Genomic DNA, 576,716 nt, shown 5'->3' with positions numbered 1-576,716 from the left:
TCCCGCAGCCTCCCCTTTGTATGTGGGTGTTTCTTTGCGTTGTTTTCCTTTCGTGGTTTGTTTTGAGTTTACTTTAAACTGACTTGTTTGGATTTTTTGTAACTTTAATTTGCTCCTGACATTATTGAGTTTGTTAATCCCTTTTTTTTTTGCATTAATTGGGTTAAATTGTATTGTTTTGTGAAACTTTATTTTGTAATAAATCATTTTTACTTTACACTGTCGCTCCGGACACATTTTATGTTACTGCCCCTGGACCCCTAGACCTTGGGGGCGTAACAATTTCTGACAGCATATGTTGATCAGACAGAACACCGCAGCATGGAGTTTACACAGTCTCTAAAACATTTGCCTAAAATAAGATTTGAAGATAGATCATGATTTGGAAACCAATTTTCTCTGATAACAAAATCTGAATTAGACAAAGGCTAGAAATTCTTCATCGAAAAATACCTGTTTGACTATGAAGGTAGGTATTTTTGTTTTGCGTAACCGTTAGCTTTGCATTAGTGAATTTTGTTAGCTAGCTAACTACTGACATAACTGTTCCTTAACCAGAACTTTTTACTGTTTTTGAACTATAACGTTTTAGGCTCTAATCTTGATCAGATTCTTATATTATAGACTGGAGTTGCCACTCATCCCATAAAATAGGGGTTTGTTTGTTATAAGCAGAGATGTCCGGTGCCGCCGCTGCTTTGTGATGCCTTCCTCTAATCGGACCACTTTTTCGGTAACGAATAATCTAACGAGCTCGTATTTCAAATCCAGTAATCAGATTAAAGTTATTTTTATGTCCTTTATTTTCCATTAATATAGAAAATGAACCTCTAAACGTTACATCACTGACAGGCGGCGGTGTATATGTTTCCTAACTGTGGCTAAAGCTGCTGCTAGGTGGTTTACTCTCCGATCGGAGGCTGTTTATTTTATACACAGTTAGAGAATGGTGATTTTACAATAATTAATAACAGCTATCTAACACTTAAATGCTGTTATTAAACTTACCTTTTATTATATCCTTAAGATTATGAGAATGCGGGAATTTTTCAGCTTGGTTCCCAAGGCAAAATCACACCGGAAGTAAAGATACCCAGTTTTGAGTTATGGCGGCCATTGTCTGACGTCACTGTGAAAAGGGTCTATTATCTCCACAACAGAAAGCTTGTTGAATGAACTTCCATGCCTTTCTGGCATACTCTTGTGGTGGAAGGTTAATTTTTCTTGGACCTCCCAGGGTTCTTTTGAAACACTGTATAACCTTGTAAATAACTATTGGGTTGTCATTTTTATCATTTTAAGCAGCAATTCTCTAATTAAATCATCATTGCCTGAGAGAAGTTGAAAGATATCTCCGCAGAGTTTTTTCCCCCCATCTTGTCAAAAAAGACAAAATCTATGTCCTTTACTTCTTCCCAGAGTTTAGGAGCAAGCTTTTTCTGGACCGATATGTTGTGCTTCATTTTGTGACTGGACTTATAAATCAATCGCCAAATAATTTTTTCCACCATATTTCTTCTTTCCTCTTCGGTTCCACGTTTGAAACCCGTCTCTTTCGCGTCCCTCAAAAATCGTTCAGGGTCCATACCTGCCTGAGTATAGGCAGTTTTCATCTGAGTACAAGTCCTCACTAGGAAAAATCGTCTTTCTGGTCTTTCATTTTGTAAATGTAAACATTTCCTTTGGAGGAACAGGATTCTCCAGGTGATGTTTAAATTTTTACACAATAACAGCAGATTCTTCAATCACTTTCCAAAGGAGTTTGTTGATAAAGTTTTTCTTCCTGTAATCCGAGGTTGTTTGACCAGGATGGACTTTGTTGGAGAACCTTTTTTTCATGTTTTTCCAAAAAATGTGAGCTGTGAGCTTTCGTCTTCAATCGGCTACCAGCGTATGTGGATCCCCAACCTGCTCGGCCACGACTCCCTGAAAGAGGCCCAGCAGCAGTCGGCCGCCTGGCTGCCTGACCCGTCCTCTCCTGAGTGAAATTAGAGCTGCAGTATGTCACTTTTATATAATTTTTTTTTTCAAATACTTTTTAAAACTGTCATGTTGTAACAATATGGTATGAGAGGTAATCTGTGAAAAATCTATTTCCTCTGCATTCTCCCTGTTAGTTTTCTTTTTGAACAAAAATCTGACTGAATTTAATCGATTTTATCTCTTAACACTAATTATGTAGGTGTGGAATAATTTGCTAATTTAAACCAATCTATGTAGTTTTTTTGTACACTCAAATTTAATAAATTAGTACTTATTTAATGATTATTGCTGATTCTGTGTACTTTTGGTTTTAAAAATAGCCAAGACACAAATCAGGTTATTATTGTTTGAAAGTGAGTGAATAACACTTCTAGAAAGATGCATGGCATAATTTCTGTGATTTTTCTGTTATTATCCTTTTATTTGAGTCTGCTGAAAAATTTAAAAAAAATTTCTTGATTTCAACAAAAAAATGTGTAATATATTGTGTAAAAGTCTGAATATGCAGGCCTGGTACTTAATCTGATGGCATCTTGAATTTATTTACATCCTGACAGATTTTCCCAGAATCCGCCAGCAGGGGGCTCCAAAGAGCACTTCAACTTTTAATAAAAAAATTTCTCCGGTTTTGCTTGTCATGATGAGCTTAACATTTTAAAACATCAGTTTTAGCTGAATAATTTAAAATAGTTTTCACCGACTTGTTTATCTACCATATATGACAACATATGGGGTTATTGTAGATAGAAACAGGAGGAATAAAATTCTAAAATAAAACTAAAATATCAATCAGACATTTTCTAGAAACATTTGTGAGTTTCAAAAGTTGAACATTTACTGGGAAAAAATCTGGAATTTTGAGATTAAGCTCAGAAATGTTCTGGAGAAAAAAATATGGAAATTTCTGAGTTTCAAAATTGAAAAAAGAATCCTCAGGAATTTCCATGTTTTTTTTTATAGAAAATTACTGCAATTAATCTAAAAATGTCTGAATTTTTTATAGCAAATTTTCTCATTTTGTTGCACAGAATTTTTTTTTCCTAGAAAACGTTTTTTTTTCCTTTGGTGGACATTTATTTTTCTTTTTTCTTCCTATCTATGGCCCTAATACGCTGTCGTAACTGTATATGGTCAAACTATTGACTGTTTTTATTTTTATTTTTTTCAATAGATTTATCCTGTGTTCAGGTGAGATTGATGCACCTTTTATCAATGTATTTTATTTTATTTTTATCTCAAGGTGCTTTACAAATAAGAGGTGCCATTTATTTTTATAAAGAAATACATAATCAAAGCAATGTAATAAAATAAGATCACAAAGATCATCTAATTTAGAGCTTTCAGTTGAACATAAAGTTTGTTTTTCCACTGGATCTCTGATGGTAAAAGGAGAAAACTTTCATGATCTGTGACAGATTTTGTCACAGTTGTCAACATCGGAGTTAAATACCTGAGGTGCAAAATCAAACTGTATGAGGCTTTTAAGTTATTTATTACCTCTTACATGTTCTTTTTATGCAGAACTTACAGTGTGGGGGAATAAGATGAAACACCTGAACTGTTCCTCAGCCTGCAGCAAGACTGTAGGGGGGAAAACCACAAGACAGGCGGAAGTGGAGACAATGAATGCTGAGAAGGAGCAGCAGGAGTGGGAATCAGTGCCAGTAGAAAACTGATACTTCCGCATTCTGTCAGACAGATTATCTTTTTATCTCAGTGTCAGTCGCCCTTTGTCCCAGCCACGCACGGCTGCAGACAGCGACAAAGGACCTCATAAAAACACATCTGTTGTACAACTTGGTTTTGTTTACCTGACTCTCACCTGTAATACCTGTACTGCCAGTCGCTCCTTAGAGGAACAGCCTGACCTGCTTCCCTTTGAGTTCACTTCAACTTGGTGGGATTCTCACTAAGTTGAATTTCCCTCTCCAGACAACATTTCCCCCAAAGGAGACAAAGATTCTTGATTTGAGTCAAAACCCACCGTACCTGGGTCAGTCAGCGTGGACTCATATCTAAAAACATACAAAACCGGCATTGATTATCTAACATAATGTCTTCATTGTTTCTTTCCTTTTGCAGATTATGACAGTAAGGATACAGATTTAGTGGAAGTATGCACAGGGATGACATGTAGTAGTAAAGCTTTGTGGTATGTAATCACTGAGCCAGGTGTGTTGCTCAACCTGTTGTATTTCTTTCTGCTGGAATGTAGGAATGCACCGTGTTGCTCTTTACTGTAGATGCCAGTTAATGTCAGTTTCCACCAGATCGGATATGCACTACTGTTCCGTATCAAAAGTGATTATCTTGTGACATCTATTTACTTATTTTATTTTATTATTATTATTATTATTATTATTATTATTATTGTCTTTTTTGCGTGATTGTTAACGCTTCAAAATAAATGCAAGCTGTATGTGATCTCCTGTGTAAGCTGCAAGCAACCTGAAAGTGTCCCGCATGCGCAATAGAGGGCGCAATAATGTCACGCTGCAGTATTTCGCCAACCGCCATGAAGAAGAAGAAGCTCAGTGTTTGCGGAAGTAAACATGGATGCTAACGGAGCGTATCGATTTTGAAGTTGTTGCCCGGCTGGAGCAGCATATTAACAACTTAATCCTCATTATAGTCCGTCATAGTTGTTGTTTTTCTTTCCACTTGGCGTATCAGGGCGCAGAATAGTGACGTTTGTCGAGTATCAATGACGTTCAGGTCGGATGAATGCGACCTGTCGGTTCAGGTCACATTTGAAAAGATCGGATACATATCGGATATCAAAGTGGCCTGGATCGCATTCGAATAAATCCAATCTGTTTTGTTTTAAGTAATAAATAAATAAATAAATAAATAAATAAATAATATTTGGATCCCTTCGGGCGCAGTATGAACTGTAGCTTAGGAGTTTGGCGACCATTAGCGTTCTTATGACTTTAAATTGCTGCCGCTGGCCAGGCCATCCCACCCAACTCAGTGTTTACACTCAAACGGCTGCAAAAGCAGAAGAAAAGGCTCCTGTACCAAAAACAAGAATGTTTCTGAATGGTAAGTCAACAGGAAAACACTTGTCTTTTCCAGCAGCCAAAGCTAAAAACCAAACATATTGGAGCTTTGCTTCAGTTGCTAGGTAACGGCAAATGTGACTAAACATTCAGGAAGTTTTTGAAACGGCTAATTTTCCAAACAGCAAAACGCATTAACTTATTGAATAAAAAAGATGGATTTTCTTTTCTTTGTGGACTTTTTCTTTAGAGTTTGGGCTGTGTTTAGAAGCAGTGAGACTGAAATTGAAGTACAAAAGTGTGAGTGTGTGTATGGTTGTTTGTCCTGTCTGCCTCTGTGTTGCCCTGCGACAGACTGGCGACCTGTCCAGGGTGAATCCTGCCTCTCGCCCGAAACGTTAGCTGGAGAGGCACCAGCAACCCTCCCGACCCCACCAAGGGACAAAGGTGTAAGACGATGGATGGATGGTGCAACCGATTACCTTCAAAATTAATCTAATTATGAGGTTTAGCGGTTTGTTAGAGAAGAATAGTGAAGCAAAGAACAAGTATGTAAGAAAGAAAGCACTGTCAAGATCATGCTGTTGTTTAATTCAGAGTTGGAGCATTAAAAACAAACCAACCCAGAACGATGCATTAGTTCTGGGTAATCCATCATCTTGGGAGAAAAGTGGCATTTGAGGACTGGAGTTGCTTACCTCTGCTCTAAATTGTCCTCAGGTATGGATGTAGTTTGTCTTGTGTGTCTCTGTGATGGACTGGAGACCTGTCCAGTTTTTTTAATTATTATTTATCAACTATTGTGGAATGTAAGCTGATGAATTCAGTTTAGAGATTGTGAATCAGTGTGTGATGCATTTAATAAATTATTAAATGTTAGTTTATTGTGACTATTTAATACCAGGGTCGGATTTACAATGATGACTGGAGTGGACTGGCATCCTGTCTACCATAAGGAACATTTGTTTTTACTAATGCAGTGCTAGTTGCAGTAATATACGACTCAGTCAGAAACAACCAATTAGAGCCAGGAGGAGGGGTTTAGTGCTGCCAATCATCCTTGTGCTTACCCCTTCTGCTTGCTCTCTGTTATGCTGCTACTGGTTCACCACAGCATAGCTGGCAGATAAGCGTTTTTCCTGTAATGGTAAGTTGTTTTTCTGCCATTAGCACAATTGAACACGAGGATGATTGACAGCACTAAGGCCTTCCTCCTGACTGGTTGTTTTTGGTCACAAGCGGTGTGTTTTTGCAGACAGCAATAGTAGCTCAGGGAGGAGGTTGTTGAGCTCGATTCTTCTTGTTTTTTTCTAGAGATTATCTGTCTCATATCATACGATCATGACATGGTGACAATTCTAATAAATATGGACAAACATATTTTTTGAAAAAGTTACTAGTGATTCTCATTATTCATAAGGTGGCAGAGGATAATATAAACTGTAAAACTCATCCATCATATCATCTCTATCCACCTTTTTAAAAACTTTTTAAAGAAGCTCCTGGCTTCTGTTAGCCTCTGATATTCCAGCCTACAGTTCCCAGAATGCTTTGCGAGGCAGCAGCTGTGCGCTCCAGCAGCTTGCCCGCAGCAAACTGATAACACGCCGAACAAGGTGCAACGAAAGAGCGCTGAGTTGTTGTGTTTTTCTTTTTCTTCATCCACGTTTCGGCGGCTCTGATGAAAACGATGTTCGGCTCTACGGAGTAGCACGATGGCGCTCGAAGGTAAGGCTGTTTTTTTTATTCTGCGCTGTCAGTTTTGTTTTTTCAGGGTTAATTAGTTCTAGTTGAAGGTTTACAGCGTCCAACCCGGGCGGCTCAGCTGTGATTGGGTGATTTGTCGGGAATACGTGCCGTTATTGCCCAGTAGAAGTGAAATGGAGGTGTTCTCCACAAGGAGCCGTGAACGCGCAGCCTCTGTATTTACATTGTGTGGCTCCTGTTGGGGGAACAGGTCTTTGCATAATCACCTCCGGCTCTACCTGGCGCTGCGTGTGTTTTCTGGAGGAAGAACAGCGGAAACAGAACGGTTTCGGTCTTCCCCTCCTCTTCTTGGCATGTGATGTTATGTCCTGTGTTGTGATGCAACAGAGAGCGAGTCCAGTCTGTCTGAACCTCGTCATTTGAGGCAGCAGGTGTTCTGACATGTGGACCTGAAGAGTCACCCTCTCCTGCTCGTCATTGACTCCTTAGTTATTTAGGGCAGCTTCCGTCTGGACGCTTTAAAGTCGGTGGGTCTGTCGGGATGCTCGGTCAGTCTCCTCACCTTATCGGAGGCATCTTGTGGATCCAGAATCCAATGAGAGGTATGTTAGTAATTCATCGCTTCTCCGTGCAGGCATGACGGTATAGACTGGTTCTCCTGCATCCAGAATCAGCTTATTTATCTCTGATCGTGTTGAGCAACATGACCTTTAAAAGTCCCTCCCTTTTAATTTTTCTTTAAATAATAATTTGCATGCATACAATGTTTTCCCCATGCTACAAATCGGAAAAAAAAACAAAAAACAAACCAGAAAGCCATGATATGGGAGATTTTACATTATGCACGAAAAAGATGGAGTTTTCTGTCGTTACTTTGAATTAAAGCATTCATACAACTTCAAGGTTTTATAATTGAAATTATGATTTAATGGGACTATTTGATGCGTAAATTGTGAGACATAGTTTAGTAATTGATTATAGCTGAGAAAAAAAAACATTCAGAGCAGTAATTGTACAAAACTGTACAAAAATATATATGCTTTAGATTGAAGATGAGAATCTTCTTTGTATATAAACATGTTTTAGCCAAAACTCCTTAAGTGTCATGGTTTTTGTTTAAACCTCACTGAGTCAATACTTTGTGGAAGCATCTCTGGATTTAATTAAGTTTTTTTTTGCAGTGTATCTCCACCAGCTTTGCACATTTGATTTAGAAATTTTGAAATATTTACCCAATTTTCTTCAAAAAACCGCTCAGGGTCCAGAGGTTGGATTTAAAATTTTATCACAATATTTTGCAGTTCTGTTTTGATAATGATAAAAATGACAATGAAAACTATAACCTTTCTCTTCTTAGGTAACTGTATGGCAAAACATTCATATCGCAAGAAAAACTAATACTTTTCTTTAAAAACACATAAAGCTTCAGGATGCCACTTACTTAAAGAAATGTGATTTATTTCACATTTAAGACTTTAAGTGATCATATTTTTGGAGTTACTGATGCTCTTCTGGAGAAACAGTTTGGAAAATAGTAAAAATAAGATTTTAGGCAGTTTTTTTTGTCATATTAATGGAAATTTATCAAAATTTGTATCACAATAATAGATTTTTCCCGATAAATGCCCACCTCTATCAGGATAAACCAGATTTGATAAATCATGTCCGTGATTAGTATTTTCTAGTTTGTTAATTGATTCTCAAAGCGATGGAGTTCTGGACTTGGACTAGGCCATTCTAACACATTAATGTGCTTTCAGCTAAATCAGTTCCAAGTGGCCAACATGGTGTTGCAATAAACAAAGCAACAAACAACTTATTTTGACAAACTTCAGAAATGCCTACAACAGTCGGGTCCATGAAACCAACGTTAGTGCAATGGCCGTCTCCTGACTGGTGATTAGGGCTGAAACGATTAATCGTTTAATGATCGATTGTTAACTGGAATATATAGACAGTTAAGCTAAAACTGTACAAAAAATATATACATTTTGCATTTAAGATAAAAACCTTCTTTGTCTGTAAGCATGTTTTAGCTTCTCCTAGTTCATATTTAGTAAATTAATGCTACATTATGGCATTTTAGGCAATAAAATGTGTATTTTTGTACTTGTAAAAGGAATTTCTTGATTTGTTTGCATCTTTTAATGTGCTTCTAGTGTTGTATAAAAAAAACTTAAGTGTTTAAATTAATAATCTGTAGAATGTGTTTCTTTATCCGATTGTCAGGATCATTGATAGATTAATCGATAACTAAACTAATCGTTGGTTGCAGCCCTTGTAGTGATTTTAGCTCGCAGAATTAATGAAGCACTTCTTTATCAACACTTAACTGTAAAACTTACAACAATAAGACATTTGATCTGCCAAATATTTGTTTTACTATCTCATCAAAATGCAAATGTTGTCCTTTGCATGACTTTTATCTGTTAGACAGGAAAAACACTGTCTGCAATATTAACACGGCAAAGGTAGTATCTGTACGTTCCAATTGTTGTGTGTATTTTTTACATAATAACGTAATGTTCCTCTTTCACCATGTTTGCCATCTCATACAGGTCAGATTAAACTGAAAACGTGATTTATTGCAGGGTTCTGTTGATAATTGCTTTTGAAAAAGACAAACAATGTTTTGACATCACACTGCAAACTCAGGACAGGAAATGAAATCAAAGTGAAAATCTGATGCAACATATTGAGCTGGATTTGGTAATAACTGGAAATAATCTGTCTGCAGTTCACAAACAAGAAGCTTGTAAAATAATAAACCCAAAAAGTTAAATTCACGGCTCTGTTGAGTTGCTGCTGCACAAATGAAGAATAAAATACAGCAACAATTACGTTTTTATCTGCAGGTCATCTCGGTACCTTCAGTGACTCACCACCTTGTGTCATTGCGAGACATGATTTATGAGCAACATTTCTCCTCGGTGACACTTCAGTAACATCAGATCTGAGAGCACAAACTGATTTTTTTTTTTTATAACTCTGGAGACATGAAGCAATGAAACAGTTTCTCATTCAGAGATCCAGATGAAAAGCTGTGCATCCGACCCTTTTTCATGTTTCTGTCAATATTAAATCACATTTACAGGAATGGCTAAATGACTCCAGAAGCACATTAAAAACCTCATGCAGGTCACATAAAAACCCAGAATATGTAAAACACTGCAGGCCTCGGTTAAGGTCAGAGTTCACGGTTAGAAAATAACATGATAGGAAAATATTCTGTAGATTTACAAAGCGATGCCGTAAAACTTTGGAATCTGTGCATCTGTTACATCCGGTGTGAAACATAATTTCAGGAAAAGACGAACATAACGGTCAAATACCGAGATGGTAGCGTTATAGTCTGGCAAAAAAAACAGATTTTGGAGTGACTTAGTCAAAGTCTGTACTTAAATCCTATTGGAAGGTCATATTAGGGCTGGACGATATGGCTGAAAAATATATATCACAATAAAAGCATCTCATATCAGTGGATATCCATAATTGTCAATATCTATAATTAATTTGTGGTTTTGTTTAAAATATCTAAATTACTGTCAAACTGATAAAACATTTCCTGTTTTATCAACAGTTTTCTCTCCATGCTGCCGTTTTTTTCAATCAGTTACAATGTCCAGTGGAGAAACCTTAAACAGCTGCAGCGCAAGTTACTCTACAGGTTGTTGCTAGGTAACCAAAGAATGAGTGAGTTGCTAGGTAACCAAAGAATGAGTGAGTTGATTCCACCAACTTTGCTTAGTTAGCTAAGTTAAAGTTGAGCGGCTAAAGCCTTTCCTTTCTGTCCTGTATCTCCCAGAATGCTTTATAGTTCTGGATATATTGACTATTCTATCAGGCATATAATTTATTGATATTGATCTTGTGTGTACGTATCATGATATGATTGATTTGTTGTTCGGGCCTAGACTGTACCTTAAACTTTGAAATTATTTACTGTGTTTTAATTTATCATGCTTTTCATTTAATTACTTGGACAGACTTGGTTGAAAATGTCTAAAAATGTGTCCCACATGTTGTAAAATATTGAGGTATTCTCTGTATATTTTGGTTTTTTTAGAGCGAAATCCAGGATTTTAACAACATTTTAGTAGTAAAGTGTTAATAGTTCCATTTCTATTGGATCTTCTTGAGGTGTTTGAGTGTTTTTTCCCCTCCCTTTACAGAAACCTGCGGATTAGTTGTATTTATATTTATCCTGCTGTTTCACAGAGCACAGTAGACATAACACTCGCGCTTTGTGCTTAGATTTGCTCTTTCTTTCTTCCTGACAGAAGAACAATATCCTCTGGGTGGAACAAAGCGGAACAAGAACATCACTATTTCAAGAAGTGATGTTTGGAAAAAAAAAAAAAGGCGCACCGCTCTCTTGCATCACTGTTTTCCATCTGTGCTGCACTAATAACCTGTGCAAAGCAGAATATGGGTCGTCTACTAAATCATTTAGAACCTGAGATGACAAAAACCTGTGTGAGAAAGTAGAGGTCTAGGAAGACCTGCTCCCTGTGCGGGCTTTACTTCGGAAGACACTTCATCGCCGTTTGCCGTGTTCAGCAAATCCTGGCAATGAAGGCTGGAAAATGTGTGCATTGCTTTTCTCTGCTTTACAGCCAGTCAGCAGATTATTTGAATTTCACTCCGGAGGTTTAATCAGTCAGAAATGATGTGAAGGTTGATCATATCTGCTGCTGCGCTACAGTGTAATCGCATTATGACCAAACTGGAATTCGCTTATATTTTGCTTCAAAGCTGAAACGATTAATCGGATTAATCGTGATTAATCATGATTAATCAGCTAATTTAATAATCAAATAATCGTTAATTGGCGTATACAAACTCAAAAAAGGAAATTCTTTTAAAAATCACACTCAAGGCTGTAATTATGCCAAAATTGTACAGAAAATATAAACATTTTGCATCTAAGATAAAAAAAAAACTTTTGTCTGTAAATATGTTTTACTCAGTGGCGTAGTTTTCTTCTTCACCTGGTTCGAATTCTGCAAAAAAAGAAATAAAATCTCATATTAAGTACATTTTCCTAACCAATTATTGATCAGTAAACCAAAAAAATACATTCTAATCCTACACTGTACTGATGCTGTCAAAGTTATTGTTAAAAGTATTTTTTAGCTGCAGATGCGTCCTCTGCTACAAATGATTAATCATGCTTTACAGGAATGCCATATTATTGCTATTTAACAATAACATATTTTCAGATTTTAATAAAGGAATTTATTTATTTTCATTCTTTTAATGTGCTTATAATATTGTAAGAAAAAGTCTTAAATAAAAAGTCTGCAGAATGTGACATTTTTTCTATCCGATTAATCTTTGAATAAAATAATTGATAGTTGTCGCTGTAATTCAAAGTGTTCCTGATCCAGTTTTATAGCTGGACAAATAAAAAATCCTTTAAAAATAACCAGGCACTGTGCAGAAAATGAGCGAAAAACATAAGTAATGAGGGATAACTCTGGATATTTGCTCTGCTTACCTGTGGATCCGTTTCCTCTACGCATCATTTTATTCACCTGAACAGATTGTGTTGAATAATTCAACCTTAAATTTCTGCGGAGATGGAAGAGCTTTCCTAAAATAGCTGACAAAGTCGTAACCTAGTGACCAAAGTTAAATTTAGCCGTGCCAGACTGACGCTGAGCTGAGCCGGATCTGATGCGTTTTTCTGTGGCTATAATGGAGAAATAAACGGCCGGCGAAGGAAACTGGTTCTGCATTCCTGCTTCGAGTTTATGTAGAGACGTTACGGTTAAAGGAGGAAGGGACCAAAGAAGGCCCAGTTTAATTAATTTCAGAAAATAATGCTAATTGGACCTCTTTGATGAAAACATTATTTTTTCGCTTATATCATTTTCACTTATATCATGTCTGATCTTCATTCATTAAAAATAACGTTTAGATTCTTATCAAAGTAAAGGAATATTAAAATGGGAGTTTCTATTCTTCTGAGAGTTTTCATACATCTTGTATATTTCCACACAAACTTCAGTTTTTGTTATTGTGACTGAAGAAGATTTGAAAGTTTTTGTTTTTCCTCTAAAGTTTCTAGTAACTATAATCTGAAAAGTGCGGTGTATATCCTGTGATGCCTGTAAACTTTTAAGCAAAATGCAATCCAGCCAGTTCCTTTAACAAGTCACTTAGTTAATCTGATTAGTAAACAGTCCTCAGTATAAACCTGTCACTGCAAAAACACATTTTACAAAGTATTTTTTTATTTAGTTTATACTGCAAATATCTTAGCCAACTTGAAATGAGACAAAACTGATTTACAAGTCACTTTTCAGCAAGATATAGCAGCTCGTTTTAAGTAAATGGTTCCTTAATTTTGATGAAAAACTTGCAGATTATTTTACTTATAAAATAGGAAAAATGTCTTGTTATAAATTCATTAATCTGCCCGTGGAACTAGAAATTTTTCATCAAAATTAAGTAATTTCTGACTTAAAACAAGCTGCTACACCTTCATGAAAAGTTACCTTTAAATCAGTTTTGTCTCATTTCAAGTGAACTAAGATATTTGTACTAGAATCTAAACAAAAATATTTGCCAAGATTTTGCAGCCTGCTGTGTTTATAGATCAGTTTTCTGGATCTCGCATCCGCCCTCGGATACATTTCTGATTTATTCAACCCTTGTGGCAAATTAATCATGGCTTCTTGTCTTTTTGAGAAAGAAAGACGTGTGGAGTGAGTAATATCTAACCGTGATGAAGACACACGTGCCTTCGCCGTGATCAGAGTCGGATCTGGATGTCATTTCCAGTCAGCAGTGTTTACCCCCGTGGCTGAAGTTGTTCCCTTCGATTTGTCAGTCTCGCCTCCCTGAGAGGCCCTGGCCTGTTCGCCCGTTCACAAAGCGCACATCAGCCTCCATGATGGAGGCGCAGGGTCAGATTTAGTAGAATAAACATGTTTGTTTTGAACCACAGATGAAGGATTACACCTGGCTGGGATTAATCCAGAGCCGCGCTGACAGCAGGTCGTCATTCCGATCTAATTCAAGGGAAATGGGATTAAGATGAGGAACGTGTCGTCGCAGGGCGGTGTTGTGTAATCGTTCTCCTTCAGGGGAACCTACAGCCATCTTTCAAATTCTGCACTGAAGCTGCTGCTGCCTGCTTTTCAGAAAGAAAATATAATGTGCAAATATCTGTCCATCTTGTAGCGGATATGGAGGAGTGAGACTTTCTTTTTCTCTCTCTCTTCCATCCATCTGAGAGAGGTTCAGTCATTACCATTAAACTGGATCCGTCTCTGGCCGGAGGGCTTCTGCTGCCTCAGCTTGCGTCACTTTCTCAGACTGTTTGCTCACTTGGAAGAAATCCAGGAGAAGGAAAAAAGCAACAAGGTCGACTCAGAGCTGCTGAGGATCCTCTCTGTGCTGGTTTATTATTTTTAGAGTCATCAGTAACAGCAGCAATAGCTTGAACTTGTTGGTTTTCGTGTGCGGTTTCATCAGTTCATTGAGGTTTAAAGAGATTTATCTGTGCAAAGCTTTATGTCTGACCACAACATTTGAATGAAGTCTGGATTTTAACCAGACCATTCGCTGCAGCGGTTTTGGATCTTTGTCCTGTGGATGAATAGGCCTGGTGCAACAAGCAATAAATAAATGAATCACATTGTAAATAAGATTAATCATTTCTATTTGCATGATTGCTTTTCTTGTGTCGTTTTGTCTTTCTACCAAAAACTGGACGACAGAAAGCTTCAGTCTGGTGCATTGGTGTGAATTATCTCCTTTTTAGTTGTTTTGGTTGATTTGATTATTTACTCTGGGTATTTAAAATGTCACCCAGTTCCAGTGTTAGATGCTCATTAGAAATTAAGATTGTCTTTGAGAATATGTTCTTACCACTACCATTAGATTACTTTAAAATGCTCTCAAAACAACAATATTTAGTTAACAATAAGAGTTATTGCATTTATTGCAATAACTCTTGGAGCAATTTATTAATTAATCACAAAATAAGTTAAAACAGGATCAATAATTACCATTTACATTATTGCTTTTCAAAAGGCTTCAATCTGATTAATTTGTCTCAACTGAATTTTAAAAGGCAGTTTGGTTTACAGAGACTTTATTATCCATTTTTTGTTGTCGTTTCGGTTGAGTTTTAAATGTCTACTAGAAATTAAAACTTATTGATCTTTGAGAATGAGTTTTTTGCTATTACCATTATTTGGAAATTGTCTCAAAACAATAATATTATTGTTTCACACAACAACTACTGGGACAATTTATCGTCAATCAGATTAGTTAATCATTAGGGACCTATTGATGACCCACTTAGCGCCAAGTTACAGGTGTCGGAGCGATGGTCGCTTTGGACACTTTGGTAAACAAAATTAAACTCAAAGTTCTGTTTAACCTTCTTCATTCCTTTCTACAAGTTACAGAATAACTTGGAGAACAATAACTTGCAAGACTAAAGAAAACCCAGAGCTGCATATTAAATGTTAAAGTTCATGACAGGACAAGTTAGTAAAAAACTAACATTCAGTCAAATTTAGCTCCACTGGAGGATTTTTCACTCCGACTTCAACGTCACATACTTTTGCACCAAAATTACCTCCATTTGAGTCGTTTTTAAATGTTGCAAAATGTTGAATGGTTTCATTTTCACAAGCTGAGTTTCGATTACAAATGTGCACAAAACTTTGATATTCTGCTATTGTTGAAAAAACACAATTTCTCTATTGCAGTGTTTCCATTAATTAACAATTAAAATCACAATAAGTTATTGCAAAACTTGCTGCGGCATCATCCTCCTCCCACTTCCTGTCGTCTTCTTTGTCATTTCTGCCAGTAGTAACATCTGGTTGTTGCTCATGTGACTCGTTTGAGGCAAAAAAGTGCGTCTATTTCAGTCTTGCTTCAATTTTGATACAGCTGAAAAACCACCTCATCTTAGCATAAAACGTTTGAAAAACGTTTTTAAAAATTTTTTATTGTATTGAACAAACAAAATTTCACAATTGTGGTGTTTCCATTAATCAAAATCACAAGTGAAAGAGTTTGCTTACGTCATAAGTCATTAACTTTGATAAGTCATGTACTTTTGCACCAAAAATACTTACAATATGAGTCAGTATTAAACATCCCAAAGTGTTGAAGGGTTTCATTTTCACTTTGTACTGCAACATCTGACCCCTGTGTTGTATTTTAATGCAATATGAAAATAGCTGACAGCGTGGGTCCTTGTCTGGAGAGGGCAGAACAGAATCTACTGCATCCTATAGCTTTATTGACCTTTTGTGTAATATATGAGGAGCAGGGAAATGAAACCCGTGGGAGAGGCCGGATTTTTGCTGAATGTTCTAGTCGGTCGTTTTTTGTTTCACCCCTGTAAAGCACACCCCCTCTGCTCTCTCAATTGAGGACTTTTGTTGTGTTTTTTGTTTTTTCCCCTGAATATTTGGCTCCCTGTTGTGCCAAGAGCAGAAACTTGGCGGTGCGTCAGCTCTGCTCCCTGATGACCAAGCAGCTCGCTGACTCCCGTTCTGCTGACTGATTGAAGCTGCAGATATGACACAGTTTGTGTGCCGCTGATTACACATCGGGCACAGATGGATGGAGCTGGCGTTAGGTGAAGATGGCCGCTTTTGGCACGACTGAGACTTCGATTCATCTGACATCTGCTCCGGGAGAAATGGATGGACACTTTAGACCCATTAACAAAGCGGTGATGCAAAAATGTTCATTCATTTCCTGTTTTAGTGTGACAACAAAAAATGTAAGGAGTGCGGTAGGAATGAGCGATGTATACAGCTGGACTGATAGAAATTTGGCCTACGATAGAGAGCTACCGGCTAACTGCGATAATGATTGTTGATGACGTAACCGGCATCAAAGTAAAGCAAACATGAAGCAGCGTGGCGGAAAGTGCTACGGAAGAGCTCATTAAAAAGACGGCTGCAAAAACGTAAATTATCTGGACCGGATGCGGGTTTAACCTCCCACAGTCTTGGCGCGGCGCTCAGGAGGAGCGCGGCAGATGTCACGGTCAGACAGCAGGGAAGTGCTGTGGGGCAGGATGATGGTCTTTCTGAAACCACAAAAAGAAAACCTCTTTATAAAAAGAAGCTCTCGCTAATTTGTTTTACCACCTTAACATACTGACACAAATATTTTATGTTTCCAAGTTATATTCCTTAAAGTGTACAAAGCTGTAAGTCTATTAATTTTGCACAAAGCTGCATTTTTTTTAAATAAACACAGAATAACTGATCATGTTTCAAAAACATGGTAACTTATTTAAATTTGTATCTTTTTGTTTCTTTTTCCATTTTATGTCTTTAAACTTCATTACCTGTACAGTAAAGAGATTGGACTTTCTCGTATTCATCTGGATCCAGATGCTGTGTCGGATTTGGATGTTTGAACAGATGTTTGCATCCTGGTTCATGCTATAGAAATGTATCTGGGATTTAGCTGCAGATACGTTTCGCTTCTAAAGTTTGAAGCAACAGAAAATGAAAACAATGAAATCAGAAACTTCCCTCTTTGCCTGGATTAGTAACTTTCCTGCTGCTCAAATGGAGGATATTTGTCTCCTTTATAAAATAATAATAGCTTTTACTCAGGTCTAAATTAAGACAATCTATTTTAGTAATCCTTTGACTGTTTCCCTTTGAAGCACTAACAGCTTTATGCTGCAGATACGTGCCTCACTGCGAGCCAAAAGAACAACAGCTTTCTGCCTTTTCGCTTTAAACTGGGTCATTGCTTCACTTTTCCTACCAACTCTTCCTCACTCAGACTTTTTCCAGCCTTTCTAGCTTCATATTCAACTTTTTTCTTTTCATCTAATGTTTTTTTTTTGCTCCCCATGCCCTTTTTGTTCCTTATCCTCCCTCAGTCTCCGCTCTTCAGAGATAGAAAGCGAAGAACATCTGCGACGGCTTGACACAGAACCAGCCAATCAAAGCTGATCGAGCCCCGGAGTTACAAACGCCGCAGCGTGAGGAAGTTTGAGCGCGGTTAACTTTTGATCGAATGGATGTCATAACTCGGTTCTTTCGTTTGAAAATTAAACATCTTCAGTCAGTCCGTTTATAGGCGTTGCTGTAGTTTTCCTTTCGACTTTAAAAGTCTTAATTTATGCATCTAAAAATTAAGGCCTTAAAATGTCTTAAATTCACACACAAAAAAAGCAAGTTGGCCTTAAATACGTCAATCACAAGTCTTAAATTTGATCATGTCACCTTCCTAAAATAATGACCTAAGTCCAAAAGTGATTTTGGCAAAAAAAAGAAAAAGGAAAAACACCACCTCTTTCTTTGAAATAGATGTTTTAGGTAATTTAAAAATCATTTTTAGCAAAAAAAAGTTATTTTAGGAGGGTGACATTATGTAGTTTTGTTTTCTTGTGGGAATTTTCTCAGGCAAAAGTTTGATTCACCCGCAGATATAATCATTGCATACTGTGACTCGCGGTGGTTGCGGCTAACGCTAGTTAGCTGCTAATATGAGCGACTATATAGCTTTTTTGCGTCCATCATGGCTGAAATGTAAGTTTATCGCCTGTTGGATGAACGTTTTTAAATTTTTTTTATTTGTTCACTTCTCTTATGATGCTGCGTTCATCCTGTGCTAAAGAGTTTTACACTACATATAAAATGTTATTTTATTTTGTACATTTCAGTTGTGATTCAGCTCTTTTATTTTTAAAGATCTTGAGTTCTTAAAGTGGCAGGATTATGTGTTTTCCAGCCTCATAGTCCCATTTTTAACTTCACTTGTTAAAAAAAATCAGATATGACTTGAAAGAAATGTTACTTCCCAATTTAACGCCTTCAAAATGGGTCTCTGTCTCTAAAAATTTCAGCTCTTTCTGAAACTCCACCTTCAGGAAGTCATCACAACATGGCTTCTCTATTAACCCTTTAAAAGCTTTTTTTTTTTTTTTTTACCAGCATTGCACTGAGAAGCAGCTCCTATAACGAGCTCAGCAGATATTCCACCAGGTGTTTGCTAATTGCTGCTGGCTAGTCTGAAGGAGCTGACTGAAACAAACAGTTGCCACGAAGGTTCAGCGTAATTTCAGTGGAATTGATTCCCTAAAACTAGCTTAGTTCACAAACCACATTTCTTAAATGTAGTTTTTTTGTGCCTTTTTGATGAAATTTTTAACAAAATTTATATTTTCTATTTATACATTTTCCTTCCAACTCAGATGCTACGAATTTAGACCTGACTTGATGCCCTATAGCAGTTACATTCATATCAAAGATTTGATTCAAGCTCCGTTTATGCAGCTCAGTTTAATATTTATGCCTTGTTGCTCCCACTTTGTAAATCAAACTCTAATCATTTGCATGAAGCAGTTTGAACCTCTGATTTAAGTAACTAATTGGACACAAGCGTTGAAGCTGAACTCCGTTTTATTCGATGACTGCATGAGTGGTGACCCACTGAATGAGTCACATGAGAGCACTCCACCTCCAAATTGCAGAGGCGGATCATGAATTTTAATGTTGCACAAAAAGCCTTTAAAGTCAGCGATGGAAAAAGAGAAAATTGTCCTACTTTCTTCAGCATTTTAAAGCTTTTTCAGGAACTCTGGGTTGAGTTACAGAACTATGAGCTTCTGTCTGAAGACAAAGATCATGGACCTGCAATCTTTATAACCTGAAGAACAATTTTTCTCTCGATCCAGACAACAAAGCAAACTCATTAGAGGCGTAAATGTCACAAAAAGGCATCTTATGCATTTAGACAAATATTTACTTTTGCAAATTTGCGGTATCGTTTAAATAACCTCCATTTTATCTCTCTTTTTAGGATTGGAAATAAAGATGAACATAACGTTTTGCAAACAGAGAATAGATTGTTTTTTTCTTCTGTGGAATGCAAAGTGGTGTAAAATACTTAATGACACAAAAAACAGATCTAAACAAATCTGGTACTTTGTGTCATTCTTTGTGGAAATTCAATGCAAATTGTGCAGAGAAGAAATAAAAAGTTGTTAAAAACTTGTAGAAACTTTTGTATCTATTTTTAAAAGCATTAATTGGTTCGTTTTATTTTTTCGCCAAAGTTATTGGAGCAGCTCTGGACCCTTGGTTTAGACACTAACTGATGATTTAAGTAAGACTTTTTTGGCATGTTGCTCAGAAACTATTCTTGTTTTTTTATTTCCTTATTTTTTATAAATATTTCTAGTTTGATTCTCCCATCTTTTAAAACAAATGAAGCCTTACATCTTACTCTTAGGACAGAGTGTTAGGGCCCCTTTATGAAAATGGAAAAAAAAATAATTATGAGAATAAAGTCAGAATACTACCAGGAAAAAGTCGTAGTAATATGACTTTATTCTTGAAATATTGGAACTTTATTCACATATTATTTCAACTCTATTTTTGTATAACTTTATTATTATTTTGACTTTATTCTCAAAATATTTTGACTTTATCCTCCTAATATTATAACTTTATTCTTGAAATCATTACTTGATTTTCATATTGACTATGTGAATATTTATTCATATAAAACTTTATTAAATCATTTTAATTTTATCCTTGTAGTGTGACTTTACCCTGGTATTATTTTGACTTTATTTTCTGACAAGTTTATTCCTGTAACGTTGTTTTTTCCCATCATTCACTCTGAAGGTCACGTTTCCTCTGTAAAACATTTATTTTCTGTGAGTGAGTTCAGATCTGCTGAGTTTGCCAACATCTTCAGATCAAACTGGGTGAGAATCGGCGCTGCATACATTTGGTGGGGTTGTGAATAATCAGACCCCGTCTCTGCGGGGTGTGCAGATTTGTGTTTGTTTTAAGACATGGAGACGGAAAACAGATGGAGGAAACTCGGCGGTTCAATCAACACGTTTGCACTGCAGCTGATTAGCTCTCTGTTTCTCTTTTTTCTCCGCCCAGCTGCGAGACGGAAACCGGTCTCCAGATCCGCGCTGAATATTTTGGAAGATGTGCAGCTGTGCAGATGACTCAGCTGTCAGAGTCGCTGCTCGTCCATCTCCTTAAATCCCAGAGAGTCTCTAACACGCACAGCTGCTCGCTTTGGTTTCCTCTCTTCTTGGCTTTTCTTCAGAGTCAGAACTCATTTCGGTTCCCTGAGAGTTTATTCTGGTTAGAGAGAGACAGATCACTTTGAACCTGACTTCACTTTTGATTATGGATCTTCTTCTGGTTTCGCTTTGAACCGGTTCCTGCTGTGCAAGGCTGGAAGCGTCCAGGAGGAACGGAGGCTGAAATCTGCCGCTGCCCTGGTTCTGTTGTCTCCTTTCATCTGGGTTTGGACCCATTAAGGCAGCCAGAGTTCACAGGGAAAGCTGTGAAGTTCTGACTCCGTCCTGAAATTCAGGAATATCTACCGACATTTCTGTTTTGTTACAGAATTAAACCGGAAATTTAACAGGAAGTGGAAATTTGGATAAATAAGAGAAAAAATGTTTCTGGATTTAAATCACTGTTCAAAACATTTCAGTTCAATCAATTCAATCAATTATCGATCCGTTCAATCATCCACCCGTCCGTCCGTCCATTTTTTCCATTAAGTCAAAGTTAATCTTCAAAAAGTGAAATAATTCAGAAAATGAGTTTAGCTCATTAAAATTATATTTTATATATGTAATTCTATGTACACCGTATTACAATGCAACATAAAACATGTTGTATTAGTTAAAATAAAGTGCTTGTAATTCTTTTATTTAGATTTTGCTTAGAAACGTCTTTGTGGGTAAAAAAGCTGAACTTGTTTCCCCCAGAATCTTCATCCTCATCATCAGCTCAGTGATTTATTTTCTCTTCGCCGGACTCTTCGCCACATTCGCTGAATAAAACCTGCTCTGACACCTGCTTTCATCAGACTTTTTAGTGCAGTGGGAAAGTTTTTAATCAGTATTTAGTCACACGTCGGAGAACTCTGTAATTGTGGAGGTAATAATGGGATTAGGCTCGATAAGATGAAAACACTCAGCTGCTCGTTTTCACTGCTGGCACCGAAAAACTATTCAGCCGGTTGGATTTACTTTGAAACGGGGTTAAAAACAACGATTTTGGTGTTAAAGCGCGTATTGATGGGTTTTATTTTGTAAAACTTTCATAAAAATGTATAATAATAAATATTAAAAAGCCTTTCATATCTAATTAAGCCAATTTAATAGCCAATAATTGAGATATCTGCCAATAAAGTGATAGTTTTGCTCATTCTGGGAGTCGTTTTTTTAAGGACTTGCCAATAATCTAATAATAATATCCAATAATTTAAGCAGTTATTATATTATAAGCTCATAAAACTGAACTATATTGTAGTTATCAGACTTTCAGACATATTTAAGAGTAATTGATTAATTGAACTGAATTAAGAATCACCTGAGACTTAAATAAAACTTTTTATTACCAAATTGCTCAAAACTGGGGAAAAAATATTTTTATGTTCTGTTATTACTTTATGGGCTTCAGTTGTTATATTTAAATGATTTTGAGGTAATTATTATATTTTTGCTCAAACACTGATTTTTTTTTTTTAGCATTATTTTACATTATTACTCAATATTGTTTAAAAGGCTCATTTTGTTTCATAATACAATAATTGACTACTCTGTTGGGAATTAACTGTTTGTCAGAAAAAAACAGCCTGAGGAGGAAAAAATGCTTTTGTGTTTTTATTATTATTAATAATAATAAATAATAATTATTATTAATTTATGTAGTTCTGAATTTAAGTCTTAGCGGTTCATGTCCAGTATATGTGGGGTCTGCAGAGATGTTCCCTCTTCCTGTACGAATGAAACAAAATAATCAATAAATCAAACTGAAACACATATAGACCTGATTACAGGACGTTTAGGGCTTTAGGATATGATTAACAACCAAACTTAATGGCATTTCACCAGTTTGTGTAGATTTCAATTAAATTTGTTTACGAAATCTAATATTTTACTTTATGAAAATGGCACAGATGCAATATATTAAACATTCAAACCTACATTTTGTTGGCTGAAAATGTAAGATTTAAATCCATGTATTCTCATAATTTGCTCCACATAAACTGGAGCTACTGTTGGTGTTGACTTTTCTGATTCGATACCAGTTGCTTGTGGACACAGTAGTGGAAGAACGATTCAGTTCTTTTCATTTAGTTCTGGATTCTGACATTTTTCCAGCTTCGTTCACTTCCTGTTTCCCCACATTTCACTGATTAGAAGAAAAGGTGGAGAATGAAGGCAGACGTGATGCGTTCGCAGCGCATGTCGGCGAGAACAGAGGGAAGAATGTAATCGTGCTATTTATAGCAACTGTTGCTGTTTAAAAAAGACATTTCTCCATCCTCTCCTCCGCCAGCCGCCCACCCTTCTTCTCTTTCTTTTCTTTTTTGCCTAAAACGATGAAAATAGCGCTGCAGATGTCCTTCCTCTTTCCCCCCAGCTTCCCCTCTTATCATCTCGTCATCCTTCTGTCTCCGCGGTCGGCCCATCGCATTGTTCAGACCCTCTTAGCAGAGGATGTATAATTCATCCCTCCTCCACTGCGAGGTTGCACACCAGTCATGAATTGAGTCGGGGGGGGGGAGGAAGGAGGGATGCAGGGATGGAGGAGAGAGGGAACAAGGAGCCAATGAGAGGAAGCGGCACTCCGTGCCAAGCATCTCAAGTCGGGTTTGTTTGAGACTCGGCCGTCTCATGGAGGTTCTGCAGAACGTCTATTTCCGTTTTTATTTGTTGGCGACAAAAACAGAATAAATGACATCATGAGAAACGGTATTCACATTCGTTTAGCGATGATTTCTGCATAATTAGGAACTTGCATCACTTCTTCCACTTCAAGAGTGAAACATAAAACGTAACTTTATAGGCTGGTGCTGGTGGAGAAGATGGTGAAACGTTGGAAAATCTAAAGCTTCTGAGTCTTAAGGTGAAAAAATGCATGAAAAAAAGTCTAATTATTGCTGTTTTACACAAAAATAACATGAAAAATTAGCGATGCACCACTTACGATACCGATATCTGAGTTTCAGTATCGACTGAAACCGGACTGGTTTCAAACAGAAAAACAATGCTGAACCAACTCTTCTTTTTGCTTTTAAAAACAGACATATATGTGCTAAATTACAAATTTATTTGATGACTCTGCACCACTACAGCACATTTAAATACACCAATAACTAACATTGTTATTGAGGATATGTAAAATATATTTTTCAACACGTTTCCTTGACTTTGTTTAAGATGTACAGGTTGTAGAAATGCTTTATTGAAAGCTATATATTTAAATTTTATGTTTGAATTTCCATTATTTCTCTTTCTGGACCTCTAATTAGGCTTGTCGCAAAAAGTATTAAATCGTTTAATCGCATGATAAATTAAAATTAACTCAATAATTTCCATTTGCATGATTTGTTGCTTTCTCTCTCTACCAAAATCTGGATGATAAAAGTCTTCGGTCTGGAGCTCTGGTCTCAATTAGCCTCGTTTTGAAGGATATTTTTGATTACAGAGAGTAAATAATTAAATTTGAATGTGTTCTTACATAAAAATGGTCTCAAAATAACAATATTATCGTTTATCAGAATAAGTTCTTGGATGATTTATCGGCCAGTAAAATTTATTGTCATTGCGACAGGCCTGGCTTAATGTTCATCCAGAAACTGCCTACTGGCAGAACTGCTGATATTTTTAATTAAAAAGTGATTCAGCAGATTTCAGAGTGTTTGTGCTTAGGGGAGCAGAGCGGACCACCCAGAGTGGATCCGACTCTCCAGCTCCTCGTACAAACTACAGCTGCTGTAGTTTGATCTAAATTGTGTCAGACTTGCTGCGGCAGACTGAAATCCCTCTCAGATTCTTTGTTTTCTTCGGCTCACTGCTTCGTGTTTGACCAGCGCAGAGCCGGATTATTATCAGCTTTATAAGCCCAGAGATTACCATGCGTTTAGGAACATTTTACTGTTCATATTTGGTATATAATCTAATGATTCACTGAACAAATTCAATGTTCTAATTTCATGCACACACTCTTCTTGGCTTGTTCGGTGAAGCAGGATGTGCAGCAGCTCCTCTGACCTTTGACCCGCAGATGCAGCAGGAACCGAAGCAGCCTTCAGGCGTGATGAAAAGGATTTTTTTTTTTTTTTTTGCCTCCTGCTTTCTCATAAATAACCTGCCAGCGCTTTCAGAACAAGCGGGCAGGTTGCATGATGACAAATGGTCTGTTTGAGTCAGACGTAACAAGTCACACTGCTGGCTGTCGGCTCTGTGTTCGCCTCGCCGCCTGATGGGACTAAAATAGTGCTTTGGCCTCACACTTCATAGAGACCCAGGACTAAAAATAAATACTCCAAAGAGAAACGGGCAAAATAATGGAAGTTTACATAAAACATGATTCAAACGATCTCCAGATATTCTTCTTGTTCTTTATCAAGCAATGAATCTTTTGTGTTTTATCATCTTACAGCATGTAAACAACCGTTCTTTAACTGTTGTTGGACAATGATTAGTATTTGAGATAAAAAAAAACAACCTTTTAAAGTAATATAATGGCATAATAATGCAAGAACACATTATTAAAGATCAATAAATTCTAATTAATATTTAAGACATTTTAAATATCCAAAATAAAGAAACAAAACGACAGGAACAACTAATGAAGTGAATTATGAAGTCTGTAAATAAAACTGTTCTTCAACAAAAGGCCAAAGCACCAAACTGAAGACTTTATCATTCAGTTTTTGGTAGAAAAAGAGAAAATAAATAAATGATAAATCATGCAAATGGAAATTGAGTTTAAATTGATCATGCAGTTAATTATTGCTTATTGTGACAGGCCTAGTCATGATAAAAATACTTAATAAAATATTACAAGTACTCAAACGCATCACTGCAACCTTTTAGAAAACACATCAGGTTCTTTGTAATAAAGATAAAAAAAAATTTATTTGACCAAGTTCAGCACACACTCTGGGACATTCCCCAGCATTTTGTATTTTTTAAAGAAATATATTGCTTTTTAAATTGTTTTAATGTTTCACCAAACTGAAGTCGCTCAGATGAAAATCAACAACACGTAGGATAATGACAGCTCGTACCAGCTCCCCATTTTAAAATGTAACTGTCGGAGAAAAATATGATTTAAAATTTTCCTGTATATTTGATCTTCATCCTTGAATAGTTTTATAATGTTCAGTTCTATTTCAAAACTTTTCTTAGCTTTACTTTTTGCTTTGTAATCTGGGTTTTAAATATTCCATGAGTTTGCCACTTTTCATTAACGAAAATGATCTGAAGTATCTCTGCCAAAAACGCTCACCATAACAGATTGTTCCAGTAATTATTGTGATAAAACATATTGTTTTTTGACACAATTTTCAAGTAATATATTGATAATTGCATAATAATGAAAGTTTGTCCTCTCCAACATCAATAAACTTTAATTGTAGGAAAAAAAATACTAAACAATGGAACTGGAAGATATTTGAAATATCCAAAACAAAACAACCAGAAATAGTAAATAAAACAGAAATTAAAACCACACAGAACAGAAACCATAAATAAAATGCATAATAGTGAATCTGTAAACACAATTGCCCTTAAAACTATTGATCAGAATGGAAATTATTGATTTAAATTTCATTTAAAATGCGATTAATTGCATATTGTGACGGGCTCATTGACATGATGTGGATTCTCTATTTCCCACCATCTGCTGCCATCTAGTGGACATCCGGCTGCTTCAATGTGAAATAATTTGAAAACAGTCATTACTCAGACTCAGTGCTTTTACTCGTCATTTTTTTTAATTTTTACAAACTTTTCTATCATACTCATTCTCTCACATTGTTACAAATTAGCCATATTACATACAACTTAGGTTAAGTTTTTTGTTTTCCCCTCTTGGTTTATTTTTTTCCTTCATGTTCCAACCCCTCCAGCTGTTCACTGCAACCTGAGCCAAAATGGCATCGACCACCAGCTGCGTGCCGAGGACATGACTTCTCAGCTGGAGGAGGACGAGGAATTGGTGGACGCCGAGGCCGTCCTGCTGGACGACGACAGCCCGAGTTACCCGGACCTCCGCCGGCCTTCGTACCACCGCCGCTCCCCGCCGCACCGCTCCGTCTCAGAGTCCGAGCTGACCCGGGTAAGACATTTGTGTTCCTTGTCTGTTTTACGGATGTAAACGACTAGTTTACTTACAATTAACTACTTTATTAGATTCAAATTAGTTCAAATGATTCGATTAGCTAGTAACTCGATTAGCTAGTAACGTCCGTTTGACCTTCTGTTAGTGTTGTAGTTTGGCCGCCATCCAGCAGTGGGCGCCGCTGGTCGTTCTCAAGCTGAGCTGCTCATAAAGAAACAAAGATGGCGGAGATAATACCACAAGTTAAGGGAAAACAGTCCGAAGAGAGTCCGGACCGCATAAAGTGCACTTTATGCGGTTTTGTTTTGAAATGAACACAAACGGCGAGCTCCTTAAGTTTCACTTTATTCAGCCGAGATTCATGGCGGAACAGCTTCCACTTTTTATTTTAAAAATTGCTGACGTGCTACAAAGGCGAGGATGTGGTAGCAGAAAGGCGAACGGGATGATGCAGATAAACATGACAGAAAAAAGTCATGATCCTAATAAGCAATATTGATTTTAGATTTAGAATATTGTAGTGGAGCGAAGTTTTAACATTAATTAACAGCAACTTAGGAGGCTCCTGTCTATATATTTTGTATGTCTAAGTTTAACCAAAATTCTGTGTTTATTCAGTCAGTATTAAGTCTTAAAATTCAGTATAACAAGAAAATGTAGCCCTTCATGTTATGGAAAGACAGACTCTCCTTGATGCAAGATGGATAAAAAATGGCCGCCTGCCAATTAATTGTTAGTTGATGGATCATAGAAATAAACTTTAGATCAACTCATAATTTGATAACTTGCATCCCTAGTTTGTTTTCAAACAACTTCAGTAATAGTTTCTATTGATCACTGAAAACAATGTTTAAATCACAGCTCTGACTGAATAAACCAGGAAAGGACAATAAATGTCTTGCAAGTCTCTCATCTGTTGCTACGCGTATAGATGTGCTATCAGGAACACAGAGGGATCCTTTACTTCGTCTCCAGAAATAGTGATGCGGGGATGGAGGCAGGAGCGGCTGCTTCTCATGCACAGCTCATGTTCTCCTTTCTCTGAGTAAAACATCTGGTAATCAGCTGTCAGTCTGAGCGAGTGGAAGCACTTAGAGTGAGAAAAGGGCTCGGTGTAAATCCTGGATGAGCCACTTAAAAACCAGACAGAGCCTCTGATTCGTTTAAAACACAAGGTGCGCTTCCTTTTCAGGAACGTATTTGCACAGGACAAAAATAGTTTTCTGAGGTGGTTCTCTGCTGGTACTGGAGTAAAACCAGATTATCTGGGTAGAAATTCCCCCAGAAAACCGGCACTGGTTGACATGTTGTACTTTGAATTGTCAAAGCAGAGCTTTAAGGATTAATTAATGTCTTTACTGGTAATATAACTTTAAGAAGAGTCGGTTTTCTCTGTCAGTGTTCTTACAGAGTCTGGCTGACGGATAAACAACATGGATGGTGAAATTTGTGGCTTCAGTCTGTTTCTCTTGTGCTTCTCACATTGGAAAACTGTAGCTACACTAAGAACAAATAAACATGTTTTAGATTGAACTTACACTGTAAGACTTTGCTATATACTTTAAAATAGAGAGGCAGCTTATAATATTCAATTATCTTATAATGGTTAATTTATTTCAGCAGTTAAGCAGTTTAAACTTGTGATGGGGTTTAATTCTTTTAGAATTAATTTTGATTATGGTTGGCTCTCAATAAAAACATAAGAATTAAATTATTCAGACAATTAGAAAGTTATAGAAGACTAACTAAAACAGAGGTTTTTGGCTTCTGTATTGACAATTGTGCGGTAAAAAAACAAAACAAAAAAGAGCTGTGTACAAGAATATTGATACAAAAAATTAGTCAAAGGACAAAAGAATAACTTAAGTGGATTTAGAAGCAAAGCACATTCAAGAGTTCGGACCAATAGATGTTTCACACAACTTGGGTTCAATCTCTCCTAGTCGACGTTCACGTTTAGATTAAAATAAATCTGCATTGTATTCGGTCATGAAGTCTGGAGGAAGAGTGGACGGATGCAGTATCAAAACTGTTTCCAGTTGGTGATGATTTTCAGTTGGCTAACATTTCTGTATCATTTTCCATTTTCTGATGTAGTAGTACGGTTTTCTGAGAAACCAAGTTTTATATCATTTTTAAGTTTTACTATAATAACTAACTTTTCTAATTTAATGAGATGTAACTACAGCTATAATAAAACAATTAGCATCTGTAAAATAATGCTAGGTTACCAATAGATGCTACTAGTAGCTAGGTTACTACTAGCTTTGTGCTAAGTTTTATGGAGAATCCCATTCATTGCTAACAATTAGCATTAGGGCCTTTTTCATCTGATCAAGAAAATACTAATTTGTACACTTAAAATAACAATGAATTTAAAAACTCACAGGAATATTTTCTTTAATAGCTAAACAGATTAATACATTTTCTTTGGGTAAATAAATAGTTTTCTTATTAAAGTTTTTTGATGAAATTGGAAGAAGTCTTGACATTCCGCTGGATGTCAAGACAACAAGCGGCTGGTCGTCTTGACAACCAGTGAAAAATGCTACTTTTCTACCTAAAAGAAACATTTTGGGTAGATAAAGTGTTTACCAAACTGCTGGGTGGAGATTTGTTCTAGATGAACCAGTTTGAAAACTAATGAAATAAAAATAAAAAAGCCTCAAAATGCCTCCAGGAAGCCTGGAGTGCTGTTTGCCAAGATGGCTGCCTGGAGGTGGCCTGTTAAAAATTAGCACTGGTTTAAAACTTTTGCACCATAATGTATAATTGAAGCGACAGAGCTCGCCATCTCAGTGTCAAGTGTCTGCATTAGAGTTAACATCCTCACTCTTTTTGAGAATCTCCAACAGATCAAGTGCATTAAAGCTTAAATTATGAATAATGTTGATGTTTTCCATTAGGCAGCCTAGAAGCGTTCATTAATGCATGCAGAAGCTGAGCAAACCGAGCCGCAACAAGTTCACTTCAATTAAAGTCACAGTGACACGACGGCCCAGAGTATCTGATGCTGTCGCTGATGCTGCATGTCGCTGATGCTGCGCTTTGGCATGTGATTTCAAATTAAATGCATCAAATCTGATTTTTCAGAGCCGTGTTATTTAAAATAGGAACACAAGCTGCTCTTTTTTGGGGGGAAATAAACTCAAGAATGTCAAATATTTAGTTTGTTTCAGGGGTAAGCACTTTTATTTTGTACCCTAAAACAGGCAGGAGTGGAAAATAAATCGCAAAAATTAATAATTTAAAGTTATTACTCAGTTTTTTAGGCTCTAAAAAAATTCCACATTGATTTCATGTTGAATATTTAGAATTTTATTAGTTGTATCTTCCACGATATGTTGCCCTATTACGGTTTTAAAAAATCTATATAGTTATATAGTTTGGCAATTTGGATCAATTGTAGCACTTTTAAATGTGATTTTATTCATTTTCACCAAGTAATCATATAACAAAGCAGTATAATAATTTGTAAAGTGAAATAAAAAACTTTTTATGATGAACAAATGGAGCTGAAAATGACAAAAACAAAACATCAAATATATTAATGCTCTATTTTTTTACATTTTGTCATAATGTTTATGAATTGATAAATTGCTTTTTCTTTGCATTCATGCTTTACTTTGTGTTGGTCGGTCACATCTCAATAAATACATTAAATAAGAATAGTGATTAGATCATGATTTTATATATTTTACATATTTTGTTGTAATATAATAAATTTTACCTAAAGTTATTATCTCAGTTTTTCACCAGCAGTTCTGCAAAAAATCTGAATATTGTTGAAAAGTTAATGAAAAGTAAATTAAACGCATGATCTACATTAATTACATAGCGTAAAATTTTCAAGCTTTTATTTCTACTGTGATGCTTTTTGAATGATATTTGATGAAAATGTCTTTTAATTATTGGACTACTAAATCAGACGTATAAATTACAAAATATCTAGGCTCAATAAAAAGTATATTTAATAGTCATTTAAGTTATTTTCTAAAGGTGCGAGCCTCATCTGAACACATATAGTAAATAATTAAATATGACTATAATGTTGCTTTATTTATTTTTTATCTTAAAACTTACATTTTTTCCCTGTATTCCTAAAAAAATCTGCATTATTTTTCCTCTGTTCTGCAGTTATTTACTGTGTTGGTCTGTCACATTAAATCCCCAATAAATACAAGTACTGAAAATAAATTTCAAGCACTTTAAGAAAAAATAAATATTTTAATCCAAACAGATGAAGCAAACCAAATCACTGCTGTATTTGTAAGACCAAACGACTAAAAAAAAGATCTTTAATTTGACTCTGATTAAATCTTAACACCTCATAATGTCTGTATTTCAGTCCAGCTATATTTCGGTTAATCTCATCAACCGTATCGCTTTCTGAATCCGTGATGCTGATGAATCATCGCTTGGATTTTTAATGGAGTCGGAGCTTTTTAGCACAGATTAAACATGATGTATAAAAACCAGAGGGGAGCGAGCATCCACAGCAAATCATCAATCAATACGCAGCTCAAGGTGAGTTCATCTCATCTGGGTTTAACACGCCCTGCTGTGTTTTATGGACCGGACCAAATATGAAGGTTGGGGGCCTCTGAAGGGTCGCCTGCGCGCTCGTTGTGTTCAAGCTGCAGCCTGGAAATCCAATTTCAAACAGAGGCTTCGTATGAAAGCTCAGTAATTCATCCGGGACGCAGACGCCGCCGCCCTGTCTGTGTCTCTCAGATTAATTAAGAGAAGTGGGGTGGGGGGTTTCATCTCCTGCCAGGTCTGGTCGGAGGGAGATGGGCCGATTGAAAAGGGAGCCGAGGGACGGCAGAGCTGGCAATTAGCCGCACAGCAGAGGCAACATGGAGCTTTGAGCCTCCAGCAGCCGGTCACTTGGTGCCAATCAAAACCGACTAAAAAAATTCAACTCCAACTTTGCTGGAGACTAGAGATGGAAATCGTTCAGTACCTAACGATTCAGTTAGATTGTCGGACTCATAACTCGATTCAGAAACCAATTTTTCTGCTCAAATGGTGACTGACGAGAGAAGAAAACAAATAGAATCTGAATCCCTTTTATTGTCATTGTGCACGAAAGAAAGCACAACAAAATGTAAAAAATGTCAACTCTCGAAGGTAAGACAAATATTTATGTAAAGTAAGTATATCTAATAAAGTATTGGGGCAGACAGAAAAAAAATAGGAGTAAATTTCTGACTTAAAACTCTGAAAAGTTGAGATAATCTCAGAAATTATCGAGAACTTTCTGAGCTTGAAAAGTTGAAAATCTGCTAGGAAAAAATCAGAAATTTTGAGTTTGGAAAGTCAAAAACCTGTTAGAAAAAAGTACATAGATGTTATGTGTACGCATAGTGTTAAATAACAGTTAAAATGTAGGAAAAACTAACTAACTTAGTTGCAGTCATTGCAGGTGCCTTCCTCCTCTCGGTGCAGTGTTCTGTTCGGACACCAGGGGGCAGTATGTGACAGTGAATCCTGCTGGTGTGGCGGTTTAATGTAAATCTGCAGCTTCTTCCTGGATAAAGACAAGAAATCACTTCAGACAGGAATGAACATCTGTGCAGCAGTTTAAGTTCTCAGATTGTAGAGTTTATAAAATTATAGATTTACTGTGGGGTTTTATTTTAAACCTTGCTGTAAGCAGTGGATTTTAGTTTCAGTTCTGCTGTAGAGTTCCTGCTTCCATCAGAGGGGTATTGATTTCTCTCTGATAAATTTGGAAGCTGTATTCTGTTGCTCCATTTACTCTGGGGCGTTTTACACTTTAATTGGTCGTTTCCAATACAACAATAAAAACGACACAATGTGCAGTATAAAGCTGGTTTGTAGCTGTAAATTTACCACCATATTATTCTGTCTTTGCTCTTTTGTTTCTTGCATCTAAATGTTACTGTTAATCAAACTTTTATATAAGCCAAAACGAAAACCAGAGGAAATCAAAAATGCAGTTTTAAAACTATCTTTACATTTAATAGAATAGAAGAATACAAATAAACAAACAATCCTCCAGTCCAGAGCAATGTGCAACTGAGTTGGTCAATTAAACAATGTATAGTGTGGATGTCTCGTTGGGAATTAAGACAGATTATTTACAAATGGTGGCAAAAAAGTTGTAAGAGTGTGGATGTAAACAATTAAGTGGGAACTCAGATTATTAAAGGAATATAAAGTTATCCAAACCAAAATGAGAAACCCGTCTATAAACTGTGACTTATACAGTTTGGGAAAGCTGCATTCCTTTACACTCAGGGATCAAGAACGTTTGACAACAGGAAGTAGGTCAAAAGATCTAAAAAAAAAAATCATGCCTTAATGAGTGAAATTCAAGAATGAATCGGGGGAAACGGTAGCTATGTTTCCATTACAAATTTGCACAAAACATTTTTAGAGATTCCTCTAATAAGTCATTTAAAACATGCCGTGCTATCATTACTTCCTGTCGTCTTCTTCGTCTTTTCCTCCAGTAGCAACATCCTGTTGTTGACCATGCTTCATGTGTGATGCAAAAGAATGTATCCAGTGCAGTTTTGTGAAATAAATTGTTGCTACAGAAAACTAGGATGCACAAAAAACATCCTGGTTTTTCGTAAGTTTTTTCAAAATTGCCGTGCTTACATTAAACAAATTTATTGTCATAATTCCAATTTGCATGATTATTTGGTCAGTGGAAACGCAGCACTATGTGCAAAAGAAGAAAACATGGAACTGTTGCGAACCTTGCCAGGAATGGCTGACAAACCAAAGTTACTCCAAGATCTCATCAAGAACTCATCCAGGAGGTAACACAAGAATCCAGAATAAAGCAGCAATAAGAAAGAAACAAGGCAAAAATGGCGTAAATGGGAAAGTTTCAAGGGAAAAACCACTGCTGGCCAAAAACCATCATGATACCCGAGACTTTTAGGAAAGGTTCTGTGGACTAAAGTTTCACTTTTTTGAAAGTGTGGATCTGGTTGCATCAGGTGTAAAAACGTAACAGCAAGTTGCTTCAGGACCAGGACAACTTTCTGTAATCAATAAAACAATTTACTGTCCTGCAGAAAATCTTGAATGACCTTGAGCTCAGGTTTGACCTTGAGCTCAGGTTTGACCTTGAGCTCAGGTTTGACCTTGAGGGTTATGCAACAGCAAGTCCACTTTTGAAGGACTCAACCAAATAAAAGTTTTGAAAAAGCCTAGTCAAAGTCTTGATTTTTAAATCCGATTAAACTGACCAAAAACTGTGCAGTGCAGCTGGATTATAAAAAATATTTCATCTTAAACATTTAAATGGTAAACAAAGGACGTCTGTAAGACAGGAAATAGTTTTTCTCAGCACTGTAAGCTTGTTTTCTTTTTCTTTGATCAAAGACGCTTCAAAACAAACTGTGCTGATTTTTATTCAATTCCTGTTAAAATATCCAAGAGTGTTTTAATATTTCAGCTTTTCCAGGAATGCTATGAACAACTTTAATCTATTTGACATGAAGTTACTCGAAGCAAATTGCAAATTGTTTTAAACTCAGTCTGACAATCTTGGCACCAAAAACGCACCGTATCTGGAAATGATTGTCTTCACAAAACGATCGCCTCTTTGTTGATGTAGTGCTTTATTATTTTAGTTATTGATTAACCCATTGATTATTCTGACAATTGATTAAATCAAAAAGAGAAATTTGAGATTAATCTTAAAAGTTGTAGGTTTTTCTAGCAAATATTTGACTTCTGAAACTGAACTTTCCAACTTTTTCTAGAAAATTTCTGACATGTATTTAAAAATGTTAGGGTTTTTTCTTGCAAATTTTGCATTTCTGAAAATGTTTAAAAATATTTTTCTAGAAAATTTCTGAGATCTCAAAATTTGAGATCCCAAGCAAATTTTTGACTTCTAAAACTGAAAATTGCAAGTTTTTCTAGAACATTTCTGATTAGTCTAAATTTTTTTCTTTCTGGCAAATATTTGACTTCTGGAACTGAAATTTCCTTGCTGTTTCCAGAAAACAACTTGATCTCAAAATGTTAGTTTTAGATGAATGTCTCCTTTTTAAATTTTTTATCTACCTTGTGGTTTCTCTCTCTCTGCTGGTTGGCGAACAGGAAGGCACCAGCTAGCCTTTCGTAGCGTACCGAGGAGAACAGCTATGGGCTAAATCAGTGCAGAATGTAAAACACAGATGGCCATTGACTCACAAATGGGTTCATGGAAAATGAGAGCCTCTCACGTCAATCTGCTGAGTCTACTCCACAGCTTTGGCTTCTTTTTTACTTTTTTATTTCGCTGCCTCATCTGTCAGCTTCTTCTCCTCTCCCTCTTCTGGTTCCTTCTCCATCTTGGCTTTCCTCTCTACTCCGTCGCCTCAGGGCTTCCAGTCAGGGTTAATTAGCACAGAGCCAAGTTGTGTTTAATGGTTAATGTGATTTCTTCGTGTGACAGCACCCTGTCCCTTCTACATACACTCAACATCTATCCATGCACACTTAGGTTGAGAGTTGCGACCTCGCCTACACGCCCGCACACTCGCCTGCTTTGCTTTGGCTGTCTGTCATTTCACCCACACCCCGGAGATACCGACCATATGCCCAAACCAGCGTGCGCCTCTCCCCCAATTTCTTTCTCTCTAGGAAGCTAGATATAGAGCGAGTGGGAGTAGTGGTGGAAGAAAAGAAACAGGTGAAAAGCTGTGGGGAGAAAAAACCCGTTCCATCTGACAGCGACTGTAGGAGATTGAATTTGGGGCAGAGATGATGGAAGCAGCGAAAAGGGAAAACCAAGGACTTTCCACTGCTACGCCGCGGCACAAAGCAGCCCGAAGAGCAGGTTGTAGATGTGAAATTTTAATCACTTCTGTTTGCAAATTTAGTAGCCTCTTAATCAGAATCAGAAGCACTGCAGACACTTTGAGGAGGGATCATAAGGCGTTGCCTGCTGTTGAAGTATTCTGGTTGGAGAGGCGTCTGAAATGTGTGGGACATTTCTGGTTATTCAAGGACTTTTATGAGCCATTTTTATGTTGGCCAAGACGGCTCAGAGAGCTGCAGCTGAAGAAAGTACAGAACATAAGCATATTAAGAAACGGTTAATTTAACACCTGCAAGTCGGCAAGAAAGCATTGAAACAGCTCAGGGTAAATTAGGGCGCCACCCACTGGATGGAGGGAGAAACAACGACCTCAGCTTTCTGCTCCGTGTTGCGCTAAACATCCGCCAGCAGGGCTACTGATCACTAACAGCTGCTGAACTGAGGCAGGAGTTTGTTCACCCAACCAAAGAAAATGGATCCACAGAACCAACCGTGTTACAACGTCCATCCATTCATTGGTTTATATGTTTTCTGTTAATGGTTATCTATAAGTCATTATGTATAGTTGCAGGTTGCTACAATCGATAGTAGCCACACAGGCACACATTCTATTGGCTGAGAGGTTGCCAGGTGACGGTACTTTTTTGTTCTGAGCTCAAGCAGAAAATGTTTTGCAAGTGAGCAGAGAGGTTTTCAAGTGGAGATTTGATCCGAGCAGAGACGGGCTTTGAAAGGTTTGAGAAAGCACAGTGAATGTTTGAAAGAGAGCAGAAGTTTTGAGAACAAAAGACATGAAGTCCTGTTTTCAAAATGAAAAGGTGTGCTCTCGAATTATGGCAGAAAAATCCCCCTTATACTAAGTTTACTGCAGCTCGCTATGGACTTGACAGAGAGCAATGATCAACAACGAAGGGTGAACGTTTTCAGTTGAACATTTTTCAACTTTCTTCTTTTGCATTGCTGGCTGCATGTGCACAAGCTTAAAGTGTCACATGGATGAATTGTGCTGGTTACTCGGCTGGATGAGGACAAGCGACTGTCGCCTCATTGCTCAAGTTCAGGAGGAAATTAAGGGAGTTGACGTTTAAACAAAGTTACTTCCTGAACCTGGAAAACTGAGAATCTTCACACATTTGGTTTGGACAATAAAACATTTGCTTAAACATTTTCTGAAACTTCGGTACTTTTAAAGATCTTCAGCAAGTAGTCAAATTATTAATCACCAGTTCACAGATTTTGGTGACTTATTGTGAAGTTAGGGGTAAAGTTTAGGACCTTTTGGAAATGATCCATGACAGATTTAGACTTAAAAGGTCGCTCAGTGAATGCTTTTTGATTTATTTTTTAATGTTTTCCTCTCATTCAGCCTGGATACGTGAAGCTGTCCAAACCAGTGGCCCTGTGGACTCAGCAGGATGTTTGCAAATGGCTGAAAAAGCACTGTCCCAATCAGCATCAGATCTACAGCGACTCTTTCAAACAGCACGACATCACAGGTACATCTCTGAACCCAAACTGTGATCAATAAGATCAGTGTGTTTCGCACAAGCACCTTAAACTGATATTATGGCTGCTGGACACACAGTGTGGTTAAAAACATATTTATTGCTTCAGTTTGCTCAAATCTTGGGCTAGCACTTACATTTGGACATTTTTATCCCTCCAATGCAACAAAACCTTTACAGAACAATAAATGGTTAATATTTTCTTTCTGTTTTGGTTGGACAAGATGTCAACACAGTAGCGATTCAGACAAATCTCAACACAAGATCTTCAATATATAAAAGACTACTTCTTTTCAAAGTGAAGTCTGTGTTGACAAATACTAGCTAGTTTCACAAGTGACGTCATCGGATATTCTCATTTTGAAGTAAAAAAGGAAGTAGTTCTACAGTTATGATCATGTGAACTGTTGTATTCCCCTGTAAAATATATGTAAAAAAATGTTTTTATTAAAAACAGCTTTAAGAAAGTGAAATCCTGAAGAAATCTGCTTCAAATGGGAAAGATGTTCGTTTGCTGTAATGCTAATGCTAGCTTGTGGACTACTAGCTAACAATGCTAATGTTAACTTTAAGAACAAAAATGTGGTTTCAGCCATGTTTTTTTTTTTTTCATGGATACATTTTATTTTATAAAAATGTTACTTTCCCCTTCAGCCACCATAAGTTGGATCCAATCTTGTTAGCCTCAAGCTTTTATGTACCGCAAAATGCTGTGAAACGTTCCCATTGTGGGTTTATCAGAGTTCTGCTGCTGTCGATCCTTCTTTTTTAGCTCCTATTTTGAAAAACAAATGTGAGAAATGACCATGAAATCTGTCTTCTGACCTAAACTTGGAGCCAAACCAGCTCCTCTCTCTTCCAAAACTCTTCAGAAGTTTCATCATCTTGGCTCTGAGAAGCCAGATTTCATTCATAACCTCCCAGGTGCGCTCCACACCTGCCGTCTGGCTAACAGCCCACCCGTCTGTCCATCCCTCCTCTTCCCTCTGTCTATGTTACCAACGGTAACAGTTGCCACGTCAATCACTCCCCCAACGAGGCCCTTCAAGGTCACCCTGGGTCTAAAGCGCTTCAGTCCTCATAGAAACAGACGACCATTAATTTTCATGGCGCTCTTCTCTCTCACAGCCCGGCTGATCACACTAATATGTTTATTTGCTGCTCCTGAGGAAATCCTCGACTCGGCGACCGGCTGGCGACATAAATCTTGCAATGAGCGGCGCGTTGACTCACTCTTTGATGCAATTTTAACCGCTATACGTCTACATGGAGCTTCAGCATCACCTGTTTAATGGTGTGAAAATATGAATCTTTCTGCTTTGCGCCGCGAATCGCGCAAATGTCTCATCAGCTGCAAAGAGGTCGAATAGATGACCCACGGTTCATTGCATACCTGCTGAAGCGCCGCTTCAATTTGACAGCAACTCCCAAGGAGAAACATTTTAGAAGCATTTGATTTGTTTTCTTTTCATTCAGGTTGTAAACTCACACTTTGATAGATAGATTGTGATTCTTAGGTTTTTAGACCGCAGTGGACTGATGTGTTTACAAGATAATTTGCTGCTGGATATAGAGAAGATTAACACAATCTACCACCGGAAACTCACGCTTATTATGTCTGAGTAGTTTCTGTACCTTTCTCAAAAGAAATCATTCTTTGTGTGAAAAGATAATAACATTTGATTGGGTTTATCTCAGAATGAACAAAGTTAAGCATCACGACTGCATATTTTCTCCATCACTGCAAAAACAGTTTTTAGTGCAAATATCTTAGTATACCTCAAATAAGATGAAACTAACTTACAAGTCACTTTTCAGCAAGAAAGTACTAAAAAAGTGAATAAATCTGCCTGTGGAGATGGTCCTTTTTCACCAGTGTTAAGGTAATTGCTGGTCTGAATATGGTGTTCTTCCAGAGAATGGCCTTCTTGACGCTGGGTTAATCAAGCAATATTAGAGAACAAAAAAATAATAATTCCACTTAGAAAATAACTGCCAAGATTAAAAGAAACCACTATATCCTAATTCACAAATGTTAAACAATTACATTATTTTGTTGGGACACCAATTGATTATATTCTGTTTAATTTTTGTTTTGAATGTATCCATTTTAATGTATACCTCCTTGAATGTTTGTTTTTCTGCTTGTTTGGTTATTGCCGTTATTCGTTGTATTATCTGGTTAATTATTTTGTAGATCAATACGCCTTTATTCCACTTGAAATAAAATAAAACTTAAGACAAGTCAGGTTTGAGCAAGATACAGGAGCCTGTTTCAGGTCAATAACTCCTTAATATTGATAATAAGAGTTCTAGTTCCACTGGCAGATTTTTTTCACCTATTTCAAAATCAACTACCACTGCACCGTTACCTAGCAACCATAGCCAAGCCCAGCCTGTCACCTAGCAACCCAGTTCTAGTTCCACTGGCAGATTATTTTCACCTATTTCAAAATCAACTACCACTGCATCGTTACCTAGCAACCATAGCCAAGCCCAGCCTGTCACCTAGCAACCCAGTTCTAGTTCCACTGGCAGATTATTTCACTTATAACAATATATTTTCCATGTTATAAGTAAAATAATCTACCATTGGAAGTAGAAATTTTAAAAAAGTCAATATCAAGGAGTTGTTGACTTAAAACAAGCTCCTATTTTACTTCAAAGTTACTTGTTAGTTTTGTCTTGCTTGAAGTGTACTAATATATTTGCTGTAGAAAATGCTTTTTGTGTTTTTTCCGGTCTGCTTCTGAATTTTCTAAAGCCATTTATTGTGAGGAAGGATTAAATAAGAAGTACAGAGTTACACTTTCAAACTGAGACAATTGGGAGATAATAGCACGCAGAAAATCTGCAAGTAATTCAGTTTGTCTCCACATTTGGCATTAATTAACGGAAGTCAATTAAAATGGGCCAAGCCTTACCAATTGGACTCGCAAGGCAATTTGCATCCTAATCAATCTTTTGAATATCATGCGGACATTTTATTTCCTTTCAACACAGCAACAGAATAAACACGACTAACCAATGTAACCCTGTTGGGAAAACAATCGTGCAAACAAGTAAACAAGGAGTTTGAATATGTTTATGTTAGAATACAGGCATGCATCTGAGATAGGAGATTATCTGTTTGTTCGGTGTGTTTGTCAGACTCTACTTGTGACCTTTTCATAATTGAAACCGCGTGAGCAAGGCCGGGGTTTGGCTTCCTTGTGCCAGACTATTTCTTTTGCATTCAGTGCACTGTATTCCCACCAATACATCCATAACTGAATGCCTCTTTTCGACTGCCAGCGGTGCTCAATCTCACTTGTCTTGGCAACATCGTCATCCCTTTCACTAAGTACCAAATCAATAAGCAGTCTCTCTTTTCCAGATCATAATTCAAACAGACAATCGCGTCCGCCCTCTTTAGACATAAAACAGCAGCATGGGGAATGCATTTCACTGCATATTGAGGCGCGTGCAACATTTTAGCATCGAGCGACTTCAGTATGCAGCAACCGCTTCACTGCTGTAACCTCTGCCAAAGGAATCAATGCTTCCCATCCTCTCTCCAGCCTCCACTGCCAAGAAGACGCCTCCCTTCCTCAGTCCTCACCTCCCACCCCCAACAGACACAGCTGCAAATATGGCTTCAACACCCAGCTTCTATTTAAAATGCATTAAAGCATATTAGGGCATAATTAGATATTAGTTCCTAATCCGTCGTCTTTACAATGAGGAAGCTTGGTAAAGACTGTAGGCTCTGGCTGAGGTGACGTTATTTAGCAAAATGCGCATAAAAAAAGCACTACCATATTTTTTGCAAAAATTGGGAATTTTGTTTCTTACAAACCAACAAAAAGGGGCAATATTTGTGTTTTCAGGGACATAGTCCCATTTTATAGCACAGTTGCATAACTATGTTGACTTCAGTTATAATAGAAATGCTTTATTCATCAAATGACTTTGTAATTTAACTTCTTGAAATTGGGCCTCTGTCTCTTTAAGAAGCTTCTTTGCCTTCTGAAACTCCGCCTTCAGGAACTCATCTCAACATGGTTCTTCCATTAACCCTTTAACAATGTTTTTTCAGCATTTGACTGAGAAATGGTTCTTATGAGCTCAGCAGATGCTCAATTTCACCAGGTGTTTGCTAATTGCTGCTGGCTAGTCTGAAGGAGCTGAGTGGTTGAGGAGGAGCTGTGTCTCGAAGGCGGGGCTATGTCCACCCAGGCGTTTTGCACAGCTGAATGGTTGCCATGGAAATTAAAATATTTCTCAAATATGCATGAAAGAATCAAAGCAACACTCCAGGTGTGTTTTTGATGAGAGAATAAGATAATAGCATGATTTAAAGCTCAAAAAGTTGATTTTATGCAATACTGTTCCTTTAACAATGTCCCCAACTAAGATTTACCTTCAGATTGATTTCAAAATATTAGATTTTTTTTTAAAATTTTATGTGGGGACAATCATTTCAGTTTTTCTCTTATAGTCCGGGAAAGTTTCCCTCACAGAACTCAGTGATATATGGTGTCATAAGCCCTTGCTCTGAATAATTAATAGCCTGTAATATTAGTGGTTAAATGAAGGGTGGCTGGAGTCCTGCTACTCTCTCCGCCCCGCTAGTCAAACTGGTCATTTCAGCTGCCTGGAAAATACCAGCGAGCCAATGCAGCTCACTGGTAGAGACATCTTCTGCAACTGGAGGGTCTCACATTGGATACTAAATGTATATTTGAAGAGGCCCAGAAAAGGACAAAAGGTGACAAAGTCTATTTCAGAACGGTCGAGGACACGCAGAAACTAACCACAACAGCCATGTAGCCCTTAGACGATGAATTGTGCAGGCTGCCGCCGGCTGCTGTCATAGAAATGCAGCTGGTTAATGGAGAAAAAGACATACAGCAAATGAGTCAAACAGACTGAAGTAACAGGGCTGCAGATCAGCCTGGAAGCTGCAGTGTAGCATGAAGATTTTATTTTTTCCTCCTGATGGACCATTTGTTGGACAGTTTGGTACTCTGAGATGAAATAATGATTAATTATACAAATTATAGCTGCTGATTTAGTCCAGATCAGCAATTATGGAAACCAAAGATATGTAAAAATGCATTTATTGATTCATTAGCTGCCTCCAACAGCTATAGCTTAAGTGTCCCAGAGCCTACAGCTTTGTAGACTTTGGTAGCATTACATGTGAGATGTTTAGATTTTTTCTCTCAAGCTTTTCTTGTTAAACACATAATTTTTACTGCATAAATCTGTAATAATGACTTGGAGCAGCTGTCTCTTGCACTTAAATAGATATTTATCGTTGTTGCTCGTTGTATCGACATGGTGCAGTTTGTGTCAAACAATCCAAACTAATAGGAAAATCTGCTATTCACCTCCTCGCCTGTGGTGGCGCTGCACCAAGAACTACTGAAGGAAATGACAGAAACCTCAGACACAAGCTCAACTTCCTCCTTCACAAAATGTAAACAAATATGGAGTAGCATCAGAGTTTAGTGTTTGGAGGATTTCACTTTTGTCTTTAGTAAAAGACCATCAGTCATTTCTCCCACTAGTGCTAAACGTTTAGGTTTGATTAGGTTGTGTTTACCCAGAATGCCCTGCAATATTGACGCTTTCCAACTACATAACTTAATTATTCGAGGCACCATGATGGCCTCAGAAGTGAGCGACGGGAGTATTGAACAGAGCAACTGAGATTGTTTTCCAAAGTTGTTTTTGTCAGTTTATTCATGGCTTCTACTTGTTCGATCTAGTTTGTCTGTGAACTTAACACACCTGGTTGGGGCTCATAGATGGCAGGAGTTGGAAACGGCTAGCTGAGAAACCGATCCATACCTCCTCTCTCCTGACGTGTTGATGGATATGATCGATTTTGCCTGAATTCACACCACATGATTAATGTCACCATGTCATAAACAGTTTCTCTTAAACCGGAACAGCATTAAAACGTACAAAAGACGAGATGCTAACCAGTTTTTTCCATACATGCTAGGCTACATGATGGTGTGGCATTGTCTCCATGGTTACCAATGATTAGATGCTTACCTTCTCCATAATGCAATATTTGGTATCTTTCTAATCATACTTAAAGTATAACATTATTGCATTTTAAAACGTGTTCCCTACAAATCCGTGAATAAACCGAGGGCTGCCAGTCGATGTGATTAACCGCCGCTATCCATCACCGCCATCTTTCCTCGTTAAGTTATAAAATGAAACAATACGTTTGGTTTGCAGCCTTGTCTGTGCTGCACCCTTTGATAATTTTTTAAAGTGAAATAAACTAAATAGAAGTGATACTAGGTTGCAGATGTCTGCTTTTTGACAGGTTTTAAAGGAGCACGTTGGTTGTTTTGACGTCTGTCATGGCGGAGCGAGCGGAGTTATGGAGAGTGCAAAGGGTCAATAGTTTGTTTCCTGCTTTTGGAGCAATCTTCACTCCGCTTGGCGTTCACATAATATGCATTAAAGTCAGAGTTTGCTTCTTTGGTCTGCATCAGAGTTTGATTACACATTCACACCTCATCAAACAGTTCTTTCTAGAGAACATTAATCCGAACTGGAGTTTAGATTAAAGCGGACTAAACAGATTCCAGTAGGATCATCTCAAAAAGGACCCCTGAGGTTCCCCTAACCACACCCTCCTCTCCATGATTACATCATTAGTTTCTGTCCATGAATCCATAAACTTATTGGTTATACAAGGGATTACTGGTGAAGTTTGTAATCAATCTGCACTGACATGACAGCAAGTTGGACTTTGTGTCAAGAATGTGGAAACGTCTTATCTTCGACCAAATAGCCCTTAAAAGCATCCCTGAGTTGTGCACCACCCATAAGGGTTGGATAAACTCTTGATTTTTCAGAAACAAAACCATGGAAACTGCATTCACTGAAACAAACACAGCTCAGTAAAAATATATGTGGTCTTGATTGGAGGAAGACTTTTCTGAATGCGACTATTTGACTGCAATCATCCCGAGGTGGAAATCAGTCAAAAAAAAAAAAAAGGTAGATTTTAATGCCAATCATGAACAGTCATGCTTAAAACTGCCCACTTGTATCTGAATTAGCCAGAACACATTTTAATGCCAAGTCTGAACAGGATCTCTATTGTTCCGCAGATGACACAAAAAAATGAGCAGACAGCTGACGGGAAGTGTTAAAAAATGTGCTGCTGTTGTAGAACATTAACCTGAGGAAACAAACTCAAATTATTTCACCAAGTACAACCTCTATCAAATCGAGGCGCTGTGTTAATAAGCAGCCTTTGTGCACCTGTTCTTCTTATTTCTACCTGCAAAATGAAGCAAACTCCTGGTGGATCAATGCATGTATGTGTGTATTTTGTGTTTATATTTAAGCGGGTGTAAACAAATGCACTCTAAGCTCCCATTCATCAAAGCCGCAGTTGACTGTGCCAGGCTGTAGCTGCAGATTAATCAGCTTCAGCACAACACGGCTGCTCACCCACCACTCATTAATCCGATTCTCAGGCACAATGTGGTTCTGTGCACTTCGCCCAGTCTTTGTGAAATCTGCGTGTGCAACATGCTTCCCTGTATTTGTTCTTTATACAGTGAAATAATATTAAAATAGAGAAATTGTACAGACATTAATTAGTAAAAATTAATGATTCCCTCTCTGTTATTTCTGCCACCTTTCTGATGCATCACATGTATACCCAACATTTCCAGCTTTTGTTTTTGTGCTCAGGATTGTAGCTCAATATTAGCATTATGCTAACAAACAGCTCCGGTTGTCTCAGTGGGCTGCCTGTTGACTCCCAACTTGAGCTCTGTCGGTACCTTTTCCATAAAAGGTTTTTGGGTTTCTTTTCAGTTGTTACTTCGTCCATATATGAAGGTACTTCTTCCTGTTTTGATGGGACAATAGTTAGAACTTTTCCCATTTTTATTTTATACATTGTTTTCTTCTATAATTTTGGTTTAATTTAATGGGTTTTGTGGTTTTTTTTCTTTATAAGTGACATTTTTATTCTTTCATTTGGGTTTCTGCTTCTTAAAAAAAACACCCACCAATTTTTTGGCAACAAGTTAATGTTCAGTTTTTGTCTGGAAAATGAGCTGTTTCAAAAACCTCCCGATTAAGTCACATTCAATGGCCATTGTGCCGTTACCTAGCAACCCCAGGCGAGCCCAGCCCATTACCTAGCAACACAAAATGGAGTTTGGATGTGCTGTACAATAGCTACTGGAAAAGACAAGTGTTTTGTTGTTGACTCACTATCCAGAAACCACTTGCTGCATTCATGTTGGTTGTGCAGGAGGCTCAACTACTGCTTTTCAAAGATGTACTGGTATATAATTTGGGCATCGGTTTGCTGCCATTTTCATGTGTGAGTGTAAACATGGAGTTAGGGGGCGTGGCCAGCAGCAACTCGTTTGGATCTAAAGTGACAGGACGTCCTAAAACAGCTGACTCTGAAAACAGGCAGAACTCAACAGACTAAAATCTCGAATAATTTTGTACAAAAGATGTAATGAACATATTTTGTTTAGCCCATAGATCTATTCTAACCTGTTCAAGGAACTATAATAGTCCCCTTGAAGTCTTGTTTTAAATTGTAATCTTTGTCTATATAGTTTTAAGTTGACTTTTTAAAAGCCTTACCACCCACTAGGCCTTCCTGCAGACCGCTGCTTTTCTGAAATATAAAACATAATGTGGGGTTCTTGTGAATAACGATGTAATTTGTTACATCAGTGCTTAAACAGGAAGAAAAACATATTTTTGTACGCTGGGGTTAAATTGATGAGAAATACTTATTTTAAAATTAATTCTCTGCACAATTGGCTTTCAGACCACTGTTGGAAAAACTGAAAAAAAAAACCAACTCTTTTTTTACATTTAGAAATCCACTTGCATGCCCAAACCACTTCACTGAGACGGGCAGCTTCCATTATGAAGTGCAAAGTAAATCTTTTAGATAAGCAGTGAGAGATGTTTTTTATGTTTTGAGATTGCTAAATGAACCAGTCTTTCTGCAACTCTGTTGAATAAGCAGCAGAAAGTCTTAATATTTAGTTTTTACATCTTCCTTTATCCTTCTACATTTCAGGAGCTTTTTTTTATTACAGCTGATTTGCCTTTTTCCCCCTTTCACTATCAGACATTCAACTGCTTCCAAAGCAACTCTTTCTCTTACCTCATTTATTTCCTCCTGACCACTTTCCACTTCTCCAGCCCTCCTCTTCCTCCTCCCTTTCTTCCTCCTCTCCTCCTGGCCATGCTACACTGCACAGTGCATTAATAGTGGTATGAAAAATTCCCCGCTGAGACATGGTGGGATCGTCGATGCCAATGACTCAGAACTGGAGGAACAGAGAGTTAAAAGGCTTGGACTCCTTACAGAAGTTGTTCCACCCCACTGATGTTGCCTTGCTGACAAGGAGGCAAGGCACTTTAGCTGAAAGTTGAGCCGAGTGTTTTTTTATTGTAATCACTGGTATTCTTATATCGCAGTAATTGCAGCACTTCACCGGCTTTGCTCTGGCTTCTTTTAAAGGTATGAGTCTAGTTTTGTAAGTTAAAGATTCATGCCATTTGCTTTTATGCATGCGAATATCTAAAAAAGAAATTATTCAACCTAGGATTTGCTCAAAAAAGCTTTCTGAACTTGTTTTTTCCTAGTATATTTTGGCATACAGATGTTTGACTGCTCTGATGTTAGAGCCCTAAGATCTCAAAAGGCGCACACACACACACACACACACACACACACACACACACACACACACACACACACACACACACACACACACACACAGTCACCTACGCCATTAAATTATCATTTTAGAGGTATGATTTAGCCTCTCAGACTGTTAAATCTACATCTAGATCTGCTCCTTTCAATTTTAACTATTGGCATTATTCCCAAAAGGTTTGCAGTTTTATCACGAACAAACTTTATATCATCGACCAACACAAAGCAATGCATGACTGTGAGGTCGAAGGAATAACAGCTGGATGTTTTGATTGTGTCTCTACGGAGGTCAGAAGAATATTTTAACGGATTTCTTTGCAAAATAACTCAAGCTCTGTTAGATTGGATGGTATTCTTTCTAAGTTAGCTTTTTCTTAAAGGTGACACATTATGTTTTCTTGAAAAGGTTAAGACAGGGCGACACAAAATGTGTACATTACATTTTTTTGCACACAGTCATTCTTAGATAATGAGATTTTAGTTTGTGCAGTTCTGCCTATTTTTAGCTCTCTTCATTTTAGGTTAACTTTAAGTTTTGTACCTTTAAATCCTCATAAGCTGCTGCCTTTGAAAAGCATTAGTAGGACCTCGTGCACAACCAATAAGAATGCAGAAAGTGGTTTCTAAATGGAAAGTCAACAACAAAACACTTTTCTTTTCCAGTAGCCATTGTACAGCACATACAACAGTAAAACCAGCTGACCAAATGTGCTGGAGCTCTGCTTGGGTTGCTAGGTAATGGGCGAGCACAGCCCATTAGCTGGAGTTGCTAGTTAACGGAGCAGCGCCCATTGAATATGACTTGACAGTCAGAAGTGTTCTGAAATGACTCATTTTCCAGACACCAAAAAACATGAACTTGCCCAAAAAAGAAATGGCAGGGAGTTTTGTTTGTTTTTCTCTTTTTGCTGCTTTTATAAGCAGTAGAGACCTAAATGGAAGTACAAAAACATGTAACATTTGAATGTTAATTTCGCATCAAAACCAGATTTCTGGAGTGCTTAAAAAGTTGTCCTGTCAACAGTCTCCCACCCAAACTATGGATTTCTGCAGCTCCTCCAGAGTCACCATGAGCCACTAGGCTGTTTGTTTTTATAGTTCAAGGTATGATTGGCATGACCCACTTAGTTGTGTCATCCTTTCCACTTTTAGATGATGATCACTGGGGACCGTTAATTAATAAACACCACCAGAAACATAAACATGGTTAAATCAGTGTTATAAACAGTATCTCAAGCTTTGAACAACATCCCAAATTTAGCAGTTTGAACATCTGAGATCTTCTCAGAACATTTGTTTTTAAACCAACATCACCAATAAATTATTACAGTTAATCTTTGAGATGGCTCAAAGATGAACTCTAATGGAAATTGAGTAGAAATTGGTGTAACAAAGTAAAATGGGCTCAGCAGTTAGATTTTAAGTAAAAATGTTCAGTTTTTGGTATCTTTCACTTCTCTGTTTTTCTTTGTGTTGGTCTACATTATAAAATGCTAATAAAAAATCACTGAAGCCTGGTTACAACTTGACAGATCATTAAAAAACTTAGAGGAGCAAGGACTTGTACAACGAACCTCTGGTATGTATCTATATCAAGTTATGTGCTAATTTGACCATTCTGTCCTGATGCTGTTTTTCATGCTAATATATGGGAAACCCCACATATCATCAAACCTGCAGTGTGTCATGCTCTGTTGTCTCTCTTATACCTGCAGTTATTGACAACAGACAAAACGGGAGCAAAAGAGAGAAATGTGAATCTCAGTTGCCATGCCGATCTATCTTTGGTTTCAGGTGGCAAGTGATGGTTGGTCAATATTTATAGACCCGTTACAGCATGGCTCATGTTGGCGCTGTCATGTCAACTTTAATGTCTCAATCTGGTCTCCGCCTTCTTTTCCCCGTCTGTCCTTTCATTATGTTGCTGCTACCTGTAAGCGTTTATGACTCTACTTAGCTGTCTGGTTTTTATATACTTGTTACATATGATGTAATTTAACTGAAAATGCTCAGATTTTAACCCCGTCTGGATGTAGCTAGGCCTGTCGCAGTAAACAGCAAATCAGTTCATCCCATAATAAATTAAATCTATCTCAATAATTTCTATTTACATATTTATTATATTTCTTTCTCTCTCTATGATGCTTTGGTCTCAGCTAGTCATTTTTTGAAGGACAATTTTGTTTTCAGAAATGTAATCACTTTATTTGTTTCGGTTTTGTAAGATATATTTCAGTTCCAGTGTTAAATGTTAATTAGAATTTAAAGTTTATTGATCATTGAGGAACGGTATCATTATGCAGGGTTTCCCCCAGAGTATTATAAGCCTGGCGGGCCACCAGGCTTTACTCGCGCTCCCACCAGGCTGAACATTGCTTATTTATTTGTCTTTTTTTTAAAATGTTTAAATTTTTTCAGACTTTATAGTTGCTGTTCAGGTGTTAATCTTCCAATTTTTTAATAACGCATAATCAAGTGAAATTTTCAAATTTCCTGTCAACTTTAAACATTTTTTAACTCAAAAACACGACGGACCATTGGATGAACGACTAGCGCCCAACCACCAGGCTTAGCAAGTTTTCTGGGGCAAACGTTGTTATGCCATTAGCATTGTATTACTTGACAATGGTCTCAAAACAATATTATCAATTATCACAATAACTTCTGGGAAAATTTATCATTCAGAAAAATTTGTTATCGAGACAGGCCTGTTGTAGCACCAAGCAAAGTTCTAGTCTGGTTCAGACATTAGCATGTTTGTTGCATTGAAACTAGGAATGTTTGTTTATCTTTTATTGTCTTGATTCTTTTTGTCATCAGAATATGACAACAAATCATAATTTTTAATTGTTTCAATTAACAATTAAAAACTGTTAATTGAGATTTAACAGTTTTTAAATCTCAATTAAAAACTGTTCATCTTGTCAGGGTTATTATTATTATTATTATTATTATTTACTATTTTTGCAATGTTTGTCCAATAGAATTATCAATAAATTTGAAAACATGATTAAATGCAGTTAATGTGTAGCTGAGTGATTCAAATCATGTTTCTTAATGTGACTGTTGTCCTAACGAAGCGTATTACAAATGGGAATGTTTTTCAAGAGTAGTGTTTGTGTTTGTGGGGCTATAATGGATGTGACACACAGTTGCAACTGTACAGCCTTAGACATAATATAAGGATAGACGCCTCATGGACCGCTCTCTCCTATTGTCGCTGACGAGATTTAGGGCGGCCATCTTGGAGCGGTACACCACTCTACTCAGCGTTATGTGTTTAGCAGCACAATGACGTATCAGCGCATTTAATCGATCATAACACACTTTTTTGTTACTGTAAACCATATTCAAACATCTATCAAAGCAACATTTATAAACAATTGTATTTTTTAAGTATGTTTTTAATACATAGTTCATCATATTTAAATATGCTTAGTGGCTATAACAATAGAATAGGAATGGAATATTCTGATATCGATGTATGAAGAGCATATTACAAAGCACACACCCGTTCATAATTTATTTAGTAAATTATTTAGTAATATCAATACATATTTTATATAACTATACAAACACTAATAAATAATGATTAATACTGAATAATATATATTGGATACATGTTTATATGTATGTATATCCAGCCGACGATTTCTAGCTTCAGAGTGATTCAGCAGCAGAGATTGAGTCCAAAATCCGATGTGAGATTCATCCGTGCTGCAGTGAATCCGTCTCTCTTTATAGATTTCTCCCACTTCCTCCTCACATCGTGTCTTTAGGAAACCTTCAAAACAAAAATGGAAGATTTAGGATGTATCTTACTTTTGACAGAGTGAAAGAATATAAATTATAGTCTTTACCACCTGTGTAAACTTTGCTGGTGAATGTTATAACACATAATATAAGTTTTATAATATGTGTTATATTGTTTTATTTCTAATGTAGGCCCTTGTGTCAGATAATCTAAGTCAATGTTAGAGAATAATAAATGTTTTTAGATTAACAGAATCTCAGTTAGCCTTCATAGCGGGGCTGAACCCGTATTACACCAAGCACTGTAGCTAATATTAGCTGGTATCTCGCCGGTGGACATAAATACAGTAAAGTAATATTCTAATCACAATATATACACAATAATATGTCCATCTTACTTGTGAAATGTTGTCTATGGAGCCCTCACATAAATAATCCATAGATCCGAACAACAATATCCCTCAGTGCTGAGGCATCTTCTGCTGTTTTGGTTGAGCAAAGTCGGAGGGTATACCGCTCCAAGATGGCCGCCGTATTTCCTGCGCCGGAGCGGCCAATGCTGGGTCTACTCTTATATTATGTCTATGCTATACAGCTACCTAAACAAAGAAGTAATTAATTGTACCACAAAATGTCATGAGAAAATTTTAACTCCACTTCCTAACTTTCAGTTGGACGTTTGTGCAATTTCTGATTGAATATTTGCAAAGTGAATAAGAAATTGTAGTTTTCCAGATTCTAGATAAAAGTCTTGCATTGTTCAGTACTTCAGTAGAAACTAAGGTTTAAGACCCTGGACCCCCATTAGCACATTTCTTCACCAAGAACTTGTTTCTTTAAGCTGAGATGAAAACCTGGAGCTGCATACTTGCTGCCATTAACAACTACACAGATTTCCAGTTCATGAACTGAGCAATCGCTTTAACTTCCTGGCGATTTTAAGGACTTTTCTCCAACCAACCGTGGCGCTAATTGGTGGCAGCATCTTGTCAAAGCAGCCGTCGGGGCCACAAGAGCAAAACGAGCATTTTGCTTAGTAATTACCCTATATTATCCTATCTGCTTACCATTCGCCATGTTGCGAAAACACTCATAACAAGGACTAATAATCACACAATATTCTACAAGACTTTTTATTAGTAGCCCAAGTCCTCTTCATAGAAGCCGATTGGATGATTAAATTATGTATTTAATACAAGGATTTGCAATTAACTAAAGAGCTGTTAGGGATTCTTGCTCTAGGGATGTACTGTTCTGATATTTATGTAAGAAGGATCTGCTTCACATATGGTTCTGCTGAGCTAATTGGATAATTCAGACTGATGGCCGCACGACGGTGAAGAGACGTCTGTTTTTATTAATCTACCCTTATAAAGTCCAATTTGTGTTCAATTCACCCGCAGCACCTTGTGAGTTTCCTCTTCGGCGGACGTAAATACTTCATTTTACATCTGAAGCGGTGTTTGCTAAACTCCCTCTGGCTTGGATCCTTAAGCCTTGTGTTTTATGTTTTTAAATTTTTTTTTTCGCTCGTCTATTTTCAGGACGGGCCCTCATGAGACTAACAGACAGAAAGCTGGAGCGAATGGGGATTATCCACGAAGCCCAAAGGCAGCACATCCTGCAGCAAGTCCTGCAGCTTCGTGTCCGCGAGGAAGTCAGGACGCTCCAGCTCCTCACACAAGGTAAACTTTTCAGCATCCAGATATCACATTGAGACGTCTACCTGCATTACACACCCTGCTGCCGTTGCTGAGAACCTAGTTTCTTCTAGGTGGAAAAATATCCAATAACAAACATTCTAATAAATATACCAATCATTCATTATTCACGAGCCATCTGTCGCCATGGCAATCGCTGCATATTTCAAAGCCTGGAGGAAATGATGAATCAGAAAATGATTATGCAACAAAAGAGTCTTGCAGAAACATTTTCCTCAGCTGCTCTGCTCACAAGCCACGGAGTCCAGATGACGATGGCTTGTTGTTAGTTACGTCTCCATATAGATTTACTTTTACTCGTGATGAGCTCCTGTAGCTTCAGGTCCCAACTCTGCTGACTCTGAACTTGTCGGTTTCTCATGTCGCAAGCAGAGATAGTACCTGAATATGCTGATATCTGCTGAGATACGCCGCAAGGTTGTTCCAGATGGTTGTTCCAGATAGACGTAACAGATGCAGCTAATGTATTCATGAGTGTGCAAGAGGTCCAAGGCTGTAGACGCCGAGCTGAAATGTAAGCGCACCACTTTTGTTTTTGCTCCCATTTTGTCATGAGCTGAACTCAAACATCCAAACCTTTTTCTCTACACACAGTAGACCTATTTTCTCTCAAATACTGTTCACACATCTGTGTTGGTGAGCACTTCTTCTTTGCTGAGATAATCCATCCCACCTCACAGGTGTGCCATGCAAAGATGCTGATTAGACGCCCTGATTGTAGCACAGGTGTGTGACAATAAAAGGTCATTGTGAAATTAGCAGTTTTGCTTTATTGGGGGATCAGAGAACCAGTTGGTATCTGGTTTGATTACCACTCACTCAGTGCAACCCACCTGTTAGCGTTCATGAGATTGATTGGGGGTTTTTGGTCCAGATCTCTCCAACAGCCGTGTGAAGTTGCTGGATATCGGCAGGAACTGGAAGCAGCTTGCTTTAAACACTGGACATATTTATATATTTGTCAGTCGACTAAGACAGAAATCTTATTGTGTTGTGTCACCACTAGGTCAGCTAGTTATTAACCAAAAGAATCTGAAAGTACGTCAAGCTGTCGGTAGCAAAACCTTTCTTGGTATTCTGCTAACGTCTGAGAAACACAACTTCGCGATCGTGGCGTTTCCATTAAATAAATGTAATTACAATCATACTTGAAGAAGTTTGCTTATGGAATAAATCAGTAAAATTATGGATGTAAACATAATCATATTTCAGCCACGGCAATAGCTCTCATCATCAACCATCAGTTAACATTAGCGTCTTATTGAGGCATTGTAACGACAAGCGACTTGTAATTAGGAATGACTACAAATAAATGTTGCATTTTGGGAAACTAGTTATGCCTGCCATAACAAATTTTGCTGAACGATAAATTTCCCCAGAAGTTATTGCAATAAACGATAATATTGTTGTTGAGACCATTTTCAAGTAATGCAATGCTCAAAGATCAATAAACCTTAAATTCTAATTAATATTTAGCACTGGAACTGGAAGACATTTTAAATATCCAAAATAAACAAATAAAGCAGAAACAACAAATAAAATGATGACTTCTTTGTCAAAATAGCCCTTAAAAAAAGGACTAGTTGAGACCAAAGCATCAAACTGAAGATCAAACTGGTACAGAGCGAGAGAAAAAAGAAAAATGATAAATGATGGAAATGATTGAAATTGATTAGTTGGTTTATTATGACAGGTCTGATTGTTGTCCGTTATTGCAGAAGAGCAATGGGTTCAACACTTTTGAATGATGGAGTCAACTGTGAATCATTGAAGTAGGCCAGTGCCTATAAGCACGTTGCTGCTTTATGCAAACTGCTGCGATACCAAAGAGTTTCCATTCCAGTTTTGTGAAAAACACCAATTTTGAAATGGCTGCAAAACCAACTCATCCTATCGCAAAAACCTGATTTTAAAATTACCGTGTCTCCATTAGGCAAAATCATTTTCATAATTCCAATATGCACAACAATTTTAAGATCTATGCAAATGAAGCTAGTTTCAGTTTCCAGCATCCAGCATGCCGAGGGGAGGGAATATTGATCGGTCCAATTTTCATAGGATATTATGAGATATGGGGATATGGGGTCATTTCTATGACCCCATATCAGTTGTGTTGGTTATGAAGTGGTGTTGCACGTGTGTTTTAAACGGGCCTAAGAAGGCAACAAAATGTCTAATGAATGAATTATATGTTTGTTGTGCTTCCTTATTTAATTGTCTTGAACCCATTAGTCTAGGTTAGTCATCTCTGCTGAGATACTGTGACCTTTTCCTCATATCTCAACAAAATAAGCTAAATATTTGAGAGTGACCGATTTTATTTGCTACCTCACTGTGTTTATTTTTTGTCATAAATATACTTTTGTGCCGTCGATGTTCAGAATACAGATGCCTCTTTTGTGACTTTGTAGCATTAATCAAAGGCAGCAAGGATCAATTCAGCCTCAAAATATGCAGAGGCTCTGTTTACAATTTATGCACGTATAACAGCAGTGGTAATCCATTATGTTAATTAAATCTTTTGATGAGCCTTTTTTAATTCATGTATAGCCAAACTAAAAGCCTCACACAGGTAAATAGCTGAACTGCCAAAGTTGAAATCAGTGGCAACAAAGCAGATGATGTTCCCAGTGAATCAAGCAGCTCCTGTTCATTTAGTTCAACCTAATGAAGAAAACACAATTTATGACTCTTTTCACAGTGCTTAGCCTTGGTGTGTCTACCCTATCATAGGGCTGTGCAATAAATCAATAATAATCACTGTCGACACGTAATCAATCAATAATGCATCCAATAGCATTTTCACTGAACTTTGATCCAGAAACGCACAGCATTCTGGGGGCTGTTGGCAGAGGAAAGCATTAGCTGCTCTGCTCACTCTTTGGTTACCTAGCAACAACCTTTGAGTAAGTTGTGGTTACCTAGCAACTACCTGCTGAGTAACTTGTGCAGCAGCAGTTTAAGGTTTTGCCAACGTGCCTCATAGCTTCTTAAAAATAAAACAAAACAAATGAAAGGAGAAAATGAGTACAACTCGGTAGGAAACTGGATAAAACTGAGAAGGTCACACCACCAGTTTGACTGTATTTAACATATTTAAAACAAAAAGAAGCGAATCATTTTCAGCCATATACTATACCTTAAACTGAAGCAGTGTGTCACAATCAACCACATACTGACAACTATGTATTTTACAGATATTATCTTTTACTAGAAAGATACCGTATGTGATTTTTTAGGATTTTTCACCCTGAGTCTGTCGCAAACCAAATCTTTTACAAACAGAACACAATTGAGGGTGGTACAAATTAGTTGTGGGTATGTTATACTTCCAAGGAACAAAATGAAATCTGACTTTTGGTCTAGATGGAAATCAGCCAGTATAGATAATTTTTCCATTGCTGTATCCCTTACAGGGCCGGCCAAAGCATTTTTGGGGCCATAAGCAGATTTTCATTTGGGGGGGCCCCCCTTGCCAACATGTCAACACCAGATTCCTAAACTACTCTGTTTGAAACAAACCTACTATCATTAGCATCATCTGTAGTTAGCTTACATCATACCAGTGTTGTTATGACTATTGATTTTAACCTTACAGAAGTAGCAAATGCGGTGGGCTTTATCGCATTATCATTTATTGGGATACATTTTTATAAAAATGTTGATTTCATTGTCACAATAAAGTCCAATTAATTGTAAAAAAAAAAAATCTAAAAACGGTGGTAAAAAGTTCTCATCACTTTTATCGTTATTAGAGTAGTACTGTAAAATATTGTGATAAAAGTCCATATAGCCCACCCCTTGCCCAGAGTGGTATTCATTTATATATTATTATTTCATATATTAAATATTATTATTTCATATTATTTCAACTATTTGAAAGAAACGCCAACTGATGGACAATACATTTACAGTAAATAAGTTTACAAATGTAATGTCTTGCATTTCTCCAACAATGGCCAACTGCAAACAGGAAGAGATTAACCATTATTTGTGCAACAACTATAAAATTAATAGAAATAGGTTTCTATGTATAATAACATTTATTGTTCAATGTTGTATTAAATATATATACGTATATATACTTTTATCATACTAGTTTGGTGCTCTTGGGTGCCCCCTTGTGGCATGGAGGCCCTAAGCAGCCTGCTTAGGTCGCATGTGTCTTGGGCTGGCTCTGGTTTCATATGACAATATATGGGGAGGCCCATCATTCATCATCGCTGCACAAACTTTGTTCCACCAAACAACAATAGTCCCAGCTATTCCAGTAGCATGCTTCATGTTCTCCTTGTTCTCTCCTTTCCACCCTGTGAAGCTCAGCCTGTCTTGTTTCTCGCTCAGCAAATCCAGCAGCTTTCCTTCGCCAACCACCAGCAGCAGCCCGCCTCAGCGCCGCTTGTTCCTTCACACCCATCTGCACAGACTCTGAGAAACGGGGCTGCCGCAGGGGCCGAGGAACAAATTCCAGGGTTCCAGATTCTTGGAAAACATTTGGAGTGAAATAAAGCAGGCTCTCGGTTTTTATTCCCTCAGCGAGGTGAAAATAGAAAGTGAGAGGAGGAACAAGAGAGGGCATTTAGCTGAGTGATGAGACTCGCTAAAGGCTACCCTCAGCATCCCAGGCCTTTCTTCCCTTTTTTGTCTCTCTTTCTTGCTTCATCATCCCTGCTCTTCATCGCCTTTCTTCTGCATTGATGATATGGGAGCAGACAGCCCACCCGTCTCAGCAGGACACTGCCTTTTAGAGCATATCTGAGCCTTGGGGATACTCACTGAGAAGCCTGAAGTTTGACAAAGCAGAAAACTGTAGAATTGTAAAGGCAAAATCAAAAGGAAGAAAATCAAAGAGCATCTCTTTTTTTTTTCTTACATTATTTTGAATAAAATACAAATTAATTACAAGTAAGAATGGAGCCATAGAGTGAACAAAGCAAACAAACGTGCTCTATGACTTTGTTGATTAGTTTTTAATTTGCATGTTTCAATCTCGAGTCTAAATGTTCAAAAGTAAGAAAAGGTTCCTCCCTTAGATTTTTGTTCTTTTGGCAGAGATCAGACAAAACTTGGAAGGAGATGAAATGGCTCCAAGGCAAACTTCATTTCGTTGTTAATAAAGAGAGACGCAGTGGTACGCAGTTTGAAGTGGAGGAGCGAAGGAAACGAATGAAGTGAAAAAGTGGCAACGGATGAATGGTGATGAGGTAATGAAGAAAAAGAAGAGGAAAAGAAATGGTACAATTGGTGAGATAGGTGCCAAAAATGTTGGACGACGAAATGGAGAAAATCTGGAGGTGTGAAAAGCTTCGATTTGTCTCTGGATTTGTTTGCATGGATGGATTATCTTTCTATTTTCATTAGTTGACTCATTTTACCTTCAAATCTCGGATATGGCCTTTGATTCTAGTATAATTAGACACGTTAAGAAATCTGGCACCAACATAAAAAAAATTCTGTGATTAAATTATCTGTGATTATCTTTAAAAAGCTGAGCCATTTTGAAACATGTCTGTCAGGATTAAACTTACAAGCATAAAACAGTAATTTGAGAAAACCAACCTAAGAAACTAAAATGGAAATTGGCATATTGAAAAACAAATACTTTATTTTGGTCTTACTATGAACATATACATTGCAATATGGAGTTTTGCATTTACTCTGTCAACATGAGTATGTTAGCTGTGCTTATTTTTTATTTTTCATATTAATACTGACTGACTCACTGAGAGTGAAATTTTAATAGCATGCTGTATGGTCAGAAAAAAATCAACTGAAGTAAGCAGAAAGTAGTTTAAGCCCAGAGGTTCACTGTTAGCTTCAAGCTGTCAGCATGCTGAGGTGACTGAAACTTTATGGGTGCTCTGAAGTGCGCTCAAGTCAGACAAGCTACTAAAACCAACATCTTCTTAACACCTCTTGATAATTATAGTGTAAAAATTAATATGAATCCTTCTCCAATAATAATATAAAATAAATTATCTTTCTGTAGTAATGATGACCTGTTGTCTCTACAAAAATAGCTTTATCTTGAAATAATGGTAAAACTAAACCATTAGCTCAGGAAAAGCTAATTATTTTGCTGTTTTTGACTTATTGTTGGTTTCTTGTGATCTAAAAAGTTTCACATTTTTGTACTGGCATTTGGGTTTCAACTGCTTCTAGAAACAGCCGCTTTTTTTTTTTTTTTTTTTAGCAATAAGTTAAGTTTTTTGATGTCTGGAAAACAGGCCTTTTTAAAAATCTCATAATTGCTAAGTTGTAATCGGCGGACACTGTGCTGTTACCTAGCAACCCCAGCCCATCCCGTCACCTGGCAACCCACTCAGAGCTCCAGCATGTTTGGTCAGCTGGTTTTACAATAGCTGCCGGAAAAGACAAGTGTCTTGTTGTTGACTTACTATTCAGAAACCACTTTCTGCATTCTTGTTGGTTGTCTTAGCGAGTCTTCTGCTTTTCAGTGATGTATGGTTGTATAATTGTGCATCTTGCAGCCATTTTTATGTTGGTGTAAATGTTGAGTTTGAGGGACGTGGCCAGCAGCAGCTTATTTGGATTTAAAGTGAAAGGAGGCCCCAAAAAGCTCATCCTGAACTGAACAGACTAAATTGTCATTACCTAAGAATGATTTTGAGCAAAAAATTTAATGAACATGTTTTGTAAAGCCTAGGGTCCGATCCTAATCTGTTCAAGGAAGCTGAATAGAGTTACCTTTAAGATCCTTTTCAGACACTCTCCATCCAGTCTCACTGAGCTTGAGCTGTTTTACAAAGTAGATTAGTTAAAAAACCTAATTCTTTAGATTTGCAGAGATGTGGCATTAGTAGCCGCCTGCCCTCTCAAAGGAGTCTCTAATGTCTATCTCCAGCCATTAATGGGCGAGATGCAGAGACGCTGGACAACCCTTCACTCAGTCTCACCTGAAAGCTGTGAACAGAAATTATCTGAGAAAAACTCAGACGTTCACAGAAAGACAAAAAAAACCTTATCGAAAAACCCTCTCTGGGATGCTAACAAATATGAATGGTCATATTAACGGAGGTTAGAATATGATCATTTAAAAGTACAATATGCAACTTGGAGAAATGTAACCAGTCAGAACCAGGAGGCGGGTCTTAGCGCTGCCAATCACCCTCATGTACTCTGCTAAATGTGTGAATAATGGAAAAACAATTTACCTTCACGTCAAAACCATTTACCCACCATCATCAGTGGCTTGGCTTACTAGCCTAGCATTCACAACAATCTGCTATCAAGGGGAAGGAGCAGGCACATGCGAGGTTGATTGACAGCGTTAAGACCCGCCTCCTGGCTCTGATTGGTTGTTTCTAGTCAGCACTGGGAGAAAGTAATCGAGACTGTGAAGGTTGCAGACCCCTAGTTTAAACAAATATGTAAAATGAATATTTTTTCACAGTAGTTGCATACTAAAGCTTTAAATGAAGCGGTAATTAATGTGTGCACTTGGCATCAGGAAGAACATGAAACATGGCCACTAGAGAGAAAAAAATCCATCTGAAATGAGAGGATCTGGAGTCAGGAAGGTACACAAAAGGGTAAAAGCACCGTGTCGTCAAGAGAGCGAGGCGTTGTAATTACTCCAGTGTACCCAGCCAGAATTAGCTCAATGGACAGTGATTAACCTTTAAGGCTTGCTGGGCCATGGCAGGGAAATAATTAGATTTCCCTCACCGTCGTTTTTGCCACAGGGACGGCAGAGGCTCAGGATCACTTATTGCTTATAATCATCAGAGGCGGGCTGAGACTCTCCAAACAGAAACCGATATTCCAACAACAAAGCCCTCAGAGCATCAGGGTACAGTCTGGTTAGAGTTAGAGCCGTTTGATGAGCAGCTTGCCAACTACATCCTGAGCAGGAGGACATAATGAGCAGCACATATTTCCTATACGTGACTAGAGCTGATGTTCCTCTAAATGTGCTTTGTTTCTGCACATTTAGACCCATCTATTATGCACGGCAGGAAAGGAAACAGCAGGAGGAATGCAGATGAAACTCTGAACTTACAGGTGGAATACTGAGAACAGTGGGAGTCTTTTCCAGATTTCTTAATTTACACTTGGTGTTTTCACTTCAGGGCGATTTCAAACACACAGTCGATCAGTCAAGTTTATTTGTATAGCATATTTCAGCAACAACAAAGTTCAAAGTGCTTTACATCATAAAAAAACAAAATACAAAGTCATAGAACACAGTCAACAGTAGAAGTGCTACATTTTGTCAAGTGCCACTGTTGCACATCAAAATGTTGGTCAGTGTTTCATTTATTATGATTCAGAAGAAACTCTAAACAGCTGGGGTTTTAGTCTGGATTTAAAGGAACTCTGTGTTTCAGCTGTTTTGCAGTTTTCTGGAAGTTTGTTCCAGATTTGTGGTGCATAGAAGCTGAATGCTGCTTCTCCGTGTTTGGTTCTGGTTCTGGGGATGGTTGATACGACAGCAGATCTTTAATAAACAAACAACAGTATTTTAAAGTCTATTCTCTGAGCTACAGGGAGCCAGTGTAGGAACTGGGTTGATGTGCTCTATCTTCCTGGTTTAGTCAGAACTCCAGCAGCAGCGTTCTGGATCAGCTGCAGCTGTTTGATACACTTTTGCAGTAATCAGTGTGACTAAAGATAAATGCATGGATGAGTTTCTCTGTCTTTCATGAAAAGATTTCTCAAATGTTTGTGAAGAGTCAAAACAACACCCAGATATGTTTTTGATGAGGGAATAACATTATAACATGCTATATGTTAAAATTTAAATTAAAATACAGTAAAATTTAAGCGCCCAGGCCTAAGAGTTTCTCTCTTAGTTAAGGTAACGATGCCTGATTGAAGCCAAAAGACGTCGGTAAAAATAACTAAAGCCGTTGTGAACGCCGCACACAAACTCCTTCTGGTTGCAAGCAAAGCTTATTTTCCCCAGAGAGCCTCAAAATGCATCGCCGATTTATTTACTCAAACTTTTAATAGAACAGCAACATTTTATGTTCGGAAAATTAATTTATTTAAATAATGACCACAATGAGACCGCCTTTTACTCAGTTTAATCATGCTAACAGGCCGTTCCACTGCCTGTTTTACGGATTCGAGTATAAAAAACAAAATACAGAATTAAACAAAAAGTAAATTAAAAAGTCGTTTTGAGTGATTTGGTGAATTAAAAGTAAATACATGATGGAAAAGATCAAACATGTGCATTAAAGAGGCTGTGAAACCAGAACCGATGTTGAACTGAATTAAAAATTAATGTACCAGATTTGAGGTTTTATTGTACTGAAGGTTGAGGATAAATCCAGGAACAAAAGTCAGCATGCGTTTTTCAATGCAGTATTCTCAACTTGATGCAGTTGTTCTCTAATCTAGTAAAAAAATGGGATTAAAAACTGAACATCTGGCTAATTTCTAGAATTCAAACTCCAATTTGAAAGAAAATTGCAGTTTGTTGTTTAATTAAGATGTCTTACATTGTGATTTTTGTGGGAAGAGGTGCTGCTAGATCTGTAAAATTAACTCGCTAAAGATTGGAACCTGCTAAGCCGTCATCTCTCTGCTCCTCTTTTAATTGATTAAACCAAAAAAAAGAAGCTTTTGTATTAAATTTCACGCCTGTAAACTTTTCAGGGTTTCCAGTAACAGCCTGATGCCAGTAAATATGCTATTACTGACTTGTGAAATCATCACTTTTAATAGCAACTTAAATTACTTGAATTACACAGCTGACGGAGCTCATGGAAAGTGCTTTTTTGAGAATGTGGTGCTAATCTGTGAATGTAGACACAGGCTCACTGCGTACGCTTCATTTACTGTAACAGAGTCTCATTTGAATCAGGAGACAGAGTCAACTTTAGGGAAATTAATCAGCTTTGCTGTTCCTCGTCTGCCACTGTTTTTTTTTTCATATTTAAAAAAAAAAGTCTGCAGGAGGTTTGTCATGTATAAATAATTGTGAGAATAATAATTCCATATTCATGGATCACATCGTTATTGAAGTGTTTATTTTTTTATTAATCTTCCATTTAACAAGAGTGGCTCTGACTTTCTTGGCTGCAGTATTTCGGGATAATTGTCTGAATTTGTTTTCCAGGCCCCAGTGTGCTGGTGTCTGTAGAAATCTGTGGCCTCGGGGCAGTAAATGAAGGAAGTCTTCTTGTTTTGCTCCAGCAGTCCTCGCTTCCTTTACTGCAGGCATCTTAATAAATTATTTCTCACCGCTTCATGAAAGGAAACACTCCGATCGGAGCGCTTTGCTAAACTGCATATCTGTCTTTTTACACTTGATCATCTAAAGTTTGCTGACGTGAAGATCGGTAGCCTTCGCTGCGCCGCGAACAAATGAAGGGAAAATGTTCACGCCGATCGAGTAGCACTTCATTTCACAGTCTAGAGTCTGTTTCATAACAAGAAGGCAAATCAATAAATGACTGTAAAAGCTCCTACAGAGAGAGTCTCTCCATGTAGGACTAGCAAGCATCTTGAAAATGTCTGAATCTGTTTAATTACTCAATAAATGGATTTATTTTACACAGTAATATTTTCAAGCAAACTTTCCAGGAGTTTATCTGTCAAATAAAACAACACAATTACAATTTAAACAAAATGAAAATTATATTTTTAAAATTCCATAAATGTTAAGGGTGCATTCATGCTGGCCCTGTTTAGTCCGCTTCAATCAAACTCTAGTTCGTTAGTGTGAATGCGTAATAAAACTCTGATGCAGACCAAAAAGGTGAACTCTGACCTGAAAATCCAGGTGTCGGTTTAGTTGAAGTGAACTCTGGCGCAGTTCGAATGCAAACCGGAGGCCACTCCAGAAACGGGAAGCGGACTAAAGCGCAGAGCATTCTGGGTAAATGCAACCAAAACAAACATACATGTCTGGAACCAGCATTAGAAATGGTTCCTGCTCTTTTACCAAAGACAAAAGAAAATCCTACAGCCGATAAAATCTGACGCCACTCCATTCTTGTTTACATTTTGCAAAGAAGGAAGTTGTGCTCATGTCTTCCTCTGAATCAGTGCCACACACGTCTTCCTTCAGTGGTTCTTCATGCAGCGCCACCTCAGGCAAGGAGGGGAACAGTTTTTTCTTTTAATTTAGATCGTTTGACGCAGTGGCGTGTGAAAGGGAAAATATCGTTTGTATTCCTGGCACAAAGTGCAATTTTATAGCACAATCAATTAACTGTTTACTTTATTTGTTGTAGAAATGCTTTTAATGAAATATGACTTAAAATAAATTTTACTTCAATGTTTAACACGTTGAAATTGGGGCTCTGTCTCTTTACTGCTGCTCTTTCTGAAACTCCTCCTTCAGGAAGTTGTCCCAACACGGCTCCTCTATGAAACCATTAAAAACATTACCAGTGATTCACTGAGAAGTCGCTTCTATAATAGGTTTAGCAGATGTTTCACCAGATGTTTGCTGATTTCTGCTGACTAGTCTGAAGGAGCTGCACCCCGAAGGCGGGGCTAAGAAAGTTGCCTTTACGTAATTCTGCCCCTTTAAGGTGAACCAGCAGATGAAAATGTAACAAATGTTGCCATATTGGCCCCTGGCTGAACTGAGTGTCCTGATACATCAGATAGGAAACATCTTTATGCTATGGCTAATCATGAGCAAGGAACAAGAAAGATTCTGTAAAAAAAAAGTGTAGCTGATCTTGTTAAACTGATGTAAACTGGATTTTATTTCACTTTTCTATCCAGCGATGGATGACAAATTGCGCATGTCCCGCTGGGCATCAGGGATGAATACTTTTAATCTTTTTTCCTCCAGAATATGTATTGAAATGAAGCTCCTTAACTCTAAAGCCTCGTGGAGCTCGCGGTAACTCCTGTCCTTCCTTTGAGCTTTTTTCTCTGTGAATCAGATGTTTTTCTGGAGCGTGTGGGGAACTGAGAGCTCTCATTATCCGAGTCCTCTCCTCGGGCTGCTGCTCTCTGCGAGGGCAAATTCTCCTTAAACGTCCCCTCCATTCTTCCCTCGCTCTTCCTCTTCTGCTCTTTTTTTTCTACCTCTGGTGAAGGTCAGATTAGCTCTTTATATACATATATATATATAATTTCCTGTCGGTGATTTCTCCCTCAGAGGCTCCAAGCTTGAGAGATGTGATAAAGGTTAAGACAAAGTGAATAATGTGATTTTCTTATTCAAAGAGGCGACTGGATGTCTAATGTCCCTCTTAAAGTCCACCAAAGTCTCATTTTCTCTTTGAATATGAACACAATGTCGATGCCAATGGGTGACTCCACATTAGGAGCAATTTCAGGTTTCTACGCACAAAGAAAATGTCATTTATATCTAAATGATCACCTAATACCACAAGTTGACGTCCTCTATAGTGCTGCATGCTTCTGTTGGTAATAATGTCACAAAACAGAATAATTACTTCCCCTGCTGAGTTGCCTCTTGTTGACTGACGAGCAACTAACTGTTAAAACAAAGGTATTGTTGAATGCTAAAAGAACAAGACTCGAGCATCTATGCAATCACATATTATAATGATTAGTATAATTACTTTAGAATATGAGTAAATTTTACTGGTGGGGTTTCTATAGTTCTGAGTCTTTGGCATTTCAGCTAACTTTCTGAAATGTTTGCTACTTTGTTGCTCTATGAAATGTTTTATTTTGTTGTATAAAGCAAAGGTTAATTATTTTTTTTTTTTAAAGTAAATTATCAGCAAGATTTAAGAGGTTGTTTTAAGTTAATTCCTCAATATGGGAAAAAAGTACCATTTTCAGATTATTTCAATTATAGCAAAATGTCTTATTAGTAAAATAATCTGCCAGTGGAAATAGTTATTCATTTTAAACAATATTAAGCAGTTATTGATATGAAATAAACTTGCACTCAGAAGTTAATTGGAGGTTAGTTTAGATATTTAGATATTTGCATGGCTCATAAAAGAAAAATCTGTATCATTCTTGAGCTGTGGCCACACATCATTATTCCACGGGCTGCGTATGGCCCCTGAGCCGCACTTTGAACACCCCATTGTATAATAACAATAAGTTTGGGACTTTTTCTTATATGTTTCCAAATCATATGTTATTCTTAATTATCAATTATCAACAATACAAGTTTACTTGAGAAATAGTGATTGTTTTTAAATTAAATTAATCTCTTTATTTTGGTTTAATATGCTAACACTGTTTCTTTTTTTAATGTTTTTACTTTAATCTCGCATCAGAACATCATTTCAGCCAAGTATGGATTCAATGCTGGATAATAACTTGCATTAAAATCACAACCAGGAAATGGATGAAAAGAAAAGCACACAGAAAGTATTACAGATAATCAGGAAAGATAAACAGAGACTCTGAGGAAGAAATGGAGAGCACAGGTGGAATTGCCCAAAGGCACAGCATCAGCACTCGTCCTGTGTGTGTGTGTGTGTGTGTCTGCCTGTGTATGTGTGTGTGTGTCCCTGCCTGCGTGCCTCAACATCCTGGCCTCTAACCCTTGGCGGAGGAAAACAGATTGCTTTGACAGGTCCACTGACATCATGAGATGTTCTGCTCTTTTGCCAGAGTCTCTCGGGAGTCTTTGGCTGCCAAATGTCCAGCAGGGCTTTAGGCTTCGCCGCAGTGAGAGAGAGCTCTGTAATGTCACTGTTGTAGGGGAAACTCAGCTGTCTGGATGCTATGTGTTACATGAGACATGATTTTACAAAATAATGAATAAGTCATGGTAGAATCTGGACAGTGTGCTGGTCTTCTGGCTCCTTCACCAGGTTGTGCTTTAGCAGCAGGTTTCGTGTCCGCTACGCGTTAATTGGTGTCCATCTTGAGGACGGTTTGTTCCCACTTTGAGCCAATGATTCAGACTAGTTTTCTTTCATCTACTGTCAAGTACGAAGCCGAGAGCGGACGTTTTCCACAAATACTTAAATTTTAGTTACAGTCAGATTTTGCAATATGGCTGAAAAATTTATCACGATGTAAGCATTTTATATTGGTAGGTATTGATAATTATGGTTTAGTTTTTACTTTTAAGTATCTGAAATGCAGCCAAACTACTGATGTGATCTTTATACACAGTTTCCACTCTGTTTTTTACTTTTACTTGTAAGTACTTCTGAGGCACAGTAGAGAAACTTTTAACTGCTATTTTTCCAGTTACTCAACAGGTTGCTAGGTAACCAAAGAGTGAGTGAGTTGCTAGGTAACCAAAGAGTGAGTGAGTTGCTAGGTAACCAAAGAGTAAGTGAGTTGCTAGGTAACCAAAGAGTGAGTGAGTTGCTAGGTAACTAAAGAGTGAGTGAGTTGCTAGGTAACTAAAGAGTGAGTGAGTTGCTAGGTAACCAAAGAGTGAGTGAGTTGCTAGGTAACCAAAGAGTGAGTGAGTCAGTTGATTCCACCAACTTTGCTTAGCTGGCAGTGAGGGACTGAACGTCTTTCCTCTTCTTATGTCCCAAAGAATGCTGTGTAGTTCAGGATCCGAGTTATTTTTATTTATCTATTTATGTATTTCAAACAGTTAAAAAGAATAGATATACATATACAAAATAAATATATGCGGAAAAACCATTAGTAAATTTACCAACAAAATATTATGTAAAACAAAACAAAAGCTGGTCCAAAAGGGAGCAAGAAGCAGCAGTGGCTTATCCAGTCCTGTCCCTGAGTTCATTGAATTTATTGAATATTCTATCAGACGTTTTATCTATTGATATCGGTCACGTTTCTACTGCGATGTATATTATTACTAATTTACAGTACGTTCACAACAAATAGATTTTGAGCTCCAAGTGCGTCTGGTTTACATTCAAAGGCTATATGCAGGCACGTCCAGGTTGCGTCGCGATTTCAAGCGTTGGACGCTCGTCCAACGGTGGAGTTGAAAAGTTTGAACTTTCGTCGCTCAACGCAGAATATCAGCTGGCACACAGTGGTGCATTTTCCAAAATGATCTCAGCAAAAGAAGAAAAAAAACTATGCAGGATAAACTAATTGCTGCTGTTTGCGCTCGTCCTATAATTTATGACCAATCAAGTTATGACCACAGAGAGAGAAATGGAAAGGACTTTACTTGGAAGAGGATCAGCGAGGAAGAATGTCGGCCAAGTTATAACTTTTACTATTTGAAAATATTTCTCTGCATTTGAGTTATGCAAATCTGTCCAGCAAAAATGATGAACATTAAATAAACATATTTATTTAGATGAAATATGCAAGACATGGTGGAGAACCCATACGAAGGCGCCTCCTCTCAACGCCGACTTGAGCGATTTTGATGCGTCTGACACGCAAAACGTCACATCAAACTTTGAAGCACGTTTTTGTGAACGCACCATTATTGTCCAACCGATTAGCTGAAATCGGGTCAGTCCCGGGCTGCTTTTCCTTCCCAGTCCGCCCCTGATCACAACCTGAGCTCATTTATAAAACAGCAGCTCCAGTTGACGCCTCTTCAAACTCACTGATTTTGTTCTTTTAAGTCGCCTTTTCGAACCGGAAGTGGTCAGGCTTTCCACATACGTAATCAGTTTAGGAGGGAAACGGAGCCCATTAGGAAGTCATGGTATCGGTCGCCTGGGCAGCAGCGCTGGTTCCAGTCAGTCTGCTGCAGCCTCCAGCCTCCCTGACCACCTCCGGACATCCAGGAGCCCAGACGGCCTGGACAGACCAGAATCCTCAGCGCACGCCTCCAGCTTCCCAGCATTCGCTCATGATCTGACAATCTCTTGGATCAATAGCCAGAGGACACTCACTTTTACTCCGAGACAATCCATTACTCCCGTAAACATGCCCCCAGCTCTGGCTCCAGAGCTGCTGTGTGTAATGGAGAAGAATGGGGGGAGAAATGGCACTCAAGGACTTGTTTTGGCTGCTGCTCGTCAAGGCAACCATTACGCAGCTTTGAGTCGCTGGAGCCCATCAGTTAATGCATAATCAGGAGAGACGAGATAATGTGCTAATGTGGCGCTGTTCTGTGGTTGTTTAATTGAGATAAGTTATTAATAGGGTTAGATTGAAAGTCCACAGCCTGCTTAATGAGCAGAGCATTAGGAAAACAATTCCTCGTTTTAAATGTTGTATCTGAAATGGCTCTGGATATATTAATGAGTCCATTAGTAGTTTTAGTATAAAAGCGCTATTACAACCCATTTACCTGCTTTATGACGTTACAAAGTTGTCACTTTTCCATTTTTCATGAGGAATAATGGGAAATGTTTCTCTAAAAGTAAATTACAGAGTGGCTTATAGGTGAGCTCCACGTTGATGCATCCAGCTACGCTCAAGGCTGGATAAATGGGAATAAAAGCCACATTTATTGAGTGGTCTTTTAGCGCACAGCTCTACATGGAGGGGAAAGTGTTGACTGAAGAGGGAGAGGGACACCAAGGACATTTTGAGTGAAATGGGGTGCAGCGAGCGGGTACATAAAGGGAAATGATGTATGCTCTGGCAGCACCGGATCACGGTTTGCGTATCCAGGATTTATGGTGCCGTTCTCGGCAACAGTACACCAACACACCTGATCATCCATTATTATTGTAACATCTCTCACTCGGGGGGCAGACATGATGGATGGGAAGCTGCTAATGACTTTGGGTTGAAATTATAATTACCCCAAAAGTGACACGGAGCATTTAGAAAGGTGGCGTTGGCCACTGGGCATTGTCTTTAAAGGACAGGCATGTATTTAACCTATCACGAGAAACTGATTTAGGAGGCACGAGAAATGAAGATTGAGGTGAAAAACACATTTTTAAAATATTTCTGTGCAACTTAATCAGAGCGTAACCTTCTAGTTTGGTGACATTTTTAACGGGAGGAGAATTTACCACAAACATGGCTATAAAGCATGTAGAGAAACGTGTTTTTATTCACTGTTCAATTCATTTACAGACCTTCAGACACGGGCCATGACTTCTGTGACAGAACATTTTATTATCAGATAATACAGTTTTTCTTTACAATCCCCTCTTTTTTGTTAGAAGAAAATATCTAAGCCACACCAACTTTTATTTTATTTCCACATTTGTTACAGTTTTATGCTGCTGAACTCAAATTTTACCATTTCTTGCTTGCAACCATTTGACTTTCTGAAAATGAGAACTTAAATAATTTTTTAAAACTTCAATTTAATATAAAAAAAAGTATTGAAAACGAAATAAAACATTTTGAGATTAAATTTTTTTATTTTCACTTTTTGTGCAGCCGTCACATTGAAAAACACTTGACTAAATCCCTGAAACTTTTATTATTTGGAGAAGTTAAATGTTTAAGTAATTTCCTCAATTTAAAGGACGGTTTGTAAAAACCCCAGGGAAAACCTTTAAGGACCCATAATTTATCCCATTAGTCGTTTTACGCTCGATTACCTGCACAAATATCAGCCTTTCTGTTTCCCCGTGTCAAACTTTCAGGGGTTTTTTGTTCTTAATTCTAAGTAATTAAAGGCATGTCTCGCCTTTTATTGTTAATTGGTGGTTTTTGACATAAAAATATAACATTGGAAACAAACAGTTTTTTAGCCACATGTGAGAGGCCTGGCAATCGGTGCTTATGAACCTGAAGCACGCCCTCGTCGCAGGCACTCTGCGCCGCCGCCGCCTGCTGCTTAGGTCGTGATGGAGGCAATTAAACGTGACGGGGAAATAACACTCTGTCCTGAATGACTCCTACTCTACAGCTTATTGAACATTCAGGAAAATTAGGCTTTCAGCGACGCATGCAGAGCGGCGATGTGGACCAAATAAAAACAAAAACTGCTGCAAACAAGCAACAATTTGTTCTGTTCTTTGGTCATTGGTTGGTAATTATGTCTCAAGTGTCTATTATTTTACCGTAATACTACTTATTAATTCAGCATTATATAGGTTATTTCTGCAAAAACTCAAAATCGTACAGTTTTGTTGTGATCCGGTTTCCTGACCTTAAGTTTTCACTTTCTAATTTCTCACCTTTGCTGACAGGACAAACAACCCAGCAGCTGTTTCTCATTGCAGGAGGTCAGCCTGTTGGTCAGGCAGCAGCTGGCTGGGCTGGCCAAGGTCGCTGGGATGGTTCCCATCACTCCTCAGTTTAATTGAATACGAAGAAAAAAACATGACGGAAAAATTCTCTAAACTTACAAAGCATCGGGGATACAAAAATATTCTCCAACTGGCTAATCAGGCTTGATTTGGTTTCACCTTGGTTGCCTTCTCGCTGTCGGTTTTTTTAATTTTTTTCTTTTCATTCCTGACTCCAGGAGGAAAGTTTATAAATCGATAAAATTTTCCAGATCTTGCTAGAAAAGATGAATCTGCTCATTTTTTTTTACCATAATGTTTAAACTCAGAGTTGAGAAGTGTAAATTTAATTCTTGATGAAATGTTACCTTGACATGAAGCTGCTTGATCATTCAAGGTTTCCAAATTTGCACTGATTCTTAAGAAACTGAGTTACTTTTAGTCCGTCACATTAATCCATAAAGAATCATTCATGCCTTGTTTTAAGGGTTTTTTCGAACATCTAAATCTGAAAATGTTGCCACTTTCCTCATACATTTTGATTATTTAGTTTTAGATGAGAGATTGTTTGGCTACAGGTCCATCAAATATATTTTCGTAGCCATGTGAAATGGCAGATCTGGGTGTTTGTTGTGCTTTAGAGCACATGTGTCAAACCTGAGGCCCGAGGGCCAAATCTGTAGCTTTTTCTGTGGCCGTCTAGACCAAATTACATCAGCAACTCGCCAGTTTTCTGCAAAATTCACACAAAATCAACAGATTTCCACTTTTTTTTTATTTTACTCCAATTTTTTTTTCTCAAAATTGCCAAAAACATTGGGTTTGAGTGACTGCTTCCTCAGCCTTACTTGATGTTATAGTCTGTGACCGATACGGCGATTGATAAAAAGTCACGTTTAACGTCACACTTTAGCGGAAAAATTCCTTACAAATATTTCTAAATTATCACCACAAAATCTGTGATCTTGATTGCAAAAAACCCACAAAAACAATCAGAAAATCCTGGATGCACTGATCAGTGTGAAAAGTTGTTCAATATTTAATTAAAAAAAACACTTAATGAATGCTAAAACAGATTTTTATTGATATTTTAACAGTTTAAAGGGTTTTATTAACACATTCTGGTACAACTGGCCCTTTAAGAACATTCAGATTTTTGATTTGGCCCAAAAACAAGACACTCCTGTTTTAGAGGAATTAAATTTTCACTTTTATTTACTTTAAGGTGACCTATTGTGCTGCTTTGAACAGGTTAGGATAGCTCTATGGTCCACACAAAACATGTCAATTACATTCTTAACACAAAATCCACGCCCTCCGACTCGACGTTTACACACTCAGGAGAAAATGGCAGCAAACAGATACGCAATTACATAACCGTACATCTTTGAAAAGCAAGAGTGGAGCCTCCTGCACAACCAACACAAATGCAGTGAGTTGTTTCTGAGTAGTATGTCGGCAACAAAACTGTTTTCTGTTCCAGCAGCCATTGTACAGCGGTCAAACAAGCAGACCAAATGTGCTGGAGTTCCACTTGTTTTGCTAAGTAACGGCGCAGTGACTTAACAAACCAGAAGTTTTTGAAACGCCTCATTTTCCAGACATAATTTTTAATATCATGGTCTGTTTTCAGAAGCAATAGAAACCCAAATGGATGCACAAAAACAATAAAAGTTGCATCTGCACATGGATTCGCCTGCCTGTGACGGTGCAGTCGTGGTTCTGTGGGCATTAAAGTGCAACATAATGGCTCAGATCAGGTATCCTTTTCTTCTGATCTTCCCAGCATTCAGTCATGCCCGCACCTTTGTCAGGTAAGGAGTTGGAGGGCAGGACTATTAAAAATCCAGTTTCTTCACAGAGGGGGGGCTTTTGTTAGATGGTGTCCTGCTGCTGCGGTTGAGGCTTAATTAAAACCAGTTTTTTTGGGCTGTTAAATGATTTCAACCCCATTTTTTTCTTCATTTTTCTCCCTTTGACCTTTATCTCACCACCGCCACCAAATTTCCTCACATTTCTTGTTTTCACATCAGCGCTGTAAATATGTAACGCATCAAGTCTTTTGTTTTTCATTCGTACAAGACAGACCTTTCTTCTTCTTTCCTCGAGGGCGTTTCCTCATCTTTATCATGTTCTTTTCCTCTTTGTCTCGCTCATATCTGCTCACATCTTTCATGTTCTGTCTCTGATTCTGTCTGCCGGTCCTCTTTGCCCCCGACCGCGGCGGTGCTGGAGGGCAGCTCCTGATGTGACTCTGGCTTTTGATTATGGTTCTGTCCTGACCCGGGGACGGCCCGGCCTTCATGCAGCAGCCAGCCAGCTGCAGCTAATGAGGAACGCCCGACGTTCCCTACCGCTCGCCGACTCCTTGATTTATTGTTTCACCGCGTTCACACCTGCGGCTGTATTCCCTCGTATTATTAAACACCAAATAATGAAGTTTACTCTGCAACTGATGAAGCCTTGCTTTGGTCTTTTGCTGACAAGCGTGTTGATGCTAAACAGCAGCACTTAGCCTGCAGTGATTTCAGCGGATAAATGTCTTCTGCAGGAAATTGCTTCATCACTCCGATTCGCGATGGGATTGGGAACTGATGTGAAGTTAAACACTTAAGTATTGCTAAATATGGGTGAATATTCAAAAGAAGCACAATAATAGAAGCAGAAATAAAACATTCAGGACGACATACAATGCAGGAGAAGTTTATTTCCTCTGCATTCGGAGCGAAACGTGTTTTGTCATGTGAAAAGGTACAATACAGGACCTGTCTGAGTAATGATGACGGAGTGTCAGAGTCTGATGCACGTAAAGGATCTGAACTCACTGAGAGAAGCAGAAACCTGTGGATGGAGGCCTGCTGCTAAAGTGAATGACATGCAGTACTCAGAGACCTGCCACTGATTCGTACAAATTAGTTGTTTTTTTGTTTTTTTTTGTTTGTTTTTTTTACAAACATGCAAATCTAATTTTTGAAGCTTTTCGGTTCAAACTTTCTACAATTCACAGCTGAATTTCCATTATAAATCTTTGTCACTATTGTCGAAAAACAGTTTAGCAATTGTTTCCATTACATAAGAAATTAAATTAAAATCACATGGAAAGAGCTTGTTCACGCGATAAGTCTTTGACAATCATTCCAGCGACGGATGTAAACGCTTACCTGAGATAATTCAGCTGCCGGAGCTCATCGTCTGCCAACCATCAGAGGAGACGTCGGCGTCTTATTCAGGCGTTGGAACGACAAGCCCCTAAAACCTGAGACTGGCTGCGTGTGCGGCGTTTTGCAGAAAATATAATCTGCAATTTTCCAGAAGAGTTACAGATTCAGCATGTTTGAAAAATGTCCAAAACAGAAACAACAATCGTCTTCTTTGTCGTTTCCGCCAGTAGTAACATCTGGCTGCTTGTTGATCATGTGACTTTTATGATGCGAAAAACAATTCCATTGCGGTTTTGCGAAATACATCCATTTCCATCCATCCTCGCACAAAAACCTTTCATGAAAAAAACTTTTTTTTAAATTTTGTTTTTCCATTAAGCAGATTTATTTTCATAATTTGCACAGTTTTATGGCTGCTGTTGATGTGCAGGAAATGACTTCCTCACCTTTTGATCCACTCGTATTCAGGTTTGGGATGAAACACGGCGGCGAAGCACAAACACACGACACATCCTGAAAATAAGGATTAAACCTGATGGGAAGACGAGGCTTAAAACCAGTGAAGGTGCAACAGCTTGTAGATCCAAGTATTCGTAGAATGAAAAACAAAAGAGCAACATGAGCAAATATTTAAATTAAACGCAAGAATGAAAGCAAAAATTAAACATTCAATGCAGAAAAAGTTTAGTTATAAAAATAATAGTGTACAACTGAGTCGGTTCATTAAATAATGTGCATTAAAACATGATTTACATCAAGTGACGACAAGAAGCTGTTTAACTGTAAAGGTGTGCATATCGTCCCCTTCCTACACCGGAGTAAATCAAGATTGATCTCACCTGTTTGGTCACACGCTCACATCCATACTCGCACACAGAGCAGCACTTTCAGTTCAACTCCTCCTTTCCCGCCATGTTTACTAATAATTTAATTCACCGTAATTTGTTCTGCGTCGACCAACGACTCGAAACAAAACCATTTGGATGTAAACTCAACTCTCTGTTCTTCACCTCCTTCATTAGACTCTTTCTCCTCACCTCCACCTTTTTTCTTCTTTTTTTTTTAAAGTCTATTACCGTCACAGCTTTTGGCTGCAGAAAGCGCTGAGTTACGGCATGTCACCGTTTTTTAACTGCGCTGGTATAAAATGAGCGCAGGGAAGCCATAAGGTGCAGAACGAGGCTGGCTAGCCGCGCTCTGCAGCTCCACGGCCGTCATTTACCATCCGCCGATGTCGTGACGCAGTGCACACCTCGGGCACGCGACACCAAATCCACCCTGCGGATATTTATGGGGGATGGATTGTTTGCATTAAATCATCGGTTTAAATGTTGGACCCCTCCCGCCGGCGTGATTTCATCTCGGAGCCTGAAAACATTTGCAAGAACTCCTGTTTTTGCTTTAGACTTTTATTTCCCTCTCACCGCAGTGACTTGGAAATGGTTCACTTCTGAACACATTAAGGACAGATTTGCTTTGACTCGGTACGGATTCCTGCTCGCCGTTACCAACGGTGAAATATGCAGCTGGCTGGCGCTTAGAACTGCTGCAAATCTTCTGGCTTTTTATGGGACTTTAGTGTTTTTCTCATTTACAGTCTGGGAGGAAAACGGAACCATGAACGATGTCTTCATTATCAAAGCAGTCATAATTTAGATATAAATGGGTTTGGGCCAACAGCACAGGCTCACAGTCACAATTTAAGATAAAAGTGCATCACATGGCCTGATTGCTTTTGTTCAAACAAAAAGCTGCTGCTAAAGTGATGTGGCTTCTTTAATATTGGTTACATAAACAGGATCATTAGCATTTCCTTACTGTTATTTTACTTAAAGTATAGAATCAACACTTTGCATATTAGTCAGATTTTAAGTGTCTATTTAATCCCCAAAGGAAAATTAAATGTAATTCAGATTAAATTCAGATTAGATGCCGATGACTGAAGGCAAAAAGGATCTCCTGTAGCAGTCTGTGTTACAAGCAGCTCTGAAGAAGCCTCTGACTGACAGTAAGAATCTTCTTATAGAAAATGCTTCTTTGTAGAATCATCTCTCATTATTGGCGACATAAAACACCAGACCAGAAATTATTGTTAATTATAATAAAGTCTTAAAGGCGTCTTTACATCTGGTTTTTCAGTGAACCAGACTATAAACAACTGCAGTTATTTTCATAATAAATCACATCCTGTTCAGTTACCCGAGTCTGAATGGTACTTGACTCAAATAAAATCCAACTTTCATGAGAAAAATAGCCAATGTGACCGATTAAACATGACGCTTTCCATCTGGTTTGTCAGTAAATGTAATTTAATTTACTAAAAACCTGAAATTAGAGGAGTAATTTATTATATTTCTGGATTTGTTAATCCCTTTCATTCTCTCTGAAAGCGAAAGCCGCTGTTTTCTTCTCTGCTCCTAAAAGAAATCCTTGTCATGCTAAGCTAAATGGCAGCCGCAGTCTAATAACCAGAAAAGCACGGATCTCCTTGAATCAATGGCTCAGGCTGGTTCTGGGCGTGTAATCGCTCGGGGAATATTTTCTTGGCACACTTTATGCCACTTATTACCAACAGAGCCTCATTTTTAAGAGCTGCAACAGTTTTTACCAAAACAGTCTAACAATAAAAAGCTACTTGCATATCTGTCTTTCCTGGCAGACGGAAGAGACAAATTTGGGTAAATCTTTGTTGTGGTTCGTGAGCTGAAGTTTAATATTAACTTTACTGCTGCACTGTTCTTTGGCTTTATGCATATTGTCCTGCCTAACCCACTCAGATTAGAGCTACGGTGTTTTCCCGTCACGCAGGAATAAGTCATAAAAGAAGATGAGACGTTACTGTGAGTCACCGTTTATTCTGGTGTTGATCTGAGCACGCTCAGTTTGACTGAGGACCCACAAAACCAGAAAATCACACAGTGCTAACATTGATTTTGGAAAGTTTTGACTGATTTAGCCTCATCTTTATGTAATGAACAATAAACAATTATCTAAACTTGACATTGGGACTAAATACTGTATATTTTGCACCATTTTCTATGGTTATCAATCATAATTTATAATAATTTTACTATTAAAAATGTTAATAACGAGGCTGGAGTTGGCTAATAGCAGCCTGTCAGGACCTGTCAGTCAGTGTGGAGGCTGTGAAATTATTCCTGTTAGTGACCTTTCTGTTAATTTAGTTGTATTTTAATAAAGTAATGCTGTCAAATACAGTCGTATGTTCAATCCTTTACATAGAAATTTGAATTTATTGGTATCTAATCTTTTTTATTGTTAATCTTATTTCCAGTTTTTACAAGCAACAAAAAGAGAAACCTTACAACCATTAAAATCCATTTTTATTTACACTTTTGAGAAGGAAGTTGCGCTCATATCTTCCTCAGAGGTTTTTAATTTCACTTTTAAAAGTACATATTAAAGAAAAGGTTTAAGATGTGTTTTAACTTGGATCGGATGCCGCCATCGTTGGCTATTTAAGTTGAATTTTCTCATATTTTACTGTCTTTTAGAGGCTCGGTCTCCTAAAGATGAAAGTCAAACCTCCTAACTCCCAACATTCAAGTGCAGTTTGAGATAAAAATGGCTCTTTTCTTTTCTGGCTACAAAGAGATTGTTTCAAGATTTAAATGTGCGCAGCGCCTGTGGTTTGCCACCATGAAGGATCTGCTGGGAGCTGCTCATAAATTTTGCATTCCTCACTGTTCCTGGCTGTAAATTTATTCATGTTTTATTAGATTAAATGAAATTCTCATTTGATAAACAGGGAGCCCTACGACGCACCGTATTTTATATCACTTCAACGCAACAGCTGAATCCCATCTTGGAGGCTATATTTTACGTGTGTGTGTGTGTGTGTGTGTGTGTGTGAGAACAGTAGAGCTGAGGCTGATGTAATTAAAGTGTTGGACTGAGGGGCTGATTATGATTCTCTCGGTCATAATTTGCCAGGTTATTAAGAGGTGAGACTTACAGACAGGTTTATTGTGGTTCAAAATTAAAATGTTCAGTGCGAGTGGAGATTTTAATCTAATGACAGCAGCTACAGGGGAGTGTTTTCATTCCCCTGCTGTATCTTTATTAATGTCTTAAAGTAAAGCTGTTGATCAGTGGATATTGGTAATAAATAAGCAGCTGAAAATCACCTTGGATGTAAAGTAAAATATAAGAAAACGAGCTTTTTCACGTCACAAAACATCAAACTTTTATGTATTTTAATGGGATTTTATGTGATAAACCAGCAGAAAGTGATGCACAATTATCAGGGAAAAATTTATCACAAACAAGTTTGAATTACTAAAGTGTGGGATTATTATATTCAGCCAATACAATGAAAGCTGCAGATTATTTGAGGTGTCTCTAAAGGTTTTGAGATTATTTGTTCCCATTAATCTTGCTAAATAACCCACGCTTATTAAGATCTTTACAGTCTTTCTGTAATTGGCTTTGACTAGGCTGTTCTAACAAATTAATAAGCTTTTATCTAAACCATTTCTGCAAAACACAAAATCTTATCAAGTATTTTTGGTCCAGTTTTTAGTGCAAACATCTTTAAATACTTGAAATAAGAAACTGACTTAAAAGCAGCTTTTAAGCAACAAGTAGAGGTTTGTTTAAAGTAAATAATTCCTTGTTATTGATGAATAAGGGCTACCTCGTTGGCAGATAAATTAACTTATAATGTGGGAAAAATAAACTTTTATAAGTGAAATAACTAGTATATTTTCATCGATAATAAGGAATTATTTACTTAAAACAAGCCTCTGTTTCTTGCTAAAAAGTTACTTGTAAGTTAGTTTTGTCTCATTCACTAAGATAAATGCTCTAGAAACTAAACCCAAAATAAAAATAATATTTTGTCTTTTTGCACAGCAATGGCCAGATTCTCGTTCTGCAGAAAAATCAACAAACTCTAAATTGAACTATCGATGTTTGTGCTTCATTCAAGGAACTCTTCTAAAATTGAAATTACATTTCTCTTTAGTGATTTGGCATTTTTCATTTTGTAATGTGTTACATTGGTTGCATTTCTGACAGGATTTCAGTTTCTAAGCTGACTTTAAACTGAAAGGGAACACAATAAGTGTGACAAATGGCCTCAACAGGAAGTAACATCTTTCACTTAACACCGCGAGAACCGATGATGATGATCATCCGCTGTTATTACGTGCAGCTCGGGACGCCATCCATCCTGGTTTACCGTCACATGGGAACTCTGGGAAAATGTCAGACACTTGAAAGTTCGTTGCACCGAACTCGGCTCTGGATGAGGATTATCCTTTATGTGTCACATCCTCACTCTGACCCGCCGCGGTGCAGCTGCAATAAAGAGCCATCGGTTGGATTCTCACTTTTTATGCATTACCTTTTTAACTTTAAAACCTGGAGTCCATCAAATCCTGACCTTCCCTAACAGCTAGCATCTGTCATAACTGAAATGTACATCTGCATAGTTTAATCCTGACTAGCTGCCAACAGCGCTGACTTATTCATCACCTCCATCTGCGGTGCAGAAAGAACGCTGCAGAGCAACTTAAAGCCCATCTGTCTGACTCGCCCGTCTCTGCAGGACGTTTTTTTTTTTATTTTATTTCCCTTCTGCAAAAGAACACAAGATGTGTCAAACCCCTTCCCACATATTCCTGCTCCTCTTCATAATCTCTTCTTCTCTTCTGTCTTTCCCTCGCTGTCATTTGCTGCCTTTTTCCTCCCCTGTACTTTTGAACTTTCTCCCCCTTAGTCCTATTTCCAAATTTGGCCCCGTTTCCTCGGCCGACTCGTCCTGGCTGCAGCAGGGGAGGCCGGACGTTTGCTTTCCAGCCATGTGTGTTCAGGAAAAGCAAAGCAAAAGGAGAACAAGAAGGATGTGAGAAAGATGCACGGATTACGACACAAAGAGAGTGCGATGTGGTGATATGATTTATTGAGCGGTTTCAGAGATGTCCCTGGTGCAGATTATCTCTGTCTGCTTCTTCATGCATTCCTCCTTCCAGTCGCTTTTAGCCCCGGTTCTTTGTCTGCATTTTGACTGGAATGAGAATGAAAAGCACAAGTTCTGGTGTCGTACAAACACCAAACGACCAGCAGCCACAGATTCAGATGGCATTTCTTCACTTTTTACTTTTTTAAAAGTCTGCTGTGAAGCTGAGCTACAACAGTTCAGTTCGTTGTGACTTTTTGTCTAATTCTCTTAGCTTTAATTAGTTTCTAGAGTGTTTTTGCTCGTTTTTATTACTTATAGTAGTAGTTTTAGTCCTTACATACTTTAACCCTCTGAGCAGTAAGTTTCAAATCTCTGCCTTAATATTTTTGCTTATTTTAATTGTATGAAGTTATTCTCCTGTGAGAATATATGTTTATCCATTTATCCTTAACAACTGGAACTTTCAACATATAGCAAGTTATTTTCCCAATTTACCGATTATTAAAAGAGTTCAGATTCATTTCCTTCTACGGCGGGGTGAGATTACCGTAATAACTTTATCGGCTGGAAAGCGCAACGTCTCCCGTTTCAGAAACCGCTGGTATTTTTCAGTCGGCGCAAAGCGTGGCGGGATTACGGTTTTTGGCTGGATCGTCGCCGACATGTTCGGTCTGGAAGGGTCCATTTCTTTAGGTGCAGAATTCATAAAGGTCAGAATATTTTATTGCGATTACATATACATGAATTGGTAATGAATACTCAGCGAAATGCATTCAATTATTATTGAAAAATTAACTGACTCTGGAGTTTTGTTACTTTTTTCTTCACCATTTTGTGATTTAGCGTAAGAGCCGTAATTTGCTTGTGTTTCCCATCAGTTTAAAAGGCTAATAAATAGATTCATAAACACAAAACCAAGTTATATCTGTAATTTTAGCACCATGTAGTTCCGGTTAGTTGTAGTTTTTTCTTATTAATTACCGGTTTTATGTATTTCAGTTAACAAAAATATTTCCTCGTTTCGGTTTTTGTTAGTTTTAGTTATCTGTAATGGCTTTGCTGTGAAGTAATAACTGGTCAAACTCAAAAGCATCAGGTTTTTTAAGAGAAAAGGTCAATTTTATGTAAATAATTTGGAGTATTCAACAGAAAAATCAGTGAATACTGAACAGAAAATGGACAGGGGTCTAACTGCAATAACATTTTACAGGTAATATCTTTCTGCTGTTAACATTTTAATTGCAGCATTAAAAACATATAAAATAAAGAAATACAAAAGTAACTGAATGTTGGAACCATAAACACCCGTTTAGTTTTGTTATCAGGGAAGAAAACGCAGAAAATTCCCTGTCAGACGTGATGCTAATGTTACTTCACAGAAAACGGAGAAGCAGCAAAGAATTAGGATTTCACTGACATCTGACAGTGGACAGATTTTTGATCTTAAAAATTCCTGAATTACTTTTTAAATTGGAGTTATTACCACACTAATTGGTAACAACTAATTAATGTTTCATATTTTGTTATATTAGCACTTTTTTTTTACATTTTCATTGCAAAAACACAAAATCTCATCATGTATTTTTGATCTAGTTTCCAGTGAAAATCTATGAAATAAGACAAAACAAACTTATGAGTAAGAATATGAGTGATTTTGAGTTATTCTTCAATGTTTTTTTCCAGTATTTTTCCATTTGCTGTAACACTAGGTTGTTTTTCTGCCTTCATCACATTTAGCAGTGAGTACATGAGGGTGGTTGACAGCGCTAAGACCCGCCTCCTGGCTCTGATTGGTGCATTTCTTCAGTTGACAGTAGAAGCTTTTCACAGATTATGTATCTCATAATAAACTGTCAGAAAACAATGACAGTTATAACAAATAAGTACAAAAAAACCTTTTTTTTATAACCGTTACCTGCTGCAGGTTTAAATTGCGTTACTCAAATCAACTAAAAAGTCACAAAAACATATTGGGAACCTCTGCAGTGCCGTGATGTGGGTGGTTTGTTTTCCATGTTGCTGCAGTTTCTTTTTGTGAGAAAACTAAATTTTCTTCTGTTTAAAAAAAGCTAAACTGTAACCAAGTGTGAGCGATGCAGGTGATTTTTGGTGCAATAAATGAAGGCAGTGAGGAAAACGCAGGAGGTGGAGCAGCAGAGGTGTGAGAGGAGACACCAGGAGAGACTACTTACTTTGCATCAGGTTCATGGGAAATCTACCCGGGCAATATCCAAACCAAGACGCGCCGCTCCTGCCACCTTCGCCCCACACAATTACAATACTATCTGACAAAGATATTGAGCACGTATCCCTCGCCGTTTCTGTGGCCGCTCGTCCCCGGCTGGAGCCCGGTTTTATATAAAAGTGTGGAAAAAAGGCATTAACTCTGACTTATTGGAAGGAAAGGGCATGCAGCCAGGAGGAGCTGGCAAACGGTGTGTGGATGTGTTGACCCTGCAGGGCCCAGAGGGGACGGTGTGCAGCTCCACCTCTGCAGTGTCCCTCCGTCCAAAGGCGTTTATGATCGTGTCTGACCTTGACCTCTGACCCAGCTCTACGAGGCTCACAGGTGACCTTCCTGTGGGAGCAGCTTCTGTGCCTGCAGGGTGGCTTACCAGAGAAAAGACAGAAAAAAACAAAGGTTTTTCATTTGAGATTCGATTTTAAACCACCTCCAAGTGTTCTGGCAGTTTTTTCATTATTTATTTATTTGATAATTCTTTGACATTTGGCTTTCTGTACGTGCGTTTTATATAACACTACCGTTATCTAATCTAGATCTATTCCAAACCTTTAAATAGCTGAGCTCTGACTGATGAGATAAACTTACATACTTACTGAATCACTGACAAAAACACCTGAATTTCTCAGCTCTGTTCCTCCGATTACTGTTTTTCTGAAAACAAACAAAATGAACTGCTTAAAGCTGCGGCGTGCAACTTTTATAAAAAAGTGTTTTTTTTAAACTGTCACTATGTCATATGAGAGAAATAATCTGGAAACATGAAGATCCTCGGCCTTATAGTGCCAATGAGAAGCAACCAATCAGATCCAGGAGGCGGGTCTTGGAGCTGTCAATCATGGAGGCGTCTCCACTGCTCATTCTCACCGTTGCTTTGTGCTACGCTACAACTTCTCCCCATCGTTCGACGACCGTTACAGTAACAGTTTTCCTGAACCATTAGCACAATTAGTAGCACGTACATGAGGTTGATTGACAGCGCTAAGACCCTCCTCCCGGCTCCGATTGGTTGTTGTTGAATGGGAGCAATGAATTTCCTTGCACGGCAGAAGTAGCTCAGGGAGGAAATTGATTTTTTCTCAGATTCTGTCTCATACATTCACGACGTGGTGACGGTTTTAACAAAATTGTAAAAAACTATTGTTTGCCTGTTTGTCAGTTTTTCAGAACTTCAAATCAATTTAAATATTAGTTAAAAAACAACACAAATAAACACAAAATGCAGTTTTGATTGTAAATTATTTAAAATTATCTACAGATGATGTTTATATTTAGTTTTCAATGTTTCATTTTGTACCTAATGGGATGCCGTAGAAATAAAAGCAGGCCGTGTAAAATACCAATGAATGGCTGGAAAATTAAAATGTTTGCATATAAAACAAAGACAAAAGCTTTTTATTCCCACATTGAGGTGCATTGTGTTGTGTTGTTTGTAAGCTCATGTTTTGTATTTTAATGTTTATATGTTCTTAGTTTTTGCGGTGATCATGGTGATCCGGATTAAAGACAAAATAAAAAACCTGAAAATAACCGTCAAGGCTGTGGTGGATGTTTACCAAGAGCTGCTGCTGGATTAAATATTTTTCTAATTTAACTAAATCAGTTAAAATGGTGAAAATTTGACTAAAATCTTGCTCTGAATTCTTTAGAGAAGCCTGTGCTTGTCTATAATAAGCTGATATTCTAAAATTATCCAGAATTACATACTGTATAAACACAACATGCTCTGGATTTTGTGCCTGAATTTCAGTTTCATTTTCTGGGTTTATTCACCGTTACTTAAAGTTGGTTTTCTCCTGCAAATTGGATTTCTGTGAGTGCTTTTATAAAATTTCTGGGAAGTCTCTGGCGCCTGGCTGTTCCTGTCCACCTTAAGGGTTTTACCTCAGTGAAAAAGATGAAACGGGATCACGAGGCAATGGGGAGAAGACCGGGAGTTTACGTGGAGTCAGCATTTTCTTCTGCAGAAAGTAAAAATAAAATGCTCCATACGGATGTTCAGTCATCGTGAAATGTGATGCTGCTCATTGGTAAAGCTGCATCAGTGGGTCTTGAAATCTGTATTTATGGGCGAAATATCCTTTATTTTAGTTTTTTTGGAAGTAGAAGCATAGATTTTTATCACCCTTCCTATAAACTCCCTTTAAAGCCAACTGCATACTAAAAAGTAGCTGTTTTTTAGTATGCACTTTCTTAAAATGGAAAAAAATTCAATAAATTTAGAAAAATATTTCGATATCTGAAGGTTTTTACTGATTTGTAAAAACAGCAGATTTCTTGTGTTAAATTTTTTTTTTATCTTCCAAAAAAAAAAAAAACAACTATTCAAGGTATAAAATTTGAATTTCCAGTGATGAAAGAGGTCATTCAAGTTTCAGAAAAGGTAAGTCGGCGCTGCTAGTGTTTCTCTGAACTCTAATTGCTTCAGTGATGGGCTTTTTGCACTACTACAAAATGGATAGGCTAACCTTGACTGTGACTCATTTCTTTAATGACTGAATGTAGTGCGCAATTAGTTCTGAGGTCGTATTTCACTGTTAAATGTCACTTATTTCTGTCTCCAGAGCTTCCTGTGTTCAACTCTGACTTGTGGAGAAAATTAGAATGGTCTAAAAGACAACTGAATAAATAACAATCGCTACTTTTAAAAGTTAATATCAAGATTCAGCAATAGATTTAGCTTTTTATCCAACTGTTTAAAGTCTGTTACTTTCATTTGTTTTATATGCATAGAGAAATGTTAATGGTTCTTTACATTAACATACTGACTACTATCACATATTTTTTCTACCAGCGTTTCCTCCCTACGTAACACATCTTTATGAATAATTTAAAGGAATCCCCAAAATAAAATTAGGTTTCTGTGCCTCCACCATTAGTTTCAGCCATTCTATTGTCAGCAGCTTTAAGTAAGACTTTATTACACACACAAACTCTAAAATCTGATTACTGGTCTTATTTTTTAGCTGGTTGCTCCAAGCCTGTTTTTTTTTTTTTTTATGTATGATTTTAATGGATCACATTTTATACCCTAAGATCTGCTGTCTGCTCTATTTCCTAATTGGCTTTCCACCTTGTTGCTAATTATGTTTCCAAGACTTCTCTCTGTCACGACTTTTGTAATCAACTGCTACCTGAAAAACTGACAGCTTCACTTGGTCTTCCAGCAACCAGCCTATATATATATGTGCAATTTGGAGGTGTGTACGCAAAGTCACAGAAAATGGGCATGTTCACCACCTTCACAGCATTTACAGTACTGCTACAATGTTATAACTCAGTCTCATAGAACATTACAGAAGCTCTCTGTCAGTGCTGATGTCTCTCTAGCCTCAGGATGCACAAGGCTTGAAACTGGATATGAAACTGACTGCGTGACCTAATTTTAGTAATAATCTGTCCACCTGGAGGCATTAATGCGTGATGTCACACTTCCATAAACTTTGTAACTGACAGGCCTCTCAGCAAGCGGTTGCTATGGAGTTGCTATGACAACGATAAAAAAAATCCACAAGCTTTGAACTAACTCCCCCCTCTTTCCTGTCTAACTTATAAACAAAATAATTACATTACATTTATTACTTGATTGCAATATTTGTGTCCCTCGTGATATTTACTGTAGTATTTACTGCCGAACCAGCAAAACTAGCTTAGCTAATGTAGCTTTAATCTGCTTGCTAAGCCGGACATGTAGCCTACATGTGTTACTACATGTGCTCACTCTGCCAGTGACCAGAACCTTGTTATTCACACAAAGAGTTCGTACATTATTTACAAAGCCGTTTAAACATTGATCGCATGTGTCCAGTGATTTCAGGCCGTGAAGCTCCTCCATGTTGTACGCACACTTCCTGTTCACCAAGTACTGAACTATATCGTAGTTTGAAATCGGAGGCAGCTTATCCACATCGTCTGGCATATTTCCCATCTCCGTCTCATACACGTCGATCCCGACAGCAGCCACTTTGTTCATGTATCTTTCTCTTGTACATTGGTCAAGGGTGTCCACATATTTTCTTTTTGTTGGTCTCAAAGCCGTTGGTCCGCTCCGTGTTGTGCTTGCCTAAGATGGCGCGACCACTTCAGACTTGTGGGAACTATGCGTAGAGCATTGACATTCAACTTAAAGTGGGTTTTATGATCTATAAATCAGAAAAAAAAAGAAAATTGTAGAAATAACATATTCTGCTCTGACGCAGGGGAACACTGTGAATTCCTCAACCTTCATCCCAGCAACGCAGCACTATTCAAACCCACAACACATCAAAAAGTAACACACAGCCATGACAGGACATGACGATCCATCAAATCCACTCTGGAGGCGAAAATTAAAAGTGAAAAACGGCAAACTAGTTACTTACATCTTCATTAAGCTTCGGCAGGTTGCAGATTTCAGAGATCTAACATCTGTGGGAGCTGCAGAAACAACATTTGGTTCCCTGGAGACATTTCCAGAACAAACAGTTCCTCTTCCTCACAGTATCACATTCACTTATTCCACAAGCTTCAAGCACAGCTGCAAACAGAAGGTCAGCTGAAGATTATGCTCATAAAATGTCATATAATCTCCAAAATGGTCAAATATTAAATGTAATTATGTCTGAGACGGACTTTTATGCTAATTTACTAGATAAATATAAATTTTCATTCATTGCCCCAATGTCCTAACCTTCAAATAGGGCTGCACAGTATCAGGACTGTACATATCCACTAAAAATAGTTATGACCTAAATTACAACTTTCCCAATATGTTAATATTTTCTAATAACCCTACTATTTTTACTCCTTAAAAATAACATCAGGTATCAGAACTAAGGGCCTTTATGCCCTATAAAACTAGCTAAATGTGCATAGTGTGAATGCATGAAACTTAAAACATGGCAAACTTTGCAACTCTTATTTTTGCACAAAGCTATTTTTCAATCATTTAGCATATCTAACACCTTTAATGGCAGCTTTCGTTTGGCGTAAAACAGCCCCAAAAAGCAGAAATTGAGAAAACGTAAAATAGATCTTGATATTTTTCTTTAAGACTTAAGCCTTCAATGTAATATTGAACACTAAGTGAACTTTAAAGCTCAGAAATGCTTTCTTTGGTTGTATCTCTTCGTTGGTCATCTTGTTTAAATATTTTAGGAGTTGCTACCAGGAAGAGATGTTTTGTCTCCTCTCTGAGGTGACTGCAGGGTCACGTCCAGAACAAAGCTTCTCCGTTTAGCTCAAGGACGCTTCATCTTGGTGAATATTTGCAAACGTTACAGCCTGAGCTGTGGTCTTTATGGCTGAAGGGAAGCATTTGCAGAACTTCCTGTCTGCCCACATTTAGAAGGAATTTAAAATAAATCTGCTCCACCTCCTTCCAGTTCCCACTCTGTTTGGATCCAGAGCTGATAAAAAATAATTTACTGTACATCAAATCTAACAAATAACATTAAATTGGAAATGTTTTCCCATCGTTGAAACCATCGTAGCTCCCAAGGAGTGACCGGCTTGTAAAACACGAACTAATCATCTATAAAGACGTTTCAGGGCTTAGTCACAACAGAAACATCACGATGCTCCCCTTATGAGCCTCATGGTTGCTCTGCAAGCCTCGGGTCAAATCTTCTCCACAAGGGATTTATAATTCAAAACCTTTGCATGCTGTAAATGGAATGTGCAAATGTAAAGCTAATATATGATTTAGAGCCGCTGTGTTTTTACATTCAGAATCAATAATTTAACCAACGTATTTGCAGGATTAAAGTGGTTTCCTTTTACTACAGAGTTTCTTTGTTTTCGCTGATAAGGGAAGTAATGTTGATGCTATCATATGTTCTATAATACTGTAGCATGACTTTGGTTTAATTCAAGTTATTTTACTTTGACAAGCTCATTCTGGTCCTCAACACCGAACATAAACTATGCAAAACAAAATAAGAGTCTGGTATTTTATGTAAAATATTGCAGGTGCATTGAATCTGTAAGAAGTGAGACCTGCATGTAAAATGCTAATTCCCTTTGTATAATGGAAGATGTGGTCATTTTTCTAGATTTCTCTATTTTAATAATTCATTGAAGCAAAATTAAAAAAACTTTTCCTGCTGAGATTGCACCTTTCGACTGCAGGAAAGCGGCACTTATAGTAAGAAAAATCAGGTTTTTTTATTTACAAATGCTTCTTAAAGTGCAGATTTAAAAGACTCCACACTTTTGATCTATTTCATCACAACAATAGATCACATTTATACATCTAGCTCCTTTTAACCTGACACTAAACTGGCATCAAGTTTAGTGAAAAAGCTCAGTGGCAAAAAGAAAACAACCTCCAATAATTTAGGAAACATTTTATCTGGTTTCATAATGTTTTTCATTTTAATCTTGTTCATTTTGGGGCATTTATCGTTTATCATGGCAAAGTTCTTACAAGAATTTATTGTTACAATAAATCCCAATTAGTGATTTTTTTTAAATGTTCATATTGTCAGGATTATTTTTACTATTTTCTCCACTGTTTGATAAGAGTATCAATAAATATTAATAAACGTGGAAATATGAGTAAATGCAGTTACTGTGTGAAGTTTAGTGATATAAGTGACACTAATTTATGTGACTAAGACGTTTATTATAAATGGGCATTTTTTAATCGCATTATTGGGAGAATATAGCAGAAATAGTTTAGTGAACTAAACATTTTAATTTATAATATGTTAAAATTATTGTTTCACTGCCAGATTATTTCATTTATATCCAGTAGTTTTTCATCAAAGTTAATGAATTATTGGCTTAAACTCCCGTATGTTGCTGAAAAGTTACCTGTTAATTGTGTCTTATTGTATTAGGAACTAGAGGGAAAATACTTTGTGAAAGGATTTAGTGTTTTTGCAGAAACCAAGTTCATCCTTCCAGATCGGTGCATTTAATTAGCAGCAGCTTGATCTAACGTTTGTTGGCTCCAAGAGCGATTTTTGATTCGTCAGGTCAGTACTCCCATACCTAGCTAGAAAAATCTGCAATTAACCTGGAAATATGATGAAAAAGAAAAGTAAGTTCTAAAATGATAAATGAGTGTGTATGTTAGTCCTCAAACAAACTCCACTCTCAGTTTATTACGACCACATGTGGTTTTTCATCACCGCTGTAATTTTAATCACCATCCTCTTCTCTCCAGCCTCCTCCAACACACACCTCCAAGCCCCTCCAGGGCCGACCCGGCCTGTAGCGAACAAGCAAATTGAAGGGTTAGTCCGCGGACGTCTGGCTCCCTGCGACCCCTCAGAAACGAAGTGAGAGCCGGGCGCTCGCCGTGTGTTTAAACGAAGGTCCCCGTTAACCCCCATTAGCCTCTGCAGCAGCCCTGGACTGGACGATTAGCAGAATACAAATGGCTCCCTCCGTCCTCTCCCACACCTTCCACCGCCAGAGTTGCTGACGATGAGAAACGGCAAAATATGATTTGGGGCCAAGCAGGTGTTTACTGCATGCTAAACAGTGTCCTGCTGCTCATTATGCAGGCGCTAATGGTGCGAATACATTAGCAAACTGTGTGAAATTTGCTGCTGCTGATGAAGTGTAGTCACTACCATGTGACCTTGGCTTCCAGAAGATCCAGTCACGGTTCGAAACAAGGGAAACGCCCGAGGGTTTGGAGGCTGATCAATTATTGATAACTCACTGCCTCTTCATCTTCCATTTGGCTGCAAGTGTGAAATCAAAAAGCATTTCAGATCAACAAGAGCGGAGCTACAGAGAGCCAAAAACTGCCCACAACCTCTGAAGCATTTTTAGATGGGTTTCATAATTGGGTCATGCTTTGTTAAACCGAGAAAACATTCGAGATTCAATCATATTTCCTGAAAATACTGTCCTATGAAAAAGAGATACATGGTGCAGATTGCTTTTGCTAAGGAAAACAGAAGAAATGTATGTCAGAAAGTATTTGCTCACTCGTCATTACATTGTTTTTGAGAAAGGAGTTCAGTTTTACCAGCCAGACCGGTTGATTCAATAAATAACTCAGAGACAACATGAAGTAGACTAAACCATCTCTACAGAAAATTAAGGAAAAAATGAGAAATCATCGACATCTATCGGTTTAGAAGGGCTGTTCAATACGGATAAAAGATTTATCCATGATGTTTCACATCAGTCGACGTCAATAATTGTTGATTAGTTTTTTGTATTAAATATCTGAAATCTGAAAAGCTGGCTTTGTTGTTTTATCCAAAGTTTTCGCTCCACGTTGTTTTATTTTTAAGCAGTTACGAGGCGAAGTGTTGGAACCTGAAACTTGTGCTGTGGCAGTTACTCAGCAGGTTGTTGCTAGGTAACCGTAGAACGAGTTGCTAGGTAACCACAGAGCGAGCGAGTCAGTTGATTCCACCAACAAATGGAGTATTGTCTGATTTTAATGGCTGTAGGAGTTCTCTATATATTTGGTAAAAACCCTCCCACTGTGTCAAACTCGAGGCCCGGGGGCCAAATCTGTCCCGCTAGAAGATTTAATTTGGCCCTCTGGCCTGTAGAAATAGAATCTTTAAGATAATAGTTGTGTTTTCTTATATTATTTTCTCAGTCAGCAGTTTCTTTTGTACTGTGCCAAATTAGATGAAGAAGAAAACATGTTTAATATTTAAACATTCTCACAGAATGCAGAATCAGCAGAATTAGCATTAACAGCTGGTTAAAATCAACACGCTCTTCCACAAGCTGCCCTTTAAAGACATTCTGGATCACGATGTGGACCAAAATGAAAATGAGTTTGACATAACTGCACTAGAAACACATGTTTGTTTTGGTTGCATTTACCCAGAATGCCCTGTGTGTTCAAACCGCACCAGATTTCGATTGTACTTTCACATTTTAAACTAACCAGACTTTCTTTGAATACAAACTAGAGCTGAATTAAAGCGGACTAAACGGGGTTGGTGTGATTTCACTTCTAAAGAATTTAATGCCTCCTTTCATAAGATAACATAAGAACGAAAATGGGTAGAAATGAGATCCATGACAGACATGGACGGTGAAAAAAAACCTAGAACTGACACGTTTCAGATACATTTGTAAACTACTCAAACTAGCTCTATAAAACCAATATAATAATCACTAAAGTTATGTTGCATTGGCAAAAATGCATTTTTACTCAATTCATTTTTTTTTTTTTTTTGAGTTTCGTTCTGTGTTGAACTTGAACTTCACCAGATGAGTCTCAGGTTTGTTTCATCAAATATTCAGACAATATATAAAAACAAATCAGCGTGCTATTCCTTTATTGTCGTTGGACCTAAACAATAATTAGCTCTCAGCCTTCAACCTCAACCCGGATCATAAGAGGAGCCGGGATGAAAACCGCAGAGATGGCAGCCATTAATTTTCTGTTCACACCGAGCCGCCCGCTCATCCCTTTTCCTCACCTTCTCCTCCTTTTTCCAGGTGTCGTTCTCTCCGGTTTCTACTGTCACGGCTCACTCCACTTCCCACTCTGAGTGCTTGCTCTGTTTTATTTTGCACCTCATACCAATTTGGTACGAATTTTGTCTGCAGACGGAGAACGGCGGCCGCTTTAACTCGCTCTCTCTGCGTCTGTGTGTATTTGGGTTTTTGCCTGTGTGTTTGTTTCCAACACTTTGTCACCCTGTAGTTTTGCAGACCAGTGAACTGTCGGTCTAATTTCTGAGGATGGCAGAGATGCTGGAGATACCGGTGCTGTGAGAGCCACAGCAGTGTGTTTCAGCGGCTCTTCAATTAAAGCGGACTGGCTCCGGGGAGAGGAGAGGCGGCCGTCTGCCATGATGGTTCGGCCAAACGCGGCTGCCTGACAGAACACGCTGATGGAAAACGCTTTGAGAGCCGGACTCCAGGAATACCGGCTCTGAAAATCATATTTAGCAGAAAATTCCTGCACCTAAGCAGCAACTGAAATGGCAGTTTACTTTCTCTTAATGTTGTTCCTTCTCCGGTGTTAAATTGGTGGAAACCCTTTTGGAGGAGTTAATCAAGGCAGCATCTCTCTTTTTTCCAGCTTTCTGATGCTGAATGTGTTTGTGGTTTTTACTTTTCGGTAGAAAAATAGAAGTAAATCTTTACCAAAAAGACAGGATGGCTGAGTAAAAATAATCATGAGTTGGTTGTGATTTATCTTTAAAAATCTCAACCTTTTTGTCTGACCTTTGACTTCTGGATAGATTTGGGGATATCCTAAACGTTTCCAGCCTTGTGAATTTTATTTTTCATTGCAGATAGTTTGGAGTTCACAAATTGGTAGAATCACAGATTCCCTGAAATCGCTGCAGATGGCGTTTCACTTTAGCGTTGTCATAATGCAGTTTTATGCTCCAAAGCAAATCTGATGCATTGGATAAAACTGGCTGCTGCTCAGTTTGATCCACGAGAGACTTTAAACCTGTGAACTGCAGGAGTGAAACTCAACATCTAAAATACAAGAAAACAATGTAGAGGACAGAGACGATGAAAAGATAGATAAAATGAACTTATAAAAGATAAAAAATGTTTGGATGGATGGATGGATGGATGGGTGGATGATAGACTGAGACAAAAGGATGGATGTAGTTACAGATTCCTTGGATAAACCAAGGGACGGATGGATGGATCGTTGGATGGATCGTTGGATGGATCGTTGGATAGATGGTTGGATGGACAGATGAATTGTTGGATGGATCGTTAGATGGATGGATGGATGGATGGATGGATGGATTCATTCTTCAAAGTTTTCCCTCTGGTAGTGAATCGCTGCCTCCTCTGAATTCCAGCCATACCTTATAATTATTGATCGTGTATCAGCCAATCAGCTGGATCTGCTGCGGTTCGTCTCTGTTTGCTGAGCGGAAACCGTTTCTCATTCCCTCACATCAACATTCTCGGCATGGAGCTGGATGCCCGGCGGTGTTTTCCGTTGTTGTGAAGCCGATCGTCATCCAGCCTGCCTTACTTTCCCTCCTCCCTCCGCTCAACTCTACCTGTCATCTCTCCGTATTTCCCCTCCTCGCCTCCGTCAGCGTCCCATGAAAGGCGCCATTTACCCAACTTGTTGCTCTCTAATCTTCACACGTCTCCAGCTCTCCTCCAATTGCGGCAGCGCTCTGATGATGTAAACACCTCAGTTTACTGTTGCTGCTTTCAAATAGCGAAGAGTGGCGTCTTCTGTAATTGCACGTTGAAGCGAAGTGCAACGTGCTTGAAGACTTTCTGCTCTAACACCAATTTGTGTAAATATTCATGTTCATGGCTGACTTCTCTGCACAGTTGTGACAAGTGGACTGTAACTGATCTTGAAACACTTGCAGATACCTGTGACTCAGTCACATTTTCCGTAATTAGCTGAGAGCTTTAAAGACACTGAAGAGAAGGAAAGTTAAAGGGGAAGAAGAAAAGTGGAGGATAATGGAAAGTGAGTTAAAAAGATGAGGAGCTGGGAGCCAAAACAAAAGTCTCCTCCTGACTAATCTTTTATCTTTCTGAGCTGAAACCTCCTTGCTTCACTTGTGCAGAAAAACAGGAGCAGAAAACCTCAGAAAGAACAGAAACCTTCACTCTGAACACGGTTTTACTGTTCAGCTGGTAAAAAGGAACATCTTAAACAAGCCAGAATTCATTTGGATGCTCAGTTTTTATCTAGCAGGAAGGAAAGCTCGTCTGAAATCTGGTGCTGACCTTTGAACTGTGGCTCACATTAAAATAAAGATTTCAGTTCATTGGACCAGACAAAACCAGACTTTTAGGACTGAACCTTATGTTATTTTGTAGTTGGACCACTTAATAATGCTTCCTTTAACAGGTATCTGGGCGAAACAAAACACATTCATTACAATTTATTTGCACAAAATCATTCTTAGCTAATGAAATTTTAGGCTACTCAATTCTGCCTACTTTCAGCTATTTTAGGGCCTCTGTCACTTTAAATCTACATGAGCTGCTGCTGGCCACGCCCCCAATTCAATGTTTATACTCACACAAAAAAAATGGCTGCAAAAAGATGTGCAATTATATAACCGTATATCTCTGAAAAGCGTTAGTAGAGCCTTATGCACAACCAACAAGAATGCAGCAAATGGTTTCTGGATTTTGAATGAACAACAAAACATTTGTCTTTTCCAGCAGTGGTAAAACCAGCTGACCAAACATGCTGGAGCATTGCTGGGGTTGCTAGGTAACGGGCAGTACCTGCTGATTTGTGACGTTACATTCAGAAAGTTTTTAAAACTCCTCATTTTCCAGACACCAAAAAACATGAAGTTATTGCCAAAAATCAGCTGGGTGTGTTTTTTAAACTCTTATGTTCTTTTTAAAAACACCCAAATGGAATTACACAAACCTGCAAGATTAGATTTTGCATCATAGTTCCCATTAAGTTTGAAACTTGAAACTTATATAGAAAACAGAGATTTGTTCTGCTCTGTAGTATAAAACATTTTGGTGATACAGTTACTGGGTTATATGGGAGCCTGTGTCGCTCAGAATAACAATGCTGGTCAGAACTGGAGCAAAAAATGCTGCAATCTTTGCAAACCAAAGAGCCACTTTTGCCCTGAGTAAAGCTACATAAAACTCCTTTAGAGCAGCAAATGTGGCATAATTTTTTGTGAAATCACAATTTAAATTACTTTGAATATCTACTGTCTTTTATGATCTTTTATGTTTAAAAAACAACAAGACCTTTTTATTTTTGCTTTTAGGTTTTAAATCAAAGAAAAACAAAACATTTACCAAAAGAATAATGGATTAATTTTCTACTATGGGATGTCGATGTTTGTGGAAAATGATTTAAACAAAAAAGCTTAGATTCCAATATAGTGATGAGAAAAATATCAGATTTTAGCAATGCTAGTCATTTTGTTGTGGGAATTCATTGCAGAATTTATTTGGTGCAACAGAACTTCTAAAATCCTAATTTTTTATATTTATATTTTAAACAATGTTTGTTTTGCATTTTTTAGCAAATATCAAGAGGCATTGTCTCAGACCCCAGGTCTAATGAAATGCTGTCATGTTTTCGGTTTTTCAGTCAGACCTATTCAGTCCTCAGTGCTTTTAAAATCCTGTGGAGGGTGCTGGTTTGTTAGGTCTCCATCTGACTTTTTCATCCTGATTCACCAAATAATCTTGAATTAATGGACTTGAATTCATCTGCAGACTTTAGAATCACTACTTTCAGACAGACAGACAGCTTTATTTGTCCAAGTAGGGAAATTGTTTTGCAGCACTTGCATGCAAATATAACAACATAAACAAACATCACACAACAACATTAACAGCTTGGTGTTAGAAACATAACGTCCTCAATCTTTAATCAAATCAAAACTTTTAGTTTTGTTTAACAAACATTTTTTAATCAAATTTTAATCACACAGCCCAATATAACTACAAGCAGCTTGACGGGAGAAGAAATGTTGACATTGTATATAAATCAGCAAAACCTGAAGATTGTTAAGCAGTACATAAATAAAAACTCAGGTTACCATATAAGCTCCTAACATTTATCATATTTATCTGTTTTGTAAAGAATCTAAAACGGTTTTTTATAAAAATGCGGCTTTATTTACTGCCTTATTAAGCAGACATCAGTGCTGCACCCCACCAAAAAATGTCAACCTGCCTCGTGACGAGGTCTAACAATGAATCTTCACATCTTCATTTTCCGCTTGTCGTCCATCTATATCTCCTCTCCCTTTGTTCCTGTTTTGTCAGCCATTGTAGCCCAGCAATCTTTTCACGTCCCACAAATTAAGGCCTGCATTCAGCCATCAATCACCCCGGTGCAGCTTTTCACAGAGCGAGGAGACGCAGACGCGAGGCGAGGGAGTCTATCAACTCCTTTTAACGAACTGTCTGAATCACTGCTAGCTATTCAGCGTCGGCCTCGTGCCGTGTAGGAGCTCCGTGTTATTTGGCTGTATGCTTTCTTTCTTTCTTTCTTTCTTTTTTCTGGTTGTCAAGGTGAGCTGCGAGGTGATTTGCATGCTACCTGCTCGTCTCATGACCACTGATCCATTAATACAAACTAATTTTCTCCTCCAGCAGCTGTAGAGAATGACGTTTTTGTTTAACGGCGCTGGGATTGGCTCACGTTTGTCTTTCCTCCTGCGAGCACTTGAAGGAGGTCAGTTGGATTTTTTTCTGAAGAACTCTGAGCTTTCTCAATGTGACAGTTAATTCATTTAAAAAGCCATTCAAGCATGCATTGTTAGTTTGCTGCCTTTGATCTTCAGAGAAAGCTCAATGACTTGGTAATGATGTGCGGCAGTTTGAGGCTCGGCCTGCGTGATGGAGACGCTGGTTAGCAGCGTCAAGATCTCTGGAATTAAACTACTTGGCGTTTTTATTTTTTCCCCTTTGCCTGTAAACCTTATAAAATAAGTGAAATGGTGTTTTAGTGTCGCATGCTTCTGTCATGGCAAAAGTATTCAAGCCCTTCACATTTTTTCACATTACTAATTGCAACTTTAAGGTTATGGGGGAATTTTTCTGCCATAATTCGAGAGCGCACAGTTTCAGTTTGAAAGCAGGATTTTATGTCTTTTGCTCTCAAAAATACTTTTACTCAAAACTTCTGCTCTCTTTCAAATATTCACTGAGTTTTTCCAAAAATTTCTCCACTCAAATCTCCGCTTGCAAACCTCTGCTCGCATTTTCTGCTGCACTTGGAACAGAAAAGAAACGTTGCCTGGCAACCTCTCGGCCAATAGAATAAAAGTGTTCTACTGGGTGCGTTTGTTTCCTCCTAGTGGGTGTGCCTGTTATCTAGACAGACAGACATCATGTGAACTAAGCTGTAACACTGTTGGTTCTGTGGATCCATTTTCTGTGGTTAGGTTTCAAGCTCCTGCCTAAGATCAATAGGCTGTTAGCGATCGATCAGTAGCATCCTGCTAGCGGATATTTAGTAGCCACACAGGCACACCCACTACAAGGAAACAAACGCACCCAGTATAAAACTTTAATTCTATTAGCTGAGAGGTTGCTAGGCAACGGCACTTTTTTGTTTCACTCAGTTAAATTTCTTTTAAGCTAGTTTTGATGTACATCATTTTCACAACGACTGAAGTAACACAATAAGTTGATTATGCAATAAAATGTTAATCCTGCAGTCAGTTGGTCATTAGAAATAATTTTGACATGTTAAAATGTTTGCAATACAGGCATGCACTTATGATGCACTGTTCTAGTTATAGATGTGATACAAAATAATAAAAACCAAGTTAGCATGAATAGAAGTCTATCACATGATGCTACAGATTACTACTGTTTTGTTTTGTTTGCTTTGGTTTTAATTTTATTTTGTTTGAATATGACTTTGTTTTTTCGTTTATTACACTATGTTCAATATAGTCAAACTACTATATGACAGGTTGCTCTTAATTGTGGTAAAAAAAATATTTATTAAGCTGCATTGGGATGAAATAACCTAAAACCGAAGCTACAAGAAGCTAACAGCAGCACAGAAGAAATGTGTAAACAAGCTAATACTTTTCATAGCTCTAAAAAAAGAGGAGTGAAGGAGGAAGTTGTGTAGTATTTTTATCTGTTCTTCAATCAGCTCTTCCCAGATTCACTATTACACTTGGAGCAACAAATAACCAGGGATTTTCAGAGGAGGAGGAAATATAAATAACAAACACTTTATTAAAGCGCTGCTGGCTTACATCCAATGTACCTGATTTCATCTCAGCCAAGTGATGCAGCAAAACTGCAAACACAACTTGTAAAACATTCAAGGCTTATTTGAAGCTACAACACAAACACACCAGCTAAATCGAAGCCAGAAAGCTTCCCTGTGAATCTTTTTGTTGGTTTAATTTTAGCCTAACCATCTGCTGCTGATAGTAGCTAAACTGTTCTCTTGCTTCCCCGCCTTCCACTTTTTTTTTTGTCATTTCTCCAAACATCATCTTATTTTACGGCTAGCTTTATGCATTGATTGCTGATTTTCTTAAGAACAAAAGTCCTCAACATGGATGTTTCTCTCCGTTTTTCAAGAGGTCAGGGTTACATTTCGCAGTAACTTCCTCGTTGGGCGCTCGCGTCGGCTGGGCCGGCGGTGAGACGCCGTCCTGCATCGTGGCAGATGTCTCTCACTGTGCGATTACTCACTGTCAAGTAGGCGGTAAAAACAGGCGACACATTTATTTGCGGGCATGTGGGAACAAGACTCTGGCAATTAGTCATCATTTGTGCAAATGTTCCCTCTCTCCACTTTCACTTCCCAGATAAACCGGTTTTCTCCTTAAATCAAACCCGGTCGGTCGCCGGGCCAACCCCACCTTCCAGCTCCACCGCAGATGTATTTCCATAAAACACGCGGCTTCTGCTCCGTGAATAGATGATACCGCCTCGTTCCATGCTTGGCGTTAATGCAGGAGAGTTATTCTGCAGCATACCAAGTTCCCCCTCTTAACGGCGTACTTGTGTAACGCTTAATGTGCTCTCCACTGATCTGCTCTGCTTTCATCTGCAGAAGACGAGTCCTGCTGCCTCTTTTTTAAAACTCCTCTTAAAGTCGATGCAATTAAAGGTCAAATGTCTTTTTTTGTTATGCCAGGTTATGTATGATCTACATAAAGGCAAAAGTCTAACTAAAATTATTTTATAACACAATTTAGCATACTAACTTCATTGTGGGACTGCTTTTCCAACTATGCAAACAGTTTATGCAAACTTTTTATGTTGGAACAGGGGAGCTGTTGACTGATTGAAGGTCCTGATGAACCAATAAAATATAGTGATTTGACTTTTCACTGAAATACTTGGGGCTTGACTTTCTGCTGAAAGATAACTTGTTTCTTTGCTTAAAGATCCAGAGGAACAGGAACAGTTTCATCCACCTTCAAATTGCCCCCCAGTAACACAACATGTGAATATAAACAACCTGAAATGAAAATATTAGTCGTTTAGCACTTATTGTTGTTTTTTTGTTCATCCATGCTGTTTGGTAGTTATAGCGGGTTATGAACACGTCTACTCGCAGCATGTTGAGTTATTTACAGGCTCTGAAACCAATGAAGGAGTTGTACTTTAGAGTTGTGCTTGTATTTGTAATTTAGAAACACTATAAAAGAAAAATAGACTTGCGTTGCTTTGACAAAAACAAAAATCCTCTTTTTTTTACCATTTAATATAAAATTATACACCCATTTCTATCAATACTATTTATCTGTTGTATTTAACCCTTTCATGCATAGCGGTCACTACAGTGGACAGCTGTCTGAAAGCCATTTTCTTGTGCTTCTTGTGGATTTTTATGTTATAAATGCACACAGACCACTGAAGTGGACACTAATGCATCATAAAACAAACTACTGGCCATCAGCTGCAAATGCAAGAAATTATTTTTGTTAAATTCAATATGGCCGACAGACCCGGTCCCTCCTTCCACTCTTGCAGGTAAAAAAAAATATTGTGACATCAGATAACCCCTAAAGAACAATACCACTGATGTATTTTTCAAATAACAACTTTGTTTTTTGGAGAAAATTACAATTGACCACCTAAAAAAACCTGTAATAACGATTTATCCATCGTTATTTTTAAACTCAACCTCTGGTTAGCCCAGCTGTAGCGTCGCACTTTGAGCTGACGTAACGTCACGTTTGCACGCAGCACCTAAAGACGGCTGTAACCTGCTGAAGAGACACCGGTACCTCCTGGATCCACAGCTGCACACACTCATGTCTGAAGCATCTAATCCCATCTAACGTGTGTGTATCTAAATTGCTATTTGCAGCTAGCTGCCACCGTTACCCAGCTGTGTCTAACACAACAAAAGCAGCGCTGATGCTTGGCGGCAGTGGAGCAAAGACACTTTCTGCTCCACATTAACCTCCCTCTGCTCAGCCACTGTCTGCTGACCCAGACCCATTACACTCCTACAGGTAGGAGCTGTGCTGCTCTCCAGATCCACGTTGAGGTGAAATGTACTTCTAATCTTGGTAGAGTAGAGCATGCTGGAGCGCAACACCTTTCTGCAGCAGCAGGTGTGAATGTATGCAGCTAAAGGAAAACAGTTTATCGCCTGCAGGAATTTCTTTACCAGTTTCCCCCCTTCACATCTGAACTTGATGTGGTGATTATTATTCATCATATTCCCACATCATTGCTTGCAGATGCCCCGCCGTACCCGCCGGGACCTACACGCCCCGAAACTAATAACGTATGCGTTAACGCAGCTGCGGTGGCGTGCAGCCCAACTGTGAGGTGAACGTGTTTAGCTCAGGTGACGGCGCGGCGCTGCGGCGAGTACAGAGCCGGTCCCACAGGGGGACGTCGCTTTCAGACCCCCTGCTGGTAAATATAAGTTTGATGCTGCAGAGTCAGCGGGAGCGGCCAGCGCTCACAGAAAACACCACGTGTACAGGTGGTTCGGTCCACAGCAGCCGGACCGGAGGGACCGGAGGGACGAGAGGGGACCGGAGGGACCGGAGGGACGAGAGGGGACCGGAGGGACCGGAGGGACCGGAGGGATGAGAGGGACTGGAGGGGACCAGAGGGACAAGAGGGACAAGAGGGACAAGAGGGACAAGAGGGACAAGAGGGACAAGAGGGACTGGAGGGACAGGAGGGACGAGAGGGACGAGAGGGGCAAGAGGGGACCAGAGGGACAAGAGGGACTGGAGGATTCCAGGTTGTAAGATGGACAAAAACCCCAATTAATGAGAAATATGTAGCAGTTATTTACCTAGAAATGACTTAAATCTCTGAAACTTTATTTTAAATGTATTTTCTGTATTGGATTTATTTAATGAAAATTTTAATTTATTTACTTACTAGATTATAGATTTCCTTTATTTTCTTCGTTCACGTTTTCATTTATTTGACTAAGATTTTTACTATTGCACGCATATATATATAATTCTTATATACCAGTTCTTTTTTAAAATTCTTTATATATTTAATTGTTTATGAATATATAGGGCTACATGTACCAATTTTTCTGTGAAATTAACCTTTTCTTGCGCAAATATTTCAGTGGGAGTAAAAGAATGTGATGAAAACAAAACAAGTTGTGTGAAAAAGTCAAATGTGTTTCTAGAATTGTGTTATTTATGTCGCACCAGTTGATTTGCTCTAACGATGGGAACAGGAAAACGAGTATTTCTGTTCTCCTACTGTCTCAAATGCACCACATGATCTGATTGTTTATCCAATCGATTTCTTATTTAATCACCAGAAAATCAAATTAGTTTAAACTGGAAACCCCACAGCCACTTAAGCAGAATTAAAACGAAACCAAAAGTTTTCAGTGGGTAAGAAAATAACATTTTTCATTCATTGTGATTGGGAAAGCAGCGAAGAGCAACACTTTGTTGTTCTTTTCATATCAGCAGAATATACCCAGCAAGAGAACTGCGAGAGCTTCATCACTGTTTCAGATAATTTTCTTGAACTGACTGGATTGTGGGGAGAACAGAGTGCTGCTCAGTGTGTGTTTAATTGCTGAAGGCTGTTTCAGTAAGTTGTGACTGAGTGAAAAAGGATAATGATGCCATCAGTACAAATGGCGCCTTCAGCAACAAAACGAATCCGTGACTCTGATTAAAAGGCATTTTAAGGCAAAAGCATTTCAGTCATTTATGTAGGAAAGCCGCATACAAAACATTTTAAATTTTTAAAAGTGACACCATTATGAAAACACCAAGTAATGCAAGAATTAGTTGTAAATATGTTTTTCTTGCTAAGCTGTTTGTTGCTCCGCTCAAACTAACATGCTACTCAAAGAAATCTACTTCTGTCCTTACTTGTAAAAAATAAGGCACAATTTGTAAATTGTGCCTTATTTGTGCAAGAATTAGTTGTAAATTTGTTTTTATTTTAACTTACCCAGCAAAAATATAAAAACATGAAGATACAAAGACACCAATAGACCAACTAAGCTCCCGGCATGGTGCTTCTCTGCATGTTTCCCTGCAGTTTGCATTGCTTCTCCAGAAGTAATGCATTTTTTATGGAGAAGTCTGTACAGGCCCATATAGTTCTGATTTGTTCCAAAAGTCATGGAAAATTACAGAGTTAAAACTCTTAAAAAGAAGCAGAATCCTGGAAGAGACGAGCAGCCTGATAAGATTTCACCAGTGTTGCCAGGTTGGTCGGGTTTCAACCCAATTGGGTTGCTTTTGAACACCTTTAGCTGTTTGGCTGATTTTCAAACTGTTCCAGAGAGAAATTATTTCAAAATGGTTGTTTGACAGAAAAGAACAAAACCTTTAATAAAATGGAGTGTTATTGCTCTTTTATTATTTGGTTTTATTTTGAAATCTCTACACTCTGTCAAACAGCATCAATAATTACTGGTTAACCAAGTGTCGTTACGTAGTAATACTGTAAAACAACATCATGATTTTAAAGGACTACTGTCCAGAAAAAAATCAGGTCTCGTTGTGTCCAAAGAGTCAAGTCCTCAGCAGTCCCAGTGGGATCTGGTTCTGGTCAGAATATGATGAAGAACAACCAGAAATGATGTGAACTGTCTGGATTCAGCCGATGACGTATGGGACACAATAATACATATAATATGTTTTTGGGAGTTGAGCAGGTTTTACACCGTTTTTGGGCTGGAAACTGTCAGCCAAATCTGGCAACGCTGGACCTCATACGGGGAAGTACGCGCATGTTGAGTCACTGTGAGGTGAGGTCATCATCATCACTACAACGACTCTGAGGGTTTGTTGGTCTGTTGTGAGTCACAGAAGGGGAGACAGAGGATGGAAAATGCTGAGTGATGCTCGTTTTAACTGTGAAAAACATTCACCATCATCTGTACCTCCTGTCCAGTCATCACATTTATGAGGAAGCTAAGACTTCCTGCACCATGGAAAGCGATGATTCCCGCTAGCGCTAGAAACATGTGTTTGTTTTGGTTGTATTTACCCAGAATGCACTGCGCTGTAGTCCACTTCCTGATTTTGGAGAGTCACATACAAACTCAAACTGCGCCAGGTTCACTTAAATCACGTTTCTTTTTTGGAAAAGAACAGTTTGCTTCTTTTGGTCTACATTCACATCTCCCCCAAATGAACCAGAGTTTGATTAAAGTGGACTAAACAGGGCCGGTGTGAATGCACCCTTCGATTCCATTAATTCAGCACAATGAGTCGGACATGAAACCAGCTTCCCTGAATTGCTAAAATCATTGCCGGATGCAGCTTTTGTGCAGCGAACAGGAATATATCTGCAAAAATACAAAGTGAGAATAGAAATCCATGGAAAAGAAAGTATGTGAAAGAGACCCAGGCTGCGGGAAAAGCCATTCTCCTGAAACACAATGCAGGATGGTGAGCTCCAGCTAAATAAATTATCACGGGGGCTATTTTTAAGCTGAAGTGTAAATGCAGTAATCCTTGGAGCAGGAGCTGCGAAGAGCACAGAAGCCACATCAGGGAATACAGCTCCGCCTTTATCTCCCCCTCCTGCCTGCCTGCCACACGGCCCCGCTTCCCTCCGCATCCCCGCGCCTCCATCTTCCCTCACTTCATGCGTTCCTTCGTCTCCTCTTCCCCCTCTGTCTTTTCTCCCTGCGCCTTTTTATATGGTAAAAGCCTCTTTTCTGTGTCGAGAGTATTTTCCTTATCACTGCGCCCGCTGTGGGGAATCCACCAACTTCTATTGTCATAAACAATAACAGAGCTTTGAACAAGACGGGGAGGAGAAACATGCATGTGGCCGCAGTCAGAGGATATCGGGCCACACCGGGTCATTCCTCAGCGTGCCAGCCAGGCTTTCTGTTTTCATTCTTGTCTTTGTGGGGGAATACAGTGAGAGTTTCTCTGTTGTTTGGGTTTGTGAGAAAAAACCCTCCTCTGGTGCTGTTTAATGGCACGTAATGGGGCGTCGTTAATCACAGGGGCTGAGGTTTTACAAGGTTAATGACTGTAGCCAACCTCTCCACTGCGTCTCACTGGTTTGGTGTTTACCGGCTCTGCAGAAGAAGTACGCCGGACTCCATGTTTACAGCGGCTTTGAAAGCTGATGCATTTTCTCCCACTGCCGTGACGAAATCCACTACGGCGTAGTTGTGTTTTTATTACTGTAGTGCGTAATTATGAGCTGAAGAAAAAATATTTACTTTTTTTTACATTTCTGGAAAATGTTTGTATTCACATCCATTCACAGAACCTCCATTTCCTCCAGTGAGCCTCCAGTCTTTGTGAGTAGGAAATGTTCAGTTATCGGGTCATTTAGTTGTGTTTGGGGAGACAGATGCTAACTTTGACATTAAATTTTCCAATTTTAATGGAAAAACTCTAATTTCAAAAGCTGTTTTTTGATAAGTTTTTTTCTAAGATGAGGTGGGTTTTTTTGGTTGTAACAAAGTTTGTGTATTTTTGCAAAACGGCAATGGAAACTTTTTTCTTGCATCACACAAGTTTGATACTAATAACCAGACGTCACAACTGCCAGAGAAGACGAAGACGACAACAGGAAGTTGGAGGACAATGGCGTTGATGCTGATAAAGTTTTGCAAATATTTGTAAAGGAATCGCAGCTGGTTTTGCTTTTAAACTAACATGTTTGTAGCTCTGAACCAGAGTTTCTTCCACACTTTCTGTCTCCTCAACACGCTTGAGACAATCTGGCCTTCTTATGAGGTTATTTGTGACGTTCCTGTTTGACCTGTTTGTGGTTTCTAATGTCTAATGCTGCGTTCACACCAAGCGCTGCAGGTTTCATGCATTCAATGCATCAAGCTGAACCGATTGGCGCTGGAGTTGGAAAATCTGAACTTTCGTCGCTCGACAGAACGTCAACCAATCAGAGGGACTCTGCTATGTGACGTAGCGACCTGTAGTTGGTGTCCTGCCGGGAGATTCAGGCACCGATGGGGGTCAGCATCTGAGCCTCTGCTGTGATTGCAGAAGCTTTCACTACATCATGTTTTAGTGTCAGTCTCAGTTTCATCCGCCATTGGACAACGGCTCGTCCCGACGCGGGTCGAGAGCAACATGTCAAGCGTCTGACTTCAGAGTGAACACACGCCCAACTTGGAGCGTCGGACCCGTTTTTGAAACGCGTTTGTTGTGAACGCAGCAAAAGCTGTGGATCTCTGCAGCTCCTCCATATTTACCCTGGCCTCTCTGATTACTGCACTCCTTCTGGTGATAAAAATGTCCAAACAGCTTCTTCGGTTTCATTCTGACTCATGAAGCTCTGTTTCCATCTCGATTCTTCCTGACTCGTCAACTTTTGATGGTTCTGCTCTGTGCTGTTCTGCAGTAGCCACTGAATCAGACTTTCCTCGGTCAGCCTGCAGATGTCTTACAGTCGCAGAGGTTTTTCTTATTTGTTTTAAGTAGCTAAGGGCTCTTGATGAAACTTTGGACTGTCTTCCAGTGGTTTTATTACGTCTTTTGTTTTAAATCTCCGTACGCCCAGGGCCTCTCAGGCGTGATGAAATAATCTTCTCTCTCAGCCTTAGTGGAAGATCCTGTTTTTATTGTAACTCGCATTTAAAATCTCGATGGGATTTATTTGTGCCTCACAGCTGAAGCAAATGAAGGATCATTATGGAGTCCCCAAAGGCCTAATTAAGTTAATTAACTCCAATTTAGGTAATGAAAACTGTCAGACAGCTTCAAAACAAACAGTTTTATATAGGTGTCGAGAAATTATGACATTCTGTCTTAACAAAGCATACAGATATATTCAGATACTTTTCCTTTGTCAACAAACTCATGAGGAAAGCAGAATCGTACACGGACATTTGAGTCCAGATACTTTGCTAAATAAATAACACAACTCTCCGCTGTGACATTAAATCAGTTTAGATTGCCTAAATTATTTTTAATTGCTCAGTGAAAACACATTAATCTTGTTCTGAATGTCCAATGATGTCTGTAATATGACACAAATAATAATAATAATAATTTGAAAAAATATTTCTTGTTATTTTTGACATTCAGCAAATAATTTTGGTAATTGTAGCTGATCTCCAACAGAAAAGGCTTAGTTTGATTTACAGTCAAAGTGATAAATATCTGGTTCTATTTACTGCAGTCCTGCATTTATTTCACATAATGTTTCAGCTGTAAATGTCCCAGTAGACGACTGCAGTTTGCGTCGATCCCTCGTTTCTTTTTTCGTTTTTTTAATTTAATTTAATTTAATTTTTTTCCCTTTAATTATGCAAAGCACCTTGAAATTCCCTGCTGCTGAAATGTGCTATACAAATAAAATTTGATTGATTGATTGACTTGGATACGTTTAACCCTCCGGTAGCGAGATGCTTGTGAGAGTTCACACCAGTTTCGCCGTCACAACAGAACCGGGCGAACCTGCGCTTCTGCAGAAGCTGCGGCTAAATGAGTCATCCTCAGATTTCTGCAGCCGCATATGCAGAAGCGTGCGTGTCAGCTCGCTTGTTGTGACACAGGCTTATTTTTGCCGTTCCACTTTCTGTGCCGCCACGTTGCCGTCTTTAAGCCCTGGAGGCCCTGACGGATTTACGTCAGGAGACATTTGCTGCGTAGATGAAGCAGGAGGATAAATAATACAAAAAATGTGGAGCTGAATCCGAATGTCCCCCCCGCTGAGCAGCGAGAGGTCTCTGCAAACATGAAGGGACGGTTTGTGTCGGCGTAATCACAGGAACAGAGCGGGGAAAATGCTCCGGTAAACAAACACAACTTGACACAAATACTGAACTGTTTTGGTTTTCATTGTTATGATTAATGGAGTGATTGAATGAAAAAGTTGGGTAAATTATTGGTACTGAAATAACAGCAGCGTTCATATCTATTAACATCGGCCCGGTTTTTTTATACTAACGCATCCCTGACAATTACTTTTCACAATTTACCTGTAACAATAACAGCTGAATTTTTAAATTAATAAAACTGGACAAAAATGACAGAAATCTGAAATTATATTCAGCTTAATAATAAAGCAGCAGGCTCACAAGGACACTTATTAAATAATATCTTTTCTCGAGTTTTTAGTTTTTCATCTTCAGTCAGTTTATTACATGAACTCTCACTTTGTCCATCAATTTATAGCTTCTGTGTTCATGTTAATGACTTAAGTAATATCGAATTGAATGAATGTTTAAATTTATATTTATAGTTATTGACTGTCATACTTATTTTTCAGTTTATTTTGAGTTCTGATATGGTTGAAATAATTTGTATGGTAAGGTTGTTAAGTCTTTGTGAGATATTGAAGCAGTTGAATTGAATTTTGTTTAATTTAATCTTGTTTATGTCTTTTTATGAATGTTTGTAAAGGATTCTTATAGTAATGTCTGATATGGACCTCAGGAAGAATAAAGGCGATGCTAAAATAAACAAATAAACATCCACTACGTTTGTACCGCCACGATGCGCTCCACCATAAATTTATTGGGACTGGGATGATACGAAATGTATTTTCCGTTTGCCCTTGAAGCTTCTGGTAAGCATCTACAGAGCAGCCGCCTGCAGTGTTCAGTCTATCCGCTCATCTGTATACATGCACCCGCCGCGCACTTCCCTGCCGTTCGCTCTGAACCGGCCACCGGGAAGAGGACGGCTGCTGTCCTCCAGGCATCACGTCAGTCATTAGGATGCTCATTGGTCCCCCCAAAAAACAATAAAATCCCAGACATTATTGTAAATCAATTAAATACTGTCGGAAAAAGCTTAAAAATTGAACCTTTTGCTGCTAGCACTTAGCTTTCGTCAACAACTCATAGGCGTAAATGAGAGCTTTGCGCACCATAAATAATCACCCGACCACAACACAGCGCGGTAAATAATAAACATAATTTAACAAACCTATGAGAAGTTTTGATAATCAAGAAACTCGAATCATTCGAGGAATCATCACAGCCATACTTGAAATACTTGTTGTTTAATATAATCAGGAAAAGGAGAGAACAACTTGTCCCTAATTAACTTTTTAAATAAGATGTGTTACTCCTTAACATATCTTACTTCAACGTCGTTCTTGGATTTCAACAAACATTTATTGTTTGTTAATAATGTCCCCAAAATGTCACCAGAACTAAGAAAGGAAACACAAACTTAAATTATAGAGGATTTACGTAAATAACAGACAAATAAAATAAAGCTGCACCTCATTGGCTGCATTAGCTATATAGGAATATCGTTGACTTTATACAGCTTCTCGTAACAAGGCTCTGTGTGCCAGTTAATGTTTTCCCCTGGGGAACAACATGACATGTGGAACAAAATATAAGTTCCCCTTTACATTTGAATGTTTTTAACCAAATAAATAAACATTTCCCACACGTTATTACTTAACGTTTCAAATCAAACACTGATATGCAGTTATTGCCATTTTTAACTGAATATTGATGGCAGCAAAGACAAACACCTTCATATGTAAATGTTTATAGAGTTTGACATTAGTTTTTGGTTAAAAACATGCACCAAACGTAACACAGCAGCACTCGTTGACCTGTAGAAGTGGACCGGTTCAGACAGACATGATGGACTCCTAGCAGCAGCAGCAGTATCTTGAACTGGACCCTGACTGGAACAGGAAGTCGGTGCAGAGACGCCAGCGCTGGTGTAATCTGATCATAGCATTGGGTTCTTGTCAGAAGGCGAGTTGCAGCTTTGTGTACAGTGTGCAGCTGCTGGACAGACAATTTATCAAGACAGACATAGAAAGCATTACTATAATCTAAGCCAGATGTAATAAAACCATGAATTATTTTTTTCAAACTCCTTTGATAGAATATAGATGACCTAGAGTGCTTCCTTGGAGAGGTTAGGATACAGAAAACATGTTCACTAACATTTAGATTAATGATATTTTAGTTTGATCAGTTCTGCCTGTTTTAAAATCCTTCCAGAATGAGACGCGTCACTTTAAACCTATATAAGCTGCTGGCCATGCCCCCAACTCAACGTTTACACTCACATGTGAAAATGTCTGCAATAAGATGTGCAATTATACAACCATATGTCTATGAAAAGCAGAAGTAGAGCCTCCTGCACAACCAACAAGAATTCAGTAAATTAAATCTGAAGCAGCTGTTTGGTACAAGTGAGAAAGTTTTTGACAATTTTTGAGAAAACTCTGCAATAACCACCCAATTATTAGTGCAAAACATTTGGGGATTTGTGTGAATTTCAGTGATAACCTCAAGAAACTGGAGCGACTGACTGATATAATTTGGTAGTAAACGGATAAAAACTGGATTTATTTGATAACATAATATTTAAGCACATTTAGTGTTTAGTCTAGACTCTACAGGGCCACATAAAAAGCTGTGGCGGGCCAGATTTGGCCCACGGGCCTCGCGTTTTATACATGTGAGTGTTGCGTTTGAGAAAGTAGAAAAATTAGGAAAAAAATTGGACGCCTGAAAAGTCTTTTGCAAGATAAATATTAATCCAAACCACTCTAAAGTTTGAGTTTTTGATTACAAAATTTAAAGAAATCAAGGAAAATCTCGCACAGAGTGATTTCCAGCCCAGCAGAGAGGTGACAGGTGTAGCTGCACGCAAAGGTGGGCTTTGATTAAGCTGAGAAATCCCTGATTACAAATGCATGGAGCGAAGAGGAAGCCGAAGCCTCGAGTGACGCCTGGTAGGAGGAAGAAGGGAGTAATCGTCCTGGAAAAAAATTAGTAGTTGGAAAATAAAGGAGGAAATCTGGAGTGTGTGTGTGTGTGTGTGATAACAGATCAACACCTCCACCTGTCGCCTTCCTCTCCCTCCCAGACGTAAATGTGATGCTGGGCTTTATAATTTCTTTGTTTAATAACCAGAGCTTCCTCCATCGCACACAACAGAGGCAGGATTGTAATTTTTCTGTCAAATTCTGCAACTGGCAAACACACACATGATAATTAGGCCAGAGAAGCTTCCACACGCTGGTCTGTTTAATTTCAGCTGGGCAGATTACAGTTATTACGTGGAGGAACAGATTGGCAGAGCGCTCTGCCCTTTTTTATGTCCTTGACAGCTGGAGCAGCGGCGACTCAAACATGCAAGGTGCAAAGAGCTTCACTTTTAATTTATTTCTTTGATCGTCTGAAAACCAACGTTCCAGCTAAAAACTTTAAAGTAGTGGTGCTGAGAGGATGAAGCAGGAAAAGGTTTGTTTGGGAGAGCAGTGGTAACAAAATGGGCCAAATGTGAAATCAGATGTTTACAAACATTTATGGGTCTGAAAGTCATTTTGATTTAAATGGTTTTTATTTTGTTGTGGTCGCTCTTATTCATTCTCACATCCAGATATTTGTTTTGTAGATCAAAACCTCTTTTTGTTGGTCTGTAATGTTGTGAAACAAACACTTCGTATAGTCATCACTATGCTCCTCTTCTCTTGTGTTTTTAGAATAAATACACAAAGTTAATCCCGTGCAGCTGCGTCACTAAAGATTTCGTTTCATTTTTCATTTATTCATCTAACTGCTAAAAACAATTATGAATGAAAAGGAGCAGAAAAATGTATAAATTTATAACATCTGCCGCCTATTCACATAACAAATGTAATTCAGCTCAGAAGAATATTAGACATATTTCAAACACACAGATTATTCAACGTCATTTTGCTTCAAAAGCTCCTGTTGCGATGTTAGCTTTGTTTAGCGTTAGCTGCCTCTTAGCAAAACTAACATTTGTTTACTTTTGCTGTTTCTAGCTGCATTTAAAACGATGAATGTGCCTGGAAGTTGCAGTTAAAATGCACGAGTTTTAAATGTCAAGGAAACATCCCAGTCATATTTAGTTTGTTTAAACACAGCAGTGCGTTAACTCAAGCTGCAGCTGAAATAAAGACGTTTAGTTTTTGTTTTTTGTGAGGAGCTCAGAGCGAGGAGGGGATTTAAAGAGACTTCTAAACACGCTGACAGCTTGTCCACGACCTCCTACGACTGTTATGAATTTCACTCCTCCAATCTGTCTGCGTGTGTGCGTGTGTGTGTGTGTGTGTGTGTGGTCCCGCCACACTGGCGAGCGCTAATTCAGTTAAACAGGAGTGTGTGTGAGGGTGTGTGTTGGCTGGCGTTGTGTTTACATGCTTTTCAGCTGAGCTGTGTTGACGCTTCGCAGGGTTAGTCGATGATGATGAGGATGAAGAAATGGTTGAATTTTCATCACCTGCACTGTAAAAACACAAAACCGTACCAAGTATCTTTGGTCTCGATTCTGGTTGAAATATCTTAGAGCACTTTGAATAAAACAAACTAACTTATAAGTAACACTTGAGCAAGATATAGGAGCTTGATTTAAGTAAATAATTCCTTAATATTGATGAAAAAAGTTCTGGATTATTTCACTTTTAAAAAGACTTTTTTCCTGTGTTATAAATGATATAATCTGCTAGTGAAACTAGAACTTTTTTTGTCAATATTTCAGAAATTTCTTCACAAATTTCTGAAAAATCTTGAAATTTTTGAAAAAACTTAGAAATTTCCCTGTTTTTTTTTTGTTTTTGTTTTTTTTAAATTTCTGACCATTTCAATGTATTTTTTTCTTACAAATCTTTCACTTTTGGGGGAAAAAAAAAACATTTTTCCCATGTTATAAGTGAAATAATCTGCCAATGAAGCTAGTACTTTTTTACTCAATGTTAAGGAAATATTGAGTTAAAACAAGCTCTTATTTCTTGCTGAGAAGTTACTTGCCGAGTTTTGTCTTACTTCAGGTGCACTAAGATATTTGCACTAAAACCTACTGGGTGAGATTTTGTGTTTTTGCAGTGTTCTCAGCACCAGCAGAGTGAAGATGAGCTGAAAAGGCTCCGATGAAGAAAACAATCAGGTTTTATTGTTTGCCGGGACTCTGAGTGACCCATATAGCTGAACAGAGGCCTCAGAGCTTTTATTTGCTGCTTGTGGGATTGCAGCTCTCATTAAGTGGAGCCTCTTCCTCCTCTAGACGCACTCACAGGCGCGGCTCTGTCCTCGCGAAAACCTGAAACAAAAGCAGCCGGCTGCCATGCATCTTCATCGTCACGCGCTTCAGCTGAGCTCTAAATGTCTCTCAGCCTGTTGTCGTCGTTCGGAGAGGAGCTCCTGTGTTTGTGTGTGAATCGTTTGACGGACGCGCCGCCGCTCTCCTGAAAGCGATGCCCTCTGCATTGATTTTCTTTTGCCGTTTTATAATTATGTCTCCTCTTTTCATTTGCCTCCCCCGCTCCTCCTCTTCCTCCCTTTCATCCCGTCGCTCTTATCTCCCCGCTCTCACTTCTATTTTTCTAATCCCGTCCTCCCCGCAGATCCATTTTTCTGCCTCTCTGCTTGTTATCTTAGCCACTTTCTCTTTTTTTCCTATTTGATCTCAACTTCTTCATTTCTTTTCTCGTCACTTCGTTTGGTTTCACTGTGCCGTTCTTCCTCTCAGCCATCAGGATCTCTTACTCAGTTTGGTTACTTTTTTGAATAAAAGTACTTTTAGGATTATTTACTTTTGAGTAATTTTATTACCAAGTATCGTTTCTCTTGCTTCTCTGGATTTTCTACCCACTGACTGAAAAACAAACATGTTTTAACCAAAAATTCACCATAAACGGACACAGTTTTTGTTAGTTTCAAATAAAAAAACTGATTTTTAGAAAAGTTTCTTTAGTCTGATTTAGTTTTGTAATTACGACAGAGCATTAGATCCAGACTAAGAAAACATAAAATGTTTATAATTGAATAAAGTCGTGCAATAATCAAGTTCTAGTTTTGCCAGAATAAAGTTAAAGTAACGAGAATGTAGACAATTATGAGAATATTCATATTATGAGAGTGAAGCTAAAATAATACGAGAATGAAGTCGTAATGTTGAATATTCTCATATTTTGACTTGTCACACAAATTTATCCTTAATAATAATTCATTCACAATGAATTCATAATATTTTGACTTTATTCTAATTTTAATGACTTTATTCCTGTGATTTTATTTTATTCTTTATGCATAGTGTGGCCCTAATCCACCAACGTAATTTAGTAATTATTTATCTGAATTATTCCCATTTTGGATGTTAAAATATCAACTTTTCCATGTAACTTTATATTTTGATCCGTCAAATGACGTAATTCTTAAATATTAATTCAAAATTTGTAATTTTTTAAAAACTTACTAAAATTTGTTTTTAAATATTTAATATGAAATATAAAAAATATGAACACATTTAAATATTTTTAATATTTAAATATTTTTTCCAAATTGAATATGGAAAATATTCAATATTTTAGTATTTTTTAAATATATTTTTTAAATATTTTTTAATATTTCAATTTTAAAAAATATTTTTCAACATTGAATGTTTAAAATATTTAATATTAAATATGATTAGTTGATCATTCAGTTAAATGATTGATCAGTACTTCAGTCAAATACCTTTTGTCACTACCGTTACCATAGTAACAGTAAGTTGGAGTCGTCCTGCTCTGGTTCTGCTGTGTTTTCTTCCCGTTTCCTCCAGCTGTGTCGTATTTCTACGGCTTGGTAACGTTTTCCCTCTGCTCCGTTTCTCCGCAGCGTCTCTGGAGTGCTCTCCGTCTTCGCCGTAGACGGACGGATCAGGCCCGACGCTCGCCGCCTCTCCTCCTCCTCACATCCACCCAGAACTTCCTCCAGTCGAAGCTCCTCGCCTCACAGGTCCGGTTCTCTCCACAAAGACCGATCCTGGAATAGAAGACCTTCCTCTTTTTGTCTTTTCTCCCCCTGCAGACATCCTGCCGTCTCTTTTTGGCCTTTTTCAGTCCAGTGCTTCAACTTCCTTCAAGCTTGACTGAGATTCTCACAGACTGCAGAGATTTGCACACTTGATTCATGAAGGAACATTTATGAAGGAAGTTTTTGCACCGTTTACTTTGTAGCTGCACAATAATTTCAGCGTGTCTCCTCCCTGTGTCCGTCTGCGGCTCGTCCTCCTCTGCTGAGCCCTCCTCTTCCTCCTCATCCTCGGAGAGTGATGCGTTTTACTCCGCCGCCGCCGCTGTGTGTTTGTGCTCTGGTCTCTGTGTGTCATCCTGTGAAATGACCCCGTCACAAAGTGTTAGATGATGCGTGGTGAAGTGTCCATGTCGCTCTATGCTTTTTACTCCATCTGTGTTCTGAACCATGAGGCTGGAAAAACAGGTTCTGGGGTAAAAAACGGACCGGGTCGCCCAGGTCAGGGGTGTCCAAACTGCAAACCAAAAACTATACAGTTTGATCCTCAATCTGTTGGTTTGTGATCAGAATAAAAATGATTGGAAACATAATTTTCTGACAGGAAAATGTAAAGGACAACAAACTATTAGACTTCTCATAACTAAGTTTCAAATGAAGGTAAAAAATGAAGAAACTTTTACTGACCAGACAAATTTGATGCATTAATTTGGCCAAATACATTCTGTGTTTTGAAAGTTGGGTACTAACTATTTACATTTACTCACATAACTTTTTTGTAAAAAGTTACTTTTAGGAGTATTTTTACTACGCTGTACATTTTACTTTTACTTGAGTAAAACTTCTGTTTTTTCTGCCCACTGAATGAAACACTAACATGTTTTAACCAAAAATTCACCAGAAACAGACACAAGCCGACAGTTTTTGTTCAAGTTTATAAGTTTTTTTATTGAAAGAAACTGATTTGGGAAAATTTTATTTTGCTTGATTTTGTTATTTTTTTGTTACTTATACAAATTATTTTCATTTTCATCCTTAAAATATAAAAATTTCCACTTAAATGTACATTTTGGTTCATCTGATGATGCAGTTTTTAATTATTAAGTGATTGATAATTTGATCAGTTACTCAGTACTTGAGTAAATTTTTTGCTAAACGCTTTTTTCTCCGACTTGAGTAACTTTTTGGACTCTTACTTTTTCCTATAACTTGAGTACAATGTTTGGTTCGTCTGCCCACATCCTGTTCTGATTACTGGAAATTAATTTAATCAATTGAGCTCAAAAGACTAGTTGTAAACATGCAAAATCTACTGCAGCAGCGTCCTACCAGCAGTAAATTTCTTTTAGACATTTTCTAGAGAAATTGAAGGAAATTTCTGATCTCAAAAAGCCAGAATTTTTTTTTTAATTTCTAGAAAAATTCTGAGATTAATCAGAAAATTTCTGAAATTCCAGCGGAAATTTGCCTCTTTTCTTCATGCACCTCTGCAGAAACCTCTGTCATGTTTTAGATCTGTAGCACACACCAGACTACTTCATGTAGTCTTGACTTTTTTCACTTTTGATGCTGCAGTTTCTGCCCACGTGGCAGAAAGTTTGGACTCCCCTGATCCAGGAGGGAAAATAATTTGAGAGAGATGAAAGTGCAAAAAGGAAATTCCCTCGTCGTCCCCGAAAGGATTCTGGGAGTTAAATTAATTTGTGGATCAGGAAGAAAAGAAGGAGAAGCGGCTCTGGGAACGAGGAAATGTTTTGACTCGAGATCCTTCACTCTAATGAGGAGAGGAAGAGAAGAAAAGACGTTAGAGATGACAAAAGAGGAGCCGCTTTTTCATTTCCTCTGCCTCGTATTGCTTTGTCTGCTTTTCCATCGCGCCGCCTGGAACTATTTTTAGAAAAGTTATCTTCAGAAAGTGTAGACGTGCTGCGAGCCGAAGCTCGTCCTGCTGTTATTTGTTACTCGTTAAAACCAAATACACGGCGCCTCGCAAAAGTGTTTGAACTTTGTTTTGTCATTTTTAAAAGCTGAAACGTTTGGATTCAGACGCACAAAGTGGGAGGAACGTCTTTATTTACAAATACAAATCTGAAAAGTGACGACGGCGAGCAAAAGCCACCAGAGCCGAAATATTCTGCAAAAATGAAACGTAAGAATCTGAAAAGTGTGGTGTACACCTACAGACTCGGATGTTGCACATTTTGGTCTAGTTGGTCTAGTTTCTAGGTCAAATATCTTAGCAAACTTGAATTAAGACAAAACTAACTTGAAAATAACTTCAGAAAGATGTAGGAGCTTCTTTTCAGTCAGTAATTCCTGGATTAATTATTGGATGAATAGTAATTCCAATAATTAATAGTGATGGAAAAGCCCTAGCTGATTATTTCACTTCCAGTAAGTAAACTCCCAGATTTTAATGTTTTCTAGAAAACTTCTCAGTTTTTGGCAGAAATTTGCTCCTTTTTCTATCTAAACACAAAATCTTACCAAGTATTTTTTTTTTGTTTCTAATGCAAACATCTTAGTACATTTGTCCTGATACGAAACTAACTTATGTAGTTAGTTTAAGAGTCAATAATTTCTTAATGCTGATAAAAAAAACAAGTTCTAGTTTCACTGGCAGATTATTTAACTTATGAGGAACATTTTTTGTTAAAAGTTAAATAATCTACCAGAAGAAAAAGTCATTTATTTCATCAGTGTTAAGGAATTACTGACTGAAATAAAACTCCTATTTCTTGTTGAAAAGTTTTTGTTTTTTCAGTGCAGACTAAAAGAGACTTATTGCACTGCAAAAACACCAAATCTTACCAAGTTATTTTGGTCTATAGTTCTTGGTGCAAATATCTGAGTCCACCAGAAATGAGACAAACAAACTCACAAGTAACTTTTCAGTAAGATCATTTGTGCACATTTTTACTGTTTCTAAGTGGAGGCATTACGTCTTGTAGTCAAGAATTACTGACTTAAAACAAGCGTAACTATTTCGTCTCAGTTCAAGTGTGCTAGAAACCAGAGATATTCTTGGTCGGATCAGTTCGGCGTACGCCACACCTCAGATTTAGTCAAACTGTCATTTCCCTCTTTGTGTTGGTTTAAAATCTGAAACTCTGAATCTCTCAGCTGTGATTCGGCAAAAAGCCAAAGGGAAGAAAACCTTTGCGAGGCGAAGCGTCGTTCAAGTGTGATCAGTAACTTAAACCTCTGCTGTAAATGTGAACTATGGCCACTCACTGTTGATATTATAGGCATTTAAACTGCATATAGAAGCACATGTGTCTGTAATGAAGCCGAACTGTTAACTCCTTCTCCCCTAAATGTGTAAATACGACATGTAGCCGCCGGTGTAACGGCCTCAGTGTCGGCGTCTCGGAGAGACGCTCTCATCCACGCTGATGTAGCATGAGCTGCTTCTGTTCAGATTAAAACGTTTTCATTTGCAATCAGGTTAAAAATGATCAACTGAGCACAAAAGGAACTAGAAACTAGATGTTTTCCTTTTATACAGCAGAATTTACTACGGCGTATTGGGGCCATTGTACAAAAAGAAAAGTGGGTCATTTCTGTCAAAAATTTTGAGTGTAATCTCGAAATTTTCTAGAAAAAATAAGGAAATTTCTGAGCTTCAAAAGTCGAAGATTTGCAAGAAAAAAACGTTGAAATTGTCAGAAATTATTTCAAATGCTGAAAAATTTCTAGAAATTTTCTGCGATAAATCTCAGTTTCTGGCAGATATTTGCAACCTTTTTCTATCTGTAATGGCCCTGCACTGCAAAAACACAAAAGTCTTACAGAGTATTTTTGGTCTAGTTTCTAGTGCAAATATCTTTGTGCACTTTAAATATGACGAAACTAACTTACCAGCAACTTTTCACCAAGAGATATGAGCTTGTCTTAAGTGAATAATTCCTAAATATATGAGAAAAAGTTCTAGTTTCACTGGCAGAATAGTTGACTTATAGGAAAATGTATTTTTAAATGCACAACAATCTGCCAGTGGATCTAGCACTTTTTAAAAAAATCAATATTAATGAATTATTGACATGACAGCTCATATTTCTTGCTGAAAAGGTACTTGCTAGTTTTTTCTTATTTCACTGCACTAAGATATTTTGCACTAGAAACTAAACCAAAAATACTCGGTAAGATTTTGTAATACAGCGTCGCTAAAATCCCTTTCACGTTTTGGACCTACAATAAATATTTTGGTGATTTATTTGCTTAATTTTAGGTTGTTTTTTTATAATTTCTTGTCCTGTGAATACAGTTGAATCTACATTTTTGGCGCACGTGGCAAAACATTTCTACACCCTGGCCTACAGGAAGCGGGCGCCGCCGGGACGCCGTGCATTTAATGGGATTTCATTCGTCGCTCAGCCATTCGTGTCTCGGACAGCACAGAGATGCCTGCTGATTGGATAGTATCGATCAGTTCTCCTGGACCGTCAGGGATTGCAGAATCCTCCAGGAAGCGTCTGAGCGTGTTGGCCGGCCACGGAGAGTCGGAGCCACTCGGCTAAAGCACAACTGGTTATTTCACAGTTGGGGGGAGACGCTGCGTTCGTGTGTTTCAGCAGGAAGGGGAAAAGATGGAGCTCAAATTGGAGTTTCCCCCCCACCGGCTGACTGCAGGCTGGGAAAGTGTTCAAAATGAAAGTGGAAAACAGAGATTGATGAGGGGAAATGCTTCTGTAAAGCGAGAGCTGATCCAATCTGTTGAGTTATTAGCAGCTTGAAGCGGTAATCTCATCCGACACGTCACTTCTTCCAGAGTTCAGTTTGTTTACAGCTCAGAGATTCACTAAAATTTATCATCTTTTGTTAGTTTGCATGAAAAACCCATCCGGTTCATATCAGCTAAACAAATTCTCTCCCATTCATCCAAATTAATCCGATCAGATTATCAATAACCAATTTATTCCTGCTTCAGTCATATCCAGTTGACCACATAATGCCAGCTGGCACAAGATTATCTAAGGAAGCCCAGCTGGTTGAGTTGAGTCATCGAGTCGTTCATCCTTAGTAACCATGGCGACGGCTTTACCTTCCCCAACCAAGAGCAGCAAACAAGGATGTAAAATAAAATCTGAAAAAATACAATTACATTATGTGACAACATGTCAAAACTTAGTCCCAATATTTAAGTAAATGGGTGCAAAATAATCAGCTTGTTGGCACAAAATGGCGGAAATGAACGACGCGAGTCGGGATGAAACCCGACGTGGGAAGAACGAGACTCCATTTTTACTGAGGCCTGAAGAAAACAGGTGGATGAAATAAAGTATCAGGACCTGATGTGTTTTTGCTACTTTGAGTTATCCAGGTGTCTTTTTAAAAAAATAACACAGAAATTCAGATTATTCTCGTGCACAGTAGCTGTGTATCAGCCTGATCTGTAGCCGGGGTAATTTTTTATTTCTTGCCGTGCTGCAGATTGTTTGCTCCCTCCTCGCAGGCTGCAGAGTAGCTCCTCGTCCAGAGGCATGCTGGGAACTCTGCCACTGTGTTCCTGGCTCCGACTTTCAGGTATAACCAGCTCGAGACGTAGCCGCTGCGCCGAGGTGTCCAGGAACCTGCCTGAACCGGCACACTTCTCCTAACACCCTCCAAGACATTTGGCACCAAGACACTGATACGTGTTAAAGAACGGCAGAACAAACCTCATGTTGCACAATATGTCTCACACACGTGTGTGTGTGTATGTAAGGCATGCACAAACAGACACTGTGTGGGATTTACATAAACGATACATTCTCAGTAGAAACCCAATGCTAGCTATGCATCAACAAAACTACAACCTAAAGCGAAAAACTGAAGTAGGGTTTCAGTTTGGGCCTTGTTGGCGGCATGTTTCAGTTCTGTTGTTTTAAAAAGGCATGTGAGCGGCCCGGCTCCCCGCTGGTCTACATGTAAGGTGCCTAATGATGGATATCAATGAGAATACTGATGAGTATATTTAATAAAGTCATTAATCTCAATGTATTCTGTTTACTGTGCTTATTCTCATGTGACTTTCCACACTGTGAGGCGTGTTTGTGCTTAGCATGGAACAAATTACAGATATCTGCATCTGTATATCTGTACATCTCTGGTGTGTCACACTAACAGCAGAGATATTTTGGTAACGCCGACCGAATGTTGGGGCCATTGTAGAAAAAGAAAATAGAACATTTTTGTCAGAAAACTCAGAAATTTTGAGAGTAATCTCAGAAATTTTCAAAAAGAAGAAAACTCTGAGTTCCAAAAGTTGAAGATTTGCGCAAAAAAAAAGTTTAAATTTTCTACAAAAATGTTGGAAATTTCTGAATTTAAAATGTTGAATTTTTTCTTAAAAATGTCCAAGTTTTGTATATAATTTCTGAGTTTCTGTCAGAAACTTGGTCCCTTTTTTCTATTCCACATTTAAGTCTTCAATTCTGGCCCATGTGACAAAAAGCTTGGACTCCTCTGCTGTAGGCAGAAACAGTTATAGCAAATTTCTGTCAAAATTTTGTGAGTAATGTCAGAAATGACTTGAATAATTTCTCGGATGGCTACTTTTTACTTTTACTTGAGTAAATATGTCACTTGAGTATAATTTTTGGGAGCTCTCCCTCTGAAAAGCAGGCCGTCTGGAGATGGGGGGCTTTAGAGGGGCAGTGGGTGGGGGGAGGGCTGAATGCAATTGTCTGAAAATTGTCTTCAGGCTCTTCTGAACTAGACCAGCCAGACAGTGGGGTACTTCCATGCATTGACCTATATAAAAGCCATTGTCTTCATGGAAGATGCAGACTGTCTCCTATATCAGCATGTAAAGGAAGTGACTTCTAAAGCTGGCTGTGGATTTTGGAGATGATTTATTTATTTATTTATTTTTTTTGGAGTTCATCTTCATCCAGAAAATGTCTAACTAGGTTATTAATAATACTAATAAAATACACCACCTGGCTGGCGGTTGAGTATCAGTCCCCGTTACTGATGGGATCTATCCAGAGTTTCAGCCTTCCTTCCTTACCCTGGACATGTCTGAACATTTTGTCCTTCTGGACTCTCCATATTGACTCTCCTCGTGACGTCACGCTCTTCGAAACTCGGCTCCGCCATGACGGACGTTAAAGCGCGTCTAAAAACGGACATCTAGTGGCCTAATATCGCTTTTGCTTAGTTGATTTCACTTTACAATGGCTATAGGGTGCTGCGGGGTCGGCTGCGTAAACAGACAAGGATACAAACCAAACTTGTTTTTATATTTTGAATTTTACTGAAGAAAGATGGCGGCGATGGATAGCAGGCAGCCGTTAATCATTTTGACTGGCAGCTCACGGATTTGCACCGATCACTTTTATAAGGTAAGAAGATTAACATTCATAAACTTTATAAGTAAATGTGATTAGAAAGTTGATATCCAATATTGCATTGTATAGAAGTAAGCGTCTAACCATTGGTAACCATGGAAACAGTGTTATATAGCCTGTATGAAAAAAAAACTGGTTAGCACTTCGTCTTCTGTATGTTTTTAATACTGCTCCGGTTTAAGGGGAAACGCTGTTCATGACATAGTGATGTTAATCATGTGGTGTGAATTCAGGCAAAATCATTAATTAGGAGGAAGGAGGTACGGGTCGGTTTCTAAGCTAGCTGTTTCCAACTTTTGTAAATACTATGAGCCCCAACCAGGTGTGTTACGTTCACGGAGAAATTAGCTCGACTCGAACTAGTAGAAACCATAAATAAACTGGCAAAAACAACTTTGGAAAACAATTTCAGTTGCTTAGTTCAATATTCCTGAGCCTCACTTCCGACGTCCATCATGGCGCCTCGAATGATTCAGTGACGTAGTTACAAAATGTTGCAGTTCTGGAATTGGTACACGATATCTTCACATTTGATTTTTCTCAACCCTTTTAAACTTGGTTTATCTTTTTTGTTGCAAAAAAAAGCCCTTGGATGAACTGTTTCTGTGATTGATTAAAATTAATTAAACATATTAATTAACATATAGAAATACTTGAGAGTTCTAAAGGCTCAATTTTATGATATAAAAAGTCAGATTTATAGAACATGAACATATCTGTGATTAGGAAAGAAATATCTGGATTTTGACTTTATATTTTGAATTGTGAATTTGAGAAATATGTAAAATAATAAAAAAGAAAGCACCAAAGCCAAACTTTGACATAAGTGGAAAGCACAATGACAGCTTGAATTCTAGCTAGTAAAATGAGGAGGAGGAAATCAGTTCTGTAGCTTGGAGATTTAACAAACTATTAACCTATGGAAGTATTTAAGAGCGCACTGGCAAGCTTAGTCTGCCTCTAATTCATTACAGAATGCTTGTGACAAAAACTCATCAGTACTCATTTTTCTCCCAACTCATTTAGTCACCAAGCTAACTTATTTTATATTAGCAGGTTATGCAGTTTTTGTGCAAGTCTAATTTTTTCCACTTAATCAGGCTGTGTTTTAAGCCCCTTTGTTGTTGTCATTCGGCCCTAAAATGTTAAACACTCTGGAAAAACAAGCTACATCCTCAGCTGATAATTGTGGGTAAATATGTAGTCATTCATGGGCATTTATTTTTAGGAGGAGACAATAAAAGTTAAAACTCTGGGAGTTTTCTCTGCAGTTTTGCTCCCTGATAGGTATGTTTGGTAAACGTATTGTCTTGTTTATCGTAATGGAGAGAAGCTACGTTAGTTACATAAATTATTCTGGTAGCTTTTTCCTTGTAATGTTCACCTTAGCTGACACATATCCATCCTTGCAAAGGTAGAGCATTACCTGGTCATAGCAGGCTCTTTATCATCATTGATTGTGACCGAAAAGGCTTTTTCTTTGCCCAGAAACGTGTTTTTTAGAATTGCTTACTCACTTTGAAAAATCATTGAGGTTTTCTAAAGGTAAAATATGATAGACGACCTTCTAAAAAATGATTTTCTACTGATCATGAGTTGACTTTTGCTATGTCAATTTAAGGTCTCTGCATCATAAACTGAGAGCCTCTGAGCTCCCGGTTTATGACGCTGAGCGTTACCTAACCAACTTTTATGATGTGTGAACAGATAAGAAAAATAAAGGATTCTTGATTTAGACGACAAACAAATCAGCCAGGATGCTACATTAAACAGGATCTGTTAAAGAACCAGAATTGGAAGTTTTTATAGTTTTTGATCCCGGCAGTTCCACTGAGGCGAGGTCAGGTGGTGTGTGTGTGTGTGTGTGTGTGTGTGTGTGTGTGTGTGTGTGTGTGTGTGTAGGGGGGATTAGCTGGAGAGCAGGCGTGAGGGATGAAGAGAAAAAGAGATATGACAGAAAATCGCTTGCAGACAGTCCCTGGCCGGCCTCTGCTGAGACTCGAAGCAAACCCTGTCAGCACTCGGGGCTTTTTGGTCCTGATCAGAAGAGATTCCCAGAGTTGCTGTTGATTTGTGTTTGTTTTCTCTCCTTCAGTTTTTATTGCAGCTTTGATTCTGACTGTCACTCATTCTGTATGTGGCCAGATCTGACAATCCTTGTCAAGTTTACTTGTATCGAGCACGGCGGCTCAAAGTGCCTTAAAACCATCAAACGGTAAACAACCATGAAGCAGAAATAAACACTGAATTTAGTTGAATACCATCATCAAATATGTTGATCAGTGTTCCAAGAGGCAACTCTAAACAGGTGGGTTTTAATCTAGATTTCAAGCAACTCTGTGTTTCGGCTGTTTCGGAGTTTTCTTGAAGTTTGTTCCAGATTTGTGGAGCATAGATGCTGAATGCTGATTCTCTGTTTTGTTCTGGGGATGCAAAGTAGACATTAACCAGAAGGTTGATACAACAACAGCCGTTCAGTGACTTATAAGCTAAGCTAAGTATTTTATAGTCTATTCTCTGAGCTACAGGGAGCCAGTGTAGGGACTGTAGAACTGGGTGATGTGCTCTAACATCCTGGTTTTAGTTAGAACACCAGCAGCAGCTTTCTGGATCAGCTGCAGTGGAGGATTGACTATATTTTTAGGCAGACTTGTGGAGACACTAGCTGTGTTCCCATTACAAATGTGGGGAAAACTTTTAGTCATTTAATCCTGTAAATGTTCTTCATCTGATAGAAGACCGACTTTGTAATATTCTCTATGTGTGTGTGAAGGTTCAGGTCTGAATCCTGATTTTGGGCCGTAATAACCGAAACAAATGTGTGTGACACATTTTCCAGCTGTGGCTATTTTGATCTAGTTTCCCCTCTTTATACTTTTATTTCCTCTTTATTTCTCCTTGTCTGCTGTCACACCCGACACTCTGCATTCCCATCTTCCTTCGCCGCGCAAACAGGCGACTGCATGAATGAAACATCTGAGGCAGGGTACACGCTGGTTTGGGGAGGGGGGGGGGCTTCGACCACACACCGTGTGTGTTTGTCTTTGTGAAAGTGTGTGTGGTTCTCGGCACTTGATACCGAGCAGCGGGAGTTATCTCGTCTCCTCATCGTTCAAAGCCAAGCTTCTGCATCTCTGCGCTCTCCAAGTTCCCTCATATCTTGTTTTCGCTGATTGCCTTTGATTTCGCTCTACATTTTCTGCTTCCAATCAGTTGTTGGTGTCAGATGATCTTTTTGCTGCTTTTCGTCTGTTGCTTTTCATCTTGTCCCGTTCTCCCATATCGGGTCAATACAGCTGGTGTGGAAACCTTTCACTGCAATTGATCTCGCCTGGTGTGCCGAGAACGCGCTGCTTGTATCCGTGTCTCTGTGCGCATCATTATCTCTGTATCTGCAAGCAAAAAAAGGAACATAAGTATGAACATATTTCTGCAACGCTGTGCATCAGAGGAGCCTCTGTCTGCTAAAGGGAGCTTATCAAACATTGCTGAGTGTTGATTCAGTCAGGAACAAGCTAACATCGTTCAGGGTTCACTCTTTACCCTTCTGGCTCTGTTCTCATTTCAGACGTTTCATCTGTCTTTATCTCACAGTGTTTAACCATGACCTGGGTCGGCAGGGTTTTACCCTACAACATCTCTGAGTTAAAGGTTTTTCTGTGAGAAATTATGAAGTCACAACGCATTTAGCTCACATTATGAATGTCTTTACTGATCATAAACACCACAGTTGTTGTTTTAGTGATCTGACAGTTGAGTAATTGCATAAAACATTGATCAAGTCAAATATTGGTAAATACTACTACAACAGCAGTATCAATATCAACTATCAACATGGGCTCAAATTTTCATACTTGTGCATCTCTAACAATTACGTTAGTGTAGTTTAGAAAATTAACCTGTAACAATAATAGCACACTTTTTAAATTAGCCTGGGCAAAAATTACACAAAAATCAAACAATCAAGTTTATGTACGTAGCACATTTAAGCAACAAGACGGTTCAAAGTGCTTTATTAAATAAAACCATAAAAATACAAAGTCAGAAGACACCACATAGTCAATGACTGAGAAAACCTTATACATTACATTTTGCCAAATGCCAACATTACACATCAAAATGGTGGTTAATGTTTAATTTATTATGGTTCAAAATCAACTAAACATCTGGGTTTTTAGTCTAGATTTAAAGGATGTCAGCGTTTCAGCTGTTACAGTTTTCTGGAAGCTTCTTCCAGATTTTGAGGGGCATATATGCTGAATGCTAAAAGTATGTGTTCAATTTAAGCAGCAGGCTCACAAAGATACCCATACTGCAGTTTTTAGTTTATGTATTTATCTTCAGCCAGTTTAAAAGATGAACTCTGACTTTTCCCAACCATTCATAGCTTTTGTATTCATGTTAGCGACGGGATTTGGCTCCTCCATTACACACAGAAACATATGCCAGCTTTGTACCGCCGGGATGGTGGTAAATTTATTTCCCGGTCCGTCCATAAAGCAGCCGGCTGTGCACCGTCTATATCTGAATGTCTCCGCTCTACCTGTATACATACACCCCCCGCGCTCTTCACCACCATTAGCTCCAATCCAGCCACCAGGTAGCAGCTCAGGGAGGAGAAAGGGTGCCATGTTTCATGTATCGCACCAGTTAATTTAAGGATGTTTACTGATCCCCCGTAAACCGCTAAAAACCCAGACATTACCATCAATCAGTGGAAGTTCGGACTGAACTTGAAAATTGAACGTTATGCTAACACCACTTAGCTTTTGTCAACAACTTATAGGTGGTAGTGAGAGCGTTGCACAACACATATAATCACTCAGCTGAAACACGGTGCATTAAATAAGAAAACATAATTTAACGAAGCTTCGAGGCAGATAATTTGCCTTGAGGAATTTTAATAATGAAGTTACAGGAATCATTACAGCCGTACTATGCAGCTTTGGATTATATTTCAGTGAGAAAAGCTTCAGGTCTGCAGGAAAAATGCTTTCAGGACAATCACCTGTGGTGGCGCTGCTGACCCCGGAGGACCACACAGAGACACCAGATGTGCTTTTCCCAGCTCTTTTCACAGCTGCCTGTGCAGCAGGGTGACATGAAGGACAAGTCAGGGTTACCGTCGTGTTTCTGTGACGAGCCAGCTGCAGCAAGAGGAGGGAAACCAGACGGTGAATGAGCTTTATGTGCTAATCTGAGTCAGATTTGGTTGGTTTTAAGGTTGTAGGCATATCTGTGTGTCCTCCACAGGTAGAGTGAAATAAATGTTTGCCCTCTGTGGTTCCCCTCTGCACTCAGCAGTGATGGAACGTGCCTGATCCCCTGCTGGGGAGCCAGAACCCGGGGGCCCGTAGGCGCCACTGAGGATGGAGGGCTGCTGTGAGCGCACTCATTAAACCAGCGCTGCGCCCGACCTTAATGATGTCCGCCGGCTCCAGTCTTTACTCCTTGCCCCTGCTCCTATCTTTCTTGCTTTTCCCCTTCACCTCCCCTCCAGTCCTCCTCCTCGGCCCGGCGCTCCGTCTCTCTTAGGGAGAGGAAGTTGAACACGTTTGGTGGCGTTGGAGGGAGAGACGCTCCGTCATCCTTGCCTGCTAATGAGCAGCAGCTCTGACGGAGCCAAAATGGCCGACACATTTCTCACTCCTTTGGGGGCTGCTGACTTGACACACAAAACCCCAAGTATTTAGTGGTCTAGTTTCAATATACCTTAGTAAACTTTAGAAATGAACTTACCATCAACTTTTCAGCAACATATTGAAGCTTCTTTTAAGTCAATAATTTCTTAATTATAAAAAATGTACAAGGTTGGCCAGATTATTTCACTTATAACGAGACATTTTCATTATAAGTGAAATGATACATTGTACATAAAAAAATCTATATAAAGGAATTATTGGCCTAAAACAACCTTCTATATCATGCTGAAAAGTTACTTGTAAGTATTTTTGTCTTATTTCAAGTGTAGTAAGATATTTGGACTAGAAACTGGCCCAAAAATACATAAGATTTTGTATTTAACATGCTACAAAAACATAGTACATCTCAATAAATGGGTTTTATCATTTCATTGATAAAACCCATTTACAAGCTGTTAAGTTCTACTGAAAATTAAATATTTTAACACTGACTAGTCCCTCCAGGATTTTGATTGCTTTTGTGATGTGATTTATTTATTTTTTCTTTGAAATCGAAATCACAGATTTTGTGGAGCAAATTTTAAAAATATCTGCAGGAAATTTTGCAATATTTGCGCTCGTATATGATGCAAAATATGACTTCGTCACTCATCACATCTATAACAAATGAAAACTTTACGTTGAGTAAAGCCGAAGTAGCAGTGATGTCGGCGTAAGAAATACTGCCACCTGCAGGTTGGAGTTAGCATCACTTAAAATGTTTTTGAAAACGTTTGTGGAAAAAGTTGCAATAAACTCACGATTATATGGGGCAATCTGATGACTGCTGGAGTTTCTGAGATCGTGGAGTCACGAAAAAGCAAATTTTGGTAGCAAATATATAACTGCTTTAATGAAATTAGTAAAATAACATTTAGTTACACAACTGTTATCGTTAGCTTCTACTTTATGTGTCTCTTTGGAATATAATGGGCCATGTAAAAAGTTACGACGGGCCGTATTTGGCCCCTGGGCCTTGGGTTGGACTCGTGCTTTAGAGGATAAAACGAAGAATAAAAAACAAAGAGGGAATGATGTAACAAGTTGGCTTTAGTGAGAAATAGTCGTGTTTTTGTTGTTGTACAGGACTGGAAGAGTGAAGCATGCGGTGGAGCTGCTGTCCTGGGGGTTTAACTTGAAGACCTGTTTGATGGCATCTGTGCTTTCATCCTCGGTCTGGATGAGTCAATATTCATTTAAAGCCCTTTCATTCTTCCTTTCCCCACCTGTGCAGAGATATTTGAAGTCGGGGGACGTTTCCAGTAAGTGGGTAAATGATTAACCGAAATATCCTGAAACCGGCAGCTCCAGTGTCACTGGTTACATCGACACAACCCGTTGACAATCATTAAAAGAAGATTTATGGTAAAAAAAATATGAGAAATAATAAAAAATATGTTCTTTGCCGTACAATTAGCTTCTGTTCTCGCAGAAAATTCACGAGTTTCACAACATTTGTATAATTCATGACTGCTGCAGGCAGTAGATGAAGGGAACAAACAGAAATACTCCTCCTACCTTGTTGTGCAACCTTGTATGTGGGTTCTGGTTAACCATGGATCTGCTGGGGAAAAAAAAAAGTTATCTGGCAATCAGTTTCAAAGCCTTATGCAATCATTATCAGTATGTTTATTCAGTTTTTTCCTTAGTAGTCAGTTCTTTTATGTTGCAGTCAGAATGCAACACTTGTTTTTTTGTCCAGAAAACAAACTCAATGTTTGGAGAGATTGTTATTTTGCAGTTAATGTCGCATTTTGTCTGCACATTATTTAAAAAAAAAAAAAAAAAGAATAGTCAAGGACTGAGGGTAAACAGTTAATATTTTGAAAGTATAAAATAACACACAGGTCAGGTTATTGAAGAGCAGAAATGAAGCGTCTTTTCCCTCGAAGAGACAAAACAGAAACTGCGGTTCTGTTACAAATATGCAAAAAACTTTGTCAATGATCCACTAATGTCAAAAAGAACACAATTTTGAAATAATTGTGTTTCTGTTAAATAAGAAACACAATTAAAATCACACTTGACTAAGTTTGTTCACTTATAATTAATTAAAAAACATAATCCTCAACTACTTCCTGTTGACATCTTCTTCTTCGTGGTTTGCGCCAGTGGCAACTTCTGGTTACTGATCATGTGACTCGTATTGCAGTTTTGTGGCCAGAAAAATTACATAATTTAAGCGCCAAAACTTTCTAATGAAAAAGGGAAGGTTTTCAAAATTATCACTTCCATATCCGGTACTAAATTTGTATTGTAATTGACAGTTTTCAACATTTTATAGCTTTAAAAAGGCAAGAAAAGTTATTGTGGGAGAAGCTGTTAGCCTCGGATATATTTTAAACTCAGTTTTGCTTCATTAATAAAATTTTTACCTGTCATCAGTTTAAAATTAACGCTTCTTAACATTTCATGACAGTCATTGCTCCAGCTAATTCTGAAATGTTCTGTTTAGTTTATCTACCTAGCATATATGGATAATTACTGAGGATAATAATGATAAGAAAGTCTCGCCCTGCTCGGACTTTCTCATATAAAAACATCATGTTTACTTCAACGATGAGCCAATTGGAGCTTTTTACAGCGCTAGAAATAAACAGCTCAAACTTTACAACAGTAACAACTGACGCCGTCGGGTTTGATTCCAGTTAGTCCTGGACAGAAACCTGCGACTCCTCTGCAGCTCAGGCTTTCAAAATGACCAAAGAGTACAAAACCGCGGCCTTGCCCAGTAAATCTCATTTCAGTCGGGGCCACAGATGGTACAGTCAGAATTTGGCTGGACAAGACTGTGAACCCTCGGACCCAGTCTGCTTTGGGTCAACATTGGCAGCTGGTGGTTGACGCTTGATGTTTTCTCAACTCTTCTTCAAAATCCTTTTTTGAGTCTGAGTAGTTCACTGCTTTCTTTCCCCAGAAGTAGCGAAGTTTAGCATAATGCTAAATCCAGGAAAGAGATGTTTAAAACGGATTGATGAAGTGGAGTTGTGCAATATAGCAAAAACATTCAGTTTTTTTTTTAAGTAAATCTGCTTATGAACTAGACCCAGACTTCTGGTAAGGTACTGTTTACACATAGCGACTCCATAGAATCATAGGGGTGACGATGCTGACTGGATCCACAGCAGCAGCACAATTTAAAAAACGAGCCATGGCTTGAGCAGAAGAAGAAAATCTACATCGACGCTTGTTTTTAAAAAATTTCCTGTTGATTACTTTGATGTTTTCCCCGTTTGGCTATTTTCTTCTAATCAGTCTGACGTTAAACGATTCAGATTTCTTGGCGTGAAATCGCTTTCATCTTTCTTTCAGGACTTGTCTTTGAGCGAACTGTTAAGTCTTGTGCGTTATTGCCCCGTTTTGAGGTTGTAGCAAATATTATACAGCATGTGAAATATATATTAGATGTTTTTCTTTCTACGATTATCAGTGCAGTTTTTGACGTAGTTTTCCCGGTGAGAGAATAAAAGCAAATCTTTCAACAATGGGTTTTTTACAAAAGACCGTTATTTTTCTTCTTCTGCTAATGATGTGCAGTTTTATTTAGCTGCAGTTTGTTTGGTGACAACTCTGGAATAAGTGTTGCTGTAGCAGCAGTCACAGTTCATCTTCATCGTCTTATGCATCACCTTAAAGTCTTTGGTTTTTTCTTATTCTCTATGTAAAGACTCTTTAGGCCACATGTGTCAAACTTAAGGTCCAGGGGCCGAATTTGGTACGCCATTGCTTTTTATGTGGCCCTCTAGACTCCAGAGGGACACATAAATAGAAGATAACAGTTGTGTGTTGTTTGTTTGAGTATTATTTTCTCAATCAAAACAAATCAGGTTTTATCTAAACATTGACAAATTATATCAATCAGTATCTCCAGTTTTTCGCAATTCCAGAATCAACAGATTCCCACAATTTTTCTGCACTAAAACGTAACTGTGATTTTATTCCAATATTGCCGCAAAAATTGTTAACTCCCACCTGCAGGTGGCAGTATTTCTCACATCTACTACGCTTCTGCATCCGCTTTACTCGGAGTCAAGTTTTAGTTCATGTTCGATGTGGCAAGTAACAAATTTGCTGTTATACATGAGAACAAATATTACACAATTCCTTTCAAATGTTTTTAAATTGGCACCATTGCAAAAAATGACAATCGCAAAATCCTGGAGGAACGGATTATTGTAAATATTATTCAATTTTAAAAAGTACTTATTGAATCCAGAGACAGCTATTTATTAATTTATGAGTTTTATCAACACATTCTGGCAGAGCATTTGTAATCTTGATATAAATGAGTTTGACTCAGCAGCTGTAGACTCTAGTCATATTGATCTTCTCCGTCTGTACTGTAAAAATGAAACTATGTAAATTTGGATCTGAAAGGTTTGGGAATTGTGTCTCTATTTTTGGTAAGTCAGGGCAGCTTTTGCCTCATTTTAGTGCCAAACAACAAATCAATAACAATATGTATAGACAGACAAGTGGTCAATATCAATAGATAAACAGATTTACTAAACTCCGATCTGGTACCGCACTGCATTCTGGGAGATGTAGGCAGAGGAAAGACTTAAACCAATCAACCTTTCACAGCCAGCTAAGCTAGGTTGGTGGAATCGACTGACTCACTCACTCTGTGGTTTCCTAGCAACACACTCACTCTTTAGTTACCTAGCAACAACCTATGAGCAACTGGCACAGCAGCAGTTTATGCCTCATAGCTACTTAAGAATGAACAATGGCGTGGAATAAAAATGAAAGGTTACACCACCAGTTTGGGAGAATTTCAGATATTTAAAATAAATCAATAATTATTGATATTGACTGAAATGAAACTCTTATGTTTTTCAGCTGTATCGTCCGGGCCTACCTCATTCATGAAGCAAATTAAAAGTCTTTATGACAAGCAGACACATTAAAATCCGAGAGATTCTGATTAAAAATATATATTTTAATTTAACTAATTTGTTGGACCTGTATACATCAGCTTTGATCTGTTGATTGAATTTCTCCGTTTTCCTCGGCATTCGATTCACTTTCTGTTGAGCTGTAGGGACAGACTGGGTGTGTTTTTCATGTGCGCTCACTTTGTGGATCTGCGTGTGTGTGTGTGTGTGTGTGTGTGTGTGTGTGTTCACTTGCATTTCTCCCTGTGCGTGGGAGAATAAGGACTATTTCTCTTTCACATGAAAGGTGCAGAGTTTGGACAGGTCGGGACGTAAAAAGCCTGCATGATCTCGTGACCACTTCCACAAACAACCGCAACCTGGCAGCGGTTGAGGCGAAAGCGAAGACATCCTGTCCTCACCTGATCCGGACAACAAGGGAGACTTTTTCTCCTGAGCCTTCACAATAAAACAAAATGACAAGTATTCTTCTATTTCCAAGCGCCAGCGCTATGGAACGCTGGCAGCTGATTGGCTCGGAGGAGATCTGCATAATGTGTGGGCTGAAACTGACTGTGAACAATAAGCGTTTCAATGCAAACGGGCAGTTTAAGATCTATGGCAACCAAACAGTGAATAAACAGCGACTCAAGGAACAAAAGTCAGTCTCTGTTCCTATCTTTCAGCTGCAGTTAAATGTCTTGTTGGCCCACATTCTGTTTAAAACATCACAATCTGGCGTTTATCTCCGAGTCGGACTCGTAATCACAAGATGCGACATTTCCATGCTAAAAAGATTGCTGAAATGAACGATGACATCACTGTCTCTGCTCTGGCAGCCATTACTTGAAAGCTCTGTGGTGTTTCTGTTCAGCACCGGGACTGATTTATTGATCGAGGCTGTGTGTGCAGGCCCGCTCTGAGGGATGAGGAGGATTATATATCAGGAGTGTGATGTTGTTGACACTCGTGTCGCCTTTACAGCACCGACATGCCAAGGCCTGGACGCCTGCCCAGCCTCACTGCGTCCGAATGTACTGAGGAGGGGAAAACAGGCAAGTTTGAGAGGTCAGTGGAGGAGTTTGGATGTGAGGTAGAGTCAGGCTGGTTGGGAGTTTCTGCCATGTTTTGGTGGTGGGAGGAGGGAGCATGGTGGGCCAGCTGGCTGCCTCTGGCTCCACCGTGGCCCCCTGTGGGTATCCGGCTTGGCGCAGACTCTCCCTCACCGCTACAGCTGGGATCCGCGTGCCAGAAAAGACAGAGCTCACAAACGCGCAGCTACACACAGTCGCAGACGAACACATGCATGTTGGTTTGGACTGCAGGCCAAAGATGGGATGTGGAGTCGGAGAGCTCAGCTGTGCAGCTTGGCACAGGGCTTAATTAGAGTTGTAGAAGTTGTACAACACTTCTTAAAGAGTCGGTTTAGTCAGGCTTAACCATTTCTAAATATTGATATTCTTAAAATCCTCTCTGCAGTTCTTAAATTCTTACTTGAATGACTAAGCAACAAGGTAGTTAGTAAAAATACTAACATTTGATCTCTTGCTGCTTCAGCTGACGGAAAAGCCAAAAAAAACCTCAGATTTTTACTCACCTTTAAATCTGGTGTATGTAACCTTTATAGATGTTTTTTTTTTTTTTACATATTTGATAAACTGTCACCATGTCGTAACAGTTTAATATGAGACAGATAATCTGTAAAAAAGATCGATTTCCTCCACTTCCTTCCTGAGCTACTACAACCAATCAGAGCCAGGAGGCGGGTCTTAGTGCTGTCATACACTCCTGGCTCTGATTGGTTAGATGGCAGATGAGATAAAAACATTTTTCCCACAGATTCTGTGTCATACCATACATACCAACATAGTGACAGTTTCAACAAATATGTAAAAAAAAATATTTTACAGCTTTAAAACTGTCCCTATTTTATAATCTGATCATCTGTGAAAACATTGAGCTCCTCTGCCTTCTCGCTATAAACTTGCTGCCATGTGCACAAATACACAACAACCAATCATAGCCGGGAAGAGGGCGTTGGCGTTGTCAATCATCCTCATGTATGCAACAACTGGTTCATCACAATGGAGTCTGATCAATGGACCCAGCTTTGCATCCTTTACAAGCAGAGAACAGGAAACATGTTTTAAATACGTCTCTACTTTTCCATATTACAACGCAACATGAGCGATTTAGCGGATTAGAGTTTTGGAAATCCAACTAAACTTTGATTAGTTGGATTTGGAAATCTTTGTACTTAAACTTAACAACTTTTCTACTTCTGTTAGCATATTAGCTGTGTTGGTTTTCATTCTTTATCCACTTGTTGAGTTTTTGGTTATATCTCTGTGTAAGTGGGTGTTGGAATAAAAGCCTGTTTGTTTTAGCCATACTCTCTAAAACCAGCGTTTTCTTCATGGAGAGAGAGAGAAGCATCTCTAGTTACACGTGTTCACAAACATTAAAACCGCAGATTAATGTTTAATTCAAACCTTCTGAGTGGCTGAGGAGCAAAGTCTCATGCTTTCGACGGCTCTGGTGAATGTTTGGGACAGCAGGAAGACGAGGAATGAGGTCATGCGTTTTGGAAAGCAGGAGGTCCAATTTAAGGGGGTTGAAGAAAATTACAAATCGCTGTGAGAACAAAACGCCGGTAAATCAGAGGAAAGAAGAGTTGGACTGATGTTTTTCTGTGCAGCATGTAATGGCTGTCCTTTCCTTTTTCATGCATGTTGGGCTGCAAGACGCCAGCCTCGGAGTGTAAAAGATGTTTTTACCGTTTGGTTTTTTTATGCATAGAGAAATCATTTCGTAATAAAAGCTAAAAAAAAAAACATATCAAAATTCAAAAACTCAACGATGAGCATTTGACACTATGAATAACCATCTCACTGGGTTTCAAATTCCCATTAATCACAAATATTAAAGCAGGTTTCTCCTCTGTATGATTATTATCCACCGTTTTCCTGCCACTGCAGGACTAATTATGTCGACCACTTCCACTGAGATTGTCCAGGAAGTTTAGTTGGCATGTAGTGAGCTGAGTAAGTTTTAATCAACCTATTTATTGACCTTTTTGCATGTCGCATTTCTCACACACTTATGGATGTAGAAGCTTGGACAGATCTGGTCCTAGTTGATTGCTCTTTATCAGACTCCAACAGACGAGTGGAGGCGAACGTGGCTGAAGAAAGTCATAAAGTCATTTTAAATTTATTTGTGCTCTTGTAGTCCAAAACTCTACGTCTGCTGCTGGGACGTTAGCCACCAAAACAGAAACGTCAACTTCTGAACATGACTGACGGCGCTGCAGCGAGCAGATCAGAAACTACAAACTGCTGCGTTCTTTCGTGATCAGCAATAATTAACTAGTACAAGACATACAGGTTTTTAAATCTACAGTAAAAAATAAATTTTGAAAACCCTTAAAAACCAAAGACGTGCTTTCAGCTCTTCAGAGAGAGCTCTGCCTGAATACCAAGTTCAGTTTTGTTTTTGTGTCTCTGGTTGTCCATAGCAATGGACTTGTCAAGGCAGATGATGACGGAAACCGCAGTTCATTTCTTCAGGGAAAGTTCCCAAATCTGAAATGGCGAAGGAGCGAGTCTGACGACGACATTCAGTTTGAGATGTAAACACACAACATGTTTTTATCCCTGTTGTGTTGGAATAAAAAGTAGTAGCAGCAAGCGCTCCGACAGCATCGTTGGCAAACCAAACCAACAACTCCAAATAATAATAAATACTGGTGAACATATATAAAACAATCTCACTATTTTTTAAATCAGTGATTTGTTTGGTTTAAACTTCTGTTTCCCTGTAGCAGCCAACTGCTGCGGTAAGTTCTGATTAAAAACAAAGCATACTTTTTTTTCATTTAAAAAAGGGATATTCATTTATTTTTTATTTGCAACCATTTAATATTGTATGAAAAGGCTTAAATTAGAGATCTGGAGATTGTGCAATTTTTTAATCCAATTAATTGACTAATGGTCAGAATTAGCTGCTTGAGAATCTAATTTCCACTTGAGAATCTTTGGCAAAAATAAATGTAAAAAAGCTTAATAGACTCTCTACATCCAACCTGAATGAGCTTAAAATATTTTGCAAAGAAAAGTCTGGCAAAAAGGAGTTGAATCATTTCAATACATCATTTTAATAAATTTATAAAGAATATATACAGCTCTGGGAAAAAGTAAGAGCCCACTACACTGAACCCAATTAAAACCTCCTGGTTATTCCACCAAATATTGATTTCTGAGTTGAAACATTAGTATTGTTGTTTCTAAATCAATATGAACTTGTTTTTGTTGCATCATTTGAGGTCTGAAAGCTCTGCATCTGTTTCGTTACTTTGACTGTTTGTCCTTTTCTGCAAATAAATACTAAATTTTTTCTTGTAATTTCAGAGACGTCAGTTGTTAATAGAATAAAAGAATAATGTTCATTTTACTTAAATATATACCTATAAAGAGTAAAATCAGAGAAACTGATCATTTTAAGACCTCTTAATTTTTTCCAGAGCTGTATACATATTAAGGAATCAGAACTTACTAAAATAATTTAGTTGCAGCCGTAACTCCCCTCTTGTTTTAGTATTGAACACGACTCCTGCATTAAGCAGCTGCTTCCGTCAGATAAACAAGAGGAACATGAGGGGGAATATGAGGGAAAACAGACGGAAACACCTTTCGTTTCATCCAGCCCAGGCGTCAGTGTGAGGAACATTACCGCTGTCACACGCCTCAACATGGAAACTGCAATTCACCAGACACATCGTACGACAATATGCGCTCCCAGCGTGATGTGTTTTGACAGATCCGAGTCCCTGAATATTAAACCGAGCCGAACGGGGGAATGGAAACATCTGGGCCAAAAGGTTAGAGCAGCATTTCAGTCCGGGGAACGTCTGGAGGATACAGACCTGAACACAGCAGAATTTATTTGCTCAGAGTGACATTTATTTCTCATGGCGCCACCCACACGGCTGCTCTCGACAACACCTGTGCGTCTCGAAAAACGGTTCTCAAAATGAAGAAAGCGAAAGAATAACACAGTCGACAGCCCGTATCGCAGCGGGAGTGTTGTGACACGAGTCCGGCCCGGTTGAGATGAAGTGACGTCAGGCGCAGAGAGCCATTGATCTTGTTTAAGCTGATCAAGGAATGCAGGGGGGAGGGAAGGGGGGGGAAGGGGGGGCAGCTGGCAGACAGACAGGTGCAGTAAATTGATAGAGTGGCTTGAAGATATGAAACTGAGACAGACGGGGAAAGATGAAGGGTTATTTATGAACTGTCTCTTTATCTCAGTCGTCCTTAGTGATGCAGAGAGACAAGAGAGGGTCCTCCTCCCTCCCACCAGCACTCCCACAGATCCTCACAGGGATTATAAAGCTGACATGATGCATACAGGATATACAGTAACCTTATCAAGCCGCACAGAGCAGCAGCACTTTGTTAGCGCTCACTTTGATTAATAGCAGATAAAAGGAACTGCTCTATTTACTGCATGTAGGTCAGCTTGTACCGGCTCTGCTATTAAGTGGCAAACACTTGACGTGCCAAAAATATATTAAACTTTACTTTCAGTTTACTCACTGTGAGACGCAGCGGCGGTGGGACGGTGCACCTGGTGTCTGACTGCATCTAAAAATATTCATTTGCTCAGTAATTTGTTTGTTTGGGTTTTTTTTTTTTTTAATCTTTTTTACGTTAGGAAACCGACCACATGTGGAGTCTCACTTATTCCCTGTACTGACACACAGCTGAAATGATCCTGTTAGCCATTATTTTTCTTTCACATAAGAAGACGTGAAGCTGCCTGACACTTTTTAAAGTTAAAACCTTAAAGTGGATCTATTATGCAAAATTCACGTTTTGCACATTTTGTACTTCTATTTGAGTCTCAACTGCTTCTAAATAAATAAAAAAAACATCCAGACATTTTTTTTGGCAATAAGTAAATGTTTTTTTTTTTGGTGTGTTTGGAAAATAAGCCGTTTCAAAAACCTTTGGATTCTAACATCACAAATCAGCAGCCACTCCCCGTTACCTAGCAACGCCTGTGGAGTTCCACCTGTAACCTAGCAACCCTAGAAGAGCTCCAGCACTTTTAGTCAGCTGGTTTTCAAATTCAAAAATACTTTATTAATCCCAAAGGGAAATTAAATGTTGCTGTAAATCATAAATTTAGATTCTCCAGAGTTATTGAAGATAGTGATGGGCTTTACCGCTGTATGCGCTGTACAATGGCTGCTGGAAAGGACAAGTGTTTTATTGTTGACTTACCATCCAGAAACCATTTGCTGGATTCTCTTTTTTTTTTTTTTTTTTCTTTCAAAGACGTACGGTTGTAAAATTTGTGCGTCTGTTTGGAGCTATTTTCACATGCGAGTGTAAACATTTGGCTAGGGGGCGTGGCCAGCCGCAGCTTATTTAAAGTGACAGGAGTGATTGCTCATTCTGAGAGGAGCTTAAAATAGGCAGAACTGAGTAGATAAAGTCTCATTATCAATGATTGATATTGTGCAAAACATGTCATGAACATGTTTTTGAGAGCCAATAGGCCTATCCTATACTGTTCAAGGAAGCGTGATAAATAAAACTACTTGCTTTGCTGTTTACAACTTTGAGGAGTTTAACTGGCGATACTCTGAGTAATCAGTTCTCAGATCCTTGAAGCAGCGTTTGCAGGACAGTTTGGACGGATCAGGAATGTACCACTGTGATGCCTGCCAAGTTGTTCAGACAAGCTCAAACCCATTGAGTGCTGGGAAAAAGAGGGAATGTCAAACAGGTTGTCAAAAAGAGACATTTTTGTCTGCATATATTGGCAGTCGTCCTGCAGATAAACTAACATGTCTGATAAAAAGATAAACATGGGAAGAAAGAGGCTTCAGGACTGGAGAGGCGGTTGTTTTTCCCCTGCTAAAGTCCAGTTTCATAAAAATGTCCTATCACTCTTGTGATCATAGCAACAGATCTGTTTGCTGATAATCCATGTTTATGCAACTCATGTTAGCCGTTTGCGGTGCTTTATATTGCCCACTCAAGTGACAGTGACAGCTTTGCTGTAAATGACAGGAACAAGAATAACAAGTTTATAAAAGAAAGTTGTTTCAACAACACAACTGACTTCTGAGTCATGAGAAAGTAGTTTCACTTGGGATTTAAACAGCAAGTCAGCTGAATGACTTTTGATTTATGAGCTTATTTTGAACCCATCTTAACATTAAATATTCCAATTTTTATATTCAAATATTTGTGAGATTTGTAGTTTTTGTCCTTTACTATTTCAATCATGTGGTAAATATTGTATGGGTAGATTCATATTACAGTTCGATCTGTTGAATCAGACCTCCCAACTTTCAGTAAAGTATTTTCATTCAGTATCCATAGAGACGATTAAATGCTGGAGACATTTGCTACTGCTTGCAAAATTTCTGTCCTCGGTTCCTTGTTGCTACTTGTTGAATTGGTTCTTTCTTTATCGCTGTTCATGGCATAAATTGCTTTCCCTGAGATTTGATGCTCTATTTAATATGAAAAAATGCCAGATTTTTGTGAAGCATTTTATTTCTTATGTAACACAGAGTGGTATTTATAATTACCTCTCTGCTATTTTCACCTGTAATTCACTAACTTTTGTAATTATCTACTTTCTGTCGAAAGTACGCTTGGCTCAGCGGTTCTGAAATCTGAACAAGGTGACATCTTTTTTCCTCTATGAATGTAGAGCTTGTGTCAAACTCATGGCCCAGGAGCCAAATGTGGCCCGCCATGAGTTTGACAACCAGCCCTTTAAGAACATTCAGATTTTTGGTACAACCCAAAATGAAAACAGGTTTGACACCCCTGATGTTGAGGACAACTAACATCCAGTGTAAGCAACACGTTGTTTACACTGGATGTGGTAGAACAATTAAATTAACAAAATTAAACCTGGAGATATTAATTCACAGCAGTGCTCCACAGCAAAGGAAAAAATAATGCAGAAAAACCATTGAAAAACAATTCAAAACCGTTCGTACTCATATTCTTTCCTTGCTCTGAGTCAACTAAGCTACCCACAGACCCGTTGCCATAGCAACTGACTGACAACAGCTTCACTAATGCATCAGGATTCAGGACCAAAAAACAGCCCCAACATTTCACACACAAAGAAAAGAACGTCTCTAACAGCTTCATGTTTTCAAGCCGGTTGTTTATTTTGCCATTATTAATTAGTAAGCTAGCACAGAGGTTAGCTTAATAATTAAGCTAGCTACAGCTGAACTTGACAGCTGTTGCTAGCTCGATTAGCTACAGCAGCTATTGGCTAATCTAACACAGCACTGGTTTGTTTAGCTAATTTAAACACCTGCTCTACTGATGACATGTCACAGTTGGTAACCTTGTTTTTCCATTTCTAACTGCAACACAGCGAATTGAGCAGCTCAAATGCACGTTAAGGTTGTCAAAGTTGAGCTATTACAGCTGACCTCATCACCATGGCAACGTGAACTCACAGCTGACAGACATTTGATAATCAGCAGCTTCTTTCATCTCCGTCCCACTTAGAAACACTTTGATAAATCCAGCCTCAAGTTTTCAGCAGTTGTTGAAGTGATGGACAGCGTGGGCAATTTCACCTCAGAGTTTGGGGGGATAAAAAGGTGTAATCAATCTCGATTAGCTATCGGCGGCTTCAACGAGGATTGTAAAAGTAGCTGTAGCTGCTTTGGTATTGAGTTTGATGCGTAGCCATGAATCCTGCTGTATTTTCACCGACTCTCGCCTGCGAAGCTGTCATTCTGAAAATCAATGTCTTGTGTTCCCAAAACTTAAATAAACAATAAAATATCTAAAGTACAATTTCTTCCAAGTTACCAAAGGCTAGAATTATGTTGTTTTTTTGGGAATAAAAGTTCACTATTGTCAATCTGAGTGACATTGTTGTTTGTTTAAAGAGCGTCTCTGTCTTCCTGGTAGATGAATGTGATTTACAGGGATGCGTCCCCCTGCGGTTTGTTTCATGTGACAGATGTTCTCGGTTTCATATGTGCTAATGGTTTTAGCTGCTGTTCATGACACAAAGCTGGTTAATTGGATGTTTGTTTGTTTCGTGTTAAGATTGAACGTCGGTTTGTCCGTGTTGGTGTTCCCACTTTGCTTTCAGTGGTATGACTTCTTTTTACAGGCTGAATGTATTTACATTTTAAGATTTTCTGTGTTGTTACTTTCATACGGGATTCTTATGTTACTAAAAAAGTCTAAATTCAAGAAAGCATAAACCAAGAAAAACAAATTAAGCTTTGGCCACATGACTTTCTAACCAGTGTTTTTATACATGTTTTCAATGAAATTAGCAAAAGAGGGTAAAAAAACAATGTTAGCAATTCTTCTTGGCAATAAATCTTAAACCATTGGAAAAAAACTTCCTTATTACCCTTTAAATTTCTGAGTATGTTGGTTGCAGCCATGAAAAATCTACCAGATTTTCTCTCCTGACGCCAAACAGCTGGGCGTCACGTTGCTCACTGGAACAAAGCGAGTCTTGATATCAATGGACCCAACCTGAACACAGAGAAATGTTGAGGTGGGATTCTGTAACCAGTCACTAATACTGGTGGGAGAACAGGATGCCGTCCCACCATGCGGGTCACCAAACTGGTAACCAGGAAGAGGAGAAGGTGGTGCCAGACTGTTCACTTAATGAATAAGTCTGTTATAAAAACACATTAATCAATTAATGACATAATAAATTAAAATGTCTGATTTCATGGGAAACTTAGTTCATAATCCGTTATTTTGTTGTTTTCTGTTGAAAGTGGTTTTTATTCATCTTTTCTTGGTTGCTTCTTTGTAAAATCTCTTCCAGTTACGAAGTCAAAGTTTACTGGTCATTGTGAGGGCGACCTTACATTATCAACATATTACTTTAAAATGCTCTCAAAACAACAATATTATCATAGTCAACAAATGTTTACTTATTAATGTTTTACCATTTACAGGGAAATGAACAGGCTTTCCAGCAGTGCAAGATTTATTCCCAAAAAGCAACATGGAAGGAGTAAACACATTTTATAAAACATTGATGTCAGCAATCAGTTTTCTATAAATCAGTATGTCCACTCATCCATAAATTCATGTCTATACATCAGTCTGCTCCTCCATCCATGCATCCATCCGTCCCTCTGTGCATTGCTCTACATGTCAAAGACTGACCACTGTGGATAATGTAAAGTGAAATGTTTTCAAAGTTTGAGCCAGAATTGGACTGACAATGCTGGAGATTTGAATGTGGAAGAGTCTGAAACATTGAAACCTTGTGTAGGATAAAAACATTTTCTCTTCCGTAACGCAGTGGACAGATTGTCAACTCTTCACGCATCAGTGCTTTTGTCTGAAACATGAGAACTCCTGAACAGCTGAAGGCAGTTTTAGTAAAACATATGTGTCCTCACATGTGACATCTGGTGCTAACATATGCAATATTTAAATAAAAATATGTCATAAAAGTGCCTTATCAAGCTGTTAACCCTCCAAAAAAGCCAATAAGGTTAGATAAGTATTTACATATTTTTAGGATGTTTTCACCCCTGGGTGGTAAATCTGTTCAAGATTAAATCTGGTTGCGGCTCCGTTGAATAGAACCAAAAAGGTCCAAATTGTGGGACACAACACAATTTTGACCTTTCGATATTTTTAATCAAAAATTCTGAGTTTTTTTTTCTCTAATTCTCACTAAAACAGATGAAAATTAAAAAAGGGAATATGTTTGTTTTTCATTTAGTTCCATAATAATTACTCACAATAAGAGCTGCTTAATAATTCTATTAAGAAAGCCTAAACTTCACTTTTACTTTCTTAACTTAAATATTCATGTTTTGAGGTTCATCAGCATCTTGGGCTAACCCAGAGTACTGCAGTTGATCAACAAAATAAAGATAATCCTGCCTAGTCTGTATTGGAGACATCCTGCCTGATTTAAGGCAACACCTTGTTTTGTTTTCCCTTCACTGAAGACACCAACTTTTCCATAAATAGCTACGTTTCCATTGACCATATAACTGGGTAAAGTCACATCTCTAAAATAACTTCACTTCATTTTGAAAAATCTTGTTTTTCGCTAAGTTTTGCACCTGAGATGTTTTTTTTTATTTTTTTTATTTTTTATTTTTACCATATTGAACCTACAATGGAAAAACTTTTTTCACATCTCACCAGTTAAACCACAAAGAAGACAACAGGAAGTAGTTTGAGGATTATAGTGTGGCGTGGTTTTTTTTTGTTTTTTTTAATGACTTATTGTGTAAACAAACATATTCACACGTGATTTTAATTTTGTTTCTCACAAAATGAAAATGCAAAGTTGTGTTTTCCGGCACCAGCAGAATGTTGACAAAGTTTTACTCACGTTTGTGATGAAAACGTAAAAGGTGTCATCTTTAGGCCGATGAACAGCCTCTCTGCTGCAGTGTCATGGTTGTCAAGGAAACGCTTTTTGACTGTTGAAGACGTAAAACTTTAATAACTACCAATTTGCTAATCTGTTTTGATGAATGTTTTGGATCATTGTCCTAGTAGAGCACACGGTTATGTCAGTGTTTCAACGTTGAGGTGAAATTCAGTTCAATTGAAAAGTACTTTATTGATCCCAAAGGGAAATTAAATGTTGTTGTAACCCATTAATTCAAAGTCTTCAAAGACTAACTGTAGATGGTGATGGCTGTTGTAGAGGTCTGTACTACAGCCGATCTGAAGAAGCCTCTGACTGAAGACACTCTGTTTTGTTGAACAATTTGCATCTGTCCGCCGTTGGACTAGTTAAAGCAGACTAATGTTAAACTTCTGGAACGTACTGCACCTCAACCCTGTAGCAACTTAACTAACTTTGCATAAAAGTCGAATCAGTGCCAGGAAACCAGTCGATTCAAATGAGCTCCAACGTTTGTGATAGTCAAATATTCAGCCACAATTATGCCTTCAGCTTATTGATCTTTACAAAAACTATAAAGTCAAAGCTCAACAGTGTAAAGAACATTTATCCAAATATTAATGGTGGTGTATGTAAACAAAACGGGACACATTAAGACAGCTGACGTGTTTTTCTATATGTTTGGGCGTAAATTTCAGTAATTCAAGTTACTCAAACAATTCAAAAACTAAAGATATTTTAAAATAATGCTTCTCTGGTGATAACAGTCCTACATTTGTTCCCACTGAAAGTGGCTACAATCACACACAGGCCATTGAACAGAGAGGAAACTCCATAATGGGATCCAAAGAGCTGTCTGGAGGCCTGCAGGAGGAACTGTGCAGCAGCTTAAGAGTCTGGTAAGAGATTTAAAGAGGTCTCAACAGAATTTGAAAACACCGTGCTGAAAATGGTGAACAAGTTGAGAAAATTCAAAACTGGCTGTCCAGGCAAATTCCTCCCAAGAGCAAACGGTCTGTAAGACTCAGAAAACATTCCCCGTCATCTCCAAAACGTCGCAATGGGACCTGCAGCAGGATCTTCTACGAATAAAGACAAATCAGAAAGAGAATGGACAAGTTTAGCTGTCAGGAGAGATGTGCAAGTAGGAAGAAATATAAGAAAAATATAAAAGCTAGACTGCAGTTTTCCACAGAGTGTAGTAAAGATCTGGCCTCCTGGAATAATCTTCTTTTAGACAAACTAGTTTAAAGCTGAATGTTATGGAAGATGTGTAAAAAGGAAGCGTTTGATTTCTTAAAAACAAAAATAAAAATTGTAAGAATAGAACCTCATTCCAGATGTGAAGGATCGTTTGAGTATTTGCAAGCATACGTCTAACTATTAATCTGAGGTCATAAGAGGATTCTTAAAGAAAACCTGAAATAATCTAAAAAAAGTTTGAAGCAGAATTGCGTCCCACAATAAAATTATCCAAAACATATCAGTAAATTCACCAAAGACTGGCTGAAAACTAAGGAATGAAAGTCATAATGGGTTTTCTATCAATCGAGATCTAAGACTATTGATTATTTTTGGGTTTTAAATATCTGTAATACTGCCAGGCACTAGCTGTTAGGTTGTAAGGCGTTCTAAATTGTTCTTACCTCAATATATTTTGTAAAACAGAACAAGGGTAATTTCTTTCCTTTTGATTTAAAGACTGAACACTTGCAGGTGTTTTTTCACGAAGACCTATTTTTCTGCACGTATTTATGTAGAAATGTAGTCCTGCATGTATAAAAGACAATAAATTAAAACTTTTACACAAACGTTTTGATTTAAATTTGCCATGCTTATAATTCACAATCTTCCCACAGTAGCTAAACATCAAATTTTCAGGCCGTTTAACCTCTGAAAGACACAAATGTAACAACATAACACCACTTCATCTTAGCACGCTTATTATGCTAATCAGAAGTCTGGAAAGTGTTTTTAAAATTAGAGCATGTGCCGTTTTATTACAATGATTACCATCGACCGAAAGCAGCGGAACAATTAGTAAATTGACCCGTCTTCTCAATAATTGCTGTGCGGTCAGCTGTTTATTATGGGGGCGAAATATGAGGGAGCCGTGTCTAAAATTGTTTCTCAGCTTCCGATGTGTCGGCTCCCGGTTTATTTTAGCTCGATGCCTGCTCTTCTCAGAGCCCCACACATATTTCTTTTTTCTCGCTGCAAACACACAAACTCATCATTACTTCAATGAATCCCTGCAGATGGGAGCTTCTGCTGCTGCAGCTCCAGCGTCTCGGCACCTGGCTAACATCTGGAAGGAGCTTTTAGGACGTTTAAAAACACGTTTTTATCCATCTTCTGTCAGATGCAGCTATTGAGATAAGATATGAGATGAGCTTTGTATGTTCTGCTCCCAGATGATTCAAACTTTTTACATCAGTTTTGGCTTAAAAGCCCTGCAGGGACACAGGTGTCCATGCCAGCGATGCATTCAGTGATTTTCTAATGATGATTCAGAACAAGGAAGATATTTAGACCCAAAGTTCTGTTTTGTTGAGTTATTTTAATCCACCAACACACTCCAAACTAGTGGTGGGCTATATAGACTTAAAGTTTTATCACAGTATTTTATAGTAATATCGTGATAACGATAAAAGTGACGATAAGAACTATTGGTTACTTCTTTTTTAGGTGATTTTTGGTGACTGAACTTCACAGCAATCATAGCTGCTCTTGGAAAAAGACACAGGTCACATAAAAAAGTTTGCATTTAATCATATTTTCACATTTATTGATGAAAACACAGTGGAAAAAATAGTAAAATTAATCCCAACAATAGGGACAGTTTTAGAAGATTGTAATCACTGCTAACTGAAATCTATCGTAGCAACGATAAGTCAGGATTCTTATCATAGTAAGAAATTTATCACGATAAATGATAAACAATACGATAATTGTCCAACCCTACTCCAAACCTTTAAATAATCAGTTTTTCTGCTTTGTAAAGCTCCGGCTGTTACACAAACACGTGAACATTTCATCAGCTTTGTGGAGAACCAATCCCATACCTATATTTATCCGACTGTTAAAATGTAAATGTTTTACTTTGGTGAGTGTCTTTTAATGACAGCATGAGAAGAAAGAGAAATTAAAAGAAGCGCAAACATTAGAGAGCGTTGCCGCCCGCTCAGATAACGCTACAGAGCAACATGAACACGGCAGACTGCAGTTTTATTGGTAGTTACTGGTTTCCAGCTTTGCACACCTTATCCCAGTGCCGTCGCCTAATTAAATCCAGAACGGATCAAAAATATGAGGAGTCTGAACCTCGGAAACGGCTTTCAGAAACAACAGAATCCAATTTTAAGTCTTTTAATTTCATTTTTTTTAACAGAAATGTCCAGGATGAAGAATCACTGCCAGGTCAACAACAACTTTAAACATTTTTTTATGAGTTGGCAATGATTGAACCTCTTATTATGACAATATTTGTTATAGTTTCAACTGAAACCGAATCTCTTCCACACCAGTAGATGACATGGCTCCTCAAATCGTCGATGACTGTGGAAAGTTTGACTTTTAAACAAAATGTAAGTGGCTCCTGTGCGCTTGACTGCAAAGCCTGTGGGATGTTAATCGTTGTCATCTGTACCAGTCCATCAGTGAAACTTTATGGTGCCCCAAGGGGAAACTTGCTACACAGTCAGCAGTTACACACAAAAAACTACAGCCTCCCCAACAACCATCATGCATGAACATGTGCAGCAGCAGAGGCCTCATTTTAGAGCTCTTCTACCTGGATGCTCTGCTTTTTCATGATTACGACATCATTTAACGACAGCCAGTTATCTTTCTGACAACCCGTGTTGGAAATGTCGGCCTTTAACTCCCAAATCAATGTTTCTTTGCTGATAAACTGTCTAAAAATGCTTTTACATTTATGTTTCTGTACAAATGTTGGCATTTTCATGTACATTTGTTTACTTCTGCAGTAAAAATACTCCTAAAAGTACTTTCCCCCCCCCAAAAAAAGTTACTCAAGTAAATGTAATTAATTACAACTACTAGTAAAATTTAAAATCTGGTTAAAAGTGACCATCATTGCAAACTAAATGAACCACTTTTCAGTCACAATTTCACTCCTATTGGCTATTTTGGGAGCTTGACTGACAAAACAGTTTATACGAGCTGAGGCAACGAGAGAAAAAGACGGATGTTAAAACAATCCATAATCGATATAAGACATCATGACCCATATAGAAATGAAGGATGCATTCAGATCTGTGAAAGAACCAGAGCTAGTTCATATCCTTGACTGGATTAACAGTTTTGGCCCCAATACCTCCCATTCAATCGGATTGTTGTTGTCCATCTGAAGTGAAGAAAAAATGGAAAGTTTCATTTTTTAAAACTTATTTCTGAAGTAAAGTCACTTTTCTGAGTCGCATTTCAAAGTAAATTGAATCGAATTGCTTTTTCTACCTTTAAAGTTTAGATGTGACCCTCTTTGTCCCCTGCTGGGGGTTTGGTTAATCCCCGGGAACACTCTGATCGAGAACAGACACGATACGGGTGGTGGATGTAAGACTCACCCAAAGAATCGATCCATCAAGTTTCTTCCTTATTTATTCTTATTTAACAAACAGTCCAAAGCAGATTTGGTCTGAATGTTCGGATCTCTCCCTTTGCCGTAGTTTGTACCTTTTATATAAAAACCTGTCCCTTAGGATTTAGCCGTAAAGTCTTAACAAGGAGTCAGTAAAATCTGCTGACTTCACTCGACACCAGTCGTGGGAAATTTATGGGAAAGCAGCAGTTTGCTGTAAGTGTTTAGCGGGTGGAGCGTGGGCGCTGCTGTGCCATCAGAGTGAATGGAAACCGTTATCAGCGTTCCAGTTTACCCCGGGGCGCCCTGGCATGTGGCAGTAATGTGCCTGTCACTGCATCCATGGAGCGCGCTGACTGATGAGGAACTCCCTAACTGCTAAACACCAAACTGATTTCATCTGCAACTTTTCATATTCCCCTTTCTGTCACTCCTACACTTTCTCCGTGTGTCCTTTCCTTCCACTCCTCGCCTTTCTTTGTCCCGCTCCTTTTTTTCCTCCTCCTCCTCTGTGATCTAAACAAATTAGGAAGCAAATGAGGAGGGAGGAGTGATGTGGGTGATGAGGCATGCCAGAATGTCAACAGATGAGAAGGAGTGCTGATGAGGAGAGTAATGGATAGACAAGGAGCAATAATGCGATGAACAGAGAGAAGTATTCCCTAAAAAGCTTGACTTGAAAAGAAATGATTAATGAGCCCAGATGTTAAGCTTCTTTTTGGATGAATCATAGCATTCCCCATGACGAAGCAAAATTATGTCCCAGACGGAACATGATGTAATCTAATTCTGCTTTCGGCTTCGACGACTTTTCCTTCAGAAAATCGACTACATTTTTCAGGGCTTTTGCTTCGTTTTATCCCGCTCCAGATCTCTGCGGCGAAACAGCAGTTCCATTAAACTGCATCTTTAAGGTGCTTTTAAAAGGTAGAAAAACTGAATCTGGCTGCTGTGTTTGGTCTCTAATTAGCCAACGAATGTTTTAAAGTGTCGAATCAACCAAAACCCTTCTAGAAAAAAACGCGCGTTTTGGGGACATGTGACACATGGAGGGGAACCGGCTGCTGTCGGGCCGCTGAGCTCCAGGAGGTTCTGCCCGCTGAGGTGTGGTTAAAACTTGTTTATGTGCAATTGGTCTGAAAAAACAGAAAAAAAACTTTATTTTAGTGTTGCTTAAAATTCGTCCAGCTGGGAAGGCAAGATTACAGCCAGACATTGGCCCATTTTATAAGTGAAGTAATCTGCCAGTCCACAGTAAGGAATTATTTACTTAAACTCATATTTCTTGCTTTAAAGTTCCTTGTAAGTTAGTTGTGTCTTATATTTGGACTAGAAACTAGACAAAAATACTTGGTGATATTTTGTGTCTCTTCTTCCAGACTGATGCAGCTGTAACTCAAAACGTCATTGCAGTTACAAAACAGTATCATTACATAATCACTTGCTACGATTGTGCCTGTTATTTTATTCTACGTCAAAGTATATCAAAACATTTTTTACCAAACCTCCAATTCTTCGCTTAAGAACATGAATCAGAATCCATGCTGCCATGTTCCTCATTTCCAGCCTGATTCTTCTCTTCAGTTGGGTTTTCCTCTCGGCTCCTCAGAGGACGCGTCTCACTAATAACCTGCCTGTAAAATGGGTCAGGCGCAAAAACATCAGCTGAAACTGCTGCTAACTTCCTGTGTCAGAGAGGCGGTTTAAAATCCAGCAGCCCAACTCGTCCTCCAGCAGGAATAAAACATAAGAAGACCTAACGCTCGCGTAGCCAGAAGGCAGCCGGGCCTCGGCCGTCCCTGTTGTCCTCGTCGGCGAAACAGGCCATCCATAATTAACCCCGCTCTGTCAAGCCAGAGCAGCAGCCATAACATGTTCTCACATGTCACTCTAAGCCTTCGTTTTCTCCGCCATCGACTCATCGCCAACATCTGTCGCTTCCTGCGTGAGGACTGCTGTGTGAGAGGGTGAGGGAAAGACGCTTTGATCCGCCGCGTTTCCTTCGCAGCTCTCCCACAGAGGCTTTGAACAGCGAGCGCTGCGCCGACCAGAGGGGGAGAAATGTGTTGGTCGCTTGTGTTTGTCGAGGTCGGCCCGTGTGATTTATGCCTCGTTAGCGAGGCCTGATTGAGATGCTTGAGCCACAAAAAGCTAAACATAAAGCCGTTTTCCTCCACTTCCTTTGCTCCTTTTCTTTTTCCTGTAAATATTAGCAAATCTGTCTGTGAATAAAGATTTCATTAATCCCGGCGACGGGGACGTAGGCAATTAAAACGAGGAAAAAGAGACGGGGGGGGCGCAGGAGCACAATTGACTGAGTTAAAAGGTCAGAGGGGTTAAATCAAAGTGAAAAGAGAAACAAGGAAAGGAGCAAGAGAGAGTGATTAAAAAGTGAAAGGAGATTGATTCTTGCATCCATCTTTGGAGACTAAAATAAGAACTAATCAAATGTGTGGGTGGGAATCTGCAGTGGAAAGCCCGGGGCAGAACCGGGGTCAACTCAAAGACAAAAGGAACCACGGAAAACGTTTAAAGATTAATTTGTCTCCATCTGGAAACTGCTGTGGGAGTAAAATGGTGCAAAAAAAAAAAAAAAAAACGGATGGCAGAATCACAAGACTGGAGCTGAAATATATAAATAAAGGGAAGATTTACTGTAACTGGCGCAGGTCAGCTCCACGTCTTTATTCAAGAAGGAGCAGCGTGAAATTCCCACACCCACATCCATGTAATCCCAAAGAGCAAATCCAACTTTCCTCAGCTGATCTGCCACCTCCATTATGCTCATCATGTTGGTTTATAATCTCATAGTTACAGAAAGCAGTTTTACTTACACTATTTATTTTTTTTTTAGTAACTTACTGATGATCTTTTTTGGGCAGATTTACATTCACAGTTTAAATATTCAGCAGTTCGACCCAACATGAGTTTCACATGAGGAAACAGACGGTCCTGCAGACGGATCATTTGTTTGCAAACACGGAGCCACTTGACTGCAGAAGGAACCACTGGTTGCCGTGGTTACCAGCATTGATTGTGCTGTTTTAGTACCAAAACCTGTAATTAATTGTTACGTCTGGAGTTGTTTCTTATCACTCTGGTAACCGTTAGACCCTCCCGTTAATTTAAGTGATTAAGAACACACCGGGTGGACGACTTGTTCGCTGTGTTGACGGGAGGTTTTCCTGAAATGACCCTTTAGACCACTTTTTCAACTTCAGATTAAGTTGACTTTAGTTTTCAACTAAGTTGTAAGAGATTTCTACTTTGGTCAGCTGCTGATTTAAATGTCCCACACAAATAAATTTGACACGTGTGTACCATATTTTCTTTCCAGTTTTGGTCAGCTTGTTTTGTCTTTCTAGACTCACAGGAAGATTTCAGTCTCTAACTTTCGATTGGTTACAGGTTTAAAATTGGTGCCTTATTGACAAGATCTGTCACTTTAACAACTGGATTTTTTAGATTTGTCTCAGAAAATTTGAAAGCATCCAGTTAGGAATCCTTTAAAAACATGTTGTTGTTTTTTTCACTCAAGCAGTGTAATTAAGGTCTGTCAAAGTGATATTGCATTTACCTTCTCTGAGGCATTTGACTTGAGAAAAGCATAAACTGCTGCTTTGTTTACGATTTGTTTTTAAATAAAAGCTGAGGCATTCTGAAGTGTTCCTCTCAGTGGAACCAATCTGCCCAGAAAGACGTCTAGCATCCGTGCCAAATGATGAAATAGTCATGTAATCTCGATGTAAATCCCTAAAAAGCAGCCGATGCTCTCGGTCCGCCTTTCCAGCACAATGTAGCAATCAAACATGTTCTGATTTCTGCAGGTGTGGAGTCGGACCCACTCATGTCCACCCATGGGTCGCCACATAATCCACAGACGTCCCAGCAGTCGCCGGCAGCTCGGAGGACGTTCGGTTGGTACGTTGGGAGCCGGGTTGGAGCTTAAAGCTGACAGCTGCAGCGCTGCGCTGCGCTGGCGGGGAGCTGGAGCATTAACATTCACTCTGCACGTCCAGGTTTCTACTCCTGCGTTTCTCCTCAAAAGCAGGGAGAATCTTACAGACTGCAGAGAGGGAGGAGTGTGTAGTATTTGTGAAAACGTTCTTTCTGCTGCCAATGTGCAGCAGCAAATGGCGTCAAATGCAGAGCTGTGATGAGGTATATTCCCCCCATTAGAGATCTGTCGCTGCTAAGATATCAATATGTCAGCTAGCAGTTGACATATTGATACTATTGGCTTCATCATTCCTGAGCTAACCTATGTTTGTAACATTCCTCGGGTTAGAGGTCAGCCAAACACTCTGAAATGTTCCCACAAAGTGTGGATAAACTGCAGATGTTATTTGATTTATAAACCGTTAAAAAGTGTTTTTACTGCACTCGCGGGTTAATTTGCCCTTCTCGACAGGCAGGCCACCGGTAGAGGTAGGTCAGGTCTGCCCTGTGTATTGTCTTGAAGGCATGACGCCAGGCTAAACTGTGGAAGAGATTGGTTTCCCCCACACATAATTTGTGAAATTATGTTATGCGTTTTATTCACAGTACCATAACTAATTGTAAAGAAAAAAGTGTATTTTTCCAAAGCGTGTTCTAAGGTTAATTATTTAAATTAAGGCAGATTATTTTGTTTGTGCTTAGAGCGAAATTAAAACCAAGATTTAAGTGCCAAAGTCCTTAAACTTTATAGTTTAGTAAATTGTTAATATTGAGTACAGTCTGAGTCTACTGTAATGTCAGGATAGGAGTCTAATTTCTTATTTATTCAATGTTTGATTGATAATAAACTCTATTGGAGAGAATGTGGTACAAGATACTACAGATTTGTTTTATTTGAAGACACTGGACTGTTTGGACATTTAAATGTTTCAGTTATTAGAGACTGAAGTGCAGAAATTTGAGGTCAGAGAAATGTTTATATAAAATAATTTTTTACAAAATAAAGAGACTCAGACTTGATGACACACACGGACGACAATAAACCTTTTAACCTTGCAGGTGAAACAAACTTTTAAAAAAATGGTGGATTTTGAAATGTACCATTTAGTTATTGGAATGTAACGTCACCTGATGAACACAGAATTTTACAATATTGAAATGTTATCAACAGGAAGAGAGTAACCAACCTTTTAGACCAATATAGCAGTTGTTTTTATTTGTTGTATTTCTTTATCATGCTAGCTTTGTGCTCTTGGGGCCCCCTGGTGGTGTGCTTATCTTGCATATTCCTTGGGCCGGCCCTGCACACCACCTCCATGTTTAACTGTCGGTATGATGTTTCCCTGACATGCTGCTTGTGTCGTCCCATAAGAGTTTTCTGGTAAATGTGAAATGATCCTTTGTGAGGTTTTCAACGCATGAAAGCAACTTTTGTTGAATTATGACCTCTGACCTTAGCTGAACATGTGAGGCCTGCTGTGCTTCAGATGTTGCTCTGGGTTTTTTGTGACCTTCTGGATGAACCACAGATGAAATCCTGGAGGAAGTTTGGCCACTCCTGGGGACATTAACCCATGGTGTCAACGCATCTTTAAAAAGTCTTATTTTTTACCTAAAATTAAGGACTTAAAATGTCTTAAATTAATTTTAAAAGTATATGTTTGCCTTAAAAATATTCCAAGTCTTAAATTCTGTCCAGACAGGACTATTTAACCTCATATTCTATGACATTTTAATGTTTCCATCAGACAGCTTCATTGCGTGACTGGAGGTGGTTGAGGCTACCGCTAAACTAGCTGCTAATATGTAAATCCTTGCTAGCTGGTCATGTTTTTCACATTTGTTATGGATAAGTTTGAATTTATCAACAGTTGGCTTGAAGATGTTTGTCTTCGCTGTTTCCAACCCAAACAAAAAAAAAAAAAGAGAGAGAGAGCGTAAGGCTGTAGAGAGAACTGAAAAATATTCAGATTTCTGTTGCAGGTCTTTAATTTCATGAGTTGGTGAAACCTGCAAAAACGTTCAGGTTTGTTTATTTATAGCGCATTTCAGCAGGAAGGCACTGAGCTCCAAAACCTGATTAAGATCAATTAATTCAGTTACTTTCTTACTAACAGCTTCATATGACTTTGTTTACTCTAATAATTAAAATAATCGCAATTTTATAATTGCTCAAATAAAGCAAATTTGATCAAAAACATTTGCATTTAAGTTCAACCAAAGAGGAAATACTTCTCCACAGCACTGTATGGAAAGGCCAATAGATTAAAAAACATGGAAATGAAAGATACATTTATCATTTCAACTATATAAAAGCACAATATAGTTCCAGTTAGTTATACTTAAGTAGCGTTTTTATTCCTTTAAGTTATAATAACCTTTATCTGGGTTCTGTTGGTGAAACTGAGCTCAAAAACCTCATCAATTAATAGTTAAGTCACTTGCTCTCTTACGTTTTGCAGGTTTCCTTTAATAATTGAAATGATCACTGAGAAACAGCAGATTTGGTCTAAAACATTTGTGTTTAAGTTCAACCAAAGAGGATTGTATGCAGCAGCCCCTCAGAGTGTGGATGGCCTGACTTTTCTCTCTCTATCAGTGGGATTACTTGAGCCTATTTATCATTCTATATGAGTGTGGCTTGCATGGGTAATTGTAAATTAAGTGGATTACTTTGCAGTGGAGAGCCCAGGGGGAATTGGAGAATCTCTGAATGGATGCAAAATCCTCTCCGTACTGTAGCCGCCAGGTCCCAGCGCAGCATCAGCACTTTCTGCAGCAATATCGGTACGAGCCTCTCTGAAAGATCCTGATTTAATATCAGCTCGGTAGATTTAATGACACCGGCGCTCATTATGTCTCGGCTCCCTGAAGAAGGGCCGACGCTTCGAGTGATTGGCACATTCATTCCTGAGTGTGCTTAAAAGTAGCTGCTTTATTGGGGTGTATGTTGGACCCGGCTTTTATTCTGTTCAGCCAAGACAGAGGTTTCATTCTTAATTGCGAAGTTTGAAAGTAAGTGAGAGAGGGCAAAGTAGATGTCAAGTTGCTCTTTCGGGGCTTTGCGTAAGATGAAACTGGGAGATGCATCCTCTGCCTCCTGGCTTCAGTGGCCTTACGCCGTCCAAATCCCCCAAATCAAAATCCACCTCAAATGAATCGCGGTGGAATACAAATGAGGAAGCAGTGGCAGGGATTTCTGTTTTAATGAGGACAAAAACCTTTCACCACATCTACCCTGAAACGCTTCATTTGCTGCTGCCTGCTGGCCGGCTCTTCCCTGTAGAGATCTGGGGTTGGAGCTGTGGCGTTTCAGAGCTGTTCACTCAGGGCCCTGGCAACAAACGACGTCCTCCCTCCCACATCCCCCAAACATTTAAACCCTTCTCAGTTTGCCCTGGAGCCATCTTGGCTCGCGAGTCGAAAGGTCACCTAAAGTAAATAAAGAATGTGGAGATCACTCGGCATCCCACACACCGACTGAGCAGCACTTTGAGCGGATAGCCAAGGCTACACCATTTAGCATTCAGTAGCCTGAAGCAGTCCGCGAGCCTGGCAGTCTGAGAACAGAAAATCCTGAGTGGAGGTTCACTCCCACTCACTTGCCACAGCTTCGTCAGTCACAGAACCGCCTGCTGAACCTCTGGCCTTTTTGTCACTGTGCCATTTGTGATCGTCAGGTAGGAGAACGGACAACAATATGGAAATAAATAGTTGCCGCTGGTTAGGAGCGAGGTCAGTCCTTTGACAACTGCCTCGTTACATAATGGATGTATTTCCGTCTCCCTCAACTTTTACACCACTGGCATAAGCAGGAGGAAGTTTCCTTTGCAAACAAATAACATGGATGCATCTAGTTTACAATCAAAGTGTATGCGGAGGCGCCTATCGTGGCGCCATTGGCACGTCTAGCGCCGCTAAGATGTGAAGAGTTTGGCGCGTCCAACGCAATACGTCCGAAATGTCCGACAAATAGGCCGGCAACGGAAAACAACGGCGAGAGTGATTTTGACACATCTGGCGTGCCCTCAACGTCTCATCAAGATGATCCCTCCCAAAAACGAGTCGGGGTGGAACAAATGTCAAATTATTGTCAGTGAGCACTGCCCAAACTCTTTATGCTCTCCACAATCAAAAAAAGCATTGCTGAATTGCTTCAGTAAATTTCATATTGTCATATTATGTAAGCAATATTACAAGCACTTTTCTAACACTGTTTAAACAAAAGTACTGAAATCTTATCAGCATTCATGGCTACAACAATTAAGGTTCAGCTACTTGAAGTCAAGTTAACAGCTAATCAGAGTTGAGCCAACAGACTATAGCTAAAGTCTTCTCAATCGTGCTAATAGCTACATGGAGCAAAGCTAGCAGACTGTCAGACTCGAGCTAAACGCTAATCAGTGATGTACCAGAGGATTCTAGGACTCTAAATCATGTTTAACCACGGTAAGAAAGCTAACATTTAACAGAGTCAAGCTAACGGCTATTCAGAGACAAGCTAAACAGCTAATCAAAAACAAGCTAACAGCTAATCAGAAACAAGCTAATGTGCTGTTCAGAGGCAAGTCTAATTTTTCAGTCATATTTGATGTATATAGCATTTTTATTACATTTTTATTTTTATTACAACTGAAATTATCATAGTTACTTGATTGTGCTATAAAAATTATACTACATACCTGGAAAATACAAAATTCTGCCGTGATAAGCGCAGTGCTTTATTTTAGCCAAAATCAGATTCATTAGCAGTCTGGATTGGAGGAAGCTCTTCATGCAGCTGAGAGACCGAGAACTGGGTCACCTGTGAGTGCTTTGTGACAAAGTGAGGAACCCACTGCAGCTCCCAGCGCTTGTTGTGAAGACTTATACATGCAGCAGAAGTTTGATTAATTGCTAGTTGCAATTTTGAAAGAGACGGCTTGTAGAAGGGTCTACAAGCTCGCTTATAGAGCAACAAAGTCACTAAGTTGGCAGCTTTGTTTACCTCTGATAATCACACCATAAGTTGTCACTTCATCTCTCTGTAAAAAAAAGAGTGCAGCTAGCTTTGCTGTTGTTATTGCTCAAATTTATGTTCAGTTATTTTGGGATTTTGTCACTGATAACGTGTTACGATCATCTCAGAAACTTGTAGCAACACAATCTTTTGGAAAAGTGATTTTTGTATGCAACTGTTGAGTTGTATAAAAGTGTATGAAGGACTGTATTTACTTTTGGCAACAATTAAACTGCAAAAACACAAAATCTTACCAAGTAATTTTGGTGTAGATCCTTGAAAAAATATCTTACCACACTTGAAATGAGAATAAACTGACAAGTAACTTTTCAGCAACACACAGGAGTCTGTTTAGTGAATAATTTCTTAATATTGATTAAAAAAAATGCTAGTTCCATTGGCAGATTATTTAACTTATAATACAGTTTTACCAGGTTATATTTTTCCATCAATATTCAGTAATTATTGACTTAAAATAAGCTTTTATATCTTGCTAAAAAGTTGAGTTTAGAAATCAATATTTGGATTGATATGCACGTTGGAAGTGAAGGACAGGACAATTGAAATGAGTGACTGAAATTGTTTTCCCAAATTGTTTTTGCCATTTTATTCGTGGCTTTTACTTGTTCGAGTCGAGCTAATTTGTCTGTGAACCTAACTCACCTGGTTGGGGCTCACAGACGGCGGTATTTACAAAAGTTTGAAACAGCTAGCTTAGAAACCGACCCGTACCTCCTCCTTCCTGACGTGTTTATAAAATTACCCACTCCAACTGACACCACATGATTTATATCAGTATGTCATAAACAGCGTTTCCCCTTAGACCGGAGCAGCATTAAAAATGTACAAAAGATGAAAAGCTACCAGTTTTTTTTTCCTTACATGCTAGGCTACATTGTTTCCATGGTTACTGATGGTTAGAATCGTACTTCTCCATAATACAATATTTGATATGTTTCTATTAATACTTACTTATAAAGTATATGAACGTTAATCTTCTTACCTTGTGAAAAGTGTTCGCTGCAAATTCGCGATCACACCATGGACTGCTAGTCATTATGATTAACGGCTGCTTCCCATCGCCGCCATCTTTCCTCATTAAACGTTATACAATAAAATCACAAGTTGGCGTCACGTATAAAGGGCCGATAAACTGGACCACAATTACCTGGTAAGATTTGTTTTGTTTCTCCCAATGTTTGAGATTTTTCAGAGTCATGTTTGGTGCAGGTAAGATACTGACTTCTGATAGTTACACCACACAGCCAAACATAAATACAACAAGACATGGGAAAAAGAATCCAACGTCTCCCAGTGAACTGTAACTGGTTCTGTGAGTTTTTTTATGTTATAAACTGGCATTCGGAGGACAGGTGCATACCTTCACCACACTCTGGAGGCTTAGTATTTAGTCATTAGTGCCTGCCTTCGTACCAACACACCCACCCACCACCCACACACACACACACACACACACACACACACACACACACACACACATGCCCTTTGTCGCTGAAGCAGCCCAGCTTGTTACATCATCCAGAGCGAAGTTTATCAGCACCTGATCAGCAGAAGCCTGAAGACTCTCAAAGGCTGTTTTGTCTTCGCTCTGCCTGAAACTCCCTGAACCCACAGATTACCTTCCAGCCGCGCGTATTTGTTTACCGCGACCTGAATTTGCAAATCTTTATGGCAGGCGGCCGTCTCTGCCGGGAAGGGGTTTTCACACGGCGTTTATCAGTGCCAGGGAAGCCCAACTCTCCAGTGATCCAGGTGTTTGTTTAAACAGCGGCCTGGTTTATTTGTTCAGTCGGAGGTTTTGAACAAGCTGAGTAAGTGTGTGATTTGGTAGGAGTGGTTCTGATCTTATCATTTCATTCACACTGATGAGATGCTGTCAGAGCCGCATGATTTACTGAAGAAAATAGTTCAGCATTACGTCATTCCTTATGTTGAAACTATAATTTAAATTTTGTAGTTTTCCGTCATTTAGCTAAAGCCACAGTTTGAAGAGATGTTAAAGGATTAAAGTGACGTCAGCGGAGAATTATCAGGAGAACGATACAAACACGGCGCAGCAAATCAGAAACCAATAATCATAAAAACGAGACAACAAGGAAGAAACTGGAGATAAAGATGTCAGCCGAGTGTCTGACCTTTTAATCCCAAAGCAATCTGTTTACCCAACAGTGGAACACAGGGGTGGCGGTGTCATGCTCTGGTGTTGGCTGTTCTTCTGTTGGTTTTTGTTTCTCATCAGGATGGACGTCATCCCAACAGTTTCAAACAGCAGTCAGTTTGGACACAAAACCTACTTATGTCTTCTGGAGAAGAGAAAGTGAAAGTTTGTTTTTATTAGCGTCACGGTGGGCAATAAAATGAAAACAGGCGCTTCTTTTTCTCTAACATGAAGCAGATTAAACTCCTAAAGTCATCATGTTTCCGTTCATTTCTCAGACGTCCAGGGAGAGGAAATTTTGAGGGACCAGTCAGGAGCTTTTTGATCCGTTTTTAGTCTAAAACAGGAGTTCAGAAAGGGAAAATTAAAAGAAAATAGAAACAGAAACCGTTGGAAACTCCCTGGACTTTCAACATACTAAGACTAAACTTTAAAGGTTGAACACACTGAGTCAGGCTGATATGTTTTTCTTTATTGGTTCCACACCCTTCACTCCACAGTTTTTCCTTCCACTTAATTTTCTTATGGCTTGTGTCACAAGAAATACAAGCATTTCTGTATTTAAGATGTTTTTTTGGTCTTATTTAATATTAAAAATTTCTGATAAACTGGTTTGTTTTTACTGACTGGATGTCAAATCATCAAAACAAAATGAAATGAGCCATTTCACTGTCATCTTGATGTAAAATAAATTGTTTCTGAATGACAGAAATTAAGTTTTTGATGATTTTCTGTCATAATCAGAAATAAATCAATTACTTGTATGATAAATCAAAACAAACTCAGTAATTTTCATTTGTAATATTCAACATTTTTCTCTTTTCTCTCATTTTCTATCAAAAACTGGATGACAAAAAGTCTTCAGTTTGGTGTTTTGGTCTCAACTAGTTATTGTTTGTTTACAGAGACTAAATAATTCATTTTATTTGCTGTAATTGCCGACTAATTTTGGATATTTAAGATGTCTTCCGGTTCCAATGTTAAATACTCATCAGACTTTAAGGTATATTAATTTTCCAGAATGTGTTCTTGCATAACATCTGGGACAATTTATCATCCAGCATGATTTGTAATCGTGACAGGCCTAATTGAGATGAATATTCCCCTTTAAAAATGTTCCCATGTATAATTTAATTCCTCTGTATGCTGGGAAATAAATCAAAGATTAAGCCGTTGTAAATGCAGCTCATCATCCTTTCCGCACCTCGTCTGCTTAGAATAAACTCCACTTCTCAGAGCAAACCCAACATGAGGATTTTATTTTCCTAATAGGAAGAATTGACGCCAAAGGGGGATGCATTCCTCTCTCCCAAGTCTCCTCTGTTTTTTTGTTTTCATTTGTGCAGATTAAAAAGCAGGATGTTTGACATATGTTGCTTTGTCCAGCTTCTAAGGTTTCACAGCTGCAGAGGCTTTCTTGTCCTCTCATATTTCAGCACCGACAGTTCTGAGGAGGAGGGGATTTTTATTTTCTGTGGTTGGTATATTAGAAGTAAACACGAGGAAGGATGAGGGAGCGGAGAGCAGCAAAGCTCGTTGGACGTATTCCCAGTCCTCGGCACCATCGATCTGAGACCACACAGCCGCAAAATGTTCCCAAGCAGCTTGGATAAAGTAGGAGTATATGGTTCCTTTCATGAAGGGCTGTTAACACAGTAGCCTGCTAAAGCCACCAAATCCAGTCCATTTTAAAAATAATTAATAATGGGGATCCGATCTATCTAAAAATAACACATCGACTCAAATTACCCACATTCTCTGGTTTCAAGTGTCGTTTAACAACCAGACATGTTTCATCAAAAGGAGCTGAGAGCAACAAAATGAACTAAAGTAAAAGTAGCAGAACAAATAGAGTATTTGGTGAAACGTCTACTCAAGTAACTGATTAAATTAATCATTTAATATTTAAAAATTCAATCATTTGACGGACCAATAAAGTTGGAATTTTGGTATTTTAAGGACTAAAATGACAATAATTCATAAAAGTAACAAAAAATAACATTTTTGGCCTTTTTTTTCTTTCTGAATCAGTTTCTTTCAATGCAAAACTTAAAAAACACTGCAGGTATCGTTACTTTTGGGTTAAAAAGTAACGATACCTGAATGAAAGCCACTGCCTTTCATTCAGTGGCTAGAGAATCAAGTAAGAGTAGAAATACGTCATTATAAAATTACTCAAGTAAAAGTAAAAAGGTATTTGGTAAAAAGGTTTCCTCAAGTAACTGATCAAATTATCAAACATTTAATATTTAAAAGTTACGTAACCCGACAGACCAAAGTATGAAGATAAGTGGAAATTTTGGTATTTTAATGATAAAAAATTACAATAATTATAAAAAATTAACAAGTTAGGCAAAAAAATTTTTTTTAAATCAGTTTGAGTCAATAAAAAACTTGAGCAAAACCTGCCTGTCTGTGTCTGGTTGAAACACGTTTGTTTTTCTTTCGGTGGGTAGAGAATCCAGAAAGTTTACTCAGGAGTAGAAATACTTCATAATCAAATTACTGAAGTAAATGTAACGCAGCTAGTTACCACCCAGCTCTGATTAAGTGAAAGCTCCTCTGGGTAAAGACAAAGTCAGGAGAGGCTCTGAAGGATTCCTGAAAGAAGAAACCGTGACTGCGTGAGCAGCAACAGATGGATGATTTGGGGAACACATTCAGCTGCAGGCAGTCGACAAACCCTTCCTACATATAAACTATTTAACAAAGAATCCAACAGAACGGCCACAAAGACGCGAGCAGCCCGCTGGAGCGACACGCAGGCCTCTCCATCAGCAGCACGCTCCCACGTCGAGTGCTGGCCGACCGCAGGATGCTGGCCTGCCTCCCAGCCAGCCCCGCTAATTAGTCCCCTCTCTTCTGAGCTAATTGGCTGGTAAAAAATGAGGATGGCCTCTTCACCCGGCCCCGAGTGTTGTGCCACCAAATGGCAGCGAGGAGGATTATGTTGGCTTATGAGGCATGGTGACACTCGGCGAACAACACTCCTCCGCTATTAGCTTCCCCTTCAAGAGGGTCGCATCCGCCGCGTCGCTCGGGTTTGTTAGCAGGCGAAGCTTCAGCCCAGTAATGTGTTCTCATTAAACGCCTTGGTGTAAATTAACAAGCGGATCATTCATTTAACAGGACATTGAGGTCTGGGTGATATCAGTGTTACATCATGTAGTAATAAAATGTTTAAAAACCTATTTACATTTTTTTTGGTTTTTTCTTGCCTGTTGGGACAATGGGTTAGAGATCTGAGGCTTGCTCCTGACAACAGGCCTGGTGTTAAACTCAAATGGGTCAGAAATAAATCAGACTTGATGAAAAGTCTCAGTTTTCCTCTAAAATGCAGCACACTATGATTGCAAGTGTTGAGCAACCTCTGGTTTCTTTATAGAGTGCCTCCTATGTAGCATCTCTGTGAGTTCACATGTGAATAAATGAGTTAATCATCATCATGGAGAAAAATATGTTTTTTACGTATTTGTTAAAACTGTCACGTTGTTTTGACCCCTTGTAGCGTCACGTCATGTGTGCAAGATCCCGCCCCCATCTGCCTGCTTTAGGGCAAAAACCTGCTGGCTAACGATGGTTAGCATTGGCTTTCGCTGTTACGTTATCAGTATAACACACTAAATCTTAAATGTACACCTGATATATAAATGAAAAAGGGAAGCAGAGCTTTGCTACTAATTGTCAACACTACAACAACTAGATGACAAGGTCAGGAAAAAGATTTAAATAAGAAAGAAATGGTGAGGGAGAGAGAAGTAGCTCAGTTATGCTAGCTTGACTTTGACAAATGTAACATGTAGACGTGCTGTAGAATTTGGTGTGTTTTGGTTTAGTTGCAAAGTAAAAAAGGCGACTCTCTTACCGTATGCTCTATTGACATATGCTCTATGATATGATAACATATCATAGAGCATATAGAGCAGGTGTTAAAATTAGCTAATCAACCACCGCAGTGTTAGATTAGCTAATAACAGCGGTAGCTAGTCTACTACAACGATCACTTAGTAATAAAAGCAAAATAAACATCAAGCCTAAAAACATAATACTGTACTATAATGTTTTGTTCTTTGTGTGGGAAATGTTTGAGTGTTTTTTGGAGTTGAATCCTGAAACATAAAGTGACATTGTTGCTGCTGCAGCTAGCATAGCCTGTCATGAATGTTCAGTCTGGTTGGCATGGACACCGATGACGGCACATAAATGTTTTTTGTTATGGTAAGTTGTTTTTCTATCACTAGCACATTTAGCAGCGAATACATGTGGTTGATTGACAACACTAAGACCCTCCTCCTGGCTCTGATTGGTTGTTTTTGGTTGGGCTTGGTTCATGTCTTCAGACGACCATAGAAGCTCAGGGAGGAGATCGATATTTTCCCAGATTGTCTGTCTCACAACAAACAAGGTGACCGTTTTATAAAAGTTACATACTGCAGCTTTGAATTCTCTCTTGTTCAGCCAATCAGCAGCAAGGAAAAGGAATAGCAGACCTGGATTGGTTGGTTTGTAAATCCCAGCCATTAGCTTAGCATTATGCCTAATTATTTCAGCATTTTCTTTCAAATAGTTTAGGAAAAAATCCACAAATAGGAAAGTTTTCCATGAATAATTTTAAAAGTCCAGGAGTAGGTGACTCCTCAAGTACTGAGCTGCGAATAGGTGGGGGTCCACTGCATTCCACATACCATTGTAACCATTCTGACCTTTGACCTCAATGAGGCTTTTTCTCATCCACACAAACTCCTGCTCAGTGGATATTTTCTCTTTTTCAGATCGTTTCTTTGAAACCTGAGACCTGGTTGATGAAAATCCCAGTAAGATGACAGTTTCTGACCAGTCACCTAAAGTCCTTTTTCATACTTATATACAGACACACATTCAGGCATATAAAAAGAAAACCTTGGAAAATAAATTTATATCAACTGATACATCCGCTTTAACTGAATGTACACAAAAATACTTCATAATTACAACAAAACATAAATATACCTATAAAATAATACAGAATCTAACCCAGTATTATTCCAGTCCTACATTTTAAACTTCGGTGGGCTGTCTTCCTTAATCCATTGATTTGCTAGAATATAGTCGGCTGATTCTTTATTTCTGTTTAAAACAGTGAAAGCAGTTGAAGTCAGGTGAGAGCAAATGCAACACAAAGGCCCGTTTTGTTCCCCGTTCTGTAACCGAATCTATTAAAAACAGCAAAGATAACCGTCTGATGGATAGAAATTATATTTTACCTCCAGCAAGGTGATTTCCAGAGCGCTAATAGCACAAGCTTGGCATTCAGTGGATGATTAACTGAATGACGGCGCATCCCTCAGGCTTAGTTTCGGGATTTTTCGACGTCTTTTTATATTTATTTAAAAAACTTGACTCTTTCTCGGCAGGTTAAACATTTTTTCTGGATGGATTTGATAAACCCCAGCTGAGGACGTTTCTGTTACAGTAAACCTGAAAGTATAAATAACAAAAATACTTTAACTTATAAGGCTGTCTTGACCAAACTGCTGCCATATTTGCTTTTTCTCATGTCCCAAACATTGGTAGGAATCGAGCACCTTGATCCTGGAATAATTCACAAGGCATTAAAACTTAAACTATTTTATTCCCGTTACTGAATTTAAAATTAAAATGTTTAACTGAGGAGTGTAATTTCTATTTTTAAACACCTTTCTATGGATTTTACAGTCTTAATCTTACTGTAAATGTTTGACTTACTTTGCACTTAAGTTAATTTTATGATGTTTTAACTGTCTGTACCTTTTATTTTTTGTTTTGCATACTGTAAAAACAAAAAAAATCTCATGAGACTTCCTGCTTAAAAACAAAAACATTAAATAATAATAATAAATGCCACAGCGAGGCAGCAATGTGGTCAAAGGCGAAATATTTTACTTATAAGAGTAATAACTCTAAAAGCAAATTACACAGATATTAGTACCAGTTTAAATGAACTCTGGTATTTATACACTGTGAACTTTAATGCATTTTGTCCCATTAGAGGATGTAAATTCAAAACACAGATTGTTATTGGTAAAATAAACAAGAAATGTTCTTCCACGTTAAACTATGCAGTACACTGTAAAAAGTTTGTTGTTTTGACTCAGTAAAGTTGTATCAATTTTAACCGTCAAGTTCAAAACACTTAATAAAAGTTATTGCTGCAATTTCTATTAAGTTGACTTAACTGTCTTTAGCAATTATAATAAACTGATAATTAATTACAATTAATTTTTAAAAAGTCACCCCAATTTTTTTTTGGTTTTCACATTATTACATCAAGTTGACTCAACATAAAAAAAAAATTATTTTTATAACTTAACACATTTCTAAGCTAACCTTGTAATGTTCATTTTTTACTCTGATTTTTATTTTTGTTTTTTGTTATAAATTATGTTGGTGAGTCTAAATAAATACAAAGTTTTATGGATATTAAGTCAGAAAATTGTTCAAAGTTCATACAGCTGTGTTGGTGTGTTAAAAGGAAGTTGGTTGTTATCTGATTTAATCTTAATAAATGTCAAAATATTTCTCCTTTCGCTTCCGGTTGGGGGCGGGTGGCAAAATATATATGAAAAGTGAAAAGCAGAAGTTTCATCTGCATGTTGTGACCGCATTATGGTGTATTGAAACCATAAGAGAGGAGAACAAAACGGAAAATAAAGAACTAATTGTTAATTAAAAGACTAAAACAAAGATAAATCCTCACTTATTCCCATCTTAAAGGAGACGGTGTTTCGCTTTCTTTTGCGTACCCCAATTATAAAGTTACAATCAGATAATTTACACCGGTTATGAATGGGTGCTTTCCTCCAAGTCCCGCCCCTTCCGTTCCCACACACGGACCAATCAGCGGCGCCGCTTCCTCTCGGTGGGACGTAACGTCAACTGGCGTCGTGTCGGGATTGGAATGTTAGCGAGCAACAATCGGAACAACTGAGCACTCGGTAATTGGACACTCGGTCTGAGGAATCCTGCCGTTTTTTCCCAACGTTTTCCCAGCGTATCCCTCCAGTTTGAGGCTGCCGCTCGCTTCCCTCTGCTCGGCCGGACAACTTCGCCCACTCCGCCGCTCTCTTCCGACCATGTTCTTTTGATATTTGTGAGGGAATGAGCGGAGGTGATAAATAAGCAGAGAAATGCAGGGATTTGTCAGGTTACAGTTGGACCGCTGAAGCGTCTCCCGGTGTTTTTGATTCTTCCAAACCGGGCACCATGGAGCGATAAAAGGACAACATCCAGCCGGAGAGGCGTTCACACCGCCGGGGATTCTTTCTTTCTTTATTCTTTTTCTTTTCTTTCCTTTTTTAAAATTCTACCCGGTGTTCAACATCCAACCTTCACGTCTGGGAGAGCCTCGGGGACCCCGGCCGCTGGCGCTCCAGCCTGGATGAGGGGAAGCGGCCGCAGCGCAGAGGCTCCGGACAGGTCTTTGTCGGTGCGTCGCTGGATGTGGTGAAACTCCACAAGCGGCGTACAAATCGCCCACATGCGCTGGATCAATCGCCGGATCTCGGAGCACAACACGAAGAAGGGGGGTTGGGGATGGAGCGATGCAGCCGGGGCTGGTGAGAGCCTAACTTGGGGCCACTTTAGCTTTGTTATTCCTGAGCAAGTCGCCTCTGTTCCCGGGACACATGCAGGCCAAAAAACGCTACCTGATCCTGCTGTCCGCCGGAGCGTGCCTGGCGCTGCTCTTCTACCTCGGAGGGGTTGAGCTTCCAGCGGCCAGGAGGAGCCGGCAGGACCGCAGCAGGAGCGGGTACCGGCCCGAGCAGCCGTGGCCCCACTACTCGGACCCTTTACACGCCTTCCTGCCCTGGGATCAGACGGACACCGAGGATTACAACCTGCACATATCTCCGACGCAGAAGCGGGACGTGAACAGGAGCGTTTACAGGGGCAAGCGGTGCCGCATGGATTCCTGTTTCGACTTCTCTCTGTGTCAGAAGAACGGCTTCAAAGTTTATGTTTACCCCCAGCAGAAGGGGGAGAAGATCTCGGAGAGCTACCAGAACATCTTATCCACCATCGAGGGCTCCAGGTTCTACACCTCCGACCCGGGACAGGCGTGTCTGTTCGTCCTGAGTCTGGACACTCTGGATCGGGACCAGCTGTCCCCTCAGTACGTCCACAACCTGAAGACGAAGGTCCAGAGCCTGCCTTTGTGGAACGACGGCAGGAACCACCTCATCTTCAACCTGTACTCCGGAACCTGGCCGGACTACACGGAGGATCTGGGCTTTGACATCGGCCAGGCCATGCTGGCCAAGGCGAGCATCGGTTCTGAGAACTTCAGGCCCAACTTCGACGTTTCCATCCCGCTCTTCTCCAAGGAGCACCCTCGGACCGGAGGGGAGAGGGGTTTCCTGAAGTACAACTCCATCCCGCCTTTTAGAAAGTACATGCTGGTGTTCAAGGGGAAGCGCTACCTGACCGGGATTGGCTCGGACACGCGGAATGCCTTATACCACGTCCACAACGGGGAGGACGTGGTGCTGCTCACCACCTGCAAGCATGGGAAGGACTGGCAGAAACACAAGGACGCGCGGTGCGACAAGGACAACGCGGAATATGACAAGTAAGTTGGATTTCACCACGTTTAAAAAGCTTTTTTGGAGCTTTTACGCGCCAGGCGTAAAAGTCTGTGCGTAATAGTGGCTCTTACCCACATCCAAACCGCCGGAGCTGGCGCTTAGTACATGGAAATGTCAGCCTGCGCCTGCAGAGTGAAGTTGGAGTTGTGAGGTTTTTCAGGTTAGGCATCTAGCTGTTTACAGGGCGGATCCAGATTTGTGTTTTGCACTTTAGAGTTTGATTTATTCAAGTTCATCCTTAAAAATGTCAGATTTCTCCTCAGCGACTTATTGAAGTTTTTTAAAAAATGGCCTTCAAGATAGCAGCTTCCTGTTGTCGTTCATTATTTATATTAGGAACGGAAGTAACATCATGTCAGTTATTTTAGTGAGCATAATAGTTTAGTGCCATTTATTAGCGTTTGACATGACTAATATCTGTCTCTGCATGGAGAATGCAGATTTGTTACTGCAACTTCGACTTTGCCAAGAAACTGCTGAGCATGTTCCAGAACAACCCGAGGTTAAAAGAGGTCAGGAGGATAAAACCTGAGCTCCTTGCTGCAAAACCGTCCCCGTTATCTGCTGAAAGTCTTGCTCTCGTTCGCTTTCTCGCAGCCCTGTTGAACCACATGGTGTTTCTTTTTTTTTAAAAAAAAGATTCTTGTCTCTCACTGGTTTGATTTTAAACAGTTCACTGATATTGAAAATGACTCAAGTTGAGTGTTTGCACCACATAAAAACATTAGTGTTTATTAGACATGTCCGCACACGCACACACACACACACACACACACACCCCCACACACACAACAGCTCTTACATGCTAGGTGTTAATCAGAAAACAAGGCGGTTTCCATTCAAGCTGAAAACTGTTAAATTCAGGATAATTTATTTTTTTGTACACATTGTCAATTACGATTCAGTTCAAAAGTACTTTATTAACCCAACAAATTAAATGTTGTAACACATATTACACAGTTTTCTCCAGAGATTTGCTGTAGATGCTAATGTCTATGAGTAGGAAGGATCTCCTGTAGCAGTCAGTACTACAGTGAGTCTGAAAGAGCCTCTGACTGAAGACACTGTCTTTTCTTGATTTTATGAAAAATCTTTGTTTGTGCTGTCTCCAGTGGATCAACAGAACAGAACCAGTCTGTTTTATCAGCTTGTTGAGCTTTTTAAATGCCTGGTTCTGAAATCTGTATTGGAATTTGTGAACAGAAATGTGAATTTAACATGACTGGTTCTGGCTTGAAGGACTGAGGAGGTGCAGTTGTGTTGAAATGGTAAAGAGATTTGAAGACGTGCAGATCTTTAAATCCAGACAAGAGTTTTAAACTTATCATTAATAAAGAGAGATAAAAATGTCAACTTATTTATGTTTTACACAGCTTGTATTTACTAGCTAGCAGTAAAACAAATAAACGATTACTTTAACTATACAGAAAGTCAAAGTGAAAACTACATGTGTTCCTTTCTGCAGGTCACTCCAAGTGACCTCGCTTGCCTACAGATTTATTGAAAACAAGTTCTTTTTCAAATTTTTAAACATACGGATAATTTTAACTCAACTTAAAATTATCTTAAATTAGGAAAAAATTATCTTTGTTACTAAACTTTCAAACAGGTCAATAATTTAAACTTTCCTACATGTTGATCAATTAATCAGACAAAAAATATTGACACATTCTTCAGATTCTTCATTATACCATTAAAGCCTTTTTTAATACAATAGTAAAAATAGATTTACCATAATTTATTGATTCCTCTATGAAGGCTCGTTTTGGACAATAGCACCAATGTACGGAAAGCTGATGGCATCAATAATGAGACGTACATCTTGTTCTAAATCGTTATTTTTTTTCTCATGCAATGCGTGGGAATCTAAACATACATAATGTGAGATTGCATTAAAAAAACAGTGGTAGCGTAAATAACGTGTAGTGGCATTTTATACGTACATTATCATTAAGATTCTGTTATTAGTGATCAGTATTTTTGCCCAATCAGCAAAGGCAGAAAAAAACTAGAAGATCACTGAAAATGTCCTAATCACACACAGATTAGCAGTACAGTTTGGTCTGATGTTCAACTCACTCTACCCGTTATTATCGGATGATGGCAGACAAATGATCCGTTTAAAAAAAGTAATGGCATTTGGTTACACACAACCTACAGAAAAACTGGTTTTGTTTTGTTTACGGCTGTATTTCTTATTTTTATTTCCAAAAACATGGTGGTGAACATCCCTAGCGCCCGTTCTGCCAAGATCAGCAAGTTTTCTGGGGCAATCTGTATTTTGTACAGTTTTGACTGAATTACTTCTTTAAGTATGTAATTTTATTTTTTTAACAAATTTCCATTTTTGAGTCTGTGTACTTCAGTTGACAACCAATTACTAAATTTGTTGACGATTATTTCAACAATCGATTGTAATCATAGATTAATCAGAAGTAATCATGATTGATCTGATTAATTGGTTCCGACCTATATCATTTATTTATTCAAGTTATTTACAGACCTGAATCTGTAAATAACTTGGTCATGAATAATCTGACTCCTGACACGTGTAGGTCTCTCAGCTAGACCTTCTCTCCTTTCCCTGCTTTCCTTTCCTTTACCTTTTTTTCCCCCCAGGCAGAAATCCAGGTTTTCTGGTGGAAACTCTGCATTTTGTACAGTTTTGACTGAATAACTTCTGTAAATATGTTATTTTCTTCAGCAGATGGCCTTTTTTTTGAGTCTGCATACTCCAGTTGAAGATTAATTAACTACTAAATTTGTTGATGATTATTTCAACAATAGATTAATCGCGATTAATCATGATGAATCACAATTAATGTCAGAGGAGTCACGATTAATCGTTTCAGACCTGTATTATTTATTCAGGCCTGAATCTGAACCTGTAGGTTTCTCAGCTCGGCGTTCTCTCCTTTCGTTCCCTACTTTCCCTTCTTTACCTTCGCCGCTCCGCTAGCAGGGAGCACCGCAGCCTTTACGAGGATCTGCACGGACACGTCTGATTTGCACCGTGTATTTAGCGCAAATTAAGTGAAAGTCAACCGTGGGAGCCCTCCGCTATGAAACAGTCGTTAACATCAGAGGGACCTCAGGCTTCCCGCTGCGTAGTTTATGTAAGGCAACACCTTTGATTGAATTATAAAGCGATTCGGTGCAAATAAATCAGTCATAACGGGTTAATTACAGCTTTAATTTGCAGGCGTTAGTGGCATCGTTTCTATCTGGCCCCCCAGGGGACGGCCAATTACCTCTAATTTTGGAAACCTCGGTTTTGTCAAGTTGGTAATTAATGAACCCCCGCCACCTCCCCTTTGGTGGAGCAGCTGTAAGCGGCAGGTATGTTTCCGTTCAGAGGGCGGGGTCGTCCCAGGTTCACAGGGTTGAACTTGGCTCCTCTGGGAGTGACTCGGGTTTGAGTTCCTCTGCATTCATGGAGCCTGGATGAACTGGAGGCATGTGATAACAACACTTGTCTTCATTGTTCTTGGAGGGCGTGTTTGCGTCGAACTGCTGCTGAGGCTAAAGGCAGAGGCCAGGAATATTTCGGCGCGCTCTGTCAGAGAGCGGGAGACGCCGGAGCTGCAGGCGCCGATAAGGAGCTTTCAGCTCCGTTTCGCTGAGAGGGAAAGACACTTTTCTCCTGAACTCGGCGTGAACTCGAGAAAACCTCAGACTAACTCGTAAAATGGGAAAGAGCTGGAACAAAACTTCACAAGCACGCACTTGTCTTTCCATTCGTCATCCCCACCAGTTCTCTCGCTCCCTCCATCCATCCCGCTGTCCCCCGGAGAGACGCAGCGTCACCGTGATCTGGCCTACCTCTGCTCCGCGCGTCGCCCTGCCTCCCGACGGATCATCTTCTGATCGGATCATCGATCCGGCTGTAGTTCTGGGAAATCTGAGTCTTTGTTCCACTGTTGTGTGTTTTTACAGTTGATTTGCTTTGATCAATACCACTTCCTGTTAGTCGTTTCATTTCCAGCATCAGAGCTAGATTTGATTTCTGTTCTAACAAGAAAGACTCTGAAAAATCTATTTTTAATCTTCTGTGCAGCGCAGAGTTTCTGTTCCTCTTCTGAACTCCTCTGTGGTTTAAAACTTCTGCATCAAACAAATTTGGGTTCTGTGTCTGTCTGCAGATCTGCTCTGGTAGCAAAGTTCAACCTAGAAACGAGAACCTCTGCTCCTGTTATGTTTTAGTAACCAGCTTAAAAATTAATCAATCGGATGCCTTTTTCTTTTTAATCATCTCTAAAGCCCTGTGGGTGCCGACCCACGCTCCGCAGAAACCCTGACAGCGCGCTCTCAGGTAAATGGATTTCCATACAGTTAGACGAGCGATGCTCAGGGCAGGGAGGCGTGTGCCGGTGTGATGTTACCACGGTAAACACCGCAGCTTCGCTGTGTCACGTGTTATGATTGCAGCTCTAAAATCTGGTATCTTGCTTCTTTTTTCAAGCATCTTTGATGATTTGCTTCTTAAATGTCTGCGGAACTGCTGGGCTGATTTTCAGCCGTTGACATGACCGCTGTTCTAAACCAGCAATTAGGGGAGACATGAATTTAACTAGAATTTCAAATAATTGTATTTTACTAGGGCCATTGTAGATGGGGAAAACAGTAAATTTCTGCCAAAAAAATAAACCCTGAGAAATTGAGATTAATCTCAGAAATTCTCTAGAAAAATCAAGAACATTTCTGAGCTCCAGACACTGAAATTTTTTTTGGATATTTTGATATTAATCTGGAAAATTTTCTAGAAAAAATGTTCCAAAAGTCAAATATTTTCAACTTTTGAAACTTGGATATTTCCTATTTTTATTCTAGAAAATTCCTGAGTCTTAAAAATAAATTTGCTGTTCTTTTTAAATAAATTTTAATATCTACAATGACCCTAATCCCCGTCGTAATTTCAAGACGGCATAAACCTTTACCTTGACTTTAGAGACGTTGCCTCCAGTGGTTGCTGCTGTCTGTAAGCACAATTGGCACGTTTGTCTGTTTTCTTACGTTAGCTGAAGTATTGGCATATAGCAAACCTAATTTTATTAAACAGGGAGTTTATGGTACTTGCCTGGGCTTGCAGAGCTAGTAGCTAATTTTCCCTCCACTTTATCTCTGACCAGACGTAGAAAACTCTTACACCACAGGAACGGCGTGACAGAAAATTAGAAACCGTGACTTTCCCATGTCTCGGTGTTCCTTGAAACCAGTAATCGGCGCATGCGCAGTCGCAGGAAAGCCAGGAATGCACATCATGTGTGAGAGCAGCTGCAGACCTCGTCCACATACCTGGGAGCTCGTTTAATGTCACTGCACATCCACCTGCCAGGGTGCACTCCCCCTCCTCTCCGCCCGTCTTCCAGAGGTATGTGGCTGGAAGTCGGCGCATATCATGCAGAAAATGCCTCCCACCCTCCAGCGCCGCACACGCAGCCCCTCACCACGCTCTGTACATTTATCCGATTGATTTTCTTTGCCGTAATGGCCTTCAATTGGAGCCACTCCGGTCCACTTTCATGGCCGAGCACCGATGAAAGGAGCCCATTCACCGCTACATTATCCAGGGAGTTTTCAGGGCTGCTGACAATAATCCTCAGAGAGGACAGTGGAGGGCTATTATGGGCTCTGCAATTGTTAAAAAAAAATTAAGTTGGCAGAAATCCCATGCTTTGTGCTGACTAAACCTCTTTAACCAGAATACATCCTCCACATGATACTTTTCCTGGTTTTAGCGATCCCACTGGTGCAAAATCATCCCTTCTATTTATAAGATGCTAATTAGAATAATTGAATCTTTTCATCAGATAACTCCAGTCATGTACTGTGTCACACTCAGTCGTTCAGTACTTTGCCGTTTCTAGATGGTTGGAAAAGTGTCAGACGCCACTGGACAACGTCCTCCAGCTTTTGGACGTGTCCCTGGTCCAACACACCAAATGAAAGGATAAACGCCTCAGCATCAACTCAACTTATAAATATGAGATTCAGGTGTTTACAAGCAGAGACGCATCAAAAAGCTGCAAACACCTTTACCCTGTTCCACTGTTTAAAGTTGAAACCAGGACTGAAACGATTAATCGCGATTAATCCATCATTGAAATAATCAACTAATTTGGTAATCATTTACTGTAGTATACAAACCCTCCAACAAAGGCCATTTGGTGAAAAAAACAAACAAAAAACAGTAATTAAGCCAAAGCTATACATCTTTTTTACACATTTTCTATTTAAGATAAAAAAAAAATCAAGTTTGTCTGTAAACCTGCTCTAAAACCGTTTTCTCTCTGGTAACGAGATAATGCCTCCTTGTATTTTCAGCAAGTTTGTAAACAAAGATTAATGCAGTTTTTAGTTAGAGCTGAATGATTAATCGAATCAATTGTGATTAATCAATTAGTGAAATAATCGTCAGCTAATTTAGTCCTCGATTTATTGTTATCTAGCCTATATATACAGACTCAACAAAAGGTCATTTACTTAAAGGGCAAAAATTAAGCTAAAACTGTACAAAAACATCTTCATTTTGTATTTAAGATAAAAAAACTTTTGTCTGTAATTATTTTCTACCTAAAACTCAAGTTTATAGTTTTAGCTTCACCTGGTCCAAATTAGGTGAAAATAAAAAAATCAGCCACCTTTTGCGATTTAATTATTAACCAGTTGATCAGTAGATCAGCCCTACCTACACTAGCGTTAGCTTTCCTCTTTGCCTAGAGGAAATCTGTTATTGCATTTTACCCAATAAAATGTTTATCATTTAAAACAGGAATTGCATTTGTTGAAAATTCAGAATGTGCCAATTTTTACATCTGATTAATTGCCAGAATAAACGATTGAATAATTGATTCCTGAAATAATGAATCATTGCAGGCCTACTTGTATCCGTCCATTAACCCGTCCTTGTCCTTCTTTCCCTCTGTCTGTTCTTCCATTTGTCAGTCTGTCCCTTTAGTCCATCATCCTGTCACCCGTCTTCTATTCATAAAGCCATCCTTCCTTCATCCTTTCATCAGTCTATCAGTCTGCCCATAAATCCACCCTTCTGCCCATCTGTTTATCCATCCTGGTAATTTATCTGTCCACCCTTTCTTGAATCTATCCATTAATCCATCCATGTTTCCCTCCATCCATCATTCTGTCCATCCATTTATCTGTTTGTCCATCCCATCATTAATTTTTCTCTTCATCCACTCCTGAGTTTATCCAGTCATCACTCCATAAATCAATCAGCTCCCTCTATCTATCTGTCCAAATGTTCATCCATCCAACCATTTGCCGTTTTGTCCGTCCTTCCTGTCTTGGTTTTAATGTCTGCCACAAACTCACACCTGACTTTCAAATTTAAACATTAAAATCGGAGGAAATGGGGGCTTTTATTGTGAAAAACGTGCTGCAGGAACCCTGCATGTAGGTCGAAGTTGGATCAGTTGGAGCTCTGTGTCCTTTTGGCAAACCGATTATCCTGCAGAAATCAAAAATGCAAGCTCACCTAATAACCCGAGTCAGTCGCTTCATTACTGCGATGGAGAGTGCCATCAGAGTCTGACGGGTCGTTTCTGAGGCCGAGCAGCTGCGTCATCATCGCCCCGTTTAAACCCAACCGGCTCTGGTGACTCCTATCGACTTCGTACTGCAGCCACTTCACGGGCCGCCGCTCCAGGTCACCCTGAGGGGAAACTTCAGAACGATCAGCAGGAGACAGTCTGCTGTTCCTGCCGTTTAAATGGCAGGAACAGCAGACTGAGATGGAAATATGAACATATTCTACTCTCAGATCCCCAACCAGAGCTGGGAGCTCATTTACATGAGCAACTCCTTTTTAAAAATTTTACTTTTTACTTTTTTTTTAAACTTTTGCTTGAGTATTATGAAGTATTTCTGCTCTTACTTGAGTAAAATCCCTGGATTTTCTACCCACTGAATGAAAAACTAACATGTTTTAATCAGAATTTCACCAGACACACACCTGCAGTTTTTGTTAAAGTTTCATAAGTTTTTTATTGAAAGAAACTGATTTGGAAACATTTTCTTTTGCCTGATTTTATTTTTTGTTGTGTAAATTTTTGTCATTTCTGCTCTTAAAACACTAAAATTTCCACTTAACTTTACATTTTGTTCCATCTGCTGATGTAATTTTTAAACATTAAATGACTGATTATTTGACCAGTTACTCAGTCCCTGAGTAGACATTTTACCAAACACTGTTTTTAATTAAAGACGTCTAAAAACCTTCTTAAGACCATTATGGAAGCAGCTTCAGACCTAAATCTCCACAGAAATGTACGATCTTGAGTAATTTCTTGGACGGCTACGTTGTACTTTAGCTGGAGTATTCCCACTCGTTTAGTGTTTGGTCACTCTCCCCGCCTCTCTCGCTGACGTGTGGCCGTCGTCGCCACGTTTCCGCCGGAGCCGGTTCTTGCTCCGCGCCGCTCTCCTCTAATCTTGGTGAGACGCTGTTATTTCGAGTGGGAGCAGCCGCTCTCACGTGAATGTCAGCGCCCGACTGCGGCCTCCTGTTGGAGATTTGTAAGTGCCTGAGCGGGAAGCAAACAAACATTTGCGCTGCTGCAGGAGAGGGTGTCACACTTCTCAGGTTGCCATTGTTTGTTGTTTTTTTTTTCCTGTACTCAGATTAATAAATCATGAATATTTCATTATTGCCTGCTCTCTCCTAGATAAAGCGCCCGGCTCGTGATGGAGAATGCTAATGATGCAGAGGATAATTAGTTAGAATGCAGTGCGGCGTAATTGCCGCTCTTTGATATTTTGGTGTGAGTGTGTAAGAGGCAGATTTAAGCCTATAACCACATAAAACCTCTGTTTGTTATTCCATCTTATCAGCCTGCGTAGCCATTTCAAATCCCCTCTTCCAGTGCTGAGATCTCTGCCTTCGCTCGCCTCATCACCGGTGCCTCGGCTGCGTTTCAGTGCTAATATGTGGGGCGAGTCGGCGTGTCAGGGTAGTTCCTCCTGCCTGACCCCGTTTGCCTCTCAGGCTGCAGACTTTGACAAAGTTCATTTGTTTTCCAAGTTACATGCCGACACTTTCTAAATATCAGAGAAGGAAACCAGAGTCTGCTCATCCTTAAAATGTCTTAAATACATGTACAGAAAATTAAGACCTTAAAGTGCCTTAAATTTGTTAAATTAATGAATCTTACTACATTTAAGATGTTAGCAGGACAATTTAATGTCATGTATTCGTATTATTTTTTTCATTCTGACAAAAGGTTGAGTCTTGCGCACACATTTGTGAGTCGAGGCGGTTGAAGCTGCCTTTGACTTGCTGCTAACCTGCTCTGGCTAGCTACGTAGCTCTTTGTGTCTGTCCTGGGTAAGTGCAAATATATCAGTTGGCAGGACGAAGATCGTACATTTCCATGGAGACTTAGGTCTTTATGCAGCTAAAATGAAGCCCTTAAAATGTCTTAAAATCATTAAATAAAACTAAGTTGGGCTTAATAAGTTAATCACAGGTCTTAACCTCTTTGGTTCCTCAGGTTTCAAACATTCAAATTTGGTCATTTTTACACCAGTTTTAAGATTTATCAATTATTCTGTTGGCCAGGTTTCTGGTCGGTGTTGGTACAAAATGGTTAAATATTTGGGCATGTTGTGGCTTTTTACCACCATCAGCTTGAACTGTTGATGCTCAGCAGGACTTGGTGTTGTTTCATGCCAGGTTCTGACGTTGCAGATAAAATCGAGATTCCAGGCTATATTTTCCTGTCTTTTATTGTTCTGCTTTGTTGAATCAAGCCTCGGTTTCCTGTTTTTGGGGGTGAAACCAGGTGTGGTTCTGCTGCTGTTGCCCGTCTCTTTTAAGGTGAAACATGCTGTTTAGTCAGAGACGGCGTTCTGTCGTAAACGAGTGGTTAGTCGAGGAGTTATTTGTTTTACTTTGGTCCACGCCGCTGCTGTTCACTGGATATTTTCTGTCTCTGTGCATCGAAATCCCAGTAAATCAGCAGCTTTTGAAATGTCTGATTTCAAGCAGTTGCTGCCATCTGATGTATTTCAGCTTTTTATAAGAGAAATATTAGCAAATTAAATGGCTTTTCCCCCCAGAAAACAATCCGTTACCCTTCAAACACGGCTGACCGTCAAATCATCGAACGCTTCTCGTTTCAGATCCCAAGTTTTTGTTGCAACTTGCTTTCATTTCAGCAGGTTTTTCCTGTGTGCATCTGCTCATCCACCCATATCTGTGTGTGTTTGATCGCTCTTTGTCTGCAGACACAGGCGTGTAAATACAAGCCTGTGTGTGTGTTGGAGGGAGCACACATGATGGCCGGGGTCATGACCCTGCTGTCTGAGTGACGAGGACAAAGGCCCACTCTCTGACCCACATTCACTGACGGATTAACAGCACAGCCAAGCCGACCCCCAAACTCAAAGGTGGCGGCGGTGGGAAGCAAGAGAGCGGAAGAACCACAGAGAAGAAGTGGGGGATGGGAGGCTTGGACACTGAAGCCCAAGTCCAACAGCATGCGTCCTGCTGCTGCAGGCGATAAGAGAACATCAGAACAAAAAACACTTCAAAAGTAAAAAATATTTAAACGATTAATCGTGATTAATCGGTTGTTTAAATAACCATCAACTAATTTAGTAATCGATTAATTGTTAACTGGAGATGAGCCTATCTTTTGAAAAAACTACGTTTAGAGCGGTAATTAAGGAAAAACTTAATTGCAAAATATATGTATACACTTTGGATTTAAGATAAAAGCACTTTTTGTTTATACATGCACTGCAAAAACACAAAATCTTCCCAAGTAATTTTAGTTTCTAGTGCAAAATACACTTGAAATAAGACAAAACTAACTTTTCGGCAAGATACAAGAGGTTGTTTTAGGTAAATAATTCTTTAATATTTATGGAAAAATACTAGTTCGACTGACACATTATTCCTGTTCTAACTTAAGAAACATTTATTTTTGTAAGTGCAATAACCTGAAAAATGAAACAAGAACTTTTTCATCAAAATTAAGGAATTATTGACTTAAAAGAAGCTCATATTTCTTGCTGAAAAGTTATGTATGAGTTAGTTTTATCTTCTTGTGTACTAAGGTATTTCAACTAGACATTAGACCAAAATACTTGGTAAAATTTTGTGTTTTTGCAGTGCATGTTTTAGCAAAAACTCCTCGAGTTGCAAAGTTTTAGCCTCAGATTCACTAAAGACAGCACAGCCATTCTGTTTATTTCCCTTTGGCTGATTGATTTTTGTTTATTTATATATCACTTAAAAACAACCAGCCAGGAAAACTAAAGCAAAAAATATCACATGGCAAAAGCAAATGCAAAAACTGCACCGTATTATATAGTTTTAAAAGCCTGCATAAAAAGATAAATCTGAAGTTTAGACTTAAAAAAATCCTGGTTAAATGCAAAATTTGCAGAATGTGCCTTTTGTTTTGTCTGATTAATCAGATAATCAATTTATAAGATAACAACCCTAAAATATCTCCACTTTGTTCCCAGACCAGCTGGAAATGACTGTTTTATTAGCTATAGTTGTAAAAATGTGAGTTACTGTCAGTGCGTGTCCCTCCCCAGGACTGTCAGGAAGCTTTTAAAAAGACGGAGCTAATGAGCGATCCGGTATTAAGAGCCGAACCCGCCTCTCCCTTCCCTCTGTCACAGCTGAAGGCCTCTCATCCCTAACTTGTGCTGATGTAAAAGTTTGCTGGCGGAGAAGTAAAGTGAGGAGCTGAGCAGTTTTTGGAAAGCTCTGACAGCACAGAACAGAAAGGGGAACAAGAACCTCGCTGTGTTTCTGTGAATTCAATTAAACCAGACAGCTCTGTGACTGGCTGCGGCAGAAACTGATGATCAGGAGAGACTGATTGGTCCTCATTAAATTTTACTGCTGACGGCGGACGAGAGGTTCTGCTGGTTCTGGCTGCAGGTTGGAGAGGCAGTCTGAGTTGGGTCTCGGCTTTTTCACCTTCCGGCACTCAGGTTGATTCTTAAAGAAGTTTCTGTGCCTTCAAAAGCCGGGAATATACAACTTTAACAGGTTTACTGCACTGCAAAAACACAAAATCGTACCCACTATTTTGGGTCTTGTTCACATGTGTCAAACTCGAGGCCCGTGGGCCAAATCCGGCCCACCACAGCTTTTTATGTGGCCCTCTAGATTCTGGACTTAACACCAAGTGTTTTTTAAGGATATTTTTGTATCTAATTGGTCTGATTTTTGTGTTTTCTTAACCCGACTTGATTATTTTTGCAAAAAAGTCAAATTTTTCTGAAGTTATACATTTATTCCAAGCGTGGGGGAATTGGACACACTGTAAAACACGATTTATAAAAAAAAATTCTGATTTTATTGTTCTTTTGACTCAACTTCTGATTATTAGGTTTCAGTGATTTAAAAAATTGAGGTGATTTTGTTAGGTTTTGTAGTGCAAGTGCTGTAAAATTGGCTCAAATTAATGGATCTGATTTCCACCAATTTTTTAAGGATATTTTTTCTGCATTTAATTGATCTTATTTTGGTGTTTTCTTAACCTAACTTGATAATTTTTGTAAAAAATAACACATTTTTCTGAAATTACAAAAGTTTTGCACATTGTAAAACTAGCGTTTTACAGTGTGATCCATTGATCTATTGACTCAACTTCTGATCATTTAGTTTCAGTGATTGAAATTTATTACATTTTCAATAAGTTTGATGTGGTTTTTGTTTTGGTTTTATAGTGTAAGTGCTGTAAAATTGGCTCAAATTAATTAGTTTAATTTGTTGTTTGCTTTTGTTATGAATTTTTATCAGTTTAAAAAAAAAAGGCATATTTTAGTTACACATTTCCACCATGTTTGTGGTCATTTTACTGAAGTTTTTTAGTGTAATCACTGTAAAATGAGCTCATTAAAAGTCACATTTCACTGTTTTCCTGAGTCATTTAAAGCATTTTCTGCTCCCCCAGCGTACAGAGGAATGTTCTCTGGTTAAAGACGCATAAACAAATGTTCCTGTTATGAGCTAAACTGAGATGCCTGAAAGGGAAAGCAGAGATATAAATGCTGGAGGTTTATGCTGCGGCTCCTTTGCTTTATAAAAGGTGAGCCTGGCAGTAAATGAGGCTCCGGTTATCTTTTCTCTGCTGAACTGAGGCGTTCAGAGTGTGTCGGAGGTCGCCGTGTCTCTGCCGGAGCGGGTTGCCTGGTTTTCCTGCTTGGTGGTCTCGCTGCCTCTGGGGATTCGTGTCGACCCTGCAGCCGCTGGCTTGGTGAGCCAATGAGCCCATTTGTCTCTGAAACCATCCCTACATCTGCGACGGCCTTCTCTCTCCGTCTCTCCCCCAACGTTTCCGGCTAACTCAAAGGCGCGCTGATCAGAGCACGGTTCTGCGCTGCGGCTCTCCCTCGGGGGGAGGAGCAGAAGGGGTTGTCAGTTTTTATTGCCCTCCAGAACAGCAGCTTTTATGCCCCGAGAGGCCGTTCAGCAAACACCTACCAACAGGCGCATCAATGGGGCCGAGAGGAGCATTTGACGCCAACTTGAACGCCGATCTCCTTCCTTCACAGGGAGGAAAACAAACACTCAGCCCCGCCGCCAGCATTCATATTTAAATAGTAATTGGCAAAAGGAGGAAATCTTAACAAGGGCGAGGAGGAGGAGGGAGTCGAGGGGGGGCGATGGCTTAGAAAAAGCATTATGTCAGTGAAGAATGCGAGCATGGCGCAGAGTTTAAGGCGCCTCGGCTGCAGGAGAGAAAGGAGGTTTTGTTGGAGCCTGATGGCAGGACTCTTCCCCCCGTCTGGTTTGACTTCCACTCTCGGGGTGTAAAAGTCGCCCCTGAAGGGGGTCCGATTGTTTTCCACTTTCCAGTACTTGTGGCTCATTAACAAACCCCCCCCCCCCCCGTATGGACTACAGCGTCGTTCGCTGCTGGCGATGACGATGGCGCGCCAGCCTTCATCAGCCCAGATCTGCTCTGCCAAATTCCTCAACCCTTAAGAGATAAGCAGCAAAGCCAAAACTAAAGAGGAGGAGGAGAAGGAGGAGGAAGAAAGCATTTGGTGTCACCAAGGAGAGTCTTGGTACGTGCAGAGTGTGGGTGTGCAGTCGCCTGCAGAGAGCCGTTTCCTTAGTTTTATTAGGAGTTTGTTTGCTGCTGCTGAGTTTATTCAGCAGCTTGAATGAAGCTGCTTTTTATAGCAGAGAGTGGTTATTGGCTATAATTCTGTTTTATTTAATTAACACCTACGCTCCTTTTCAGCTTCCATCCATCCTCTCCTTTCTTTGCTGCTTTTGATTTGCAAACAGTAATCGTTTCTGACGTGAAAAGCCAAAACTTTTGAGTTTGCTGTGAAAATATTACGTTTTTTCACAGTTTGTCACTTTAAAGCCAGAAACTTCTGCCTTGGGTAACGTTTTATTTGAAGGGGTGTGCATAAAACTGACATGAAGCTGTCATAAACATGATATAACACCTGTTATAGCAGTTGTTATATCACGTTATATCAGTTTTATGCATTATTAGTCAGTTAATCCAGAATAAATCAGCAGATCAGTCCTGGACTGATGAGTCGAGCAGAACTGGCTCAACTTTTCACATGTTGATGTTGGAAGTTATTTTTTTTTAGCTGCAGATGCTCCTTTGCTACAAATGATCAAAAGTTTACTGAAGGAAACATTCAATAAAATGTTTATTTCCTCATTTAAAAAAAGGAATTCAATTGTTTTATCTGAACCTTTTTAAAGTATAATATATTTTTTTAAATAAACTGAAGTGGTTAATGAAAAATCTGCAGAAAGTGCAAATTTTTTATCCGATTAACCGTCAGAATAAACGATTAATCGTCAGAATAATTGATTAATCGTCAGAATAATTGATTAATCTTCAGAATAATTGATTAATCGTCAGAATAATTGATTAATCGTCAGAATAAACGATTAATCGTCAGAATAATTGATTAATAGTCAGAATTACTGATTAATCATCTAAAAAAATTGATTCCTAAAATAGTTGTTAGTCACAGTCTTTATCGATAAATATCTCCGGCTGTAGCTGGAGTGAAAAGTGGGCCTAGTTTTGACTTGTGGAGCCTTGAAAACAGACTTGCAACATTTTCCTTGGGTTTTCACTTGTTAAAAAATGAAACCCATGAATCATCTTCCTTCCACTTTCAGATTATATGCTTGTGGTTGTAATGTGACAAAGCAGTACTCTTCTAAACCCAGAAAAATAAAAATGTTGTTTTCAGTTCAAATTTTCCGCGATGTCGGCGGAGTTGGGTTCTTTTTCTGCCTGCATGTCACTTTCTGTGGTCGTATCGCCGAGCCTTCATGAGGCTTTTCCTTTGCACTGCGGCTTCCTTTTTTCTGCATCCTGACTTACCGCATCCTTGCCCATGGCAGCAAATTACAAACATGTAGAAGGAGAAGAAACCCGAGCGAGTAAACCCAGGGATGCCGTCAAGAGTTGCAGCCTCGGAAATAAAGACAGAACAGAGAAGCGGAAAGATGAAGTGGAAGGAAGGTTCATAACAAAGAGCGCGGCTCGACAGGCTGTACTTTTTATTTTTCTCTGCTCAGGTGAAGCGAAGAGTTTATTTCCCCGGAAAGTTGTGGCATGACAGCACTTTGTTTTTAAAGCTGGTGCCTCTTGTTTGCCAGCTTATTCAGTAGCGTCGTTCCGCGGCTGTCGGCAGAGAGGCAGGCGAACGGCGGCGTGAGATGGGAACGTTGGCTGCAGAGTGGAGAACGTTGGAGTGCATCATGTGACCCTGGATTTGATGCTGGGGACAGAAATTCAGCAGGTTGGGCATGGTGCTGGTGGAGCAGGATGGTTCTGTATGTTGGTTTCTCCTCGGCGGCCCAATCGATACCTTGGAGGCAAAGCTCGAAAGGTCAACACTTTACGCTGTGAAGCCGTAGCTTTTTATGAGGCCCTCTGGAATCTAAAGACTAAGTGTGATTAAATATTATGTTATCAATCCAGTCAATAGTTTTTGATTACTCCCAAATTATATCAATCAGTTTCTTGAGAATTATCGTGGAAATTCACGCGAAATCAATAAATCCACACACGTTTTTACACTGACACATAATTATTAGTTTATTGCAGATTATTCTCAAATTGTCAAAAACTTTCTCACTTGTACTAAACAGCTGCCTCAGCCTTAACTAATGTCAGATTATAGCCCATAATCCATACAGCGAGTGATAAAAAGTCACATTTGCCATCATAAATAAGTGAAAATATTTCCAAATTAGTATCACAAACAAAATCCTGGAGGGACTGAAAAGATGTCCAATAATATTTAATTTTAACAGGTTTTATCAATACATTCTGGCACAGCCGGCCCTTTAAGAGCATTCATGACCTTGATTTGGGCCAAAACGAAAATGAGTTTGACACCGCAGCATGCGCCATGTCACTAGGAATGTTTTCACACCTGATAGTCCAGTAGTTCAGTCTACTGGACCGATTTGTTCTGATCTGTTCTCTTAGTGGCCAGGATCTCTCTGCCTTTAAAACTTAGTCAGAAGCAGCAAAAGCAACTGAGCTGGATTAGCCTGCAGTTAACTGACTGTGTCATCCAGGACATGCTGCTGTTGGAAACTGAGCTGTCGGCGTGTCGTGACGGTCAGCAGTCTTCAGTCAGAGGCCTCTTCAGATGTGTTGCAAAACTGACTGCTGCAGGAGATTCCCCCTGCTTATTTACTGCATCACCATCCATGACGACTCTCTGAAGATGATTAGAGTTGGAACATTTAATTTCCATTTGTGATTAAGTGCATTGAAACCTGATCGTGTTTCCCTGAATGCACCGACTTTAAGACTCTAAAACTGCAGACGTTCAGAAACGCGGCAGCTCAGACACCAGAAGCCTCTTTTACTCTTCATGCGTTTCCAACGCTCCTCTTCCCCCTTTCCAAGTCGTGACATCTTTTGTACGAGCGTCGCTTCATTCCGGTGCGCAGTAAAGGAGCTCCAGTTGCTGCGGGCAGCTTTCAGTGCCGCTGCCTCTATATTGAGGCCAGAGGTCGAATTCTCCTGAGGTTTCTCAGACAAACACGTGTGTGGGTCTGTCTGTGCAAAATAAAGCGGCTCTATTTGCGAGCAGGTCCGGTCTCGGGTTTTCAGGCGGTCTGGTGTCCTGGGAATGTTTGTTCTCGGTTCAGTTAGGAATGAGCGCCTCGAGGCGCCTTATCACTGCGCTCTTTTTTTATGCATTATATTTTTGTCACTTTCAGCCAGAAAACGTTGGTGACTCAGAATGTGAAGCGACAAACTTAAAGACGCACTGAGTTGGATGGGTAACTATAAGAACAGATGATGTTAGCATCTGTTTGTTTCTGTGCATTTCTGCTGCTCTGTCTATATAACAGACAGGAAGAAAAACATTTAGTTGGAACCTCAACATGAATCGCACTTATTTTTAGTTTTTCTAAAATGATTTGTGGATGTGACATTTTCCTTTCTTTAAATTTTTTTTTAAGGATAATAATAATATTAATAGTGGCTTGTTTATATTAACTTCTAGATAAATAGTTGCCACTTATTTCTTAGCTGTATCTTTATACACAGATCTGGAAAAACTTAAGACGTCACTTAAAATGATCTGTTCTTCTGATTTTACTCTTTATAGGTTTATGTTTGAGTAAAATTAACTTTTATTCTATGAACTACTGACAACACGTCTCTGAAATCACAAGCAAAAATTGTGTATTAGCAGAAAATGAGAAATGGTCAAAATGAGGAAAGTCATGCAGAGCTTTCAGACCTGAAATAATGCAAAGAAAACAAGTTAATATGCATTCAGAAACAACAAAACTAAAGTTTTAGCTCAGGAATCAACATTTGGTGGAGGAACCAGCAGGTTTCAACGAGGTTCAGTGCAGAGGGCTCTGAGTTTATTCCAGAGCTGTAAACATAAATATTTATTTCTTTTAACTCTGTCTGGCTGGGAACACAGCAGTCACATGAAACTAGTGTCGGTTTTGCTCTAATTGTTTTTTTCTTGGGATTTGGATTGGAGAATATCTGAAGTGTGTGTGTGTGTGTGTGGGGGTGTGTGTGTGTTGCTCTCTGACTGTGTGTGTGTTGCTCTCTGACTGTGTGTGTGTTGCTCTGACTGTGTGTGTGTGGGGGTGTGTGTGTGTGTGTGTGTGTGTGTGTGTTGCTCTCTGACTGTGTGTGTGTGTGTGTGTGTGTGTGTGTGTTGCTCTCTGACTGTGTGTGTGTGTGTGTGTGTGTGTGTGTGTTGCTCTCTGACTGTGTGTGTGTGTGTGTGTGTGTGTGTGTGTGTGTGTGTTGCTCTCTGACTGTGTGTGTGTGTGTGTGTGTGTGTGTGTGTGTGTGTTGCTCTCTGACTGTGTGTGTGTTGCTCTCTGACTGTGTGTGTGTTGCTCTCTGACTGTGTGTGTGTGTGTGTGTGTGTTGCTCTCTGACTGTGTGTGTGTGTGTGTGTGTGTGTGTGTGTGTGTGTGTGTGTGTATGTATGTGTGTTGCCCTCTGTAGCTGATTCAGAACCGGCTCCTTCCATCTGCACCTCATGTTTCCCTCTGCTAGCGTTCATCTTTCCGGCGCTTTCCGACCTCTTTCATCCCCGCCAACACACACACACCTCTCCGGACCCCCGACGTTCTCCGCAGCGTCTTGTTTGGTCAGAGCCGGTGCTAGCGCTAACCGAAGCTAACCGCTCATGTGTAACACCCAGAAGCTACGATTTATGAATAATTCATCCACCAGAGGGATTTTTTCTTCATGCTGTACAGTACGGCGTTCAGACGGGTAGAGTCAGTGAAAGTCGGTGAAACTCAAACGCCTCCTTAAGTTCTTCCATTTTCAGGACGATAACAAAGACGATGATGAAGATTATTATACTGGGAACTAAATTAAAATCTGACCAGACACATAAAACAGATTTTCTCTTAGTATTAAAAGTCTTTCCCAGAGTTATTTAGCCTTGTTGTTGTGTAAAAGTGATGCATCTTTGGTTGGTGAAATGAAGGAATAAGTATTACTGAGTCTTTTCCTGTGATGATAAATGAAGCTTTGCATTCGTTGGTCACTTAGCAACAGTAAGGTTTGATTTATTTTTCCCTCAATGACCAATACAGGTATTAAAATGGCATGAAGATAACTGATTTTACCAGGCAGGCGAATCAGGGGATATTTTAGCTTCATCATCTGAATTTGACTTCTCTCTCTACCGCAGATTAAACATGTTGCCTTTTAACTTCAAAAGCTCAACCAAACGACATGAATGAGTCGATTTTATCTGAAACTGGAGTCATGTTGTTCAGATCGTCATGTTGATGCTGGAAAAATCTGGATTAATCCCTTTTTTTATTTAAAGTTCCCTCAAAGGATCCAGAATCTGGATTTTCAGGTTTTCAGAGCTCATCTTTTCACTTTGGCTGCTTTATTCTGCCTGTTTTCAGGACTTTTGGTGACGACATGCACCTCGTTTTGTTATGATGACCACACCTGCCTTTTAAGGTGATAAAACACAGTTTCTGTTGCTTCATTATAAATTCATGGAGCTGCAGAGACTGTACTTCCTGAGCTAATCAGTGCGTTGAAGCAGGATTAGCATCCCGTAGCCCTGCTAATCACTTCAAAGCTGCCCACATTATCTGCATTACGCTCCCCAACGGCTCAGGTCCCGTTAATTCAGGATGCAAACTGCCAAACTTTGCTGTTGCATGTTCCATACGCTGCACTCCGCCTGACCTTTCTCAGATGCATGCTGGACACGCTCCAGATTTGCTTTCGTTGCCCTTTGGTTTTTGTTTAGTAGATTCAGCATTTTGACCAGATTTATATTCACCAAAGCCCTCCGCTGCTGGCCGCGATCCGGAGGCAGAGAAAGAAAGTTAATGTTTGCTGGAACTGGGGTGTCTAATTAAACTCCTCGTTTTGTGAGGAAAACGTAAATGAGACGCTCCTCCAGGCTGAATGTCGTGTGCAGCGGGAGAGGAAGAGCGACGGTGAGGGACGGCGTTGATGTTTGGACACATTTCAAACGACTCGTTTCCACCTTTCCCGCCGCCGCTCAGCTTGTTGTGCTCAGACCCTCCGCTGTGCAGCCAGCAGCTCCAGGTCCGATCTGCAGCGTGTAGTTAGCGATTGTCAGATAGCATTACCCAGCATTACTTTATCAAGGCCGCATGTGTCAGGCCGTCACTCCTTATCAGCCTGTTGGCACACGCCTGGATGCACATCCCTGTTTGCGCTAAGTAAGCAGCGTGCAGCAGGAGCCTGAAACACTTTTAATTCGATCGGACCGTCATGGCGAAAGTACCAGGATGAGCCTCCTTAAGCCTGATGAGGAAAATTACTCAAGGCAGAATTTAGTTTCATTTACCAGGATAAATTCACATTTTTGTTTTCCTTAATCTGCAAAATGTGCCTTGAATCCAAAACCTGAATCCAGTTTTTCTTTTCAGGATTTGGTGGTGATAAACTTTTCTTTTTGTTCACTTTCTGTTTGTATGGCTGAGAGTAAATTACTTGTTGTATATCTTTTTGTTTCTCTTTTCATGGTTCCAAATCCAAGGTTGCAAAAATGAACCCAAAACTAACCAAAGTAAGTTACTCTTCTTAAATCTGTTTGGGCTGTTCCTAAATTCATTCCTGTTTACTTTCCTCTTTCTGATTAAAACCTTTACCTGAAAAACATTCCCCTTTTCACCTTGTTTAGACAGAATAAAGAATAGACTTTGGTTTCATAACACAATAACTCCTTTATGGCATTAACTGTTTGTTCCCGGTGGTATATCGTTACAGAATCTCATTTTAATTCCATGAAATTTATATGGAAATTATTCACGGATTTTTGATGGATATAAACTGAGACTGGTTTGTCTGCGTTAAAACCGGGTCTCTTGACGCGTTTCTACCCTCCACCTCGAGCTCCTACTTGTTCTTTCAAAGTTTCACGGCAGAAAAACAAACTCCTCGGAGTCTGAGGGCATTATGTTAATGGGTCGGTTAATAGCCGGCAGAAGTGCATCCCCCATTTATGAATCAATACGGCAGTAAGTGGGGGCCTTTATCAGTGGCCAATGGGAGCTTAAATGGGCCACGGAGCGCGTGAGCGCCAGATTGGTTGGCCATCAGGGTTTTTTTATTGAAACATGTTAACAAAGTTGAAGTTGATGGAAAAAAATCTACATTTTTAGAGCTGGATGTATTGATCAGATGATGGAGAGTAAATTGGATTCTATTAGTTCGATGTTGGGCTCTTTGCCCGACAAATTTAAGCTTTTAGTTTGTTTTATTAATGGCGGATTTGAAAGAAATATGACTGCAGACGGTCAAATTTGATTAAATCTGGCTGTCTGCATTTATCGTCATAATTAGACAAATTTATTTCAGGAAACTTCTTTTTCTTGACATGGCTTCACTTCCATCTCTGATTAATTGGCCTGCTAACAAATGTACAGCGTCACAATCAATGGGTTACCTGCTGCGTTGATTCGGACTGATCCTGACACTTTTTGTCTCGTTATCTCGTGTAGATTCCCTGATTGAATAAATAATCGGCACGCCGCTCGTTAAACACGAAGCCCTCGCTGTGAGAGGTGGCGCCGCTGCTTGTTTTCCTTCAAAGCCAAGCGATCCTAATGGTGACTTTGATTAGAAAACATTTGCTCCGATGTAACCAGAGGTGCTTTCTGTTTCACTCTGCAGTTAAAATTATAAACCTTTTCAACAGCTAATTGTCTTATAACAAGAGCTGCAAGCCATCCTGCTAAAAAAATCAAAAGCATCAGTGTTTATTGTAGGGCTGAAATGATTAATTGGTTTTTAAAATTATCATTAACTAATGCAGTAATCACGATTCATCGCTAACTGGAGTATGTAGACTCAAAAAAGGATTTTTTCTGGAAAAAAAAAGAGCAGTAACTAATCCAAAACTGTACAAAATGCCTATAAAGTTTGCATTTAAGATAAGAAACATCTTTGTTTGCTGATATTTTTTACCCAAAACTCCTCAAGCTTTAGCTTCACTCTGTTCAATTCCACTAAAGGAATGCTACATTATTGCTCCTTAAGCACTAAAATGCTTATTTTCTTACTTAAAAAGGAATTGAATTGTTTGTTCATCTTGTATGAAAAGGTTTAAGTGGTTAGATGGAAAATCTGGAGAATGTGCCAATTCTTTAATCCGATTAATTGATTAATCATCAGTTTAATCAATTAATCATTGGAATAATCGATTAATCGTCAGAATAAACAGTCGTCAGCTGCCCTGGTGTTTGTGTTTTTGTTTTTTCTAAGCCGTGGGTGCGGTTCCAGTTCCTCCCAAAGTGGTTTTCAGAGATGTGAATGGGAGGCGAGAGGTGGTTAGTTCTTGCAGACAATGGCTTCTTGCGGCTGCCGGCAGGAAGCTGAGCGACTTTAAATCAGAGTGACAAGGCGACACGCCACAAGCAAAGGCAACTTCCAGCTCTCTGCCTCCAAAAGCACAAACATGTGGCTCTCTTTCCACCAACCCTCAGGCTCAGGGCCTGGGAGAGTCGCTCAGGGCGTCGGAGCCGGTGACGGTTCTGTTTCTTGTCGTCCCGTCGAACTGGGGTGACCCACATGGAGTTGCCGTTTACCCTGACATTTCAGAGTGCTCTGTGCCTCTCCTTCATCCAGGAATTGCTGTTGAGGCTCTAAGTGGAGAGCTTTCCAAAGTTTGTGAACTGCAGGTTTTCTAACTTTTGAAGTGAATATACAGCCACTCTGGACTGGATGCTTGTTTTTATGTTTCATTTAAATGTCCTGATGGGGATTTTACTGACTTGGACATCAATTCAAGTGCTTCAAGAATGGGTATTTTGTCGATTAAAGATTTTTTAGTAACTCTAATGTTGACATATACAGTGTTTATATAGTACAATACTATATTCCTTCATAATTCACATGGTTTACATTAGTATTATGTTTGTGTACAGCTGAGCCTGATGGACTCGGTTTGATTGGGGTCCAAAGTTTTTCAGCTGCTGTGGTTTGCAAAACAAACTAATTGAAAAAGCCGTTCCCCTCCTCACCTGTGGTGGCGCTGCACCAAGAATCACTGAAGGAAAGTTGAGAGAAAAGATAAGACAAAAGAACAGTCAGTAAATATGTTCAACCCAAAACTCCTCAAGTGTTTTAACTTGGTTAAAATTCTGTTAAAAAAATAATAAAAATCTCCTATTATGCAACTTTTGCTGTCCGATTTTTAGTAAGTCTGTAAATCACTCATAATTATGGGGTATTTTTTTAGATGCAGAAAGAAAACACTGCTATAAATGATGAAGCGTCATTGCAGGAATGTGATGTTATTGCATTTTATTCAACATTTTTTTCTTATTCTAAGAAAATTTTTAAATTATTTGCATCTTTGAATGTATTTCTAATATTGTTTAAAAAGGCTGAAATGGATCAACAAAGAATCTGCAAAATGTGTCGATTTTTTTTTTTTTTTTTATCAGGTTAATCGATTAATCATCAAAATAAGATTAATCGATTAGTAAAATAACCGTCAGTTGCAGCCCTAAAAGGAAGAATAATCCACTCTGCACTTCTTCTGTTGAATCCTCTGTAATATTTGCATAAAATTCTAAAACGTGTCTGTAAAGTAAAGAGGCTGAAAATACAGTTAAAGGATCATTAATGCGTTCATGTTCTTAGAAAACAGAGTGAAAGTCAGTCTGCAGCATTAAGCTGTGAAATAAGAAACGCAGCGGAGGTGAATTATGAGCTCAGGTCGGTGATTCTGGTGAGCTGCAGCGAGGCCGACCACAGGATGCCTGTAAGCACAACATAAACAGAGAGCATGTGTGTTTCTGAACCCAAGCAGACCACAGAAACTCACTCCGAGCCTGACCCAAACCCAGACGCAGACCTCGGTGTGTGTGTGTGTGTGTCCATAAATATGGATGTATGAGGAATGCATGTGTGACAGTGTTTGTTTAAAACCACAACACAGCAGCTGCTGGGGCCGGTGTGGTCAGCGCTAACCCCCGCTGCATCCAGGCCTCATTTACCATCATATTTCCAGTCTCTTGGGGGGTTCTGTCTCCAGCCGCACACATTTGCTCTGCTTGTATTAATTAAGCGTCCCTCAGTGGAGTGCTGTTGTTGCACAGGGCTCGGCAGTATTTGTGTGCGACATTGAAGTGATGAAGATCGGCTCTAACCCTTTAGCAAAAACAACGACGAGGACGAGCAGCGCAAACGATCTAAGCTGGATTTAATGGCTTTATCTAATGCATCATGTTTAAACATCAGCCCTACATAATGGCCTTAAGATGGGATATAGTTTCTCCTCATTAATATTTCAAAGAGAGCGCTAAAAGAGGTATTAGCAGAGTCGGAGAAAAACAGACTCAGGAACATGGAAACTTTTCTTTCTCAGATTGTGAAGTTTAAAAGATGAAACGGCTTCTTTCTGGATCAGACTTTGACTGATTAAACTGCAAAAACACAAAATCTGACCAAGTATTTCATCTCTAGTTTTTAGTGCAAATATCTTAATGCAGTAGAAATAAGACAAATCTAACTTGCTTTCACTAACTTGATATTTTCCCATATTATAAGTGGAATAATCTGCCAGTGGTACTTTTTCATCTGTACGAAGGAATTATTGACTTGAATAAGCCGGTATATCTTCCTGATATGTTACTTGTAGGTTAGTTTTGTCTTATTTCTAGTGTATTAAGATATTTGCACTAACAACTAGACATAAAATACTTGATCGTATTTTGTGTTTTTGCAGTGTAAGAGCGAACCTGCTTGAATCCTGCGACTCTTTACGAGAACAATGGCAGGAACTGCATTGTTGAGTCAACTCTTCCGAAACAAACATGTCCGGCTTTGACTAAACAAAAACAATCTCCCTGGCTGCTGGTTGCTTGATCGGCTCACTGTTTTGCTGCGATTCATTTCTGCAGGGAAGTCGGTTTGAGGCGCACGACATGCTGAACTGATTCATATTGGTATCAATGCGGGCGGATGCAGCGGTTGCAGGTCTGTGTGTCGTGTCATGAAGAATCACATCACTGCTGCCGACTTTTCAACTTTGTCGCAATGTTTAGCGACTCTTCAGGCCTTTTTTTATATGAAAAATCAGTTTTGACCAAAATTGGTATCGGCAGGTTAGACTTTTTAAAGATCGGTGATCGTCTCGATCTGTAAATATCAGAGTAGATTCTGTATCTACTAGACGACTCACGAGTTCATGGGTCGATTCTGAGGATCATCTCACCCAAATGGTGATCAGAACCGAAATCAGTGGATAAATGGGATAATATAAAATCTTCTGACAGTAATTCATAGGGTTGCAACTAATGGTTATTTTATCAATCGGATAATTATTATTCTGATAATTAATTGGCAAAAAACAGCACATTCTACAGATTTTTCTTTTTTAGAATATATCAGAAATACATTAAAATATGCAGATAAATAATTTAATTAATCATCTAAATAAGAAAATGAACATTTAATTGCCTAAAATGATATAGTAAATCTGAATCAGTTGAAGCTAAAACTGTCACTAAAAGAGTTTGGACTAAAACCTATTTGTAGAAGAAGGTGTTTTTATCTTAAATACCACATTTCTATACTTCTTTCTACGGTTCTGCTTTAATTACTGATCTGAATACATTTGGGTTATTTCATTAAATGGCCTTTTTTTGAATCTGCATTTCCCAGTTAACGATTAATCAGAAATTAGTTAACGGTTATTTCAATAATAGATTAATCACAATTAATCCGATTAATCGTTTCAGACCCAATTGAATTTAAATAAACATGCAGAAGGGCAACATCAAAAAGCTGCAACATAACAAGTTATGCTAACATATCAGTTACACCAAAACATGAGTGAACAGAGTTCGAAAGGTGAAGTATAAAAATGAGCAATGGTTCAGTTACATAGGTGAAAAACGGAGAATCTGTTGAACTGGACTGATAAAACTTTACATTCAATCCCAGTTAAACCAAACACTTTACCAAAGTGCCAGTGTGAATAATGGCAGAAGGTCCAGTTTATTCTTCCAACCTCATTGGGACGTTTTCTCTGGGTGGGACTGGGTGCAGCGTGGAAACCTAGCATGTTTAGCATTTCAAAGGATTTCCTCCAAGAAAGGAAACGATGGGAGTGGATGGATGAGTCGATGCCAGCCGGACTAAAAACCCTGACTCTCTCTAAAAGTTTGGATCTTTCTTGTATCAATTTATAAAAGTAGTTCTGTCGCTTTTCCAAGAATCCCCTCTTGCGGCTGACGCATTGCTTCCTGCAGCTCTTCTCCCTGCGCCTCTCTGAGCCAGGCCTCACTTGCCAGGAGAGAAATTTCTTGAGGGTGTAGTCGGGTGTTAGGAAGAGAAATTAGAATGCATGGTGGTATTTTTTCTTCTCCCTCCCACTCTCTCAATCCCTTTGGCCAGAGCTCCCTCCTGGCTTTTCTTCGGACTAACCCTTTTTGCCGACCTGTCACTCACTCGCTGCTCGGGAAAATCCGACTTTCTCTTCAGCCGGGGATCAAAGCCGGGCCCAGCCGACATACGAGAAGTCACATTCTTGGGCTTTCTGCTGATCCGCGGAGACCTGCCTCGCTGCCCGGCAGTAGAAAAACGGCCCAGTCTTTGTCGTTTGTCTCCCGTTTCTACCCCCCCGCTTTCCTTCTCCTTTTACGTCTGCATGTAAATCATGAGTCACGCACAAACTGGCACACCTCAGTGGTTTCATCGGTTTATGTGCGTTCGAGTCCAATAAGGGATTATTCCCAGTAGAATCACTCACAGAGAGGGCAGGGAAGAACTCAACTTACCTTCACCGCTTCAGTGACGGAGGGAGGGGAAAGCGGAGGCCTGTGGGAAGGGTGAAGCTGGAGGAAAAGACTGAATATCTCAGTTGAGTGTGATTTAATGGGAGGGATGATGAATGCAGTGCATTTAATCCAGGAGGGAGGCTAGGACTCCATTCTCTTGCTCCACAGACTCTCTTAGGTACAAAACTGATGACATTCATCAGGGGGAGGACAGAGTGGGTCGGGTTTCCAGGAATGATGGGGGGTTTCTGCTGTTAGAAAGGCCGACAGATCTGTTTTTCAGATTTCACTTCCTCTCTGAAGACCTTGGGGTTCGGCTTCAGAAGTTCATATTTTACTCCCCAGTCTCGTCATTGTTTAATCGTCAAACTGTGAAGCAAGCTACACAAAATGAAACGTGGATACTTTGGTTGAAAAGAACACATTTTCTACATCATTACTGTTTCTCCCTCCAGATTTTTCTTGGCAAAAGTGTGAAAACTTTAACATTTGCTTCCTTGCAAAGGGCATCAAGAAGTAACAGGGTTTTCCCCCCAGAAAACCTGCTGCGCCTGATGTTAGCAGCGCTAGGCAGTCATCCAGCAGCCCACCACATTTCTGTGTTAAAAATGTTAAAAGTTACAAAAATTTGCAGGTGCACGAACAGGCATCATAATTTGTCTCTACCGTCACTGTTACTGGAGTTACTGGAGTTTTAAAAACTATTTAAAACAAACAAATTACGATAAGCCTGGTGGGGAGGCAATTAAAGCCTGGAGGCCCGCCAGGCTTGTAGTACATTGAGGAAACCCTGAATAGGAATGTTTTTCCTGATGTTTAGACCTTTTTTCTGGGGGTCCACGCATCCTCTAAAAGTCTTAAAAGGTCTTAAATTCATATAGCAAAAAATGTAATCTGGCCTTTAACACGTGAATCACAGGTGGCGGGGATATTTAATCTATTTTAAGTTGCTTTTCTTGTGGGATTTTTCTGTATGCATGCAAACGTCTTCACTGCTTTCGGAGGTTGAGGCTACCGCTAACTAGCCGCTAATATATGCTTGCTAACTAGCTTGCTAGCTTTTTTTGTGACTTGATTGCATCCAGCAGGATCCCCCCAACCATTCTCTATTTTTATAGTATTCCAGTCTTAAATTTTATTCAAGGTCGCATTAAAAATGTCTTAAACTCGACTTGCTGAAGCCTGAAGATACCATGTTTTGACTATCAGTATGTTTGTGCTTTGGTGACAAACTGTCCTTTTTGCTGAGTATCTTTTTTTTTTTGTATATTTTTTTTTATTGAATGAAACGATTTAAGTTTCCTTGATCCATAAGCCGCAGGGAAATGTCTCTCTTTCTCTAGCCTTCTGTTTTTTAATCTTATTTCTCTCATCCACAGCATGACATCCAGAAATAGACCTGGACAAAATGGTCCGCTTGCTAACTGCATGCGTCAGAGAGAGATGGGAGCAGAAAAAAGGGATAGAGAGAGGTAGTGGAGGAGAGGAGACACAGCAGAGAGAAGTGAAGGACAAGCAGAACAGAATGAATATGACCCATCATGATGCGCTCAATAACTCCAGCAGCAGCCTGTTAAGCCCATCAGACGCAGACCTTTACTGCTGTAAAATAAAGAGAAAATGCAATGTTCTCAACTCTCCATCATGATGGAGTTTAATATCCGTTTGCTGCAATAAGGTTGAGAGAAAAAAAAAAAGGCAGGTTGATGTCTTGCCGTTCTGAAAGCGCCCAACGTAATATTTTCACGATAACGGCATTTCGCGCTGGAAGAAGACATCAGCAGATGCAGAAATCAGCTGGGATGTGGAGGGTTTTTGCATTATGTTGGCAGAGGAACCACATTACAGGCTTTCCAGCAGAAATCCTGCTCGGTTTATTGTTGCTTTCCTGGTTCAGACTGAAGAGCCGATGGATCTGTGATGTGACCAGCGTCAGGTCATATTCACCTCATATCTGGGATACGAACACAACAAACTGCGAAGGCAGGACTCCAATAAAGATGTTAAAGCTTTTGTTGCCGTTTAGCTGGTATTAAACAAGAGATTATCAGGCTTTATCACTTTCATTGCTGTTGCAAGAAAACCTACAAAATGTCATGTTTCTTTAAGTCATGAATTCCTTCACACATTAAAGCAGTTAGAAAATTTGCTGCAATGGTAATTTTATTTATATAGCACATTTTCAGCAACAAGGCAGCTCAAAGTGCTTTACAGGAATTAGAAGGAAATACAAATGAAACAAAACAAAAAGGTGTAAAACTACATATTAGTTCCCCATTTTTAATAAGAATAAATAATTCATAATTTATAAGCTGGTGGGGATTTCTCTGCATTCTTGTTCTGATAAAACTAAATGTTGGATCTGGTTGTTCTGGGTTTAGTTCTGGGTTTGTACAACAGAAAGCTAAATGTTGGTTCTCTCTGTTTGATTCTGGTTCTTCGTTGCCAGGTAGACGGTACTTTATAAGTTTGTTCTAGATTTATAAACTAACAGGAGTTTCTAAAGGCCTCTCTCCGTTATTAAAAGTATAAAGCTAGAAGTCGGTCTAAAGTAGTAAGTACTCCACAGTTTCTAAAAGTAACTGTGTAGTACTATAACTGTACAGTAATACAGTAGTAACTGGTTTGTTTATGTGTGATCCAGCTTTACAGATGTAAACGTATCTGTTGTGAGAGTTCATCAAAGCACAAATTAAACTATTAAATCCTTCTGGAGTTTTACTAACAACATTTTAAATGTCTGTTTGGATCGTTGCTGTGATCACAAAGCTCCGTTTATTAACTGGTTGCTTCATTTTCTTCACCCATCCAGTTTGTTTTTTATAAGGATGTTGTTCAGATATGTTCTTTCTTTGTCAACATCAGCAGACGACCACAAGTTTTAACTACCCTAAATGTTTGCTGATCCTCATGTCTGGTGTTTATTTTAATTAAACCACTAGTTGTGTTTTTTTTAAATCTACAGGCAAATCTCTGTAGATCTCACACGTCTCACAATTTACATAAAAAATACTCAGCGACGATTCATTTAATCAGACTCTGAAGGCGTAGTAAACTACTTTTATGTGTTTTCTGCCAAGTTAGAAATGTAAATATTATAAATGTGTTAACCTGATGACAAGTTCAAGCAGTTATGAGGCACAGTGGAGAAACCTGAAACTGCAGTTACTCAGCAGGTTGTTGCTAGGTAACCACAGAATGAATGAGTTGCTAGGTAACCAAGGAGGGAGTGAGTGAGTTGATTCCACCAACCTAGCTTTGCCAGCAGTAAGAGGCTGTTCAGCTGAAGCCTTTCCTCTGCCTACGTCTCCCAGAATGCCGTGTGGTTCTAGACTGAGTTCAGAGAATATTCTGTATATTCGATACTGAATGTGCTATCGCTTGTATTATGGGGTCAGCAGCCCAATCGGAGCGACCCGGACTTCCCTGTTCCCAGCCACTGGGACCAGCTCCTCTCGGGGAATCCTGAGGCATTCATAGTGTAGAAAAGCAGTCCCTCCAGCGTCCATTATACTGTTCCTGCAGTTCGGTATAATCATACAAATTTAGCCGGCCAGCACAGGTGGTTGATGCAGATGGAGGCTTTGTATTATTAATTTTTGCAAAATTATTACCAACAAATTAAAACCTAGAAAGAGTAGACGTCTTTCGCTCAGAAGCAGCTTTGCTGGACCCAAATCTACTAAAACCCTGCTTATGTTTTGGATCTGCAACGATTTACTCAAACATTTCCAACCAGAATTTGACTGTTTTGTTTTATTTAAAATATTAAATGCTTAGTTTATTGTTGAGCTGGTAAAAAAAAAAATAAAAAAAAAAACTCTTTCTTTTATAAACAGAAACTGACGTATTAAAATCATAACTTCAAACAAGAACCCATCAATGAGAGATTTTAGATTAGAGACATAATTATTTGCACTGTTTGGTTCGATTTCTGGTGGCAAATTGATTTGCGACGTCTGTCGTTTCAGATGTTCAGATGAGCAGGAAGTCGAGCTGACGTTTTTTCTTCCAGGTCGATGTCATTTTCAATTTAATACAGATGAGATCGGTATCTTCTGGCTCCTCCATCCCCATTCCTGTTGATCTGCTGCAGAAAAGTGCGTCATCAAACCCCCTTCGCCCAAAACAACAAACAGTATCTGTGTTTATATAACCTCGTGAATAACTAAAAACTTCAGCAGAGACCCGTTCCTGGACGTCCTGCCTGAAATCGCGATAGTCCTCGATCTGCGGTGCAGAAATTAAATCTTCTTTCTCGAGCCTCGACTTGAAAGCACCATATCTTTCTTTGAAGTAAAAGAAAAGAAAAGAGCAACGAAAGTGACAGTCTGTTCCCAACATGAAGCTGTTGCAGGAGACATGATAAAGCAGAGCGCCTAGAGCGCAGCCCGAGGAAATGTTTATGGGGTTTTAGAGCTCTAAATAAATCAGCTAAGCTCTACGTTTCCCTTTTATTCCTTTCACTTCGCCGTTTTCTGAAGGGCGAACGATTGCCAAGGGAAGCTTCATCGGTGACAGGCCGACTCTGCGGTGTATCCTAACGCTTTCCCATTCCTTCTGTTGTTTGCTACATGCATTTTGTGTGTGCTGGTATTATTCTAACCACATATGTTTGTGGCGGGAAGGCGCCATGCGTCATAATGTGCGCGATCCCACTGCTGCTTTTACTTTGAGTGCGTGTGGCATGAAAGCCGGGGCAGCGAGGCCATATGGTACGCTTAGCGGACGATCCCATCCAGCAGGAACAACAGAGAGCGAGCTTCTCGGCGTTCAGGAAGGGGGCCAGAGAGCGTTCCCTCGGAGCCTCATTAGGGAATCTGGCAGCAGAGAGGAGGAGGAGGAGGCGATGAAGGCAGCTGGTGGAAGAGGAGGATGGGATGTATAGGTATGTGTTGTTTAAGAACAAAGGCGGAAAAAGATTATGAAACCATGCAGCAGGAAAAACTGGGATTTAAAGGTGACCTATCACATATTTTCCCTCAAAAACATTCTTAGACAATGAGATGTTAGTCTGCTCAGTTTTGCCTGTTTTGAACTGTTTTAGTGCGTCCTGTCACTTTAAATCCAAATAAGCTGCTTCTGGCCACGCCCCCAACTCAACGTTTACACTCACATGAGAAAAGGCTGCAAACTGATGCGCAATTACACAACCATATACCTTTGAAAAGCATTAGTAGAGTCTCCTGCACAACTAACAAGAATGCAGTTGGTGGTTTCTGAATGTTCTGTCAACAACAAAACTCTTATCTTTTCCAGCAGCCATTGTACAGCAGTGAACCTCTTTAAACCAAAGTTTTTTCTGGACTCATTTATGAATGTATTTTCATATACATGCCTGTTATTTTATTTTTGTAGGTGATATTTAAACTACTTAGTTACAGTCACAGTTTTCAGTTTTATACTGATTATGCTTGTATTGCCTTTGTCAATATGTAACACTTTCCATGGAGCTTGTGAACAAATAAGTAATTTGCCATTTGGGGTCAAGAAAGTATATTCCACTCTATTCCAAAACCAGCTGACCAAACATGCTGGAGTTCCGCTTTCATTGCTAGGTGACGGGCGGAACTTTGCTGGGGTTGCTGGGTAACGGGCTGGGGTTGCTAGGTGAGGGTCAGTGCCTGCTGATTTGAGACTTTACATTGGGAAAGTATTTGAAATGGCACAAAAAAAAAACATTAACTTATTGCAAAAAAAGAAAACAACAACCCAAAAACGCCAAGGTGTTTTTTTTTAAAGCATTTTGTCTGTTTAGAAGCAGCAGAGACCCAAGTGGATCTACAGAAACATGAAAAATATACATTTTGTACAGTAGGCCTGCCTTAAATGAAACAAAAGGAACACAGAAGAACATCTCCAGGCTTTCCTTTTACACCGTTCAGCTTTTATTATCATTTTTTCATTCCTTATATCTTGGTTTGCTCTGATATTCATGCTGCCACCTTCTGAAAAGAACAACAAACCTTCTCCAAGCGGTTCGGGTCAAACATGGGGCCTCATATGATCCTGCTATACCGCTGGAAGATGGATGCACAGAGAGATATTTTTAAAAACCTAAAGAAGTGAGGCAGTGATGATGTGTGTTCAGGAAGACGGTGGCTCCATGTGAGGCCTAAAACACACAGCTGGGTGTTGATTAGTGCAGAAAATGGCTTGAAGCTCTTCGCTCCAACATCCTGGTTCGTGTTTCCATGCTGCGGATTGTTGTGGTTCATAGTTCAGCTTCCGCTAATTTACCAGAAGAGACGTCAGGCTCCGTGAACCCCAGGGGTCAGGGAAGAGGTCGCTGAGCCGTTTGAGCGTTTGCATGTCTCAGCTCCTGATTTCCACCCGAGGTTTGTAGCTCAGATCCAACAGTGACATCACATCCAAAGACGGCGTTTTACTGTTCCAAGTAGGAAACCCAGTTTTAATCTACATTTTATGCATTCAGTCACTAAGATGTTCACAAATAGAGGTTGGACATAACTGTGTGTACCTCTATGTGGTTTAATAGGACACAAACAGACTCATAAATAGTTTTATACCTGCAATATTTACTGCTTTATATTCATGGCAGCCACACTGGACACTGAACTCTGCTAATGAGGGCTTCTTGTTGCATTTCTAATAGAGCTGAATAACATTGTCATGTAAGATATTGCTAATTTATTGTCCTATCAATATGGGAAATGACTGCGTGAGCTAAAGCTCACATTAGCTAATTATATACAGCTGTTTATACAGCTAATTAAATTAGCTGTATAAACAGGAGAAGCATTTTGTTTCACTGTGTCAACGTTTCCTGTTTCAGGTTAGTTGGGATTACCTAATTTTGATTAGATTTGTATAATTCCATATTGTTCACAAAATTTCGGATAAACAGAGGAACACCTGTGTCTGTATTTTACATCGACGCTCCAAACACTCGACTTTCTCATCATGGAAAGCTCAAAGTAAATCTACCAAGACAGCAGGAGGAAAATGCAGATCTCTGTCAAACTGGTTCGTCGTTTCCAGACAGAAACTGAGAGCAGATTGAGCTTTCTCTGTTTTCGAGCCCAAACTTTTCAATCTGTTGCCTTTGAATATCAGACAGGCATCGTCACTTCCTGTTTTAAAAACATTTCTTCTTTCAACCGTATCTGACTTTTGAAAGAAACAATTTCCCCTTTGGGATCAACACAGTATATTTATTGTATTCTAAAAGCCAAAACAAACTGGAGTTGTGCTTTGGTTGCTAGGTGATGGGCGGAACTCTTCTGGGGTTGCTGGGCAACAGACTGGGGTTGCTAGGTGAGGGGCAGTGCCTGCTGAATGTGAGCGGTTTCCCTGTTTAAACTGTTGACTTTTAGTCTTTGATTTATCTTGCTTTTGTTAAGCACCTTGTGCAAACTTCTTTATTTTTTGTTCTTATAAGCAAATTGGATTTGAATTCATAACCTCAGAACAAGAGGACTTTCGAAAGATGCAGGCAAAACCTGCGGAGGGTCTCATTTACCAAAGTGAAGCTGTACTTTTCCACACCCTGAAGGGAGAAGCCATCACTCTAAAAGCAAGACAAGATGGCCAGACTAGTTTGGACTCGGGGACTTTAATGGAGGCTTTTTGTGGACGTGTCATGTAGTTTGATGAAACTAAAACCATGATCTGAACCGTGGGAAATGCAGCCAATCCTGCAAACCCCAAACCCACACCTCAAAAACACAAAATCTTACCTCGGATCTTTGGTTTAGTTTCTAGTGTAAATATCTCAGTACATTTGAAAGAAGTTAAAACTAACTTACAAGGAACTTTTCAGCAGTTAATAGTAGCTTGTTTTAAGTTATTAATTCATAATATTAGCAATAATCTCTAAATCTCATAACATGAGAAAAATGTTACAAGTTAAATAATCTGCCACTAAAACTAGTACTTCTTAATCAATATTAACAAATTTTTACGCAAAACAAACTTCTTTATCTTGCTGAAAAGTTACTTGTAAGTTTTTTTAGTTTTTTATTTCAAGTTCACAAAAATATTAGCATTTCAAGCTAGCCCAAAAATCCCTGGTGAAATGTTGTGTTTTTGCAGTGCGCTCCCTACTGTTGTTTTCTAAAAATTCATAGAAGCTGCATGAATCAATACATTCATGGCAAATCTAAAGTCTGGGAGTGAATTAGGTGCTTTAATGAAAACATGAAAACAGATTCTTCAGCTACCAGTAGCAGAGATCCAACGTTGAGCCAGAAACATCACAGGGAAACATGCATGTCCCGACTCTCAGCAACACAAGGGGAAATACAGAAAGTGATAAAAGGGAAGGAAATCTGCGCTTTTGAGCTGTAATTTAATAAATTGCTTAGTTACACCACAAACAAAACAAGAACTTTCCCTGTGGGGAGCTGTAATGAGCCAACCACTTCCTGTTTGGCTGCTATCTGACTCTGGATGTTGGAAGCCTTATCTGCTCCTGAAAGGAGTTAAACAATTAATCTAAAAAGTGAAAGAGACATTAGATCTAATATTCAAAGTCAAGTAAAGAATTATGGAGCCAAACATAATACACAGTAAATTCATGGAACATAGTTAATTTAATGTACTTTGTGTGCTAAATTGGATAAATATGGATGTTTAGAGGAGGTAAACTCCTGCATGTTGTTTTACACTGAAGCTGATTTTCTTGTTTTCTTCCTCTGAGACGTTTCGTTGTTCTGTTTCCTTTTTGAGAAGAACGAGTGAACAGAGAGAAGAACGAGTGAACAGAGAGAAGAACGAGTGAACAGAGAGAGGAAAGGCTTTAGGGAAGATATGAAAATACTGGATAAGGAGATCTCAGCTGTTCCCCTTAACCCATCTCTCCCTCCCTCCATTCCTTCTCTACTGTTTCCTGTCAGATTCTCTCTGACTGTTGGACTGAGGTTGGATATTTTTGCCAGAATCTGGTTCAGAATAAACCAGAACAGGAAAAGGAAGCGGCTCAAACGGGAGCAGGTGATCGGCGCCGCGGACGGCGTTCCCTTAAATCCTCTGCTTCCATCTGTTTTCCTGCAGGCAGGGTTGGAAGTGTCAGCTTTCACATTGATTGTTTGTGTGGGTGTCAGAGATGCAAGCACATAACAAAATATTTATCTTACAGAAAAACACTTCAGTTAGCGGGATTCACTTCAAGTCCTTGGCTGGTGAGCCATCAACCCATAAACGCACCATTTTGCACTTGCACTGGGAATCCGTTGTGTGTTGCTCTTAATGCGCTACTTTATATGCAGATTGTCTTTAAGTCACTATTGACTGGGCCGATTATTCAGCACAAGCTTTTTGAAAAGCAACCGAAGCCGGCTGAAGTTGTTCTGATCGGTAGTTTTATGTAAACGGGACGTCTAAAGAAGCCGTGGTAATAAACCCTCAACGTATCATCAGTTTCTGCTCTTAGCTCAATGTTTTACCATCTCCAGCTCTGCTGTCAGATGGTAAAACAGTGCAGTGTTTACCGTTTATGTTACCCTGAAGTGATCTGGGTTATTATCAATAAAAACTGATATTATCAGCCAGGACTGCAGGTCATCTTAACCCTTTTTAGGCTTGCAAACAGATTGTTGGAGTGACTGTATCTCTGAGCTGAAACGGAGCAATGCAGCGTTTCTGAAGGCTGTATTTATCTTTCCAGAGTTAATCAAATATTGATGCCTAAAAAGATGAATAATACAAAAAAGGACAGCCATAGATTTATCCTCATGTTTTAATGTTTTTGAAGAAGTTTTGCTGTTTGGCAAAGCCTAAAGAAATTAGATATCAATTATCAGAATCCGGATGATGCGACGTTCAATTACCTAATAAATTATATGTGAATATAAACCTTGAATGTCCGGCCATCATACTGAGGGAGGCGGGTTTTGAGCTCCAGAGATAAACGTGTTCAGACACAGAACAAAGGCTAAAGCTGGAAAAATAGACACTCTGAACTCTGTTCAGTTGAATCTGAACAGAGAGGAAGAAACCATCACTGTCAAAAACACTTTGATACAAAGACCTTATTTTATGCAGACATTAAATTCCTTCTGATGCAATCATAGTCGTCCCAATCCCAACTGTGATGTACGGCAGTGGCAGCATCATGCAGTGGTGGTGTGCTAATGCAGGAGGGACTGGTGCACAGAACGGAAGACGACACAAGGAAGAAATGTCTTCCATATTTTATCAAGAGATGATGAGAAAGTCGACCAGTAAACCTGACTCCATTGATCCAGTTCTGTCTGGATGAATTTTGGCCCAAATTTCAGAAAACTACACTGAAAAAACTGAGGAGTAAAATTTACTGAAAAAAACCCCAAAACTTAATTGTTAAGCAAATGTGAATACAATACTTATATCTAGTAAATTATACTAATACAAAACTAAAGATTGTTGAATAAATTAGGTCAATTTTGCTTTCAAAGAAACGTTACGAGGACTCAATCAAAATAAGAGCAAAATATTGATTACAGTTTGGCATGATTACTGCTCTGTGATGTCAACCATTGGCAATTTTTAAGTCTTTATACTCAAGTTAGCGATTAATCAATAGCTTAATTAGTTGACAATTATTTCAACAGTCGATTAATCACGATTGATTTGATTAATTGTTTCAACCCTAGTTGTTTCCTTCAGTTAGTTTGGAAAACGGGACACTGCAGTCTCGTCCAACAACTTCCTGCCTTTTTGTAGCAAAGTGTAAATCAGGAAAAGCCTCATGTTATTGGGATGTAACTCCCAGCGGGCCGCGCAGTTGAAAATAAGTGCACTGCACTGTCAGGCACTCGGATAAAAGCCCACTATATTTAGCATTTGGAAGTGGAGCAGTGATGTTTGGAGCTGAACATAAAATACAGTGAAGTGATGGATGTATTTTTGTTCTCCTCTGTGATGCTGCCTGTCCGTATTTACTCTGAAGTGTGAGCGCCGGTATGTAAATCTGCGTCTCATTCGTCTGTGTTTATTCTCATGCGCGCTGACAGCCACCAGCTCCCAAACAGTCTAACTAGAGATTGAGTCTGAAATCCCGCTTTGATCCCCACATGTTCCCCTCCTGAACTCTCTCTCTCTCTTCCTCTCTCTTCCTCCATCCATCCATCCTTCCCTTCTGTCTCTGAATCTGTGGAGCCTCGCCTTTTCATCACATCGATATTTACTGCTGTTTACTGGTGAAGTCTGGATGTTTTGTAATCTGTCTGTGTTGGTGCTGACGCGGTGTTTCCGTGGAAGGGTGGAGGTCCGGTCCGGAGGCCGACAGCCCGGCGAAACCAGACGCACCTTTAAGTCAACCTGACATCCTTTTGTTTGTGTTTTATGTCCCTTTGCGTTCTCATTTAGTCTGCACCTCAGCGGCCTTCGGTCCGCCCTCAGAGGCTCGTAAAACAGTTTCGAAATGAGTTGTTTGGTTTATCACCTGCCAAGGCTAAGAAAGCAACTTTAAATCTGACAGTCTGGCCATCAGGCAGACGGGAGGACGTTTCTTCCTTCCCGGGAACGTAGCATCACATTTTATGACGTGTTTGTTGGGAGCATTGAAGCTGCAGTTTGTAACTTTGATTAAAAAAAATTCTGACAGTATATTACACTGCAAAAAACACCAAATCTTACCAGGTATTTTTTTGTTTAGTTTCTAGTGCAAACATCTTAATACACTTGAAATAAGACAAAACTACTTACAAGTAACTTTTCAGCAAGATTTAGAAGCTTGTTTTAAGTAAATAATTCCTTAATATTGACGAAAAAGTTATTCTTCTATTGGCGCATAAATTAACTTATAACATGGGGGAAATGTCTTGTTATAAGTTAAATAATCTGCCAATAGAAGTAGAACTTTTTCATCAATATTAAGGAAATATTTACTTAAAACAAGATATTTGCAGTAGAAACTAAACCAAAAAATACTTGGTAAGATTTTGTGTTTTTGCAGTGTAGACGGTTAATCTGTGAAAAGATGAATCTCCTCCACGTTCTCCCAGAGCTACTATTGCTGTCTGAAGAAATGTGGCGCTCTTGATAAAAAAACAAAACAAAAAAACAATTACAGGCAGGAGGCGGGTCTTGGCGCTGTCAATCAACCTCATGTAGTCACTGATGAATCTAAGAGAAACGGCTTGCTGTTATAGGAAAACTGTTTAACTAGCTTTAGCATTCAGTACAGTCTCTGCTAGCTGTAGCATTAGCAGACAGCAATGGGTAGAAGGTTGTCACTGAGAGTGATTGACAGCGCTAAGACCCGCCTCCTGCCTCTGATTGGTTGTTTGTAGTTGGCGCAGGAGAAGGCAGAAGAGCTAGATTTTTTTTTTTCACACATTTTCTGTCTCAAACTGTCATGACAGAGTGACAGTTTCAACAAATTTGCAAAAACAGAGATTTGTTTCTAAACGTTGCACACTGCAGCTTTAAGGGCTGACTTCAGCCACCGCCGTGCGTACTTCCTGCTGTCCTACATCTGATCTGCGCCAGAGGTCTGCTCCGTTCTCTTTCCACTGAAAACCATTCCTATTCATTTTGAGCCCTTTATATTTTATGACATCAGAAAGTTGGCAGCAACCCACAGCATTTAATAAAAAATTAACCGATTGCGGGCACCAAAGCTCCAGCGCCAAAGCAATTTGTTAATTATGTTGCAGATGCATTTAGCCATTTATTTTTTCCTTCCTCTTTCATTAAAACGGCATGATTTTATCTAGCTGTTCAGATTTACAAAATTATTATGTTAAACGTTGGACAAACTGAACTTTCTGACCAGAAGGCCGTCGTTTTCAGGCATTTATTATGTCTCTATGGAAAAGGCGTTTGATTCATCGTCTGCCATTAAGTCAAGCTAAACTTTTCCTGTTTAAAGTCATTAAGGATTACCAAAAATAGTTCAACTTTTCTATGAAACACTCCAAAACCTGGACTTTGTTGACCTTATCCAGTCTGTAACTGACTTGTTGACATGATTGGGACCATTTTCCACGTTTATGCCCAGGCTTTAACTTACTGGATGATATTTGAAAGTTTCCCCTTTTTTCCCCAAATGTTAACATTGAGGCCAAAAAATTTCATTTTAGTGACTAAACCACTTGTTCTTGTCTCCAAAACCAAAGATCTTTGTTCCAGAGAACATTTCAAACTCTAATCAGTTTTTTTATGGAGAACTGGCTTCTTCCTTACTGAGCGGCCATTCAGTCCAGGTTTCTACTGGACTCCTTTCACTGAGAGTCATGAAACTTTCACCAGGTTTTGGCAGGATCTTCACAAAATAAGTTACTTTTTCTTTTTCAACAATAAACTAATGTGGATTATTTTAATTATATAAATTAAGTAGCCTGAATTTTTATTGGAAAGTTAGGTTTTACAGGTTTGCCTCATTAAAGGAAAAGGCATCCAGTTTTTATTTAGATCTCAACTAGGAAAGAAAAAGGGAAAAGATTCGGTCAGTTTTGATAAATAAAAACAGAATGCTTCCTGTATTTAGCCAAGTTTGGATGCAGCAAAGTTTGCTTTTGAGAAAAACAAAAAGCTTGGTGACAAATGCGTTGAGTTATTGGGGAAATATTTTTATTTAAATATGTGTGGGCATCGTTAATCATTTATTGTGATATTTTCACCTGTGCATTTTAACTTCTTTCATCTAACATATGAACAAACATACCTGCAATGCTCCTTTTTGCCGCCACATGCTCTTCAAAGACGGCCCTCCCCTTTAACCGTCTCCCCTCGGATGAAACAGTGAAACGAAACATAAAAAAGACCAACAGTTTTCATTACAGCTAATTAAATCAGCCCCACTTTAAGCAGTGCAGCTCAAGCGCATCTTTTATGTCCTGCACGCCCTTCGCCTGTGTTCCTGTTTGACTGCGAGTATCACTGCGGGCCGCTCATTGTCTGCCTAATCCCAGCCAGCTTTATTTGTGTGAGCATTTGTAAGGCCTCCGTCTCGGCTTAGCGTGACTTAATGCCGCTGAGAGCAGAGCCACTGCTCTACCTTTGATCGGCGGTGGGAGCGAACGCAGGGCTAAGGCGCTCTGAGACCACACCAGCATCTCCAGGAAGTCTCCCATCCTTCCCTCACACTCTTATCCTTTCTCCATAATCTCAGCTGCTGCTTCTTCTTCTTTAGTTTTTTTTTTTTTTTTTTTGCAGTGACACAGCTGCAGGAAAACCTCCCACACGTCTCAACGTCGAGGTGCAGCGAACCGTCGCGGCTAATTCCACGCGGCCGCCCGGGTTTCATGACATAAGCAGACAGTGACGGAGCGACCTATAATTTTCCTCCTGCTCCTTTTTTTATTTTTTTATTTTTATTCTTTTGAAGACTTCCCCTCTCCGTTTCCGTCCCGTCGGCAGAGATGGGAGCCGGATGAGGGAATACCTCGTATTTATCCGCAGCTGCTGCTCTGTTTTCTGGTGTTTCTCTGAGAACAGAATCGCCTCCTTTGGTTCCATACTAATCACCCAAACCGCAGGTATTTTCCTTCAGTGTGAGGTGAAAATGTTGGAGTTATTTCAAAAAGAAATAAATGAATTAATTTATGACAGACTTTACCTGTCGGGAAAAGCAAAAAGCTTTGCGAGTTAAAGTCAAAAATACTTTGTGTTGTGGACGAAGTACTTCTACTTTGGTAGAATAAGTTTAGTTCAGAGAAACTTCATAATTCATTTTGTTGTTTTTATGTTTTTGTTAAAATGTCCTCCAGTCCAGTGTCAAATTTAAAGTTTATGGATAATTAAGGATGTGTTACTGCATTTTTACACCAATATATTACTTGAAAATAATCTAAAAAAAAAACCAATACTATTATTGTTTATTGCAGTAACTTCTGAGACAATTTATCATACATAAAAATGTATGGTGACTAGCCCAAATTTTCATCTACTACCTGATGAAAATGGGATGTAAGTAGCTACTAGCAACTGCTGGATACTACCTATCATCTTCTTTTTATAGCTATTATAATTATTATTTACTCTGTGTGGATAATCCGTCCATAGATAACACCCTGACTCTGTTCAGTCTGACTTCAGCCGGGCTCCAGGCTGCTCAGCTTAACCCTCCACACCGATTAGTCATTCGACGTTTTACTGCTCCGCTGCGTTTATTTTTAAAAATGCTTCCAATTTCTCTTTATGCTGGCACTCCCGTCCGCGCGATCATGCCAAACGGCTGAGGTTAGAGCAGGCCAGATGATGTAATGATGCAGATTTTTCCAGAGTCGATCACATGGGAACCGGCTCAGCAGAGCCTTGGAGCAGCACAAGCACCCGTTTAAATGTCTCATTTTTTGTAGCATTACGACCACAAACTGCAGTGTATTTTTATATTCTAGGGTTGCAAAAACACAATCATTTTGTTTAGTTTCTAGTTTAAATGTCTTAGTACTTGGAATAAGACAAAAGTAACATACGTGTAACTTTTACACAAGAAACAGGAGCTTGTTTTAAGTCACTAACTTCTTGATTATTTCACTTACAACATGGGGAAATGTCTTGCTATATGTGAAATAATCTGCCAGTGGAACTAGAACTTGGTTGCTAGGTGACGGGCTGGGCTTGGCTGGTGTTGCTAGGCAACGGTGCAGCGTCCCTTGATTTTGAAATAAGTGAAGAAAGTCTGCGAGTGGAACTAGAACTTTTATCATCAACATTAAGGAATTATTGGCTTAAAACAAACTCCTGTATCTTGTGGAAAAGTTACTTGTAAGTTAGTTTTTGTCTTTTTTCCCCCAAGTGTATCTAGAAACTAAACCAAAAACACTTGGTAAGATTTAGTGCTTTTGCAGTGCAGCATGTTGGAGTAGCTCTGTTACGTTACTTCTGATCTGTTCTTTTTGTAGACTTTGTTCACATTTTTGCTTTTATTCCCTCTGGTTTTGGAATAATAGCATTTTTTTTCTCTCTTACTTTTTTACTTTTGGGACCAAAAGCTGAAGTAATTCCTGAACTATAACCAAGAGGAATAAAAAAAGGAGGAACTTCAAATCACCTCTCCCATCCATCATATCCCCAACTCCAACATCTCTCTGCATTGCTTCCTAATCAAACAGCCACAGATGAATTTAAAGAGTGCTTTCTAACACCTGTCATCCAGGACATGTTACTGTGGAGTCTCTGCTGCCCGTATATTCGTCTGTTAGCTTGTCATGTTGGTCATGAAACTGTCATACATCACCAACCTTCAGTCAGAGGCCTTTTCAGATATGTTGCAAGACTGACTTCTACCCTTACTGCCCAGATACTTGGATGATTACATTTGATGAACATGGGATACATAAGCACAATCACTGTGAACCATGGAAATGCAAGGAATCCACTGGTTAAAAGAGGATCCCAGTTTTCCAAAACTTAAATCTCCAAAACCAAAAAAAATAGATCAATCGATAAAATTAAGTCAATAACATATCGCGATACACACTTGATCAATATCAATAGGTAATGCATTCTAATAGAATATTCACTGAACTCCAATCCAGATCCGCACGGCTTTCTGGGAGATATAGGTAGACGAAATACTTTAGTCGCCCAACCTCTCACAAGCAAGGTTGGTGGAATCAACTGACTCACTCACTCTCTGGTTACCTAGCAACTCACTCACTCTCTGGTTACCTAGCAACTCACTCACTCTCTGGTTACCTAGCAACAACTTGAATAATGTGGTTACCTCGTAGCAACTTGAGTAATTTGTGCAGCAGTTTAAGGTTTTGCCACCGTTCCTCAAACTGTTTTAAAAATAAACAGCACGGAGTGAAAACTGGATGAAAGAGGATCAAAACGAATCAATAATTATTGGTATTGTCTGATATGAAACGCAGTAAGTTTTTCAACCGTATCGCCCAACTTTGTGTTGAACTCCTACATAAAATCCCAACAACATACATCCAGTTTGCGCTTGTTGAAATGTAAAAAAATAAAGTTAAGCAGCTATAAATAAATGTGAAAGCTGCTCCAGATGACATCAGAGGCTATAATGTTTCTGCTTGTGGGTTGTAGCGGTTATGTATAGCCGCTTGCTCACGTTCCCACAGCATCCAGCTTGTTTTGCTGAGGCTTTCATCCCTAAATAAACCAGTGGAAGCCCAGTTGCTGTTCGCCTGTGTGTTTGTCTCTCGCCTCACTGGAGCGGACGGCTCGGTGCGCCTTGACGGGCCGCGTGTTTACCCTCCACCGCAGAGCGTGGCCGCGGCTATAGGCCGGCTGTGTTTGGAGATGGGAATGAGAGCGTGAGCTTGTTCGTGCCGAGGTCAACGGATCAGAGGGGGAGCAGGTGGAGGCTGCCGCTACAACCCCCCTCTGTCCCCTTTCATCGTGGCAAAGGTTGGACTCAGGTTGGGAACGGCTGCCGACCCCAAGCAGGAGGCATTCCAGCATTCCTCTGCGGTCAGAGCAAACGAAGCCGCTCCCTGGAGATCAAGGGGCCGCTGGGTTATTTCTAGAGCAAGTGGTTACCTCAGCGATCAATTATTCTACCAATACCCCTGGTGATTAATCGTATGGAAAGATTTACACATTCTACTGATTTTTTTGGAGATCCATAAAACGATTAATATAAACAAATAATTTCATTTCTTTTTTAAATGAGAAACATTTCATAGCCTGAAAGGCAGGAACATGGCATTCCTTCAGTAAATCTGAACCAGGTGAAGGTAAAACTAGGCCTAGTTTGGTTAAAATGTATTTACAGACAAAAGTGTTTTTATCGCTAATGCAGAATATGTGGCTTTGGTTCACTTACTGCTCTAAATATGTTTTTTTTTTCAGCAAATATTAGTTTTCAATAATCAATTAATCTGATTGTTTAAGCCCTAGTGATTGTTTTTCAGCAAAAGACCTTTTTTTTTACCAATCAATTAATCATGATTAATCAAATTGTTAATTTTCATCCATCTTTTTCAGCAAAAGGCCATTTTCTGAGTCTGATTTATCCAGTTAACAATTAGTCTATTACTTAATTAGACAATCATTTCACTTGTTTCAACCCTAGAGATTTTCCAGCAAAATGTCTTTTTTTTAATTCTGTGTAACGATTAATCTATTACTGAATTAGTTGATATGATTTCAGAATTGATCTGATTAAACCACCTTTGTTATGAAATATAAGATGAATATAAACAAATCATTTTCTTTTTTTAATAAGAAAATCATAATTTCTTAGTTAAAATGCAGTAGTAGCGTTCAGCATGAATCTGAAGTTAAAACTTTTTCTCCTGATGAGTTTTGGCTAAAACATAATTATAGACAGCCATATTTTTATCTGAAATGCTAACAGTATATATATATTTGAAACATTTTGGCTTAATTTCTGCTCTACATATGGTGTTTCTCAGCAAATGTCCTCTTTTTTTTAGTCTGTGATCTCCCGTTTACGATTAATCAGTTGATTATTATTTCAAAAATCGATTAATCCCGATTATTCACGATTAATCATTTCTGCAAAAGGTATTTCAGTACATGGGCTGAACGTTGGTCTGGATGTCCCAGGTGAAGTCAGATGTCCTGCCTGCATCGTCTCAGAATCTCAAATTGAAAATATTTCCTGAAATCAAATTAAAAAATGACTCGTATCAGAGCTTTAATGGTTTCCTGTGCAAGCTGAGGTGAGAACGTAACGTGAGCAGAATGAGTGTAGGGAAACAAGTCAGCCAGCAAGCTGAGGCAGCAGATAACAGGCTATCAGGGAGCTCACACGCTTGTAATCCACCCTGTGATAGCTTCAGCTTTAAAGTATCAGGCAGAGACCAGCACGGATTTCCAACTTCCTTGGTGCTGAAGCCTTCTTATGTGATGCTTTTTTATGATTTTTCTGCAGCGTGCTGCGTTCTCTTTGCTGTAATTGGCAGCTCATTCCAGCACCAGGCTCCCCTTAAAACTGGTTTAATGCTCAGCTCTTTATGTGTAACAAAGGATTTGTTTTTATTGCTGGAGAGGTCTTGATGGCGCACAAGAATTTAAAATGTCAGCTCTAATCTCTCAATCTATTTCCAATATCTGACATTTATTTCCTTAATTCAGCTAAAAACGTGTTTGGGCTATGATCAGTGAGGGACCTAATTAGGCAGGTGAAGCTCCAGGGAGCTGAACATCTCAAAAATCTGGTTCCCATTTCCCCTTTGTCATTTTTTTTGTCCTGCCTTGTGGTTGCATTATTCTGCAGAGATGCTGAAGGCCTGCAGAAGAAAATGAGGAACGAGACCAGAACCGAAGCGTGTGTGTGAGCGTGCGTGCGTGTGTGTGTAGGGCAGAGTGGGAGAGACTGAATGATTTATGAAGATTGATGGCTCACTGTGCCGGGCTAAAGCAGCAGTACATCAATGTGGGAGAATGTCACTCGGTCCTGGAGGATTGTGCACACAGCCTGACGGGCTGTCTCATAATTTTTATTTTTTTTTGCTGATGCAGGATCAGCAAACAAATGTGTATCGTAATGAAATGTACCGAGTCCATGCAGCTCTGGTGGAGCTGTAAGTTAAATGAAAGGCGCTTTTGTGTCAGGATCAGCTTCTTACCTCCAGAATCAGTTTTCTCTCTTGTTTCAACAGAGTATTTATGGGTGAATTCACACCAGACATGTTTAGTCCGCTTTAATCAAACTCCAGTTCGTTTGTCTAGAAATGCAAACTCCAAAAAAAGTGAACTCTGGTGCAGTTTTAATTCATTTATGAATGCCAAGCTCTCCAAAAGCAGGAAGTAGTCTATAGCGCAAAGCATTCTGGGTAAATGCAACCAAAACAAATACCTGAGTCTGGCACTATCACAGGAAATGGATCATAGTATTTTTACCAAAGAAATCCTACAATCTCTAAAATCTGACGCCACATTTTTTTTTTTTTTTTTTCGCATTTTGTAATAAATTTTGCTGGACGATAAATTGTCCCAGATGTTATTGCGATAAATGATAATATTGTCATTTTGAGAAAAGTACAAAGATCAAGTAACTTTATTTTTTTTTTAACAAATATTTAACATTGGAACTGGAAAACATTTTAGGTATCCAAAATAAATAAATAAAACAGAAACAACAAATAAAATTTGTACTGAAGCCTCTGTAAACAAGATTGCCTTTCAAAAAAAGGCTACTTGAGACCAAATCACCAGATTGAAGCTTTTTGTTAGTTTTTGTTAAGAAGAGATATAAGAAACAAACATCGATTTTGTTTATCATACGATTAATTGAAGTATTGCTTATTACGACAGACTTACTTTTGGTTTCCATCAGTGTTTCTTGGTGCATCGCCACCACAGGCGAGGAGGGGAACTGGATTTTCAAAAGTTTTGGTCCTTTTTACAAGTGCAGTTTGAAAGCAAAGCGTCTAAAAATGACTAAGAGAGATTTATTCACGTTTAAGTTGCTGTTGCTGATTTAAATCTGACCTGGGGTTGGCATCAGTTAGAAATACTGATAACTTTAGGCTAGGGCATAAAGTTTACACCATTTAAATGTTGACGTCAGTGTTGCTTTACGCCGTCGACTTTGCATTTCAGGGATGTTTACGTTGAAAAATTGTTGAATTAGTAGAAAATGTTTATCCAAAACTGCACAACAGCTAAGAGGCTTTTGGAAAGTTGGAGTGATTGTTGGATTTACTCGTGAAATAACCTTCAGTAAGAACGCTGTCTAAAACCCAAACAGTTGTTGTGGATCTGGAGGCTAAAGTCAGCCAGCCGGGACAGACCATATGCTGCTCCTGCTGTCCGGCTCTTTGCTTTCCTTAACGATGTTCTCATGGGTGAACTGCGCTCCGAGTTCGCACAGCATGACTCTGCTCACTGACTGTTAGTCCACAACATTTCTGTACAGTTACTCGTCTTCCAAATGTAAGCAAACAAGCACAACAAAGCTCCACTTCACGTAAATGAACGTTTTTAAACGGCAACGAACGCTGTGCAGAGGTTTGATCATTTCCAACAATCGCAGCTATTTATCTTAACTCGGAAGGGCAATTATACGAAGATAATTACTTTGATGTGCAGCAGGAAGCTTGAGGTTTCACTCATGCATGCATTAACAAGTTCAGACTGTGTAAACTACTCCTGACTTGGCCCAATTATTCTCCCAGCCCTGGGAAAGCACAGAGACGGATGGTGTTTGATGAGGAAATGGAAAGTGGAAATCTTTGTTTCCAGAAAACCTCTTTCCCAACTGATATGAAGAGGCCTTTAAAGAAAGCGCTTTAGGCTGCGTCCATTTGATTTTATCTCTTGGTTCTCCTCAGTTTGTACTTGAAACCAAACATTTACAGACACTGCATGAAAACACACACAACCTCTTCTTTTCCTGACTTTAAATCGACCAAACTTTGCACAGTTGGTGCAACTGGAGTTTTCAAAATGATTTGTATTTCTTAAACGGTAAAATAACTGCTTTTATTCACTCATAGCCAGGAAAAATGTCTTTATAAATAATCTTCCAGTAAAACTAGAACTTTTTTAATTAATATTGAAGGTTTTTCTTCCCTTGAAACAAGCTCCCATATCTTATGGAAAAGTTACTGCTGAGTTAACAGAAGGAGATATTTTTAAGGCACCACATCACTGCTGCTTCCTTGTGACTTCATTAAATATCTAAATAAGTTTAACGAGATGAGAACTGTGGACCTCCACAGGTTTGGTTCATGCTGTTCAGGAAGAAGACTGGTTCTCCTCTTGTGATAATTTTTTTTTTTCAGATCCACCAGAAAACAAAAACAGTCTGATGCTCTTAAGAATAATTTTTGAAGAGCCACTTAGAGATGAAGAAGCCAAAACAATCCAAAAAGAAAACAGGTTGAAAATATGCTTTATTTTTTAAATAAGTACCATGTGGTCTAATTGAACTAAAATAAAAACGTTTGTCCATTTTGGCAGCTTCTTCAGCGACCAGCTGAGAAATGGCACTTGGACAGAAATGGACCTTTCACTTGGACAATGACTCTAAATATCAATCAATCAAGTTTATTGGTGTTGCATCAGTAAGAGCTTCACATCATAAAAACATCATGAGAAACTAAACTTTACATTTCGTCGCGTGCAATCATCAGTAAGTATCAGTTATGTTGGTCAATGATTCATTTTTTGTGGCTCCAAAGCAAATCTTAGCTGTTGGGTTTTTAGCTTTCATAGGAAGGATCTCAGTGTTTCAGCCGTTTTGCAGTTTTCTGGAAGTTTCTTCCTCATTTGGTTGCAACGAGTTTGTTTGAAGGAATGGGCCAAAATCCCAGCAAACAGTGCAGAAAAGATTGTTGGAGAAAATTCAAAATGTGTGACCCGAATCCTACAGCAGTTTTACCAAATACTAAAGAAACACTGAACACCCACCTGTTCAGAGCTGCTTTTGAACCGTAATGATTGGACAACATTTTGATGTGTGATAACGGCTCTTTACAAAACGTGACGTTTACTGGCTGACTGCAGCAAAGCAGTTTGAACTGCCTTGTTGCTGAAATGTGCTGTATGAATAAACTCTATTGACTTTTTTAGGGAAATGGATGTAAATTCCTGACTGTGAAGAAAGTAATAAAATATTTATTGTTGTGACATTTAGCAAAATAAAAAATTCTGGTGATCACATCACCAGAATTTGTTTCTTGAACTTCTCCAGTCCGAGAAACAAAATGACCGTCTTTTTATACAACGTATGCAAATATCTGTCTTGGAGACGTTTCGCCTCATCCGTTTTGCTTCTCCTTGCTTTTCTCTACGTAAATACATTTTTTAGATGGATCCATTTATCTGCTGGCGTCAGTGATCCAGAGTGTGATCCTGCTCTCGTCGCCTCGTAGGTTTGATTAGTTGCGGGATGAGAGGCCCGGGCCCAGCGAGGCGCTTCGTGTCGGAGGGAGTTAATGTCCTGGCATACGGAGGGAATGAATTAGGTACTAAAGATAAGCGTGTTGCAAACCAGCCATGTTCAACATCCAATCTCATCACAGGAGGAAAGAGGCAGCTGAGTAAATCAGAAGTTGTAAGAATGTGTGGAAGGTCGTCATGCCAGGGTTGTAATGGATCTCTTTGACTGTTGGGCGTGGACGGCCGTAAACAGCTGCACCTTTTCCAAATCCCCCCTTCTTCTTCTTCTTCTTTCGATCATTTATCCTCTACACACGCGTACGCGAGCTCTGGCACCTGGGGAAATGAAGATGGATGATCAGCAGGGCGACGAGAAGCTCAGGAGATAATACAGCAACATTTACGGCCACCTATTTAAGCAAAAACACATTTCACACACCCCACTGTGCCTTATCTGGCTTGTCGTGGAAAATGGATGCGCTTAGCTTTGTGCCGTTGCTTGTTGGTCGTGTTTAAACCATTTGGCTCGTTGCAGCCGGTGAGCTTTGACTGTTTGTAGGGAAGAAATGTGCTCATAAAACTTGTCTACAAACATCTGACGCTTTCTGGCAGAAACGATTAATCGTGATTAATCAGTCACTAGATAATCAATGTAATTTAGAAAGCGATTAATCAGTTAATCATTAGCTGGAGCTAGCTGAAGGCCATTTTCTGAAATAAACCCAACATATTCAGAGCTGTAATTAATGATTTAATTTTGTATCTGACATAAAAACAGTTTTGTTTGTAAATAGGTTTCACCCAGAACTCCTCAAGTCGTAAAGTTTTAGCTTCACCTGGTTCAGATTTACTAAAGAAATGCTACAGTTTGCATTTTAGCCAATGACATTTTTACATTCTCTTATATTGTTTCAAATACTTGGTTGTTTATGGAAAAAAACGTAAAATCGGATTAATCGCCAGAATAATCGATTATTGAAATAATCGTTACTTGTATATAATAGCCTAAATAAATATTTTAAATGTGTTTTTCTGGGAAGCACACAAAATATTTGCATCTTTTTATTGTATGGAAAAAACATAAGTCTTTCATAAAAAAATATGTAATGTGGCATTTAAAAAAATCTGATTAATCGTCATTAATCGATTAATGATAACTTGAATAATCATTAGTTGCAGCCCTACTTGTGTGTAATAACCTAAATAAATATTTTAAATGTGTTTTTCTGGGAAGTACATAAAATTGCTTTTTGATGGTCGAACTAACAAGCAGCCATACAACACTGCATCATCTTCATCCAACAATAAAAACATCCAAACGCTCGCTTTCTGAACCAGAGAAAGGAGCTTATTAATCACATCTGGGGCCTGTTGTACTGACTGAGCTCCTCAGAGAGAGATGCTTCATTAATACCAACCCACTAGAAACCAGGCTAACACACACACACACACACACACACACACGCACACACACACACACTGTAAACTGATCATATATGCGTCAGACGCACGTTAAACGGTGAGAGCGATCATGCAGACACACTCCATACTGCTCTGTCCTAACCTTTGCATGTGCATCGATCTGAGCCTGGCAGGCACTTGTCCATGCATAGAAAATGTCTACGTCGATAATCATCTCACACACACACGCACACACACACACACACACACACACACACACACGCACGCAGAGGCAGAAGGGTGTCTGTTTGACTTATTTATTTATTCAGCAGCCGCTTCTGTCCAGGTCAGGTCGTCTCCAGCAGCTTAATGGACACCAGGCTCTGCTGCATGGAAACATTAGCCAGCCTGAGCGCCTCGCTGCGTGTTTTCAGACTGACAGCCGAGAAGCATACACACACATACACACACTCTCTCACACACACACTCCTGAGGCAGGGGGCGACTCTGAAATGCTCAGGCTGCTCGTCTGCAGCTACCGTTTGATGTTTTTATAGCAACTCCCAACCTCTCCGTGGCGTTCCCCGGCTGACCTCGCAGGATGCTGCAAACCCACACAAACACTCAGTGGGAGGCACAAACACTGGGATAAACCCGAGCACAGAGGAAGTGTCTGATTGGATGAAACCAGAGGAAGTGACCAACTTGGCTTCCTGTTTTGAGGGTGTTGTGTTCCCTGAACGGTAAATGAGGTGTGCCGAGGAAGTGAAAGCTCACAGCTGAAGCCATTATCTCACACACATCACGCTGATATGTGTGTTCTGGTTGTTTGTTTTGGAGCCGGATCTGGTTTAACCAATTCCCTTGGAATGAAAAAAAGAGTTGGTTTGGTTTTAAGCATCACATTGCAGCACACAGAGTTCAAGTCATCAGCTGCGTTTTTGTTGATCGTATAATTGCTCAAATTGAAATAACAAAAATAAATGTGCTTAATGGAAACACGCCAATTTTGATTAAGCGTTTTGTGATAGGAGGATGTATCACAAAACGCTTGTTTTGTGATACATCAAATGAAACTTTTTTTATCACGAGTCATGTGGTCAACAACTGGATGTTGCTACTGGCAGAGACGATGAAGAAGACGACAGGAAGTGGTATTAGGATGATGACGGACATGTTTATTAACGACGTATCGTGTGAACAAACGTGTTCACATGTGATTTTTATTGTGATTCTTCTTTAATGGAAGCACAACAGTTGCAAAATTGTTTTTTTCTTTTTCTTTTTTTTTTGACATGTTTGGGTTATCGACAAAGTTTTATGCACATTTGCAATGGAAACACAGCAACTGTTTAAAATTGTCTCCAGTTCAGAAAGGACATAGAATATGGAAAAATAGTTGTATTTCTAGTCTTTATTCCCTATCAAATTCGCATGAAAGATTTATCTACTCAGTTGTTTGCAGCCTTGAAAACTCTGGAATCAGTTGATCAAACTTTATGTACCATTTTTGTACAATAAGACAGAGAGAAATTTAACAACTATGGGAATAAATTAGATGATCAAATCAAGTCCAAAGGAGGGTTGGTGCCTCTGCAACTGTTACTTTAGCAATGGATGAATAACTATCAATTATTCTGGCGATTAATCGATTAATCAGATGGGAAAAAATGGCACATTCTACATATTTTTCATTTAACCATGTAAATCTTTTTTTATACAGTATTACAAATACATTTAACAATGAATATGAAGAAAATCAATTTCTTTTTTCAATAAAAAATTATTTTCTCACTTAAAATATTGAAAACTCCCACTTAATATTTATATTTATCTTAAATTCAGCATGTGTACTTGGTTGTACAGTTTTGGCTTAATTACTTCTCTAAATATGTTCAACAAATGGCCTTTTTTTATTCTGTTCACTCCAGTTAGCAATTAATCACGATTAATCACTTTTAGTCATGATTAACCCGATTAATCGTTTCAGCCTGTGGTTACTGATCTTGGTAACTTTTCTTCAGCTTCTTGTTCTCCATCCATCAATCAATCAATCAATCAAATTTTATTTGTATAGCACATTTCAGCAACAAGGCATTTCAAAGTGCTTTACAACATTAAAAACAGAAAAACAGAGTCATGTAACATTGAATAAACAGTAAAAAGAAAAAGCCTTTTCATCTGTTCAGAAAACGTTGTGGTGTTTACCACAGATGCGAGAGGAAGCTGCGGTTTGTGAAAAGCTGAGCACCTGCTTCCATGCAGAGGAAATACACTACAGGAGCTTATGAGAAGTGCAAACCCGTCTGCTTCATTTCTGGGAACAGTTTGGGGTTTTAGGTGTTTGTGTCCTCCTTTAAAATCTAATTCAGTTCAAACTCGTGTGCAAACTAAAAGGGAAGTCTGTTAATTAGCATGATGCAGATCTCAGCAGATTTCAGGGCACAACGTAAATGAAACTTTAACTATCCAGGTGTAAAACGGGGCAGAGTTGCTTGAACTTCCTGCGTTTGATATAATGTAGCAGTAAATGTGGCTCTGAACCTGGCAGCACATTATCAGCCCATCTGTCTCCTGACGTCTGTGTTTGACAGTCGCTCTGCTGCTTGTACAAACCTCCAGGCCAGAACATTATGGAGCCCCTAATGGACCTTTCTAATGGGTTTCAGACAGAGAAAATATAAAACGTATCACTGCAGCGTAGTGCGCAGCCCTGCGTGTTTCACCTTCGGTTCAGTTTTAACAAGAACCTTGATAATCTGAAGCTTTCAGTTATCACTGAGCGTTTTCCCTCCTGGTTTCTTCTGTTCGATCTTTAGTGGGTTAGGCTGATATGAGATGTTTGGGTTTTCTGTTCCGGATGTAAACATGATGATGCTCAGCTGCCGTTCAGCTTATCACCAACAGCGATCTGTGCAGAACAGACACGTTTGAGTCACGTAGATATCAGGAAACACTTAAAAACAGAAGCACATCGATGATAAATGAAGTTGACATCACTTAAATTATGACCTTCTGCCCTTTCTTTCATAAACTTCAACATTTTATTAGAGAACCTTAGAGCGTGAAATGTTGCTTTTGGGATTTCCCCAATAAACGTTTGAAAGCAACAAGGTGAATATTTACATTTTCTGATCAGATATGGCTTTAATGTACCAGTGATATTTAAGGTAAGGTTATTTTATTTATGTAGCACATCTTCAGGAACAAGGAAGTTCAAAGTGTTTTACACCATAAAACACCAGAATACATGAACTGATTTCTTAGGCAGACCTGTGAAGATAAACACATTGATGAGTTTCTAGATCTTGTTGAGACATTAATCCTCTCATCCTGGAAATGTTCTTCATGTGACAGAAGGCCGACTTTGCAACTGTCTTTATGTGGCTCTGAAGGTTCAGGTCAGAGTCCATCACTACTCTTCTCTCTCTTATGAAATGTTTTCCATTTCCTGTTTATTTTATCTCTAAAATGACACAGAAATCGCTCCGTTCAGTTAAAATTTGTACATTTCCTTTGACTTTTTAAATTTGCTTTTCACTTTCTTCAACAATTTGGAGTATTTTACGAGTTTGAATGTTAGAAAGCATCCAGCTTCACCCTGTAACTATGAGAGTTTAGCTTCCTCCACACATCTATGTAGAGATGAGTTTGGTGTCCATGAACCGTTCAGTTTCTTGCTCCTCCGATCGTTTAAAATAAAAACATAAAACAACCAGGCTTGTTTCGGTGCAGCTGTTTCTGTTGAAACTCGGCCCTCTGCTTGCTCCGAGTCGTTTGTGTTTGCAGTTTATTAGCGCGGCTCTCTGGTCTGCAGCCTCTTTGGGAATCTCGGCTGATGGCTTCCTCTGCGACTTCCCTCCCTCTCGCTCTGCGGCCCACGCAGGCCTGCCTCTGCCGCTCTGACACCTGAGCGCGCAGGTTTGGTTACTTTATCTAAAGGAAAGCGGTGGGTGGAAGGAAGCGCGCAGCGGCACATCAGCTCTGGAACAGGCGCGCTCGCTTCACGCCGAGAAGAAGACAAAATGTCAGGGCTGGTTGTGGGAGACAACAGCCGGCGCTGCCATGGAGACCGCTGTGGAGTGCGGCTGCAGAGGAAGACTGCCGCGCTCACATTCGCTCAAAATGTCAAAACACCCGAGGTAGGGGTGGAGGAGTCACGCCTGGACCTGATCACTATCAACCTGTTTGCTTTTTTTGGTTTTTCTCGCGCTCTGACACAAAACCTGCTGATAACTGAGACCTTTCCAAGAGCCACTGTGACCTTTATTTGTTTTCCAATCATGATCCGTCCTGTTCTGCTTCACACCAACCCGGTTCAGAGGATTTCCCCGCTCAGGGCTCTGCCGCTCCTCTTCACCTTCGTCATAAACAGCATAATAAACACGGCACATGCATATTTCACAAACAGCAGGACCATTAAGGATCCCATTAGGCCTCCGTTTGGCTTTGGCACGTCTGATATATTCCCTGCATGTTAACCTGATGCCTAATGGCCAGGCGTTTTCCAATCATGCGCCCTGAAGTCGGTGACGCAGCTTTTAGCAGAGGCTCAAAGGGAAAAGAGACTGAAGGTAAAGTGTCCAGAAGTGTGTTTTATTTATGAAAGCTCTGGTTTTTATTAAGGCTGAAGCAATTAATCGTGATTAATCGATTATTGAAATAATCGTCAACTAATCGGTTAATCGTTAACTGGAGTATACAGACTTAAAAAAGGCAATTTGCTTAAAGAATAGCACATTCACGTCGGCAATTAAGTGTAAAATATACAACAAAATAGAGAGATTCTTCATTTAAGATCAGAAAAAACTTTATTTGTAAATATTTTCTACCCAAAACTTCACCCGGTTCATATTCTGTAAGTAAAATAAACATTAAGCACCTTTTTCTCTCCTATTGTTATTGGTTAATCCAAATATAATCGACAGATCAGCCTACATTGTATTGATAAGTCCAGCATAAAGCACAGAGCTTTTCACATGTTGATGCTAAAAGCTTTTTTTTTTTTAGCTGCAGGTTCATCATTTGCTACAAATAATCAAGCGTCCACTAAAACAATGATCTGTTATTGTATTTTAGGAAATAAAATGTTTATTTTCTTTTTGTTAAAAGAGGAATTTAATTATTTATTTGACATTTTAATGTATTCTGTAAACTCTGCAGAACGTGCCAATCTTTTCATGCGATTAATCGATTAATCGTCAGAATAATCAGATAGTAACTAATCGTTAGTTTTTCTGTTTTGAAACTGGTGAGGTTTGTTGAAAATCTTCCCCTTTTTTTTCCTCTCTTGTTTTCAAAGCGATCTTACTAATTAGTTGAACATTCGTTTTCCTCTGTAGGCAAATTCCTCATTGTTTTTCTGTGAAGATGCAACACAAGCGTTTGTGTCAAAAGTTGTGCTCCAAATGCACACGGTGTGTAAGAACACACTCACGGCCGCGGGCCTCTGGGCTACCGCAGAAAGAAAAACGCTGCGTCGCCTCCGCTGCGCCTGCTGCCAGTCATCTGATGGCTTCGCTCCGAGCCACTTGAGGCCGCGTTCGCCTCATCAGCAGCTCGCTCGCTTTCTTCCTGTTTTAACCGCAGCAAACTTTCCCGTCGCCGCAGGCCGTGTGAACGGCTGACTGGATCTCTGACTGAACGGCTGCCTGGCTGGCTTTAAAAGGACTCCCAGACTGAGGGCTGGTGTTTGGTGTTCTCTGCTTACAGTAATTGGTAGGATCAGGCTGCTTCAGGAAAAGGGTGGCAGCGCTAGCGTCATTCAGGAATCAGGATTATTTACAGAAAGGAAGGATTGGCTTCTGGAGTGCTGACTGGGAGTTTAAAAGAAGGATTTGATTAAAAAAAGAAAAAGTTTTCAGACTTGTAATAAAACTTGGCTGAAGTTAAGGGTTCCTGTTTATTCCACTTTTAACTCGAGTTCATTTGTGAAGGTGTGAATGCGCAATTTAAATCTAAATCAAACTGAAAATTTCCTCCTGAAAACCCAGGTTTCGGTTTGGTTGAAGTGAACTCTGGCGCGGTTTGAACGCCGACCAGAGACTGATCAAAAAGCAGGAAGTGGAGTACAGCGCAAGGCATTGTGGGTAAATGCAACCAAAACAAACTTGAGTCTAGCGCTAGCAAGATAAATTGTTTCTGTTTCTGGTCCTTAATCAACCATACCATACCAACCTTATTTATAAAGCACTTTAAAACAACCACAGCTGATGCAAAGTGCTGTACATTAAAACAACATGACAATAAAAGAAGCAATTCTTACAGTTTAAAAACAAACAATTTAAAACTAGAGTTGAAAGCCTAGTAAAATAAATGGTTTAAGACGAGAAAAGAGAAATCCTACAACCGCTAAAATCTGACGCTACTCCAGATTCGTTTACATTTAGTGAAGGAAGCTGCACCCTTGTCTTCAGAGGTTTTCATGACAAATGTGTTTGTATCTTAAGTGCAGAATGTATAAATATTTTCTGCAGTTTTGTCTTATTTGCTGCTCTACAAATGCTGTTTTTTCAGCAAATTGCCTGTTTTTTTGAGCCTGTGTGCTCCAATTAATTAGTTACTATTAGATTATTTCAACAATTGATTAATCGCGATTAATCGATTCAATCCTATATTAGTTTCTAACATTTAATTGTATTTTTTTTTACTTTTAAAGGTATTTCTTCTACTGATTTTTTTTTTCCAGCGAATGGCATTTTTTAGTCTGTATTCTCCACTTAATGATTAAACAATTACTAAATTAGTTACTGTTATCTAAAACTGATTAATCACGGTTAATCATGATTGATCTGATTAATCGCTTCAGCCACAGTGTAAATGTTACACAAAGAAAGTGGATTATTTCATGTTCTTTGCTATAAATTTTCAGTAAATATGTGGAACTACAGCTGCAGTCGTCACTAATATCAGTTCTGCAATATTGCAAAAATATCACTTGCATGCAGCTCCAAGTAGATTAATGTTTTCATCCAATATGCATTAACACACTGCATGGAAATATGTGGCCAGTTGGATGAACCCCAGAAGTTTTATAAACCCTTAACCTGTAGAATACAAACCTCTCCTCCAGTTTACATCTTACTGAAATCCGATTATTGGCAATAATGGAATTGCTATGGAGCACGTGGCTTCGCTCTGCGCTGCTTAGGGAAGGATGGAACAAGCTAAGTGGGAAAACAGAAATGAAGAAAAACATATTTCCCAGGTTGCCAACTCAGACGTTTCAGCTTATCTCCCCAAACCATGCTCTGCTTTCCATCCGGCCTAATCCAAACCCATCCTCCTGTTTGACCTCCAGGCTTCCCGGTCCCTGAGGGGGAACCAGTAGGAGTCTAAAATGTGCTTCTTTAGACGTTTGCAGGAAGGGAATAAAAATCTCAGGTTGAGTCGACTCTTCTGGTTTTGCTCGTTTCCGCCGTTTCCAGCTCTCCTCAGACGGTGTTTCACTTTCTGCGGTACAAGTGCTAACAGAGGAGAAAATAACAGCCTTGGCGAGCGCCAGGAAAATAGGGGTTATGAGTCCGGCAGTAGATAAGAGGAGAAAATGAGAAGGTGAAATGATTGTCGGGGGAGTAACAGCGCAACAAAAGCAGCACTGAAGGATTCAGAGGCAAAGAGCTTAATGTGGAGCTCTTTTCTGATAAGAAAGCGAGTCTGTGAAAAGGAGGCAAACTGGGTGAGACGAGTGCCTGGCGGATTTGTAAAGGCGAACTGCCGGCATCAACCTGTTTGAGCTGAACAAGAGCGAGCAGCTTAACTCTCAGCCAGTGAGGCTGCTGGTGCTGAACTCCAACACTAATCGAGCTTTTCTCCTTCTGTTTTCTCTCCCTGCGCCGGCCGTCCCCCAACATCGACCAACTCCGTCCAGGTAAGAAACTCTGTTTTTCTTCCTCCCCGTTTCTTCCTGTGAGTTTGTGTGAGAGTTTGTGGGAGGTCGGGTGGAGCGTGAGAACCGCCAGGGTGGCAGAGCAAACATTTCCCGGCAAATTAGCAAAACACACAAACACGTTTCAGACACTCGGCGCACGTTTGTAAATACGTTCCTTTTTAAAAGTGAAGCCGTGACGTATTTTAGGTTTTAGTTTACCAGTTTTTTGAAGAGGGAAGATCAGCGGACATGCTGCTGCAGTTTCAAGATACCAATTATTTTTGTTTTCTGTCAGGTCTGTACAATGGAGTTTTGGAGCTATTATTGATAAAATAATTTAAAAATGGTCACTGATCCAGGAGTAAACCACAAAAAAACTAAATCTTACTAACTTACAAGTGATTTTTTTAGCAAGATAAGAGCTTGATTTAAGTAAATAACTCATTTCTATTGATGAAAAACTGGGGAAAATGTCTTGTTTGAAGTAATCTGCCGATGGAACTGTAACTTCAATATTAAGGAGTTATTTACTTAAATCAAGCTTCTATCTCTTGCTAAAAAGCTACTTCTAAGTTAGTTTGTCTTATTTCACGTGTGCTAAGATGTTTGGACTATAAAGTAGACCAAAATTACTTGGTAAGATTTTGTTTTTTCGAGTAATAACTCGAAGTGTGCAGCTTGGATGGCTTTGTTAGCGCCGAGTTGATTAAATTTAACACATTCATGTTATTTTTAGATGCAGAACTTCAACATTCACAGGTTATAGAAGGGATTGTGTTTCAGATTTTCTGAGCTTAAAGTGAGCGTAGCTTCCTCTACAACCCAAACCAGATTAATATCTGACATCAGACTCACCTTGCATCCATATGGCACCAGAACAGCAGCCTCCAGTCTCTCACTGTGCAGGTTTTGTGTCCAAGATGGCTGCCGGTTCCTGGGGTCACTGCTGGTGCAGCAGGAAATGAATCATTCAGGCCAATATTTAAGGTTTGCTGTTTTGTTTAGAGTTGGAAATTGTTTGGACCTGAGGACATGTTGGGCTTCCGGGACGTTCAGACGGCCGGACACTCATAAAACCAGACGTGGACTTTTCTATTCGTCTAGAGTGGCAGAAAAATCAGGGTGTTTGTCTCATTTCCTATTTAGATCTTATGTTGTTGCTTAGAGAAATAACACGCATAATACATAATCGATCTTATTGATGAAAACAATGTTTAAGATGCAAGTTTTGAGGTATCTGGATTTTTTTCATCAGTTCATCTCTTGGATTTACATAGTTCGTTTGGAATGATGTCAGGGCGCTCAAGGCCGCCATCTTGTTCAACAAACATTTTTTACAACTTCAATTTATGTAGACTTTGAATTCAAGTCAACTCTACAACAAAATACAAGGCCCAAGATTTTCAGGTGTTTTTACACAATTAAATTCATAATGTTATAAAAATATAGTTGTCGTAGAGACATGTGACCAGAATGAATTCTGAATATTAACACTGCAAAAACACAAAATCTTACCAAATATTTTTGGTCTAGTTCAGGACTGTCAAACTCATTTCCAATTTGGGCCATATCAAAATCTGAATCTCCTCAAAGGGCCAGTTTTTCCAGAATGTATTGATAAAAATAAATTCAGCTGTTAAAATGTCAATAAATAGCCGTTTTAGCTTTCAGTAAGAGTTTCTTAAAATTAAACACTTCTTTTCCCTCTGATCAATCCATCCAGGATTCATGATTGTTTTTATGCTCTTTTTGCAATCAAAATCACAGATTTTGTGGTGATAATTTAGAAATATTTGTAAGAAATTTTTAGGATATTTGTGCTAATATATGATGTCTTTGGCCAATTTTGAAAAACAATTTACAGTAAAAATCAGAAAAAGACTTTTGTAATCTGTTTATTTTGTATGAATTTTGAGTGAGTTCTGTGGATTTGTTGAAAAACTGGAGGGACTTGTTGCAATTTGGAGTCTAAAGGGCCACATAAAAAGCTACTGTGGGCCAGATCTGGCCCCCGGGCCTTCAGTTTGACACATCTGGTCTGGTTTCTAGATACAAAACAAACTTACTAGTAACTTTTCAGCAAGATCTGGGAGCTTGTTTTAAGTCAATAATCCCTTAATGTTTGTGTTAAAACAGTACTAGTTCCACAATAACCTGGCACTCTGTCGTTACCTAGCAACGCCAGCCAAGCGCAGCCCGTCACCTAGCAACCAGTTCCAGTTCCACTGGCTGATTATTTCAGTTGTAACATGGGGAAAATGTCTTGTTATAAGTGAAATAATCTGCCATTGGAACAAGAACTTCCCAAAGCAATGGGACATAAGTTTTCCTCTAGAAGCATCTTTAGACTTGGCTAAAAGATCAAAACGTCCCCCGTCTCGTCTCTCCTGGAGGACATGTCTCCTGTGCCCTGATTGGTGGGAGGTCTGCTTGTTGTTTGAGGTCTGCTGGTTGTTTGAGGTCTGCTGGTTGTTTGCAGCTGCCGGTGGGAGGTTGTTTGGTCTACCCTCTCTGGACTGTTTGTGGACAAACAGGAGGACTGAAGGCTGCTTCACTCTCTCTCCTGTCCCTTTCTTGGCTGTTTCAGCTGGAGCTGGATGAATGGGATGTGTTGTGTCTGCATGTCTCTTAATGATACCCCAAACAGATATTCATATTTACACTCGGATGTGGCACAGACAAGTTTTCTTCATGTTCCTAAGGCTTTATGCAGCGTAAGCTTCCTCCTGGCTCAGGGAACAGGACTGTAAGCATGAGCTGTACAACAGGTTCAAAGGTTAATGGCAGCGGTTTCGTTTTCTTTAAACTAGCTGATGTTTGCAGTGCAGCACTTCCAAAGTCTGGGTTATATTTAAGCAAAAAAATAGAGCTTTTTCCATTATTATATTTAGATTTTTTTTAACTTAATGTGTTTATAAATGTATGTCAAAATATGAATTACGTCTGTTTCAGGACAAATTTACAGTAAGTCTGGACAAAAAGTCTGAATTATATTTAGATAACTTTTTACTTTGCACTTTAGCATTTACTTTAGCATTTTGCTGACTTTGAAAACATTTGGCGAATTTAGCTTCCCCTAAATTAATTTTCTGGGTAACTTCTAAAGTGCTAATTTACTTGTTTGATTTGTTAACATGAACTCTATGACCTAGAGGCGGCTCCAAAAGCAGGCAGTGAACTACGCTGCAGGGCATTCTGGGTAAATGCAACCAAAACAAACACAAAGCAGGAGAAATGGGTCGTGGTCTTTTGCCAAAAGCAAGAGAAATTCATAAATGTAAAAATCTGACACTAATACATTTTTGTTTACATTTTATGAGGTAAGATGTTACGCTCTGTGTCTTCTTCAGAGGTTTTTGTGATGTTTCCTTTAGTCGTTCTTGGTGCAGCGCCCCCACAGGTGAGGAGGGGAACAGATTGCAAACCACACCAGCTGAAAATGTAACAAATGTTGGAGTTTTGGTCCCTATTCAACCGATTCTATCTATCATGACTATCATTGTTTGTCAGCAGCTTCTCATTCTTTCTGTGTATGTTTTTGATAGATATGAAACCTTAACATTGGTTTGTTTGTAGGACTAGAGCAGCTAGCGAGTTAATCAAGCTGTTAAAACAGAGCGGTAAAGTATAAGTTTCCTTTTGGGTGTAGATTATGCAGTCATATTAAGACTCTATCCCTCCCTCTTCGCCGTCTCCTGTGAATAACAAACTTTTCTCTTATTTTCTCAGTCCATCTCTCATTCTTCCCTCTCTCCCCCTCAGTCCCTCCTTCCCCATTCAATAAACTCGGCTTCATTTGCCGCGGCGCTGCAGCGGGCTGCTTGGCAGACGTGACGGCCCTGTCGCGCTGCGCTGACGGTTGAATGCGGCGCGCCGAGCACACTGGTTGCATTGTGTTTTTGATGAGGCCCTACATCTTAGTCACTCGAGAGCCTTCATGTGCGACTGTGTGTACGCGCGTAGCTGACGGCGGGGGCATGCACACCGTGGACTTCGGCGTGCAAAAAAAGATGCAAATGCAGCATTCTGGGAGCACATCAGCTGCACTTTGGCAGCTAGATTTGCCGCCAAGCAGCTGCTGACACAGGAATACAGGGATCTCTATTAATATAACCGCTCTGATGAGTGATTATTACCTAGGCGCTCGGCTCAGCGCAATTAGCAACTGGCTAACACGGTTTTCTCTGAGGGTGAATCCCATTTCACGTCTTGTCCCCACCACTTAACCTCACCTCCATGATTTGAATGTTCCTGCCAAAGGGGGAAGGGATGTTATTTACAAACCTTCTGTCAAACAACCAGCAGCGTCTGGAAAGGCATAAAAACCTTCCTCAAGCAACAGCTAATTACATCTGCATCTGTTTGGACTTACAACAGTCACAAAGCACGTAGAAGAAGCTCCTCTACCGCTTTGTTGACTGAACAAAGGTTAGAGAACTGAATAAACATGAGATCCCTTTTGCTTGAAAGCAGTGCAGAAACTAAAACCTCAATTAAAACGAGCTGGGAATCACTAAAATCATCGGCTTGCTACTGATTAACTCGGGCATCATAAAGTCATAAACTCCTCTGTAGTAGTCGTTAAAGGACTAATAAAGATTAACTCAAACTACAATAATCTCATCAGGTCTTTGGAGGCGAAACAGAAAAGATTTTAGGTTGTAATTCTGGTTTGTTGTTCAGATGTAAATGGGATCAAAACTTCTGGACCTTCAGCACCAGAGAGCTAAAACGCCTGATTCTGATGGGACAGACCGGCGTCTCCCTGGACTTTAGGTTCTTTTGTTCAAATGTGTTGAAAATATGCAGAAAGTACAGAGAACCGCATGAAGTAAGAAACTTTTCCTTTCCCTGTTTTAGAGCCTATAGTGGTTTTACACCTGATAGTCCGGTCGGTTAGACTGCAGCTTATATGGGCATAAATCTTATTTTCCAGTGTTCATGTGACTCTGTGGGTCTCGTTGAAGGTTATGGTACTTATTCTTTCCCAGAATCCATTGGGACTTTGACTAATAGGTCGGGGAAACCCGTAGAAATGGAGTAAGCCCAAATCTTCAAGCCTGATCAAAACCTTTTAGTTTTGATCACATCGACTAAATGAGTCGCACTGAGAAACTTTAAGGTCTGCTGAGACCAAGGCTTCTTCCTCTTTAGCCCAGCTCTATTGTCTCCTACGCTTCAATCATATTAAGTGCTTTACGGATTAAACTTTTGATGGACACTAAAACAATATCTGGAGTGCTTCCCTCGTCGTCTCCCTGAGGAAAAGCTGCTGATTCAGAGTCGAGCTCCGTGTTGTTCGCTCTCCTCTCGTTTCCCTTCGTTTTCCCTCCCCGCCACACGAACCAACTCTCTGACTTGCACAGGCCCAGAACCGTCTTCCCACCTGATTGCTTTCCCATTTTTCTTGCTGGGAGATTTATGGTTAGGGGAATGTTGGAGACAGGCTATTACCATGTCCTGTTTGAACTCATCAGGCAGACAAAGTGTTCGGGGTGGCTGCGGCGACATTCGCCCGGCTCTTTTACCAAGACACAGTCCCTCCCACACCCCAGTTAACCCCACTTCAGAGGCTTTCCGCCGCACCGCAGAGTTTTTACTTTGCATTACGCCGCAGCCCTGATCTCCATGCTGCTGCTTTCTTTTCCTACTGGAAGTGGAGCCATGTTTTCCCTGCACTGTGCCAACGTTTGCTCCATGAAGCGGCTGCTTCACTTCATCTATAAGTGTGAAAAAGTGTCAGATTTTACTCCGTTTTAAATACCAAAACCAGTTCTAGAAAGTAATGGCGTCACAGATGTTTTTCTTTCTGCTTCAAGTTCAGTTTATCTGATTTTATCCCGACAGTAAAGTTGATTTAATTCAAAATTCTTTATCATATTAAATAAAATACAAAAGATCCAAAAGAAGAAGGAACAGTTGTTGAATAGAAAGTCTGTCACATTAAGCAATGAATCGATTGATAAATTAAAATGAGCTCGTTTTCTGTTCTGATTATTAATATTGTTTTGATAAGAAATTCTGCTGAAGACGACAAAACTTTTCATTCCTGGTTTTAATTGTAAGTGGTTTTTATCTAAAATATCTTTCAATTCCAGTGTTAAGAGTTCTTTATAAAATTAAACTTATTTTTATGTCATTTATAAAAAATATTATATGAAAATGGTCTCAAAGTAACAATATTATTGTTTATCGCAATAATTACTGGGATAATTTATTGTCCAGCAAAATTAGTTATTGTGTCAGATTGGATGAAAATAAGGTTTTCAAAAATTATTTGTTCAAATACGAGTCGCAAATTTCTCCTTCTGAATTTCAAATAATTTTTAAGGTAATTTATGATTTTAATGTTTTAGTTTGATGTCCATTTCTTCAGATTACAGGAACGCTTTTAACTCGTTCTTTTCTTTTCAGTAACTTTCAGAGCACTGTGGCTCTTTAAGCTGCTGAGTTTGAGTCAGAGAGCAGTGGCCTATCCAAAGCACCATTTTCTGTCCTTACTCCTACCAAATATTTTGTCTAAAGCCACAAAATCTACTTAAAACCTTGCAAATAATATCTTAAACTTCATAGAGCTTTCTTTATGTACCTTTGGAAGATGAAGACAAACAGATAAGTAGCTTTGAAAAGGGGGGAAAATCGAAAACGTTTTAAAATAATCCTCCCAAAATATGTCAAAATGAAACCAAAATACCTCTGTCGACTGGAGACGTCCCGGTTCTTATGGTGCCGGTGGACGGCTGCAGCCTCAACATCTAAGTAAGGAGTTACTTCTCAGAGCCAAACATGCACAAACAGCCATCTTGGACTCGCCAGTTTACCCAATAAATGTAACTTTATGCCGTTAAATAAAGCTGTAAGTATCCAGAGAAAACCAGGCCAGGCTTAAAGGATAAAGCTCCTGCTGAGGTTCAAACGCTGCACCCTTCATGCTTCCCCAAAATGCTCATAAAACGGATTATTAGAACAACAAAACACATCTGTGGAGGAGCCCGCTGTGTTGTAAATGGTAAATCATTACCCAATCAAAGTATCAGAGGGTTTTAAGGAAGCAAAGCAAACTGAGATCATAAAACAATAAATACAACATAAGTCCCCGTCTCATAAAATTACCCAATTTCACTTCTTTACACATTATGAAGCTAAATGAAACACTGAATATGACAACTTGGTCTGTTCGTTTTTCTCCTGTTATTATATTCTTCATGTGTTTAAAACTCCATTGTGTGATTTTATTTTTTAGCAGTTTGTTACACTATATAATAGCTCATAAATAAGACTTTAGTTGAAGTGTAATTACAAAAGATAATTGCACAAATTAGTAACTAAGTTGAAGAAGCAAACGGATCTAAACACCAGTTCTACTCAAGTAAAGGAAAATGTTTTATAAACATTGAAAATACTTATGAATCCAACTCTGACAAGGACATTTTAACCTTGAGAAATGTTTTTGTAGGCGAAAGTTCAAACCTGTGGATGAAAACCTGTCGGCTACATATTACTTTACAGCTTTAGCTTGTTTTAAAACCTGATAGACTTGATTCAGTTGAGGGACAGAAATGCGACATTTGTTACATTTTCAGCAGCTGCAGTTCACTTTCATGCTGCTGTATTAAATAATCCAAACCTGTTCCCCTCCTCGCCAGTGGGGGCGCTGCAGCGAGAATCACCAACGGAAACGACACAAAACCTCCAGAGAAGACAAGAGTACAACTTAATTCTTCACAAAATGTAGACAAAAAATATATATAATCAGATTTTGGTGGTTGTAGGATTTCTGTTTTGTTTATGTGGAGTCCAGTAGCCGTTTCCGTAACAACGGCTACTGGACTCTACATCGTAAAAACAACATTTATTACAATAAACACACTTAACGTAATATTAAAAACACCGCACATTAATTCATAAATGCACAATTATCACACTTTATATGATAAAATAAGTACCTATATTAGAAACATAACACATTTTCACGATTATAACATTTTGTAACAGAATAATTAAGCAAGCCTCTTTTAAAAGCTCTAGCATTTGCTACATTCACAACAGATCCAGGAAGTGCGCTACATGTTTTCATTCCTCTAACAATAACTTTTGTCCAGCAGTCCTGTCTTTGTCTTTTTGCCGTTTCTCTTCCTAGCATGTTTGTTTTATTGTATTTACCCAGAATGCCTTGTGCTTTAGTCCACTTCCTGCTTTTGGAGCGGTGCAGTCAAACTGCACCAGGGTTCACTTAACCGATACAAGGGTTCTTTGGCGGACCAGTTCACTTCTTTGGTCCACATCAGAGTTCGATTAGGCGTTCACACTTCCACAAACAAACCAGAGTTCAATTAAAGTCAACTAAACATGGCCAGTGTGAATGCACTCAAAATCGGCAACCCTTAAAATGTACTCTGGTTTCTCCATCACTGTAATTAGAAAATTTGATAAGCTCTTTCTTAAAGCTAAAACTCAAGACTTCACGTCTTTGTGTGAATGTCCATCGGTCTTGTAGGAATGAAGTCGGTCTTTGAGTGTGTGAACTTTCTCAGTGGACTCCATCGCTTTGGGACGAGGGTTGTCACTTCCAGTCAGAAGTGTGTTGATCTGCCTGCTTCCCCGCTGCACCCCACACGCACACTCTCATGATGTACTGTCATACCACACTGCCCGGTTCCTGTATAAATTTAATTAGAAACGACTCCGCTTTGGTTGGAGACGTACAGGGAGGAGACAGCAGTCGGCTCGCTTGCTGGGGGATAATGAAAGCCACACAGCTCACTGGATCGTCCGGCGCTCATAATAGCCTCCTTGTTTTTTGTGTTATTTGTTCTTGTTTGGCTGATTTTGTTTCCCAGCGTCTTTCGAGTGCTGGTGGGCTTCAGTTTTGGCGGTCATCACCGCTCGAAGCGTCCGTTTCGCCAAGCCTGAATTCCACACTTATCTGCAGGCGGCAGAAAGCGTCTTTGGGGAGCAGAGAGGGAGGAATTCACTCAGAAACCCACCCACTGCTTTTGGAGAGGCACTCAAGGAGAGCAGCGTTAGCCGGTGAAGTAGCCATGTATGTATTTTAGCACATATCAAAGCCTCCCAGAGAGGCTCTTTTCCTCCTTTATCCCCGCGGCTCAGGGTGCATTGGAGCAATAGTGTTGATGGAGGTGTGTGCCCACTGATAACGTAAACACTCTCAAGAGGCTTATAAAGAAAACGCTGCTGAATATTTCCCCTATTGTGCTGCGAGACAAATCAGCTGGCTGACGTAAATGGATAACGAAGCCGCTCCCTGAGCCAAGACGCTCGTTAAGGCGGCGGGTGAGGCCGCTGGACGTTCGGCTATCCTGTTGAGCAACCGTGCCACAGTCAGAGGTTTGTTTTGCTTCAGTCAACACAAGTGTCACTTGTCATCCCTGAGGAGGGCCCGTCTAAGAACCAGGGCTCCCTGACAAGTCGCAGTGAGCGAGATAGTGGCCGAGCGATGCCAGATTGGCTTTCCACTGCTGCTCCAAGCAGTCTGATAAACGCAGAGCTGGGTTAGAGTGGCTTAAAAATGTTACAGGTGTCACTCACTCGTTCATTCTTTCAAGCACAAGCTGGGTTTCTTCCAAAGTGACAAGCCAGGAAAAGCAGGAAAATAACACTTTGTCATGGCTTGAAGAAAGTATAGATTTAAAAATGGTGGTTTTTCACCATTGGGCTGTTTTGGGTATCCAGCATTTTTTTAAATATGACCTATTATTCTTCGTTGAACAGGTTAGAACAAGTGTATGGTCTACACAAAACATTTTCCACACAATTATTCTTAATAATGAGACTTTAGTCTGCTCAGTTCTGCCTATTTTGAGCTCTTATTGGGCGTCTTGTCACTTTAAATCCAAATATGCTGCTGCTGCTCAACGTTTACACTCCCACATGAAAATGGCTGCAAACAGATGCGCAATTATAGAACTGCACATCTTTGAAAAGCATTAGCAGAGCCTCCTGCACAACCAATAAGAATGCAGCAAGTGGTTTCTGAATGATAAGTCAACAGCAAAATGCTCGTCTTTTCCAGCAGCCATTGTACAGGGCATACAGCAGTAAAACCAGCTGACCAAATGTCAGCGCTTTGGTTGCTAGGTAACCGGGCCAGGCTTGGCTGGGGTTGCTAGGTAACGTGCAGTGCCTGCTAGCTTTTGATGCTACATTTCAAACGTTTCTGAAAAGGCTCAGACACTAAAAAACATTAAACTTATTGCCAGAAAACATCTGGAGGTTTTTAAGTCTGTTTTTAGAAGCATTTTCCATGCTTTTATTCTTCCATTTGGGTGTCAACTACTTCTAAAAACAACCAGGCATTTTTTCAGCAACAAGTTTAATGTTTGTTTTTGTTCGGAAAACAAGCCATTTCAAAAACCTCCTGATTTTTTTGAATCACACTGCAACTCCAGCCATGTTCCAGCATGTTTGTTCAGCTGGTTTTACTGCTGTAAAAGACAATTGTTTTGTTGTTCACTTACAATTCAGAAACAACCTGCTGTATTCTGGTTGTTTGTGCAGGAGACTCAATTTCTGCTTTTCAAAGAGGTCCAGTTGTGTGATTCTGTTTGCAGCCGTTTTCAGGTGTGAGTGTAAACGTTGGGTTGGGAGGCGTGGCCAGCAGCAGCTTATTTGAATCTAAAGTGACAAGACGCCCTAAAAGAGCTCAAAATGGGCAGAACTGACCAGAATAAAACCTCATTATCTATGAATATTTTTGTTCAATAAGTGTAATAAGATGTATTTTTAACCTGTTCAACAAAAATACAACAGGTCACCTTTAAGGTATCGCCTTCTGAGTTTGCTTTTCCGTCACTTTGAAAATCAAAGTTTGAAAGCACAGTTGCTCCCCTGGATGGAAACATTAATAATTTATGGACATCCAATGAACAAATGTCAGCCAGGTCCCCACAGGACCCCCTGTGGAGCTTCTGTCTCACGCCTGGGATTGTGTTTTATTTCCTCTCCTTGTTTATTTCCTCTCCGTCTCCCCGAGCGTCCAGATCCTTCTCCCCCCGTCGACTCGGCCATTCATCCGCCCGTTTCCCTGGAGGTCTGTGGGTTTGAGGGGATCCCCTTCAGAGTGTGAGTTCCTCTGGAGCCGGGCCAGCGGCGTGAGAGCCTTTGTTTAAAGAGCGACCCTCTGTAGACTCGCTGTCAGGCTCGCAGAGAGCCCGGCTTGATGAATATCACTGCTTTTCAGCGAGCCTCGCCTGGCACTGCGACTCCTCGGCCGGCGGGAAACCCCGGCCCGCTCCCGCTTCTCTCTCTCGCCTGTTCATTTCCGCCGCCTTCCCCTTCGATTCCATCTCAGCCGCTTCCTGCTTTCTGTCGCTGCCTGAACTTAATTATTTTTAAGGGTTGTTGTACAAGGTTGAGTTCGAGGAGCAAAGCGAATTAAATCTTTCTTTAATGAGCGCTTCATGTGAACTGCGGTCAGCTGCGCTGCCTGCGGAGAATTTTACACGTACATTTGAAGGTTATTAGCAAGCTGGAGTGTCTTCGGCTTCTTCTTTCATGCAGCTCACAGGAATTTGCTCCAACAGGGGGAAGCTTTAGTATGCTGTTGATGTGATTAAAACATGAGCAGTGTAACGATGTAGCCTTATTATCTCCTCTGCTGTGACCCACAGTTGACCGTTTCCTCCACAGGAAACGTTCACGGGGTTTCCTCTACGTCAGGGTGCCCAAAGTGCGGCCCGGGGGCCATCTGAGGTGACCCTCGGTAGAGCTTTGGCGGCCCCCAACTGTAGTTCAAGAATGGTTCGAATTTGTCGCATTCAGCTCAGATGGAGACTTTTATTTGTAATCAGGGTAAAATGATTGGCAACATAATTTTCTTACAATGGAGAATGTTAAGTTTTTGTCTTTTTCTAAACGCGCTTCTTTAATAAGTAGAAACTTTTACAACGTACTGTTACAGATAAACGGTGATCACTGACATGAATCATGTTGTTTCAGAGTTTAAGAATCTGACTTTTTGTTTGGCAGTATGAAATTATTTAACTCAGATTTAACAACTCAAGAATTTTTTTAAAACAAGAAAAGTAGGGCTGCAACAAATGATTATTTTAGCTATCAATTATTCTGGCAATTAATCATCTAATCAGATAAAAATAGTTATCTAAAAATTCTAGATTTTTCATTTAAACACTTAAACCATTTCTTATATATTAGAAATACATTAAAAGATGAAAATAACAAAATAAATGCATTTTTAAAATAAAAATGATAAAAATTTTATTGCCTATAATGTTTATCGGTTAGTTATGTTTATCTAACTAGCTAGATAAAACTAACTAGCTAGTTAGCTCAAGATAGCTAGCTTGAGCTAACTAGCTTAAGCACCAATGCTTAAGCTAGTTAGCTGTAGCTTAACTAGCTAGTTAACTAGCTTAGCTGCAGCGCTGCAGAGAGCAAACGGGGAGGGAGCAGGTATCTGCAGCGCAACAAGGAGTGTTGATTGACAGCACTAAGACCCTCCTCCTGAGTCTGATTGGTTGTTTCTAGTTAGCACTGGGAGAAGGAGGATTAGCTTGATTTTTATTTTTTCCACAGATTGTCTGTCTCATACATTACTATCAAATATGTAAAGAAAATAAAAGTTACATTCTGCAGCTATAACTAATGTTTTCTGGCCTTCATGCTTCAGACACGTTTTGAAGGCTCCCTTGTTCTGGTTTTTAATCAGCAGCGTCGTGTCATCACCGCGACAATTTAAAGAAAAATCCTAGAGGAAATCCTGATCTCTGACTTTGGTCTCCTGTGTTTCAAGCCGCGGAGAATTGACAGGATTCTCGTCCGTTTTAATGCGCATCAAGTGAGTTTTGTATAAATGATGAGCCAATTAAGCCAGACTGCAGAGGTAGTCTGATTACTGGAGCTTAGCGCCACAATGCGACCTAATTCGGTTGTAATGAGCGTGGCTGAGGAGGCCGGCATTACTCACTCTAAACCCTGTCCTGCAGAGATGAGCTCATTCTGTGGCTTTACAGATATCTGCCAAGTTCAGACAAAGTCATTGTTCATCTGCCCAAAAAGAGTCGGTGTTATTGTCATAACACGGTGAATCATGAATCAGACGGCAGCCGGCCCGTCGTGTCGCAAGAACGTCTGGAAAAGCTGACGAGGAGCTTTGTGAAATGAAGCAGAGAAAATCCCGTCCTGGAAAAAACTGGATCCCAACACAAAAGGAAACGATGTTTTATTTTCTCTCTGCTGCTTCACTGAAATGGTTCATTTCTGATAATTAGCAAAACGAGAAGATGGAAAAACAACAAGGAGAAGAAACGGAGTAAAGGAGATTAAAGGTCTGGAAAATATGAAGGAAAACATGAGAGGATGGAAAAATATTAACCTTTTCATCACCAGGTCATCCATTCATTCATTCACTCATCCATCCATCTGTTCTTCATCCATTTATATTAATTTATCTGTTCATTTTACTCTAAAATCTGGAAAAACTTTTGACTGACTGGAACTACTGAGGCTGTCGTCTTGAGGGCAGAATTAAAATAAATTAGAGAAACGTGAAAACGTTTCCAGTGTCTCTCGGAGGAAACTCACGTTAAACATTTTCCTTTTTCTAGTCATTCTGCCAGTTTGAACCCTGAAGCTCCAATGCATTTACAGAGTTAATTTAATTAACGGCTCAGTTTCCTCCATTCCTAAATAACTTCTTAATCAACCATTTTTTATTTTCAGTGCACATAATTAAATCTTGATAAGACATTGCATCTGCTGCTGTTGGATGGTAAACTTCACTTCACCTCGTGGTTTTAGGAATCTTTTTTCTTTCCTGCCTATTTAAGTAACGTCCTTATCTAAAGCGCATCACTTCCTGTGTCCTGTCCCGGCTTATGAAACCGAACCCAACGGGAACATTATCCCTTCCACTCCATGCACTCGTCCCCTGGTGGAGCCAGGCGAAATGTACAGTCCTGTAAATGACAGCCAGCAGATGGTGCTTCTGACAGCTCTGCTAGCATCCCATGACTGATCTCTGCTGATGTCTTACCTTGCCTGAGGAGATCGGGGCGGCGGTGGAATACCTTCTATGACTCATTAGAGGTGCATCAACGCCAGCTTAGTCACAGGTTAAAAGTTTTTGGAGAGACGCGGCAAATTTTAGGCATTAATCTTTTCTCGCTGAAGAGCAGACGATTGGGACCTCTTGAAGTAACGAAGGAGAAAAAAATCAAAACAAAGCCTCATGGGTGCCTGTGGGTGTTTTCGCGTGCCCTAATTAGTCCTGCATTTGCCTGAAACGTTCCCAGGCTTTCTCGTCAGGCTAAGTCCCCCTGGCGTTCATCTCGTTCTCCATCTTCATGTTTACTATATATATATTCTATTCGTGTTTTAAGTACCAGAGTTTCCCCGACGGGAGTTGGATTTCCAACACAAATAGACATAAAGAAGACGGATGAGATCTCTGCTTGGAGAGCAGAAGGAGAGGCATAAACACCAGGCAGTGTCATTAGCAAATGGCTCATGTTAGCACACCTACGATTAAACGAGGCTTTACGGCCTCTTTCCAGCCTTTAAGCTAACGTTACTCTGAGCGCTGAGGAAGGGAAATGATGGCGCATGAAGATGGACAGCTTAAGAAGAAGCTAGCAGTAATTTTAAAGAGGAAATGGGTAATATTATGATTAATCATTTAGTCTGTCTTTGGAAAACTGCAGCAAATTAATACATAATTATTCTTTGTGGTGGTTTTAAAGACTGATATTAATATGGAAACTGCTACTTAGATGACGATAAAATTATAACTTCAGCTATAGTTCAACGTAGCAAAATGTCACATATGTCAATTCATGATTAGCATTAAGCTAAGTCACATTTATTCTTCCATTGAAAATAGCAAACAGTAAAATTCAATGTTGTCTTAGAACAAATCTAAGCTAAATACTTTGTTTCTACATAGCCTAGCGCAAAGCAAAATTCCCACTTAGCAAAGTACATTGTTAAACTAATTTAAAATAAAGATAAATCTGCAATTTCAAGGTCATCTGTATTATCACAGAAGTAACTTCTGTGATATTTTAGCACACAACTGCTGCTGGATTAGCACAACGTTGGCGTCCCACTTATCATATTTACATTAGCACAGAGCTAGATTTAAGCTAACATACGGCGCATTCCTCCATTTCTGAACCTGAACTCATGTTCGTGGTTGTCATGGTTACACATTCTGTCCAAAAGCAAAAAAAGTTTAAGTAGAAATCCAAACTGCAATGCCTCAACAGAAAAGTTAAGAATAAAACAGAACCAGAACTTACATGCTGCCACCATGAGCATATAAAAAGTTAGCATAAAGCTAAACTCCCTCACAGCAAAGTAGCCAATTAGCCTAGCCAAAAAATAACTTTCCATACTGCTTAGTCAGAAGCTAACTTAATACTTAGAAGCCCATTAGCACTGCAGAAATGTAAGCTTAAAGGTAGCTAATCTTATATTAGCAGAATTTTAACTTTTGAATTAGCATAAAGCTAATTGAGCTTTGAACAAGAAGATTTCAAAAGAAGGTACCGAGCTGCAGGGATACAAAAATCAAAATGTGACACCTGTTTCTTTGATCGTTGCTAATTGGAGCTAAGGCGTTCAGAGCGTACCGTCTTATTTATGTCAGAAACAAAACTATCAGCCATTAACTGTACGGCGCATTGCCATTACCAGCAAATTAATCTGGTTTTTCATTACCCGCCATTGCTGGGTTATGGGTGCAGAGCAGAACGGAGAAGCATACGATTCCTCCCTGCGGCCTCTAAATATAAATCTGTGTGACCTTTTTATTTCCCCAGATGTACCACTGCAAAGTAAATTGCATCAGCTTTCAAAAAAAAAAGTGCTACAGCTTTATTCTCTCTCATCTTGTCTGGCAAATTGCTCTTTTCTCATTTCCAAGTGAGGGTGATTTGTTTCGCAGCTCTGGTTTTCAGTTTTATTCTCTTTTTCTCTTAGACACAAAATGTTACTCCTGTAATTGTGGAGAAACGTCTGTGCTTTCTATTCCTAATTTCTTGTTTTTGTTACCATTCCCCTTAGGAAATAAGCAGAAGTATTGCTCTACAGAGAGGTACTATCTGGTTTATTTTGCTTTCCTTTTAGTCATTTTTGTAATACTTTAGTTTTATTGTCCATACAATATCAATATCTTTATTTTTTTCCTCATTGATTTTGATCTTTAGCCTAACTACTAAAAGCAAGTTTCTTCACATCAAGGTCAAAATTATGGAAGCAATTACTTGTAACTCATTAAGTACAGTTTAGCCCTTGGGCATGACTTTTTCCATTTAATTGGGATTTTTGAAGAAATGTTTTTGCAGTTAATCATTCATCTAATAAAAAAAATGCAGTTCTCCAAACTGCTTTCTGTCCTAAGAAAAGGAGGTAATGATGCACTCCTCTATAGTTGGAGCAAATAATGACTCCCCAGAATGGAGTATCTCAACAATTACTGGATCCCATTTCTCAATGCACGGTGATGGTATGGTGTTTTAAGACCCTTGTGGCCTCGGCTGCTCATTTATTTCCCTCTGCACACTTCCTGTTTATTATAGGAATCCTAAAAAGAAATCCAAGACCTAATTTTAGGCTGAGGCATCCTTTCTGAGCCAAAAAAAAGATGTTATAAAACTGTTTTCATGGACTAAAGTAGTAATTAGGGCATTAACCTACATGTTTAAAATCCCTGGAGAAACACTTGACCACAGAAAATACGTTGCATTTAAGTAGAAAGGACTGCTTCACCTCAAATATCCTGGTTTTATATGTACGCTCTCAGCTCACATCATTAAATGTCACTCATATAAACTACTTGAAGAGAAACTGTTCAAATTGAACAACTTGTTCAGATTAAATCCTTCTGAGTCATAATCAGGTACAACAGAGATTTCTAGTATTTTTGGATTATTATATAGTTGAATAATTAACAGAATCTTTACAGAGGAAAAATCACATTGGGTACCAATCATTTACTACTCACTACTGTTGAACTAAACTTTAGAAATTAAGTTTAGTTCAACTTAATTTCTAATGGACCATTATAGATGGTCCATTAGACCATCCATAATGGTCTAATGGATTTAGACTACTATAATGGTCAGTAATGGGGTTTTTCTGATCTGTTAAGAGGTGAGATTTAAACACAAGCATAAGAAGTTAATAATTTTAGAGCCACAGGAGGATAATCCATCAGCTTTGGTATCAGAACCACCAGCAACACAACAGTAAAAGATGCCTTATAGTGTTTGTTCATGATTGGTTTTCTACATTTGGTTGAATCCCTTCAGTTGAAAATAGCTTATTGGCCAACCAGGAAGTCACATTTATTGTGAAAGGTTTCTTCCTGGCACTGGAAACTCGCCACCTCTAATTCCCAGACAACTGGCCTGAAAAAAGTTATTGATTAAAAGGGGCCCAATATGCAAAATTTACATTTTGTTTGCGTTTATACTTCCGTTTGGGTCTCAACTGCTTTTAAAGGCAGCCTAAGAGGTTAAAATAACATCCAGCCATTTTTGTGGCACTTAGTTAATGTTTCAAAAACCTCCCAGAAGTTGAGTCATTCTCCGTCGTTACCTAGCAACCATAGCCCAGCCCTGCCGGTTACCTAGCAACTCAAGTAAAGCTTGGTAAAGTAAAACTCCAGCAAGCGTTTCGTTGTTGACTTACCATTCAGAAACCACTCGCTGCCTGATTACTGGAGACTCCACTTCTGCTTTTCAAAGATGTACGGATGTGTGACTGCGCATCTGTTTGCAGCCATTTTCACGTGCGAGTGCAAACGTTGAGTTGGGGGTGTGGCCAGCAGCTGTTTGTTTGGATTTAAAGTGACAAGACACCATAAAACATGTGTTGTTTAGCCCATAGACCTATCCTAATCTGCTCAGTGAAGCATTGGTCCATTGTCTTAAAGGCGACCTTTAAGACAATGGACCAAGAAATGTAATCTTTGAAGACAGTCCAGCCTCTTGGCAACATGAGAAACTGCAGGAACGTTGGACAACAAGTCTTTAGTTTGAGAAGCTCTACAGGTAGTTCATGCTACAGAGATTCAAAGTCAACATGTTGTACCTCACACTTACTCTGTAAGTGTATTACTGAACACGATGTCCTCTTACTTCCAAAATGTTGAAAGACCGTGCTGCCTGCTGATGTGGAGAAACTCCTGACCTTTGGCATAAAATACATGTTGCTTCTGGGTATTAAGCAGCAGAAACCCAACAGAGGCAGCTCTGCAGCTCTGGGGCATGTGGAGGAAAAAGGCCTCAAGGTTGGAGAGAAACATTCAAGGAAACGCGCTCCGGTCTGAGTTTGTGTGTTTGCATTTGGACCTCAACCCACACCAGGGGGATTATCAGGCCTTAGGAAGACATCTTTGTCCAAGAGCTGCCTTACAAATCCATCACAGAAGAATCGCTCATGTTGGTTGGAAGGAGACGTGTAGATCATCCGAGTGCTAATTAAACGTATTTAACCCGAGGTCGCTGCTAAAGAATACAACAGAAGTCCAGACTTAACCCAGCAGAGAGCAGAGGAGAAAGCAAAACAAGCCAAGGCTGGAGGAGAGAGGGTAGAGAAAAAGTCTTAAACATGCTGTAAATGTTTTATTTAGCTGCTTTGAACATCTCCCTATGAAGGCGTGTGAGTGTGTGTACGATGCTACGATGACCCACTTATTCCTGAGGATGATAGTCAGAGTAGATAAAAGACCAGAACTGCAGGGAGCATCTTTATTCTGTATACTACATCTGTTTTCCTTGTAAATATCCAAATATAGTCATTAAATCAGTCTAAGAGGTAGTAGTTTTAAAAACAGCAGCAAATGAATGAATTACAACATCGTCTATAAACTCAGTTGTTCTTATAGCATACTAGGAAACAGAGAAATATATTTTACAATCTCAGATTTAATCTTCAATCAATCCACCTGGATTGAAATGAGGAATTTTTCTGGATGATAAATTGTCCCAGAAGTTATTACGATATATAATAATGTTGTTTTGAGACTAATTTCAAGTAATATAATCAATAAACTTTGATTTTTAGTGAACATATAACACTGGAACTGGAAATATCCAAAATAAATCAACAGAAACAACAAATAGTGAATTCAAAAAGGGATAGCTGAGGCCAAAACACTAGATTGAAAACTTTTATCATCCAGTTTTCGGTAAAGAGAGAGAAAAGAGAAAAAGATTAATCAATGATTAATTGATTTACTGCTTACTGGAATAACTACATAGTCTATTTTTAAGCAAGCAGTCTAAATAAAACCTGCAACCAGGTCGGTTTATTGGTTCTTTGGAGCTGAAATCTATTTTTGCTGTCATAAAATATAATTAATTGACGTGAAAATTTTGTATCTGTAAAACAAACAACCTCTAAGCCTCCTTTAATTAATCTTTTTCCATTAACAGTGTATTAAATCACTGCTTACTTCCTCCTCTCCATGTCTCATAACTTTATTAAATGCTTTCACATTACTCTAATAAACCTGTTTGCTACAATAGCTAGCAGCAGAAATGTGATGAACTTCTTCACAGCTGTAAAATAAATAGGAAAATGCGTGAATACTGCTGGTTCAGAGCGAACGGCGGTGAAGAGCGCGGCGGGTGTATTTATACAGATGAGCGTATAAACGAAACACAGCAGGCTGCTGCGCTGTAGTTGATGCTTAATGAAAGTGTACCTTCACGGACAAACCAGAAATTAAATTAATCACCATCCCGGTCTCAACAAATGTGTGGCGGAGCACATCGTGGCGGTACAAAGATGGGAGATGAGTTTCTGTGTGTGACGAACAAAGGTGTCAAATCCCGTCGTTAACATGGACACAAAAGCTGTAAATGTCTGGGGTGTTTATAGTTTATTAAGTTGACTGAAGATGAATACATAAATGAAAAGCTGGAGTATAGACATTTTTATAAGAGTATTTGTGAGCCTGCCTCTTTATTATTAAATTCAACATAATTTCAGATTTTTGTTAAACTTTTATTCAGGTTAACAGAAAGTGAGCTATTATTGTTAGTTTCATTTTCTAAACTACAGAAAAGTTATTTGCTTAGGAAGTTCAAATATGAAAAAATTGGACTGATGATGAAATCCGATGGTAACACTGCTGTTAAGTTAGATTTACCAATATTTTATTTTATCAAATGTTTTATCCGATTACTCGATTAACCGTAAAAATATTTGATAGAATACTTGATTACTAAAATATTAATTTACAGCAGCCCTGGTGTAGTAACATAGCCGGGACCAGGAAGAGGAAACTTGAAGAGTTTTGTAATTTGAAAAGATAAAATCAGCAGAAATCGTCTGTTTTTTGTGTTTTTAAGTTTTGATTGCGCTCTGCGGATGCCGGGGCGAAGCGCCGTGTCCTAACTCATAATGTCGTTGTTATGATTAGCACTACTATTAGCATTTATGGCTCTGGTAATTGGACTCAGTCGGAGGTAAATCTACAGGTGCTGGTCATAAAATTAGAATATTGTGATAAAGTTCATTATTTTCCATAATGTCATGATAAAAATTAAATTGTCATATATTTTAGATTCATTGCACACCAACTGAAATATTTCAGGTCTTTTATTGTTTTAATTTTGATGATTTTGGCAAACAGCTCATGAAAACCCAAAATCCCTGTCTCAAAAAATTAGAATATTATGAAAAGGTTCTCTGAACGAGCAATAAAAATAATCATCTGAATCAACAAAGTAACTCTAAACACCTGAAAAAGATTCCTGAGGCCTTTAAAAACTCCCAGCCTGGTTCATTACTCAAAACCGCAATCATGGGTCAGACTGCTGACCTGACTGCTGTCCAGAAGGCCATCACTGACATCCTCAAGCAAGAGGGTGAGAAACAGAAAGAAATTTCTGAACGAATCGGCTGTTTGCAGAGTGTTATATCAAGGCACCTCAGTGGGAAGTCAGTAGGAAGGAAAAAGTGTGGCAGAAAACGCTACACAACGAGAAGAGGTGACCGGACCCTGAGGAAGATTGTGGAGAAGGGCCGATTCCAGACCAAATTAAATTTTCATCTCCATAAAACTTTTCAGCAGATGTAAGCATGAAGTGCTCCAAAATCTTCTGATAGCTGCTGCATTGATCCTGCCCTTGATAAAACCCAGTGGACCAACACCAGCAGCTGACATGGCACCCAGACCATCACTGACTGTGGGTACTTGACACTGGACTTCTGGCATTTTGGCATTTCCTTCTCCCCAGTCTTCCTCCAGAGTCTGGCACTTTGATTTCCGAATGACATGCAAAGTTTGCTTTCATCCGAAAAAAGTACTTTGGACCACTGAACAACAGTGGTCCAAAGTGCTGCTTCTCTGTAGCCCAGGTCAGGCGCTTCTGCCGCTGTTTCTGGTTCAAAAGTGGCTTGACCTTTGACCTGGGGAATGCGGCACCTGTAGCCCATTTCCTGCACACGCCTGTGCACGGTGGCTCTGGATGTTTCTACTCCAGACTCAGTCCACTGCTTCCCCCAAGGTCTGGAATCGGCCCTTCTCCACAATCTTCCTCAGGGTCCGGTCACCTCTTCTCGTTGTGCAGCGTTTTCTGCCACACTTTTTCCTTCCTACTGACTTCCCACTGAGGTGCCTTGATATAACACTCTGCAAACAGCCGATTCGTTCAGAAATTTCTTTCCGTTTCTCACCCTCTTGCTTGAGGATGTCAGTGATGGCCTTCTGGACAGCAGTCAGGTCAGCAGTCTGACCCATGATTGCGGTTTTGAGTAATGAACCAGGCTGGGAGTTTTTAAAGGCCTCAGGAATCTTTTTCAGGTGTTTAGAGTTACTTTGTTGATTCAGATGATTATTTTTATTGCTCGTTCAGAGAACCTTTTCATAATATTCTAATTTTTTGAGACAGGGATTTTGGGTTTTCATGAGCTGTTTGCCAAAATCATCAAAATTAAAACAATAAAAGACCTGAAATATTTCAGTTGGTGTGCAATGAATCTAAAATATATGACAATTTAATTTTTATCATGACATTATGGAAAATAATGAACTTTATCACAATATTCTAATTTTATGACCAGCACCTGTATTACCGCAGGATTAAACGGAGCGCCGTTCCCTCAGATGCTGGAGTAAAAAATGCGCAGCGTTTTATTTCTGTTGAATTGCTGCTTTGAGTGGCGTCGGGATATGAAACCCCATCACATCCTCTGGGTTTGTGTTTGTTGTTGTGCGACCCGTTTACCAGACGGACTCTCCATTTGAGGCTTCAAAAGTAGCAGCGGCGGCGCTTTGACTTTCAGGAAGTGGAAAGTGTGCCATCGCCAGAGTGCAGGGTGGGGGAGCATCAACACGGAGCTGCTGCTGCTGCGGCGGCGTCCCATTAAGCAGAATTACACGCTCAGATTGGAAACGACATTCCAGTTAGATCAAAGGCGGTCAGATAATTTCCCTCAGCTCTGTTCGGCTGCACAAAAAGCTGAGTCTTGGTGGTTTTTTAAAAGATGTGGTGGCTCCAGGTCCGGGCTTTCCTGTCAGGTTTTTAAACGTGCAACTTTAAACCGTCATTCGTTTCTTTAATTTCTGATCCAAAGAGCAAGATTATCCACTTTTACCTCTTTGTGGCAGCATATTGTACAAAAAATATTTTTAAAAAATGAGAGAAATAGATAAATCACTGAAACAGATAACATAAAGTAGGCTCACCAGGTCTGTTTAGTCTGCTTTTATCAAATTGTCGTTTGTTTTCCTAGAAAATTCTGTTCGTTTTTGGAGGTGTGAAAATTTAGATCTGGAAATAATTAAGAGCCCACTGCACTGAAGCTCATTGAAAACCTCGTGGTTATTCCACCAAATATGAAATCAGAAGACAAGTACAAACATATTTTCAAATATGCAAAAACTAAACATTGTCATTCGACACCATGTTGTTTTATCATAATTTTCTAATTTCTTTTAAATACGGTAGGAGATTTAGATTGTTTTATCTCACTGTGAAAATTATGAATTGTGCATGAATTGAAAATGCATTTTTCTATTGTCGCCACTCTGAGTGATATGTGAACTATAGAGCAGTGCATTCTGGGTAAGTACAACCAAAACAAACGCAAGAGTCAAGCGCTAGTCAGAGAAATGGCTCCCGAGAAATACCGCTAAAACCTACTACCAAGTTAATTTTGCATTTAAAGTGACGAGATGCCCTAAAACAGCTGAAATAAGCTCAAAATAGACTAAAATCTTATCTAAGAATAATTTTGTTCAAAAATTGGGATGTTTATGTTTTGTATAGGCCATAAACCTACCCTAACCTGGTCACCATCGAGGAAACAAGACTGAAAAATTCAGTGAACTGCACCATGTGGTGTAAATGCTTCTGTCCTTGATGAACTTTGTCTGTGTTTCCTCACTAAAAGTTTTACCTCAAGTTACCTTTCCATGTTCCTGTCACTTGAAGCTAAGAGGCAGGAATGTTTCTGGAAACCAAAGTCACGGTTCTGTGGGAACAGTATCCCTCCGTTCGTTCGCTCTACAAGAGACTGGCGGCTCTCCCTGCTCCGCTGCACCGCAGAAATTTCTGACTGCGTCGCCTCTTAATGGAAAAGCGAATGAGGAAGGAGATAAACCGGAGCCCTGTTTACACAACGCATTTACATTTTTAAGATTCCCAGTTTGTATCCGTGTGAGCACCTGTGAACAAACCGAGACGGACGGGTTTGGGAGGCCCAATGCTGTCGTTAATCACTGTCAAACGCTCCTCGTGTCTCGTTTAGGTCCCCACCTCTGTTGTTCTTAAATCTTCACCGATAGAAGAGTAAAGGAGCAGCTGCAGATGGTTAGAGAACGAGAGATCTTGGAAGCTCATGAAGGAGCTTCTCACAGACCTGCATTGTTCAACTTAGTGCTGAGCCAGAGCTGCCTCTTCATGTTCACTCCCGTCTCATTTATATTGTCTCAGAGGAGGGAAGAGAGCGTTTTGATGAGATTATTGCTTTTATAGGGAAGGACGTGAACTTTCCTCTCCATCAAACGAGCTTAAGAGTGTGTTTTTAGATGTGAAACGCGGCTAACGTTTGGAGCAGAATGTGCGTTAAGGTGATCAAATATCGTTTAGGAGTGCAGAAATAGTTTGCTTTTATGGCAGCAGAGTTTCTACAATGACACTCAGATTTTTTAGTTTTTCCTTAGTTGTTTAATTGAGGCCAAAACCCCCACAGTGAAGCATTGAGCAGCTTAATTTAATTTCTCTAGCATCATGTCCAGAGTTACTAGAACCCAATCACAGCTTTTAAATCTTTTTTAAAAAGATGCTATAACAATTTGGACTGAGAAGGACAAGAAAAGTAATTTTTATTTTAAGTAGGGATTCACAATGTCAGATGTCTTAAATTCATTCAAAGAAATGTACATAAATACGCTAATCCCAGGCCTTAAATTTTGTTGTAGGACTGTTTGATCTTGTATATAGTTATTTTTTTCCCAGGACGTTTATATCAGGGAAAGGTTAGCTGTTACTAGCTATTAATTTGTTAGCTAGCTAGCTTATTTTTGCATCTATCATGGGTAAGTGAAAATGTGTCACCAGTTGGCTGAATAATGTTTTAGTCACTTCTACGAGTTGATATGAGCCATCAGAATCTATCATCCCCTCCATTTATAGTTTCAGTCTTAAATTTTATTCAAGCTGGCTTTTAAAAGGCCTTAAAAAGTCTTAAATTTGATCAAACCTGAGGCTGTACATGCTATGGTTAGTGAATCATGTTTGTTTTTTGCTCATGTAGAACAGAAAACTGGATTGGCTCTCAACTAAAAACAATTTTTTTCTTTCCACCCCGAGTGCTTGTTCTCCCCTGGGTGGGGAGCCTCATTTTCTGAATCAGAGGCTTCCACTGGTTTTAGCACGCGATGCATGAATATTCTCAGCATGTTACTTTCCGCTGCAATCCTCCCACCGCATAACCAGAGTTTGACTTTTTACTCCTGGCTGCTTTGGAAGGAAAATTAGTCATCTTCCTCTCTCCCTGAGAAAATAAATGTGCAGAAATCCCAGTGGGTGACGGCGCGGAGTCATCCCAGCAGCGGATATGCCACGACTCCGACGGCTCGCGCTGATACGAGATGACTCGGGGATAACAGCTGCACCCGTGGAAACCTTCTCCGGGTAGAGAAGCGACACCTACTTCCTCCTTTTGTCTGCGCGCTCCTCCATGTGTGACCGTCTGCGACGTACGAGACGACGCTTATCTCTGTCGGTTCACCAGTTAACAGGAAATCAAACTTTGTGTACGTCAGATCTGGTTGCAATCGATTTAAATTCTCATCAAACATCACAGCAGCAGTGGAGCTGGCGCCTCGTGTTTACTGTATGTCATCGAGGGTGTCCAAAGTGTGGCCCGGGGGCCATTTGTGGCCCACAAACTGTTTTTTTTTTTTTTAGGTCCCCGACTGCAGTTCAAGACTGATGCATATTTGTTAAAGTTTTATTTGTGATCAGTATGAAATTTTTGATTACAACGCAAATATTTGACTTTTTACTCATTTTACGCAATTTATGACTATTTGAGTCAAAGTATAAATTTTGATAAAGTCTAAATTAATTATAAAGTATAAATTTTGACTTGTCATGACAATGAGAAGTTGTCATAGAAGTTTACTTGTTGTCATAGCAACTGACAACAATGCTACTTTATGTTTCAGGATTCAGTAACAAAAAACACTCAAACATTTCCCACACAGGTAACAGAACATTCAGTCCGTTGGAGGATTATGTTTTTAGATGTTTGTTTAGTGATAAGTGATTGCGGTGATTAGCTACCGCTGCGATTAGCCAGTTTAGCACTGCAGTGGTTGATTAGCTAATTTAAGCACCTGCTCTGCTGATGATATGTCAGAATTGGTGCTTAGGTCACTTTTTGTAGCTAAACTGAATAGATCAAATTCCACAGCACATCTACATACTATGGTTGTAATAGTCAAGCTAGCATAGCTGACCTACTTCCCTAGTGATTTTTTTCCCTAAAACTTTTCCTGACCTTGTCATCCTGTTGTCGTAGCGTAGACAATTAGTAGCAAAGCACTGCGTCCCTTTTTCTTTTACAGCCGTACATTTAAGACTTAGGGTCTTGGTTACTTAACAGCAAAACCAATGCTAGTCATTGTTAGCAAGCAGGTTTTTGCCCTCCAGTGAACAGTCATCATAAAGGTCATCTGTAGCATTTATCTGAGAACTTCTTGGCTCATCCTCCATATCATTTTCTTTGTTTCTTGTTGTAAATCATATTTAAACCGCTAGTTTAAATCTCCAGGTTTTAATGATTTCAGGTTCACTTGCCTCGCAGATGGCAGTCTGCGATGTTTAATTTACGCTCTGCTTGAGAGGAAAGAAGCGTTCTTTTTTCTTTCCTTTTTTGCAGAAAGTGCTCTGAACTCCTCTTCCTTTCTTTGCGTCTCCTTCCAGAGCTGCAGCAGCTGTAAATTGGCCTACTTCCATCTCCAGCTCTGTTCCCTCGTATGCTTCCATAATATTATTCTTGCAGGAGATATTAGCCTTTTGCTGAATCTGTCAGGCAGAAAGGATTTAGTGTTGGGTTCAAGCAATTTCTAAATTTTTTTTTGTTCTCTGAAAAGACGTACAACAGCTTGGGTAGTTTTTCTTGGTGCCTGGGTGAGATGAGCCCATTTCTCTCCCGTTGCAGGAGGCTTATTAGTTTTCTCTGCCGTTCTGCCGGTTCTGGTTTCTCTCTGCTGGAGCGGCGGGCCGGCTCACGATTGTCTGTGCAAAACTATGAAGTGATTTCCCAGAGTTATCGCGTGATGCTCTGCCTTGAAATAAGTGTTAGCTTCCAACATGTAGCTGCTCCAGGGAGTTCTTAAAAGTCTTTCATTCATTTAAGAATGAATTTAATCTCATAGTCCATGTAGTTGTTTTTTTTTTTTTTTTTTTTTGGAGGAACTTGAAGTCGCGCTTCTGTGACTCTAAGCGGTTGCAGCTACCGCTAACTAGCATACTCATGATAGCTAGCTAGTTAGCTTTTTTGCGTCTATCCTGGATAAACACAAATTTATTTCCATTTGTCTTCATTTATTCCTTTTTTCCTTCATTTTCCATGTCCATCCTTCCTTTTCTCTTGTTCATCCTTCCTTACTTTTTTCCTTCTTTCCTTAATTTTTTCCTTCCTCACATTCGTCCTGTCTTCCTTCTCTCCTTCCTCATGTCCATCCTTTCCTCTTTTTTCCTTCATTCTTTCCCATAACCATCCTTCCTTCCTTTCTTCTCTCATTCCCTCCTTCCTTCCTGTCTTTCTACCTTTGTTCTTTCCTTCCTCATTTCCATCCTTTCTTCTTTTTTCTTTCATTCATTTCTCATGTCCATTCTTCCTTCTTTCCTTCCTTCCTTTCCTGACCTCTGTACAAACATTTTCCTCATTCTGAATCTATTCTATATAAACTTACTGGGAACTCTGGGAGTTGGAGTCTGGATGGGATTCTCACAGGTTCAGTTTCCCCCTCCCCTCTCTCTTTTTCTCTCTGTCTCTCCATCTTCTATCTCTGTTTCTCTCTCTCATCTTCTCTCTCTCTGCACATCTCTCCCACATCGCTGAGGCCACAGTTCCCACAGGCCCCAGGACCACAGCTGTAGTCCGTCGACTTCTCCCCTTGACCTCTCCGCACGGCTCTGCTGAACAGCTGTTACGCACACACACACACACACACACACACACACACACACACACACTCGGAGCGCTGCAGGTCAGCCCTGCAGGACGGGGCAGAAGGTTTCGGCGCGCTCAGACAGGCACATGCAGTCTGACATGAACACAAGGTCTCTGCGGTTTGCACAGAAACAGACGCTGCAAATCAAAGCAAGTCAAAGGAAAAGTTGTGCTAACATGACTCTGCAAGCTGCAGAACCACACTGGTGGGTCCTTGAAGTCCTGGAAAATCCTTGAATTTCAATTAGGTGTTTGGAAAGTGCTTGATATTCACGGATTTACAATAAAGTGCAATTTAACGTCTGGAATGTGGAGAAGATGATGCTAAGAAGGATTTTACATAAAATCACTGAAAACAGTGTCTTCAGTCAGAGGCTTCTTCAAAGCCCAGTAACACAGACTGCTACAGGAGGTCTTTCCTGCCATCTACAATAACTTTCTCTTTTAGTTAATTTATATTGTTTTTACCTCCAAAGTCTGGGTGCTTGAAAAGTTTACAAACTTACCTTGAAAATGCTTGAACAGTTCTTGAGTTAGTCCAAACCGTCTTCACTTAAAGGCTTAGCCAACTCTTTTGTGGCTCAGGGTAGGGACTGCTGCGACCTTTGACCTCTGGCCGCTGACCCCAGCCCACTCAGGCCCTCGGTTCAGTCGTCTGAGACTCTTTTAGCCTCCATCTGTCAAACAGCTAAAATACATCAGTGGGAACTTTGGGGTGAACCTGAGCAATGACATAACAGGAGGAATGTGTGGAAATATTTCTGCGGTCATAAATAGTTCACAAATTTAGATTTCAGGAAGTTAAATCATGATCTAAATATGGAAACATGTGACAGAATAATGCAGAAACAAAGCTCAAAAGGAATAACTCTGTTGCATTTAGAGCTGAGTTTTGTTTCTTCCCAGATTCAATTCACAATTTTAAACATTTTATTTCTTTAAGAAAGAAAAAACAAATTAGAGAAAATATTTTTTTAAAGTGACTTTTATTTGATTCATCCCTTCTGTGTTGCAAGATGCTAATTGCTGTGCAACAATTAAGAATGAATTAAGTAAATAAATTCAGAAGAAAAGTTGGTCTGCTCCACTGAATTTTGAGGAAAGAATTTGAATTTTGACAAAAAAAAAAACAGAAATATGAGGAAAAACGTCAGAATCCCGATATTGACTTCGAGTTTTTCCTTAAAAATTAGAGAAAAAATTTATTTTGATGAAAAAGTCAGATTTTTTAAATAAAAATTGAGATCTCAGAACTTCAACTTTCTTCATAGAATTTTCAGAAAAATTTTCTGAATTCTGAAAAAAAGTCAGAATTCTGACTTTTTTTAAGAATTGGGATATTACTTTTTTCTTGAAATTATTTGGAGGACAAAAACTAAATTTTGAGGAAAAAAAATCTGAATTCTGATGTTAAAATCAGAATTATGAGAAATCAGAGTTCCAACTTTTTTTCTTGGAATTCTGAGAAGAAAGGTCATTTTAAGAGAGAAAGTACAACAATAGATTAAAATCAGAATTATAAGACTTTTTAAAACATTTTTCTCAAAATGATGAGTTATTTTTTTCTGTGGCTCTAATCCTCTTCCACACTTTCTCTCTGTTTCTAATTTATCAAGCTCCCTGTTTCCTGAAGGAGAGTCATGATCATCCAGTTCATGCATGTTTCACACAATGAGTGAAAATTACAGCCACTGGTTGTTAAGGTAAAAGATGGTGGAATCCATTTCATAGACTCAACCTCCCTTCATGGAGCTCCGCCTCACTGGGCTTCCGATCGTTTTATTATTCTTTCTGACAGTTTGACGCATGAGTTGTTGTAATTACCGTTTAGGACTGTTGACGTAGCTGCTGGGTCAAACACGCGCAACGTTCCAGGTCGGGTAATTTGTAACTTCTGGGTCATTTGCTTTCAGAAGGACTTTAAAATCAGTGTTCGTGTTCTGTGCCACAGAACACTGTTCATGTAACTTCCTTATGAAGTTACATGATTCATATGGCATCACAATGCACGTTATTTAGAACAAATCCAAGCATTTACACTTAATCAGATTAATCGATTATTCAAATAACTGTCAAATAATTCAGTAATCGACTCCTGGTTTTATAGCGTTTAATGTTTAATTTCCAGTGCATGGCTGCTGCTTTTCTCCTTAAATCCTTTCAAAGCAGTTATATTTTTAGCCAATATTGTGTTATTTGTGATTAAAACTGAATTTCTATTAATTTTGCACTGTAATGGAGACGCCCTGGACTATTTTCAAATTTTCTGAGTAATGATTCTGTTGGAACCTGTTTAAGTTCTGATGTACTGGAGCAGAAAATCCCACCGCCGCCGCCCGGCCTCAGGTAACGCTGCGCCGCTCTGCGCCGCCCGGCCTCAGGTAACGCTGCGCCGCGCTGCGCCGCCCGGCCTCAGGTAACGCCGCGCCGCCCGGCCTCAGGTAACGCTGCGCCGCGCTGCGCCGCCCGGCCTCAGGTAACGCCGCGCCGCCCGGCCTCAGGTAACGCTGCGCCGCGCTGCGCCGCCCGGCCTCAGGTAACGCTGCGCCGCGCTGCGCCGCCCGGCCTCAGGTAACGCTGCGCCGCGCTGCGCCGCCCGGCCTCAGGTAACGCTGCGCCGCGCTGCGCCGCCCGGCCTCAGGTAACGCCGCGCCGCCCGGCCTCAGGTAACGCCGCGCCGCGCTGCGCCGCCCGGCCTCAGGTAACGCCGCGCCGCCCGGCCTCAGGTAACGCCGCGCCGCGCTGCGCCGCCCGGCCTCAGGTAACGCCGCGCCGCTGCCTCGTCGCTCGGTCACCAATATTATGATTCGCCCTCTGAGTTTCTCTTGCTGGGGAAGCTGACGCAGAATATTAAACTGTGGCTGCGGCGACGCGCCATGACCTCAAAGGTGACAGGTCAGAGGTCAGTCCTGACAAACAACCACGTTGCAGCTCACACACACACACACACACACACACACACACACACACACACACACACAGGTCTGGAGACGGCAGCTGAATCTGAATGCTGACCTCCAGCTGAAATCCATGATCACGATTTCTTTATTTCCTTACGTTCCTTTGTTCATTCCTTCCTTCCTTCCATCCTTCCTTTTTGATTCCTTTCTTCCTCTTTCTTTCACTCTTTCTCCATTTGGTTTTCTTTTTTCTCTATTCCTTCATTTCCTTTCCTCTTTAGTTGTTTTTCATTTCCTACTTCTTCTCTGACCTTCTTTCCTCTTTCCTGCATTCTTCCCTTATGTCCTTCCTTCTTCTACTTTTTGTATGCTTGCTTCTTTCTTCCTGTCTTGCATCCCTTCTTCCTGTACTGCATCCTTTCTTCCTCCCTTTCGTCCTCTCTCCCTGTCTTTCTTCCTCTCTTCCTTCCTTTCCTCCTCTCATCGTGTTCAGACGTTTCTCCGTTTTAAATCCTGAATCATTTCGATGCGTCGCATCAGAAACTCCCAGCTTCTCTCCACGCGGGGCGGCAGCGCTCTCGAATATTAAACTGCAGCTGCGGTGACGCGCCGTAACCCCGGAGGTGACAGGTCAGAGGTCAATCCTGACAAACAGCTCACACACCAAACAAACAAACACACACACACTGCTCTACTGCAGCAGAATGTGAATGTGGACCTCCAGCTGACATCCATCCATGATTAATGAGCCGCCTGGTTAAGTTTGGGCTCCTTAATGAATCCAGTTTGAGAAGTTGAGGAGCCTATAAATATTTGACATGTCTCCTGAATGTGTTTGCATAATTGATGCAGGGATCTAAATTGAATCATAATTGCATCATAGTGGACATTTCGTCCCTCCTCCACCTCTCGCCTTCATTACTTTATTTTATTTTTTTCTGTCCGTTCTCATCGACGTTCCCCTCCAGACCAAACGCGGCCCCTTCGCTCCAACTTACGCAACACACACGCGCAGACGGGGGGCCGACAGACAATCAATGCGATCTCGGGGTGTGACTGACACATGGCACTGATGAACTCACTGGGTAGCATATCGCTTCGCTCGCCCCGCCGCCCTGATTGACAGCTGTACCTTCTCCCCGTCTCTCTCTCTCTCTCTCTCACACCGTCTCAGACATCACGCTGCTCTCCAGTGTCATGCTGTGCTGACATAGTCTGTGTTTGATGCTGATGTCAAACTCGCTCACAAATGATTTGCTGTGTTCCTGACTGCCTGTGAGCGCGAGAGTCAGACGGCAGCAGAGCTGGAGGGGGAATGAGAGCCATGAAAAAGCTGTTGCTTCGTTGAAAATGTCGGGAAATTATGCAATTAGGAAGCGTTCGTTAAATATTACAGTAACAGTATCAGCCGATGTTAACCTTCTGTCTCTTCTCTGTAATTTACGGACTGATTGTCTGCATGTTTACATTCGAACTGCAGTTTTTTTTGGCCGATCGCCGATAAACTAGCTTTAAAAAGCCTGACCTGCAGATTTTGATTTTGGCCGATACCAATTTATTTTCTGAAATATTTCTAAACACAGTTAGCATAGCCACCGATGACAGGGGGTAAATGGTTTTTCTGTAACGTTGTATTGTTTCTCTGCAATTACCATATTTAGCAGTGAGTACATGAGGATTATTGACAGCACTAAGGCCCTCCTCCTGTCTCTGATTGGTTGTTTCTGGTGTATTTCTTCAGACAGCAACAATAGCTCAATGAGGAAGTGGAGGAGATCGATCTTTGAACAGAGTATTTGTCTTATATTACACTGTCACAACATTTTTAACAAATATTTAAAAAACATATAATAAAAGTTACATTCTGCAGCTTTAAGAGAAATAAATCTGGGTGAACTTTAATGACTGGACTCTTCAGGACGAGTTCATGTTCATGAAATCCTCTCCTGGAGCGACTGCTGCCAGAATCCAATCATGCACTGAATTAAAAAAGCAGCTACCTCTCCAAAGTCTGCAGAATAATCAGATAGAAAAGCTGGTGTATCTCACTGCTTCTCTGGATTGGAGCCTGGCTTCTGATTGGTTGCGTTCAGGGTCCCAGGTGGCTCCAAGACCCCGGCTTTTATTTTGATTTAGAGGAATCTTCAGTGGGAATACATTAGAGTGTTTTGCAGACAAGGAATTAGGTGCAATTAAGTTTCTCCTCACCTATTGGGGGAAGAGTTTTGCTGGTGTTTGTCTGCAGATGGGACCTTGATAATGGTCAGTGGCGCTTTGAAAATAGCAAGACTAGTTTGCGTGTGTGTGTGTGTGTGTGTGTGTGTGTGTGTGTGTGTGTGCGGTTTCTGCATAATGACGTGGACAAAAGTGTGAGTCAGAGTGTGAAGAGACTTCAAGAGTTTGGATAACGATTTATTAGAGAGAGCCTGCAGCGGCCACGATGTGGATGGATCAAATTAAAGCGTTTCCCTCTCCGTCTCAGTGTGTGTGTGTGTGTGTGTGTGTGTGTGTGTGTGTGTGTGTGTGTGTGTGTGTGTGAGATGAAAGGCCTTCTCAGTGAGGGGTATCTCTGGCCTTCTCTTTGCTCTTCGTTTCAGTGGCTCTGATGACAAAACGTGTCAGTGTTTAAAAGGGGGACCGCCGCCGCAGAGCATGTGCTGACATGTTTAAATCTGAGACCGTCTCTCACTCTCGCGGCGCTCAGACACACGAATCGTGCAAACCGCCGCGCACAGCTGGGCTCCAGCGAACATCCTCGGACTCCGGACCCCTCATCCTCAAGATCACACAGTCAAGCGCCAATTACTGACTCTATCTCTCTGTGTGTGTGGAGGAAAACGGGCACAAAGAGCGATCTTTGGAGTCATCATGCTGCCTAACAGACCCAGCTCCAGAGGAAATTAGTAAGGGGGGAGCAGAGTAAACCAGCTTTTACTATAATATAAATACATAAACAAAGCTTTATGTAGCCTTTCACATAAAATAACCATTTTTATTTGAAAGTGACATGTACAAAATGTTGAGTAATTATGCTCAAATTAGCATAAACAATTAGCTCATACATTGCAGAAATCTAAGAATGTAAAGGTTGCAATCTCTTAAGTTTTTTTCTTTAAATGCAAAATCAATCTACTCAATTAAGAGTAGAAATAATAGTAAAAGAAAAAAGTATAGTGAAGTAAAATTTTACTTCACATTTTACTTCAGTAAAAATGTAACCAGTACTACCTACTTTTTGATAATAGAAGCTAACAAGCTTAACGGTTGACCCTTTGCACGTGACGTCACGCTCTCGGAACTCCGCCCACTCCTCCATGACGGACGTTACAACAACCAACGTGCTCCAAGCTAGTCTTAAAACAGACATCTGGTGAGCTAATATCCCCCCAGTGAAGTTAGTTTCAAGTTGGATATTCGAGCTCCGCGGAGTAAGCGGCGTTCACTTTAAAAATGATCACGGGGTGTTGCGGGGTTAATTTACTTTATAAGTAAGCGTGATTAGAAAAATATCAAATACTGCATTATGGAGAAGGTAAGTGTCTAACCGTTAGTTACCATGGAAACAGTGCCGCACCGTCATGTAGCCTAGCATGTATGGAAGAAAACTGGTTAGCATCTTGTCTTTTGTGTATTTATTGCTGCTCCGCTGTAAGAGGAAACACTGTTTATGACTTAGTGATATAAATCATGTGGTGTGAATTCAGGCAAAGTCGGTAATATCTATCAACACGTCAGGAGGGAGGAGGTATGGGTCGGTTTCTAAGCCGACCCATATTAGCTTGACTCGAACAAGTAGAAATAACTGCCAAAAACAACTTTGGAAAATAATTTCAGTTGCTCTGTTCAATAGTCCCATCCCTCACTTCCGACGTCCATCATGGCGCTTCGGATGATTTAGTGACGGAGTAGCAGAGTCAATAGAAATGACAGTCATGATTTAGCTAACATTAACCGAATTTAACGGCCTTACTAAACTCACTCTGTTAGCCTTGGGGAAAAAACGGCACAGTTTTTGTGTGTGTGTGTGTGTGTGTGTGTGTGTGCGCCTTATTAAGAATATTAGGCACAGCCTAATATTCCTGAGTACTTGTGAGGAGTAGCTGTCGTTTGGGTTGAAATTGACCTCACCTCTGACTGCTGTGTCGACGCTAAACGTAACTGAAAAACTGCCTCGGTCTCTCGGGCAGGGGAAGCATCCGAGAGGACAAATTGAAAAGATTGCGAGGGTAAAGCCGTCATCGCGAATTAGCTTCGTGGCAGGAAGGGTCCTTGTTATCAGGACGTTTGTAAAATATGCAGCGGGAATCCGGGATGTCAGGAAGTGTAGCTGCAAGCAAAGTTTCTGATGTGTGCAAGTCTGCGTGACGATTTACAGTGCTGCCGAAATTCATAAATATTTTCCCCCTCCAGACCTTGTGGTGTTGATATTAGTCTAAAAATGTACATGTTAGTAGGCCTATCATGATAAGAAATGCTGCTTGATGAGAAATTGTCCCAGAAGTTATTGCAATAAACAAAAATAGTGTTGTTTTGAGACTATTTTCAAGGACTATACCGTAATGGTATATAATTCAAGAATACATTATCAAAACCGAATAAACTTTAAGTTCTATTGAACATTTAACACTGGAACTGGAAAACATTTTAAATATCCAAAATAAATAAACAAAACAACATAAAAAACAGATGAAATGAATTGTGAAGTTCTTTAAAAACAAAGGTTTAGTAGAGACCAAAGGACCAGACTGAAGGCTTTTGTTAACTAGTTTTTGATAGAAAGAGAAAAACGATAAATCATTCAAATTAAAATTACTGAGCAGATTTTATTTTATCATGTGATTAATTAATTTATTACAAACCTACGTGTTCATACAAATTTCATGTTTTTATTTTTAAAAGAAGATTAATCCAAACCAGCCTGCTTCTGTGTGAAAATATAAACTTTATTAAATCATGAATTAAATAATTTAACCGCATTCATGGCTGAGTAGACAGATTTATTTAGAATTGTCAAACATGATTGGGATGTGTGTCTAAAATTTAGGTCTTAAAATGCCTTAAATTCTTTTTAAAAATGTATTTTGGACATCAGTCTTAAAATTTGTTGAAGGAGGACAATTTAATGTTGTTAGTTTTCTGACAAGACTTCTCTGTCAGGCAAAAGTTTGAGTGGCACATAAACATCTTCATAGTTTAGTCATTTTGCCATGCTTCATTGTAATGTAGCAAATTCCCTCAACCATTCTTTATAATATTTGGTTTTGAATTTCATACAAGGTGGCATTAAAAAAGTCTTAAATTTGATTTGCAGAAACCTTGTTTCAGCCCACGTTTCATCCAGTGTTTAATCCCTGGTTTATGCTTTTCAGTGTGAATTAAGAAGTCAAAAAATGCGTCACGAAGAGGGAAAAAAAAACATATAAAAGTCAGAAAGTCACATGGCCAGCCAAACTGTGAAATAAAAAATGTGATTTATAGTCTGGAAAATATGCTAAGTAGAACCCGATGAAGCAGACTAAAACATCTCAGACGATCTAAGGAAGCTTAGCAGATAAATTTTTGTTGGTCTGGAAAGGATAATAAAGCAACCTAATAGGCTTTGGGACTCCACTGGGAACCATCATCTACAAACATGCAACAGTTGCCTGGCCTATTAAAATAACTTCTGGGGAACATTGACAACATGACGAACCCAGGAGGTCGCAAACGAAACCAGAACAGCTTTTAAAGCACAGCTGGCCTCACTTCCCTTCATTAAGGTCAGTGTTCATGATTCAGCAACAATAAAGACACTGGGTTTTCATCTGGAGTAAAAGTAACACGTGAAAATGTTCATGAAAAGAACAACGGTGAAAAGTGGTGGTGTGAAAGTTTAGATGTGAAGCAAAAACACGTTTCAGTAGGGGGATTACCAGTCGACGTCACGTTGCGTCAGCAGCCGCTTTCCTGCGCACCTCGCCTTCAGAACGCAGGAAAGAAAATATCATTCTATCTATTCAAACTATTTACAATAATAATTTACAACTCTCCACCAGCACAGATCATCTCTTCGCCGAGTGCAACTCTTTCCGGCGTCTGCAGCTACACGAGGTTTTATTTAACCCATCTTTTCTGTTCCTCACACTGCATCCCGCTTCATTTTTAATTTCCGATGGTTCACCTTATCACCTGCATTGATGGATGCAGCTACATCTTTGTTTTCCCTCTAATTGTGAGTGCCCTTATCGCTCACTATATTTTAGTCTTATTTAGAGAGACTCGACATATCTCATTGAGAGCTAATGATCTTTCCGTGAACAAATTGTTTTAATATTGCTGGATAGTCCGACTTTTCTGCCATTTATCGATTCACCTGCATTTAGTGCATCGCTAAGACGCATCTCATTCACTAACTTATTTTATTATGCTGTGATAAACAGTTGTAGTACGCTGACAACATGCTAGATAATATTAAAACAGCACGATAAAGGCGGGTAACCATAGCAACCGGTGAGAATTTAAAGGCCGGTCCGGCTCTTTCTGCAGTCAAGTTGTGCTGTTTACAAACAAATAATCCCTCTATAAGGGGGAAATACTTTCTCACTCCTCTGTAAGGCGATGTGTAGATGTTTTATTCTTTACGGTTCTGGATTCGCTCACCGTCCAGCCCTCATTTCTGTCGTTACACAGATCCAAAACAGAGAAACAAAACCATCAGAACATCTTAGAAATCCCTCAAACCTGTTTGCTTTGTAATTCATGCTGCAGCGCTCGGCAACAGGGGCTTTCCAGGGAAAGTCTGACGAGTCCGGCTCATCGTGTATTGGCAGCAGAGATATTCTTAATATACATAAGCAGTGGAGGGGGATGTGCAGCGCCTGCATATTGATGGACCGTAACAATTCAGACATTTTCTGAATGTCTGCAGGTAGTTTAGGATTTGTGAAAATGATTCTGGTGTTGTGATTTGACTGAATTCAGTTAGAGTGACACTGACTGAGAACTGCAGAGAGGAGACAAAAGCAATAACCGATCCATCAGAGGAAAACACTGCTGACAGGCAGAAAGACCTTTCATATTGAGGTCTTGTTCCAGTTTGATCTATCCTCACGTCAAGATACTTTATATTTAACGTCATCTATCAGAATAATCTGTATGTGATATGTTTAAATAATAATGTTTAGGATTTATATCCACGTCCTTGTCTTAAATTACCACCTGCAGCACTTCTGATTCTACAGACAAATTACATTACAGCATGATTGTTTGCATGAATTCTTATGTTTAAGGTAAATATGATTTCTTTGAAATTATAAATTAAAAAACTACTGCTCTAGAGCACCTTTGTTTATTTCACAAAGCATCAAAACATTCCCTACATCTTTTTTAATGCCTGAGTTTTGACCAAATGCCCAGAGAGCTCACCCTTAAACAGATATCCTATATCTGCCAAATCTATTTGTACATTTTGATGAGCACCAGACAAAGAACGGATGTAAAAATGTTTGAGATTTATTTGACTTGCCATTCAACGTTGTGCGAGATTTGTATCCTAGAAGGTTGGAAAAGTATGGTGGCTCAGAAGGGTCAACAAACTCAAAGCCGCAGTGCAACGTCAAAAAGTTACAATGCAACAAATTAAAAGTTGCAAAGCAGTCGTGAAAAACTGCAATGCTACAGCAAAAAACTGGAACAAAACAACTAAATCTACAACAGAACATATGCTAAACCGAAACATTATATGCTAAACAGTTAGTAAGTTTATCATAACTTATGTTGTGTTGGGACTTTTGTTGACCTCTCTAAGCCACTATAGAAAAGTTATCAAGCTTCTATATAGTCTTTAAGCCTTAAAAGGAAACATTGAACCAAAACAAACACTACATCCATAGAGGTACAGATGAAGTTTTTGTTGTTGTGATTTTGTAATAACTTTATTGCAGAATCTTAGTTCCTGGACAGAGCATCCACATGGTGAAACATGGTGGTGGCAGTATCATGGCTCCCATTGTGTGAAGCTGATGAAGACGCACCCCAAAAGTCTTGCAAATGTTATTGCATATAAAAGCTAGCTAGCAAAGCAGTGACCTAAGGGGTCCACATACAAATATACCGAAAAACAAAATATAAAACCATGCAACTTTTAGCTTCCTCTTCAGAATTATACCCTCCTTTGTGTTGATCTGTCACATAAAACCCCAGTAAATTCCATCAACGGCTGCAGCTGAAATGTGGCAAAAGGTTAAATTGATATTCTAACTATTGCAAGACTCTGAAACTGGCTTATGTCATCATTGGCTGCAATAAAATGTGTGTGTCAATCATTTGATGGATTCCTCAACAGGGCTCGCTTGTCTGTACACGATGGCTTGGCTTTACCCTTTTCAGTGGCCTTTTCTTTAGATTTAATGGTCTTTCTTCACGTCTGAGCCTGTATCGTTTAATTCATGGCATCTAGCTTGGGCTTAACCAAAGGTTTCTGGAGGTTGTTGGAATGTTGCTTACACTGTTGCCAAAGTTATGAAATTAAGACGTAGCCTGCCTGCTCTGTGTGGTTTGGATATCAATCAATAGACAATAATTAGTTATGGGATGACATATCCATGCTGTGTGCTAACTCATCTTGGAAGGAGCAGCAGCTTCAGAAATTCAGCAGACAAGAATTAGGAGCTCATATATTAAGACATGAAGCCAGATTGGTAAATATTTAAAAATTAAAAATCCCAAACATTATTTTAGTTTTTCATATGCCATCGATTAGTTTCTTGATCATCATAAATCAGTTTTCATGATGATAAAATTCCCTGTTAATGATTAATAATATAATAATTACCTATCAATAGCTTATATTTAATAACTTAAATGACTTGACTTTTCTTTTTACTTCTTATTATATAGCGCAATCTTGGAACTGCTTTAAATTATTTAAACTTACTTTAAATAATTACTTAATTAATCTTTTCTAATATAAATTTTGTCACTACTTTGACTACAGAAGCCTTTTTTACTGACTAGCCAGATCGTTGTCGCTTTACATTCCTGAATGTTAGCATAAGCTCGCTAGTGATTTATTATTAAATGCTTTTTCTATTTAAGTGGTACAAATTACATATGCCTGAGCAGTTTTTGATACCACAAAGTCCCCAAACACTTTATTATAAGTTTCTTACCCTCTAATAATGACATCCACCTGTACCTTGACCTAAGGCCTATTAGAAAGATTGATAGCATTTAGCATCAACTAAGCAGCTAGCTTGTAACTGTTGCACATTTTATACTCGGGTAAATTGTAAATGCATGAGCATTTTGTGATGTGAAACAGTCTCTAAACATTATTATACGTTTCTTAACCTTTAACCCTTTAATTGAAGCTAGCCTACAGTGTTTAGCATCAACAGAGCAGCTAGCTTGTAACTGTTGCAATTTTTCTTTAGTTATGCTGCCCCATTCCTTTATAAACACCTCCTAAATTCAGTCAGTGGATCTCAGTTTATTCAGTGCTTTACAGAAGCTTGTTTATTTAGCCAGACATTTGTAACATTACATGCTAGAATGCTAATTGGAGCTAGCGTAAGCTGGCAAATGAACGCAAACTAGGCTAATGAATTAGTTTGTCCGTGTATAGCAGAAGTTGTATGGCAATGAAGGAAAATTGAACGAAATTGACATACACATATCTGGATGTGCTCACACAGATGCCAACACACACACACACACACACACTTATAAATGCACAGCTGTGGGGTAAATAAGTAGAGATGTAGCGAGTGAACGGACATAAATGCAAAGTAACACTGCAGATGCTTCTGCAGCTCATGTTTGTCACTCTACCCATGTGAGAACCCATTATCTGCCTTAAATGTTTATACAGGGAAACGGCTGGATGGATCCCTGAATAACACACACTCACATTCCCCTTCACCAAACACTATCTCTGTTAGGCAGGACTGCATTTATCCAGCACATCTGCCGCATTCTCATGGGAACATGCACAACAATATGCTCCAGCTTACACACTTGTCCTTATTGGGGGCTTGAGGACTTTTTTTTCCAGCTAAATTTTGTTGTTAAACATTTATTTCTCTTATTTTTGTTTTAAATTACATGACTTCATGTGTGACCGCCATAGTAATTATCATGTCTTAGTTCAGGGATGTCAAACTCATTTTCATTTTGGATCATATCAAAACTCTAAATGGTTTTAAAGAGCCGGGTGGCCAGAATGTATTGATAAAACCCATTGAATTGTTAAATTATCAATAAATATCTGTTTTAGCATTCAAATTAAATAATATTGAACATCTTTTCACACTGATCAGTCCATCCAGGATTTTGTAATTGATTTTCTGCAATCAAAATCACAGATTTTGTGGTGCTAATTTACAAATATTTGTAAGGAATTTTTACAACATTTGTGCTAATGCATGATACTAAATGTGACTTTTTATTAATCTCCGTATTGGTGAAAAACTGGAGGGACTTATTGATGTAATTTTGAGTCTAGAGGGCCACATAAAAAGCTATGGCGGGCCACATTTGGCCCCCGGGCCTGGAGTTTGACACATGTTGTAGTTGATGTTGTGTTTTGTCATTGCAGTTTGTGAGAGTCACAGGTAAACCAGAAATTTAAACCAAAGTTTGACAATTTAATAGTTTATTTGCCAATCATTTTTTATCAACCTGAGAGCCCACATGGTTCTGCTCACCAGCCTCTACAGTTTTATAGCCCTGATTTTGTTCCAGACACCCATTATTTAACCAACGCACACAGAAACTCACATTTGGAAGACAGAAATTAGAGAGAGAGTGAGGAGGAGTGCATGAAAGACGTCCTGGAGGATGATGTAAGAGGAGTCACAAAAAGCAGCAAATTGGATCTTTTTTCTCTCTGCTCCTCTGAAGACAATCAGACTGGGTGGGGTTGTGAGTTTTCATCACTCTGGAGAACCACATTTAGCTGATGGACTGTCTGGTTGTCTGTTTGGTGGCAGCAGTGAAACAAAAGGAAACCCTGTTGCACCTTAACTAAACTAAACTCTCATTTTGTCCTTCTGTACATCTATTTCAGTACATTTCATGCTTAAAACTATGTTGAATTCTTAAACATATCAGCTGCTAGACCTTCTCTTGAAAAATGGCCTCCAACTTCTGAACTGTCAAGTTGTTTTTTGTTTTTATGTGAAAAGGAGACATTAGCTGTGATTCCATTGACCTTAAAACTGCATAAATTGAAATTATGAAAATAAATTTGCTTCATAGAAATTACAATTTAGGAAAAAATATCATGTTTTTCACAAAATGTTTGCAATGGACTTAGGTGGTTTTTCAGCTGTACCAAAATTAGTATATTTTCACATCACACAAGTCATTTGATCAACAACTGGATGTTACTACTGACGGAAATGAAGAAGACGACGACAGGAAGTGGTAGGAGGATGATGGCAGAACCCGTCCATCAGTGACTTACTGGGAGTACAAACGTATTCACGTGTGATTGTAATTGCATTTCTTATTTAATGAAAACACTGCAATTGCGAAATTCTCGAGGAAATCATAAGTTTTTACTTAAAAACTTTGTGCTTTTCTGTGAAGAAAAGCATTAATAAAACATTTTCACTCCATGTTTTGCACTATTAAAGAACACCACTACACCACTGCAACCCAGAACTGTTTATATGACAGGACGGATCAGTGCTTTCGTTTTGTTTACACCAAATTTTGACTCTGCTATCTGAATGTTGCAGCTGAAATCGAGACTCATTAAACCAAGTAACGTCCCATCTGTTATTGTCAACTTTTGATGAGCCGCTTTCAACTTTTGGCCTCAGATTATTCTTGTTGTTGTTCTCACAGGAGTTTCATCTCGTGTTGTCATCTGCTGCTGTACCCACTCTGCTCTGAGGTTCAGTGCAATCGTAGATGTTGTTTTGCATACTTTGGTTGTAACAAGCCGTTATTTTTATCCACCAAATTCACCACTCGTGAGTTATTTGTTTTTCTGACTCTTAAAGGTGACCTATTATGCTTCCTTGAACAGCTTAGGATAAGTCTATGGTGATGTTCATTACATTTTTTGCACAAAATTCTTAATTGACAATGAGATTTTAGTCTGCCAAATCTAAATAAGCTGCTACCGGCCACGTCCACCAACTCAACACTTACACTCGCACGTGAAAATGGCTGCAAACAGATGCACAATTACACAACCGTACATCTTTGAAAAGCAGAAGTAGAGCCTCCTGCACAACCAACCAGAATATAGTGAGTGGTTCCTTTATGGTAAATCAACAACAAAACACTTGCCTTTTCCAGTAGCCATTGTACTGTGAATACGGAGTTAAAACCAAATGTGCTTGAGTTCTGCTTTGGTTGCTATGTAACAGCACAATAGCTGCTGATTTGTTACATTCTAAAATCTTTTTTAATTTTCCAGACACCAGAAAACATTTATTTGTTAACAAAAATCGGCTGAATATTTTTGGGGGGGTTTAATGCTTGGACTGTTTTTAGAATCAATTGAGACACAAATGGAAGTACAGAAATTGTGTAAAATGTGAATTTTGCATAATAGGTCCCCTTTAATTTAAAACATGCCACATTAAAGGTCACCTCAATCTGATTTATTTCCCGTTCTGATCCTCATCATAACAGCAACATAAATAGAAATACCCATCACTCCTACATTACCACAGTCACGTGCTTCTTAAAATAAATGTAATTCCCATCAGTTCCCTCTTCAGTACCTTCACTTCCTGACAGGACGATGCACGTCTCTGAGTAATTATGTGCAAGTGAAAGCTCTTAATGACGGGTTACCATGGCAGTGTTTTAGCATGCTCTCATTAGGGACTAAAGACCCGATTCAGTTTCTCAACACTCATGAAAAGGCTGCAGAAGCAGAGGTCATCCCATTTGTTTCTGGTTTCACTCTGCCTGTGTTGTGTTCGCCGCTTGCCTGACCTTGCTTATTATTATACATTTGTGTTTCCAGTCCCTCAGATGTGGGCTGCTAATACTGATTCAGGTGGTTGTTGCGCACACACACACACACACACACACACACACACACACACACACACACGCACTCACACACACAGATGCAGGTTAATGAAAAAAAGCAAAGTTCACACAGAAGCACATTGTGTTGTTTTGATGGTTTTTATGCTCAAATAAAACTGAAGAGCTTCTTTACTGTAGAAAATAATACAACACGGCAACAACGGGAAGCAAAGAAAGATGCTTCTATAAGACTCTTCAGTGAAAAGAAAACGATCTGTTAGGTGAATGATGTGGGCAGGTTTTCTCGAGAGGCTTTAAATGGACATAAAGCAACTTTTCAGCCTGTAAACACCTGGAAAAAAATGGAGACAAATGCAAAGCAATCTGTATTATATTAAACATGAGGTGGAACTGCCTGCTTAGACTTGTTACATGACTGTTGCTCATTAAACTCCACATTTATATTCATTACCTTCAGATGCCGGTGTGTCTTGTGGGCTGTTAACTTACTCACGCGGCGTCCGGGCGGACAGATGGCGTTGGAAATATGAGCTAAGATGGCTTCTTCGTCTCCGTCGACAGGTGACGGCACGTCAGTGTGAGGGCGTGCAGCTGTCGCCTGTCCTCGCCGCGCTCGTTTTTGCAAGTCTGTGCGATAACTGTGAGGATGCTCTGCGACACGTAGGTGTGAGTGAGGGTGGGATTTTTATCGCCGGCCTTCGTGTTCCCACACATTAGTGGAGCGGGGCTTGAGAGGAGACGTTCGGCGGCTACCGGGTTTGTGTTTGGGAGGAAAAAACAGGAAGTCGGCCGCTCGATTTAATCCGTATGCAACGCGAGGAAGGAGGAAGCATTAGCAAGCACTGTCACACCCCTGCACAGCCACAGCATCATCAATGGTGCAGGATATATATCGGTGTCCTGTAACCTTCACCTTGTATGGATTATAGTTACTTTAGAAATGATTTTCTGCCTCTGAAGTCTTTTAACCTCAAACCTGGAGAACCTGTAGGCTCATTTTCATTTTATAACCCATAGCACTCAAAAAAAGTACAGTGTGTGTACAGGCCTGTCGCAATAAATCAATTCATCGCATGATGAATTAAAATGAGCTTCTGATAATTTCTCTTTCTACCAAAAGCTGGATGATAAAAGTTTTCAGTCTGGTGCTTTGGTTTTAAAAGGACAATTTTGTCCAGAGACTTTATAATTAATTTTATTTGTTGTTTTGTTTATTCGTGTTTGGATATTTAAAACGTCTTCCTGTGTTAGATGTTAAGTAGAACTTAAAGTTTACTGAACTTTGAGAATGTGTTCTTGCATTACCATTATGTTACTTCAAAATGGTCTAAAAGCAACAATACTATTGTTTACCACAATAACTTCTGGGACAATTTATCATCCGGTAAAAATTGTTATGACAGATCTAAGTGTATAGCAAAAGACTTGAACGCAAACTCAAGAACCCATTTTAAGTTTTTTTTAAATTAAAATAGTGCATAAATTAGATTATTTTATGTAATTTATGGTTATGACGAAAGCACTGCTAATTCCTATTGTAATGCCAATATTCTTATTTGAGTTTTTTGGAAGTCTTAAAATATTCAAAAACCCATCAAACTTCACCTGGAATTGTCCTCTGTACGAAATATTGTGATTTCAATGGAACCAAAAGTAGGCGTGGCCAAACACAGATCCTCCTAAACTGAGTGTCCAAACCACACATTGTAGAGATTTGAAACTTGGTATGTTGGTAGACCCCCATCAAAGCAAGGGAAAACGTACAGGGAGACGGATATTTTTGCCATTTCTCAGGTTTACAGACCTTAAACTTTAGCACAAAATCCCCACGGAGTGTTTATCAACTTAATCTTTGGTCAGTGTGCAGTTGGGGGAAGGTGGATTAAAAGTTATCAATATGTTGAGTTTTTGAGCATGGGGCATGGCCAAGTGGCAAACTTGCAAATGCATTTACCTTAATATGATTGGTTGATGATGTTGGCTTCTTGATTTCTGATCTTTGGTTTGATGAACATATCAGTCACCCAATCTGACCAATGGACTTGTAGCAAACTGGCACTTATTTTGTCCTAAAAACACTTATTTGATGGAATAACGATCTATAGTGAGATATAAGTGGAAAGAAAAAAAACACGATGAATTTCAAATGGCACACATGGTCCCAATTGTGCCAAAATGGCTAATTTGGAAGCTTTTATCAGCTAATACCTTTTTTATTATTTTTGCATGTATTTTGGTGCAGTAAATGGTCAGATCCTGCTGCATACTTTCAAACACATTTTTAAGGTGAAAATGTATCTTTTTTTTCCGTTTTATGTTGTGTGCTTTGTTAATTTACTTTCACTCATTAACATTAACTTTTAAGCCTTTGGGGTATTTTCTGGAGTCTTACCCACAGCAGTACAAATAAACCTTGCAGTTCCTAGGTTTATTTGTACTGATGTCATTTTTGGGCAAATTTCTGAAGCGGTTCCCCAAATGAGTGAAGATCATTTCCGTAAACGCACAGAAAAAAACTGTTTTTACCGAAAACAGTGTGACTTTAACGTCAGCGCAGGAGATAAGCGGGGCCCTATGAGTGAATAAGTCTTCACAATGGGACTATCTGTGGTCAGAAAACGCTGAGTCAGTTGTATCAGTGTCAGTCTCTGGTCACATCTGCAGTTCAGTGTGATGCTGTTATCCAAAACAGATAATTTGACAAGAGTTCAGAAAAAACAGGAAGACTGACACAGATAAAAAGAACAAAACTGGGATTTCCACTAAACCATCCATCTAATATAATGGTTTCCACAAATACCTGTCAAAACATGGAAAAGCAGCATGAACTCGCAGACTGATGCACAGATACACTCGGTTTCTCCACTTCTGTCTCGGTTTATCACACGGAGACGGAGCCAGCTGTGTGGTGGAAGCAGGTGTCACTCTCAGCTCATTACCCCTGGCAGGGTTGATCACCCTGTTTGCAGAGCAATAAGACACACCTCGCTGGAGAAATGGAGGGATCAGGGAGCTGCAGGAGGGACAGAGGGCTGGAGGAAGTGAAAAGATGTCGAGTAGGAGGAAAATTAGCTGGCAAAGTGGCTGAAGAAAGCAAAAAGTAGAAACGGGATGTTAAGTGAAAATGGGATTAAAACAAACAACAAAAGATGATTTTTTCCTTTTTTTAACTGCCTTTTAAAGTCTAAGTACAAATGTGCCATTAATCAAACAACCAAGTTTATTTCTATACCACATTCAGCAACAAGGCAGTTTAAAGTGCTTTACGTCATAAAATCAGAAGAATAAGAAGTCATAGGTCATACAGTCACCAGTGGAGAAACCAGTAACAAACATTACATCAGATATGTTGGTCAGTGTTCCATTTATTATGGTTCAGACTCTAAACAGATGGGCGTTTAGCCTTGATTTAATGAAATCAGTGTTTCAGCAGATTTACATTTTTACCCTAATATCCCTTTAATTTTTAATTCTTCAGTGTTACAATTACCATTATTAGTAGATTATTATTGTTATTTTACTATCATTATTATCATATTTCATTTTACAAGTTTGTTGAAACGTTTGCTGGAGATAGGCACCAATACAAAGAAATGGATGGATAGATTGATTATTACTATTATAAATTATAATTAGGGCTGAAACGATTCCTCGAATGATTCGAGTACCTCGATTACTAAAATTCCTCGAGGAAAATTTACCTGCCTCGAAGCTTCGTTAATCTATGTTTTATTAGTTGGCGCACCGTGTTCCGGCCGGGACTTCATTTGCGTTGCGCGAAGCTCTCACTTCCGCCTCTGAGTTGTTGACAAAAGCTAAGTCTCAGCGGCATAAAGTCCAATCTTCAAGATTGGCCCGTGGGGATTTTATTGATTGATGATAATGCCCGACTTTTTTATCGTTTTTGGGAACCAATAAGCATCCTTAAAATGACTGGGGGAATGCCTGGAGTACGGCAGCATTTCTCCTCCGGGGCTGCTGGTTGAAAGCGAACGGCGGGAAGAGCGCTGAGGTGAGCGGATGGACTGAACAGGGCGGGCGGCTGAGTAGCTGATGCTTACCGTGTAAATGTAGCTTTACCGACGAACCGCACAATAAATTTCATATCCCGGTCTGAAGAAACGGGTGGCGGAGCGCATCGTACATGGCTGGTAGATGAGTTTCTGAGTGTGACCAGTGAAGGTGTCGTAAATATCCCGTATTGCTTCCCCCCGTGTTCGTCCCCCGGTCTAACGGTTCGTCAGTCCGCTGGTCTATTTCCTCCCCTCCACCCCATCTTATGTTCGTTCATTCGCCCTCTCCTCCCACTCCAGGCGGCATTTCCCGTATTTTCAAACCCAAAGCGTGACAGGTTAGGTGGCAAGGTGAGTTTAATTAATCTATTAAACTCACTGAAGATGAATACATAAACTAAAAGCTGGATTGTAGACATTTTTTATAAGCATATTTGTGAGCCTGCCTCTTTGTTATTAAATTCAATATAATTTCAGATTTTTCTATAACTTTTCTTCTGGTTAACTTAGAAAGTGAGCTATTATTGTTACAGGTTAGTTTTCTAAACTACAAAAAAGCAACTGTTAGGGATGCTCAAATATGGAAAATTGGACTGATATTGATATCTGATAGTAACACCGGTATTATGCCAGATTTACCAATATTTCATTTTATAATTTTTTTTATCCGATTACTCGATTAATCGTAAGAATAATCGATAGATTACTCGATTACTAAAATATTCGTTTACAACAGCCCTAATTATAATTATGGGTCAGTAAATTTGATGTGCTGTTATCTGATTGATATTTTTGTACACAGAACAAAGATGTTTACATATATAATGACGAGCCATAGACATCTTCTTCACCAAAACGCCTCCAAAAATAAATAATAATCAAAGAGAATAAATATTTACTCAAATAAATACAGGAATAAGTTAAATAAAATAATAAAAATAAATTAAATGGCTTCTCCTGTTATGAGAGTCAGTTTGTAATCATTTATTATTTATTTGTTGGTTCTTTACTGCAGTAAGTCAAATGAATACCACATGTTTTCAGTTACATATTTCTGATAACGATCCATTTCATTAAATTCACTTCTTCTTCCTTCTTTTCAAACAGAAAATGAGTGGTGAGCTTATTATCCCTGTGTGTTTCTCTGTTTTTAAAAACCTATTTGAAGTGAATAAAGTAAAACCTGCTGCGTTGGTGAACTCAGATAGTTTGTGTCTATTTTGCAGATATGACTACAAGGAGATGCTCCACAACTCCACCTTCTGCTTGGTGCCCCGCGGCAGACGTCTGGGCTCCTTTCGGTTCCTCGAGGCGCTGCAGGTAAGAAACAAAGAGAGGCACCTTCCACTTCTAGAAAGAATCATAACTACCGCTCTGACACAGATCAGTTAAATGTTTTATACTGTCAGGACATGGTGACGTTTTAAACGTGTGAAAAACATATTTTTTAAGAAATAAGTTGCATTCTGCAGCTTTTACCAGGACAGTTCAGTCTGCCACGCTGACCTGAGGAGCCTCACACCTTTCACTGCAGCACGCTGCAGGATTTTCAGGCTTTCTGGATCAGTTGCAACTCGTTACTGCTCTTATTTCTTAGTGGAGACAGATTTTTTTTTTCTTCCTCCAGCCTCACTTATCCCCCCATTCATCCATTTCTCCACTGCACTGTCCTTTACCTCTCCTTTCCAAACACTTCTGTCCACAGAGTGCGCCCTCAGAAGTGTGCTTATCTCACTATCAGCAGCCACATACACACACACACACACACACACACACGCACACACACACACACACACACTGCACTTCACTCAAGAGTGAAATATGCCCTTTTCTCTCCTTCCTCCATTTGTCTGACTCAATGATCCATCAGTTTTGCACAGCCGTGTTGGAGATGAAGGGTGCAGAGTGTGGAGGCTTTTGAGCTTTGCATGCGGACGCCGCTCCGCTTTGAGGTCAGCGTCGTCTTTTTGGTTCACGTGCTGCTGCTGCTGCTGCCGCCGCATCTGTGGAGCCCAGGGGCCGGCGCTGCTTCAGACGACACCTTTATGACCCGGGAGTGACAGGGCTGTCATTACATCAAACTACCAACACACACACACACACCACCTGTTCCCTGCAGCTCTCCGCCCATCCTTCTATCCCTCTGCCAAAGGTCACATTCAGCCTCACTATCTCCCCGCTTTTCATCTGTTTTTAAGTCTGTGTATCCACTTTCCTTTTGGCTTTTGATCTTTTCATTTTTTGTATTCCCTTTTCTCCTCATCAGTCCTGCAGCTCACCACCTCTGAGTAATAAACTCTCCCACTCCTGATGTTACCATTTCAAACTGAAGAAGAAGAAGAAAATAGCCATACACCAAGGCTGAACACTTGATATTAGGTTCAAAGAATTTAAACGCTCGGAGCGCGCTCCGCCTCATTGATTTTATTTTTTATTTATTTATTACTTTGCAGCTTGTGAATGATTTAGAGATCTTTTATAAATTAAATAAACACACACCAACCAAGTAATTAAGATATTCTTTTTAAACATCTCAGAATTTGTGTGTGTTGCTGCTGTGGGATCAAATGTTGTATAATTTGATGTTTTTCCTCAACTTTATTTCTTCTGTTTTTGCTGCAGAATAATAAACCACAGCATATCAATAGATACATGTGTGCTCTCTGGGCCTATATATTGCTCCTGATCTGGATTGTACACACACCTTATCCTTATTTATCAGGTGTTGGTCAGAGCTCTTGTTCTATATTGTGTTTCTATGATCCCAGAATCTGTAACTTTTTCTTCAAGCCTGGATAATGATAAAAAAATTTAAAATATTCGTATTTTCAGAGTTTATTTTTGTCTCGTCTAAAAGTTTATGCATCTGCTTATTCATACATCTGTTTACTGGGCGTTTACACACGTCTGTCCATTTATCCATTCACCCATCCATTTATCATCCATCTGTCAGTTTATCTATCTGCCATCCATCTCTCTCTTTCTTTCTCTCTCCATTTACCCATTCGTCTGTCCATCTCTTTTTCCATCCATCTAGTTTTCTGTCATCCATCCGTTTATTCATCCATATGTTCAAGGTTTCCCCCAAATAACTTCCCAAGCCTGGCGGTTGGGGTGCTTGCGCTGGTTTTTGAGATAAAAATTGTTTAAAGTTGACTGGAAATTTGAAAATATATCTTGATAATTATTTATTATTGGAAGATTAATATCTGAAGACCAACCATAAAGTCTTAAAAAATGCAAACATAAAAAAAAAACTTAAATAAATAAGTAATGCTTAGCCTGATTGTGGCACAAGTTAAGCCTGGCGGCACGCCAGGCTACACTACGGGAAACTCTGTGCATTTATCCATTACTCTGTTTGTCTTTATTATTCATCCTTCATTCATTTCAATTTTGTTTTATTAAAATAATCTTAAAAATGTTTGAACTGTAGGAACCTTGAAGATGAGTTGTTTGAGAATGCCCAACATTACCGGCTTAAACGGTTCAGCACTTAAATGGATCCATCCTGAAAATTAAAGGGACTTATTATGCAAAATTCCCACTTTGTGCATTTTTGCATTTCCATTTGGGTTTCTGTTGTTTCCAAAAGTAGTTAGTTATGTCTCAAATCAGCAAGGTGCCCCTGACCTACTAATCCCAGTTAAGCCCAGCCTGTTACCTAGCAACCCCAGCGGAACTCATCACCTAGCAACCAAAACTGATTTGCAGCACTTTTGGTCACCTGGTGTTTACAGGTTCCTGCTGGAAAAGACAGATGTTTTGCGATGAATGTCTGCAGCCATTTTCTTATCTGAGTGTAAACGTTGAGTTGGGGGCCGTGGCCAACAGCAGCTTTTTTGGATTTAAAGTGACAAGACGCCCTAAAACGAGCTCAAAAACCAGGATTCAGCAAACTAAAATTTCATTACCTAGGAATAATTTTGTGCAAAAAAATGTACTGAACATGTTTTGTATAGCTTTGAACGTATCCTAACCTAAGGTCATTACGGGTGTCATAGTCACCCGTACATTTCTCCCCCCATATTTCATATTTAGGAATTTCATAAAGATGGGCAAGCTTACTTTGCAGAAAACTACATTGATGCATCACAGATTAAAAAAACATGGCTTCCCTCTTCGTGTGTCTCAGGCTGCATGTGTGCCAGTGATGCTGAGTAACGGATGGGAGCTTCCTTTTTCTGAAATCATCGACTGGAACACCGCTGCAGTCATCGGCGACGAGAGACTCCTCCTGCAGGTAACGGCTCACGTGCAGCTCTCGCACAAAATCGCCTCCTCTGTCCGTCACCTCCCAACAAATCAGCAGTCGAACCCAAACCCGGGCTGTCAGTCCGATCCGGGTTTGTTTCGCTTTAGGATGAGGTGGCCATCAATAAAGCAGAACTCCAGTGGCATACAAAGTCCCTCGAAACATCTCGCAGCACCTCGGATTGTTATGAGAGGGCAAATAAACAGGCCAAGCCAATGAATTTGGTTGGAATTGCCTGGGCTTCATGGGGAGAAAAGTAATTATATGCCCATTAAATCTTAATTTGAATGAAGTACGTGATAATATTGTTTGGCATGAGGAACGCGGTGTGTGCAGCACCGAATGTGTTTAAGCCATCCTGGATTATTCTTCTAATGCTATGAATTAAGATATAATGGCTGCAGTGCATAGAACTATGTTTCTATTGTCATATTAAAGTACATATGACTAATGACTCTGTGCTACTACTTAATGATAGAAACAGTAAAAACAGCATAACAGGCTTCTTTAAGAAGATCAGAAGCCTTTAAAATTAACTTTTGTTGTCTCATTCTTAAATAAAATACATTCCCATGTTTTCTTTTTTTAAATGATACTTAACTATTCATCATTATTGATGAGTTTTTTGTTTTAGATATCTAAAATACTGTCAAACTGGCACAGTTTTCACTCCATATTAAACAAAACAAAATATTGTTTTACTTAAACCTTAAACCACTACTGTGCCAGTTGCTCAAAAGGTTGTTGCTAGGTAACCAAAGTGAGTTGCTAGGTAACCAAAGAGTGAGCGAGTCAGTTGATTCCACCAACCTTGTTTAGGAGGCACTTCTGCCTACATCCCCCAGATTACTGTGCGGTTCAGGATTATAGGTCAGTAAATATTCTACTTATTCCAATGCAAAAACACAAAATCTTATCAAGTAATTTTGGTCCAGTTTCTAGTGCAAATATCTCAGTAAAGTTGAAATAAGACAAACTCACTTACAAGTAACTTTTTAGCAAGATGTAGGAGCTTGTTTTAAGTAAATAATTTATTTAATCTCGATGAAAATGTACTTGTTCCACTGGCAGATTTTCACTTGTAGCAAGACATTTTTCCCATGTTCTAAGTTAATTTATCTGCCAGTGGGACAAGAAGAAATTTAACATCAGTATTAAGGAATTATTTACTTAAAACAAGCCTATGTATCTTGCTAAAAGTTACCTTTAAGTTAGTTTTGTCTTATTTTAAGTTTAATCATATATTATTAAACAAACCAAAAATACTTGGTAAAATTTTGTGTTTTTGCAGTGTGAATATTCTCCAAGACATCCTATCTATTTACATTGATAACATATCAATCACAATATATATTATGATTGGTTTATTGTCAATTTTATTCATAAACCAAAATAAAAACTCTCCAAGGATCTTTTGAAGATCCTGCTTGGATATTTCCCAGCTAAAGGTGAAGTCTGACATTTTGGTAAATACCCTATTAGTTTTCTTGCTGAGACCTGGATGTGAAATGAGAGTTGGTGCTCAGCAGGCTTGATCCTGCCATCTCGCTCTCAGCTAAAAAGCAAATTAAAGTATCTCCCAAAATGCCAAAGCCTTCCTAGAGTTACAGAAATGAAGGCTTGACTCTTGACCTGAGCTGAATCCTGAGTGACAGGACTTGACCTGCTGCTTCAAGCATCAACATCTCAAGTGTTGCTCAAAGGTAGAAATAGCAGATTCATGAAAAAACATTACTTAAACATAGCTTAAATGTTCCTTTGCCACATCTGAAGTTAAACTTTCTTCAACTTTTGTTACGTTTACAGGTTTTTAAAGTCACAAAAAGAGGGGAAACAATAGGAAAACCTTAAATACAGGCTTAATCTTCCTGACACAAATGCCTTGTTTTCACTAAGCGGTGCAACACGGGTCCATTTTACAAGTTACAAGATACATAGGGGGTCACATGTGTCGTTACATTAGTATGATACAACATTACCTGCACGTGATTTTATTTTGTTTTATGTAAAACAAAATAAATTTGAAATTTACTTGTTTACACTTTGTAGAGAAGGAAGTTGCGCTCAGTGTCTTATTCAGAGGTTTTCATGTTGTTTCCTTGAATAGTTTTTCGTGCAGCGCCTCCACAGGTGAGGAGGGGAACAGGTTTTTCAATTAGTTTGGTTCTTTTGACACAATGAGGTGAGAAATCGAACTGCAGCAGCTGAAACGAACCCTACTGTATAGTAAAGTATATTTCCTAGTTAAACAGTGCCCTGTAGTTTGTTTTTCATCTGTTGAATGTCCTGCCTGTGTTTGTGGCATGGCTGAGCTTTGCTTGTTTTCACAGATCCCGACCACGGTGCGCTCCATCCACCAGGACAAGATCCTGTCGCTCCGACAGCAGACTCAGTTCCTCTGGGAGGCGTACTTCTCCTCTGTGGAGAAGATAGTGCTGACCACGCTGGAGGTGAGGAGTCGAGGCACGCATCCAAGCATATGCTGCGCACACAGAGCCACCTGCTCCTTTGGCCTTCTGTGTCCTCCTGTTCTCTGCTGCTTCCTTTCTCATCAGTCGTTCTCTCAGAGGGCTTCGGAGTCACTGCAGACTCCAATATAAAGCTGGAGTACAAACAGAAGGCCAGGCTGAGGTTTAAACACAGGAGAATGGAAATACTGAACACTTTGATGAAAAACCTCTTAGGAAAATGATCTGGTCTTCATTTAATTTTTACTCCTTTTGTATATTCATTCAAGATATACATTTAAAAAAAGATTTTCAAGGAAATCTCAGAGCTTTCTTGTTAACTTGACGGATTTAATCCAGTGACCTTAAAATCTTATAGTGCTCAGAATAATGTTTTATAACTCTATCAAGGAGGTAGAATTGGAGGATGGAGGTTCTCTACGATGATGTATTAGGGTCGTTTTAGATGGGGAAAAAGGAGTAAATGTACGCTAAAAACTCAGACATTTTGAGAACAATCTCAGAAAATGTCTAGAAAAAAAAACAAGAAAACTTGCAAGGTTGAAAAGTCGAAAATTTGGGAGAAAATAACTGACATTTTGAGATAAATTTCCAAAAGTCAATTTTTTTTTTATTTTTGAAACTCAGGAATTTCCCTGTTTTTTTTTTTTTGTTTTTTTTTTTTTTAGGGAGACACGGGGGTATTATTTATTTATTTTACCTATTCTCAATTTTTCAAGCTTAAAATGTTCCTTGTGTTTTCTAGAAGGTTTCTGAATCTAAAAAATTTGCTAGTAAATTTTTGACTTTTCAAACTTTTTTTGACCGACTTTTTCTCAGGATTGATTTGTATCTACAACGGCCCTGATACATCCTCGTAATTTTTAGATTACCAGTTTCTTATAATCATCAGAGGATCCCAGCAGCGATTGTTAGTTTTCAGGAAGGTTTCAGAAAGATTCTTACTCTTTTTTTTTCTCTGCGGTTAATAGAAATGCCTCCCCAGTTATGTCAGAAAATACAGGATAATTCTCAGTTTTAAAAAGAAACTCAATGATAAAGTTTTATGTCGTAACGTTTTGCAGAACAAAATGTTCCAAGCCTGCTGAGCTCATCTGGACATTGTTGAAAAACCTAAATGAAATCTATCCATCTGGTGCTTTGGCGTTTCTATTAAGGACAGTTTTGTTTACAGAGGCTTCATAACTAATTTATTTGCTGTTTTTGTTTATTTATTTTGGATATTTAAAATGTCTTCCAGTTCCAGTTTTAAATGTTCATTAGAATTTAAAGTTTAGTAATGTTTGAGAATGTGTTCTTGCTTTGTTTTGCCATCAGCACTTGAAAACAATATTATCGTTTATCGCAATAACTTCTGGGACAATTTATCGTCCGGCAAAATTTGTTGTTTTTAGCACAGTAAATTCATGTTGTTGTAAATATACAAACCATAGTTTTATGTTTTATGTTTGGATTGCAATATTTTTAGCATTTTAAGCAAACATTAGTCCATTTTACTTTTACGTTATCTTTTCATCCGTCTAATTTAACTTAAAAGCTTCAAATGAATCTGTTTGACTGACAATATACTACAGAAATATGCTTCTTTTGTTATTATGTGGGCTTATTCATCAAATAGTATTTAAATCCCCCCATTTTTAAGCAGGTGACTCATTCTGTCTAACTTACAGTCAGAGAGAAAAATCTTGATTCGCCTCTTCTTTTCTCTAAAGCAGTCTGATTTTTGTGGTTCAGTATCCTCTGTTGAATTTACCCCCCAGTTATTTGGGGATAAATTCAGCTATGTACAGATCCAAACGGCCCATTTCCACCCACTCCCAGAGCACACAGCCCAAGCTGCAGCCTCAAAGTCAAACTTTTGATCTGCCTCTACATCTCGGGTATGTTTGCTATCAAGCCTCGCCTCCCTGCGACCGATCACACACACCGAGTCAGAGGAACATCTCCATATGTCAAGGCGGCCAGACACACATGGCAGCACCGGGGCACGACCCTGCCGACACTCCGTCACTCTGCTGCGAAGTGCAAGGTGACACTGCGACAGCTTCTGACTCACTGTGTGTGTTTGGCAGGGAGTGTTGTTTGCTTTAACTACGCTGCCGGCTGAAAGCTTAATTCTAACTAATTGTTCTGCAGAAAAAGGTGCAGAAAGAGAGAGAGAGAGAGAGTGGAAGAAGAAAGGAAAATAGGATCACAGATGACATTATGCAAGATTAGAAATGCATAAAAAAATACACAAGAACACAAATAAATTCCTTTTTTTGAATAAGAAAAGGATCACAGCATTATATCTGGATTCTATGCGAAATGCGTAATTGTCGGGTTTAAACTTTGAATAGATAATTCTGACACATGAATATACTGATCCAAATCACTTTTGTTTCATATATGGGAGGCCTATCATGCTGATTTTATATTTTTGTACTTCCATCTGGGTTTCTGCTGCTGCTAAAAACAGCAGTAGAAAAACACACCCAACTGTTTTTGGTACAAACAAAGTTTATATTTTTTGGTGTCTGAAAATGAGCTGCTATAAAAATCTACAGAATGTAACATCACAGATCAGCAGGAACTGCCTGTTACCTAGCAACAGTTCCAGCATGTTTGGTCAGCTCGTTTTGCTGCTGTATGCGCTGTACAATGGCTACTGGAAAAGACAGATGTTTCATTGTTGACTTACCATCCTGCATTCTTGTTGGTTGTGCAAGAGGCTCTACTAATGCTTTTCAAAGATGTACGGTAGTATAATTGTGTATCTGTTTGCAGCCATTCTCACGTGTGAGCTTAAACGTTGAGTTGGTGGGTGTGGCCAGCAGCAGCATATTTGGATTTAAAGTGACAAGACGCCCTAAAATGTATGATTTTGTGCTAAACATGGTAATAAAGATGTTTTGTATAGACCAATCCTAACCTGTTCAGGGAAACATAATAGGTCACCTTTAAAGCAACTTCAGCATTCATGGATTTTCTTGCAATTTAATTGGTGCTTTTGAGTCCTGATTTAATTGCACAACAGGACAGACATTACAGTTTTTCATAGTTTGACTGAAGGGCAACACAGCGAGCCAATCATGCAGTGTTTCCTGTCAGGAAGTGGCAACATTTCAACCAATCACAAGGTCAGTATCGGTGGACCTCGGCTGCTGGTGCACCCATTAAACTCACCAATTAAAGTCGAGTCCGCAGAAGCAGGATTTATCTATCATGCTCTAATTGGTTGATTGTGGCTGGTCTGAGGTGAGATTGAGTCGTCCATCATGTCCGACTGAGGGCCGCCGTCGGGGGAGGAGCCGCAGCCAAGCGAGCCGAATTGCCCGTCATAAGGTGTAAAAGGCTGCGGGGTTTGAAGGTGGCAGGACGTTTTTTTATAGAGAAGTCGACGGGTTTCTGAGGTAATCTGTTTTTCCGAGGCGAACCGTTATCGACTGCCCTCGGGGACGGAGCTCGGGAAAAGTAAAAGAAACTTCCAGTGCGCTTGTTGTTCTCCGTTTCCTCACATCACTTCCCCTCTGTGATGAATTTTTGTTTTGCTTTGTCCGTGTTATTGCAGCAGCCCGCCCTTCAGCTGTGTTATTAGCTTTTAACAGTGAGAACAGCAATCACAACGCTCACTCTCTGCCTCCTTTCTGAGCTATATATCCGCCTTTTTGAGTTTCCACGCCAACAGCCAGGCAGCTCCTGATTTAATAGCAGCTATAAAACATGGCTGCAAACCTGTGTCTGTTTTACTGAAGCAATTTAGCGTGGCTCAAGGGCGCCGCGGCAATATGTCTGCACGTTCTCCCGCCTGTTCAGCAGGAGCCGGGGAAAACGGTGGCCATTTTCACGTCTGACCGTTTGACTGACTGCTCTATTTGGGCCCAGAAAGGATCGAGGCAGGCCTGACAGACTGACGCTTAGATACAGCTGATGACTCCGTCTGCATTGTCCGGCTATCGCGCCCCAGACGGACCGGCGCAGATGCCGCTGATCTAACCTCAGTTTGGCTCGTCTGTGAAATATTACACAAGAACGCACATTTATTTCAGCTTTGCTTTGGGCTGCAGATCTTCAATAGCTGCTTTTAAGGCGGCATGAGGCAAACAGTTCAGGAGCTTAGCTATGCTTTCATCATACTTTTACGCTGCTTTTGAAATGTTTATTCAAGGTGGTGGAAGGTGTGGCAGAGGGTTTTTTGCATTTTAAGCAATTCTTTGGAACAAAGGTGCAGATTAGCATTTACAAATACCAAAATCTGAGGTCAGATATGCAATAAATACATTTATTGCACAAAGAACGGGCAGACAGTGGCTTTAAGGGTATTTACTAGGAATGCACTGATCGTGTTTTTTCACTTCTGATACCAATATATGAGGTTTACCATGTCTGACAGAAAAACTGAGCTGAATTGACTTAAAATGTTTCTTTTTTTAAACATCTTGAGGACACAACGAATAAACATTTACATCACAAACAACATTTATACAACAAAAGCAACGCCACAAAGCTAACCATCTGTAGATAAACGGCAGGATTTCTCCTTTAAGTCGTCAGCTGACTTTGAAAACACTTGAGTAACATTCTGCTGTGAAAGCAGGAAGCTGTAGCTGCTTCACCTCCTTGTTGTGTGAAAACTCATCTCTGTGTGAAACACTTTATTGGAGTGATTACAAGGCTCATTGATGGTCCTTTATGATTTCATACAGTGTAATCTGAGAGGCTAACAATCAATCTTTTCATTCACTCGTGTAATTTTGATTTTTATGTGCTCTCGGGGACGGCTGTAAAATGTGTGAAGGGGCAGTTTTGTGTTGTTTTTCTAACCGAGTGAATCAGAAAACCTTACAAATTAAAAATACATTTCCAAGATTCAGAGAAGCCAAGCTATGAAAATTAAGATGAAATGGAACTTTTTCTTAGGAAATGGCAGGAGATTTCCTCTTGAAATCATGCTGATGTTAAAGCTTTTATGTTACGTGGTTGTGATTATACCAAAGAAAAGACCATCAAAGGTCTGTGCTGAAAGTAAATATCAAGCAGAGTCATTTTATTCCTAGAATCTTAGTTGTTGTTGGGGTTTTTTCTGTTTGCAGATCATCCAGGACCGAGTGCTGGAGCACGGCTCCAGGAGCAGCCTGATGTGGAACAGCCACCCTGGAGGCCTGTTTGCCTTGCCGCAGTACTCCGGATACCTGGGAGACTTCCCCTTTTACTACGCCACACTGGGTCAGTAACGCACAAAACCCAGAGCAGCATTAATACAGCAGAGGAATTATACAAAATTCAGACTTTATGCTTCCATCTGCTGCTTCTAAAGAAGTTATTAATAATTTTGGGAATAAGTTAATGTCTAGTTGGTTTCTGGGAAACGAGCTGTTTCAAAAGCCTCCCAGTTGTTAAGTCACCTTTGACGGGCAATGTGCCGTTACCTAGCAACCCAAGCAGAACCCCAGCACATTTGGTCAGCTGGTTTTACTGCTGTATGAACTATACAATGGCTGCTGGAAAAGACAAGTGTTTTGTTCTTGACTTACCACCCAGAAACCACTTGCTGCATTGTTATTGGTTGTGCAGGAGGCTCCACTTCTGCTTTTTAAAGATGTCAGGTAAAGATACCAACAACTGTTGTTGCCAAAAAATTTGGCAACCACAGGTGTGGGTATTTTACAGTGAATTAGAGACTTTTTTTTTTTTTTTTTTACATAATACACATTTCTGAGACTTTAAAGGGGCAGGAATGTTTCTCATGGTGGGCTTTTTCTTTTTTTAATGTCAGAAAGTGGCTTTTTCCATATAAGCATCTTGAGATGCTGGAAAACAGAAATTTCTCATCCATCCATCCATCCATTTTCCGTCACCCTTGTCCCTCAGTGGGGTCAGGAGGGGTCAGAAATTTCTCACTCGGGTCCCATATTTTCTCAAACTGAAATCAGGAACCAACATTTCCTGTGAATTTCCTTCCCTTTCTCTTTATTAGTTTTCATCCAAGAAGACGGTTTCCGTATCATTTCTGTTCAAATCCAGCTGTGGCTCCTGAACTTTGTCTGATTGGCAACAAGAGATGGAATAAAGTTGCTGCTGCTGCGGCTGCGTCAGGCTTGTAGCGGGGTGGACGAACGGGTCCGTGACGGATGTCTGTATTAGTTCTGCTGACACTCCAACCCGTCCATCACTGGGTTTAAAGTCAGCAGTGCTGCGGCGAGGCCAGATTCCTGCCGCTACGGTTCAGCAGAGCCGATATTTCCCCACACCGCCACATTTCTGCAACCCTCTCCATCCCTGACTTCCTCACTCCATCATCATCCACTGCTGCAACACACACACACACACACACACACTGCAGAATGAACTCAGCCAGGTTTTACTCCGGATATGGAAATGGATGGATGCGGTGACAGGCACAGATTACAATGGCTGCAGCTGAATTTGTTTGTCAAGGAGGAAGCAATTAAACATGGATGGGCTTTTAGGAGACAAAGTGGCTTGTCACTGATGGGTAAATGTGTGAAACCAAAGCCAGATCATTTGTTTCTAGCTGGCTTTTCTTCTTCCTCTCTTGGAGCCAGAGCTGCTGACTCTGTCGTTCACAACAACACTCAAACTGTAGCTGCGTTTCCATTACAAACAAATCTTTGTCAACATTCTGCTAATGTTTGAAAAAACACAATTTTGCAACTGCAGTGTTTCCATTAAATAAGAAATGAAATTAAAATCACATGTGAAAAAGCTTGTTCACATGATAAGTCATTAAAAATCCTGGCAGCAGCCGATGTAAACATGAGATGCATTCAGCCATCAGAGGAGACGGCGGCGTCTCATTCAGGCGTTGGAGCGACAAACCTCTTCCCCCTGCATCGCTTCGGGGAAAATGTAGTCTGCGATTTTACAGAAGGATTTTGGACTCAACATGTTCAAATGACACGACTTTTTATGAATAAAACAAACAGACGCTCCTTCATTGTGAGGCTTCACCAGCTTGAACAAGTCAGAGATCGCTGCCCTAATCCTGTCCTCCATGTTATGATGCTGCATTGAAACTTGATGCCAGAGTACAAAAGCCTCAAAGCAGCCTGGAGTGTTTCTGCAAACTTCCAGGAAGTGAGAAGCGTAATGTGCTCATGAGGCTGATAAAAGCCACCGAGTATCATGTGCCACAGGCAGAAAACGGCACGAGAATCCAAAGTTTAGCAACCCAGACAATGAACTCTGCAGGTTCTGTTTGGGGTTTCATCAACACCTGGCAGCTCTAGACTCATACTTGCAGATTTCAGAAAGTCTGCAGAGGAATCACAAAGATTACAAAGTTTGAAAACCGCATATGTTAATCTTCTCAGAAATTGCTCAGTGGCAGAGACGAGTCGTCTGACGCTATCTCCTCCCCGCCATGCTTTGCTGGTTTGGGTTAGATTAGATTTAAATTAGGAGACGCTGGACGCCCTTTATGATCTGTCTGCCTCCGCATCTTTTCCTCCCGTGTTTTCAGCTTCGATTACTCTGCTCCAGCAGGAAGTCGGGTTGAATCTAAAGTCACACCAGCGGTCGGTTGTCTCTTTATCGAGCTGCGAGATGAAATATTTAGTGATCAGGAGATTCAGAGTTTTTCCAAACACATTAACATTGTTGAATATTTTAAAGTTGTTTTGAAAAATGTTCATCCCTGCCGGTTAAACTGTTTGTATTTGTTCCCGCTGACAGCCTCGTCTCCACTGAAAATAGACTGAAAGATTTTGAGAACGAGCCTCTAGTTTTTGTTGACAATCGGAATTATTGACTTTAAAAAAGCTATTTCTGAAAAGTTGCTTGTAAGTTGCTGTACTGAAACAAATGACGATAAAGACTGATTCTGATTCTGGTAAGCTGGAACAAACTTTCAGAAAACTGCAAAACAGCTGAAATACTGAGTGCCTTTAAATATAGCTTGAAAACCCACCAGTTTAGAGTCACTTTTGAATCATAATCAGTGAAACATTAACCAACAATCTGAAGTGTAGCGATGGCACTTGACAAAATGTAATGTTTCAGTTGTTGACTCTTCTACGCCTTTGTATTTTTATGATGTAAAACACTTTTAAATGCCTTGTTGCTGAAAGGCACTATACAAATAAAATGTGATCTGATTTTGATTTTCACTTGCTGCATTGTTGTTGGTTGTGCAGGAGGCTCCACTTCTGCTTTTCAAAGATGCACAGTAGTATAACTGCCCGTCTGTCTGCAGCTGTTTTCACGTGTAAATGTTGAGTTGGTTTGTGGCCAGCATCAGCTTATTTGGCCCTAAAATGTCGGATTTTGTGTAAAAAATGTATTGAACATGTTTTGTATAATCCTTGGATCCAAACCTGTTCAAGGAAGCGTAACAGGTCACCTTCAAGGTGTCAGTCAGAAGCATTAAAGACTGCGTGTTTCTGTTTGTGTTTCAGGTATTAAACCGTACCCCAAGTTCACTGCAGTCATCCACGCCGTCTCCCCTCTGGTGTCCCAGTCCCAACCCATTCTCAAGCTACTGGTAGCTGTGGCCAAATCCCAGTACTGCGCTCAGGTAAATATTTGCCGTTATCCTCGAACTCTCGCGCCGCATTATGCGGCTCACGGCGGCCCGCTCCACGATTGCATTTTCCAAGCGGAGCAGAACAGCAGAGCTCATCCCGGGTCTGTGTGTGCTGTGAATTAACTCTGGAGGATTGAATTAGAGCAGCAGTTTGCAGCCGGGGTACATCTGTCTCCATGGCAGCCGAGCCCCCTTCAGCACAGCTGGAGATGGCGTGTATTGATTCCCCAGCTTGCTCCTTACCAAAGCGGGAAATGAAATGGAATTTGCTCCTGGATGGCCGGGTTTTTTCTGTTTTTTTGTGGGAGTTGAGTGTGTGTGTGTTTTGGTTTGTTTGTGCAGGAAACAGAGTGAATGAGAAAGTAAATCCAATTCAGTATTTATAGTTTGTAACAGTAGTGAAATATTCAGGGTTCCTATGGTTTTCAGGTCAAAACTCCACATTTTCAGGGTTTTCTTTCCCTTTTAGGCCGAAACACAAAACTTCACTGTAAACGTATTGGAGATGCTCAGAAAATGTTCTGACCTGCAATATTAAACTGGAGGATGGATGGATGAATGTACTAAGAGACAAACAGGCTGGTGGAAAAACTGGTAGCTGAACAGACAAATTGAGAAATGGATGGATGGATGAAAGACTGGGTGGATGGATGAACAAATGAAAGAATGGACAGATAATTGAACAGATCCCTCATACAGGCTCCCTCTGGTCTAATGAAGGTAGAGCCAGGATTATATCCAGGAGGGCAAATAATCTGTGTCTCTTAGGGTTCATTCACACCAACCATGTTTGGTCCACTTTAATCAAATTCTGGTTCGTTTGTGTAGAAGGTCCGGTTTGTTTGGGATGGCGTGAATACACAATCAAACTCTGATGTGGACCAAAAAGTGAACTCTGAAGTGCTCTGAATGCATATATGAACACGAAGCGGACCAGAAACCGCTCCAACAGAAGGAAGTGAACTGTACCACAGAGCATTCTGGGTAAATGCAGTCAGAACAAACGCACAAGTCTAGCGCTAACAGGAGAAATGCCTCATGGTCTTTTACCAAAGACAAAAGAGAAATCCAACAAGCGCTAAAATCTGACGCTACTCCATTTTGTTTTTCGTTCCGTGAAGAAGGAAGCGGCACTCATGTCTTCTTCAGAGGTTTTTCTGTCGTTTGCATCAGTAGTTCTTGGTGCAGCGCCACCACAGGCGACCTGGGGAACTGGATTTTTTGAAGGGTTTGATTCGTTGGACTTATTGCAGTGAAAGCGAACCGATCAACGATCTCATAAAATTAACAAAATCGGGGTTGATTTATCGGTGTGTCCCTATTTTTTTGTTCCAGATGCTACAATGCAACAATTGTATTAATTATCAGAATAATTGATTAATCGATAACTAGTTGCAGCCATATATCAGTCTCTCCCCAGCTTTCTGCTTTGATGGAGCTGCTTTCCTGATTGCCTTCTCCAGGCTGTGCGTGCAGAGTGGAGAGCCGGGTGCACAGCGAAGGGGGGCATTTCTTCCTCTTATCGCACAAAAAGCAAGCGGGGAGCTGCTGTGCTACGAGTGAGGATGAATGAATGAACGGTGAACACCGGAGGGTAAAACTGGACGACAGAAACGTTGTGAGGAGCGCTCTGACTCGGCAGACCTCCTGCTGCGAGTTTTGCAGTTTCCTCCTGCCGTCGTTTATCCGGCGCACTCAGACAATACTTCGCTGTCGACATCCACAGAGGGCGGCGAGCCGACAGAGACTCCATCTGTCTTCCTAATCAAACCGCAGTAGAAGTGTGTGAGCGCATTAACACCCGTCTGTGTGCAGCATACCTGTTGTTATCTCTCTGTGACAGCAGTATTTACCCCCCCATTAGCTTCCTGAAGGATTTATTTTTTTGTTATCTCCATTCACTGAGAATAGGGAGACGATTTAGCGATTTATCAAACAGGTGTACATCATCTTCTTCCTCTGCCAGTGACATATTTTGCACGCTAACTCACAGCTGCTGCAGCCTTATGGGAATACCTCAGCACACATCCAAATATCTCCCAGCACATTGCTCTGCAGGTCCAGTCAGGGATCAGAGTCCCCCCGGGGCGAGCCGCGGTGTGTGTGACGTCGCTGCTGCCTGAGTAACACGAAGCTTTATTGATCGCTGCAGGGAGATTCCTGTGGTTCACCTCCGGTGGGACTGGGGACGCCTCTGAGCGGAACCAGGATGGGAGAATGTGCAGCCTGGCTGGAGGACATTTCAGCAGGGCAGACGCAGACTGAATGGGAGGCTGCTGCCGTGTCCCAGAGTTTGATTCACCTCAAACCAGGAGATAAACGGGCTAAACAGGAATGCTGAAGTCAGAGAAACTCCCCCAACACACTATAATTAAGGCTATTTTACTCAGACAGCCATTATTCAGACGATTAATCAATTGTTCTGATGATTAATCAATTATTCTGACGATTAATCGATTGTTCTGATGATTAATCAATTGTTCTGACGATTAATCAATTGTTCTGATGATTAATCAATTAATATGATTTTTAGAAATTGGCACTTTCTGCATATTTTTCATCTAATCACAAATACAAATAAGCAAATAACACAATTCCTTTTTTAAATTAACCAAAATAAACATTTTTTCCCTAAAATTCAAGAACATAGCAGCTAAAACAATACTTCCAACACCAACGTGTAAAACATCTGTTAATTATGTTGTTTTTTAATTGTATTGGATAAAGAGATTTTTTACTGAATTTAAACTACGTCATGTGAGGATTTCTGGGTAGAACATTTTTACAGACAGAAGATTTTTTGTCCATCTTAAATGCAAAATGCAAATATTTTTGTACATTTTGGTGTTTTGTACATTCTGCAAATGGCATTTGTTTGAGTCTGTATGCTCCAATTAACGATTGATCGATTACTGAATTAGTCAGAGATTATTTAAATAAGTGATTAATCATGATTAATACGATGAATTGTTCCAGCCACAACCATAATTATAAACATTATTGTTTCAGAGAATGTTTTCTTCACAAATCCATCCATCCATCCACCCATCGATCCATCCATCCATCCATCCATCCATCCATCCATCCATCCACCCACCCACCCATCCATCCATCCATCCATCCACCCACCCACCCATCCATCCATCCATGCATCCATGCATGTATGTTGTCTTTGTCTGATCTGAAATGTGCAACAGAAAATGTGAAAACATGATTAATCTCTTAGGCTGGAATGTTTTCACAGCATTTTACATCTTAAGCAACTGAAACATAGAATTAAGGAACAAATTAAGGCGGATTTAATTCTACATCAGACTAAATTTACAACTTTAAAAACATAATCCTGCTGAAAAACTGTAAAGCAATAAAAAACCTACATGAAATAGACACAAGCAATTACGGGAAAGAACCACAAAGTACCAGTTTGCCCAGGGGAAACTAAACTCAATAATGCAGGACATACAGTTGATACCGAAAGTCCTTCTGACGACTAAAGAGCAAAATAATTTATAAAACGATTAACACGAAACCCTGAGAAGAAGGAACAAAACCAGGAACACAGAAGCAAAGACATTATTTAGCTTTTATTTAGTAAAAACTCAGAGCAGACAAACGTTTTGCAGCCAAAGAAATGAGAAGAGTTTTTTTGTTTTCTGTTTAAGCCGTCTGGGTCGGCCTGACCTAAAGGACAAACATATTTGATAAATCAAGAACAGCACGACTCTGACCGACTTTAACAGCACTTTGTCACGGTCTGCATCTCCATATCATTTCTCACCAGCCTTCTGTGTGACTGTAAACGTCTGTGTGTGTGTGTGTGTGTGTGTGTGTGTGTGTGTGTGTGTGTGTGTTTCTGATTAAATATTAATGAATCCTGCTGTGGTAACTCAGTGAATCGGTTGACCTGCAGGTTGCTGCGTCGTTGTCTGACTCATCTAAAACATGACATGACCGCAGCTGGGGGCGTGACCTTTGCCCCCGACTGGAAAACGTCCTCGGACGCCGTGATTGGATCGTTTCCTGTCTGTAATGTTGACGCTCCTGCTGCGCGGTGATAATTAGAAAATATTTTATCGTTTCGTTTGCCCTTTGCGGCTCTTTAACATTGAATCAACTCGTAACAAGGTGACATTTTCTGGCTGCGAGCCTCATAAATGTCGCGTGTTTCGTGGTTTAGATCTGTAGGTTTGGTCCTCTGAGGTTAAAACAGGAATAAATTATTAAACATGCACAGAAAGGAAATCAGCGTTTCTGACTTTAGTTTTATTTCATTGTTTGTCTAATTCAGCTGGTCTTAATTAGTTTTTAGAGTGCCTTTGCTACTTTTTATTCGCTAAATATTTTCACTTTTGTTATTTTGTATTAGTTTTTTATATATTGTTTTGATTTTGCTACTTTTTATTAATTATTATTAGTTAAATATGGTATCATTTTGCTAGTTTTATTAGTTATTAAGTGTTTTTGCTAGTTTTTAGTAGTTATAGTTTTAGTTTTTTCATACTTACACTGATTGGTTTATAAATACTCAACAGAAGGTGCAATTTAAATAAAAATCAGTTATTGAATCTGGAGTTTCCTGTGGAGTTGGGAGAAACGCAGCGCCGTAATTTACCGATAGCCGACGTAAACTGCTTATGTGGGGAGAAACAACATCTATTTCACATCGGCTTGAAAGGCAGATGAATAGATTCACACACATAAAAACAAAGGATAATAGATCTATAATTTAAGAGTGTTTTCGTTCTTTTGATAAAAGTTTTAAAACTAAAGTTTTCCCCTTTAGTTCTAGTTAACTAGAGCAACTTTACATTAGAAAAATGTTTTTTTCTGTCTTCCAGATTATCGTCCTGTGGAACTGCGACAAGCCGCTCCCGGCCAAACACCGCTGGCCCGCCACCTCCGTGCCCGTCATCGTGATCGAGGGAGAGAACAAGGTGAACACACACACACGCACACACACACACACACACACACACACACACACACACCCTCTCTCAGATGCCTCACAGGTGTGATTGCTATCATTTCTAATTACATATTCCCAAATGGTAAACCTACTGTATCTTTATTCACTCTGGGAGTTAATGAGTTTCGATTTGTGCCGCGCTGATCCCATTAAAAGACAGTTTTAGTTTTAATTCAACCTCAGTAATGAGAGTTTTACACTCTGGAGGAAAATCCCTCCTGTGTGTCGGACCCAAGCTTCAGAACCACGAAGCGTTTATTTGGTTTGGATTCACATTTTTTACCTCAATTATGATCTAAATCATAATCAGGAATCAACTTTAGTTTGACTGGTATTTGATTTTAAAATCCATAAAATAAAAGAATCGGCTGAAAACTAGTTGGCCAACAAAAATGATCTCCAGTATTTAATCAGTTTGACAAAATATTCTCGTTACTCGTCACTTTAACATTATTTTTACTATTCAATAAGCTGATATTTAATATTCATTATTATTAAATGACATTTAAATAATGCATATTATTATTTATTATGTTATTGATTATTTATTTGTTATTCTGTGTTTACTGCTTTGAGGCAAAACTAGATAAAACCAAGTTTTACCTTCTACATAGGGGTAAGACTTTCTGGATATTTCCCATTTAATTATTGTTCAAAACTTTATGGAAGTTTTATTTCTTGTCATATTAGTAAGTTCATACTAATATGACAATATTAGTTTAAAAAAATATTCAAAATGAAACTTTTCATTTCTAGATTTAAAAAATAGTTTAAATACATAAAATAAAGCAAAAATCTTTAAATAAAATTAAAATAAAAAATGTTTTTCTTAGGTTTTTCTTTTCCTTTTTTGGTTTTGATCCTTAATTATCAGAAAAATATGCAGGTTTTTCTTTCAAATCGTTCTTGTTCTTGTTTAATGGACCTCTAATTTCTCTGGTTTTGTTATATTTATGCTTGGAATAAAAGCTGGATTGTTTTAAAGTTCACCTTTACCAGGATTTTCTGCAGAGTTTGTGATTTAAGAAAACCTTAAACTCTCCAGATCTTCATCAGTGAAACGCTCAGAGCGGCTGCAGTTCTTCTTCATTTTGCCTTTTACCTATAAAACATGTTTGCAGAGTGAGATTACCTGGAGAACATGTTTACCTTTCCCACTTTTTGTTTATAAATCCCTCATCTACTGAGGAATTGCTCAGTTTGTTGAGTTATAGATGTCGAGGCTTCAGACTCACCTGAGTGGAAGTGGTTTCCTCTCCGCTGTCAGTCAGCCGGCGGCGGCGGCGGCGGCGGCGGCGGCGGCGGCGGCGGCGGCGGCGGCGGCGGCCGGGTTTGTGGTTTTCCTCCCCTCCTCGTGACTCTGAGTGGTTTCTTCCAAGCTGTCAGTCATAACGGGAGGCCGAGCAGAACCAGCATTCTGCCTGTGTGTGTGTGTGTGTGTGTGTGTGTGTGTGTGTGTGTGTGTGTGTGTGTGTGTGTGTGTGTGCGTGTGTGTGTGTGTGTGCCAGGCGGCCTGTGGTTTGTTGTGATTGTGGTGTTTCTGTGTTTACTGCGGCGAGCCAAGCTGTGTTCTTCCCCCCACAGAGGGAGACGCAGGCAGGCCTTTCTTTTCTCCATCCCTTCTTTATCCTGCAACTTCCTTATTTCACCGTCTTCTTTCATCGTTTTTCTCTAGAAAATAATTTATTAGCAGAGCAAAGCGGTCGGTCTGGTCCAGATCAGACCGCCGTGCTTTTCTACCCAAAGTGACCAAGTGGACCAAACCGAATCGCTGCAGCCGTTTGACCGAACAGGAAGGTAGTGGGACGGTTTAGGAAAAATAACGCCAAACTAGATTACGTCATCTTTCTGCTTTCTACTGGCCAGGAAACTCGAGGTTTGTAGAGCGAAGAATCCACATCCTCCAGCACACGGACACTGGTTAACTGAGGATATGTTACATTCATTTGGAGAAGATTAGACACTGCAAAAATATAAAACCTTACCAATTTCTTTTGGTCTAGTTTCTAGTGCAGATTTCTCAACGTGCTTAAGGACAAAACTGACATAAGTGACGTTTTATCAACATATAGAGGCTGGTTTTAAGGCAATAATAATTCCTTAATATTAATGAAAAAATACTTGTTCCACTGGCAGATTATTTAATTTATCACTTTTTTTCCAGGTTACAGGTTAATGGAACTAGTACATTTTCATCATTATTAATAATAATAATTATAATAATAATAATGGATTTTATTTGTCAGCACCTTTCAAACACCCAAGGACACTTTACAACATTAAAAACACAAATTAAACAGCAGAAAACTGCTACAAAAACACAAAATAACTAACAAAATTAAAGAGATGAACAGATGAGTTTTAGTTGTGCTTTAAAAGTCAGAAGAGAGTCAATTAAGGAGTTATTCGCTTAAAATAAGCCTCTTTATCTGGTTAAAATGTTACTTTAAGTTTGTCTGATTTAAAATGTTCCAAGATGTTTGAACTAGAAATTAAATCCAAATCACTTGGTAAGATTTTGTGTTTTTACAGTCCAGTCAGAGGATCTGTTAAAAAAATGGCAGCCATTTACATCTTATCTTTGAAGGAATTTTAGGAGATGGATTTTTGTCATTTTTGCACAAACTTGAAACTGGCATTGGCTGCTTTACGAGTACAGAGCAGGGTACAGTGTTGGTGAGGTGGGAGGGATTTCTGTGGTTTCTTTTGTTTTTGTTTTGTGATGTTTACATAAAAACCAATAAAAAGAGCTTCATTAAAAGCTACCAGAATTGCACATAATGTAAACATTTGCACAGAAACACAACGATTAAACCCTGCATAACCTACTTAGACAGTTTCTCGGCTAAAAACTGAGTTTCACTTCTAATATGACTTCCTGAAACTGTAGTTGGCCAAATATACGATTCCCACTTGTTGCTAAGTGTCCGGTCGGCTGGTCCTCCCTGTCCTCTCTCCTCCTCCGCTGAGGAGGAGCCGGACCGCTCCAGGCAGATTCCCGCTGAGAAGACTCCTGTTCCTGGAGAGCAGCACAAGCCCCAGGCTGATACGCCTCACTTCTAACGTTACAAACACCAGCCTCTCATCCTGCCTTTGTCTCTCTCCCTTGTTTGTCTCGCTGTCACTCTCCTGTCTCCTCGTCTCTTGTTTTCTTCTTCTCTGGGTGGAAAAACAAGAGGGAGAGCGGGAGAAGGGATTGTTTGGTTTCCTCTCTTTGTGAGACTGAGGGCGAAGAGCTTCTCACGTTTCCTCTAAACTCTGATTTTCCCTCTTCGCCTGTCTGTCGCTCACGCTGGAAATACGAGCAACTCTTGAAGTGATGAGCGTCTGGACGCTTCGTGAGAGCAAGCTGGAGTCAAACCAGTGTTTTCCACAGATACATCAACTCAATATGAGCAAAGGAAATCTCTTTCCCTTCCTCATACACTGCAAAAACACAAAATCTTACCAAGTAGTTTTTGTCCAGATTCTAGTGCAGATATCTTAGGACACTTGAAATAAAGCAAAACCAAACCAAAAATAACTTTCAGCAGGAAATAGAAGCTTGTTTTAAGTCAATAGTTCTTTAATATTGATTTTAAAAAGTACTTGTCACATTGGCAGATTATTTACCTATAATAAGACATTTTCTCCATGTTTTAGTGAAATAATCTGCCAATGGAGCGTGTTGTTGCTGCATGTTGCTGCTGCAGCCGGCGTGTTGTTGCTGCGTGTTGCTGCTGCAGCCGGCGTGTTGTTGCTGCATGTTGCTGCTGCAGCCGGCGTGTTGCTGCTGCAGCCGGCGTGTTGCTGCTGCAGCCGGCGTGTTGCTGCTGCGTGTTGCTGCAGCCAGCGTGTTGTTGCTGCGTGTTGCTGCAGCCGGCGTGTTGCTGCAGCCGGCGTGTTGCTGCTGCAGCCGGCGTGTTGCTGCTGCAGCCGGCGTGTTGCTGCTGCAGCCGGCATGTTGCTGCTGCAGCCGGCATGTTGCTGCTGCAGCCGGCATGTTGCTGCTGCAGCCGGCATGTTGCTGCTGCAGCCGGCGTGTTGCTGCAGCCGGCGTGTTGCTGCTGCAGCCGGCGTGTTGCTGCTGCAGCCGGCGTGTTGCTGCTGCAGCCGGCGTGTTGCTGCTGCAGCCGGCGTGTTGCTGCAGCCGGCGTGTTGCTGCAGCCGGCGTGTTGCTGCTGCAGCCGGCGTGTTGCTGCTGCAGCCGGCGTGTTGCTGCAGCCGGCGTGTTGCTGCAGCCGGCGTGTTGCTGCAGCCGGCGTGTTGCTGCAGCCGGCGTGTTGCTGCAGCCGGCGTGTTGCTGCTGCGTGTTGCTGCAGCCGGCGTGTTGCTGCTGCAGCCGGCGTGTTGCTGCTGCAGCCGGCGTGTTGCTGCTGCAGCCGGCGTGTTGCTGCTGCAGCCGGCGTGTTGCTGCTGCGCGTTTCCGACCTCACCCTCCGCGGTGATTTACACCGCGGAGGGTGAGGTCGGTCCCGGCCCGCAGGTGTTCCTGGAGGAAACGGTCCAGCATAGAGAACAGACGATGGGACCGTCTCCTCCATGCAGGTGGTGTTTTCCTTTAAGGCCGGACCTTTAGGAGCTGCTGAGCTCTGGATCAGAGGCTCCTCTCTACTGGCTTTAATGTGAGGGAGACTTTAACTAGACCACGAATTTAAATGTTCGCCAGATCCAGACGAGGAAATGCCTTCATCTCCAGAATTTATTCTCTGGGCCCGTTTATGCTTACATCCAACCTGTTATCCATCCAATCATTCCCCCATCCATTTTTCCATCCCTCCATTCTTCAGTCCTTTCATCCATTCATTTGTCCATCCAACCAACTATCCATCCATCGTCCATCATTCAGTTCTTTCTGGTTCCATACTTAAAAAATGAAAAAAACAACACATAAACAATCGACTAAGAATCATGAATTAAGGATTCTGTGTTTTGATTTTAGCTTGGAAGACGTGATAGAACCGTGTGTGTGTGTGTGTGTGTGTGTGTGTGTGTGTGTGTGTGTATCAACACCAATTAAACCCATGTGTTTGTCTGAAGCTGTGGGAGTTGCAGCTCACATCCGGTTCAAATCTCCATCAAGAATCTGCTGTTCCTTTTCTCCTCCTTTCATCACTGCAACCGTTTCAATCTAAATATCCTCAAGATGTTACTCCACTCCTCCAGCCCCCATCACTCTCTCCGCTTCCTGTAAATATTCAGCGGCTGTCATGTATAATACAGGCCGGCTTCTTCTGCTGCAAAATGTACGTAGTCTGCTTTCAAACGGGCGTGGAGGAGAAGAGTAAATTTGTGCCACATGTACAACACAAGACTTGCAGCATGTATATCTGGGTCCGTTTCTGTGTTTTTATTGATTTAAAGGAGAAAAGAAGCGCCTGCAGCAGTAATGGAAACTTGTTTCAGCACTACATCACTGCTGAAAACGACAGGCTGCGCCCTGCAGGAAGGAGCAGGAGATTTGCTTTTCCCTCCCCTCTTTCCAAGCCGCCATTTGTTGTTGTCATGGCCTGTTGTCTCCCCTGAATCCTGTGAATGTGAGGCGCCATTAAAAATGCATACCTAGATATTGGGAGCTAAAGAGTGAGGGGATTTATTTTTGAATTCATCTCGGGGTGCATTTTTCTGTCCAGATTGAAGGGAGGCAGTGGATCCATGCATGCTTAAATGTGATATTTTACACAGTTTTGTTCTTCCATTTGGTTCTCAGTTGCTTTTAAAAACAATCCAAGCGCTTAAATGAAGACACACAGACAGTTTTTGGCATTAAGTTTAAAGTTTTTTGGTGTCTAGAAAAACGAGCCATTTCAAAAGCCTTCCAGATGTTAAGACAAATTACATGCGCACTGCGCCGTTACCTAGCAACCCCGGTAGAGTTTCACTCATCACCTAGCAACCCCAGCAGAGTTCCAGCACATTTGATCAGCTGGTTTTCCCTCTGTGTGCGCTGTACAATGGCTGCTGGAAAAGACGAGTATATAGTTGTTAACTTATCATCCAGAAACTACTTAATTCATTCCTTCTGGTTGTGCAGAAAGCTCCACTTCTGCTTTTCATAGATGTACGGTTGCACAATTGCAAATCTACTTGCAGCCATTTTCTTGTGAGTTGGATTTATTTGGAGAAAAGTGATAAGAGGCCCTAAAACATCTCACTCTGAAAGGAGCCCATAACAGGCAGAACTAACCAGACTAACATTTCATGATCTGAGAATAATTTTGTGCAGAAACACGTAATGAACATGTTTTGAATAGACCATAGATCTATCCTAACCTGTTCAAGGAAGCGTAATAGGTCACACTTAAAGCTAAATCTGCCATTTTTCTTTAAATGAGAAATCTACTTTTATTCCAAGCAGCTCTGACTCACATTTTCTAACGTGAGTCAGGAAAGTAAATTGTCCTTTTTCTTCCTAGATTCTTTCAGCTCTAATTCAACTTCAGACTTTGTTCTTGTTCTGTTAATGTCTTTGGAGAGGAGTAACTGTCTGATCACCATCTGGATGCTACCTGTCCTTCTCAGTGGCTGCTGAGTCAGCAGAGCTGCAACCATATTTCTGTCAGGACCTGATAACCATCTGACATGCGTCTGCTGGCTTCAGCTTGGTTTATGGTTCGTTTTCCTTCAGATCCATGCATAGCCTGCAGCTCCGTCTGCATGCATGACCTCAGTCACTGAGAGCAATTAAACCTCTACATCAGTCTGTAGTTGAATCCCAGGAATGCTGGCAGGAAAATCCTTTGTTTTACCTTTTCATATTGCGTTAGTGCATCCAAACAATTAAGACTTAATAATTGTCAATTAATGGTTTATTAGATTTAAATTAATTCTTGTCAGTTAACTAATAATGTTTGCTTAGGCCTTTTTCAGTGTTGTAGTTTGGTCTCCAACCAGCAGAGGGCACCACAGGCCACCCTTAAGTGGGTCCAGTTGACAAGGAAACAAAGGCGGCAGGGCTATGCCAGAACGGGAAAGAGAAACGGTCTAAACAGAGTCCAGTTTGTGATGAAAAATGTATTTCATGTGGTTCTGCTCATAAATATAAACACTCAACAAGCTCCTTAAGTTTTCTTAGCTGAAGAAGCTTCTATTTTGTTATGTTTTATAAATTAAGTTTAATCATGTGAGAAAACCACAATTTTATGTTTTACCTGGTCAGTATTTAAAACAGCTGACACAAAATAATGTTAAAATTTAACACTGTTTGTTTTGAAATCAATTTTCCCATCATTTCATGAAAAAGCGGTCAGCCTCGTGTTACAAGAGAAAACTCTGGTTTGTAAGAAAATGGCCGCTTATGAAATTAGCAGATCAATAAGATTGACTCATTAATCAATAACTTGCATCCCTGTATGAACATTGGTGTTGATTTATTGTTAATGCTCCTGCCGCTCTTACACAACCAGGCTAAATGAAAAACGCTCCGTCTTGTTAAGTCGCCACTCGACACAAATTAGCAGAAGATGAGAGGAAGAACTGCCAGCTGAGTCTGTCTGTCTGAATCAACAGGAAGTTATTTTACTGTTGAAATGCGACTCTGACTTGTGCTCTTCTGAAAGGTTGCTATGGAAACGTATTAGCATTACGCTGCTGTAAATTCACTGTGAACTGCTATCTGTCTTGGCTACAGATGATCAGTCGTTTTTAGACGTAGAAATCTGGAATAAACTCTTTTTGGATCCCAGGCTTTTGTTAGCATTGCTAGGTTGCTTGCTAGTTGACTGTGTTTATGCCATTTTCTCAGTGACATCACTGCCGTGTCTCCAAACATGTTTCTATAATTGGTTCTAACTATCATGACCTGAACACATCTCTTTCCCCAAACCTCCTCTTAACATCTGTTACACTTTTTTCCTTTATGTGAAATAAATAAGATAAATTCTTATACAGACATGCAGCATTCTGTGTATGCGCTTATGTTTTCTACAGTTCCTCCTTCCACTTAATTTTCCATGAACGTATCCATAGACAAAGTTTTTTATATATTTTAAATGCAAAATGTACATTTATATTTCGTTTGGCTTAATTACTTATCAGAATATTGTTTTTCCAGCTAGCCTTTTTTGAGTTCATATACTTCAGTTAAGTATATGAACTTAACTGAATGATAAATTGATTACAAAATTTGTTTGATTATTTCAGTTATGATTAATCATAATACAAATTGTTTTTGAGTTGATTTTGTTTTTGTTTGGTTTTGTTATTTGCAAAACCCTATTTGAACATTTTTGGGATAAAAGAGATAAAAGATTTTTTTATTTTTCTGCTTCCTTTCCTCTTATATATTTGTATATTTTTATTTTCTATATAATTGTTTTTTAATGATTTTTTACAATTTGATTAATTATTTTTGTCCAAGTTGCATGTAATAATAAAATGCCCTGAGATCAGATTTTTAGTTTCCAAACTATGATCATCAATAGGAAGAGGAAACATCCAACTATGTGTAATGAATTGAGAGTTTATCTGGTTCCCTTTGCTCTCTCAGCCTCTTTGAGCTTCGTAACCAAATAATCATTTATGAACCCGGTTCTGCAGCTGTTCTGGCTCGTTTCTCACTCTGGGTTCTGTTTCTCCTCCCTGCAGGTCATGAGCAGCCGCTTCCTGCCGTACGAGTCCATCGTGACAGACGCTGTCCTCAGCCTGGACGAGGACACCGTGTTGTCCACCACAGAGGTAACTCCTCACCACAGCCGCCATCTTTCCGTTCGGCTACCTGCAGATCAAACACCTTCATTAAGTTTCCTTGAACATGTCAGTGTAGATGTATACAAAACATGTTCACTACGTTTTTTGCTCAAAATCGTATAATGAGATTTTAGTTTGTTCAGTTCTGCCTATTTTGAGCTGATTTCATAATGGGTTGTTTTAAGGCATCTTGTCACTTTAAATCCAAATAAGCTGTTTCTGGCCACGCCCCCAACTCAACGTTTACACTCAGCAAACAGATACGCAATTATACAACCGTACATCTTTAAAAGCTTAAATAGAGCTTCTTTCACAACCAACATGGCTACAGCAACAACAAATAAATCACATGTGCTTTTTAGTTAGCTTCATGTGAGCTCTGTGAAGATGTGCACTGTACGTACAAAAAATCATTTTCTGGATCTATTTATTGTATTTCTACTTAATTCTATCTGTAGGTACTTTATTGATATACAGTTGTTTATATTTTTGGATTTTTTTTTTAGATATTTTTATATTCAGTGGTGTATATATGGACTGACTATTCAGGTGATCAAATTGTTCTGGAACTCAACTTGGGTTGCTAGGTGACGGGCTGGGGTTGCTAGGTGACGGGCAGTGCTTGCTGATTTGTGACTTAGGTTTTTGAAATGACTCATTTTCCAGACACCATCTTTAACTTTTTACCAAAAAACAGCAGGGTGGGGTTTTTAAGTGCTTTTAGAGTGGTAAGTGGTTTTAGAATCAGTTGAGACCAAAACCGAAGTATAAAAATGTGCAAAATGTGAGTTTTGCCTAATAGACAATCTTTATTCTGGTTTTATTTCTAAATCTCTTGTCTTACTTTCACTTCTGTTCAGTTTTTTGTCTGTTGGAAACCCATCTTGTCCGCTTGCCTAATTGGGAGCAGCAGTGATTTTGTTGTTTGTTTCTGTTTGTTCCACATGCTGTGGAAAAGTGTACCAGGATCATTCCTGGGTTTGGTGTTTATGTGTGTGTTTTTTTTTGTTTTTTTTTTTTCTTAAAACCGGGGACGAGTTCTGGCGCAGCACCATGGGAAGCCAGATGCTGCTTTGAAGAGCGCAGAATTAGATCTCATAAAAAGGCTGCTGGTGTGGATCAAGATGGCAGAGCCGAGGGAGGCAGGAATCCATCACCCAAAACTAATTCCACCTGTGTTCCTCCCATGAAGATAGCTGAGCACAAACTGTTCTCCGTAGGTTTTAGAAGTCGCAGCTTTAATGTCAGCTCAGAGGAAAACTTTTTCTTCACCGCGACGCTTTTGGGCTTTTATCTAAACAAAGTCTTTCTTTTTATGCTCCTGTTTACTCCAGAGTTTTATGTGAGGCGCAGTGGAGGGGACTGGGCCCATTTTTGCTTTTGTTTCAGAAAGATAACCTCAGTAATCAAACGAATTATGAGAGAAAAACAATCCAAACCTATAAATGAGAGCGTATTCGTCCCCCTTAAAGGCAGGAACTGACATCACTTTGGAGATTTTTGTCCCAGTTTTCTTTGCTTATGATGGATTAAATTCACCTTAAAAAGTTAAAAATATTTTTTAAAGAAATAAAAGTCTTAACCCCTTTATCCATGATGTTTCTTACCTTTACAAACTTCATAAATGATGCAGCCCTCCTACCTGTTTGGTTCCCTGATCAGTGTTTTTCCCGTTTCCTAGCAACAAGGGGTGACTCAATTTACCACAAACCTCCCTACAAGCTTTAATTTAACCCTTAAAATGTATCACTTTATGTTTTACTTCTTGAATCAGATAACTGAAATTAAGTAATTTCTACTGTGGATAGTTAAGTAATTGCTTAAAGTCACAGTTCATACTGCTGCTTGAAGTCCTTGAGTTTCAATTAGGTGTTTTCAAGTTTTGGAAAGTCCTTGATATCCATGTAAAGTCATTGAAAGTGCTTTATTTTCAAACTTCAGTTTTGTAATAAAGATTAATTTAATGTTTGAATAAAAGCCTAAATTTCAAAAGCATTATTTACAGGTGAAACCAGTTATTTTTATACACCCAATAAAAAGACACACAAAACTTTTTTTTCTCACTGTCTGAAGTAAAATCAGACTAAACTTCTTCAGTTTTAGGTTCGTTAGAATTACAAAAAATATTTTTGTAATATTTTTTATTACAAAAATAAAAAATATTTTTTATTTTTTATTTATATTTATTATTTATATTCTTATTATTCTTTATATTTCTTATTTATTATAAGAACCTAAAACTTCTTCAGTTTTAGGTTCGTTAGAATTACAAAAAATATTTCTATTTGGTGAATTCCAAAACACCTAACAATTTTTTTTTTTTTAGATTTGTTTTGTAACTTTAAGTATTTAATTTGAGCATTAAGATCATTTACCCACAATTTGTGGGTGTTATTTGTGTTTTTTCTCATAGCAGTCGGGTACATGATGTGCGAGAGACATTACAAAACACAAGTTTAATTTACGTACAATGTTGAATATTATCACAAGACGTTATTTACTAACACATCATATAATAGTGAATTGAAATAGTTTTTTAATTAATTAGTAAAGTGTGGTGCTGGAAAATATTGAAAACGTACTTAAAAGTGCCTGTATTTTTACTGAAAAGTGTACCAACCCTGCATAAATCTGTTTGGGGTTTTTTCTCATGATATTGACGGTAAATTCTCTCCTTGTTAACGTTTTGTCCAGGTGGACTTTGCTTTCACCGTCTGGCAGAGTTTCCCGGAGCGGATCGTGGGTTATCCGGCCCGCAGCCACTTCTGGGACAGCAACAAGGAGCGCTGGGGCTACACCTCCAAATGGACCAACGACTACTCTATGGTTCTGACCGGCGCCGCCATGTTCCACAGGTAGGTTTTAAGTAAATGGTACATAATATACATGGGAACGTCTACAGACGAAGTAGGCTTTTCCACGGGAAGACGTTTCTCGAAAGCCGCATTTGATTGGACGAAACTAACGTCCGTCATTCGACGTTTTCTTTTACTAAATAGTTTACTTCTATGGATTCGGATTTTTAATCATTTGTTATTTTTCAGTTTCGTTTTATGGGCTCGCTAATGTAACCCAGGATATCAGAAGACTTCAGGGTTGGTTACACTTGGATACTAAGACGACAGGCAGGAGGTTGCGTTAGCTGGCCCGACATTAGCAGTGTCTTCATAACGTCTCCTCCCGCCCCTCTTATCAGAACATCCGTTTATATTTCAAAATAAGAGCATCAACATAAATCGGTAGCGATTTTTAAGAAATGTTCATATCTTGCTATTCTAAAACAAAAAAATTTAGTTTTTCTTACTGAAGTGATGTAAAACTGTATCAGAAAACTTCGTGTGATTACTCCACTTAGATGTAATAACGGCAGACAGATTGTGTTAGCCGTTCAGACGTTAGCGGCGTCTCCATAACTTCTCCTTCCGCCTCTATGTACGTCCGATTACATTTCAAAATAAGAGCATCAATATAAATCCCGCAGTTTTACAGTAGCGACTTCTCAGAAATGAGAGTAGGAAGAGGATGTTGATATCTTTTCATTACATTAAAAACAAAAGCCGTTATTGTTACTGAAATAATGTGAAAGTTGCATAAGTAGTTAAAAACTAATAAATATATATTGAAAACACAAAAAAAGTTACTTAAATTGGTTTTTGAGACAAAGAAATTGTACTCTTAGCTTCTTTTTTTCTCGTTCAACTTTTTAAAGCAGTCTCCATAGATGATTTCTGCAAGTTTCTGAAATATTTCTGTTGCTGGAAGTAGCCAATCAGTCAATCTTTAGCCAGTCTGTAGAAACGCCCACTTTGAGTCTGCAGAGAATCCCCTCCAGCTCGTCTCCGTTTTGATGGAGCGCTTTGAAGCAGTGATCTGCAGTTCATAAAGTAGATGTGATGTTCAGTGGAGCACAGCCTCAGGAAACCAGGGTTTTGACACTGACTACGTTTTAGAATAAAAGTCAATTTGTCTTGAACGCAGAGCTCTGTAGCTCCTACATGAGGCTCAGCTGATGTCCTGTCAGCTTTAATATGGCTTCAATCTGCTGGTAGGAGGATGCCACATCAGGCCGGAGTCAGCCAGTCAGCACCTCCTAATCACTACTAATACAGCTCTCATCACGCTGGAGTAGAAGCATCATTCAGGAAATATAATATGGAAGACGCTCGTCTCTCCAGATCCCACCACTTACTCCCTGTCCTGTTCTCTAAAAGTGTCTTCTAGTCATCTATCCATTCATCCCTCCATCTGTCAGCCCAGGTTAGCTCCCACCACTATAACAACTGTTGCCGAACAATAAATTGTCCCAGACGTTATTGCGATAAACAATATTATTGTTTTGTTTTGCTATGTAAAAGTAACAGAGTAAAAGTAACTAGTTACTACCCAACTCTGCTTTAGAGGCTAAATGAAGCTAAATGTGCCAATTTTTTAAATCCGATTGTCAGTAGCCGCCATATTTAAATCCCAAATAGAGTAACTCTGTTCTGTAATCTCAGCGTAATCCTAATCCAGCTCCCGTCTCTTAGGTACTACCACTTCCTGTACACCCACTACCTGCCCAGCAGCCTGAAGAACATGGTGGACCAGCTGGCCAACTGCGAGGACATCCTGATGAACTTCCTGGTGTCGGCCGTCACCAAGCTGCCGCCCATCAAGATCACACAGAAGAAGCAGTACAAGGAGACCATGATGGGGCAGGTGGGGAGGAACCAAAATAACTTTATTATTACTAATAGACCATGATGGGGCAGGCGGGGAGGAACCAAAATAACTTTATTATCATCACTAATGCAGTAAATCATGAAGCTTGTAGCATTGGACCAGAACCTGAGTTATGTTGATTTTCTTCCTTCTTCTGAGCCGTGACTCATCTTGCAGCCATTGTTTCCTTTGAGCTGCACCCAGCTCTCCCTGCTTCTCAACAGCTTGATTTATAACGCTGTACTTTAGCTAGGCCCCTGGGGGCCGCAGGACGAAAGCTCAGAAACAAGGGAAACGACGTCCAGATTCCCAAAACCAAAAACACGAAGCGGCCGATGATTGATGGAGAAGTTTGTTGCTCCTCTGATGGTTTTCCCGTCTCTGCAGACGGAGCCTGAATCAGAAGTTGAAATGTTAAGACGAATCGTTCCAGAGAAATAAAACAGAAGAGCCCGACTGCTTTCGTTCATAAAATCAGAGCTCATCATCATGGATCAAACATGATTTAGTAGGTCTGAACCATTAGCTTTAATCACTGTTTATCCAGTATTTAAAGCGTTTTTATCCATCCGTCCTTCAGTTGAGTTCCTGACAGGATTCCCACGTTTTTCATTCTTTAAATCTCAGACTCCTCCGTCTGTCTAAGTCTCAATAATCTGCACTGTTTAGATAAAGCAAGTTTATTTATTTAGCAACATTCATACACAAATACTTCAGAAAACATCAAAGTATGAACATAAAAGGAACAAATATTTCAAATAGCTCATTAATCAGATCCTTTGATGACAAGCTGCTGTAAATAGAAATGTTTTCCGACATAAAAATGCAACACAGAGGGGAAAAAAAACACATTTAAGTCTCAGGACCGACCAAACTGAAAAGACTGAGGCTATTTTCCAGAAATGATGGTAAATGAAGAGGTTTGCTGTGTTTCAGCCGTTGTTTACGTCCTGATTTAACGCCTCTGGCTTCTTCTGCAGCAGAACTATGATGGAAAAGTTGGCAAAGGTGCAACATCTCCTGTTTATAACAAATTAGATTTATTATGTGGGTTAAAAAATCACAACTGGGACATTCAGACATTCATGACAGTCAGATCTGGGTTACATTTACCTAAATGTAAGTAGATCTCTGAAAACCTGCATGACTTTAACTGTAAGTCATGTTTTATAAATGGTTGTAAATGTGTGTTTCCTCCTGCAGTCTTCTCGGGCGTCCCGCTGGGCCGACCCGGACCACTTCGCCCAGCGGCAGACCTGCATGAACAAGTTCGCCAGCTGGTTTGGCGCCATGCCGCTCGTCCACTCCCAGATGAGGCTGGACCCCGTGCTCTTCAAGGACCAGGTCTCCATCCTCCGCAAAAAATACAGGGACATCGAGAGGCTCTGACAGGACCGCCGCCCCCTCGGGGGAGACTCCACGCAGGGGGAGGCGCGCGACAGAGACTCCGTGGAGAGCCGGGGGAGAGACGGCGCTCCGTCTTCCACTCAGCACATCGCCAATGACCACAGCGCCGCCGCCGCCGCTGCTCCCCGGACCTGATCCGGACGGGAATCAGGAGGAAACAGAAACAATGCAAACAGAGACACAAACAGAACTGGATGTTTCACACGGCGCGCACTACTGACGACTAAAGACGAGAAGAAACTGGGTTAGAATATTTTTTTGTACGAGGAAAAACCCTGGAGGACGTCGACTTTCCTGCTTTCTCCGCACATGTGCAGGATGGTAGAGAGGGGAGGGGCGTTTGAGCGTTCCTCGCCCGCATCAGGACATGAAACCGGACCCGACAGATCCGGCTCCTGTAGGTAGAAGCTGTTCGCACACAGAGCTTTGGTTCAGTTTGCTGGTGTTCGCCCGACACACCGGAGAGACCGGAGAGTCGGTCTCCCATCACCTGCTCTTCAAATTAAATTAAACTGATTTCAAAGCGATCAATAAGTGGATCCAGAGGTCAAAGGTCAACAAACCTGGAAAAATCAAATGGAATATGGTGTCGGTTAACTGTGCTACTACCTTTCTGCCGTTATAATTTTTAAGATTTAAAAAAAAAAAGGTTCACCAGAGGTCAACCTGCCCAAGGTGACCCATTATGCTTCCTTGAACTGGTCAGTGGCCTATACAAAACATTGTTTCCTGTCACTTTAAATCGAGATAAGCTCCTGATAGCCACGCCCCCGAAACTCAATGCCTCCATTACAGACTTTGTCTCTGTTAATGTTGGAAAAACATAAATTTGCAATTAAAATTCTGTGTGAATAAGTTTGTCATGACACTCATGTGTCCACTGCATTTTCCAAATTAAAAAAATGTCCTAGCAGCAAAACTTTTTAATCGACAACAGGATTGTTTTGTAATTAGTGTTTTTCCATTAAGCAAATTCATTTTTGATGTGTCAAAATGTGCAATTCTACAACCATCCATCTTTGAAAATCAGAAAGGCGCCTCCTGCACAACCAACAAGAATGCAATTAGTGATTTCTTGACGGAAGGTCAATAACAAAGCACTTGTTTTCTCATTTTTCCAGCAGCCATTGTACAGCGCATACAGCGGTCAGACCAGCTGAACAAACGTGATAGTTCCGTTTTGGTTGCTAGGTGACGGGGCAGCGTCTGCATTCCGTAGGTTTTTAAAATGGCTGAGTTTGATTCTTTTAAGCACTTTGGCTGATATTAGAAGCAGTAGAAATCCTGATGGAAGTAGAAAAAGTTAATTTTGCATAATAATCAGTAAAACTGATAAAAGTTGCGCCATGTTTTGTGCAGCTAAAAAAAATGGCAGCACATTTGGTACCAAATTTTCTTGATTTTTGTAAATATTTGACCTTGAATGACCTCTGGAAATATTGCAGCTCAAGTGTTTTACACCAGTTTAATTTGATTTGAAGGTGAGGGATCCGGCCTGGCGCCGGTTCCGTCCGGCCCTCGGCTCGTTCCTCCAGCCCGGGACATCGTCCCGTTTCGTGACCCATTTTCCTCTCATTTCCGTCTCTCCGTGCGTTCGTAGCGCTGAACGCCGGCTGCTCGCAGCAGAGAACAAACCCAAACCTTTTCTTCCATGAACACGATCCTAATGGAGTAAAGATTAATTTTTCATTTGACCGCCATCTTTTCTGTTTTTAATCGGTGCCATTCTGACCTCGCAGTCTGCCTTCGCTGTTTGCTGCGCATCACGCTGCCTAAACGCCATTTTTCCTTTTTCTTTTGGTTTTCCCTCCACATATCAGACGACCTCGGCAGTTTGATTGATTAAAACGTTTTCTCCTCCGTTCGTCAGGCCTCAGCTAAGAGAGAAGAGCTGGTGGTGAAGCATCATGTGTGACCTGCAAACGTTCACCTGAAAACTCGGTCCTACCGGGTTCGATCGGTTCCTTGAACAACAGTCACATTTTATCTGCTTTTTTATTTTATCGCTACAAAAGCTTTTTTTTTACAACTCTCAGCATATCATATCATCTTTTTTTTACCGTTTTGTACTTGTTTTATCTGTTTAATCCAGATTGTTGGGCCATTAAGCAGAATCTGGGTTCAACGCACATCTGGTTCTGGTTTCATCCGATACATCTGGGTCCGGATCAAGTCTTAAATGTCTCAAGAGAACTGCAATCAGAACAAACAGTGCCTTGTGAAAGTATCAGCTAGCTTTGATGTATTTTATATGACCAAACACAAAGTAGTACATAATTTTAAAGTTTAAAACAGAGGCCCTAACATTTATGAGCAATCTGAAAAGTGCGGCATGTTTTTTTTTTACATTTGTTATTCAGCCACACTGAATCACCTCTGACTGCAAGCCTGTTGGCCTTTTCTACCAACTTTACACATCTAGGGCTTCCCTCTCAGTGCTGAGCAGAGGAAACCCAACAGCATGATACTGCCACCACCATGTTTCACGATGCAAATGTGCTCATTGTAGCCAAAAATGTTGAATTGTGGCCTCAGAAGACATTCTGTCGTATTTGGCAGATTTTTTGTGGATTGTAAACAGATTCTCTGTTACCATAATGAGACTCAAATTTAAACTTTAAAGCAGGAAGTAGAACATAAACCACACCCACTTTACATTTCTGACCAATTGCACCATATTTGTTGAAAACTACCTAACTTTGCTTTAAGGTTCTTCACATCTTCACCTCCTACCTACATTCACATTTACATTAAATAAAAACACAGGCGGACTGAAGGAAACTGGCTGCTTTAATCAGGCATGCCGCACTTATCAGATTTTTTATTTAATATTTTATTTAATAACTTAGAAACATGAATAATTGTGTGATTGTTTAGTAGTCATTTGAACTTCTACAAGGTTCTGGTCATTCAAGACATGACAGCTACGATTAATATTAATTAATTAATAGCTTAATTTATTGAATTGTATGTTTTTTATGCATATTTTGACTCAACTGGAATGAATGGAAAACCTCATTCTGCCAAAAAAAAAGCTGTCACAGCTAACCATTTCCACATTAGTCAGTTCAAAATCTAGTGAAAAACTTTGGCTATTTGCTAGTGTTAGCCACTGTTCTAAAATTAGCATTTTAGCTTTTATCCAAGTAAAAGCTACTTGGAGTATGCTATTTTAGGTCAACATGCTAGTGTTAGCCTACATGCTATCATTGTAGCTTTTTGCACACTAGATAAGGAACTATGAAATACAGTAGTTGGCAGCACTCACCTGTTAGCATATTAGCTAAAAACACTAGCACATAACACACTGCTCTGACTTCACTATTAACTTTAGCTCATTACGCTCAGTAGTAGTACCACAATAGTTTGTGGTACCATTAAAGTGACAATAAGTACTACTTATTGCTCTTTGTAGCTGTTTAACAGCAATCATAGTCCCACAAATACGCATTTTAAAAAGTATACTAAACATTTATAAGCGCTTGTTCAGGACAGCAGTCCAGGGTTTCCCCAGAAAAGCCCGGGGTTCTGGGTGTCGGGTCAGTTCTTCATCCAGCAGCTCGTCGTGTTTTTCAGTTAAAAGTTGACAGGAAATTTGAAAATATCACTTGGTAATGATGCGTTACTGGAAGATTTAAGTTTAGCACCTGAACACCAACTATAAAGTCTTAAAAAAGGGAGTCATTAAAAAAACTGAAATAAATGCTGCTTAGCCTGACGGGGGCAAGAGTAAAGCCTGGTGGCCCGCCAGGCTTATAATACACTGAGGGAAACCCTGCAGTCACATAAAGACATGTTTTATATCACTAAACTGATCACACTAACTTATCTTCTGATTAAGATATAACTTAATCATATCTTCAAATGTATTGATACATGTATTGAACAGTGGAGGAAATTGTAAAACTAATAGTTGTTTTAGTGGTTTTAAACTTTAATAATTTGAATTTATTGTGAGAATAAATCAGATTTCTTAACACGATAAATGAGCAACTTTCTAATTTCTAAAACTTTCTGGGATTTTTACGTTGAGTTAAAGTTTCCACTCTTTATATATATATAATGTATATATATATATACACACTGCTCAAAAAAATAAAGGGAACACTCAAATAACACATCCTAGATCTGAATGAATGAAATATTCTCATTGAATACTTTGTTCTGTACAAAGTTGAATGTGTTGACAACAAAATCACACAAAAATCATCAATGGAAATCAAATTTATTAACCAATGGAGGCCTGGATTTGGAGCCACACACAAAATTAAAGTGAAATGTTCCCTTTATTTTTTTGAGCAGTATATATATATATATATATATATATATATATACACATATATATATATACACACACACATACACACACTCACACTATTTGTTCTTTGCAGGGCATTTCACAGTTATGAGCTACTTTGTGTTGGTTTATTGATCCCATTGAACGATGACGGGATACTTTTCCAAAGCACTGTGTTGGACCTGAGCACATCAGTCCTGCGTCTCTGAGGGGAGCAGCTGATATTTGTTCGGTTTATTTCCTCCTGTCCGGGCCCGTCGGCCCGTCTCATCCGTCACACACAAACGGGAAACTTTCAGACTCATCGCCGCAGCTCTAATCTCACAAAAACATCCCCGCTAATCTAGATTTGGGCCGTCTCGGTTCTCTGTGGGAGTCAAATCATGAAGTCCCGGCATGGATTCGGAGGCAGCTGGGTCGCTCCAGATGGTTCATTACGGTAATGGTTCTGAACCGAGTGTGACGGAGCAAAGTGAGGGGAAAACTCCTCATCCCACCAGAGAGCTCGGCTGCAGCGTCTGGGTTTTATTTTCGTCTTTCTGTTCAGAACCGGACTCCGAGTCTGTTCCTGATTTGTGCCTTTTATCAACAGGATCCCAAACGTTTAAACACTGGAGGAGTCGCAGCTTCACTCACAAACACACACAGCTGTATTGTTTTCGTGTTGGACGCCGTTACCGTGGTGACGATGTGCGACAGCTTCCTGTTGATGTGAGGGAATCGGTGAAGCCCGGCTGTCCTGATGCCTTTTCCTCCCTGTAACTAAGAGAAGACTTTTATAGATGCCACAAATTAAATAGATAAATGACCATTTTGTAAGGATGATTTATAATAAAAAATAAACTCATATTTGATTATAGCTGAGCGTCTGCAGTTTGTTTCTGATCGATCAGCAGAGGTGGAGCCACAGCCGGGTGGAAACTACTTACATTTACTTCAGTATCGCTTTTGAAAACAAGTACTTTTAGGAGTAATTTTACTTTTGAGTACTTTTACTATGATGCATCTCAACTCTTGAGTAAAATTTCTGGTTTTTCTACCCACTGAATGAAAAGCAAACAGGTTTTCACCAAAATTTCACCGGACAGTTTTGTCAAACTGTTTCATAAGTTTTTTATTGACAAAAACTGATTTGGAAATATTTTCCTGATTTCTTTTGTCATTTTCATCCTTAAAATGCTAAAAATTCCTCTGACCTTTACATTTTGGTCCATCTGAGTCGGTATTTAAATGATTAATAAATCGATCAGTTTCTCAGTACTTCACTTGACTTTTTACCAAATACGTTTTTACTTGAGTAATTTGTTGGACGGATACTTTTTACATTTACTAGAGTAAAATTATGTTGAAGTCGTGCTCCTCTTCAGTAGTAGTGCAGTTTATGGTGCAATATCTGACACGTTTTCTCAAACTGAGGTTCTCGGACCGATGGTGGTCTGCGGGTGTCACCTGGCGGTCCGCCTGTAAATGTGACGTTAGCTCAAAGCGTTAAACGTCTTAATGCGTCGCTACGATTGTGGTCACTCAAAAGAAAAACTCCTACCAACCCTAATTCTCATCAAATTTAAAATTATTAATCCCAAAGGGAGATTAAATGTTTTAACTGAATAATTCAGATTATTTTTAATTTTTGGACTGGTGATGGATGTTTGCAGGAATCAAAACTCTTGTGAAGTTATACGGTGGTATTGGTTTTAGAAATACAAAATATTTAATCTTTCAACACTTCAAAATGTCCATCAGTGGCAGAACTTTGAGACAAAGAATTATTTCAAATCAGAAGAACAGCTCACATCAGATCTTTGCCCTCAAAACATTTTTTTCTAATAATTTCTCAAATTTTAGTATTATTGTGTCTTTATTCTGCTAATATGATTTTATTCTAGTAATTGCAACTACATTAAAAAATCTGATACCAAAAATGGATTTGCTGCTGCTGATTTCTGCCTGATTGAATCTTTTGGTTTAATCCTGGAAGAACCAAACATCTCCAGATAATCTGCAGAGAAGCATCGATAAAAGCTTTTCTCTCTCTCTCGTTTTATTTGCGCTGCTGAGTGTTTTTGCATGAACGGCCCGGCGGCCGACCTGTGGCTCAGCTGCAGCTCGGCTCTCTGTTTGTACAGTAATGATGGTCCTTCAGCGCCGCGGTGACCGGCTCTGCGAGGACGGCTTTATTAGTCACCACTCTGAACATCGATTCCCTCCAACGCCGCCGCTGTCCTTCTCCCTGCGGACGACAGCGCTGCAACCCGGCTCTGACGCGACCCGGCTGTGTTGTGAATTATTAAACGGGTCGTATCAAACACGCTGCCTGCAGATCTGCGATGGTAAAGACTTACGGATCACGTTTCGTTTTCCAGATTATGTCCTCTGTGATCTTCCCTCCTTTAATCCACCGTCTAACTTTACTGATCTACAACGGAGAATTAGAGCCACGGAGAAAAACGTTTAGGAATTATGAGAATAAAGTCGTAGTACTACGAGAAGTCGTACGAGAATTAAGTCAAAATATTATGAGAATGAAGTCAGGTGAGAGAAAAGTAGTTTTAAAGTAGCCGTAGTATAAAGTAGAAAAAAATGTAATGTTACCAGAAAAATATCAATATAAGAAAAAAAGTCGGAATAATGTGAAAATAAAGTCAAATTAAAGCTGCAAGCAGCCTTGAGCGGCCCAAGTTGCAATACTTAGTCATAATTTTGAGATTATGACTCATATTTTATGAGAATAAAGTTGTAATATGAGAATAAAGTTTAATTAACACAAGACAAAAAGTTGTAATAAAACGACAATAAAATACTTAGTTATAATCTTATGAGAATAAAGGTGTAATAATATGAGATTAAAGTCAATATTTTGATTATAGTCATATGAGGAAAAAGTCAAAAATAATGAGAATAGTCACAACACTTAGTCATGATCTTCTGAGAATAAAGTCGTAATAATATGAAAATATTCATAATATTACAATAACAAAGTCATAGTACTACCAGAGTACTCATCATGAGAAGTCAAAGAAATACAATAAAATCATAATAAAGTCAAAATAATACAGGAATAAAGTAAGAAAATGAAGTCGTAATCTGACTTTATGCTGGTAATATTATAATCCTAATACTTTTTCAAAAAAATAAAATAAAATCATCAGACTAAAGGTTGTAATATTATGAGGACTCATTTCTCCATCGGAAGAATCCGTAAAAAGAAACTCGGAGAAAAACAAAAGTCCTACTGAGCCTGAAAGCTCCACACGATCAGAACCTCGATCAGGCTTTGAACAACAAAAAGGCTTTTCAAAATGGGAAATAAAGAGAGAGAAAAGTGACATTTCAGCTCTAAAGAACAGAAGAATTAGCTGTGGAAATGTAGCAACCTGTTGGAAGCTGCCAGCAGGTGACTTTCAGGTGAAGTGGCGATGTTTATTAATGAGAGCAGCCTTTTTAAATTAGGACTTCCTTTGATGGAGCTTGTTGGAAATTCAAATTAAAAAAGCCGGAGCTCTCTGCAGGTTCACTGCGGCACAGGAACCGGCTCCTCATGCAGAGCCGCAATCTTCCAACCCTGACAGAAGAATTACAATTAGCTTGGTGATTTACAGACTTTTAAATACGCAGCGTACGATGCAAAGTGTCTGCATCCGTTTCTCACTTTGAATCAAAGACCAGCGCCTCAAACCGTTCGATCATGCTTCAATTGTTTACGGTTCTTCTTTGGAGAACAGGTGATCTTTCAGCCCAAAACTCCCAACTACACAGGAGCGATTCTCAAAAAAAGTAGCAAAAAATCATCTGAAACATGTTCTATTTATGGTTCTGCACCTCCATTTTGGTCTCTACTGCCTGTACAAACACCCGGCCATTTTTGGGCAATAAATTAATGTTTTTTGGGGTCTGGAAAATGAGTCGTTTCAAAAAAAAAAAAAGAAAAAAAACACACACACAGGAGGCTACTATGCCATTGCCTAACAACCCCAGCAGAGTTCCGTCCATCGCCTAGCAACCCCAGCAGAGTTCCGTCCGTCACCTAGCAACCCCAGCAGAGTTCCGTCCGTCACCTAGCAACCCCAGCAGAGTTCCGTCCATCACCTAGCAACCCACTGTATGCACTGTGGAATGGTTGACAGGGAAAAGACAAGTGATTTGTTGTTGATTTACCATCCAGGAACCATTTATTAAGATTAAAATTCGTAACTCGAGCGTTTTTCGCCTGAAGAAGAGATCTCCCTAACAGGAAATAAACCTCCAAAACTTCTAAAAAATTCAACAGCATTTTTGTTAGAATGATTTCTAGCAAACAAAGAAAAACAAACAGTGACTTATGTCTGAAATCTCAAATCGATTTATAGTTGAGCAGAGTATTTAACAGAGTGGTCAGACTCAGTCATAGTGAAGCACTGATGATGTTACATCGAGTCAAGAAGTGATGATTAGCTGTAAATACGGTTTAGTAATACGGTTTAGCCTCAGTGAGTCTCACGTCCTTCAATTCGGAGTCCAATTATCTTCAAACTTCAGTCTGGAGGATGTATAGTCTGATTAAATAATTTCTTCATTTAGCCTGCAGCTACAGATACATGAAACATATTTGATCTTTAGGTTAAATAAATCTGATTATAGATCACCGAGGTAGACAGAACTGTCTCTGCCATCCAACCCTTCGTCACTCGTTCTTCTTCTGTGGTTTCCAATGCGCTGATATTGCCAGAGTTCCCGTTTCTCATGTAAAGTGCAGTCTGTCTGTCCGTCCGTCTGTCTATCCAACCTGCAGGTCTCTCTCCGACCTCAGCGTGGGTCGGCGCCGCGCTCAGCTGCGGACGGCCAGCATGGAGTTGATCTCCCAGATGAGGTTCCTCAGTTGGTCCATGACCTGCTTCAGCTGCTGGTTCTTCTGCTTCAGCTTCTGCAGGAAATGCAACGACACGAGAAGGAAACTTATAAACTCACACTGCAAAAACACTAAATCTTACAAAGTAACCTGGATTAGTTTCTGATACAAAAACCTCAGAACTTGAAATAAAACAAAACTTACTTAACAAGTAACTTTTCCTAAGATGTAGGAGCTTATTTTATTCCTTAATGTTAATGAAAATGAGCGAGTTTCAGATTATTTCACAAAATGTCTTGTTCATAATTTGATCTCATGAAGCATCAAGTCTGAAATTGAGAAAACTTTTTCTTTTTTTACTGAAATAAATAAAGAATGGTAATGAGGAAAAACTAACTGGAACTATAATGTAAAACCAAAACGTACTGAAATCATAAAACCCTTTATTTTTATGAATCTGTGCATTAGCCTTTCACCCTGATGTGATTTTTTTCCCTCAAACATTTTGCAAAATGGCAGCATGTTGGGAGTAAACAACAAAAAATCAAAGCGTTTTTTATTGTACCTGCGGTTGAATATTCACCACCAAATCATTGTATAAATAATCAAAACAATCACCATATGAAAAAACTGAAACTAAAATAACTACTGGAAACTAACCAAAATATAACTAATAACTAACAAAAACACTCTAAAAATGAACTGAAACTGATTGAATTAGACAAACAAAATGGTTAAAAACTCAAGTTTTAGGTTTCATCTTTCAAACCCTGGTATACAGTGCCTTGCAAAGGTATTCATTAAAACTACAACTACTGGAAACTAAACAATGTTTAACTACTAATAACTAACAAAAACACTCTAAAAATGACTGAATCAGACAAAGAGTCACAACACAATAAACTAAACCAGAATGAAAAACTATAATAACTGGTTAAACTTCGTACTGCACACGGAGAAGGAGGACTGATCAGCGCAGGGACTTGGTTTTCCTTTGAACTCAGTGACTCCTGGCTGGAGGTGAAACATAAACACCAAAGAGACTTTAAACTTCAGGTGTTCAGAACAACAAGCCTCCCCACATAATCACTGAAAACTTAATCAGGATGACATCAGAGGAGCAAACAAGCCGACTTTGTCCCCCTGTTGTCTCTGAATGCTTTGCTGAGATCTCTGAGTCAACAGCTGCTGTGGACCCAAAGCTTTACGCTCAAACTAATAATGGCTCCTTCACCGCCACTGCAGCTGGAGACTCTGAACAATAAAATCAAGCACAGCTGCCAAGCGTGGGCTGCGTTAGAGGAAAAAAATAAAATACCTCGAAACGTTTGGAGGTTTGGGCGAATTTAGCAGCAGCACATCAGAGGAGGAAGAGGAGGAAGAGGAGGGAGCTCCTGTATCTGCAGTGCAGTGAAATCTATTAAGATTAAATCCATCTCGCTCTCTGTAACACTCCTTTAGCCATGACTAATTACCAGCCATTTCTGCGGCGTAGATAACACCTTGAGCAATCGATTTCACACGGCCCTGGTAATATCAGCTGTTTAGCTGATTGTCCTTGAAGATATTCCAGAGTTTGGAAAGCCTCCAGTCTCTTCCTCAGGGGGGATTTCTAAACGCTTCTCGAGCTTCTTCGCTTCTCAGAGACGTTCGCTTTGATTCTGGGCGCCTTCCTGCGCGACTGCCAGCGTGTATTTTACAGGATTTTCCTCATTACGCCAACAAGTGAGACCCGAAATACCCGATTTCTGTCTGGTGCTCAGATAACGCCTCCTTGTGCTTTCAGGAAGTTTGTAAACAGAGAACAGTGCCGTTTTTAATTAGGCCTGAAACGATTAATCGGACTGATCGTGATTAATCGGTTACTGAAAGAATAGTCAGCTGATTTAGTAATCAATCGTTAATTGGACTATATAGAATCAAAACTGTACAAAAAATATCTGTATTTTACATTTCAGATGAAAAAATATAAAACATTGTAAACTTGTTCTAAATCTAGTTTATTATTCAGAAAATGCCTCCTTGATAAGTTTGTAAACAAATAATGTAGTTTTTAATTAGGGTTGACATGGTTGTGATTAATTGATTATTGAAATAATAAACTACTTTAGTAATCGATTGTTAACTGTAATATACAGACCCACAAAAAAGGGCCACTTCTGAAAAAAACCAACTTATTTAGAGCAACAATTAAGCCAAAACTGTACAAAAATACATACATTTAAGATGCATTATATAAAAATCACCTTTGTCTGTGAATAAAATGAAAATTTCTCAAATGCCAAAGTTTCACCCAGTTTATATTCATTAAAGAAATGCCATGGTATTTCATTTTAGGCAATAAAATATTTTCTTACATAAAAAAGGAAGTGAATTAGTTTTTTATTTGCATGTTTTATTTATAATGCTATAGAAAAAAGGTTTTAAGCAGTTAAATGAAAACTTTGTACAATTTCATCCAATTAATCAAATAATAAATAGGTTAATATCTGCAGCATCGGCTTCATTTCATGTTTCTCTAAAAGGAGGCATGAAGCTGCAGGTTTTTCAGGGCAGCAGCCTCTTCATTATGAAGGCTGCCTGGCATATCGTGATACATGAATAATTATCAGAGAAATTATGCATCAACCTCAGGGAAATGCAGATTTCATTCATAACCTCAATTAGTGCAACTCTAAACCTTCACACCTATATATCCTGCATTCATCCTGCAGACATCCTGCAGACATCCTGCATTCATCCTGCAGGACATCCTGCAGGACATCCTGCAGGACATCCTGCAGGACAGTCTGCAGGACAGTCTGCAGGACGTCCTGCAGGACATCCTGCAGGACATCCTGCATTCATCCTGCAGACATCCTGCAGACATCCTGCATTCATCCTGCAGACATCCTGCATTCATCCTGCAGGACATCCTGCAGGACATCCTGCAGGACATCCTGCAGGACAGTCTGCAGGACGTCCTGCAGGACATCCTGCATTCATCCTGCAGACATCCTGCAGACATCCTGCAGACATCCTGCAGACATCCTGCAGACATCCTGCGTTCTCTGGCGTTTAGCCGCATTTGCAGCTCTGCACAGACATGCAGTGACCAGTCAACAACTCCTGGATCGACCATCTGGTCTCTGAGGCGGCCAGCAGACTGGAAGGCTGCCTGACCTGCTGCACGCAGCAGAACCGCCTGCAGAGAGAGCAAAGCGGCACAGTGACCCAGGCTGGAATGTTAGCGGTGATTGGTGAGCTTACAGGCAGGTGCAGTCATGTGTGGAGGTGAGCACGTCTGCCTTCATGCGCCAGTTTGTGACTTATTCTGGGCTTTTGGGCTCCGGCTGTTGCAATAAAGCAGAAACCGCAGAAACGCACAGCAAGCAGTGAAACACAGACAGATTCCCACTGCAGGGACGGTCCTTTCTCTCAGTTCACGGCCTTCAAAGTAAAAGCACCAGTGATGCAACGAGTTCAGCTACCCGTCGCTGCAACTAAAGCTGAAAAACAACCTCAAATCAAAAACTGGATGAAGTATTTAATACGTCAGAAAGGTGGACACTTATCGTATCGTTTATCATGTATCGTGATAAATTCTGAAACTGAAACTGTCCAAGTTGTCAGGATGGTGAATTTTACAATTTTTTCCACTATTCGTCCTAAGAATGAACAATATATCACCACCAACATTGCTGCTGGCCAATATTAGTAATTCTTTAACATATCGGTATTGGCTCTATAAATAAAACTGGGCCGATACGAACAACAGATATTCATGTTTGTTGTTAGGTTTGTCTCCAAAGGCGATGAAACGGCAGTGAAATATCAGCTCTGGACAACCATGACATGATCGTTGTCATGACAACGATAAATCAGAATTCTTACGATAAATGTATTACAATAAATTATAAATATAATAAATGACCTTAAAGACCTATAAAATAATTAAGTTTTTTGCATGATTGTTTTAAAGATATGCTGCTGATAAAAATGTGAAGATAAAGTTGAAACATTAAGATTTTCTATTAAGTATAATTTAATATAACTTCAGAAGATGCGCAGTATTAGGGCCACTCTAAAAATAAAATAACCAGAATAATAAATTGTTTGGTAATTTTTTACTTCATTCTGGTAACATTACAGCTTTATTCTGGTAATTTAACTTTATTTTTTCTTAGTAAGAACACCACTCTGTGGTAACAAGACGCTCAACATTCCTCTATTATTGTTGTATTTTGTTGGAGATGTCATAAGATTACCACTTTATTCTTGTAAAATGAAAAATGAAGCAATAATCAGACTATATAAAATTAAACTGTACAAAAAGTTTTCATTTTATATCGCAATAAAAAAAATATTACCTGATTTTAGAGTTGAACTTAAAAGTCCAAATAAATAAAAGCTGTAAAACAAGATGGCCACCCTGGCATCTCTCTGAATGTCAGTGGAAGTACTATAACTATATAGTATAAATAGAAAAAAAATTACATTTGCAATAATTAAATAGTCAAACACCAAAAATATTGTGAAACATTTGAACGAGAGACGAAGCGGTTGAGTAAGTTTTAACTTTCAGTTCGGACTCTGATAAACAACAATCTTCTAACATTTGGCTCATTTTTGTAAAGGATGCATTCATATTTTCATGTAACAGTTACACATGAGAAACATGACAGTCGCTGTGTTTTGGTCCGTCTCATGGATCCGTTTCCTGAGCAAACAAAGCTCAGCTGCTGCAGCTGCGTTTCATCCCAGCAGCTCAGGTTCTGCGTCTGTAAACACGCTAAACTCCACATTTACAACCTAAAAACAAAAACCAGCGCACATTTGATCCCGGCTGAGCCTAATAACCAGGATTTCTGGTAATATGAGGTTCATTGGGTTTGTGTAAGCAATCTGAGAAGCAGGCACTCATGAATTAACAGTCTAACTGAGTGTGACCCAAAACGAGAGCAGACAGACGACTGGACCGGGCCGAGATCTGCTTTGTAAACCGAGGGAAGCTGAAAGTAAACCCAGCGGGCGTTTTACAAAGCAAGCCGGGCAAATCCAGGATTACTTTGACTTGCTGACCAGACAAAACCCAAATCCCTCAGGCACCAGGTAGCTCAAGCTGCGGAGGGAGAAACCAAGAGCAGAAACTGAAAGTTCGCTCGAGCCGAAAACAAAAAAACTAAAGGTAACTGGACAACTGTCAGGTTTGTTTTTCTGCTAAATAAAAAAATAGACTGGCGAATGAATATATATTTTCCCAGAGAAGCGAGAGAAGAGTCACGTTATGAGTTTGTGAAGGAGAAGTTTAAAACTAGAGGGAATAATTTTACTGAAGAAGATTGAATTAGACTCATAACACCTGATAAACTTCAGGAATGTTCATCACTGCCATGAAGAGTCATTCAGCGAAAAATTACACTTTTAATGCAAAGTTACATTAGGAGAGTCTTCAGTCAGAGACGTCTTCAAGTTTGCTGTGGTACAGACTGCTACAGGAGACCCTTCCTGCCAACAGTCATCATCACTATTATACAAGAGTTCAATTAATATGAATTACAGCAACATTTAATTTCCCATTGGGATCAATAAGTATTTATATGGACGGGTCTGAAACACTCAGCTCCATGTTAAAACCTAAACACAAACAAAAGCAGCAGCACGGACTCTGATCTGCATTGAGTTGGATTTTATTATCTGGGCTCAGAAAGTGAAATCAGGAGTTTTCCTTCCTCTGGTTTTCCTCCGTGTGAATCGGATCAAAGCGGCCGAGCGAAGGAGGGGAGAGAAAGAAAATGAATTTTTCATAAAGTCCTACATTAAGGCTCCACTTCAGAGACTCGGCTGCCGCTCTGGATCTCTGCTTGTTGTGTCGGGACAGATTTGGGCTCCGGCCACCAGAAGACGACCTCTGACCTCAGTCAATTAGTCACCGACGCATTCACACGCCGCCGGCCCGCTGGCACGTCATAAAAAGCAGTAAACACAGTCCAGTGTTGGCCATTAAAAAGCCAGCCCTCTTCAGGATAATTTGGCTCGATAGCCGCAGTCTTTACATTAATTAATTCTGCTGTAACGTCTTTACATTAAAGCTGATTGGAGAGGCTGTTCTGATCCATTACACAGCACAGAAAATCAAAGTAATTTTGTTATAATATCATTATACAAAGGCATTCATCTTCTTTCCAGCCATTCAGCCGGTTTCATTACCGATTAAAGGGACGGCTGGCGCTCTGAGGACATGGAGGGCTTTGCTTTTTGATGAAGGGGTTTGAGATAATGGCGAGAATGAGATTCCTTCCTTTAAAACACAAACGGACGCTCAGAAACACGCCGCAGAGAGAGGAGGAAAAGCCTTCAGTCAGGATTCCCCGGCTAATCCGCGCCGTCGCTGGCAACTCAAATCGCAGCTTTGACTCAGACGGATCTGGCTGGGAATTACAAGTGTAAGTGTCTGAGCGAGGAGCAGGGATTAGACAGCAGAGCGGAAATATTCCCACCGCTAACGTCGCCTTTACTCATGTAAACCTTTACCTGCAGCACATAAAAGCACGACAAATTCACTTCTACCTAAAATAAATACTAAATAATTGATTTTTAACTAACATTAAGTGTCACAGATGCTCCTGAAATGGAAACAAAGTCTAATCTGCTTCCCTTTACGCTGCAAAAACTAAATTTTACCAAGTAATTCTGGTTTAGTTCATGGTGCAAATATCTTAGTTCACTTGAAATAAGACAAACCAACTTAAACGCAACTTTTCAGCAAGATATACTGATTTAAGTATATAAGTAAATAACTGATGTTGATGAAAATGTGCCAGTTGGCAGATAAATTAACTTATAACATGGGAAAAATGTGAAATAATCTACCGATGGAGCAACTATTTGTTCATCAATATTAAGGAATTATTTACTTAAAACAAGAGTCCACATCTTGTTAAAAAGTTACTTTAAGTTAGTTTTATTTCAGAAACTAGACCAAAAATACTTGGTAAGATTTTGTGCGCAGGATTTCAATAAGTTTTTTACAAAACATGTTAAAAAAACAACTTTTGTTTATGATGTGGAGCAGGTGGTAGATGACCAGGACAATGATTGTTTGTAATAGTAAACACCATGTTGGATGTTTTTGTTTACAACATTAAATCATAATTTAAAGTTATATTTCAGTGGCATGTCTGCAAATTCAGTGGGATTCTGAGTTTTTACTGTCATATCAAAGGGAAATTAGCCGACTGACGATTCTTACTGCTGAATATCAATTAACTCTCCTTTAATCTCAACGCCTTTTAATTATCTGGCGTGAGGAAAAGATGCGGAGGAGAAAACCAAACGGAGAGAAACGATTCGCTGTGGCGGGAAGGAACAAGAGAAGAAGAAATCATTCGCCTAATCTCCGTTTTAGATTCTGGAGATAAAATATTAAACTAAATCTGGAGTTTTAATTACTTAATTATTAATTACCCAGAATTTAAACACGTTTTTAGCCTCCATGAGCTCAACTCCAGCTCTTAATGCAGGCAGTAGTTTCCATCTTTCATGTCTCTTAATAAATCTGGATAAGATTAAAAATGTTTTTAAATGTGAACAGGAAGGTTCTGCATTTGCCACAATGAGCCATTTTTGTTTAAATTACTTGGAAATTATGTACTTTTTTACATAATTTTCCACAAATAACATCCTATAATGATAAATCCATGTTCTGTTAGCAAATGTCTTATTATGTTTATTTTAAAACCTGAGAAGAGCTCAGAGGCTTAAAACTGTCTGCTTTGTTTTTATCATGTAACTTTGTTTACTGTGTTGTCCTTGATGAAATAAACTTGAATAGAAATAAAATGTTGACTCTTCAAAAGATGACAAATTTATTAAAGTAGATGTTCATCAGAAATCAGAAGTTTTCTGATTTGATGCAACGTGTTCGACTCTACATGATGTTTTTTAGATGAACTGAGGGTAAAAATGGTTCGTTGGACTGTAAAGGCTGCAGACCTTTATGCTGGTCCAATAATCACAATAACCAATAAATCAATTGACTGCATGATAAAATAAAATGTAAATAATTTCCATTCTGCCGGTCAACACTTTTTAAAGGCCAATTTTCTTTACAGAAACTTAATTATCCATTTAATTTATGATGTGTGACTTTTATTTCCATTAATTCAGTGGTGCTCAAAGTGTGGTCCAGGGGCCATTTGTGGCCCTAGAAATGACTTTGTTTGGCCCCCAGTCACAAACGCAGACAAAAATAAAAATTTGGCCAAAACAATAGAAAACAGCTGATGACAAAGCATTTGGAAATGTCTTGTTTTTCTTTTATCAGCAGCTCAAAGGCACTTCTCTGGTTTGGACCTTTAATGATATACAGATTGAATTTAAAAAATATATATATATATATTTTAAGCAGGTAAAAGTAAACAAAAAATAAAAAATCACAACAAAATTTTAATTTAATTTTATGGCCTACAGGCCTACCCTTTTTATAATTTTTATCCATTTATTTTAAACATTTAAAATCATCTTCCAGATCAACATTAAAGTTTGTTGATCTTTAAGAGATTATCACTATATTACGTCAAACCAACAATATTATCGCTCATCACAGAAACTCCTGGGGTAAATTATCATGCAGAACAATCGTTATTGCGACAGTTTTACTGTTTCACTCAAAACTAAAAGAATAAATCACAAGAGTGAACCAAACATCCAGACTCACCAGCGTGATTTACCAAAAACTAACACAAAGGAAAATCACCAGAATAAACTTAAAAACGTACAAATCAGCTTCATTCAAGGGGAAAGGTGGTTAATCTCCAGGAGAAAGCAGAAGCACTAAGTTATTCAGGGAGGTGATGGAAAAGTAACTCCTGTTAGGAGGAGGAATTAGGACAACAAGCTCATATTTTAACGGAGGAAGAAGCTGTCACACTCCATCCTTAATCATTACTCTAATTCCTGCTCATAAAGTTGCTAAGTTGACAGCGATAAAGCCTAAACTGCATTTTCTAATATTAATTCAAAGTCTGGACTTTGTATAATTTATTACACACAAACACCCCAATAATCATCAGTGTTCAAAGCTCTGCTAAATAACTCTGCAGTCCTTAATAAAAACCAAGTATTTCAGCTTTTCAGGCGCGTGACGGAGCGCAGGGAGCTGGAGGAAACCCTGATGAAAACCAAACAGTGTGACTAATGAGGTTCAACAGGAAGCACAGATGATCGATTCAGTCACATGATCAATCATCATCAACAGAAGGTGATCAGAAAAGTTTGATTTCACTCCTGAGATCAACAGAAACACGTTTAATTTACATAAAGATGGTGGAAGAGTAAAGCTTTTGGTAGAGAGAGAGAGAGAGAGAGAGAGAGGGGGGAGAGAGACGGGGAGAGAGAGAGGGGGGGAAGGAGAGAGAGAGAGAGAGAGGGGGGGAAGAGACACACACATTATATATAGTGTGTGTGTGTAGAACTTGGTAGGGATCAGAAAACTTGATTTAAAGCATTAAAAGGTCAAATAAGGAGAGATATGAAACATTTTTGAAACAACTGGATAAGAAATTAAGGATAATTTTTATCAATCTGTTCTGGTGAAGAAATAAAACGTTCTTTAGTAACACGGTGAAACAAACAGAGCCCTGTGTCACTGGCCCGTTATACATTTAATAAACTCCAAGCCATAATTACATACAGATGCACCAAACAACCAAATCCTTCTTCATTGGTTGTGACAAAAAAAATACTTAAGTCAGATTTTTACTGCTGCTCATTAAACACATGGAAACTGAGTTCAGTAATTTTATAGGAATTATTTAATAAACTGAATATACAGTAAAATAAATGGGGGAAAAGCCCGTTTTTCTCAGAGGGAACTTGTAAAAAGCACATGAGTCGGGGGCGATAAGCTGCTTGCAGCTCCCTGCCCGCCTGGGGAACCTCCGACGCTAAATCGGTCCAACTTTACCATCTGACAGTCCCTCCACAGGGAGGCAGGCCAAGCAGCTTTAATTTGCCTGACATCAGTTTGAAAAAAAAAAAAACCTTAATTGACTTTGTAAACTTTATGGCTTTTCCTCGAGAGGAGGGTTTAAGAGGCCAATTGTTGAGTGTTTGGCGCTGGCTTTCCCAGGGGAATTAAGTCTTTAAAGGGGTTCTGAAAGCAGATAAAAGCCTTCGCTCCCAGCAGTGGCAGAAATACAATAATCATGTTGTCATCCTTGCATGCACCTTCCAATGGGGTTCTTTCAATACGTCTTCGGCATTGAGGTGGAGAGCTTGCAGCGTCAGCCGACTGTTGCAGAATGGCTGCCATCGATTTGGTATCCGAGGCCCGTCGCCCTCACGCCTCCTCCTAAGCACTTGCATCCTTGCCAGGTAGCGCCATTGATTGGGCTTTCCTCTAAGATTTGGTTCCCACTGATAATAAATGAGGATCTGGGAGGCAGGAGAGTGGTCGCTTTAACACAGTGTCCACTGGCGCCCTCTTGTGGTCCGTCAGGTACTGCGTGTAAATGACCGTTTATTTGCCGTGAGCTAAAATTTCAACACAGAGCAGTGAGAGCTGATGTTTTGTTATAACTTCCTTGCTTATTTAATTTGAGATTATTTAACCGGCGAATAAAAACAGATAAATACAGGGCAAACAATAAATCAGAATTCTTATGTTAAGAAATGTATCACGATAAATGATCAACGATACGATAAAGGCTCAACTTTACGCTGATACCATTAAACCTACTGCAAACCTATAAAAAAAATAAAAGGTGAGCACTCCATAAATCTATAAAAACATAGTTCACACCTAGTTCGCTCTACTGTAAAACCTTTATGATGAAAACTGATCAAATTAAGTATTAAAAAAGTCTGCTTTATTGACATAAAACGATTAGAATATAACTTTTGCATTCATTTTAAAGAGAAAAAAGACAACGTGTTTTTTTGCATGTTTTTGTGCATATTTTGCACATAAACTTGTGTGAACAAGCCTGCATGTTTGCACTGAGATCTCGAAGCTGCCATTTGCAGGGTGATATCCTGCCGTGTCAATTTCAGACCAGGCAGGATGTCGTCCTTTCATCTCCATCAAATGTTTGTCAGGAGCTTATATCATCTAAGGTCACACGTCTCCTCTCACACTCAAAGCAAACATCAGATTTAGAGGCTTTTTAATGGGCAGCAGAGGGCTGTCAGGTTAAAAAAGACCTTTGATCTAAATGTTCTTCAAAAACCGACAACAGCTCTTCAAACGTCAAAAGCATCTCGTGGCTCAGTCGTGCATTTAATTGGCACAATCGCTCACTCTCTTTAAACCGGCTCTCCCGTGGCACGTCTCCAGTGAAGTAATATAGGTTCTAATTACCGCTATCGTCTTAAGAGTGGAGCTAGCAGTGGGGGGAATAGCAAAGCACGCAGATTTGTAGAAAGATAAAAGAGAGGTGATTCCAATTTAATGCTTCCCCTACACCTGTAGGAGAGTGCTAAATGCAGAAAGGAGCAGAGCAGAGAGAGGAGCCCTGTTAGCCGAGACTCACCCTCATGGAAACTAAACCGACTCTTCACATGCCAAGCAGGTCTTCATGTTCTGATGTTAAGATTCCCAGCAGCAAACGAACAGAAAAAAAAGAAAAGCAACTTTTTGTTCAGAGTGAAGAGAAGAATGGAGGTAAAGAGAGGATTTCAGAACAGCTTTTAGGAAACATATTCCAAAGAGCGACGGAAATAATGAGAATTTTGATGCTTTAACAAGGAGATGGATGGAGGGACGGATGGACGGATGAGTGGCAAATTATGTAAACTAAAAATGAAAATCCAATTTCTACCCAAAGCACAGATTTATTACACTATTAAACAATCTTTATCTAAATTTCAAGAACTTTTCAAACCTTCAAATCGACTCAATAAAAACATTTAAGTATTTCCCCACCAAAACGTCTGTAAAGACGCAAATATCTGACAACACAAAGCTCTCCATCCCTCATAAACAGTCCAATGACCAGGACAGCAGCTGTAATAAAAACCAGCTGAGAACTGCCCTCAACATTTAATCCAACAAAATGCTACAAAATCTCTTATTCCTGAAAGAAGAAAAAAAACAAACAGCCACCACCATTTTCCAAGAGCTTTGAAGCTCTGGTGGCCCTTTGACCCCTGCCAAACAATTAAAAAGCTCCTGGCATACAAAGAGCCCCTAATGGGCTGCATATGTGTCTGCTAATAAGACAGAGGTTCAGGCGCCTGCTGTGCACGGCCTGCTAATGCTGGACACTGACCGGAGAGGTGGAGGATGGGAGAGAAGTGATAAAAAAGGAGGAGAGGCAAGGAGAAATCAGGAGTGGAGCAGAGCAGCAGGGGTGACGTCTGCAGGACGGGGAAGAAGAAAACCTCAGAGTCTAAAGGTGAACATCTCCTTCCAGACGCAAGAGTTCAAAGTTCTCCTCAGATAATCTATGAGGTATAAACATAAAACTTCACTAATAAAATAATCCAACTTCAGCTCATCTGTTTTCTCAAACCTCCAGTCAGTCGGTAGCAAATGGCCACTTGAACTGAGCCAGGTTCTGGTTCCTGTTAAAGGGGAGTTTTTCCTACCACTGTAGCTACATGCATGCTCAGTATGACCGATTGCTGTAATTGGACGGCAGTACTGCCGTAAAGGACGGTCGACTGGACGGCAGTACTGCCGTAAAGGACGGTCGACTGGACGGCAGTACTGCCGTAAAGGACGGTCGACTGGACGGCAGTACTGCCGTAAAGGACGGTCGACTGGACGGCAGTACTGCCGTAAAGGACGGTCGACTGGACGGCAGTACTGCCGTAAAGGACGGTCGACTGGACGGCAGTACTGCCGTAAAGGACGGTCGACTGGACGGCAGTACTGCCGTAAAGGACGGTCGACTGGACGGCAGTACTGCCGTAAAGGACGGTCGACTGGACGGCAGTACTGCCGTAAAGGACGGTCGACTGGACGGCAGTACTGCCGTAAAGGACGGTCGACTGGACGGCAGTACTGCCGTAAAGGACGGTCGACTGGACGGCAGTACTGCCGTAAAGGACGGTCGACTGGACGGCAGTACTGCCGTAAAGGACGGTCGACTGGACGGCAGTACTGCCGTAAAGGACGGTCGACTGGACGGCAGTACTGCCGTAAAGGACGGTCGACTGGACGGCAGTACTGCCGTAAAGGACGGTCGACTGGACGGCAGTACTGCCGTAAAGGACGGTCGACTGGACGGCAGTACTGCCGTAAAGGACGGTCGACTGGACGGCAGTACTGCCGTAAAGGACGGTCGACTGGACGGCAGTACTGCCGTAAAGGACGGTCGACTGGACGGCAGTACTGCCGTAAAGGACGGTCGACTGGACGGCAGTACTGCCGTAAAGGACGGTCGACTGGACGGCAGTACTGCCGTAAAGGACGGTCGACTGGACGGCAGTACTGCCGTAAAGGACGGTCGACTGGACGGCAGTACTGCCGTAAAGGACGGTCGACTGGACGGCAGTACTGCCGTAAAGGACGGTCGACTGGACGGCAGTACTGCCGTAAAGGACGGTCGACTGGACGGCAGTACTGCCGTAAAGGACGGTCGACTGGACGGCAGTACTCTCGTAAAGGACGGTCGACTGGACGGCAGTACTCTCGTAAAGGACGGTCGACTGGACGGCAGTACTCTCGTAAAGGACGGTCGACTGGACGGCAGTACTCTCGTAAAGGACGGTCGACTGGACGGCAGTACTCTCGTAAAGGACGGTCGACTGGACGGCAGTACTCTCGTAAACGTTGTTGGATTGGGCGGCAGGACTCCTGCCTGTTTCTAGATCAAACTCACCACTGAGATTCATTATCCACAAACATTCAGCTCGCCCGAAGACCAGAGCAAAGACAGACAGATGAGTGAACCGTTTGAATTTATAAACAACCTCTTAATTTTAATTTCTCCTGTTTCCTCATTTGAATAAAGGAGGACAGACTCTGTAATTAACAAGGCATTAAAACAGAAAGGCAGTGTGCAACGAGAGACGAGGAGGAGGAGGAAGAGGATGAGGAGGGTGATGAGGACGCACAGGAGACAGCAGTAAGAGCGGGAGAGATAGTAACTAAAAGAGGGAAGAGAGGAGCTGTGGAGAATTAATAACAGGCGAGATCTCTCCAAGGCCCCCTTAATGGGCTGTGACAGGAATTTATTCACACTTAGGCTGGTATTAAATCAAACGCCAGGCGAGTGGCGGTGGCAGGCAGCGGCGCAGGGTGGGGAGGCAGGTGGAGCGCTGCAGACGGAGAGGTTTCTGCCGCACCGTCACAGACCCCCTGCAGGGTGGAGGGGTTTCACTGCAAAAGCACAAAACCTTACAACCACTTTTGGTCTGGTTTCTAGTGCAAACATCTTGAAATGAGACAAAAACTAACTTTGAAAAAATTTTTTAGTAAGAAACAAGAGCTTTTTAAAGTAGAAAACTCCGTAGTATTGATGGAAAAAGTTGAAATTTCAAGTGAAATAATCTCAGTGGACATTAGAGGTGGGCATTTATCATATCGTTTATCATTTATCCTGATTAATTTCTTAAAAGAATTTTGATTTATTGTTAGCTGAGATAACAGGTAAGGTTAAATATGTGAAATAAACTTCTTCCTACTCTATTTCAAACAGAAAAGTGATAATTTTGTTCTTGGTTATGCATGGACATGTTTTCTCTGTCCTACTGATTGTTTTCTTGTTTTTAAAATCCTGTTTGAAATAAATAAATCAATATAAATTCCAAGAGTAGAAAAAACCCTCCTAAACTCTCCATAGTGCCGAGATTACAATTATTTTAATTTTGTATTACTTTATCGATTATTCTGATGATTAATTAAAAATTGGCACAATCTACAGATTTGTATTTAATATTAGAAATAAATTTAAAAAAGATGCAAATAATTCAACTTAAATAAGAAAACATTTTATTAATAATCATAATAATAATAATATAATATTCCTTTAGTAAATTTGAACCCTGTAAAGTTAAAATGAAGCCACTTGCAGAGCTTTTTGGTAAAACAGATTTACAAAGTGTTTTTAATCTTAAATGGAAAATGTTTAAGTATTTGGTGTAGTTTTGACTTAATTATTGCTATGAATATTTTTCGTTTTTTTCAGCAAATGACCTTTTTTGAGTATGTACTTCAGTTGACGATTAATTACTAAATTAGTTGACGATTATTTTAATAATCAATTTATCACGATTAATCGTTTCATCCTTAGTGGAGATTGTAGGTCTTTATATTTTCTCCACTGCTTGTTCAATGAGAGCATCAATAAATAATAAATATTAAGTGCAGATTAGTGATACAAATCACAGTTATCTGTCACTGTTGTCCTAAAGATGTTTATTTTAATGGATGTTTTTCAAGAGCAGTAATTTGTATTTTGCTTAAAAACTAGTAATATAAAGTTCTTATCGCCAATTATGACATTATCACAATAGTACCATAAAATATTGTGATAAGTTCATGTCGCCACAAAAAACAATTGTATTTGGTTTGATTTGGTGTTGTTGCGATGTTATCTGAGACCCTTGGGAAAGATGGAGACGGAAGGAATGCAAACGATGAGTGATGTGCCAGTGACAGGACAGGCTGTCCCACGTCCCAGATGGAATGATTATCAAGCAGTCCAGAGAGCCTCTATGAATCATCCTTCCTCCATTCTGCAAAATGCACCATCAGTCAGCGGCCAGCCAATCAGTCAGGCAGGCAGGCAGAAAGGAAGCTGACAAAAAACACAGAGCTCGGTCCAAATTGACACTCTAATGAAAAAAGAAATCCTGCAGGCTAATTTATTTGTTCGTATTCGCAGTTGTCCTTCATTATTTGGCGTGTGACCAGTCATGTTAGGCTGTAATTTTTGGTCACTTGGGTGCCACTGGATTTGTTTTCGGTGTTATTGGAGCAGAAACACAGATGACGGGCGGGACTTTGAATTTATATGCACAATCACATCCAGCGACACCAGAGGTTTGGGCTGCAGAAACGGAGCGACTGCAACACATTAGGCACCAGCGGTTTACGGCTAATGAATCCAAAGGACTTACTCACATGCTCAGATGAACTTTACCCTGTTATTTGCAGCACTAGTACTTTATTAATCGATTAATCGATTGTTCTGAAACAAATTCAATTCTATCTATAAAAAGAAAAATAAACACTTTCTTGTTGAAAGTGTAGCAAAAGATGCATCTGCAACTCAAAATACTTCTAACATCAAAGTGAAATGCTCAGCCCTTCCTGCGACTTATCAATTCTCTAGGGATGATCTGATGACTGTTTCTTGGATTAACCAATTAATAACAGAAAGCAAAAGGTGCCAAATAGGAATTGTATTTATTTTTTACAGAATTTGAACTAGATGAAGCTAAGTCTGCCACATGAGGAGTATAATAATTTTTATTATTATTTTAATTCAAAATGTATACATTTTGTACAGTTTTGGCTTAATTGCAGCTCTTCGTGTGTTCTTTCATCAAATTGCCTTTTTTGAGTCCTTATACTCCAGTTACCAATTAATCGATTACTAAATTAGTTGACTATTATTTCAATAATCGATTAATCATGATTAATCATTTGCAAAATGTACATGTTTCATATAGTTTTGGTTCAATTACTGCTATGACTGTGTTGCTCTTTCAGCAATTTGCCTGTTTTGAATCTTTATACTCCTTCTACCGATTAATCGATTATTGAAATAATCGTCAACTAATTTAGTAATTGATTAATCATAATTAATAGTTTACAAAATGTATATATGCTTTGAACAGTTTGGGCTTACTTACTGCTCTGAATATGTTGCTGCTTCAGCAAATTGCCTGAATCTGTATACTAGTGTCTTGATTAACCGATTATTAAATTACTTGACAATTATTTCAATAATTAATCAAGATTAATCAATGAAACCTTAATGCAAAGACAAACTTTTACATACATTAACCCAAATAACATGCACATATCGAACACACAAAGCATAAAAAATGGAGGTAGTTACATTGAAGACTACACAGAATTCAATTAAAATGGATACAATCACAAAGCTTCCCTGTAAGGACACTGTGCAGAGTGATGAAAAGTGACGCCTCGCCCTTCCATCCTTCCCAACTCCGGGCAGATTGCATCACCATCCATCAGCCCGACTCTGACAAACAGCAATTACCCCAATCGACAGATAACGAGAGCAAGGCTATCATTCACAGCCAGGATGCCTCATAAAGCAGTCAGACATTACCATGCAGAAGTCATTTATCTGGCCCTCCTCCAGCCCGCCTCTTTTCTACTACCTCTTCACCTGATGGCTCTGATATTTAAGACTGATACCTGTTCACACATCCAGCTCCAGGGGGGAATCCCAGCCACCCAGAGCAACAGGAATTAAATGAAACTGAGAACTTGAGGGTCAATGAGAGCCTTGGGGGGAAAAAGGATTTTTTACTTGAAATGATTACTTTTACCCAGATGTCAGAGCTTACGATCCAGATAACATTAGATTTAGTTTCTAAGCGTTTTAAATTAATAAAATTTTCCAAACACACATTTCTTCATTTCTCTGCTTCTTTGTAGCCAAATCTTTAGATATAAACAAGTTTTACAATGAATTTATGGCAAACATTTCTACAATGGTCACCACAGTCTGGTGGAGTGGAGTAGTGTTGAACAATATGGCTGAAAAACGTATCACGGTACAAGTGTTTTAGTCAATATCGATAATTATCGATTAGGTTTGTGTTTTAAATATTTGAAATACTACCAGACTAGTGGTGTGACCTTTTCCGTTTTATCCATAATTTTCACTCCACGTCATTGTTTTTTTTATTTCTAAACCGCTATGAGCCGCAGTGGTGAAACCTTAGACTGCTGCCGTTACTCAACAGGTTGTTGCTAGGCAACCAAAGAGTGAGAGAGTTGCTGGCTAACCAAAGAGTGAGAGAGTTGCTGGCTAACCAAAGAGTGAGAGAGTTGCTGGCTAACCAAAGAGTGAGAGAGTTGCTGGCTAACCAAAGAGTGAGAGAGTTGCTGGCTAACCAAAGAGTGAGAGAGTTGCTGGCTAACCAAAGAGTGAGAGAGTTGCTGGCTAACCAAAGAGTGAGAGAGTTGCTGGCTAACCAAAGAGTGAGAGAGTTGCTGGCTAACCAAAGAGTGAGAGAGTTGCTGGCTAACCAAAGAGTGAGAGAGTTGCTGGCTAACCAAAGAGTGAGAGAGTTGCTGGCTAACCAAAGAGTGAGAGAGTTGCTGGCTAACCAAAGAGTGAGAGAGTTGCTGGCTAACCAAAGAGTGAGAGAGTTGCTGGCTAACCAAAGAGTGAGAGAGTTGCTGGCTAACCAAAGAGTGAGAGAGTTGCTGGGTAACCAAAGAGTGAGAGAGTTGCTGGGTAACCAAAGAGTGAGAGAGTTGCTGGCTAACCAAAGAGTGAGAGAGTTGCTGGCTAACCAAAGAGTGAGAGAGTTGCTGGCTAACCAAAGAGTGAGAGAGTTGCTGGCTAACCAAAGAGTGAGAGAGTTGCTGGCTAACCAAAGAGTGAGAGAGTTGCTGGCTAACCAAAGAGTGAGAGAGTTGCTGGGTAACCAAAGAGTGAGAGAGTTGCTGGGTAACCAAAGAGTGAGAGAGTCAGTTGACTCCGTCATTCTGTTCTTATTGCTGAGACTAAACTAGGGGTGTTTTCTCACCTGATTGGGGAACAAAATTGCAACATTTGTTAAATTTCTAGCTGGTGCAGTTTGCTTTCACACTGCGCTCTGTCAAACAATCCAAACTAATTGCAAAACCTGTTCTGCCACCTCACCTGTGGTGGCGCTGCAGCAAGAACTACTGCAGGTAACGACACAGAAACCTCAGAAGAACACGAGTGCAACTTCCTTCTTCACAAAATGTCAACAAGAGTGGAGTAGCTTCAGATTTTAGCGATTTTTCTCCCGCTAGTGCTAGACTAGCATATATGTTTTGGTTGTGTTTACCCAGAATGCCTTGCACTATAGTCCACTTCCTGTTTGTGGTGTAGACATGGGCTGTTAGGCGTACCACCTCCACAAATTAACCAGGCTTGATTTGTTCGCATCAGTCTCAGTCGGCTGATGCGAATGCCGATTAGACATGTAGGCTGGTATTATTAAACCGAAATTCTTATAAAAAAAAAAAGATTACCATGATAAATGAAACGATACAATAAATGCTAGCTTCTTTATTCTTTGGAATGGGTCCCAAGTATTCACAGATTTTAGCAATTCATAAATCCCACAGGATCCCTTAGTTTTAATTATTTTTAAGTGATGGTTTGATGCACTATGCTTGATTCTTGACGGCTCTCATCATGGTGTAAAAAGGTAAGAAGAACGTCGTCTTTTCTCCGTTTATTTCAATCAGAACAAAGCATACAAAGCCCCATCGTCAACTCAGATTGGTATTTTCTTGACAACCTGTTACTCTGCATTTCACCCCTTCCTCTGACGATACATCTGTTCATTATGCGCAGCAGCAAGTGGATCTAAATTTTGACAGAAGTCCATTTTTTCCCAAACAAATAATATCTACTGTCAGTATTTCTGAGGCGATATTTGAAGCTGAACCAGCCTGACATATCAGCTGGAGAGTTGGCAGCGTGCTTGGACTTATCTTTTCACTTGTGCGTCAATCTCCTCACTCTGTCAGCAATCTGCTGCAGAACGCATCCAACTCCCCCTGCTTGCTCCGGCTGAATTTCATCAGTTTGCAGTTTTTCCTTTAGGAGACGCTATCTGAAAGACGGCGAGCAAACGCTGAAAATCTACAGTCGTCTTCAGATTCATCAGTTATACCCTCATCAATCATTTCCCTTCACATCAAACAGGCTGATCCTCTGCTGCTGCTGCTTTATGTGGTTTTCTTCATCTCAGATGCAACACATGGATGTTTTCTTTTGACTTCTTTCCCTCTCAGTGTTTTCTTTGTCCTTTACCCTTCACTTCACATATCAACCCCCACTGACAACATTGCTATCTGTTTGGTCATTCATCCATCTTCAAACGCTTTTCCCACATGAACAGTCCATTTCTCTCCTTTGTGCAAACAGGATGCTTTCCTTTCACGCTTCCCTTTCTCCCCCCTCAGTCGCAAATATTTTATTCTCTGCTCCATCTGGTAAGATTTCTCGGGCATTTACTCCTCTTCCTACCCTTCCTTCTCTCCCTCTGCCTTATTTTGTTTTACATTTTATCTCCTCAGCCTGAAACGGAGCCATCCTATCAGGCTGAAGCGACTGCAGCAGATGCAGCCAGGCCGCAAACATCTGCTTCCCATGTCCCGCCGCAGCTCTACTCTGCTGATCAGACTAACCGCTGATACTCCCTAAAGCTCGCTGTCGTCCCTGCTGTCGTGCAGCTGGCCGGCCCGGGAACAATCACAGCTGAAAATGCGGTAAACATGCCAAGCATACAGTGAATATCTAAAAGCCGACGTCGGAGAAACCTGCTTCTAATTAGCTTAGCTTTTTTTCAGATGAGAATATAAAAGTTACAAGGTTTCAAAAACAAAAACTGGCCGTCCTGATTAGATAAGTGTTGCAGTGGTTTAGTCAGTTTAACATGACACCACCGTCTTGGATAGGAAACTGCACCGCTTTCCCTCCCCCACTTGTTGCTATCTGCTGAAAAAATAATAAAACTGCATCTAAGAATTATTCTGCTAATTCAGATAAAAAAAACTCACATTCAGCAGATTTTTTTCTTTAACCACTGAAACCTTTTTACACTATTAGAAATTTAATACAAGATGCAAATAAATTATCCAAAAATCCGTTTTTTAAATAAACATTTTATTGCATTTCTTTAGCGTATGCTGATCATTTGTAAAGGACGCAACTGCAGTCAGCAACTGAACTTTTTGAGTCTGTATACTCCAGTTAATTGATCACTAAATTAGACGATTATTTCAATAATCAATTCATCGTGATTAATCCAATCGATAGTTTTAGCCCTGGCCTACATCCTGTGGAAACTAAAGGAGAGTCACCCATCACCTTATTAGCGCACAGTTTTAAATCTGAAGCTGAGATCAAGACAACATTGAATATAATTGATCATTTTGCTAATATTATCAATTATATATATATAATTGTGCGTCATTTATATCTGACCCCACCTCATTATGTTCGCTGCAGCTCGGCACCAGCACGTCCTGAGCCCACTAAGGGACAAGAGTGAAAGATAATGGATGGAAAACAAAAACATAATTTCACTTGGACCTTAGATTTGATGAACAAATACAAAACAGATCAATTAAATTTACTGTTAGATTTAAACAAAAACTGCATTTTAACAGCTTAATGCTGTGCGTTTTAGAAAACTGTACAACTGAATGTAAAAACTCAAGTTTCATTGTTCTAAAATCCAAATTGTAAATACAAGCAGTCAAACTTACACATATCATATCATATAATTACATATTAAGCTTGATTATTTTGTGAAGGATTAAACGTCTGTAGAGGAAGTTATTTCTTAGAAGTGAGCAGCAGCCGACCACCACTATAAAGACCCAAAAAAGCTAAATCTATAATAATTTGCTGAATTATAACTTAAAATCTATTAAAATTACTGAAGTTTATTCTGTGCTTTAGCATCAATAACAAAAGTGTAGATAACTGCAGGTAACACAAACACACCAGATGACGTTTAAATCAAGTTTAGATCTTGATGTAACATCCCATCACTTAGTTATGAATCTGATGTTAGAATTTGTCTGAATGTCTTAATACATATAAAATTAGCTGTTATTTTGCCCATTAAAAATAAACTCTAAGCCAAATTGAGTGTAATCCGTTTTAATTGATTCTAAACAATCTGAGAAATATCAGGATACACAGAATTAAAAATGTACATAATTTCATGAGCATTTTGCACAAGAAAAAGCCCAGAAAGCTCCAGAACATGTGCTGGGATAGCTGATGAACTCAAATTAAACCTGGGATTTATTCACCGTGAAGGAAATTGTTTGTTGCAGCCCAACCTTCTTACCTCACACTGACTTCATTGTTTAGAGCGACGCCCTGTTAGCTCTCCATGTGGGATGCTGTTTACCAGAGATGTAAACGTTTGTCTGCCTTCAGCACTTATCGCTCAGCTTTTCCATCTGTAGACGTTTGAATTGTTAATATTGCAATAACATATTCATTCTTGGTCAAATGCCTGTATAATCGTCTTTCAGCGCGTCGCATAAACAAAGCGGTCCCACTAAAGCAAAGTGTTCAATTAGCAGATACTGAGTTTGGCTCGCGCACTTCAAACAAAACCACAACAGGGCAAAACAAAGCTGCAGCTGTCCAGTTTAATTACACTAAAATATTATACTTTTATTTTAAATGGCATTGAACATTATGCTGTTTGACAGCAGATTCTGATTGCTGCTTTTATTGCTTTATTTCTGTTTGCTGCTTTATTTTAACATTCAGTTTTTGGAACCTCAGAAAAAGATCAACCTGAAATAAATGGCTATAATATGAACCTTTAACCTTTTTGTTATTAATCTGCACATATGGGCAATTTTTCAGTAGCTTTTATTTTATTGTAGGCTTAAACAACATCGCTTAAATATCATGTTTTATTGTCTTTCCCATTTTGAAGAACAGATAAGATAAACAGACCTGATTGGATGGATATAGCTCAGGGAACGACACTGGAAAAATATACTATATTTTTCAGTTTCCCTTCATGTTATTGTAATTTTATAACATGTCAATAAGTGGAAAAAATAAAAAATAAACTAGAGGCGGCACTACTATTGAGTGGATTTTCAAAATAAAGGTCAAATAGAATAGGTAAAATGAGCAAACGGAAAAAGTGTGAATTCATATTATGAATATTAGGAAATACTGTGATTATTAATGACATTCTAGTTGCAATAAACTAATATTTTTATTTTTATCACTTATCTCTTTATAATCAGTCAATACAATTCTTCAAATTGTTCCTGGACTTTTAGCTGCTTTGCCTTCGGGTGTTTGCATTTACAGCAAAACTGAACATGATAGTTTCTCTACAGAGTCTATATGTGGGAACCATCTCGGGTCATAAGAAAGGATAGTACCAAGGAAAACCCCAAACTGCCTCAACCAAGAGCTGTTTGACATCAGATAAGTTTTGGCCAGTTTTCTATGGGACCAACCAACATATTCCACCACTCACAAAAGCATTTTCCTCACAAGCAGCAGCATCTGCAGCTAGGTTTGTATGGGTAGGTTCGTATGTGCTTGAGATTTTCCTTAAAGTTAAAAAAAGAAAAAAAAAATTCAGATTTTTTTATTGTCTCTTTACTATTAACATTGTGGCGAAAAGAATACATTTTGTGTCAAATCTTGTACTTGGCACACAGCGCGAGTCTGGGGTTGTGCACGTCCTAAGCCTAAATGCTATTGGTCAGGTTACTGTTGTTTAATTGGTGGTTTGGCGCTTTTTCCGTAGGCTAAAAACGAATGAGCAGAGTTTGATCCCTCCCGTAGTTCTAGGAGCAGTCGTGTGGATCCCACCTGAGCTTTTTAACATCTACGTGGCTCTGGCAGGATCACCGGTTTATGAGTTTTTTTTATGTTTCGCGAACTGAAGAGTTGACGGGTTGACCGTGACATCTGCCGCGCTCCTCGTAAGCATAATTTGTAAAAACACCAGAATTGGTCTGCTGTCTGTGGGTCATTACGCGCATGTGGCCTGTATTTGTGTGGTTTAGGTTTGTGCTGGTTCTGTGTGACACGCACATGATGCACATTAGAGATGTGGTTGTGCCTTTGTGGGTCAGGTGATAGTTTTGTGCGTACCCTCCAATAACATCCTGCAGGCCCATAATGTTGCATCATTTAAGGGGGAAATAATCAAGATTTTCAATGGTACAAGAATTACTCTCATTTCCATTTATTAGTTTATTTGATAGGGACAATGCACACAAACTCAGAACATATCAAGTCTGTAACTGATGTGTTGCACAAAGAATATAATAATCAAATTAAGTTTTAGCCAGAAAGTAGATTAAATATATAATCCAGAAGTGCACAAGTTGTTTTCTTTGATAATTTCTTCAGCTTTTCTTTCCCAGTGAAAAACATTTTTAAATGTATTTTCTCACTCCGGATAGATGCAGTGCTGCCTGATTGATTCCGTATCTCAACACGCTGTAATAATGAGTTACCATAGCAACTGGTTGTTTACATGCAGGATCGGCTGCTGGAGCCTTACCAAGCTTAACTAAAGCCTAGAATAATTTCCCAAATGAGTTCAGGGGGAGATTTTGTGGAAGCAAAGCGTGAACAATTAGAGAGTTTAGAAGAATTTGACTTTATTTCATTCTAACTGGAAACATGATAAAAAAAAAATAAAAATAAAAAATAGTTTGAAGCTCTAACAAGAAATATGAGGAATGTAGAAGGATCTGTTGGACCAAGACAGCAGTAGAAGGGAACATTGCAGATTATTTCATTGCCTCTACAGGGCCTTCGGCAACATGTGCAGACAGATTCTGCAAACTCTTCATCATCTTCCTCAGTTTCACAGCAGCAACAACAAACAGAAGACCTTTCCTCTCCAATATCCTCATACACAGCACAAAAAACTACTGAACAAGTCAGTGATTTTCTAAAATGCATTTCGAACAGGGCAACAGATAAATTAAACAAGCTCAGTCCTTTCCATTTGAACTGGATGATAAAAGTCATCAGTTTGGTGTTTTGGGCTCAACTCGCCCTTTTCTTGAAGACAATTCTGTTTACAGAGAATTCATAATTAATTTTATGTATAATTTGTTGTTTTGTTTATTTATTTTGGATATTTAAAATGTCTTCCAGTTCCATTGTTAAATGTTCATTAGAATTTAAAATTTATTGGTCTATGAGAATGTGTTCTTGCATTACTTTGCCATTACTAATATATTACTTAAAAATGGTCTCCAGACAACAATGTTATTGTTAATCTCAATAACTTTTGGGACAATTTATCGTCCAGCAAGATTGTGAAGGCAACAATAAAGTAATAAATTATGTTTTATGTATTAAACACACTTAAAGACATTAGGTAGTAGGAAGCAAGTAATTCTTCTGTGCATCGTCTCTACCTGCATGGTGCTTTAAAGCTTAACTGCACAGTAAAAGGCAGGATGCGTGACAAATGAAACATTCAAGTCAAATAAATGACTCCCTTCCTCAGCTGCCACTGCAGCATATAGATTTTGTTATAGGAGTTATATTTGGTACATTTACCTCATTGCTCCAGTAAACAAGTGTTTGTTACACGAAGAAACGGCAACATAATGATTTTTACCAGAGCATGCTGCTCATCTCTCTGTCTGGCTCATATTTCTGGACACGTGTTTGTACAGCCGAGTGGCGCGCAAGCTGTTGTTCTTAATAAACCACATTGTTTAGCTAGAAACACTCTCACCAACAGAGGAAATAGATTGGCCTTATAATTTATTCCCTTTCATAAGAGATGCAGAGATTCATTAAAGTTTCAAAAGGCTGCTACACAGGTTTTATTCCCCATTTTAGCTGCTGATATTTCCTCCATTTTGGGCTGTTGACGAAGCTTTGGTTTTTAAATATGCACGACTCTAAACACTACCAAAAACATATTCAAATTAATAAATGGATAATATTTGGAGGAAGGCAAGCAATTCAAGAAAGAGGAAGACTTATTTCAGTTTAAACTAGCTGCAGCTATCTAATACCTTAGTATTATTCTTCTGAATAAACCATGGATTATTGAGGCAATGGCATCTATATGTATAAAATCCTAAAATTTAAACGACTGTAGTTTCATTTCACCTAGACTGTACATCTTCTGGAAATGTTAAATCTCAAAAACTGACATTAAATCACTGAATCATTCATTGATGGCAATCAAAGTTTGTATTTGACTGACCAGCTGAAAATCATCTTATTCTGGTCACAGATCTGGTTTTTTGATGCATCTCTATACCATTGTTCTCAGATTTTCTGTTTTGTGATACAGCCCAAAAGGTTTTTGCCTTTTCTTTAATGTATATTTAATCATCATCTTCTGATTCTCCATCACACATTTTAAATTACTTGCAAAAACTGACCTTGTGAAGCAACATCCACTTAGCTGCACATAATCAGGTGGATTAAACGGAATCACCTTCAACTGTGTGTTGCTGGATAAAGTTTTAAAATAAAACTGGATTAATTTAAAGGTGACGTGTTATGCGACCTTGATGTGGCTATGGGCTATGCAAAACATGTCGGTTAAATTTTTTGCACAAACTTATTTGAGAAAAATCTGATTTTAACCTGCTCAGTTCTGCTTATTTTGAGCTCCTTTCAGAATGAACGCCCACAGCTCAACGTTTACACTCGCACATAAAAATGGCTGCAAACAGAAGCGGAATTACACAGCCATACATCTTTGAAAAGCATCAGTAGAGCCTCGTGCACAACCAACAAGAATGCAACAAGTGGTTTCTGAATGATAAGTCAACAACAAAACACGTGTCTTTTCCAGCAGCCATTGCACTGCACATACAGCAGTAAAACCGGCTGACCAAACATGCTTGAGTTCTGCTCTGGTTGCTAGGTTACGGAGCTGGGCTCGGGTGTGGTTGCTAGGTAACGGGGCAGCGCCTGCTGATTTGTGACATTACATTCCGGAAGTTTTTTAAATGGCTCAACAAACATTAACTTCTTGTCAAAACAATGCTGAGCTGTTTTTGGAATCATTTGAGACCCAAATGGAATTTTTTATTTTTTTAAAGTACATTTTACACAACAGATCCACTTTAAAATAAAACTGAATAAAGACTAAATAGAAAGAAAGGGCTGAATCAGGAGAGGCTTAAAATATTGTTGATTCAGTGTGTTCTACGTTACTTTGAGAGAATAAAAGGTATATTATCCACTTAATGCGCTAAACAGCCTTCAAAAGCACTTTAAGGGTTCAGAGGTAAAGAATGGGAGGTGCTTTAGTTCTTTTTATTCATCTTTCAATGCTTTATCACTTGACAAGAATCAATCTGCATACTAATGCTTTGCATAGGGCAGGTTCACATCGGAACCAAGGTTATCACTTAAACTACAAAACAGTAACCTCAAATGCCAACGGTGGTCAAAGCAACATCTGCTTTATGTTCGCTGACAGAACAGAGGGATGTGCGTCAGTACTTGCTGAAGCACTGACATTATTAAAGCCTGCATTGGCTTGTTTATTTACTTAAGCAGCGTCCCGGTGCGCTCTCTGTGGCTGTGGACGGCTTTGTGGGGAACGCTGCTGTTTCTTTTGGACGGGGCTGCGTGCGGTGGAGTTTGCAGGGTTCGCTCGCTGTGATGTTACTGTAGTGTTAACATTTAAAAGCAGCCTGGGGAGCTGTGCTGAGCTCTCAAAATAACCACTTCTTACCTCTGCTGCTGACATTTCTGACCTTGGACCATTATCACTGCAGCAAACAGACGGCTTGGCGCACAAGTACAAACAGACCAACAGTTTCATCTCATGCACATTTAAAAAGCAGGCGCAGGTAGAAAATCTTAAGAGAAAGTCTCCGTTTTCTTACCTTTAACGCACTTAAAGATGTTTTCAATAAAGATTAGAAATACCTTAAAGTCCTACTAAATAATGCACGGTGAGTTTAAGTAAGTCTACCTTGTTTTACAATTTATAACTGTTAAACTTTGATGATACTAGCAGGCAGTGTGTGTGGCTGCAGGCCGTTTACCTCACCTGTATTTATGCAGGATCTGGGTTTCACTGACCCAAAGCTGATATTTGCACACAGTGATTTAAAGTCATCTTGATGTAGATGCTTCCCAGAGAGAGATTAAACCTAATCCAGAGCTGAAAATAATCCGATGACAAACGCCAACAAATCAAAGTGAGGTAGTTTGTGTCCTGCTCCAGAGGCAACAGCAGCATTTTCTCTTATAATCAAGTTCTCATTCAATTCCTTATTACTTTTTAATTCCCGTCTCTCCTTCCTACACATTCAAAAAGTTCACACAATCTGATCAAGACTTTCTGAACACATTACAGATTATTTTATTCTGCAGAGTTGTTACAACACAAGCAGAAATTCACCAGTTAATTAATTTCCAACCCTTCAAATTGACCTTGTCCAGCTGTGGTGCAGCAACACGGAGTGCAGGATGAAGGTCCATGCAAATGAGACGCCGCAAAACACGATGCTTTTTACAGTGCAACATTACACGGGAAAGCAAAAAATAAACATTAACTTCTTGTCAAAACACGAAAATACATGTATGTTGATAAAATACTTCAAAGAAAAACAATATAATAAATGGTAATGTATGATACAAGTTTTGCCCAAGAAAACTTGCAAAGCCTGGTGGGCGACTTAGCAGCCGTGTTTTTGTATTAAAAAATATCACTTTGACAGGGAATGTAAAAATATGACTTGGTAATTATATGTTACTGGAAGGCATTGTTGACAAGACTTCAACCCTTAAAAATAAAAAAAAATTTAATTAAAACTAACAAATTATTGGCATGATAAACGCTTATCAAGAATGTCAACGTTAAATCAGATTTTATGGTTTCAGTTTTTAAATTTCTTAACATTTAAATTAAAAATTTAAAGGAACTGGCAAGTTTACTTTCTGAAATTGCAAAAAATAAGCATACCTAAAAATCCACGCTTCATACTGTGTCGGGTTTCTTTATTCCACTATAGAACCACAAAACAGTGAAAACTATAATAAAACATATATCCTTAAGCATGAAAGTTTCATAAGCACCAAAATATTATACTGTGTTCTTTTTTCTTTCACAGTATTACAACATACAAAGTTTAACAATCTTACTTTAACCATTTTCAAGAAGGAGCCTCCGGTCACTGTTGTGCATTACAAACAATTTATTTCAACTCAAACCTACATAAATTATAAGAAACATGTTACACACTGCTGATGTAGCTTAAAGAAGAAACCATGTTTCGACCACAGATAAACAGCGGCTTGCCAACTTCTAGGTAACCATGGCAATAATAAACATTACAACAAGCTTTGTAGTTAGATTGTTGTGTTAAAGCTAAAATCTGATGCTAAGAGTTTAATATTTTTGTTTGAGCTTGGTTTAATCACATGTACATCTCAGCAAATTACAATGATCACTAAATCTACATTGAAACACCGTTAGTGGTGGTGGTGTACAGGAAGAGGGGCCCCCAGGTCAAATTCTGCCCAAGGCCCCAAAAGACACTGGACCGGCCCTGCATGGTGAAATCAGCCGCACTGCGCACTTAACTTCAGAAAGAGGAAAAAAAACAGCTTTTGCCTTTTTATTACAGTGTATGAAAATATCTGGTTTCAACTGCTTTCCATCAAATGTTTGATTGAACTTTATTACAAAACTGTGCAGTTTGAATATCAAGCATTTTCAAGGACTTTCCAAACATTGAAAACAACTAATTTAAATTTTAAAAGGACTTAAAGCAACTGTACCAACCCTGGAAACAAAATTGTCTACAAAAAACAAAACAAACCAAGCCTGTTTATGATATATAATAAACAAAATGTTTTTTATTCAGTTAGTATTGAGGCTCTTTCTTTCCCAGAGAAACTCTGTTGAGCAAAATCCACCATCAATGTAAATTATTGCTTTGAAACTGCAAAACACTATGAACTGCTTCACAAAAGAGGTTTTATACAGAACGTTTTATTCATTTCTACACTAAATGAAGCACTTTTTACTTCTCAATGGCTGCACAAGCTTGCAGGTCTGCCTTATTGAATAAATGTTACATTAAATGGCTTGTTCTATCTTGAAAACCAGTGGAACCAAAACTACATTTTTAGAGATAGCTAAAGGCTGCAAGCAATAATGTAGAGGATCCAATAAGCTTTTTTTTCCTGAATAACTTCTTCTCTTTGGCTTTCCAGTTTGTAATTTTAGTTTTTAAGGCTTTGATACGTGGAGCTGCTGTGTTTTATAACCCACACGAGAGTTTTTGTCCTGATCAGGGAGACCAGAAAACTTCTGAAAATGAGTAGAAACAGCCGCTTCTAATATTGTGTCTAAAATTACAGAATAAGTCGCCACTCAGGGATGGAAAGCTAGAAGATTATTAGAAGAACTAATCTCTGTTTTATTGTCAGAAGATCTTCATAATTCGATATTAGCTGAATGAAATTTTCAGTCAGAGGAAACTATAAAACTGCAGGGAGTGAATATGTTGGAAGAGCTAAAATATTCATAAAATATCTCTTTGAAGCATGAAAAGCCAGCCACTTTAAAAAGGCAAAAACAGATTAAATTTAATTAATTGCAACTGGAGTGGGACTTTAATTTCACCAACAAGAGCAAACTACAAACACTGTTCCAATGAAATGGAAAACAGCTCAGAATTTAAACGCAGAATCTCAAATAAAGCAGAAATCTTTCTGAATTTATCAATAAACAAGGATAAGTGACTCTACCATAAGACGTTGTCCACCTCTGCTTTACAACGTGTAAAAATCTCATTTAATTCCCATGGCCTTTGAAAGCGACATGGCAAATGTGTTGTTGAGTCTGCAGCCTTTGATTTAAAGTGTCGCCCTTGAGCGCTGCCGTCCTTATCAAATCACATGTAAACGACCCCGGCCTGCTGCAAAGCAACTCCACACAGCGCAGAGGAACACCACAGGCACGTCGTTTACCAGAAGCGTGCGTTTAGAGATCGCGCTGCATATTAAAGTTTATGATGTGAGGTGCATCTCTCAGCTTAATGCATGTTTTAAGATTGCCTGATGTGTTTTTTTTTTTTTTTTTTTTCCTTTCTTCTATATTGAAGTTATACTAAAAAATAAAATCCACAGCATCTGCCTCTGGCTGACGAGCTGAGGTTTGACTAAAGATCGACGTGTTCAGGTTTAGTCACGGCTTGGCACATTTATGTCTGACTAAGGGTGACTTAATAAAAACAACACTGTATTGACCAGTTAAGATCCGACATACTGCATGTAGAGATGGAACTAAAATAACAGTCTCCTTCTCTATGAGGCATCTAAAAACCATTGTTTTAACCAACTATTTTACTACAAGAGGGCAATATATGAACAACACAGCCCAGAAGTTTTAAACCACTCCTAATCCCTTTATATTTTACTTCCAAACAAATTTACAAATGTAATGTTTTTCAGTACATAAAACTTTTAAATGACCGGAATCAGATTTTCCCGCCCATATTCGAATCGCCCAATGCGGAGCTCTCATGTGAGGTCACTCTGAACTTTGTAACCAACAGGCCTGGTTGCTATGGAGTTGCTATGACAACGATAAAAAACCCACACTCTTGGAACTAAGCACCCTTCGTTCCTCTCTAATTTATAAACAGCATAAATACATTACAACTATTACTAAAGCACAATTTGAGTACCCTACTCACCTTTGGTCAAGAGTGTCCACATATTTGCTGATATAAATTTGTTATAAAATAATTACTGATTTCACTTTAAAAATTAGGTAACTTTTTAAAGTTACCTAAGGTAAAGGTAAAGTTTAAACAATAATGATTTCTTGATTAATGTCAAGTTGTCATAACAAAGACATTTTGAATAATGTCAACTTTGTATTAAAAGTGTCATAATTTACCGAATGACGCTTTATGACAACAGTCAAATATTCATGAAGACTTATTCATGTTCATGACAGGTGTTATGACATGTTTATGAAAGTGTCATGACAGTCTTATTCAACCCCCTTCAAATAAAGTGTTACCACATTGGTAAATAGATTGAAAATGCTTGACATTCTTAAATGATTCAGTGAAGAAATTCTCTTTGGGAGTAAAATATAAAGGGATTAGGCATTTTAAAACATAAAAAGCTACAAGCTACTACTTGTACTTACTCTGAAAGTTTCCAGTACCTTATTATTCACATGAAGGGTTTGTGCATACTTTACAAATCCGTGTAAACATTGATTGGAAGCATCCATGGATTTCAGACTGTGAAGCTCCTACATGGTGTAAATGCTCTTCCTGTTCACTAGGTGGTTATTAACTATGCCGTAGTTTGAGATCAGAGGCAGCTTATCCACATTGCTCAACATATTTCCTTTTTCAGGTCGATCCTGGCAGCAGCCATTTTCGTTCATGCATTTTTCTCTCACACATTGGTCAAGAGTGTTTTTGTTCGTCTCAAAGCCATGGGTCCGCTACATGTTGAGCTTGCCTACTAAAATAGCGTGGATCATTTCCGGTTCAGACTTGTGGGAACTACCTATTTCGATCTTTTCACCCTCCAAAACAATCGCATCTGTGCAGCTTCTATATGTGGTGATAAAATCGGATACAAATCAGATTATTTAACGCATATACAGTCTGAATGGTCAGGTCTCAGTTTATACAACTTTTACATCATAACTCTGGACCTCGTCATGTAGCTAGTTACTACAAACTTCTAATTTTTATGAACTCAAATAGAAGACAGGTTTTAAGTCTCCTTTAGTCTTAGTGTAAAAATTATTTTTTATGTATTTTAGAAATCTCTTTATATTTTATTCCCAAAAATAATTTCATCACTGATTCATTTAAAGAAGCCAAGGGTTTTACATTTTTTTAAAATACTGACGACGGTACGCAATGCGGTCCAAAGAAAAGGAGAAAAACTGCTACAAAACAAAAGAAGCAGTATGTGTCCTAAAAATCTACATACAGAAAACAGTTTATAAGACATGTCTAAGAAACGGCACCTGACGCAAGGTCTACAGCCAAGAACCAAAATACCGTTTTCCCTCTGTCAAACCATGTTGTCTTTGTTATTTTTAATAGACACAACTAAAGAAATGAGAACAATTGGGTCTTTGTCACAGGCTACTAGTAACCAGGAGACTAAATATCCAATTTAAAATTGGTTCTTTGCCAAGTTGTCAGTTATTTCAAAACAACCTTGAGTTTAAAAGCCTTTTTATGCCAGAATCAGTCACAGATTGATGTGAAGTGGCTAAGCAATAATTATTACTTTAAAAATTCACATAATGCAGCATAAAAAAGTAAAGAGGCAGACAATTTTCAAGAAGACCTTCAGGAAACCTTAAGAACTGTTGAGCAAGAATCCCACAAGGAGGAACATGTCTCAAGATTATTTTTACTAAAATTAAAGCCCACAGATGACTAGGATGAATCTAAATTGTCTCTCCATAATAAATTAATGTAAATTAATGCAGAAAAAGTTAATTATACAGGTTCAAGACAGCCAATGTTAAGAAATAAAATCCATTCCCACAATGCCTCAGTCATTAATTAAAACGCCTACAGAACCAGAGTAATATTTAGGGGCAGCTCAAAGGTTACCGCACTAATCAATAAGTCCATGCATTCAGTTAAACTCAAAAGAATTTAATAACGTTTTCTCCGTCTACAAGACCTCTCTTCTTCTCTTTCATTAACTTGCAAGAGCCCATGTCAGTCATTATAACATCTTTTTCTGCGCTAAGATTCACCTTGTTTGTCTGCATCGTTCGGCTCCCATGACATTTCAGCGCTGACTGACACGCGATGTCAGTTTGAAGAAAAGCTCCCAGCACAGCGCTTCGCAGTCTTACAACGCCGCTTCTCTATTAGAGTCGAGAAAAAGCATTTCTGACAGTAAATAAAGCTGAAAAAGCTTTTACGTCTGTTTGATGTCAGACACATGAAAACTGCTCAAAAATGAACACCATAGTCAAAAGAAATGGAGGAGAAAAATCCAGTTATTGCTGCTGTCTTATTAATATTTAAAACGCAGCTAGCTATGATTTCCTTCCTCGGCTCTGAAAAGACATCAGGATCAAAACGAGTGACAGATTTGGAGGTATACATTTCTGTGAAAAATAATTTATCCCCCACGTTAGAAATATTTCAGCCAGAAATAAAGTAAAATGTGTTGGTTCCTTTTGAAATCAGGTTATAACAAGAAATAATATTAGTAACCATAACTACGCAGATGATACACAGCTCTTCATCACGATGTCACCAGGTGACTCTGAACCCATCCAAGCACCGAATGGATGATTAAAACATTTATCTGTTTTATAAAGATAAAACATTTATCTCTATACATTTATTCGTATAGAAATAAATGTGTGGATGTGCCAAAACTTTCTCCAGCTGAGCAGAAATGAAACTGAAGTTATTATCTTTGGACCTAAAGCTTCAGCTTCAGTTATTACAACTAAAACCAGCGATCAGCCCGAAACCTGGGAGTAGTGATGGACTCTGACCTGAACCTTCAGAGCCACATAAAGATAGTCACAAAGTCGGCCTTCTATCACCTGAAGACCATCTCCTGGATTAGAGGACTGATGCCTCAGCAGGATCTAGAGAAACTCATCCCTGCGTTTATCTTTAGTCGCATTGATTACTGCAACAGCGTCTTCACAGGTCTGACTAAAAGACCAATCCTCCAGCTGCAGCTGATCCAGAATGCTGGTGTTCTCACCAAAACTAGGAAGTCTATGAAATACTGTTAATTCATAAATCACTGAGATGCTTAGCACCACAACACATTAATGATCTGCTGTTCCAGACCTGTTAAATCTTCTGTTCCTAGAAGCAAACATGGAGAACCAGCACTCAGTTTTTATGCTGCACTAATCTGAACTAAATGTCCAGAAAACTGCAAAACAGCTGAAACACTGAGTTCATTTAAATCACAACTAAAACCCCACCTGTATAGAGTTGCTTTTGATTAGTAGTAAATGAAGCATTGATCAACATATTTGATGTGTATTGATGATTTTGATAGAGGCATTTGACAACATGTAATGTTTATCGTTTGTTTCATAATTGGTAACTTTATAATGTTTTTACGATGCAAAACAATTTGAACAAAAACTTCCTGAGACAATTAATGAAATTCAAAAATTGATCCTAGAAGGAAAAATAAATGTGGTTCTAAATCATACTAGACAATTTTCTTCCAAAAATAAAAAATAAAACTTTCCAGTGACAGTGAAACATTAATATTGGAGTGGCCTACTCAAAGTTCACACTTGTGCAAACAGCTAGCATCTGAGCTAGCATCACTTGCCACCATTTCAGACCAATTTCTTTTTGGAATATGTTGCCATCTGAAATCACATTAATGGCTGTTAAAATCTGTAAAAGAGAATGAATTAATATTTAGTTAATGCAATGGCTGAATTTATATTCATTTGTTTTATTTATTTTTATTTTAGTTTTTATATTGCTGAAGTAGTTTGTGGATAATGTATTTTGCCAGGTCTTTTTGTAATGTTTGTAACAGCTGATTTGTAATTTAATTTTGTTTGTGTCTTATGGAAGACCATTATGTCATTTTGTAATGTCTATAAAAGTTGACTTAATTAGGAATGTTTGGTGTGGACTCCTGGAAGAGTAGTCTCCTTAAACCCTTAGATAAACACATAAATAAATAGTTTCCTACTCTGCAGTGTATAGGAGTGAGGGACAAAGGCAGTTTGTGTGGAAAGGACAATTAGAAACCCCAACAGGGGATTTGCTTTAAGTTTTAACCGCCACAGAGGAGTAGGGCTCCGTCTTCTGTAGCAGGAGGAAAAAACCTAATCAGGTTTAATGTTGTTCTGGATTATGAATGCAAACCACAAGCCCAGGTGCGACCACCTGCACAGCAACAAAATGCACAGAAACCTTAGAGTAGCTGAAATTCTCAAAAGAAATAAATTCCCTATTAGAATTTAATAGCATTTCCCTGTAGCCTCCAAACCTCATTTAAATACACAAACTCTATCAGCAGATAATAAAGTTAACCAAGCGTAGCCCCTTAATTCTGCTGCACGTTATCCAAACAACAGCAAGTCAGCCTTTAAGACATCAAATCAATGCTAATGTTTCACACTACCTGCCTGGAAGAAATTTCATGCTTAATTTCCATTTGTAATCTAGAAGATAATGTGGAAACTTTACTTAATTTTTTTCCCCCTGCAATTACTGTTCACACATTATCTCATGTTAGCACGGACTGGAAACCCAACCTGCAACACAAACACGGCTGTGCTACCAAGATAGAGAACATAATACCTTGTTGACTTCCAGGATTTCTCTCCTCTCCTCGCTGGTGAGGTGGCTCTGCCCGCCAGATCGGTCCTCATGTTTGGAGCCGTCGTCCTCCACAAAGGGTATCAGTTGCTGGAAAGGAGAGAGCAAACAAAAGTGTGGCTTTACTACTTACTGCAAGCAAAGCAACTGCACTCAAATGACTGACGCAGATAAGGCGGCACCGTTACACGGCGCCTATGATGCCAAATTTTAGTACTTCCATTTACTGCTTCTTAAAAACAACCCAAGCACTTAAAAAAAATTTTTAAAAAAACCATCCTGTCGGTGTTTTTGGCAATGAATTTATGTTTTTTGGTGTCTGAAAAATGAACAGTTTCAAAAACCTTCAGAATGTAGCTTCAAAAATCAGCAGGCACTGCCCGTTACCTAGCAACCCCAGCGGAGTTCTGCCCGTCACCTAGCAACCAAAGCATAACTCGAACAAGTTTGTTCAGCTGGTTTTACCGCTTTATGCGCCGTACAATGGCTGCTGGAAAAGACAAGAGTTTTGTATTTGACTTATTGTCCAGAAACCACTTGCTGTAATCTTGATGGTTGTGTAGGAGGCTCTACTTCTGCTTTTCTAAGATGTACAGTCATATAATTACGTGCCTGCAGCCATTTTCACGTGTGAGTGTAAACTTTGAGTTAGGGGGCGTGGCCAGCAGCAGGTTATTAGGATTTAAAGTGACAAGAGGCCCTGAAACAGCTCCTTCTGTAAGAAACTCAAAAAACAGACTAAATTCTCATTATTTAAGAATTATTTTGTGCAAAATGTTTCTCATAACCCACAGACTTATGCTAATCTGTTCAAGAGAGCATTATATGTCACCTTTAAGGTTTCATATTTATTGTAATAAAATCTGTTTTCAGAATAATCTGGATTTAATCCAAGAACTCAGAATTTTCATACTATTCTTTCTCGAATAATAAAACAGGCATTTTATTCTCATGTAAAGTTTGGATTAACTTGTGCTCTCATCTCACTCCCAGATACAATGCGTGACCCATCAGCTGTCTTCTACTCTGGTTTCCAAGAAGCAACAGAAAAAAGGGGGATCGAGTGTAAGCTCTCCAGCTCCGGCGGTCTGATTCGCCTCTCTGTGAGAGAAGGAGACAGCGAGTGAGAGATTAATTCATTTTTAAACGCTCTGTGTGCTTGACCTTGTCTGCTTGACACCACCAAGAGGCTGATGTGCAAGAGATTTCAGGCTATGGCAGCATTCTGGGGAGCCGCCTGGGCCGCTGCATGCTTTCTGACGTCATACTGCCCCCTGCTGGTCAACACAGGGGGCGACGGGAGGCGAGAAGCAAGTTTGCTGCACTTTTTTAAAAGCTAGATTGTGCAAACTAAAACGAAGCAACTAAATACCTAATTATGTCTTTTTGTAAGGGGAAATCATACTGGTCTATGTACACCCTAGACGGCTCCAGAAGGGATTTTACCTACACTCATTTTGCGCATGAATATCACCATTTGGTGTTTTCTTTTGCTTCTTTTCTTGGCCGGATTATACAAATGACGTCAATAAATTATAAAAACAGGCTGTACACGTTTGGATTTATGTGGATTTTCTGTAATTACACAGGCTAAAATGTAATATTTGACAAAATAATCCTGAGCAATTTGCAGAAAAACATTTTCCTTCTGGCGTCATCCAGTTGAAAATCTAACATCCAAACTAGTGAATTTAAGGCAAAACTCCAGTACTAAGGCAGAGCTGAGGCCGTCAACACTCCAGATGTTTCCCGCTAGCTGGCGTTAGCTTCTCTGAAACCACTTCTAATGTGAGCTTTGGCTTATTTTGTTCTGTTGGAACATCCAGAGTTAAAACATCTGGCTGAACATGAAAAAAATGGAGGCAGTCGGTTTTTATTATTCCATCCACTTTGTGCCACCATGTTTGACGATTGGTAAAATATTGTAGTAATTATCTCAAATCAGCTCAGTCTTTGTCCTCTACAGTTTTAAGCAGGGGAACCAGAACTTATATTTAGTCCGAGTCCAAATCAAGGGGAACTTTGTAAAAATCTGTTAATAATCCAGAGGGTTGTATTTGTTTTCATTTGGTGCCTCAGATACTAAATAGTTTAGAACCAAACGTTTACTTCAAGTGAACAATTTACTACCTTTTTCCATGAAAGACAATGATTCAAAATCTGAGTGCAGATGTTACCTTTAGACCATTTTAAAACTGACTGAAATGAAAGACTTGCTGTTCATATCATTTCTGGGGAGAATTTCTAGGCAGTGTTACTTCTTCACTAAACCTTCCCCTTATTTCTTCTTCTTACAAGCCTTTAGGATGAATTCACACCAGGCTTGTTTAGTCCAGTTTAACCAAACTCTGGTTTGTTTGTCTAGAAAGTTCAGTTCGCTTGCGGAGTTGTGAATCAAACTGATGCGGACAAAGAAAGCAAACGTTGGTCTTAGTTCAGCTGAACTGTGGTGCAGTTTGAGTGACTCTGTGCATAAAAGCTCCAAAAGTAAAAAGTGGATTACAGCACAGGGCATTCTGGGTAAATACAAATAAAACAAACACACGACTGGCTGAAGAAATGACTCTTGGTATTTTACCAAAGACAAGAAAAATCCTACCAACCACTAAAAACTGAAGCTACTCCATTTTTGTTTGCATTTTGCACAGAAGGAAGTTGCGCTCATGTCTTCTTCAGAGGTTTTTGTGTCGTTTCCTTCACTGGTTCATGGCGTAGCGCCACCACAGGCGAGAAAAGGACCAGGTTTCTCAAAGGGTTAGTTAGTTAGTGTGAATTTGAACCACAGCAGCTGAAAATGCAGCAAATGTAGCAGCTTTTCTCCCCAATCGAACCAAGTCTACCAGACTGTCAGGTGTGAAAACACACCAAGTATCTAAAGGTGTTATTCACAAATGGGTGGAAAATGGAGGCAGATTGGTGCAGCATCTGAAAACAAAGAACTATTAAAATGGCTTAAATCTCAACCTGTTTGAAATCATTTACACTATGCTTTAAAACTAGATCTGTGCCAAAAGAAATCCCACAAGATCAAAAGACTTCTGGATGAAATATCCAACCAGCAGCTTGTGGAAAGCAATAAAAACTGGTGAAGGTGTAATTTTAGGAGTACAGGGACTGTACGTCGCTTGTGTTTAGAGAAACTCCAGTAAAATAAAACTTATGTATGAATATATCCAAATTACTGACTGGACTGGTATGAAACAAGCTTAGTTTATACAAGAAAAAGCAAAACTATTCCTGAAAGAACAAAGTCGCTGTGGGCAAAAACAAAGTTAAGCAAACATAATGGAGCCTCTCCAAAACTCAGACCTTCATAGCAGACAAGATGATAAACACAGATTAGGCTGGAGAACCTCCGAGAAAACACTTTTTCACTCCAACTATTTTGGATAACTTTACTATAAACAGCCCAAAGTTTTTGGTTAATTTCCGATTAGCCTGAAGCTGTGCAGCTGCTTGATGACTGAAGCGATCAAACTAATAACCAGAGCGAGAGGGAAACGAGCAAAACAAGAAAACCTGGAGGAAGAGAGGGCAGAAAGAAAGGTTCGTAAAATTCAAGCACTTTTCAAGGCAGGTTTTTCAAAAATGAATACAAAAAAAGACCATTTACATAATTTATTACCGTTTTTACTAATGTCTTATAATAGTATTGTATATTCTGCAGTAGGGATAAGGGAAACTAAAATAAAACAAAATATGTTTTGAAATGTTTCTCACACACACACCTTGTATACCTGACTGGTCAGAGAAAAGTTACAAAAAAATCTTTATTAAAAATTGTTCTTGCCAAGTTTTCTCGAATTTAGCAAGCAGAAATAATTTAATAACCTAAATGAAGATAAATTTGGTCTGATTTAACTTCAGATGGCAAGAAAAAAAATGTGTTTAAATTATCTGGTTTCAACTGTAAATACTGTTTTCCAAATTTATGCTTTTAGTCAAACAATAGATTGCGAATTATTACAAAACTGCGCTGTTTGATTATTAAGCGTTTTAAGGACCAAACCTTGAAAACACCTCGCCGAAGTTCAAGCATTTTCAAGGATTTCCAAGAACCCTGAAAAGGTCAAAGTGAAATATTTAAATCTAAACTAAAGACGAAAGAGGTGAAACATTTCACCCATTTGGGTTTCAAAAGCACCAATAAAAGATCAATAAAGGAAACCTTTCAATCCTGAGAGTTTCCTGGAAAAACTCCCAATCTAAACCGTGATCTTAGAAGAAGAAAGAAAGAACAACACTGACATCGAGTTGGACATTAAAACAATCTATAAGCTGCGTCCCAGAAGGAAAACAGAAATGTTTTTTCATCAGATCATTTAAGAGCAAAACCGATCCACATATCGAATCCTGAGGGTCGACTCTGGCAAAGGAGCAGGAAGGAAATAAAATGTGCTGAGTCCAGCTGGGAAAAGATGGATGCAGAGCGCTCTGTGCATGCGAGTCAGAGTAAATGTATGTGCCTGTGAGTCACAACCCGGGCCTCCTCTACAGAAAGATGGATGTGGTTTCCAGCCTGACAGAGAGGAATGAGCTAATGAAGTTCTCCAGGTTGCCTCGGTGAGACAAGAGGAAAAGGGCAGAGGCAGAAAAAAAGCGGAAACGGGAGAAAAAAGAAAACAAGTAATAAGAAAATAACAGGGTGAGCGGATAAGGAGAGAGGGAAATGAAACCGCTTGACTGTTCGCTGCAGGAAATGACAAGAGCTGCGGCGGACTGGAGCAAGAGTGAAGTAGAAGAAAAGGAGAATTTGGTGCCTTGCAGAAAAATGTATGCTCCCTAAACCTTTTCCAGCCAACAGCCACAGACCTAAATGTGTTTTATTTAAATTTTATGTGACAGTCCAGCACAAAGCAATGAATAACTCTGAAGCAGAAGGGAAAAGGTTTCAGCAAAATGTGAAAAGTAAATCATGCACATCATTAATTTGGTGGAGTCGACATGCAAGTAGGCCTGAAAATAACCAATTCTGCTCCGCGATAAATTAGTTATTGCAATAAACACTAATATTTAAAGTAACATAATGGTGATGGCAAAATAATGCACATATTCTCAAAGATCTATAAACTTAAACTTTAAATTCTCAAACATTTAAAACTGGAACTGGAAGACATTTTAAAAATCCAATCCAAATAAACCACAGAAAAAACAAGTACAATAAATTATGAACAAAATTATCTTAACAAAAAGTGCTAATCCAGTTTTTAAATTTTGCAAATAGAAATGATGGAGTTTGCTTTAATTTATCATGCGATTAATTGTGACACGCCAACATGTATGTAATTTAATCTCGTTTGAATCCATCAGTTTTCTAGAAAACTTCATGATTCAAACTGTATTATAAAGACCAAACAGTGAAGCCAGAAGTGTCCAAACGTGGCGACAGGACTCAAAACCAGACGAGTTAAAAGCAGGACACAAAGATTATTAAAATATTTTAACGTTACATTTAAATTGGTACCTTAAGTGAAACACTAACCAACATTTAGATGGAAACATTTAATGTTTCAACTGTTAATGTTTGCCTTTATAATGGAAACACTGAAATGTGCTCTACAAATACAATTTTATTTGATTTTAACTACATATTTTAACCAAAGTTTGGTTGTTGTTTGTAGAAAAATGGTAAATCTTTTTTTAAAAAGGACATAGAGTTTTATTTCAATATGTGCCAAATTATTAGAAACAGAGTATGATCCACATTTCTTCAAAAATCTCGCTTTATTTAGCCTAGTTAAGAAAATGGTGCTCCAAGTCTGCGTCCAAGTGTAAATCTCTCGAGGCTGGAGGTCTTATTTCCTATAAAATTAAAATGAAAGCAATAAATGTGGCTGATAAAAGACGAATTCTGGGAAGGATTTTTTTTTTTGCCTCATTATTTTTTTAAAAGTGTTTTGCCTCAGTTAATATGCATAAACTGCCCGGAATGCTGAACCAAATTTGTGGTGTAAAGCCATACAAAATGACTCAAAAATTATGTTTTTTTTCTTAAATCAGCCATAAAGTATGGCATACATATGGAGTCAGTCCTGTTTAATTCCATCCTCTTAAATTGCACTGATTTGCACATCTGCTGGCTGAAATGTTTGCCAATCCTGTATTTAAAAACATTGAAGTTTGTAGATGGAATGTGACGAAAAGGTTCAAAAGGTATTACATGTCCAAGGAACCGTAAAAATAAAAACTGGCCTGCAGAAAAAGGAGGAAAAGAGGTAATACTGAACAGAAAAAGGAAAAAAGATCAACTAATCATGTAAAGATGGAGAAAGACGGAGGGAAAAGCTGCAGCTAGCGCCAGCTGGAGAGGAAAGGAGCCTGATGTGTGCGCTCAGTCCAGCTGTTCATTAAACGGGTCTGCTGCTAATTAGGCTGCGATGAGGTCACACCGCTCCAGTCATTGATTCCACTTCCTGTTTCAGGCAGCCAATAGCGAGCTGCTGTCAGGCTGGCACCTGAATTTTCCCCGGGATGATAAACGAGGCAGCCGCTGGGCCAAAATCAACAACGCTCAGCCCCAGACAAACACGGTGAGCTAAGTTATTGGCTGGTCAGCGCCGCTCCGGGTCTCCAGGGGAAATGAATACACATTTAAATAAAGGTGGAGGTCAGGCGGCAACAGCAGGAGGAAAATGTCGCCATAGATTTTGATTTAGAGGTGGAAAAACAAACCGCTGTCCAGATATTACTCAACACAAGGTTGGCATTAAACAGAAATTTGTTCCAATTTAAGACCTGTCTCCTCCCACATCCTCCATTTTCCCCAGTGGGAGACTGGAGACGAGGATTAGCTCTGAGGCAACCTGTAGAGATCGGGATGCGACTGCTGCAGCCGCAAATCCAATCAGAAAGCAGCGGAAAGCCAGGCTGCAGCGCTGCAGCACATGTGAAGAGCAATCAGAGAGTTCAAGTCTGGGTCTGTGATTTCACATGTACCAAAAGCAAACAAGCCTGCATGTAGACCAGAGCTGAACCATTTAAGTGTTACTAATCGATCGTTGAAATAATCGTCAAGTAGTTTAGTAATTGATTAATCATTAATTGGTGCATACAGGCTGTAAAAAAAATACCGTTTGCAGGAACAAAAATGCAGTCAGATTAGTAATTAATTCAAAACTACAAAATACTTATAAATTTTGCACTTAAGATAAAAAATAAACCTTTTCTGTCAATTATGTGGCATAATTTTAGCTTCACAAATTCTGTGAAAGGTATTTTGTTTAAATGCAGATTAATCCTTAGCTACAAATAATCAAGCAAACCGGAGGAATTATGTGTTACTACATTTTAGGTAATACAATATCTGTTTTATTTAAAAAAACAAGGAATTACTATTATTAATTTGAATCTTAATATATTTTTAAATGGTTAAATGAAAATTCTGCAAAATATGTCAATTTATTTTGTTCAAATAATCAATCGTCAAAAATAATTAGTGGAATAATAAATAGCAAATAAATAAATATAAAGCAGAAAAAAAACTAATCTTGTGTTTTAGGGGAATAAATACATAACATGAATTATAGAGGGTCAAATTTATATATTTTAAATCAAACTGTGTTAAATGTAGTAACTCAATCTGTTAACCTCTGACCTCTGGGGGGATGGGGTCCAGCCCGGCGCAGTTCTCGTTGCATTTGTCGTAGACCAGTCGCAGCTTGCGAAAGAGAACGGAAAGCATCCGGAGATGCTCCTGAAGTTTCCCCAGCCGGTCCTGATGCGTGTTGGGGTGATACGTCACTCCATTGGGTAGCTGAGAAGGAGAAGAGACACACCTGGTCAGAGAAGCGCCTGGTCAGAGACGCCTGGTTCATTTATCTGCCCCAAAGGATAAAATGAGGCAAAACTGTTTGCGTCATTTAAAATAAATTCAGGATTTATTTTAATACCATAAATCCTGAATTTATATCCAATTCTACAAAAAAATACTTGTTTTTGCCTTCAAATGTTAGACAGTATAAATTTAAACATTGCACCTAAAATTTGTGTAAATTTAGGTGTGTTGCTAATTAGATCCACTAGGCACATAAGGAATGAAACTGATTTTTAATCTCAGTTTGATTATTTTTATTGATGTTCTCAAACAAGACTTTTGTACAATTATTAGTGTTCATACTGTAGTCTTAAATACAGCTAAATGCTGAAAAAAAACCTTTACTGCTTTTATCCCATCTGAAATAAACAGAAAAAAACGTACTGCATTACGGTACGTGCTTATGTAAATAATTTATTCTTTATATAATTCTTCTATAATCTGAAGTAATCTTTTGATTCAAAATTGCGTAATAAAATACATGCATAGAATTTAGTTTCTACAATTTTACATCCAGGTATTCCATTCCCAAGTTGCCTAGCGTCACTAAAAAGCCTCATACCCAAAATTGCAAATACCTTTGACTTTTGGTCGCATGGTGTTTGTTTTAACGTATAACTAGAAGACATTAGTAAGCCTAAATATAGATTTTTATTACAGAATATAGCTCAGGGTTAAGATTATTTACTAATTTTGTCGGCAAAATTAATACACATTTATTCTTCCATAAACCATGTGTAGTTCACTTTGATCACTCGACTGATATCGAATCACTTCTAATATTAATCTTAGAATATGTATCAATAAACATTTGTAGCAGTCATACACCAGCCTGGTTGCATTCATAAAATAAGATGCATGAAGCTAATTAGCTTAGCTAGCATCTGAAGGGTTATGGATCCAACATATTTTGAAATAAACAGAAAAAGTTGTAATTTAATTACACAGCTCAGATCTTCTGGGGCGTAGCTAACTTGCTTATTTAATGCAGCTTCACAGAAAATATTCTTTTTACGAGATTAAATCCCAATTCAGCATCATCAAAACAAAGTCTTCCACCACGGCTGGATGTTTTTTTTTTGTTTGTTTTTTTTCCAAGATTACTGGCATTAAACTACAATGGTGTTAAAAGCAACAATGCATTCTTTCATTGAGAGGATCAACAAGCCCCTGAGGTTCCAATGTCTGATTATAAACATCCTACATAACATGAACAAGCCTGCCTGCAGGGCGAACAAGGAGACAGAGAAACAGAGACGAGACAGGAATAAAGAGTGCGGAGGAGAGAGGATACAGGAAGAATTTTTATTAGCAAGACAGTCTGTGATCTAAAGAAACAAGTCACAACAATGTTGTTTGTGAATTCTGCTGAGCAAGAAGAATGCTTGTTTGGCTCTGATGCAAACATGCAGCAGGGAGAGCGACTGAGGACGATGGAGACGTTCAAGTTGACCTCGACTTTAAGAAAAACCAAAACTGAGCAACAACCAAATAACTAAAAAGAATCAGGAGAAGAAATTTAGATATCAGCCTGACCTCAGAGAAAATGACGACGGCTATTCTTGTAAACAGAGATGGGTAGTAACTAGTTACATCTACTTGAGTGGAAAAAATGTGCCAGTTAACTCTGATGAAGAAAGAGCAAAAATGTATGACATAAACCTAAAGTTTATGTTAAAGTGAGACTTCTTGTTTGTACACAGGCTTTGTTGTTCTGATGTTTTTTATCTGCTGGAGGTCAATAAGATGCAATAAACACTATTTATTATCACTGAAAGTATATTACCCTGCTCTAATGTTCACATTACCTACTTAAGCATTAGCTTTATGTAACATTTATAACTGAAAAAGTTTCTCCTTTTTCAGTTATAAATGTTTTTCTGCCAAAATGTTGCTTTAGTTTTAAAAATGCCACATTTTCATTTTATATTGTGTGTTTAATGACACCATTTTAAAATAGTAAATCAGATTTTTTGATCAGTTACTCTGTACTTATGTTGCCTTTGTTTCAAATATTTCTTGAAAAGCTACTTTTTACCTTTACTTGAGTAAAATTTTAGCTACTCCACCTATTTCCACTTGTAAACAAAATAAGCCGCTAGCTAAAAACGCCAGGCAAGAGATAAATTCTGTGAAGATAGCAGCATTTATTCTTCAGAGCCCCTCTAATTGTTTTGATATAATTAAAACTCTGTTTTCAGCTACAGCTTCATGGGCGACGAAGTGGAGGTGGTTGAGGAGAATAAATATGTCGGTGTTCACCTTAAGGGACGGAGCAGACAGTACTGAACGTTTCTTAAGGAAACCTCAATCCTTCAGTGTTTACAACCAGATGCTGCACAGATTCAACAACCTGATCTGTTCTGGGACTACTCTGGAAGATCTGGAGTTGGTGAAAAGAGATTCTTCATAAAAATCAAGTACATTTGATTTTTACGAAGCATACACTTCATGAGTCTGCGTTAGAACAACCATGTCTTCAGTCAGAGGCTTCTCTAGATCTGTTGTAACAGAGACTGCTACAGGAGATTCTACATGATCACAGCCATCAGCATCAGAACCTTGTGAAGTACAAATTACAATGACATTTGATAATTACACCAGAGCGGTGATTATTATTATTATTGTGTCAAATGAATTAGCTTTTTGGCTGTCAAAACTTATACAAAAACTCATAAAACTTGGCAGATGCATCAGGCTTGTGTGACAATTACATATTATAAGTCCAGGAAAAATGATGGTTGGACGGACAGACGGACTGAACTTTCAAACAACGGCATTTTTTCTCTAACTTCTTCATTTAACTCCGTTATCTCCAAAACGATAATGTGGAAGATGCTTAAAATATTTTAAACTAGGCGTTTTCTAATGTACCAAAGGTGACTAAATTATTACAAGTTCTACTTTATTCCTGTACTTAAAAAAAAGTATATTAATTTTGGGGTCGCACTAAGCCAAGTTGTCATCATCATTTGTCAGAGTGATATGTGCATTTATTTCGGTAGAACCACTGGACAAACATTAAAAAACATCTAATCCATAAAGTTTTTACACATGCTTTACAATTTCACGACATAGTGAGTTTCATGGACTGTGAAACGGCGACTAAAGTCCAAAATAACATCTCTACTAACTTATAGGAGCTCTGAGTCTTGAAAGCAAATTAGAAAGGAAAAAAAGTGACTCAAAACGTGAGCAGGTAGAAACAGACCTGCATGTTCCTGAGTAGCTGAAAGATCTCCATCGTCCTGAGGACGATGTCTTGGACAGTCTCCTGGCCGATGCGACACAGTGAGGAAGTGTTGACATCTCTGGCAGCCTGGGTCTGCTGCTGCTGCTGGGGGGGAGGAGGCTGACCAACGAAAGGAGGCACTAGAGGAGGGGTCGTCATGGAGACGGCAGGTCAGGATGCTGAAGGAGGAGAAGGAGCAGCAGGTGTGGGTCCGGGTGGAGTCTCCTTTAAGGCTGAACTACATCAGCACAAATTTACATTCCTTCAATAAAAGGAAAACTCAATCCATATTACTGGTTTAATTGGAAACAGAACATTTTACATCACTATAATTAAAATACAAGCAACTCTACAAGTTTAACAGCTGTTACACACACTAATCGTTACAATACAAGTCAGACATTACATTTTAAACAAGTTTTACGTTAGTTAATAGCTTTAAAATGTTATTGTGGACTTTCAACAGCCCCTTGTCATAATAAGTAACGGAAAGAAATTGTTGCCTAAGCTAACTCAAACCATACAACTTCATCTTCGTTTGCTTTAGTGTGCTCAAACTGACCCGACGCGACAATAAAAGCAGCATTTTACTGAATATTGATGTTAACAGCTAATTAAACGACGGGTGATGTTACCTTTGAGGTGGTGATTTTTCACTTTCGTTGACATTTTAAGCCCTGCAACAACAAACAAGCTTCTCTTGAGCACAGCTGCTGCTAATTGTATCTTAGTATCGCGAGAGTACGTCGTTCCAGAAATCATGCAGTAAATTCCAGAATAGGGGCGCCGCTGTCTTCCTTCTTCTTCTGGTTCCCTTTCTTCGTCTTCTTTCTGGTTATTTTTTCTAGATTTAGTTATCATATAAAGTATTATTCTCTAATATTGATGATAGATTCCGCATTTTTTCCCTGTATGGGACAAATGTCTTGTTGAAAAAGCATCGCGCACTGCACATTTGCTTAGGTTAATCTTGATGTATTTTTTAAACAGAGAAACAGCGCCCCCAGCTGGTATGTCATTTGTATAACATTAATCGCAACACATGCTAGACAGCTTGGCACCAGATTCAGTTTCCCATGGCTGCGGCGCCGCCATATTGGGAGGGTCAACTTGTCGTTTTTCAGTACTCAGAGAACAGGAACTGAAACTTTTCTACAATAGTGACTGCATACTGAAAATATTCTTTGTATAGCCAAAAAATGAATTTAATTATGTTTTATTGTATGAAAAAAAGCCTTGCTGACTAAGATCTGAACTAATTTAGCAGAATACAGCAGAATGCTACAAACCTATTGAATGTCTACTATGACCAGCTCTATGTTAAATGTGCTTCTGTCTTTATTTGTACAGATTTGAAATCACTTTCAGAAATGTTGTTCTCATTCTGATTCTATAAGATTTTTATTTAAAGAGAAAGATTTGTCTTCTGGCTTGAAAAGTATCCTATTGCAGAATTCCTATTATTAATTTAAAGTTCACCCTTTAAAATTCTGTCATCTGACAAGAGTTTGTGTAATCAAAACCTGAACTGTTTTTTTTTTATTAAAGAAATCGGCTTTTACTCTGCTAAGAAAAGGTGTAAAAATACAATCTTGCTTGTGTTGCCACAACTTCTTAATTAAAAAAAAAACAACAGAAGGTTGACTTGAAGCAAAATGCATGTTTTCTTTCCCTTCCTGAGCGATTTATCACTGCAAAGCAAAAAGAAAGTGTCGATTGAAGGTAGATTTTTAACGTGCTGCTGGGGTCAAACCTCAAGGAGTAAAAAATGAGCATCAAAGATCTTCATCTAAATCGTATCATTTTCATATTTGCACATCTTGTCACCTCTGCTTGCCTCAGCCAGCATACTGCACCTGAAAGAAAGCAGCTGCTTTTACCTGCAGCTTCAAAACAGATAAAACTGGAAAGAGCTTCACTGAACGGCGTCAGTGGTGCTGCAGTCTGAACAAACACCTACTATATATCCAGATAGAATAATAAAAACAGGAAACAGGCTATTTTAAAGTAAAAAAATAACCTGGAAATTAGCTTTACCGGTCATCACTTTAAAGAAAACGTAGTAGTAATTATTAGCTTAAGGGGTATCAGCACTAAAAGGGATTATCTTTGCACTCTCTAGTGCATTACTCATGCTTTAATTAAATATGTGGCTCCTCCAGGGAAATACACTGGAATGAAGAGAGAGCAGTGAGTTACTCTGAGGGCAGCTGCATCTAAAGTCCATTCAGCTCTTCAAAGCAAATTCACTTGAAAGAGCTGGGATTAGAGTTAAATATTCATTTAATGGGCAGTAAAATGATGCAAAAAGGGCATTTAGTGACCAGTTAGTATCACTTTAATATTTCAATTTTATGCTACAGTAATTTTAGTTTTCCTCATAATTAGATGGCATAAAGAACAATTAATTTCAATTTCAGTGTTGACTGAGTGGATCAAATAAAACATTTAAATAATTGTAATAGTTCATTAAGTTTTACAATGTAAAAAATACATATTTTCTCTTTAAACCACATGTATCAAACTCGAGGCCCGTGGGTCAAATCCGGCCCGCCGTAGCTTTTTATGTGGCCCTATAGTAATGTGCTTAAATATTACTTCATGAATCAAATCAGTTGAGTTTTTATCCATTTACTGCCAAATTATATCAATCAGCCCCTCCAGTTTATTGCAAATTATTGTGGAAATTCACACAAAACCAACAAATGCCCCAATTCTTTTGCACTAATAATTGGGAGCTTATTGCAAATTTTTCTCAAAAATTGTCACAGGCTTTTTTACTTGTACTAAACAGCTGCTTCAGTTTTAATGTATGTCATATTATAATCCATAATCTATACAGCGAGTAATAAAAAGTCACAGTTACCAACATAAATAAGTGCAAATATCCAAATATTTCCAAATTGGTACCATAAACATTTTGAATTTTATTAAAAATATATATTAAAAAATCACAAAAAGTATCACAAAATCCTGGCGGGGCTGAATAGATGTTCAATATTATTTAATTTTAAGAATTAATTGATATTTTAACAGTGTGAACAGGTTTTATCAATACTTTCTGGCACAACCGGCCCTTTAAGAAAATTTAGGATCTTCAGTTGGCCCAAAACTAAAATGAGTTTGACACCGCTGCTTTACTGCTATCATGCTAACACATACAGCATCTTCCAAAAGTGGTGTTTATTTGTATTCAGCACCTTGACTCAAAACATTTTTTAAGAATCAATAAGCTATAAAAGACACTCAAAATTTTAAATTCAGAAAGAAGAAAAGAACAAATTAGTTTAATGTGATTTTTTTGCAATAAGTCAAATTATTAAAGCTTGTGCCATCCTCATCATCATTAAATACCCACAATTATAGGAATTAGTACAAAGTGCACTTAAAATACAGCAACGTAAGTTTGTCTGAGACGCTGAAGTAAAAGAAAACGTTTCCCGGCCGTCCTAGTTGCTATGGAAACGAGTCATCGGGTTCCTAGTTTTGAGGATTTTCACACAGCGTACATCCAGGCTTCAGGTCAGCCTGCCGCTCCATCTGAATGGTAATGGAGTGGAAGTTGTAGGAGGAGAAACAGGCCTGGGTCATTTCCCTCAGGATGGTCTGGGCATCAACCGAATCATCTGGAGAAACGGAGAGAGACAGAAAACACCACTTATAATTTATTTATTCTACGTGCAACTGAAATGCTGTTAACATCTAAAGTGAAGAGACCAATACAGCCGAAAGTTTATTACAATAAACACATTTTTAAAATTTTATATAAGGTATATTTTAGTTCGAAAAAGCAAAAATGTGACTAGGTGGCCTTTTTATTACGTAGGATTGGATGATTTGGCTAAAAAAAAGTTTGGTTTCGCAATATTGTCTTATCAGTCAATATTGATAATTATTGATTTTTTTTGTTGTTTTAAACAAACTGCTGGCCTGACTTCCCTGTTTTATCCACAGTTTTCGCTTCACTCTGCTGTTTTTTATTTTTAAACAGTTATGACATGCAGTGGTGGAATCTACTGTGGCAGTTACTCAGCAGGCTGTTGCTAGGCAACCAAAGAACATGCGAGTTGCTAGGTAACCAAAGAGCAAGTGAGTCAGTTGATTCCACCAACTGACTCACTAGCTTAAGTTGAGTTGCTAAAACCTTTCCTCTGCTTATATCTCCCAGAATGCAGTGCAGTTCAGTGAAATTGCGCTTATATCTCCCAGAATGCAGTGCAGTTCAGTGAAATTGCTGAATATTTTATCAGACGCATCATCTATCAATACTGATCCCATGTCTAATCTGATATACGTTACTGATTTATTCTCCAGCCATATTATGATGTACTGTTTTGAACCACAATGCCAACTCTAACAACTAATTGAAATACAAAACAATCTGTGAAATAAATGACTGACTTTTCTCACCTATTGCTATGTGTGCAGACAGAACTGCCTGATTCATGGTGAGCGCCCAGATGTGAAGGTTGTGAACTGCTTTGACTCCGTCTACAGCTAACAAACGGTCTCGCACCTCACTGTACCTCACCCCCGATGGCGTACCTGCGACACAGTTGGAAAAAACAACAAAAGCAAAACTGAGAGAAAATGAGCTAAATCTATGATAATATATACTAAAAGAATAGTGATGGCCTTACCCTCCATTAGAACAAGAAGGATGTCCCTCATGATGGTGAAGGTGGTGCATAGGACCAGAATGGAGAACAAGAAGGTGCAGATCGGATCTGCGATTTTATATTCTGGCTGGAAGAAAAAAATCATAGAAAAATCAAAAAGCATAACTTAATACATAGCTATGTAATGAAATACTACATTTTATTTTTTTAATGAATAAATTAGATCTCTCTTTTAAGCAGAAAAGCAAATCATCTGGGTGAAATCCTTAAAAGGGCAGCTGCAATGAAAACAAATCTTTTGTTTTGGACTGGAGACCATTCCTAAAGCAGGAAGTGGATCATGGGGCTACTGTGGCTGTTGCTCAGCAGGTTATTGCTAGGCAACCAAAGGACGTGCAAGTTGCTAGGTAACTCACAGGCTAGAATCTGAAACTAGCGGAAGAAATGACTCATGGACTTTTACCAAACGCAAAAGAGAAATCCGACAAACGCTAAAACCTGACGCTACTCCACTTTTGTTTACATTTTGCAAAGAAGGAAGTTGTGCTCAGTGTCTTCTTCGGTGGTTTTTGTGCTGCTTCACCACAGGCGAACAGTGCAGCGTGAAAGCGAATCACCAGCAGAAAATGTAAAATAATGTTCTAATGTTGGTTCCCAATCGAACTGAGTCTGCCGGACTATCAGGTGTGAAAACGCCCTAAAACACACAAGATTATCATTGAGTTTAAATAAAAGCTTTATGAAAACTATTAAGAATGACCATTTAAGTAATTTTCAAAGATATAGTAGTTTCACAATAACCACTTTTAATTAATAAAATAACACTTGAGATGAGGGAAAACTTGCATATTTCTATTTTAAATCTCCATTTGCAGTTTCTACCACAGAAAAACTCTTTAAAGCAGAGTTTGGGTTTGAGCCCAAATGCAAAATAAGATACCTTGAAGAAGATGATGATGGCACTGACGAGCACGCTAACACTTTGGAGAAGGTCTCCCATCACATGCACAAAAGCTGCTCGCACACTTGCATTCGCCTGCTGAGCCCTCTTTCCTAACACGTATGAAAATAACGAACATCCACATCATATTACGACATTTTAGTGTCTCAGTTATGTTGCTGTTTTTCAATCGTACCGTTGCCCGCATGGTTTTCTTCCATGTCTATGCAGTCGTTTGAATAGATGTTGTTTGGGCTCTGAGTCTTTTCTTTTCCTCTCTTGGAACTGTGACTGTGTCCGTGTGAGGCGAGTCCACCATGACTGTGGCCGTGACCCGACTGGTGAAGGGTTAAAGCCATTCTGTTGGAAAATAAGGACCAATTTCAATCAGCACTAAAAGAAATGCTGTTCTTCAACCTGTTAAAGAACAATTATTAAATACTTTAGCATAAACAACAACATTCCTCCATTTTACTCACATAATGTTGGCCACCACTGCACAACCTGAGGTAATGAGCATCACATGGCCCTCGATCTCATAGTCATCATGGACGATGCGCTCCACAGCGAGATAAACCAGCACTCCTGTGACGATCCAGATGGTGAAAACTGACAGCAGAGCACCCAAGATTTCTGCATGGACAACGAAACAACGTCGCAAAGAAATCAGGAGAGAATTCACCAGAAAAAATAATCAAACATCGACCAAATGGCTAAGGGGCAAGAAGTTGACCTTATTTTACCAGGTAGTTGCTTCTATCCTAACCTAAACTACAGTTTCTGAGAATTGTTTTATTATGAAAGTGCATCAATTCTCTTTTTACCCATGGAACATTAATTTGGCTGGTAGTGATTTAAGATTCAGCCTAAAACTGGATCTGGAGATGCTGCTACTAAAATGAAATTGGTGCAGGATGAAAAAGATGCTAACATGTTATTATCAGTTAGTTTATAACCATGAAGTTAATTAACTACATGCAACTGTTGTGGAAATTTTTCTTTTACAGAGTGAGGAAAAACAGTTTCAAAACCCAAAGAACCAGAGAAAGAATATATTCTTGAAGATGCTAACTTGTTATTATCAGCTAGCTAGTTTATAACCATGAAGTTAATTGACTACGTGCAACCAACAAGCAAACTTTCCATCCACCCTCTTAAGATATTTAGGGCCATTAAAAAAAAAAAAAACATTTATACACCTGGAATAAAAGTAAACTCCATACAGAAAGAGCTTGAGGGATTCATAACCAGAGCCTTATTAATGCAGCACAAGTGTATTAACAACTGCATCCATTAAAGAAGCTAGCATGTAGCAAATTAGTAATCTATCTTGATTTTTAGTTAACAAGGACCAGAAAAAACAACAAAAAAGGAAAAAACAAAGATTCGTGGCATCGTTCCAGTAGCAGTATCTGGTCATCTCACAGTCCTGTGTGTCCCCAGGATACCTGCACAAAAGGCTTGACGTACAACTGCAATCACCCTGGTGCAAGTAAGCTAGCTAGGTAGATTGCTAGCCAGCAAAGTAGCTAGCACGTAGCAAATTAGTAATCTATCTTCCTACTTAGCAAGCAAGCTTACCAGGGGATTGTTCTCATTTTGGAGAAATAGAATGGGTAGAAAATGTTTATATAAAATGTAGAAAATATGCAAGAGAAAAGAAATGGAAAGGCCAACTGGCATTTCAATAACTGGTTAATATTCCAGGGAAGCCTCAATTACAATGTATAATTAATGCACTTAGTTAGGTGAGAGAATTTTATATATTTATATACTTGTTTATTCATTTATGTTTATTAAATAAAGGTATTGAAGATAGGGTAAGTTAAACCTCAATCCAGTTAGCTAGCTAGTAGAAACTGCTAGCTAGCAAAGTAGCTGTAGGCTAGCCAATAAATTCTGTAGTAGTCATGCAACCAGCAAGGTCTGTTGTTAGCAAGCGGATAATTAAATAAATGATAGTCACAAAATTGTGTTTTCATATTTACAAAGAGTGTGTGTTGTATTGTTGTATTAATGATTTCAAACTAAATGTTGTTGGAAAGGAAACATAAATGCAACAGATGCTGTTGGACCCGTCCTATGACTCGGTACCTGCACGATACCAGCCGTAGCTGAGCCTTTGTGTGGCAGGTTTAGAGGAAAGCCAGAGGGAAAACAAGCTAATGACAAAGCTGGCTAGGTCAGTCAGAAGGTGAGCTGCGTCCGTCATGACCGCGAGGCTTCCTGCCAAATATCCTCCTGCAAAAAGGAAAAATTTAAACAATTACTAAGGGTCTGTCTACATTAGCATCAATATTTTGTAACTCTAATGCTTCCAGTTGCATTTGACCTCTTCTACATGTGGTAACTGGGCATTTTGGAGTAAAAATAGTTGTTTTTTGAAGGATGCAGGAAAAGGAAAGAGAAAAGACAGGAGGTGGAGATGTAATGAAAAGTTGAATAAAGAAAATGAGAACAGAACAGAGTTAAAAAGAACAAAAGGACAAAAGCTAATAGTCAAAATTAATCAGTATTGTCAAAGAACACTGAGAAAGACTTAGGATGAAACTAATAAAGCAAGAAAAGGGATTAAAAAAAAACAAACTTACCAGCAATCTCGCCTATCATGAAGAGCAGACAGATGATGGAAACAACGTACAACCTCCTGCTGGCAACTTTTTTCTCCGTCTCTCGGTCCTGCTGAGCGAAGCTGTTATCATGGCAATGCTTGAAAGTCCCATCTTTCTGCAGTTCTTCATGGTTTGGCACACTGTAATCAGAATACTATGCAATGTTACAGAAAGTTAGAAGGTTGAAATAAATTAATCCCCAAGAAACAGAGATGGGGACGATTTCATTAAAACGCTGGAAAAACTACAACCCCAAAAGTCCAGAGAGAGTCCAACTGGAGATGGAAATGATCTTCTGAACCCGCCGAACTATAAGATGGTGAACCTGCACCAACCTCTGCCACACTGATGAGGGAAACAAGGTTGGCTCCTCGTGCAAAATATATTTTTACACACATCAATGACTAGTTTGGTAAGTTGACAGGGAAAAATATTTATAATCAGCATTTCAGGACTACAGAACACGCTTAAAGGAGACATATTATGCTTCCTTAAACAGGTTAGGATGTTTCTACACAAAACAAATCATTTACAAACAAATAATTCTTAGATAATGAGGTTTTAGTTTGCTCAGTTCTGCCCATTCTGAGCTCCTTACAGAAGGAGAAGTTTTAGGGGCTCCTGTCACTTTAAATAATCTGCTGCTGGCCACGCCCCCAACTCAACGTTTACGCACATGAAAATGGCCGCAAACAGATGTACAGTGATACAATCTTATATCTTTGAAAAGCATTAGCAGAGCCTCCTGCACAACCAACACTGCAGCAAGTGGTCTATACTTTTACCTTTTTATACCTTTATTTTTCTCTTGCTTTTCTTTTGTTGTTTGTACTTCCTCTAACTCATGTAAAGCACTTTGAATCGCCTTGTTGCTGAAAATGTGCTATATTAATCAAATTACCTCACCTGAAGGTGTTTAAGCAAAGTATGTGTCAGAGGGTTACCAAATCTGGTTATTGCAACTTTATTTTTGAGAGATTTTAAAGAGTTGTTTGTATTCAGTATCCATATTTAGGCTTATTAAATTGACTTAATTACAGTTTTATGAGTTTGAGACAATTAAAATGACCAATTATGTAAAATATTTAACTGTATCTCAACCTCACAGCCCTTAAATCTGAATGATCATTTCCCCTAATCAAAAGTGATCGAATAAATCGGTTGATCAACAAGCTAATTTAGGATAATGAAATGCAGGTTTTCCCCACAGATCCCACATCAGTCCGGTGAGGAAAACTTTAAGTCACAGAAGAACACAAAAAATATTAAAAACGAGTGAGAAATCGCCTCTTTTTCAGCTTTTCCTTTGTAGAAATCGATATTCAATACAAAAGTTCGCCTCACCTTCCCGGGAGGGAGTACGCTTTGCTGTGTTCTGCCAAAATGTGACGTCGCTCTGGATCCTTGCTTTTGAACATCACTGGAGGGAAATATCAAACACCAATTTCCAGTGGACAAAAGAAAACCGTTCACAGATTCAGATCCGCTTTCCTCTGACTGAAGCTTTGCTGGTTCTCCACACGCCGATTGCGAATATTTGCACCCATCCTACATTATAATTAGTGCAAATAACCAACGCAGCCGTGTGCAAATTGCAACCCGTCTGAAGAGGGAGGTGGTCGGGGTGGGAAGAGGTGGCGGTTCGACGTTGGGAGGATGCAGAAGTTGAAAGCTCATTGCGACAAAAACAGCCAGGGGAAACACTTGTGCAACTAAGTTGCCTCTTTCTTAAAGTGGAGAAACTGGTGATTGCAGCACCCACCCAAACTCTGCCCGCTTCACGCAGCGCCCCGCAGCAGCAGCCGACACTGCGGGGTTACGCAACCCGCTGGAAGTGCCGTGTGCCGCGGATTCCTCGTGCGGAATCACATGGTTCATCCGTGGATCCCCAAACCGGAGTCAAATTTATTTCACATTAACTTTCCTGGTGGAAGTCATGGGTGTTGTTCTGTAAAAAACAGCTTTCCTGGTGCGAAATGTTTGGATTTTAGCTGAGGTTTTTCTTGTTTTTGTTTGGGGGGTGCATCATTAATCACCAGAATTATAAATAATAAACAAAAATGTGAAATATGAACATGAAATGTAGTTAATTTCCTTTCATTGCGATCATAAGAAGATGAACAGAAATTTTAATTAGTTAAATCTGATTTTCAAACAAACATTTAAGTTTTGATCAGCTGTAGCTGAGACATTGACTGATTCAATCAACGTTTGATTCAATCATTGAATCAAACATTGATTGATTGATTGATTGACCCGGATGTTGAAACACACTCACCCAAAACTAAGCAACTAAGCCTCCAAACCATCAGGGGCCTAAAATAATGCTTTAATTTCACCACAGACCATAAATCTATTTACTTATTTATCTGTTCTGACAATAGAACAGAATATAATAGAAATAGCAACTATTTCAACTATGTTCCCTCAGTCAAGTCAATTACTCAGATTTACACACTGAAAATAACATTTGATATGATGTTTCACCATGAATATTAAAATATTCAAAGTGCAAACAACAATCTTTATTCTTAAGACTGATAACAACTGATGCTGTCATTTTATATTTTCTTAATGTTTGGTTTGGTCACCTCTTATCTGAAACTCATTTGTTCCCGAAATTAACACAAGAGGGCGACACTGAGTCATATACTAAAGGAAACCTTTATGATTTAATATTTTCAAAGGAGATAGAATAGAAAAGAAAATAAATGTTACTTATTGTCCCCTCAGTGAGGAAGTGTCTATTCAGCATAGACAAACTGAGGTAAAATATGAAAACATCAAAAATAAGAATAGAAGACAACGAGGAAAACTGGCAACATAAGGATAATAAATAGTTTTTAAAAATAGCATGATCAGACAAACAAATTTGCAGCTGAGTAGAATGATTTTAGAAATGCTTGATACAAATTTTTGAAATTAAGCTCAAGATTTCTGTGGGGGGGTTTCTTGCAAATTTTCAACCTTTGGAGCTCAGATTTTTTTTTTTTCCTGGAAGATTTCTGAGATTAATCTAAAAATTTCAGAGTTTTTGTTTCACAATCGTTCAACTTTTGGGGCTCAAAAATTCCCAGGATATTTCCAGAAAAATTAGAGTTTTTTTCTTTCTTTCAGAACTCAGAAATGTCAAAACTTTCTCAAAATGTTTTCAGGTTTTTTTTCTTGCAAATGTTCAATTTGTAGAGCTCAGAGATTCACATTTGTTTTTAGAAACAAAAGTTGTTTTTCTCGTAAGGTTAAGAAAATTACAGGTTTTATTCTAGAAAATGTTTCACATTAATCTAAAAATATCTGAGCTGTTTTGAAGGCAATATAGTCCCACATTCAATGGCCCTAATACGTCATCGTACGTCACAAATCCTCATCCGTTTTAAGCGCAACATTAACACCATGACACTTTCACACAATTAGTCTTTTTTTTTTTTACTTTATTTGAAAATTGGTTCAGTTGCTCTTGTATCTCTAACAGTGGAACTAGTGGAAGTCTAAAAATAGCTTCTGGCGCTTATTTCGGTTCGTCAGGTCCGATAAAGACGTCGTGTGTTTGGTTGCCAAAGCGTCCGGACCGCCGCTGGGTTGCCCCGGGCTGCGGAGAGCGACGACGGTGGCATGGGAACAGTTAGTCACACATGGCTGTTCTTCACATTTACCTCACAAAAACCAGAAAGCTAAAAGAAGAAGCCCTTCTTCTGTCCCCGAAGATACGCAAGCCCCGTCGTCATGGCAACCACCAACGTCCTCCGCTAATCGTCGCGGAACGAGCGGATCCGATAAAAACCGGACAAAATGCACCGACGTCAGTCACATTTCCCTGTTAGGTGACATTTAGCTTTTTCTTTTTGGCTAAAAAGAGTTGCAGGGATCACGTTTTGGAAGAGAGAAAGAGAGAGAAAGTGGAGAAAGAGAGTGATTTCCTCATAAGCACCGTCCGGTGGAGACCGGCTGAGGATTTCACCGGACCGGACTGGTGTGATGGACGTGGTCCTGACCAGACTGCGGGATTTCTCCTGCAAGACTTCTACCTTTCAAGATGGCGCAATTTGGGAGAACAGACCCAAACTGCGCCACTTCTGCCCCCTGAGAGGGGCGCACTCGGCCGGAAGGGACGGCAGCCGGTGGGACATTGGGAGCGCACTGGCCCGGCTGAGAGCGGAGCTGGTAAGACCGGAGCTGCGGAGTAACGAGTTACATTTACTCAGTTAAATTTACTTCAATCGATCAGTTGAGTTTAACTGGGTAGCACGTTTCAGCAACAAGGACGTCCAAAGTGCTTTATATATATATAATATAACATATAAAATATAAATATATTAAATATATAAAAATTAATATTAGATATAAATATAATAAAAAAATAAAAAAATATTTTATATTTTTATAAAATATAAAAAATATTTTTTATATTTTATAAAAAAAATATAAAAAATATTTAATGTTTTATATTTATATTTTATATATTTATATATATATAAATATTATATATTTATATATATTATATTTATATTTATAAACAGAAATATTTTATTTCTGTTCAAAAAAATAATATAAAAATACAAAGTCATCACCAACAACTGAAACATTATTTTGCCAAGTGTCCCCATTACACTTTAAAATGTTGGTTCGTGTTTCAAGTTACTTTTTAGAATAATGTACTTTATTTTTATTTTATTTTTTACTACGCTGTACTTTTAACTTTACTTGAGCAACTTTATTATGAAGTATTGCTACTCTTACTTGAGTAAAATACCCGGATTTTCTATAAATACCCGGGTATTTATTTAGTCAAAAATTCACCAGACACACACCTGCAATTTTTGTTAACATTAACATTTCATGAGTTTTTATTGAAAAAAACCGATTTGGAAATTTTTTTCTTTTGCCAGATTTTGTTAGTTTTTGTTACTTGTATAAATTGTTGATTTTTGTCCTCTAAATACCAAAATTTCTACTCAACCTTATATTTTGATCCGTCTGATGATGTAATTTTAAAATATTAAGTGACTGATCATTTCATCAGTTACCCAGTGCACAAGCAGACTTTTTAATATATATTTTTATACTCTTACTTGAGTAATTGTATTATGAAGCATCGCTACTCTCACTCTTACTGAAAAACATTAAGATCTGGTGAATGTTGGTGTCTGGTGAACCAAAGATTCACCAGACACGGACACACACCTGCAGTTACAAAACTTATGAAACTTTAACACAAACTGCAGGTGTGTGTCTGTGTCTGGTGAATTTGTTTTTAAATCCCAATCCAGAAATTTCACTGAAGTGCGAGTACTTAATACTTTTACTCAAGTAAAAGTAAAGCATATAGTTAAAATACTCCTAAAAGGAATTTTTTCCAAGTTAGCCAAGTAAATGTAACTACAGTTGCTACCAAATTCTGCCATTAACAGAAGTTTAGACTTCAAATTTTGGCTCATTATGATGAAAAAAGACATTACATATGAGATAAATAAACCCTTTGTGATAGTTATAAGAGAAAAGCAAGATTATTTAGATCAAATTACATTAGCCTCTAAGGAAAAGAGAACAACTTTATCTCCGCAGCACATCTAAACCATAAATCCAGCTTAAATGCTAAGATCTTCATTTTCCACCCAAGTGAAAGAACTTTGGAACAAAGAAGCGTCTTGATTGAGTCTTTTTGCTCAGCAGCTGTTTCTCTCTCTCTCACACACACACACACGCACGCACGCACGCACACACACACACACACACACACACACACACACACACACACAGTGACAGCGTCCAGTCTGAAAGGGACCAGCGTTTGGCATAATGAGTTGGAGCCCAGCAGGCCCCCGTCTCCAGTAGGAAAGTTCATGTTTCATCTGTGAGTCGTTGAGTTTCTGACAAAGGCAATAAGACCGGCATCTTTCAGCCGGAGCACGGACTCTCCGACTGGAGCCGTAATTAACACAGAAAAGAAATGCAGATCGGCCCGCCAGGGTTTTTTGTTCAAGACATTCCTGAATCCTTGAAAGCAAACTTGGATTTGGTGAAGCTCGGGAAATCGCATTTTACACTGGAAGTAATTAGATGAAGAAGTTAAATTTACATTTGAAAGGAGAGATGATTCAAATGCTGCAGTTTGCACAGAAAATCCACGACAAAAACCAAAAACATTTTCATCGAAGCTTGGTAAAAACCGTTTGTCCATGATGTACGTACTCCACCAGTTCAACGCTATGAAGCTTACCAGAAATAGCCTGCACCACAAACTATGGAGTTAAATTGGGGCCATAAAGTTTGTTCAAAAGAAAGAAAATTGAAACTGAAAAATAAATTAAACAAAAACACTATTTTGTCAAAAAAAAGAAATATAAAATAGTTTGAAACTGAACAAGAAAGATTTGAAACTGAAAAATTATTTTGAAAGTGACAAAAAGTTTGCAACTGAAAAAAATTGAAACTGAAAATTGTCTAAAAACTGAACATTTTTTGAAAACCAAAAAATGTTTTGATATATAAAAATGTTTGAAACTTAAAAATTATTTTGAAACTAAAACGTTTTGAAACTAAAAAAATCTGGGACTAAAAAAGTAGTTTTGAACATTTTCTTCAGTTTTGCGACCTGTTTTCCAGTTTCAAAATTTTTTTCAGTTTCAAATCTTTTTTTCAGATTGAATTTAATTTTCTTTTGGACCAACTGGCTCCAATTTAGCTCCACAGAAATCAACCATCCTCCACTGAAGAGAAAGTGCCGATCCGAACAAGATGGCTGCTAATGATATTTCAATAATTAGAGGCCAACATCAACTGAACGGCTTCGTTCACTTCCTCCGGTGTTACCGCTAAGACTACACGCATTTCTAAAACAACGCAAAAAAAAAAATCGACGTCATCGTTCTCGAGTTCTTCTCTTTGCTGATTGGCCAGGTTGAAATTCCACCGGAAGGAATCCAACTACACGTGAAAAATCCTCGATTTTATTTTATTAGAGCGGAATAGCGCAGGAAGGAAATGGTCAGTTTGATTGAGAAGAAGTCCAGTTCCCCCGTTTTTAATCCACAAGTCTGATCTAAATGTGTTTTATGTTCAGATGGAGATGCGTTCCCAGGACCAAGCGCTTATCCGGCAGCTGATGGAGCTTCATTCTGGCATCCAGGAGCTGAAGCAGGAGCTGTCCGAGGAGGAAGAGGAGGACACGGATGAAGAGGGCAGATACTGGGACTCTGAAAGCGACGGAGGAAGCAGAAACTTATTCTTCTGTCAGAAGATACATCAAACTTTTTATTCAGCTGAAAAAATGACCCACAGGAGAAGCTCTGTGCCTTAATTTTCTAAACATGTGCACAGTTAGCTTCCATTTTGTAAAAGTGACAGAGAACATTTAATCACGAAAGTCTTATCTGTATCACATCCTAAACCAGCAAAGCAAAATAAAAGAGAAAAAGATAACTCTGGTCGGATGTTGCCATGTTTTTTGTGTGACTGTTGTGGCCTAAAATTACTGAGATTGTAGCACCTTGTTTCTGTAAACTGCTATTAAAATGATGACAGAAGAGACTGAATAAAGAGAATATATCTATAAAAGAGGGAAAGTGTGGATGAATTTAATCTCCTGTGATTCAGAAAGTTGGCTCAATAAAGCTGCTGGGACAAATACTTTATTTATTGTTCCTCAACTTCACATTCATTATCATTTTACTGTTCAGAATCAGAAGAACCCTGCAGAAGTGCAAAGCGCCTTTTAGGCTGCGCTCACACTGCAGCCTGAAGCGAACCATTCAGATTTTTTTAATTTATTTTTACCTTAATGCGGCCTGTATCTGATCTTTTCATGACTGTCTGGACAACACAGGTTAGATGCTTTTCGAAGTGACCCAGGCCACTCGGGTATCCGATACAAATGCGACCCAACGCCCAGTTCATCCAACCTGAACGTCACCGACACTCGACAAATGTCCCTGTTCAGCGGGAAGAAAAACAACAACCATGACGGACTGTAATGAGGATTAGGTTAATATGCTGCTCCGGCTGGACAACAACTTTAAAATCGATACGCTCCGCCGTTAGCCTCCATGTTTACTTCCGCAAACACTGAGCTCTTCTTCTTCTTCTTCTTCTTCTTTTTATGGCGGTTGGCAGAACACTGAGAACGCTGACTATAGCGCCCTCTACTGCGCATGCGGGACACTTTCAGGTCGTTGCCCGTTCAGACTGCAGAACGCATACAGGTCGCATTTATTTGGAAGTGTGAACGGCCACGGAAGAAATAAAAAATAAAAAATCCGATTTGACAAAAAATCGGAGCAGGGTCCCTTCAGGCTGCAGTGTGAACGCAGCCCTAGTTACTCTGTCTGCCTCCATTACTGTCCATGCAGCAGCTCGACCCTGTTCAAACGATGCATTCAGTGTTCCTCTGTTGTGTCGGATTCTTTACTTCTGGCTCCACGGATTCCCTTCGTCAGCTTTAAGTCCTTCCCAGACAAGAAGCAGCCTCGTGGGGTTCGCTCACGGCTGATCGTCCCCTTGCACCTCCAGCCCCCCAAAGCTCTCCCTCCGCAGTCTTTGGATCTCTGTGTTGAGCCCCAGCAGCGTCTGAGCCAGCTGCACGTCCTGCGAACGCATCTCCAGCTGCACGACAACAGGCAGAGGTCAGAGTGCATCCAGGCCACTGCTAGATGTGTTTGTAAGTGGCCAGTAAAGATTTATTAATGCATTCACTTAAATAAAACTGGAAGCACACATAATTAAACAAACAAAATGTGTTTTTAAACCTTTATTTAGCTGTGAAAAAACTTAATGCGACTAATGATCTATTTGGCAAGAGAAGTAAGGCATATTTAAATTTAAAAAAAAATCTTTAATAAATGAATATTTTACTTGGAATTTTGATTAAACAATTAGTAAAAAAAAAAAGTTATTTATTTTGTTTAATTAAATAATACTTGAGCACATAAATGTAACCTTAAAGATTTTATTTATGCATCCCTCTGCAGTCCAGAGGGCCAGATGAAGAGCTGTGGCGAGCCAGAATTGGCCCCTGGGCCTTGAGTTTGACATCTTTTATACTTTTGCAGAAGTGGATTAAATGTAAGCATCAGCCCATCACCGATTTCAGAATTAAGGAAATCAGTGCTCATAAATCAGTGCTAAGAAAGATTAACAAACTTAATTTGATCACATTTAGCAAATTAGTTTCTGTTCAAACTGGAATTCAGAAATACTTTATTGATCCCAAAGGGGAATTTTAAGCTCCATTCTGTTTTCCATGCTGAAAGGAAGCGTTAAGTCTCACCAGTTCGGACCGGAGCCAGGTCAGGGCTCCATCTATCTGCGCCCGCCGCAGCTCCTCGTTGGCCTGCTGGCTCCTCCCGATGCCGCCGCCGGCCTCCCTCTGACCCGCTCTGGACTCGGCGGTCACCCTGAAGGCGTGGATCAGTTTGTTCTTGACGTTCTCCAGGACCATGGTGGACAACGTGTCCTCGCTGTGGCTGTCCCGCTCCATGCCTGGGTAACTTCTGCTAAACTTTCTGCAGCACAGTGAGACCTGCTCCTTCTCCTCCTGCTGGAGTTTGAGTGTCTCCCTCTGAACTGGCTTGTTTTGTCATTGTTACTATGGAGAAACACCCTTCTCCTCGCACCTCCCTCCTCTTGCTAGCCCTAATAAGAATGGTGGAAGATCTTGAACAAAGACTATTGTTTCCTCCAGAAAGAGCTGAAAAGACCCCTCCAACCACTGCCACCCTCCTCCTTCCCAGCAGATCCAGCCCCCTTACAACCCCGATGTGAGAAATGTGCAGCGATAGAGCTCTCTTTCAGCTGAAAGGCCTGTGTGTAAACCTGCAGAAAATCAATCACTCCCCCCTTTCGCATCTCCCGGTAGACCTCTCTTTGCTGCGTCTCCCTAAATAAGACCTGCTCTTCAGATTATAGCGGATGGACAGGTTGAGCGAGCAGCAAACACAGCCTCAGTGTTGGCTGATTCAGAGCCACAAAGGCCGTCCTGCGGTGAAATATAACCAGGCCTTTTGTCCTGGAGTTAAATCCATTCCCCTCTGGGTCTGTGGGACGGTTTCTGGCAACAGTGAGCAGCTTTTCCCCGTCCTGACTCCTGCATAAAGAGGAGAAAGGCCTCCAGTGTGTCCGGCAGCAGAAAGAGAAACCAGAAGTAAAAAAGATGCTCAGTATCGTGTGAAAGATGCACTGCAAAACACTCTAAATATTACCAAGTATTATTTCACCTGCAGCTTGGGAAAACGTCTCGTCGTTTGTGGAAATAGTATTTTTAAATCAATATTACTTAAAACAAACTCCTTATCCTACTTGAGAAGTTACTAGTACATAGTTTTGTCTTATTTCAGCAAGACAAAGCTCGTTTTATTGACTTAGAACAAGTTCTCACTGTAAAAAAAACTAAATCTTACCAACTATTTTGGTCTGGTTTCTAGAGCAAATATCTTATTACACTTGAAATACGTAAAAACTAACTTACAAGTAACTTTTCAGTAAGATAAGGAACTTATTTTGACTAAATACATTATTAATATTGATTTAAAAAATACTAGTTACATTGGTAGATTTTTTCACTTACATTAAGGGGAAAATATCTTGTTACAAGTGAAATAATTTGCAAATAAAACAAGTTCTTGTTCATAAATATTAAGGATTATTGACTTAAAACAAGATTGTATATTTTGCTAAAAAGTTACTTGTAAGTTATTTACTTCAAATTAGACAAAACTAAGATATTTGCACAATAAAATTAGACAAAATACTTTTTAGATTTTGTGTTTTTGCAGTTTATTTTACTTTAAGTCAATAAAACAAACTTTGTCTTGAAATAAGACAAAACTAACTTTTCAGCAAAATATAGAGCCTCATTTTAAGTCAATTAGTCCTTAATATTTGTACAAAAGGTACCAGAGCCGCTGGCAGATCATTTCACTTATCACGAGACATTTTCCTCAAATCAAAAGTGAAATAATCTTCTGGTGGATTAACTACTTTTTTCATTGAAAGTAAGGAATTAGTAACTTAAAACAATCTCCCATTTCTTGCTGAAAAGTTACTTGTAAGTTAGTTTTGACTTTTTTCACAAGTATTAAGATATTTACAGTAGAAACCAGACAAAGCTACTTGGTAAGACTTTGTGTTTTTACAGTGTGTTGCTTGTCAGGGCTCATAAGAAGTGAGTTATGGTTCTGTTTGTGTTGAGTTCTGTGAAGCGTGAGAAGATGGTGGAGGTCGTCAGCTCTAAAGGTCAAGGCGGCGCGGCGGCGCGTGACGACGATGACAGCAGCAAACCAGCCGCAAGCGACGCCGACTGAGCCTCGGATGGAGAGAAACGTTTCCTCTGCAGACGACTCAACGGGCCGCTGTCAGAGTCTCAGAGTCATCAAATGCATTTAAAAACTAAAGGCAAAGATAACCTGACTAATATTAATTAAAGGTTCTATATAATGATTTGATTAATCCATCAGCAGATCTGCTGTGCCTTTTGAAATGCTACATATTTCCCCTGGTTATTCTTTATGCTGTCTTATATACATTAACATTAACTCCTGTATAAACTTCATAAGTTTTATTTGGAAAAATGTTTGGCAAAGTTTCTCTTCTGATTAAAATGTGTTATTTTGTAGTTCTTTTTTTTACTTTTTAAAATAAAAAATACTAGAATGTCCACCTAACTTTAACACACATATACATTATCTATTGCTAAAATATATATCAAATATATATAATTTTTTATGTTTAGAAAAGTCTTTTTATGCTTAAAATGTGTTATTTTGTAGTTTAGGAATTTATTTATTATATATTTTTTAAATAAAATATACAAGAATTTGCACCTAACTTTATATATTTGTTTGCTTAACATCATTTTTAAACATTAAAAAATTATGTGATCAGTTAATATTAATACACAAAAATTGGAACCACAGAATATTTACTTAAGACAATAATGTTTATTTATATTTACACATTAAACCAGCTGAGTGAAGACGCTCCATGAACATTCATTTCACATTTTTATCAGAGGTTTGCAAACTATTTGTGTCCACTTCACCGTGCAGAAAGACCCAATTTAATGGCATTTGAGGAAAAATAAATTAAGCAAATGGATTAAATGGCTTCAGTTCTTAGATTTAGATCATTTTTACAATCTTTCAGATTAGCTCAGCATAAGATGTAATAAAAACTGTTGCTGGTCATAAGCGTCATGTTTTATCTACTGAATTACATTGCTGCCCTCTAGTGGTGAACAACTTCCACTTCCATTTTATGATTAGTTTACCTTCAGTTGCATTTTTGAGTTTATACAGTAAATGTTATAGTTTGTAAAGAAAAATGCAGAAGGTGTTATTTTTTTAAACAGCCAATTGTTCCTTTTCCCACAATTTCTATGTTCATATTTCTATGCTTTGCTTTGGAACAGATTGTTTCTGGTTCCCAAATCTCTTTCATGCTAAAGTTAATATAAGTATTTAGAGTTTTAGTCACATTTTTTAAACAGAATTATTTAGCACACAAGTTTTTCTATGCAGTCGATTGTGTTGCAGCAGCCTGAGGAACTGCAGGGCTCAATGTTCGGTCAGCTGAGTTTGTTCAGTGTCACATGGTCAACATATTGGCTCAAGAAAAGAAAAAAAATGAAAAAACTTTGATCAAACATGGAAATGGTACAAAACTCTGGATTTAGTCGTGTTTTTCTGCATGTTTTATGGAGCATCTGGATAGTTTTTCACATCAGAATGACACAAACAGAACAAGAAATGTGTTTTTGTTATCGCTAATGTAGTAATAATAATAATAAAATAATAATAATAATAATAATAATAATAATAATAATAATAATAAAATAATAATAATAATAATAATAATAATAATAATAATAATAATAATAATAATAATCTGTCTGTCCAGCCAAATAAAATTTGCCACTTTATTTATAGCTGGAGTGACAAATAAGGTACTGACATCTGGTCTAGTCAAAGTCTGAACTTAAACCTGGTTGAGAAGGATGTGACATTCACATAAAAAAAACTTCAAATGTGGCGGAAATAAAGAAATTCTGCAAAAAGAGTGGATCAAACTTCATCTACAGTGATGTCAGATATTTTTACCACACTGAAAAAAAAGAACGGAGCTCCATCTGAAAAAACAAAAATAGTCACATATAATTGAATTAAGTTCCTCAAACTTACTTTATTCACATTTGTTTCACATGGCAACTCAATAAACTTTGCATATTTAGGATGAACGTAACTTGACGACTCCATTTTTTAAAAGTTGGATTAACTGTTTTCTTTTTTCAGTGCATGTTGCTGATATTTTCGGAGTAATTTGGGGGGCATGATGGCGATCAGCATCCCTCCCTGCATCCCCCTCACATCAGGACCGCTCCGCATGCTGAGGAGGCTTCAAACCGCGTTCCCGCTGCACAACACGAAGCGCCGCCATCTTGGCTGCTCCACCTCCAGGAGGAGAGGAGGGCTGAGACCCGCAGCGGCGACCGCACGGCGCCGCAGAAACGCAGAAGGACATACGATCCCGCACGGTGAGTCATGAATGTTTAGTGCGAGCTGCTGGGATTTCTGAGTGACTTGTGACGCGCTCGCTTCGGGTTTTGTCCCTGCGGATCGTCACCTGTTGGGATGCAGCATCGACGGTTGGTGCAATTTAAATTTGTTACGGTTGAAACAGTTTTTTTTAAATTTATTTTGTTTTATTTTTTAAAGACGCAAACGAAAAGTCCGCAGAAATCGCGTTTATCGACACGTTTGTTCCTTCATTAGAGATGAACAACGATCAGCCACAGCGGTTACATCATACTGCTGCAGGTGCATCGCACCTGACAGAGTATGGCAGGCGGTTTTAGTATATAATCACAACACACCTCAACCTCAAATGGCCTTTCTTGGTAAAACGAATGTGAAATTGCTCAATTATACGGATCTGAATTAAGTAATGGTGAAGAAATGTGGAGTAACTGTATGTGGGGAAACTAAGCACATCATTGTTGGACTTACAGGATTTAAGAAAGAACATGCAGTAGTTATAGGTTCTGCTTTCAGTCAGTGGTGTTCAAAGTGTGGCTCGGGGGCCAGTTGTGGCTCTTGGAGTGATTCCGTCAGGGTCTGACCACCATTTTTTTTAGTTTATTTAGGGCAGGATGAAATCATCTGACCAAGGAAAATAGAGGAGAAGCTGTATATCGAATCACATCCATGCTTGTTTTTTGCTTTTGAAGCAGGACCAAATTCATAAATTTTGATATAATTTCTAAAAATAAAAATATATATTATTAAAACTAATTTAAAAAATATATAGATATTTATAAATATTTTATAAAAATATTCATTAAAAAATAAATGTTTTATTTATTTTATAAATAAAAGTCTTGTGTGCAACCTATTTAGAGATAATTCCTTATAATAAACCTTTTAATATTTGAATTTCTTTTGTATTTCTATTATTTAATTTTGCTTTGCATTGTTATGCATTTTAGTTGACATGGTACACTTTTCATGTTTCTTGTGTCATTTATGGTCTTGTTTTAATTTTGTTTTCAATGTAGAACAGTCTGCAACATTTGTTTAAAAATGAACTATACAACTAAAGTATTATTGTTATTATTATTATTATTCGTGTGGGTTAAGGACCACAACTGAATATCTGAATATTTGAGGCTCTCTCGATAAATGCTCATAACTGTTTATATTTGAAAAGGGCAAATTTTCCACAAATAATTTGGAGTGAATGTGTGATCAGGTGACACTGTAGAGACTGAGGCATTCAGTCAAACATGTTCGTATCGCTCATGGTTTTTCTGTTTTGTTTCAGGCCCAGCGCCTCCCTCTGCTCTTCCCTTCCCTCTGTGCTGAGGCGGCGGCGCTGAGACGATGTTTTATGCCCACTTCGTTCTCAGCAAACGTGGGCCGCTGGCCAAAATCTGGCTGGCGGCCCACTGGGACAAGAAGCTGACCAAGGCTCATGTCTTTGAGTGCAACCTGGAGAGCAGCGTGGAGAGCATCATCTCACCAAAAGTGATTTATTTATTCCCTCTTAATTACGCCAATAATGAGCTTAAAGGAAGATTTTTGTCTGTTGTTTCAGATTCTATATAAAATTGGGTCTCAACTCGAAGTTTTACTTTAAGATGAATGTTTTCTGTCAGTCAAGTCAGCAAATTCCTCCACAATGTCAGAGGCAGATGCTGCCCCCTGGTGGCGATATGGCTAAAAAATAAAATCTCTGATTTTTTTAATACCAGATCCGATTTTAATCCATTTTTTTTCTTGCTTATTGCTTTCTAAAAAAAAGAATGGCTGAAAATATCTTCAGAAAGTGGCTTTTATTTCAATCATCCCTTCTGTGAGTCGCAACACTGACTATTAGGGCTTGATTACGAGAACATAGTCATAAAGTAGCAGAATTTAAAATAACACGTTAATAATCAATCTTTTTTGCTAATTTTTCATGTTGGGGTTCTCTTAAAATTACTTCATTCTCCTAATATTACTTTATTCTGGTAATATTAACATTATTATTGTATTATTTCAACTTTATTCCTGTATTACTACAAATTCTCATAATATTATAACTTTATTTTTGTAAAAATATAATAAAAAATGCAAATCTGACCCTAATATTTTGTCATAGAGTTGATGTGAATTCAAAGTCCAAATAAACAGAAGCTGTACGACACGCTTGTGAAACAAGATGGCTGCCATCGGTGTTCTGACATCATTCAGTTATTGATGGGAGAATTTTTTTTTTAAATTACATTTTCAAAAAACGAAAATCTGAAATCAATTTATCCCCCAGGTCTAGTTTGAGGTTGGTTTTGATAACTTTTTGAATGAAACGATTTGAAAACTGCTTCTTGTTTTTGCTAACGTGATGTTTGCCTGTTAATAAAAGGTTTTTGTATCTGTTATTTATTACTTTGGGGGTTTTTCTGTTTTTTTCTCAGGTGAAAATGGCTCTACGGACGTCGGGACACCTGCTGCTGGGCGTGGTGAGGATCTACCACAGAAAGGCAAAGTACCTGCTGGCCGACTGTAACGAGGCCTTCATCAAGATCAAGATGGCGTTCAGACCAGGTGCGCCGTCTTGTGTTACCATCGGTTTCCTCCTTAACTTCACAGCTTCAGGTGCTGCGTAACTTCGGCCGTCACATTTCAAAACTTTGGGTTTTTGGTTTGTAGGAGTCGTGGATCTTCCAGAGGAGAACAGAGAGGCGGCTTACAACGCGATCACGCTACCGGAGGAGTTTCACGACTTCGACCAGCCGCTACCGGACCTAGAGTGAGTCCGCCGGGTTCTAGGATAAGATCATCCATCCATCGGTTGGTCTGCCCATCCATCCATCCATCCATCCATCCATCCATCCATTGGTCCATCCATCCATCCATCCATCCATCCATCCATCCATCCACCCACCCACCCATCCATCCATCCATCCATCCACCCACCCACCCACCCACCCATCCATCCATCCACCCACCCACCCACCCATCCATCCATCCATCCATCCATCCATCCATCCATCCATCCATCCATCCATCCATCCATCCACCCACCCACCCATCCATCCATCCATCCATCCATCCATCCATCCATTGGTCCATCCATCCATCCGTCCGTCCATCCATCCATCCATCCATCCATCCATCCATCCATCCATCCATCCATCCATCCATCCATCCATCCATCCATCCATCCATCCATCATAATTTCCTATTCTGTTAGTTTTGCATTAAATTTCTTGTATTGATCAAAGGTGCAGGATAATCTTGAACTATGAGACAAGAGAGTCTAATTTAAAAGCTCAACATTAAAGTGTCTGAGTGCCTGTAAGAGTTTCTGCTGCTTAAATCAAAGGTGGCAACAGGAATGTTTGGTGATGCGTTTTCAACAGTGACATCGATGTGGCTCAGCAGTTCAACCTGAACCAGAGCAGAGTGGAAGAAATCACCATGAGGGAGGAGGTGGGCAACCTCACGCTGCTGCAAGACAACGACTTCGGTACGCGCTTTCATTTTCAGACCAGTCCGAAGACGGGACGGGGGGATTGATGGCGTTGTGTTTTTCTGTCTCGCAGCCGACTTTGGCATGGACGACCGTGAGATGATGCGAGAGGAGAGCGCGTTTGAGGTGGACATCATGGGCTCTTCGGCCTCCAACCTGCTGCTGGAGGCGGAGGGCGGAGCTAATCAGATGGCGGACAAGTCCAATCACCTGGAGTACGACGAGCAGTACAAGGACGACTTCGGAGACAATCCCATGGAGAGCAACGACGGAGGGATGCTTGGTACCAAAGCAGCGTATCCTTAGTGGATTATTTGTGTTATAAAAAATATTAAAACTATTATTTATATTTGTATTTTGATGTAGTCGACAAGCTGCTAAGCAACGAGGATGGAGGTGGCATATTTGACGACCCTCCTGCCATCAGTGAGGGCGTGATGATGCCTCAGGACCACGGGGAGGATGAGGACGACTTTGACGCCTTGTCAGGTCCGTTTCACAAACAGAACCTCACTTTAGTTTAGTTTAATGGAAATCTAACAATATGAAACAAACTCCAGCAGTTCAGTCAAGAGGAGAAATTTGTTTGAAATTGAGAAAATTCACCATTAAGTCGAATACCTGCCCCAGTTTTTCATTTTAGAAAACCAGTTAAAGCTGTACTGGAGAATAATCCTTAAAAAAACCCAACAAATGATTATAATGAGTGTATGTTGACTGTAACTGTATGCAAACCAGCTGCGTCTGGTCTCATTGTCAGCGGGAGCCCCGGACAGTCCGGACTCCGGCCCAACAGAACCGGCGCCGGCCATGACGGACCAGCAGGAGCAAACGGCTCTGGCTCACAACGAGGAGGAAACCTTCGCCCTGGAGCCCATCGACATCACAGGTGACATTAGAAACAGGCGTTGAATGTCGGTCCCTGTTCTGCAGACCCGGTCGGGTAACGTTGGGTTTCCAATCGGTTCCTGCAGTGAAGGAGACCAAAGCGAAGCGAAAAAGGAAGCTGATCGTGGACAGCGTGAAGGAGCTGGACAGCAAAACCATCCGAGCACAGCTTTCCGACTACTCCGACATCGTCACGACCCTGGATTTGGCTCCTCCCACCAAAAAGCTGATGATGTGGAAGGAGACCGGAGGAGTGGAGAAGCTCTTCTCCCTGCCGGCCCAGCCGCTCTGGAACGCCCGGCTGCTGAAGGTACGGCACGGAAACTCCAGGACGGTCAGAGGCGTTCTTCTTTTAAAACGCCATCTTCACTCTAGATGTTCACAAGATGTCTGACGCCGCTGGTCCCAGATGAGCTGAGGAAGAGGAGGAAAGGCGGGGAGGCAGACAGTCTGGACGAGTTCCTGAAGGATCTGGAGAACCCGGAGGTGCCGAGGGAGGAAGCAGCAGCGGCCCATCAGCAGAGAGACATCATGGGTAGCAAACTGGATTTTAACACTGTTTAAACTTTACCTTTAATAACATAAAGTTACCTAATTTTTAAAGTGCAATCAGTAATACTTTTATAACAAATTTATATCAGTAATGATTTCTTGGTTAATGTCAAGTTGTCATAACAAAGACATTTTGAATCATGTCAACTTTGTATTAAAAGTGTCATAATTTACCGAATGACGCTTTATGACAACAGTCATAAATATTCATGAAGGCTTATTCATGTTCATGACAGGTGTTATGTCATGTTTATGACAGTGTCATGACAGCCTTATTCACCCCCCTTCAAATAAAGTTTTACCCAGAAAAAGTCATATGGGAATAAAGTCAAAATAATACGAGAATATCGTCATATTATTAAAGTCATAATATTACAAGAGTAAAGTCTTTATATTATGAGAATAAAGTCATATGAGAATAAAGTTGTAATAATATGAGGATAAAGTTGTAATAATATGAGGATAAAGTTGTAATAGTATGAGGATAAAGTTGTAATAATATGTGGATAAAGTTGTAATAGTATGAGGATAAAGTTGTAATAATATGAGGATAAAGTTGTAATAATATGAGGATAAAGTTGTAATAGTATGAGGATAAAGTTGTAATAGTATGTGATAAAGTTGTAATAGTATGAGGATAAAGTTGTAATAATATGAGGATAAAGTTGTAATAATATGAGGATAAAGTTGTAATAATATGAGGATAAAGTTGTAATAGTATGTGATAAAGTTGTAATAATATGAGGATAAAGTTGTAATAATATGAGGATAAAGTTGTAATAATATGAGGATAAAGTTGTAATAATATGAGGATAAAGTTGTAATAATATGAGGATAAAGTTGTAATAGTATGAGGATAAAGTTGTAATAGTATGAGGATAAAGTTGTAATAGTATGTGATAAAGTTGTAATAGTATGAGGATAAAGTTGTAATAGTATGAGGATAAAGTTGTAATAATATGAGGATAAAGTTGTAATAATATGAGGATAAAGTTGTAATAGTATGAGGATAAAGTTGTAATAATATGAGGATAAAGTTGTAATAGTATGACTTTATTCTCGGATTATTTTTCTTAGCGTGGCCCTTATACTCCATCCTGACCAACCGACTCTGGAACAGGTTTTTGTTTTGCTTTTTGTGTGAAATGCTGCTTGGATTACAGTTTCAGTTCTCAAAAATATTAAAAAGAAGATGAAATGGATGATGTTAATTCTTCCCAAAGCAAGAATAAAGCTGTTTCCCCCTCTGTTTCTGATGAAATTTGGCCTCCGCCCAGACCAGACCATCATGGAGGAGGCCAACGCGCTGCAGACCTCAGCGGTGGAGGGCAGCAGGACGACGCTGGACGAAGCCGCCATGCCTCCACCGTCCTCTCAAAGAGGCCTGAAGCGCAAATCCCAGGACTCAGATCCAGCCCTCCCTGTACGTTCACTCTGGGTTTTGTTCTTTGCAACTGCTCTGCCTCCTCTGATCCTCCTAAATCCAGACAGGAAACCTGGACGAGCAGCAGCAGCAGGGACCAGATGCTGCTGCCTCTCAGCAACTGGAAGCCGCCGCGGTGAATTTGCCTCTGGAGGACGCCGCCGCCGCCGCCGTGGCTAACATCAGCCAGCTAATAGAGCTGGACTTACTCGCCGACAAGGACAAGAAGAAGAACGACGACGATTCTGAAGAAGAGGTGACAAAAAAAATGTTTTTACTTACGTCTCTTTAGTTTGTAGCTTGGAGTTAAGATGGTCGTGTTGCGACAGGAGGAGGAGGCGCAGGGAGGAGAGCAGGACCAGGAGGAGAGGAGGTGGAACAAGAGAACTCAGCAGATGCTTCACGGCCTGCAGGTACGAAACATGCAGCACGAGTTACAGGTCGGCTGTTATCGTCTACCTCAACAAATAAGGTACGTTTATCTACGATGGCATGTTACGGCCACTCTAGATAGAAAATAAAAACACACAGAGGAGTAAATTTATGCCAAAAATCGCAAATTTACTAGAAAAGCATCATGGAAATTTCCAAGTTTGAAAAGTTGAACATTTTCTAGGACAAAAACTTGAACATTTCTGAGTTTTACAGGTAAAACATTTTCGTTTTTCCAACTTTTTCTAAAAAATTTCTGAGATTAATCTCAAAATTTCTAATTTCTTTCTGGCAGATATTCAACATTTCAAGCTCAGAAATGTTTTTCCCTTTTTTTTTTTTTTAGAAAAATCAAATTAAAATCAACATTTCTTTGTTTATTGGCAGAAAAGTACTCATTTTTTACAGTGACCCAAATTCGCCATCATATTACTCCACTTCCACATATTTTTGAACCAGAACCCAGACCAGGGAATTGGACCTTTTCTCCTCATATTTTGTTATTTGACCATTTGGTTCATTCTGTGTAGCAAACACTGAACATTCAGGTAATCTTTAAGTGTGGAAACAGAAAAAACAACAACGATGTCACGTGAAAAGTAACTCCCAAAGGTTTTACACCCTTCACCCCAATAAACATGGAGGCCAGCTATAATCAGCATTATGTCACAGCAGTTTTACTCTCTTACGTCACAGAGGGTGATGGCCAAAACTGGAGCCCAGTCGGTCAGCCTGTTGGACCTGTGCAGGAACAACAACAGAAAGCAGGCAGCGGCCAAGTTCTACAGCTTCCTGGTTCTGAAGAAGCAGCAGGCGGTGGAGCTGGTCCAGGAGGAGCCGTACAGCGACATTGTTGCGACGCCGGGACCTCGTTTCCACGTCGTCTAGAGCGAGGCTGCCAGGAAACCTCTGCTCTGACAGCCATGTTTGTTTTCATTTCACTGAAGTCTTACTGATTTGTTTTATTTATGTTTAATTTCTGCCAGCAGAAGTGGAGAAAAATATCCAAAGAGCATTTGCTTTGAAAAAAAATATATATATAAACCAGAAAAGAATATTAAAATGAACTTATTTTGCACTTATCAAATTCCACCATCAGTCTGTGATCGTCTAGCTGTCAGAAACTGGTATTTGTTGTAATCCTGTGTGCGCAGAATGCAACGTGCACCTAATAAGTTTCGTATTTGTCTTCAAAATACCACAGAATAGTATCAAAACTTTGTTATGGGTAATGAAAACATGAGTTGACTGGAAGCCCTGCATGCCGTCTCCAGAAACGAATGTCGTGCTGCTTTAGGGTTTCATCCCTTCACCTTCTACGGACGATAATTTAGCAGCTAATTCAGTGTTCTGCTGTATTACCATGCAGTGTTGTTTGTACGCAAGATTTAACTTCTTTTATACGTGAAAGTAGATTTCATATTTACTCTTGACCATGAAGCAACAGATCACCAAATTTCTGCTTCCCACTCAGTTAAATCAGCATAATCTACTGTTTTTTAGATGCACTTCCTCCACTCCAGCTGACTGTATCAATGTCTGAGCACGTTGTGTATTTTAAAATATGTAATTTCATTTTGTAAAAATCGCAAAGACAAATCATCAAAGTGCTGCAGGTGTTGTCTAGAAGCACTTTAAGTCAGACTGGTTTATGAGCGACAAAAAAAAAAGATTTTTCAAAATAAAAACAAGACCAGTGTGAAAAATTACAAAGTCCAATTTATCTTCTGACTGGAAAAGAAGAAATTTGTTATCAGTGGATTTATATTAGAAAATATGAAGTTAAAAAGGTTTATGGAACGAACTATTCCACCATCAATCCAGTTTTCTAACCATTACTTTGTCATTATTCTGGCGTTTAAAGGGGACATGTTATCCAAAACGCTCATTTTTATACTTCTATTTGGGCCTAGAGCAGGAAACTGTCATGTAACAGAAGCATGTTTTCTGATTACGGGTTCAATACAAACACAAGTTACAGAATTACATGTTTAATTTATGGCTGAGTTGGCAAAATTACATTCACTTTGGCCCGCAAGTCTGTTTGACGTGATTTTGGCCCAAAAGGTTTGGACGTATGCAAATTGTCTCAATACAAACATCGTATTTGGCCTGTTGTGAGGAACTCCACTGCTCTCAGCGCTGAGCCTTCGTGTCTATTTTCATTGGTCAACATGCTAAAGCTAACAGAGGGGATGGTTGTCATGGAGGAAACAGAAACAGTCCTGGTAATCCTTGAGGATTTATCTGAGTTGATACTTTCATTGTAATCTTTAGGAACACTATTGCAATTTTTATGTTTTTCCTGATGTCCTACAACCCAAAAGAAAGTCTGGTTCCTTGGAAAGAACGGAGAGTCCATTAAAACTGTTGCTCATTGTTTAGGAAACTAAAGGCATGAGTCTTTGTCTTTCTGTCCCACTACGTACTAATAACTACAGGAGCAGCCATGTTGTCTCCTTCCGCCGCTTTTCTTCTCTTGTGTCGACTTCTATTCTTCTTCTCTCCTGGTTCCGTCTTCTTCAGCGCCGGCGTCGGCACACCTTTCTTCTTCTTCTTCAGGCAGCTCAGAGGGTTGGGGTTGCTCTGTTTCCTCTTCCTCTTCTTCCCCCGCCTCTCCCCGACTTTCTGGCTGATGCCCTGCTCCTCCTTCAGGCTGCGAATGCTCTGCTGCTGGGCCAGGGGCACCAGCTCCCCCAGCTGAACGGCCTGGACGTGGTCCAGGGACGCCTGGCTGGGCTTGTCCAGCACCATGGTGTTGAGGATGATGTAGAGCAGAGGGACGCCTGGGATCTTTTTGAGTCCATCAGTTACTGCACGGTCCTGCACAGAAATGGACAACAGGATTTTGCTATTATGCAAAATAAGGTTCTAAAAAAGCCTAAATTGGAAAGCAATTTATAATTTTCCTTCCATTTCACAGCAATTTTTACAGTCAAACAGCCTCTTGTGTCTTCAGTCCGGCTAAATAAAACTGATTAAAAGCCTCAATGATTAGATGATCTTGTGAAAAAAAGATCACTTATAATTTTATATACTGTGTATATATATATATATATATATGCAGAATATGGACTGGAAGCCCCGAGGTCAAATTGAAAGAAACTAATCTGGAAACATTTTATTTTGCCTGATTTTGTTACTTATATCAATTATTGTCATCTTGGTCCTTAAATTACCAAAATTACAACTAAGTCTGATGGTGTAATTTTTAAATATTAAGTTATTAATAATTTAATCAGTTACTCAGTACCTGAGTAGACTTTTTAACAAATACTTTTTTATCCTTACACGAGTAGTTTTTTGGACGGCTACTTCTTACTTGAGTAAAAATATGCTGAAGTAGTCCCACGTTTACTTGAGTACTATTGTTGGGTTCTTTACCACCTCTGATGTGAGTGCGTACCTGTGTGGCAACAAAGTAGTGGTGTGGGTTGGTCTCCTCCAGCATTGACAGCAGACACTCAGACGCTGGGACTGGATTTTTCAGATGTGCACATTTCCTGACCTGAAACCTCTGCAGGATGATCTTAGCTCCATAAAGCTGCTTCCCAAGAGTCTCAAGTTCCTTCAAAGCACAGCTACGGATGAGACAAACGCATAAGCACGAAAGATAAAACGGATTAGCATGAACGCTGCCCGCAAACAAATAAATGTTTTCACCTTGTGGTGCAGAGCTGGATTTCTCCCATCAGATATTTGGGCATCTGCTCCTTGATCTGGATCTTGTTCTTCAGCGCCGCTTGACAGAAAGTTCCGTCAATGAGGATCTGAAAAGGCTCCCTGAAACTGAAATTATATTTGTAAAAGTTGATCGTTTTCTTAGCTTGTTTCTGTCTTTTGATCTTCATGTTGGATCGTTTATCGCCGGAGCTTTACGTCGCTTAACTGGTTCAAAAATAAACCCCACTTTTGCTTTACTTTAGTGGCGACAGCACATATTTACAACCAGAACCAGCATGGACCCTTCCAGAGAACACAACACGCTTTGTTGCATACCTTTTGCGAGTCCGATTAGAAACAATGAAGCGAGAAAAGTTCCGGTTTTGTGCGACATTTAAACAGCAAATGTTTTACTTTTATTCACGTTTGGCAAAAAATTACTTCGACCATTATTTTAGAAAGCCGGGGATTTGAAAATTGAGGTTCAGGGTGTGTCATTTTTATTTATTTAAATTATTATTGCGTAAAAATGATAAAATAATGTACAGAACAGTGGGTAATGTAATAATAAAATACATAGTTCACAAATAGAAATAATAGAGATATTAATTTCAAGGATTCAAGCGGCTTCATCTGTGGGATTGGGTGAGGTGCGTATGGTTTCTGCATAATATAGTAATTTGCATAAAAACAGATTACGTTTGACAGAAAATTTGCATTTTTGAATATAAAATTCAGCTAGAAATAATATTATGTTAATTACATGAAAAGTTGCTTTTAGAGGAGCAGGCATTGTAGAAACCAAAAAGTACATCTGTGTACAAAAGTGAAAAACGATTGAAGACATTAGACTGCAACAGGGGGTGTGTCTGAGCGTCATCACGTAGATACGTGACGCATGGTTAGCCCCGCCCCTGTGTTTTCCTTCCGGAAACAGACGTCCTGATGAAGGTAGCAGTGAGGTAGCGGCTGCGGCTCCACACGGTTCATGGTCGGCAGTCACCTCTGACTCGTAGCTCACTTCGGCTCGAGTCGGGAACCCCGCTGAAGTTGGTTTGGCTCGGTGCTTTCTCTTTAGCTCGGCGGCTAACATCATGGCGGCCGCGGATCCACGTTTCTCGAGTAACGGCGGGCCGGCCAGCAGAGGAGGATTCCCCGCGGGGGAGAGCAGCAGCGACCGCGACGGGCCGGGCGGCAGCAGCAGCGGCGGCGGAGAGAGCGAGCGCGATCGGGCCACCTTCGAGTGCAACATCTGCCTGGACACTGCCAGGGACGCGGTCATCAGTATGTGCGGCCACTTATTCTGGTAGGAGTCGGTGGTTTGTTGTTGTCTGGGAGTAGTTTGGCCGTTTGCGCGGCCTCCGTAAACCGTTGTTTGTGTGGCTGCTAGCGGCGGAGTCACGCCCCATTATGGCCCGTTTTATCAGCTTGTTGTCTGACTGCTGCCAAGATGGCTTACGAGTTTTGTTTTTGTCCGTTTTGTTTAGATTTTTTTTTTTTTTAATCAAAACTCAGCTTTTTCCCGAGAAACGTTTTAAATACTCATTCCATTCTTGATTAGCATTTTTACAGCGTTAACATGTGATCAGCTTTGAAGGGAAGTGGTTTAGACTCATCATATGATTAGGACCAAAAATGTTCATCAAACGCTAGTTTTTGCGATTAAGGACATTTTTTATCCTTTGTAAAAAGAAAAATATTATAATAATTTCACTAATTTGGATTATATGTAGTTTTGAAGGTGATAAAATGCATTAAACGAGAAAAAAGTTTATTTAAAAAGATGTTTTGATAATGGTTAATTAAATTCCTGAAGACTTCGAAAATAAAAATGAATTATAAATGGTAAAAAAAAGTCCACTTTCATAGCTAAAGATTAAAAGTAAATCATTACAAAAACATTCAGATAATCTACAGTTAAAGATAAAAGCAGAAAGTCCAAGTTTCTGCATTAATCAGCTGCAATGTTCTTATAAAATCAACATATTTTTGTTCTATAACCGTAAGTGTTTAAAATAAACTGGTCAAAGTCTTTTTCACCTTGAAAAGCTTTCATTCTAGCACTTTCTCTTATCTGAGGTTAGGCTAACCTTGCGCAACATGTAACCTTCGAACCATGTGTGCGAAGTGAAAACAGCTCAATGATGTTTCCTATTCATGCGCGGCGCCTGTTCTTGTGCTCCAGTTAAGGCTGAAGGGAGATTACGGCCCAGGAGCAGATCTGGGTTAGCTCTAATGGTATCATAATCCCAGGAAGAAGAAGAAGAAGAAAAGTCACATTCCTCCACCTGGGTACCAGCGGGAGGTTGTGGGTCTATTTATAGTTACCAAGATTTTTAGATTCACTTTCCAGACGTCGTCTCCTCTGAAAGTGCTTTGCTCAACAGAAGAAAAAAAAAACAGTTTCAGGGTTGAAAAGTTGAACCCAAGCTCAGATTTAATCACAGATATTAACCTGGAGGACAAATAGTCAGAAGCTAATGTGATTCTTATAACTTTTAAAACAAAATTTTGACTCAATCTTTAGCTAAGCATCAATAATAATAATAAAGGAGCAGTAAAGTGGTTCATTTTTCTCATGTTTTGCTTAAAGATCAGTGTCTGGGTGGGATGTATACTTAGTGCAACATTTACAGAAACTTGTGTGTTCTTGTACGTTGTGTTTTGTGCTGATGTAATGCAGTTGCCATGTTGCTTTAATCCCCTCTGCTCTTGGAAGTCGAGCTTAATGTGATGAAACTGTGATGAAACTCATCAGCCTGCAGAACCGCCGGGGTCAGCTCACCTGCTGCAACTTCAAAGTAACGTTGCATTGGTGCAGCAAACCGCGTCGCCGCCGCGGTGTTAATTAGTCAGGAGCGTTGGGTTTGAATAAACGCAGATACGACTAACGACGGAGCAGATCAGTTCAGCAGCTCTGCTGTCTGTGTTTGAGCTTCAAATCCTTTAAATGTTTTCTTAGACTGAATTAAGTTACAGCTGGCTTCTGTGTCACCAAATAAACACATCGAGGTTTCTGTTATTGTAGCTAGAAATTTAGCACATCAGCATCTCTGTTATGCTTTCATGTTAGAAAAACTTGATGATTTCAACAGTTTGACTCCTCTCTAATATATTTAAATATTAACAGAAAAAAGCTGCAGTTGAGAAGCAGCTGCTCATCTCTTTGTCTTCTAAAAAGGAAGAGAAGCGTCACTGATTTCTGCAAGTAAAACACAATAAAGCCTTTTTCTCACCTCACACAGTGTCTCATGTCTTACATATAATTATCAATACATTTTTATGTCAGTATCTAAAGTTCTGGGGACATTTTTGGCCCTTAAATTATTTTGTTTTTTGACAAAAATTCAAGAATTGTAAAACGTTTGGCCAACAAAATAGAAAACAATTGATGACCCAAAAACATTTATTTATTTATTTTCTAAAAAGACAACCGTCTAAAGCACTTTTTATATTTTGGATATTCAGTTATATACATATTAGATGAAATTTTTATTTATTGTTGAGCAGGAAAAAAATAAAGTAAAACAATTTTTGCATTTTTATTTAATAAACCAATCAGTAGCAAACATTTTAGGGACACAACTAGTCTGAACCAAACCTGAGCAAATATTGTTAGAAATGTGAGAAAATAAACATTTTGACACAAATAATTTGAAGCACATTTGATCCATCTTCTTTCTGAAACTTACATTTAAATAATTGAAAGAATCAATAAAACTAGGGCAAGAATAGCAGCAATAATTTATCCCAGTAGCGATTTTCTTATTTACGAAACAGAAAAAAGAATAAACTTTAAAAAATAGGAACAGGAAGTTGAGTCGTCCATCTTACAATCTGCTATTAATGACATTTAGATTTAATTTTACTAAGACAGTCACATTAAGTCAAGTGGGGCTAACATGCTGCGTTTTTATTAGAAATGTTCAGAAATTCTGTTTCATTTTAATTTGAGACATAAAACAGATTTAGAGCCACAACTATTACTTTACGTTCTTATAACTTCTAATATCTGCTGCAGAAAATTGTAATCTTTAAATAGTAGATATTTTATTCCTATCTTTAGGTTTTAATATAAAAAAAAAACATATATTTTCATTTTCTAGTCATAGCACACAGTTTCCAGCCTCAGATCAGGAAAAAATCGATAAAATAAAAACGAGTCATTCATAAAAGCAACTATTCCATGACAAAAACTTGAAAAATAACTAAAACAAGCATTTGTTGTACTTTTAAAACTTCACTAAGTTGTTCATATTTTTTAATCAGAGTCCAGAGTTCAGTAGTTTGTTTTCAGCAGCACGTTTGGTTCTGAGGTCACTTCAGGTCAGGTGGATCATCAGTCCTGAATGTTTTTGTGGTTATGAAAGTGAAGGAAAAAACAAAAACAAAAACCTGCCAGTCGGTCATGAACCGAGTTGCTTAATGTAAGTTTACCTCACGAAGGAGTCGCGTGGAAACGACCTTCAGGCTGAAGGTCTTAGGGAATACGCCGTACTGTACCGATGGACCTGCGATACAAACCTTTAAGAAAACACTGAAACATGCAGAATTCAGCCAAGATGCTTAAACTCACCCATCATATCAGCTCCATCAGCTTTAAATTGTCTTAGGATGCATTAGGAAGAGTCGCGCGGTTCCAAAATCGCAAAACAGCATCAACAGTCTTGGAAACAAAAGTAGCGCCATCTTTTAAGTTCCTGTTGATGTAATAAACATCCTGTTGCAGGTTTAACTCGACCAACTCATTAACGTCGACTTCTCAGGCTCAACATGAGCAGAAATACATGATGGACAGAGTATTTTGTTATTTTAGACCTACATCCAAAGTATGAGGTCTTCCACGACTGTTCACATTTATTAAAATATAGTTTTATGAGATTATGTTTAAAATTAGCTGCTTTTGCTGCCTGTATGACTCACCACCCAGGGCGCCATTCCAACAGGGGGCGGCTGAACCGCTTAGAGGGGAAAAAACCTGCGTCAGTTGTGCATGAGGAGTTTTTCTCAGCCCGTTTCCCTCATCATAACTTTCTTTTTCAGTTGTATTCCTACAATCAGTTTAATCAGTTGATCAAATTTTTTATTTTTGAAGATTTAATTTTTTGATAAATAGAGATTTTTTTTTGTCAAAGCACTCTTTGGGAGGCCATTTTGTTTGACAAGCTTGTTTAATGCTTATTTTTATTTGAACTTTGAATTCAGGTCAAATTTTTAGCAAAATACTAGAAAAGGGCTACAATTTTATTGCTTTAATGTAAAGTCATAATATTGTCAGAATAATGTCGTAATATTAGGAGAATATTGTAATTTTATGAGAAGTTAACACAAAAAAATCAAATTAAACTGAAGAATGTTGAGCATATTGTGAAGTTACACTTTAGTACAAGTTTTAAAGATAAATCTTAACACTTCATAGAAATACTTCATCTTTTAACATTCCAGCATCAGATTGGTTTCAGTATCAGGACTTTGAAATGATCACAAAAACATCTTGACAATTAAGTTTTTCTCATTAAAACAACTTTTTTCATGTAATTTTAAGGTTTTTTCAGGTAAAATTGTTTCTCCTCTGCTAATATTATCACTATATCCCCGTAAATAAACACAAATTCTTGTTTTATTAAAGAAGTTGGAGGTTAAAAATATAAACATAACAGATTTGCCTGGTTTTGGTCAGTAAAGTTGTGGCTGATTTCCTCCAGCAGACTTCCTGCAAACGCAGCAAGCAGGTGCAGGCGACGTTCTGCTCTCGGTTACACACCTGACCCAATTGTGACTATTTTTAGCCAAAGTTTTCCCCTCCGAGTCGGGTCCAAGAACAAAGAAAGTATTCGCAGAATAAACACAAAATTTTAGTCAAGTTAATGTTTATTTTGTGGCACATTTACAACAACCTCAGCTGACCGAAGTGTTTCACAACAATTACAGCATCATAGATGTGTGATAAAACAGTTTGATTTAAAAAAAAAAAAAGGATTGGCAGTAAAAAAGAAAGATAAATACTATGAATAAAAACCAAATATACTTATATTCCCAAAAACTTTAATCGATTAAGGGCGAGTTGTTTCCCCTCTTTTATAAGAAGATTGTCTTAAATTACAAAAAACCATTTTGATGAGAAAAAAAGCTTTAATAAATACTTTATGTTGGAGTTTATTCTCCAAATATTACAACTTTATTCTGGTAATATTAAGGCCTAATTCTAGTATTAGTTTGACTTTATTGTCATATAATATTTTAATCTTGTTAAAAAAAAAACATTTTGTCGTAGAGTTGACAATGGGAGCAGTAAACAAGATGGCCGCCTCACGCGCGCTCAAAATCATGATTTACAAAAATTAAATCTTCAAAAAAAATTCACCCTCTTTGTATTTTTTCATTTAGATGCTTGTTTCTGTGTCATACCAGCAGAAACATTAAAAACTAGAGGAATATTCAAATTTTCATCCTCATCCAGACCCTGAATCTGTCCTGTGAGTTTTTCCCTCAGCGTTTCCCCACACATTGAAGCAGCAGGTCAGGAAATCAGCATTAAACCAAACAGGCAGCAGGAGCGACTTTAACAAAACACATCTATTCTGCAGGGTTTTTTCCCCTCATCGCCTCTAATCTGACGCTTAACATGAATTTCCTGCAGGAATGTTGATCTGAGCATTTAGAGAAAAGGACATTCTTGGTTGAGTGTGAACTAATCTTTGTTTATTTCTGCCTCTGCAGCTGGCCCTGCCTTCATCAAGTAAGTACCTGCTTTGTTGACTCTTTTACACCCAATTACACACAAACAGGTGGATAAATATCTTTTTTTTTAATGGTGCGGTTTTGTGGAAAAATCCCAAAGACTCAAATCCAAGTGAAGAAAGTTGCTATGAAAATCTAATGTTCACATGTTGTAATATTTTATCCTCTAACTAACTGCTGCCTATAAATTACAATTGAAGTCCAAATGTACCAAAACTGCTATCCATAAAATCTATAAACTGTCCCTTGATTCCACATCGATTTAACTAAATAAAAACAATATTTCAATTGAAATCTTCAAATTTTTCCTGACATTTAACTCGATTAATGCATCGTTTTTAAGTTTTCTGCCAAATTGTCTCTTTTAAACGAGGTTTCTTCTTGTTTTCCTTCTTCTTCGTTTTCAGTGGTTGGAGACGCGGCCCAGCAGGCAACAGTGTCCCGTCTGCAAGGCGGGCATTAGCAGGGAGAAAGTCATCCCGCTGTACGGCAGAGGGAGCTCCAGCCAGGAGGACCCCAGGTATGCCTCCGGTCCGGTCCATGCTCGGTTCTGATCAGAACCGCTGTGAGAGCATATTTTGGCTACGTTCACACCGCATACTTTAATGCTCAATTCCGTTTTTTCTTTTTGTTTTGTGGTCGTTAACATTTCCAAAATATACGGTATGCGACTTGTATCTGATCTCCCAATGGGCTCTTTGCACCTCAGCTTCCGCGTTCGGGGTAAAGCGGCTCGATTGTTTCCGATCCAATACAAATATCATTTACATCAGGTGCTTGCAGGGCTTGGCCAAGGTTTGTACATTGATCCGAAGCCCCAACCAGTCAGCTGGAGAAAGGTTTTAAGATGTTCGCCTCGTTATACATTCACTGATACGAAGGTGAGTTTTACTTAAACTTTGTGGCTAACATTAACGTTAGCTTATGCTAGTAGGCAATATTCTCGGACATTGTTCTTGTAAAATGTGCTATTTAAGTATCTAAACATTCTAACGGACAATGTATTTATCTTATTTTCAAGTATATTATGTATGTTTATTGTCGTTAGTGTCACAGACTAACGGGGAGGTTCCGGTTCGGGCTTTTTACTTCCGAGCTCAACAAGCCTGATAGCTTGACAGTAGCGCAGCTCTGGTGTCAGAGATCTGGTTCAGCTGTTCAGGTTCAAAGTTGCTGCTTTTAGAAAAATATGACCGTGTTGCTTCATGTCTCCGTGTTATTTCGTTTTATTACCTTTGCATGTGTCTTGTTCAGAGCTCAGATAGGACGGTGTTTACAGCAGTGTGTTCAGGCGGATCAGTTGCTCGGCTGTCTGGCTCTGGTCTGCTCTCTCGTTCCCATAAACTCTTTCAGGCTGAATATAGAAGTGATTCCATGGAAATAACTCAGGGAGGCTCCTTTATTTACCATCCGTATCCCTGGTAGTTTTAGGCTGATCCTGAGTGAAGTGAAGGCTGCAAACTTTGCTGTGCGGCGTTAGCTGGTAGCGACAGATATTTACAAGCCATCTTCTTAATTCAGAATCGCTTGGAAATTAACGAAAACTTAAAAGCCCATTATATTAGGAAGACAACAATGTTAATAGTATTGTTTTTTTGCATCTGAAATACGACTTAGTCTTTTCTACCAGTCATGGTAACTGAAAGCGGAAAAAAGTGAGCCGCATTAGCCCCTGGAGATGTGACGTCAACGCCTTAGGTGCAAAGAGCCCATAGCAAACAACCTGAAAGTGTCTCGCATGCGCAGTGACGTCACACGCAGAGAGCGTGCTCAGTGTTTTGCCAAGAGCCATGAAGAAGAAGAAGTTGTTTACGGAAGTAAACATGGATGCTAATGTGTAGCGTAACTTGCAATTTTAGTTTTTATCCGACCAGAGTCAGCACATTAACAAGTTAATCCTCATTATAGTCCGCTGTGGCCGTTGTTTTTCTATTTGCGGTCCCAGAATAGTGACGTTTTGTCGAGTATCAATGACGTTCAGGTCGAATTAATCATAGACATAATGATTAATTCATATTAATCGGTCCTGGCCTATTGTCGCTGACGAGATTTAGGGCTAATAAATAAAGATTAATAATGGCACAAATAAATAATGATTAATAGTGAATTATATATATATATATATATATATATATATATATATATATATATATGTTTTTATCCGTGCTGCAGTGAATCAGTCTCTCTTTATAGATATCTCCCTCTTCTTCCTCACATCGTGTCTTTAGGAAACTTTCAAAACAAAAACGGAAGATTTAGGATGTATCTTACTTTTGACAGAGTGAAAGAATATAAATAATAGTCTTTACCACCTGTGTAAACTTTGCCAGTGAATGTTATAACACATAACATAAGTTTTATAACATGTGTTACATTGTTTCATTTCTAATATAGGCCCTTGTGTCAGATAATCTAAGTCAATGTTAGAGAATAATTAATTTTTTTAGATTAACAGAATCTCAGTTAGCCTTCATAGCGGGGCTGAACCCGTATTACACCAATCACTGTACCTAATATTAGCTAGTATCTCGCCGGTGGACATAAATACAGTAAAGTAATATTCTAATCACAATATATACACAATAATATGTTCATCTTACTTGTGAAATGTTGTCTATGGAGCCCTCACATAAATAATCCATCGATCCGATCAACAATATCCCTCAGTGCTGAGGCATCTTCTGCTGTTTTGATTGAGCAAAGTAGGAGGGACGGCCGCTCCAAGATGGCCGCCGTATTTCCTGCGCCGGAGCGGCCATTGTGGGGTCTACTCTTATATTATGTCTATGGAATTAATGCAACTTGGCCGTTCAGACTCAAGTCAGATTTGTGTCATGTTTAGGACCCGCGTATCCAAGTGGCCTGGGTCGAAAAACTTCGATCTGCGTTGTTCAGACTGATAAAAAGATCAGATGCATGTCGCATTGAGAAGGAATAAATGGATTTAGGTCACTTCCGGCAAAATGTTGCTTTTGCTCTTCTCAGGTTGAAAACTCCGCCTCGGCCTCAGGGACAGAGAACCGAGCCTGAAAGCAGAGGAGGGGTGAGACGCTGTTTTTCTTCCTACTTTAGCAGATCATTTCCCCTAAAAACGTGATAAGTTGACCAAAGGGTTTCCTGTCTGCGCCCAGATGTTCCCCGGTTTTGGAGAAACGGGCTTCCACATGTCTTTCGGGATCGGAGCGTTCCCCTTCGGCTTTTTCACCACAGTCTTCAACGCCAACGACCCCTTCCACAGAGCAGGTAAACACGAATCAAAACAATTCACACTTTACCTGGATCGTTTCTCACCAGAAATTAAGTTACTGGATTTATAAAAACTAAGGATGTAAATATTACACTAAGGTCATATAACCAGAATAGAACGGGAAAGTGTCACTTTTTTTTTCCTTTTTGAGGGTCTGGAAATGAATCAAAATAAATTTTGTTTAGAGACATGATTGTCCATCTTACTTGTTGTTTTGGTTGAGTAATTAAAATACTTTCCAGTTCCAGTATTAAATATTTGTTAGAAATTAAAGTTTGATTCTGTTTTTGGGGAGGATGAACACGCATTATTATGACCTAACTGCACTAATTCTGTTGGTCTGCTGCACAATAAAGCACATTAAAGTTGTGGTTAAGAAAGGTGCATCGATTATGTGTAAATGTAAAGTTATAAAGGGACAAAGCTTCCTTATAATCTCCCGTCTCTGCTCAGACCAGTATGTAGGGGATCACCAAGCCAACGGTAACCTTAACAACGGCAACAACAACAACAACTGGCAGGACTCCCTCTTCCTGTTCGTCGCCATAATCTTCTTCTTCTGGCTGCTGAGCGTCTGATGACGACGACCGTATAAAAATAAAAACAAGACTGGAGACACTAGCGCACACACACACACACACCCACACACACCCACACACACCCACACACACACACACACACACACACTCACATGATTTTCATTATGTAACCTGAGAAAAAGCTGCTGAGAGTCAAGAAATACAGGTTTTCTCCTCCACTCCGCCCCCAACACACACACTGACACACACCTGCTGTGTTAACACTGTAAAAACACAAAATCTTACCAAGTATTATTGTCTAATTTCTAATGCAGATGTCTTGGCACACTTGAAATAAGACAAAGTAATTTACAAGAAACTTTTCAGCAAGATATAGGAGCTTGGTTTGAGTAAATAATTCCTTGATGATGATAAAGTACGAGTTCTAGTAGCAGATTATTTCATTTATTTCATGGGAAAAATGTGTGTCTGAAATAATCTGCCAGTGGAACAAAACATTTTACACAGATAAATATTATAAGCCTCATTATAGCTTATAATATGGGAAATGATTTTTGGTCTACTTTTTAATGCTAATATATTTATACAATTGAAATAAGACGACAAGTAACGTTTTCTGCGCAACGCAAAATCTTTTTTTAAGTGAATAATTCCTCAATATTCATGAAAAAGTGCAACTTCCTGTCAGATTATTTGTTATAAACTGGAAAGTGAAATAATCTGCTTGTGGAAATGGCTTTTTTAATATTTAGGAATTGACATAAAACAATTCCTTCCTAAAAAGTTACTTTAACTTAGTTTTGTCTTATTTCAAGTGTACTGAGATATTTTCCTGTATAAACTAAACTATAAATACTTGGTGTTATTTTATGTTTTTGCAGTGAATGTTGTTCATGCAACAAAATAAATCACAATCCAGAGCAGGAGTCAGCAACCTTGCTTTTTTTAAATTTTTAACTCTGTTCTTTACCGTTTCAGGTCAAAGTCAGAGCCACAGGTTGCTGACCTCTGACCCCAAGTAATCTAGGGCCACCTCTGTAGTTGTCAGCACAGAGTTTGGTGACAGTATTAAAAGTTTTTAGCTGATGCAGCAGAAACAGCCGGGATGGGTAAACCTTCTTCTTGGTTTCTATATTCAGTATCTGTAAGGTGGAAGGAACGGGAGTAAGTTTATTTATGTTCGTCTTAAACTGCCATTGCACTGTGAGGTCACCTGAGGATGGAGCTGTCCTTAACGTCTGGTGTCTTTTTGTTTTTTTCTGTGTTTTTTTTTCCCCAGAATGCAACAGTTTTATTTCAGAACGGATCCATTGAAATCTTAAAGGTGCCACTCACAGGACTTTTGCAGAATAAATGAGTTCTTTGGACTTTTCCCCCTGAAACGGAGCGATTATGAAACACTTATGTCTTGTTTTGTTTTATCTGTATGTGTGTGTATACTTAATATATTTGTATATATGAATATTGTAAATGCTGTTCATGTGTTTCGGGGAGCTACAGACGATTACCGAGACGTGAAAGTCTTATGATTCTGCTTCTAAAACAAAAAACAGACTTTCCCTATTGATGTGAATGATGAACTGAAGTTTCACTTTTCCTGGACAAATAACTGACAAAATGTATAAAAAGAAAAAAAGAGAGAAAAATAATAAAAAATAAGCCCAATCTTTATAGTGACACTTTTTTTTTTCCACCCAATACCAATCAGTTTTTTTAAAAGGTGCTTCAGGTTTCATTTTTCTTTTTAAAATTCAAATTAAATACTTTCTTTATCCCACAGGAAAATTATATCATCTTAGGTAATGACAATATGAAGCAGAATATTACTTTCACTTATGAATAAAATCTTACCAATTATCTTTAGTCTAGTTTCTAGAGTAAATAGTTTGGTACGTTTGAAATAAAACTTTCAAAGTAACATCTCGGCAAGTCATGAGTTTGTTTTTAGTCGATAATTCATTAATATCGATTTTAAAAAACAGTTCTAGTTCCACTGGCAGATTATTTCATTCATTGTAAGATATTTTCATCTGTTATAAGTTAAATAATCTGCCAGTGGAGCCTGTTCACTGTGTTGAGTCAAAATCAACTGGCGCTACACCGTTACCTAGCAACCCCAGCAGAGCCCTGCCCGTTGCCTAGCAACCCAAGGGGGAGTTCCAGCACGCTCCAGCTTCAAACAAACGATTTTCCTAAAAAGTTGCTTGTGAAGTCTTGTCTTATTTCAGGCGTGCCAAGATATTTGACCTAGAAACTAGACAATCTTGGTAAGACTTTGTGTTTTTGAAGTGTAAACCTTTATCCGACTTTAATTAAACTCAGAGTTCTGAGTTTTAGTGCACTTAATAGTATTAGTATTTGACCTGCTGATTAAGGGAATAAATTGGCCAAACTGATGGTGCACCTCTAGTTGCAGTTTTCTAACCTGTTGCATCTGGAGATTGTGTTTAAACCATGAATCAAGTCTTCTATGTTCCCGCCAGAGTCAGAAAAGAAACTGAAGGTCATCTGAAGGACAGGCTGTCCTTCCACCGCCACCGGGCCTCGTTCTTGTCTTACGTATTTTGTCTGTCGGAGCGACTCTTTGTACCGAGGGTCTAATGTGACACTTAAACAGGTGGCTGAGGCCACAATGCAAATGGAGACTGTTGTGGAAAAACCAAATGTTCCTGGAGATTAAAGTTGATTGAAATGTTTGCTTTGTGTCTGATTTAAAAGAAAAACTTTTCCACAGGACTTTAAGAAGCTGTTTTGTTTTATAGTCATTTATATTTTCTATGGATACAACTAAGTTTTCATTTTATTGAATATTCTGACGATTAATCGCATATAAAAGAAATTGGCACATTTTGCAGAATTTTTATTTAACCATCTGTTTATCCAGTATTAGAAATAGATGAAGACAATTTAATTCTTAAAAAAAGTATTTTACTGCATAAAATGTAATAACATTCCTTTAGTGTAAGCTTGATCATTTGTCACAAAGGATGAATCTACAACTGAAAAAATACTTAATATGAAAAGCTCAGCCTTTTCTGTTCAGAGCCAATTGATTATTTTTGCATTAACCAATTAATAATTAATAGTAAAAGATAATACCTTGTTTGTTTTTTACAGAATTTGAACCAAGTAAAGCTAAAACTATTCCACTTGAGTTCAAAGTAGAAGATATTTACAAATAAGGTTTTTTTTTATCTTAAATGTGAAATGTATATGTTGTATTTGAACAGTTTTGGATTAATTGCTGCTCTGTCTGTGTTCTTTCAGAAAATTGCATTTTTTGGTCTATACTGTAAAAAATTTGTACTAAATTGCTTCATCATGATTAATTGTTAATATTTTCATAGTAATAAGGAAAACAAATTTACTGCTTATGGGATATTTTAAGGGTCAGGTCTATGTGGAAAAAGTAACAGATTGATTTGGTCAGTGTTATTAAATGTTAAAACTTCAGGACTGGAAAAAAGAAAAGGCTTCTTAACTGAAACATTATTTACAATTTTATTGTACAATTCTTATTACAATCAAATGCATAAAATACAGTACAGTGTATAAAAGATTTTTTAAAAATATTTAAAACTTTTCTATCCCTTCTTTCCTATAAATAAAAATCACAACAATGGAGTTGATGTGATTTTAAATGTCACATTAAAAGCTGTTTATCTGAGCAAATAAAAACTGGAGAAGGTCACTTAAAGTAAAAGAAACGTGGAAATTAGAAACTATATTCAGACAGAATAAAACACATAATTAGACAGTTAATATTAGGATGTCACAAACATGAAAAACTAAAAAGGTGCAAAAAGCATTTTAACTGGTAAACGTATTTAGGAGGGGGAATAAAGCACAGCGGGCTAATTAAAGGGAGCAGAAGAAGAGAGACGTCTTCCTCATTTTGCCTGTTTGTTGGATTTGTTGAGGATCTTCATGAGGTTTCTGGACATAAAATACGGCTTCTGCAGGGATCCATTGTTACGCTCCAGATCCTCCACTGTGAGAACAACAGTCCAGTTTTAATCAGCTACTAACAGTAATAAACAGCGCCCTCTACTGGTCTTAGAATAAATACACCTCTCAGTTTTCTATCCTTTCTACGTCGGCCTTATTTATAACATTTGTGATTATTTTAAACATTTCATTGAATTAAATTATTGTCCTGATTGTAGATGCACTGCAAAAACAAATTCTTACCAAATGTAGTTTGTAGTGCAAATATCTTATTATATTTGAAATAAGATCAAACTAACTTGCAAGTAGTTTTTCTGCAAGACATAGGAGCTTCTTTTGAGCTAATAAATAGTATTAATGAAAAAGTTCCACTGGCAGATTATTTCACTTACAGTGTGGCAAAACATTTAACTTTTTCATCAATATTAAGGAATTATTTACTTAAAACAAGGTCCTATATCTTAGTTTATAAATACACCACAAGTTTAATAAGATATTTGCACTAAAAAGTAGAACAAAAATAATTGGTAGCATTTTATGTTTTTGCTGCGTGCAGGCGGGATTAAACGAGAAGTTATTTTCTTTTAGCTAACCTAGCTAACTAAGCTAACCTAGGTTAGCTAACCCATGTCAGCTAACTAGCCAAGCTAACCTTACCTAACCTTACCTTGGTTAGGTAAGGTTAGCTAGCTAGCTAGCGAGATATTTCTCTGTGGTAATAACTGTTGACAGTACAGTAGTGATTTACTCACAGAAGCAGAGGAAGAGCGTGTCGACACACATGCTGTAGACGCTGAAGAAACCGTGAGCTATGAGGTAGCTACCAAACACCACAGTCTGAAACAACACGAACATACATGGATAAATATAAAATACAGCTGGGTGGTTAATGATAGACAATAGAGTGATCATCAGCTCACAATAATTGGCATCCAGTAGTAGTTGAGAGTTTCAGAGCGAAATGTGTCGCCTGGGAGTTTGATCCGCCCAGAGAAGAAAAAGAACGACAAAACACCTGAAGAGGAAAATAAACAACACTTAACGTTTTTAGTTCCTGCAGGGACACATTATTTACTTACAATTAACATTTCTGTGAAATATAAGAGCTTGTTTTAAGGAAGTAATTCCTGAACAATGACCAAAAGTACAAGCTCCATTTATTTCACTTATAACAAAGTCATAAACAATAAAATCAGTATTAAGGAATTATTTTCTAAAAACAAGCTTCTACATCTTCCTTAAAAGTTAACTGTAAGTTAGTTTTGCCTTATTTCAAGTAAACTGAGTGTTTAAATGTGAAACTAAACAAAACTACTTGATAAGATTTTGTGTTTTTGAAAACAGAATCCATTTCCTCACCTACTCCTCCAACCACAAGCAGTTTTCCAAAGAACAGCAGAATGTCGGTCACTTTATCGAGCACCACCACCCTGTGAGGAGGAGGAAACATAAAACCAGAACCGTGTCACAAACGGCTGCAGAGGACGGAAACGATCTGATCACTTTAACGAGGCCACACCACAAACCTTATGATGTTTCTCATGAGCAGACTGAAAGCGTTTTTGGCTGAGACACAGAAGTTCTTCCCATAAATAGCAATCTGACAAAAAAAAAAAAAAATTTAGGAAACATTATCAGTTTTTCCTGGTATTGTCTGATATTTCTGCGTTACTGAGTGAGCTGATTCCTCACCATGATGTAGGCGTTCCTGTTGATGAACTTTATAAACTTCTCCAGACACCAGAAGCAGCATTTTAAGCAGCAGAGGATAAAACGGGCACAAGGGTTTTGAGCCGCTGGAAATGAGACATTAAACTTTTGAACAGTCCCTCAAAAACAAAAATCTGTTTCATTCTCATCTAAAGCTATTTATTTACAGCACATTGCCCATCTTAACATTTTAAATCAGCTGAAATGGACTTACATTTGGTCTTGTGGTCGATGTACTCCAGTATAATCCTCACGATTTGAACCAGCGTCAGGATTAAAGAACCGAAGGCGAGAGAGCCAACATGGTACCTACAATACAGAATAAACATCACAGATCCCAGTTTAAATGAGAATATAACCAGAAAGGAAACATGGTGACCACAGCGGGTCAAGGTTTAGCGCAGTAAAACATTTTGCAAAATAAATCTAACAAATCATAGTGACCTATGACGTCTTGAACAGGTTAAGATAGATTTATGGGCAACACATGTTTGTTACATTTTTGACACCAAATTATTCTTAAATAATTAGATTTTAGTCTGCTCAGCTCTGCCTCCTTCCAGAATGAGCTGTTCTAGGGCGTCCCGTCACTTTAAATCCAAACAAGCTGCTGCTGGCCACGCCGCCCCAACTCAACATTTACACTCAAATGTGAAAATGGCTGCAAACAGATGAGGAATTATGCATCTTTGAAAAGCATTAGTAGAGCCTCCTGCACAGACAACAAGAATGCAGCAAGTCGTTTCTGGATGGTAAGTTGTCAACAACAAAACACTTGTCTTTTCCAGCAGCCATTGTAAGGCAGTAAGACCATCTGACCAAATGTGCTGGAGCTCTTCTTGGGTTGCCAGGCGACAACTGGGGTTGCTAGGTAAGAGCACAGTGCCCCACTGACAGATTATTTCATTTATAACAGGAAAAATGTCTTGTTACAAGTAAAATAACATGAAATTGGAAGTGTTAAATTTTTTAAGATTAATATTAAGGAATTATTGACTTAAAAAAGCTGCTATATCTTGACAAAAGTTACTTGCAAGTTATTTTTGTCTTATTGCAAGTGTTTTCAGAAACTAGACCAAAAATACTTGGTAAGATTTTGTGGTTTTGCATTTAAGGTTTACGTTTAAGTTTTTTTTTTTTTTTTTTTTTTTTAAATTAGGTTCTTGGGACGCCCCGTATGCCTTAGCGCTCTGAGTGGTGGGCCATTTTTCCAGATAAAAACAGAAAAACAACACTGTTTCTGAGCACACCGTCTAACATTTAAATAAAACAGATTGTAAAACCTGATGAAAACATCAGATGGAGCTTTAATGTTTCTTTTACTTTAGAGGAATAATAATTTAACGTTGCTAAACTATAAATGGATTACAATCTCACTTTCAGTCGTAGAAATCAAAATAACTAAACTCTTTACATTACCTGAGTGTCCGCAAAAAGCTGGCACCCACAGGAAACATGGGGATGTCGTCCGGCTTGGTGAAGGCCCAGTAGTAGGAGGCGAAGGCCCCCGCCAGCGTGCACTGCCCCAGGGCGATGACGAAGTTCACGCACCAGAGGAAGGCCACCGCGTTGTAAATCTGCAGGTTGAACATGTTCTTCTGGAAGAGACCTTCCTCGTTGTAGCTGATGAAGATGCAGCTGGCTGAAGGGCACTCTGGGTAATGTGATGAGTTGAAAGTCTGACAGCAAGCCAGAGAGAAGTCAGTGATGAGATTATCCCTGTACTGAAAACGTATGAGGTCATGGTTCAACCTGAGGGTCACAGGTCACGTTGCCGGTGATGCTCGAACAGCCGCCGTGCGACGAATTTAGAGCCACCACTTTGTAGATGGGCTCTCCTGACGTGGCCAAGTATCTGCAGGTCCCAGTTCAGCCAAAACAAACACTGGAGCCCAACGGTCAGAGCCGGGCAGTAACTAGTTACATTTACTCAGTTACATTTACTGGAGTAACGTTTCTGAAAATATTCACTTTTAGGAACTTTTTACTACGCTGTAGTAGTAAAAAACTTTTACTTGAATCATTTTATTAAGAAGTATTTCTACTCTTACTTGAGTAAAATTTCTGGATTTTCTACCCATTGAATGAAAAACTAACATGTTTTAACCAAAGCTTCACCATAAACAAACATAAACCTGCAGTTTTTGTTAAAGTTTTGTAAGTTTTATATTGGAAAAAAAAAAAAAAAAAAACTGATTTGGAACCATTTTATTTTACCTGAATTTTTACTTATATGACAAATTCAGGTCCGTCCTTAAAATACCAAAATTTCCACTTAACTTTATATTTTGTTCTGTCTGATGATGTAATTTTTAAATATTAAAATGGTTGATCAGTTACTCAGTATTCGAGTAGACTTTTTACCAAACACCTTTTTACTCTTGAGAACTTTCTTAGATGGCGACTTTTTACTGTCACTTGAGTAAAAATGTGTTGAAGCAGCTGTACTCAAGTTAGAGTTCATACTCTGCCCACCTCCACTGACAGTAGCCAAAGGAGGGCATACAAAAATTTTACTCAAGTAAAAGTACTGAGTAACTGATAAAAACATCAAACATTTAACATTTTAAAATTATATTATCAGACAGAGCAAAACAAAGAGGAAATTTTGGTATTTTAATGATAAAAATGAAAAATATTTAGGACTGGAATGATTTATCACGATTCATAAATTATTTAGTGAACTAATTTAGTAAATGATTAACTGATTGCTTTAGTAAAGTTAAAGGATACATCGCGGTGGCGCCCCAGTAGGAGACGCAGACCAGCAGCAGAACAAATGTGACCAATGGGAACGCCAGGGAAGACATCATGTGACCAATCGCTCTGCAGGTAATAAACAGGAGTTAATGTCTCAAAAACAAACATCTTTATAAAAACAACATGTTCTGTTTGTGCATCTTGAATCGAAGCAGCTCAATCAGAAGAGGGTTTTGTGATGGGCATCACAGGCTGCGTTTCCATTACAAATATGCACAAAACTTTGTTAATATTCCACTAATGTCAAAAATAAAACAATTTTGCAAATGTGGTGTTTTCATGAAATAAGAAATGCAATTTAATAATTAAATAAAATTACAACAAAAAAAAAATCACACATGAATAAGCTTGTTCATGCTAAAAAAAAACACAAAAAACTCTCTAATCAACATTGCCAGGTTTCTATAAAGAAGATTTATTTTTGTAGTTCCAATTTGAGCAATCGCATGTGTAACATGTTTTATTTCAACAATATTACATTTGCTTATTTACTGTCTGAATGTATATTGTTTAGTCAACAAGTTGTTTCTCCAGACATTTATTGGTGTTTTCAGTTCTGTTGGTGGTTACCATAGCAACCAGTAACTGACAGCTCCTCCCCCTTTTTTCTGTTGCCGTTGGTAACTGGTATGCATTAGAATCAGCTGTTTTCTTTACAAATATTATTTTTTAACATACATTTTAGACAAATTGAATCATATACAGTGTTTCATGAGTGATTTTGCTATGTTTTGCTTAATTTTGTTTTGAGAGGGTTAAAAATGCTAACTGCTGCCAACTGCTCATCGGGAGCTATTGTTTTGTAGTTTATTTAGGGTTATTTATTACATTTTATTTAATATATAGGGGCAGAAGCTGCTGGACTGATGTTAACCACCATCTAAATTTCCTCTTTTGTTAGAATAAACACAATGAACCTGAATGTGTCAGTCGTGAAATCAACCTACTGGACCTGAGACGAACAGACAGGTTATAGATGGTCAATGGAAACGCAGTTATTGACAGTCACCCAGGGCAGCAATAGAAATGGGGCGCACAAGCACCGGGTAAAAAAATATAACTCCAGTTATACCCTGAACAGGTTTTCCATTGCTTTTTTTCCCGCCATTTTACTGATTTCCAGTTGTGATTCGACTCACCTGCTGGACTCCTGAATGAGAGCGATCGCTATCAGGATTCTGGTTCTGAGGAAGATGACGGTGAGGAGGATGATGACTTCCACCACACAGAGGACTATCACTGAGGGTCAGAGAAATTATCCACACCAATCACTCACAGCTGCTCATTCAACGAGCATCATTAATAAAACTGTAGCTTTTGTCCCATAATTTGAAATCTGCTTTTTTTTTTTTATTTACTCAGGGAATCTCATTTTAAAAAAAGAATAAACAGAAAACATCTTTAAGGAGATTTTTCACAACACTGCTGAAGAAAGTAGATGCTAGCAATAAAAGCAGATTAGAACCGCAACTAACAATTATAGTCATTTGTTCCAGATTTTTCCATCAGTTTATTGATCTCATCAGTTTCCTACTGACCCAAAACCTCAACAATTTTCTTAAAAACTGAGAATTAACTGAAAACGGAAAACGCATTTGGATTAAAACAAAACTAATCTTACAAATGGCCAGCCAGGTCTCCTGGACTTGCAGATAAGTCTGAAAGTTAGTGGTGAATCCGACGTCGGTGATGCTTGCAGACTGTTGTTTGTAGTTATCGTATTCCCAGTAGCAGTGCCAGATTCCTGCGTTGGAAAATTAGAGATTAATCAAAACATCGTAAGAAATGGAAGTTTAAATTTAGAAAAACAGCTTAAAATCACAACAGCAATGAAAAAAACCCTTTAAAAGTGCCGTTAACTGTTAGCTACAAGACAACAATAGTGCTGTAAATATGAAAGCAGCTGAGTTTTTACCGTAAGCACCAGATGCCAGGAGTCCGATGATGATCAGCCAGATCATCACTGGAGCGATGAACCTCAGCAGCAGCAGGAACAGCAGACTGACCACCATGGCTACCACCAAACCACTAAAACCAGTAAGTAATAAAAAGTCGCATTTACCGTCATAAATACGCAAAAATATTTCCAAATTAGTAACACAAACAAAATCCTGGAGGGACTGAAATTAAATAATTTTATTTAATCTTAAGAATTCATTGATAATTTAAGTTTGGTGAACAGGTTTTTATCAACACATTCTGGCACAACCAGGCCTTAAAGAGCATTAATGATTTTGATTTGGCCCAAAACAAAGATGAGTTCGACACCCCTGGATTAAAAACTCAAAAAAGGCCATTTGCTGACTGCGGTCTCATCTTTTGTCACAAATTATCAAACATACACTAAAGGAATACCATGTTTTAGAATCTTGGGCAATAAAATGTTTATTTTGTTATTTAAAAATGAACTGAATCAGCATAAACAGCAGTAAAACCAGCTGAACAAACATGCTGAAGCTCTGCTTGGGTTGCTAGGTGATGGACTGGGGTTGCTAGGTAACGGCACAGTGCTGTGGAATGTGACTAGTTTTTGAAACAGCTTTTTTTTCAGATAACAAAAAAAACATTAACTTATTGTCAGAAATGGCTGGGTGTTTCTGGAAACAGCCGAGACCCATATGGAAGTACAAAAATGTCCAAAATGTTACATTTAAAGGGAACCTGTAATACTAAACTCACATCTGGAAAATGAAATTGTGTTAGTCTAAGACGGTTTCTAAAACATAAAGTGGTAAAATGTGCAATTGGTGCAGCTCAGCTAAAACTCACACTAGAATCCACGGCCAGGCTGATGCAAAATCTTCAAAGATCCGGAGGACAACGTTTTTCATATTGAAGCTGTTGATTATGTCTCTAATGAGGAGAAATTCAAAGATAAGTTGCATTAAAGCTGCTCTCCTTTCAAACTTTGGATAAAAACCAAGACTTAACAAGAACTAAAGCAAGGACGACATGGCGGCGTTTATCTAAAACAGGAATGACCAACTCCAGTCAAGGAGAGCTACTGTTCTGCAACTTTTGGAAGCATCTCTGCTGCAACAAACCTCAATTATATACAGGGTTCATACACTTTTCCCACAGTAAAATTCAAAAACTTTTCAAGCATTTTTAAGGGAAGTTTGGTTTTTTAGAACTATATGAAGCTAAATTGGGGTCATAAAGTTCGCTAATTTTTATTTTTAACTAAAAAAACAAAGAGATTTGAACGTGGAAAATAATTTTGAAACTGAAAAAAATAAAAAATTTGTAACTAAGAAAAATAATAAACCAGAAAAAAATAAGACGAGAAAAACAGGTAGTTTTTACGTTTTTTTCAGTTTCAAATTTTTGGTTCCAGTTTCAAAACAGACATTTTTTAAATTTAGCTCCATACAACTCACCTGAAAACAAGTTTGCACATTTTTATTAAAATTAAAAAAAAAACAGTAGCTTTGAAATTTTTTCCAGTTTTAAAACAGACATTTTTGAGCAAACTTTATGGCCCCGATTTAGCTCTATAAAACTTACCTGAAACAAGCTTAGTCTGATTTAACTTCAGACAGAGAGAAAAAAGTGTGTTTGTGTGTTTTTATTAGATTTCTGAAAGCATCTGGTTTCAACTGTAAATAAAGTTAATCCAAATTTAGGCTTTTTAAAAGCGTTAAATTGCATTTTATTACCAAACTGTGCAGTTTGAATATCAACCACTTACAAGGACTGTATACAGAAATCAAGCATTTTCCAAATCTTGAAAAGACCTAACTGACATGGAAGCATTTCAAGCACCCTGCATCTTGTTTACCCTCTGCAGAGCTGAATTGAGGCGTTTTGCATCTGAATTAGTAGCTCTCCAGGAACGAACACTTTACACACTACAGAGCCGTTTCTACATTAACCCATTTCTCCTTCAAAGACACAAAAAACAAGACGGACTTTAAAAAGTCTCCTTTAATCATCAGATTAAAGTAGCAGACTCAAACTACATCGCCTGAAATTAATACGTTTTGTGAGGCGTCTAGAGGCCGGCGTGCGTCCCTGAAGCCACCGCCACCCAGCTGCTACGCTAAAGCCGATGAAAACTCACAACCACTGACCGTGAGCTGGTGATGAGGAGCAGGGAGGAGGCAGAGAAAAGCTGAGGTTTACCATCTGTTGGTGCTGCAAACATTTTCACTGTTAGCAGTTTGTGACTTACCCAGTGCCGTTCTTGATGAGGTTCGCCGTCTCGTTAATCGAGCTCGGCAAACCTGGGGTGTCGGCGAAAAAGCCGGGGATTGAGCCTAGTTTCTGGACGTCGGGGAAACATCTCCCCAACGCTAAAAAAAAAAGAAAAAGGAAAAACGAGATATCTGAATAAAGGGAAATAATTTGTCTTTTAAAGTTGGTAAAACTGGTTAATATTTAAACAAGATGATGCAGCCATAACATTGTGGGAATAAAGTCATAATATAACGTCATAATCATAAAAGTAGACTTATAACTGTGATAAATTGAGGAATGTTGAGCATCCTGTGTTTATATTTATTTTACTAGTAAGGAAACACATCAGCTGAAGTGTTCAATACGACTTTATTCTGGTTAAATTAAAACTTAATTCCTGTATTATTACTAAAATTACTTTATTTTGGTAATATTGTGACTATTCTCAAAATATTACAATTCTGTTCTTGTTATTTTGACTTCATTCTCGTATTACTACGACTTTATTTAGGTAATAATTATTATTACAGCTTTATTTATTATAGCTTTATTTCTTAATACTGTGACTTCATTCTTGGAATATAAGTTTATTCTCGTATTACCACGACTTTTTTCTGGTAATTTTTGTCTCTGTTCTTATATTAAGACATTATTTTCATAATTTCATAATTTTATTCATGTGTTATTTTAACTTATATGAGTTTATGCCACAATTGTGGCTTTATTTACACAATTTTATGACTTTATTCTTGTAATTTTCTCTTAACTTCTGGAATTTTCTTCTTTTTTATCTTTCTTGGCTTGACTTTACTACTCCGTCATACTCATGAATAATCAAAGATATTTTCTCACCTGGGGTAGTTGGTATGTGGAAGAAAGGACAGAGCTCTTTGCTCACAATTTCTGAAACGCTCTAAAAATGAGATCATTTATAGTTTTAAATAAACTAATTCAGATTTATGGTAAAAGAAAGCAACAAAAAGCTGTAGCTCACCAACTTGGTTGTTTTCAGGTCCAATGATGGAACGCATAAACTTTGATTAAAAACTTCATTTACTGATTTTCCAGGCATATAATCCACAGGGCTGACAGCCCAGAAGGTAGAAGGACATTTTTCTACACAAATCTGGGTGAAAATAAAATCTTTGTGTTAAATAAAGTGAATTCAGACAGCCGTAGAGCAAACATAAAGCTGGAGTCTGTACCTGCGTGGTTGGGCACTGCAACCCGTTCAGAGATGTCACCAGAATGTTCACAGACGACGCACATTTCAGAATATCGAAGTAGAACAAGTGTGGTTTGTCTCTGGAGGAGAAAATCAGGGTTTATTACAAGATTTGAAGCTGCCATACAGTAATCACACTCCTGAATCTTTTTCACTTATTTTTGTTTTACAGATTATAATAAAGTTCAATGTATTTTCATTAACTGTAAAGCAACAAAGCATTCTACAAAGTTCACAGAAAAACAAAAACTCTGAAAAGTGTGGCTTGCATTATTTTAGTGTCTTCAGTCAGAGGCTTTTTTTTTTTTAGATTTGTTGCAAGACTGACTGCTACTGGAGCTCCTTCTAGAAGTCGCCAGATGAGGTCATCACCTAATTTGCATATCTGGTAACGTGTAATCCAGGCAGTAGAAGAAAGGATGATCTAATTTGAATAAAAATACTATAAACTTTTAGAACTACAATTAAACTTTATAAAATAATTGAATAATGGCAATTTTATAATGTAAATAAATACTTTGTGATGGAGTATTAGGGGCACGCTGACATTTTTTTTTCTTTTGAATTACAAGAACAAAGCAATAATATTATGAGAAGTCATACGGGAATAAAGTCGTAATATTTCAAGACTAAATAATAAAATGAAAATAAACTCGTATGAGAGAAAACTCACAATATTACGAGAAAAAAGTTATAACACAAGAATAAAAATGTGATAATATAAGAATAAAGTCTAAATATTATGACTGTCATAATTCTATTTTCTTTATTTTCTTAGTGCGGCCCTAGTACTCCCTAGTACTACATAAATCAGTTTTGTATAATATCAAATTTTACTTGGTGAAAGGTGGTTCCACTGAGCATTATTGAAGAGAGATATACACTTCCTTTTTAGGTTTTTATTGGTGAGAAAATATTAAAAACTATCAGTTTGTTTCTACTTCACATCTCTGCATTACTGTGTGTTGGTCTGTCACATAAAATCCCCATGAAATAGATTGCAGTTTGTGTTTGTAATGTGACAAATTTGGGAATGCTGCTGCATTATTAGAAAAATATGATGAAAACACTGAGGACCTACTTGTTGGGCCCGATGCCACAGAACCAACCGGTTGAATTCCTTGGAAAGAGGACATGTCTGGGATCTCCGTAGAGCCAAGCTAAAAGGAAAAACAAACAAATCAAACACTTTTTTTTTAAATTTAGCCTTTATTTACCAGGATAAAAACCCACTGGGATTAAAAACATCTTTTTCAAAGGAGTCCTGGCAGAGAGGCAGCAACACAAAAAAAGAAAAAGAAAAGAAACAAATCAAAGTTTGATTAAAAGCACATCTAAAATCTAAAATTATTATCCAAAGATCGGAAAACTTCATGTGGCTGCAGGAGTTTTTTAAGTTCCCCAACCCGACCACCAGGGGGCACTGCAGCTTGCACTTTCACGTTTTGACAACCAGCTCCCAGTTTCCAGGCCACACATACAGTAAACAAAAACACAACTAGAACCAGTTCATACCTGGACTTATTATTAATTCAAAATCTGATCCTAAATCAAACCCCTGCGGTTTGTTTGTTCTCAACATTTCCACAGATTTTTCCACCTTTAACAGATTTGTTAGCAAAAGTAAAGCAAATCCAAATTCGATTATCAGTGATTTTGAAACGTTTCCAGTGGAAATAAGGTTGTTGACACACATATTGTGGCAGCAGATAACCTAGTTAATCAGTCTGATGTGTTGACTCTAGATAAGAGAGCGTGGCCTGAGTGCTGGAATGAGATTGAGGACAAAGAAATAAAGACCTGCTGGCTGAACAACGACAGGAAGTTTCATTCACAGATGAGCGGGAAACACTTAATACAGTTCAAAGAAATAAAGGAAATCAGTGTTTTCTAGTATGTCCAAAACATAAACTCCAACATCTGTGAGTAAAACAGATACAGATCAGTGTAGCTTGCTGATCGCTACAATGATCTTTTATAACTATATTTATCTGTTTCTGTTCTGATCATTTTTGTTGTTTATTTATCTTACCTCATTAGTTTCATTCCTTCCTGTTTAGTCTTAGTTTATTCTTATCTCCTGTTAATGCATTTAGATCTGGATTCCTTTACTAGTGTTTTCATTTCTGTCTATTGTTTTAGTTTCAAGTTTAGTTAAATTGTTTATCTTCCATCTTCTCTCATTCTTCCACCCCCTTCTGTACCTACACTGCAAAAACTCAAAACGTTACCAAGTATTTTATGCCTTGTTTATACTGCAAATATATTAGTACAGTGAAACCAGAACTTTTCTATCAATATTAAGGAATTATTGACATAAAACAAGCTCCAATATGTTGCTGAAAAGTTATTTGTAAGTTAGTTTTTTTGTCAAATGTATTAAGATTTTTGCACTGGAAACTAGACTAAAAATAGACTTTGTGTTTTTACAGTGCGTTCTCTGCTCCTTCCTCATACTGTTAGTTCTCCATTTGTCCCGTTGCCCTGCTGATACTTCCTGCTTCAGTTTCATAAGTCTTTAATTTCTCGTTAATAAATACAAAACGTCCTGAAGGAAACAGCAGGAAAACCTCAGAAGAAGAAATGAACACAACTTCCTTCTTCACAAAATGTAAACAAAAATGGAGTAGCGTCAGATTTTAGTGGCTTTAGGATTTCTCTTTTGTCTTTGGTAAAAATACTATGAGCCATTTCTCCTGCTAGCTCAAGACTCTTTTGTTTGTGTTGGTTGTATTTACCCAGAATTCCCTGTGCTTTAGTCCACTTCCTGCTTTTGGGGAGGACTCCAGTGCGCTTCACGTTCACATATGCATCAAACCGCATCTGAGTTCACATTAACCGAACTGAGACCCAGGTTTGTAGGCTGACCAGAGTTCAGTTTTTTGGTTCACATATTTCAAATGAACCGAACTTTTACAGAAATGAACTAGTTGGATTAAAGTGAACTAAACGTGAAAGAACCCTCAAAATACAGAGGAACCATCTCCATTCTCCATTAAGCATTTTTGGTGCATCACATCTTTGTTCCTCTACATTGGAGGTGTCCAAAGTGTGGCCCGGGGGCCATTTGTGGCCCTTGCTGGTAGTTTGTGTGGCTCCCAACTGCAATTCAAGAATGATTCAACTGCAAACTTTTTATTTTTAATCAGGGTGTAATTATAAAATAACATAACTTTCTTGCAATAGAAAATGTTAAGAACAACACAAAGTGTTTTTGAATTTGAATGTGAAAACTGCTCTACATGAACAGTGGAAGTTGTTCCAGAAACCTTTGGATCTTTTGGTTTCACTCACCTAAGATTCCTACGCCGATGTAGCCGAGGATGACGACCATGAACAGAATACAGCAGATTATATCCGTGCATCCTCTGTGGAGAAAATTTAAGAAAAGTCAGGAAGAATTTGAATATATCAGAATGGAATCAAATAAAATATCTTAAAGTTTCACCTTTTCTTTATGGGTCCATTAAAGGTTGGGTCAAACTGGGCCGGTTCACCTGGGAGCAGAAAACAGTCATTAAACATTAATCAGGGGATGTCACTGTTTATGGTCATTATCATAGAAACAGTAGCAATGGAGACGCCGTGAACTTTTAATCACTTTGAGGAAACGTACAGAAATGTTTATCGGTATGTACAAATATGAAAAAAACTACTTCCTGTTGCTTTTTAAAACAAAGTGCTTCCTTGAGTTTTCAGGGTTAATAAATTACTGTGGAACTGAGTAAGGAAAACTTTTTAAAGCATGTCAGAATATTTACTTACATTTTTAACCAAGATACAGTTCAAGGTTAAAGTTTTACTGCAAAAACACAAAACGTACCAAGTATTTTTAGTTCTAGTGCAAATGTCTTGGTACACTTGAAATTAGACAAAACTAACTTAAAAGTAACTTTTAATCAACATATAGGAGCTTATTTTAAGTCAATAATTCATTAGTGTTGATGAAAAACTACTTGTTTTATTGGCAGATAAATTAACTTAACATGGGAAAAATGTCTTGTTATAATTAAAATAATCTGCCAATGAAACTAATACTTTATTAATATTAAGGAATTATTTACTTAAAATAAGCTCTTAATTATTGCTGAAAAGTTATTTAAATTAGTACCCTTGAAATAAGACAAAACTAATATATTTGTACCAGAAACTAAACAAAAACTTTGTAACATTTTGTGTTTTTGCTGGTTATAAGTTTATTCTTTTTTCTACTCCTTCTTATTCAGGATTTTTTTTAGTTACATTCATATTCATCATTACGTGTATGGAATAAAACATAAAATAAAAATTTACTCTCCAGAATCTGGACATACTTTCCAGAGTTATCCTTTTCTGCATTTTGAAACAAAAAGTGTATTTTGGCTGCTGTATCCAATACAAAAAAGCAACCAGAACACTAAAACAAAGTGGAAATATACAAATCCATTATTTTTTAAATTAAATGTACTAAAATTATTTGACCTTGTAAAGTTCAAAACTACAATTTATGTTAGAAATCAAGAAGCTGTTGATTACTGGATGTGGAAACAGGAAGAGAGGGAAATATTTGCAGTTTGATCGCTTGAGCTCAGTCCTGACATGAAGGTACGATTTCTGCTCCAAATTCACATAAAAAGAAAATCACCTATTCCACTCTGAAGACTATTAAACATGTTTCAAATACAAACAAAAAATACACAAAACATCCGTTTATTCCATAAACTGACACCTTTAATTTTTTAAAACCTCAGTTTCTTTTAAGCTGCATTTAAATCATGGTAAAAATAACTTGTTTTATCTTTTTACACATTGTTTTCAATATTGTTTGGTAAATAAAAAAAAAAGTGTTTGTACACACATTTTAAAATATTAAGCACTTAATTCAAAAAAGTTTCAATAAGTTTGGCTGGATAAATATGGGCTTTGTTTCACAATTCAAGGCTAATTCTTATGCACACTTTTTCCTTCCACTCAACTTTTCAGGTCTCTGGACAGACAGCTCTCTTTGGCAATGACCTTGTTAACGTTTTAACGACCTGTAAAATCAGCCATGTTACTCATGACAGTCAGGCTATAACATTAAAACTTTAAAGGTTTATTGAGCTTACGCAACATTCAAACTGTAAAGGCTGAGTTTTCATTTACTGTAAGCCATTATTATAACTTATTTAACGTATAATTTTAGAGCTTTGGTTTTTGAACAGAATTAAAAAAACTGAATTTCCTGTTTTATCATGAGATGCACCATTAGGGAGTTTGTGAGGAGTCGTGGTTGCTTCTTGGAATAAACGGTGAGTTTCATATTTCTGCCTTACAGGAGCAGAGCATTTTAAAGAGCGCTGCACTCACACGGACTGAAATCTAAATATCATTTGACTCTGGGACATACTTTGTGAGTGTCACAAACATTTCCTGGTTTTAACAGAATAATGAGAAATGTTTATTTTAGCGAGCTGAGTTAGCTTCTCTCTCACCCCTGACAATTGGGTTAATGTGCAGGAAAAACCTGCTGAGTGAGTTTTTCCTCATACTAAATACAAGCAGAACTTGATAATCATTTCACTGCAAAACCAAACTCGCTGAACGCGTCTTCATCAACAATACCAAAAGGAACAGGAGGAAATTTTCTGTGATTCATGCAAACACAGGATGATGAAGTTGTTCTTCCAAAGGGAGCGGCGGTTCGCCACACAGCTCGGCGACAGCAGGCGTTTCTCACTGCAGCTCAGCTGTAATTACCTCCACTGGGACCGATTTGAATAGGAGTGAATGGAGACTGTGTCAACATTATTCTCAGAAATGTGCCAGAGGCTTCGAGTAGGATGCAAATACTGAACCAGGATGCAGGAAGTTCAGAGCAAACCATGCAGGTGCAGCCTGAGAACGTCTTAGATTCACAACTACAAGCAAACTTCTTAGGATTTAACCTGAAACAAATAGTTTTAAGGCTGATTGTCAGGGTCAAAATGTCACCACTAGGGAGGAAAGTCTCAAAAGACGTTTGTTAGAATTTAATGAAGTGGTTCTTGGAAGAGACTTCATATTTGATTTGTAGCTGGGAATAAATTGGCTACTTATCCAGTGAGTTTTACCTCAGAAAATATGAAACGTTTTGGAAACCAGAGATTTTTCTGATTTATGTGACCAAGCTAGTGGCTACAAATACAGGCTAATAAAAAATTCTTTGTAAGTTTAACTTATCAAAGACTAATGAACTAAAATTACATTTTGTAACCAACATAACCAATAAGATATAACAGAAGCTTTAAATAAAGTGGATTAAAGTGGATATTGTGGGGTTTTTTCACGAATAATTAGGAGTCACGTTCCGCCAGATATAAAAAATAAAAATAGAAAAGATAAGCTAATCCAGTAAGCAGATTTGCATGAAATCCACTTACTAGACAGTACAAAAAAACCCCAACTAATTTTACTAAAGCTATGATAAAATTGTATATGCAAGGTGGCCATATTGGATTGGAGATAAAGGTTGGTGATGTTCTGTGACTTTCCCCACATTGAACAGATCTTTATTATGTGAAGTCATACTGAGCTGACAGCCATTTTGGTAGGTATCAGTAACTAGCTGTCATGATAGTTGCTGTGGAGTTGCTAAGGCAACAATAAAAAAAAGCCCACAAGCAATTTAAACAATTTAAATACATTACAACTACTTGAGCAATCTACCCACCTCTGTGTAAAACTAGGATAAATATTAGTGATATTTACTGTAGTACTTGCTGCCCAACTAGCTAAATTAGCTTAACTAATGTAGCTTTTATCTGCTAGCTAAGATGGACATGTAGCCTACGTGTTTGTTACTATATGAACTTAATCTGCTGGCCACCAGAACCCTGTTATTCACATAAAACATTGATTTTATGCATCTATAGATTGCAGGCCTAGAAACTACTCCATGTTGTACGCACTCTTCATGTTCACCAAGTATTGAATTGAGTCATATCATGAGATCTGAGGCAGTTTGTCCACATTCGTCTCATACGGGTCGACCCAACAGCAGCTAATTTGTTGATATATATTCCTCTTGTACTTTGGTCAAGAATGTGAATATTATTTCTTTTTGGTGCCGCGGTTCATCTGAGTTTGCCTACCAAGATGGAGCTTGCCTCTTATAAATAAAAATGTAATGCATGATTATACAACCCACAAAATATTTTTTATGAAGGACTGAAGAAAGATTTACAGTAAGATTTCACCATGAGGGACAAAAGTCTGAAAGATCAAAGTTTAAGTACTATAATCTGTAGAGCCACAGCCGTCAAACTGTGGGACCACTGGTGGCACTTTGGTTGATTTCAGCTGTACTCTAAAGAAATGTTGGTAGTAGTTTGGTAAATACGTGCAAATTGGAAATATTTCATTCACTTTAGAGATCAAAACTCAAACATGTTTCAGTCTCTGGATGGAAGCCAATTGGATTTGTTAATTTATGTTCTCTGTGAACTAAAGTAAATACAAGCTAATAATTATAATAATAATAATGTACTTTCTAACACTAAAGCAACATGTTTGGTCATGAATCTGTATGATATTGTTTGGGAAAAAGATTTAATCAAAAGTGCAAAGTATTTCTACTTTGGCTACTAACTGTTATATGTACGGCGGCCATATTGGATTTTGAGGTTGGGATTGAGAAACAGAATACCAACTTCTATGGCAAATACTGGGGGGGAGAGGTTTAGCTACAAACTTGGAAACCTTAAATTAAATGCTGAATTATTTTTCAACCAAGTGATCAAGAATGTTTAGTTTTGTGCTTAATGTTATCAGAATGTCAAAAAAGTCACAGTATGGTTTTAAAACGGCCCCAATCGAAAAGGAAGTTAATTTTGATTAAAGTACAAGTTCTGTTTTATTCTCTGTTTAAGATCCATAAAAAAGATAAAGGAAAAAGAAAAAAAAAGAAACTCTGAAAAAGCAAAGAAGAAATAATTAAAACTTTTCCACTGACGTTGCTTTGCGTATGGAGCTTCATATTTCAGTTCTGCAGACAGTCTGGTGTGTGTTTAGAGTAAACAATGATACTCGCTCACCGTGTTCCCCTCCCACGGATATAAAAGATATTTAAGTTTTTTATGTCCTTGTAAAAACCAGAGAGAAAAGCTTTAAAACCTGCGAACTTTGGATCTCAGTCAAACTGCAGAGCATTTTTACAGCTGAAATCAGAGATCAGTGACCTTCACTGAGGAGGAAAGACTTAAGTTTCTAGTTACAGAAATGCTAACTGTGTGTAATGATTAAAAATTTTGGAAAATAAGGCTCTGATTTAAGGACAGAGGACAAAAAAGTTTATCAAACTAAGTTCATTTAAATATTGTCATAAGAGAAACAAATGTGAGAATAGTGTTACTTCCCCCCATGTAATAAAAAACCTTTTTACAGACAGAATAATAACTTACATAACGTATATCATCCAACATGCTGGTCGAGGCTTAGAAACAGCTTTTACGTCATTTTTATTATTTTATTCTTCATCAGGGCTCAAGTCTGAGACTTTTTATGTACATTTTGCCGCCAAATGTCCTCAAGAATCAAATAAACTTAGATTATGAGCTTCCTCTTTACACAACCATCATGTTAGCCGAGTTGACTCTTTTTAAAAAAGTGGAGATTCGGACACGTTTCAGTTCTGTGTGGAGTAATTTGACCCACTCCAAATCCAGACTTTGACTAGGCAAATCAAAAAACCTTTATTTTTGGTTTGCTTAAGCCATTCAGAAGTAGCTGGTTTGGTTTGGATTATTGTTCTGCTTCAACTGGTTCAGGGCTGAAACGATTAATCAGATTAATCAATTACTGAAATAATCGTCAACTGATTTAGTAATCGATTAATTGTTGGAGTACAAATACTCAAAAAAAGCTGAACTGATGAAAGAACGTCACACTCAGCAGTAGCTAAACCAAAAAATGTACGAAAAAAATTATGTATATTTTAACATTTAAGATTAAAAAAAAAAAGGTAAATTTATTCTACAAAAATTCCTCAATTAACACAGTTCCATCTTCAAATTGTGTTTCAAAAATCTCCTAAAAACACTTTTTGCTATCCAATTATTCATGGTTAATCAAAGAAAAGAAAAGAAAATCAACTCTTATTTCCTTGTTTTTTTCTAGAAAATTTCTGAAATTAATCTTAAAATTTCAAGTTTTTGGTGGAAATCCAGAAATAATAATAATAATAATAAATTTTTACCTAAACTGGCCCTAATAGACCGTTTTACTGAACACCACCTTTTTGGAGTCGAAATTTTAAATCCAGAACATCAGATATTTGGAGACTGGATCTCTCAGTCACATTTTGACAGAAAGCTTCTAATTACTGCACTAAAAATACTGATTTCCTATCAATACAACTTTAGAAATGTGTATACGTTTTGGCCTCTTAAGTAAAATAAATAAAACTTAAAAGCTTCGGGAAGAGGAACCTGAGGGAACTGACCCTTCTCTGTGTTGTTTCGTGCTTCAGCTAGCTGTGAAAAAGTCAACAAACCCTCCCTGCAGGTAAATATCCAGGTGAGACCTAAATAAACTTCAGCTCATTAAACACATTTTGTATGTAAGGTTAGAATCTCTCAGTGCATTAAATTTAGCATTAGCTGCAGCAGAAAGGAGGAAAGAAAATCTATTTTTATGTCTTAAAACACCGCTGGTACTTTAAGATGGTCAAAGGTTAAGTTAGTTTAGTTATTTTCTGTCCTTTGGAGCCATTTCCTGTTTAAATCCTGCATGGACAGTAAACAATCTAACTGGGAATTTTGCTGAAACGGCAAAGAAAATACATTTATATCGCAACATGGTTAATATAGCTAATGATTCGAGAAGTGTAAGCTTAAAACAGCATCTAATGTAAATTAAAATTTTAATGATTACACTGGTTATATACTATGTGGGTTGTTTTTGATTTTATTTTTAAATGCAGGTATATTTAAAGAATCAGTTTCCAGAGAGACGCTTGGAGGCCGCGTCATTGGTCAGCTCAAAACATTTCTTCTTCCAGTAAATGTTTGATCCTCCCTCCGTTGTCCTGCGAGTTTCAATAGAGGATCAAAGTGCAGAGAGACGCCTTAACTTTATACGTTTCCATCTCATCCTTCCTGCAAACACATGTCCTAAGGCTTCAGGGCTAATTTACAAACGATTTGCTGAGATTTTAATAAGCTGGTTTGTGTTTTCTGACCTCTGATTGGTTAATAACTGCAGCACAGCTGCACATCAATTCAAGCTGGATTCATAAAAACACCTGGTGGTGTTTGAAAATCGAACTTTCACTGCAAACACAAAGTAATTTTGGTCTAGTTCAAGTGGAAATATCTTCTTTTTAACTTTTATAATAAAGGAAAAGGTGCTAGTTCCACCGGCAGATTGTCAACTACAACTTTGTCATCAATATTAAGGTTGAAAAGGAAAAGTTGTTTTTTTTCCCAGCAAATCTTCGACCATTTTTTTCTTGAAAATTGTCAACTTTTCAAATTCAGTGATCTAGTTTTTTTCTAGAAAATGTCTAAGATTAATCTCAAAATTAAATTTACTTTTAGTAAATTTTCAACTTTTTAAACTCATTTTTTCTAGAAAATGTCAAATTAGCCTAATAATTTCTTTTTTAGTAAAATTTCAATTTGCCATACTCAGAAATTTCCAATCATACACTGGGGGGGTTTTTATAGAAAATTTTTAAGATTAATCACATAATTTCCTTTTTCTTTAGCACATTTTTTTCTAGACATTTTCTGAGATTTTCAGGTGGAAATTTACTCCTTTTTTAAGCTACAAAAGCTACAATATGCTATCTATAGATCAATTTAGCACAACTGGATAAAAAGTAAAATTAAATATTTGCTTGATATTACTGTGATCCACAAACTGTGATAATTTACTTTAAATCCCTTTCAAATTACTGCGACCTGCCTTTTGCATTTATAATCTAATCTACAGCAACTGTTTTTGCTTTAAGTTTATTAAACACATATAGTACATGTGTGTGTTTTTATGAACTCAAAGATTTGTTTATTTCCTAAATAAATAAATCTTCATGTCATGTTTCACATTTCCTCAATCATAAGTCATCTTATCTTATCAGTAGTCCTTAACTCGTGCGGTTGCACAATCTTGGAGATTTTAAGAGAAGTTTGATGACGTAAATTACCGAAGAATACAATCATGTAATTTTCTATAGTCCAGTAAAGTACCAGTTTAGAAAGATACACCTTGCAAAATTACATCCTGCTGAAAATTAGAAGAAAAACTGTAAAGTTAAACACTTATTCACTGCGTCTCTTTGTTTTTAATCTGTATTGTCATGGTTTTATTTACTAATAATAGTCAGTACAATTTTTAATAAAATTTATGATAATAATTAGTCAACATTCAGTTAAATTTACTTGAATAACTTTTTGAATAACTATTATAAAGTATCACTACTCTTACTTGAGTAAAATCTCTGGATTCTCTACCCACTGTGAGAAACTTCATTGAACAAAGAATAAATTTGTTTTATTAAAAATAAATAAATAAATCATCAGACACACATGCAGTTTTGTCTGTATGTATGTCTGATAATTTATAAGTTTTGAAAACTAATTTTCCCAAGTTTGATTTTGAAAGATATTTATTTAGAAAAAAAATGTCCTTGCTATTTATACGAATAATTTTCATTTTGGTCTAAGAAATACTTAAAATGCCAACATAAACTTTAAATTTTTGTCCATCTGATGATGAAATTTGAAATGCAACTTGTTTTTACTTGAGTAATTTTTTGGACAGCTACTTTTTACTTTTACTTGTGTAAAATATATGTTGAATTAATTTTGAGATTAATTTCAGAAAGGTTCCAGAAAAAAAAAAACTGAAAATTTCTGAGTTTGAAAGGTCAAAAATTTACTTGACAAAAACTGAAATTTTTTACTTTTTGACTGATGAAAAAGTGAAACAATCTGCAAGACATTTTTCCCATATTATGGAAGTTAAAACGTCTTGTTCCACTTAATTGAGTACAATTTAACATTTCACTCATTTCTAAAACAATAGTTAGGATTATTTTTTGGTTCAATTCTAATTCTGAATATATTTAATTTTTAAAAAAGTTGCACCAACAGGACAAAGATTAACTTTAGCTAAATGATAAATTTCCACTTTTTCATATTAATTTAAAGCTGCCCTCGTCTGACACAAGCTAAAAGAGCAAAAATATTCGCCGAATAATTTCAATAAATTGATATTACAAGCATTTATAATTGGACGAATAATTAAAAAACAATGGAGAATATGTTGACTGAGCATAAAAATAGGTAAGCTAGCTCTGAAAGTGGGACCTTCTATTAATGTGACTCCATATGCGCCGAACAAATTTAGTGATACACTGGCTGAGTGACTTTTAATTACATAGTTTTTTCTTTAAAATGGACAAAAAGGATGGATTTGACTTTAACTTTTCACTGCAGTCTGTTTGAGTACAACCGGAAAGAAAACCACTTCTATCAAACATGTTTTTGAGGTTACTCTGCAAAATTAAGCAAATAATTAAGTGGTTATCTTGGTCAAGTTAAAGGGAATTCTTTAATTACATTGCATTTTGGAGTAGAGAAGATAGCAACAAATTAAATGTGAACACACTAAATATGAAGGTGAGAATGCATTCCTGTTAAAACTGCCGCTGCTCAGTTTCATTTCCCCATCTCACCTTCTGTCTCGGGCTTTTCTATCATTCTGTTCTTCTCTCTGGTTAAAAACAACAAGCAGGTACCAAATCTAATAGAGTGTCAGTATTTCATAGTGATGGGATGTAACTGTACTTAACTACAGTTTTTATGTATCTGTACTTTACTTAAGTAGATTTAAAGGTGGGTACTTTCGACTTTTACATCATCATTTGTACTTTCTGCTTCACTACATTTCTATTGACTCTTTGTAACTACGTCACTTAATCACTCGAGGCGCCATGATGGATGTCGGAAGTGAGGGATGGGAGTATTTAACAGAGCAAATTATTTTCCCAAATTGTTTTTGCCATTTTATTCGTGGCTTTTACTTGTTCGAGTCGAGCTAATTTGTCTGTGTACCTAACTCACCTGGTTGGAGCTCACAGACGGCACAAAAGTTTGAAACAGCTAGCTTAGAAACCGACCCGTACCTCCTCCTTCCTGACGTGTTTATAAAATTACCGACTCCACCTGACACCACATGATTTATATCAGTATGTCATAAACAGCGTTTCCCCTTAGACCGAAGCAGCATTAAAAACGTACAAAAGATGAAAAGCTACCAGTTTTTTTCCTTACATGCTAGGCTACACTGTTTCCATGGTTACTGATGGTTAGAATCGTACTTCTCCATAATACAATATTTGATATGTTTCTAATAATACTTACTTATAAAGTATATGAACGTTAATCTTCTTACCTTGTAAAAAGTGTTCGCTGCAAATTCGCGATCACACCATGGACTGCTAGTCATTATGATTAACGGCTGCTGCCCATCGCCGCCATCTTTCCTCATTAAACGTTATACAATAAAATCACAAGTTTGGTTTCTATCCTTGTCTGTTTGGGCAGCTGACCGCGCAGCACCCTGTGACCAGGTTTACTGCGAAATCAACTAAATAAAAGCAATATTATGCTATCAGATGTGTGTTTTTGACAGGCTTTACCGAAGCACACTGGTTATTTTGACGTCCGTCATGGCGGAGCGGGCTAAGTTGACAGAAGAGAGTGACGTCACGTGCAAAGCGATGCGTTACATCCACGTCGCATTGCGCTTTTTTTTTTAGTTTGTTAGTTTGAAAGTAGTCAATGGCGAGAGAAGAACAGGTCCACTGAACCACTGCAAAGCAGTAAAGTACCGTTAGACCCTCATTCAAGAAGAGCAAGGCGGACACTTTGTACTAAGTAGACCACTGCATATTTGCTTATTGTGACGGAACGCAAAACTTTTGCGAGGTAACGTTGCGATGAGGCTCACTGACAAACGAGCCTCAGATAATAAACATATTTTACGCAGGTAGTAAACATTTTTAATTAGACCCACATTTCTGCATTAAGTTTTTTTTATTGCTCTGTAATCTAATCAAATGTCCTGGTTTCATAAGCTGTAAGCTAATCATCATTACAATTTGTGGGGACATTAATATGTATGATGTGTTTAACTTGTGAACTGACTTAAGTATATGAGCTTTTCATAAATATTCAAATTTATTGAAAATGACTAAGGAATGCTAGAGTGACGCAGGTCATCCGTGAAATCACAAATCTAAATTTGAACGGTGTCACAGAGAGTAACCACATTAAAAACATGCTTTATTATCTGCAGGATTGTTCATTAAAATGGCGCATTACTGATGTATTAAAATTAAATACGATAGGTACACTTAATTATATTATATTAGCCTTTAGGTAATACATTTAGCAAGTATTACTTTTAATACTTTAAGTATTTTTAAAAGCCAGTACTTTCTTACTTTTACACAAGTAAAAATTTTAATGTGGTACTTTTACTAGAGTACATTTGTGTCAGTTTATTTGTACTTTTACTTAAGTACATTATTTGAGTACTTTCTCCACCACTGGTGTTTCAATACAAAAATAAAAACCTTACATCCAATTTAGTTTTCTGCTATGTAAATTAAAATATTACTACTTTCAGTATACATACTCTGAACATTATGCAGTGTGAACCTGCCCTGAAAAGACGTAGTCCGGGGAAACTAACGGCCGATGCCGACTCACCGTATTCGGAGTCTGGCCTGTCCTCTTCTTTTTTCCCCATGTTCCTCCGCCTGCCGTCCTCAGGTGCTCCCGCTCCGAACAAAACCGCACAAAACAAGACGCTAAAACTGGACTAAAAGTGGCTCCGCTGCGTTCGAACAGACCATGGTAACTAAGTAAGGAAATCTTTTCCTTCCTGGCAGTTCTAACTACGCGGTGACGACACAAACGCACCTGCTGTGGGACGCGCACCTGAAAGCTCCGCCACAGATAGTCAATGGGGAGAGAGGTATCACTCCTCCTCACATCGAAGCGAAGAGAGTGGAAACTTATTGTATCGCTGTTTGTGTAATCCGGGGACTTCTTCTGTTTAATTTAATTAATTGACTGAATTTAGTGACAGTGTTTGTGCTGTTAAAATTAGAAAGTTGTATTTGGAGGCCAATTAAACATTGTTTCCATGGAAACTGAATACGAATCAGAGAAGAGACATTGTTGGCCATGACCTGATTTCTTAATGGAGTCTTACTGTTGCTTACAGAGGAAGATCATGGCAAGAAAACAATAAACAATACATGTGAAATTCAATAATATTTTTTTTAATTAAAAAAGAAAACAAGAAATATGACTTCAATCTTAAAATTCTAAAAAGATGAGTTTTGAGGTTGTGGACTACAAATTTTTTTCTTGAACGTTGTGGTCAGATTGCTCAATTTCGAGGCTGACCAAACACGGTTACCATGGAAACTGAACATGGGTCAAATAAAAAACATTGTTGACCATTCGCGGACTTCTTAATCGAGTCCTGAGGAGGATTATGGCAAGAAAACAATAAAATAAGAATTACGACTTTCATATTAGAATTCTGAAAAAAACAAGTTTAGTCTCCATGGTTACTCTGGTTACCATGGAGACTGAACATAAGCCACAGAAGAGATATTGTTGATCATGAACTAATTTCTTAATCTGAATTGTTTACAGAGGAACACTGGAGGTGGAGGGGGGGCCTAGAAAAAAGAATTGTGATTTTAATCTTATAAGTCTAAAAACATAAATTGAATTTTGTGATTAAAATCAAAATTCTGAGGAACAATTTTTGAATTCTGATAAAAATTCTCAAATTAAAGTCAGAATTTTGGCACTAATCTTATTCCATAGAAGTGTGTCAACAGTAATAAACTTTTTTATGAAATCTAAATCCATAAACATAAAAACCTGTTTGAATTGTTACCTTTTTAAAAGAAAAACAATTTCAAAATTCTTGGGCTCATCATTTGTTTTCTATTTTATGGCCAAATATTTACCCTTCTTGATTTGTGATCGGGGGTCCGACCAAAGTCATTTCTAGGGTCACAATTGGCCCCCGGGCCACACTTTGGACATCCCTGATGTATCTGATCAGACTTTGTTTAAAGTGTTTGAAAAACCGCAATAATGATAATGACTCAGAGTGAGAGATCTTTCCAATTAACACATCTCTAACCTTATCCAGCCTGTCAAAAGATAATTCTAACGCCCCCTGCTGACAGTATAAATATATACAATAACAAAATGCCAAAAATAAACTCTTTTGCCATTTTATTTCACTACAAGTGACAGAAGAAACAACATGTATAAAAAATAATACAGACAATTAAACTACCACAAGCATCCATCCACAAACGGACACAATAAGTTCCTTTATGAGTCCCGAAAGGCCTTCAGTTGATGTTCATGTTTTTGCCACAAAGCCTTGAGTTGGTTGGCACAACAGGAAGAGTGTGGATATAAAAGACTTTCACATATAAATGAGCGGGTAATGAAGGCCTCCAGCACAAACGTTTGTTTCTGGTATATTTTCTGCAACACCAACATGACTACACACACAACTATCATGAGATCTGTAGATTTTGTAAAACCGTTTAAAGTCTGGTCCTTTAAAATGTAAAGGTTATGATTTCTGCAATAGTGAACGTAATAAAGTGACAGCTTTAGGAAAATGTAAAACATGACAGCACCACAAAACCGGCAAAGCCCCACTTCTACAGTCGACTGTGTGCACGTGTAAACGTAGCAGGGTTTGATCCGAAGGCCCGGTGGCTTAAGTGTTTTAAGAGTTTCCCATGAAGGTCATCCCGCAGTCGGCTCCCGATTCCGAGCAGGCGTCCATCCGGGCCAGCCTGCTCTGCTCCAGAGCGATGGCCTCTGCAGAGTGCTTACACTTCTCCGACCCACACTGACACGTGAAGTACTTGCTCTTAATGTCCCAGAAGCGGTCGCCGTAGTCAAACCTGAAGACAAACGTCACTTATTTACGATGGCGTGTTATGGACATCGTAGGGATATATATATATAAAACAGGATTACATTCCTACCAAAAAACAAGAAACAAAAGGAATAGAAAAGGAAAGTTTGAGATTAATCTGAGACATTTTCAGGAGAAAAACGTGAAAATTTCTGAGTTTGAAGAGTCAAAAATTTGCTAGAAAAAAACTCAGATTTTTAGATTAATCTCGGAAAAATTTGAGAAAACCCCCCTGAAAAAAAGAGTTTGAAACATTTAAAAGTTGTTAGAAAAACAGAAATTTTGAGATTAATTTCTAAAATTTTCTAGAAAAAACTTGTACATTTCTGAGTTTCAAAATTGGAAATGATAAAATAAAAAAAGAATATTTTTAGATTAATCAGAAATGTTTGAGGAAAAACATGGAAATTATTGAGTTTGAAAAGTCAAAAATTTGCTAAATAAACCTGAAATTTTGTGATTAGAAATATTCTAGGAAAAACATGGAAATTTGTAAGTTTGAAAAGTTGAAAATTAGCCAGAAAAATAAAATTGATGGTAATCTCAGAAATTTTCATGTTTTGTCCTGAAACATCTTATAAGTGTAAAATTTGCTAGAAAAGACTCAAATTTTGAGCTACATCTCAAAAGATTTCGAGAAAAAACATGGACATTTCCTTTGAAACTCATAAAATTTCCATGTTTTTTTTCTGGCAATTTTTCTATTTTTCAATTTCAGAAATTTTCATTTTTTAAGAATATTTCTGAGAATATTCGTCAGGGACGTGAAAAGGCTGTAAATCGTCGTCTCACCCCAGTTCCTGTCCACTCAGGATGTCTCTGGAGCTGAAGAAGGCGATGCGAGGGAAGCGCAGGTCCTGATGCAACATGAACACGCGCACCGGGATGAGGTTTGGGTCACACAGGTGGTTGATGAAGCGGCTGATGTTGCCGTAGTAACGTGCGTCTATGCAGTAAACCTCCCCGTCCTTCAGAGGAAAAAACAGAAATTGGGATTGCAAAAGCAAATCTCTTGAGATTATAGAACTTGATTTCATCAATTAATTGAATTTTTGTTTTTTTAAAGATGAAATTTTTTGATTTTTTTTTTTATGAATGCACTTCTTGAGTTTCCATTTGTTTCTATTTATTCAGGTCAACTCTACAACAAAATATAAGGGTCAGGCTTGTTTTATTTTCATAAAAAAATATTTTTCTCCGTCTGGTTTACCTTGTTGTCGAGGTCAAACAAGTAGGAGTCGTCTTCTCGAACATCAGCCTCGGCGTCAGAGATCAGCTCTCCCACATATCTGAGTTTGAAGAGGAAAAACGTTTCGTTACGTTCTGCAGAGCAGGAAGGCAGACGAGTAGTGAACGCTTCTCGTACTCGCAGATAAAGCTGCCCTGAGGAATGTCCTGCATCGCTCGGACTCCCCAGCCCATCTTCTCCGTCCTGTACAGCTGCAGGCGGACTCTGAGAGGCAAAAGGTCAGAGGTCAGCAGAGAGGTTGTCTGTCTCCTCCTGAACGTTTTCCAAGTCTAAATTTCTTTTCTGATTTAGATGTTAATGTTTGTCTGTAAAGAGTTTAAAAAAATCTGTGAAAACAAAACATGAAGCGATGGATGGATGGATGGATGGATGGATGGATGGATGGATGGATGGATGGATGGATGGATGGATGGATGGATGGATGGATGGATGGATGGATGGATGGATGGATGGATGGATGGATGGATGGACAGTTAAAGATTGAAGGACAGACGGATGGAGTTACGGATGGACGGATAAATCAATCAATGAAAAAAGTCAGTCGAAAAAAGAAAAAGAAAGAAGTAAAAAAATAAAAAAGCTCAAAAACAAAGAATCAGAAAAATGAAGCAAAAAAGAAGCAAAGAAAGAGAAAAACAAAGAAAGAAAAACTAATAATGAAAGAACAAAATAAAGAATCAGATAAAGAAACAAGCAAGGAAAGACAGAAAGAGGGATATGGAAAGAAGAACAATAAATAAGAGAACAGAAAAAAGCAAAGAAGAAAGAAAACAAACTGAAAAATGAAGCAAAAGAAATAAGCAAAGAAACAAAGAAGCAAATAAAGAGCAAAACAGACAAAAAGAAAAAATGAGATTCTAAGAAAAAAGAAACAAATAAAGAAAATCAAAGAAAGAAAAATATAAAAAGAGATAATGTAAGAATGGAAGTGTAAAACAAAGAAAGAAAAGGAAAAAGAATCAAAGAAAGAAGGAAGAAAAGATAAGAGAAAAGAAAAACTGAACATTTCCTACTTAATTGGACATGAATGAACCTGAATCTGAGTTTTCAGTTTTCCAAACTTATCCAGATGTGTAAAATACTTCAAATGTTTTCTGGTTTTCCTTAAACTACTGAAAACAGTCACCATCCTGCTGCTTGTACGATCTGTTTGACAGAAACCCTGCAGATTAATAATCTGTAATCTGTGGTAGTTACTTTATTCCCGCTTGGACGACTCTGTTCTTGCACGTCCGATAACACGAACACGCCATGTTGCATTCGAAGATGAGAGGAGGTTCGATTTTGTTGAATTCCTGAAGCAGCCGTTGATCCTGCAGACAGAAATGAGAAAAAAACATAAAATAATTCAATCAGATAAAGTTTCACATTTAATCTGACGTAAAACTTTTAGTACTGCATTAAAAACAGAAAGTAAGATGAGAGAAGATACCAAAACTAGCTTGAAACAGTCCAAACAGCAGCAAAGTTTTACTGTTTAGTTTTATAAAATGTGAGTTTAAGCAATAAAGGATAACTCCTGAGATGCTGCAGCAGGTGTTTACCTTGTCATACCAGCAGCGGATGCTCAGCTGCCCGCAGAGACAGTTACTGGAAGAGCAGTCGTCAGTGCAGCTACAATGCTACAAACACCAAAAGTAGAAGGAAACTTTGTGTTTATTACAGCCAAACCAAAAAACATGAAAGTTTTTATACAACATGAATGTAAAATAAAATGAAGTCACCTGTAAGTGTGTGATGTTTCGATCTATGTTCATTGCTGACGTCTCACAGTTTTCAGAAACGTATTTATAATCCGACGGACATCCTTCGTCGTCCACGGCGTTCACGCAGGGGATCGGTATGTTTTCGTAGCCCTGCGCCACGTCACTGCGACCGACAACAAATTGTCCTTCAACGAGCGAAGAGCAGAAAACTCTGTGAAGCTGGGAGGAAACAAACCTGCAGATGATTCGCTCTGTCCGGATCAGCCGGTTGGCGATTCCTCTGCGCAGCTTCCTGTTGATCTGTAGCGAAACCCAGACGGGCGTGTCGGGCCGGGCGAGGCTGAGCGGCGTGTCGCCCTCCCTGTTCATGATGTCGATGTCCGCACCTCTCGACAAAAACAACCTGCAGAAAGCAAGAAAAGCTCAAGTTTAAAGTGTGAGGCTCAATTGATTAATCGTGATTAATCGATTATTGAAGTAATCCACAACTAATTTAGAAATTGATTAATTGTTTATCGTTTTCACATCTAATAATCCCACAGATTGTTTCTTTTGGAGTCAATATTTACCCAGGTAGTTGGAGTAACATTCGTGATTAATCGATTATTGAAATAATTGGCAAACTAATTTAGTAATCGATTAATCGTTAACTGGACTAAAGAGAGATTGTGTTGCTGAAAGAACAACACAATCAGAGCAGTAATTAAGTCAAAGCTGTAAAATGTATACATATACATTTAAGATTTAAAAAACTCTTAGCTTTCAGAATTGTAAAATAAAATTAGAAATAACATTTCAGCCGACATTTATGTTTTTACATTAATAAACTGACAGACTGTTTATTTTTTTATTTACCCTGATAGTTGGAGAAACATTAGATCTCGATTTGTGATTAATCGATTATTGAAATAAGATGCAAAAGGAGATATGGGGCATGTCCCTTTATCAAAACCGATTAACATACCAATTAGTAGGGCTGAAATGATTAATCGTGATTAATCAACTATTGAAATAACCGTCAAACTAATTTAGTAATCTAATAATCCTAAACTAGAGTAAATAGACCTAAAAAAAGTTACTTGGCTGAAGGAACAACACAATCACAGCCAAAATTATAAAAACATATTTAAACCTTTACATCTATGATGAAAAAAACCCAAAACCAAGTGGAATCGTTTTAGCTTCACTTGGTTCAAATTCTGTAAAAACATAACACATCTCCTATTTCACACTTTTTTATACCTGGATATTAATCTGTTAATCCAAAAAATAGTCAACAGATTATCACTACGATGTGACGACGATAAGTCAAACAGAAAGTTATTTTTAGCTGCAGATGTATCCCTTCCAGCAAATGATCACTAAAGGAAGCTATGGTGTTACATTTAAGCAATAAAATGTTTATTTTCTTATTTAAAAAAGGGAATTTAATTTCTAAACAACAAAAAAATAACGTATTTCTAATCTCGTATGAAATTATCTTCAGTAATTAAATGAAAAGTCTGCAGAATGTGCCAGTTAATGGTGAGAATAATCGCTGGTTGCATTATGTGAACTCACGTCACACACTCCAGATATCCCTCTCTGGCGGCGATGTGCAGCGGCGTGTCTCCGTGCACGTTGACCGAGGAGAGGGAGCAGCCGGAGTTCAGCACCAGCTCTGCGATGTCGATGTTCCCGGCGTACGCCGCCCAGTGGAGACACACGTTCAGCTCCTGCAGCACAGCAAAGAACTTATCCACCGATATCCAGGAGCCAAACCTCCCAATGTTAGGAACTTTAACCATGAACTATCAACATTTACGACTGGATTTTTTTCTAAAGTGTTGGTGATTTTTTTAGGGCATAAAAAAGGTGGAAAAAGTTTTTTGTAAAAAAAAAGAAAGAAAATTGTAGGATTTTTTTCTGTTGTAATTTTCTCCAAATAAAAAGATGTTATTTGGAGAAAATATCAGTAGTATTTAGTCTTTAGGGGTTACTTGATGTCACAATATTTCTTCTGCCTGCTACAGTCGTCTACTGTAGAAGGAGGGACGGGGTTTTCCTGAGTTGGTCGACAGGCTTTTTTGTCTGTCAGCCATATTGGATTTAACAAAATCTTCTTGCAGTTGCAGCTGATGGCCAGTAGTTGGCAGTGTACTGTATGATGCACTAGTGTCCACTTCAGTGGTGTGTGTGAATTTATACCATAAAAATCCACAAGAAAATGGCTTTTACTGTAGTGACCGCTATGCATGAAAGGGTTAAATGGAAATTATATATTTTTTGGGAAGCAAGTAATTCTGTTTTATACTAAAGTGCCAAAGAAATCATGAAGACTCAAGCAGAAAATCCATCTTATGTTGCCTTTAAACACCAGCTGAGGCTCTCACATATTCAGTTTCTCATTTAAAAACATACCTTATTTTTTAAACACTCACCTTGTCTTTAATGGAGACGTCGGCTCCTCTGTTCAGCAACGATTTGATCACTTGTACGTGTTTGTGCTCTGCAGCCCAGATGATCGGTGTCCAACCACCGTTGTCCTGAAATTGGAGAACCAAACCTGTTTGTGTTTATATCAAATTTCTGAAATATTAGATATTAATCTGTTGGATTAATGGTACTTTAACGTTTATTAATGAAAAAATAAACGTTAAAGGGCAGTATTATGTATTTTCTAGGCACTTCAGTTGTTATAAAAATGCTACATTTAACAAATATGACTTAAAGAAATCTGACTTTGTTATTTAAGGCCTTGAAATTGGGTCATTGCCTCTTTAAAAACTCTGCCTTCATCACAACATGACTCCTCTATTAACCCTTTTATAAAGTTTTTACCAGCGTCTCTCTAAGAAGTAGCTCAGATAACGAGCTCAGCGCAGTTCCACCAAGTGTTTGCTAGTTGATACTGGCTAGTCTGAAGGAGCTGAGTGAAGGAGGAGCAGCGCCTCGAAGGCGGGGCTACGTCCACCCAGGTGTTTGCTGAGTGGTTGCCATGGAGATTAAAGGATTTCTCAAACATGCATGAAAGAATCAGAGCAACACATTACGTGACATAAAGCTTAAAAAGTCGATTTTCAAAGCACTGCTCCTTTAAAAGTTGGACTTTCATGCATTAATGTGAATAATAATTGCAAATGAGTGTGGAAGGTGCTTTAATAATCTTATATTTTTTAAAATATCCACTATAAATAAAAATATTTTGTGACTGAGGTTAATGATTGTAGTTCTGCTCCCACCTGAGCGTTTACGTCCACCTGGCCGGTCTCCAGAAGCATATTAACGATTTCCAGGTTCCCCAGCTTGGCTGCGTGGTGGAGGCCAGTGTATCCATCCTCCTCCTGGTAAAGAAACACAAACAAAGTGGCTGAAACCACAACAACAACAGCAAAAATCCAGTGTAAATGCGAAATGTGAGCACAGACACTCACAACGTGATAAACGCAGGCGCCGTTCTGGATCAGGTAACGAGCCACATCAACGTGATTATTGATCACGGCTTCCAGCAGAGGAGTCCTCAGGTCTTTGTCTTTGGCATCAACCTGAGCTCCAGCCTGGCGCCATTAAACCACAGCAGGAGGTTAGTTAGCTGGGTGCTAAAACCTGTGGATGACCAGCAGGCTGCCGCGTTTACGCACCTGTATCAGCATGTAGCAGACCTCCAGCAGGCCTCTCTGGGCTGCAGCGTGGAGAGCTGAACGTCGGTTCTGGGACTCAGGCTGGTACGTTGGATCGATTCCCTCCACTGGAAGACAGAGAAACACAAATTAACTTCATGCTCTTTTTGCCGTAAATTTTATAAATTATAGATTTTCTGCATATTTGTTGAAATAATAATCTTTTACGAAATCAATCTCGTCAACTTCCTCCTTTAGCTTCTATTGCCTTCTGAAGAAATACACCAGAAACAACCAATCAGAGACAGGAGGCGGGTCTTAGCGCTGTCAATCAACCTCATGTACTCGCTGCTAAAAGAAACTACTTACTGTTACAGAAAACCATTTCTCTGCTGTCATCAGTGGCTATGCTAACTAGCATTACCATTCATGACAGGATTTGCTAGCTGCATCCTAACAGAGAGCAAGGGGGAGGGAGGAGAAGGGATGAGCAGCGCTACATGAGATTGTGATTGACAGCTCTAAGATTCTCCTTCTGACTCTGATGGGTTGTTTATAGTTTGCGAGAAGGCAGAAGATGTCAATTTTTTCAACGATTATATGTGTCAGCTCCCAATGCTAACTAGAAACAACCAATCAGAGCCAGGAGGAGGGTCTTAGTGCTGTCAATCATGCCCATGTTGGTGTTGCTCAACCCCTCCACCCATAAAGCCCATAAACAGCAGAGCATGTCATGAATACTAAAGCTAGGTTTTCCAGTCACGGTGAGTTGTTTTATTTACATTTAGCAGCGAGTACATGAGGATGACTGACAGCACTAAGACCCTCCTCCTGTCCCTGATTGGTTGTTTTTGGTCAGGAGCTGTGCATTTCTTCAGACAGCAATAGCAGCTCAGGGAGGAGGTGGAGGCGATCGATCGTTTCACAGATTATCTGCCACAACTTGGTGACAAATCTCTAAAAACAAATATTTGTATAAAGTTACAAACTGCAGCTGTAAAGAGCCTCTCTGGTGGGTTAAAGGTCAGCAGACCAAATAAATAAACTTCTCCTGATGCCTGCCTGGCTTCTCCCTGCAGCAGATGTAATTACCTCTCCTGACCTGCACCATCGTCTCTGCTGCTGGTCTCTGGGCTAATGTCTCCTCCCTGACCTTTTGCTCTTTCTATTGTGGCAATAAAGATTTTAAATATGTAGAAAGCAACAGTGAGCACAACTTCTGTACAGAAATTAAAGAATGTAATGAAAGATTTGGTTTATTCCTGGCATTAACTAGCTAACAAGGGATGTAACAACATGAGCATTATTGCTAACATTATTGCTAACTAGATTAGCATGACATACTCGCATTATTTAGCATCATTACTTAACTTACAGCATTTGGAAAAAACTGTGTAATGTTTCTGACACACACCATGCAGAAATACTCAGTAAAATGTCTCCACTTGGTGTAAGAAGGAGTTGGCGTCTCTACGCTCATGGTGCGTTTAAAGACGGCTCGGAAAAACATGCTATGACATGTTTAACAACGGTTCAAACCGTTTCAACGGCTGAAAACAGATGACCCTTTCGGATATATGTGACATACGTTGATTTTTCTTTTACAGTGCTTATTATGGTATGCCACTCACTCAGCATCAGCAGCACTCGCTGGACCTCTCCTTGCTTTGCAGCAGGATACAGCTGCCGCGGGTGGAACCTCAGTTTCTTCCTCCTGGTTCAGAAAGAGCAGCTTTGATCAGAAATAGTAAAGAAAATGTGTTTTCTTTTTTTTTTTTACTTTTTCTGGACAACAACGTTTACATGCCTCTACTGCAACATATGTTTATGTGAAATTATTATTATGTGAGCAAAAAACAACTTTCCCCCAATTAAACAGATTTTAGCAAAAATATTTTAATTCTGCACAATTTCACATTGACACTCCAAAAATTAACTCTCAATATGCTTCTAAAAGTACAGAACATTAGGTGCATACTAATAAATAATAAAATACCAAACAATTAAATTATGAGAATAAATGTTAAACTTTTCTGTCTTGTAAATAAGATTTATAATCTCAATGAGACAATGTGTATAAAGGTAAAAAAGTTATATATTAATATATTATACTATATATGTACATATTATAATATTTACATATATATTATTCACATATTACATATATAAATATGTAATATACATATATAATATAATGTAAATATGACATAGGTAGAGCATATATGTATATATATAATATTTAATTATTATTATGAGAATAAAGTCATAAAATTATTAGAATGATGTAATTATAAAATATAATCAATAAAGTTTATTCTATTTAATTATTTTCTATTATTGTATTCTAATAATTTTATGACTTAATTCTCAGAATAATATTTACATATAAATATATCATTAATTTCATTGTTTTAGTGTGGCCCTAATACTCCGTTGTACTAAAATCTAAATCCATGCAGTCTAACCTTTCTGTTTCCTGTGTGAGAATTGCTTTCTGCAGCGCCGCCCTGCTGGGTCCAGGTGGTAGTGCACTGGGGCTGACTGACTTCCCATTGGGCATGCAGAGAGACGGTCCCACGCTGTCCACTCCCTCCTCCGCTGGAGGAACAGCAGGCAGAGTCGTGGCTGAGGGGACGGGCGGAGGAGGCTGCTGCTCCACTGTGGGAGCTGCCAGGCCGTGGCTTCGCATTCGAGCGCTAAGAAGACACAAAAACAGGGAATCTGCAGCTTTCACCAACTCAAATATAAGACTTTTCAAGACGTTTTCAAGACCATTGCGTAGGAAATTTAAGACCTGTATCACTACAGAAATGTACAAAAGAAAATTTCATATTTTATACGGTAGTGCTAAGCTTCCTCGCACATAAAGCAAGTAGCATCACAGCGTTGTCCAACCAACTGGGGCAGGGTTTACCCCAGTGTATTATAAGTCTGGCGGGGCACCAGGCTTTACTTGCACCCCCACCAGGCTTAGCTTTGCTTATTTTATTTATTTTAGGGGTTTTTAAGACTTCATAGTTGGTGTTAAGGTATTGTTGATAATGTCTTCCAATAGCATATAATTACCTGGTGATATTTTAAAATTTCCTCTCAACTTTAAACATTTTTTAAGTCAAAAACACAGAAAGTTGCCAGATGACTGCACTAGGTTCCCTACCATCAGGTTTGGCTGGTTTTCTGTGGCGATAAAGTTACACTTACCAATGATCAATCAATCTATCAAGTTTATTTGTACAGCATATTTCCACAACAAAGCAGTTCAAAGTGCCTTAAATCAAAAAAACGCCATAAAAACATAAAATAGTCACCAATTAAAATCATCAATACAAACCAAATATGTTGGTCAACATAATGGCTCAAAAGCAGCCGTGATGTAAAGGCACTCAGTGTTTCAGCTGTTTTGCAGTTTTCTGGAAGTTGGTTCCAGATTTGTGGTGAAACTGAATGTGCGACAGATGCAAAAAAAAGTGAGGGTTCATTAGCAGCTAACCAGCTGTAGCCTCAAGTCACAGAACATAATGACGATGTCTGTGCATGACTGAAACATCTGCCCGAAAAATGACGGTAGAATTATGCCGGATTAAATAATCCCGCCACGACAAAATTTAAGAGAATTGACGGGATTTCCCAAGATTTTTTAAGGATGCACAGACAACCTGGATAAAGTTTTAGATTTCACCTTTAAGGCTGCGGTGTGTATTATTTTTATTTTTTTTACATATTTGTTAAAACTATGACTATGTCCTGACAGTGCAATGTGAGACAGATAATCTGTGAAGAAAAAAATCAAGCTCCCTGAGCTGCTACTGCTGTCTGAAGAAATGTTCAGCTCCCAGTCAAAAACAACCAATCAGAGCCAGGAGGCGGGTCTTTGCGCTGCCAATGAACTCGTGTAAAAGCTACTCAATGGGATAAAGGTGGAGAAACAACTTACCGTTACAGAAAAACTGTTTACGCATTGTCATTTGTGGCTGTGCTAACTAGCCTTAGCATTCGTGTCAGGCTATTTTGTGGTGAACCGGCTTTCACAGATTGTCTTTCTTATATCACAACATAATTATAATTTTAACAAATGGCTAAAAATCATATTTGTAGAATATTTCAGTAAAATATTGTACCTGACAGGCCTTTCAGGCATCTTCCCGTCCTTCATCCCTCCTGTAGAGGCAGTGAGAGAGGGTGCCGTCGGGGCTGACGGGGGCAGGGAGGGCGTGGTTGTGGAGGAGGCCGACATGGTGACCACCGTGGTTGCAGAGGTTGATGCCGAGGAGGGGATGATGATCTCCTGGGCCTCTGAGGCGTCTTCCCCACAGTGCGGACAGAAAAGCATCCCGCCGCCGTTGGCCTTGCTGCGGCCGCCGCTCAGTACGGTCACACAGCCGCGGTGGAAGCGATGAGCGATCCGCTGGTCCGGGCAGCATTCCAGAAAAGTGCCCTGAGAGAGGAGGGGAGATTTGAAACAAATCAGATTGAAACACAGAAATATGTGATAAGAAACAAGGAGGAGGAAGGAATCCTAATTTTACCCTCCACCCACAGGTTCACACTTACTGCTATGCAGAAGTACCCACAGCCAGGACAGCAGTGGTGTTTCACCATGTGGGAGCGATGGATGTCACACAGAACCATAAGGGGAATCCGGCTGGACGGCCGCATCGTCTCCGCTTTCATGGTCCAGTTGGTGCAAGCCTGGAGCTGAAACCCAGCGACAGAGGAGCCGGCAGACTGAATTTAAGACTTTTGATTATATTTAACCACCTGAACTACTTTTACAAAGTGGCTGAACTAAACATTTCAAATGTATTATTATTAAGGATGAAATATTTTGCTTCCTTGAACAAGTTAGATCTATGAGCGATACAAGACATGTTCATTACATTTTTACATACAATCATTCTTAGATAATGAGATTTTAATCTGCTCATCACTTTAAGTCCAAATTAGCTGCTGCTGGCCACGCCTCTCAAATCAATGTTTACACTCACACATGAAAGTGGCGGCAAAAAGACGCACAGTTATGCAACCATATATCTTTGAAAAGCATTAGTAGAGCGTCCTGTACAACCAACAGGACTACAGCAAGTGGATTCTGGATGGTAAGCCAGCAACAAAACACTTGTCTTTTCCAGCAGCCATTGTACAGCAGTAAAACCAGCTGATCAAATGTGCTGGAGGTCAGCTAGGGTTGCTAGGTGACAGGCTGGGTTTCGCTGGGGTTGCTACGAAACGGCGCCGATTATGACGCAACATTTTTGTTTTATAGACACCAGAAAACATAAACGTGTTGCAAATTAGAAGAAGTAGAAACTCAAAAGGAAATACAAAAACAGATTTTTTCCCACTTTTTCTAAAAAACAGAAAATTCTTGGTTGTCCTTCCTTTTTTGGGCTGCTGAATTTCTTCACATTTGCATCTAATGCTTCAGTTCCTTCTGATCATTTGCCTTTATTTGGTCCCTTATTGGTATATCTTTGGACAATGGCTCCTAGTTTGCCTCTTTTCCGTCTAGTCCGTTTCTCAAAGCGCTACTAGAGTAAATAATAAACTGGATGAGGATGCATGTTCCTGTCAGGTATCAGCTGGACGAACCTCTCCGTTGAGGCTTTCTGTTGCCATGCACTGTCTGCTGGCCCGCTGGCTGGTGCTGTCGACTCGAGGAGCCTCCATCCTGCAGCTGCACAGAGGAAGCTCCTCCAGCCGCTCCATGTCGCCTGCTTCGCTTCCATCTGCAGAGACATTTCACATTTAACCGCAAACAAAAAATAAAGACTAGAAATATATTCTACACTATTTATAGCCAGAAAAAACATTTAATCTAGTGATTTTGTATTTATTTTGTACAATTAATAACTTTTTACCAAATATTTGAACAGAAAAATTAAAGGATGCTGATCTGATTGTGAAGATTAAGTAACATTTTTACTAATCTGTACCAGACAGACTGAATAATTTCACATCTAAAAGTCTAAAAGTGGATCCCATCTGTTATTTTCTTTGTAAACACTGACTGAAGACGAGCATATTTGAATGAATCTATCAGCTGATCAGATAAGGAAATGTTTTTCCAGCTAATTTGACTGTTTGCATAAGAGCCTTTTATGTGGTCCACAATTTAAAGAGACAGTAACATTTAATAACCGACCAGCAGGAGGGGAAAGAGTCAGACTGTCAGCAGCAGCGATGTCCAAATCACCCAAAGGAACCTCTGTGTATTCTGCAGGCCTTTCTGCTGAAAAACAAAATATAGATACGAAAATCATCTGTGCTTTACAGAATGGATGGAGAGGAGATAAGAAATATGATTTATAACTATCATTTATTAAGGGGAAAGGCTGCACTATGAGTTTAAAGAAATATAATTCAAAACAAAAATACAAATTAAAAGCTGTGGTAACTCATATCATTCAAGTTTCTTCAAAGAGTTGAAGTGGCTGGTAATTCTTTGGATCTCCAGTAGCAGTCAGTCTCACAGCACATCTGAAAAAGTCTCTGACTGAAGGCTGTTGCTACGTGACAATCTCATGACACGCTAACCTGGATGACATCATCAGCTGTTGACAAGGACTGCTAATCAACCTCATTTGCTTTTGCCTCGCCTCTTTAAATCTCTGGTTAGAAAACTAGAGTATAGTCCAGGTATTATTTTAGCTTTTGAGATGGTAATTGGCTGCTCCCGGTTGTGAAAACGACACCTTGTTGCCACGGTTACGCGTCATAACAACTGTCCAAAAGTGAAACTTAACAGTACGTTCACACCAAACGTGGTTCGCGCGTCTGGTTTACGTTCAAAGTCAATGTGGAGGCGCGTCCGACGCTCCAAACGCGCCGCAATGGGGCCTCAGCGTGTCTCCACGTTGACTTTGAATGTAAACCAGATGCACGAAACACATTTGGTTTGAACGCACCACAAGAAAAACAAAAATCCTTCTGGTTGCACAGAAGCCAAAACCAGAGGAAATAATTTTCCAAACATGAAACAAAAAGTAATGAAAAGTGTAGAAAAAGAGCAGAATCAGTACCAACATGCTGCCACCAGGAGCAACGCTATTCTAGAAACAATACTGTAAAAAGTCAAAAACAAATAAAATCTGTAAGACGGTGAATAATTGTTCACAGATTTTTGGAAAACTGAGCTCTTTAAGCTCACCCTCTTCTGTTTCCCCCAAATCAATGGTGATAGTGTCTTTGTCCTGATCCGACTGCGGCCGTGAAGACTTTCTCTCTGACTCCAAACTCTGCAGATTAGAGAAGGAAAATAAAATATTTGACATGTTTGGATGGGATGTTCAAGCTGCTTTTAAATTTGTAGATATGAGAAAAGAAAGCATCAAATCAACCCAAAGCTGCGTTGGTGTCAGGGATTCTCTCAGTATTATAAGCCTGGCGGGCCACCAGGCTTTACTTGTGTCCCCACCAGGCTGAACATTGCTTATTTATTTTACTTTTTTTAAAATGCTCATAGAATAAAGAATAATGTTCATTTTACTGAAACACATACCTATAAACAGTAAAATCAGAGAAACTGATCATGTTAAGTGGCCTGTTAATTTTTTCCAGAGCTGTATTTACGGATCTGAAATAATCACCTGATCTTCTGTATTGGTAATTGGCTGCTTCTCTTCACCTCCATTTTCCAACTGAAAACCACAAACAACCAAATTATGGTTTCCACACATAAATAAATAAAATCACCATTAATGTCATTAAGCCTGGCACCTTTTCTGAATCTAGAGCAGATAAATGGTCCCCATCGTCAACAGACTTCCCCAAAGAGTTTTTGCTCTTCGCTAAAGCTTGATCTGTAACAGACTCCGCCTTTTTATGAAACAGCTGCTCGCCCTAACAGAAACACAAAGGAGGTTAAATGAACGGCACAGGAGAAATCGAGCCAAAAGTTTAAAAGCCAGAAAAACAGAAATGATCGACTCACCTCAGCTTGAGTCTTGCTTGAGAGTTTTTCACATTTCCCCGGTGCGCTCTCAGATAGCTTCCTCTTTTTTGCAGCTTTTAGAAACAAAACAAAACAACACAAGCAGCAGTAGCTTTAGTTTCACAGAAAAAAAATGGCTTCAGGGTCAAAGGTCAATGTAACAAATTGGGTTTTAATTAAAAAAAAGCTTTTAGTCATCTGAGAATTTACAGAGGATTTAAAGTTTGGATGTATGGATGGATGGATGGATGGATGGATGGATGGATGGATGGAGAAATGGATGGATGTATGGATGGATGGTTGGTTGGATGGATGGACGGACGGACGGATGGATGGATGGAGAAATGGATGGATGGATGGATGGATGGATGGATGGATGGATGGATGGATGGATGGATGGATGGATGGATGGATGGATGGATGGATGGATGGATGGATGGATGGATGGACGGACTGTAAACTTTGATTTTAACCATAAAAATGCATCAGTCCAAATCTGTTTAATAAACTAGAATTATTAAAATATGAAAGTTGAGTGAAACCAGATTAGTGAAACCAGATTAGTGCAGAAACGTGTGTAAATCTCCTCTTTTCAGCCTCTGAGGGCTTTAAAGCCACTAACCGGTTTCGGAGTCGGATCCTGACGGCGTCACGGTCGCAGCCAGAGCATCAACGTGGCTCACCTGTTGAGAAACATTAAAATCACACAGAAACCCTGAAAATATTCATTCACTTCCATGTGATCCAACTCGTTCTCACCTGGCCCAGCGGGGGCCGGTTCATGGTCTTCCGGGCCCGGTGGATCTTGTGTGGGCCTGGAGAGGCGGAGGGAGTGGAGGGAGCAGAGGGAGACGGGGAAGAGGAGGCGGAAGGAGCTGGAGGGAGGTTGGCCTTACTGGTGGACGGCCCAGAGACGCTCATCTTGGCTCGGCCAGGAGACAGCGGGGACGACATGTAGGCAGAGGGAGACATCGAGGAAATGGACTTTGCAGCATGACCTATTAAAAAATAAATACATTAAAACAAAATCTGTAGAAGTCATGAGAGTTAAAAACAAAGAAAAAGGAACCTAAGAACTTGTAAACAATAAAAGAATCTACACAGATTTGATTCACTGAATCGTTTTCTCATATTAAAGGTGATCTATTATGCTTCCTTGAAGGATAGGATAGGTTTATGGTCTATACAAAACATGTTCATTACATTTTTTTGCACAAAATAATTATTAGATACTAAGATGTTAGTCTGCTCAGTTATGCTTACTTTGAGCTGTTTTAAATCCAAATAATTAGCAGCTGGCAATGCCCCCCCGATCCAATGTTTACAATCTCCTGTGAAAATGACTGCCAACAAATGCACAATTATACAACTGCGCTTATTTGAAAAGCAGAACTAGTGCCTCCTGCACAACCAACGAGAATGCAGCAAGTAGTTTCTAAATAGTAAGTCAACAACAAAACATTTGTTTTTTCCAGCAGCCATTGTACAGCGCATACAGAGGTAAAACCAGCTGACCAATCATGCTGGAGCTCCACTGGGGTTGCTAGGTAACGGGTTGGGCTTGACTAGGGTTGCTAGGTAACAGTGGAGAGCCCGTGGAATGTGACTTACCCATCTGAAGGCTTTTTTGAAACAGCTAATTTTCTTGACAACATATTAACTTATTGCTAAAAAATGTCTGGATGTTTTTGGGTTTTTTTAGTGCGTGGGTTGTTTCTAGAAACATTTGAGACCCAAATGGAAGAACAAAAACATGTAAAATGTGAATATTTCAAAATAGGTCTCCTTTTAATACTGTTTTGCCACTTGGTCAGTGGAAAATGCAACAATAAAAACAAAAGAAATTCTTCAAACATTACGTGGAAACTGTTTCTCTTTCCACCACTGTTTCACTCTTCAGAGATACAGCAGCTTAGTCATACTCAAGTTGCCAGTTTTCTTTATGAGATTAAAAATAGCCTTGCTCCATAAACCCTTGGTTGACTTTCTCATGTTAAGTCGCATAGGGATGGTGTGATTATCTGCAAGCTTCACCTGCAGCAGGTTTGCTCAGCGGCGGCGAAGGAGGAGGCGACCACGTCTCTCCATCATCAGCAGCGTCAGAAAGGCCCTCTTCCAGCTTCCTAGATGTCAGCGGTGAAAGCACTTTGGGTTCTAACATGGAAGCAGACATGGTGAGGGCTGCGACATCTGGTAACATTCAAAACTTTTCAGTTCATTTTTATTAAAAAATGAATTTAAAAAAAAGATTAAAGATGTTTTTAATGTCCAGGAGTTAACTTACCTTCTTTAACGTCACTGGGAGCGGCTACAGACTCTGTTGGTGTTTCTGGGTCGTCTCGGTCTGGGGCCTCCTGGCAGGGAACAAGAAGATGACAAATTAAAAGAACATTAAAGTTTACATTATTAGTTTATTACATTATTTAGAAGCGGTAATGAAGCTATTTACTCTAATGTGTCATTTCCTGAAAAATTGATAAATAATAAACAGATCCATAAGCTTCTGGCTTAATATCTGACCATTACAGTTTATTTTAAATTGGTTTGTTTTTGGTATAGACCTTTCCTTTAAAGCAGTCATGACTTTGTGGTAAAAAGTGGTAAAGGTTGGGGCCGTTGAGAGCTAATCAGACAGTTTCAACCACAGCATGATGCTGCCAAAAATAGCACAATGTTCTTAGATTTGTAAACCTCTCCATGATCCCTACAGCTTGTCAAATGCTTAATCTTAAACTGTCTCTCTACTGATGCCAGTCCTTTTCTCCAGAAAGCATCACACTGTGGAAATATGCAGATGAGAGAGCCCTGCAGAGGACAGTGAGGGGAGCTGAGGTCAATGAAGTGTGTACTGCAACTAGACTGCTGCTGCACAACATTCTGCCGCAAGCTATTAAAGCTCAAAACTTTATATTATCCAGCTGGTTTTGTATGTTTTATTTATTATTTATTTGATCATTCCTGTAAACTAATCTGAAATAATATTGTAATCTTAAATGTCAAGTTTTCATTAACTGTATGCATCAAATACTCATAATTAATGGAAATAAAGGGTTGAAAACGTGAATCGAGTTACTGGAATAAATTAACTTTTTAAAGATTTAGTAATTTATTCGAACATTTTATTACCAAAGTTTAATTAAATTTGTCTGCAAAGCATAAATATAATGTAGTTATCTAGCTTGTTCCTAAGCTACTTACAAACTACTGCATACCAATAATTAAAATGATTTTGGGGCTAAATGAAAAATTTAAGATATAATAACTTCCGCTGAAAATAGCCGGAATAAGCAAATCGCTATACAGATTTGAATCACTTAAATGAAAAAAAAAAACCCCTACTTTTTTGCACCACTGTCTGCTCAAAAACAACAAGCTGACTTCAAAATGAAAACAAACGAATTGAAAAGCGATTTCACACCGTAAGAAAGCAGCTTACAGGAGATTTAAAACTTCAAACAAAATATAAAAAAGGATAAATATAATCAATAATACAACTATCAAAAAGGTAAAACATCACAAGAGAGGCTAACACTGCTAGCACTCTTTGCTTGTAAAAAATGGACATTATTAGAGACTAAATCAGAAATATGCTTAGTGAAGAAAGAAACGTCGTTAGCACTTATTTGCTTTGCACGCTGGTTCGTGTATAACATGATAAATAAATGTTATTATCGTTAACAAGCCTTTAAAGTTCATGCAGCTTTTCTACCTTTGTCGTTGTCTGAGGAGCCGACATGTTTCCCAGTGAACGTAAACGGTTATGAACGTGCTACGTCCATAGACTCAGCAGAACAGACGCCGCACGCGCTTCGTTCCACCGCAGAAACGGTACGTCACCACGTCCGCCATATTGCTAGCGGCAAGCTCATCATAGAAAGCAGGACAACTGCTTGGAAACGTGAGTTTTGTGAATTAAATTAACTTTTAGACAACTATTAAACTGTACTTGTGTCAGGTGTCTTATTAAAAAACTAATAATGACAGTTATTATTATTATTATTATTATTATTATTATTATTATTATTATGTTAGTGGTTGTAAGTAGTTCAGAATCTTAACACTGCTAAGGACAATTAAAAGTCATTCTTCAAATAACTTATAATAGTGAAGCTGTAGTTATTTTGACTATTTTGTTTTCTGTAAAGAATGTTAAGGAACCATTTATTGTTGTTTTTCAGATGTTAATTGAGTTATTACACCAGAATTTTCTTATCAAGCAAAATAAATAAATAAATAAATAACATCTATAAAAAAAAATCAAATGATGCCTCAATCTAAATTAAATTAAGAACAAAGAAGAAGCAAAGTTATTGGCATATGCAAGTCTGAAAGAAGTTATCAATTCATTAGGATGAAATACACAGTGATGGCTTTTCCGAAGCCACTCACAACACGGCGGCAACGTTTACGTACAGTTTGAACGCTCACGTAGCATCTAATTGTTCTATGTCTATGTGTGCGTCAGCACGCCTGAAAGCTGGGGTCCCCGCCCCATTTTTCTCTCCCAGTCCATTGATTTTAAAATCGCTGATCAGAAATCAGCAGGCGTGCTTTTAATTTACGGCCTCACCACGGAAGAGGCGTCGCTCGGAAACAGATTCAAAGTCAGTTTTACTGGCGAATCGCCGGTGGTTTGTTATTCCCGGTCACGAGACGGTACTTCCTGCGAGAACGAGGCCGAAAAGTAAACAGAAATCGAGGTGGAAGCATTTCCCCCCCCCGTGTAGCTTTGAAATGTGCAAATTTAGCTGGTCAGCAAGTGTCTCCTAGCGTTTGTCCCGTTCAAGAAAACCAACAACGGCGGGCTGAGACAGAAGGGAAGACACCGAGGTGAGTTGTTGCAAAGTTTTAACCGTAACTGTGTGAGTTTTTGCCTTTTGTGTTTGGTTTCCAGGAGATAAGTTTGATGCTAGCTAAAGGTGGCTAGCAGTCGAGTGGATAAGCTAGCTTTGCTAAAACAAAGGAGTTAAAATGTATATTATTTACGTTTTATTTGAACCAGTTGTGTCTATTAAAGTAACCAGCAAGAAATGGATTGATTTAAATAGGTTTCACAAATTAATAAGTATTTTACAGCTTTTTAAAATCCGCCCAACAATGGTGATAGCTAGCCGTGTTCTTTCAAAGCAACTAACTAGACTAGATGCCATTATGTTACATTATAACACAGCTTGTTTTTTACTGTCAAGCTTCTATTGTTAGAAATGATTTTTTAATCTGATCTGAATAAAACGCGCTGAAGTTTCAGCAGAGAGAAATAAAACTGAATCCATTTTATAAGGTTTTATTCTCAATGGGCTGAAATGGGATTGGAGAGTCAGATTTTTTTCTGATCGACCAATAATTTCAGCCATTTATGATTCTGCTCTGAAAAAGATCAATAATTAACACTGATACTCTAGAACAAATTTCCAAATTATCATAAAATTGTAGTAGAGTAAAACAAAATGTCTATGTTTTCTCAAGAATGGTCCAAACTTAAAGAGCTGTGTTGGGTGTATTGCTGAAAATGTACAGTTTTGATTAGAGATCACTGACTTTTTGAGTTATCTGCACACCCAGAAATGTAGAATTGTTCATAATCATAAAAATAAAGCCTATATAAATTTACCCAAACCATTTCTTCTACAATGTTATTGCATATTTAAATGTCAGATTACATCCGTTAACCTAACAGTGGGGTGCATTAATTTTTAGAGTTGAAGCCAAGTTTTTGTACAAAATAGTGTGATTATGATCAAGAAAATGGCTTTGAACCATCAGTTGTTAGACAGAAATCATCCTCCTACAAGTACAAATTGGCATATGGTTGGTGTTTTTCTGCAGCAGGCGGCTGTGTCTGTTTTTCTTCAAAATGGCCAAAAATACTAAGACACAAACGAAGAAGAAGTGAAGTGATCAACACCGTCGTGAGAAAGGTCAGATTGAGACACAGCATCTCTTTCGAGGAACTGCTTATCAAGATGGCAGCATGAACCAAAACCAAAACAGTTTCCTAAACATGAGGGAAAACAAACATTTGCAAAATGCAATGTGATACTTATAAATATACCTTCTAACATCCTGTGAAATCACCAATAAAAGAAGTAAATGCAGTTTTAAGAACTGTTGTAAATATTGAAAGGAGGGATTTTTTTTTTTACAATTTATTCAATGCCACAAGATCTACTGTGGATAAATGACTCAAAAAGAAACATCCCAAGCTTTGGGAAAACCACAGTGAGAGCCATTTTCCACAACTGGAGAAAACCTGGAACAGTGGTGAACCTTTCCAGGAACGTCCGGCTTTCCAAAACTACTCCAAGAGCAAATCCATGACTCATCCAAGAGGTCACCAAAAAAAAAAAAGAAACAGAATAATGACTAAAGGTCTGCAGGCTTCACATGATACAGATGATGCAACACAGATGGACTAAACAAAAACATCCATTGGAGATTTCTGAAAGCATCTTGTTGTAGAAATTATCTACAACAAGCTGAAATTATACAACTCTGGGAAAAACAAAGAGCCCACTGCACTGACCTCCATTAAAACCTCCTGGTTTTTCCACCAAATGTTGATTTCTGAACTCTTCCTGAGTTAAAACATTAGTTTTGTTGCTTCTAAATGAATATTAACTTGTTTTCTTTGCATTATTTGACATCTGAAAGCGCTGCTTCTTTTTTGTTTCTCATTTTCTGCTAATAAATCCTAAATATTTGCTTGGGACTTCAGAGTCATGTTGTCAGTAGTTCATAGAATAAAAGAACAAAGTTCATTTTACTCAAACATGAACCTATAAAGAGTAAAATCAGAAAAACTGATCATTTTAAGTGGTATCTACGTTTTTTCCATAGCTATATATTCTGTGCAGTTTTGGCTTAATTACTGCTGTAAGTAAGCTATTCTTTGAGTCTGTATGCTCAAGTCAACGAATAATCAATTACTAAATTAATTGGCAATTATTTTACTAATCACGACTAATCCGATTAATCGTTTCAGACCTGCTTAAAAAGGTTCAATTATTCTGGAAGTTTAGTGGAGTTTCTCTGGAGCTCACACTGTGAGAATGATTCTTCATAGATTCTTTATTTTTATTTAATTTCTCTTCTTCTGACCTGCGTCGCTCACAGTCTGTTGGCCAGACAACATGGAGACTGTGTGTTTCCGGCTACCGGGACACGGGGACACGACCCTGAAGCACATGAACTCCCTCCGGTCCCGCCAACATTTCTGCGACATCACCATCGTGGCCAGCAACAACCAGACCTTCAAAGGTCATAAGGTCGTGCTGGCGGCCTGCTCGCCCTTCCTGAGGGATCAGTTTCTCCTCAACCCCTCACCCAGGCTTCAGGTGGGTGAGGATAAACGCACACCGCCTTCCCAGACGCTGCTGTGCACTGAAAGCATATTTTTCATGCTTTCTCCAGGTGTCGATGCTGTACAGCTCCTCGGTTGTGTGCGACCTGCTGCAGTCGTGCTACACCGGCATGCTGCAGTTCAGTCCTGAGGAGATCGTCAACTACCTGACTGCTGCTAGCTACTTCCAGATGGAGCACATCGTGGAGCGCTGCAGAGCCGCGCTGGAGAGATACGTGCAACTAAAGAACCCCAATCTGCTGAAAGTCAGTCCAACAGTTAATTTAAACCACGTTGATCTGCCGTCTGCCTTCTCTCTCACTATGAAGAAGTAAAACTGTGCATTTTTCTTCCTCCTCCTTTCTATTTTTAGATGGAGGACGACGGTCAGGTCAGACCGGTTATTCTCAGTGCCAATGTTCATTCAGTGGCTTCACCTCTGACCACTCAGCCCTCCCCCATCGAGCAGCACAGCCCTGCAGTCATCACACTGGAGGAAGAAAACAGCGAAACATCTGCCCAGCACGCCGGCGACAGCCCCGTGCTGGATGAGCCCGACGCCAAGGTGATTTTCACACCTCGCATGCGAATGAGACGCACTAAACGCTCCTGCTATGTCGGCGTACGTGCAGCTCAGTGTCTAGATGTTTAGTGTTTGCTCTTTAGAATCCACACTGACGCAAACAGATGAATTAATGCTGTGAAAATGCAATAATCTGTTTCAAACTTTAGTTATTCTTAGTGAATTTGATCAACCTAAAATGAAGCTCAGAACCGACTTTATGGGCTTCAGAAACTGCTGAAACTGAAACAAGTCTGGAAGAGCGCTAACAGACTAGAGCTAAAACGATTAATCGTAATTAATCGATTGAAATAATCGTACACTACTTTAGTAATTGATTAATCGTTAACTGGAGTACAGAGACTTAAAAAAGGCAATTTGCTGAAAGAATAACGGACTCGGAGCAGTAATTAAGTCAAAACTGCACAAAAAAATCAGTGAAGTTTTAGTGTAGCGCATTTCAAAGAGCTTAACATAAAAATATAAAAATACATGGAACACATTAAATTAGGGCTGTTGTAAACGAATATTTTAGTAATCGAGTAATCTATCGATTATTCTTACGATTAATCGAGTAATCGGATAAAAAAAATTATAAAATGAAATATTGGTAAATCTGGCATAATACCGGTGTTACTATCAGATATCAATATCAGTCCAATTTTTCATATTTGAGCATCCCTAACAGTTGCTTTTTGTAGTTTAGAAAACTAACCTGTAACAATAATAGCTCATGTTCTAAGTTAACCAGAAGAAAAGTTATAGAAAAATCTGAAATTATATTGAATTTAATAACAAAGAGGCAGGCTCACAAATATGCTTATAAAAAATGTCTACAATCCAGCTTTTAGTTTATGTATTCATCTTCAGTGAGTTTAATAGATTAATTAAACTCACCTTGCCACCTAACCTGTCACGCTTTGGGTTTGAAAATACGGGAAATGCCGCCTGGAGTCGGAGGAGAGGGCGAATGAACGAACGTAAGATGGGGTGGAGGGGAGGAAATAGACCAGCGGACTGACGAACCGTTAGACCGGGGGACGAACACGGGGGGAAGCAATACGGGATATTTACGACACCTTCACTGGTCACACTCAGAAACTCATCTACCAGCCATGTACGATGCGCTCCGCCACCCGTTTCTTCAGACCGGGATATGAAATTTATTGTGCGGTTCGTCGGTAAAGCTACATTTACACGGTAAGCATCAGCCACTCAGCCGCCCTCCCTGTTCAGGCTATCCGCTCACCTCAGCGCTCTTCCCGCCGTTCGCTTTCAACCAGCAGCCCCGGAGGAGAAATGCTGCCGTACTCCAGGCATTCCCCCAGTCATTTTAAGGATGCTTATTGGTTCCCCAAAAACGATAAAAAGTCGGGCATTATCATCAATCAATAAAATCCCCACGGGCCAATCTTGAAGATTGGACTTTATGCCGCTGAGACTTAGCTTTTGTCAACAACTCAGAGGCGGAAGTGAGAGCTCCGCGCAACGCAAATGAAGTCCCGGCCGGAACACGGTGTGCTAACTAATAAAACATAAATTAACGAAGCTTCGAGGCAGGTAAATTTTCCTCGAGGAATTTTAGTAATCGAGGTACTCGAATCATTCGAGGAATCGTTTCAGCCCTACATTAAATAATTAAAACATTACATTTTTCCAAATGCCACCATTACACATCAAAATGTTCAATTTGAACCACTATGAATTCAAATAATTTATAATGAATTCAAATAATTTATAATGAATTCAAATAATTATTGTAATAACTATTATTATAAATTATTAATAAATGATTAATTCAAATAATTTACAATATTTGAATTTATAGCATAGATTTTTAGTCTAAATCTAGACTATAAAAATATGCATTATTAATTTAAAGATGTATATAAAAACTTTGTCTGTAAATATGTTCTGCCAACAACTTCCATAGTTTTATCTTAACCTGGTTTAAATAAAACTAAAAAATCTATTAGGCATTTTGTTTCAAACAAATGATCAAGCGTAAACTAAAGCAAATCTGTTACTGCATTTTAGCCAATAGATTGTTTATTTTCTGGTTTTGAAAAAATGATTTTAAATGTTCATTTACATTTTTTATGTATTTCTAATATTGTATTAAAAGGCTGATGTTGAACAAAATAAATTGCACATTTTTAAATCTGATTAGTCATCAGAAAATAATCCTTAAAATAAAAAAATGTTAGCTACAGCCCTAATAGAGACGAAAAATAAAACTCCCTCCAGGATTTATGTAACTTATTTCGGGTTGTGACTCAGTGTTGGCCGATATTTATTCATTAAATGACTATTAGCATCCGGAGCTAAAATCTGTCTCCGTTTCCAGCACGTCTCCCGCAGCAACATTTGAACACCTGCATAAAACCGCAGCTCTATTCTTCTCTTTCATGCATCATTAAGCAGCTTGTGAAATACCTCAGGACATTACAGGAAGCTGAATTCAGTTTCACTTTCCTCTGCTAGACTCGTTGTGTGAGAAAAGAACCTGTTTGACAACATGAAGTAGGCTTAGCGAGCTTAAGAACCAACGCATCACACTCTGACCTAAAGAAACTCAACAGGAAACCTGGTCATTAACGTCTAAATAAAACAAGGTTTCAAAGCCATTTCCAAGTCTGTGGGTTCCGGCAAACCACAGAGAAATCCATTATCCACTAATGTGGAAAACATGGACCAGTGGTGAGGCGTCCCACCGGGCCGCCCGACTGAAATTACTCCAGAGAGCCCTGCTGACTCACTGAGGAAGTCCAGCCAGCCCAGACTGCAGGGCTGCAACTACCAATTATTTCTCTAACTTGATTGTTCTGACGAGTAATCATATTTAAAAAACTGGCACAGTCTACAGATTTTTTATTTAAATACATTAAAAGATGGAAATAAATCATTTTTGATTAAGAAAATAAATATTTGACCTTGTAAAATGCAATAACATAACTTTCCTTCAGTGCACATGTCAAACTCGAGGCCTGTGGGCCAAATCTGGCCCACCGTAGCTTTTTATGTGGCCCTATAGATCAGATCGAATCAAATCAATGCAGTTTTTATCTGTTTACTACCAAATCATATCAATCAGTTTCTTGAGAATTCACGCAAAATCAACAAACCTCTGCACCTTTTTTCACTAATGCATAGCTTGGAGTTTATTGCAGATTTTTCTCAAAAATTGTTGAAAACGTTCTTGTACTAAACGGCTGCCTCAGTCTTCATTAATGTCAGGTTATAGTCCACAATCTGTACAGCGAGTAACACAAAGTCGCATTTACCGTCATAAATAAGCAAAAATATTTCCAAATTAGTAACACAAACACATTTTCATTGCAAAATGAATCATAAAATCCTGGAGGGACTGAAAAGATGTTCAGTAATATGATTTAATTTTAAGAATTCATTGATATTTTAACAGTTGAACAGGTTTTATCAAAGCATTCTGGCCCTTTAAGAGCATTCATGATCCTGATTTGGCCCAAAATCAGTTTGACTCCCTGCTTTAGTGAATTTGAACCGTGTGAAGCTGAAGCTAAAGCGACGCCGCCTGAGGAGTTTTGAGTAAAACACACTCACAAAGTTTTGTCTTGAAAAGTAAACTAACATTTTATTGTTAACTCCAGGTAAACGCGATGGGTGAGGAGGACGAGAACCGGCCGGAGGACTACAGTGTCTACAGAGTGTACATCCCAGAGGAAGAGCTGGCAAACCGAGACGGGGAGGCAGACAAGGGAGACTCCGCCGATGTTCCTCAGGATCTGTGCTACCCAGAAACCAACAGGATATTCATTGCGGGAGACGGCAGCGAATGCGACTTGGACTCTGCTGAGGATCTGAGTTTTGGGGGCCTCAGAGCGTTCAGGCGAAGACTGTCTGAGCCGAAAATCAGCCGCGGCAGAGGGAAAGGCAGGGGGAGGGGATTCAAGAAGCGAAAGTGGGGATCGTCCCAAGAGAAAAGGTCGCCGACCTTAGCTCACCGTCAGGATCTGTGGTACGCCGCCGCTGCTGGACTGGGAGGGGGCTTTGCCCTGGACTTCAGCCAGGAGGATCTGAAGACCGCAGCAAATTATTTCGTTGATTTCCCCCGGTTGGACTTCGCTTTGGGCAGCGTTCACGGTGAAAAGGTCTCCCCCATGAATCAGTTCTCCCTGGAAGAGTCTGGCGCCGGCGAAGGGAGTTCTGGGTTGAACGCTGTCGGCACAAACGAAGGAGGGGACGAGTCCGTCGCCGTGGTGGGCTCCACTTCCAGCGTGACGGGGCCTGTAATCTGCGAGCACTGTGGCCTCACTTTCCCCTCAGCACACTCCCTGGCCATCCACTCCCGCTCCACCCACCTGCTGTACGTCTGCCCCTGCTGCGGGAAGCACTTCCACCACTCCAGCAACCTCACCCGACACATGGCCGTGCACCGAGGGGCCGCCAAGGCCCACCAGTGCCCCCTGTGCTACAAGACGTTCACCCAGAAGTCCACGCTGATAGACCACATGAACCTCCACAGCGGGGAGCGGCCGCATCGATGCGCCTACTGCCACGCCCGCTTCGCCCACAAGCCCGCCTTACGACGCCACCTGAAGGAGCAGCACGGGAAAACCACGGGGCAGAACTCCCTGCACGAGCAGGAGGAGCGGGAGAGGGCGAGAGAAACTGCAGTAAGAGAGCCGGAGGAAGAACAGGAATGCCTGGTTACTGAACAAACGGAGCAAGTGTCATGAGCAAAAACATGTTCCATGTTCTGTTAAACCCAAACTTTAGTGTATTTTATCAGGGTCTTTTTGTGACTGGCCAACACAAAGTGGCGTACAATTATGAGGTAGAAGGAAAAATTCCACTTTTTACAAATGAAGATGAATTATGTGGCATGCGTACATTCTAGCAAGGGCTGGACAATACATCAATAACACTATATATTGTGAAAGACACGTGATCGATATCAATAGAAAATACGTCTGATAGAATAGTCAATAATTTTACTGAACTCTATCCAGAACCACATGTACGTGTTGCTAGGTAATTTAAGATTTCACCACTTTGGCTAAAATAGGAAAAAAAATGCCACCAGTTCAAACTAATCAATAATTATTGATATCGACTGATATTAAACGCGTATCAGTAGACGTTTTTCAGCCATATCGCCCAGCTCCGGTAGAATTTCTACCGGCCAATCAGAACAGAAGAAGTTGCGAACGATGACGTAGATTTTTCTGCTTATAGTTTTAGCCATGGCAGCGCCGGAAGTGGCCGAAGCCGTTCAGTGCGTGTTGGCCGTGCTTCAAAAATACTTAATATTAACAGCCGTTTTATTCGGCTTTGCACTTCGCTCTTTACAGTGCAGGGTCAAGCTAGGGCATGACGTACGTCACGGCCGAACGTTAGCGTTGGGTAAAATGTAAAACTTCAAGAGACAAAGCGTCGAGAAAGGGGCTTGTTTTTACGAAGCTGGTACATTTATATTCATATGTTTGTATTATTTTAGGGCTGGACTATATAGCCTAAAATCAATGTTATTATATATTAACCAGTTAATTAACTGCTCATCTCCCTCCTCGACCACCGCCTCGGTTTCCACATTTGACATTTTCTCAACCTCACCGTCTCTCTCGCTTCTTCTGGTTGGGGTGGAGTCACGTGACTGCTGAATGTACACGTAGCGCGGCGTCTTAAAGGAACACGAGCATAGCCTACTAAAAAGATACGTTTTTTTAACCCTGGTGTTTACAAATGGGATCCAACCGATCCCACACCCATATCACTTGTATCAGTTGCCTCAGTCCTCGCATGACTGAGGCAACTGCACAAGGGATAAAAAAAAACACCGAAAATACCAAGATGTGCAAAATGGCGTCGGTCATCGTCATAAATTTCGGTGTTAATTTTATGGTTTATCGCCTTGGCCAATCGTTGTTAGATGCTCACCGTCCAATCTTACTGAGCTTGAACAATTTTGCTTAGAAAAACGGGCATATTTCTCCTTTTTGAGTCATTCAAAGATATGGAGACACACATTCCAGATTTCCATTGAAACGTCCTGCTTTGTGTTGGTTTATTACATCAAAATCTCCTAAAATACACAGAGATGTATGGTTTTAACTTTAATGTGAAAATGGTTCAAGGGAAATGAATTGTGAAGCCTTCATGCTCATCAGTTTACCGCAGTCTGCTGGATCTGCTTTTCAAAGGGTCATGGTGACGTTACTGATCTTAAAGTGCTAAAAATATTAAAATGCCTTCATATGTTTACTGCCAAACCACGTGTCTAGTGTGAAGATAAATGGACAGTAAACGAGCAATATAATTGGTCTTTTCTGGTTGTAGCTAGTAGCTGTTAAACTGCATCTGAGTAAACTGTACCAGTGGATATTATGTGAAACTCCCTGAAGCCAAAGACGATTATTCTACCAGTACTTTTTTTTAACATATCTGAAATTGTTGTGAACTATTTTCTCTTTTGGGTTTGAGTGAGATATTTTGTAATGTGTCATGTAACAAAAAATGAGAGAAAATTATTAACATGTCTTGTTTTTAATGTAGATATTTGTACTGTAATGATAACTTAGTGATTCTCCTCTCAAACTGTTCATCTGCTGCACACAGAAGGTTGATTAAAACGCATCAGTGATCCGAATATTGGTTTGAAACAAGGAGAGCTGCACAGGTAATAAACTTTGAGAGCACTCAGGAAGGATTTAAGTTTGGTTATTTTCACAAGGAATGCAGGATGCTTATTTATTTTGAAGATTTGTAGTTCAGTTTAAAAAAAAATATCGAAGGTTTGATGTGTAGCATTTAAAGCCTAATTGTCAAAATAAATGCAACATAAAATACTGCTTTCGGTTGCACAGAGTTGAAAGAAAACAAGACTGCATCTTAATTATTTTTACATTGTATATCTATTTAAAACTGTTTTAAAATTTTTAATTTTCAGATGTATTTCTTCATGATTTATGGCAGATTTTTCTCAAACGGTCCGACTTTAAATGAAGAGGATGAGATTCTATTCCGTCTGAAAATTTGTTCTACTCATTCCTCCATCCTTCTGTCAAATTCCTAATAAAGCCGTGAAGTTTTATATTTCCACTTTTAAAAATGAAGAGTTCAGGATTTTGCCAGGAAAGATATGCAGAAACCTTAGAAATCCCAGTTTTATGGAATTCTACTTGAGAATGTGATTTATTCAATTCAACAAAAAAAAAAACAATCCCACGATACAGGCCAGCTTCTCACTAAAAAGAAAAAAACAAAACTTCTTTTATTCCAGGAAGTCTTCACTGTAGACCACTTGGTTCCTCTTATCCCTGTACGAGCCTTTGGTGCTGTTCTGCACAGCTGGAAGAGTTAAAAAAGGAAAGAAATGACGGGTTGACCTTCAGAAACAGACGTCTCGGTGAACAAGAGAAGAAGAGTTTACCGAGGGAGGCCCACACTGATTTCCCGGTGGCAGCGTCCAGCATGGGCTGCTTCCTGGCAATGCTGACTTTAATATGAACGTCTCCCACCACGGCTCCATTCAACTGTCCGAAAAAAAACACAAACAGGCAAAATAATCAACAGTTTGATGGAAACATTTAACCTGAAGACAAAGATTTAGACATTCTGCGTTTCAACCTTTACTTTTTAATAGTGTTTTTTTTTTAATTGTGTTTGCTGCTAATGGAAAAGAGACTCAAGTTTCAACATACAGACACAACATTGATTTAGTTTAGGGACATTGTTATGCCTCATTGTTTCACAGATCAGATTTAAGTCACATTAAACTTGGGTTTTATCAATTAATACAGTGTTTGGGTTTTAAGATTTTATTTTTGAAAAATAGTTTTTTTTCCTCCACCAAATCTTTCTTTGGTTTTCCATAGTTAAGTGTGATGTCTGCTTTTCTCTCCGCTGAAAAAAAGCAGAGATTTCCCCCACTTACCTAAAACACAACTTATCATTAAAAGTAGTCAAGTAATGGACTGAAAATAAGTGGAAAGCCTCCATAAATTGTAAAAATAGCAAAGTACCTACCTCAGCTACAGCCTGGTCTGCAGACTCCATCTTCTCAAACGTGATAAATGCACAACTGCAAAGATAAGCAGGAGGAAGAGTTCAAGTGTTCATGTAACAAGGAGAATGCATCAGAACGTCAGGATAATGCTTAGCAGAGTACCGGTTCCGTACTTGCGCGGGTTGTCCATTGAGAGGTCGATGAGGTTCCCATGCTGGGAGAAGGCAGACCGCAGGCTGTCCTCCACCAGGCCGGAGCCGTAAACGTACACCGTGTTCCCCTTACGCACACCTCTGCGCTCCGGGTACGAGTCCGATCCTAAAAGGAAAAGACAAACAAGAATCAAAACCACACTTTTCAGTAATCCATCTGCATTTTTTCTAATTTCAGTTTATCTATAAACTGAGTACATGATGAGGCTTTGTGAAAAATTTGTGTTGGTTGGTTTTATTTTAATGCTTTCAATTTGTAATAAAATATTTTTAAAAGGTAAATAAATAAATAAAAACCACCTATGAAGGTCTACTTACTTCTGAAAGGTGTGTCTCTGTCTCTGTCTCTGTCTCGCTCCCTGTCCTGGTCTCTGTCTCTCTCTCTGCTTCGTTCTCTGTGTCTTTCTCGTTCCCGTTCTCGTTCTCTTTCCCTGTCTCTGTCTCTGTCTCTGTCCCTGTCCCGGCCTCTTTCTCTATCCCGTTCCCGTTCCCGGTCTCTGTCTCTTTCCCACTCCCTGTCTATGTCTCTGTCCCTTTCTCGGTCCACGTCACGGCTGGACGACATGCCGCCTCCTTCTTCTTCATCCCGGTATCGGTCGCTTGAACTAACGAAGCTGCAGGGACGCAGAAAGACACTCAGTCAGACCCACAGAGGGACACTTTTAGAGGATGGGTTCAGGTTCGGGTTTTCACCTTTCATACAGACTCTTCATTTGACCTCTCTTTCCAGACTAGAACAAATGACACAAAGAAACTTCAGAATAGAAAGCAAAATGTATATATAAATAACATAAAATCTCATTTATACCTCATGTGGATCATCATCTGTAGAGACACTCCTTTGGAAGGGTAAGAAGGCAGGAGCCGGACCTTTTTCTGGGTCCTGATGAAGTGGAACAATAAAAGAAGAAAGCAGGAAGAAAAAGAGATAAGCTGCATGTTCCTTTATCAAAACCAATTAATGTACAGATTAGTTGGGCTGAAATGATTAATTGATCAGCTATTGAAATAATTGTCAACTAAATTAGTAATTGATTAATCATTAATTGGAATATGCAAATTCAAATAAGGCAAGTAATTAAGGAGTAATTCAGCCAAAACTGTAAAAAAAATAAATAAAAAACTTGTAATTGTCTGAAAATCTGTTTTATCCTGAACTCCTTAACTGTCAGTTTTAGTTTCACCTGTTTCTGATTTACTGCATTTTAGGCAGTAAAATAAAATGCATATTTTCTTATTTAAAAACTATACATTTTTTAATTTGGATTTTTTCATGTATTTCTAAGATTATATAAAAAGGCTTAAGTGGTTGAATGAAAAATCTGTGGGTGGTGCCATTTTTTAATCCAATTAATTAATTAATCCTCAAGATAATCTGTAGATTAAATCGATTACTGAAATAACCACTAAGTCGTATTACACACAATGCCTCATTTACTACACAGGACTGAGGAATACCATTTACTCAGATCATCAAACTAATTTAAATAACAGACAATGGTAATCAAAGTGAAAAAAAAAAGCAAAAACAGAGGAAACCTGTGTTTTCTGGGGTCCAAATTATTTTCCACTGCCCTGTATTTAATGATACAGTACCTTAAGTTTGATTTCTAGCATTCGGGAGCGTTTGAAGCCGGAGTTCTTGGTCTCTGATTTAATGGCGCTGATGGCTCCTGACTTGATGAGCATTTTAGCTTGCTCTGTCGCTGTTGCGGTATCAACAACAGGCTGATCCGACAGTGCTGCAAAACAAAGTAGTGAAATATTTAAAATAAAATCCAACCAAGTGTTTACATAAATAAATGCTGATTGATTAGCGCTAAAAATATAATTTTTCTCTGGTTTATCTCAGCACTTGACTAAACACAATCAAAGCAAAAAAAAAAGGGTATCCTAGATAAGAGACGCCTAGGCAGTTCAACAAATGTGTATTTTATAAGCTTGCTTAGGTTGTGTCATAATGGCTTGCTGTTATTGTCACAGTTCTTAAAATGATCATATTTTGTGGTAATTCAACCTAGTCTTACTTATACATATTTATTTTTGCTTTATATCTGTACATGTAAAATATCTTCAAAGATAGCAAAGTGGAGCTAACGTCAAATTCCTCGTTTTTGTGCAAAAACCTTGACTAGTAATAAATTTAGTTATAAATATATTTTAAAAAATCAATCAAAAGCACTTACTCCTTTTCAAGCCACTCTGGTTTGTTTGGTTGGTTGAACTCTGCTTCTTCAGAGCAAGAAGAGCCTTTTTCTGAAATTATAGCAGTTAAAACACTTAGTAGCTGTTGACTGATTACTTCTTACTGCGCTGTTGATACACTGAAATTTCCCCAAAAAGGGAAAAATAAATATTGTTTCATTTTATTTTGTGCTATTCTATTCATTCACTCATCCACAAACATTATTAATATTAAGTATGAATCATTTCAGCCTCTTGTAGAGCAAAATTAGGTGAGCATTTGAGCCTTTAAGCAATATTTATCATGGTAACGGACCACTGCGATATAAAAGGAAACAATTCAAACCAGGAGATTACCTTTTTCTTAAGTTTAGCATACTTCTTCTGTAGAGACTCCTCTTCCTCCGTTAGTGAGTTCGGAAACAACACCATGACAGCACTAAAGGAAGCAAAAAAGGCAAAAAGGAGCATTAATAAAACAGAGCTTTTATTTTCAACCACCGTTAGCCGTCTAATTTAACAAGTCAGAAACGGCAGGATAGCTGCTTTCCAGAGACTACAAGTGGTAAACAAAACAGCAAATAGCAAAAACAGAGTTGCTCTATTAATGCAGCCCAAAACATGAATTATTTTATTCTAAAATAGTATTCGTAATAACTCACCAACCTTCTCTGGAATTCAAACGGCTCAAACAAAAACACCGACGCGTAGATATTACGTAAGCACGTATTTTATTTCTTTTTTGTTAAAATATATAAACAAAATATACTTATAATTATTGTTGTATATTACCAAATTCATGAAATATATTCTTATATGTATTTTTTTGCACATTTTTATTTTTGTTATTTATTATTTTTTTGCGTTAGCTTCAAGTGCTAGCTACTTCCGCTTTGGAGTTCCGGGCAACTTCCGCAGCGACAGCAGCGCAGGACAGGACAGAGCTTCATGGTGGCAAGTTTCAGTCTGTTGATGAAAGACCATGGACAGAATACGTACGTTGTGCTTTAGCGGAAGATAAGCATATCCTTTAAATATTCCTAAATAACTTAAATGTTTTACAGTTTGCTTTCTTGCATGCGGAGCTAGTGAAGGTTTCAGTTAAACTATTACTTCAATCAACACCAGATCATACAGTTAACTTTACTGATCTAATGTCTGTGGCAGGATCTGTTTTCTTGCTGCACTTCATCTGTTAAAGTCTAATAGATCGAATTTTCTAACTACCTGCGGTTTACATGTGTGAATAAAGCTTTGATGGTTTCTGTAGTGTGGTTTGTGTGCACGGTAGAAAATTAGAGCCACTGGAGGAAAAAAATAAATAACGTTAATCCCATAATTTTGGGGAAAAAAAAGAAAATAAAAGAAAAAGTCTGAATTTTTAGTGTAATCTCAGACTATTTCCCCCGTCAGAATTGTGACTTTAATCTCAACATTCAGAAAAAAAAATCTGACGTTAATCTCAGGAATAGGAGAAAAAGTCAGAATGAGATTAACCACCGGGGGATTGTATAGTTTTATTTTATTTATTTATTTTTTTACATATCCAAAGATCCATTTATTTTCTGAGTGCAGATGTGCCCCCTGTCGGCCCCATGGACCTGCCGCTGTCCCTGCTGGAGATGGGGCGCTCAGGAAGGTTTGAGCTCATCACACACCCGCTGCCTGACCAGCCTTTACCTCCCCAGAGCACGGTCAGTACAGGGCAGGTTTACTGTTTAAAATAATAAAATCAAAGCTTGACACATCTAACTCAACTGTTTTCTGATGTTCCTCGTCTTTTAATTGAAATCTTTACCAAATCGCCCATAACAACAAAATTCCACCCTGCCTATTTCAGAAGAGAGATTTGTACTGGGGGGAAAACATATATAGTATAATATGACTATTTTATATTACCTGTGAAAGAAGATCAAGCATTTCTCCTGCCTGCTGCGGACCACTGTTAAGCTGGATATTTGTTTTATCTGATGTAGAATTACCAGCATTTCAAGTAAAAAAAACCTGACTGTTAAGTATGTGTTAGTGTTGCTGCTCCAGGACCTAAACAAGTTATCAAAATCAATTCCATTTCTCTTCAGAAAAAAAATTGGAGGAGAAATTCCAGCTATCAGTTTGTGACTTTGAGTTTGAGTGAACTTGTATTATGCTGCTGCAGGACAATAATAGAGTACATGACCAGGAAGAAAGTTTTGGATTAGCCAAAGACTTGAACCTGATTGAGATGTGATGGCAGGCCCTAAACCAGGCTGTTTGTGCCCGTAAACCCTCCAGTATAGCTGAATTAAAACAAGTCAGGATTAAAATTTTTCCATAAAATTGTAAAATTCCTACTATCAGTTATCGAAAACGCTTGACTGAAGTTGCTGTCGCCAAACTGCATGTTATGTTTATGGGGAAATTACAGTTTCACACAAGGTCAGGTTGGTTTGGATAATGTTTTTCCCTTAATAAAGGAAATTTCTTTACTCTAACTATATAATACAGTGAAATATTTTAAGTGTTGTAAAAAAGCTAAATCTTAAGAAATTTCACAGCACGGCAGAAGTTATCATTTTAACTTTGACTGCATTATTTTGCTCCTATTGTCTTTGAATAAATGTTGTATTTTGCTATTTTTGTCTGATATCACTCATCTCTCCTCCAGATTAATTTAATCTAAGACTGGACAATAAATCAATAACATATACTATCATGATAGATATTAATAGTTAATATATCAGAACAGAATATTTCATAAGTTCACCGAACTCCGATCTGGAACCGCAAAGCTTTCTGTGAGGAGGTTGAGAAGCTTTAGCTTTAGCTTCTCAACCTCACAGTTTGGTGGAATCAACTGACTCACTCGCTCTTTGGTTACCTAGCAACTCATTCTGTGGTTACCTAGCAACAACCTACTGAGTAACTTGTGCAGCTACAGTTTAAAGTTCTGCCACTTTTTAATTTTCTTAACTGCTAAAAAATTAAAAACAACGGCATGAAGACAAAACTGTGGATAAAACAGGAAAGGTTATGCCACCAGTTTGACAGTATTTTAGATATTTAAAGCAAAAAAATAAAAAAAAATAATCAATGTAAACCAATATGAAACACTAATATTGTGAAATGTTTTTCGGCCTTATAGTCCAGTCCAAATCTTATTGATTAATAAATGGGGGGAAAACCATAATATTTCTGATCTTATCCCTTCCTCCACAGCTTCCCCATGGACTCCCACCCACCAGCCTGGGCCTGGAGAGAGAAGTGGAGAAACGGTTTCTATTGGACCCGGCCTGGCTGCCCATCCATGACACAGACTTTGCCTTCCAGAAGTTTCTCAAGTATACCACAATGTTTATTATCTTGATGTCATTATTGAAAGCCCATTATGAACACACAAGACTTATCATTTCACTAATAAGAGATGATAATGATATCTGGAGGAAGATGTGATATTTTCTGTGTTTTTCTCCCCAGGGTGACTGAAAGGAAGGTTAATGTCGACTCTTTGCTCAGCTGCGCCCCGCCTCCGCTTCACTCTGGGCTCTCGGTCGTCAGAGATCCAACCACAGGGATGCTGCTGGACTTCACAGAGGTGACGCTTTCTCTTCTTTAAACCAATAAACCACTCAATCTCTGCAGAACTGTTGTGTAAAAAAGTTCTGTTTTACAGTTCTGTTGTGCAACAGAACTGTAAAACAGTTTTGCTACACCGTGAGACGGAGTTGTTTAAACAAACTCCGTCTCACTAAATAAACCAATATCTGTATTTTTTTTGCCTTGTTTTTTAGGTTTTGCTTGAAAACACTGGCCTGTCGGCCAAAAACTCGCTGTCACTGCAGCGTCAGCCTGGGCCTCCTTCTGAAAGCCTTCGGGGAAGCAACACTAACTACCCCTTCCTTCCCGGTGAGAGATATTGATATATTGATCCAGAACTTCCTTCCTGCTGTGATTTGTGGGCAGGATCGTCCAGAGGTTTTAAACTCGTCTCTAATTCCTTTATGCTCTGATCCGAGCAGAGTTTCTTGCAATCTGGTGGTAAAATATTTCTAATATTTCTTTCAGCATGTCATGACAGCTATGATACTGTCATATAGCAACAACCTTCAGTCAAAGGCTTTTTCAGATTTGTTGCAAGACTGACCCCTATTGTGATAAACTGTCCCAGAAATTTTTGCGATAAATGATAGTATTGTTGTTTTGAGGCCATTTTAAAGTAATACATTGATAAATGCATAATAATGTAAGTTTGTCCTCTCAAAGATTAACATAGTTAAAATTTTGTAAAGAACACTTAACACTAGAACTCGATGACATTTTAAATATGAAAATAAAACTCAATAACCGAACATAAATAAAATGTGAAATAAAAAAAACACACACAACCGAAACCATAAATGAAATTTATAATAAAATCTCTTTGGGCAAAACTTCCCTTGAAAAATTATAATCACAGTGAAAAGCATCAAGATAATTTAAATTTATTATGTGATTAATTGGTTGATTAATTGCTTATTGCTTACTACTGGAAATCTTTCCTTTCCACAGCATCATCATCTATAAAGACCCTTTATGATATGAGTTACAGCAATATGTAATTTCCATTTTGGTTAAATAAACTATTATTTCACTGAACTGAATTAAATTGAACAAACAAGACTTTTGTACAGAAAGTTAAAAAACTGTAAATATTTTTGCTATATAATTTGGGATAACTTTATCAACCAATCTTACAATAGGTTTTAAAGTAAAACATATTTTGGTAAAGTCTAAATAAGGTAAAAGAAAAATGTTAACCTTAAAATAGAGCTTGCAGAACTGCTGGTTGAAGCCACTTGAAACATTTACCAGAAGGTCTGGATCCTTTGAAGCACAATATTAAGAAAATAAATTATTTTAGTAGAGTTTTGCTTAAAGCAGCTGATCAATCTTTAATTGTTGATTTTTCACAGGAGGAATGGAGGAACTCACTCTGGACCAAATTAAGACGAGATCTGAGCAGGAGGAGGAAATAGACTTTGAGAAAGGTTTTTTTTTTTTTTTTTTTCAGTTTTGAGAGTATAAGTTTGTAAATCACCACCACAAAGGAAATGTTATTTCATGTTATTGTTTACCTCAGATTTACTGAAAATCCCTCCTGGACTCAAAGCTGGCATGGATTTCTCTGACAAAGGTTTGATTCAAGACATTTAAAAAGTATATAAATTTGCTCTTAAAACTTTGAGATAATTTATTCACTGGTTCCTGCTTTTTGTATTTGCTCTGTGAAGATGCCAAAATAGCAAAACCAGAGGTGAACCTCATGTCTCTGCTGTCCACACTGGAGGACATTCCTGATCTTCTGGCTGAAGCAGAGGAGAAGGAGGATGGCAAAGCAGGAGAAGAGGCCGTCAAACTTCCCAGGACTAACAGCCTGGAAGACCTGGGAATAAAGGTGTTTCTTTTAATACCACCACTACTACTGCTATTGTTACTACTACTAAAACTAGCCTGGAGGACCTGGACATCAAGATCTGCTATTTAATTGTACTTCTCCTTCTACTATTAACGCTGCTAGGAGTATAGAAAATTAATTCACTTACGATTAATTGCCGATTAATTGTTTATTATATTAAAATTAGTTCCAATAAATTAAGTAACAAAGTCCTTAGACCTTCTTTTAGTGTTGTAGTTTGGCCGCCATCCAGAAGAGGGCGCCTCTGTTCATTCATAAACCAAGCAGTAGGTACAGATTTAAAGATGGCGACCGTACCAGAATGGGGAAAAGAAACGGTCCAAACGAAGTCCGGTGTGTTAAACAAAATACACTTTATGCGGTTCTGTCTTGAAATGTCATGTTTTATTTAAAAATTCAGCAACTTAAGAGATTGCGGGTTTGTTACCGTATATTTTATAAAAATGTCAGAATTCAACAATGTGAGAAAACCACAATTTTCGAACATTTATGGAATAGACTGGTTAGCATCTCGTCTTTTGTACGTTTTTAATGCTGCTCCGGTTTAAGGGGAAACGCTGTTTATGACATGGTGACATTAATCCTGTGGTGTGAATTCAGGAAAAGTTGATAATTTAATCAACATGTCAGGAGGAGGGAGGTACGGGTCGGTTTCTAAGCTAGCTATTTCCAACTTTTGTAAATACCGCTGTCTATAATCCAACCAGGTGTGTTACGTTCACAGACAAATTGGCTTGACTCGAACAAGCCAATTTGTTCGAGTCAAACTGACAAGTTGTTTTGAATAAACTGACAAAAACAACTTGGGAAAACTATTTCAGTCGCTCTGTTCAATACTAGCGTCCTTCACTTCCAGCGTCCATCATGGTGTCTTCAATGATTAATGATTAGCTGAAGTAGGATCAATAGTTCTTTCAAGTCAGAGGACTCCAAAACTCTACAGTCATTCATACACACATTCTCCTGCAGTAGGAATCCAACACACTTCAAGTGAAAATTTTTAAGGACTGACAAAATATTTTTTTAGACCAAAAAAATATTTTTTATATAATTAGACAGAAAATGCAGCATAATTAACTCTTTAGAACATAAATAAACTGGAATTAAGTCATTTTCTCCTCAGAACAATAACCGCGTCAATGTTTTAATCTCACTAATGTTTAATGCATCACATCAAATTGGTAAATGAAAATGACATAACTGGACTTATTCTTGCTGTAATTAATCACTTTAAAACAGAAGCTTTTAATAAATAATTTTTTTTTGTCCATCTTCAGGATGCAGAGTCTTCCTGTTCCCAAACAGAGGCCGGAAAAACAGACAAGTCAAAGCCAAAAGAGAACCCAGAGGAGAAAAAGAAATGGGCCATCCCTGTGGACATTTTGTCACCCTGCGAGGATTTCTACAAACGCATCCCAAACCCGGCGTTCAAGGTGGCGACTCGCATATGATTCATTTCTGAGTTATCTCTGTCTGGCTGTGATGGAGCGTCCGCCGGTGCCTGACTCTCTGCCTTCCTCCGTTTCAGTGGCCCTTTGAGTTGGACACTTTCCAGAAGCAGGCTGTGCTGAGGCTGGAGGCCCACGACTCCGTGTTTGTAGCCGCTCACACGTCAGCCGGCAAAACGGTGGTGGCTGAGTACGCCATCGCTCTGTCCCAGAAACACATGACAAGGTGAGAAACTGTTGGTGCAGCTTCATTACTGCCTGCCTAAAGCGGAAGGAGGAACATATGAGATATAACGGCTCGGATTTGACCGTTTCTCATTTTCTGTAAATAAATACTACATTTTTGCTTGTAATTTCAGAGACATGTTGTCAGTAGTTCATAGAATAAAAGAACAATGTTCATTTTACTCCTCAAACATTTACCTATAAAAAGTAGATAGGTATATGACCGTTTATAATTTTATAATGAATGTGTACATGAATTGATTAAATAAAAACAAATTAGTTTTAAACAAAGGAGTGGAAAAATGAAATAAAAATATGTTGGGAGTTTATGTGACTGAATTGCAGATTAAATGGATAATTTCTGCAGCAAGTTTATCGGATTTTTAATTATCCCTCGTTTTCTGTAATTTAAATCTTTTTAGTGGGCATTTATCATACTTCGTTAAAAACCCTCTTCTCTCATGAGTCATAGCTCTGAAGTCACTGTTGACTTCAGGAATATTCTAAGGAAAATGAAACCAACATCTGGTTTCAACTAAGCTTTTCTGACTCCACCACTAGATGGCGCTGAAACAGAACAATCAAAATATGAATAAAGGTTTTAATGTTCTGAATTTATCTTTATCATCAATAATCCTGTCATAGTTGGTGCATTATTTATTTCCTAGGCTGCATGATATAAGAAAATCTTTCAGTGGAGGTAATGTTCGTAAATGTTGCGATATATGTCTGTTTTCTCCCTTTCTCTCCTTCTTTGTTTCTTTCTTTCTCTCTTTCTCTCGTTCTTTCTTTCTTTCTTTCTTTCTTTCTTTCTTTCTTTCTAGGCAAATACAGAAAATTATACCAACTATTTTTGTTTAGATGCTAGTGCAAGTATCTTAGTACACTAGGTAACTGTGCAGAAAATAGAATCTTTTTAAAAGTGAATAATCCCATAATATTGATTTTATAAGAACTCATTTTTGCACTAGAAACTAGACCAAAAATACTTAAGGTTTTGTGTTTTTGCAGTGCATTTGTGCTTCCAGGACTACACACTGGTACTGTGATGTATTCATGATATATTGTGCAGACCTATTATTTATGAAACACAATATTGATAAAATATATTGTTCATGAGTATTTGATAAAAAACATTTTAACTCCTTTTCCAATCCAGCTTTACTTATAAAGCATTTTAAATTAGGACCAAAGTGTGAAACAGAATACATAAAAACACTTAACACACAACAAATGCCTTTACAAAGACAAAAACATAAAATACAGGGGTGTGCTGTGGTGGCGCAGGGGTTAAGCACAACCCAGCTGTCGCAGGTTCGATTCCCGACCTTTGCTGCATGTCTTCCCCCTGCTCTCATTATTCACTTTCCTGTCAATTAACTATCAAATAAAGGCCACTAGAGCCAAAAAAAATCTAAATAAAAAAAAATTACAGAACAGTTAGTACTACTAGTGATCCTAATTCAGCCTGTTTGGACCTCTGGGTTTTTCTAGGACCATCTACACGTCTCCCATCAAAGCTCTGTCCAATCAGAAATTCAGAGACTTTAAAAACACTTTTGGGGACGTTGGACTCCTGACCGGAGACGTCCAGCTCAGTCCAGAGTCTTCCTGTCTCATCATGACCACAGAGATCCTCAGGTATCTTCATGTTGAGTATTTTGCTTTTATTATGATGAATAAAACGTCTACATCGACTTGTCTTGCTGCTTTCTTTGAGGTCGATGCTGTACAACGGCTCAGAGGTCATCAGAGACCTGGAGTGGGTGATCTTCGACGAGGTCCACTATATTAACGATGCTGAGGTCAGGAAATCTCCTTGGAGGCTTTATTTCCTCTGCTTCCTCTGAGAGAATAGCAGGTTTTCTTCTGTTTGTGTTCCTCAGAGAGGGGTGGTTTGGGAGGAAGTGCTGATCATGCTTCCTGATCACGTCAGCATCATCCTGCTCAGCGCCACGGTGCCCAATGCTTTGGAGTTCAGCGAGTGGATCGGGTAACTGCGTCAAACGATTATTTTAGTAATCAATTATTAGGTCTAATAGGCTGACCGATTGTTGAACCCTCTGAGTGGCCGCCTTACTAAAATTATTCAAGCGTACATTGTTGACTCGTTGAGGAGGTTACAAACAAACTCAAAACGTTTTGCTGCATCTAATGATTATCTTAGTAGCTGATTATCCTATCGGATTAATCAGATTAATCTGATTATTAATTCCAGCCCTAGTAACTTCTCAAAGCTAAACTGGAAGCTGGAGGCTGTAAATCTGTTCTGAAACTCCTAACCCGAGCGCTTTGGTCCCCAGTCGTATTAAGAAGAGGCACATTTACGTGATCAGCACCATGAAGCGGCCCGTACCACTGGAGCATTACCTGTACACTGGAAACAGCACCAAGACCCAGAAGGAGATGTTCCTGCTGGTGGACGCTGCAGGAAACTTCCTCACCAAAGGGTACGTCTCTCCAGCCGCTCGTTTACACGACACCAGTGACCGGCGTCCACAAAAACAATTGTGGATAGCACTGTGCTACTTCATCTGTTCAGTTTAGCATAACTTAATTTATTTTAGTAATTTTACAACTTTATTCTCATAATACTAAGACTCTATTCTCGTTTTAATTCCGTTTTATTCTTGTGTAACTTCTTGTGATATTGACTTTACTCTGGTAATTTTATGACTTAAATTATTTTCCGTTATTTCCTCTGTTGTACGTGAGTTTAGGCTCACAATGAAGTGGAAGCTAGTGAGGCATGTTTGATTGACATGCTAAACTCACAGTGCCATCTAGTGGCCTGGCATGACAACTACAGGTCATGTCTAAACGTGGAATTTTTCCAAATCAATAAAAATACCGGCGGTTTCCAGGCAGCGGTCTCGGTAAATAAAAATAAAAATCTGCCTGTTCAGCTACTACACCGCTGTCGATACAAAGAAGGAGCGGACCAGCAAACACGCCCAGTCATTCGGCACAAAGAGCACGCCTCAGCACACCTCAGCCAGCCAGGTAATCGTCCTGCGTTGCCTCTTGGTTCCACCCACCATCACAGTTTTTGTGTTCACATCTCGTCCTTTTTGTTTCCCTCCAGGACCGAGCGGTGTGGCTCACGCTGCTACACTTCCTGTCCCAGCGGCAGCAGACCCCCGTGGTGGCCTTCACCTTCTCTCGGACGCGGTGCGACGAGAACGCCCGCTCGCTGGACTCCATGGACCTCACCACCTCCATCGAGAAGGCGGAGATCCACTCCTTCTTCCAGAAGAGCCTCAGTCGGCTGCGAGGAGGAGACCGGCAGCTGCCGCAGGTGAACGGCTGCAACTATTTAAACAACGAAAGTTGATCTGTACTGAGGTGTAACCCAGTTATCCAGAAGATTGTAGAAAAGTTATTTAAATTCACAGAGGGACGAGTTCAAATTGATTTAGTTCATTTCTGATGATTATGGCTTTCAGTTTCTGAAAACCAAAAGTGAAATTATTCACATATTTAGAATATTATTCACTGCAAAAACACATAATCTTACCAAGTGCACTTGAATTAAGACAAAACCAACTTAAAAGTAACTAGTTAGTTTCCTGTTTTTCATGTGTCTGGAAAACATGTAAAATCAACCTTCTTCTCTGTCCTCAGACCTAAAACCTACAGAAAACCTGTCTTGTCTTGTTGACTAACTGTTCCTGTGCACTGTAGCAGATTACGTTGTGATAAACGGACTTGCTTGTGCAGATCTTGCTCATGCGGGACCTTCTGAAGAGAGGCATCGCCGTCCATCACAGCGGGATCCTCCCGATCCTGAAGGAGGTCATCGAGATGCTTTTCTCCCGAGGTCTCGTAAAGGTCAGTTGCTGTTTGTTTTCAGATTAAAGTTTGTTTTTAGATGATGCAGAATTCAAAATTTTAAGGTTTTTACACTTGGATCTGAGTCTCAGATGCCTCTAAAAGCTCAAATGCCTAAACAAACACAAAGCCGTTTTTTGGCAATAAGTTCATGTTTTTTGGTGTCTTGAAAATGTGCTGTTTTAAATACCTCCTGATTGTTAAGTCACAGTGCGCCGTTGCCTAGCAACCCCAATGGAGCAACCTGTTACCTAGCAACCCAAGCTAAGTTCCAACACATTAATCAGCTGGTTTTACCGCTATATGCGCTTTATGCTGCTGAAATCTCCCACTTGTGGGACTAGTAAAGGATTATCTTATGAAGCTTTATCAAACCTTACCTTGCCTTACCAAAAGGAGGTTTTCTCTCAGAAAACCTGGTAAGCCCAGTGGTAGGGGCGTGATAGGGGAGTCGTCCAGCGGCCTACCATGTTTTTGAGTTTAAAATGTTTTAATGTTGACAGAAAATGTTTAAGTATTACTCGGTAATTGTGTGTTATTGGAAGACATTATTAAAAATACCTAAATCCCATCTATAAAGTTTTAAAAAAGTCAAAAAAATAAACAACGTAAAGTCAGTAAACAATGCTAAGCCTGGTGGGGGTGTAAGTAAAGCCTGGTGACCTGCCAGGCTTATAATATACTGGAAGAAACCCTGCACTCTGTTGACCTATCATCCAGAAACTACTTGCTTCATTCTTGTTGATTGTGCAGGAGGATCTACTTATGCTTTTCAAAGATGTAGAGTCGTATAATTGCACACCCGTTTGCATCCATTTTCATGTGCGAGTGTTAATGTTGAGTTAGGGACATGAACAATAAAAGTTTATTTGGATTTATATTGAGGCTCTTGAGCTAAAATGATGATTCTTGTGCAAAAACTGTAATGCACATGTTTGGTATCGCCCATAGATCTATCCTAACCTGTTCAAGGAAACATAATGGGACATTTAATAAGTTGTTTGTTTGCTGTAATTTCTTCCCGCTCGCTTCTGTCCCCAGGTGCTGTTCGCCACGGAGACATTTGCGATGGGAGTGAACATGCCTGCCAGGACCGTGGTGTTCGACAGCATCAGGAAACACGACGGCACCGGCTTCAGGAACCTGCTGCCAGGTTTGAAGCGCTCCTGGCTTTATCCGTCATTGGACAGATAGTACCATTTTGATCCAATCGTCTGCATTTTGATCCGCACTTCAAGGCGAATACATCCAGATGGCGGGCAGAGCAGGAAGGAGAGGCCTGGACGCCACAGGAACAGTCATCATTTTGTGCAAATCGGGCGTTCATGATATGGCAGATCTGCACGCCATGATGATGGTGAGTCCCTCCATGTTCACAAACCTCCCGACTGTGAAGATCATTCTCCACTCATAATGGGCCTAAACCTTTATTATATATACAACCACCAGAAAAACACACTAAAAGATGCAGAAAAATGTTTTTTTGTTTTGTTTTGTTTTTTTTAAAATAAGAAAATAAACATTTTATTGTCCAACATGCAGAAGCATAGCATTCATTTAGTGAACTTGAAGAGGTTTGGGTAGAAAATATGTATAAAGTTGTTTTTATCTTAAATGCAACTTGTATATATATTTTGTATAGTTTTGGCTTAATTACTGCTCTCAGTATGTTGGGGGTGAAATGACCATTTGCTTTGAAAAGGTCATTTTCATAACAAATGACCTTTTTGGAATCCATATACTCCAGTTATTGACTAATCGATTACTAAATTAGTTATCGATTATTTCAGTTCACCACCATTAATCGTTTCAACCAAAGTTTTCAATCCTTCCTTGCTTTGTCGGGCAATAAATGTATATAAATAGAAAAATAGAAATAAATAGAAATTGATTAATAAATAAATATAACCTGGAGTTGAGCTTTCTGCTGACAGTGTCAGAAACAGTCTGGCCTGATTTCTGTCTCTGTTCGGTTTAGGGAAAGCCCACCATCCTCCAGTCCCAGTTCAGACTGACCTACACCATGATCCTAAACCTGCTGCGGGTCGAAGCGCTCCGAGTGACCGACATGATGAGGAGGAGCTTCTCTGAAAGCCACAGAGACACTCAGGTGATGTCTGCAGAAAAAACACTCAGCAGCAAACAGAGAAGCAGTAAGAGGAGGATAGAAGTCAGTCTGAAAGCTGACGAATAAATCTGCTTTTCTTCTTCCTGCTGTTGCAGGCACACGAGAAGAGGATCGGCCATCTGAAGCAGATGTTGGCGTCTCTTCCTCCTCTGGAAACAGAGGGCCAGCTCTCTGATATCTTACCTTATTATCACACAGCAACAGAGATGCAAAACACCAGAGAAGCCCTGCAGGTAACCCCAGTCAGTTGATTAATAAATACACATAAACTGCATTTACGGCATAAAGTTTCAGAAACAGTCCAGTTGTGTTGTTGTGACTGAAAAACGACAACAATACTCTGCACTACCATTGGATTCATTTACATTTTGACTTTCTAAATTAAAGTTCACTCAGATATCGGATGTTGACAATCATACAATGATTATTTCTCATTCAGAAAAGATACTCTTCTTGTTAAGTGCTAGAGCCAGTACTACTTAAAGCACCACAGTGATCTTAACATGCTTGAAAAGGTGAAGGAAGAAGTAAAAACAACTTATGATCCTCCAGCCCATAAACTCATACCATGATTTCAGATGGACACTCATTATATAATAAATACATACAAATAATATTATTATATTATATATTATATATATATATATATATATATATAAATTCCCTTCTCACCCTCCGCGGGTGGTCTCTCTCTCTCTCTCTTTCATCCTCTGAGCTCGGGTCCTCTACCAGAGGCCTGGGAGCTTGAGGGTTCCTCCAGTATCTTGGCTGTGCCTAGAACTGGACATTTCTGGACTGAGATGTCTGATGTTGTTCCTGGGATCTGTTTGAGCCACTGCTCCAGTTTGGGGGTGACTGCCCCGAGGGCCCCGATGACCACAGGCACCACTGTGGTCTTCACCTTCCAGGCCTTCTCCAGTTCCTCTCTGAGGCCCTGGTATTTCTCCAGTTTCTCATGCTCCTTTTTCCTGATGTTGTGGTCACTTGGTATTGCTACATCCACCACAACGGCTTTCCTCTGTTCTTTATCCACCACCACAATGTCCGGTTGGTTCGCCATTATGTGTGTGTGTGTGTGTGTATATGTATATGTGTATATATATATATATATATATATATATATATATATATATATATATATATATATATATAAATATATATGGATAAAGAACAGAGGAAAGCCGTTGTGGTGGATGTAGCAATACCAAGTGACCACAACATCAGCCCTCGGGGCAGTCACCCCCAAACTGGAGCAGTGACTCAAACAGATCCCAGGAACAACATCAGACATCTCAGTCCAGAAATGTGCAGTTCTAGGCACAGCTAAGATACTGCGCAGAACCCTCAAGCTCCCAGGCCTCTGGTAGAGGACCCGAGCTCAGAGGATGAAAGAGAGAGAGAGAGAGAGACCACCCGCGGAGGGTGAGAAGGGGAAAAATAAATAAATAAATAATATATATATATATATATATATATATATATGATTTATTTCTATATATATGCTACATATATAATATACACATATATTTACATTTTATATCAATATATATATGTTTATGTAAAATAAACATATGGCTATATATTTTTTATGCATATATTTAAAAAATGTATTCATGTGTATGTATACTATATAATACATATATAGTATACATACACACACATATATATCTATGTAAAATATACATATGGCTATACATTTTTATACATATATAAAAATAATATATAAAAATAATTGATATATATATATAAAATAAACATATGGCTATATGTATAATAGACATATAGATATATCTATATAGAAGCACATCTACATAGAGAGAGAGAGAGAGAGAGAGGTTTTTGTATGGTATTTTTAAACCGGAGCTCCCGGAGAGAACCAAAGTTAGAAAATATATCCATCCCTCTGTCCATCCCTCTCTCCATCCCTCTGTCCATCCCTCTCTCCATCCCTTTGTCCATCCCTCTGTCCGCCCATCAATGATGGACCGATTTATACATCATGGATGTTTTTGTATAGTAATGTCAAACCGGACCACCCGTAGAGAACCTAAGTTAAAAAGTCCATCCTTCCATCCGTTCCACTCTCTTCCTCTTCTCCCTTCAGTAAAAGTATTTCCACCATCCCTCCTTTGTGTGGTCCCTGCCTTTTACTCTGTCTTTCGTCCGTCGAGAATTTGCTTTTGCTTTATATTTGCTGTCATTGTCTGAGTCTTCAGTCTCTGCCCTAGCTTTTGAACATCTGACTTTTGACCTAGAACTCCCCTTCAATTGATTGTCGCTTTCTTCTTCGTGGCAGTCTGTTGAATCCTCTGTCGACATCTCCTCAGCTGTGGGGCACAGACTGTATCTTCTTCTGGAGGAGTCTGTTGACTCATCGTCTGAATTATTTGCAAATAGTCTTGAATCAGGTGTCAGTCTTCCTAGGGCTTGTGGATATTTCAGGTTGGAATCTGTCGACTCGTCAGTCATGTTGTGCTCATAATCTGCGTCGATTGAAGAATCATCTGAAAATTTTTCTGGTTTCCTGATTGCATTCAAATTCTCTGTTGAAGAAATTTCTGGTCTCACTGGCTTGTAAGGTTTAAGGTCCCCCAGAAATTTCTCAATTTCTGGTTGGAAAGCCTTATATTCCTTCAGGAGATTATTGATTTTATTCTTGAAATAATTCAGGCGTTTCTTCATCTTCCTGTCTTTCTTCGTCTCCAATTTAAACGTGGAAAGCTTTCGTTTGGTTCCAAGTTTTACTTTTGCCTTCAACTCATCAATCTTCTTCAGGTGATCATTCTCAACCTGCTCCAGATCTCTGATCTTCTTCTCCATGTCTGTGTAAATAACCTCCCAGGAAGTTTGATCTGAAAGTCTGTCTGTTAAGACCAGAACCACCGTTTCTAACTCTGTGTTGAGGGCTGTGAGTCTTCGTTTCTCATCTACTGCGCACAGAAACTGGTATTTCAACATGGGCACATTGGTCGCTTGATGTCTCAACATTTTGATCATTTCCACTAGTTTCTCGTTCTTTTCGACTTCTACCTTCACTTCTTCCTGTTCCGCCGCTACTTTCTGCTTCACAGTGACCAAGTCGTACATTTTTAATTTCTGCCTGATCTCTCTAAAGTAGTTGTCTTGAAAGGCCATCATCTCCTTGCTTTCCCTTTCCTTCTCTGTGAACTCATCAAATAGCTTAGTTTGATGTACCAGTTGTCGTGACAAGACAGCAACATTTTTTCTTAACTCTCTGTTAAGAAATGTCAGCCGTTCCTGCTGTTGCTGCGCCGCCATTTTCAAAGATTTCATCACAGGTGCCTCAAGCAGTTGTTCGTTCATGCTTTTCATCACGTCAAAAAGCAGATCTCTCCTTTTGCATAGGGTGTCCACTTTTTCTCTCTCATCAATCCAGATGTCAGATTCCAGATTCAGCTTAAAGAGCCGTCTTTCGCATTCCTTGAAAAACTCCTTCTCATCTTTCTCCAGTCTTTTCCGATTTTGATAACGGCTTCTGCGGTCCTTGGCGTTCTCGAGTTCTGTGTTGATTTTCAAGAGCTTCTGGAACGCCCTCCTGTTCTTCCTGCGGACTTTTTCAGCATCAAACACAGGAGCTGCTGCTTTCTCCTTCTCAGCTTTATACATTTTGAGATTTTTCTCGCGGGTAAATCCAAAAAAGTCAGAGCTAAACAAAATGTAGGTCGGACAGCTTCAGGGCCAAAATCCAACTGGAGAGAATTCTGATGACTCATAGACGAAAGCTGCAGCATCAGAGGGTGACATCATCAGTCTGTGTGTGATGTCATAACCTTCCATCAGGGCTCTTCTTTATAATCATTGCTTAGACATAGACAGAGTTTGTCATTCAATTGTATGTTTAAAAATATACAAATTGAAAGAAATTTTGTTGCAAGGCTCATATGATAATAATAAACAAATAAGTGACAATAAAAGTATTGATGTAAATATATATGTATGTGTATATATATATAATAGATGCTTGTGTGGCTTTTAAAAGTGTCCTGAAAGCTGCAGTTCCCTCACTGTCTTAATTTTTCTCAGTAACATCAGGCAACAGAAATCTAACATCTGAATTTTCCTCAGAAATGTTTGTGAAATTTATTTAAATTTAGATTTTTGTCCAACGGACTCACCGAAACTCAAATAAAAACACAGAGCGGCGTCCTGGTTTAGAGAACAGCAGTCCTAGAAAATGTGAGAGCATGGAGGGAGTTTTATACCCGGAAAGTAAACGTTGCCATGGCGATTCAGTGTGGTTGCCCAGGGCAACCCCTTAAAGAATTTGTTGCATTCTAAACTGAATTTGGCTACATTATTAAATCTGTTGACATGATTGGATGGATGATATTTCTCTCTACATAACTGGGGCCTGCTTTGCCTCCTGAATGCCTTTAAACAATTCAACTATCTGACCATTTGTTGTTGCCTTTTAATTATTTTTTTTAATAGTTTTAAATGTTAATAAGTCACTGAAATTCTTGCCTTTCATTATTTTTCCTTTATTTCTAAAAACATAAATAAATTCACCTTGTCCAAATATTTGGAAACCCCTTTGGAAAAATAAAATCAGTATTTAAATTGACATCTGTTACTCTGCTTCCAAAGGGAAGCAGCTAAATGTTGGTAAAAGTCAATATAAGGCGCCAAATTACTTTTTTTTTCCCCATTTGAGAAAACATAGGACACGCAAATGACCGTTACTGTGTGATATGTGTGATATATATATATATATCTTAACTTAATTTCTTAAAGTCTGACACTTTTTGGGTGGGGGAATGTAATCAACTAAAATTTACTTTGTTTTTCCACTGATATATCGGTCTTGTTAACAGCTTCATTAGTGTAACTTTCTATGAAGCTTTCTATATATATTTCTATATATATATCTTACCTTTGCGCAAGTACCAAACATTTGCATTTAGATCTGATAACTGTGGAGCTGATAATCATTCATTTTGTTTTATATTTTCAAGCGGAAACGTCTAAAACCCTGTTGGGTTCACCAGCTCAAGGCAGTTAGTTTTGTTTTAAATTTGCAGAGAATATTCTCAGTCTCTCATGAGCAATTAAATCTTTGACTCTCTTAATAGTTATTTTCTGTTTTAAAATACATGACAGGAAACTTTTCATTAAGCATTTTAATCACTTGTGTTACTTTTAGGTAAATTAGGAACATCCCTCATTTAGGTTTTCTGTTACACCTTCATTGATCATAAGAAGGTAACTTTGGCTTCATATTTACCTGCTGTCTTGTTTTCAGAAAGCCATCATGGAGTCTGTGAATGGACTCAAAGCGCTGTCTGTCGGTCGAGTTGTCATCGTCAACAACAAGCAGCATCTTAACGCGCTGGGAGTTATTCTACAGGTAGAAAACACACCCTGGACTCGGGGACTACGTTCTCCCTTTTTCTCACAGTTGTAAACATCCAACCTAATTTCTTAAGCTTTTGATCATTATGTATTCAAGTGTACTTTTTGATCTGTGAGCAGTAAAAAAAACCCACCTTGGTGAGCCGCTATTAGCAGCAAGACGACCCGTGAGTGAAATTTCTTTGTTCTATTAATAACTCCGTCTTGTTTGTTTTACAGGTGTCCAGCGACTATGTGAATCGCACCTTCACGGCGCTCATCATTTGTGAAAAGGGGAACGAGGAAGTGGCTGGAAAAGCTGAGGACAGCACGTCTTTCCAGCACCTGTACAACACAGCTCTGTTCATACCTGAAGGTAGAGCTGCACAAGCCATAACATCTAAGTAATATTTTATTACACCTCTTTCTAGGGACCCCTTGCATGTTATTGCTTACAGAGATTTTGCGCCTGTGCTCAACGCTGGAGGGCAAAAAGATGATTCTTTTACATCCCATCCATAGCTGTGCTGCCGTGGTAGAAACATTTTATGAACTTAATGAAACCTGGAGACGTAGGTATTATTAATTCAGTGCAGTGCGCCACAGGAAATGGAAAAATAACAGAGAAAAAACATTAAAGAACAACTCAAAACTCCTCATATTCTTCATTTTTCTCGCTCTCTGTCTGCTACGCTACACAAAGACTCGTTGTCATAGCAACTGGTAACGACGCCACTTTATGCTTCAGAGTTCAACACCAAAAAACACTCAAACATTTCCCACCAAGAACAGAACATTCAGTCGGTTACAGTATTATATGCTTGATGTTTGTTTTGTGATTATTAATTGATCGCTGTAGGGTAGGGTTAGGGTTAACCTAACACTGCCGTGGTTGATTAGCTAATTTAAACACCTGCTCTATATACCTTTTTATAAACATTTTTAACTGAACTGAAACACTGAATTCCACACCACATCTATGTTAAGGTTGTCAAAGTCAAGCTAGCTTAACTGAGCTATTACCCTCTTCCTCGCTATTTATTTTCCTAATTAAATCCTTTTCCTGGCCTTATCTAGTTGTCATAGTGTTGACAATTAGTCCCTTTTTATTTTAAATGTCAGGCGTATATTAAAGATCTAACACGTTATATCCATAACTTAACAGCTAAAACCAATGCTAGTCATCGTCTGCTAGCAGCTGCTTGCCCTCCAGCAGGGAGGCAGTTATGCACACGTGACAACTGCTTTCTTTTTATATGTAAACAAGCAGGCCTTTCAGATGTAGAATAATGTTTTTCTGACGTTGTCTTGCTGCTTTTGTCAGGTCCATGCAGCCACACGGTGCAGAAGTTAAAACTTCAGGACATCTCCGCCATCACAGTGAAAACCCTCAAAGTGATTCCTGACAGAATAATCGATAACTACAACAAGAGGCAACAGCCGCGGTTCAGGTGCCGTCAGCATCCATCTTTCATGTTTTAAAGAAGGGATTGGGACCCAAACCTGTTTCTGAGGCCATTTTTACATTTCCAATAGGGGCGAGTGGCATGGACTTAGAATTGTGTCGCAATATTTTGTGGTACTTTAGTGATAACGGCAATCATTTACGCTCCTTGGTGACTTAGGGCCGACCCTCCCGGCCAGGCCATCTCCATGGCGACGCAGGAGCTGCTGCGCCTGGCCGAGGCGAACCCGGGCGGCGTGGCCACCCTGGACCCGGTGAACGACCTCCAGCTGAAGAGCGTGGACGTGGTGGAGAGCTCCATGAGGCTCCGCGTGCTGCAGGACAGCCTGCTGGACTTCAACTGCGTCCACTCGCCCACCTTCGCAGAGCAGGTGTGTTTTTCTGGACGTGATTAATGTGGAGGGATTACCAGTCGACGTCACATTGCGTCGGCAGCCGCTCTACTGTGCATGTCGCCTTCAGAACGCAGGCAAGAATATTATTCAATTTAAACTATTTACAATAATAATTTACAACTGGCGGAGACTCATTGAGAGCTGATGATCTTACCGTGATCTAGTTGCTTTAACATTGCTAGCATGTTAATGTCCGACGTTTCGGCCGTTTTCTCTCGTCATTTATCGACTCGCCTGCATTTAATGCGTCATTTAGACGCATCTCATTCACTAATGTCAATTTAGTAACATAACTTATTTTATCACGCTGTGCTAACCAGTTGTAGTACGCTGACAACATGCTAGCTAACGTTAAAACAGCAAGATCAAAGCAGGTAACCATGGCAACCAGCGAGCGTTTAAGGCCGCCCGGCTCTTTCTGCAGTCAAGTCCGCAATGTTTACAAACTAATAATCCAAACAATTAATAGACTTACGATTAATTGTTGCTTAATGGTTTATTGGATCCAAATTAGTTCCGGTCGTTTATTGAAGTCGGCGTTTAGTGTTGTAGTTTGGCCACAATCCAGCAGAGGGCGACGATGGACATCCTTATGTTTAACTTTAATAGTGTGAGAAAACCACAATTTTCTGTTTACTCAGTCAGTATTTAATACAACTGATTCAAAATAATTTTTATATTTTATTTTTTTCATCCAGCATATTATGAAAAATTTAGAATTTATTGTTGCAAGAGAAATGTCAGGTTTTTCAGAAAATCTTATTTTTAGTTGATTTATATTTTAAGATATTTTAAACATCCAAAATAAAACATGACAGAAATAAAAACCACTTAAAACCAAAACCATAAATAAAATGGATTGCCTGTAAAGAAAATTGCCCTTCAGAAAATATTAATCATCTGAAAGGAAATTGAGCTCATTTTAATTTTCCTTGTGCTTAATTGATTAATCGCTTATTCCAACAGGCTTGCTTGCATCCCTGGTTTAACAATCACCTTCTTTCTCTTCTTTATATTTCTGAGAGGCACAACAAATACAGGACAAAGCGGTATTAATGAGAACAGAATATTTAAAGAGCTAATTAACACCACAGCTCTACATAAGACCCTTGTTTTATAGCACGCCCTGTTTGTTTCATTTTTATCCCTGCTCCAGTTTTCCTTTCATCTCTCCATCAGTTTCTCCTCTAGCTTCATAATAATATCAAACTCTAGCTTTAAACATCTGCTTCTAAGCTCTCAAAACAAGCAGCTTCAGTGAGGAGATAAGATGTAGGAATGTGACCCGTTTCTATAATTAAACCTACAGCCGCGGCTGAACGCCGTCTCACACGCACAGTGTGTCTTTTGAGCCACCTCTCTCATTACTCTGCATAATAAAAAGCTCTAACTCCCCGTATCACACCCTCCTCTTATCTGTCCTCATGTCTTCAGTCAATATTCTGGGTTTTAACTGCTTATTAATGCAGTGTGCATGAATAATGAGAGATGTTTGTGCAGTCATGAGGAATGAAAGTAAACCGCAGTTTAACCCTAAATGGAAAAGTTGTTTATAAAAGAAACTCAGTTTCCAGAGCTAATGGACTCGGCAAGTTGTGATCTAATTTTCTGCAATGAAAAGAAGATTATCTTACACAGGAGCCACACTGCAAAAACACAAAATCTTACCAAGTATTATTTTTCTGGTGTTAATATCTCTACATCTGAAATAAGACAAAACTGACTTACAAGTAACTTTTTAGCAAGAACTAAAAAAAAAAATCATTAATATTGATAAAAAAGTACAACTTTCACTGGCAGATTATTTCACTTTTAACATGAGAAAAATATCTCGTTATAAGTGAAATAATCCGCCATTGGAACTAACACTTTTTAAAGTCAATATTAATGAATTATTGACGTAAACCAAGCTAGTGTATCTTGCTAAAAAGTTGCGCTTAAGTCATTTTGGTCGCATTTTAAGAGTATTAAGATATTTCCACTAGAAACTAAACCAACAATACTTGGTAAGATAGTTTTTGCAGTGTACAAGCCTTCACAGATCTTGTTTTTGTTTTTACTAATATTAATATCAAGATAACATTAGAATATAAAACAGGTGAAACAAATGATAGCAATCAGTGTTTCACACCTACTGATCAATTATTGGTGCATATTTTTACTCTTATTTTTACTCGTCTTGTAGGAACAGGAGTGCATTTAGATTCAGATTTTTCATTTCGGCCTCATTTTTCTCTAATAAGTAGCATCAGTTTAAATTCAAATTAAATAACTTAGAACGTTATCATCTCATCTTTTGCTACGTCCCAAATCGTGATAACCTAAAACAGAAAGAGGAAACATTTTTTTTTTACCATTAAACATGTTTCTGTTCTACGGTTCATCTCGTTTGTTTCTCTGTTTTTGTTCCAGTTTGCTCGTATTAAGGAGAGGATGAGCCTTCAGGAGGAGCTGGACCGGCTTCTGTTCCTGGTATCGGACCAGTCCCTGATGCTGCTGCCTGAATACCACCAGAGGATCAAGGTTTGGATCTTTCCACAGAGTTTCTGTTTGGTCTTTAACAGTCGATCAAATTGTGAAATGCAACTGTGTTGAAGACTGAAGTTTGTATACTTGTACTTAAAACTTTGAAGAGCTGATTGAAAGAAAGAAAAAACTACATTTACAAAACTCTTACAGGATTTTTCTCTCTGACTTGAACTACACCGTTACAAGGCATAGCTACTTTCGACCAAATATACTTCCATAGCTTCCTTTCCTCTAACATGTGGCTTTAAAAAGGGTGTCTATTTTGCAAAATTCACTTTTTTATGTTTCTGTTTGGGTTTCAAGTCCTTCTAAAAACAACTCAAGCATTTTAAAAAAACACTTGGCTGTTTTTAACAATAAGTTAATGCATTTCTGTTTCAGAAACTACCAATTGTTAAGTCACATTTGGCATTACTTAGCAACCCAACCCTGTTACCTAGCTACCCAAGCAGAGCTCCAGCACATTTGTTCAGCTGGTTTTACCGCTTTATGCGCTATACAATGGCTTCTGGAAAACATAGGTGTTTTGTTTTTGACTTCCCATCCAGAAACCACTTGCCACATTCTTGTTGGTTGTGCAGGAGGCTCTACTAATACTTTTCAAAGATGTGCGGTTGTATAACTGTGCATCTGTTTGCAGCCATTTTCACCTGTGAGTGTAAACGTTGAGTTGGGGGGCAGAGGTCGTGGCCAGCAGCTAACTGTTTGGATTTAAAGCTGCAGTATGTAACTTTTACACAAATATGTTTAATCCATATTTATTAAAAGTGTGACCATGTTGTGACCACATGGTTTGAGATGGATAATCTGTCAAAACATCGATCTCCTCAACTTCCTCCCATTGCTACTATTGTGGTTTTCAAATATGCACTGCTCCTGGTCAAAAACAACCAATCAGAGCCAGGAGGAGGGTTCTAGCGCTGTCAATCATCCTCGTGTACATGCTACTTAATGTACTAATGGTGGAAAAGCAACTTACCATTACAGGAAAGCTGTCATCTGTGGCTATGCTAACTAGCCTTAGCATTGGTGTCAGGCTATGTTGTGATGAACCAGGTGTAGCACAACAGTGAGACGTAACAATTTATCATCTAGCAGAATTTGTTATCTTGACAGGCCTACTAGAGCTATCCTAACCTGTTCAAGGATTTTAAGGAAGCCGGTTCAGTCCTGCAGTCGTTCGTCAGTCTTGATCCTGACCAGGTTTGTTCACCTTCCTGCTCTGTGGCCCTCAGGTCCTTCAGTCGCTGCAGTACATCGACAGCAGCGGCGCGGTGCAGCTGAAAGGCCGAGTGGCCTGTCAGATCAGCAGCCATGAGCTGCTGCTGACCGAGCTGCTGTTCGAGAACGTCCTGAGCCCGCTGGCGCCCGAAGAGAGCGCCGCCCTGCTGTCCTGCCTGGTCTTCACCCAGAACACGCAGACCGAGCCGCACATCACCAGCACTCTGAAGGAGGTGAGGAGGAGGAGGAGACGGGCTCTGCTCCCTGCGCATCACGGAAAGTAGTAGTTAATGAAGCGATGCGTTGCAGAGACGCCGCAGTGACTCATTTTGTGTAAGGCTGTGTTGACCTGATGCATAACATCCTGCAGAAAGGACAGAGAGGCCTCGTCTCCTGACTCACACCGGGTCACGTATTAAATCACTTTCTGCATCAGAGTGTCGGGAGCAGCCTCGACATGAAAGAGCTTTACTGGAGCTTAAATTAGTGATGACCAGAGTCGCTCTATGGAAGAAAAAAATCAGATTTCCTGGGAAACGATCCTCCTGTTGACACCCAGCAGCAGCTTGTAGAGTCTGACAGGTTTTATCCACTTTGTCCCGTTTCTCTCCTTTCAGAGCATCGACCGCGTGCTGTCGGTGGCCCAGCGGATCGGGCAGCTGCAGCGGGAGTGTGGGATCGCACAGACGGCCGAGGAGTTTGTGGGCCAGTTCAAGTTCGGCTTGACTGAGGTGGTGTACTGCTGGGCCAGAGGCATGGTGAGGATGTCCACGTTGTGACCCAGTTCTCACCTTTTACACCACATTTCATGCAAACTGCAGCGTCCGACTGTTGTAAGAGTTGTTCATTTGAAACCAGTAAATCCTGATGCATCTCTTGGGGTTTTCTAGTAATTGAAGGAGCGATCACTCCGGCCACGTTTAGGAAGTTTGATTTGTTTATGGAGGTGTAAATGTGCAATCAAATTCTGAAAAAACAAACTCCTGTACGCCTAAAAACCTTCGTCTAAGCTGTTGAATTGAACTCTGACGTAATTCAAACGGATTTGTGAATACCAAGCAGACCAGAGGCCACTCCAAAAGCAGGGCATTCTGGGTAAATACAAACAAACACCATAATCTAGCGTTACAGGATAAAATGGCTCGTGGTCTTTTGCAAAAGACAAAAGAAAAGTCGTACAAAAATCTGACGCTTCTCCATCGTTGCTTACATTTCATGAAGAAGGAAGTTGAGCTCATTTGTTCTTCAGAGGTTTCTGTGTTGTTTTCTTCAGTGGTTCTTAATGCAGCGCCACCACAGGCGAGGAGGGGAACAGGTTGTCAATGACAGTGCAACTTCAAAAAGAACCACAGCAGCTGAAAATGTAACAAGTGTTGCAGTTTTGGTCCCCAGTTGAACTGAATCAAACGGATTCAGTTCACCTTAAACTTCAACTTGTTAAGAAAATGTCCTTAGGGTGTCACGAGAATAAAGTCATAAAAATATGAAAATAAAGTCAAAGTATTACAAGAGTAAATTTGTAATATTATGACTTTATACTTATATTTATTCTCATATTTTTATAGATTATTCTTGTAATATTACGACTATTTTTTTTTAACTTAATTTCTTTTACTTCTCATAATTTTTGTATCTTATTTTTGCAACATTATGACTTTATTCTCATAATTTTATTACTTTTCAAAATGTTTTACTTTATTTCTTTAATATTGACTATTGTAATTTATTTTTTCTTTGCGTGGCCATACTCATAGAAAAGGAAGCAAGCAAAAATAAAATCGATTAGAATAAAAATAGAATCTCAGCCCTACCGTCACATTAACTCGAGCTGGCCTATAAATAAAGTATTTTTGAGTCATATTTAGTTATATTATCGCACCTGTTTGCTCCGTTACGTTAATCTACCCATTGATTTATTGATCAATTGCTCCACTAACTGATCTCTTGTCCTGCTGCAGCCGTTCGCTGAGATCGCGCTGCTCACAGACGTGCAGGAGGGCACGGTGGTCCGCTGCATCCAGCGCCTGGACGAGGTGCTGAAGGAGGTGCGGCAGGCCGCCCGCATCGTGGGAGACTCCGTCCTGGGCAGCAAGATGGAGAAAGCCTCGCTGGCCATCCGCAGGGACATTGTCTTCACCGCCTCCCTCTACACCCACTGAGAAAACGAACCTGAAGGAAGGACGAGCCAATCATGTAGAAACTGGACACACAAGGAAGGGGAATGTTTGTGCCTAAAGAAAATGGAAGCTAGTTGATGTTTACATGGAAATCTGGGAGAGATTTTAACTAACAGACCAAATGCTTCAGGTTAAGGACGTGGAGTTTGGGTTGTAAATTATTGTACAGAATTAAAATCTGTTCCCAAACTGCTTACATGAATTTCTTTAAAAAAAAATGTGTTAAGATTATTTAGGGAGAAAACTGAGGTTCTGAGAAGATAAATTAATCATGTTTATCACAAAATAAATAAAAATAATCCTAATAAGGATTGTTTCAGCAGGGCTGGTGAAAGATTATACAGGGCTGGAGGCACAATTAGATTTTGGGCCCCACTTCCTGTTAATTCTACAACTCTAGTAACTAATGTTCATGTTTTATTTTTTATTCTATTTCAATGTATTTCATCAGTGATGGGACATATTAACCAACATAAGTGCATTAAAACAACCGTGTAAATATGGCAGCTTTAGCCACAAGGGCTAATTTTCATATTTAGTCCCCGGGTTGATGGTAAAAAAACAAAATGAATCGAACCATGCACAGCATAGCATTTACAACAAATTACATTATGTAGTTATTTCAGCTACTTTTAAATTTTATTGCTTGCAGCCAATTAAAACGCTGATTTGAAGAAAAATTGAGTATTCTGTATTGCCAATTAAAAGGGTTTTTAATTTAAATTTTATATTCTGGTCAATTGAATGATGAACAATCAGTCACCTCCTTTTGTTGCTTTACCTCTTTTTTGTGGTTATCAATACTTGCGTTTCCATTGACCATACAATTGGTGCAATTTCACATTTTGAAAATAAATTAGCCTAACAGAAACTAATTTTGACATTTTTTGATTAAGTTTTATCACTTTAATGAGAGTTTTTTTTTTTTTTTTTTGGCCATATCAATATTTATTTCACAAAACTGCATTGGAAACAATTTTCTCATCACGCGAGTCACATGATCAATAACAGGATGTTGCTACTGGAGCAAGCCATGAAGAAGACGACAACAGGAAGTGGTAGGAGGATGTTTTTAATGGCTTATCTCGTGAACAAACTTAATTTGTGTGATTTTTTATTGCGTTTCTTGTTTAATGACACACCGTAACTTTGACGTTTTCTTTTTGTTACATTATCGGAATATAGACAAACATTTATTTGTAATGGAAACTCAGCTACCGACTATTCTCTAGATACATTTTGAGCCTATAGTAAACGATTAGTTTTGATAAGTAATGATCAAATTTGTCAAATATGTAATAAAAGGTTTTTTATATTAAAATTTTAATTTACCTAAACTACAATTTTATTTTTTTATTAATATTTTTCGGTGGATATTTTTTATATTTAATGGTGCAGATCTGGATTTCTGTTTCTGCCAAAGAAAAAATATATTTTTTTTATTTTCTCTATTTTAAAGCTCTTTGCCACCCAGATCGCTTCTGCTTTGGGCCGGCTCGCTTCCAGCCCACATTCCGGGCTGTCGCTTTAAGACGAGGGTAGTTTTGTGTTTCATTAATTCAATATACAGCGACGTGTTGGTGAAGAAACCTTATCGGAGCAGCAGCCACACGGAGCGGAGCAGCGGAGCGACACTGAGGATTAAAACCCCGTTAAAATAAAAACACCTCGAGTTTATTTCAAACCGAGCGTGTTTTTAAGATGAAGACATCCTGAAGATGGGTTTAACGCATTTGGAGAAATAAAATCATCGAAAGGAGGTTTTTATTTTCTTTCTTTTTTATTATTATTTTTAATATTCACCAGCAGCTGGAGTGAAACATCCGACTAAAGGAGACGTACAGAAAACCGGGAGGCATGTCGTCTGAAAAACACGGTAAGACTGAGACGCATTTTCTCTCTTTTTTTTGTCAGATTGGTTCACATTTTTGCTCCATCCTGAGCTGCTTGCTTCAGCGGGAGGATGCGCCGCTGTGTGGGTGCAGCATGAGGGGGAGAAAATCACCGCAGGGCCTCTAATTATCACTGTTAAAAGTGCCCCCGTCAGGGTAGTTTCGGGTCATTTCCACCCCGGCGACACGATTCCACCCGTATTTCATCTTGAACCACCCAGAATGTGGCGTTAAAATCCATAAAACCTCAGTTTTAATCTCTCATTTCCATCATTACGCACAAGCTTACGTACGTCTCCCCAGACTGTTTGATGTGGGTGTCCTCTGCATGCGCGTGCCTTTACTTGCTCGTGCCTCCGCTAATTAATCAATAATAAATAAATAAATAATGACAGTAATAGCCGTGGGTCTGCAGCCATAGTTTCATTTAATATTGAGAGCGGATACGGAGCTTTGCATCCAGAATAAACTGGAGCTGAAAACTGGAGCTGATACAGAGGAGGAGGGAAACAAAGGACGAGCAGCAGCAATAAAGAAATAAAACTGTCTATTACATTGGTTCTGCATCATACGATTTATATCAAAACAGTTTCAGAAATTAATTTTAAAAAGCTACTTTCTATTACAGCTAGAAACTAGTGATCAGGTCCTGAACCTCCAAAGACGCATAAAGACAGTTGCAAAGTTGGTCTTCTACCATTTCTAGGTTTTAAGGATTAATATCCCAGCAAGTTTTACATGTTTATTTAATCTATTTTTGGTCTAGTTTCTAGTGTAAATATATTAGTGTTTGAAATAAGACAAAACTAACTTACGAGTTACTTTTTAATAAGATATATGGGCTGTTTGAAGTCAGTAATTCCTTAACGTTGATGTTTAAAAATTCTAATTCCACTGGCAGATTATTTTACTTATTACTTGGGAAAAATGCCCTGAATCCTCCAGTGGAACTAGTACTTATTTTTTCACTTCTGTAACCAATGCTTTTCTTCGAGTCATGAGTGTTTGGTTTAGTTTAGTTTATTTAGGATTCACATTTGGCTGCAGCTGCTCATCGGCTATTCCTACATCACGTGAATTACATCACTAAAACACTTTTTAGAGATTTAAAAAAAACTACTTTCTATAATAGAAACTAGTGATCAGGTCCTGAACCTCCATATACACATAAAGACAGTTACAAAGTCGGTCTTCTATCAGTTCCAGGATTAAAAAACTAATATCCCAGCAAGCTTTATATGTTTATTTATTGTACTTTTGGGTCTAGTCTGTTAGTGCTTGAAATAAGACAAAGCTAACTTCCAAGTTACTTTTTAATAAAATATAGGAGATTGTTTTAAGTCAGTCATTCCTTAACATTGATTTTTTTTAGAAGTTAGTTTCACTGTCAGATTGTTTAACTTATTTCTTGGGAAAAATTCCTTTTTGTAAGTGAAATAATCTGCTAATGGGACTGGTAGTTATTTTTCCACTTAATGTTTTATAAACCACCCTTGTGTTACAGCTATTAACTATAGCAATCAGGTCCTGAACCTTCAAAAACACATAAACAGTTACAAAGTTGGTCTTCTATCATTTCTAGGACTAAAATACTAATATCCCAGCAAGCTTTATATATTTATTCATTTTATTTAGTTTCTAGTATAAATATCCTGGCATTTGAAATAAGACAAAATAAACTCACAAGTTACTTTTAACTTGTAGGAGCTTGTTTTAAGTCAATAATTCCTTAATTTTAAACAAGGATTATTTCACTTATAATATGGGAAACATTTTGGTTCCATGTCATATGATTTACTTCACTGGAACAGTTTATAGACATTAATTTAAAAACAATAATCTATTACAGCTAGAAACTAAAGTGACCAGGTGTAGTGATGAAGACACATGAAGACGGTTACAAAGTCGGACTTCTATCATTACAAAACGTTTCTAGGATTAAAGCACTAGTATCACAGCAAGATCTAGAGAAACTCTACTGGTTCCAGAATGTGGCATATTATTCCCTATACATTCCAATCTGCCAGTGGAATGTATAGTTCGAACTATACATTTTAATCCATATTAGGAAATTATTGAACAAGCTCCTGAAAAATTACTTTTCAGTTATTTTTGTCTTATTTCAAGTGTACTGACATTTACACTAGAAACTTCTACTTTGTAAGATTTTGTGTTTATGCAGTGTGAAATATTTGGTTTGTCTCTCTCCGTCTCAAACTCGGTCAGATTAGATTATTGGTACGTTTGAGGTAATAACTACAAAAGCAGCAGCTTTAACTCTGCACTGCTTAACTGACTTTGTACAAAATTTAGATTTTCTAAAAATGTACCTAGAGGAAACATTTTAGTCTCAAATTTAAAAAATTTAAATTTTGAAAAAATCAGCTGCAACACTCAGACTTAACGCGGTGAGCCAGACAGTTCTCTCAAATTGATCAAACTCATTTTAAGTATAATTTGTCACAAATAGATCAATATATTATGGTGTATTGTTCTATTTGCCATTTTATTTTAAGCAATCATTCAATCAACATATTACCAAGCAAAATCAAGCATCCTACTCTGCAAAAAGTGCTTGTTCCACTGGCGGATTATTTAACTTTTAACGTGGGAAAAATATCTTGTTATAAGTGAAATAATCTGCCAGTGGAACTATTACCCTTTTAATATCAATACTAAGTTATTATTGACTTAAAACAAGCTGATAATTCTTACTGAAAAGTTACTTGGAAGTTAGTTTTGTCTTATTTTTTACCCCATTGAAAACTTAGACAGTTCTGCTGAACATGTATCATAATATCTTAATGCTCATCTCCCTTCACTGCTCCGTATTGGATTTCTCCCATGTACTTTGATTCCCTCCACTGGGAAAAAAAAAAGCAGGCTGACTTTCTTGTAATTGTTCAATGGAAATTGTTATTGTTAGATATCAGAATATTTTTTACCAGTGTAGGTTGTTTTTCAGAATAAATGAGGAAACAAACATCAGCAGCAGTGTTTAATCCATTTGTTGCACAAGCTTATGTTTTGTGGATTATTTCACGTGAACGCTGATGTCTTGTGAGAAATGTTTTGCCTCTTGTTGCCCGTCGTTCCTGTAAGCCTTCAAATCTTCTGAGAAACATGAGAATAAAATTGCCTCTGGTTGCTTTTGCAAATAAACTGCTTGTCCCGTCTTTAACCTTCGCTGGGTGTCTCTCTGTGTTTCTGGTCCACTTCCTTCTTGTGACGGCCGTTAAGGAAACTCTACATAAAGCCAGAGTCGTCACTGCAAAAACACAAAGTCTTACAAAGTATTTTTGGTCTAGTTTCTATTGCAAATGTCTTTTTACACTTGAAATAAGACGAAACAAACTACCAAGTAACTTTTTCAAAAATATAAGAGCTTGTTTTAAGTCAATAATTCCTTAGTATTGACGAAAATGTATTAGTTCCTGTTGGATTATATTCATTTATAATATGGGGAAAAAATTGCTCTAAGTGAAATAATCTGCCAATGGAACAAGTACCTTTTTAAATTTAATATTCAGAAATTAATGACTGAAAACAAGCTCCTACACTGCAAAAACACAAAATCTTATCAAGCGTTTTGGTCTAGTTTCTAATGTAAATATCTTATTACACTTGAAATAAGACAGAACTAACTTACAAGTAACTTTTTCAGGATTGTTTTTAAGTCAATAATTCCTTAATATTGATGTAAAAGTAATAGTTCCACTGGCAGATTATTTTACTGAAAACATTTTTCTCATAAGTGAAATAATCTGTCTGTGGAACCGATACTTTTTCATCAATAATAAGGAATTATTGACTTAAAACAAGCTCTTAATTTGCTGAAATGTTACTTTAAAGATATGAGCTTGTTTTCAGTAATATTGAAAAAAATGTCCTATTAGTGGATCTAGTACTTTTAAAAAAATCAACATTAAGGAATTATTGACTTAAATGACGCTCCTATATCTTTCTGAAAAGTTAATTGAAAGTTATATTTCATTTGTACTAAGATATTTGCACTAGAAACTAGACTAAAATACTTGTTAAGATTCTGTGTTTTTGCAGTGCAGCCGCTCGGTTCAACATCCAGCATCCACCTGTTTCCCCCCTCACTTCCCTCCTCCATGTCCCTGTCAGGCAGTATTATCTCAGCCCCCCTTTATGCTGTGAAAACACGACACTCTATCAGTCATTTTCTGACAAACACGGAGAGAACTCACAAGTGGGAGAAAGCAGACGAGATTCTCCACGATGAAATGCCACATGTCTGACTGATGATAAACAGAGATGAAAAGGGTATTTGTTTCATCGTCTTCATCCTGAGGTGTGAAAATGTCGACTGCTGTCATCATTAATGCTGAGATGGAGCAGGTTGGAGAATATATAGCCTTCCTGTACAATTCTGCTTGATTCTCATCTCCATTCACTGCGCCGCATTGGATTTCTCCCATGTACTTTGATTCCCTTCACTGGGGGGGGGGGGGGAAGATTTGAAACTAAAAAAATTTAAATCTGAAAAACTATTTTGAAACTGAAAAGTAGTCGTGAACATTTCTTTAGGCCATAATGTTTACTCAGTAATCTTTATTGTGAAACTGAAAAAAAATTAAAGAGAAAAAAGTTAAACTGACAAAAATACAAAGATATTTGAAACATAAAAATACATTTTAAACAGAAGAAGAATCATTTCAAATTGAAAAATATTTTTGAAATTGAAAAAAGCTTGAAAAACTATCTTGAAAACTGAAAAACCGAAAAACTATCTTGAAACTGAAAGAGAAAAGTTTGAAATTGAAAAAGAAATATCTGAGAAATGGTGTCAAAATTGATTTTCAGTTTTATTTTTTGTGAACATTTCTTTCACATCTACTTAGGCCATAATATTTGCTCAGAAATGTTTGTTTTGAAACAGGATTAAAAAAATTAACTGAAAAAATTATTTGAAACTGTAAAATAATTTTGAGAAAAAATAATTATTTCAAATTGAAAACATTTTTAAAAAGGAAAAAAGAAGTTTGAAACTGGAAAAGAATTAGCTGAAAAATAGGGTCAAAATTGCATTTCAGTTTTTTTTTTCAAATTTAAAATTATTTTTAGTTTCAAAACTTTGTTCAGTTTCAAAATTATTTTTTCAGTTTTAAGAGTTTACTTTTCTGTTTTAAATATTTATTTCCAATTTGAAAACGAACATTTTTTTTTTATGCAAACATTATGGCACCAATTTAGCTCCTTATGACATTTAGACGAGCTGCGTTCACATCGTGTCTGTTAACCGTCGCCCTTCTTCAGGACTCGACGACTCCGGCCGTCAGACCATGCAGCCGCCCCCGTACCTCCCTGGACCCCCGGATCCCAACATGCAGCAGCATCCCAACATGGCCGCCGTGCCGGGCGCCCAGCCCGGTTATCCCGCTCCGCCGCCGCCGCCACCTCCGGGCTCCGAGGGATACCTCCAAGAAACGACGTTCCACTTCGGGACTCCGGGCGCCGCGCAGGGCTACACGGTGCAGACCCAGGGCCCCGGAGGCGCCATCCAGCACCCGCCCGTGGGGTACATCCACCCGGGCTACCCGCTGCAGCTGCAGCCATGCACCGCTTACGTTCCCGTTTATCCCATGGCGTCGGTGAGTCACAGACCGACTCCGAAACTCTCTCAGATTTATTTTTTCTAACTTTTGTTTTGTTTTTATCTATAAACTTCAGGATTAGTGGTGCCACATTGAGGCAGTTTCATGTTGCGTTTATTTATTTTTAGGTTAAAATCTTGATTTTTAAGTCAACCTTTGCTTATTCTAACTAGAAATATTTGACGTTTTGGGTGAATCTTAATTGAAAATCCTTTACAAGTTTTATTTTTATCATCATCAATATTTTTGGTACATATTAGTATCGTTTTAGATTTAAAGGTAAAACGTTCACGGATTAGTAAAACAAGTAAACAAAATTGGTTCCTACATGTTTAATATCAAAGTTCGTCTGATTTCCAAAGTTTTCATTCAGTTTTATTTTTAGTCCATTTTATTAGAAAAAGATAAATATTTCAGAATAAATTCAAGATAGAAACATTTAGTTTTCTTTTTGGATCAATAAAGTATGTTTGAATTAGAATTTCAAATTTAATTTGAAAAGTTTGGAAACGTACCTTGAAAAGTGCTTGAATTCTACAATGGGAAAAGAGTGCCATCGCTGCTGTAAGCTTCAGTTTTAATAATCTAACCGCTCCATGTTCGGGTCCGCTCAGGGTCAGCCCTACATGCCAGCAGCAGGAAGCCACCCGGGGATCCCCCCAGGCCAGATCCACCCCATGCAGATGCCCCCCAGCATCACCCTGATGGACCGCCGGCCGCCCCACGACTACCTGCCCATCGCCGTGCTAACCACCGTGTGCTGCTTCTGGCCCACAGGCATCATCGCCATCATCAAGGCAGTGAAGGTAAAACTCATTTTATTATTGTACCTTTATGTCAGAGTAATAAGAACTGCTAATACTTTAGCGGATAAAGACACTTTGGAAAATTTAACACATCTCTGACTTTGTGTACTAAACAGTTTACTTGTACTAAACAGCTGCCTCAGCCTTAACTGATGTCAGATTATAGATATGTACGCTGAGTAATAAAAAGTCATAAATAAGCATAAATATCACTAATATTTCCAAAGTAGTACCACAAACAGCGCCCCAAAGTGATTTTTATTGCAAAAAAATTGCAAAAACAATTGTGAAATTCTGGAGGGACTGGAAAGATGTTCAACATGATCTCATTTTAAGAATTTATTAATATTTTGAACAGGTTTTATCAACACATTCTGGCACACCCGGCCCTTTAAGAGCATTTATGATCTTAATTTGGCCCTAAACAAAAATGAAGTTTGACACCTCTGCTCTAAAACCATCCAAACGTTGGGGAACGCTGCAAAACAAAATGCATAAAGTGTTTGGAGCAGCATAAGGTGGGAAGCTGTTTCAGTTAGAGCTGTGTGCCGGAGTTTTTCCTTGCAGGACGCGGTGATCACAGCTCCTTGCGGTGGCTCTCCTCACACTTAATGAGTCCTGTTGTTCCATCTGTGTGACGGTAAACCGGGCTGACCAACATGCACTCAACATGCCACGTTACGTAACCGCACCACTGTCAGTGCAACGGGACAGAATGGATTTCGTCCTCCGGGCCGCTCAGCTGGCTGTGAGCTGAGCGGAGCTGACAGGCCGTGGAGGCGCCGGTCCGAGCGGTACAGTATGTGTGGCCGCTGCTCGGCCCCGGCGGCATGGGCCTCGAAGCTGTTTAATTTATTTATTTATCTTTTACCTCCAAGTGGTCAGCCTTCTATTATTTTTTATTTTTTTAATCTCGATTTACTCCCGCACTTCCCGTACCTGTTCCCCGCAGTTTTTTTAGCCGTTACAACTGTTTAATCCGTTGTTAACATGTCGTAACGTGTTTTTCCGAGCCGTCTTTAAACGCAACATGAGCGGTTACGGTGCTAGCTCCCGCGGGTTAGCAACCGAGACATTTTGCTGTGCAGATCTGAATCCCGGCGTGTTAGAAATTAAAATCATGACAGAAAACCAGCAAACTGCAAAGGCAAATAACTTTTGCAGTTTTCTCTAAACAAACCAAGTAGAGTAATAAGCTGTTAGCTAGTTAACCCATGACAATATATGTTAAGCTAGTTAGCAAGAGCAGGCTACTAATTGTTGCTATCTGTCTTCAAAGGTGGGTAGTTGAGTAACTTTTGGGGGAGAAAAAAGTTTTACTGCACTATACTTTTTACTTTTAGTAATAGTAATAGTGACATTATTCCTTCTACTAACACTACTACTAATGATTTTGCATTTAAAATACAAAGTGCTTTGTTCATGTACATCTGCAATATTTTGTTTTCATTAAAATCATAAAATCAAATTCAGTTTTTCTTCATTTAAAACCATTATTACACTGTGTCATCATAGAGTGAATTGTGAATAACTGCTACACATCTTAACTTCCATGATTTCTGAAAAAATGGGTGAAATCATTCCCTCCTAGAACATTTTCTGTACTTTTTACAGCGAAAATAAACAAAAATAGCCAGATGCAGATTTTGAGGTTTAGGTAGAAATAGACTTCACAGATTGGAAACATTAGATTTTTGCAATATATAAGATAATATTTATAAAATCTGAGCATTATTACTCAACATTTTGTACATGTCACTGTTTACATCATTAGTTTTTGTATTAATAAGAAAAATGGATGTTTTATTTGAAAGTTATATGTTTGTTTATGTATTTTAAATTAAATACCTATTTACTGTGCCCCCTCCCTAAATAAGTGATTGCCATACAGCAAAAATTCCTGTGGAGCCGGGTCTGTCGCTGCCGTGTGTTTTGTGTTTGTGTTGCATGCAGCGGCCTCTTCCTGCACATGCAGCCTGCGCTGCAGTGAAATCGATCCATACATGGTGCTGTCTTGCTCCCACTCATGCACCGTCTCGTTATGCAACGTGTTTCGCTCAGTTCGCCTCTCTTTTCCTGTCCACTGCTCAGGTGCGCATGGCGATAGCCCGAGGGGACATGGTGACTGCGGAAATAGCGTCCCGTGAGGCCCGCAACTTCTCCTTCATCAGCCTGGCCGTGGGCATCGCCTCGCTGGTGCTCTGCACCATCCTCACCGTGGTAGTCATCATAGCCTCGCAGCATCACGACGACGACTGGGACCCCTAACTGGTCCCGCTTTCCCAGCCAGAGCGTCTAAATATTATCTATCTAACTACTGTCAATTGCTTGGTGAGGAGGGGGGGAAGGAAAATGCACCGCTTCTGCTTGTCGGCCCTTTCTGTACAGCTACCCACACAGTTTAAAGACCTAACCTGCTTCTATCAAACACCCACCAATGGCCAAAAATAGCAAGCGGTTGTTAAATAGGTCCAGAGTGACCACTTAATATTTGCTTTCATATTAAAAGTATGAGCTGCAGGATGGAGTCAAACCTTCTTGTGTTCGCGATCCATTTGTCTGCTGCTAATTGATGCAGTTAGGTAACAAACTGTAAGTCACTGTGTGCTTAATATTTCAACAACCGACTCACAACGTTCATTTATTACACTGCAAAACACTAAATCCAAGTATGTTTGGTCAGGTTTCTGCTGTAAATATCTTAGTACACTTGAAATAAGAGAAAACTGACTTACAAGTAACTTTGTGTGAGCTTGTTTTAATCAATCAAGCTTATTTGTAGAGCACATTTCAGCAACAAGGCAGCTCAAAGTGCTTTGCATCATACACACACAAAAATAGAAAGCCATGAAGCAACAATTTCAACATTACGTTTTGCCAAGTCATTACCAATCAAAATGTTGGTTAGCGTTGCTTTAATTTTGGTTAAAAAGCAACTCCAAACAGGTGAGTTTTTAGTACGTAAAATTCTTAACAATTCCTTAATTTTGATAAAAAATTACTAGTTCCATGAGCAGATTATTAAACTTTTAGGAAGACATTTTTGTCATATTATAAGTGAGATAACCTGCCAATGAAACTACCACATTTTCATCAATACTAAGGAATTGTTGACTTAAAACAAGCTCTTAAATCTTGCTGAAAAATTACCTGTAATTTGCAGAAGAGACCTGACCAAAAATACATGGTAGGATTTTGTGTTTTTGCAGTGTAAGTCAGATAAATTTACTTTTAGTCCTGCTCAGTGCATAATGCATCATTGTTGGAGCATGAAATTGTTTTTATTTGTTTTTATAAAGGTTTTCTGCTCCACAAGGCACTAATTTGTGAAGATGGATTGGCCTCTATGCATTTATATGACTATCATCATGCATGGGACCTATTCTAGTAATTAAGTAATGGGACTCAGATGGCGTGTCCTTTGGTTATGTAATGTTTCCTCCAAATCAGAGCCAGTTCAACTCTGGGTAATAATCGGGACCCGTACAGGTCTCAGATGAGCTGAATAATTTAAAATGATACTCATTTGTGTCCCAGCTAAGATTTATAACTGGTTTTACCGACACTGGTTGCATTGGCCCATTGTGAGGAAAACACACATGGGGCCCAACATGCAGCATCATCAGAAAGTATTCACACCTCATCATTTTTTCTATTTTTTTACTTATTTATGGATTTTGGTTTCGTTTTTTTTTCTTTCTTTTTAAACAAAACCCACACCAGATAGCCTACAATGACAAGATGAATACAAGTTTTCAGTCATTTTTGTAAATTTAAACAATGTTAAAAAAGTAAAGGTAGTAAGTCGATACATATTCATATCTGTAGCTTAATATTTTTGGTTTAATCACCTTTGGCAGCTAGTTTAGTCCGACTGACTCCTCTACAAGCTTAGTTTGTTGTGTATTTTCTATTCTCTGCAGAACCTCGAGGTAAGTGCAGGTGGATAAGCGTGATGAATTCATTTATGTTTCCGGATCAATTTTAAAGCGCACATGCTTGTCTATTTTGTAAAGGTTCAGTTGAATAAAATTCAGCGTCAGTGTTGAAGTTTTGGTTACCGACTGTTAAGAATTGTTCAAGTATTAGTATACAAGACCTTATTTTGAAGTGAGTTTATGCATTACTTTGTTAAATATTCTCAAAGTGACTCGTTTATGTGAAAGAATACAAGATTTTTTTTAGTTTTAAATATTTATTTCGATACCAGTAGGTGGCGGTAGGGGGCACTTTAACTTTATTTTTTGCCAACCGAGTGGAAGAAAACTGTTGAGACATAATTTCCGTTGTTCTGGGAGATCGACAGAACAACGCTGTGATTATCACCATGTGCTTATGTACTTTTATTTTATCAGCAGCATAACACCATGACATAGAAGTTAGATTGTCATATACTTTGTTATTAATGGCTGTATGACATATCCTGACTATCCTGCTAACCAGTCAGAACGAACAGGGAGGTGAGTTTTATATGTTTTGTAGTTGACTGCAGCTGCGGCTAGAAAATACACTTAGAAACCAGGACAAAGCATATATATCCATCTAGTTCTCATTAAAAACAATTCACGATATTATTTTTAGTTGTATCTTGTGTATAAGCTGAACTGAGCTACTGTAAATGTCGCGGACCTCTTAATGCGCATGTGCACGCATGCGTACTCACTGCATGTATGCTACTCAACAGAACATCGTTTCTTCTCCTGACGGTCTCCTTTTTCACCCCGATTTAATTTATTTAAAACAAGCTTACACGAACAAACCAAAACGGAAAGAGAACAAGACATAAACATATAAACATAAAGGTATTGTAGAATATATATCATAGTGTTAACATTAAATTGGATCTAAAGTGTTGTAAGGCCGATATAATTTGAATAGAAGCTAGCAATTTAGCATTAGCTTCCACTTAAAACGTGTTGGTAGGATGGTGTGATTATCAGTTGCTGTTTTTGTCCAGACATGATTCTAAAAAGTTTAATTTCAGTATCATCATGCCAATTTCTCATAACAAAATGCACATTTCATAAACTCTCCAAAATCTCTAAAATCATGTTTCCCCCTTATTTTTTATTTTTTATTATTATTTTTTTTTATATAAAGTAAACTATATTTAGTTTGGTTTTTGGCTAAATCTGTAACAAAATGTGCAGAAAAAAAGAGGTTGTGAATACTTTCTGATGTTAGATGTCAGCAAACTTTGCTTTAATTTCCATAAAATGCCAGATGAGATAGCACTATTATAAATTATATGTTTTCTAATTTATTTATATATTATTTATTTTCTTATTTATTTAATCCTGACCCTTGCATCAACCTTGTCTGCTGTAATCTGTAGTGAGTCGTTGCAGCTATCTGATACTCTGAATTGGCTTACCGTTAGTACCTCGTGATGGTAATGATGATGATATTGCACTTTGTAGTAACCAGATAAAATGACACAGCTGTTTACATTTATAGATCTTATAGTGCATGATGAATATAAATCTAGGCTAATGGGCTTTTAGTGCAAAAGTAGCTGTGCTCCCAGCTGCTGATGGGAACATTTCCTAAAATATTCAATGGGTTTGTGATGCAGTATTTTCCAAAGTGGTAAACAAGCTACTCCAAAAAAACAAGAAATGGAGACATAAACAGAAAGAATATACAGATTAGATCTGCAGATATTCTTTTTGCAAGTAATTTAGACGAGTTTTAGCCTTTTTTTCTGTGGCAGAGCTAATATTTACCCTCTAATACTCTGTTCTTAGTGCAGCAGTAGACATATGAGGTAACATAACCCTGCATGTCATCCTCAGTTTGTTTCCATTTGTCCTAAGTATTAAGGATAGATGTGTGCGTTTCTACAATGTAGCTCCGAACAGCAGCTGGGCTGTTGTCTCTGAGAGGTATCGTGGCTGTGAAGTCGCTCTATGAACTTTTATCTTAGGGTTATGAAATGAATGTTTCAAGTAAAAGAGAGAAAATATTAATGCCTACATTGTGTTGTAGCACTTTCTGCTCTATGAAAACTTTATCCCTCCCTATGAGTCCCTGTTTAATGATAAATGGAACTATTACATATCTCTTCTGCTCCACATTGTTTCTCTGCTTCTCCCTTTGATGATGATACTTTAAAAAATAATATAGTTATTTAAATTTACAGGCAGTATTTTAAAAAAAAGATATATGCTGTAGTTTGTAATTAAGAGTATTATTAATGGCGACGTGTTATTTTCTGTATATCTGGGAACATCTGGGCCTTCATTTATTAATCAGAAACAAGGATTTACCCTGCAGCTGTACTGTACTTCTTAAAAAGGAAATGTCATTCTTTTATAAAATCAGTTGTGGGTTTATGTTTAAATTATTTTCTTTTACGAGTGTCATGAATTGTCTTAGCTAACTACTTACTTGGATGATATTTTTAGTCATTTCTAGTCATCATAAATAAAATTATTAGATTTAGGAGACAATTATTTTTTCACATCAGTTTGAAAATCTTTTTTCCCCTTCTAAATTAAATCATAATTTGAGAAATGTTCTTTTTATTATGACTATTTACTCTGATTATACTTGATATTAGCATTTATTTGATTATCTGAATTATTTAAATGCAATAAAAGGCTAAGATGAAATGGGGAAATACTTTTCGGAGCACTGTAGGCTTTATATCAGTATATTCACCCTATGGGTAGGACAGTATGTGTTTGAATTAATTAACTTTCTTTATATTGTTAGCATGGCAGACTGTTGTACAGAGAATGCTAATAGGTTTAGCATGCTAATGGTTTTAGCATGCTAATGGTTTTAGCACGCTAATGCGCATGGGGAAGGAAATGTAGAAATAAACTGAAAGTTACCATCTACTTTTTTTTCTCAATTTATTTACTTAAAATAAAAAGATTTTACAGTGACGAATTTCTACAGGTTTGTGATTAAATTAAATTAGACAATGCCTAAATTGTCCCTCACTTTTCTCAGACGTTACTCTGACTGAATGGGTCATTTCTGTGAATTTTCACTTTGTAAATTATTTTTTCTTTGCACAAAAAAACCATAAGCTCGCTGTTAAATTGAGCCTGTACATGTTAGCCTAGCTAAGGTTAGCTCAGGCTAGCCTTACTGTCTCGAATGGTTTTTAACTGGCCTTCTCTCACCTCTTTGTTTTGTTTTAATCTTTGTACATATTTATAATATGTTATATGATGTCTTGGTTAGCATATTAGAGCTAGCAGTTGTATTGTATCCATTTTTGATAGACGACTAGCTGGTGCTAAAGCTAACAGCTGAAGCTACATTAGCTTAGCAACGCATCACTGCAAGAAAGCCAAATAAAATATACCTCTGAAAGTCTCAGATTTATATTGTATTTATTAAAGTTATAGTGAACAGGTGTACATGCATCTTTATGCATTTTACACATGTTCTATGTTTTCCTGTTTGATAAATTCAGGCCCTGCTATTATATACAGACAATGATATTCAGTGTTCCAGCGTAATTGAGGCGCAGTGCTGTTTAGTATTATTATTATTGTAAAGAAGGCTTTGGCGGTGAGTGTGTTTCTGCTGAATATAGAGACTTCTGTTATGTGGCACTAGGCTGCATCTCCCTTTGTGCTTTACAGTAACTGCAGCTCAGAGGTGACTCCCTGTTTATTTCATTATCTTGAGTTTTTAAGGGGTTGCTTGTTCAAGGAGCCAAAAACTACCTGTGTAAACGTGGGGGTTTATTATTCTCATGTTTTGGGCTGTGTTGCACATGCATTGGTTGTTTCTGAGTTCAGTTGTTTGAGTAACAAATAAAAGAATAATTCTGGTTTGTGAACAAAATGTTTGGTGCCTGGTTTCTGCATCACCTCTCCATCCTCTGTCTCTGTGGCATCTCATCTCTCCCTCATCACTGGGATGCTATTTATAGTTGCCCCGGTTTTTCTTCCTCCCTACTCTGTCACAGAATGATACACAGAAGCTCTCACAATCTTGTGTTTAATCACAGGAGGTCTTGTGGCTATTTGTTTTGCAGCTGCTGACATTTCTGCACCACAGAAAAGATAATTATCTTCCCCCAAATCTTTCCACTGTAGAATTTAAATGATTGGATTTTGTTGTTTCTGTGGAAGATTAGCTGCTTTTAATGGCTCCAAAAGCAATTTCATTAAACAACGACAGTCAGTCCTTTTCCCAGGGACGATCCTAGCCTACTTGGGGCCTTGGGCGAAAACATTCAGAACCCCTCCACCCCGAAAGGTCATTTAATCTTACATTTACCAGCACAAGCTAACTGAATCTTTTTTAATATCTCATTTGAAAAAATGTGTGATGCAGCACACCTCTTTATTTGTGGGGTGTTTAACAAAGTGCAATATCAAACATTTAAAATGACAGCTGGGATATTTTCTTTGAATGGATCATTTCAGATTTAGGTGTGGAAGAAGATTATGATCAAAAAAGTCCTATGGAATGAATTAAGACCTAAAATGTCCATCATCTTCCTGAAGTTTTCAGTTTATAGATCTAAAAAGCTTCAGTTGCTACAAATTGTAGAAATGTTTTCACCTTACACTGCAAAAACATAAAATCTTACCAAGTATTTTTGTTTAGTTTCTATTGTAAATATCTCAGCATACTTGAAATAAGACAAAACTAATTACTAGTTCCAATGGCAGATTATTTCACTTACAGCAGGACATTTTCTCCATAAGGTTAAAAAGATTAATTTACTATTTATTTTAAATCTCTTTACACATTTCTTTATATCAGAAATGCCAAGAAACGCACTGCAAAAACATACAATCTTAAGTATTTTTGTCTAGTTTCTAATTCAAATAAGCTTTTACACTTGGAATAAGGCAAAAGTAAGTTATCAGCAAGACATATGAGCTTGTTTTAAGTAAATGTTTAATATTGATGAAAATATAGTAGTTAAATTGGTAGATTATTTCACTTATTACATGGGGAAATTGTGTCATAAGTAAATTTATCTGCCAATGAAACCAGCACTTTTTCACCAATATTAAGAAATTATTTACTTAAAACAAGCTTCTATATCTTGTTGAAAAGTTACTTTCATGTTAGTTTTGTCTCATTTTAAGTGTACTAAGATCTTTGCACCAGAAACTAGACTAAAATCACTTGGCCAGATTTGGTATTTTTGCTGTGTTTTCTTTTTACGGTGACTGTAAGCCTCCAGTTTCAGTTCAACAAGCGCAGATATTTTCTACCCAGCTTCCTGAAACTCCATCCATCACCAGGCCTGATGCTGCGGTGATGGCAGCCCGGCATGGTGCAGCAGGATGACACAAACACACACAGTGAGACATCCAGCGAGGCTGACCCAGGGGAAGCCGAGACTCTGTGATGGAAGACGGAGGCGTGCAGCTCGAGGCCAAGGTAAACGATCTCAGAGACACCGGATCTCTTCAGGAAGCTAAATGGCCATCTGTGATCTCACAGACACAGGTTGGCTCCACTCCCTCTTACTTTCTCTCTGATCTCTTTTTTAATCCAATGCATGCTGATTTTTTTTTCTTTTTTTTAACTAGAAACCTTATCTATTTGTTTAAAAATGACAGAATATATATATATTTTTTAAGTTAATCTTAATTTTTGGGAGATAAACAGTGACTTTCTAAGAAGGATGCTTATAGGACGAAGTTTCAGCCTCTCTGATATCTAGGACGCAGAGCCGTCATTTGGACTTTAAAACTGCAGAATGTAACTTTTACAAAAATATTTTTTTACATATTTGTTGAAACTGTCTCCATGTCATTACTGTACGTTATGAGAAAGATAATATGTGAAAAACATTTAGCTCCTTTGCCTTCTCCCAGTGCAAACTGGAAACAACCAGGAGGCTAGTCTTAGCGCTGTCAGTCACCCTCGCATGCACCTGGTCATCCTTACAGCATAGCGTAAGATGTCATGAATGCTAAAGTTACTCAGCATGGCCACCAATTACGCAGATTAATGGTTTTCCTGTTTTTTCTTCATCATTAACACATTTAACAGCGTACATGAGGATGATTGGCAGCGCTATGACCCGCCTTCTGTCTCTGATCGGTTGTTTTTGGTTGGGAGCGCTGGATTTCTTCAGACAACAATCACAGCTCAGAAGAGGTGGAGGTGTTTGATCTTTTCAAAGATTTTCTGTCTCATATTGCACTTTCACGATATGATGAGAGGTTTTAGCATACATGTAAGATGTTTTATAAAAAATAAGTACTGCAACTTTAAGATGGGGAATATAGAGATAATGCTTCAAAAAGCTGCATTTTGTTAAGTTCCAGGGAACATTGTGCCAAAATACTCTAAATACTAAAAACCAGATAATATTTATTATGTCCTGATGCATAAAAGCCCAAAGGGAAAGTGGGTGTACTTTTTTTTCTCCATTTGATCAAGAGTTCACGTTTGAATCAATGTGATTGATGTTGTATCCATTCATTCCTTTTCAACTAAAGGTCCTTACAGTTCACAGCACAGAAAAGCTTTCTTCGTGGCTCCCTATACAGCACATTAAGTCAAACAGCTCTACAGTATAATTATCATTTGTATAAATAATTTACACAACTCTAGATAGTAAATATGGTGGCGATTGTCATGTGTAAACAATTATAAATATTGTTTGCCAGCAGTTGGGCTGAACGTTGACAGCATTTGGCCGAATGCAAACAAATTAACATCCAGGTGGTGCAAACACAGAGCTGGCCGAAAATCAGAGGCTAGGCAAGAAAAAAATAAAACGAGCTGCCTCACAGGACGAAGAGACAAAACAACATCTAGAGTGTTACGGTCCAAACGAGTCCATCAGCAGATAACTTGAATCCACGTTGGCTCCAGAAGGATAAATCCTGTTCGTTTGTCTTCAGTTTTCAGTTTTATTGAAGGACTTTGGTTTTAATGTACTGGCAGAGGCAGACCGGCGCCGTGGTGCAGTGGCTCCTCAGGGGCCGCAGGCGGTGATGGGACGGCCCCGGCAGCCGCTCAGACATCAGCAGCTTCACGTACGCTGCACTGTAGGTCATCAGAAGTTGGTAGGCTTTAGCCTGAAAGAATAGAGCAAAGTTGAAAGGTCACCAGAGGTGAAGTTAGAGAATCAGAAGGTCTTTCTCCATTATTTCACCTCCTTTATGCAATGATCTGTTAGTACCGGCAGCAAAATAACCTTCCAGGCCACAGTTCTGCCACCGCCATGCTTTACAGCTAACATTGAATGGAATCACCAAGACTTCTCCAAACAAACCTAATCATTGTGACCAAAGAGCTTAATGTTGGCCTCGTCTGACCAGGACTGTGTTGATTTTGGTCCAGGCGTTTCCTTTGTGACAGCAGTTTTATTTCTATTGACCGTGAAATTGTACAAAATGGAATTCTGCAGCAAAGTGCTTACTTGTAGACAATTGTCTCCTTGGACAATGCACAGCTGGCTTCCCAAAAGGTCTTAAGGAACTGCAAATTTCATTGAAAGTTGAGTTTATCATTCGAAACTGTTCAATCCTGACTACAATTCCCTGACTACAATTCGGTCTGTATAATTAAGCTGCTTCAACCACTGTCCTCTGCTATGAGAGGTTTTACTGACAGACCGGCCCACCAGAACATATCTGCACATTTGTAGGTAACAATAGCCAACTCAGCGACTTTCAGACAAAAAGTATGCATCAGCCCAAATCGGAATCGGCAGGTCAGGCTTTTTAAAGATCGGTAATCATGATCGGCCAAAAAACTGCAATCGGTGCGTCCCTACTTCACACCAACAATCGATCATCCCTGAGTCACAGATCCCGTCGACTCCCTGAGCAATAAGAAGGCTAGACGCCCTCTGATGTTCATAAGTGGATGTTTCTGTTTAACCGTTTCAGTCATACATTTAGGTTTTTCAAACAGAATCACATAAAAACCCTTTCATGCATTAATTATGATCCTTTATGTCAAATTGTTCTAGTATTTTCTTCTAGATGATCAGTTGTAATTTTCTCCAATACAAAGTTGTTATTTGGAAAATACATCAGTAGTATTGGTGTTTAGGGGTTACTTGATGTCTACAGTAGGAGGAGGGACTGGATTTTCCTGAGTTGCTTTTTCGTCTGTCTGCCATCTTGGATTTAACAAAAATTTTCTTGCACTTGCGGTGGATGGCCAGTAGTTGGCAGTGTATTGTATGATGCACTAGTGTCCACTTCAGTGGTCTGTGTGCATTTTATAACATAAAAACCCACAAGAAACACAAGAAAATGGCTTTGAGATCCACTGCAGTGAAAGGGTTAATTTGTACCAAACAGAGCCTGAGAACCTGATCAAACCGAGTTTTCCCATAAACAGGACTTTATTAAAACATCCACATACTGACACTCATCCCCATGATTCACGTCTCACCTGAGCAGGTAGTGAAGCTTCAGGAACAAGGCTGTGGTTAGAGGTGACCTTCGAGTCCCCCTGCTGGCTGGATGACGTACTGCACCCCGTGTCCTCATTTCTCAGCAGAGGTCTGTTTTCATCAGAGTCTTGCTCGACATCTGAACCGCCGGCCTCGGGGTTGATGGGAGGGAGCTTCGTCACCAAGACGAGATGTGACATTCTGCTCTTCATGGTTTTCTGAGGAGAGAGACTGATCTGATTGCTCTGACACAAGACTGGAAACCGCAAGTACCGCAACACCCTCGAATTTATGCTTAAGCTGAGAGAAACACGGCTTCCCAGGCGTCTGGAGTTACGCTTCTACTTAACGTGAATGAGGGCAAACCAGGGGAGCTTCAGTAAAGTCAATCAAACAGCAGGAGGACAAACAGTGACAGTGGCAGTCGACTCACCTGGGTTTCATTCGTCACGAAGCTGCGCTCCTCTAAAGTTTCAGACAGCATCCTCAAGCAGCAAGACATGTCCCAGTACACCAAGTACAGCTGCAGAGACACAAACAGGAGAAAACAAACAGTTTGTTGAACCTGTGATCTGATTCCAGCTTGGTAAACAACATCACAGAGATCAACTGGGGTGAACCTGTGACTTTATAAAACTTCATCTGTTTGACATTTTGTCATGTTAGAGCAACAAACTTCGGCGTGTTTTTCCAGGGATTGTATGTGACAGAGCAATGCCTTGCTGTACATAGTTGTGCGGTGAAAAGACATTCAAGAAGTTGATTTTTCTGAGCGTATTTTGTAGCATTGTCTGTAGGTCTGCAAAGGGGGTCATCGGCTATAAGCTAATGAAATGAAAAAATGTGGGACTTCTACAATTTATTTGATTTGGGACAAAAATTAAAACACAGTTTTCAGATTTTAAATAAGTACCTGCATGTGTCCGGCGCAGTTCTGGACCCAGTCGGCAACACCCACCATCAATTTATGCTTCATCATTCTCTCATTCACCTGGATCAACCGAACGTCGATGTTGATATTGATCTGATTGAAGAGAAGAAATGTAGCTTGTTAATGAATCCAAACGTGTCCAGGTGTGGGCTAAAATGTAATGCCAGGCTTTACTTCTTTGTTACTGTGATGAAGAATGTAGATGATGGCGGTGGTGAGGAGGATGGAGACCAGGCTGACGGACAGAATGAGGACCCAGTAGTCAGTAACGGTAATGTACAGGTGGAGGGTTGAGAAAACTGCACACCACAGCACCACATAAAGCACCTGGTGGAGCAAAAGACTCAAAAATTAAAGTATATCCCTCTGCATGTCTAAAGAATGGTCCAATGGCAAGTTTTTCTTTCTAATATGTACTCAAACTGTCATTTGCTCATGTACGATTACAATAATCCTAATTATTGTAAGATTGAAAGATGGAAGATTAATTTACAATTTATTTTAAACCTTTTTACACATTTTTTAAATCAAAGATGCCAATAAAAACACTTCAAAACATGTAATCTTAAGTATTTTTGTCTTGTTTCCAGTGAAAATATTGAATTAAGACAAAAGAAACTCAAAAGTAGCTCATCAGCAAGATATAAAATCTTGTTTTAAGTAAATAATTCCTTGATGTTGATAAAAAAATACTAATTTCATTGGCAGACTATTTAAATTATAACATGTAGAGAATTGCCACCAGGGGGCGGAAGTTTGGCAACCCCTAGTCTAGTCAAAGTCCAAAACTAAACCCAATAAAGAATCTGTAGCAAACTTGAAAATTGATATTGACAGTGTGCCTCTAATTAACTGAGCAATTAAGTAAAGACAAAGTCCAACTTTAGATCAAAAAGTCTAAATGCAGCAAAAAAATTGTTCTACAAACATAAACTGAAGTGTTTAAACACAAAATCTTACCAAGTATTTTTTTTATCTAGTTTCTAGTACAAAGATCTTAGTACACTTGAAATAAGACAAAACTAACATAAAAGTATCTTTTTCATAAGATATAGCAGCTTGTTTTAAGTAAATAATTCCTTAATAATGGTGAAAAAGTTCTAGTTCCACTGGCACCGTTACCTAGCAACGCCTGTCATGGCGGAGCCCGTAACCTAGCAACCCAGTTCTACTTCCACTGACAGATTATTTCACTAAAAACACAAGGAAAATGTTTTGCATAAGTAAATTTATCTGCCAAAGTACCTAGTACTTTTAAAAATCAATATTAAGGAATTATTGACTTAAATCAAGTCTCTATTTCTTCCTGATAAGTTACTTGTAAGTTACTTTTGTCTTATTTCACATGTATTAAGATATTTGCACTAGAAACTAGACTAAAATACTCATTAAGACTTGGTGTTTTTGCAGAGTGTGACTCTTGTTACACACCTACCAGATCATTTGATGAGCTTATTAATGCAACACTGCATTTTTTTAATGTATTTATTAATTTTTTTGTTTATTTGTTAGCATGATCTACAAGACAAACTCACTGTAGAAGTTACACAAATAGTTTTTGTCATCTGATGAAAGAGGGAAATGCTCGCTTCCTGTATCTACTTTACTCATATTTTTGACGGTCCAGACAAAATTAAGTTAGTAAGGAAGATTGAAAAAACCCAAAGAAGTGAAAATGAAGAAGTAAAAGCAGAAAAAGAGTTTGCTAAACTTTAAATACCGGCGCTAAAACAAAGTGGAAAAGGCCCGAGTTGAAAACCATGTATCTTCTGACTGAGGGAACATCCAGAGCTGTTTTCAGTGGATCTTCCAGGTCTCTAACAGGAATCTGATGAAAATAAACAGAAAAAAAAAATTAAAATTAATTAAAATCCTGTATTTGCTGTGAAATGAAATGATTCGACTAACCTCAAATCCTTCCTGCTCCAGTTTGGACCGACAGAGATCCAGATCAAATCTGGGGCTCAGGGCTGAACTGGTCGGGATCGCTGCGACACACTGACCTGCCAGAGACAGGAAGAAAAGATTATTTAAAGCACATGTGTGTCAAACTCAAGGCTCGGGGGCCAAATCTGGGCCGCCATAGTTTTTTATGTGGCCCTCTGAGGCTCCAAATTACATCAATTAAGTTTGCAAAATTCACACAAAATCAACAAATCTCCACATTTTCTTCTGATTTTACTGCAAATTTTTCTCAAAATTTGTGAAAAACATTTAGATTAAGTGAGTGTTGCCTCACTGAAGCTTGGCTGTTTCGAAAGAAAGCCATCTTAGCACATTGAAACTGTAACAAAATTCCCCAATGAATCAGTGATAATTTTGAAACTTTTTCTCAAATGTGACCCAAAAGAAAAACAACTTGTAAAAAGGGGGCGCTGAATATAAATGCGTAGTAAGTGTCCAGTTTTTATTTATAAAATAATGTAAAAACAAAGTATTGTTTTCCTTTCAAGTCCAAATTATAAAATACTTTGTGTTTGGCTATCACATATAAATCCAATACAATTAATGGAAGTTTGTGGTTGTGACAATAACTAAATGTAAGAAGCTTCAGCTGATTTATTTTATATTTCATCTTCACATAACTTTTATCAAAAACAGCAAAATATTTCAGAAAAATTGTGAAGAAACATAAAGAACTTCAACCTTAATTATATTGACACCCTAGAGTTGGAAATCAGCTGCTTATACCCTAAATAAACATTAAAAATCTACAAACTGTTTAAAAAGTAGATATTTTTTAAAGTTATTTTTGTAAATATATTTATATAATAACAATCAGTTAATGAACCTAAACTCAATTTGTTTATATTTGTATTTGATTCAGTCAAAAATGTTCTTGACTGAAAAAAATAAATCAAATTGAAGCGTAAAAAAAATAAAATAAAGTGAGATGACGCCACCTGTTAATATATATTTGATGAACGAACATTAATTTTATCTGAATATAATATAACTCGTAATAAATTCTAGATATTCCTTTGATATTGAAAGAATAAAAGCAGCATTTCGGTACCGTTTGTCCATCTGGATCTGTTGTTGTTGGTCTGCTGGTCCGTTTGGGTTCGTCTGATTTCAGAGTCCACAGCCGTCTCCTCCGACGCCTGGCAGTCCCCATTCCTGTCTTCCATCAGGTCAAAGGTCACAAGGTCCTGAACAAAAAGTAAGAATAAAATATATCCTACCTACCTACCTAAACTTTAACTGGTCCAGAAATAATAATAATCATCATTATTCTGGGGATTTTCCTTATTAATGTGACAGTAGCTTTATAAACAAAGTCATCAGGGGAACGAATATAAACTGACAAAAATATATTTGTGTGTTTTTTAAACGCCAACAGAAATATTCTCTCTGTTTCTGAAGTTACTAAAACCAATGTTGAAATATCTTTTAAGATTGTTGAAAACTGCAGCTATGACTGAAGGTTTCAGAAAACCAGCAAACAAACAGGGCAAATGAAAAAAGGTCAAAATATTCAAGGCAATAAACCACAGCAGATATACATATTTAAAATAAAAATGACTGAAATAAAGGACAGCATCTAACACCAAATAGCTAAAAGTAAGAAAAGAGTTGTTTACTTTTACAAAAGTGACAAATGAATTAGCTGATGCTAATGCTAATAGCTTAGCTGTTGAATAAAGTGAGTGAAGATTAAAAACATTTGGCTGAAAATAGAGAATTAAATGGGGTTAAATTTAACTAATGTGCACTTGAAATTGTTCAAAAACATTTTAAAATAATGAGTTTAAGTTGGAGCAAAACCAGTTTGAAAATGGCCGCCGCTAACGCTGAAGCTAATAGCTTTACTGGTGAAAGTTTATGAGCAAGAATAGAAAGAATGTGAAATTAAAACAACTGGATTTGTACGTTTTGTACTATTCATATTGTGTGGAGTAATTTAAAGTATAGAGACATTTTTAAATAACTGTGTTTTGCTCTGTGTGAGAGTTTTAAAGTAATCCTCTTGCATTTACTGCAGACTTATCATTTACATTAAACAGGTTTTACACTCAGTAAACCTGTTTTATCAAATATCACAGGTCATAAAGTGAATATTGGTGAACTAATGGGTGAAAACTGCAGTTATGACTAATTCTGCATAATTAACAGCATTAAATTACACCAAAAATATATTGTTTGGAAGTTGTCTGATTTTTTCAACTGAATCAGGATTAGTTTTGCACCGCTGAATCCAAAGATGGCGTCCATTTTTCTCAATCAGATCAGGATTTTATTCTAATTTGATTGAGAGAAATCTGATCTTCTGACTAAATTGATGACATTTTTGTGACATTATCAGTTCATTAATATTTCTCATCCAAACCCGGTTTTTCTGTTTTCTAACAGAGTGCTTGTCATGGTGTGGCGGTGGAAACCAAACGCAGCAGGCAGTAGACGTGGGTAGAAATAAGTGGATGTTTTAATGAAGAAAATCAACCAACAAAAGATCCAAAAGCAAAACAAACTGGAAACACGAGGGAACAACAGGTGATCCGGGGAGGGAAACAGACCGGCGAGGCGTGACTGGGATGGAGGAGCTTAAATACTGGGAGGCAGTAAATGGATCAATGGACCCAACGAGATGAGATAACTGGGTGAGTAATTGGCACAGGGAAGCTAAGGAGGTATACTGGGAAAAGCAGAGGAAACACCAGGGAGCTGAAAATACGTCTAAAACAGACACATGTTAAAATAAAAGACAAAAAGACATGAGGGAAAAACATAAACAAACCTAAACAGAAAGAAGGCCGATCGATCAATAATAAGAACTGGGGGACGTAGAGCTAGAGAAACTAGAAGATCTGAGCGAAGAGATAAACTAGAATTACTAAAGAAAGTAACTAAACCTAAAGTGACAAAATAAGATCAAGAAACACTACGGGGGGAGCTAGAAGGATTAAATAAAAATAAACTATAATCACTAAAGAAGCTCGACGTGGACTCAGACATACAAGAAACAGAACCAGACTAAAGAATAAACCCAACTAGAAACACCACGAAGGGCTGCAGATAAGAAAAACAGCAAGGCAATTCTAATCACTAAATAACCTCAAAAATAAAACTGAAATGACCTTGAAGGGCAACGATAAATAAGATCAAAACCAAACCCAAAAACCCAGAGTCCTCACAGTGCTGCAAACTTGGATTTCTGTAAATTGAATAATAAACACTGATAAGGGTCAGTACATGTAAGTTGAACTTTACGTCTTCATCTCTCCTCCTGCTCGTCCCTCATTGGTCCAGATTCTCAGGAAACTGATCCAGATGTGAGAACAAGTCGTGCATTTTGATGCTCATGTTGCTCCATAGCTCAGAAAGTTGACCCGATTGAGCAAAACCAATGAGATTTTTGGACTCGGCTCATCAAAATGACCCTGAAACAATTGAAAAACCCCAGGCAGTGTTTCTGGCTGTGGACCAGTGTCACGTTATAACCGGTTTCCAAGAAGCTGCTTCGGGCTTCACAGCTGGTGCCAGGAGCTCTTCTGGGTCGATACGTGAAGAGGAAAACTTTCAGCATGTCATGGTTGGAAAAGCAGAACCTTTTAGCCAGAAAGGCTTTGAAAACGGCCTCAGCTTTTATCTCTCATAAACACGTCGACCTAAAAGAAGCATGACAGCCAGCAGGAAACCCGGTTACTTCTGCTTTTGGGTCCTATGTGACATTTACTCTAGTCACACTGAAACTTCATGCTCTCATTCTCAGACTTCGCTTTCAGAAACTCTCCTCCTTTTTCTTTGTTAGAAACCGTTTCCAGTTGTGTGTGTGTCAGTAACAGAGTCAAGTAAAAATCCCACTTACAGACCCAACCTTCTCCCTCCATCAGCGGCTCTGTCACATTTTTAGCAGGGAGGTGTGAAAACAACGCCGCCTTCGACAGCTTCTTTCATTTTCACTTCCTCGTTAATGAAGACCTGCTGACAGAGCTCTGACTGCCTGGAAGTGCAGATTGGATGCATGCAATAAGCAGCCTGTCTTATCTTAAGCAGCACGCTGAGTGCTTTGTTACCACACAGACCAAATTACCAGTAAAATCGTCTTTATCTGGAAGCAGCATCTTTTAGTGTGTGGCGTTGCTGTAAACATGACACCAATAACGTTTCCTGCTCAGTATAAACTCAGCTTGAATATGTGTCAAGGGATTAGAAAAGCGTTTTTTAGGGTGTTTATCTTTAAACAAGTGGAATCTGCTAACATTTTTCAAACTTTTTCCTCAATTAAAAAGTTTGATTTCAGTGAGAAATAGAATCAAAAAGCAGCGTTACGGCTCCAGAGATGCTGTTTCTGAATGTTTCCCACCTGTGGCTCAGATGAAAGTCCATCTTCTGATCGATGAGTCTCCGCGTCGTCATTCTTCCTGAGAAGCGCAGAGCCTTTTAAACTGGTTCCTTGAAAGCAGCTGGTTGCCAGTTCAGACTTCGTCTCTTCTCTCTTTTCATGCCTGAACGTGTTCGGCTTGTTCCTCTCTTTCGCTCTCTGGCTTGTGACTCAGATCAGCTGCGCCTCATGACTGCAGGAATGCAGTTTGTGATCCTCATGTCTGCAGGAGGAGCAAGAAGAAAACCGAGCGGAAAACCGAGCGGAACTCCTTTGCGGTCCAAAAATGACGTCTGGATTCAAAACGATTGCTTTTTTATGCATGGAGTGCTTTTATTTGATCAGGATTTGTAACGATAATCAGCTTGTTGACGTTTTATTGGAGCTGTTACACATTAACTCGTGAAGTCCAAAGAGTCAGTGGAGGTCATGCCAAGAGTTCAGATATTTTTATGGTTCTTTCACTGAAGACAAAAACAGAGATAAATGGGAAATGTCCCAACCGCAGAGCTCCATAAATATGGAGAAGCGACTGAGAGACTTTATGTTGTTTAATGTCTTTTTTTCTTTTCTTTGTGAAAGTATTTCACATAAAGTGGTTTAACTTGAAAATGAAAGTCCAACTGCTTCCTCAAAATGGCTATATAAGTCAATAATTGAGTTGTTTTGGTTTTAACTCAGAAATTAAAGTTCATGAAGTTGATTCAACAACGAGAGACAAATTGTCCAAACACTGTTTTTAAGTTCATTTATCTTGAATTGTGAGTTTTAACTCACTGCTGCAATTTGAAACAAATAATAATTTCACAGTATGCAAGAAAAAAAGGTTTGACAAAATTAATAAAAAGTTAACACAATTTACTACGGTAAGCTTATCTTTCACAAACTCACACATTTAGGTTCAAAATATAAAACTTGTTACATTTATTTGACTTAAAGAGTAGAAGATAGTATTTTCAAAAGGTACTTTTAATCCGACAAATCAGTCAATTCAGAAAATATTTGATCATTTATTGAAAACGTGTGAATTCCAGACAGTATTTTGCTTGTTTATTTCAATGTCAAAAAGTAGTAAAAAGGAGAAAAATGTACTAAATACACATAAACGACTGCCAAATTTAGGTTTAAGATAATTTTACCAACATGTTTCTTTGGCCTGGAGGTAGTGCTAATGTTTTGTAGTGAGTCCAAACTAGACAGAAAAGCTGAGAAAGAAACTAAATATTAGCGTGGCTTTATAACTTTAAAGAGTTTGACCTCATCACCCAAAATAAATCTTCAAAAAATTCTGACAAAAAAGCTGGTTGAGAATTATAAGAAGGAGTAATGAAGTGCCAAAAGAGTTTTCTACTAATTTTCTTTTAAGAGAGTAAGCCCAAAATTATTTATGCCCCAGGAAGGTTTTTAATTACTTTATTCCACCCAGATAAAATGATACAGACATCTCTCAAAACAGAATCAATTAGTGTAAAAGAGGAATCAAATTTATAAAAGTGTATCTTTTACTTTTGTTTTTTTTAATGTTTTATTTAGAAAATGTCATGTCATAAAGGATTCACTGATTAATGAAAATGTTTTGGCACAAGATGTGGAAAGCCACATCTTGGTTGGCATTAATCAGAGAACTGAGGAAACTCCAGAGGAGCTGCAGAGATCCATAACTCAGGTAGGAAAATCTGTTGGCATGGCAACTGTTAGCTGTACACTAAACCAGTAAGAAAATAGCTTTTTATTGAAAGAAAAACAAGCTGTTTTCCAAAACACTGGAAGTAAATGTTCTGCTTAGACTAAAATTAAACTTCCAGAACAAGAAAACACGAAGTGTGGCAGATTATTACCAGACACAAAAAGAAAAACCCCTCAAGCGATTGGATAACTAAAAAATATTTAAAAATCTCTGTTCAACTGGAGACCATTGAGTTTCTGGTCAGTTCTGCCCCCTTGTGGCTGAATGTTGGTAACTGCAGACAAACTGATTTGTAGTAAAGTATTGCTGTATTACATGATATATTGAAAAAACTTTTATTGTACAGTTTTTATTGGGTGATTAACATTGCCATTGGACCAATTATAAATTACAACTTGATGTTTGGACTTTGGCTTTTCATAGCGATGGCGACAGAAGTAGCAGTATTGCTGAATTTTCCTCACTTTATAATGTTAACATGTTCAGATTCCTACGAATTCCCTGTTTTGTTTATATCAACTACGAATATTATTACTACTATTATTTTTATGGGTTTGTACAATGAAACAGCAGCATTTACAAAAAGATTAGGATCCAGAAATATAGAAAGTAATCTAGATTGATATCAATGACAACAATCTTCTAACAATAGTAGAAGACATAGTAATAGTTGAGGAGAGCAGCCGAATCTAAAACGTAAAGTAGCCAAGTTATAATTATAATAGTCATAGCAGCAGTAGCTGTATGCTTCCACCTATACATCATGTCCAATAATAAATTAACATTTCTACCATTTTCTTTATTATTTTTTAATATTATTATTATTATTCGTAGTAGCAGTAAAAATATGTAACAGTAATACCTTAATAATTACAGACGTTTGTGGAAATGATACAAACAAAATTAAAAGTAACGTTTGCTAAAAAAAAAAAAAAAAAAAAAAGATAAAAAAGTGAACGGAGACAAGGTTTTGATAGGTCCGAGTCGTGCGACGTACATTGCGTCATTTCCTGTTTTATTTTGACAGATCGCGGCAGTCACGTGACCTCCCGATCATATGACCTGCCTGATAAACAGCATGAAATGGGCACCAGTCAGTGAGTGACGGACTTGGTTTTTAGTTCAGGTGGCTCTTTTGGTCACTCGGCTCCGTTTTGTTGAATTTTATCTGTTCGGAGTGAAGAAGAAGAAACTTGGAGGAGCTGAATCAAACATGGAAACCGGAAGTTCGGCTTCTGCTGTGTTCTTACTGCTCAGTGCGCTGCTATCCGGATGTCTTTGTGCCTACAGCCCGGCTCAGGTACACTGAAACTGTTATTAACCGATCACTATTATGGTATAACACTGTTATATGCTGGTCGAAGCAGGTAAAAACCGCGCTAATAAAGCTGTTGAATGTAGTGGTTTAGTTAAACCGAAATGGAGAAATTCAGTTATGTCATCTAGTGTCAAACTCCACCTGGTTTATTCCAAATTTACAGGAACCAGACTTTCTCGTAAGGCTGGTTTGGATTCGTGATTTTTTACAGGCTTTTGGAAAAAAATATATTCCAAGCTGCTTATATCTGCTGAAATGTTCTTTTGAAAAATGTCTTTTTTTCGCTTAACACACACAAATGAACCATTGCACTATTACAAATACTCTATATAACCTACTGTTGTGTATGAAGAGCAAAATGAAAGTAAATGCCCTAGCAGGTTGATATTTACAGTGTGTTAGATTACATTTTTTATTCAATTTTTTATTTTTTATTCAAATTTATTCAGTTCCACCTGGATACAGTAGTTTCACTGACAATAGGATTCCCAAGGTTAAAACTCTGCATATCTTCATATCTCAAGAGGCGAATTTCAAAATAAATCGGATTTGGGGCTAAAGATGCTAGGAGCCCCGTCAATTCAGATTTCCCATATAATATTCTACTTTCTTATTCCTGTTTGTTTGGTTTTCTATTTAACATATCTGCAAAAATGCTCTCACCAGCTATATTATTAGGTACACTGGAAGTGAAGCTAAAACTGAGTATCAGACGGAATAAAAACTTGGAACTTGTGGTTTAGAAACTACCAGGGTTGTCGGCGCCAGATGGACTTGTTTTTGCATTTCAGAAACTACTTTTCTACCACTATCTCTTGGGTTTACAAATAATGAATAATAAAAGGCAACCATAGGTTGAATAACCACTGAATACAATCAAGGTATGATGAATACCATTGCAACCTTAAATCAGAAGGGCTCAAGTAACAGACGGTCTCATCACATGTCATTTATGTCAGCTAAGAATAGAAAACTTTGGCAATAATTGGCACCAACTCACCAGAACTGGATAATAACAGACAAGAAAAACATTTCCTGGTGCAGTGAGTCTTGATTTCAGTGGCAACATTCAGATTATTGGGTCAGAATTAGGGGAAAATAACATAAAATAACTTATCTATCCTGCCTTATCAATGGTTCAGGCTAGGGCTGAAACGATTCCTCGAATGATTCGAGTACCTCGATTACTAAAATTTCTCGAGGAAAATTTACCTGCCTCGAAGCTTCGTTAATTTATGTTTTATTAGTTAGCGCACCGTGTTCCGGCCGGGACTTAATTTGCGTTGCGCGGAGCTCTCACTTCCGCCTCTGAGTTGTTGACAAAAGTTAAGTCTCAGCGGCATAAAGTCCAATCTTCAGGATTGGCCCGTGGGGATTTTATTGATTGATGATAATGCCCGACTTTTTATCGTTTTTGGGGAACTAATAAGCATCCTTAAAATGACTGGGGGAATGCCTGGAGTACGGCAGCATTTCTCCTCCGGGGCTGCTGGTTGAAAGCGAACGGCGGGAAGAGCGCTGAGGTGAGCGGATAGACTGAACAGGGCGGGTGGCTGAGTAGCTGATGCTTACCGTGTAAATATAGCTTTACCGACGAACCGCACAATAAACTTCATCGTACATGGCTGGTAGATGAGTTTCTGAGTGTGACCAGTGAAGGTGTCGTAAATATCCCGTATTGCTTCCCCCCGTGTTCGTCCCCCGGTCTAACGGTTCGTCAGTCCGCTGGTCTATTTCCTCCCCTCCACCCCATCTTACGTTCGTTCATTCGCCCTCTCCTCCCACTCAGGCGACATTTCCCGTATTTTCAAACTCAAAGCGTGACAGGTTAGGTGGCAAGGTGAGTTTAATTAATCTATTAAACTCACTGAAGATGAATACATAAACTAAAAGCTGGATTGTAGACATTTTTTATAAGCATATTTGTGAGCCTTCCTCTTTGTTATTAAATTCAATATAATTTCAGATTTTTCTATAACTTTTCTTCTGGTTAACTTAGAAAGTGAGCTATTATTGTTACAGGTTAGTTTTCTAAACTACAAAAAAGCAACTGTTAGGGATGCTCAAATATGAAAAATTGGACTGATAGTAACACCGACCGGTATTATGCCAGATTTACCAATATTTAATTTTATAATTTTTTTTATCCGATTACTCGATTAATCGTAAGAATAATCGATAGATTACTCGATTACTAAAATATTCGTTTACAACAGCCCTAGTTCAGGCTGGTGGAGGCATTGGGGATATTTTATTGACACAGTTCAGCATTAACTAAGCACTACCCGAGTATTGCTGCTGATCATTTCCATCTCTTTATGATGACTTCCTCTGCATTATCCTACTTCCAGCAGGATAATGCACCATGTCACAAAGTTTAAATCGCCTTAAACTGGTTTCTGGAACATGATGGTGCATTGTTCTCCAATGGCCTCCACAATCACCAGATCTCAATTCAATAGGTCAATTTATTTGGGGCCTAGCATCATGGATACACAGCTGATAAACCTGCAGCAACAATGGGGCTCTATCATGTCAACATCTGAAATCTCTGAGAAATGTTACTGATATTTTGTTGAATTGATTCCTCAAAGAATTTGATCAATTCTGAAGTGACCATCTACTCAGTTTGTAGAAACGTTATCCAAAGAATGTAGTCTTCTTATCTGCGTGGAATATTGCGGACATATTCAACTGAGAGTCTCACATTTCAGATTTCTAAGCCGGGCCAACCAACGAACAGAGAACTTCTGGACGATGGCGTCAGTTTTCTGCACCATTTCTTTTTATCAACAGCAGCGGGGAACGTGAACGAAGCCGTTCAGTCCGTGTTGGTCACGCTTACAGATACTGAATTAATATTAATAGTCGCCTCGTTTGGCTCGGTACTTCTCTCTTCGCAGAGGAGGATGGCTGTTTACGGCATAGACAACTTCCAGCAAGATTTTTTTTATATTTACAATAAAATGTACAACAAGTTACATAAACAGAAACTAAAAGAACGATGAGGCTTAAGGAAGGTAAATGAGCAAAAATTACAAACAGGAAAAGGTTACAAATAGAAAGAGGTTACAAACAGGAAAAGGTTAAATATGGCAAATTAGGGCAGTTTCCGGTAAGCTTTTTTTTTTCCGGTAAGCTTTACAGAGTCGAACCGGCGCATTACACATGACAGACGTTAGAAGTTGGGTAAAATTTTAAACTTCAACAGATTCCATGCTTCCATATCGTTTGTATGAAGCAAAACAAAGAAAAAGGGGCTGGGTTTTTATTTTAAAACTTTTTTTAACCAGACTTCTTGCTCCTAGGAATTTTTTCTGTCTCCTCAAACCTCCAGTCAGTCGAGGGAGATGATCGTTTGTACTGAGCCAGGTTCTGCTGGAGGTTTCTTCCTGTTAAAGTGGAGTTATCGTCATTAAATATGAAAATACTTGAAGAAAGAGCAGCATTGTTTAAAACTGACTTTGTTTCAGGTTTATGTAATGTTATAGTGTTATATACCATTATAGTGAATACCTGGTGGTACTGCCTGAGTTTATTATAAAAACTAATTCTCAGTCCAGGGTTCCTAAGAATGGTTGTAAATGCCATAATGGAGGAGCATTGATGTGATAACTTAATGAAGGCGGCGTAAGACAGAGGAGGAGCTTCTTAAAGAGACAGACGCATCAAATTTAATTTGTTATGGTTGATAAATTCAGCATTATTATAACAGCTAAAGGTAACATAGTTACTTGATTGTGCTATAAAACGGCACAACGTGCCTGGAAATCTATATTACCGCCCTTTAAGAAAAAACTTTCTAAGTAGAGTTTGGTTGTTGCTGATAATATAATATATCCAGTCATTCCAGATGTTAAACTCCAAAGCTCATTAGAGAGGAATTTACACACATTCCAGTATTATTCAGGTGTAATCATGTTTTCTCCACCTGTTTGCTGTTTTTTCTCACAAACAGAAACGAGGTGAAGTTCCTCAAGCCTTTGCTTTGTACTTCCCTTTCACGCTTTCGCCAGACTGTAACAAGACTGCTGATGATGCAGATATTTTTTCATGCCTCAACCTGTTCTGCTCTCAAACATTCAAGCTATTCATCTTTCCCTTTGTCAGCCTCTCTTATCCTCGACGCTAACTCTTTACCATCTCGTCTGTGTTGCTTAGCTTGACCCTCTGGTGTTTGAGGAGCAGCTGCTGTGGGTGAGCGGCAAACAGGGTCAAGTGAACACCTACAGAATCCCGCTCATCACTTTTACTCCACAAGGAAGCCTGCTGGCCATCGCCGAGGGCAGGAAGTCGTCGTCCAGTGACATAGGGGCAAAGTTTATCGCAGTGAGGCGATCCACTGACAAAGGCAGGACCACCACACTGAAAAATATCAAATAAAGCTCCACATACTTATGGGTTTTGGATAGACTCTTGCATCACCTTAAAGCATTTGGTTTCCAGAAAGTTGAAGTCTGTTTCATTTCCATCACCTGCCACAGGAAACACCTGGTCTCCGACCGCCTTCATAGTGGACGACGGCAGCTTTCCGGATGGCTTGAACCTGGGCTCCGTGGTTGTGGACGAAGAGACCGGTTCGGTGATTCTGATCTACAGCATCTGCTTCCACCTGTACCACTGCAAGCCGGCTAGCACCATGATGGTGGAGAGCTGGGACGATGGCCTGAGCTGGAGCCGACCCAAAAACCTCTCGGTCCAGCTGGGAGTGAAGGCCTTCGCTCCTGGGCCGGGATTCGGCATCCAGGTGAGAAAGCAGATCCCCGATATGCTTGAATAACATCGCATTAGAATTCCCCAGTTCTTCATACATGAACTTTGACCTCTATGAAGAGGTCAGCATGTAAGAATCCTGATTGGACTCAATAAGACTTGGGGACCCCTTGTAAAATATATTGATAACTTTAAGTGAAGAAGGATTGATTTGATCTTTGATGTGATAAGATATCAGTCGAGGGGAAAGGAGGTGGGTGAGACCTGAAGTTTAGTGATGCACTGATTGCAGTTTTTTTACTTGCTGATTCCAATTTTGGTCAATACCAGTTTTCTGTCTGAATTGTCGCTAAATATAACAAGAAAGTTGCAGAGTTGGCAACAGTGAGGTGAATATTGTTAAATGCCAACGTGTAAACATGACCTGGAGGGTCGGCCTCTCTCACTGCAGAGCAGGAGAGGCCAGTGGTTGATTTTTAGACCTTTGCTGAGGGATCAGTAAGTATCAGCTGACCCCAAAATTAAGGAAATCGGTGCCGATAAATCGGCTGCCTTTGTTGAGTCCATAGTTCTTGCTAGCTAAATCGATGCACCTCTAATGAGTTGTTCTTGTTCATTTATGCCACTTTTGTTCTGTTTTTGTATTTTCTTTATGATTTTTTTTATGGCCAAATTGAAAAAGAAGACAAAATTTCTTTGTTGTGCTTTGATTTTTCATGACGGATCCCTCAATAAAACAGTTTGTTACACACACGCTTCCAAACTGCAGCAAGTATCCTTGAAAAGTTTTAAATTAATGTATCTAAAATTAGACATTTGTAAGTTGGCCTTAAATACGTTAACACAAGTCCTAAATTTTATTGGGGCATTACTATTTTTATGTTTATGTAGTTTATTTTTCTCAGTTGAGGCTACCGCTAACTAGCTACTAATAAAACCTTGCTAGCTAGCTTGCCCTTTTGTTTATCATTGGTAAGTGTAAATTATCTCCAGATGGCTGGATGACACTTTTGTTGCCAACCCGTATGATGCTACGTCCCTTGTTGGCACTACTATATAAAATATGCAGTTTTTTGTACATTTCTGTTATGATTTAGGTCTTAAAGTTTATTCATAGTGGTCTTAAAAAGGTCTTAAAATGTGTGAGTCAGTGAAACCTGCAGAAACCCTGGCGTAGCTGTGCTGGTTGCTGGGAGACGGAGCTGGGAGGCTGCAGTTTAAAATGTAGTTTTCAGATTGTCAAAGTAAAAATTTGCCATCATATTTGTCAAGGAGGAGAAAGAAGTTTTAGGTGTACAAGCAGAACTTCATAGGGTTTACTACAACTTTTGACAGCATTCACCAAGAGTATGCACCCAGTGCTGTACTCCAGGTTAAAACTATTTTTCAGGATGCCACACTCTGTGTAGTGGCAGCATTTTGACTGAAACCCTGCTGATAAGGTGATGGGAACAGGCAACACTAATGGTGCTTCCTCCTGATCAGTGTTACTGTAACTGATGGTGGAGATGCAGAAAGTGCCAAAAGCGAGGAAAGCAGCAGCAGCAGAAACCTGTTTAGCGAGTTCCAAGAAAATATGAGAATAATTACCTTCAAATTGAGAAGGTTTGCCATGTTTTCTGCAATCCAGCCACATTTAAATCAGTCCTGGAGGGCCTGCAGACCACAGCTCTGTTTTAATTTAACCACAAATAAAGACTTTTCACTGTAAAATTAGCTAAACTTTAAGCTGAATGGCCTGTTTTACAGCTGCATTTTATTGCGGTCATAGGAAATCACATGTACATGTTGTCTTTCACATCACATGCACATAGTTAAAGGCCTGAGATCATCATTTTAGAAGAATCTTTCTGAGTCATTGAAAAGGTATCCAGCTACTCAGTGAGCTGCGGTGTTTATTTTATTTCCTTTATAGCTGAACATTGAACAATTGTGGTATTTTTTAAAATTCTGCTTACAATAAAACAGGAAACAAAATTAGTTCTTGTTTCGAGTCAGAGGGGGGAAAAATCACCTTAAAAGCCTCAATAAACATCTGATGTGGGCAAAGTTATGTCGATTTCCAAGTTGCAAATGTTCTAAAAAAAACATCCATCCGGATCATTAAAGCTGAATTTTGCATTTCATTTTGTTGTGTTGCTACACCTAGACTTGCCATACTCACATATTAATGTAGTGGCATTTATCTGATCTGGTCACAGTGGATTTGCAACATTTTGTCAGTTTGTGGATGAAAACTGTTTCTGTAAAGCAACAGAATCATGATTTTTATTCTTGCTGTTTAATTTGGTGTGTTGCTTTCATACATTTTTCACTCCATACTGAAAATAAACGTCCTAATTTTCCATCCTTGCCCCCATTTCTAAGTGTGAAATATTGAAATGCGTGGAAATTTAGCTATTTTTTCATGTAAGCTGGAGCCGGAGTAAACAAACCAACATGCCATCTCCAGTTTTAGGTTGGATCAGGCCAGGATGCAGCGAGGAAACCCGGCTTTATGGATCCCTCTTCATGGCAGACCACTCTGCACGTGATAACATGGTTTTATAGCAAATTTACCCACAAGCTAAGCCGGCCACAGTCCAATAGTGATGTGAAACCTCTGAGATGGTGTCAACAGTTTCTTTCTTTATGAAATGAAAACGTTTCCCTCTGCATCAGCTCAGATGTTGTTAACTCTTAGTTAGAATCCCAGCCTCAGTCGCTTGATAATAAAAGTTGTTTTGCTTCTTTGCACATGACAGCACTGAGTTATTATAAGCAGTTTTCTCATTAATAGTCTTGGCATTTTGTTGCAATCCAGGAGACAGTCGGCGTGAAGCGTCTCCAGGCTGAGTTTTATGTTGAAATGACTTTTAAAGGGGAAAAAATGTTTGTTTTTTCTTAAAGCGTGAAAAATGTAGCTATATATAAAAGTTAATAATAGAGTGTGAAAAGAGCAGATAAACAGCTTCCAAAATGAGGAACAACTGTTTGTTAGATCTGAAACCATCCAGCATGATTTTAACCTTTTATGTTTTCAAAACAACATTTTATTGATTCACTTGGATGATCTGTTCTCTTAACACCCATACATCACGTTTTAGTGATTTTATTATCTGTTGGTGGATAAAGAGAAGTTAAAATTATCTCCCTGATTACAACTCTGCAAACACTACTGGCCGTTGCATCGTCTTTGTCTGCATCTTTCTGCTACGTGATGCAAGCTTCAGGCAGATAATTCGTTTGATTTGCTTCCATTTTGTTTGTTTTCCTGTGGATTTCGGTGCAGATACTCGACAGGGCAACGCTTTGTGTCGGGCCAAAGAAAAAAATAATGTAAAGAAATAGCTTTTCTTTTTGTTTTTGCAAAGTTACCAATAGCACCATTATGGGCACCAATAATTTCTTTACTTTTTTCTAAGATGACAAAACTTTATCATATAAGATTTGCAATGCGTGTCTTTATCCGACATAATAGTTGTTATGGATTCTTGGTTTGTGAATTTTTCTACACTTCTAGTGTAAGATTATGCTGTAGCAAAGGAAGATAGATTTATTTTTATGTGTTTTTCAGACCTCCTCCAAAGGGGAGGATGTGATTGTGGAAGTTGCTGGGTATTTTGGGGACATTTTATTCCTGGTCCAAACAGGAACGATGGACTTTGAAGGTGCTGTTTACATTGCGGACGCCGGATTATCGGCCACTGTGTCGCTACAACCTGTAAACAAAATAATTAATGAGTTTGTTCCCTCCTTTGTCTCTTTTCCTACAAAACAGACCTTGAAATCTTATAGTTTAGTATGAAATAGAAAGTCTGACACCCTTTAAGATACATTTATATATTTTCATTTTCATTTAATTTGATGCGGTTCCTCACTCTGACATCTCTCTCACATGGTTGCAGATGAAATTAGAAGCTTTTTTTCCCCCATTTGTAAGCAAAACCAACAGAAGTTGTCCAACGCTAAAACTTTCTCTTGATTTGACATCTCATCTCTTTTGATGTTTTTATTATGCATCCTTTGCTACAAATGATCAGCCACAAGTTAAAGGAATCCTATGTTATTGTATTTTTGGCTATAAAGTATTTGCTTTCTTATTTAAAAACTGAATTGAATTATTTGTATTTTGTGTTTTTAATACTGTATATTGAAAAATCTGCAGAATGTGACATTTTTTATTTTCGATTACTTGATTAATCATCAGAATAAACAATCAAGTTACTAAAATAATCATTTGTTGCAGCCCTAAACAGCACTCTGACAGTTTGTGTCCAGGATGTGTGGGGTTTGCAGCGATATTAGCTGCCCTTTTCAGACAAAAACTGTGTTGTGATGCATTCATTCTGTTTACCTAAAAAAATTGTAAAAACCTGTGTGATAACAATAAGAGCTATTAAATTCTGAACCCTTTGTGTCCTTTTGTGCTATAGAAGCGCCTTGATCCTGCAAAGGGGCGGTTGGTGGTGTGCGGCCATGGGACGATCGAGGGGGACGGAGTGTTTTGCATCCTGAGCGACGATCATGGAGAAACGTGGCGCAACGGAGCAGCCCTGAAGAGCATCCCTTACAACCAACCGAAGAAAGCTCAGGACTTCAACCCTGATGAGTGCCAGGTACGTTTCTGTCCAGACAGAGAGGATTGCATGCTGCAGGATCCCATGTTTTGTTTTATTTATTGCACTGCTTGTAGCACAAAGATGCTGTTTTCTCCAACTATGACTAAGAAAACTCCAAGTATCGTCAGTTGTGTGGTGTGCAGTTCCAAATGTCTTTGGATTTTGCTTTTTGTGTATATTTAAATGTTTTAAATGTTAATAGCAGGTAAAGTTAAGTCACTGAAAAACAGCTGATGTTAGACTGAATCTGAGATCTATCTCCCCCTGCTGGCTGCTTTGTTTTTTTTTTCCAACACAAAATCTGGTTTTGAAAAGTTTTACCACAAACGCCAAAGGTCCTGAGGGGCTATCATTCCCTTTTTACAATTAAAAATGAAAATAAATAAATAAAAAATAATTCAAACATGCAATATTACAATTTAAAAAAAGAGAAAGAAAGGAAATACTTTATGTCCAACATAGTTTCTCAAGTGTTTGCCTTAATAGAAGTAAAGATTTCCAGCTTTTTATATTGAATGTTTTTTTTTATTTTGCTGTCTAGAAAATGTTTTTATTCTACAACAATGAGAACTTAATTTAAAAACCCCTCGCTGCATTTATCAAAGTTTAAAGAATGATTGTGCTCAAGTCTGTTTTTGAGGAAAAAGTCTCAGGAAGTTTGAGATCTGACTTACTATGACATCAAAATGAAAGTAAAAAAATTAGGATTAATAAAAGAGAAATGCTTTGTGTTGCATCCAACATTTTTTAAAATATAAAACAATTTTAGATATATATTAAAATATATTCCAAGGACTGCAGACGGTTCCTGGGTCCCTGATTCAGGACAGGATAATGGATGGATGAACAGAACAAAAACAAAAGAAAGTAATTACACATTCTACTTAAGTTCAGATTCCATTTTCCTCTATATTTTCACTAATTAAAACTCAGTATTGGATAATATTGTCCCTTACTGTAGGCTTTTTGACTACATTCACTGCTTTTACAAACAATATGTAGATAGTAATGTGTAGTAAATGATGCTTTTCTTGATGTATGATTGCCTCAACTGCAAGGTTTCAAACCTCTGCTGATGTTGCACCAATGGTCTCCATTTTAAATTCTATAAACAAATTAAATTTTGGTATTTTTTTATAAAGATTTTGAGCATTTTTATGCTCTGGAAAACAAATCACTATTCCTAACATACCTCCTTTCTTTCGAAACCTGTCCGTTTGTTTCTGCCTTCCTGCAGCCCGTTGAGTTGATGGACGGCAGCATCATGATCAACGTCCGGAACCAGAACAACTACCACTGCCACTGCCGCATCGTGGTGCGCAGTTTGGACGGAGGCCTGACGCTCCCCGTGGAAGAGTTGGTCTTCGACACCACGCTGATTGATCCCGCAGTCGCGGCTGGAGCTCTGCAGAAAGACGGGGTGCTCTACTTCACCAACCCGTCCAACGACCAAAAGAGTAAATACTTTTACAAATATCCGCTTTTGTTGGTAAAATCAGAAGAGATAAAGCTACCTAGCTACGTTCATACTGCAGCCGGAAATGACCCAATTCCGATTTTTGGTTCGCCTTACTGCCACCTGTACCTGATCTGTTCATAACAGTCTTAACACAGATCGTTTTTTTTTTTTTCCGAACGCGACCCAGCCCAGTTGGATATCCGATCTTTTCAAATGTGACTTGAATCCTAACGGCCAGGTCGCGTTCATCCGAACGGAACGTCATTGATACTCGACAAACGTCACTATTCTGCGTCCTGATATGCGCAAGTGGGAAGAAAGACAACAAACATGGCGAACTACAGTGTGGATTAAGTTGTTAATATGATGGCTCTGATCGGACAACAACTTTAAAAACGATACGCTTCACTGTTAGCATCCATGTTTACTTCCGCAAACACGGTGCTCTTTCTTTCTTTCTTTCTTTCTTTCTTTCTTTCTTCTTCTTTCTTTCTTTCTTTCTTTCTTTCTGTCTTTCTTTCTTTCTTTCTTTCTTTCTTCTTCTTGGGGGTTAACAACAGACGTTAAGTAGCATTATCGCCACCTACTGGTATAGAGTGTGGTTCATAAGGATCTTAATATCTATCTATCTATCTATCTATCTATCTATCTATCTATCTATCTATCTATCTATCTATCTATCTATCTATCTATCATAATCAAATTCTATGAAGCAATTTAGTTTACTTTAAAAATCAAATAATGATTTGTATATGCTTACTTACTATCCAAGTTCTTTTTTAATAAAAAACCCAACCTTTTCCTTAATAGTTTCAGTTTCTCTCTTCATATAGTTTCTCTCTTTTCCATATCTACAAACACTGAGCACTTCTTTCTTTTTCATGGCGGTTGGTGAAACACTGAGTATGCTCTCTATATGTGATGTTATTGCTCCCTCTACTGCGCATGTGGGACACTTTCAGGCCGTTTGCAGATCATACTGGATATACAGGAGTCTCATTTATTTGGAAGTGTTTACAACAAAAACATTGTAATTGGGTCCATCCAGGCCGCAGTGTGAGCGTAACCTTACTGAACTCTCCTCAGGAGTAAACCTGACGCTACGGTGGTCGCTAACGAACGGAAAAACCTGGGAGAACAAAGCCGTCCAGATCTGGCCAGGGCCGAGCGGCTACTCCTGCATGACATCTCTGAACGATGACTCTGTAGAAGACCAGAAATACATCTTCGTCATTTATGAGAAGGGCCACAAGGACATCATTGAGACTATCTCGTTTGTGAAGATCCACCTGTACGGCGGCCGGTAGGACGCGCAGGTCGGAGGTAAGAAGAAACAACTCCACCAGCAGTCAATCGATGAAAATATATTCACTTTCCTCTGACTTCCTATTTAATTCTGTTTATTTCTCAGATCTAAACCCTAAAGGGAAAAAGGATACAAGAAGATAGTACAACAACTTTCTCAGGAAGAGAATAAGAGACTTTTTAAACACACTTAAAAATGGATGTTGGGAAAAGGAGGCCCTGCACTGTGAATTTCTGGCTTCTTGGTCTGTTTTTCCTACTTTTATTATTTTTATAACAAAATCTTATTTTGCCAAATAATTGATGAGTCTCAATTTGTATTTTAATGGACAAAGCCTGGCTAAACAGGAGATTCTTGGGGAATACAAATGAAAGAATGATTCAGAACTGCAAAAACACAAAGTCTGAACAAAAAATGTTGGTCCAGTTTCTACTGAAAATATCTTAGCACACTTGAAATAAGACAAAAATAACTTACAAGTAACTTTTCAGCGGGAAATAGGAGTTTGTTTAAGTGAATAATTTCTTAATATTGATGAAAAATGCTAGTTCCACCGGCAGATTATTTCATTTATAACATGCAAAAAATGTCTTGCTATAATTGAAATAACTTGCCAATGGAACTGGAACTGTTTTTTAATCAATATTAAGAAATTATTCACTTAAAGAAACTCCTATTTCTTGCTGAATAGTTACTTATAAGTTATTTTTGTTGTATGTCAAGTGTACAAAGATATTTGCACTGGAAAATAGAGCAGAAATACTTGGTAAGACTTTGTGTTTTTGCAGGGATTTATGCTATTTTTACCACGTCAATTATATTGTTTACTTTTAAACTTTGTCTTTGAAGATGCTTGGTGGACTAATTTCTAAAAACAGCAGAAAAAAAAATGAAATTTTTCCTTCTACTTCATGGAAAGATTTTACATGGGAGTTCTAGTCCGGCCAGCTCCTTGGAGACGACATGCGGGCCAAATCCAGCCTGCATCGAGTCGCAGCTCATGGATGATGTTTGTGTTCATTCTAGATGCTGAAACTACGACTTCTGTCTTCATTCAAACTGTTTCTGATGTTAAAAACCAGAAGGTCTGAATCAAGCTGCTTCCTAGAGTAACCGTAATATCAATGGTTATCACTTTAAATAATGTAACATATCAGTACATAAAAAGCGCTGTGAAGCACATGTGTTAAACTGGAGGCCGGTGGGCCAAATCCGGCCCGCCGTAGCTTTTTATGTGGTCCTCTAGGTTCTAGACTAAACATTAAGTCTGTTTACTTATCATGTTTTCAGTCAAATCAATGCAGTTTTTATCTATTTACTACTAAATTATATCAATCAGTCCCTTCAGTTTCTTGTGAATTATTATGGAAATTCATGCAAAATCAACAAATCCCATCACATTTTTGTGCCTCAACGTTAATTGATCTCAAGTTATAGTCCATGATCTATACAGCAAGGAATAAAAAGTCGCATTTACTGTCATATTTCCAAATTAGCACCATAAACATTTTGATTAAAAAAAATAAAATAAAATAAAAAATCACAAAAACAATCGCAAAATTCTGGAGGGACTAAAAATATATTCAACATTATTTAATTTTAAGAATTCATTAATATTTTTAACAGTTTATCGATACATTCTGGCACAACCGGCCCTTTAAGAGCATTTTTGATCTTGATTTGGGCCAAAGTGAGTTTGACAGCGCTGCGCTAAAGGTACTATATTTGACAGCTTGGGAGGTTTGATACAAAGAAAGAGGTTCTATGTCAGCAGAATGAGCGAATTTGTAGGAACTAATATAAAATATGCAAACTGGTTGAGAAAAATCCGGAGTCTTCTGCAGAAATCTGACATTCAGAGTAAAAACAACCTTTTTATAACAAGACTGGATTCTCTGCTATGTAAATTCAGATTTTTATGCTGTTTATTCACTCTAAACTAGAGGACTTTATACATTTTCCAGTGATTTTGACTGTTATGGGTTTGAGTTTCACATGTTAGGAAAAAGCACAGGGAATAACTGTGAAATTAGATCCCACTCCACTTTTTAATCTTTCCACAGTTTCCAGCCACTGCAGTCAAATCCTGTTTCTAACATGAAACAAAACTTTTGTTTTTAAATTGGCCTTATTGTTTTGGGATTTCATTGAATGTAACACTCAGATATCTGGTATAGCTAACCTACAAGGTAATTACTTTCTTTGTAATTCATTTGAGTTCTGAAATTATGTATTTTCTTCCCTCCATAAATTCATGCATGATTATTTTTTGTTTTATGTAATTATATAAAACAATATAAATAGTCATATGGGATGATGTACTTATATATTTTTGTAATTATTGTTGAGTTTAAGTGATTTAAAAACAGTTGCAATGTTGGTTTTTTGTTATATTTGTGTGTGAAAGAGATTAGTGAATATGACCTAATTATCATTAAATACTTTGAACTCACTAAGATTTTTCTACGGTGGTCAGATGACAACAAACATCTAGTTTCTGTCTAAACACAAAATAATACCCAACAGCGGTTTATTTCTTTATGTTTTTCATTACAAGACACTTTCAATCCATCACTGTATGCTGGTGGGAGACTGTTGCTTTTTGAACCTTTTCCTTGTGACTTCATAAATACAAATTCCCAACATGTTATTGTTTTGAGGGACTGCTGTTCAAATAAATAAAATCAGTTTGCTGATAAGGTGTCATATTTATTTATGGAAATTATTTAACCTGTAGACTTGAGTCTGACCCTGATTCCTACTGCTGTTAAAATAAAAAAATGATCCTATGAGAAGTGGGATTGGAAGTTATAACCAGGAGGTTTTAATGGGGTTCAGTGCAGTGGACTCTTAGTTTTTACAGAGCTGTATCTTGTCATTATGTTCAAAACTATGTTTTTATCCTTTTTATGCTAAACTTTTATGTTTTTAATTTTAAAACCAAAAAAATTGAACAAAATTATTGTTCTTCAAATTTTACAATAATCTTTCTATAGTAGATATTCATCAAAAAGAACAAGTTGCCTTTTTTTTTCAACAGTTATTTCACATTAGCGGCTCTAAATTAGTTTTTGTTTGTTAAACTCACCTAAAAATTGACTCTTTAGGTTATAAAAGTTGTAAACTCCTACTATAAGTACAGTTGAAAGCAGATATGTATGCACAGTATGAGAAAGACACAGCTTTTTATTTCTGACATAACATTAGAATAAGACCATAATATTGCTCACCGGTCCAAATTACTTTTCAGATTAAAGTACATTTTCATTTAGTTTGAATATCAAGAGGCAGTAAAGATACAAAACACAAGTTAATTAAGGTCCAGATTCAGGTTTTGGGGAGTTATCATGTTATTTTCTGGCGTTGGTCCGCTGAGTTTTGTTTAGTCAAAAGCCATTGCAGTCATCCACTAGGAAATGTTAACTTTTCTTTTGCTGCCAAGCTTTAAAGGGAAGTTGGTTTAGGATTTGGCACCTGCCCACACAGTCCAACCGTACTAATACTTTAATAACCTGAGGATTACTGTGATGGAACTGGTCTAATCTAAACTTAATAGAGTTTTTATGGAGTAATTTGAGAGGAAGACGAGCTGAAAGCTGATTTTACATCAACCTGGGCTTCTCCTCCAGCTGTTTATTCACTTTTAGTAAAGTTAATAAATGTTTACCTCCCTGTAAATAGCCTGTTTTTGTTCACAGATACAAGCATTTTTTTATTATTCTGTTCAGCTGCACATTTCTTGGAATTAGTGTTTTTGAAACAATGGCATTTTTTGGATGATGCTGTAATTTTGCCCTTACTGTACATTATTTTCTTACTTTATAATATTTCCCCAATATGTGACAATAAATGTTATCTTTACTCTATTTTTAAGTAGGTCAACATTTCAGAATATATATTTATTATTATTATTATTATTATTATTTGGTCTTATGTAGGCTGCTAATTTTCAGAGAAATGGAACATTGAGTTTTTTGTATCAGTCCATTTCATCAAAACAAATTGATAAATTCACTGTATCAAATCAGTGATTTTCAGTTGAATTTGTAAAACGATAAACTTTTAGATTATATTAAAATTTTCTACATTTTTTTCTTTTACATATCAAGTTCTTGTAATGATAAACCGTGTGTGTATGGAGCGTCCTGGACCTTAAATCCCAGTTTTGGCTGTCAGATGCTTTGGGAACTGCCTGATAACACTGTTGCTCTACATGCAATAGCACCCCCTATGGAAAAACGTGCATTTTTTTTGTTGTTGTTGTAATTATTTATTCTTTTGTCGTACTTGGAATGTTTTCCATTTTTAAAATCTATAACCCACATCGATCAAATGAACTGATCTCATGTTAAAGTCCTCTAAAACACCACTTGATGGAATCAAACAAGACGGGATAAAATAACAGCTTTTAGTATTGTTTCTAAATATATAGACTCTTCTTGAATGAAGTACTTTTCCCTCCCAAATTTTATTTTTCAAATAATATTAATAATTGTCACATTTGTCGTTTCTGTTGAGGTCCCAAACGGCTCCCATCGCACGAAATTCACCCAGTAGCCGTTGACGGCTCTTTAGGTGACGGATTGAGTCCAGAATCAACAATTTTCTTTTCCCGTTTTCGTTTATTTTTTTAGGGGGGGAAAAGGAACAAGAAAGTAAGCCGAATACCTCCTGTTATCTTGTACAGTATCGATCTAATCAAAGTTGGAGGCAGTTGTTGCAAAGACGTTTTCTTTCCGTGTGTCTGCGTGTCTTTGCAGGAGGTTAGAAAGCTACACCGTAGCAGCGAAGCTAAGCTTATTCTGCGATACAACCTCGAGACAAGTCGGGACAAGACCAGGTCAGTGGATGGACATTTCCAACTCGCTATTAACTCTTCGGTTACACTAAACTGAACCCGAGTATGTCCTTGTTACCCCTGATGGTTAGCTAAAGCGACGTTCTGTGGAGAAGCTGTGATATTTTTATGTCTTTATTGTTGTTGTTAGCCAACGGTCATGTAGCATAGCTTGGGAGTTTGATTTTAAATGGACGCGTTGGCTGTTCAACTGGGGAATGCTTTGCTTGTTTTATGCTACATATGAGATGTTTAAGTTGTTTCTGGTGTGATTGGGTGTTAAGGATCAAAAACTACGCAGCAGATGTTACCGGATAAACGATAGCTTGGTTTGATGCTACTCGTAGCTTCGGCTAGCCTACCCTGCTGCTTTAGCATACGCTGCTATCACTTGAATTAACATGTTGTATCACTTATTTATAAAATAAGTAGCTTTATATCCCTACGTTGCTTGTGTTTTTTAATGATTTCAGCTGGTGGGTTGTGTTTACAGTGGTAGTTTTTAACCGTCCTACGTTAACGGCTCTAGGCCGTTCTCCTCCGCCATTTTGTTTTGTCCGCTAATAAAATCGTTTGTTCTGCTTCATCTCTGTTGCCATCTGTGAATGAGCGTCGTGAACGCGTCCGGGTGTAATTTGAGCGTGTGCTGGAATCGAGCGGTTCGTTTTTGGGGAGTAGTGGACGTCTCGGAGCTGCTGTAGGTGTTGAAAGTGTGTTATGAAACAACGCAGCTCCCCTCCTCCCCAAAGAGAACAGAGAGGGCCTGTGTGTAAAGGCAGCTAGCCATAATTAGCTACAAGATACGGTTGTTTTTCACCATCATACTTCGGTGCAGGGCTGCAGGTGGACGTTTTGTAGCTGTGGACTGATTTTTCTCTCTCTCCTCAAAGATCATTGCCACCCATGGTTGACTGGAGCTTAGCAGGCCCTCTTTGTACGTTTGGTCCCCTGTTAATCCCCGTACAACACGTAGTTCACCAGCCATCCCACGACCTAATTTTCTAATCTCATCTGGCTATTGAGGCACGCCGGAGTGCTGCTGTTCTATGATCACAATGTAAAACCATCAGTTTGGATGTGAATCTATATTTGTTTGCCTTGTATCAGACAGATGGTAATGCATCAGTCAAATCAGATATTCAGTTTTCCTTTGATCAGCTCTGATTTCTTTGTGCTTGATTGTTAAATGCATCAGAATTGAAAATTAAGCACATTGACAAACATAATGTTCTGTGGTTGCAAAGTCAGACAAATGTTAGGGATATATTTGACAAATAAATTAAATTGATCTTGTAGTGATTTTATTTTGCTTTGGATTAAAAACTACTTACCCTTTTTTTTATCACAAACTGTACCGTAAATGTTTTTCTTTTCAGAAAACGTGTTATAAGTCTGGCGGGCCACCAGGCTTTATTTGTGCCCCCACCAAGCTAAGCATTATTTTTTGTTGTCGTTTTTTTTTTTTAATGCTTGCATTTTTTTAAAGACTTTATAGTCGGTGTTCCAATAACACATAATTATCCATTGATATTTTCAAATTTCCTGTGGGCTTTAAACATTTTTTAACTTAAAAACACGTCGGCCCACTGGATGAATAACTGACCACCAGGCTTAGCAGGTTTTCTGGGGGAAACCCTGCTTCATAATCAGTGTCTGGTGCATTTAATTGTTGAGTTAAAATTAAAGTTACACAGATTACTTTTTATTGGTTATAGGCCTTAAAAAGCGATTTTCAGTTAGTAGGTCAGGGCAGCTGTGGGTCATTTGCTTAGGCTCCTGGTCTCAGGTAGAGGTGGGCGATGTGCAGTTATTAGATTGTGAAAAGAGCCACACAGTATATTCAGTCACTGTCGTCACTGTGAGCTCAGTGTGGGCAGTATCACAATTGGATGCTATATTGTTGATGAACCTTCGGTGTCTTCAGTGGTTTCACCTTGTGTAGGTTCTTTGTGACCAGAAACGGTGGGCATAATTATGATCATGGAGGAGAGGGGCTGAGAAAATGTGGTATAATCGCTTTCTACGTACAACAATATCATTACTATGTCTTATTCCCCTGACATTAAGCATTCATATTTATGAAGAATTAATATGTAGGTGGCCAGCCGAAATGGGGAGGTCATAATATTGTCTACAGGGCAGAATCTGTGTATTTCTTTTCTACACTCTTCCTCTGACTCATCAGTTTTATCTCGTCTTTTAGCTTCATAAAAGGATGGAGATTAAGTAATTTAACTCTAATAAATGTAGCACATGTTATCACATCAGTGTGCTCCACATGCTGTTATTAGTCCTGATTTTATTTCATATAATATTTTGCTATCGGTCATTATATTAAACTAGTAAAAACGGATAAATTGCTCCTTGATGTGCTGCTCCAGCAGTACCTGTCGATTAAAATGGTCAACATTTCTTCCCGTTTGTTGGTTTGTTGATCGATGTGGGTTATAGATTTTAAAAATATTTTAATTAGATTTTTATTAGATTTTAAAATATTTTACTGATTTTGTTTGGCATACCAAAAAAGATGCAATCTTTGCTGTTTGAGTTAACTATTTCACATATTAGGAGGGGATTGTATCTGTCATGCATTATGCCAGATTACTTTGTAATAGTTTTACAAACCGTCAGTGTAAGTTCACTTCTGGTGAAATCACATACACTGGTACCTGAGCTGCGGTTTGGTTGCAGAGTTTAGGTTTGTTTCTTATGTCAAATATGAACTTTGTGAAGGGAGATCTATAGCAGCTGAATGTCAGTATAGGAAACTTGTTTACTTTTGCTCTTTGATAGTTCACTCCTCACACTAGATGTGTCTTTAGGTAGAAAACATTTAAATAATAACTAATGTAGTTATTAAACATTCAAATGTTTTTTTTTTTTTATTTGTTTTCAGAACCTTTTTCTTTTTCTTTCTTTTTTTTAACCCAACATGCTGGGTCGGTTAGTGACAGACTTGTGGTCCATCATCTCAGGCTCCACTCAGTAGCATAACTTTGTATGTGCTGAAAACTCTTGGTTTTGTTTTCGTCCCAGCATTGGGAACAGTTTTACCCAACATTCTTACAATAATATTTTAATTTTGCCAACACGTTTTTTTTGTGTGTTTTTTTTTTTTTTTGTATGGCTGGCAGTAATCTTTACATAATAATCTTAAAATATGCTAAAAGCTTGATTGATTTGGACTCTGTAATGCCAACAAAGTGTTTCCCACTGATTATTTTCAGTATGCTGTACTGTGTTATTTTAATTGGTACGTTAAAATAAGTATTTTTATAGGTGCTTGTGTGACTTCCTAACTGAAATAAAGTGGTAGGGTTTAAAAAAAAGACTTTTGTCAGGGGTATGAATATCACATGATTTATTTTTTTTGTAATAAATCTTTTAGTCATTATTTAAGTTGCTTTATGTGAAGTCTTTGGTGTTTCTGAAGCCACATTTCATATCGGAAGAGTTTTCTGTTTTGTTTTAGTTTTTATTACTCATGTCATTCATTATAATAAAGTATTACAGCTCCTACTTTTGGCTCTATTTGGCTTTAAAGCGATGGTTTTCATCATGGACAATCAGTACAGGCTAGAATTATTTGACACCTTTCAGAATAAGTGGTGAAGACCCAATTAGAGCGTAATGGACGCTGTTCAGCATCGATGTCTAAGGCAGTTGGACAAGGTTAGAGCAGCAGATGTCCACACTGGGTGTTTTTTATTGATGATGCTCATCAAACGGAGTTTAATCTGAAGGCCTGCTGGCTGCCACGAACCCGTCTCCAGGCAAGCGGGGAGGGAATAACTTGCAACATGTTGCCATAGTAACCTTGATCCTGCGTTTCGGCCTCTTCAGACCGTTACCAATAATGAACACGGCGCTGCATTAAGCCCGTTCTACCACAGTGCTGAAGCCGACCCGCAGGCATTTAGTGCCGTTATGATGATGATGTGAAATATTTGTGCTGTGATCAAAGGGTCGTGCAGTTTAGTTTAATTGACTGCAGATATATTTATATATATATATATAAAAAAGCCATTGTTAACGGCTTCACCAACTTGACCAGCACGATTTGCTGCAGATTTGATGAACGCTCCCTTTTTATCGGGCTTAAAATGAAAATATGTTCCCAGTGATGCAGTAATGTCTGCCTTTTTAACATGTTGTTTTAAAATGTTAATGTGTTGTGAGTGAAATCCACTTAAATGTTGGTAATTAGGATTGATGCTCAGGAATCATACAGCAGGAAAAACACTGGAGATGGGTTCAGTTTCAAATTTACAACATTCATTTCTTACATCACTGTATTACGTAATTTATAGAACAAAAAATTAGATGTAGAAAATTGCCTTAATGAAAATATGTTTAATATTGGTGATGGGCAATTAGTGTATTGTTTATCCTTAAATAAATTCAGACTATTATTTTTTTGCTGTTTTCTCCTTTGTTGTTTTCATGAGAGCATTATTAAATGTATAAAAAATGAAAATAGGAGTAAATGCAGTTATTGTGTGATAAAAATCACACTTTATGTTTAAAAATGTTTTTATTGTAAAACAGTCACAATCACACAGTTACCTAAAAACACTGCAGATAACTTTTAAATGTGTATTTTTTATCATTATCACAATAAACAACCCAAAATATTGTGATTGAAATGCTAGGTGCATATCGCCCTTCCCTGTTAAATACCTCCTTAAAGGGTTTTAATTTTCAAAAAAAAAAAAATCGGTGGAGCAAATCTATAGAATACAACCGTAAATAAATAATTTTATTTGTTCAAAAATTATATTTTCCACCTTAGATTATGGTTAAATAGGTGTACCTTTATATATTTTAATTTATTAGTCTTCATAGTTTCTGTTTTTTTTACTAAAAATACCTGCGCATCATTATTGAACACGGTTATTTATTGTGTTGTTAAGATAATCTAAATATTTTCATTTGTAAAGATGAAGTGTGATTTACTGTTAAGTATTATTTAAAAACAGTAAAATAAAAAATGTGACAGAAAAGTTAGTCCTTTGCTATTTTGCCAAAATGATCACCTGGTTTAGACTGTAAAGCACATTCTCCCATTTCACCATTTAGGCTGTTATTGTTATGCAAAAACTAAATTACATTGAAAAATGTTGGAATGTTTTACACGTGCAAGTGAGGAAAAAAACCCCCACAGAGATAAAACTGGATTTATTCCACTGGATGAATAGATGAATCTTTCTTTAGTGTGATGCATTTATAAAGCCAGTAAACCTCAAACAGACCATCACATTTTATGCTCTGACTTCTCAGAGGTTTCCTGTCGTTTTCAGACTTTCTCTCTCTGTTGTTCCTGAGCATCCCTGGTGTCGGGTCGCTCACCGTCTCTCCCTCCTTGTCCCCCAGTCTCAGGGCTCACCATACTCAATGAGCGGACAGCGCAATGTCAGAGCGCTCTGGGCAAACTGCAAAGGGGAAGGAAGGCAAAACCAAGTATGCGTCTCTCAACTTGTTTGATACATACAAAGGAAAGAGCCTTGAAACACAAAAGCCTGTTGGTGAGTATTTGCTCCGTGTCGCGTTGCTTACACATCAATGAGAAATCTTTTTTGAAGGATCCATTTTTAGTTCTCCACAGACAGACCTGCTCATTCATGCTCCAGGTCTGTCTTGGTTTCTGCTGCAACCTTGACGCACAGCTTTGTTCAGTCTCTCATTGATCTTTTACCCGTCTTTGAACTTACTGTCTTTGTTTTGCAGCAATAGTTGCACCTCAAAATACTAGGGGTGCACCGATGCACCGACCTTCTGATTTCCTTAATTTTGGGAGATTGATGATTGGCCGATAGTTGGATGTGAAACCGATCTTATCCACCTCAGCAGAGGTTTAAAAATCGACCACTGTCCTCTTCTGCTGTACAGTGAGAGAGGTTTGACTGACAGGTCGGGTCTGAATGTTTGCAGTTAGCAATATTCACCCCACTGTTGCTCTGTTTTGCAACATTTCAGACAAAACAAAAAAAAAATATCGGCCAAAGTTGGAATCGGCAGGTCAGGCTTTTTACAGCTTGGTAATCTGCGATTAGCCAGAAAACTGCAGTCGGTGCAGCCTTACAAAATACGAGAAGGTTGTGTTGTAAATTATAACAAGCCTAGACTGATAGAAATGTTCTCATCTCCCAGGTTATATTTTATTCAGGGGTTCCCCATTAGACTTCCAGGGACGCACGTCGCTTGTGTGTCGTTGTTGTGTCTGAATTTAGAAACTCATGTCTAAGAATTGTTACTCTACATGCCGCCCAGCCTGTAACCTTAGTTCTTCCTCGCCCGAGTTGCATATTCAACAGAGCCGGCAGCAAACTCGATCCCTGTCATTCGCCCAGTCCGTACGCCGAGTAGATACGGCGGGCGTCACGTTTCAGTGGTCCGTCTGTGCTCACGGCCCTCTGTCCCCCCGCCAGTTCCCCCCCGCCATGGCCTGCAGTCTCTTGGTAAAGTTGCCTCCGCGCGGCGCATGCCACCACCTGCCAACCTGCCCAGTCTGAAGGCGGAGAACAAAGGCAACGACCCCAACGTCTCGCTCGTTCCCAAAGACGGCACAGGATGGGCAAGCAAACAGGAACCAGCAGACCCAAAGAGGTAAAGCGGGAATGTTTGTCCGTGGTTTATTTTTTTACTTTTTATTTCAAGTTTGTATATAATTGAACATTGACAATTCCCCATGTTCACGGAATACACAACCTGGAATTGTGAAAACAAGAAAATGCATCAAGAGAAAAATAAATTGAAATTAATAAGAAAAAAAGCACAACACAACTTTGAAGCAATAAGATTCTTAATAAATTTTCAGGACATAATTTTCTAAGTATTATAGTAACTCAATTCCTCATATGACATCAGACGTCAAATAATGCAAAGAAAACAAGTTCATATTCGCATAGAAACAACAAAACTAATGCTTTAACTCAGAAATCAACATTTGGTGGAGGAACCAGGAGGTTTTAATGGGATTCAGTGCAGTGGGCTCTTAGTTTTTTACAGATCTGCATAATGGAAGCACAGAACGGATTCTCTGTTTCCATTCAGTTGTTATTGGGGGTTTCAGATCTTTCCACTTCACTAAGACCAGGTTTTTTTCAATAAAATATGTGTAATTCATCTTAATTATATGATTTAACACAGTCTCCAATAAGTAAAACGGAGAATTTGTTCCTCAATCTCCAAATTGTTCTCCACCTCCGCCTTAATGTCCCTTCAGTGAGTTTGGATATCAGGACAATGTGTGTAAGATCTTCTACTTTTCCACGTTTTCTCTAAAAAAACTTGTTGGTTGTCTGGGACTCGTCAGGCCCACACGTGACTCGTTTTTTTTGTCGACAGTACCGATGCATTGTCAGCACCGCAGCCGGAGTCGCAGCAGCCTGTGGCTTCACAGATAGCTGCACCGACCCGCCCGAGAACCCCACCAGTTTCAGAGGTGAGACGCACATCCTGCTGCAAATACAAAACACAAACACACGAGTCTGATGTTTGTGTGTTTGTGCTCTCCTCAGGCTCTGGCCCCACCTTCAACACAGGCCGCAGGGGCAAGGTCGTGGGCACAGGCCAGCGTTACACATGGAACACAAGGGGATGGTGAGTCCAGATTTTACCGTTTCCTGTTTCCCCCACGATCTCTTTGTTGCCACCAAGTGTCCTTATCTCTGTCACAATAAGCAATAAATCAATTAATCACATGACGGATGAAAACAAACTCAATGATTTCCATTTGTATGATTTATCATTTTTCTCTTTTCGTTCTCTTTACCAAAACCTGGATGATAAAAGCCTCCAGTTTGGTGCTTTGGGCTCAACTAGCCGTTTTGTTTACAGAGACTTCATAATTCATGTTTTATTTATTTTAGATATTTAAAATGTCTTCCAGTTTCTGTGTTAAATGTTAGAATTTAAAGTGTATTGATCTTTCACAATGTGTCGTCGTATTTTTATGCCGTTACTGTTACGTTGCCGTTATGAAAATGGTCTCAAAACCATATAATCGATTATCACAATAACTTCTGGAGCAACATGTGGTCCAGCGGCGACAGGCCTAAGTGTCCTTCCTCGCCCGGTTTGCAGGTGGAAAGGGATCAAACCTACCGTCGCCGTTCTCTCGCGAGGAATTTCCCACCCTGCAGTCGGCTGGCGACCAGGACAAAGCTGGCAGAGAACCGGCCACTGCAGATCAGTGGTATGGGCCCGGACCAAGCCTCCGCCCCCAGAGTGAGCGCTCACCGCACCGCCCAGCCCGCCTCAGTCCTGCCGCCGTGCCGGGGTTCTCCCGCGCCTAACCGACGCTTTGTGCTTCTGCTTTTGTCGTTGTTGTCAGACGTTACAAGTTGGCGGGACGGTGGGGGCCGAGCCTTGGCGCCCACCCTGCCTGGGGAGGGGGCAGCGGAGGGGGGCACAGGTGGAGCGCTGGTGATGGATGGGGCAGCTGGGGTCCCCCATCCAAACCCCCAGATCCAAGGGCCACCTAGGAATCCCCCTGCAGGCAGCCCCGCCTTGCCCCTGCCCCAGCCCCCCGTGGGGCCCGGGTTTCCTCCATATCGAGGGATCATGCCACCCTTCGTACGTTTTCTCTTTTACTACCGCCATCTTATCAAAAAACAAAAAGAGTTTAACCAGGGTTTTTAATGTTTGGTTGTTTGTAGATGTATCCCCCCTATCTCCCGTTCCCGGGCCCCTATGGGCCTCAGGGGCCCTACAGGTACCCGCCACCTGGGGAGGGGCCACCTCCAAGGTGTGTATCCACATACTTTCTGTTTAACCTGTTGGAACCAGCTATTCCGGTGTTTTGATGGTGTTTTTTTCTGTATCTCTTCTTCCAGGTTCTCTCGTGGACAGGGGCCTGACGGCAGGGCCCAGGGCGGCCCTCGGGATTCAGGGGAAGTGGTGAAACGCCCCTCCATCTTGAAGCAGGACGACCTGAAGGAGCTGGATGAGCTGGATCACGACGGAGACGACGGCTGGGCAGGTACGGAAAGAAACGGGTTCTGTTGCAGCTCTGATACAAATCAAATAAATGTCGGAATAAAATGGTGCCAAGGTTTTTATGTTTTCTCCAGAATTGGTGCTTCTGTCTTATAAATGTTTAAGAAACAAGAGTCAGTGAAATTTGATTAACTGAAATGCATCATGGCTGTATTTGACCTGTTTTATTATATTATGGGTTGTAGAAACGTGTTCAACATGGAAAATCTGTTCTTTCTGCCTCGCAAAAGTGTTTTACCGTTGGAGCTTCTCTACATTTTGTGGAGATAAATCCACAAATTTCAGTGTTTTTACTGGGACTTTATATGACAGAGCCTCACTAAGAGCTGGATAGATTGTTTACTATTTACTCTGAAACCTACCAGTTGCTTTCCACAGCAACTAATTTGCAAATCGAGCCCACCTGTGTGTAATTTACTCTCAGTATAAATCCAGCTGTTCAGTGGAGGCTTCAGAGGTTTGTTAAAGAACAAGAGTGAATAAATGGCTTCGTCAAGACCAAGGAACTCTGATTGAGATGTTTTAAAAATAGATATGTACAATTTTCAGTCTCTAGATTTGAAGGCTAGTAGAGACTTACTGGAGAAGTTGCAGCGAAATGCATGCCACACTTCTCAGATTTTTAGTTGTAAAACATTTAGTAAAAAATCCATAACTTTCCTTCCACTTTGCATGTATATACAGAACCTAGAGAAGTTTTGAGTTAAAATGTGGAAAAGTTTCAAGGAGTGTGAATATTTCTCCATGACGACGTGGAGCAGCTCTGTTTCATTTTAGTCTCCAGTCCCATTAAATTCCCTTCTAAAGCATTGCAGTGGAGAACATCTTTATTTATGCCAGTAAATAATTAAGGAGCCGACGGGATAGCGATAGTGAAAGAGTTTGATGCTCTTGTGAATATCACATTTCTTGCTTATCGAAGCAGAGTGGTTCATGTGGCTAGAAACACTCGGGGTAAAAAGAGAGGCCGGGAACCAAATTGGTCTGAGCGATGAACGCTGCGAACAGAAACGACGCTGAAGCTGCTTCCTGTCCGAACAGGGGCGAATGAGGAGATCGATTACTCCGCCAAGCTGAAGTTCAGTGACGACGAAGCCGATGAAGAGGGAGACGAAGACAAAAAGGAGAGCAAGAATGACTCGCGGTACGTGAACAAGTAGGTCTATTTGCTCCTGAGGTTTGATGCATACGGGGTTTTGCTGCGGTTTAGTTTGTATGCTTGACTTTCCTCCTCAGTGAGCAGCAACGGTCCCAGGACGCTCCCGCTGCAAACTCTCACTCCCGAGCCTCGGACAGCGGCGGGGAAAGTCGCCACACGCCCCCCTCGAACGCTGACGGCGCCCCACAGCCCCCCTCCAGCAAGCCAGGATGGGCCGAGGAGGGAAGCAGCGGCTGGGGAACCCAGGGGGCGCCATCCAGCTACCAGGTGGGAAGTCGGACCGCAGCAACTGGTTACTCTGCAATGCACCGCTAAATCTGTAAATGTACAACACTGGAAAAACAAAACGACAACAAAAAAACACACAATCTTTCCAGGTGTTTTTGGTTTAGTTTCCAGTACATTTGAAATGAGACAAAACTATCATATAATTAGGCTTTCAGCAAGAATCAGGAGCATGTTTTAAGTGAATAAAACAGCGACCACCCTGGTTATTGATCTGTATCGATGAGAAGCGATCAGAGCCCAGTCCGATGCCTGTGATTGGACCTGGACCTCCCTGCTGTTTGCATGCTGCTGTCAGTGCAGATTATGGCTAACCGTGTCTGCCTGTATACAGGGGCGCAGGCCTGGATTGGGTGGCCCCCGGGAGCAGCCCTCCCCCCCACCTGGGCCGCTCCTCGGACCAGGGCCCTACTCCTTTTATCGACAGGTAGCCGTTTGAACGGGGCCTCATAGTTCAGCCATTCCTGCCATGACCTCATCCTCCGCCTGCAGAGTGTATGGTTCAGCCATCTTTGCAGATGTATCTCAGTAAATTAGAAGATCACAGCAGGTTCAGTAATTTAATTCCAAGAAAGGAGATTCAAAACACACAGTGATCTATTTCAAGTCTTTGTGTTAAAGTTAATAAATATTGAATGTATGCCAATAAAAATGGATATTTGACACAGAAATGTTGCTCATTTGGACCTTGATTTCCAAACAAAATTCAAAACTTACTTTCATCTCAAAAGAGTAATTTGGACATCTGAGTTCTTCCTTCCACTCAACTTTCCATTACGATGCTTTGGATAAGGCTCTGTGAAAAGCTAGCTTGTTTAGCAATGACCGTTTGAAGCTTATGCAGCAGGAACACAGAAAACACTGTGTACCCTGTAACAAAACAATCCCTTTTTATCCATATTATGTACCACAGAAACTGAACTTTGGGGTTTTAATCAAAATTAACAGAAATAAATGCTTGAAATATATCAGTGTGTGATGAATCTTGAGTTTCAAATTTTGAATTAAATCACTCCAGCAAGTCTTTGATGTAATTTAATGAGATGCACCTGTTTTAGATTTAAATCCGCTCTTTTGCTCTTTAGTTTCGTCTCTGTTTGAGATTCATTCATTGGACATTTTATGACACATTCCAGCTGAGTCATGTTCAGGACTGAACTCTTCATCGTCGCACATTCAAACCTTTCTGTGACTGCAGGACCGGCCGCACGGCCAGGGTTCGCTCCTCGGCCCGGGAAAACCCGCCGCCGCCGCCCAGCTCCAGCTCCAGCCAGGATCAGCGGGTCCAGCCGCTTCCTCTCAGCCCGGCCTGCTGGTCCACGGCTCCCAGGGAGACGACGAAGACGAGACCTGGCGCCAGCGCCGGCAGCAGTCATCCTCTGAGATCTCTGCGGCCGTTGAGCGAGCCCGTCGCCGGCGCGAGGAGGAGGAACGCAGAATGGAGGAGGAGCGGCGGGCCGCCTGCGCCGAGAAGCTGAAGAGGCTCGACGAGAAGCAGCAGCAGCAGCAGGGCAGCGGCCCGGCAGCCAGCGGCGCCGGCGGCGGCAGCAAGACCCCCAGCCTCGACGGGAACGCCACCGCTGCTACGGCCGGCAGCCCCAGTCCGTCGGTTTCAGCGTCCTCCCCGAATGTCAGCCAGCCGGCCTCCCCCTGCGTGGACCCTGAAGAACCTCCGGTGCTGGCAGCCCCTTCCGGGTCCGGCTCTGCAGCGAGTGACCGCCGGCGAGCCAGCAGCAACAGCAGCTATGACTCCACTGCAGGTCAGCCTCACAGGCAGGGTCCACACGCATCGTTAACAAGTTTTGTCTAAAATTAAAGCGCCAGTGTGCAACTCTTCCAAAAATATGTGAGTCTTACATATACAGTTAAAACTGTCACCATGTTGTGACATTATGTTAGGAGAATCTGTGGAAAGATTGATCCCCTCCCTGAGCTGCTGTTTCCATCCGAAGAAACGCACCACTCTCGGTTAAAAAGAACCAGGAGGAAGATCAATGATGCTCGTGTACGTGCTTCTAAATGTGCTAATGGTGGAGAAACCGTTCCAGGAAAGCCATTTATCTGCTGTCATTGGTGGTCATGCTAACTAGCCTTAGCTTTCAGGAAGTAGCTGTACAGTAGCAGAGATAAAGGAGGAGAGTGTGAGTGTCTGATTTACAGCGCTAGAACCCTCCTCCTCACTGTGATTGGTTGATAATTTTAACAGTTATAAAAAAAAAACTTGTAAAGCTCCATAAGACAGCTTTAAGGCCATAAAATGTCTAAAAGTAATTTAAAAATGAATGTTGACCATAAATACACTAATCACACGTCTGAAATTTTGTTGAGGCAGAACTGTTTTAATGTACCTTTTTTTATTCTAGCGTCTGTCAGGCAAAAGTTTGAGTCACAAACTTTTTCATTACGTTTTGTGACTTGAGGCAGTGAGGCTGCCGCTAACTAGCTGCTAACAAACCCTTGCTAGCTTTTTTGTGTTTATCATGAATTAAGTGTAAATTTATCACTCATTGCCTAGACGATATTCGTCTTTGCCATTGTGCAGAAAGCTTCACATTGTGTGGTTAAAGCTGTGAAGCTCCATATGTGGTGCGAGAAACGCAGAGCTGCTGCTAGGAGCCGCAGACAGACATCAGAAGTTTCGGTTTTTGTAACGCAGCATGTTCCCCCAGCCATTCCCTACATTTCTAGTTTGTTTCAGTCTTAAATGTTATTCATGATGGCATTAATAAGGTTTTTAAAAAGTCTTAGATTTGACTTCTTGAAACCTCCCTGAATTAGCAAAGTCCTGTGTGCTAATCCAGGGAAGCTTTAACTATGTTGTCCACCTGTGTGCAGATGTCCAGCAGTGTCCCCAGCCAGCTGTGTCCCAGCCACAGCAGCCCACTCTGGATGTCCCTCCGTCAGTGGAGAGTAAGGAAGAGGCCGCAGGCAGTCCTCACGTCCGTGCAGGAAGTGGCGGTGAAAGAGGCGTCGAGCCGGTGAAGATGGAGAGTTCTGGCGTAGGAGTGGGCCGTCAAGCCGGCGGTCCTCCAGGCCAGGGTTACTCCAAGTACCAGAAGTCTCTACCGCCTCGCTTCCAGAGGCAGCAGCAGGTCAGGGCTTTCCCTTTGCTGCACGTTTTAAATTGATGCTCAGACTGGATGTCCAGAAGGGTCGAATGCATCTGCTGTTCTGTGTGCAGGAGCAGCTTCTGAAGCAGCAGCAGCAGTGGCACCAGCAGCAGCAGCAGCAGCACAGCCAGGCCTCCCAGAGTCAGCTGTCCCCCCAGCCCCAGGCGCCTCAGGGCCCGTCCCCAGGCTCCACCCCCCAGCCGGGCCCTGGCCCAAAGCAGGGCGGACCCCTCTATCAGCCGGGCAGCATGGTGCGACCTCCACCTCTGCCCATGAATTTTGATCCTCGCTGGATTATGATGCCCTACATGGACCCTCGCGTGATGCAAGGTCGCCCTCCTCCCATGGAATATTACTCAGCTGGCATGCACCCGTCTGGTGAGTCGATGCAAGATCACAGAAAAACTCAACAATGAAACCAGGACTGCATCTAGTGACTGTATTAGTAATCAGTTATTCTGATTATTAATCGAGTAGTCGGGCAAAAAAACTGGCACTTTCAGCAGATTATTTATGTAACTGCTTAAGCTTATTTCATGAACTATTAGAAATGCATAAGAAAATGCAAATAAACAATTTAATTCCTTTTCTTTAATGAAATAAGCATTTTATTGCCTAAAATCAGTGTCTGCTGGATCATCATGTGTGAGAAAAGATGCATCTGCAGCAAGTAAAATTCTCAGCTCGGCTCTTTCTGCCTGGCTTCATCAGGACAGCATGAGAATAATTTGTATAATTACTGCATAGCAAAAGGTGCTTAATAGGAAACTTTTTATGCATTTTTACAGAATCTGAACCAGGTTAAGCTAAACCTACGCCACTACTTACTGCTCTCAGGGTGTCGTCAGAAAATGGCCTCAGTTCTCAGTTAACAATTATTTGATTACCAAATTAGTTGACTATTTAAATAATCCATTAATCACAGTTAATTGTTACAATGAAAGCAACATTTGTAAATTAACATGCTGATTGTAAACTACGTTTTTAGTGAAACATAATTTCACTGTTGCAGGGCTTATTGGCCGTGAACGATCCGATTCAGGCGGCTCTGGTTCTGAGCCTTTCGACAGGCAGCAGCAGCATCCGGGCCACCCTCACCGTGGGACCCCCCCTATGGACCCAAAGCTGGCCTGGGGGCCCGAGGTGTTCCCTGGAGGAGCGGACAGCCGCGGCCTGACGTCTCCGTTGAGACAGAAGCAGGCACTGGAGGAGGAGGAAGTGGGGAAAGGGCCCAGGTATTCATTCGTTTCTGAACGTTTGGTTTTAATTTAAGTTATTTATTATTTCATTTATTTGGTGTGTTTTCACACCTGGAAGTCCAGTAGACGCCGTTCGATTGAGGACCAAAATAGCAACATTTCTTGCTTTTACACTGCACTGTGTTAAACAAACCAAAACCTTTGAAAAACCTGTTCACACCCTCGCCTGTGGTGGCGCTGTACCAAGAACCACTGAAGGAAAATTACAGAGAAGAAGACATGAAGCTAGCATTCTTTGGTAACGCGTTATTTAAAGGGGTGATGCTGTCATAAACATGAAGGAGTCTCTATAAATATTCATGATTGTTGTCATGAAGAGCCATTCAGTAAATAATGACACTTTAGATGCACATTTGACACTTAATTGACTTTTAAAGCAAGTTTTGTAATAAAAGTGTCATTATTTACCAAATGACACTTCATGACAACAAACATTTATAAAGACTCCTTCATGTTCATAACAGATGTCATGTTTATGACAGTTTTCACACCCCTTCATATAAAGTGCTACCGATTCTTCTTAATGAAATTTGGACAAAACTGGAGAAGTGTCAGATTTTAGTAGTTATCTGGTAAAAGACCAAGCTCCATTACCCCCTCTTGTGCATTTGTTTTAGTTGTATTTACCCAGAATGCACTGCGTCTACTTCCTGCTTCCTTATGCATTCAAATGGCACCGAACCGACACCTAGAGTTTGCTGCTTTGGTCCTCATCAGAGTTGGATTGTGCGTTCACACCTCCCCAAACTAACTGGATTTCCTGGGCAATCGAACTAGAGTTTGATTAAAGCGGATTAAACATGGCTGGTGTGAATGCATCTTAACATTATCTGCATCAGTTACTTGTATTGTTCTAACTTGTGCTTCTCTCCGTAGAAGTGACACTCCTCCACACCGCCTGCGCGATGGTGGACTGGGACCAGTTCAGCAGCCCAGCTCATCACCTGGCACCTCCAGTCAAACTCCTCCTCCTCCCGTTGGTGTGCAAGTTGGCAGCCAGGGAGGCACACACCACCCTCATCACTACATCGGAGGGCGGGGCAACTACAGCAATTTCCCCGACCAGGGTGCAAGGATGCCTCTCCACCCGCAGCAGAGGCAGGGCGAAAGGGGCAGCCAGCCCCACGGCTTCACCCACCCAGATGACGGGCCTTCTCGAGGACCTCAGCAGGTGCAGATCTGGGGAGCCCCACATCCTCATTACGACCGTAACGGCCGTGCAGACCTCCCCGCCGTGGAGGGCAGCGCTCATCTTCCCCACCACCACAGCCACCACCATCAGCAGCCTCAGTTCCCCCTGAACCCTCACAAAGCAGAAAGCAGTCGTGACAGGGGCGGCGAGGCTCCCGCCAAGAAGACGGACTCTTCTCCACCTCTTCACCAGCCATCCCTGTCATCCTCGTGCTCCTCTTCCTCCTCCTCCTCGGCCAGGGAGGATGGGAAGGCGGCCCAGCATCACCCGGCGCCTCTGAGGGAGGCTGAGGCTGGCGTAGGGGAGAGAGGCAGCAACAGCCACATGAAACCAGACAAACCAGGCCCCACGTTTCTGCCCCATTCCAACCAAAACCCTCCTCAGCATGGCGGCCATAATCAGTCTCAGCAGCATCCTCACTCTAAACCAAACCAAAGAGGAGGGCGCGAGCATAAAACGGAGACGCAGTGGGGCCCGCGGCCTGGAAGCAACAGCATGAGCGGGGGATCGTCCCACGGCAGGAGGGGTAACAACGCCGGAGGAGGAAGAGGAGAGGACCCCTCCAGTACTCCATCAGACCACAAACCCTCCAACCAGACAGGAGGCAGCAACCCCAACAAGAGGGCTGGTCCAATCAAGAAGCCTCTGCTGAAGGAAATAAAGAGGGAAGGAGTGGAGGTTGATGGAGGAGACAAACAAGGCAAGGAGAAAGAGCAAGATGGCGGTCAGCCCGCCTCCTTGAAGCAGGACGCCTCCTCCATGCCCCAGAATGCCTCACCTGCAACAAAAGAGGAGCAGAACCATACAGCTAAAGCCCGGAGTGGAGGGAAAGAACGGTCCTCTGGAGGTGGAGGAGGCTCCGGCAGAGGGTCCAAGGTTGTGGACTCATTGTCTTCTGGGTTTCCCTCCAGGAGGGACAGAGAACGCTCCTTCGAAAGAGGCGGAGTGCCTGCGAAAGGGGGCAGACCCAGTCGGGGACGAGGAGGAGAGTTCTACCGCGGTGGCCGTGGTTACCGGGGTACGTACACTGCCAGTGCTGGACCAGTTGGCGGCGGTCGTGGCAGGATGGGAGCGAGGAGTGGGAGAGACTACCGCTCCTCTGCTGGGGGCGGCCACCACCAAGAAGCCAAGGGCGACGGATCCGGTGTTCGGCACGGCCAGGACCGGTCTCAGCATAACCCGGCGAGAGCGAGGAACCGCAGCGAGACCCGCAGCGAGGGCTCAGAGTATGAAGAAATCCCCAAGAGGAGGAGGGAGCGAGGTTCGGAAACGGGCAGTGAGAGTGGGGGCAGTGACCTCGGTCACTCTGACAAGGAAGAACACCAGAAACCCAAGAACTGTTCGGAGAACGCCGGAGCCACGGGGAACGTCTCTTCAGTGGCGCCCAGAGTTTCTCAGGCTCGCGTGTTCACCCCTAGGGGGGTTCCCTCCAGGAGGGGCCGGGGTGGGGGCGGCGGAGGGGGAAACATGTACAGGGGCAGTGGCACTGTCGGAGGGCCTGTTGGGGGCCACCGGGTCGGACCCGGCTCAGGGTCTTACGCCGGGTCATCAAAGTCTGCCGCTTCAGGCCGGAAACCGCAAGGTCCACCTCAGACCTCTGCACCCAAAGATCTGGGTCGAGGGGGGAGTGCAGGAGAAAAGAAGGACAAGGTGGTAGACGGAGGTCAGAGTCAGGGGGCCAACCCGCCTCCACCATCTTTACCTGCCACGGCGTCTCCTGCTGTGGCGTCCGCTGAGAACGGAGGAGTGATCATCCAACAAGCTGCAACCAATCCCGCCCCGAACTCAGGAGGCCCGAACGCCCCCCCGCATCCTGCCAACCGGGGCCACCCTCCGGGTGGGTTCGACCGACCCCCGAGGCGACGCCGTCACGGCCGCTCTCAACACCAGCAGGACAAGCCTCCCCGCTTCCGCAGACTGAAGGAGCGAGAGAACGCCGCGCGCATCAACGGCGGAGTCGGTGTCATCGGCGGCGGCAGACCTTCGTCTCCTTCCCTGAATTCGGTTCAGGACAGCAACGGAGCTCCGGCGGCCGCCCCCGTGGCAGGAAACGCCCCGAACCACGGCTCCGCTCTGAGCACCAACAACAACAACAACAGCGGCGGGCAGCAGCCCAACAACGCAAACAGCCACCACCATCACCTCTACAACCAGAGCAACGCTGCCCCAGCCCACGCCCAGCACCACCACAACCACGGAGCCAAGTCTCCGGACTTCACCAACCAGAACTCAGACCAGGCCAACGAGGAGTGGGAAACCGCCTCTGAGAGCAGCGACTTCACCGAGTTCAGAGACAGGGACGCCGGAGGGGGGAAGTCCTACGTCTCCCACCATCACCACCACCCTGGTAGAGGCGGCGGCGGCGGCCTGGTGGATCGAGACATGGCCGGTAAAGAGCTGTCTGCGAATAAACGAAGCTTCTCCAGCCAGCGTCCCGGGATGGAGCGACAGAACAGGAGGGTCAACGCCGGAGGAGGCGGAGGCAGAGGCCCTCGCGGCCCCCCGGGCGGCGGTGGCGGCTCCAGTGCTCCCGCCAACGGAGGTGGCAACCGCGGGGAGAAACGTGGCAACTGGCCATCGCCCAAAAATAGGAAGTGATGGAGTATTAAGATGTTTTGTTAGACGAGCCCACACACCCACCCTTCCATCTTAACCCCTTCTGATTGTTATTTCATGGCTTATCTGTTGACTCCCCTCACACATTAGTGGATCGTGCCGTTTTATGGAGATGGTATTCATACTCGCCTCTGCTCTTCCTTTTACATCCTGCGTACCGTCCGTTTATGTAGCGCTGTCTCTTTGTTTGGTCTTGCTCTCCTTTAGTTCATGGACCCCCTTCGTTTTCTTTTTAACGGCCCTTTAACAAACACTGAGAAGCATGTGGCTGTATCGCTAAGCTACACAAGCACCAACATGGCAGAATTAAAATGTTTGCTTAGAAACCCTGAACATGTTTGGATTGGGTTAATTTTTCTATTTATGCGTTCAGTTTCCACCACTCTGACCTGGGTGGGACTCGGGTAGCACAGGTCTGCATTGGTTCCCTCCTGGAGGCAGAAAACTCGTTTTTAATCACTTCAGACCACGAAAGGTTGAGGTTTCTGGTGGGTTTTGTTGCATTTTTAGTTGGATTTCAGCCCCACACATGAACACAGTTCTGTAAAGCAGGTGATTAAATATTTCCCCGCTCACACCTCCTCCTCCCCAGTTCCTCCATGAAAAGATTGTCTGGTCACTCCTCGGTGCTCACCTCCACCTGCGTTGATTTGTCGTTGGTATAAGTGTTTTTGTTCCTTGTTCAGATAGACGGTGTGAATTTTATTTTTGCTCTAAATTGTTAACCTGCTCTGACATTTCAGTAGTCATTAGTTGCTCCTTTATTTTTATTTTTCTCTGTACGATCTCTTCTTCTGGCCTCATCGTAGCATAATCCTTCCCTGCACAAATCCCACAGGCTGCAAAAACCCCCAGCTGAATATAGTTTGATCAGATGCGTTTTCCCTGTGAGGACTGATAGCATGATGGCTTTATTTTAACAACCATTATTTCCTCAGCGACCGGCGTTTTTGTGTGCGGGTTTTTTTTTCCCCCAATCGATTCTGACAGGAGAGGGAAAAAAATCCTCCATCTAAACGCCGATCCAGATGTTTAATGCAAATGTTTATTCTTCAGTAGATAATCGTATATGTTCGAATAAGCACTCCTTGTAGTATTTTTGCTTCATCTTTTCTTTTTTTCTTTTTTTTTTGTTTCGTGGTAACGTGTTCGGGGATGTTACAGGACGGGTTTTGCTGTCCGGGCCCACAGATCGGAGCCAGTGTTGTACTGTTTTAAACCAACCCTCCCCTCTTTTCTCCGCTTACTGCCGCCACGCAGAGATCCGTCGCTCCTCAAGGACTCGACGTCTGAGGGAGGAAAGCGGTTTCTCGCCCGGCGCACATGCAGACGGGGCGGGCCGTTAACCGGGACAATGCCGAACATGTGCAGTTCACACGGTCCGTGGGATCTTTACTTGCAACAACAACAACAAAATGGTGACCTGGAGTGATGTAGGATTACACTCGTAAAAAGTCTTTTTTTTTTTTTTTTTAATCACCCGTAGGAGACGTAAAGCAGCTTATAACGGCATCCAAAGTGAACTAAAACGATTTCCTCATTTGCATCCATTCTGTCACTGCTGTAAGTTGGGGCTCTTGTTTGTTTACTGACAATAATTTTGAAGATTGTCTCTGGGATGTTGTGAGTAGGGCATTTGATGAACTGTGTGTGTGTGTGTGTGTGTGTGTGTGTGTGTGTGTGTGTGAGCGCGCCCGTGTGCGTGGGTCGGTGTGTGTTTTCTGGTGTTAATAACTCGGGGACGGGAGGGGCGGGGGCAGCGACTGGAGGGGTTGAAGCGAACGGCAAGCGCTCTTTCTGCCTCGTTTGCCCCCCCCACCTCCCTCTCCTCTCCACATGTGATTTAACAGCTATAAATCTTCTTAAATACATCCACATGTATACATTCAGCCGTGTGTATATGTTCAGCATCCAAATGAAGACTCTCTGCGGAGGAGAATTGCCACTTTTCCTGTAATTTAAAGCATCGGTTCTCCAGCAGGCGGGTGAAGTTGGACGTTTTAATTTTTCACTCTGAATTCTTCTTAGCATGAAAACACCGCTGGGTGCTGCTTGCATTGCCTGTTACTGGTTTGTACATTGATAGCTGTACACTTAACACTGGCTCCAAGAGTCTCTCATCCCTCCTTCAACGTTGACGTGCACATTAATGTATGTACCCATGTTAAAAAGATGAACACCAGTCGTGTGTCCCAGCGAAAGATCTCTCAAAGATTGTATTATGTTTCCAGAAATACCGAGGTACACCGGGTGGTTCAAGCTGTTTTTAGCATTTATGGTTTTTAGTAAAAAAAAAAAAAAAAAAGGAGCCGTAATATACACACATGTATGTATATTGGTATGTATCTAAGTTTTGTCTACCCCAACTTACATTCCCACAAACAAATGTTGCAATTTTTAGTTCAAGGGAGCAATGTACAAGCAGAGAAGTGTCTTATTATAATAAAGTTATACAGAGAAGGCAAAAGTTAAATAAACTACTTTTGATTTAATGGAAAATAATCGCAAGTCTCGTTATTGAAGTTTTCTCTGCCGCCGCATGAAGACTGGAAGTCTGGGTTCAGGTAACAAAATCAGCAGACAAGCATCTCTGTGTAGATCTGTTTAAATTAAAAATATCACTCAACTTAATTTAGTGAAATAATTGTGACTCATTTCCTCTTCCTGGGGATTTTGATAAGATGTCTCACTGCAAAAACAAAATCTTGCCAAGGGTTTGTTTTATAGTGCAAATGTCAAAGTAAATGTGAAATAAGACCAAACTTATAAGTTAACTTTCCAGCTAAACATCGGAGCTCATTTTGAATAAATTATTCCTTAACACTGATGGAAAAAATGCTGCTTCAACTGGCAGCTTATTTCACTTACACTGGGGAAAATGTCATATTACCAGTACATTTTCATCAATGTTAAAAAATTCACGTAAGCTCCCATCTTGCTGAAAAGTTACTTTTAAGTCAATTATGTCTCAAGTGGACTAAAGAGATTTACACTAGACAAAAATGGACCAAAACACAGTTTTGCGTTTTTTTGTTTTTGTTTTTTTGAAGCGAGAGCATAAAGTCAGACAATTTAAAAATAGTTTTTTTGGTGTAAATTTGTGTCCAGCAGCTCTTAATTGTGGCACAATTCAATATGTGGTTGATTCAGATATTGTGTAAAAGATGTCAAGGTGCAAATGTTACTGATGAGACCTTTGAAAACACAAAGTCTCCACGTCGGCCATGTTTTTGTTCTTTCAGTTGAATATCATAGTAAACGGGACTACAAACATTAAGTGACTCACTGAAAAACAGACTTGGTTGCATGTGTTTATTAAATTTCACTAAATAAAGCAAGAGTGACAAAACTCCTGAGGAACTTGGCCAACCTGGAAGTAAACGGTCTGAACAAACAAACTAGAGCATTTTATGCTTCTTCTCTGGTGAAAATGTGAAGATTTTTAATTTTCTGGCCAGATTTTGACTACCCAATACCTACTACCATGACATTCTTGACTAGATAGAAAACACCTTGAAAACACTTTAATTTACTATTGAGTAAATTAAAGTTTACTCAATAGTTTTCAATAGTTGACATTAAAAGTCCTTATATATTTTAAATATTCTAATATGTTAATCTAATATTTTATTCTTGTCATCTGGCATTTTTCTCCTTAACTGGCTTCATATTCTGACAAGATATAATTAATGTTTCTGTGTTTATATTAATCACTTTTGGTTTGGCTCCTTTTTCTTCAGCCATTTTAATTTTCTTTAATAATTTGTTTACATAAGATTTTTAACTTATTTTCAAAATTATTATCACAGGGATTCCTACACAGGATTGGATAGTCCTCAATGCGTAACATCTTTTCAGGTCTGTATAAATATGCAAAATAATATTTTTAGGCTTTATTCCCTATATAATTTTCTAAAACTTGTAAACATCCATTGTTTGTCTAACATCCAATCATTCATACGTCTTCTTCATTCCACTCCTATTTTTGTAATTTTGCAATCCAAATTTAAATCTGCCTACATTATAATAATTTTTCATAAATTCATTATGTTTTCTGCTCAAGATTAGACTGAAAAAGGGCTGAAAATCTAATTTTTAATCACTTTAGAAATTATTTTTAGTCCCCACTAGTGTTGTACTACTGGAAGTTAACAGTAGGGGGCAGCACTGAGCCGTCGGCCGCCATAGGGAGAAGAAGATCCTGCTTAGTGAAACGGGAGGGGGTCCATTTTATTTACACTAGAGAGATAGCTTTGTAACTGAAAGTCGGCTTTTCTCTGGCTTTAAAAGTTAAAAAACAGGTAGGTATTTATTCTAATTGGACTGGGATATTTAATAAAAAACGGAATATAAGGGGGTTCGAGCGGAAGTCGGTCTTTAGCTTGAGGCCTGTTTTCTGACGCTGCGCCATTAGCCGTTTTTAGCCTAGCGAGCTAACTTTGGCTTCAGCAACCACCGCATTTGTTTAAAACACATTTATAATCAGAATCAACACCTGTTAATTTACACATTGCGAAATGTTTGAGGAAATGTTAAAAGTTTTGGTTTTTGAAAATAAACCTTCACTTATGGTTATGACTTAGTTGTTTAGCGTTAGCCATTTCAGCTTCGATAGTATTTGACTCGTATAGCCAAAGTATTTTGGGTCAAGAGTGCTGTACTCTATTAATTTCCTCTTTGGCAATCATTTTTATGAGCTTGCAAAAGGAAAACAATATTACTGAGGTAGATAGTCGGGTAACAGTTGTATTACTTCAGCATATTTTAACTCAAAAGTAAAATGTAGTCATCTAAGAAACAACTCAGTTAAGAGTAAACAGGTATTTAATTAAGATGTCACTCGAGTTCTGAGTAAATGACTATAACTTATTTTATTTTCTAAAATTATGTCACAGACTTGAATATAAAGTTATGTGGTATTTTAATGAGGAAGATGGAAAAATGCAGACATGATTACAAAACAAAGTTAGGCAGAAGAAACACTTTTCTTCAAATTCTTCAATATAAATTTATGAAACCAATGATGACAGTATGTAATCTGTATACATTTGTTAGAACAGGGTGAAGTTCTTTCTTTGACTGGGTAGTATTTATTGTATTGATCTCCAAATGCCCCCAGCAGGTAGAAATAACTTTTAAACAACTAACTTGTGTGAAATAAGACGTCTCACTTCAACATAAACAGCATTTTATGTTGCAATGCTTCATCGTAATATTTCTCAATTTTAAATATAATGTGTGGTGCAGTAAAATTACTCCTAAAAGTTAATTTTTTCCAAATGTTACTCAAGTAAATGACTGATTAACCTCTGGTTAATTATTCATTCAACAGCGAGGAGAGGGAAACTTAATGTCCACTTCTTTTGACCGAATGGTGTTAGTAAAAACTGTTACTGTAAGGTTTTTGTGGTTTCTAGATCAACACATTATTTAGAAATATTTCTGAACTGTTTGCCTGAGTTTTGCTTTTGATTCTGATTAAACCAAAGGACCTAAAGACTTTAATGGTTTTGTCCGCTTCCTGTTGTAGATTTTTAGAGATGAGCAGCTCAGAAGAAGTGTCGTGGATTTCCTGGTTCTGTGGACTGAGGGGGAATGAGTTTTTTTGTGAGGTAAGTGACCCAACTCTCATCCCTTGTTGACAGTAAAAGCTAAATTAAAAGACATGTTTGGTTCCAGATTATTTCTTTGCTTTGCTTCTTTTCTCTTTGTAGTAATTTGATTTGTCATAACTTATAAGAACCATAAAATGCTACGTATTTAGTTTGTCATCTTCTACTTCCATTGTGATTCTGATCCTGTTTTGACCTGATTCGGTTTAGTAAACATTGTGAAATCAGAATTAGTCCTTCTAACATAAGTCCAGTCAGTTCTCAGCGTCTGGCAACGTTTAGATGAATCTCAGGCTTGAGTTAAATTGATGAGGAGGTAAAAAAAAAAACAACCCATTAGATTCAGTCATGTTGAATCAGAGGCACGTTTAAGATTTGTCGATACATTCATTGTTCATACAAGCTGGATTAACTATAGATTATAAGCATTTATTAAAGGTATTGTCCAGATTTGCTTTATTATGGTAAAAGAAGGAAATGGGAAGCTGTTATGTCTGACTTTATTCCTAAACCTCATCTTTTTGTCCATGGTCTATCTTTTTATCCCTTCCATCCATCCTTTAATCCTCCTTTGTTTAGCTTTCCAAGTATTTATCTCTCTATCATCAATCAGTTTATCTTCTTATGCATTTATTTGTCTGATTCCTCAACTCTCTGCTGTGTTTTATGCAGAAAAAGCCAAACCTTTTGTCTTTAAATATGTTTGACCCAGAACTCTTTAAGTAACAAAGTTAATCTGGGACAAAAATGTTTTAAAAATCTCCCACTAAGTGTCTTTTGCTCTCCAGTTATTAATCGGTTAATTAAAATAATCAATCGATCAGCCCTACATTGTACTGATAAGTCGAGCAGAAAGGTTTTTTTTTTGCTACAAATTTTTAAGCGTACACTAAAGGCAAGTTGCTATCACATTTTAGGTATTGAAATTTTTATTTTATATTTTAAAAAACAAAAGTATTTGTTAATGTGTTTCTAATATTGTATAAAAAATCCTTTAATGGTTAAATTAATAATTTGCCCAACGTGTGACCCGGTTTATCCGGCTTTTTCTCACAGCAAGAAAACTTCAGAACAAACTAAAACTGAAAACGTTTGACTGAATCTTTTATAAGAATCAAACGGATCCGAATCGATGCTCACGGCCCGACCCGGTATCAGTAGACGTTTACGTTTGGTCTTCTGTGTTTCCCTGAACTCCAGGTGGATGAGGATTACATCCAGGACAAGTTCAACCTGACGGGCCTGAATGAGCAGGTTCCTCACTATCGCCAGGCCCTGGACATGATCCTGGACCTGGAACCGGGTCGGTACTGCTGCCTGTAGTAGTTCTGTTTGGCTTTCATCTGTTTTCTTTCATCAGAGCTTTTTAACGAAGCCTTTTCCTTTCATTTTTCCCCCAGTTTGCTCCAGAGAGCGTTTTTATCCTCTTCCTCCTCGTATTTCACGATGTTAAGCTGATGAAGATGTTTTCTGTGTGTCTTCAGACGAGGAGCTGGAGGATAATCCCAACCAGAGCGACCTGATCGAGCAGGCGGCTGAGATGCTTTACGGCCTCATCCACGCTCGCTACATCCTCACCAACCGAGGCATCGCGCAGATGGTGGGCGCCAAACCCAAACTGTTGTCCTGCAGCTCGACCCGACGCTCCGGGATCCAAGACAGGAAATCATAACTTCATGCTTTTTTCCCTTCAGATCTGATGCGACTGGAAATTAGTAAAGAAACACCATATAATAATTGAAGCCTCAGTTGCTCCTTATGTCGTCAGAATATGAGACTAAATGAATAAAACAGAAATTCAGCTTTTATAATTCAGATAAAAATACAATCTGAACCGGGAAAAATGAGTTGTTTTTGAAGCTCAGTTTGGTTTTAGTGTTATTTTAATTTAAAAGAGAGTTTAATCAGGTGTTTCTGAAACTTGACCTGCAGAGCAGCGTTGTCAAACTCAAGGCCCGGGGGCCAAATCTGGCCCACTGCAGCTTTTTATGAGGTCCAAATTACATCAATAAGTCCCTCCAGATTTCCACAAATCTGCTAAATTTATACAAAATCAACAAATCTCCACATTTTTTTCTGATTTTACTGGAAAATGTTCTCAAAATTGGTGAAAGCATTGAGTTTAACTGACTGCTGCCTTGCTTAGTTTTATACTCCCTAATCGATACGAAGAGTAAATTTCTTAAAATGTCTTACATACATTTCCAATTTGGCTCCACAAAATATGCAATTTTGATTTAAAAAAGGCTAAAAACCATCACAAAATCCTGGAGAAACAGCAACTTAATGATATTCTAACAGTTTAATGGGTTTTATCAACACATTCTGGGACAACCGGCCCTTTAAGAACATTCAGATCTTTGATATGGAGCAAAGTAAAAATGAGTTTGATACCCCTGATGTAGAGGAACAAAATCTTCCTGTCGAATTAAACTTACATTTTTCTGGAAGATTCTGCAACCAGTAAAAATTTCAAACCTTCAGGAGTTACAGATTAAATGTTTCTCTAAACTCAATGAGATTTTATCCCAAATGATCCTGAATTTCAAAATTAAAATCATAAAAACTTTATTAGTGCTGGAGTTTTGTTTTGTTGTAACTGCATCTCCTGTAGCAGTCAGTAAAACACCAGAAACGCCTCTGACTGAACCCACTCTGGTGTTTTAAAGCATTCTCATGAAGATTATGTTTCTTCATTTTTATGACTATTTTATCAACATGAATAAGTTTGTTTGATTTACTGTAGTCAGTAAATATTTACGGCTTATTTTGTTGCAGAACCTGAAAGTTTTTCACGGTTTGCACATAAAAACAAACATAATCATCTCTCTGCTCACCAAGTCTGTATATATCTATTTATATCTCAGTTATTAAATGACGTCTTTATTTACTCTAGAAAGTATGAAAAAAAAACATTTATTTCTGTTTAGGCCTTAAAATGTGGTTCATGTTAAAAAATATGAAAGCTAAATTTTCCCAGTTTGACTGTTTTGCTTTTTTCTGTCATCAGCTGGAAAAGTACCAGCAGGGAGACTTTGGATATTGTCCCCGGGTTTATTGTGAGAATCAGCCCATGCTGCCCATCGGTGAGTCAAATGAAGGAGTTATTTATGACTGCTGCTTTTTACTCTTCTGAACGTTTATTTGATTAAACCTGATTTGCTTCTGTTGTTGGAGTCGGAATGTTTTCATGAAATAAAAGTAATGCCTTGATTAAGTTAGGAATATTAGAGAAAAGGGAATAATAATGCAAAATCAGAAAATTACAGCCATAAGGGGAACATCTGGAGACAGTTAAGACACCACTTAAAAAGATCAGTTTCTCCGATTTTACTTTTTATAGGTTTATGTTTGAGTAAAATTAACATTTTTATTTTATTCTATGAACTTCTGACAACATGTCTCTGAAATACCAAGTAAAAAATTTGTTTTTATTTTCAGAAAATGAGAAATGGTCAAAATAACAAACAATATGCAGAGCTTTCAGGCCTCAAATAAAGCAAAGAAACAAGTTTATATTCATTAGAAACAACAATATTAATGTTTTAACTCAGGAATGGTTCAGAAATCAATATTTGGTGGAAACCAGGAGGTTTTAATCAGGTTCAGTGCAGTGGAGTCTTAGTTTTCTTACAGAGCAACGGAATATATTAAACAATTTCATTGTTTTTGTTTAGACTCCATCTGGTTATTCTCTGTTTTGTCCTGAAAGTTTCATTTTAATGTACAACTCCTTCTGTTTTCTTAATTTTATTTTATTTTGGCTGCTCTTATTCATTCTCTTCTCCAGTTATTTCTTTTCTAGATCAAAGCCTCGTTTTGTTTGTCCGTAATGTTTGTTCTATACACACTAATTGGTGAATAAAAATAAGAAATTGAAGAAAAAAGATGTTTTCATTGGGTTCCTGTTGACCTTCCTCCTCAGGCCTGTCGGACATCCCAGGAGAGGCCATGGTGAAGCTCTACTGCCCTAAATGTATGGACGTTTACACACCCAAGTCCTCCAGACACCACCACACAGACGGGGCCTACTTCGGCACCGGCTTCCCCCACATGCTCTTCATGGTTCACCCCGAGTACCGACCCAAAAGGCCCGCCAACCAGTTCGTCCCCCGGTTAGTAAAACCTGAGCGACTGATTCTGTTCTGCCTTCATGTGGCTCTGAAGGTTCAGGCCAGAAACTGCCAGTCTCTGCTTGACGTCCGTCTCTCACCGTGTGTTTCCTGCAGTCTGTACGGCTTTAAGATCCACCCCATGGCCTACCAGCTGCAGCTGCAAGCCGCCTCCAGCTTCAAGAGCCCCGTCAAGGCCATCCGCTAGGAGCAACGACGAAGACGAGGAGGAGGAGGAGGAGGAGGAACGTGGCGAAAGGAAAGTCAGGAAAGAAGCACGTGGAGAGGGGTCAGCTGCATTTCCCCCAGATGCCCCCTCGCCATCATGAAGACTGTATTATTTTTGCTTTAGATTAGCCCATATGAGGGAAAAAGGGTAAAGATTTAAGTGTGAATGAGACAGAAGAATAAAACACACACACACACTTACACATCATGGTGAGAAACACACACACACACACAGACGGAGCCACACACTTTAGATTCACCAAACTCATCCGTGCCAAAAACAGAAGGTGTGAGGAAGCGGAGGGATGGAGGGATGGAGGGATGGAGGATGGAGGGATGGAGGATGGAGGGGCTTCGTGGCGCCGCAGGCTGTGATCCTCCATCTCTGCTCGGCTTCCTCTCCCGTTTGGATGCTGCTGGGAGGCGGCTCTTAGTTTTACTTTCTCTTCATCGCCACTCATCAGAACAGGAAACGTGGAGGCATGTCAGGGGCGGTCGTGTGGAACGTTGTGTTAAATTTGCCTTAAGGTGCAGAAAATAATGAAATCTGACTTTCTGAGTCATCAATTGTAATTAATGTGTAAAAACCTCCTGCATGCGAAAGCAGCCGCCGGTAGAAACGCAGCTTCTGCTCTGAATGTCGGCAGATTTCCTCCTTCCCGCAGAAACAGTTTGATCCATTCAGACACTGAAAACGCTGGTAAATGGTTTGTGGGACTCGCTGTTCGTCAACGCAGCTGGTTTTAGTTTGTGTCGTTTTTGTTTTTCTTTGCTTTCCTCTAACCAGGAAGCTGTAAATGTGACCTTTTGACCCTGCTGGCTTGTTTGGTTTTTACTTTTAGCTAAAAAACTTGAAACTCATAAATCTCAAAGACGGGAGTTAAACTTTGCTCATGTTAATGTTTCTTTATACTTTATCATTTATATTCATTTAGTCCCATTTTAAAAATATTAAATAAGGGTTCAGAATCGGATTTAAAATATGCCATTTGGTTTGATCAAACATCTGAGTTTAACTTTCTAACTTCGTCATCTAGCAGGTAAAAATCTGTCTATAAAGGGGATTTTATTTTGATTTATATTTGGATGAACTCCATCAAAGTTTTTTTTATTTGCAGCTTGATTGTTTTTGCTGCTCAGAGCGAACCTGTGTAGTTTTGCAGATTTTGTTTGTTTTTAGTGTTTAGTTGTAATCCTTAATCTGGATTAGAGGCTACAGAAACTATTTTTGAGAGTTTTTACAAACAAAAACGATCACAAACTGATTTAAATGACTCATTTATTGTAAGACACTCCAGTCTAGATTTGAAAATTTTTAGTTTTCTTGTTAAAATAGTCAATCAGTGATCCAAAAAAACTAAAAAATAAATGAATTGGGTGATTATGAACAATGGTTTCATACCACAAAGTTTATAAAAATCTTATGAAATATTTTTCGGACGCTGAACTTTGAGGATTCAGAGATATTGGAGAGGTTTTGTTTGGTGTTGGGGTCACGGGGTCACTCATTTCCCTAAAACGGCTTCCTACGCCTGTACTGAACAGCTTTGTGTGAGTTTCTTCTAGTTGTTGGTGTTTATTGCCTTCTAATCATCGTTATGATCAAATATCATGATTAATCCATGTGTATGTCTGCTGAACGGTTTCTGCTGCAGCCCTTGTGGTTCTGATCCACGTTCTGGCCCACGATCAAACCAGAATAATGAAGTTGAAGTCGGTGTTGGCACTCTGAAGGTTTTGCTAGAAACGCAATGTGGTCCCGCTTCAGCCAACTTAGATTTTTTCCTTTATGTTAGTTTTCTTTAATCTTTTGGTTTTGGTTGCATCCACAGACTCTGACCTCCTGGTTTCTACCTTTTTCGCTCTCTAGCTGCCTCCGTAGCCGCAGTAACTAACTCTTAAGTCATAAATAAATAACATACACGTCAAACTATTTCTGAGGAGTTCGACAATCTGAATCCGTCAGCTCGTTCTTCTGCTGCACCGATCCGACTTTAGCCTCTCCTCTGTTTTTATTTATGTTGAGCTTCAGAGACGGACTCTCCAGACCTGTGTTTACGTTTTCTTTTCACTTTTGCCCCCCAGTTTTTGATAGACTCCACAGGCCGCGCCCTCTTTTGTGTGACTGCAACTGAGTTTTCTTTTCAAGACTTCATGACACAAGAGAAACTGTATTTATGTGTCCAGATTTTAACTCATGTTTGTGTTGTGTTTGTGTGACTGGAAGGCTGAGCAGGATTCGGAAACTCAATAAACTTCTATTTTCTTTTCATGTCTTTTGTCGTCTCTGTTGAAATTCGGCCTTAGTGCCACCAGGTGGCACTATAGAGAAAGTTCAAATTATTTTCTGAATATTTGGTCACAAATTTGTATTTTACTGTTTCATAACTTTGTCAGTGTAATTAATATTTACTGTAATTCTCACTGTATTTAGATCGGAAAAATTACATTGTTGTGGTTTATTTCTGTAAACGGTACATATATTAATATGCAAAATTCACATTTTACACGTTTTTATACTTAGATTTAGGTTTTGTTTCTTCTATAAACCGTCAAACTGCTTTAAAAAAACAAAGACCCAACTGTTTTGTTGGAGATAAGTTAGTGTTTTTTTGGTGATTTGGAAAATGAGCCAAATTCAAAAAATCTCCCGAACGTTGTTTCACGCTGCGCCGTTACCTAGCAACGTCACCTAGCAACCGATCGAGCGCCATTAAGTTTGGTCAGCTCGTTTTATTGCTGTCTGCGCTGTACAACGGCATTTCAGGGATTAAAATAGTAAAATATAGGAGGTGAAATGGATTTAATGCCACATTTCATAAAAGTACATTTAAAATATTTAATATGTAATATTTCTGTCTGAAAAAGTCTTTGTGCTGTTAAGGAAATAAGTCTTACCTAAGGTGAAACACTGAGTCAGTCAAGAATAAATCAAAATGCATTTAGATTATTATTTTATTAAGAAATTAAGCAAAGAATATGAGCAATGACTCCCCTGACTGGTCCAGGGAAGTGAAGAAAAGATGAAGGTGCATCGCTTTTAATATCCACCAGCCCACTTACAATGAGCAAAAGGGAGGATCCCATCAGTTTCAGTTTACTTTACAACTCTGGTATTTGCACCTGCACACTGTGACCCTGGATGGTTCAAACGCATAATTATGTGTTTCCAGCGAGCTGCCTCCAACATGAAGGGTGCTGTATAGATAAAACTGATTACTTTATTGATTGATTGAAATAAAACAAAGTTTTGACATAACAGCATTTGATCCTATGAAGGATCACCTTAAAACAAAACTTTGTTCTACCAGGAGATACATAACTGATGAGCATAAGTAACATTGTAACATAAAAAAAATCCAAAGTAAAATAAAAAAAACCTTATGTAAAATGAACTCCTTTAGAAAAGGGCCATACCAACTTCAAATTGGACAGTTATTGCAGGTTGGATAGTATCTGATTTGGGATATCATGTGTTATCCCTGATCATCTCCTGGAAGCTATGGGGCAAATTATGTACCAATGAGTATTATTGACAAAAATATAT

The 576,716-nt window shown here is 38.9% G+C and overlaps 19 protein-coding genes and 1 long non-coding RNA gene across 31 annotated transcripts; 11 read left to right on the top strand and 9 right to left on the bottom strand.

Annotated features, from left to right (window-relative positions):
• The first annotated feature begins 6,536 nt into the window (after window positions 1-6,536).
• Window positions 6,537-119,159, top strand: samd12 (sterile alpha motif domain containing 12). Of its 2 annotated transcripts, none has more exons than XM_088010398.1 (5): window positions 6,537-6,713; window positions 26,616-26,824; window positions 36,991-37,120; window positions 52,157-52,297; window positions 113,043-119,159. In XM_088010398.1, the coding sequence occupies exons 1-5, from the start codon at window positions 6,701-6,703 to the stop codon at window positions 113,072-113,074; spliced, it is 525 nt and encodes a 174-aa protein (XP_087866524.1). In that variant the 5' UTR covers window positions 6,537-6,700; the 3' UTR covers window positions 113,075-119,159. The 2 variants fall into 2 exon arrangements, with proteins under 2 accessions (XP_087866524.1, XP_014857503.1); XM_015002017.2 differs by lacking the exon at window positions 6,537-6,713 and adding an exon at window positions 6,726-7,294.
• A 45,284-nt stretch (window positions 119,160-164,443) lies between these two features.
• ext1b (exostosin glycosyltransferase 1b) lies at window positions 164,444-313,328 on the top strand. The gene is made up of 11 exons (XM_088010397.1): window positions 164,444-166,794; window positions 274,411-274,504; window positions 277,320-277,427; window positions 279,770-279,889; window positions 284,980-285,112; window positions 288,304-288,422; window positions 293,270-293,365; window positions 301,963-302,052; window positions 304,759-304,919; window positions 306,591-306,762; window positions 307,969-313,328. Exons 1-11 carry the CDS (start codon window positions 165,851-165,853, stop codon window positions 308,152-308,154), a joined length of 2,223 nt encoding a protein of 740 aa, XP_087866523.1. The 5' UTR covers window positions 164,444-165,850; the 3' UTR covers window positions 308,155-313,328.
• Window positions 307,430-308,010, bottom strand: LOC148156492 (uncharacterized). The gene is made up of 2 exons (XR_015764658.1): window positions 307,879-308,010; window positions 307,430-307,785 (listed from the first exon to the last, which is right to left on the bottom strand). It is a non-coding gene; the product is annotated as an uncharacterized LOC148156492 (long non-coding RNA).
• Window positions 313,329-316,608: 3,280 nt separating the features above from the next.
• med30 (mediator complex subunit 30) lies at window positions 316,609-365,108 on the bottom strand. Of its 4 annotated transcripts, none has more exons than XM_015005394.2 (5): window positions 364,952-365,108; window positions 364,296-364,495; window positions 360,866-361,024; window positions 353,254-353,361; window positions 316,609-317,369 (listed from the first exon to the last, which is right to left on the bottom strand). In XM_015005394.2, exons 2-5 carry the CDS (start codon window positions 364,473-364,475, stop codon window positions 317,274-317,276), a joined length of 543 nt encoding a protein of 180 aa, XP_014860880.1. In that variant the 5' UTR covers window positions 364,476-364,495; window positions 364,952-365,108; the 3' UTR covers window positions 316,609-317,273. The 4 variants fall into 4 exon arrangements, with proteins under 4 accessions (XP_014860880.1, XP_014860877.1, XP_014860879.1 ...); XM_015005391.2 differs by having other exon boundaries at window positions 364,296-364,578; window positions 364,952-365,066; XM_015005393.2 differs by having other exon boundaries at window positions 364,296-364,554; window positions 364,952-365,057.
• A 2,460-nt stretch (window positions 365,109-367,568) lies between these two features.
• slc30a8 (solute carrier family 30 member 8) lies at window positions 367,569-374,407 on the bottom strand. 2 transcript variants are annotated; one of them, XM_015005397.2, is made up of 9 exons: window positions 373,832-374,407; window positions 372,479-372,627; window positions 371,970-372,116; window positions 370,355-370,508; window positions 370,072-370,235; window positions 369,876-369,988; window positions 368,957-369,062; window positions 368,727-368,861; window positions 367,569-367,942 (listed from the first exon to the last, which is right to left on the bottom strand). In XM_015005397.2, the coding sequence occupies exons 1-9, from the start codon at window positions 373,903-373,905 to the stop codon at window positions 367,797-367,799; spliced, it is 1,188 nt and encodes a 395-aa protein (XP_014860883.2). In that variant the 5' UTR covers window positions 373,906-374,407; the 3' UTR covers window positions 367,569-367,796. The 2 variants fall into 2 exon arrangements, with proteins under 2 accessions (XP_014860883.2, XP_014860882.2); XM_015005396.2 differs by having other exon boundaries at window positions 372,467-372,627; window positions 373,832-374,399.
• Window positions 374,408-375,835: 1,428 nt separating this feature from the next.
• On the top strand, window positions 375,836-379,911 carry LOC148156491 (uncharacterized). The gene is made up of 2 exons (XM_088010395.1): window positions 375,836-376,648; window positions 379,548-379,911. The coding sequence occupies exons 1-2, from the start codon at window positions 376,463-376,465 to the stop codon at window positions 379,782-379,784; spliced, it is 423 nt and encodes a 140-aa protein (XP_087866521.1). The 5' UTR covers window positions 375,836-376,462; the 3' UTR covers window positions 379,785-379,911.
• Window positions 379,912-380,099: 188 nt separating this feature from the next.
• LOC148156490 (alanine and arginine rich domain containing protein) lies at window positions 380,100-382,564 on the bottom strand. Its single transcript, XM_088010396.1, has 2 exons — window positions 381,750-382,564; window positions 380,100-381,085 (listed from the first exon to the last, which is right to left on the bottom strand). Exons 1-2 carry the CDS (start codon window positions 381,957-381,959, stop codon window positions 380,963-380,965), a joined length of 333 nt encoding a protein of 110 aa, XP_087866522.1. The 5' UTR covers window positions 381,960-382,564; the 3' UTR covers window positions 380,100-380,962.
• Window positions 382,565-387,039: 4,475 nt separating this feature from the next.
• On the top strand, window positions 387,040-394,375 carry rad21b (RAD21 cohesin complex component b). Its single transcript, XM_015009804.2, has 13 exons — window positions 387,040-387,498; window positions 388,428-388,557; window positions 388,663-388,762; window positions 389,376-389,482; window positions 389,559-389,768; window positions 389,852-389,974; window positions 390,246-390,374; window positions 390,460-390,683; window positions 390,749-390,908; window positions 392,203-392,348; window positions 392,413-392,604; window positions 392,678-392,761; window positions 393,477-394,375. Exons 1-13 carry the CDS (start codon window positions 387,355-387,357, stop codon window positions 393,666-393,668), a joined length of 1,941 nt encoding a protein of 646 aa, XP_014865290.2. The 5' UTR covers window positions 387,040-387,354; the 3' UTR covers window positions 393,669-394,375.
• A 104-nt stretch (window positions 394,376-394,479) lies between these two features.
• On the bottom strand, window positions 394,480-396,808 carry utp23 (UTP23 small subunit processome component). The gene is made up of 3 exons (XM_015009805.2): window positions 396,444-396,808; window positions 396,187-396,361; window positions 394,480-395,603 (listed from the first exon to the last, which is right to left on the bottom strand). The coding sequence occupies exons 1-3, from the start codon at window positions 396,629-396,631 to the stop codon at window positions 395,202-395,204; spliced, it is 765 nt and encodes a 254-aa protein (XP_014865291.2). The 5' UTR covers window positions 396,632-396,808; the 3' UTR covers window positions 394,480-395,201.
• A 556-nt stretch (window positions 396,809-397,364) lies between these two features.
• rnf5 (ring finger protein 5) lies at window positions 397,365-409,666 on the top strand. Its single transcript, XM_015009807.2, has 6 exons — window positions 397,365-397,749; window positions 403,164-403,182; window positions 403,592-403,704; window positions 406,170-406,227; window positions 406,316-406,427; window positions 406,885-409,666. Exons 1-6 carry the CDS (start codon window positions 397,538-397,540, stop codon window positions 407,007-407,009), a joined length of 639 nt encoding a protein of 212 aa, XP_014865293.2. The 5' UTR covers window positions 397,365-397,537; the 3' UTR covers window positions 407,010-409,666.
• A 791-nt stretch (window positions 409,667-410,457) lies between these two features.
• slc44a4 (solute carrier family 44 member 4) lies at window positions 410,458-435,735 on the bottom strand. The gene is made up of 22 exons (XM_015009822.2): window positions 435,510-435,735; window positions 424,241-424,289; window positions 424,087-424,160; window positions 421,874-421,952; window positions 420,773-420,872; window positions 420,562-420,693; window positions 420,420-420,480; window positions 419,563-419,683; window positions 418,158-418,241; window positions 417,304-417,416; window positions 417,010-417,132; window positions 416,528-416,627; window positions 415,362-415,454; window positions 414,381-414,483; window positions 414,048-414,307; window positions 412,843-412,937; window positions 412,611-412,714; window positions 412,445-412,518; window positions 412,278-412,348; window positions 411,839-411,933; window positions 411,671-411,755; window positions 410,458-410,961 (listed from the first exon to the last, which is right to left on the bottom strand). Exons 1-22 carry the CDS (start codon window positions 435,547-435,549, stop codon window positions 410,861-410,863), a joined length of 2,157 nt encoding a protein of 718 aa, XP_014865308.2. The 5' UTR covers window positions 435,550-435,735; the 3' UTR covers window positions 410,458-410,860.
• Window positions 435,736-437,049: 1,314 nt separating this feature from the next.
• On the bottom strand, window positions 437,050-456,044 carry ehmt2 (euchromatic histone-lysine N-methyltransferase 2). Of its 2 annotated transcripts, none has more exons than XM_015009817.2 (28): window positions 455,966-456,044; window positions 454,541-454,610; window positions 454,291-454,410; window positions 453,016-453,254; window positions 452,879-452,939; window positions 452,257-452,330; window positions 452,043-452,165; window positions 451,913-451,963; window positions 451,474-451,561; window positions 450,469-450,555; window positions 449,916-450,052; window positions 448,878-449,021; window positions 448,445-448,761; window positions 446,792-447,022; window positions 445,958-446,040; window positions 444,348-444,454; window positions 444,141-444,263; window positions 443,949-444,050; window positions 443,148-443,252; window positions 442,288-442,442; window positions 440,963-441,130; window positions 440,746-440,890; window positions 440,566-440,643; window positions 440,219-440,334; window positions 439,139-439,225; window positions 438,983-439,061; window positions 438,565-438,740; window positions 437,050-437,758 (listed from the first exon to the last, which is right to left on the bottom strand). In XM_015009817.2, exons 1-28 carry the CDS (start codon window positions 455,990-455,992, stop codon window positions 437,578-437,580), a joined length of 3,474 nt encoding a protein of 1,157 aa, XP_014865303.2. In that variant the 5' UTR covers window positions 455,993-456,044; the 3' UTR covers window positions 437,050-437,577. The 2 variants fall into 2 exon arrangements, with proteins under 2 accessions (XP_014865303.2, XP_087866520.1); XM_088010394.1 differs by having other exon boundaries at window positions 450,469-450,552.
• A 710-nt stretch (window positions 456,045-456,754) lies between these two features.
• LOC106931602 (uncharacterized) lies at window positions 456,755-466,838 on the top strand. 2 transcript variants are annotated; one of them, XM_015009811.2, is made up of 6 exons: window positions 456,755-457,086; window positions 458,083-458,174; window positions 459,370-459,590; window positions 459,667-459,861; window positions 459,969-460,160; window positions 463,787-466,838. In XM_015009811.2, the coding sequence occupies exons 3-6, from the start codon at window positions 459,387-459,389 to the stop codon at window positions 464,873-464,875; spliced, it is 1,680 nt and encodes a 559-aa protein (XP_014865297.1). In that variant the 5' UTR covers window positions 456,755-457,086; window positions 458,083-458,174; window positions 459,370-459,386; the 3' UTR covers window positions 464,876-466,838. The 2 variants fall into 2 exon arrangements, with proteins under 2 accessions (XP_014865297.1, XP_087866519.1); XM_088010393.1 differs by lacking the exon at window positions 458,083-458,174 and having other exon boundaries at window positions 456,756-457,086.
• A 457-nt stretch (window positions 466,839-467,295) lies between these two features.
• nelfe (negative elongation factor complex member E) lies at window positions 467,296-471,301 on the bottom strand. 2 transcript variants are annotated; one of them, XM_015009812.2, is made up of 11 exons: window positions 471,203-471,301; window positions 470,898-470,979; window positions 470,543-470,612; window positions 469,953-470,098; window positions 469,165-469,239; window positions 469,050-469,087; window positions 468,675-468,970; window positions 468,318-468,462; window positions 468,165-468,219; window positions 467,569-467,671; window positions 467,296-467,486 (listed from the first exon to the last, which is right to left on the bottom strand). In XM_015009812.2, the coding sequence occupies exons 2-11, from the start codon at window positions 470,970-470,972 to the stop codon at window positions 467,410-467,412; spliced, it is 1,080 nt and encodes a 359-aa protein (XP_014865298.2). In that variant the 5' UTR covers window positions 470,973-470,979; window positions 471,203-471,301; the 3' UTR covers window positions 467,296-467,409. The 2 variants fall into 2 exon arrangements, with proteins under 2 accessions (XP_014865298.2, XP_014865299.2); XM_015009813.2 differs by having other exon boundaries at window positions 471,207-471,284.
• A 134-nt stretch (window positions 471,302-471,435) lies between these two features.
• On the top strand, window positions 471,436-496,934 carry skic2 (SKI2 subunit of superkiller complex). Its single transcript, XM_015009809.2, has 29 exons — window positions 471,436-471,535; window positions 472,116-472,234; window positions 473,739-473,860; window positions 473,997-474,114; window positions 474,311-474,425; window positions 475,472-475,546; window positions 475,639-475,692; window positions 475,790-475,953; window positions 477,252-477,407; window positions 477,503-477,648; window positions 479,142-479,288; window positions 479,368-479,452; window positions 479,534-479,640; window positions 479,951-480,097; window positions 480,554-480,650; window positions 480,733-480,945; window positions 481,368-481,478; window positions 482,520-482,631; window positions 482,717-482,835; window positions 483,457-483,588; window positions 483,702-483,839; window positions 488,870-488,974; window positions 489,199-489,334; window positions 490,283-490,409; window positions 490,584-490,794; window positions 493,231-493,341; window positions 494,583-494,801; window positions 495,186-495,326; window positions 496,527-496,934. The coding sequence occupies exons 1-29, from the start codon at window positions 471,523-471,525 to the stop codon at window positions 496,725-496,727; spliced, it is 3,741 nt and encodes a 1,246-aa protein (XP_014865295.2). The 5' UTR covers window positions 471,436-471,522; the 3' UTR covers window positions 496,728-496,934.
• A 6,029-nt stretch (window positions 496,935-502,963) lies between these two features.
• prrt1 (proline-rich transmembrane protein 1) lies at window positions 502,964-507,583 on the top strand. Its single transcript, XM_088009969.1, has 4 exons — window positions 502,964-503,002; window positions 503,875-504,255; window positions 504,873-505,064; window positions 507,156-507,583. The coding sequence occupies exons 1-4, from the start codon at window positions 502,964-502,966 to the stop codon at window positions 507,330-507,332; spliced, it is 789 nt and encodes a 262-aa protein (XP_087866095.1). The 3' UTR covers window positions 507,333-507,583.
• A 7,772-nt stretch (window positions 507,584-515,355) lies between these two features.
• Window positions 515,356-524,970, bottom strand: tmem268 (transmembrane protein 268). Of its 2 annotated transcripts, none has more exons than XM_015009819.2 (9): window positions 524,658-524,970; window positions 521,367-521,502; window positions 520,259-520,353; window positions 520,071-520,178; window positions 518,525-518,677; window positions 518,333-518,443; window positions 517,853-517,942; window positions 517,419-517,637; window positions 515,356-516,088 (listed from the first exon to the last, which is right to left on the bottom strand). In XM_015009819.2, the coding sequence occupies exons 2-9, from the start codon at window positions 521,479-521,481 to the stop codon at window positions 515,921-515,923; spliced, it is 1,059 nt and encodes a 352-aa protein (XP_014865305.2). In that variant the 5' UTR covers window positions 521,482-521,502; window positions 524,658-524,970; the 3' UTR covers window positions 515,356-515,920. The 2 variants fall into 2 exon arrangements, with proteins under 2 accessions (XP_014865305.2, XP_087866518.1); XM_088010392.1 differs by lacking the exon at window positions 524,658-524,970 and adding an exon at window positions 524,160-524,428.
• A 2,390-nt stretch (window positions 524,971-527,360) lies between these two features.
• Window positions 527,361-542,458, top strand: neu1 (neuraminidase 1). Its single transcript, XM_015009818.2, has 7 exons — window positions 527,361-527,662; window positions 531,842-532,031; window positions 532,165-532,427; window positions 536,809-536,991; window positions 538,232-538,451; window positions 539,540-539,776; window positions 539,865-542,458. The coding sequence occupies exons 1-6, from the start codon at window positions 527,576-527,578 to the stop codon at window positions 539,758-539,760; spliced, it is 1,164 nt and encodes a 387-aa protein (XP_014865304.2). The 5' UTR covers window positions 527,361-527,575; the 3' UTR covers window positions 539,761-539,776; window positions 539,865-542,458.
• A 1,808-nt stretch (window positions 542,459-544,266) lies between these two features.
• prrc2a (proline-rich coiled-coil 2A) lies at window positions 544,267-565,719 on the top strand. Of its 3 annotated transcripts, none has more exons than XM_015009800.2 (18): window positions 544,267-544,414; window positions 544,520-544,599; window positions 549,970-550,121; window positions 551,025-551,202; window positions 551,944-552,040; window positions 552,117-552,198; window positions 552,682-552,825; window positions 552,932-553,173; window positions 553,257-553,345; window positions 553,434-553,579; window positions 554,638-554,740; window positions 554,833-555,022; window positions 555,375-555,467; window positions 556,239-556,800; window positions 557,876-558,132; window positions 558,222-558,528; window positions 559,163-559,385; window positions 560,286-565,719. In XM_015009800.2, the coding sequence occupies exons 3-18, from the start codon at window positions 550,007-550,009 to the stop codon at window positions 563,197-563,199; spliced, it is 5,742 nt and encodes a 1,913-aa protein (XP_014865286.2). In that variant the 5' UTR covers window positions 544,267-544,414; window positions 544,520-544,599; window positions 549,970-550,006; the 3' UTR covers window positions 563,200-565,719. The 3 variants fall into 3 exon arrangements, with proteins under 3 accessions (XP_014865286.2, XP_014865285.2, XP_014865287.2); XM_015009799.2 differs by having other exon boundaries at window positions 554,638-554,752; XM_015009801.2 differs by lacking the exon at window positions 555,375-555,467 and having other exon boundaries at window positions 554,638-554,752.
• A 1,666-nt stretch (window positions 565,720-567,385) lies between these two features.
• On the top strand, window positions 567,386-575,441 carry csnk2b (casein kinase 2, beta polypeptide). Its single transcript, XM_015009814.2, has 7 exons — window positions 567,386-567,518; window positions 568,748-568,829; window positions 570,030-570,132; window positions 570,314-570,429; window positions 571,840-571,915; window positions 572,755-572,944; window positions 573,059-575,441. The coding sequence occupies exons 2-7, from the start codon at window positions 568,758-568,760 to the stop codon at window positions 573,147-573,149; spliced, it is 648 nt and encodes a 215-aa protein (XP_014865300.1). The 5' UTR covers window positions 567,386-567,518; window positions 568,748-568,757; the 3' UTR covers window positions 573,150-575,441.
• The last annotated feature ends 1,275 nt before the right edge of the window (window positions 575,442-576,716 follow it).

Source organism: Poecilia mexicana, unplaced genomic scaffold (genome assembly GCF_051168715.1).
Source record: "Poecilia mexicana isolate PSO_F unplaced genomic scaffold, ASM5116871v1 scaffold_11, whole genome shotgun sequence".
NCBI classification, from domain to species: Eukaryota; Metazoa; Chordata; class Actinopteri; order Cyprinodontiformes; family Poeciliidae; genus Poecilia; species Poecilia mexicana.
The sequence above is the reverse complement of the archived record's forward strand: the minus strand, read 5'-3'. Positions and strand labels throughout refer to the sequence as shown.

Bases quoted from the DNA above. Each gene is read 5' to 3' on its own strand.
- samd12 (XM_015002017.2), top strand. From the start codon at position 7,234: ATGCTCGGTCAGTCTCCTCACCTTATCGGAGGCATCTTGTGGATCCAG. The intron at 7,295-26,615 runs GTATGTTAGTAA...CAACCCCTCCAG, and splicing joins GATCCAGAATCCAATGAGAG to CTGTTCACTGCAACCTGAGC. The intron at 37,121-52,156 runs GTACATCTCTGA...GTCTATTTTCAG, and splicing joins CAAACAGCACGACATCACAG to GACGGGCCCTCATGAGACTA.
- ext1b (XM_088010397.1), top strand. From the start codon at position 165,851: ATGCAGGCCAAAAAACGCTACCTGATCCTGCTGTCCGCCGGAGCGTGC. The intron at 277,428-279,769 runs GTAACGGCTCAC...TTGTTTTCACAG, and splicing joins ACGAGAGACTCCTCCTGCAG to ATCCCGACCACGGTGCGCTC. The intron at 285,113-288,303 runs GTCAGTAACGCA...TTTGTGTTTCAG, and splicing joins CTTTTACTACGCCACACTGG to GTATTAAACCGTACCCCAAG.
- med30 (XM_015005394.2), bottom strand. From the start codon at position 364,475: ATGACGACCCCTCCTCTAGTGCCTCCTTTCGTTGGTCAGCCTCCTCCC. The intron at 361,025-364,295 runs GTCTGTTTCTAC...TCTCCTTCTCAG, and splicing joins AGCTACTCAGGAACATGCAG to CTACCCAATGGAGTGACGTA. The intron at 353,362-360,865 runs GTCAGAGGTTAA...TCTCCTTTCCAG, and splicing joins TGGACCCCATCCCCCCAGAG to CAACTGATACCCTTTGTGGA.
- slc30a8 (XM_015005396.2), bottom strand. From the start codon at position 373,905: ATGTTCAAAAGCAAGGATCCAGAGCGACGTCACATTTTGGCAGAACAC. The intron at 370,509-371,969 runs GTACCGAGTCAT...TTGTCCATGCAG, and splicing joins CTACGGCTGGTATCGTGCAG to AAATCTTGGGTGCTCTGCTG. The intron at 370,236-370,354 runs GTGAGTAAAATG...ATTTTCCAACAG, and splicing joins GCAGTGGTGGCCAACATTAT to AATGGCTTTAACCCTTCACC.
- LOC148156491 (XM_088010395.1), top strand. From the start codon at position 376,463: ATGGACGTGGTCCTGACCAGACTGCGGGATTTCTCCTGCAAGACTTCT. The intron at 376,649-379,547 runs GTAAGACCGGAG...TTTTATGTTCAG, and splicing joins CCCGGCTGAGAGCGGAGCTG to ATGGAGATGCGTTCCCAGGA.
- LOC148156490 (XM_088010396.1), bottom strand. From the start codon at position 381,959: ATGGAGCGGGACAGCCACAGCGAGGACACGTTGTCCACCATGGTCCTG. The intron at 381,086-381,749 runs GTGAGACTTAAC...GTTGTCGTGCAG, and splicing joins CCTGGCTCCGGTCCGAACTG to CTGGAGATGCGTTCGCAGGA.
- rad21b (XM_015009804.2), top strand. From the start codon at position 387,355: ATGTTTTATGCCCACTTCGTTCTCAGCAAACGTGGGCCGCTGGCCAAA. The intron at 389,769-389,851 runs GTACCAAAGCAG...ATTTTGATGTAG, and splicing joins CAACGACGGAGGGATGCTTG to TCGACAAGCTGCTAAGCAAC. The intron at 389,975-390,245 runs GTCCGTTTCACA...TCTCATTGTCAG, and splicing joins CGACTTTGACGCCTTGTCAG to CGGGAGCCCCGGACAGTCCG.
- utp23 (XM_015009805.2), bottom strand. From the start codon at position 396,631: ATGAAGATCAAAAGACAGAAACAAGCTAAGAAAACGATCAACTTTTAC. The intron at 396,362-396,443 runs GTGAAAACATTT...TCTCATCCGTAG, and splicing joins ATCCAGCTCTGCACCACAAG to CTGTGCTTTGAAGGAACTTG. The intron at 395,604-396,186 runs GTACGCACTCAC...ATTTCTGTGCAG, and splicing joins ACTACTTTGTTGCCACACAG to GACCGTGCAGTAACTGATGG.
- rnf5 (XM_015009807.2), top strand. From the start codon at position 397,538: ATGGCGGCCGCGGATCCACGTTTCTCGAGTAACGGCGGGCCGGCCAGC. The intron at 403,705-406,169 runs GTATGCCTCCGG...TGCTCTTCTCAG, and splicing joins TCCAGCCAGGAGGACCCCAG to GTTGAAAACTCCGCCTCGGC. The intron at 406,228-406,315 runs GTGAGACGCTGT...GTCTGCGCCCAG, and splicing joins AGCCTGAAAGCAGAGGAGGG to ATGTTCCCCGGTTTTGGAGA.
- slc44a4 (XM_015009822.2), bottom strand. From the start codon at position 435,549: ATGGGGAAAAAAGAAGAGGACAGGCCAGACTCCGAATACG. The intron at 420,481-420,561 runs GTGAGCTACAGC...TCTCATTTTTAG, and splicing joins ACCTGAAAACAACCAAGTTG to AGCGTTTCAGAAATTGTGAG. The intron at 415,455-416,527 runs GTGAGTCGAATC...TATTACCTGCAG, and splicing joins CTCATTCAGGAGTCCAGCAG to AGCGATTGGTCACATGATGT.
- ehmt2 (XM_015009817.2), bottom strand. From the start codon at position 455,992: ATGTCGGCTCCTCAGACAACGACAAAG. The intron at 450,556-451,473 runs GTGAGCTTAAAG...TTTGTTTTTCAG, and splicing joins TTTGGGGGAAACAGAAGAGG to CAGAAAGGCCTGCAGAATAC. The intron at 439,062-439,138 runs GTACGAGAAGCG...CTTCAAACTCAG, and splicing joins CAGGGCAGCTTTATCTGCGA to ATATGTGGGAGAGCTGATCT.
- LOC106931602 (XM_015009811.2), top strand. From the start codon at position 459,387: ATGGAGACTGTGTGTTTCCGGCTACCGGGACACGGGGACACGACCCTG. The intron at 459,591-459,666 runs GTGGGTGAGGAT...TGCTTTCTCCAG, and splicing joins ACCCCTCACCCAGGCTTCAG to GTGTCGATGCTGTACAGCTC. The intron at 459,862-459,968 runs GTCAGTCCAACA...TTCTATTTTTAG, and splicing joins AGAACCCCAATCTGCTGAAA to ATGGAGGACGACGGTCAGGT.
- nelfe (XM_015009812.2), bottom strand. From the start codon at position 470,972: ATGGTGTTGTTTCCGAACTCACTAACGGAGGAAGAGGAGTCTCTACAG. The intron at 470,099-470,542 runs GTAAGTGCTTTT...TTTGTTTTGCAG, and splicing joins CCAGAGTGGCTTGAAAAGGA to CACTGTCGGATCAGCCTGTT. The intron at 469,088-469,164 runs GTATAAATGAGA...CATTTGTTCTAG, and splicing joins CAGATGATGATCCACATGAG to TCTGGAAAGAGAGGTCAAAT.
- skic2 (XM_015009809.2), top strand. The intron at 481,479-482,519 runs GTCAGTTGCTGT...TTCTGTCCCCAG, and splicing joins TCTCCCGAGGTCTCGTAAAG to GTGCTGTTCGCCACGGAGAC. The intron at 493,342-494,582 runs GTTTGGATCTTT...TGTGGCCCTCAG, and splicing joins AATACCACCAGAGGATCAAG to GTCCTTCAGTCGCTGCAGTA.
- prrt1 (XM_088009969.1), top strand. From the start codon at position 502,964: ATGTCGACTGCTGTCATCATTAATGCTGAGATGGAGCAG. The intron at 503,003-503,874 runs GTTGGAGAATAT...TATGACATTTAG, and splicing joins TTAATGCTGAGATGGAGCAG to ACGAGCTGCGTTCACATCGT. The intron at 504,256-504,872 runs GTGAGTCACAGA...GGGTCCGCTCAG, and splicing joins CCGTTTATCCCATGGCGTCG to GGTCAGCCCTACATGCCAGC.
- tmem268 (XM_015009819.2), bottom strand. From the start codon at position 521,481: ATGGAAGACAGGAATGGGGACTGCCAGGCGTCGGAGGAGACGGCTGTG. The intron at 520,179-520,258 runs GTTAGTCGAATC...TATTTTCATCAG, and splicing joins TGGAGCAGGAAGGATTTGAG to ATTCCTGTTAGAGACCTGGA. The intron at 517,943-518,332 runs GTACTTATTTAA...GTGTCTCTGCAG, and splicing joins ACTGCGCCGGACACATGCAG to CTGTACTTGGTGTACTGGGA.
- neu1 (XM_015009818.2), top strand. From the start codon at position 527,576: ATGGAAACCGGAAGTTCGGCTTCTGCTGTGTTCTTACTGCTCAGTGCG. The intron at 532,032-532,164 runs GCAGGACCACCA...CACCTGCCACAG, and splicing joins GAGGCGATCCACTGACAAAG to GAAACACCTGGTCTCCGACC. The intron at 532,428-536,808 runs GTGAGAAAGCAG...TTTGTGCTATAG, and splicing joins GGCCGGGATTCGGCATCCAG to AAGCGCCTTGATCCTGCAAA.
- prrc2a (XM_015009799.2), top strand. From the start codon at position 550,007: ATGTCAGAGCGCTCTGGGCAAACTGCAAAGGGGAAGGAAGGCAAAACC. The intron at 550,122-551,024 runs GTGAGTATTTGC...TCCCCCCGCCAG, and splicing joins TGAAACACAAAAGCCTGTTG to TTCCCCCCCGCCATGGCCTG. The intron at 555,023-555,374 runs GTGGGAAGTCGG...GCCTGTATACAG, and splicing joins GGGCGCCATCCAGCTACCAG to GGGCGCAGGCCTGGATTGGG.
- csnk2b (XM_015009814.2), top strand. From the start codon at position 568,758: ATGAGCAGCTCAGAAGAAGTGTCGTGGATTTCCTGGTTCTGTGGACTG. The intron at 570,430-571,839 runs GTGGGCGCCAAA...TTCTGTCATCAG, and splicing joins ACCGAGGCATCGCGCAGATG to CTGGAAAAGTACCAGCAGGG. The intron at 572,945-573,058 runs GTTAGTAAAACC...TGTTTCCTGCAG, and splicing joins GCCAACCAGTTCGTCCCCCG to TCTGTACGGCTTTAAGATCC.